The 574,036-nt window shown below is 48.5% G+C and overlaps 12 protein-coding genes, 1 long non-coding RNA gene and 2 pseudogenes across 28 annotated transcripts; 5 read left to right on the plus strand and 10 right to left on the minus strand.

Moving 5' to 3' along the window:
- The first annotated feature begins 21,381 nt into the window (after positions 1 to 21,381).
- Positions 21,382 to 67,764, plus strand: LOC140907880 (tumor necrosis factor receptor superfamily member 16). The gene is made up of 6 exons (XM_073334854.2): positions 21,382 to 22,136; positions 44,682 to 44,814; positions 46,969 to 47,346; positions 58,286 to 58,502; positions 62,099 to 62,244; positions 65,309 to 67,764. The coding sequence occupies exons 1-6, from the start codon at positions 22,077 to 22,079 to the stop codon at positions 65,611 to 65,613; spliced, it is 1,239 nt and encodes a 412-aa protein (XP_073190955.1). The 5' UTR covers positions 21,382 to 22,076; the 3' UTR covers positions 65,614 to 67,764.
- A 10,544-nt stretch (positions 67,765 to 78,308) lies between these two features.
- SETD2 (SET domain containing 2, histone lysine methyltransferase) lies at positions 78,309 to 231,965 on the minus strand. 5 transcript variants are annotated; one of them, XM_073334861.2, is made up of 23 exons: positions 230,965 to 231,959; positions 195,984 to 195,999; positions 187,941 to 192,394; positions 185,853 to 185,984; positions 184,843 to 184,971; positions 177,867 to 177,990; positions 176,967 to 177,044; positions 176,543 to 176,640; positions 172,984 to 173,110; positions 170,728 to 170,862; positions 169,339 to 169,467; positions 163,790 to 164,428; positions 142,435 to 142,483; positions 139,309 to 139,489; positions 131,007 to 131,682; positions 125,956 to 126,090; positions 124,677 to 124,816; positions 119,081 to 119,192; positions 103,016 to 103,069; positions 82,198 to 82,269; positions 81,542 to 81,622; positions 80,078 to 80,179; positions 78,309 to 79,088 (listed from the first exon to the last, which is right to left on the minus strand). In XM_073334861.2, exons 1-23 carry the CDS (start codon positions 231,000 to 231,002, stop codon positions 78,927 to 78,929), a joined length of 7,863 nt encoding a protein of 2,620 aa, XP_073190962.2. In that variant the 5' UTR covers positions 231,003 to 231,959; the 3' UTR covers positions 78,309 to 78,926. The 5 variants fall into 5 exon arrangements, 4 of the variants coding, with proteins under 4 accessions (XP_073190962.2, XP_073190961.2, XP_078707998.1 ...); XM_073334860.2 differs by having other exon boundaries at positions 195,984 to 196,022; positions 230,964 to 231,959; XM_078851872.1 differs by lacking the exon at positions 82,198 to 82,269 and having other exon boundaries at positions 195,984 to 196,022; positions 230,964 to 231,959.
- LOC140907949 (uncharacterized) lies at positions 95,563 to 97,467 on the plus strand. The gene is made up of 2 exons (XM_073335037.2): positions 95,563 to 96,358; positions 96,947 to 97,467. The coding sequence occupies exons 1-2, from the start codon at positions 95,776 to 95,778 to the stop codon at positions 97,465 to 97,467; spliced, it is 1,104 nt and encodes a 367-aa protein (XP_073191138.2). The 5' UTR covers positions 95,563 to 95,775.
- LOC140906191 (tubulin beta-4B chain) lies at positions 231,135 to 292,558 on the plus strand. The gene is made up of 9 exons (XM_073329685.2): positions 231,135 to 232,052; positions 237,601 to 237,701; positions 280,369 to 280,476; positions 282,478 to 282,573; positions 283,035 to 283,096; positions 285,355 to 285,496; positions 286,463 to 286,538; positions 288,454 to 288,595; positions 292,129 to 292,558. Exons 2-9 carry the CDS (start codon positions 237,676 to 237,678, stop codon positions 292,359 to 292,361), a joined length of 885 nt encoding a protein of 294 aa, XP_073185786.1. The 5' UTR covers positions 231,135 to 232,052; positions 237,601 to 237,675; the 3' UTR covers positions 292,362 to 292,558.
- On the minus strand, positions 291,414 to 335,593 carry KIF9 (kinesin family member 9). Of its 10 annotated transcripts, none has more exons than XM_073334864.2 (21): positions 335,504 to 335,593; positions 334,911 to 335,011; positions 334,587 to 334,752; positions 334,346 to 334,452; positions 330,678 to 330,902; positions 328,622 to 328,705; positions 328,414 to 328,506; positions 327,228 to 327,375; positions 326,149 to 326,213; positions 324,281 to 324,358; positions 322,836 to 322,904; positions 321,892 to 321,996; positions 320,342 to 320,397; positions 319,245 to 319,335; positions 317,878 to 318,008; positions 315,495 to 315,692; positions 313,411 to 313,619; positions 305,658 to 305,837; positions 303,699 to 303,814; positions 296,793 to 296,897; positions 291,414 to 295,035 (listed from the first exon to the last, which is right to left on the minus strand). In XM_073334864.2, the coding sequence occupies exons 2-21, from the start codon at positions 335,004 to 335,006 to the stop codon at positions 294,928 to 294,930; spliced, it is 2,430 nt and encodes an 809-aa protein (XP_073190965.1). In that variant the 5' UTR covers positions 335,007 to 335,011; positions 335,504 to 335,593; the 3' UTR covers positions 291,414 to 294,927. The 10 variants fall into 10 exon arrangements, 8 of the variants coding, with proteins under 8 accessions (XP_073190965.1, XP_073190969.1, XP_073190967.1 ...); XR_012157667.1 differs by having other exon boundaries at positions 294,962 to 295,035; positions 296,148 to 296,897; XM_073334868.2 differs by lacking the exon at positions 330,678 to 330,902.
- On the minus strand, positions 335,587 to 340,576 carry LOC140907889 (uncharacterized). Its single transcript, XR_012157669.1, has 3 exons — positions 340,484 to 340,576; positions 337,294 to 337,325; positions 335,587 to 335,642 (listed from the first exon to the last, which is right to left on the minus strand). It is a non-coding gene; the product is annotated as an uncharacterized LOC140907889 (long non-coding RNA).
- Positions 340,563 to 378,047, plus strand: KLHL18 (kelch like family member 18). Of its 3 annotated transcripts, none has more exons than XM_073334878.2 (10): positions 340,563 to 340,836; positions 358,311 to 358,441; positions 358,682 to 358,822; positions 362,084 to 362,282; positions 365,470 to 365,630; positions 365,939 to 366,075; positions 368,032 to 368,269; positions 371,039 to 371,143; positions 371,995 to 372,106; positions 374,665 to 378,047. In XM_073334878.2, the coding sequence occupies exons 1-10, from the start codon at positions 340,699 to 340,701 to the stop codon at positions 375,049 to 375,051; spliced, it is 1,749 nt and encodes a 582-aa protein (XP_073190979.1). In that variant the 5' UTR covers positions 340,563 to 340,698; the 3' UTR covers positions 375,052 to 378,047. The 3 variants fall into 3 exon arrangements, with proteins under 3 accessions (XP_073190979.1, XP_073190980.1, XP_073190981.1); XM_073334879.2 differs by having other exon boundaries at positions 368,047 to 368,269; XM_073334880.2 differs by lacking the exon at positions 340,563 to 340,836 and having other exon boundaries at positions 358,441 to 358,527.
- A 10,098-nt stretch (positions 378,048 to 388,145) lies between these two features.
- On the plus strand, positions 388,146 to 399,780 carry LOC140907888 (cathelicidin-2). The gene is made up of 4 exons (XM_073334884.2): positions 388,146 to 388,527; positions 392,566 to 392,676; positions 396,555 to 396,641; positions 397,473 to 399,780. The coding sequence occupies exons 1-4, from the start codon at positions 388,339 to 388,341 to the stop codon at positions 397,590 to 397,592; spliced, it is 507 nt and encodes a 168-aa protein (XP_073190985.1). The 5' UTR covers positions 388,146 to 388,338; the 3' UTR covers positions 397,593 to 399,780.
- A 377-nt stretch (positions 399,781 to 400,157) lies between these two features.
- LOC140907885 (cathelicidin-2) lies at positions 400,158 to 405,163 on the minus strand. Its single transcript, XM_073334881.2, has 4 exons — positions 404,771 to 405,163; positions 403,176 to 403,283; positions 401,494 to 401,577; positions 400,158 to 400,483 (listed from the first exon to the last, which is right to left on the minus strand). Exons 1-4 carry the CDS (start codon positions 405,146 to 405,148, stop codon positions 400,349 to 400,351), a joined length of 705 nt encoding a protein of 234 aa, XP_073190982.1. The 5' UTR covers positions 405,149 to 405,163; the 3' UTR covers positions 400,158 to 400,348.
- A 9,028-nt stretch (positions 405,164 to 414,191) lies between these two features.
- Positions 414,192 to 419,432, minus strand: LOC140907886 (cathelicidin-2-like; annotated as a pseudogene).
- Positions 419,433 to 432,964: 13,532 nt separating this feature from the next.
- On the minus strand, positions 432,965 to 437,727 carry LOC140907887 (cathelicidin-2). Its single transcript, XM_073334882.2, has 4 exons — positions 437,493 to 437,727; positions 436,842 to 436,949; positions 434,166 to 434,249; positions 432,965 to 433,189 (listed from the first exon to the last, which is right to left on the minus strand). The coding sequence occupies exons 1-4, from the start codon at positions 437,694 to 437,696 to the stop codon at positions 433,076 to 433,078; spliced, it is 510 nt and encodes a 169-aa protein (XP_073190983.1). The 5' UTR covers positions 437,697 to 437,727; the 3' UTR covers positions 432,965 to 433,075.
- Positions 437,728 to 453,237: 15,510 nt separating this feature from the next.
- Positions 453,238 to 457,737, minus strand: LOC140906095 (cathelicidin-2). The gene is made up of 4 exons (XM_073329603.2): positions 457,537 to 457,737; positions 455,603 to 455,710; positions 454,468 to 454,551; positions 453,238 to 453,429 (listed from the first exon to the last, which is right to left on the minus strand). The coding sequence occupies exons 1-4, from the start codon at positions 457,714 to 457,716 to the stop codon at positions 453,316 to 453,318; spliced, it is 486 nt and encodes a 161-aa protein (XP_073185704.2). The 5' UTR covers positions 457,717 to 457,737; the 3' UTR covers positions 453,238 to 453,315.
- A 9,400-nt stretch (positions 457,738 to 467,137) lies between these two features.
- LOC144930169 (cathelicidin-2-like) lies at positions 467,138 to 471,786 on the minus strand. Its single transcript, XM_078851317.1, has 4 exons — positions 471,571 to 471,786; positions 469,637 to 469,744; positions 468,502 to 468,585; positions 467,138 to 467,464 (listed from the first exon to the last, which is right to left on the minus strand). Exons 1-4 carry the CDS (start codon positions 471,748 to 471,750, stop codon positions 467,351 to 467,353), a joined length of 486 nt encoding a protein of 161 aa, XP_078707443.1. The 5' UTR covers positions 471,751 to 471,786; the 3' UTR covers positions 467,138 to 467,350.
- A 10,418-nt stretch (positions 471,787 to 482,204) lies between these two features.
- LOC140907890 (uncharacterized) lies at positions 482,205 to 524,027 on the minus strand. The gene is made up of 8 exons (XM_073334885.2): positions 523,787 to 524,027; positions 522,132 to 522,239; positions 521,224 to 521,307; positions 492,841 to 492,855; positions 487,244 to 487,450; positions 484,491 to 484,598; positions 483,338 to 483,421; positions 482,205 to 482,315 (listed from the first exon to the last, which is right to left on the minus strand). Exons 1-8 carry the CDS (start codon positions 523,982 to 523,984, stop codon positions 482,205 to 482,207), a joined length of 915 nt encoding a protein of 304 aa, XP_073190986.2. The 5' UTR covers positions 523,985 to 524,027.
- LOC140907891 (cathelicidin-related peptide Oh-Cath-like) lies at positions 498,540 to 502,783 on the minus strand (annotated as a pseudogene).
- Positions 524,028 to 574,036: the final 50,009 nt, after the last annotated feature.

The raw sequence follows: 574,036 nt of genomic DNA on the forward strand, positions 1-574,036 counted from the left end.
TCTCCATTGATAGAAGGGGAAACTGAGGCACAGCACAGTGAAGGGGCATGCTTGAGGTCACAGGACAGTGGCTGAGCCATGATGCTCAGCCCTGTGCTCATTCCGGTGGACGTGAGCCACTCTGTCTAGCCAACCTCTGACTGCTTAGCACTTCAACTCCTATTGACTTCAACTAGATTAGTGGGTGCTATGTCTGAATGTCAAACCCATAGAGGCTTCCACGCTGAAGGTTTCCAAGGCTCCTCACACTATACATATGCCATCCCTGAAATGCAGCCCGCTCTGGGGTGGAGCATGGCAACTAACTGCCACATAACACGCTGCATGGGCTGTTTTGACCAAGACACTAGGCCTAACCCTGACTCCGTGCTGAGCTTGGTAAGGTCAGATCTTAAAGACCTCCCTGCCTCCACGCTCACAATAAAAAGTTCGCACAGACCCGCCCTGGGCCTGGAGTGAAAAGGAAGGCAGCGGCTGGGCTGCTTGGAGACAGTTAAAGAGGAGCGGGGTGGGGAAGCGGGTGCCTTGTTGCGTGGCTTTGGTAAAACCACATCAGTGGTGGCAGCTGGGGGCGCATGATCTCTCCCTCCCTGGCTGAGTTCTCCCTCCAGGAAGGAATGTCTGCCAGATGCTCCCATTTTCTGACATCATTGCCCGGGGGCAGGAAGGGCTCTGGGGAGGGGACATTCCCTGCGCGCTATTGCAAGGATGGGACCAGCCTGGAAAAAATGCAACAAAGCCGGGCGGGTTCTTATACTTATACCAGTGCTCACAGGGAACGGGGAAGGGTGGGGCTCCTGGGCTGGTAGGCGTGTGTGCTGCAGTTCACAGGTATCTAGCCTCCTGTGCACTCAGTATTGGGACCCTCAACCTTTCCCCTGCTTACTCACATTAGCAAGAGCTGCAGGGCTCTGGCCCTGCATGAGAGAGGGAATGGACTGAGTTGGAGCAGCGCTATGGGTTAAGGAAGGTGAGTGGGGGTGAAGGGAAATCGGGTCATTAATGGGGCAGAGGAGAAGACTTAGCCGCAGAAAGATAAAGTGTCCCCGGCGGAGGTTTAGGATGAGCTGAGCGTCTGGTTCAGACTGCAGAGGAGAAGGCTCTCTCACCTCGAGCGGTGGGGTTGTGTGAAAGGACGGCAAGGCAGCAGAGACAGAGGAGCAGCCGAAGTGCGGGAAGTTGGCCAGAGCAAACGCCAGGGGTTTTAAAAAGAAGGGGGTTGACAGTGGTGCCCATGCAGTGGTTCGAGGCTGCAGGAGCTGGACGTGGGAGAAGGCAGACAGCAGGCTGTAATGCAGGCCAGAGACTGGGCTTTGTCGTCTCTCTCTTCTCCCAGGAGCTAGCTTCTCCAGTCAACGTGTGGGCTTGGATCAGCTGGGGCTTGGATCAGCTGCCTAAAACCCGCACAAACGTGCCGCTTTGAACCCCCACCGGTCCAGAGGAGCCCAAATGTGGCCCCAGTGGTGCTGGAACATTTTTAAGAGTGGGGGTGCAGAAAGACAGGCCCCTTACCCCTGGGGCCGGGAGCAGGGTCATGTCTCCAGGGGGGACCCAAACAAGGATAAGGGGGCCAAGGCTGGGGCCACAGCTGGGAGCAGGCGTGGGGCCAGAAGTGGAGCCCTGGGTGCGGGGCGGCAGCCGGGACCCCGGGCGTGGGGTTGGAAGCAGAGCCCCGTGCAGAACCTGGGGGTGCTGCAGCACCCCCTGCACCCCTCGTTCCTGTGCCAGAGAAAGGCAGGGAGGTGCTGAATTCACACAGCCAGCTGGAGCAGTTCTGTGAAGGCCACAGACTGAAATGAACCTGCTCGCAGGTCAGTCTTCGCTCCCCAATGCCTCTCGGCCAGGCCGTGGGTCTGGTCATCTCTAAAGGGGTGGCTCTGATTGTCCTGGAGCCTGCGCTCAGTAACCATCTGAGCTGGGGCAGGCAGTTGCATCTCAATAAAGATCTGCTCTGGTTCAGATGCAAGTTCTTGGGCTGGATCCCGGGGTGAGGCTCTCTGGCCTTAGACTCTATAAGCTGACTTATTAGGAAAGGCGTCGGTGTCCTGTTGGGTGGATGGGCGATTGGGAGGTTCCTGTGTCCATGTCCATCTCCAGGGGAAAGGGGCAGCCGTAGAGCTGGCATCCAGGGCCTCGCGGAGTTGCAAGCAGCTACTCCTGGAGCATAACGCTCAGCTGCCGTTGCAGGTTCTGATTCTCCCCATGTGACTGCCGATCCCTTCCCAGCATGCCGGCTGGTGGTCCCCAGGCCTGTGGGAGCCAGGAAACGGGGATGGTACAATCCTTGAGGTGGGAAAGGCAGGGCTGGCTTTGAGCCAGGAGCACTTCGGCATTCCACAGGCCTGTGCTGCATTGTTATTTATGGGAGACGTCTCACTCACATTAGATTTTGCACGGCTGATGTTCTCCAGGCTTCGTTTCGAGATCGCTTCAGAGTCTGCAATGTGTTTCCTCCCTCCCCCCCAGAGCCTCCGGCCTGTCAGCAGCATCTGAGAGTGGGAAGAGTCACTGGTTTCTAAGTCACCAAGCTTTCTATTCATACTTGAGACACCTCAGTAAATGCCTGATTGTCCTTTGAATCTTCCGGAGAGGAAAGGAAGCTTTGTGATTAAGGTAGTAGCCCGGACCTCAGGAAGAGACTGAGAATTCCCAGCCCTTATACCCAGTGCTTCTCATCTGATTGCAAAATGCTTTATCCCCATTTTACAGAGAGGGAAACTGAGGCACAGGAGGCTAGTGGCAGAGGCAGGAATAGAACCCTGGTTTGCCTGAGTCCCAGTCCCCTGCTCAGTCTTCTAGGCCACACTGCCAGGCACTTCCTTGGATGAGTCACTTAATCCCCTAGGATTCACGAGCCTGGAGAGGCAGGTTGACCCAAAGGTTAGGCACTAACCTAGGATTTGAGAGACCTGGATTCTAGTCCCTGCTCCTCTGCAGCTTCCCTGTGTGAATTGGAGCACATCTCTCAGCCTCTCCGTGCCTCATTACAATGGGGATCACTGCACCAGCCTGTCTCGCAGAGGGGCTGGGAAGATAAATACCTAGCCTGTGCCATGGTCCTGGGAGCGGAGTGAGAGGCATATAGACCCTGCTATGGTGCTTACCACACGGGGTAGGAGGTTGGGTCTGTTTTTTCTCCGCAGGCTCCAGAAGGCACGTGTGCCACGACCTGTGTCTAGCACTGGCTCCGCCCCGGCCCGCAGTCACCCCGTGGCTGCCATGGGCGAAGTCCCCCCTGGGAACTACATCGTCTGACGGAAGCTCCTGAGCTGGGCCGAGGCCCTGGCCTCCTAGCCCTGCCCTGCGAGATGGGGCCTCCTAACGCCTTCACACACCATGCAGTGGGGCAGACGGGAAGCTATTCAAGCCCCCTCCTGCCTGGGACGGTGGAGAGGCCTGGGCTTCGTACCATTGCTAAGTCCTTCAGCCACGACTGGAGCGGCACCAGGTACGCTGTTGGCTGGAAACCCAGCGTAGACAAGGCGTAAGTGTCAATAACACTTTGAATTTACACAAGATCTAAAAAGGCTTCTCGACAGAGGGGCAGGGTCGTTCTCCTCTTCCAGCCGCACGGAGAGGTGAAGCGACTTCCCCGCGGTCACATGAGTGGGTGAGCGAGTGGCAGGGCTGGGCTAAGAACCCAGGGCTCCCGGCTGCTCGTCTCCCACGCTAGGCCACACCTGCGTCTTGCCGGTGGCCGGTCTGGGCCACTGTAGCCACTGGATCGAACTGTAGCGACTTGATTGAACCAGATGGTGGGTTTATAGAAATCAGGCGTGCCCACACTTTGCCGCACCCAGTGCCAACTCGCCAGGAGCCCAAAGGTGGCACCAAATCGGCCTAGAAATGGTGACTGCGTATTACCTTAGCACTACTGTAGCCTCTGAGCACCTCCCCATCTTTGTGGGATCTATTCTCCCATAGAGGCAGGGCAGGGCTGTTATCCCCATTGGGCAGGTGAGGCACAGAGCGGCTAAGGACAGCCAGGAAGCCTGTGGCCGAGCAGGACATGAACCCAGCTCTCCCAAGTTCCCAGCTCGTGTGCTAACCATTGGGCCATCCTTCCTCTCGGCTGCGGGAGGTTTCACTGGGGCTGGAATTGCCGGAGGGCACACAGGTCTGAATGGAAGCTGGCTGGGCTCCCTGCTCCGCTTTCCCGTGGCTGGAGCAAGCTCTGCGTCGGCCTCTCCCTTCCTGGAGAGGTGAAGGGAAGCGGCCTGTTGGGTGAAGCTCCCTGCCAGCCTAGCCCTCGGTCTGTGGAGTGGGGCGGCTGCACTCAGGCCTTGTGCTGAGCACCCCAACACAGCCCGCGTCTCCTGACCGGACCGGATGACATGCTGATCCCTTTTGGTCTTCAACTCGACGGCATTCCCCTGGCCACATGGCCGGAGGAGGGAAGCGTCTTGGTTGTCAGGAGCAGAGGAGGGTTCTCCGTGGAGGCGGCAGAGCAGATGCTTGCGGGAAGGGTGCCCAGGATTGTGGCTGCAGCAGCCCCTCATCACTCCTCCGAGAAGGGCCAGTTCCTCACCACCAAGTCGCCCGTCACCCATGATCCAAGCCCAGTCCCTCCTCGGCCCGTCGGCCTGGCTCTCCCCCGGGACGGAGCCGTTCACCTGCGCTGCGGGCCCCAGTCCAGATCATTATTAAAACACTTGATCCCTGTCCGAGGCTGCTCCGCCCTGCTAACTGCCCCTCTGGGGCTAGGGGTAAGGACGTGGGGCTGAGCAGTGACGGCAGGCATGGTGCCCTGCCTGTGAAATGGGCACTGCCTGCTCTCGGTGGAGTTCTGCTGGGCCAGGGGAATTCATTAAGGCTCCTTTTCCTCATTTCTCTCGGTGGGCGTTTCTCTCCCTCCGGCTCTTTCTCCCTCCCTCTCTCCCAGCAGATGACGGTCGGCTGGCGCCAGGTGGAGGACCTTGCAGTCTGGGTCCTGACCAGGGTGACCAGTCACTGCCCACACCGCAACCAACTACTGATGGACTGCGGTTGGACCGGACTCAGCCTGCATAGCCTGGGGCAGCTGCCGACGGCATGCGCGGTTGGCTATAGATGCATAGTGCCTACCCGCAGATCTCAGGTGGGGTTTATTGTTGAACCCAGAGTAACCAACACAAAGGAAGGGATGTAGCCTTCCCCTCCCTTGCCCAGCCACCTGCATGCAGATCACTGGACTGGGCACCTCCAGGCAGCCAATCCCCCCAAAAATGGCAGGGGGCCAATGCTGCTGGGTCTCTGTTCGCAGCTGGCTGCTTCCTCTAGCTGCCAAGTTTGCTGTCCATCTCCATTTTTGCAGGACATGCCTGAGTTTAACAAGGTGGGCCTGGGACCGGCTGCAAGCTGCTCTCCAGCAGCCAGCACTGTCGAGCGGGGAGATGTGGGTTCACTAAAGCAGGACAGTGGGTCGCGACGGGGGCGGCACTGGGCTGCAATGAGCATCCTACATTGCAACTGTCCCAACACCTGGGTTGTGGAGCACAAGGTTTGGTAAGTGACAACCTCGCTGGGTGTTGGGAAGCTGCCTGGGGGCGGGTACCGTGCCCTGGTGATTGCCTGCAAGGCCCCTGTGCCAATCCTTGCCCTTTGTTCAGCCCTGGAGGCCTACAGAAGCGGTTGGCGCCTTTTAGAGCTCTTCAGTTCCAGTCACATGGGCCCGCCTGGTTTGCACGGTGGAGAAGGGATAGTAAACATTGCAATCGTTAGTTGAAACATAATGAATGCTATACGAATGCCCTGCACCGCCACCATCCCTGCCATCTTCTGGCCTCAGAGCACTTTAGAAATGTTACGACTTGCAACACCCCCATGAGGTTGGTCGGTGTTCTCTGCACCATTTGATTGGGGTGGGGGGAAACTGAGTCACAGAGCGCTTGTGGCTGGTCTGTGTTTGTACAGCGCCTCGCACGAGGGAGTCCCGGGCAGTGACTGAGGTCCCTAAGCGCTATGGTAATACAGATAATAAAGAAGAATAACGTGAGGTCAAGCAATGTGTCAGTGGTGACGTGGTCAGTAATAGAACCCAGGAGTCCTGATACCCAGTCCCCTGCTACACACACACACACTGGCTAGGCGGGGGTGAACTGCCATTACTACTTATTGTACAATACCTCCTCCTCCTGCCTACTCCTGATTCTTGTCATAGTCTCTACTGCAGGCTCCCTGGGGCAGGGATTGTCTTGTGCTTCCCTGTCTATTCAGCATCGAGCACAATGGGGCCCTGACCCCTGGTGCTGCTGTAATTCAAATCAATCGTATTATGGCAGGTGTCACCAGGAGGTGCTGGTGTACACAGTCTTCCAAGTTCTTGGCGTGTGAGCAAGTTTTTAGTCTTGGATGAAATGCCAGCTTCTCCATTCCAGGACTGGTCTATGTGTGTCAATAAAGCAAGTTACATCTAGAATATATCCAGACTCTGCCACTGATTTCTGCCTAAATTCTCCTTCACTCAATTTTATCTCAGTTACACCCCAGGGATACCCCTTTGGTGGAACCCCGTCCCACCCACCTTCAAACCCTTGCTGACAGGTGGAGGGGTCAAATTCTGCGCTCGGCCATGCTGGTGTCAAAAATCTGACACCAAAATCTCAGTCCAGTTCCCTGTGTCACCATCACAACACCCATCCCAGCCTTGCTGGAAATCCCTGGAGGGAGGCCAGGGATTGAATGGGCCACAGACCCTGAATGGGTGGAGCCACCCCAACAGCTGATCCTGGCAGACCAGGTTGGCGTTGCCTCTGTGTCCATGTGCTACCTGGGCTGAATGACTTAGATTCTCAGCTCCTTGGGGCAGGGACTGTCTGGCTGTTCTGTGTTTGTACAGCACCTAGCACAATGGGGCATGACTAGAGCTGCTAGGTGCTATGGTAACACAAGTATATATAATAATATGGGGACAGCGGATTCCAGTCTCTTGAGCCATCAGGTGCCCTCTGGCTGCATTTCCCCAGCCTCCCCATCTTTGAGCGTGGGTGTCCTAACTAGACACGGGCATATATTACTTGCACTGCAGTATTGCCTAGGGGGCAGGTAGGTGCTGTGTGAACACAGAGGGAGCCACAGCCCTGGGCCTGAAGCATTTGAGAGGGGAAACTTGGGCACGGAGAAGGGAAGGCCCAGATCCTCAAAGCTAGCTCGAGGAATTAGGTGCCTAAATGCGTTAGCCACTGGCCAAAGCTGCCATCCACTGATCTGACAGAGCACAGGCCTGTCAAGTCCCTTCGGCCCAGCTGTACGAATATCTCTGTGCTGCCGGATTCAGGAAGCCAGCAAGCCTGCCCCTGCCTTTGAAATCGCAGCGGGTCTCATAACATTTTGACCTGGGGGGGGTGGGGGAGATTTGGCAATAAAACTCCCTGCTCCTTCCTGATAACAAAGAGCCCGGGAGATTAGCAGGCGGCCCCAGGGAACTCCAATTAGGCAGATAGGCAGGGGATGGGAACAGTAAAAAGATCCCAGCCCTTGAAAGGGGTCCAGGCATTGGGTCATAAAATTCTATTGCCCTCTGCGGCTCAGTGGGGGGACATTTGGTTACAGTTTGCCACTCTCTGATCTTCCCCCTCAATAGCCCCTTTGAAGTCCCTCTCCGGCCTCCCCTGGCGTCCCTGCTCACCATCCTCGGGATCCACCATTTGCTCGTTTGGAAGACAAACAGGCCCTGTAAAGGGGCGCCCACTCCCGGGCAAGTGGCAAGGGCTGGGCTGGCCAGTGAGCCAGGGCTACATGAAATGAACAGGCTGCTAGATCAAATCCCCACAGACCGGTGGCAGCTGAGAAGGTCATTGGCCTAACTGGGGGGTTTGGGGAGAGCCAGCTGCCATGGGGATAGGTGCATTATGAAAAAGGTCTAATTTAGATTAGTCAGTAACGCTGCAGGACTAGGGGGGCTGGAACAATTTGTACAATGGGGGTGCTGAGCGTCATTGAACCAAACTGTAAACCCCGGATATGGAGAAGGCGTCTCAGACTGGAGACCATCAGTCCACTGTCTGCCAGGGCAAGTTCATTCCCACCAGTGCCTCCGCTAGGGTCTGTCTTCACTCTAGAGTGACCCCAGAGGCTGGGCACCCTCATTAGCCTGGCCTGTGTCCGGGCAGCCCCATTGCAAAGCCCTACCTGAGAGACTGTGTCCTCATGGGAGCTCCTCCGTGCGTGTCACCAGGGCGGCTGGGGGCACGGCCCACGGTTCTTTGCGCGGCACTAAACTGAGCTGCTCTCTCCCAGTGCATCATGGGAGAACTGTCTGTCCTCCTCCATGGGGCAGGGGGGAATTGTGGGAAGGCACCAGAGCCCTCTCAGCCCTCATGCGGTTAAACCTGCGTCCTCATTGCAAAGCAGGCGGGTTAGCGGGCCAGTGAAAGCAGCCCCTGGATTCTAACTCATCCCCCGCCTGGCCAGCTCGCTCAGGTCGAAAGCACCAGGAAACAACTGGGGTGAGAGGTCTGTACGGGGGGGTGACAGTCGGGGCAACAGCTGGGTAAGAGTCTGGTTAATTCTGCAGTGAAAACAGACCCAGGGTGTGTTCCCCAGTCTTGGTTTCATCAGCGCTCTGCAGGGCTGAGGGTCTGCAGAGCACTTGCTGGTGACGCGCAAAGAGCTGGTCGCGCGGGGGGCTGGCGCTTCATTTCCAGGCTGCTGAGCAGGTGAAAAGGTGGGTACAGCTACCTGCCTTCCTGCTGTCGCCTGCCCATGGAATTCATCGCTGCCGTCTCCACCGGGACACTGGCCAGCTGCACGCTGGAGAGGAGAGGGCCTGTGTACGCGTGAATGGGCAGAGAGGCACCTGCTGGACAAAGGGAGCTGGGGAAAGGTTTCAGCACGGGATATTTTGATGCCATTTCCCACGGAAACACCACATTTCAACCAAAAAAAGGAACAAAATGTTTCTCGACCTGCTCTCTTGATGATCTCTCCATTGATCAGTGCACACCCAGCTTGAATACGGTAGTTTCCTGCCCAGGAACTTCACAGTAACCTGGACCTTGCTATACTCCAATGCACAAAGCCCCAAGAAACTCTTACTGGAGTGTACTACAAACTGTGTTAAAATCACAAGCTATCGCTTTAAGTTCTCCGGGATGTCCTGGTCCTTCTTGGCGACTGGGGGAGCTCTGTAGGGAGGGAAACATGCAAATACAATCTGGGTCTATTAGTCTGCAAAGAGCCAGCCTAGAGTAAAGCCAGGTGATTTGTGGGAGCAGCCTGCTTTGTCTCTCTGTGTATTTGGTTGTTGTATGTTGGAGTGCTGGAGTCTAAGATCTATTGCCACCTTCCAGCAAGCATATTCAAGTTTTGTTTCTAACTCTCTCTGGGTGGGCCAGGAATGTATAGCATATAGAATTAGGGTTGAAGGCTGCTCATGTTGAGACCAGAGTGCCATGCGGTCATTGGAGCCACACTGGATTGACACTGGTTTAATTGGCGTCAGCATCTTGGCTCTAGTGCCGACACACTGAAACCAGGGGCTGCATGGTGTGTGTGAAAGCCAAGGGCTTGTAGTTTGGTGATCCGAGTGGCCAGGGGAAACTGAGGCAGAGAAGCCTTTTCTGTGTTGCTGTACGGACTCCAAAGCTGCACTGGAGTGAGGCTGGGAGTACCGTAGTAAATGGATTCCTGCTGAAGCATAAGGGGAAAAGTTCTCCCAGCCTTAGGGAGACAAGGTGGAGAGGCAGAAGCAGTGGCTGCCCGAGAGAGGGAATGGGGTACTGCCAAAGGACCCCGTGCTGGGCCAGACGCTGACCTCGGTGTCCCTCGTGCAGTCAGTGGGATATAACTGAGAGCTGAATCTGGCCAGCCCCATTGACAAACGTGTCCAGGTACAGCACCCAATCCAGCCCTCCTGTCAGCAGCTGCAGCTGCCATCGATTTCAGTGTGCACACCCCCAAAAACGTCTGCAGGGCTAGGACCAGTAGAGGCAGTATAGGCTAGGGGGTAGGGCACTGGCCTGGGGCTTTGGAAACCTGAGCTCTCTTACTGCTGTTGGCCCTTGGGGCCCTTTCTGTGCCTCGTTCCCTCACCCCCTTTGTCTGTTTAGACTCCAAACCTTTGGGGCGAGGGGCAATTTCTCACTATGTGTATGTCCAGCACCTATCCCCAGGGGGCTCGGATCTCAGTTGGGCCCTATAGACGCAGCAGGAATGTGAGCACACCTGTAGGGGTGGCTGGGTGTCTCAGTGCATAGCGCCGGTAGGTAACGGGGTTTGGTAGGCCCAAGCCGGGGGGCCCCGCTGAGGATGGAGATCTAATCACAGGTACGGCACACGCGGGCCCATGCATGTATTAGTAGCTGATTTAAATGTCCCTGTGGTTCACCACAGCTAACAGCTCTCAGCCGGAGAGGCCTGGTCCCAATTGCTTCGCAGATCAAACCAGAGTCAGAGGGGCTGGGAGAGGGGCAGAAGGAGAGCCCGGGATCCAGCCACGCTTTCCCTGAAGGAGGAACGGACCGTGAGCTGGACCCTGCCTGAGGAACGGGGTCCCCATGAGATGCTTAAAGCCCCATCGTCTAGCTCCGGGGAATAGCTTCTGGAGAATGCGTTTTCTAGAGCATGGAACTGGGAGCCGGGAACTTCAGGGTTCTAATCCCAGCTCCGACACTGGCCTTGGGCAAGTCCCTTAACCCCTCTGCCAAATAGAAAATAATGCTTCTTTCCCCATAGGCACATTGTGAGTCTTCGTGTGTAAGACATAATGTAACACCTGGCAGTCTCTACCTCAACCCATTTGCAGTGGCCAAGGTGGACCTGGAGAATCCTAGAAATTTACGGCTTGAAGGGACCTCAAGAGGTCATGTAGGCCAGGAGCAAATATATACCTAGATCATCCCTGACAGGTGTTCACCTAACCCGGTCTGGAAAAGCTCCAGTGCTGGGCATTCTGTAACCCCCCTGGGTAACCTGTTCCCGTGTTTTAACTATTGTTGTCTTTCAAAAGTTTTCCCCAATCTGTATCCCAAATCTCCCTTGCTGCACGGGAGGGGGCTGATTGAAGAGATTTGAGTTCTCCCTTCATTCTTCGTGCTTACACAGCTGTACAGTCGTGCACAGGCAGGCAGCTAGATATACGCAGCGCCACCCACTGGCTGGGAAGAGCACCACGCCGCGCACATCAGTGTGGCCGTCGTGTCGTCGTGTTTGCGGATGATACTAAACTGGGAGGAGTGGTAGATACGCTGGAGGGGAGGGATAGGATACAGAAGGACCTAGACCAATTGGAAGATTGGGCCAAAAGGAATCTGATGAGGTTCAATAAGGATAAGTGCAGGGTCCTGCACTTAGGACGGAAGAACCCAATGCACAGCTACAGACTAGGGACCGAATGGCTAGGCAGCAGTTCTGCGGAAAAGGACCTAGGGGTGACAGTGGACGAGAAGCTGGATATGAGTCAGCAGTGTGCCCTTGTTGCCAAGAAGGCCAATGGCATTTTGGGATGTATAAGTAGGGGCATAGCGAGCAGATCGAGGGACGTGATCGTTCCCCTCTATTCGACATTGGTGAGGCCTCATCTGGAGTACTGTGTCCAGTTTTGGGCCCCACACTTCAAGAAGGATGTGGATAAATTGGAGAGAGTCCAGCGAAGGGCAACAAAAATGATTAGGGGACTGGAACACATGAGTTATGAGGAGAGGCTGAGGGAGCTGGGATTGTTTAGCCTGCAGAAGAGAAGAATGAGGGGGGATTTGATAGCTGCTTTCAACTACCTGAAAGGGGGTTCCAAAGAGGATGGCTCTAGACTGTTCTCAATGGTAGCAGATGACAGAACGAGGAGTAATGGTCTCAAGTTGCAGTGGGGGAGGTCTAGGTTGGATATTAGGAAACACTATTTCACTAGGAGGGTGGTGAAACACTGGAATGCGTTACCTAGGGAGGTGGTAGAATCTCCTTCCTTAGAGGTTTTTAAGGTCAGGCTTGACAAAGCCCTGGCTGGGATGATTTAACTGGGAATTGGTCCTGCTTTGAGCAGGGGGTTGGACTAGATGACCTTCTGGGGTCCCTTCCAACCCTGATATTCTATGATTCTATGATTCATGCCGTGCTCGGCAAATCGCCTTTCTCCATGTGGCTCCGAACGCCAGGCAGTGGAGGAGGAGGCAGGAAGGGGACAGTGGGGCTGGAATCATTGGCAGGGAGGAGATACAAGCTGAGATCAGCGATACAGGTCGGGGCAGAGCTGACGAGGGTGTAGTTTTAAACCATCAGAACGGCCATAGTGGGTCAGACCAAAGGGCCAGCTAGCCCAAAATCCTGTCTTCCGACAGCGGCCAATGCCAGATGCATCAGAGGGAATGAACAGAACAGGGCATTACTGAGTGATCCATCCCCTGTTGTACAGTCCCAGCATCTGGCAGCCAGAGGCTTAGCCATCTGGGCTAATAGCCATTGATGGGTCTATCCTCCATGAACGTAGCTAATTCTTTCTTTCCAAGGAAGAGGGAAGTACAGCACTGGAGAGGGCAGCGAAGAACTTGCAGTGGTCCCAAGGGACAGGATTGGAGCTAACTGGTCTTCTCCATCTCTTGATCTCCCTCCCACCCCCCTCCAAAAAAGGCCTTCTCTTCATTGCCATCTTGTCCCAGGGAGCAATTGCAACAGGGAGACAAAGGGCCAGCAGGAGGGCAGGAGCCAGAGCCTACAATCCACATCTTTACAACCAGCCCCCGAATGTCAGGACAATGTCAAGATGGCAACAAAGGGCCTTTGAGGGGACTGGACGTGTGAGTTTTCTAGCATCAGGCTGAAATCAAAGGGCCGCTCTGGTCTGAGAGCTGTCCCTAGGCGGTGTCTGCATTAGGGACACACACAGCTCTGCTCCACCGGGCTGCCCCATCGTATTCAGTGTGCCAGGCACTCGTCTCCCTTCGCCCTGACCCTTTTCCGCCTGGAGCCCTGGCTACCCTTTCGTCACTTCCCATCTCTGAGCCTCTGTCCTTCCCCACCCTTCCTCTGCCTCACCTACTTAAACTGTAAACCGTTTAGGCTCGGGACACTCCCTCATAACATGTACATACAGCACCTTGTGCCATGGGGCGCTGATCCCAACAGCGGCATGCCAGTGCTACTGTGATCATTAATAATGGCCATCATGTCAGCGAATTGGAGCCAATCTCCTTCTCACACTGGAGCAGAATGTGTCTTTTATTCCCCCATCCCGCTGCTGCATGGTTATTTCACTCTGGCTTTGCCCTGTGCTTTGTGCCCCCCAGTTTAAGGTCATTGTGCCCATACTTGGTGAGAGTCTCTGCCTCAGTTTCCCCACCTGTAATATGGGGCTAATAATGGTTCTCCCTATTTGAAAAGCCCTGCTCAACTGCAAAGTATTACTAGGGCAATAAGAGACGTCATCCAAGCCATCAGGGCTCGAGCTGGCAAGGAAAGGAGACTCCTGAACTCAAGGGATATACATGGGAGCCCCTGAGTGAGAGGGGGAAGGGGCTCTAAGTGGAGCAATGAGAAGGGGAATGGGTGGGGTTATTTGGTGGGGGGAGGCAGGAGTGGTTCTGGGTAATTGCCTCCCTCTGAGTTTTGTGTGTGGAAAGGCATCCTTGGAGATGGAGCTCAGGGAGCTGGGAGAGAAGGGGAGGCCTGTACCAAAGTGTGGGGGGGGGCTCTCCTGTTGGGAGGGTTTCAAGACAGGCTCAGGGTGATTCACAGGGGTTTCAATGCTGCAGGGTGGCATTGGAGTGTGTGTTTCTGGAACCCCTGCCCGCCCCGGGAGAGGAGGGTCTGGCTGTGACCACCAGGGGCTAGAGCTGCGAGGTCTGATTGCCTCGGCTGGTTCTGGAGGGGAAGGCTGGGAGGAAGCGTTCTGGGAGGGGAGCTCCAGGACAGCGGCTCTGGGGTGTTACTGCCAGGGGGGCACAGGGGTTCCACAGGGCCAGCTGAGCACCCCAACTCAGCCACCCCCCAGTTAGAATAGATTTCCCAATTGCAACATTTCCCCCAGACCCATGGCTCGCGGGAGGCTGTCCTCCCCCATCTCCCCGGGGTTCCTTCGGCAGGGCGATGGCTGCCTGCACATGAGACCGCTGTACGAAAGCAGACACAGCCCAGGGAACCAGCCCTCACTCTTGTCTTACACACACACACCCCAACCCCCGCCACTGTCTAGACACTGGCTCTTGATGCCCCTAGATACGATCACTGCATCCCCTCCCCTGTGTGTGGGGTCCCCCAGGTTGTCTGCCCACTTCCACTGGCCCCAGCCATGCCATCGGCTCTAGGAAAGGACATGTCCCCCACCCCTGCTGTGTCCAGACCTGGCCTGCCAGGCTTAGCCGACACCAGTGCCCAGTGCTGCCATAGCTGGGGCTGAACCAGTGCCATGCAGAAGGAGCCCTTTGCCCGCATGCCAGAGTAGCCAGGACACTGGGTGGTGCACGCGGGTGCTGCGGGGGTAAGGGGGGCGCCCTCTGCAGCCGGCCAGCTGGCTAACTCCTGCTCCTCTGGATAAAGAGATGCCCCTGTCCCTCCCACGCGGATTCCCCACACACCAAAGGGAGGCGTCCCCAGGACCCGAGGACATTAATCCTGCCAGACGGACAGTAGCAGCAGCCTTTGATCTCCCTCACCGCCCGGCTGGGGTTGAAAGAGCAGGAAGCAAGATTCCCCTGCAAGGCAATTGCACTAATTCACTCAACAACTTTCCATTCAGCTGGTGCTGGCTGTGGGAGGAGGGGGGCTGGGGCCTGGTCTAAGCCGCTCGGGGGCTGAGGGTGTGAGAAATCCACCTTTCTGCGCAGGCAGCCAGGCCGCCCTGACACCCCTCCACACCCTGTGTAGACGCAGCTAGGCCTATGGGAGAACACTTCCATGGACCAGCTACCCTCGCTGGGGGAAGTGAAGTTTCTACCCCCATTGCCTGTGGGAAGGGCTGCACAGGGAAGAGTTTCTGAGCCCAGGAGCTGCCCCAGCCAAACACCCCTGACCACTGTGCCCGCAGGAAGGGGGGACCCAGGGGCTGGCCCATTGGTTTCACGGGGGAGAGCCCTTCTCCGCCAACAGGGCAGCTCCAGGGGGCATCACCCACCCCCGGCCCGGCTGGCCGTGTTCTCCAGCCCCGGGCTCGCTTGCACTGACCCCCGCTCTGGCAGCCCAGGCCTGCCAACTTGCAGCATTTGGACCGCACCCCCAACCAAGGTGAAAAGGAGTACTTGTGGCACCTTAGAGACTAACCAATTTATTTGAGCATGAGCTTTCGTGAGCTACAGCTCACTTCATCGGATGCATAACAAGGTGGTCACCCATCCCCAAGGCCAGCCTTGCCCTCCATACAACAGTCAAATACTTATAGATTTCCGCAGCCCCTTTGCTTTCCTTTCTGGGGTTCAGGCCGCCCGGGTTCCGTTTCCCACTGACTCGCTCAGTGTGGGACATTGAGCAAGGCACTTTCCCGCAGTGCTCCTCAGTTTCCCTTAGTCAAGCAGCTTCCTAGCTACAGATGGCCATTGCTACCTGATTGCTATGTATTAGGGTTCTGAATCACCACACGCAGCATTTGGCCAAGTTGCACAAGTGGATTAGGACTGCCATTTGAATTATGGGTGCACCGGGAGGCCCCAGCCACGAGCAGGGTCCCCTCGCACGAGGTGCTGTATATACAGATAGTAAAAGATGGGTCATGCCCCAAAGAGGTCACAAGCCTAAGAAATGTAGGGCCTGCTCCTGTGAGGGCTTGAGCAGCTGACACTCCCAGTGACTTCAAGAGGAGCAGCCAGCGCTCTGCACCAATAAGGTTCAGGCCTTTAGCTCTGTTAACCTTCCCCAACCCTAAAATGATCTCTTTAGCTCCTGAATCGTGTGTGCTGAGTGTTTCTGAGTTCCTTCCAATGCCTCAACTTCCTTCTGGGAGCTCAAAGCACGTGACAGTCATCGTGGCTGAAGCCTCGCAAGCCCTCTCCCTGGGTTATGTATCTGCATTTTGTAAAAGGGGCAACTGAGGCCCAGAGTGCTTTAGTGGCTTTTCCCAGGTGTCACAGCTGGAAATACAGCCCAGGCGTTCCAGCTCCCCGTCCCCTGTTCTACCCACTAGTTAATACTCCCTCCCATTATAAGTATAGTCCCGGTAGTGCTGGCGATCATCTCTTTAGCCATTTCCTCCATGCATGTGAACCAAAACCACATTGGCTTTCAGAGTAACAACCGGTTAGTCTCTAAGGTGCCACAAGTACTCCTTCACATTGGCTTTGTTTTCCTGCCATGGCAAACACTTAGCCAGCTATCACTGCTAGGTCTCTTTCAGCATTGCTAATTGCCAAGGGGCAGAGGGAAAAGTCACAGGACTGGTATATCTGGAATGCAAAAATGACCCATTAAGTGCCATGCTTCAGGGGAGGAGATGAGCACCAAAGAGGGTCAGGAAGGAATTACTCCTCTGCTCCTTACAACACTGCATCGGGGCATTATGGTGGTGCTCCCACAGAAGCATTAGGTATCGATGCCTGCCACAGATTGGGGTACACTGGACTCGCTGTGTTCAGCTATCGGGATCCCACGTCCCAGAGTGAGAGCCAAAGAGGGAAGGAACGAGATGGCTGATACAATAGGCTATTCTGCCACACGCATGGGGCTGGGGCGCTGGGGCTGGGAGTGTGGCTTTGAGGTACAGGGCTCAGAGCAGGAGGGCTTGGGCTGGGGCTGATTTTAGGTACCCAGGGCCTGATTCAGATCTCCATGGGGTCACGCCAGTGGAGTCTCTCCTGATCGGCACTGGTGTGAGCTCAGAATCAGGCCTGCAGGGTGGTGGAAAGGAGGAGATGGGGCTGCAGGAGGAGCAGGGAGCTGGCAGTGATGATGGGGAAGCGGGAGCAGGTTCACCTGATAGCGTGTTGCAAGCCAGATGAATGTCTCCTGTGTTCCTAGGGGGCAGAGCCGGTCGGAGACCCACTGTGTTCAGGCGTGGGCAGATGTGGACAGGAGACGCCCCCGTGCACAGCTGTCTGGACAGTCTGGGGAAGCAGAGGCAGGCATTGTGCCATTCAGCAACGCTGTGCATCTGTCAGCAGCAGCAGTGTAACGCCTGCCATGCACGGGAAGGGACCGCGGGAATTCCCTGGGCATAAGGATCAGGGGCTCCGTGACCACCACCAGCATTTGGACTCGGATGCTTTCCCTGGGAAACCCATTTCTCAGCATTGTCTGTTGCACCTCCCCTAATGAACGAGGGCAGCTTATTCTCTCTGTGCAGCTCAGGGCCCCTGTTCAGCTGGGCCCCTGCACTGAGACTTTTAAACACATTGAACACATGATTGAACCTGCCCCACTTTTTGTTGTTTGAGGGCAAGTTGGTGGGGTGAGCAGCCGAGGATCGGAGACACAAGGTGGCTACAATGAAACAAAGAGGACAGCCCAAAGTAACTGGTGTTCTGATGAGTGTACCAAGGAGTAGCCTCAGCGCACCAGCTGCCTGGACGTTGCCAACACCACACCATGGCCAATTGCTGAGCCTGGCTGTGCCTCAGTTTCCCCAGCAGTGCCTACCTCTAAGAGCACCATGATTGTCGATCGTTATTGTTTGCCTGGTGCTTTGACAGCCTCCCTTGCAAAGGGCTAAATGTTAAGCGTGAGCTATTGAGATGGAGTGAGCTCAATGAAACCCTGATTTTAAAAAAAAAAAAAAAAAAATCTCTCGTATCGATCTTTCTATTTATCCCTGCCCATCACCCTAGTATCTGGGTCCTTGACTCATAAAAATCTATAGCAATATCAAAGTCCTTTAGGGGATTTCATGGAGTCTCCTGCACTTCTCTTTTTTGGGGGCATCATAGCTCGGATTGAGGTAGGGAGTTGTTGGTTTGTTTGTTTTAGATTTTATTAATTCCCCCTTTTCTCTCTCTCTTGTTTTTGGTTGGTAGCAGACAAGGGGATGAAAGGGGGTCTCAGAGCTGGAATTTAACCCCTTGTTGTTTGCCTGTGAGCTGTAAAGCCTCATGGCTTCTCCCACGTTGCGCCTTGTTCTTGGGAGGAGCTCCTTGTAATCATCCACAAGGCTACTTCGTTATCCTCCTTCAAATCTCTCCTTAAAACTCTCCTCTGCGGAGATGCCTGCAAAATACTTGACAGCTGTTAGGCTGCCGGCATGCAGAGTCCACTGCCTGTCACACTGATGAATACTGTTTCATTGTTTCCTTGTGCTCCCCCTCGGCTGGTCTGGCTCCATCTGTTGTCTCTTGTCTGATACCTAAATTGTAAGCTCCTTGCAGCAGGGACTGTCTTTGTGTTCTGTGTTTGAGCTGCGCCCAGTGCAATAGGATCCTGTTCCATGACAAGAACTCTTGGGCGCTACAACACTACACATAACAAAGCTGGGATCTGGATCCACAGCCAAGGTTTGAGGTGTTGTTAGCTCCGGAGCGTTTCTACTATTGAAATCATTGAGCTACATCCACACAGGATTTCATTTCCTGCTCAAGCTGCAGAGAAGAAGGTCAGTGGGAGCAGCCCTCCCTTTGTTAGCGCCTCTCCAACAGCAGGATGGAAACATCTATGGGAAAGGTTTCAGAGTAACAGCCGTGTTAGCCTGTGTTCGCAAAAAGAAAAGGAGGACTTGTGGCACCTTAGAGACTAACCAGTTTATTTGAGCATAAGCTTTCGTGAGCTACAGCTCACTTCACCTGGGAAATAAAGGCAGGGGGCAAGGAGGATAGGTCTAGCAGTGACTATTAGCCAAGATGGCCAGGGACACAAACCCACATTCTGGATGTCCCTAACCCTCTGACTGTCAGAAGGTGGGACTGGACGACGGGATGGATTGCTCAATAATTGCCCTGTTCTGTTCCTTCCCTCTGGGGCACCGGGCACTGGCCACTGTCGGAAGACAGGACACTGGGCTAGATGGACCCTTGCTCTGACCCACGCTGGCCGTTCTTATGAGAATTCCATCTCAAGTTATCCAAAGCTGTGCCCATCTGACAGCTGTTCAGGGCCATGAGTGGAATGAGTTTGGTGGGTCTCTAGCATATTCCCCGTGGACTGTCTCCAAATCAGTTAAACCATTAGCACCACAACTAGCAGGCTTAACTGAGTGGCCACATACTGAGCGGACTAAGGATGAGAGAGTTTGGGAGAGGAAGAATGGGCCGGTGGCAAGGGCACCAGCCCATGTCTTAGGAAACCCGCATTCAAGTCCGTACTCTGCCACAGTCTCCCTGTGTGACCCTGGGCAAGTCCCTTAGCCCAGATTTCAATGGGAGATGGGCACCTCACGACCTGCGAGGCTCTGGGCCGGCGCTCCCATCTGTAAAATGGAGATCAAGGCGTTAACTCTGTGCAGTGGGGGATGTACTTGTACCTAGATGGAGAGGACGAGGAGAGGAAGCTCCTGCAAGCTCCGGGCAGCTTGTGCCACAGGTTCCGATGCTGTTCCTTTCCTCTGGCTGAATAGAGAGCCTCGGTGCTCTGCATCCCCCCCTCCCGCCGCCCCCGCCCCCGCGAGTATCTAGCCGGTGATGGGAGAGCAGATCTCAGCCTGACATCTCCAACAGGATAATTGTAACACCGGGATTTGGAAAAAAACCAACCCATCCTTATGCTAACTGAAAGAGTCGACAAGAGCAACGTGATTAATCACAAGAGAAATCCCCGCAGATCAGTGGTTTTAGCGGAAAAGCCACCTTCTTACTCCACCCCACAGCATTCTCGCGGATCGCCTTCCGTCGCTTTGCTCTCTGCCCTTTCTTTGGACTTCCTACTCCAATGTCTGAAGTGGCGTGGAAGAAAGCTTAGTGGTACCTTCAGGCCCCTCCTGAAATTGGGACACTGCCAGGGTAGGGGCTGTCTAGACACATAGCAAGGGGCAGTCTCCGCCCCAAAGAGCTTACAGCCTATAACAGGCAAGACAGATAAAGTAGGTGAGGTGACGTGGCTGGCCCAAGTTCAGCATCAGAAACAGACCCCCCGACACCATCTCCGGACTCCCAGCCCTCTGCCCTACAGGCTGGGCCCCGGCTGCCTCTCTCCAGCTAGCGCTAAGATGATCAGAAATGACCAAAGTCTTATGATCCGAACCAAAAGAGAACGACAGTGACTCTGGGGGACCAGGCGAGAGGCTGCGGTGGGAGGCCTGGGATCTCCCTGCGATCCACCACCGCATCAGGGATGGACAGCAGTGGCGGCCAACGGACTCTGTGGACCCAAGAGGCTGTCGCTCCCTCTGCTAGATAGGGGAGGTCTCGCGCGCCGTTCAGGCCAGCCCAATGAGACTAGTGCCAGGCTAGGGCGATGGCCGTGTGGCCCAGTGGGCAGGGCAAGTCCCATCCCTTCCTATGTGTGTGTACAGCACCCGGCACCTCCAGGGCCCCAGTCCCAGCTGGAGCGTCTAGGCGTGAACATAACATCACCACCACCAGTAGCCGTGTCTCTGCTGGTGGCAGGCAGCTGACACGGGTGGATGCAACGCAGGGTCGGGCTACACACTGCAGTCGGCCTCGGGCCCCTGTGTCTATTTGCGCAGCCCAGCACGGGTGGCCGGTGGCTACACAGTGCGGTGCCCACGCTCTCTTTCCCCGACGGGTTGGCTAGGCCTTCCACTTGGGCAACCTTTGCAAAGCTCCTGATGCTAAGGAAGTATTTACAGGGCCCACTGTGCCGTGAGCAGCAGTGGGCTCACGAAAGCTCATGCTCTAATAAATTGGTTGGTCTCTAAGGTGCCTGAAGTCCTCCTGTTCTTTCTGTGGATACAGACTAACAGGGCTGCTACCCTGAAACCGACTTTAGAGCGGCATTTCTCAACCTTTTTGATACCGGGACGGGCTTGCTGCCTTCCGAAACTGCGTCGGGGAGATCTCAGGGACCAGCGCCAGTCCACAGACTGGTCCTTGAGAAATACTGCCTTACAGTGCCACCCAAGCTGGCTTTGATTTAATTAAGGGCTTCCACCTCCTTGCCAAGTAAGCAATGGGCATCCATGCCGGATCTTCTTCCCGTGCATTAAAAACTGTAGATGGCATGTGTGCGTGTCAGTGCTTATGTGCAGTTGTGTGTGTGTGTGTGTGTAACGTGCATACACAAATCTAGGGGGATCCAAAGTTCGGGAGCCTTAGCTCTGGGTTAAGAGGAGCCCACCTCTCCCCAGGCTAGACCCGGAAGGCGAGGGCGTCGATTACACAACAAAGGCCGGTGGTGATCAGGTCTGGGAGTGCTTTTCGGCTCCAGGAATTGGGAAGCTGTCAGCTCCCTTCCTCCCCACCAGACTCGCTGGGAAGATTTACGACCCCTTCTTGCTCTCGGCCAGTCCCAGAGCAGAAACCTGCCCCCTCTGCCGCTCGGTAGCCAATCAAGGGGCTGAAACCCGCCCCCTCCCCCCTGTAACTTTTAAAAATGTATGATCTCTCTCTTCTCTCCACCCCTCCCCGCTTGTTGCTCCCTCCCCTCTTTCATCCTGGGTCCCTTCCCTCTTTCATGTCTGCATGGAAAAGAGAGGAGACAGACACGGAGAGGGGCGGGAGAAGGTGGCAGCCGGCACAGATCCTGGGAGGGGTAGGGCCAAGGAGACTCACATCACAGCCCTCCTCACACACACACACACACAGAGGCATTTCCAGCCGCCGCGGCTCCTGCTAGCAAAGCAAACTCCGCCAGGTCCCTTCTTGCAAAGGAGCGTCCTTGGCTCCCCTCGGGGAGGAGGCTCGGATCCCGGCTCTCCCCGGCCCGGAGCGCAGGGGGGCGGCTGAGCGAGGCTCGCTTGGGCCAAAGCTCGCCCTGGACTGACTCCCTCGGCTCCCCTGGGGTCGGGAGCCGTGGCTGGAGCATCTGGATCCGTCTCCCTTCAGGGTAGGGGCTGATGCCGGACACGACAACTCCCCCTGCTGCGGCTTTGTGCGGGAGTTAATTTTTTTAGCAAATCGCCTTTCCCGCAACGTTTTTGATTTTTTGTTTTGTTTTGCTAGATACCCCCCCCCCCTCTCCCCGGACTGCTAGATGCAGGGTTTCTCTTAAGTTTGCATCAGCCCCCCCCCCCAAACAACAGATCCGCCGGATCAAAGGACGAGCCCCGGGGCACGAGCTCTGCATTTGCTTATTAACTGCAACCGGGCAGGGGGGGCGAGGCGGCCCGGACAGACAGACCGACGGACGGCGGAGAAGCCGAGATGCAGCCGACCGGGGCGCCTCTCTGCCTCCTTCTGCTGTGCCAGCTGTTCCCGGGCAAGGTGAGTGCCCCGCTCCTCGCCCCCCCGTCCGCCGGCCGGGGCGGACACAGGCCGGTTGCCAGCCTGGAGCTGCCGGGGCGCTTTGCGGTCACCGGGCTGGGGGAGGTCTCGGGAGACCCCGGCCTGGCCCCGAGGGAATCAGCGGGTTTGGATCGGGCTGCAGCCTTTGGAATCCAGGCTTCACACACGCGCCCCCCCCCCAGCGCCTTGCACGCGCGCACACACTCACCCCGCGTGCAAGCAAAGAGGGCTGTGAACTCTAGAGGAAGGGGACGGGGATTTTTGCCTTCCCGGGCTGACCCTGCGATTCCTCTGAAGCGCCCCCGCTGGCTCCAGAGAGGTCAAAGTTTCCCGGTTTCTCTGCTCGGGGGAGGGAAGGGTGAGTGAAACCGGTTCGCATTTTAAAGGAGGAGGGGGGCTGAGGGTACGAGCAGCCCCGGGATGTTGCATAAAACTCCTAAGCTTTAGAGCTGTCGGATTGCACCGCTTACACACCCGTGGGGCATGACAGAGCGCAGTGGGTCCGCCCCAATCCTTCAGTTTTTGAAGTAGATCGAGGGGATTTTGCCACCGACCTCACTGGAGCAAAGGGGGAAGGGTTGGGGTGTGGGATCGGCTACCACTTACCTCCCTGCAAACTTCCGCTAAAGTCACTGGAACTGCCCTGGTCTATGTCAGAGGAGAGTCCAGCTGCTTCTCTCTGAGCAGAACCAGAACCAGCCTTTTGCTCGCATTGGTGGCCTGTGTTTAGCTCTGTCCTGGTTTTTTGGTGCTGGACAATGCTCGAGACCTCCCAGGTGAGCAAGACGCTGAGGCTCTCTCTCCATCTCCTGGCTGTCGAGCCATTAACAGCTGCTTTGGTTTTGCCCCCATTGGGACTGGGAGCGAGAGCAGGATCCAGCCCAGTGAGAGAGAGAGCGAGACAAGCAAGGCGAGTCCCCCATTCATTCTTTCCAGTAAATTTCATGTCAGGATTAATGTGGAACAGTTTCCTGGTCTGGAATTAACATTTTTGTGCAGCCGGTCTCTGTAATTATGCTGTCAGCCCGTGTAAAAGCTGCGTTTATCCTCCTATATCCTGAGGAGGTAATTAACATTGCATGGCTTCATTTTTCTATTCTTATTAGTTGTGACGCAGGGAGATTTTTCGTTTGGTTGAGGAGGGGCTGTTGTTGGGGGGGGGGGCATAAAATAAATATAATAAAGGAAGCAGTTACAACACCATTCTTTGGGGAGGAATTGCTTGGTGCAGGGGTGACTGTGAAGAGGGGCTGGGGTTTTAGGTAAGACTCTGCTTTGAAAAAGCCCTTAGGGAACTTGTGACTTGTGGTTTTGTTTTCAGAGCAATGCTCAGACTGGTTCCCGAAGGGCTGCTTTTATAAACTTGGGGGAAACTCCCTCCGCAGAATCACATCTCTGTCCTGCTGGTCAGGCTGGGTGAGATTGGGGTGAGGGGGTGTCAGCTGGGTCATTATTCAGTTTGTAGAAGATGTAAACACTGGATCTGTCAATGGCTTTACACTAGGGATGAATTTGGCCTGTTAATTTTTACCAACAGGTAGTGAGAGATTTTTTGTTAAATCAATCTATCTATCTACCCCATACACCCCCTCTATCAATCTATCTACTCCCATATACCCCCCTCTACCAATCTATCTGTCTGTCTGTCCCCATACACCCCCTCTATCAATCTATCTACCCCCATATACCCCCTCTATCTATCTACCCCCATATGCCCCCTCTATCAAAATATCTATCTGTCTGTCCCCATACACCCCCTCTATCAATCTATCTACCCCCATATACCCCCTCTATCTATCTACCCCCATATGCCCCCTCTATCAAAATATCTATCTGTCTGTCTCCATACACCCCCTCTATCTATCTATCTATCTATCTATCTATCCCCATACACCCCTCTATCTATCTATCTATCTATCCTTTCTTTCTTTCTTTCTTTCTTTCTTTCTTTCTTTCTTTCTTTCTTTCTTTCTTTCTTTCTTTCTTTCTTTCTTTCTTATCAAAATTCTCTGACCTGTGTTATGCACAGGCCAGAGATGATCATAGTGGTGTCTTAAAAACTGTGGGCCAAATGCTCTGGTGGTGTAAATGCTTCCTTGACTTGGGTGGCATTTGGCTGTTGACACAAGCGGAGAATTAGAGCCTGTGACTCAAACTCCCAGTAGAGCAATGGAAAGACTCCCCTTCCAAAGACTTTAATGGGCATTTTGGATCAGGCCCATACAATCACTCTAGGTGTTTATGGAGTTGCCTCCCGCAGATAAGACACCGAGCTTGTCCGGAGGACATTCCAGTCTAGGGCCCTGGCCTCCAAGGAGCTGAGCACTCTCAGGCCATTGGTCTCAGCTAAACACTCTGACATCCAGCCCAGAGGATGTTCAGCTCTCGTGACATGAGAGGGAATGCTGGTGCTCCCGGCGGCTAGCCTCCAGTAAACACAGTTTGATCCACACAGGAAAGCCTCAAGCCCAGTGGGGTGAGCTCAAAGGTTCTGTTAGTGACCACCGGGTGTAGGACCATCGGGTGTAGGACCATCGCCTGCAGGGGTTCTTTTTATAACCCATCTTTGCCTGATCTCTGGGGTCTCTCTCTCATTGTGGACAGAAACCTAATGAGCTGGTTTTATGGGTGGAGGTGGGGTCAGGACTTTCCTCCTGCTGCTATTTAAAGAGACCTCTCAAAGGTTCGGGTGCTCAGCAGGGACTCAAGGCAGGAGGCAGGCAGGGGGCTTTATAAGAGCTCCCTGTAAAAGCCCATGTTGGAAAGACGGAATCCCCCATGTAGAGGCTGGGAGCAATGCACCCCCAGCCCCACCTGGCTTACACCTTGGCAGTCTGGCCACAGAGGGGAGAGCCAACGCTGTCTCAGCAGAAGGCACCCGTGCCTGGCATAAGGCACTTGATGTCAGGCTCCCACCGCTGGCAACAGCTGGTAGCATTCTGGCCTAAAGGCTGGTGCAATGGGTAACACGCACACACACTCTTTGTTATTATCACTAGAGGGTTGCACACTTTATTGCTTCTATAGGCCCAGTGCACACCCCATGAGCTCCCGATGTAACGCTCTCATCCCCCTCTGTTTCTGGGACTCCCTGCCCGGCCCCATGCCAGGAGCTCTGGGGGCTCCCATTCCTTCTCCTCCTCCCACACCAGGGTCCCTCATGCCAGGGGCTCTGTGTGCCCTCTTCCCCTGTACCACGGTCCCCACATTCCCCCAAGCCCTAACTGAGAGCAGAGGTCCATCGTGCCAGGTGCTGTACGTGCAGAGTAAGTGACAGGCCTCGCCCCAAAAGCACATGCCACAGACCCATGTAATCCAGCTACCCTCCCACACAGTGAAGGAGGGACCCAGATCCCAGCCAGCTGGCTGCAGCCGGACTCTGCACTTCTCATGCAAGCAGAGGACTTGAAAATCTGGCCCTGATTGTGAGTGCCGAGCCCTGAGTTTTTTTGAAAATGCGGCTCCTAGAAGAGATGCCCTGGCTGTGCACACCAACACACACTGATGCAGACACATACAGTCCGCAGGACACCACCGCCGTGCTGGACAAACACAGCCGAGTTGCACAAAGAGCCTGACACAAAACACACTCGCGCAGCTAGCAAATAGGATAGTGGGCCAGGCCCAGGACTGGTACAAATCGGCAGAGATCCACTGGACAGAGCTGGGCCGACTGACACCTGCCAAGGGTCTCTACACCCACACACTGTGTATATGCACACGCGCAAAGCTCTGTACAAAGAACCACTGAGGCTGTTTTCAGGCTCCCAACAAAACGTCTCCTTTTCAGGGGAGATAATGATTTCCTGCCACAGACGCATGAGCTCACTGCCCCCCCCCACGAGTCCCCCCCCCGCACTTGTAAAACCTTCACTGCCCCATATAAAGAGTATGTTTTCTTCTTCCTTGGCCCATAATATTTTTCCCGGAGGGTAAACGAAACTCGATCCTTGCAGTAGCCTGTAATTTGCCGGAGAGTCTGTGCAGCCACCGCTGTTTAATCCCTCATGTGATTTCCTAGGGCAGAGCATGGCCGTTTTCGCGGCACACACATGCATACCAACACACACGCCTAGCCCCGCACACAATCCCATGCACAGACACAGATGAAACCCCCACCCGAACTCACGTTTTGAGTCCAGAACCCCACTTCCTTTGGTGCAGGGAGGGACATTTTCCTATCTATAGAATCTAGGACCCTCAGGAAGCAAGGCCTTGCGTATATCCTAAAATGGAATCAAAACTGGCACATCGACATCACCAGACTGGATCAGACCCGAGGTCCATCGTCCAGTACCATGTCTCCGGCAGGGGCCAGCACCAGACGGTTCAGAGGCAGGTGTAAGAACCCCAAAGTAGCAGATGTGGGATAATCTGCCTCCCACGTGAGGTCTCCTCCTGACCTCTAATAATCAGAGCCCTCAAGCAGGAGGACTCACACTGGAGGGACCTCAGAGAAGATCAGCAAGACCTGGCCTCATGCAGAAAGTTGAATGGCCTGTGAAAGTTCAGGGGAGTCTTCCCATTGATTTCACTGATCTGTGGATCAGGCCCGATACGTCTAGCTTGGCTGACATGCGGGAGACATGCCAACTGGCTAGCAACATTTCCAGGCTGTAAATCCAGAAGAGGGTTATTTAGGGGGATGGAGTGAGTATAGGAAGGGGGTGTGTCTGTGCAATGGGATGAATAGGCTAAGTCTTAAGCAGCACTTACTGACAATGCGTGCAATTAGATTTCCCAGGGGAAGTGATGCAAGCCTGAGTAGCTGAGAGTTTTTTAAAGGAGAAGAGGGAGGAAGGATGCCGTGTGAGGTTTTATACTGTCTGGACTGGAAAGCCCAAAGCAGGAGAGAGCAGACTGGGTTAGGTAGGGTCCGAACAGGTACATGACGTCCATACAGAGGCTTTCATGCAATGTACACACAGCGCTCCCGGAATGCAGCCACCTCTGGGGTGCAGGGCAAAGAGCGGGCTTTAGCTGGGGGAAACCTTTGCTCTAAAGGATGTAGCCCTGGTTTTGATAATATCCCTGCAGAGTGATGGAATGTCTCCCTCCCAGTAAATGTCGGGAGCTCACTTAGAGGCCAGCCAGTGGCTGTCTCTCTATTTCTGTTTGCACAGGGCTCAGCACAATGGGGTATTGATCCTTGCTATGGTCCTTGACAGCTGCCATAATATAATAATCGACCTCAGGAGGATGAGGTCTGGACCAGTGACTTCGAGGGAGAGGGGGTGAGCTAGCCTTTCAGGCCAGTTGAAAAGCAGACTGGCTTTCTAGGCTCAAGGAGAGAGGCATGTTCTGCTCTGAATCCCTTGTGTTAAACAGTCCTGGGCTGGGTTAAAATTAATATCTTATTAATACTTAGCCCTTTTATCTGGAGCTGTCAAAGTGAATGTATGTTCCCAGCCCACCTGGGAGGCCAGTGGAAAGGGCTGTTCCCACTATGTAGATGGGGAAACCGAGGCACAGAGTTTTTGAGCTGCCCAAGACCATAACAGGTGTCTGTGGCCGAGCCAGGACTAGAAGCCAGGTGCTCTCTGACATTAGCCACCAGACAACACCAGTAAAGAACACCCCACGAGCTAGCTCTCCAGCTGTTTCATTCTGTGGGCAGCATAGCAAGTTGTTGTTTATTACAGTGGTGGCTAGCAGGTCTCCCAAACCCTAGCCCAGTGCGCTAGCCACTGGACAGCACTGTCTCTCATGAGCCAGCCTCCCCATCCCCCACTTCCAGAGTCCTCTCCTACTGCTTGGTTCTGCCGCAGTTTCGGTCTGCAAACCAGTAGATCTCAGATGCCATTCTCCTTGCCTACAGCAGGCCTTTTGGCCCCATTTCCCACTGTTGCTCTCACCAGTTCAGCTCCACCAGGGGTAGTAACCGTAGGAAATTTGGGGAAAACAAAAAGCCTGGACTGTCCCAGTGAGTAATTTGCCCATTGATGTTGCTAGATTATCCACTTATTAAGACTTACCCAAGTGTTGGGTGAAGGCTGAAAGGGGATGATGATGCCCCTAATGCACAAAGAAGCTCAAGTTGTACAGTCTGGATCAAGATCTGGTTGTGAAACGTCCTGCAAATCTTGGGGCTGTTTGAATCCAGGCTGTGGGTTTTCCTTCAGGATCTGTTCGCCGATACCTACATGTTAGAGGTAGTGTACACCACACTGGTAACTATTAGATGCATGGTATTAATATAGCAGACATGATTTATCTAAGTGTTGAGAAGCTAGGCTACCTGAATGCAGTACGCTCCTTCCCCCCCCAGTTCTGTTCACCCATGTCCGGTATCCACAACACTTCACAAAAATCAAGTCCGAAAATCGGAAATTTGGCAAAATACACGAATGTTCTGCCCTGGTACAAGCTGCTTCCCGGAAGGAGGGGGTCTGCATGTCCCCTTTTCATATCGTACGGCTTTGTCTTTAGACAGTCAGTGTGGCTAAGTTCAGTTATTTGGTCTCTTGAGCGTTTTTAAGAATGAACTGCGCATGTCAACAATTCGCGACACCTTTGAGTCAATAGGAGCTAGGCAACGGAGACTTAGCAGAGCTGGGGGGGGTCTATGCCTGGCTCTGCCACTGATGAGTTGTTTGTCCCTGGGCAAGTCACTTCCCCTTCCACCCTCTGTCTGGTTTGTTGGTTTAGTCTGCAAGCGCCTCGGAGCATGGTATGGGCAAGGAGCCCCCAGTTTGGGGCGTGGTCTCCAAGCACTGCTGTAGGAATAAGCGATAAACATGGCACTGGGTATTGATGGCCTCCCGGCTTCGTTATTCCCGGAACGCCCCAAACCTCAGCATTAATCGCATTTGGGCAGCAAAACTGAGAGCGGGGTTGGAGTGACTACCAACCGCTGTGAAAGAGCCTGCTGCTCGCCCCACAGCTGTGCTATCCTGTTTGGACCAGGTTTTTATTTTGGCTTAGGGGGCAGTCAAGTCAGAATAGCTGTGAAAAAGCTGTGCAGATCCATCCTCACTCCGTCGACAGAGAAACCCCTTCTGTTGGGCTGCGTCTACACTACAGGCTGAGGCCAGCCTGGCGAGATCGACGCCCCGAGTATAAGCGAGGTGACCGAGAGGTCGTATTCTCCTTGCGGCAGCAGGGTGTTCTGAAGGATGGGATGGGGGCGTTCATTGGGAAGCGTGGGGTCCACGCCATTTGGGGCAGAGCGCTGAGACAGGCCGAGGAGGCCGCGGGGGGCTGCTGTGAATGGAACACCTGGTTGGGTGAGCATAGCGTAGGAGTGGGGGGGTGCTGTCAGTGAAACAGCCCATCTAACAGGTTGGGCAGGATTGATTGGGGTGGGTGGGGGAGCGACTCCTGGAAGAGCCTTACAACAGGTTGGATGTGACTAGCAGGGGCGGGCGGCCCCCCGGGGGGGTGCTATTTATGGATCAGGCATGTCACCAGCGTAGTGTGGATAGCTGTGGGGGTGCTTACTGGGCTTAGCCACTTGGGTGTGAGGCTGTGAGCGGTGGAGGGGCGAGGTATTAGCAGGGGAACAGGCAAGTAACAAGTTGGGTGCGACTGGCTGGGGGAGGGGGACACCAGCCATGTAACAGGTCGCGTGGGAATAGCATGAACACGGGCGGTTCTGCTGGGGGTCCCCTCCCTTTGCCAGTTGAACCCTTCTTGTTACGCGGCTGTTCCTCTGATAGCAGCTTCCCCCCTCCGCTATTCACACGCCTGCCAATCACACCTGATTAGGGCCTGCTAAGAAAGAAAGAGCCACAGGAAAGGGTGGGGACCACTCACAGGGGCTGTGCAAAACTCTGTGCATCCTCTTGGGGATCAGGAACGTGTGATGTGTGTGCACGCCTGGCGATCAGGGACACTCGGGGCGCGCGCCTGGCGATCAGGGACACTCGGGGTGTGTGCGCGGGGAAGTCAGGAACGCTCGGTACGAGCTCGTGTGTGGAGATCTGGAACACCAGTGACAAGTTTCACCATTTCTTTGCAAGCCATTTTCCACCTGCTAAATGTTCTTTTTCCCCTACCCTGAATGTTGGCCATTTCGTTTTTCCTACCCTCCATATGCAGACCCCAAATCTTGCATGTTCGAACGTGGGCACCGAGCTGTGTCCAAAGCAAGCGCCAGATCCTTAGCTGGAGCCAACCAGCCCAGCTTCAACTGTGCTGCGCCCATGTACACCAGCCCACAATACGAACTGTTTGTTTTGGAGTTAAAAATTTTGAGCCACCACCACGATGTGAGATGCCCCATGTTTGCTCAGAAATGAACAGATTTGAGTGAACATCACTGGAATTTCACAGGGCGGTTTCCTCCGGATCTTGACCATTTCTGCCCTTAATCGCAACAATATGCGGGAAATCTCCAGTGCTGAGCTTTGCAGAGTTCATGGGGAATAGCTCGGAGAACAGCTTCCCCCACAGCCCGGGTCTGATCTCACTTAGGCAAACATTTACATACAAGCTTAACTTAAAGCACACGAGGAGCTTGAAGTCAGTGGGACTGCTCCCCTGTCTAACGATAACAGGGTGACGAAGAGGTGTTGGGGGTCCTAGGGTGAATTGGAAACTGACCTTCCCCCCCTTCAAATAAAACCCCAAACCAACCAAGAATGCAAAAATACCGAGGAGAGGCCCAGAAGGTGGGGGTGGCAAAGCAAGCCAATGCTGGGCTCATTCTGATCTGGCACTTTTGTCTCCCCACTCCGGGCACTGTGACCTGGTGCATGGGGTCACGGTGCCACTCAGGTTTGGCCCAGCTGCCCCTCCGTAACCCTGTGCACCAGGTCGTCGCTCTGTGTGGGGGCCCTCTCAAAGGGGAGGGGGGAGGCTGGGGCCAGCTGCCCCACCCTTTTGGGCGGCCCCGAGGCATGTGCAGAAATTGTTTGCAGGACTGGAGTCGTAGCCAGTATCCGAAATCTGGGCTCTTTCACTGAGATGCTACAGGCCGAGTTTGGAACAGATTATTCAGGTACTCAGCCCCCACAATCAGGGTCAGATGTTCATAAGTGCACAGCCCCTAATGAGCCCAGCTCTTTGTAAAGCCAGCCGAGGAGCGAGGGGCTGGAACAGCTTCCCGGTAGGAGTTGTGGGGCAAACGCCCTCGCTGGTTTAAAGAGGGAGGTTGATAAATGTCTGAGCAGGATGATATCATGGAGTGCCCGGCACTAGCAGGGGTCCGGACTCAAAGACCCAGAAGGTCTGTTCCAGCTCTCAGAGTAGCAGCCGTGTTAGTCTGCATCCGCAAAAAGAAAAGGAGTACTTGGGGCACCTTAGAGACTAACCAATTTATTTGAGCATAAGCTTTCGTGAGCTACAGCTCACTTCATCGGATGTATTCCAATGAAAATCTATTCCTTGTTCTCCGACCACACATAGAAACTGCCAGGAAAGACAAAGTAGACAAGGCCCCAGAATAAGAAACAAGTAGTGGGCAGGTGGGGGAATCCTCCATCTGCTTTATCCATCACAAAGAAGTAAAAAAAAGGGCCCAAGCCCAGCTTTATCTGAATGCTCATTTTGCAGAGCACCCCTGCCCATGCAGTTGCTTAGGGGGGCTAACTCTCCAAATGAGACAACCCCCTGCTTCAGCTGCTGTTCTATTTATTTCAAGTCCTCCTTGATTTTAACCCTTTTCCCTCAGGTCAGGGAAAGCTGCGGGGGTTGGCAAATGGAGGTTTTTAAAAAAATTACAAGCGTTGCCTTTTTAAGAGAGACAGGGGTGCGGTGGTGGTGGGGGAAGGGGGGGGTTCAGCTTTAAAGAGCCAGCGCTGAGGTCACAAAGGGGCCAAGCCCTCAGTTGGTGTAAATGGCCATAACATCCGTTGACTTCAATGCAGCTGGGCCAATTTACATCTGCTGCGGCCGTGGGCCGAGGAGTTTAAGCCCCAGCAGGTCCTGCATCTCTATTCTGTTTGGCACATGTCCCGCTGATCGGCCCCATCTGTTCAGGTTTGCAGCGGGTGGCAGAAGGTTGCATTACCCAGGAGTTCGAGTGCAACGCGAAGAATCCAAGAGACTCTAATCCCAGCCCTGACCTCCCCCAGAGTCACTCGATCTCCTTGTGCCTCAGCCAGTCCAGCTAGAAAATTGAGTCAAACCAAAAAGCAGGAACTTTACTCAGGACCAGATGCTGCTTTGGAGCAGAGGTTCTTTGGGTCCATCGACGCCAAGGCCTGTAGTTGTGTCCACATCTAGCTGGGATCTGGTCAGGTCTCCTCAATTAAGATGGGCTGGTACTTAAAGGGGAGACCTGTAGGGAAAACCCAGACTGCTGTGGCGAGTGGGGTGAAAAATTTAGTAAGTGGTGCTTGTCCCTCTGGGGCTGTGTTGATCTCCCTTTGATGTTTATCTGGCCCCCATTACTGTAGTAGCTGAGCACTTCACAATTGTTAATGTATTTATCCCACAGCGCCCCCTGTGAGGCAGGGCGGGACTATTAACCCCATTGTAAAGATGGGGAGCTGAGCGACAGAGTGGCTAAGTGATTTGCCCAAGGCCACATGGGAAATCTGTGGCAGAGCTAGGAAATGACCCCATGTCTCAGGTTAGAGCCCCTAGCCACTGAACCATGCTTGCTTCCTCTTCCATTTGAAAGATGAATTGTAGAACAGAGCCGCTTCTTAGGTACCTCTTAATGCTCCGTCGCACTGTGCAGTGGAGGAGGACCAGCAGCCAAAGAGTTAACTGAAAATCTGAACACCTGGATGTAGCCAGAAGGGCCTTTTGCAAAGGCCAGAAGGGCCTTTGAAGAGCTTATCATCAGGAGGGGCCGTTAGATGGTGGGGGCTCTGTTGCTCTAACAGGGCTGCCTTCTGTTTGAACGGTCCAAAACACATGGACGCTGACATATGTATATTAAAGTAAATCCACTGCCCTCTGGATTCTCTCCCTTGGAGAGCCCAGTCCAGCCCACCTCCCTCTCCTTTCTTGCTTTATTTAGGCGCTATGTCTTTAAGATGGCCTTATGATAATTAACTGTCTCCAGATGCATGGTGCCAATTAAGGTCTTTGTTCTTGGATTCAGAGGGAAAAATATTTAAAGGCGCCGCGCCTCTTGAAAGATGCAGCCAGCCGAGTTCCTGTAGCAAATATGGATCAAGCCATTGTAATATGATCATCTCATAAGAAAAGGGTGGGGGGAGGGTTAGGGAGAAAGATTTTGGCTTAATTAGAACAGGCTTTGACTCCAAGCGGGGAAACAGCCAGGGTTCCACCACTCAGAACAGTGTCTTTTGTCCCGTCAGCTGGGATCTATCCAGCCATGAAGTCTCACTTTGCGCCCACCTTCATGGTTCTTAGCTGGGCTCCGTTTTGGGGAAGCAAAGAGGCCTGTTTTAGAACCGTTACAATTTCTAGGCAATCCGCACGGCCATACTCTGATGCTGGTAATATAGACACTTCAGGGGGGAACCGTGGGGTGGAGGGAGAAAGGTGGAGGAAGAACAAGGGTGTTGTTTAGTTCTTCTGAACTGTAATGGTAGAGGTGAGCCTTCTGCAGGGGAATGGGAACACGGGAGGGCTGCTGAGGGCCACGGACTGTCTCCCCTCAAAGATCCCTAGTTTGTCCCTTCTGCATTCGAGGAGTTTCCTTTTCAACCTGCAGTTGAGCATGAGACAGAGGGAGATGTTCAGGTCCCCCTCACCACCGCAAAGGTAGGCATGTTCACACACCCACCGACGTGCATGTGCACGGAGCTCCACGCACAGACATGAACGCACTAATATTCACGTGCACACAAGTGTGTACAATGCTGCCAGCCTCAAGCAGCTATAGATCAGGAATCTGTGCCCCCCCCCTCCAAATCCTGAGATTGGTTTAAAAATCATGAGATTTAAAAAATAATAATAATAAAGTAGCTTCTTTTTCTTTGCTGTCTAGTTTCTGAGCCTTCAGAGTCATGCTTGGGTCTCTGTGACACAAGAGCCAGAAACATACTTTTTTCTTTACTGAATGACTGCTGCAAACCTCATCTCATCATATTCTTGGAACACAGCGACACCAGATTATCACCCCGAATTTCCCCACAAGGCTTGTGATAAAGTCACAAGAGTTGGCTAGATTCACGCACACTCAGATTCTCATGCAGACAAGTGCACATGCAGAGAGGGAGCTACAGCCGTGCACAGATGCTTTTCAGCTCGGAACGTGTGTACACACCTGCCCGCAGTTACGCCGTACGAAAATTAATGAGGAAGTGTTATTGACTCCTTCTCGTGACACACAAACTAGGGGTCACCTAATGAAATTAATAGGCAGCAAGTTCAAAACAAACAGAAGGAAGTATTTCTTCACACAATGCACAGTCAACCTGTGGAACTCTTTGCCAGAGGATGTTGTGAAGGCCAAGACTATAACAGGGATCAAAAAGGAACTAGATACATTCTTGGAGGATAAGTCCTCCCTAGCCTCTGTTTGCTGGAAGCTGGGAATGGGCAACAGGGAATGGCTCACTTGATGATGACCTGTTCTGTTCATTCCCTCTCAAGCAGCTGGCACTGGCCTCTGTCGGAAGACAGGATACGGGGCTAGACGGACCTTTGATCCAGTGTGGCCGTTTCTATGTTCCCACACTCCTCAAGCCTGAGTGATTTTGCTTTCAGATGGGGGGAAAATAGGAAATCAGGAAAGAATCAAAGGCCCCAGGAGGGAGCACAGGGCATTTCTCCTGCATAACAAGCTGCCTCAGCTCTGCTTCAAGCAATGTGCAGACGGGCAGGCTCCTTAGAAATGGACGGTACACAGACAGCACTCCCAATGGTCACGTGGCTACACATATGGCCACAGCTGCTCCAGTTCAGCAGTGATGGGAATCAGATAAGTACCTAGATAAATCATCCCCTCCCTACAGACACACAGGTAGAGGCAGGTCCGTAAAGACAGGGGAAGAAACTCTTAGTGGTGAGCCGCCAGGCAGAGGAGATTAGCCCGTCCGTCACCGCGCGTGGGTGGGTATTGCCCAGGCATCCCCTTCTCTCATCACCTCCCCTGCGTCCCGTGCTGGGGAGGGAGGAGAAAAGAGGAGGGAGGCAGAGCACCAAGGAGGAAGAAGTGTGGCTGAGAGAGGGAAGGGGGAACAGATTGGAAGATGGAGGGAGAGAGACAAGTGAAGCTGGGTCCAAGGCCGGGGCAGGAGCGATCGCAGCCAGGGGCGAATGCTTTGAGCAGCCGCTGAACTGCTCCTGGGCGTAAGCGTCAGGCTGCTGACTCTTCCCACCAGTCAGGCAGCCTACTACAGGCCAGCTGTGCACGGTACGTTGCCCTGAGACCGGCTCTCCTGCAGGCCCCTGGCTCCTGACCTGAAGAGCTTATCATCTAAAGAGACAAGTGATCTCCAAAGAGCGGGGGAAGAAGGAAACACCAAATACACACAACTTTTAAAGCACATTCATCCCCCCACCCCCAAACCTTGAGCCACGCCTGGCCGATGTCTTGTAGGCTCACCGCAGAGGTGGTCTTGCGGAGAAGGAGATGGGAGCAGCTTTATGGCCCAGTTCAGGGAGGGCATCAGGCTCAGGGGGTTGTGGAAGAAGTTGTGGAGCAGCAAGTGGCTGAGGTGTCAAGCAGGTGAGAGATGGCAGAGCAGAAAGGGTGGGGAGCCCGGCAATGAGAGAGGAGGGTGAGCAAGCAGGAAGAGAGGACGGATGTCGGGCAGTACCCGAACACTTACAAGACATGGGTAAACATCTCTGCTCTGCTACAGCCTCCCTGTTCAGCCTCCCTTGTGCCTCAGGGTCCACATCTGTAAAATGAGGATCACAGCACAGTCCTAGCTCACAGGGGTGGTGAGGCTAAATACATCCGAGATCGTGAGGCTCAGATACGAAGGTGACGGGAGACAGGTATGTGCGAAGAGGGAAGGTGCGGAACCAGGAAGGGCCTTTAAAACAAAGACAAGCCGCTAGGATGTGCTCCTATGCAATGCGTGCTCTGGGCAATCCCAGCAATCTGCCTGGGTGGAAGAGGGATCAGAGGAGAGTTACAAGAATGGTTGGAGGTCTCCAGTGCGAGAGGAAAGCCGCTCAATCTACGTAGCTGATCAAAAAAAGGAGGTCAAGAGGTGACTTGATCACCACCTTTAAGTACCAATGCCGCGGGACTATATTTGATACTACAGGGCTCTTTAATAGAGCAGATGAAAACAGGATGAGGGCCAAGGGCTGCAAGTTGAAGTCAACGTTCAAAGTGGCAGTAGGCTGGGTGTTTCTCACAGGGAGGGTGACCCACCATTGGCAGAGCTCACCGGTTGACGTGGTGGATTCTCCATCACTTGAAGCATTTAAACCATGACTTGGACATCCTTCCAAAAGATACACTCTAGTTCATCCACAGGTTGCTGGGCTTGATGCAGAAAACGTGGTGAAATTCTCCAACCTGTGTCTTCAAGTTACCCAGGTTACCTAGGGAAGTGGTGGAATCTCCATCCTTAGAAGTTTTAAGGTCAGGCTTAACAAAGCCCTGGCTGGGATGATTTAGTTGGTGTTGGTCCTGCTTTGAGCAGGAGATTGGACTAGATCACCTCCGTCCCTTCCAACCCTGATATTCTATGATCGAGAGATCAGACTAGACTACCACCCATGTTTCCTGCATCAAGCCCAGACCCTTGTACCAGAACTAGAGCTTGTCCAATCCTGGCCTTGAAAATCCAGGAATAAAACTGAACTGCCCTGTGGGCCCTTCTCTCCAGGTCAGCGAGGAAGCCCCTTGACATGCTAGTGTGTCGGGTGTGTGCAAGCAACCAGTATACCTACCCTCATCGATGGCTGGAGAGCCCTCATCTGAAGGGCTGTTCATCTGGCATGTTTTCCCAGCGTTACTGTTCCTTTCCAATACCTGGAATAAATGCAGGTTTTGGGAGCGCTGAGTGGCATTTAGGGACTCTAGCTAAGGCAAACAGGGAAGGCTTTAACATGGGCACTGAAGGGAGGAAGTGACTGAAGGACACACTTACTTAGGGAAGGGAATCACTGCATTCATATCATTCCATACAGGATCCCAGTCCCTCAAAAAAAGAGTTTAAATCATTCCCCCTTGGTTGAAATACTCCCTCAGGACTTTCCAAAGGACATTTCTGTCCTGACAGCTTAGATCATGTCTACGCTAGCATTTATGACAGTAAAAGTTTTATCACTCAGGGGTGTTTTATTCACACCTCTGAGCGACATAAGTTTTGCCAGCATATCTGTCGGTGGGAGACACTCTCCCGCCAACATAGCTACCGCCGCTCGTTGAGCTGATTTTGTGTCAAGAAGAGAACTCTCTCCAGCTACACGAGGGATCTTACAGCGGCACAGCTGTGCCATGCTGCAAACTTGTCAGTGTAGGTCTGGCCTTAGGGTGCTATTTGTCTGGGTGCTGATCCGTCAAATGGAACTTGAAATGAAGGTGGTATGTGGGTGCGCTTCCCAGACACACTTTGTCAGTTAAGCACCGGCAGTGCGGGTCGGGCACCAGAGTGCAGTTGTGGTTTATATGGAGGTCCTGCATAAACTGGTGGTTGTTTTACACTGGGAGATGTTTATGGGGCAGGGGGCAGTCGGTCCGTGGATTTGAAAAGGGTCATAGACAGGGGTTTAGGGGGCTGAGGTGAAATCTGCATCTTAACAACAAGTAAGGGAGTAAATCACTTAGTTGTATGATCCTGTCCTCTCCATTCCTCCTTCTCCATCCACTCCTCTTGCAAGGATCTGTGAGTGCCAGGCCGTGGGTGCTGGCAGGCACCAATCAGTTACCATTTGCAGTCAGGAGACGACTAGCAGCATCAGGGGTAAACTAGGGCCAGGAACCAGAGTCTTAAGGTTCATCGTAAGGCAAGGTCTGGAGCACAAACAAGTAGACAGTGTCTGCATCATTGCTCAGACAGCTCCCCATGCTGGCTTCCTGGTTTATATACTGGTATGAGCCAATCAGGCCCTGCTGGCCGGTACTTCCTGCAATGTTTAACTTCCAGGGTCCCCCAGCAGAAACCCCCACCCCGAGCTTCCAATGGTGATGCAGAAGCATCGATGGCCCAGACCCACTGGAGTCCTATGTTCTAATCCGCCAGGGTCTCTGCACTTTTTTATGCCCAGGCTAAATTTGGACTCTACAGAGCACCACCACTCCTGTGGTGAGAGGAGACCCCCTCTGCCTTCTGTCTGTAAAGCTGTGGGACATGTTAGCTGAGCGGGCAAGGGGCCGTTTGCCTGCCAGCCCCCAGCTTGTCCTCCCAGCTCCGGTGTTGGGGCCATGAGGTGGGCAGTGTCTGTAAAAAGGGCCACTGGTCTCCTTAGCGAGACCTCTTTGTCAGACAAGCCAGGATGGTGGCAAGTGGCCTCCCCTGCATCTAGCCTCCACACCAGGTTGGTTTGCAAGCTGGACTGTGCGGCCAGCTCTGCTCTAGAATTCCTGCGACCACCTGTGGGCGAACAGAGAGTCAGAGAGACTGGTAGCACACAATAGATTTCTGTGTGGGCAGCGTTTTCAGACAGGTGTGCTTTATGATCCCCCACGGGGCTCCCCAGCTCGGCCGCAGGTCGGGGAATCAACCGGACAAGGGCTTCTTCTCTTATGTCACTTAGCAGTGTTTTTCTTCTCTTGCTCTCCACCTTTTTCTTTCTTTTCATCTTTCATTCTTTTTTCTTTCTTCCTCTAGTCCTTCCTCCCCTTCTGTCTTTATGCCTTCCTCTAGTCCTTCCTCAGCTTCTTTCTTTCTTTCTTTCTTTCTTTCTTTCTTTCTTTCTTTCTTTCTTTCTTTCTTTCTTTCTTTCTTTCTTTCTTTTCCTCCTATGGATGTATTTGGCTCCTCCAGTCTTGCCATCATTCCTCTGGATCCAGAGATGTTCATTAGAGAATCAGGAAAGGTTGCACCTGTGTGTCTGTGGCAGGGACTAATGCGTGGGCTTTGAGTGAAAACCTTGACAAGGCAACTGGCCGGCAGAAGCTGTCCGACAGCTGCTCCCCACTGTCCTAGCGCTCTGTCCCGAGAGCAGCCTGGTTCTTCCACAGGGATCTGTGCTGCGCTAGGTGAGATGGATTTGGGCTGGGTGCACCAAAAACGTTGTGGTTTAACCGATCCACCGTGTCCCTCTATCAGGGCAACTCACTGTATTATCCTAGGGCCTTCTAGGATCACTGCAGGTTTGCCCTTCCAGGTGCCATCTGAACGGCAAATGCAGCTCTGTTGTTGTAAGCAGATCTGAGCTGGTGGCAGTGAACATGACTGTGTCCCCGTAGTAACCATTTTCACAGCCACATTTGTCAGTATGCTCCTAACTCCTATGAGTGTACTGCCGCATTCTGGGAAAAGCCGGGCAGTTTCCCATAGTGGCTCATCGAACAGGAGACAGTGCCCAGGAAGAGTTGCACACAGAACAGCGTGCGGAGCAATGCACTCTGGGAGGCCCTATCATACAGGCTTCTGGGAGGAAGGAGAGCCAGCAAATCCAGTCACACAGGAACTGTGGGGAGTGGGGGAGAGGGGTTCCTGTGAATACAGCAAAGAACAAATGTGCTGAACCAGTTACAATGAGGCAACATTTGCCGGCCCAGCCCTATAACATTCAGCCATTCGATCCTGAAATTAGAAGATGGCAAATTCAACCCTGATAAGGGGAAATACTTTTCCACACAACATGTGATTAGACTGTGGAACTCCCGGCCACAGGATGTGTCATCAGAGCAAAGAGCTTAGCGAGATTCCAAGAGGATTGAACTCTGGCATATCGAGAGTTACAATAAAACCTCATGTTCAGGGCTTACGCCAGTCCATTAGAGATCAGGCTAATTTAATCAGGGGGCAGATTATCTCACATCTGCTATTTCAGGGCTCTCACACCTTCCTCTGAAGCATCTGGCCTCTGTCAGAGACAAGATCTTGGAGCAGGTGGACCTCAGGGCTGATCCAACCCGGCAATTTCTAGGTTTCTACCATGCCACTGCCTGGTTCCTGTCTCTACTACAAGCTGCAGTGTAAACAGGGCAGCAGATTTCCATGCAGGCTGTGGATTTGAGTTCTACAATTTCTGCTCCCACCTGAGGGCAAACAGTAAGTCAGAGACACTGGTAGCACACAACAGACTTCTGTCTGGATAGCGTTTTCAAACAGGTGTGCTTTACGGTCCCCCACGGGTTCTGCAGGAGTCTGAAGAATCTGGAAAATCTTTCAGTTTTAACTCCACTGGGGCAAACACGTGACCAGGCCTGTCTCTTTCACCAACAGAAGTTGTCCAATAAAAGCTCTTAAGCCCATGTCTATAATCACCATGGTGCCATGAGAGCAACTTTCACTGGACAGTCGCTACCTGTAATATCAGAAACATCCGAGATACTGTGCTCATCAGCACAACTTACCATACATGTTGAATGAGGCCAGGGCCAGAGCTGTGCAAAGACCGGGCGTTTTGGCTTGCTGGCCATACCGAAAGATCGGGGGAGGGGAATCATTTTAGATCCACCGAAACCAAAGTTTTTAAAAAATGTTCAGTGACCTGAAAAGTAAAAAAAAAAAAGTATATTCATTTGGGTTGAATGAAACATTTTGTTTGACCGGAAGTGAAATGTTTTGTTTCATTTTTAGCTTTTTAAAAAAAGGTTTTTACATATTCTTTTTAATAACGTTGAAGTAAGTCTCAAAATGAAGGGTATCTTCAATCAAGAAATCAAAATGGTCCCATTTTCCCGAAATTATTTTAGTGGGTTTTTTCTGTTGACTAAAACAATTGGGCAAATCCAACACGAATTTGTGAAATGTTTCCATCAATCTGAATGTCCATTTTTTGGTGAAAAATAGTTTTAGCTGAAAGATTATGTCCCACTCTAGGGTCTTGCATGTAATCATGCTTGTAAGACTGTAAAGATCGTGATGCAAAGCACATAAGAACATAAGAATGGCCATACTGAATTAGACAAATGCTCCATCTAGCCCAGTGTCATGCCTGTGCCAGATGCTTCAGAGTGAATGAACAAAACAGGGAAATTTCGAGTGTCATCCAGTCCCAGATTCTGACACTTGGAGGTTTTAGGGATACCTAGAGCATGGAGTTGCATCCCTGATCATCTTGGCTAATAGCCATTGATGGACCTATCCTCCGTGAACTTACCTAATTCAGTTTTGAAACCAGTTATAATTTTGGCTTTCACAACATACCATGGCAATGAGTTCCACAGGTTGACTGTGCATTGTGGGAAGAAATACTTCCTTTTGTTTGTTTTAAAACTGCTAGCTATTAATTTCATTGGGTGACCCCTAGTTCTTGTGTTATGTGAAGGGATAAATAACACTTCCCTAGGCACCTTCTCCATACCAGTCATGATTATATAGACTTCTATCATATCCTCATTAGTTATCTCTTTTCTTAGATGAACAGTCCCAGTCTTTTAATCTCTCTGCCCCTAATCATTTTCATTCCCATTGTGTAATGGGAGCAGAGTTAAGGTTACCAGGGTGTTGCTGGATTTTTGAGGGTACCCTTAATATCCTTTGGTTTTTTTAATGTTACAGATAATCTACATGGCTGAAGTTTGGCAAAGTTGTAAGAAAGTGTAAACAGGATCTTAGCTGCCAGCTTCACCTATAATTAGACAGTGTATGTGTGTCTATACAAATGTACCTTAACTCTGCCCCCTTGGAGATGGCAGTAAATCCCTGGGATTATCAGCATGTACTGACCTGCAGTCACTGAGTAAGGTGTAGCTGTACTGAATGGTGGAGGCATTAGCTGGTGCACCTAGGAGGAGGTCTGGTTGTGGTATAAGGGAACTGGAAGGTTGTGCGCCTCTGGGTGTGTGTGTGCGTGAGCTTTTCTCTGCAACCCCTGTGCATATGATCAAAGGAAAGAGGTACCTGTTGTACCTTGTGAGATCCAGTACGCCTCATTTCCACGCTGACTGTGCGTGCACAGATATGAGTGCTGTGTGTACAGGCCAGATGGTACTTTTGCTGTTGACTCCAGAGCTAACTATGTCTCTGCCTCATTTCCCTACCAGGTTTCACCCATTGTTTGTTGCATCCTTTGCTCTTTACACAGCCAAGAAACTATTCAGAAACTACTTTGGCACATTTGGTTCCCATTTGGTTCCCATTCTGTGTTAACGAAATATACAAGTCAATACAAGCTGGGTGAGTAACAGATTTTGGGTTCTCTAGCAATTCCAAAGAATCAGGTGGAAAGAATTCAAATCAAACCAAGCCTGATCTTTATTTTTTGGAAATTTTCAGCGCGCCGGAAAAGTAGGAAAACGTTTCGTTTCGGGTCAGAAGAAATGTTTTGTTTCCATTTCAAGCATCTGTACATTTTTGACTGTTTTGTAAATAAAGGAAATTTTGAAACAAAAAGTCGTTCTGAACTGCACAAAATTGAAACGTTTTGATTTTTTAAAGATTTTCTTTTAACCACCACAATTCATCAAAGACCGGACAAATTTGCCAAATGTTTCAGTGTTGCCGAATCAGCAATTTTTCACCCCCAAGAAAGTTTTGTGTGAGAAATTTCACCAAGCTTTACTAGCTGCTTACACACTTCTGCTCTGATTGTTAGTGTCTAACACATGGAACACAGTGAGACCAGCTGAGCGCTCACAAATTAGTCAAAAGGTTTTCCTATGCACCACACCTGTGTTTTCTGAACCTACACAGAGCTGCTTCCCCAAAGCTTTTGAAGTTCACCCCTTAGGCTTTTGTCCCCAGCTCTTGTTAATGAGCCTCATGGCCTGGCCTTCAGCCCTTTACTCTGGAATCATTTGCTGTTTCCGGCAAGATGATATTAACCAGAGAGATGGGACCATCTTGTGCTATATTGCGTTTGTGTTTAACCTGAGTCCACCGCTGTGTTTGTGGGTGGATGTGCATATTCGCAGAGACTTGTCAGAGGGGAGGGGATGTGACTTTCCCACCCTTTATCCCCCATTGTGAAGATGTGAAAGGAACAAACAGGCATTGTTAGAAGAGGAGTCTACTCCCCCACCCCCGGGCCCTCCCTGTTTTTAGGGCCTCTTGTCATTCCTCAGATTTCTTCTCTGATATGGAAACTGCTTTATGACTTCCCAGGTTTCACACCGGTGTCAGATCCCAGAGAGCCATCTGCTGGGAGGAGACCACCCTCCCCCCCCCCTTTGGTAGGCCCTGAACAGGAGAAGGAGGAAGGGCCCAGGAAAGGAGAGGGGGAAGGAAGAGGAGAGAGGAGGGTGGGGAGGGGAAGACTGATGAGGAGAGAAGCCCAGACTCTTTCTGGTACCTGGGCTACCTTGTATTCAAACAGCAAGATCAGGTGTGAACAGCCAGCATAGTTAGTGCCAGGCAGCTGAGTCTAGTCAGGAGACTTGGATTCTGGTCTGGGCTCTGCCACTGACTTGCCCTGGGACTGTGGTCGCTTTGCTTTGCCACTCTGCGCCTCAGTGTCCCCCCATCTGGAAGCGGGGGGGAACATGGTACTTTTATGTAAGTGCCAAAACATACATCAAGCTATCCCCTGCCCCGAGGAGCTCGCAGGCTGGATAGCAGACACAGATCAGGACCCATGCATTGTGTGCCCCAGAGGAAGGGATGGGCCCCTCTGCTGCTGCTGAGTGTTGAACGTGGGCTAATGGGCTAAGGCCAGCGGCTGGCCTGGGAGGGAGGAATGAGTGGAATGGGGAGGGGCTAATGCAGTGGGAGCAGGGGGTGCCCCATGTAGGTGGCATGGAAGGGGGCGCAAGCTTGGGAATGGAAGAAGGAAACCAACTGGGTGGTGGCACCAGTAGAAGGGGCAGAGAAATGAGCTTCCAGACTCGGGCTAGGGCAGAGTCCATTGATTCAAAGACAAGGAGGGAACCCTGATATTTAGCCGGACCCCCTATAAAGCACAGGCCTAAGGAGCTGTGAACCCACATGGTGGCATAGCACTTTGCGGTCTGTGGGTGCAGCTGCATTATTATTAGTTCTATGCCACCAGCGCCAAGAGATCCCAGCCGAGATCAGGGCCCCATTGCGTTAGGGGCTGTATGAACCCACACTGCCCTGAAGGCCTTTGAGTTTGAAGAGGCAAGACGGACAAAGTCACCATTTACAGCTGGGCAAACTGAGGCCCAGAGCAATGAAAGGACTTGCCCACGGTCACCCAGGGAGAATCAGCAACTGGACCGGGTCTTGTGACCACAATGCCACCGTGTGTCTTTGAAGGACTGCATGTATGGCTTGATAAATCCTTCCGTTTCCTTGGACCTCTAGTGACACTGGCTGGCTATTTGGACTATTTTAGAGCGAAGCAGGAAGGCTGGGCTGGGCTGGAACTGGACGGCACTGCCATCAGCCCAGACTGGTAGTCAGCGAAAGGTATCACCATGCTGGTGCTTAGAGACCCACAGGAAACACGGAGGGGGATCTCCATCTAACACTCCTATGCCAAAGAACAAGACGGGGGTCTGGGCTGTAGCAGCTGATGGGAAATACAGTTTTTCCCCTTTTGGTTCCCTGCAGGCGAGGCAGATCTCAGCTCCATGCTCACAGAGGGTCTCTGTCTGCAGCCTCACCCCCCACTGCTCTCCAGCCAGCTCGGGCCCTGCCTCGTTCATCCTCTTTCCACCCTTCTCCCCTGCAGGTTTCAGCCCGCCAAGGCTGCAAGAGCGGACGCTTAACCTCCCTTGGGGGCTGCTGTGACCTCTGCCCCCAGGGCTATGGTGTGGCTGTCCCGTGCGGCAGCTCAAACACGGAGTGCGAGCCCTGCAGAGAGAGTGAGTAGAGGGGACCCCGGGGAGGGGAGGGCAGGCTAACGGCTGGGCAAGGGAACTGGGGATGGCCCTTTCGGCCAGTATCTCGTCTCCTGCAGTGCCCAGGGCCAGCAGTGACAGAGGGAGGTGCAGAAACCCATCCCAGTGGTCAGTTACAGGATCACTTGGTTGCCTTCCCCTGTCTGTGATGCAATAGACCCATCTCACTCTGCTAAGGCAGCAGGCCTAGTGCGCCCCACGCCTCGGGACCTGGGCCGAGCCCCTCAACGGGCACTTATAAAGGGCGCTCACCTCATCCCATTGCATCCCACTGGCCCCATAGATGCTGCTGTGTGTGGGTGACTGGGCCTGATCAGCAGGTCCAGGGTAACCGGAGGACTAATGTGTATGAGAGAAGGGTAGGATGAGGGGGGAGTGTGGGGAGGGGTCCTGGGATGGGTCCTGGCAAGGAGAGGTCGGGGAGCTCTGGGGTGAGCGGGGGCATTGGGGAGGAAAGTGAAGGGAGAAATGGTGGGGGATGGGCCCATGTAAAAAGGGCAAGGGTATAAGGAGGGGGGCTTATAGGGTGAGCAGAGTGCGGCATAGGAAGGGACGTCTAGTGTCCTCCAGCTCCAGGCCACGTCCTCTCCCTACTGGCCTGGTAGGGAACGGGGACCCACCCATGAGCGCTGTAAGCTAGACCTGCAGAGATCTCATTGCTCCTCAGGTCTGGCTGACCTCCTTTAGCCTCTTCTAAATTGGGGGCCTTTGTTCTGTTAGTGCTCGTGAGAGCAGGGGTAGCTGGGCCAGGGGTCTGCGTGATTCCCCAGCAACCGCTCGGCCGGCATCCCTCAGTCCCCACCTGCTATTCCTGGCCTGGGCCCCGCCCCACCCAAACCCGGCACTTCTGCCCTGCAGCTGCTCTGAGCCAGAGCCACCCACCCACCCTGAGCTCAGCTTGTCAGCCGTGCCGCAGCCGCGTGATGTGGACCTGGTGGCGGCTGAGAACTGACCCAGCTCGATCCCCACATGACCTGAGCCAGGCCAGGGAGCCCAGGTTCGCGTTATTCCCCCTGGAGAGGACATTCACCCAGCGAGAGGCATTTTGAAGCTGATCGGACGCCGTGCTGATCTAAAGGAAGCCACCTTCCAGCCTCAGCTGGCCTGTCTGTCCAGACGCACTGCCTGGGTCAGTCGCTAAACGGACAAGCCGTGTCCAGGCCTGGGTCAGCTGAGCATGTGACTGCACAGCTGCTGCTGTGAACCGCACCCACACCGGGACAGCTGGGGCCAGTGCTAGGAGGGGAGACCTCCCCGGAGACCCTGCAGTCAGCAGGAGAGGTGGTGTGGGTGGCACTCCACCCTTCGGGTCACTTACTAGCACTTTGCATAATGACAGGTTTCAGAGTAACAGCTGTGTTAGTCTGTATTCGCAAAAAGAAAAGGAGGACTTGTGGCACCTTAGAGACTAACCAATTTATTTGAGCATGAGCTTTCGTGAGCTACAGCTCACTTCATTGGATGCATCCGATGAAGTGAGCTGTAGCTCATGAAAGCTCATGCTCAAATAAATTGGTTAGTCTCTAAGGTGCCACAAGTACTCCTTTTCTTTTTACTAGCACTGTGCTGCCTTCGAGGGAGACCTGAAACCAAGGTCCTGACCACCTGTGGTCATTGAGGATCCCAACTCAGATAATCGCATCCTGTCTCTTTAAATCCCCCTTCAGCTTTTCACTTCCTATTCTAAACGATCCGGAGGGGTGGAGGGCTGTTGCTGTGAGCTGTTAAACAGCTGCTTTGTTCCACCTCAGAGGTGGCTGCATTTCCTCTGCTGATAAAGACATTCTGGCGTATAGTTCATCAGTCCATTTGTAAAATGCTTTGGGCTGTATACATGCAAGCTGGTTAACATTAACACACCCTACTAGAGGTTTGGCCGCTTTTACCCACAATGCTTTGTGCAATGGTAATTCAATGGCCGAGTTCAAACATATGAGCATGTCTCCCCCTGGTGGCTGGCGCCTGTAACTATAATAGCCTGCTACCCGCAGCGGATGGAGTTACTCCTCTGACTCAAGTGGCTTGTGGTTAGGTTGCTGACAGGTGCGGGATCCGTTGCTAGTGGCTGTTATACCAGGAATAGGTTCTGAACTCAATGGCTCTCTCTTTCCACGGCAGATGGGACGTTCTCCTCCATCAGCAGCGCCACGGAGCCATGCCAGCCGTGCTCACGGTGCCCAGAGCACGTGCCGGTCGTAGAGGCGTGCACCCCCACCCATGACACTGTGTGCGCCCCCCAGTGCGCCCCCGGCCACTACCTGCCTGCGGAGAACAGGAGCAGCAGCCAATGCCTGCCTTGCCAGGTGTGCGGGCAGGGCTATGGGGCAGCTATGCCGTGCAGGCCTACGGACAACACTGTCTGCCAAAAGTGCCCGGAGGGCTTTTACTCGGAGGAGAAGAGCTCCGCAGCGCCATGCCTGCCCTGCCGGCTGGAGTGTAATGAGGACGAGGTGATGATCCGCGCCTGCAGCCCAGCGTCGGACACGCTGTGCATGGGTACGTACCGCGCTGGCCGCTCTGGCGGGCGTGGCTGGCTATATCGGAGAAGGTGGGCGAGCGCGGGCTGGGGGGATCTGCCCGGGTGGCGAGCGAGGGGGCGTGTGCTGACTCTTGTGGGTGTGTGGGTTGCGGTGGGGGAGTTGTGTGTTGAGCGGTACAGGGGGCCACTCAACCCAGCTGGGCCCGTCTCCCGCCTGCCGCTGACTCACGACAACCCAGGCAGCTGGGGCGTGCAAAGCGGCTGAGAAGTAAGCGCAGCGACTGGCACCATTGCGTCTCGGATCCACAGCCATAGGCCAGGACGCCTTTGGGCCAGGTGCTGTCCAGACACAGAAAGTCGCTGCCCCAAAGACCTGACAGTCTAAGCTGTGTGTGTCCGTCCCCCCACCCCGCAGCCGCAGGGGAACAGTGTGTTGTTATTACAGCTGTGTAAGCTGGCTCAGCAGCCCAGGAAGGATGGATGTCAGGCCAGAGTCGGTTTCAGGGCACAATTTATTGGGTGAACAGAGAACTTAACTAAATACCAAACTAAAGTATTTCCTCTGCCCAACCCGAACTGCAGGTCCCAGCGGTTCATCCCTCTCCTCTCTCTCGGCCCCTCTGGGTCCAGGCACTCTGGCAGTAAACTTCCTACAGTTCTCCAGCTCAGAGATCTGGCTGGCCTCTATAGGGACCGACTATCACCTGACCCACCCCCACCCTGCTGCTTTGGCTGGGAGGCAACTGATCAGTCACAGGTGGAGCTGGGCCAGCCACTTTATGACCAGCTGGCTGACACCTTAGGAGTGAATTCGATTGTTGTTGTTGAAAAATGGCATTAAAAATCAGAAAGTTTGGTTGGAATTTTTTTAAATGGATGTGGGGGTAGGGATGGGATCGGATGAAATTGGAAGATTAAAAATTTATCTTTTTTCGTTTGGGTGGGTGGGTCATGGGTGAGTTGGTTTTTGGACCTTGTTGGTTTATCATTTTCCCCTTTCCCTCCCACCTTTTAAAAAATAACTGAAAGAAAGAAAGAAAGAAAGAAAGAAAGAAAGAAAGAAAGAAAGAAAGAAAGAAAGAAAGAAAGAAAGAAAGAAAGAAAGAAAGAAAGAAAGAAAGAAAGAAACCCATGTCCTATGTTGGAATCTGTAGAAGGAAAATGACCTTGATGCTTGTAGCATGTCTCCCTCCTCGCCCGCCCACCCCTTTTGTGATCCACTCTGGTTAGGATGGGACCTGTCCTTTGCCCATTGCTGGGGGTGGAATCTAGCTGTCATGTCGTTAGCCTGAGACTGGCTTGGTGCCTTGTATTGGGATAGCTCAACTTGCAGGGATAAGAGGGAGACAATGTCCCATCAGGGGCTCATTCCCCCTATCCTTCCCAGAAGGCCTTGGCATTGGAAGATAGCCATGTGTGCAGATCGGACCAGACCCTGGCCCAGTTTAAATCGATGGGAGCTTGGCAGTGGGAGCTTGGCTTGGGAGCTGGGTAGGATTTGACCCAGATTGTCTTAGGTGTCCTCTTGAGACCTGTTTTCCTTTTTCCTTCCCTCTGTCTTGTTCTCAGTTTTGCTTGTGCATTTACCGCTGAAGAAAGGCGCCGGGTTGGTAGCTCTGGGGACTGGAGTCCTCTCCCCAGAGAACAGAAAGCAGCCGGGCTGGCTGCCATCACACCAACCCTGGCCTGAGCAAACCACGGGTAGGGTTGAAAAGGGGCCTGCAGCCTCTCTAGCTCATTTGGCCCTTGGCACCTATGTCAAAGGGTCTGATTAATGCTGGTGTCCATAGCTTTGCTAGGCTGGTGTCTGCTGGAGACCTGACAAATTGCCCAAACTGCAGGGCAGTGCCAAGCTGGGCTGAGTTTGAACTGGTGACAGAGAGCCCCAGGCAGGAATTTGGAGAGCACTGAGCTAAGTGGGGCAGGGACAAAACTCATTTCCCGCATCATCATTCCCTGGAGCTGCCCCGCCCTACTTCTTCCGCCATTCACTAGAGCTATATTGGCCATGGGGGAAATATTCCTGGAGCAACAAACATATCTGGGGCCTCAGTTTTTGGATGGCCAACCCGAGTCCCCTAAAAAGGCCCCAATTCTCAGCCAGCGGGTGCTCGGCACTCTCTGAAAATCAGGATCCCCTAAGGGGTCTCAGGCTGAGCACCCAAATCACTAGTCACTTCTGAAAATCTTGGCCTGTCTGGCTGTCTATCCAGCCCCATACACACTGGCTGGCTGTCTTTCCAGCCCCATACACACTGTCTGTCTGTCTATCCAGCCCCATACACACTGTCTGTCTAGCTAGCCCCCCACACGCACACTTGATCATCTGTCTGAAGAATGAAGGGCATGTTCCCGGGAAGAGGATCAGGGCCAGAATCAGAGGCCAGAGTGGATTGAATCCAGTGAAACACTCCCACCCTCTCTCTTTCCATCTTCCTCTCCCTCCGGTTTTGTTTTAGAGAAACAGTTGCTTTTTTGTCCATGAGGACAGAGCCTCCTTAGGTTGCCCTTAATCTCCCCTTTGTCCCGGTCGCTGTGTCTTTAATCCCGCTTGGCTGTTGCGGGGTGAGTATGTGGGCTTGTTAATGAAACTCTCTGAAGCAGAGTGTATTAAAGGGCTGGGTGGCAGCACCATGCCGAGGGGGCAGCGCCAATCCCTTAAGACTTCTTTGTCTCCCCGGTATTTGCCTCCAGCTTCCGTGTGATCTCGTCCTCGCCGCTTTTGAAAGTATCCGGCAAAGGGGCGTTGCCATTCCAAGCGCGGGAGGGGGCAGCTCTGCTGGAACGAGGCAGCATCCTTGGGCCCTGTTCACTTCTTCAGGGGCAGGGCGGGCGTTCGTGGGGAGAGGCTTGTCCCATAATAGAACAGCGGGGGAGCCATCTCCAGTCAATGATATTATGAGAGCAGGATTGAAATGGATGCTGGGCCAAGGTCCAGGGCTTGCTATATCTTGAGAATCGGCAGGGCAACAAACCAGTGTTTTCTGCTGTTACAGCCCTGGGAACTGCCGCTGACTTGGGGCCTGATACAAAGATTTTTGGATGAGGTCCTTGGGGCATCTGGGAATTGACCTACCCACTCTGTGCCTCAGTTTCCCTATCTAGGAAATGGGGATGAAAGGAAAGTGCTTTGAGCTCTTCGGCTCACAGGGGCTATGTATGTGCAAAGTATTGTGGGCCGCCAGCTGCTAAAATTGTGTAGGGTGAAAGGCCAGCTGGGAATCAGAATGGCATGGCTTTTCATGTCTCACAATCCTCCAGGGCTAGCAGCGCATTGGCGGCCCCAGAACACCTATTTCCAGGTGTTGGCTAGTGATCGGGAAGAAGAAACTTCTGTCAGAGCAGCGGGGGCTCAGGGAAAGGTGGCTGCTTTGCACACTGCTCGAAACGACCAAGGTCCTTTGTGCAAGTGAAACCCAGCCCCTGTGCATTGCAGGATTGGGGTCCAAGAGGAGGGAGCACCAGGCTGGTCGGGGTCTGGCTCTCCTCCTCCAGCGCCACCCACACTCTGAGAGTTACCACCTGCTGATCTCTGTCCGAGTGACCCACCAGGACCTGCAGGGAGCAATGTAGAAACGGCCTTTCCAACTCACCAAACGGCCACAGCAACTGGACGGCAAGCGACGGCACCCGGAGGCAGCAGAATCATTGTGTTGGCCCTGAGGAGGCGTCAGTTCAAATCCTGCCTTTGCCATTTACCTGCTGGGTGACCTTCAGCAAGGCTCTCTGCTTCATCTTAGACTCCCACCTTCTGTCTGTCTTGTGGACTTAGGCCGCAGGGCCTGGATCCTCCAATGCATTTAGACACCTCACTTCCATTGATTTCAATGGCGCTTAATGACCTTGGCAGAGGTGGGCCTGTGGAAAAGGGGCTGTCCCTTTGGCACAGCTGCAAGGTGCCCAGCCTCAGAGGCAGCCTTTAGGCCCTGCTATAATATAAATCGTCCACATTCTGCTGACACTCCCTGAGCTGCTGTGTTATTGGGAAGGGGACGGCACTGGCTCTGCCTGCCATTGCTAGGCACCGAGGGCCGGGGTCCCATGAGTGACAGCTTCTTCACACAGGGTTAACCCGCCAGATTTCTTCTGTCTCCTCCTTCCCCAGGGCTCTTCCACCGTCTCGGGGAGTCAACGCCATAGTCAGTCGCTGGCAGAGAGCGACTGACGTGCTGGAGATGGGCAGAGCTGGAGGGGGACTGGGGCCCGGGGCCCATCAATAAATGCCTGATCCATTGCAGTCAGGGGCAGGGGCCCTGGAACACTTTTAATAGTGGGGGGGGCAGAAAGCCAGCCTGCTTCCCCCTTCCTCACTTCCCCCCAGAGTGGAGTCCAGGAGCAGGGCTGTGTCTCCAGGAGGGGCGGGGGGACATGGACAGGGGTAAGGGGCCCGAGGCTGGGACCACATCTGGGGGTAGGCACAGGGCCCACAGCTGGGACCCTGGAGGGGGTGGGGGACAGCAATGGAGCCCCGGGCGCAGGCCGGCTGCAGAGCCCAGCGTAAAACCTGGGGGTGCTGCGGCACCTCCCGCACCCCTAGTTCCCGCACCTGTGATCAGGGGGCATCTTTCTACTGACTTCAGTGGCTCAGGCCCTAGGGGCAGATGACAGGTGTCTCAGAAGGGGGTGGAGGAGGGGTGTTTAAGGGAGGGACGAGTGGGTTGAATTACAAGCGATGGGATGAAATTAAGAAAGAGAGAAATCAAGGGGAGAGGGAAAAGTCCCAGCAGAGAGAACTGCACCGGAGCTGGACCGTGTCATTTTCAGCATGAGGAGAAATACCCAGGCCGGCTCCGATCGAGCTAGTGCGCTGAAAATATGAAGTCTAGCCACGGTGGCGTGAGCAGCGGGAAGCCCTGAGCCCAGCCCCGGCCCAGAGCCTCGTACATAGTCAGGCGGCTAATCCTCCCACCGCCCATGCTGCCGCGGCTGCCTCTCTGGTTTTAGCCTGTTCACTCGACTAGAGTAGCGCAGGTACATCTAGCCGAGCGGGAAACGGCACCTTCTAGGCCTAGTGTAGACGTACTCCGAGCTGTGGAGCAGTCCCCGTCCTTTACACTAGCCTGGATTAAACACCTGGGAAACGGCTCTTGGGCTCAGATATTGTTAGTGGCTTAAGAAAGCTTTTTCATCTCCAGTTTCTCTTGAATTTCAGAACATGGGCAAACTGGGAGGAGCCGAGCCCCCGGGAGAGGAAGGGTCACAACCCCTGACCTCTGAAATGACCATGCTTGTCCCTTTCTAGTTAGTAGATAATTAAAGTCCTCTCCCTCCCCCCAAACACCACACCGCACGGGGCAGAGAAGACCAAACTCAGATGCGCCTGTCGGTTTGAATGAGAGGGGCTGGCAGGAGAGAGGGGAGGATGAGGCAGGTTTGCAGGATGGCCTGCAGGCTTATAGAGCCATCGCTGGAACAAACGCCGCTTGGAGAAATGGGAGCTGTCCAGGGCGTGGCAGGGTGAAAGGATATTAAAAACATTGGGCTTGGGCCTTTTTTCACTCGTATGATGGAGGAAGACAGCCTGAAAGGTTATTCTGGGTGGAGGGAGGTTGCTTTGTGTTCTGACATTGATTTATCTGGAGAAATATCTGAACCGTCAATTGTCCTCTTCCTTGGTTTTTGCTGGCGGTCTTCTGGAAGGTCTCGGAGATGTTTATTGTGAGCTCTTTGCTTTAATTGATAGGGCCGGATGGTTGACTCTTTAACAGACGTGTCCTTTCTCCCAAGTGTTCATTAGGCATTAGAGTGAAATAGATTGTCATGAAAACCAGACTTTTGAACATACCAATGAAAAATCCCTTCCCTCTCCCAGTGGCTCAAATTTCAGTGCTGTGTGATGTCTTAACTTCACTCACTAGCTCTCCTGATGTCTGCCAGGGCAGGCCAGTCCCCATCTTGGAATGTTAAAAAAAAAACAAAAAGGTCCAGGGAAAAAAACCCTCCTGTTCTGATACAAACACCTAAAGAAGCCCAGCAGGGCATCTGGCTTCTGGGCGGGATTTGGCCACACAGAGCAGACTCTGGCAATTTCCCCTGTACAATCAAGTACGGAAACCCCTCCTGGCAAGGGTATGACATGTTACAAAAGGCACATTGCTGGGAGATGAGACAGATGTGGAGTGCTAATGGGGTGCAGTTTTGCTTCAAGTCCAGCCAAGGTCAGCGAGGACTGGAAGACAGTCATTGCTCCAGGTGTAATAAGTTGGGTGGTGCTCAGGTCTTGATCATCACAAAATGTATCTGCCCTGTCATCGGTTTCAGCACCGGGGCCTAGGAGTGGATGATCAGCGGGCCAGGAAAACCGTTCTCTCTCTCCCAGTCAGGCTGGCGGTGGGACATTTGGCTCCGTGAGTGAGCAGGTGATCTGAGTCAGCCAGGTGCCATTTGCCCCTGCTCCGTTTACGTGGAAACCAGCCACATCTGTCAGTTGGGCTCTCAGCCTAACGCAGCGAATTCAGACGGGGCGTAAGCGGGTGCACTGAAGTCCAGGGAGGCAGTGCAGACAAGCAAAGGAGGAAATGTCTCTCGCTGTTGTGGGAGGAGAATGCACTGTGCCTAGCTTGGGTGGTAATTATCTATGGCCCACACAGATCTGCTGACCAGCCTCTGGGAGCATAGAAACACCTTTTATTGGACCAGCCATAATGGGGCTCAATAGGGGCAGATCCTTAATGCCCTTCTGGTTAGTAAGCCACCCCCAGGAATGCTTTGAGAATTCAAGGTCGGGTGGAGGGAGGATTGGCCTGTGGAACTCATGGCCACAGGAGGTCACCAAGGGCAAGAGCTTAGTAGGATTCCGAAAGGGACTGGAGACATTTTTATGGAGGAGAGGAACCTCCAGAGTTATAGTAGTAGGGATTTAAAACACCCAAGGATTTTGGAAGGGATAAACCCTAATACTTCAGGGCTTAAGCCACCTGCTGTGTAACAGAAGCTAAGAGGCACCTTTCCCCTGGGGCAAGTCGTCCCAGAACTGCCCACTGCAGAGATTCATGCACCTGCCTCTGAAGCAGCTGGCAGTGAGCGGATACTGCTCTGATCCTGTATAGCAGTGCCTAGATTCCCCGAACTCCATCGGGATTAGCAGGAGTCGTTAGCCCCTTCCTAGCAGGAGGGGTTGTCCAAGGCGTTCAGAGATGGGCACTAGTGATGCAAACGTACAACGGAGCCTTTCTTAGCAGCCGTGCCCAGCAAGCTGGGCTGTATGCGTCTGACTGCTAGCGACTTGCACCCGTCCCTAACCTCCTAACTTTCCCACTGGTTCTCCTGGCTCCTTAAACGGGAAACACCTTCTCTGATTCGCAGAGAGAATCCGTATTCTGCCAGCGCTTCCCACCTGCTCAAATTCATCCACCCGTCTCACTCAGGGAAATGAATTTGGGCCCCTGCTGGGGCTGGGCCCACAAGGTCTGTGAGTCTCCCGGGCTGGGTAGGCCAGTGGAGAGCACAGCTGCGTAAGGGAGAGTGTGTGTGTTTGGGTGGGGGGGTTATACTGCACAGTGGGTGAGTGTTAGCTAGACAGCCCTCGTCTGCCTGGGTCTGTGGGGGTTTCCGATAGAACCAGGTGGCTTCCCCCGTCTCTGCTCATACCATATTCCTAGTGTTACCGTTAAGGGAATGTAGCAGCTGCCTCTGGTCTTTGCATGCAACATGCACCCAGCCCTTCTGTCGGTTTACGCGTGACTGCACGAGTTGTGGCTGCCTGATACACACTCCAGGTGCATTCACACCAACACACGCACTGACCCACATGCACACACAACCGCCATAGGCGAGCGCGAGTCTGTGTAGCGTGGGTGTCACACACCACCAGGGCAGCTTAGCATTAGACCTGCTCAGAAAATGGCTTTTCTGTCTTGCAAAAAAAATTGAGCTTTGACATTGGGATGAAAAGCCACCGCTTTAAACACTTCTGTGAAACGAAATTCTGCTGAAAAAGTCGTCCTGGCTGCAATCGAAACGTTTTGTTTCGATGAGTTTGAAAGATTTCATTTGGCTTTTGACCTTTTTTAACCGTTAACATTTTTTCAATTTCGAAATGAAAAATCAACACTTTTTCTTCCAAAAATGTCATCTTGATATTTTCTCAGAACAGGTTTCTTTCCCATTTTTAAATGAAATTGCATTGAAAGTGATAGTTTTGCACACACACAAAAATCAGTTTAATTGAAAAGGCATTTTCCAATGAAATATCGCAAAAAAGATATCCAGCCAGTCGTTCTGAGCATCCACTTCCTACTCTGCACCGATGACACAAGCCGTGGAAAATGAGGCACTTCCTCTTATGATCTCATTAACACTCACAGGCTCTGATCAGGGCCCTACTGCGCCAGGCGCTGTACATACATAACCAGAAATGTCCCTGCCACCCAGAGCTTTCACACGCCAACACGCCGTTCTCATGTATCCCCCGTACGCACACACACACGCTCACACTTACATGCCACTTTCATCTCTGCTTGAGCTGCCGCAGCTGGAGACTGTTGAGGTCGGAGAGTGACCCAAGCCAACAATTCCAGAGCCTAGTCCCTCTTCAAACTCCCCCACGCGCTTGTACCTCACCGCCCCCTGCTTTATAGACACATAGACTTTAAGCTTAGAAGGGACCATCTAGTCTGACCTCCTGCACATCGCAGGCCACAGAACCTCGCCCACCCACTCCTGTTTGGAGGAGCGCTTCCCCCAAGCAGCAAGAGGTCCAGGTCCAGGGCACCGAGAAAAGCTGGTGACTTCACATCCTCCATTGCAGCTTAAACCTCCCTAGCGTTCCAGGGGACCTGGGCAAGACGGCTCTGCAGAGGGCTCCGCTGAATCACCCACGAAACCGGACGCAGAGAGAATCTGATTGCAGTTCTCTGGAGCCTGCTTTGCACCAGCTGAGCTCAGACCCCGCAGCCAGGGAAGGGGCCTGGTGGAAGAGGCTAGCTCACCGCCAGCTCGCGAGTTCAGCCAGCCTCCCGCTGGCCATGCTCCCTGCACATCGGGGGCAGCCAGCGCCCTTTGGGGGTGAAGCAGGAGGGGAGCTGCAGCTGCAGAACGAGTTCACGCACCCCACTTTGCAGCTTCAAAGGCAGGAGGGACTCTGCAAGCTGGTCCCTCTCCAGCTGTTCCTCCATAGACAAGGCCTCTCCCCGCATCCCCCCCCTGGCCCGTAACTTGTCATCACTTTCCAGCAGACAGACCAGATGCTCCTCACAGGCCGCAGCCTATTGTGGAGACTTTGATGTAGCCAGGCAAAAGGGCAGGAGGCGGGGGAAGGGGGAGGGGGTCGAGCTGGGCCAGACGGGGAGGATGGAGAAGGGGAGCTGCAGGGCTGGTTTTCAAGCCCCAGGGCTGAGGGCCTGGCTGAGCGAATGCAGCCCCGCTTGGGTCTCTTTTGTTATCTGCTGCCTGGGCCTTCGGCTTCTGCCGTGTCCGGAGAATGAGATCAGGATACCGGCTTGCTGGAGCCTTCACACGTTCAGCAGGGCGCAGATGGACGGCTGCCCCTCCGGCAAGGGTCAGACCTTCGGGCTGCTCTAGAACTCCCCGACTCCGTGCTGGGCCAGCTACCCGGGTTGTTTCTGCCTTCCACGGCACCCTGTGGGGGGACCTCCTAGCAAGAAGTTAGGCAGGTCTTGTGGCTCAGGCACTGGGTGAAGGACACGGGAGAGCTGTATTCACTTGCTAGCGCTGCCCATCAATCTCTGTGTGGCCTTGGGCAAATCACTTAATCGCTCCCTGCCTCGGGTTCCCACCTGCGCAATGGGGAGAATGACTCTGCCTTGTCTGTTTCGATTGCCCTCTCATCCTCCCGTTGGCAGTGTCAGGGGAGCCGGGTCGAACCCAGGATCTTAGCGAGACAAGGTGGGAGAGGTAATCTTGTTCACTGGCCCAACTCCCATTGGTGAGAGACAAGCTTTTGAGCAACACCGAGCTCTTCGTAGACCAGGGCATGACCCCCCGCCCCACGCCAAGTCCCACCTTGGGGCATTACATCCTGCATAAATTCTCCCTGCAGCGTCCATGGATTCGTCTTCACCCTGTCCTGAACTGCTGTGTAATGCGGGACTGTGTGCTGCTCTACCCAGGGCCAGCTGCATTTCACTGGCGGGCGAAGTGATTCCTGTACTGGAGAGGGCCCACTTGTCCTTACACCCCAGTGTTACAGGAGCATAACTCCACTGACTGAGTTAGCAGTTGCTCCTGATTTACACCAGTCTAAGTGAGAAGAGAGTCGGACCCTTTGTCTGAACAGCACTTCAGCATCCCTTGGCATGAAAATCACTTTAGACACGTCACTTTTCTTCCCCGTAGTAACCCACCACTTCCGTACAGCTCATGGAAATGGCCTGGACAGTCCACCACAAGAATGATCTTTAGCCATCCGCTTACCATGTGATGTGCTAGGTCTTTGCAAACATTTATTAACCCACAAAACCCACTTGGGAGGCAGATATTATCCCAGGGCTCCTGTAGTCCTCCTTAACCTCTGCCCCTCTCCCCCCAGCAAAAAGTTTTGACGAAAAACTTTTTTGTCAAAAATTCCTGTTGAAAATTTTTGAGTTTTTGTCAAACCCCCTCCCCCCTGCAATGCATTGGTTTCTGACAACTCCCAAAATTAAACCATTTTCAGTTTAAACCTCTCAAAAGTTGGCTTTTGGTTGCTGAAAATTGAAAAAAATCCATTTTGAGGCAGACTCAAAGAGCTTTAATGAAAATGAAACTTTTACCTGAAAAAAGCATTTCTGTTGTGCTAAAAAAAAGCCTTTTTCTGCTCAAAAAAAAAAAGCGTTGATGGAAAATGTTCCACCAGAGGGGAGACAGCGGGGAAGAGCCATGGCTGCTGATTTGGGAGAGGGCCCAGTGTCTCACACGAGGCCCCGCAAATGGAGGTGCCTGGGGAGTAGGGGGTAAGCATGGGTCTCTCTCTGTCTCTTTTAAGCATCTCATGTTGTCGGCTGTGTTCACTTGCAGACAGAGAGCTGCAGATCCTGAAGCGCACGGAGGGGGACCCCCGCAAGGATCACCCCAAGAAGCCCCCGCTGTCTGAGTCAGAGGGCAGCGCCTCCCCCAACAACTCCTCCGAGTTCCTCCCGCCGCTGCCGGACAACAGCAAGAACATCATCCCCGTTTACTGCTCTATCCTGGCCGCGGTGGTGGTGGGGCTCCTGGCCTATGTGGCTTTCAAATGGTACGTGTGGCCTGGCTCACTGGGCTGCTCCAGCTCTGCGGAGGGGGTGCCGGGAGAATCACCGCAGGGGGGTCACCGGTGCCGCTCAGCATAAGCCGGCTCCCATGCGGGGCACCAGCCAGCAAAGCAAGTGCTCTCCACAGCCACGCTGACTAGGCTGCCCTCCTGGGCTAGCTGACCCCCCCCTTCTGGCCTGGCTGTTCCCCCTCCTGGGGGGACCCCTCATGTCTTACCCCGTTGGTGCCTAGCAAAGCCCTTTGGGTCCTGCCGGACATGGGCCCAAACCAGGACCCCAGCTCCAAACCCTGAGCTCTGGGGATGTTCCCGTCGGTCCCTAATGCTGTAATGGGCTAGAATCAGAACACCACACCCCCTGAAACTCTGGGGAAGTTCAGCTTTGGATCCAAAGTCCAGGGCTTAGGCCCGTTTCTGTGAGGGTTGGGATCTTTCCCACTTTGCCCATTCCTCATGGTATGGACATTCATCTCCTCCTGCGCTTTGCATCCAGTTGCTCTCCTCAATACGCCTTCCACTCACCCGCAGGAGTCAGAGAAGTATCATTATCCCCATGTCACAGATGGGGAAACCGAGGCACAGAGAGTTGAAGTGACTAGTCCCAGGTCACACAGCAAGTCAGTGGCACAGCCAGAAAGAGAACTCAGGAGGCCTGACTCCCAGACCTGTGAGCTAACCACTTGACCATGCATCCCCTTCACACCTGAGCTCCCCGGGCTCTGATAAAACATACTGTATGAAAGCAATAGGAGGGACATCCAGCCAAGGGGCAGCACTTGTCTTATGGCAGGAAGGAGGAGCAAGATTATTGTCTAGGGGCTCAGCACAGGACTGGGAGCTGGAAACTCCTGGGTTTCTAACCCAGGCTCTGACACTGACTGCCTCTGTGACCTTGGGTGTGTCCCTTAGCCCTCCTCTGCTTTGCTTTCCTGGCTGGGATCTGGAGGTACCTCCTACCATGCAGGGGGCAGGCAGGGCAGAGTGATGAACTGGGGGGTGTTTGTAAAGCGCTTTGAAGACGGAAGGCACAAAGTATTAAGAGGGTTTGGCTGGATTCAGTGGGCCAAGTGGATCCTGAGTGCATCTGCATTGAGGCCGCTGGGCCAAGTCCATTGCGGGTGCAGCGCAGCCAGGGATGACTTGGTCGCAGCCTGTTCCGGAGGGAGGGATTTGCCCTCCGGTCACCATGTCCTGCCCGCCGTGCACAAATGTTCAGCCGGGGAACTGGACGGGCAGAGCGTCGTTATTCCCTTCGGGGCAGGGCTGGCCCACAGAAGGGGCCGTGTCCCCTGCTGCATCGGGCATGCTGCTGGGGCCCAGTGGCTGAATAGGATTAAACCTCGTTTGGGGCGCCAGATTAGATCCGTCTCTCCCTCTGTATCTGGCCTTGGCTGGGGAGACCGGAGGAGTGGGCGGTAGATTAATGGGAACCCTGCTGAAAGGATTTCAAACCGCTGGCTGTTCTATTGGAAAGTGCAAAGCCAACCCCTGGCCGGCTCTCTTTGTGCCTGTGTTTGGGGATTTATTTCGTTTCGTGGTGTTTGAGCCGCCCTGCTCCCCTTCCCGCTTGTTTACATTCTTTCTATTCCACTCACATTGAGAGACTCCAGAGCTGAGTGGGTCCCTCCTCCTCCCATATAGATCATAGATCCCATCCTGCCTCCTGCCATATAGTTCACAGACCCCGTCCCTCCTCCTGCCATATAGATCATAGACCCCGTCCCTCCTCCTGCCATGTAGATCATAGACCCCCCCATCCCTCCTCCTTCCATATAGATCATAGACCCCCCTGTCCCTCCTCCTGCCATGTAGATTATAGACCCTGTCCTGCCTCCTGCCATATAGATCATAGATCCCCCGTCGCTCCTCCTGCCATATAGATCACAGACCCCGTCCCACCTCCTGCCATATAGATCATAGTCCCCCCCATCCTGCCTCCTGCCATATAGATCATAGACCCCTCCGCCCCCTTCGCTCACCCTGGCTTCCTTTCCCCAAGCCTCCCTCTGCGTGGTGAATCCGAGAGCATTCACTCGACAGACCCCTTCCCCCCAGGATGTGAGGAGCACCCTGAGTACAGACCCACAGCTCCTTCTGCAAGCGCTGGGGCCGGTGGCGATTTACACCACTTGTATTTGCCGGCATTCGGGACGTAGCAGATCTGAGTCCGATTCCCGGCTCTGCTCCAGAGTCTGGGTGACCTTGGGCAAGTCACTTGAGCACCGAGGGCCACGTTCTGATGCCGGACTCAGCCGGAGCAGTATATATGTAGGCCCCCCCGGCAGGCCTGGGCCAGGACTCCATTGTGCGAGGTGCTGTACAAACACAGACCCAACACACAGTCCCTGCCCCAAACAGCGTTCTACGAGGCCTCTTCTACCTAGATATATTCCCCCCTTGCTGCTCACTGCCATGCACCCCCTGTTCTCCTCTCTGGTTAGCGGGTGCCTGGTCACTGGGGGCCAGTCCTGGGAGCTGCTGAATGTCTCACCTCCTGCTAGCACCAACAGGGAGGGCGGGGTGGGGCAGCACCTCCCAGGATTGGGCCCTGGCTGCCTATGGCTGTCTGTAGCACAGCAGTGTCCGGTTCCAGCCGAGCGTAGGGCCCTGGTTCGATTCTGAGGTCTATGGGGTGGGGAGCGTCTTTTGGTCCTGCATGTACAGCACCTGGCGCAGTGGGGCCCAGAGCCCGTCCGCCAGCCCTAGGCGCTACCAGGGGGGGGGTACGAACATAGTAAGAGACAGCCCCGCCCAAAGGGCCTAAACACACACAAGCTGAGGGAGGGGAAACAGGCACAGAGCGAGTGGAGTGACTCGTCTGAGGTCGCACAGCAGAGCCAGGGACAGAACCCAGGCATCCTGAGTCCCAGGACCGCACCCTCTGCTGCCTCCTCGTGCCCTATGAGACCTTTCACCAGTGCTCTCCCTGTTGCACTAGACACATGCTCCCGTGCACAGACCGGCGCTAAAGGACTAGCACTAGCCACGGGCATTTGCCCCAGCTCTCTGGCTGGGGACAGGAGGGTGGGGGGTGCAAGATGCATCAAGCTGTTTCCAAACCGGGCTCCTCCATGCATGGGCTGGGAGGATGGGGAGGAGGGCGGCACTGGAGAAAGGGATGGAGTGAGAGAGGCAGAGAGAAGCCGGAGAGGGAGGGTGAAAGAAGTGGAGGCTGGCTAGGGGCAGAGAGACATAGACGGCAGGAGGACCCCCGTCCTCCGCTCCAGCAGCCAGCCCCGGCTGAGCCATCTGTGCCAGGGGTCTGCAGGGGACCGGGCGGGGGGAATTATCCTGCAGTTTGGGAGCCTGCAGAGAAAGAGCGCAGCTGAGCCCGAAAGCCCTTCCCTGCCGAGGCTGCATGCGCAGGACTGGGCCGGCTAAAACCCCACGGTCGGGGGCAAGCCAGGTGCTGCAACGGGGTCAGTCAAGTGTGGGCGCTCCGCTGAGAGGAGGCTAAACTCCGGGGGTGCGAAGGGGGCATATTAACTCCCCATGTGTGCACACAAGGATTCCACCCCCCAACCCCCCCCACGGCTAGCACGTTACTGAGCCCAGCCGCTCTCCCCCTTCCCCCGCTGCAGCTGGAACACCTGCAAGCAGAAGAAGCAGCTGGCCAAAGCCAGGGCTGGGGAGCTGGGGGCCTCCCCCGAGGGCGAGAAGCTGCACAGCGACAGCGGCGTCTTCCTCGACACGCACAGCCTGCAGGAGCACCACCCACTCAACAAGGGTAAGGCCGTCTCAGCCGCGCCTCAGCAGGGCCACACACCCCAGGGAGGGAGCCTCTTCCACGCACGGCCGTTCTTGGTAGCGTCCACTCCCTTGGGGCGAGGGGCCTTGGCGGTTTCGGGGTTCCCCCAAGGCGTGTGAGCATTGGCGGTTTCTTTGTCCCCCAGGGAGTATGATGGACCCGTTTCCAGGTTCCCCCCCTCCCACCCAGGAAGTCTGGGCCTTAGCAATTTCGGGGTCCGCCACAGTTGAAAATGTCCCCTGGGGACCAAACAGAGGCAGCATTTGGTCTACAGTCCACCCATGAGGAATCCCAAAGGAAGCTGGGACCACGCCATTGCAGATGGAGTGGCTGCTGTGGCAAAGTGGGCTGCCGGATAGACGCCCTTATGGGCCCCGAGGGTCCCCTCCCATAGGCGCCGACTCTGTGGGTGCTCCGAGGCTGGAGCACCCACAGGGAAAATTTGGTGGGTGCTCTGCACCCACCGGCAGCTCCCAACCCCGCTCCCCCCACCCCAGCTCATCTCTGCCTCCGCTCCACTCTGCCTCCTCTGCTGAGCGCACCACTGGGTTCTGCTTCTCCACCCTCCCTCCCAGCACTTGCGCCGTGAAACAGCTGTTTCGCGTGGAAAGCCTGGGAGGGAGTGGGGAGGAGGAGGAACGCAGCGCGCTTGGGGGAGGAGGCGGGGCCGGGGCGGGGATTTGGGGAGGGATCCAATAGGGGCAGGGAGGGGCGGAGTTGGGGCGGGGTGGGGCACGAGCACCCACCGGCGCTGACAAAAGTTGGCACCTGTGTCCCCTCCCACTGTATAGCCTTAGTCTGGGGCCACCATCTCTCCGGGTGGGGAGGACAAAGTAGGGACTGGCTGGTGCCGCTGCATAAATCAGCCAGAGAGGGCACTGTGGGATGAATACAGGGACCCAGACCAGGAATGGAACCAGGCCGGGTGCTTATTTGGGTAGATAATGGGTTCGAGTGGCTCTTTTTGGAGCCCCCCGGGGCTAAAGATTGCAGCCTCTCTGGCTTTCTCACCCTGGGGGCCTGCTCCAGCCAACCTGCCACAGCAAGAGGTGCTCAGAGCTCTGAAATGTGGCAGGATTGGGTCCTAGCTCCTTAAAGGGAAGCCACAGCTATTACGGTTAGTTGTGTTACGCGCCAGTGTGGGCAGAAGAACAAATGGCTAGAAACTGGCCATCAACAGCGAGCAGCTCACCTGAGAAATGTTTCCTGCTTTCCCCCAAATTGTGGGATCCCGCCCCATCCTAAACGACCTCTGAAGGAGGCCTAGGCTGGGCGATATCAAGCCTGGACCAATGACAGGTTTAAGGGCTGTCATCCTGCATCTCTCGAGAGCTAGAAATGGAAGCTTTCCCCCACTGGAAAGGGTCAGTGTCCACTTTCCCATCAGAACGCCCAGGGCTTGCGGCTAAAGTCTCTAAGCAATTAAACCTTAAATGCCTGCCTCTGTGTGTTGGTTCATTTTAATACATGTTTCCCGCTGCCCTCCACACAGTTGGACCCAGTGGCCTAAGGTTGCCAACCCTCCTGGATTGGCCAGGAGTCTACCAGAATCGGCCTCCATATCTCCCGGTGGCTATTGAAGGCAATCTGGGAGATTTTAATAGGTCGTTAAAAGTCCGGTCAGTGGTGCTGCGGGGCTAAGGCAGGCTCCCTACCTGCCCTGGTGCCGCGTGGCTCCCAGAAGCGGATGGCATGTCCGGCTCCTAGGTGCAGGGGCAGTCAGGGGATATCCACGCACTGCCCCTGCCCCAAGCGCTGACTCCACAGCTCCCATTGGCAGGGAATGTGACCAATGGGAGCGGTGGAGGCGGTGACTGCAGGCAGGGGCAGCGCTCAGAGACACCTGGCTGCCCCTGAGCCTAGGAGCCGAACATGCCGGTCACTAGGAGCCACGCGCGCTGGCTAGCCAGAGCCCACAGCCTTCCCCCTCTCCCACACCCCAACCCCCTGCGCCAGCCCTGAGCCCGGTCCCACACCCAAACTCCCTCTTGGAGCCCACACTCCGAACCTCCCCCCTGCACTCCTGCTCCAGCCCTGAGCCCCGTCCCACACCCTGAACCCCCTCCTCCACCCCAATCCCCAGCCCTGAGCCCCCTCCTGCACTCCAACCCCCTTGGCCCCAGCCTGGAGCCCCCTCCTGCACTCCAAACCCCTCATCCCCGGCTCCACCCCAGAGCCTGCACCCCCAGCTGGAGCCCTCGCCTCCTCCCGCACCCCAACTTCCTGCCCCAGCCCAGTGAAAGTGAGCGCTGGAGGGAGCGGGGGATGGAGTGAGCAGGGGTGGTTTCTCAGGGAAGTGGCGGGGCAGGAGGCAGGGCAAGGGTGTTTGGGTTTGTGTGATTAGAAAGTTGGCAACCCTACAGTGGCCATGTGTGCTTTTGAAAACCCAGCCCCTTGTTTTGGTCCCTAAATGGAACCCGATCCCGTTGGAGCAAAAGGATGCAAAACCCCACCCGTAAAACAGTCCAGGTTTCACCGTTGAGCACTTTCCATTCGTTACCAGGCATAATACAAAGCTGGGGGGATTGTTAAACAGCCCCCGGAAATGCTGGCCAGCAGCTTGGGCCAGGGAGTGGAGAACACTGTACCCCCCCGCCCCCCCGAAACTCCAGGGTGATTATTGGCGACGCGCACTTGACCTATGCCACCAGTGCACTGCGAACAGCCATTCTGTGACCAGCCCCGGGAAGCACTCCGGGAAAGGCGGCTTTAATGCCGAACGTGGGACAGGCTGTCTTTGGTGATTCAGCCACGAGACGTGGCCCCCTTTGGCATCCAGGGTGACGACTCAAAGCGGGAGGGGTACGCACCGAATCCCCAGGACCGCTTCCTCCAGCACCGGGCGGTCTCGTAGCCGAGCACTGCTCAGCTTAGAGCATCAGACACAACCCCGGGGCATCGTGTGCTGGGACCTGCCGGGGCGGTGCCTGGAACAGGAGGGCGGTGGCTTCTCTTCAGGTAGCGCTTGTGTAAGGATGCAGGGCTAACGCCGGCTCCCTCGCACGTCCCGGCCCTGACTCTCTCTCTGCCTGTCCCTTTGCAGCGCACAAGGCTGAGCCCCGGCTGTACAGCGCCCTGCCACCCCCCAAGCAGGAGGCGGTGGAGCAGCTGCTGGAGAGCTCCAGCCACGGCAAAGACTGGCGCTGCCTGGCCAGCCAGCTGGGCTACGAGGAAGAGGCCATCGACACCTTCGGCCGGGGCGAAGCCCCTGCCCACACCCTTCTCTCCGACTGGTCCGCCAAGGAGGGGGCCACGCTGGAGGCCCTGTGCGCAGCCCTGGCCGGCATCGAGCGGCCGGACGTGGTGGAGAACTTGACCGGCCCCACTGAGGCCAGCTCAGTGGTGTAATGGCAGGGGCAAGCCAGCAGGGGGACGCACCCCCACGCGAGAACGGGACTCGCCAGGAATTTTAAATGGCAACAAAAAAGAAAAGGGGGGAGGGGAACAAATTTTGTTAATTATAAGGGAACTTTAAAAAAAAAAAAAAAAAAGCAACGAAACAAACAAAAAAAGCCATGGAGCAGCGGCCTGTGGAGGGACCAGGTGGCGCACCATGATGTGACTGGCACGTGAGCCCAGCGTCCCCTACTGGCGGCGACCGGACCTGCGGGTACCACACGCTGTCCCCTGTCGGTGGCCATCAGGCCTGCGGCTACCACATGCTGTGGCAGCAGGGGAGCTATGCCTTAATATTAGGGCAGCCTCTTTAGCACCAATGGACGGGACCTGGGATTCTGGGGCCAAAGGCTCTGGGTCCTCTCCCCGCTTGACCATGGGCTTGGGAGAGAGCTGGCCCCTGAGGCGAGCGGGTGGGTGATGCCTCACAGCCTGGCAGGGAGAGAGGCTGGCGTTGCTGGAGAGGGAGGGGAGTTTCTGGGGATGGGTTCTCTGCCCCTTTGACTCTGTCCCGTCTGGCCTGGTGCAGCTCCCGCCTTGTCATGTGGTTTCCTTCCGTCACGTGGCCATTGTAACCCCTGGGGATTAACCATGGGCTTTCCCCTTCCCTGTGCGCCATCTGGAAGAGCCCTCAGCCATACAGGGAGCCTGTGGACCCTGACCTGCCAGGGCCAAGCCATTCACCCTCCCCATGCCTAGGGCTTGCTCGCAAAGGACGGTTCCCAGAATCCTTTAGGGTGCTGCCCTTGGGGTGGGGCCTCATGGACATTGCCTGTAGCCCTTTTAGGGGTTCAGCCCTTTGCCCTTGGGCCCAGTGGCATATGGGGACTTCCAAGTGACCCAGCAACCTCCCTTCAGCCAGAAACCAGAGAGGGAACGGGGGAGGGAGAACCAGCCGGCTGCTCCTTTGACCCTGCGGCCCCCCGACAGCACTGCCGGTGATCCCCCTGCCATGGGATTCAGGACCCCGATGCTGGGAAGTGCTGGCTGAGCCTGGCACTAGGCACAGGCCATTATAGTTAGGCCTTTGCCCCAAGGTGCAAAGATCATGCCGTGTCCCCTGCCCCACCGAATGCCTGTTGGGGTGGCCATGCCAGCCTGCCCCTGGCGGGTCACCACCTGCCTGCCTGTGTCCCGAACTGTGCTCTGTGACTGCCCTCTGCTGAGCTGCTTGGCACGCTGCCCCAGGTCCCGGCTGCCATGGGGCAGCTGGGGGCAGAGCTCCCATCGCTGATGGAGGCCTGTGGTCAGCCCTGGCTCCACAAATGGTTCCCCTACAATAAGACCTTCTCCCTGCCCCTGCACTGGAGGAATGAAACCAACCCCCCCCTCCCCCCACCCCAGGTCTGCAACGCTTGGCAAAGTGTTTCCGCGTGAGCCCAGCGGTGCTGAACCGCCGCGGGAGAGCAGGCTGCAGAGCGGCACCTCGCCGGTGAATGGAACCAGCCTGCCAGAGCAACCATGGCCCCAAAAGCTCGCCAAGTCCCCCACCGGCTGGACCTCCTTAGCCTTAATTTCCTGGGCTCAGCTCGTGGCCAGAGGCTGGCTGAGTCGGTGCGAGCCTGGCTCCTGCTAGTGACTGTAATAGGCTGTTGGGGCCAGACTGCTGTACCCCAAGAAGTAGCTGCCCCTCTGTTGGGTGCAGCAGGTCCTCAGGTCAATCCCTCGTGAGAGCCCTGCTACGATCCCTGCTGGGCGTGCAATGGGCTCTTCCGGGTCAAGGTAACGGCAGACCTTGCCCTGTGTTATTGCTCTGCTGCGTACTTTGGAGAATTGGGGCAGGGAGGGTGTGGTCTCGTGGGGCGCCCGCCCCACAGGTGATCAGCTGCAGCAGGGCTGGTCTAATGGGACCTTCGGGAATGGCTAAGTAGCACGGGAACGCACATCAGCTTTAGCCTGTAAGCTACGGGCTCCTCCTCCTTTTCTTCTTCTTCGTTTTAGGACGGTTTTTGCTGTACTTGACTTCTCTGCCTGCTCTAGTGTTGTATTGTTCGGCCTCTCATTGTGTATGACTCTGCCGTGTCGGAGGACATGGGTGTAATGCTCACGTGTTACAAACCAATTGCATTAAACGCGCGTCGGTGGAGCTGTGGCCTTTGGGAGGTGGGCTCCTGGGCAGGGGAGTGGGTGAGTAGGCGCAGCCAGCATGCCGAGCCAATGAAACACGAGGCATGACGTCAAGAGCAAGGAGCCCAGTCACCAGCCACGATCAGACCAGTGGCCCAGCTAGGCCAGCACCAGATGCTTCAGGAAAAGGTGTCTGAAGCCCTGGAGGAGGCAGTTATGGAATAACCTGTCCCCAGGGAACTTTTCCTCCTGACCCTGCATAGGTGCAGTTGGTTTAAGACCTGAAGCTTGAGCATGAAAGCGCCCCCCCCCCCCCCGGGTGAGTCCAACCAGTGACAGGCTCCTCCTATGGGAACACTTTTGCGCTATGGGATGGCACGTGGCCTGGAGGTGTGGCTGAGCCGGAGACCCACATGGCCCTTGCTGAGGAGGCGTTGCATGTACACACAAACCCAGCATTTAGCTTTTGTAAAGGCTGCCCCCCCCCCCAACTTTCTAGGTGGCAGCTGGCAGGGGGACAAGATGCTCGGGTTTGCTGGCATGGTCCTGGTGCTGCAGGAGCAGACTGGTGCCCTGGCCTGGTTGCACTGGGCTCTAATGGTAACTGCTGCCCATGTGCCAGCACCCCACTGCCCACAGCGCCTCCCCCAGGCAGCCAGATGACACTGCTTCCCCGGTCCCTGCAGCCGCTTCCATCCCAGCTGTGCAGCGGGGAGCCAACCGGGGGCCACTTGTGAGCCTGAATGGGAGCAGCAAGCCCTGGCTGCCCGCGCCCCATCGGCAGCTCCCCCAACACACAGCCCTGCCACATGCCAGCCTCCCTCCTGATGCTGGGAACACGGCCAGGATGCCGTGGACTCGGGCCCCAAAGGCAGCAGCTGGTGGGCCAGGCTCAGCCCCGCCACACCCTGCTGGGGGCCTTGCACACTGGCCACCCCCACCACCCGGGAGCTAGGCTTTAGATTTGCCTGTGACGTCCCCTTGAGCTTGGGCACACAATAAACAACCACTAGGTGGGGCCAAGCAGGGCCTCCTCTGGGTGCAGGGCAGGTGCCAGGGGCCTCCCCCGGGTGTGGTTGGGGCCAGGGGCCCCTCCCCCGGCTGCAGGTTGCCATCCCTGCTAGGGGTGTCCCTGGGTGCAGGCAGGCAGCTGAGCTGAGGGTGCTCCCAGGCCCGCCGTCCCCTGGCACAGGTACCATGCTGATGGAAGCAGACAGGGCCGCTGCCCAGGTCCCCATCCCTATTTGCCCTTCCTCCTGCCTGGCGAGGCTGCCAGCGTTCCCGGGTCCAGCTGCTGCTGCGGGCTGGGCTGACAGAGCAGGACTGGAAGCCCCCGTCGCTGGCGGGGTACCCTGGGGGGATGGGGTTCCGCCCTCATGGTCACGGGACCAAGGACTGCGCTGGCCTAATCAGCTCACCGCGGCTCCAGCTTCCACAGGGTAAGAGCTCAGCAGTGGCCCCCGGAGCCACCTTACCTGAGTCACTGACCAGGAGGGTGCCGCAAGGGGCATGTTGCTTATTACAGATGAGCCGTAAAACCAAGGCCCTGCTTGGACTGAGTGAGGATGTCCTGGCATGTGCCCTAGGATCATCCCCGGCCACCTTCCACTGTTGGTCACTAGCTTCTGCCTCAAATTGCCCCAGGAGCCTAGTAATGTCCAATAGCACCTGTTCCTAGAGAATAACAGCCTGCTACTACAGCTGGCTGATGGAGTCAGTCCGTCAGCTCACCTGGTGAGGTGAAGGGCCTGGATCCAAACCCTGGTGCTGACCCAAACACCAAGGGCAGTGGGGGGTTGGGGGGGTGCAGGATTGTTACCCACACTTTAAGGGGGTGCCCTGTCTAGGATCCCCCTGGGGAAGCTTCCCCACTCAAGCAGCTGGCCAGCCCATCCTCGTTCGGCAGCTGGTGGTGGCTCCGGCAGGGGTTTCGTGCCCCGGGCTAGCTGGGGAAAAGCGTCGCTGAGGGATGCAGCAGCTCCAACGGTCCATGTGGCTTCCCCATGACAGACCCGGCCCCAGTTCCTGTCCCAGTGGCCCTGCACCTCGGGGAAAGCTCTCAGGGCAGGTCCCATATGGGGCCGTGGAACGTGAAGGCAGCAGGGGATGGTAACGGGGCTAATTCCCCAGGCCCCAGAGGCTGGGCAACAACTGCTTCTCCTGTGCCCTGACCCCTGGGTACAGCGGCCCCAGTGAAGAAGCCCCTGTGCCCACACGGGGGCCGTGCGTTGGGGGGCTTGCGAAGAGCCCAGCTGTGGAACTGGAGGCGCAGTATAGGCTGGCACAGGGGCAGGTCTTCACCCAAGGACCCTTCCCCAGGAGCATTCACGGCTCCCCCGTCCAGAAAACACGCAGGGCTCGTGCCCCGCTGGGTGGAGCCTACTGCACCCCCCTGCGCTATGGGGTGGGTTCCAATAGCACGGCGGGCCTGGATGTGCTAGGCGCTGTCCTGAACCTAGGCAGAGCCCAGCCCTGCCCTGAGACACTCACAGTCCCACTAGAGAAAAGCTGGAGAGGGGAAATGGGCCAGAGATGGGGCCTTGCCCGGGAGGCGCAGCAGCTCAGCCTCTGGTGCTAGGCCTGGGGCTAGAAGCAGGTCTCCCAAGGCACAGTGCATTTCTCTACCCACTGGGCTACCCTGCCCCTAACCCGCCCTCCCTGCCTTTCTGCCAGGGCACAGGCTCTCGCTGGAGCATGCAGGCGCCCAGCCCGCAGAGCCAGGCCTGGCCGGCCGCTCTGCATGCCCCGCACGGGCCTGTGAGCTCGCGCTGCGAACGTGTCTGCTGCCTGGGGCTGGCCGATCCACGGGACGACGCTGAGCAGCTGGTGCTCATGGAAGCCAGGCTGGGAAACTGGATCCCAGAAGGAATGGCAAGGGGTGGGGGCGGGGCAGGACCGGGAGAGTCTCTTCCCTTGAAAGTCAGCCAGGGCCGCTGTTGCGGCCAAGAGGAACAGAGATTTCCAGAGCCCCTGGAACTGCGTTACACGCTTAACAAAACACACAGGGACCTCTCACCTAGCACTGTTATGCAGCCACCTCTGGGGTGTGACATGGCAGCTATTTAGCAGCTCCCTACAACAGCAATGCAGCCACCGCAGGGTCGGGCGGGGGGACACAGCAGTTGTTTAATGCTCCAGGAGGTTACAGTGGAGGGGAGGCCCCATGGCACACGGGGTTACATTACACCTCTAGGCAGGATCGTGTTGCTTACAAAGGCAGCAGAGGCATCTGGCAACCGCCCACAGCTGAGAAGGTGCAGACAGGCCTGATGCTTAAGGCTGGGAACAGCTTGATTCCACCAGCCCCGCAAAGAGGCTGGCTGGGGAAATATGCTGCTGGGGTGTGATCCAAACCCAGTGAGAGTCTTCCCAGCGACTTCAAGGGGCTGGGAAGCAGGCCCCCTTTGTCTACAGACGATGGGGCAGGGCGGGAATGAACAGGGGACTGGCGCGGATGCCTGCCCGATCAAACCCAGCCGTGGCTGGACGCTCTGCCCCCACCAGCCGGGAGCTCTGCCCAGCTCACAGGGCCAGGGGCTGTCTCTGCTCTGCTGACAGTCTGATGCCAAGTGAGCTGGGTGCCTGGCCGGTGTGGCAGTGGACGACGTGGGGGAGGCTTGCGGCATTATCCAGCCGGCCCCCACGAAGGGCGGGAGTCGGCCTGCGTGCTGCAGCGATAACTGAGCTGCACAGGGCCATGGCTGCTCTCCCGCGGCCGTCAGCAGCTTCACGGCGCCGTTGAAGCGCAGGAAGCCCTGAGGGGCTCCACCTGGATCCCCGCTCCCCTCCCGCCTCTTTGCTGAGCGCCAAGGTGGCTGTGAGCCAAGAGAATCTCCCTTCACAGAGGCCCGAGCCTCCGGCCCTTTCGCTCTGGGCCCCCCCTCCTGGAAGGGGCCAGGCACCCGCCGTGTTCACGGGCTGGCGGGAGTTGAAGGCGCCAGGCTTCGGAGGAGGAGCGACCGAGCGTCTGCCCCAGGCCCGGCCATCACAGAGCGAAGCCGCTCGGCCTCAGTCCTGCAGCCGCGCTCAGAGGAACGGCACTAGCTGGGGCCAGCCCACACCAAGGCCTGTTAGCCGGGGCATGCAGGCGCGTGGCTCAACTGCACCCGGCTGTGAGCGGGAAGGGGCACCAGACCCGGGTCAGCTGCGGGACACGACTGGCGGGTCAGCGATGCTCTTGGCAGCGGAAGTGACGCTGTAGCGCGGCTGCAGACTCCCGGGGAGCCCATCCAAATGGCAACCCCTCCCGGCCAGTCCCAGCCAGAGCAGAAGTCAGGAAGCGTTGAGCTCCGCTCCCAGCTTGGACAGCAACCCGCTGGGGGGTCACAGAGTCCATTGTCATCGGGGGGGGTGGGGGGGTACAACTCAGGCCTTCTGGCTCCAGGGCCTGCGCTCAGGTCACTAGGCCTGTGGGTCTCTGCAGCGTGAGCAGTAGCTAAGCGTCACCAGGCCCAACAGGATTTGAGAGGAGACTTGTGCTGGGTTGGAACAATCGCCGCGAGTCGACTCGGCCTCTCTTGCTATCTGCGCTCTTTGGAACAAGCACAGGGCCTGGGGAGGAGTCGTCACTAGGTGGCGCTGTTACACGGGCCCTCCCACTGTGCAGCCGCCGAGGAAATGGTCTGTTGGTGGTTTTGTGATGGGTGGTTTGGCAGGGAGCCCTTGCAAGCAGCAGGGAGTTTGTTCTCTGCCTCCATCTCTGTAACAGGGGCAGAGCTGCTTCCCGGGAACCGGGCACTGGTATTTGGGCTGAGGTTCCTGAGCGAGGCGATTGCTTGTCTCGTTTGTGATCCCCATCTGTTCCAGGCCTGGGACGTAGAGTGTAAACAGAGAAGTTGCATGGGGAAACTAACGCTCCAGGCCATGCCATCTGCTGCCGTGCGGCCGAGGGGTGACAGGCTGTAGCTTGGTACCCTGGGATGGTGCGGCTGGTGGCCAGGGGCGTGGGGGGAATCGCGCTCTGCCTGCAAAGTCTCACATTTCCGAGTTAATCTGATGGGCCCGCTCTGTCCGTCACTGAGGATTAAGGCTCCCATCTGCCGTGCAGGAATCCCTTTCAAGAGTCCAGGAATGCCAGAGTATTTTATGCTGGGGCCTGTTTCTGAATTACAGGAGAATTGCTTTGGGGGAGGGACCAGATTCCTGGGGGGGGAGGGATGGGTTGACAGGAGCAGGGGCTGGTGCTAGGACTAGGTGTGGGGGGTGCATGGCCCTGGTGGGGCTTGGAGGGAATGTCCCTGAGGACAGAGGCTGGGGGTGACTGGGCCTGAAGGGCACATCGATGGGGTTAGGAAGTCGGTGGCTGGACAGGGAAGGCTACAGGGTGGAGAGGGAGGCAATATGTTTGAGTGGTGGGAACCACTGCCCCCCGCCCATAGCCTTCAACCCACAAAGTGCCTCCGAATCAGGCTTCCTGCCCCTTTCTACCCTGCGTGTCCCTGAATCTCCTCCCCGCTGCTTCCCGGACAGCAGACTGAGCCTGGCCCGCTCTGCGCTGGGGCCAGGGTGGCCGTTTGCCAGCCCCTCTCCTTCCCCTGAGCTCCGCTTCCGTGCTCATGGCCCTGGCTCCTCTGGGGCGCGGAGCCGTTGCTGAGGGAGTGGCAGCAGTGAGGGATGGACTCCACTCGGAGGGGCGGCTGGGCCGCCGTCCGCACAGCCCGGGAGATCCAGGTGACTCGAGAGATGGGAACGGGCTACGGCGCATCGCACCACTGGGTTGCCTATTGCTGCCCGGCTCAGCCCAGACGCGGCTCCCATCAACTGGGCCATTTGTGACGGGAGTTGGGTGGGTCTGAGCCCGTCCCCACTGCCCGAGGAGCCACGAACCAGCAGGCCCAACCAAGGGACGAAGAATCAACCCTCCCCGGGAGGCGGGGCCTGCACGGTGCGGTAGCAAACCGCGCCCTGCTGCTGCGCAGACTGGATTTGTCCCGTGGCCGGCCAGAGGCCGTGAGCCGCTCAGGCTGTCCCAGGAGCCATGGAGCAGAGTCCCCCGCAGTGGACTCAGCACTGCCACCTTGTGGTCACAGCTGTGTCATTCGATCCAACGGCGTTCTCCTTCCAACCACCTTGTTTGATGGTTTGAACACCTGCTTGAAGATCCCAGGCCCGGTCGCCCTGATAGTTGGGAGCTAAGTCACCAGTCACACTGTGCTGTCCTTGAGGAGCTCAGGGGACAACGCTTCACCTTCCGGGCCGCTCACTGCATAGAATTGTAGGACTGGAAGGGACCTCGAGTGGTCATCTAGTCCAGTCTCCTGCACTCAAGGCAGGACTAAGTATTAGACCATCCTGGAGAGGTGTTTGTCCAACCTGCTCTTAAAAGTCTCCAATGACTGAGACTCTACAACCCCCCTGGGCAATTTATTCCAGTGCTTAACCACCCTGACAGTTAGGAAGTTTTTCCTAATGTCCAACCTAAACCGCCCTGGCTGCAATTTAAGCCCATTGCTTCTTATCCTCTCCTCAGAGGTTAAGGAGAACAATTCTTCTCCCTCCTCCTTGTAACAACCTTTTATGTACTTGAAAACCATTATGTCCCATCTCAGCTGTCTCTTTTCCATACTAAACAAACCCAATTTTTTCAGTCTTCCCTCACAGATGATGTTTTCTAGACTTTGAGTCATTTTTGTTGCTCTTCTCTGGACTTCCTCCAATTTGTCCACATCCTTCCTGAAATGTGATGCCCAGAACTGGACACAATACTCCAGTTGAGGCCTAATCAGTGTGGAGTAGAGCGGGAGAATTACTTCTCGTGTCTTGCTTACAACACTCCTGCTAATATATCCAGGAATGATGTTTGGGTTTTTTTTTTTTTTTGCAACAGCGTTACACTGTTGACTCATATTTAGCTTGTGATCCGCTATTACCCCCAGATCCCTTTCAGCAGTTCTCCTTCCTAGGCAGTCATTTCCCAATTTGTATGTGTGCAACTGATTGTTCCTTCCTAAATGGAGTACTTTGCATTTGTCCTTATTGAATTTCATCCTATTTACTTCAGACCATTTCTCCAGTTTGTCTTGAATTTTAATCCTATCCTCCAAAGCACTTGCAGCCCCTTCCAGCTTGGTATTGTCCACAAACTTTGTAAGTGTACTCTCTATGCCATTATCTAAATTATTGATGAAGATATTGAACAGAACCGGACCCAGAACTGATCCCTGCAGGACCCCACTCGTTATGTCCTTCCAGCATGGGTTGAGGGGGCCATTTAGGAATCTGGGGCAAAAAAAATTGGGGATTATGCCTGCTTTGAGCAGGGGGTTGGACGAGATGATCTCCTGAGGTGCCTTCCAACTCTGATAGTCTATGAGCATGACCGTGAACCACTGATAACTAACTACTCTCTGGGAATGATTTTCCAACCAGTTATGCACCACCTTGTAGTAATTCCATCTCGGTTGCATTTCCCTAGTTTGTTTAGGAGAAGGTCATGAGAGATAGTAAGCTTTACTAAAGTCATCTGCAAGGATCATCGTCGTTCTCCACCATCCTGACCTTCCCCCAAGATCGAGAATCCAGTGACACAATGGGACAGGCGGCAGTGCTGGGGGCACGGGTGAGAGATTAAGAACTTCCATATGAAAAGAAAACTGAGGCGGTTTAATTTAGCAACGGGGCAGGGGGAAGGTACGCAGAATAACGAATGGGACAGAGGAGATCGATTGGGAACTTCCATGTACCCTCTCTTATAATACAAGATAGACAAAGATCTGTGGAATTAAAAGGCAGGCAAGTTTAAAACTGATCCAATGAAATAATTTTTAACCCAACACACAATTAGCCTGTGGGACACCCTGCCACAGGATACAGACCTCAAGGGTTTAACAGTATTTCAATTTTCACGCAGAATCCATGACACATACACCAAGAAGGGCCAAAGACCACCCATGTTACATGGCTGCTTTTTCCTTTGTTTTAGCTTTATTTTCCTGCTGGACCGCTGTATATTTCCACACTCCAGGAAGCAGGTTCTCATATCTGATGCCAAGGGAGAGCTCGAATACTGAGCAAAGAGAACAGTATTTGCCTCAAACCATTGCAGTGCCTGTGCTGGACCGGATCCAATGTAAAGCATTTAAGGATACTTAGGCCCTGATTCAGCAAAGCACATAAGCCTGTACTAAAAGTAAAGCATGTGCTTTGCCAGGTCAGGTCATCTGAAAGATGTATGAAGTCAGATTCTCTTTTAATCCACAGAGGTGAATTCCTGCACCGATTGGAATTGCAGTCACAGTGATGATCTCTGCTTGTCTTAAGGCAAAACACCGACTCACCGGCATGGAACTGGCTATGTGGGATGGTTAACAGAGATTTCCTTTTATAGCTCAGCCCAGCAGGTTGGCAGCAAAGGGGCTCCCACCTCCAGGCGCAACACAAGCAAGTGAAACTAAGACGTCCTTTTGTTGATCCTGTTTGGAATTTATAGAAACCGTCTGGTGATGCCACTCAGCCAGAGCAAGGGACCTGGAAGATGGGACGGCCTTGAACTAATGGGGCATTTGTTACTCTCTTCCAATGAAATGAAGCAAAGGGACTGATCCCCTTCCTGCAAGATAATGAGTAAGACCCACTAAACTCTCTGATAGCTGCTTACATTGGTTAAGGGGAAGACTGGTCTATAACATCAAGTTCATTCACAGGGGAGATGGCATGGTGTGGTGGATCAGGCACTGGACTGGGAGTCAGGAGACCTGGCTTCGCTTCTGACCTGCTGTGTCGCCGAGTCACTTCCTTTCCCATTCTGTTTTGGGGCAGGGACAGTCTCACTGTGTCTCATCCCCAGCACAATGGGGCCCTGATCACAGCCTTTGCATGCTACCACGAATACAAATCAGTTGAGATCAGAGTTGAGACCAAGGCAAATTTGAGTTTGGAATGAGGACAGCAAGAATCTGAGGTTCCAGAGGAAAAGAGCCAGTAGTGTATTCAACCCAGCTCTCTGTAAACGCAGAATTCTTCCTATGGGGTGTTTTCTAGTGTCAAACATTCCCAAGCAGTAGCTTTCTACTCCTCCCCATGGGTGGTGATTCCAGCCTCATACAGCTCACTGGTAAATCGTTCTCCCTGATACAGAACCCAAATCATCCCATCCCATCCACTCCTGCCTCCTCAAACGAATCCTGCTCCCTCCTTGGCCTCAACAGCCTTGCCATTGTTGTGGTCACAACTTACACAGTTATCTGCACATGCTGCTGTCCCTCAGAAATCCACCCCTTGGCATTCTGATCCTATTCCTTGCCTTTGACTAAACTCCCTCTGTTTTGTCAGCACCTGTCTAGCAATCAGGAGCCCAGGCCGGAGTGCAGTATTCCAGGCTCATGGGCACTACTGAGGGGGCAGTGTATGGGCTTTGGAATCTCTGCTTGTATCCAGCCTCTCCCCTTCCCCTGGTGTGTAAGGACAGATGTGCAGTAGTCGTTTTGGGTCACGGGGTCGGTCCCTCACTCGCTACATTGTGGCAGTCCACCCACCCTCACCCCCCCCAAAAGTCAGTGGGAAATATAGAATATGAAAATGAGGCTACTTGGCTCAATGCTGCAGTCCGCGCAAGGTCCATGACTCCACTCCAAGGCAACGAATAGGTGGCTGTCTAAGGACAACAAGGTCGGGAGAGGCAGTGTGGTCTGAGGGAGGAGGCACTGGCCAGGATCTCAGGAGGTCTGGGTTTTAATTCCTGGTTCTGCCACCAAGTCACCACGAGACTGCGGAAAGTCAGTTACTCCGTGCCTCAGTTTCCCCATGTGCAAAACAGACTATGAGCCCCTGTTTTCTTTGTAAACACTTTGGGATCCTTGGATGAGAAGCACTAAGTTATCAATTGGTATGAAATCTATATCCTCTTTCAGCCTTGCTTATAAAGAAGCAAGTTGGCTCTCGGGGGTTTTCCACACTGCCACTGAAATATGCTGGCGGAGAAAGTGTAAGGCCATTTCAGGGCAAGTATTGCCAGTCATTTAAAAGCCGCAGGGCCGTCTTGCGGGCTCTCCTGCACCGGCAGATACCTGTGCCAGCAGAGAAGTCCCTTTGTAGTCAGTGGGAAGTGTGAAGCTCCTTGCCACACAACAGTCACGAAAAAAGACTGGCCCAAGCACAAAATCCACTCCCCTTCGCCATGATGATCATGAAAAAACTCGCCTTCTTCTCCCAACTCTGCTGCTGTGCCAGTGTGATCTGGTGAACAAGGCACCCGACTAGGAATCAGGAAAGCTGGGTTCTGTTCCTGGCTCCACACTGACCTGCCGCAAGGCAGAGCAGTGCCCTGTGCCCTTGTGGCCCTCCCATTCTTTATGTCTATTTCCACTGTAAGCTCTTTGGAGTGGGGACTGCCTGTCACTCGACAGAGCCTAGCACAGTGGGGTGGGATCTCAGTTGGGAGCGCTCTACAGTAATAATTTTGTCCTCTCTTGGACATGAAGGAGACTCCAGTTACCGAGAAAAACTGAAGTCCCTGTAGCGGTCTCTGAACGCAACGGGCTGCTCTCAGATCAGTCACACCGCTGTCTAGTTACGTTCAGAAGGACAGAGAGCTTTTACCATTCCCCTTGCTTGGCTCACAAGTGACTTGCAGGCCAAATATATTCTTTCATTTCATTTCATTTTATTTTTTTTAAATTTTTTTTACATAAAAAGTTCAGTAAAAATTGGATAAAGTAAAATGATTTAAGCAGTAAAATCAATCTTATCAACATAGCACAAGGCCTGCCAGAAACCCAGAGGCAGCCTGTTCCTGAATATTTACATGATAACAGATTAACCTTGCAGGAGAACAAAAAAAACAAAACTATCCTTACAAAGTGTTCCCGTGATATCAGCACGTGTTGGGCTAAAAGCAAAAAAAATTATCAATATATTCACATATACGTTAAAATATAATACAGATCTCGGGGACACAAGATGTGCGCATGGGTCAGTGCGCCTAACAGCACCGCCAGATTTGAGACCCGGGTTTGCCTGCAAAGAGGAAGAGGATGGAAGGAGCTGTCTCCACTCCGCCGCTCTGTGTCGCCCTCCTCACTCCCAAACAGTGGGCAACTGCTTCATTTCATACAGAAACGGATATTTCTGTCAAAGAATAGGCAGGGTCGGGTCAGAATTGAGAGTCCCGTCCAAGCCAACAGCCTCTGAGGTTAGCGGGGAGGATTCCTTCTCAGCAGGTCCAAAAAGGATGGATCTCTCCTTCCAAAGGTTAGAGGTGGTTATTCTAAGTCCGTGTCCTCTTTGGGCTTATAAACCGCCCCAAACTTCTGCATGTATTTCTTAATGTACTCCTTAGTTTTGTGCTTCACATTCTCGTTGCACTCCAGATCCTCCGGGTTCTTGCAGTATTTCAGCTCCTTGTTCATCACACCATGAGTCAGCTGGAAAGGAAGCAAGAAATGCAAAGGTTATTCATTGATCCAGGACGCTGGAAGGTACCTGGAAGGATTTCATACGTGTGTGGATGGCTGGAATGGAAAGGGGGACTTTCTTATGGGTGGAAACAGGGATTTTTGGACAAGCTATTCTGCTAGCTAATGGATTACTGGATTGAGCTGGCACTCCAGAAATATTGCTCCTATCTACCCTCCCTCATCATAAAAGAACAAGGGAAAATCCAGTGAAACTGAGAGGCTGCAAAAATTTAAGATAGAAAGAAATCCCCTCTCACACAATGAATAATTCACCCGTGGAACTCATTGCTACTAGATATGTGCGTCCAATAGCATAGTGGGATTCCAAAAGGATTATATATGAATATGGGTAGGGAGAACATCTACAATTACATTACATTAGACAGAACAAAACTCCCTCGCTGCCCCAGCGCCAACTGAGCCACTGAGGGGAGCTAGGAAGAAACTTCCCCTACAGGAAAGTTGTCCGACAACTGACCAAAACAGCCTTTTCTCCTTCCTCTGAAGCAGCTGGCACTGCTGGCCACTGTCAGACAGGGTCGGAAACTAGATGCACCACAATTCTCCTCCTATCTTCAGTTGTGGTATGCTGCCCACAGTGCTTCACGGTCCTTTGGCAATACAGGAAGTCACTGCAAGGAAGTGCCCCCAGCATGCCTTTCCACCAGCATGCTCGCTTGTTGCATGCCTATGGACTGGGGGCAGGTGTGGGTGAAGCTAGGGATTTGTGATCCAGCCCCCTAGGAGCAGAGAAGGCCCAGAGGGTGCAGAGGGGTTAAGCCCCAAGGGTTGTTTGAAAACCACACCCATCTCCTCTGCATTAGCTCTCCCAACATGGTGGGCCTTCCAAGCACAGCACCAGGAACTACAGCTTCTTTGGGGTTACTGAGTGGAAAACTATTCCTGCATTTGTTTTAACCCACGCGTGCACAGATGCTGCAATAAAGCCAGGGTACCTTGCGTGCCAAGTGTTTGAAGTCTTCCGTTGTGGTTATCCTCCCTACTTTGCAGTCAGGTTTGCGGTAGGGGTTCAGGCACTGCACGATGAACTGAGACATCTGGAGATGGGGAAGAGACACACTAGTAAACAGGAGCGCCTCATGCCATTGCTGATTAGCTACTGACAGTTCTGGGCCCAGGAACATTTGCCAGAAGGGGTAAAACCCATCCCTCCAAACCTCCTCCCACACGACATTTGGGCTTTCACAATAGTGAATTTAAAGGCAACCATCAATAGAGCTACAAGCTAGTGTAAAACAATTAAACCTTCTTAGTGGAGTCTAAGGGACGGATCCCACCTCCCACTCACACCAGCAGCGACTAAGAAAAGACCAAGCTGCAGTGTATTCAATCAAGTTGTAGATTTGTGGCAGTTGCCATCTTTGGCTGTCAGACTGGGTGGATTGACTGGGGACCTTCACAGCTAAAAGCCTATAGCTTGAGGTAAAGAGCTACAAGCTCTGTAACAACTCATATCCTCTGCAAACGGGCACAGAGGGGGACCTATAACACACCCACACCAGTGGGTTACACACTCTCTTGCTGAGTAATTGTTTCCCGAGGGCCACCTATACTTTCTTCTTATAGCTAATTCCTCTCTCAACACACATGCTCCATGCACTATAAGCACACACAAGATTCCAGCTAAAACAGCGAGCTAGCTTTTGAAAAGTGACCACCTCATTTTATTACACGGAAAAACAAAAATGGTGGGAAAAACGTAACCATGGACCCAACCCTGAACTGCTTCCCCAGGCAAAGTTCCCTTTACTTCCATAAGAGTTCAGCCTGAGTAAGGTGCTCAGGATAGGCCTTCTGTGTGCAGCCTTCAGGGTTATGAGTATCTACAGTCCCAGAGCCTTTACATCCCACCTGTCCTGCAGGATGGGAATTGGGTTTTCCCTTTAATATGGTAACTCAGGGTTATCGACAGGTATTCAGCCTGCAGACAGAGTCTCATCCGATCAGGACGCAGTCACTTCCAGAGCGTGGCCTACCTTACCACAGTGCATGGGAAACAGCTCCTCTGCTCTTGCTCAGCTGCAGCAAGTCCCGATCCACCCTTATGCCCTAAGAAGAACCCTAAGTAGGGAGTGTTTTACAGTCCTGGGTCCTTCACTCTGCCTGCCCTGAAGGATGAATTCCACTGAGTTGCTATAAAGTGACCCTCCCTTCCTGAGAGAGACATGGTGGTGAAATCCTATCCCATGTAAGTCATTGTGAGCTTCGTCATTGACTTCAGTTGGGCCAGCATTTCCCTCAGGGGATTCTTAAGACTCCAAGACTGAATAGTAGCTGGTCTATGGGATTATTGAATTATGAGCCCAAGTAAAGACTCGGACTAACCTCTTCTGCAAAGGACAGGACATTCTGCTGCCCTCCAGCCCCCTGCTTTAGAAAGCCTATCTCAAAACCCTTACCTCTTTCCTGAACACTTCTTTGCTCTTCTTAGCCAGCTCACTCGAAGTGTCGGCTTCTGCTGTTTTGGGTTTTTTGGAAGACTGCGGGGGAGAAAAAAGTCAAACTGTCACTTTCTGACTTATAAACACAAAATACAAACCAAACCAAGATGGCCCCACGCTGCTGCAACACGAGAGACATTTCCCCATTCCCACCACTGATATTACAAGAATGTGGGGTTGGCCCAGCAGCCTCTCTTCCAAGTAATTTTGAGGAGTAAGAATTCCGATGACAAGGGAGGGTTATCACGTACCGCAGAAGTCCATCATTACTGGAGCACATGACTGGGCCCGAATGTCTTTTGTGAGTTAGAAGCCTGATCTGTTTCTGCATTAAGACTCCTTGTGCTTATCTGCAAGGCTCTGTATCAGCCTGCATCTCAGCACTCCTTGCATTCTACTCCTCCACAGTGCACCCTAAGCCCTGGCCACTCCTCTCAGAGGGCTTGTCTACACAGGGAAATTGACTGGCATAGCTATAGCACATTATTTACTCCAGTATGGCTATGCTGGTATAAGTCCGCTATGTAGACAAGCCCTCAGGCTCTTTTCTTCCACCCACTTGCAATTCACTGCCATTAAACATCCTACTCTTCTCCAGACATCTCAAGACTCACTGCTGCTGGCTCACTTTCCATCGCTATTCTCGGCTCCAGAGCTAGTTGTTCTCCCGCTCGTGCCTGACCACACTGAAAACAAGAAAGCACAAAATCGTAATAAAAGGGATGATCTTTGCAAATCACTCATTTCCTCCTACCCATTTATTTCCCCAGCTTCCCCTCCTCCATGTCCTCATCTTATGTGCTCTAACTCAGCATATGAGCTCCTCAGGCCAGGAAACGGATTTTCTCTCTTCTCCAGGGTGCTATATAAATAATCACCATCCAAAAGTGAAGAGAATGTTAAGGCTGTAGAGTCAAGCACTTGAAGGTTTGTATATGGCAGAATTAAGGAACAGATAGTACGTGATCATGGAATTAAAGATGGTACCATAATGTATATGCACAAGGGAACTGAATCAACATGGCACAGACCACCTTAATCTGGCCCCCATGCATGTATATATTACGGTACGGTCTAATCACATGATCACATACTATTTTTTCCTTAATTCTGGCATTTCCTAACTTTTGGGGGCTTGACTTTGCAATTTCAGTGTTTTTAATGATCTTGTAATTTCCTAATTAAAAAACAAAACAAAATTTCTGTTTTTTCAGTTTATCGCGTGGAACCATAATGACCCGCAACTCAAGTCATCAGCAAGGTTCAGACCATTGGATCCGCAGCATAGTTCTCTACCATTTGAGCTAACAGAGTAACTGGTAGCAGTAGCAGGTGATTAACTTCTGTGCGGGTCAGGCAGGGGGATGAGAGAGACACTTTGCCACTCAGTTTCACAGCCATTTGTCTCCAGCCTACCTTTCACCCCCACAGTCTCTCTGCCTCTGCTCCTATCCACCTTCCAACCCTTTCCCCTCACCCTCTGGCTTCTGCAATCCCCTGCTTCTATTCCCTCTCTGCATTTGAGTCAGGATGTTTCCTCCTCCTCTTCCATGCTGCCTGAGCGCCAGCAACAGGAGCACAAGCACTGGGCTTTCAGTTCTGGTGCCCAGTGCCACAGCTGCCAGAGCAAGTCCGGCTTCACAAGTCCCGCAGGCCTGGACTAGAGCATGCTCCGTTGCTCTGTGGTGAGGGTACACGCTATGTTTCATAAAGCATGCTCAGTGCAGACCCCATTAGCTGCCAGACTGAAATCTCTGCAGAGCACATGTAAACCAAGATTTTTTCAAAGGCTCATAACTTCAGAGGCCAAATTTGGAAAGCTTTTCACATTGCAAATTCCTGCTGGAAGGAATGGAGCTTCTCAACCAAATGACTGTCAGAATTTTTTAAACCTGGGGGGGAAAAAAATGGCTACCACCCTTTCGTAACTGTTGTTCTTCGAGATGTGTTGCTCACGTCCATTCCATGTCAGGTGTGTGCATACTGCATGCGCCAGAAGTTTTTCCCCCAGTAGTGTCTGTAGGGACCAGCCGTGGCACCTTCTGGAGTGGCGCACCGCCTATGTGCCAGTATAAGGTGCGCCCCTTCAGTTCCTTCTTGCCAGAACTCTGACAGAGGGGCAGGGGTGGACAGGTCATGGAATGGACATGAGCAAGATCTCGTAGAACAGTTAGTTACGAGAGGTAAGTAACTGTTTTTTCTTCTTCGAGTGCTTGCTCGTGTTTATTCCATGTCTTGTGACTCTCAAGGAATCGGAGGCAGGCAGGAGTTCACGGACGTGTCGATTGCACGCAGCTCTGCCAAAGCCAGCGTCATCTCTGGTCTGCTGGGTGATGGCATAGTGGGCTGCGAAGGTGCCGACTGATGACCACGTCGCGGCTCTGCAGATGTCCTGGATAGGGACATGTGCCAGGAAAGCTGCCGACTATACTTGAGCCCTTGTGGAATGAGCTTGGTGGAGGCACAGCCTGTGCCAGCTTGTAGTAGGTATGGATGCAGGTGGTGATCCAGGAGGAAATCCCCTGAGAAGACACTGGGAGACCCTTCATTCTGTCAGCCGTTGCAATGAAAAGTTGAGTAGACCTGCGGAAGGGCTTGGTTCACTCAAGGAAGAAAGCCAGGGCATGCCTGACATCTAGTGTGTGTAGATGCCTCTCCTCGCTGGAAGCATGTGGCTTCGGAAGGAAGATATCCTGATGGACATGGAACTGTGATACCACCTTTGGCAGGAAGGCCGGATGGCGATGCGGCTGGACCTTGTCCTTGTAGAACACCGTATATGGGGGTTCTGACGTTAGAGCCTTAATCTCGGAGGCTCGCCTTGCCGAGGTGACAGTTGCAAGGAAAACAACCTTCCATGACAGATGTAAAATACAGCAGGAGGCTAAAGGCTCAAGGGGAAGGTCAGTGAGGCTGGTGAGGAGCAGGTTGAGATCCCATTGGGGAACTGGATCCCAGACCTGCAGGAAAAGTCTCTCAAGGTCCTTCAGGAACCTGATAGTCATTGCATGCGAGAAGACTGATTTACCTTGGATGAAAGGCCAACAGGGCTGCCAGGTGCACCTTGATCGAGAGGGCAAGGCGCTGGTGCTTCAAGTGAAGCAGCTAATCCAGGATAGACTGTAAAGATGACTGAACTGGAGAAAGGTTCCACTCCAACGCCCAGCAGGAGAAGCACTTCCACTTTGCCAGGTACGTAGCTCTGGCGGAGGGCTTTCGGCTTTCTGCTTTCTAAAAGAACCTGCTGAACCTGACTCAAGCAGGCTTGTTCCTCAAGACTCAGCCACACAGCATCCATGCAGTAAGGTGCATGGAGGTGAGGTTCGGGTGCAGTAACCGTCCCAAGTCCTGCAAGGTCGGGAAGCGTCCATGGGAGTGTCACCGCTAAGTACATGAGCATGCCGAACCAATGCTGGCAAGGCAATGCCAGGGTGGTTACAATGACTCTCACCTTGTCCCTCTTGATCTTCAAGAGGACTTTGCTGATCAGTGGGATTGGTGGGAAGGCCTACGTCAGGGCACCTGCCCATCACAGAGAAAGGCATCGGATAGTGAGCTGCTTTCAGGACCTTGCAGAAAGCAGAACTGGCGACATTTTCTGTTCTGCCTAGTGGCGAATAGATCCACTTGGGGAGTTCCCCACCTCTGGAAGATCATCCTGATGACCTCCAAGTGGAGGGACCACATGTGGCGAGAGAAGAAGGACCTGCTGAGGTGATCCACCAGTGAGTTCTGGACACCGGGGAAGCACAGGGCTTCTAGATGGATAGAGTGCTGGATAGAGAAATCCCACAGGAAAAATGCTTCCTGACAGAGGGCCGATGACCTTGCTCCTCCCCGTCTGTTGACACAGAACATGGACGCCGCGTTGCCGGTCAATACTTGCACCACTTATCCTGACTGCTGGGGAAGGAACACTTCGCAAGCCAGACCGATGGCCATGAGCTCCTTGATGTTTATATGTAGTGACAAGTCCTCCTCGGACCACAGGCCTGGAGTTTTTAGTGTGCCAAGGTGGGCTCCCCAGGCCAGGTCAGACACGTCCAAGGCTAGTGACCCTGGCACTCCCTCTGACATGTGACATGGGTTGGACCACCATTCCAGGGAGGTGAGTATATGTGGCGGAATTGGGAGGACCTTGTCCAAGTGATGCCTGGCTAGGGAACAGACCGACACCAGCCACATCTGGAGGGGGTCTGAGGTGCAATCGTGCATGCTGAACTATGTAGGCGCATGCTGCCATGTGTCCCAACAGCCTGAGGCAGACTCGGGCTGCAGCGAGCAGGTGGTTGGTGACTTGGGCAATCAGGTCTGACATTGCTCTGAATCAGAGTTCTGGGAGGAAAGCCCTGGCTCGGGTAGAGTCGAAGACAGCTCCGATGAACTCTATCCTTTGCAGCAGGACTAAAGTTGATTTCTGTTCATTTATCAACAGCCCCAGCGCTTGGCAAGTGGCTTGCACAACTGTAATGCTGTGTTGAACGTGCTCCCTCGAGTGACCCTTGATAAGCCAGTAGTCAAAGTATGGGTCTGAACCCCCCGGCGTCTGAGGAAGGCTGCGACCACCGCCACACATTTGATAAAACTCTTGGCTCTGTGGCCAGGCCAAACAGGAGCACTGGCCCGAGGGCACTGTGACCTCCTCGACCTCTGAACCTGAGGAGGAAGGGCCTCCCTTGGGGACCCAGGCGGTGCCACTCCTGCCTCCATCTCCCTACCATACTGGCCCTCCCGGCGCTTATCACTTGGGGAGTGGTCCTGGGATTTCGGTGGATCAGCGATGGTAATCTGGTGATCGACGCCTAGAGCTGGGGGATTGGTGCTGGGGCTCTGGCGACTAGGAGGGGGAAACATGGAGATCGTCGTCACGGCTCCGGGAACCAGCGTCACGAGTCCAGCGACCAGCATTGCAATTCTGGAGAATGGTGGTGTGGTTCTGGAGACTGACACCGTGGCTCAGGGACCAGCACTGTTGCTCCAGGGACCTATGCCACTCCTCTGGAGGTCTGCACTGAGTGTCCAGAAAATGGCGCCACGCTTCCAGGGACTGTTGCAGAGAACTCTGGCAGGTCTCAGCGGGTTCAGGAGACTGCTATCGTGACACCACCTTTTCCTTACAGGACATCGGGGAGCACCCTCTCCTGGTGTGCTTTCTCTGCTTCTTAGCAGGCACCGGGGATGGAGATCGGTGCCAGGCAGATGTCGGTGCTGATGGCATGCTTCGCATGGATGCTGGTGCTTGGCACCGAGTCCGAATGGGCTGGCTCCCTGAGGAATGCTCTTAACCTTATGTCCCGCTCCTTCTTGGTTCGTGGCTTGAAGCTTTTACAGATGTGACACTTGTCGCAGACGTGGGTTTCCCCCAGACACTTTAAGCGGCTCTGGTGGGGATTGCTGCTGGACATAGGTTTCTTGCAGTGCTCACAATGTATGAAGCCCAGAGACCAGGGCATGCCCCATCCCTGGACTAAGACCCTTAAGGGACTAACTAACCTATCTGTATAACTACTCTAAAAAAACTAATAAAGCTATCTGACAACTATGTACACTTAGAGTAGAGAGAACCACTGGTAGATTTGCTTGCCGAGGCAAGAGAACATTCCAGTACTGTTACCGGAGATAAGAAGGAACTGAATGGAGGAGGAGCTGGCCACACCCCTTATACCAGCGTATGCGTGCATGACTCCAGAGGGCACCAGAGCCGGTCCGCTATGGATACCACTGAGGGAAAAGCTTCGGGCACCAGTGCATATGGCAAGCACACACACCTAACATGGAATGGACATGAGCAAGCACTCAGAGAAGAACAATGTGTTTTCTCTTATCTAGTTTTCAGAAGTGAAACTTTCAAAAACAATTCAGCCTAAAGCAGCCACCCAGCACAGAAAACTGCAGCCCAAACAGTTAAAGGCTGGCAAAGTTATAAACAACCGTCTTCTAACAGTGTTAGCCAATCTGAACTTTAGATATAGCTAGCACTCCGCCTGTAATAAACGGCAGATCTATTACACCAATAATGAACATCACTGATTCCAAGGGGAAATACTGTCCTGTTTCAAAGGGTCTTGTGCTCAGGAGCATACACATATATATTCATTCTGTTAACCGTTTGGAAGTCCCATGCTGTGCAATCAGAGGCAAGTTTTCAGTATTGCCTTTCATGCTACAGGACACCAAGGAGACAGTAGTGGAAATATCCATAGGGAATCCAAGACTGGATCAGAAAACTCCAGGAAACCATGTGCCCCTTATGGCATACATTTTTCAGTGGAATGTGAACCTGGTTTCCCTGCTAATGGATCACTTTCCAATAGCAAGAGGAGCCTACGATTGCTGTTGCATTGGTGAAGCATCCCAGGTTCAAGTCTGCTATTAAGAAAATCCATGCAGGACACTCTGATTCTATGCAAACTCCTCTGTTGCAGTGGCATTGGAACATTGGAAGTGCTCTGCTGTGTTGGAGGGAAAAGGCAGCAATGAATAACAGAGCAGAGGGGGTCTGGGAGAAAGTCCTCCCACTCCCGCAAAACAGGGTTTGTCTGCATGGGACATTAGAGTGCAGCAAGCCAGTGTGTGAACCTACAGCGCACTAGCCGTAACATCCCACATGGACACTGCTAAAGTGCACGACGAGCTCTATAGTGTGCTTTGAGGCACTTCCATTTCAAAACAGTAGTACGTCAAAGTATGCTGCAAAACTTTCAGTGCATTGCATCCCATGTGGACACTGCCACAACTGCGTGACAGGCTAAAGCACTGTATATTCACACCCAGGTTTCCTGCACACAAACATCCCATGTAGACAAGCTCACATTTTCCATGGAAAAAGCTAAAATTTGCAAGCCTGGCTACTTGAACACAACTGGTTAATTCAGAGAGGGCTAATTCAGGTTCTCTATGGATTACTGTGGTTAGCATTATTAGCGCTCAAGTATGTTTAGCTAGAGGATAGGAGGAGGAAATTGGAAGTTTTTTTCTCATTTTATTTCATGTATGTTAACGTGCTATCACAAATGAAATTATGATTCTAACTTTCTTTCCCTTAACCTTCAGCACCATGGCTGCTTTCGTTTCTGGTGCTTAAAACTCTTCTCACTGTTTACAGGATGGGTCTGCCCCACTTCCCCAATACTTCCCCCCATATTTTTGTGGAAGGGAGAGATGTCAATGCTTGAAGCTATTAGACAGCACTGGCTTACAATCTGCCAACTACACAGACCTGTGGGGTGCATTATTTTATGATAAATGTTTCTAAAGTTTTGTTTTTAAAGGGATGTTATGTTTATACAAAGACTCACCACAGCTCTCCTTTCATAATCAATGGGGCTATTCACTGAGACACTACCTAAAGCTATCTTAGAAAAAGGACCAAAAAAAATGGATTAGATGGCATGTAATACTCCATCTAAACTCCCCAGGTTTAACACGCTTTACATAGCATTCAACTCTCCTGCATTATGTTTTCAAACAAGTGGCATCATTCTGTGCATTACACTACCAGGAAGAGAGAAACTATTTATTATTTTACAGAACCCAAAGGTATGCTAGGCTTTTCACAATGCAGGGAGAAAACCCAGCCCTTGCTCCGAGGTTTGCTGGTGCTTGACACAACCAAGTAGGGACAACAAACAGTTGTGAGGGATGGAGCAGGGAAGGGTGAGAGCTGTACAGCAATAAGAGCACATGGTTATTTGGACTGGTCATGCTCACCTCATGAAGGTTCAATAACCAGGTTAGTGGGTTTTTGGGAGGTTTCTTTGTTTCAAAGTTAGCGGTTATCAGAAATTATGGAGTCATTGTGGGCACTGTAGACATCCTGCAGTTAACCCAGGGCCTCTCAATCCACTGAAATGTAAAACAACTGACAAGCTAGACACAATGCAAGCTAGACACACAAGAATCACTCCCACCCATCACCAAAGTGCAGCTACCTCAGGGTAAAATGCAGCAGCTGTAACTGCACAAGGCAACGCTACCCAACAGCCCAGTGGACATGGTGAAGAAGAATGGGGTACTCAATTGAAATTGCCAGGGTCATTTAGGGAGACAGGTTGCTCCACCTGGAATTTGACCAGGCACCCAGATTAATATGCATTCTCTTACATTCCTAATTCAGGATAGGAGTTCCCAGCTTCACTCTGGCATGCTCAGAACCCCACCCATATGGCTCACCAGCAACCCTATGCTAGGAATAGCTGGAGTAGATCCAAGAGTACCATAGATCTTTGTTTGATGTCTCTGTATAAATACATCTGAAAGTGCACGATATCTGACTGGAGAGTGGTAAACGCTTTTAAGCCAACCCCATGGTGCAACTCAGTAGTGAACGAAGAGTAGAGTTTGAACTCTGGGATCACAAAGCAGTGGGAGCTGGGAGTGTCTCAGAGATGCTCAGTTCCTCATGTGCAACAAACTGGTGACAGAAGGATGCTTTGTGGAAAATGTGAGACATTTTAGTTTGCATTGTGGCACTTTGGGGGATACGAGAGGCTGGTGGCTCATAGGCAAGAAAAACAAACTGGACCAAATTGGAGCAATGTGTCCTGAAATGCTACACAAGGAGTTCTTTGACTCCACCTGTTTTCTCCCGTCTAGTCTGTGAAGGGACAATTAATTTGTTGACATAAGTTCTTAAAAACTTAAAAATGAGAGCTCATAGTCTGAAATATCAGGTTGCCATATGGAAAAATCACATTTCATTGCAGCACCAGGATTCAATATTAACAGGTATGGCACACAGCCAGCTTATACTGCGTTTTATATCACCACTAGCACAAAGACATGGGAAGTCAGACTGGCGTGCTCTCAGACATTTGGCAGGGCCATTTTCATTTCATTTTACATCCCTGTAAATCTGACGTGCTGAGATGGAGCTGGCCTTGAGGGAGCCGTGAATCACCTGGACCAAGAAGAAAAGGAGACGCAGTATGCAACAAGCACGTTTTATCTCCGCAGGTTTTTTTTAAATACATGGGGTGCTGGAGTCTAGTTTGCTTTGGGTATGTTCAGCCAAAGTCCAGCTTTATCCACTCCTCTAACCAAACCTGGATATTTGGCAGTAGCTACCAGTCATTTATTAGCGAAGTAGTGCCAAAAATACCTTCAGAAAGGGCCTTGCTAAATCATCTTGATTTTACATTCGACATGGACATCATCCGGACCAGTTAATCACTCAAAAGCAAAACAGGATTTTCAGATGAGGTTAATTAATGGTCCTGTGAAGTTAGTATGCCCTAATCATAAAAGTCAGGGCTTTAGTGCAGATCTTTACCTTCAGAGACATCTGTTCCTCTCTTTCCTTAAAAAGTAACTCTTGCTGGTTTCAGTCTGGGGTCTCTCGCCAATTAAAATTTCAAAGACAGAAGCAAGAAACAGGTAACCATTTTTAATAACCCATGCACTACTTTAACCAGCTTAAGTAGTACGCAATGCAAACTGGTCCTGTCTGTTGTATACAAATACTATAAGACTCAGATTTGTTGAAATTCGAAGATATAGCTACAGTTGCATTTGGCAAGTTCCAAGGGACACTATTCACTTACCTATTTGAACTAATAACTGATGATATCAAGAAGGTTGAAGTGTTAAATGCCTATTTTACTTCAGTCTTCATTACAAAAGGTTAATGATGACCAGATACTCAACAAATTAATACTAAGAACAAAGGGGAGGGGATGCAAGACAAAATAAAGAGAGAACAGGATGAAGAAGATTTAGATTAGCTAAATATATTTAAATTGGCAGGGCCTGATGAAATTCATCCTAGGGTACTTAAGGAACTAGTTGAAGCAATCTCAAAACCATCAGCAATGATCTTTGAGAACTCATGGAGGACTGTGGAGGTCCCAGAGGATGGGAGAAGGGCAAAAATAGGACCCATCCTTAAAAAGGGGAACCAAGAGGAATTACAGACCAGTCAGCCTAACTTTGATACCAGGAAGGATACTGGAACAAATTACTAACAATCCATTTGTAAGCACCTAGAGAACAACAGGGTTATAAGGAATAGCCAGCATGGAACTGTCAAAAACAAATCATGCCAAACTATCTAATTTCCTTCTTTGATAGAGTTACTGGCCTAGTGGATTGGCAGGGAGGGGGGCATGAAATGGAAGCAGAAGACGTGATCTATTTTGATTTTGCTAAGGCTTTTCACACAGACCCACATGACATTCTCATAAGCAAATTAGGGAAATGCAGTCCAGATGAAATAACTATGAGGTGGGTGCACAACTGGTTGCAAGACCATACTCAAAGAGTAGTTATCAACAGTTTTCTGTCAAACTGGGAGGGTGTATCTAGGGAGGACTTATGGGGGGGTGGTCAGTCTTGAGTCTGATATTATTCAATATTTTCATTAATGACTTGGATAATGGAGTAAAGAGTATGCTTATGAAGTTTGTGGATGACACCAAATTGGGAGAGGTGGCAAGCACTTTGGAGGACAGGATTAGAATTCAAAATGATAAATTAGAGAATTGGTCTGAAAACAAGATGAAATTCAACAAAGACAAGTTCAAAGTACCTTACTTGGGAAGGGAAAAAAAAAAATCAAACGCACAGCTACAAAATGGGGAACATAACTAATGGCTGAAAAGGATCTGGGAGTTATAATGGATCACAAATTGAGTATGAAGCAACAATGCGAGGCAGTTGTGAAAGTCTGATATGCTGCAGTGTATTAACAGGAGCACCATATGCAAGACATGGAGGCAATTGTCCTGCTCTACACTTGGCACTGGTGAGGCCTCAGCTGGAGTAGTGTCCAATTCTGGGCACCACACTTAAGGAAAGACGTGGACAAACTGAAGTGAGTCCAGAGGAGAGCAACTAAAATGACAGAAGGTTTGGAAAACCCGACCTATGAGGAAGGGGGAAAAACCTGGGCATGTTTCGTCTTGAGAAAAGATTGAGGGGGACCGGGTGACAGTCTTTAGCTATGTTAAGGGCTGTTATAAAGAGGACAGTGATCAACTGTTCTCTGCGTCTACTGAGGATAGGGCAAGAAGTAATGGGCGTAATCTGCAACAACAGAGATTTAGGTTAGATATTAGGAAAAGCTTTCCCTCTATAAGGGTAATTAAGCACTGGAACAGGCTTCCAAGGGAAGTTGTGGAAACCCCCTTAGTGGAGGTTTTTAATAACAGGTTGGACAGACACCTGTCAGGGATGGTCTAGGTTTACTTGTCCTGCCTCAGTGCAGAAAGCTGGATTTGATGACATCTCAAGGTCTCTTCCAGTCCTACATTTCTATGATTTTATTCCTTAGATGTATGAACACTGCTTGCTTCATGGAAGCAGAAAGATAAACAAGACGAGAATTGTCACAGCCCTGAATATATTGATTTGAAATTTCTAAGAGCCTTCTGCTGTGAAAAGAGGGAGCCAGCCAGCCAGACACACTGAATCACCACCCAGTATACCGTTCTTTATGTTAAAATGCGGTAAAGCAGTTTCTGAGCATGCCATGCTGTTAAGACAGTGACCAAAAGCCATTGGTCTTCTCCAGTCCCTTGCTGACACACCCAGCTGTGAAAATAATGCAATGCAATATTAATATCTACTCCACACGGAAGGCAACAAAAACCACTGCTCCTGCCAATCTTGCTCTACACATGAGTAACTCTTAGGCCTGCGGCTGCTCCCTTGCCTGAGATCATTTTTCTGAGCATAAGCAGATTATTACAAACAAGCGACTCACCCCATTTTGGCAAGGGCCATATAGATACTGGAGAACCAGCAGTTTTGACCACACAATCCTACCTCCATGTTGCGCAGATGTTATGCTGACTACACAGCTTACAGTCTGAATTACACAACAGTGGAGGTGAGCTCAGGGAATAATAAATAGACAGTCAAGGACTTCAGCCTTAATTTCTCCCTCTAGTAAATGATTAACGTTTTCTCTTGCCCAGCACACCCTTTCTTACCTTGCCCACCCATACCTGGCACATCCCTGGCTTTTAGTAGATTTGTAAGCACGTTAAGTGAAAAGTCAGCTTGCATGTCACGCATGAAGGAATGGCATAACATTCCTGAACTGCTGCCTCTGAGTATATTTAGAGCTGGATGACACAGGCCTTCAGATCTGAGGGACGATATGCCCCCTGGTTCTCCCCCCCCAGCCCTCCAGAGTATAACTGCATAGCCATGGCTTGTTAATTGCTGCTACAGACCAGCACCTGGAAGCTTACACAGGACACTGCATACACCATTTTGGAGAGAGCAGGCGAACATGGTGGCAAGTTTTAAAACAACACTTACTGAGAGGGGTGGATTAAAAGAACGATTGAGAAATACATTCCACAGGTATTGCTGGCTATTTTGAACAAGGGCTAACAACAAATCTGAATATGTATTCCTGCCATGGCAAACAGTGCACTGGTCCTTGAAACGCAACCTCTTACAGGAGTGTTTCAAAGTCAACATTCTGGTAGAGCCTAATGAAGTGAAAAATGGTGAACAATACTTCGACTTCTCTGTAAACCTGAATGCACAATTACTACTGCCCACATTTTACAGAGGGGTAAACCGAGGCACAGGGTGGGGACGTGACTTGCCCAAGGTCATCCAAGAGGTGAACGGCAAGGCGGGAATAGCACCTCCATTCTCCTGCCTCCTAAATCCAGTGCCCTAGCCCCGCTGTACCAATGGAAGTGCTCCTTCTTTTAGGATCAAAGCAAATACGACTTTTCTCCCCCAAACCAAGAGAGTTTTGAACTTACCAAAAGAATGTGTACACATTTGCAAGGAGGTGGGATTTTATATTCGGAAGCGAGACGTAAGTGTTTTGTAATAAAATGAATGCTGGGTTTAAATAACATTTTCACATAGAAGTGAGGCAGTTATGGGCTTTTAAGTTTTATTGTTGAGAGCTTTCTTAAACAAAGTGAATCAGTGTTAGTAACTGTATATTCTACTTGCTGGCTGAACATCAAAGCTCATTCATTTCCCTCATCTATGTTACCCAGATCAAAGGGTTAATAATGAAGAGCAGATGAGTTAATTTTGATCCTCTACAAAGCACAAAAGGTAAATGAGATACCACATAGAGAAAATCCAGAGAACAGACTATAGTCAGATTTCACGATGGAGTCTATGTATGTTTGGAAAAATCTACTTGCATCTAGGTATCCGATTGTGTCAGTAAACACAGGCAGGAGGTTATATTGCTGCCAAAAAGACAAATCCCGAAGTGCAAATTACTCCATACCCTGCTGCTGGAACTGGCTTCAAGCCAACTCTCTTGGTACAGAATTCAGCCTATTTTCCCCCCACATGGCAACTCAACATCATGTTCAAACTAATGCAACCAGAGCCTCTTTGATGGGCACTTTTATGAACTGAGAATTAATAATTAAAGCCAAATTTGAAGTCTGCAGTGCCACGCTAAGGCTGGTTGTTACCCTCCAGAGCTAGCAAAGCTTCTCAAATAACACATAATTACAGACTCCAGCCGGTATGCGCCACAACTTGATTTAGTGGGTTGCAAGTGGTTCCAATAAAATGCATCATTTACAGAATGAAGCCCAAGTGCAGTGGTAAGATTCTGCATTTGGTGGTACAGCCAAAATACAATAATGTGGCTTGACACTGAGGAATGTTTTGGGGCCATGTGTTGTAACAGTAACATTTTAAGATCCACAGGGCCAAATGACGCTCTCACCCTTACATGTAAATTCTAGAGTCAGTACAGTGGGATCACTGCAAATGACAACAGAATTTGGCCTGTAGTATTTGAACTTTTGAATATTTTTATATCAGTCTTTGGTGCAACAGTAAATTGAACAACTGTGACACCTTATACGTATGAAGATAATACATTGTATTTACTCTAGGCCCTGGTCTACACTAGGACTTTAGGTCGAATTTAGCAATGTTAAATCGATTTAAACCTGCACCCGTCCACACAGTGAAGCCCTTTATTTCGACTTAAAGGGCTCTTAAAATCGATTTCCTTACTCCACCCGACAAGTGGATTAGCGCTTAAATCGACGTTCCCAGCTCGAATTTGGGGTACTGTGGACACAATTCAATGGTATTGGCCTCCGGGAGCTATCCCAGAGTGCTCCATTCTGACCGCTCTGGACAGCACTCTCAACTCAGATGCACTGGCCAGGTAGACAGGAAAAGAACCGCGAACTTTTGAATCTCATTTCCTGTTTGGCCAGCGTGGCAAGCTGCAGGTGACCATGCAGAGCTCATCAGCACAGGTGACCATGATGGAGTCCCAGAATCGCAAAAGAGCTCCAGCATGGACCGAACGGGAGGTACGGGATCTGATCGCTGTTTGGGGAGAGGAATCCGTGCTATCAGAACTCCGTTCCAGTTTTCGAAATGCCAAAACCTTTGTGAAAATCTCCCAGGGCATGAAGGACAGAGGCCATAACAGGGACCCGAAGCAGTGCCGCGTGAAACTGAAGGAGCTGAGGCAAGCCTACCAGAAAACCAGAGAGGCGAACAGCCGCTCTGGGTCAGAGCCCCAAACATGCCGCTTCTATGATGAGCTGCATGCCATTTTAGGGGGTTCAGCCACCACTACCCCAGCCGTGTTGTTTGACTCCTTCAATGGAGATGGAGGCAATACGGAAGCAGGTTTTGGGGACGAAGAAGATGATGATGAGGAGGAGGTTGTAGATAGCTCACAGCAAGCAAGCGGAGAAACCGGTTTTCCCGACAGCCAGGAACTGTTTCTCACCCTAGACCTGGAGCCAGTACCCCCCGAACCCACCCAAGGCTGCCTCCTGGACCCAGCAGGCGGAGAAGGGACCTCTGGTGAGTGTACCTTTTAAAATGCTATACATGGTTTAAAAGCAAGCATGTGAAAGGATTACTTTGCCCTGGCATTTGCGGTTCTCCTAGATGTAGTCCTAAAGCCTTTGCAAAAGGTTTCTGGGGAGGGCAGCCTTATTTCGTCCTTCATGGTAGGACACTTTATCACTCCAGGCCAGTAACACATACTCGGGAATCACTGTAGAACAAAGCATTGCAGTGTATGTTTGCTGGCATTCAACCAAAATCCGTTCTTTCTCTCTCTGTGTTATCCTCAGGAGAGTGAGATATAATTCATGGTCACCTGGTTGAAATAGGGTGCTTTTCTTCAGGGACACTCAGTATAGCCCATTCCTGCTGGGCTGTTTGCCTGTGGCTGAACAGAAATGTTCCCCGCTGTTAGCCACAGGGAGGGGGGAAGGTTGAGGGGGTAGTCACGCGGTGGGAGGAGGCAAAATGCGACCTTGTAACGAAAGCACATGTGCTATGTATGTAATGTTAACAGCAAGGTTTACCCTGAAAGAGTGTAGCGACTGTTTTATAAAATGTGTCTTTTTAAATACCGCTGTCCCTTTTTTTTTCCTCCACCAGCTGCATGTGTTTCAATGATCACAGGATCTTCTCCTTCCCAGAGGCTAGTGAAGCTTAGAAAGAAAAAAAAATGCACTCGAGATGAAATGTTCTCTGAGCTAATGCTGTCCTCCCACACTGACAGAGCACAGACGAATGCGTGGAGGCAAATAATGTCAGAGTGCAGGAAAGCACAAAATGACCGGGAGGAGAGGTGGAGGGCTGAAGAGAGTAAGTGGCGGGCTGAAGACAGGGCTGAAGCTCAAATGTGGCGGCAGCGTGATGAGAGGAGGCAGGATTCAATGCTGAGGCTGCTGCAGGACCAAACCAGAATGCTCCAGTGTATGGTTGAGCTGCAGCAAAGGCAGCTGGAGCACAGACTGCCACTGCTGCCCCTCTGTAACCAACCGCCCTCCTCCCCAAGTTCCATAGCCTCCACACCCAGACGCCCAAGAACGCGGTGGGGGGGCCTCCGGCCAACCAGCCACTCCACAACAGAGGATTGCCCAAAAAAAAGAAGGCTGTCATTCAATAAATTTTAAAGTTGTAAACTTTTAAAGTGCTGTGCTTAAAGTGCTGTGTGGCATTTTCCTTCCCTCCTCCACCACCCCTCCTGGGATACCTTGGTAGTCATCTCCCTATTTGTGTGATGAATGAATAACGAATGCATGACTGTGAAGCAGCAATGACTTTATTGCCTCTGCAAGCGGTGATTAAAGGGAGGAGGGGAGGGTGGTTAGCTTACAGGGAAGTAGAGTGAACCAAGGGGCGGGGGGTTTCATCAAGGAGAAACAAACAGAACTTGCCTCAATCTCCCACCCCGCCATAAACGTCTCCCCCTTACTCTCACAGATATTGTGGAGCACACAGCAAGCAGTAATAACAGTGGGAATATTGGTTTCGCTGAGGTCTAAGCGAGTCAGTAAACTGCGCCAGCGCGCCTTTAAACGTCCAAATGCACATTCTACCACCATTCTGCACTTGCTCAGCCTGTAGTTGAACAGCTCCTGACTACTGTCCAGGCTGCTTGTGTACGGCTTCATAAGCCATGGCATTAAGGGGTAGGCTGGGTCCCCAAGGATACATATAGGCATTTCAACATCCCCAACAGTTATTTTCTGGTCTGGGAAGAAAGTCCCTTCCTGCAGCTTTTGAAACAGACCAGAGTTCCTGAAGATGCGAGCGTCATGCACCTTTCCCGGCCATCCCACGTTGATGTTGGTGAAACGTCCCTTGTGATCCACCAGAGCTTGCAGCACTATCGAAAAGTACCCCTTGCGGTTTATGTACTCGCCGGCTTGGTGCTCTGGTGCCAAGATAGGGATATGGGTTCCGTCTATAGCCCCACCACAGTTAGGGAATCCCATTGCAGCAAAGCCATCCACTATGACCTGCACATTTCCCAGGGTCACTACCCTTGATATCAGCAGATCTTTGATTGCGTGAGCTACTTGCATCACAGCAGCCCCCACAGTAGATTTGCCCACTCCAAATTGATTCCCAACTGACCGGTAGCTGTCTGGCGTTGCAAGCTTCCACAGGGCTATCGCCACTCGCTTCTCAACTGTGAGGGCTGCTCTCATCCTGGTATTCATGCGCTTCAGGGCAGGGGAAAGCAAGTCACAAAGTTCCATGAAAGTGCCCTTACGCATGCGAAAGTTTCGCAGCCACTGGGAATCGTCCCAGACCTGCAACACTATGCGGTCCCACCAGTCTGTGCTTGTTTCCCGAGCCCAGAATCGGCGTTCCACAGCATGAACCTGCCCCATTAGCACCATGATGCATGCATTGGCAGGGCCCATGCTTTCAGAGAAATCTGTGTCCATGTCCTGATCACTCACGGGACCGCGCTGACGTCGCCTCCTCGCCCGGTATCGCGTTGCCATGTTCTGGTGCTGCATATACTGCTGGATAATGCGTGTGGTGGTTGATGTGCTCCTAATTGCCAAAATGAGCTCAGCGGCCTCCATGCTTGCCTTGGTATGGCGTCCGCACAGAAAAAAGGCGCGGAACCATTGTCTGCCGTTGCTCTGACGGAGGGAGGGGCGACTGACGACACGGCTTACAGGGTTGGCTTCAGGGAGCTAAAATCAACAAAGGGTGTGCCTGTACATCAAGGAGTATTTCAGGCAGGACTGCACGGAGGGTTCCAATAAGAAATGGTGCACCAAAGTTATCGTTGTTATTGGAACAAGGAGGTTAGCCTGGCCTCTGATTGATACATGGCTAGATTAACCTCGCTGCGCCTTCTCTGTGACTGACTGCAGTGTGATCTAGACAGGGGAGGAGGAAAATGAGTACAAAACAAATCTGGTCTATTTCTTGTTCTGACCCACTCCATCTATCCTTTACATCTTTGGCTGGCAGCAGACAAAAAAGGCGCGAAATGATTGTCTGCCCTTGCTTTCACGGGGGGAGGGAGGGTGGGAACGGGGTCCTGACGATATGTACCCAGAACCACCCGCGACAATGTTTTAGCCCCATCAGGCATTGGGATATCAACCCAGAATTCCAATGGGCAGCGGAGACTGCGGGAACTGTGGGATAGCTACCCACAGTGCAACGCTCCAGAAGTCGACGCTTGCCTCGGTACTGTGGAAGCGCTCCGCCGAGTTAATGCACTTAATGCACTTAGAGCATTTTCTGTGGGGACACACACACTCGAATATATAAAACCGATTTCAAAAAAAACGACTTCTATAAATTCGACCTAATTTCGTAGTGTAGACATACCCTTAGATTTTAAGAAGTGAACAAGGGTATGTCTCTCCAACTGCAAAGAAATATTTAAGAGAGACTAGTTGGGGAGTGGAGCAGGACTCTTCTGATTTTAAGACAAGCTCTGTCTTTACACCCTGAACCTGTAGCTATCAGACATGAACAAATAATTATTGTCAGGTATTTCAGTGGTCTGCTCTAAACTGTGATGTCTCAATTCTGACATGCATCCTAGCCAGTTTCCCTCTGTGATCCTTCAACACTTTATGCAGAGGGAAAAGAGTAGTTAGCATCCTTCTGTATCAAGCACCTTACAAGGGAATTTGCTCACAAAGGGAAACTGATGAGCATTGCAGGATCTTAGTTTTGTTTAGCAGCCAGCTCCATTGGCAGCTGTGTGCCATTGGGGTTGTCTTCAGGGTGGTATCTAGATATCATGATTTTTGCCCTACGGATGTCTAACCTGGTAGTAGCCAGTAGCATGCTGAAGCGGGTAAGGGAAATAACATATATATTTTAAATCTGTACAGCACAAAAAGAAGGATCCACGCTAACGTTTTTTCTTCAATATCCAAGAGAAACATTTACTCTGTCCTAGTACACGTATGCGTTACTCTGTCTGGTAGTGTAAATGTATTAGTCACAATGGCAATGGTAACCACTTCATTGCTGGCTCCCCCCACTGCAACGTGCTGGACTGCTGTCATCCATTAGCATCCTGCTGAAAGCAGTGGAGTATCAGAATGCACCTGATACATTCAACAGCACAGCAGCTGCATTCTGCCTATACAGGCTTGGAGGCCCAAATGTTCCAAAGCATGCAGCACATACTCAAAGCCCAACGAGCGCACACAGGAAGGGATGTGCATGTCAACCCCTGCCTCACCATGCGTGTGAAGGTCTGACACGCAACACGTAGTTCTTCCATTGTGCTTTTATCCATAGATCTCAAAAGGCTTCATAAAGGAGTGCAAATATCATCAACACCATGTTACAGATAGGGAAACAGACACAGAGGTAGGCCCTTGCCCAAAAACAGGTGAGTGGCCGAGTGGGGAAGCAAACCCAGCTCTCCTGAATCCCACCCCAGTGCTATCAACTGGGGCACTGCAGAAAAATTGAGCCAAACGGCTGACAAGAGTGAAGTGCTTAATAGCCCCTTGCATAAAAATCAATGGAGTATGTCATGGGTATATGGGATTTATTTATTAATAGAAAGCCTCCTGAGGTGACGCTGTCCCATCTTGTGAGTGGGCGGTGATTTTAAACCATTACTTCTGTGTTACTTCTCTTTGGACAGAGTGTTTTGAAATGGGTACATCCAGCAGCCTGTCTTGGAACGACAAGTCCAGAGTAAAAACTGAGCAACCTTTGGAAAAGATGCATTTTCTTTCTCTAATAGGTAGAGCACAGCCCAGCCGTGCCTCACACCCCACCAAGGGAGAGTACCGTAACATTGTGGTTGCTAAGGCCTAAAGGGAACCCGGGGACAGTAGGGAAGGACCAGCTTATTTCTTGCCCCCTTCTGATGTGGATCTTGGGCACTGATGGCCCACCAGCCAGCCCCAGAGCAACTTCTCCGAGTTCCTCCCTGCCACTGAGCTCGGGACAGGGGAAGCAGTGCTGGTTCCACAGCCCTTTAGAAAATCACTACCTCATCACACGTGGCTGAAAATTGATCCCATACCCACGATCTTTGCAGCCACAAAGGACTATGGGATACAGGGGGCACCAGAACAAATCTTCGGCCATTTTGTTGTGGGTTGTGGTCCAAAAATAGCCGAGAACCGTTAAAATATTCTAAGTGAAACTATTAATTTAATCTTTTATAGTAGCTTCTCCCACCCTTCACACCTCCGCTACTTCCAAAAAATAATACACCTTTTACAACCTTCCTAAAATTATTTGTAGATTTTTTTCTCCTAGACACACTGCAGAAGTGTCCTCGAATGGGGGAATGCAATTTCATATAAACAAGAGAATAAATAATATTTTACAAAGAGCAACGTGAGTTAGGAACATGCGTTTACTCAAAATCTCTATTTGTTTTCACATGAATGTACCTTTTGCAGTGTAAATTAACTATGTGTGCTTTGCCGGCCCTGCCAATCCTCGAGGTTTTATGACAAATCTCATGATATTTGGTGTTTTTCTTAAAGTTCCAGCCTCTGGAGTCAAATGATTACTTGAGACTCTCATTTAAAAAGAAGTTTCTAGCCCTTATGATTGCACAGAAAGCCTGCAAATGTGACCTGAGTGAGTCCTACAAGCTCAGACACCGGATGACAAAGAAAAGGAGTCCAGAATGATCACTTAAAAATCTCACGCTTTTAAGGCACGCATAATTCTGGGGGGTATGGCTCATGATTTTTGAATGCTTAGGGGTGCCAAGACTGCTTTCCTTTTGTGAAAAGTGATATTGGGGACCTCTCACTAATGGAAGAAAACTCTTACACTTCTATTACCAGCCTGCACAGCTCATTTTCTGCATATTTCCAGCTTGGTCTATTTTTGACATGCAGCTGGCTATTTTAATGACTTTAAGGGGGAGAGGGGCATGGTGTGGCATACAATACAAAAGCAATAAAGCTTCCAGAGAAGGTTCTTTGAATGGCAGGTTAAACGAGATACAGTATCCTTCATTCCAAAGACTCACATGATATGGCCCAACTAACAACCAACAGGTAACTCTTTGCTCTGATTATCAACTCTAAGAACAACCTTTTGCCACCTTTGTTATTTCTCTAAGGTTTCTATAATCCCTTAGTACCCTGAAAATGAGTAAATTTCCTTCCATGTTCTGCACACAGGGACAGAAAATGATCTGAGACTGAACATTAGCAGAATTGAAATGCATTTGTCTGGTAGTTATATTTAATACTAGAACAAACAGCTCCTCAAAGCAAAAGCGTTGAAAGAAGCTTCCACTGATTCTGGCTTGGAGAAAACGGAAACGGATGGAAAGCCACTGGATCCAGTAACCAATCAGAAAATGCTTCACATTTCTACAGAGCCTTCTATGCAGGGTTCTCATGGTACTTCTCTAACCTTAATGGATTAAGCCTCACCACCCTCCTGGGAGGTAGGTATAGGTCCTTTTTACAGGTGGGGAAACTGAGACACTGAGGTTAAGTGACTTGGCCAAAGTCACTGTCATAAATACAACCCAGAACTCCTTTGCTCTCAGTCCTTGTTAACCACAAGACCAGCCCATCCCTTGTTTATCACCCCAATCCTTACTGACAGCTGGCATGAAGAGAAACCACAGATGTCTCCTATGACAGACCCCGTTAGCATGAGGGAGAAAATGTATAAATACAAGCACATGCAGAGAGTATGTGTACGGTAATAGACAGAAAAAGCAAGCAATACCTTATAAGCATTTGGTGTACCTTCTATGCTTCCATCTTGAGACATTAATGGATCCTGGGGGGAAAAACAAAGGTGGGGGGATTTTTTTCTAAAAATACCTTAAGTTGAGATGCTATACACAAAATGCATTGGAAGACCATGGCCTTTTACAGAGGTGATATTATATGAAGCAGGGAGTTGGGATGAGTTTTTAACCACATGGGTGAGTGAGTGCAAGAGACCAGGAGTGAAGATTTTTGGGCAATGTGTTATTTACTCTGACAGCTATGAACTAGGAAACTGACATCCTTAAGGGTTAAATTTGGGGGGTAGAAGAGGGAGGACAGAACTTTCTTGGCAGCTGGTCCAAGACTCTAGAACTCCCTTCAGGAGGAGATGATAATATTCACAGATCTTATTCTGGTTCTAATTACTCCAGCTACATTCAGTAGTATGAAGGGCTTGTCTATCATGGGGATATTTGTACTGGTGTAGCTATGAGAGGGCAAACACCCAGCATAACTGTGCCACACAAGTGGGAAATCAGCACTTACATTGGCATAACTTACCCTTGTTCAAAACAGAATCAACCCCATGAATCTACACTGGAGGGTTTGCACTAGGATAACTACACCAGTACAGAGATCCCCAGTATAGATATGACCTACCTCACACAATAGTTGATGGTGTGGATGGAAGAAATACCTACATTAAGCCACAGAGGTGCTTGAAAAATTCAAGTTAAAATAAGTTGTTGTCCTTCTTTTACTTTGTGCGCAAAGACAACTGCATTAGAAATCTCCAGCTGGACAGTTCATGCAGTTGCTTTTCACACCTAGGGAGCTGGGGTTAGATCACAAGTTTGACAATAGTGTCTTAGCTGCTAATGACATTTTGTTAGAAACAAAAAGCCCACTAGACAGTTGACAGTCTCTGTTTAAGAGGTGCCCAGGACTGGAATACTAAGCTGTTACTGCCAGTCAAGTAAGATACAATAGCTTCACCACTGGGCTGAGGAAGATGAGAACTGGGACTAGAATCATGGTGTTGCATGTCAAGAATGAAGTGCATTTGCAAACACTTGTCAGAAATGGTCTAGCTATTACTTAGTCCTGCCTGGAATGCAAGGGACTAGACTAGGTGATCTCCTGAGGTCCCTTCAGTCCCACACTTCTTTGATTCTGTGGGAATGGCAGGGGGCAAAAGAACCTTGAGACTGGAATGGCAAATACTGCAGTAGGCCAGAGCTGTACAGGGATGAAGCTTTGTAACTACACAGGATCAGAATCAATGAGAGGTTAAAGACGAGACGAGGGACCACCAGGAGAAAGTGGAAAAGCAAAGCTTGGTGCAGTTGTCTCCCACAAGCTTTGTCTGTTGCTGGTCTGCAGTCCACCATGTCAAGATATGCATACGGCATCACTTCTCTGAGTCTGACTCTTAGCTGATCTGACCGTTTCCACTCACACACATAAGTAAGAAAACTGAAGTACTGCAAAACTCCTAAGGCATGAGGTCCTACTCTCGATCAGCCAATAAATACAAAATAGTTCAAAGAATTTCTTAGATTGTCTAATTTATTGAGAGGGCTTCACTGCAGAGAGCATAAAGAAAAGGTCACTTTCTACACTTACTACTATGCAAAAATGGGATCTGAGTTTGGTTTTGGGTTGGGAAAGTGATGTTTTGGGCATTATTTGATTTGCTTAACTGGAGAGCTGTTTGAAAAATATGAACATCTTGCATAAAAAACTTCTCTGTGTTTACCAAAACTTTAAATTTATTTTTTTTCAACCAGTTGTTAAGCTGACTAGAAAACAGGATGAATTTGTCACTGAAATTTTCTCTAAACAATCACCCCTTTTTTAAGATCAAAATTTCAATGTAAAGTTTTGTCAATAATTCAAAATCCCGTTCTGCTTAAATGTTCATGTTGCAATTTTAGATCTGATCTACTCTACAGATACAAATGTGTTTTTCAAACCAATACGTGACACTCCTCTGACCCAGTTACATGGTTGTGTCCTCACAACAAGGTTTTCCCATGACACAAATGTGTCAACGCCTATTTGTTCTAAGCCTAACATCTTACCTGCGTTTGGATCACTGCACAGGGGGAAAAAAATCTGTGCAGCCGTCTCACAGCCTCATTAGCGGACAGGTTCTGGAGGACACGCAAGCAGAGTAGCACCAGAATCACACAAGGTAATATACTTTATGGTGTCCTACCATAGGGAGGACTGGGAGGAAGGAGGACTGGCCAAACCAATTGCCTAGATACAATCAGTGGGTCCTCTGTGCACTTCAAAACACAGTGTGCCAAACCAATTATAGGTAGACAACCACGCATCAGTCTAAGCCTATGGCAAGGGTAGAACATTTAGCTGCCATGGATACTAACAAACAAAGTATTAACCATGTTGTATGTGGACACAAACCATGTTCAAAACCAGCCATAACCCTACCTGGTTACAGACTCAATCTGTAGCATAGACAGGACCCAGCTGAAAAGGAAGGAAGGAAGGGAAGGAACACGCAGAACAGAGATGAGTTTGCTTTGTTTGTTTAAACCAAAGAAAATAACAATGTGCAGCTGAAACCTGCTCAGAGCTCCCTGCAGTGGAATGTTGGATTCTTCCCTGGAGAACCATTCATGGCTCCTGTGCCTCAAACATGACCCTTTTCTGCACAAGATGAAAGCAAGCTGCTCTGCTTGTGAGAGCTGGCATTTTGGAAGGGACATGCCAAGGCTATTCTTAGCACCTGCCCTCTTCTGAAATGAAGATTGAGGCAAGGAAGAAGAGAGTCTCTTGTGTTAAATAAGCACAGCAGGGGGAATTATTAAATGAACGCTGACAAGTGGTTTAGTCACACAGATGACCCCAACTTGACAATGGTCTTAACCAACAGGAAATAATTTAGCTGTGCACAGAAGGCCTTAGATGAACTCACTGTCTCATTACTCTCTCCCTCATTCTCCATCCCCCCACTCCTTTCTATTGTTGGTTTCACCCATTTCTTGCCTTAGGTTAAATTATAGACTGTCTTTTCACTCTGTTTAGACAGCACCTAACACGATGTGGCTCTGATCCAGTGCACCTGGAATACAAAGAGCATGTACTATATCAGTTTTTAAACTTGTGATAGGATGGTAGTTATACTGCAAGTTACATTTTACATATGAAAATTTAAAATTACAATTTAAGGATCAAAATACTCTTAAATCTACCATCCTGGTGCCAAGAAATTAAAATCAACACGAACAACTTTTGTTTTGCTTCAAATCTACAGACAAATATTTTGCAGCCCAGTGGCTCTCTAGTAGCTGCAAGCTAGCAAATACTATTCCCCAGAACTGTGAGGGTGAAGGGACTGTTGCACATGTTCCAGATTTGGCAAATCAAACATGATACATAAGTTGAAGTTAAAACATGATCATCTTGGTTAATTGCAGCTGGTTTTGAAACATGCAAGATGGATTGAAGTCCGTGCTCATCAAATGAAAGAATCAAATCAGAGGGAGAAAAAAATCTCAAGCTGCAAGCTGTGAGAAATAAAATTAATGTTAACTTTATTATCTTTAATCTCAGTGTATTTTTTCTTTTAGTACAGAAACTTGCTTAGATTTCTTTTTATTGCAAAAGTGCCTAGGAGCCCTAGACATGGATCAGGATGCCACTGTGCTAGGCACTGTACAAACGCAGAACACAAAGACAGTCCCTGCTCCAAGGAGCTTACAATCTACATATAACACAAGAAACAACAGAGGGATAGACAGACCAACATGGGAGTACAAGGAAATGAGACAATACTGGTCAGTATCATTGGTAGTGGTCTCTGCACACTAGCAGCCTAGCTGTTGTCACTTTTCTGACAGGCTTCACAGCAAAGGAGAGTTCTGAGGAGGGCGTTGGAGATGTTGATGGGGAACTTCTCCCGGGAGTGAGCGGCAACGTGGGAGAAAGCACAAAGGTGCTTGTTTGAAAATGTAACAAGATGACAATGGAGGCTAGCATCATAGGCCTATCAGAGGGGAAGCTGATCTTTCAACACTGAATGAGAAATAATAGGGAGGGTAGGGATAGGTCGTGAATGGCCTTGAAAGTGAAGACAAGTAGCTTATGTCTGATACAAGAGAGAAGAGGGAGCCAGTGAAGGGATGCAAAGAGAAGGTGACATGGTCAAAGCAGGGCTAGGAAAGTGGTCTTTGCAGCAGCCTTCTGAATGGATATCAGCGGGGCATGACTGCCTTTGTCAAGGCCAGAGAGAAGGACGTTGCAGACAGTAACTGAAATGCGAGAAGAAAAGGAGTACTTGTGGCACCTTAGAGACTAACCAATTTATTTGAGCATGAGCTTTCGTGAGCTACAGCTCACTTCATCGGAAGCATACCGATGAAGTGAGCTGTAGCTCACGAAAGCTCATGCTCAAATAAATTGGTTAGTCTCTAAGGTGCCACAAGTACTCCTTTTCTTTTTGCAAAGACAGACTAACACGGCTGTTACTCTGAAACCTGAAATGCGAGAATCACAGTTGTATCAGAAATAGTATCAGAGGCTTGTATTTCAGCACAGGACACAGGATTTGTTGTTTACATCACTCCAACGTCTTCCTAATTGACAAGTAAGCTCTACCTTCATTGGATTCCTGCCTAGCAGGAAAATGGAGTGCACGTACACTCCAGTGCTGCACACTATACCCGTAATATGAAAAAAGAGCACTCTGACGAGATTCAGATTCCTTAATCTTGTATCAGTGGGCAATGGGTTAAATGGAAATGCTGTAGAGCTGAGTTAACAGCACCAGCTGGTCTTGAGGAGCAAGAGGGGCAAAGAAGATGGTAGTCAGGAACCTGAGAGAAGGAAACAGGGGGAGAAAGGTCAGGGTTGTAAACGAAGAGGCGATGAAACGGAAGAGACTAGCACGTGAGGGAGGGAGCAGGTCAGCGTGGTCAGTTGAAAGGGAGATCCTGGAAACTGGAAGGTAGGAGCACCAAATACACCAAGAAAGTCAGAAGGGAGACCCCATGCCTGTTGATGTCCTCCACCTTCTTTTAAAGGAAGACAAGGCAAACAAGAAGATAGAAGGAACCACCACGTTACTGTAACTATTGGGTAGCCTTCTAGAACTGTAGTACAGGAGACATTAATATAGTGGGCTGGAAATACAAGGGTTGATGTATTAAATACAGACAAACACCTTAAAAAAAAATATATATATATATATAAATAAATCCTAGATATTTTAACTGCTACTTCCCAAAGGCACAAACTCATCCTTTAAAGCAAGAACGAAATCCGTCCTTGACTCCTGCTTCTTAAAAGAGAATGAAAGAGGTGGGAGCAACACAGCAGACTTCAAAATAATTTTTTATGAAAGATGAATTGAAGTAATGATAATAACCATGCTTTAATGCATCTACAGCATCTTTCAACCAAGGATAAAGCACTTAAATTGATATGCAAACTACACAGAGGGTTTGCTTTGCCCACCACTGAAATGCAGCCACCTTTGGGCTCTGGGTTTATTAACAAAATGAGTAGATGTACAATCTGGTCAAGCCTTCCTTTGTGGGTCAAATGAATCAAAGAGGGGAAATAACCATTGGTGAAGACCATCTGTCATCAACGCCACATCCATTACTGCCAATATTCCAGAATTGTGCCTCTGCGTCTCACCCCACGGCACAGAGCAGTGATGCAAGGTAACAAGCTAATCAGACCAAGGACTGCGGCACCACTACTCCTCAGCAGAAAGAGCACTGACTCTAGATGAGAAAGAGCTTGAATGGTGTCTGAAATTTGATCCTAGTTCCTACCCCAAAAGGTACAAAACCAGAGTAAGTGGGAATGTGTCTACTTCTGAACGCTTGTTACTGAATGTGGACAGCCTGTGTCTTAAGCAAGAACGGGACAGCATTCAGTTTGAATATTTGTAAACACATTGCTATTTCTAATACAGACAACAAAAAGGCATGTCTGTAAAAGGAAAAAGTTAAAACACTTTCTAGTGACTAAGCAATACATTGTCATAAAACAAAACATGGCTTAAGGTTAGCCAAGGCATAGTGTGTGGCAATAATTTAGAGCCATGGAGTATTTGACTGTAGTAAGTTCCACACCTGAGAGCAAGGGACTTACCGTCTTAGCTAGTTGTAAACCACAGAAGGTTTTTCTGGCCAATTCTCGGAGTAGAGAGGGCTCAAATAAGAGTTCAAGATTGCTAACTACCTTTACAAGGATGCAAATTCCTTCAACTGAAGGAGAGACTTTGCCAGATGCTCAGAATGCTTCCCTCTGGTAAACAGTATCACTTTGGTCTTCTCCACATTGAGCACCCAAGTCCATATCTGTCAGATACAGAGCAAGGGAACATCTGTCTGGGTCCAATGAAAAGGAGATGTTGAGCTGAGCATCATCAGCATAAAGATGACACTGGATCCCACAGCCCTACGTAAGGTCTCTCACAGAGATTTCACATACCTACAACAACATGGGTACTAAAAATGAACTTCACAGAACTTTTCAAAAGACTTGGGAGAGGAAGGGCAGTTACCCATATAAATACTGTATTAAACACACAGCTCCCATTTTCCAGCCCTCATGAAATTTACCTTGATTTTAATTACAACATTCAGTTCCTTAAGATAGTGCAATTTCATGTCTTTAGACAGGTGACAAATGTTGTATATTTTGCACTAGATGCATAACAGAAGTTTGTTCTTCTTAAATAAAAGAAAGTGAATTCTAAATATGATATTGACATAATGAACTCCAGAAGATTTCCTCCAATTATGTCTAATAATCACGACTAAACAGAATCTACTAAAACAACTAAGATCTTGATTTAATTTTGATGAATTCACCAAGAGTAGGTGGAGATTAATTATATCAGTGGTTGTACCACTCCTCTGTGCTCACTTACATGTGCACTGGCAAACCTGACCTAATTTACAGTGAAATTCCCAGAGAAACAAGCATCAGACCCACATTTATTTCAACTGAAGTCAGCATTAGTAATATTATTACAATGAATTCCAAATTTTTTGGATTATAAGTGCATAAAGTAAAATTTAGCCTGTCTTTTACAACTGCAGCCTTTCATAAAAGCGAACGTAAAATACTGACAAGCCGTATCTCAGCACTTACAATGCACCATGATGTCAGTGTGATGCTGAAGCAGTGTCATCTTGAAACATGGCATGAAGTCTTTCATTTTACAGCAAAGCTCTCTAACAGCAGCAAAAGAGTCTAATTTGGTGAGATAGCACAGCACAAAATGTTGAAAATTTTAATGGAATGCAATCAACCTGAAACCTAGCCAATTTCAAGATGCAAACTAATAGTACCTTCAGCTGCCCATAGTCTCCCTACCAGTTTCTGTGGCTTTACAATTTCACTGTCCTATATTTTTAAAAAAATGTCAAGGCTGCTTTTTTGGGGAGGAGGAGGAGGAGGAGGAGGAACTCCTGTTGATGCATGAAAGACCCACACTAACAGGAAAAACTGACTGTGCAGGAGAAACAATGAAACTGACAATGCACAAAGTTCTGCCAAATGTACAGAAAAATTGGAAAAATACAGAACATTCCCCTCCCCCCACCCCGACTTTGTTACTGTAATTTAAGGCATCCATACTAGGTAAATCAAAACAGATATGATTTTTAAGTTGGTGTCCCTTCAACACCATCTAGTCTATTGATTATATATTCCAAAACTTTGTATATATTTTTTAATGACCATTTCCCCATTTTTAATGGTTATCTTTTACCAACAGCACATACGTGTATTTTATCATACTGTTCTTGAAAGTAAAGTGCAATCTATTCATTATATGTTTAATACAGAGACTAAAAACTATCGATCCTTTAAAATTATGACTGCCTCTGACCCAAACGAAATATCCTGATTTACAAAAGGACCCATTCCTAATACAAATTAATGCAGATCAGGTCCTTTTCCATTTACAATAGGAAGTGTCCCTAACCTTGATAGTCCAGGCACCATTAAGTTACTACCTAAAGGCAAGATTCAGACATAACAGATTCCAGAGTTTGATGGATCAGAACAAAGAGCAATCACTTTTTCCAATTCATTTCTCATTCTCAGGAACAGTGAGGCCTTTATTTTCAAGTAGACAAACTAACGTATTCTAATTAAAAGGGACACTAGGAGGATTTAAGATAAAGGTTTTGTTTAATAAATATTTTACAAAACTTAATTGAAATGTCTTTATGAACATCCTTTTAAGTTTAGACGGAAAGCATGCTTTTGGTTTGGATGCAACAATTTTCCTGTGCTGTTTGCAACCTACATAGAGCAGGATTGGGTTAATACAGGTAAACAAGAAAACAAAATTGACCAGAATCAGATTTTAAACAAAAGGTAAATTGATTAGACTTCTTACTTTTTTCAGGCTGAGTTAAATGCAACTATATAAATGGTGAAAAAGTGCAAATTTAACATTTCTTTCAATTTTAAAAATCAAGAGCATTCATAAAGGAAATTAATTTATAGAATTTTTAATCCTTTTGTCCATCACACTAACTACTTTAAAGGTAGACATTTTCAAAATGGTGTGGTGCAGGGAGTTAGTTAAGTCACACTGGAAACCCCCTGCATTGAAAATGTACACAATTGCCTTTTTAAAAAAACTACACAGGCAAAAGAGAACCAGAAACGACAAGATGTGTTGTATCTTTACAACTCATCTATTTTAAGGGACGACTGCTGCCTACCATACCAGGAATGTCTTGACATTCCATGGATGCCAGTCGAAAGCAAATGCAGCCGATGGGATACAGAACCAACAGCAAAGTAGTTAAAATGGCCTAATGGATTTCTTTGTCAATTTGCAAAACTAACTGCTCCACAGCTGAGCAGTTGTATACCAAGTTCTTGCTCATTATTTTTGTGGTGTTCTTTTTCGCAAGGGAGTAAACATTTGCAAATTAGATATTTATAACAATGCTGAATGCTATAATACTTAGAGAGAAAAAACACATGGATTTTATTAACCCCCTAGGACCCTGGCTTCTTTCCAGGTGGCAACACTTAGCAACTGGATGTTTTCAAGGGCTTTTAGGAGAGCCCTACGGACATTTGTACATGAGGCTGAGGAAAGTCTCCACAGTAGAAGTGAAGTGGGACAAGGCTACTCCTGCTTAACGCAGAGCTCTTCATGGCAGGCACAAAATCTATCTCTATGTTTGTACAGTGCCTAGAACAACAGGGCCCAATCCTAGACGTCTCGGTAATATAAGCAACAGAAACCCACAGTGAACTTCACCTGGTGCTTCCCATGTATCTGAGAGTTCGTGACTTGAGCACTGTGTGGGCAACTAGCAGGGAGAAGATGGGTTAACTAGCAGTGCATTACCATGGAAGATAGAAAGGGGGCCTGGGGGTGACCAGCAACAGTAGGTAGAGAGAGGGAATAGTCTGAACAGGAGGAGGTTGGGCTGAGAGTTTTCAGGATTGTGAGGGGGCTAGAAAGATGGAAGTTGATCAGTTTTGTTGTGTTTTCAAAGAGAGCTTCTGGATGCTGAGTTTTTCTGAAAATATAGCAACATTCTAAAGTCAACAGGTTTAGGGGCTATGTCCATAGTAAACCATTTCCAGGAAGTTATAACTTAGTCCTGCCATGAGCACAGGGGACTGAACTAGATGACCTCTCAAGGTCCCTTCCAGTCCTATGATTCTATGATGCTATAACGCAATAAAACACGCTCTCCAGTGCACCTTGACACAGGTCTCCTTTTTACCCTCATTTGTTTAAAGTGTAAGAGTGCAAGAAAAGAAAAAAGTTGATTTCAGATCCTCACTGAGACCTTGGACATAGGCCATGGGATGTTAAGAAAAACCAAGCCAACTAGCCTCTTTGTTTGCTTTGCAAGTGAAGTTACTTTCTCAGTGGGAATTTGCTACACATTTTTAACACTCAGCTTCCTATATGACAGACAATCCTTGGATTTACAATCCCTTATGCTCTAACAATACAGGCAATAATGGCTCCTTTGGGAGAGTTAAAAACCATCAGCTTTTGAAGTAAGAGCAGTCAAACTATGTATTTATAGAAGAGAGCTTAACTATAAAGCTAAATAGCAGCTTTTAAAAAACTCTAAATGGGCCAGTAAGGTGGGCTCGGTGATCAGTGAAACCTGGAAGGTATATTCAGCAGGGGAGAAAAAAAATTAAGTGTGCTGAAAGGACTGCCACTCAATGTTAAATTCTATATACTCTCAGTATCACATTAGCTTTATATCAAACTTCCTCTATAGATCTCAGTGTGTTTTACAAAGAATCATCCCCATTTCAGACATGGAGAAACAAAGGCACTGAGAGAATAACTGACATGCCCAAGGTTACATAGCTGGTCAGTGGCAGTGCCAGGAACAGAACCCCCATCACCTGCCTCCTAAATCTTGTGCTCTGCCCACTGAATTCAGGCTGCCTCTTTTGGGATAGACAGAGTCTCCCTTTTGAGGATACTATCTATGACCTTGTCCCCAAAAAACAGTTACTAACATTTCCGTAACAGTTGTTCGAGATGTGTTGCACATGTCCATTCTGTGTTAGGTGTGGGCGCGCTTCGATACAGTCCCCAGAAATATTCCCCCCAGTGGTACCCGTGGGGTTGTCTCTAATGCCCCCAAGTGCCGTGCTCTCATGTCGCTGGTATAAAGGGACCAGCTGACCCCGTACCCTTCTCAGTTCCCTCTTGCAAGCCAACTCCAACAGAGAGGTCAGAGGGTGGGTCGTAGAATGGACATGTGCAACACATCTCAAAGAACAACAGTTATGGAAAGGTTAGTAACATTTTTTTTCTTCGAGTGCTTGCACATGTCCATTCCCCATTAGGTGACTCCCAAGCAGTAATGCAGGTGGTGGGATCAGAGTTTATGGACATACTGATTGTAACATGGCTCGACCAAACCCGGCATCATCCCTGGCCTGCTGGGTGATGGTGTAGCAGGAAGAAAATGTGTGCACTGATGACCAAGTTGCTGCTCTGCACATGTCCTGGATAGGGACCTGGGCCAGGAACACTGCTGAAGAAGCTTGCACCCTTGTAGAATGGACAGTCAAGACAGCTGCTGGCGGGACCCCTGCCTGCTCGTAGCACGTGCGAATGCATGCTGTAATCCAGGTTGAGCGCCTCTGAAGTGAGATGGGAAGGCCTTGCATCCTGTCTGCTACTGCCACAATGGATCTACAGAATGGTTTTGTCCTCTCAAAATAGAGCACTAGAGTACATTTAACATGCAGTGTTTGGACATGTTGTTCCTCCCTGTTTGCGTTAGGTTCCGGAAAGAAAACCAGCAGGAAAATTGCCTGATTACTGTGAAACTACAAAACTACCTTTGGGAGGAATGCAGGGTGGGGGCATAACTGTATCTTGTCCTTAAAGAAGACCGTGTACGGTGGTTCTGACGTAAGGGCCCAAATCTCTAAGACCCTTCTGGCCAAAGTAATAGCCACCAGAAAGGCCACTTTCCGGGAAAGGTATTATAGGGAACAAGTAACCAGCAGCTCAAACAGGGGGCCCATGAGTTTTGATCAGATGGGGTTTAGGTTTCCCAGGGGAATGGACTCCAGAATCTGAGAGTATAGTCTTTCTAGGCCTTCAGGAAGCAGATGGACATTTCATGCGAGAAAACTGATTAGCTATCCACTGGAGGGTGGAACATTGAGATCGCTGCAAGGTGTACTTTAACTGACGGTATTGCCAGACCTTGCTGTTTTAGATGTTGCAGATACTCCAGGAACAGTCTCCAGAGACTATCGTATGGCTGGGAGGTCCAAATGGAAAAGCACTTCCACTTGGTGAGGTATATAGCTCTGGTAGAGGGTTTCCTGCTACCTGGAAGGACCTGGCGGACTTACTCTGAACAGACCAACTCCATGGGATTCAGCCATGGAGCTTTCAAGCTGTCAGGTGGAGAGTGCTGAGGTTTGGATGGAGCATTAAACCATGGTCCTGTGGGATCAGGTCCAGGAGGAGAGGGAGTGGTATTGGAGTCGTTTCTAAAAGACCTAGCAGTGTGGCAAACCAGTGGCAATGGGGCCAGACTGGGTCCTTGTGCACAAGTGGAATGGGGGGGAATTGTAAACAAGATGCTCCGTCCAAGGGAGCAAGAAAGCGTCTGTGTGCGAGCCTGGGCTGTGGCCTTGCAGGGAACAAAAGTGGTGACATTTCTTGTTGTGTCTGGTCGCAAACAGGCCTATATGGGAAAGTCCCTCACTGCTGGAGAACGACCCTCACTATGTCGGGATGGAGGAAGCACTCACAATGACCAGGGAAAGACCTACTGAGGTGATCTGCCAGTTCGTTCTGGGCCCCCCGAAGGTGAGGAACTTCGAGGTGGATTGAGTGCATTATGCAAAACTCCCTTAAGTGAATAGTTTCCCAACACAGGGGGGAAGAGCAAGCCCCTCCCTGCCTGCTGAGGTAGTACATGGCTGCCGTGTTGTCCGTGAGCACTAGCATGCTCGTTTGCGATGTGCGGTAGGAACACCTGACCGGTTAGGCGGATTGCGCCGAGTTCTCTGACAAAGATATGTGATGATAGCTCTTTCTGGACCCAAAGGCCCTGGGGTCCTGAGGTGCCCCAGGCGAGCCCCACCCACCCTAGCTCAGACACATCCAAAAGACTAGGGATATGGAAGACTGGAGCCTGATGAAGGGAACGTCTGTGCAGCCCATCAAGAGGGGGCGAGGACCAGAGGAGGTACAGAGAGCACGGAGTCCAAGTGGTGGCGGTTCGGTGAGAACACTGAGGCCAGCCAAGCTTGAAAGGGTCAGAGGCGTAGCTTTGCATACCACACTACGTATGTGCACAATGCCATGTGACCTAGAAGTCTGAGGCAGAAATGTGCCATTGTGAGAGGGTGGGCCTTGACCTGTGCTATTAATGACGCTGTCAGCTGGAAGTGGGTTTCTGGGAGGAAGGCCTTGGTCTGGGTGGAGTTGAGCACTGCTCCAATAAACTTGATCCTCTGCACTGGGCTGAGGGTAGATTTTTGTTTAATAGCAAGCCCAATGCCTGAAAGGTTGACTGAATGAGGCAGACGCCGAGCCTTGGACTGGCCTTTGACAAGCCTGTTGTTGAGATACAGGTACACTTGTACCCCTCACCTTCTCAAGAAGGCCGCCAGTACCGCCATGCATTTCATAAAAATCCATGGGGCTGCCAACAGGTCAAATGGAAGAACAGCAAATTGGTAGTTTCACAATTCACAATGAACCTGAATAACCTGTGTCCTTGGAAAACTGTGATGTAGAAATAGGCGCCTCTCAAATAGAGAGCAGCATACCAGTCCCTCAAATCCAGGGTGGGAATGATGGTGGCCAAGGAGACTATGTGGAACTTCAGCCTTTTGAGATAGCCGTTGAGATGGTGCAGGTCTAAGATAGGCCTGACATCTTTGGTTTTGGGAATTAGGAAATAGAGTAAACCCCCTCCCTCTTAAATTCTGAGGATTCTCCTCCACAGCTCCCACTCGGAGGAGGGCATGCACCTCCAGGGCTAAGAGTTGCTTGTGAGTAGGTCTCTGGAGAGGGACAGGAAGGGAGGGTGCGACCAAGGGGTGGAAACAAGCTGGAGAATATAACCCATCCCTACAGTACTCAGCACCCAAAGGTCTATGGTTATATGAGATCCTGCTCAGCTGAAGTGGGACAGGCAGTCTGAAAACAGTGGGAACACAGGATCCGGCATTATGGGAAATGATATAATGCCTTCGGGCATCCCATCAAAAGCTCTGTTTAGAGCTCCCCCCCCCACCCCAAGTATCTGGGTGGGGTGGGTAGAGATGCTGAGGTGGATGGGGGTGGCTGTCTGTGCTTAAAACCCCGGCTTCATTTCTTTTGCTGGTTGGGATGTCAGAGTGGAGAAATGGGCACTCTGCTGACTCTTGAAATGCTCCCCCAAGGGTCCTGGGGTGTAAAAGCCCAGGGACTGAAGGTAGAGCTCTGGAGTCCTTCAGTCCAAGGAGCTTTGCATCTGTCTGGTCTGAGAAGAGCGAGGCTCCTTCAAACGGAAGGTCCTGGAGAGACTGCTGGACCTCCGTTGGCAGGCCCAACTACAGCCAAGAACACCTGTGCATGACCAGGGATTTAGCCACTGAGACTGTCTCGTCCAGGGTGGCCTGCAGGGAGGCCCCGGCTACTGATTTCTCCACACTGGTAGAATCCTGCCTGGACGCCTGGGGAAGCAAGTCTCTGAACATTGACATGGAGTTCTAGACATTAAAGTCATATCTCCCTAACAACGCCTGATGGTTGGAGAAGCGGAGCTGTAAACCTCCTGTAGAATAAAATAGGTCTTTCGACTAAATAGGTCTAGCTTCTTTGAGTCCTTTGTCTTAGGGGTTGCTCCATGCAGCCCGTCTCTCCCTTTTGGTGGCCCCCGAGACCACCAGGGACCCTGGCGGGAGGTGGGAGCAAAAGTATTCATACCCTTGGGGGGGAACAAAGTACTGCTTCTCAGCTCTCCACAGGTGGGCGGCAGGGAGTATGAGTTTTGCCACAAGGCTTTAACTGGTCCCATGGTAGCCTCATTGAAAGGCAGAGCCACTTTAGTCGGCCTCGCCGCTGCCCAGATGTCGACGAGGCTGTGGGAGGATTCTTTGACTATCTCCAGTTGCAGCCCTAAGCTTGAGGCCACCCTCTTCAAAGCTCATCAGAAGCTATTTAAGTCATCACCAACAGGGGGCCCTCCTCTTCTCCTTCTGCACCAACTGGATCCTTCAGGTCTAGATCCTAAGGATCAGTAATGGGCTCAGTACCAGAGTCCAGGTCAGGTGCTGCATGATGGGACAGAGGAGTCCTCTCCATGGCCACAAAATATGAGCATCTGGAATGTGTCCCTGACATCGGGGGGAGGGAGAAACACCAAGGGTTCTAACTCAGGTCGCACTCCACTGCGCTCCACAAGCTTGGCCTTTTTCTGAGTCAGGGAACACCCCCTCTCAGCCAGCTGCTTCTTAGGTTTCTTTTTTGGCACCACTAATAAGGCAGAATCTTCATCCAAACTATGTACAAGAACTATTTATAGTCCAAATGAAAAATAAGTAACTAGTGAGGAAAGAAATAGGGGAAATGAGCAGTTCCAGCGACCGCCATGAGTGGTAAGAAGGAACTGACGGGGTGTGGGGTCGGCTGGACCCTTTATACTGGCACCATGAGCATGTGGCTCCAGGAGGCACTGGAGCCAATCTGACATGTACCATTGAGGGAAAAATTTCCAGTGACTGTGCTCAAGGCACACACACACCTAGCACGGAATGGACATGTGCAATCACTCAAAGAAGAACTGTAAGCTTTTCTCTCTTGAGTTGCAAAGCATCCCAGTTTCAGAAACATGATTCCACCACTGATGCCCAGCTTTAAGAGTATGACATCTATATGAACATACACAAATTCTTTCTAGACCAATAACACAAAATAATTCTCTTTGCTCAGTCAGACTCAAACACTGGATCCATGACACTGACTTCGTAAAGTGTCAGGGTCAAATATAACCCAATATGGGTATTTATTTCTTTGGCGGGGGGAGAGGGAGCTAGAACTTCAGGAACACCTCTAACAAAACAAGCCATCATGTCTGAGAGGGAGTCTACCACGGCCTCCTCCTAGCTCCTGTAAGAGAAGTTCCAGATAATGAAGAGAAACTTCTTCAGCAGTTATGGAACAGAACGGGTGGTACTAGTGTTCTCTAGAGCTAGAGGGGGCCAATACTCTACTAATATATTTTCTTATTGGAAAGGTTCACCTATTTCCTATGCCAAAGGGCCAAAGAAAACCTTGTTTAATGGTATACTAACAAAGCTTTCAGAAACATCTGGCCAGACCATTAATTTGAGCTTTTCAGTCGACATTGAAAAGAACACCTCTATCTTCTGTTCGTATTCAGTGTGTATAAGATATTGACATCCATGCTTTCAACAATTTGAATTTTCTCACATGCTTGTATTTGCTACACAGTAGACTAGTTGGCCACAGGATTTCGAGAATGACAATTTTCCACTCCTCCATTTAAAGCAGTGAAAGAGGAGATGTTCCATCTGCTGATTGCACACTTACTTTCATTGGGTTTTCATCGTACGTTGGAGTCCCAAGGTCCATCTCAGCTTCATGTTCGAGGCTGGCATCATCTCCGGGGCTGTCCCAAGTAGGAGGATCCCACTGGGTTTGCCTAGAGAAAGAAGGGAACGGTCTCACTCATATCTTGAAGTAATGGAAGCACACACATGAAATTACCATCATAGCCTCTATTCTGGACACTTGGAAGCCAGCCCTGATTGCCTTCTTGCAAATAACTGACTGTAAACAGGACTCTCAGCTTTGATCACACATAACCAGTGCCTCACAAAAACCTCCTGGAAAATAATATTTTGAATTGACAGGGATATGAACAGTGTCACATGCATTGAAAGTATTATAAATAAGTCAACAATAAACAGCAATGCATTTCAAGTTGGGGCATCTATGAGCATGCCACTGGATTAGGGACAGATCTAATCTTAACATTGTCTTTTCTTCCAGATCAATAATGACTAATAGCACAGTAATGGCATACACAGATGATACCAAATAGGGTAGTTATGAATGCCAGTGAAGACGGAGAATTATGCAGAACAGACATGTTTATGAAATAAAACGAGGTTCCAAGCTAGTGCATCTGGGGAAATCATCATATACCTGGGAGACTGTAATGCTGAAAGGTGTAGGGATTACATGAATTTGAAAAGCAACATGGTAGTAAGCAGAAACAGTGCAGTTTTGGTTTGCCTGTACAGAGACATCACATCACAGAGCCTGAGGGTAGTAGTCTCTTCTCTACAGAAATGAGGTCAGACCACACCTGGAATCAAGTGTTCAGTTCTAGGCATTTCATTACTGGAAAGATGCAGACAAACAGGGAAGATTTCATAAGAAGTGCAACAAGAATGAACAAAGGACTGGAGAGATCGATTGATTGACGAAGAATAATTAATTTAATATGGAAAAGCTTGGCTAAATTATGACAAATGAGAGATAATTGCCACCGAAAGGGTATATCCATCAACAAGGGAGAGAAATTGTTTAGTGTGATCCAAGGTGCGGTAAGTACAAGTAATGGGACAAAATGGTGCAATGGAAAATTTAGGCTATCAGGAAAGATGTCTTAAAAATGCTGTCTATTTGACTGTGGAATGGTCTCCCAGAAGTTTTGAAAGCCCCATCCCATCACTGGAATCATTTAAAATTAGACTAATCAAAATCCTGAAGGGGACAACAGAGAGAACTATTCTGCACTGGGTCCCGGCAGATAGACTAAATGACCAAATGTTACATAGGTCTTTTCCATCTCTAACTTTTGATTCCAAACAAGGCCTGAACTTATAGCTGTCTATACACTATGGACAAAGTATCTGAAACCATGAAGAAAAGGGACCATCTGGTTTGAAGGTTCTGGTTTTGATTCATCAATGGAAGTACCCAGACAATCATCACAATCCAAACAAAAACTTATTTTGGGGGTGGGGTCAGGGAGAAGAGTAAATGGTGGATTCTCTGTAACCTGAAGTCTTTACATCTTGATTTGAAGACTCAGTAAACTCACCCAGAGGTTAGGGGTCTATTACAGGAATGGGTGGATGAGGTTCTCTGGCCTGCAACGTGCAGGTCAGACCAGATGATCACAATGGTCCCTTCCGACCTTAAAGTCTATGAGAGGACTGTGTGGAAAATTAAATATGCTTGTTTAAATGGACCACATGTCCTTCTGCAAACCTAATACACTATTTTAAAAACCTACTTAATGGTGAGCACCTGGATTTTATTCCATCACTACATAAGGCATAATATTAAACTAATATCTGCCCCATAGGGAAAAATGGACCAATAAGTAAGAGGTGAGAAAACGAGTAATCATGCAATATGACTCTACTGTATCAGCCTTAGAATGCTGCTAGTTAAAAAAAGAGCCTACAAAACATTTCCAGGGGGTAAAACTGCTATGAGTTTAAGTCTAATAAGGTTTAGTCAGCAGTTTCCAAAGCAACTGATGGAGGATTCATTGCCTAAATGTATCAATACCAACAGCTGAAGGCTGAATTGCATGTCATTCCTTTTATATGAAGGCTCCCAAAACACGGAATATTAATTTTTGTTAGGTAATCAGTAAGGTCTTCCTATTGCCTGGTGTTCTGAAATGCTCCTTATGTTGGTATTACCTGGGGCTTGTACGTCCCAGTACAAATCAGGGATAGCACAAATCAACAACAGAGTCATTTTTTTTTTAATGGAACTATTCACACTAGCTCTCCTTAAAATAAGAGACTGAATTCCCATCCAAACCTCTTTTCTGACTTATATTAACCATGAAAAACCATAACGACCACATAAAGCATAAGAACATAAGAATGGCCATACTGGGTCAGACCAATAGTCCTTCTAGCCCAATATCCTGTCTTCCAACAATAGCCGGTGATGCTTCAGCGGGAGTGAATGACACGGGGAAATGTATCAAGCGACCCATCCCCTGTTATCCAGCCCCAGCTTCTAACAGCCAGAGGTTTAGTTAGGGACACCTGACTATCTTGGCTAATAGCCATTGATGGACCTATCCTCCATCAACTTATCTAATCCTTTTTCCAACCCAGTTCTACTTTTGGCCTTCACAACATCCTTTGGCAAGGAGTTCCACAGTCTGACTGCGGTGTGTGAAGTAGCAGTACTGCCTTTTGTTTGTTTTAAACCTGCTGCCTATTAATTTCATTTGGTGATACAGGGGTCTTGTGTTATATGAAGGGGTAACAACACTTCCTTATTCACTTTCTCTACACCATTCATGATTTTATAGACCTCTCTCATATCCCCACGCAGTTGTCTCTTTTTCAAGCTGAACAGTACCAGTCTCCTCATATGGAAGCTATTCCATACCTCTGAGCATTTTTATTGCCCTTCTCTGTACTTTTTCCAATTCTGATATATCTTATTTGAGATGGGGCAACCAGAACTACATGCAGTATTCAAGATGTGGGTACACCATGGATTTATATAGTGGCATTATGATTTTTTTATCTGATTTATCTATCCCTTTCCTAATAGTTCCTAATGTTCTGTTAAGCTTTTTTGACTTGCTGCACATTGAGCAGATGTTTTCAGACAACTGAAATGACACCAAGATCTTTTTCTTGAATGTTAACAGCTAACTTAGACCCCCATCATTTAGTATGTATAGCTGGGATTATGTTTTCCAACATGCATTACTTTGCATTTATTAACAATAAATTTAATCTCCCATTTTGTTGCCCAGTCACCCAGTTTTGTGAGATCCCTTTGTAACTCTCCGAGTCTGCTTTGGACAACTATCTTGTGTAGTTTTGTATCATCTGCAAACTCACTGTTTACACCTTTTTCCAGATCATTTATGAGTATGTTGAATAGCCCTGGTCCCAGTACAAATCCCTAGGGGACTTCACTACTTACATATCTCTACTGTGAAAACTGAACATTTATTCCTACCCTTTGTTCCTTATCTCCTAACCAGTTACTGATCCATGAGAGGACCTTCCCTCTTATCCCATGACTGCTTAGTTTGCTTAAGAGCCTTTGGTTTAGAACATAAGAATGGCCATACTGGGTCAGACCAAAGGTCCATCCAGCCCAGTATCCTGTCTACTGACAGTGGCCAATATCAGGTGCCCCAGAGGGAGTGAACCTAACAGGTAATGATCAAGTGATCTCTCTCCTGCCATCCATCTCCACCCTCTGACAAACAGAGGCTACGGACACCATTCCTTACCCATCCTGGCTAATAGTCATTAATGGACTTAACCTCCATTAATTTATCCAGTTCTCCTGTTATAGTCCTAGCCTTCACAAGCTCCTCAGGCAGAGTTCCACAGGTTGACTGTGCGCTGTGTGAAGAAGAACTTCCTTTTATTTGTTTTAAACCTGCTGCCCATTAATTTCATTTGGTGGCCCCTAGTTCTTACATTACGGGAACAAGTAAATAACTTTTCCTTATTCACTTTCTCCATACCACTTATGATTTTATATACCTTTATCATAGCCCCCCTTAGTCTCCTCTTTTCCAAGATGAAAAGTCCTAGCCTCTTTAATCTCTCCTCATATGGGACCTGTTCCAAACCCCTAATCATTTTAGTTGCTCTTTTCTGAACCTTTTCTAATGCCAGTATATCTTTTTTGAGATGAGACCACATCTGTATGCAGTATTCAAGATGTGGGCGTACCATGGATTTATATAAGGGCAATAAGATATTCTCTGTCTTATTCTCTATCCCTTTTTTAATGATTTCTAACATCCTATTTGCTTTTTTGACTGCTGCTGTACACTGCGTCGACATCTTCAGAGAACTATCCACGATGACTCCAAGATCTCTTTCCTGATTAGTTGTAGCTAAATTAGCCCCCATCATATTGTACGTATAGTTGGGGTTATCTTTTCCAATGTGCATTACTTTACATTTATTCACATTAAATTTCATTTGCCATTTTGTTGCCCAATCACACCGTCAAAGGCTTTCTGAAAGTCCAAGTACACTATATCCACTGGCTCACTCTTGTCCACATTTGTTGACATGCTCAAAGAATTCTAGAAGATTGGTGAGGCATGATGTCCCTTTACAAAAGCGGCGTTGCTTCTTCCCCAATATATCACGTTCATCTATGTGTTTAATAATTCTGTTCTTTACTATAGTTTCAACCAGCTTGTCTGGTACTGAAGTTAGGTTTACTAGCCTGTAATTGCCAGGATTGCCTCCAGAGCCTTTTTAAAAATCAGCATTACATCAGCTACCCTCTAGCTATCTGGTAAAGAGACTGATTTAAGCGATAGGTTACATACCACAATTGTTAGTACTGCAATTTCATACCTGAGTTCTTTCAGAACTCTTGGGTGAATACCATCTAGTCCTGCTGACTTATTGCTGTTTAATTTCTCAGTTTGTTCCAAAATCTCCTCTATTGGTACCTCAATCTGGGACAATTCCTCAGACTTGTCACCTAAAACGAATGGCTCAAGTGTGGGAATCTCCCTCACATGCTTTACAGTGAAGACCGATGCAAAGAATTCATTTAGGTCCTCCTCAATGGCCTTGTTTTCCTTGAGTGGCTCCTTTAGCACTTCAATCATCCAGTGGCCCCACTGATTGTTTGGCGGGCTTCCTGCTTCTGACGTACTTCAAAATATTTTTGCTGTTAGTTTTTGTGCCTTTTGCTAGTTGCTCTTCAAATTATTTTTTTGGCCTGCCTAATTTTGCTTTTACACTTGACATGCCAGTCATATTTTAAGATAGGAAGATAAGAGGAAAACTGTTTCCAATTGAAGCTGAAGTTTGTATGTATGAAAAAGGTTTGCCAAACATTTCATCAGGTTGCTGGGCTAACACCTCTCCACTTACACAAAGTACCACAGAGTCTTTAATGATTTAAGACCTCTAGAAGGAGAGGACCCCTAACATCATTCTGGGTTATCGGCTCAGTGCTGACAGAGGGACACTGCTAAACGAATCCCCAGCCTACCTCCTGCAGCACCTTGCAGAGACAGCATTGTAGAGACAGGTCAATACATTGCACAGTAGTTTGGAATACCACCACCACAGAATAAAGGTGCAGTTTTTACACATGAATAAGAACATCAGCACTGAATAGGTAAGTGAGCATTTACCTTGTGATCACATGGTAATAATAGATCTTCCCCTCTGGATCTCGGGCTGTTTTCCAGTTGGGAGGGAGGACAATGGTTTTGGGTTTTGGAGGAGATGGCGGCGGTAGATCCAGAAGATTGTTGGTCACTACCAGCTCTGGCTAAAAATACCCCAACAACAGCAAAGAGAGAAAGATGAGCAAATAACGACAACATTACAAAGTTTTTAATACAAAGCTACAGTGTATGAGAAAGTAATGGTTACCTGACCAAGTCCATTTATAAAGCAGTAGTCCAGTGGGCCACTTTTCACTTTCAGTGTGATGCTTTTGATTAACTTAGCAAGTTTAAGACCATGTCTACACTAGGAGTGCCTAATATGTATAGGAAAACTGGCATACTATACCAGCAAAGTGCTCCTAGTGTGGACACAGCTATACCAGCAAACATGAGTGAAACAAGCCATACTGGTAAAAGCACAGATTTGCTGGTATAATTGCAGATGCACTTCGGGCTTCTGATGCCACAGTTATGTCACCCAAGGATCACATCCCGATTGATGTAGCTATGCCAGCAGAAGTTTGTAGCGTAGACATAACTTTAGGCAATCAATAGCCTCAGAGGAATCTACATTATTCTGTGAGGTGGCTGACAAGAACAGCACCAACAGCCCTTTTCACACGATAAAGGCTTAGTATACTGAATCCAGTCTGAAACCAAGGCCACTACAGAACCTAATCACCTTTCCTATACAGTGAGGAGACAGGAGGCTGGTAGGGAGGCAGAGATATTCCCCTTACACAGAGCAGCGTTGAGACCAGATCACTACACACAGCACAAGTGATTCTCTTTTCTCAGGACAGAGAACCAAGCTTAGGAATCATTCACAGCAAAGTCCACACAGAGAGAGGGAGGAGAAAAGGACTTGCCATGTTAAGATAGATAGCTTATGAGAGTACTGCGTTTACAAATGCTAGAGTGGGAGACAAGAACAGTGGATATGAAATCGACCAGCCCTTCTCACAATGCCAGGCAGTAGAGCAAGGGAAGGGATGCTGTTTGCAAAGGAATCAACTCTAAGTTTTAACTACCCTTTTGACAGTAAATCCATTGGCTTTCTAGTTACAATTTAAGGGAAATGGATAGGATATTGTCCTCCCCAACATAAATGGGAAACAGGGGAAAGGGTACACCAAATGGGATAGGCATCACACCGTTGTCTCTCATGGGTCATGAAAAAATTGCCTTCCGTAAGTTGCTGGCATGTTACAAGGCTGGACTGTAATGCTCCAGGCCTCACCTGCTGTATAGGCTGAGGCTGCCCGGCTGCTACGATCGTTGTTACTGCTGTTGTCGGCTGCACCACCACGCCCTGTGGATGAGCTGTGTAAATCTGCTGCCCTTGGATATACTGAAGACCTGGCTGTGCATAACTCTGAAACAAAGCAAGAGAAACTGGGAAATCAGTTTCCTTATTGAAAAATCTTTTGTTACTTCTGTGATCAATGATGGAACAAAGAAACAGGGTAAAACTGGTTTTATTTCAAGATGCAGTGGAAAGTGGAATATACTGTTTCTGTTGTACAACTGTTCTGGAACAGGATATGTATCAATGCATTTTTAACTTCATAAAATGTTTTACATAAATTTGATAGATCTTTGTTCTTCACAGGAAATTTAAGTTTAAAAAAAAATATGTAAAATATTCTATTTCTTGGAATTCAAAACTGGTATTCCCTCAGTACTAGAAGAAAACTGCAAAGCTGAGCAAAATGGATGCAATTATGAACATGCTTAAGTCAAGAAACAGGTTCACCATGAATAAAACCTGCAATGCATTTTAAATTACAATGGCATTTCTGAGCCTCTGACTGGTGACAGCCATCTTGTTGAAAACAAACATCAATGTCTGCCATGAAGGGCATGCTGCATGCATCATGTCCCTGCAGATTAAGTATTATCCAAAGAAGGGATGTCTTGGATCTCTCCCGTATAAAATACCTGTTATGTTGAGCAAAACTCACTGCCAGTACTACTTCAGATACCACATGTACAACCTATGAAATACCAGCTTTCCAGCAGAATACTGATACTTAAAAGGAATGACCTTGTTCTTCCACTGGACAGAAGCTTTCAGTCATTGAACCTTTTCAGCAGGACAACTGAACATAAGAATGACCATATTGCGTTAGAACCATGGTCTATCTAGCTGAGCATCCTGTCTTTTAACAGTGGCCAGTGCCAGATGCTTCAGAGGCAATGAACAGAACAAGGCAATTATCAAGTGATTCTTCTCTAATTATCCAGTCCCAGCTTCTGGCAGTCAGAGGTGCAGGGACACCGAGAACACTGGGGTGCATCCCCGAGCATCTTGGCTAATAGCCATTGATGGACATATCCTCTATGAAGTTCTCTCATTCTTTTTTGAATCCAGTTACAGTTTTGGCCTTCACAACATCCCCTGGCAATGAGTTCCACAGGTTGACTGTGTGTTGTGTGCAGTAAAACTTATGTTTCTTTAAACCTGCTGCCTATTATTTTCATTGGGTGATCTAGGTTCTTGTGTTATATGAAGGGGTAAATAGCACTTCCTTATTCACTTCCTCCTCACCATTCATGATTTTATAAAGCTCCATCATTGAAAAGGGTCTAGGTATAATCTGCACCTGTAGACTGAGAAGGCCCTATGCAACAGAGCAAGAGTCCCTCAGTAAAAAGACTCAGACATACTGGTACCAAGCGAAGTGTGATCAAAATGTCCTGGGACACAATATTAAAAAAACCAAAACCCTGAAATCATCATCAAATATTCTGAAATCCTTCATTCTCCTGCAATAATCACTTTTAGGTAAATATTGTCCATTACTGCTCTGGGTGAAATCTGCACTTGTCAACTAAGCAGATGAACAATTGTTTTGAAAAGAAATAGTGGACCAGTTTTGAATAAAACAAAGCTTCCCTAGACTTGAGTACTGTACTATATGTAACTGACCCACAGATATATAAACTGGAGAATCACAGAAGGGACCACAAAGGTCTTCTAGTCCAGTCCCCTGCGCTCAGTATGACATCTCTACTCCTACGCGTTGGAACAGAGGTGCTATATTGCCTCTGTATTTGGCACTAGTGCAACCACTACTGGAATACTGTATCCAGGCCTAGTATTTAGAATTCAGGAAGGATGCTGATAAATTAGAGAGGATTCAGAGAAGAGCAATGCGAATGATTAAAGGATTGGAAAACATACCTTACAGTAATGGCTTCTGGGTTTTGGGGTTTATTGATTTCACTTTTGGGTATTTTTTAAAGCAATTTCTGAGTTTTATGCAGATGTCCAAAAATCAGATTTTTTCAGGGCTCTCTCTTTATATGTACTTTAATGCGTAATATATATAATTACAGTAGCATATACTGTAATTAGTAATCTCTTTGTAACATTCCTTAGTGGGCTTTAACGAAGTACTGTTTCAAAATGCACAATGTTAAAGCACACAATGTTCAAAGAAAGAACCAGCAAGGTCTAAATGGACCAATTAATGCTCAACAAATCTGTGCACTTTAAAAATCACATCCATATAGTCTGCATTACTGCACTGTATAGACAAACCCATAGATACAGGTAACCATTTCCCATCTTTCTTATGTTTATCCAGTAAACACCGATTTCATTTTTGAGAGCGAGAGTTGGGGGTGTTTATTAGTTAAAACCTAAGATTGGAAGCTCCACCCATAATAATAGATTCAAGAAGCTCAGTCTATTTAGTTTATCAAAGAGAAGGTACAGGGGTGACTGATCACAGTGTATGTACGTACACGCAAGAAATAAAAAATAGGTAAGAGGACTCTTCTGTCTAGCAGACAAAGCTATAACAAGACCCAATAGCTGGGAGTTGAAGCTAGACAAATTTAGACTCAAAAAAAGATGTACATTGTTAACAGTGAGCGTAATTAACCAACAGAGCAATATGCCAAGGTGCATTCTCCATCACTGGGAGTTTTTAAATCAAGATTGGATGTTTTTCTAAAAGTTATGCTCTAGTTCAAATACGAATTAATTCAGGGGAGTCCTATGGCATGTGTTATGCAGGTGGTCTGACCAAATGTTCACAATGGTCCTTTCTATCTCCATAATCTATGCATATATATGATTATCTTTCCCACCTCCCACTTCGACTAGTGACTGACTGTCCTCTCCGTCACTGAAATTCCTGTATTAAACTTTCAGTTTTGGTTGCACATCAGCAGCAAATAGTCTTTAAACATGGGATGTGAACTGGCTATTTTTTTAAGTTGGCGTTACACAAAAATGATTCATGAAGAGTGAATGAATACACTTGTCACCCTTAGATGTACTTATGTGCCTTCATTATCATCATATTTTTCAATATTAATAGCAATTAAGACTACTTTCCATTTATGTCTGAGGAGGATAAAGTAGCTAAAAACTAATGAATTCTCATCACTGATTTGAAATATTGCATGTATTTTACAGCTTGGTAAACTGAAGCACAGAAATGTGACGTGACCTGTTCAAGGCCAGTTATAAAGCAATGGAGTGGAGTGGAGAATTTAGGACGCCTGGCTCCCAATCCCCTATATCTAATCACAATCCCTCTAGTAATGGTACTACACATCTGTGTATTTCAAGTCTGTACCACAGCCTAGTTATGACTGTGACAGGCACAATAAAAATTATGCTACTATCAGCCCATGGAGTAACCCTGACAATTACCTGTGGAAATGGAAGATTATGTGGAACTCAGCAAGCAACAACATAAAGCTGATAACTGAACTCCTGTTTGTTTACGCTTTCTCCCTTGAATTGACAATCAAGGAAGTGAGAGTGTTTTGTTCTTCCCTTACTGTGCATGCTCCTATTTGAATATTAAGAAGCATATTTGCTGATACATATAGGAGAGGGATGCATTTTTATGCTCTTCGTGAGGTCTCCCTTCCATCATAACAGATCCAACTTAATCTCTTTATTGTATTTGGAAAATGCAAAAAATAGACCCGAGTGTGGATTTAGTGCTTCTAGAAGGAGCCAGACTGATACTAGCAAAATTGTCTGCAGAAAGTCTACAGCAGGGAAAGCCATCTCACAATGCTCGATCCTGACCTAATGGGACTATCTCTAGTGATGTGTGAGTGTCACAGGGGAAGGCTTCAGTCTCCATGGCCCAATCAGACTTGGTTGATCTGCTGAGAATGCCAATATGGAGCAAATTAGTGGTGCGCATGTTTCTTGTGATGGACACCTGTCCACGAGGAATTGAACTGACTAGTCAACTCATTTCATACAGCCCACCAGACAGGTGGTAAGTACCAAGATCAGATGGTGATAATTATTGATCTGTGCTGAATTCAAACCAGTGACCTACAAATGAAAGAACATTTGTCCTATTAGCAACCCTCTGAGCCATGCAGTTACCCATGTGCTGCATTTGATGGAACTCTGAATCAGCAACACAGCTGTTACTTAAGATCAAATAGCAGAATCTTTATTAATAGGCAGAAGGAGTCCAAGCTTGATTTTTCAGAGGGCCAGACTGAGTTTAACCAAACTGGTTAGGGAATCGAAAGAGAATGAGTATGGAACACTACATTTTTTGTCGTCATTTCAAGATCTGGTTTCAAACGAAACCCCTCACACCACTGATGGATTGCAGAAAATTGCATGGAATCAGTATCATGGAGTTCTAGCATTATCATAAACTACCTCTTAACCCTCTATTCAGGGCAGCAGAATCCCTGAAGGGGTAGATTTCATTGTACTGTATTCCAACACAGTCTTCCATTTCAGAATTGCAGTAACACCCTAGGGTGCACAGGTACTGCATTCCATATACTTTACAGAGACCCTTAGAGCCCTTGGCCACGTTTCTAAAGATCCACCCAAGGGCTAGGAATGTTAAGTGACTGCACACCTGCATGTTTTACTGCCTCCATAACATACTACGTAAGAGTATAATCCCTTGCCCAGAAGTATCTGTTCACAAAAACAGACAACATTAACAACAGAAAAAGTAATGGATAAAACACATATAGAGCAGGAAAAATCTCTCTCCAACTGCTAAGCACTCAGTCCCAGTGACTGAGAGATGCTTCACTGTGCACATTAAAGAAAAAAATCTTAATAAATTGGAAGAGTCTGATTTACCTAGACCCCACAAAGCAGGCCCACATGATCAAACTGCACCAGTGCGCCAGACTCACCAGATACTAGAGTTAGAAGTGTTAACTATAGAAAAATTTGTCTTCCAGCTAGCAGTCTAACTCCTTTCATTGTCTGGTGCTTATTGACAAGCTGTGTTCGAAGGGTTCATTATGCATTTTCTCATAGAGAGTTACCTGTACAATTGGCGGAGTAGTCTGAGCATAAGGTGATGTCACACCATAAACAGTCTGACACGTCTGCCCTGGGTAATATAGGGCTGGCTGAGACTGGGCCGGAGAGTACTGCTGTTGCACAGCTACAGTCTGCTGACTGGAATCCCATACTCCATAACTCTGCCCCTGCACTGGACCCGGGGCAGGCACTGGCAAGACAGCTACATTAGGTTCCTGATGGACCACGGCGTCACTTTGTGCTACATACTGAGGAGCAGAAACCTCCATCGTTGTTGCTACATGTTGTACTACTGGTACTGGCTGAGGAGCAGTCAGGGGTGGTTCGACTGTGTGCCCAACCAAAGTCTGGGGATGCTCATAGGCTGCAGGAGAGCACATGGGATCCAGGCTTGGCGTGGGCAGTAGCACCTTCCCAGCATTGGGATTGCTGGGATCCACATAAGCCTGCATGGGATAGCCAGGGGGATAGCCAATGAAGCTGTGGTGGGGAGCGCTGTAGCCCATGGAATCATACGGAAGTGGGGAAGTCATCCCTAGGTTCTGTAGTTGCTGCTGTTGTTTCTGAGCCTCCCGCTGAGCTACTTCCTGTTCGAACAGCTTCCTGCGTTCTTCCGTGGACAGCTTGTTGCGATCCTTGAGCCGCACTTTCTTCTTAGAAGAAGCGGGTGTGTCATACCTGAAAAAGAGAACCACTTCATAACTCCTGCCCCAGAGTTAAACAGATTATATGGGTACCCTCGGATGCTATTTATAGACAAAGGCCCGTCAATAAATGCATTAAAAACTAAAAGGAGAGAGAAGGTAGGAGTCATAACAGAATATTTATTGCTCCAAATCGAACCTTGGAACACATTTCTTAACTTTAAAAGAATTTTAAAATTCACTCTAAAGAAAAGATAGCCTGAAATAGAGTGCAAAAGAAAAAAACCTCACTAGGTTTGGACATTTTCTCTACTTCATACACAGACTCATATGCTCTGCATGTGTGTGAAAGACATTCACTTATATACACACACATGTATAGCATTACTTTTCTAAAAAGCCCATTCAAAATAATGCAAAAGATCTTGTTCTTATCACAGGCAGAGCTAATCCTGAAACTTAACCTTTTGGTGGAGGAAAGAAAACCACACTACTGAAAGAATGCCAAACGAAGCATCCAGTACCACACCAGATTAAAAAAAAAAACAAAAACCCGTGCAAGTTTATTCAGACCAGCAGACAGCTATAGCTTACACGTTCCATTTCTGGGCTCCCTCAAGCTGCATTTGCATAAGTAAAAGTTAATGTAACTTGTTATTCATGGGGTAAATGTAACATGCTATCCAGTAATAGAGGCATTCCCAATCTTTTTCATAGCGTGGTCCATGTCTTAAGTTACTTGGTCCCCTCTCTTCCCATTAACATAACATCTCTGTGGTCACTACAGTAATGGCCTTTTGGAAAAGTAATATTAAGAAAAGAATATTTTTAGAGTTTTTAAATGCGCTTTTAGCAACTGGAATATGAAGAAGCCAGAACTGTGTGATTAGCCAGCTTTTTGTGAGCCAACTGTGGTTCAGACCACAGCTGGGTAGCCTCTGCCATGTTGCAATATAATGCATAAGCAAAAGGAGTTTGGGCAAATAATACTTCCAGTGGGAACCTAAACCTTAGAATTCCCGAACTATTGTATGTTTACACTGGCAAGTCTTAATTGTGAATTAAGAGGCTGACATTGAGTAGCATCCAAAAATATTGAGGAACCTCATGTCACTGTTTTCCCACTCTTGTAATGTTCATTCCCCTGGAGATTTCCCCCTTCACAGCTGCATCATGGCTCTGGGTCTGTCAGAGCATTTAAGGATTTTAGCAGAGCAACACAGGTAATTATGCTGTCTCTGTGTAACATACATTTTATGTGTTTTTATGCCCTCAAGTTCAGGCAATGCAACCCAAGAGAAATTGTGCTGGATAATCTAAACAATATCTATTGCATTATAACTTTTCCTAGTGGTCAACAAGACAGCAGATAATATTACACTGATATTTCCATTATAGCTCCCTTTTCATAGGCTCATAAATTTCTCAAAAGGTACCTGTTTTGGCTGATATTTTCCATGCTTCGTGACTCTCAATTTTTTTGATAAAGGGAATGAAATGTATTCACTGATCTGGAGCAAGGGTGAAAAACATTCAAACTTTTCTGCCACAAGAAGATTAAGACTTCTTTGCATGCATAACTCAATACTGACATTCAACCACTGAGACCTTTTGGAACGTTAATTATTTCTGAATACTAGTCTCCACCTTAATTTGCAGATGTTATTTAAGAACAATGGAATTATAAACAACTGACTTCCACTTAGAGTTGTGCTATTTACTGAACCACAGATCTGCCTAAAAAAAGTGGTTAGATTTTTTTTCTATTTATTTATTTAAATAGGAGTCATATTTTTCTTCCTGAAACACAAAACAGCTGAAGAGATTTTCCAGGGGTAAAAAAGATAGCTTAGGTCAGACACAAAGCAAGTAAGATTAAAGATCAAAAGGTGGATTTTTTTAAAGTTATGAGTGTATGAAAACAGGGGGTTACAAGTGAAAATGCTTTGCAGTCTTAACTATCGTGGGTTCTACAAAGCATCCAATATACTCATACATACATCAACTTTTTATTCATGCATCCAGTTTGCATAACAAGGACACATTGCTAGAAATACTTCAGTTAAGATGCCCTTTTGTTTCTTCAGTCCAATTCAAATAATACCCGTGAGTATTTATGTTTATATGAATCTTGTTGGCAGTGAGAACCCAATTTAAATAATTTAACAAAAATGTCAATATTTTTCTGCACTCGTCCGAAGAACTTACATTAAGAGCCAACTCACACAAAAGAATAAATACAAAAAAACCCCCATGTGATGCAGTAGTGAAGTTAAGCAGGTGTCATAATAGTTTCTCCATTCTCCCAAAGGCCCATCTCCTCTAAGAGAATCTCCACTCCAGAGCAGCAGCAAGGGCAAGGAAGTGTGCCAAGGGCATGCCAGCATACCCCCAAATCTTTCAGTGATCTGAGACCAACTCTGGAGTTCTTTACCCCTCTGATGTCATCTGTTCTGCTCACCTTCATTCAGGATATATAAAAATCAATGATTTTTTTTATTTAAATCAGATTTTTTTGATAAAATGCTTTTTGAGGAAAAAACCTATCTAAAGAGAGTTTTAATTAAGAAACATTATAGCTCAAAGATCTCTCATCATGGAATAGGGATTATAAATTCTAATTCTATAGTATGAGACAATATATTCATGCAACGTTTAAGAAAAGTTTTGTAAATGAGTTCCAATAGTTCATGGATTAGGGACCCAATTTTATGCGGATCCAGGGGCTTCTGTATAGATTATTTAGGTTAATCTTTCTATCTACCCAATGTGACTCAATGCTCAGTCTAGAAGATACCATCAGAGATGCTTAGTTTTGCAGTTCTCAAACTGTGGATTTGTCTCCAGAGATAACATGCTTGTTAACAGAAAAAAAAAATGTTTTTAATAAATAATATATAGAAGTGAGAAATAACAGACCTCAAACCTATTGTCCCTCTGCAAATTTGTGTATATAGAGTCAATCTCTTCCTCTCTCAAAGTGCAAAGTTTCAAGAAGTTCAGTGAATAGAAGATTGTTGGGGGCGGAATAGATCTGGACAAGGAGAAGAAGTCTGGAGATAAATGTGAGAAGGGAGGGACAGGCAGTAGAAACAAAAGTGAAACTGTTTGAGCAGCATATTCTAGAAGTCTTGAGGTCTTTCTGAGTGTAGCCATCACTGATTTGAGATCTACCATACCATTCTCTCACTAGAAGGGAAAACCTATAATGGCAGCAGGCCATAAGAGAGACCCAGTTTGGAAATATTTTAATGAAGTTCCTCTACCTGTGGTTAAGTCAGGCATGCATGCAAAATGCAAACAGTGCAAAAAAGAAATGCAAAGCCTGGTTGCCCAAATGAAACAACATCATGGGAAGTGTTTTTTCTCAGGAGGAAGCTGCGTTGAAGATGATGAAAGGAACATGTCTGAACATCCAGGATCTTCAGGTTGATAAACTTTTTTATTTCATACTTCTTTCTTAAGGACTGCCTGTCTTCCTTCTGGACTACTCTTGAATTCTCATGTTTGAGCACAAAAAATATAGTTGTTACTCTATGGTACTATCATTTTAGATGCAGTTGTGATAAAAAATAAATAGCTGAAATAGGCGGATCTTCCTTTTACAGTTTCACCTTTAAAGTGGTACTGAGTGTCAGTGAATGCAATGAGTAATACTAAATGAGCAGTATGGTAATAATTAAATAACTACTTTGACTTATTTTGCTTAGGAGAATACATCCTCGACATACAAGATTCTGAAGACTGTTGAAGTGATAATCTCACTTTTAACAGCATTAGCTTCTTCTGCCGGTGTAGAAAGAATATTTTCTTCCTTTGGACTAATTCATTCCAAACTGAGAAATCGTTTGGGACCTAAAAAAGCAGGAAAACTTGTTTTTCTGTTCCAGATTATGAACAAACAGGAAAATGAAGGTTAAGACGACTGAGTTAGCTGCAGAAGCCAGTTTTTTAAGTTTCTTATGTTGACCTGGCTGACAGTCGATTTAATTTTTCATTTTTTTTTTTAAAAAAATTAACTATTTTAGTTAAACAATTTTAACAAAAACAAACCTGATTTTAAAAAACTTGAATGTTTAACTAAATTAAAAAATTCATATGCTTGTTTTGTTAAAATATTATAGGTTTGCTGTTGAAGAAAAAAATCCAGAATACTTAATGTTGTTGTTTTAGTTAAATAAAACAATTTAAATGTCTGTCTGGTGATATTCTCCTCCTAATACAGCATGGCAAGAAAATCCTCAAAATATTAATGATTAACCTGTTGAACTGGAGATATTTATGAAGTCATTGGGAGGTGAACTATCTGCTTCAATTACCTTTGGTAAATGAAAAACCAAACAATCATTCATTTTTTGATATAGCTGTAAAACTAATCTGAGAAGTTTTCAAAATAAATCACTTCAAAAATGCCTAGTGTGTACCTTCTAAAAATGAAACCTACATCTTTGAGTTGTGAAGAATATGTATTAAGGTTATAACAATCAACAAGAATGCTCTTTTATGTAGAAATCCATGATTAAATCAAGTTTTCCTGACTAGTGATTTAAATCAAATCCACCCTGCCACCACTATACGGATTTCATACAGTTTTTTGGAACAAAGTACTATCCAAAGTGCCGTAGTTAAAGACTGATTGGTCCATATTACGAAAGAGAGTCAGATTAATGACTATTAGGATGCCTCTATGGGCAGCGATCCCCTCATTCTCTAAGCTTCATTTTTGCCATGCTACATTTTGCAGATTTTCCTCTTATATAAAGTCACTGTTTACACAGAGAGGGTGCAGCTGGGAAGAACATGCAAAGAAAGGGCTTCCTGACCTCTAGCACCAGAGACCACTCATGCTCAATCATTTGCTATTCAGTATTTTCTGTTTTTCTAATCTTTCTCTTGCTGTAACAAGAACTTTCCTGCCATGAAGTTTACCTTGTCTCATGTTTCCTGTGCTTTTTGCCTTTTTAACTCTCTTTATATATGTTAGTAATTCATCCATCTCTACTTCTGCCTTCAGTCATTTGTTTGGTTTTTGTTCTGCAAATGGATGTTTTTTGTGGATTTATACTCCTATTTTTATGCTAGCCTTTCAAACGTGCTTAATAGAGAATAACATGAGGACAATGGAATGCTGCTTTATTTGAAAAATGTGACTTTTTTGTAATCAATTATTCTCCCTCAGCTTTTCTGAAGTCCATATAGTAGACCTTGACTGGCTTGGTACTGGCTTTAACAAGGATGTGTGCTGCATTTTAGCTAGTACGAACAAGAGTTCTGTCTTGACCCCAAGAATCCCACATACTTAAATGTAACGTTTATTAACTCCACTGACCTCTGTTGCCTTTCAGCATCTCCAAGTATCGCTTATTCATAATTATTGACTCCTTGTTTTCTGTGAACAGCTCAACCCACTCTGCTTCAGCTGCCCAACCCACTCTACCAGTTGTCACGTGTCTCTCCAGTCGTCAACATTGGCTCACACTGAACACACAGTATCTTGGCTCTCTGAGCAGGGGCCATTTTATTTCCTTTAGACTCTCTACGCAATGCCACACTCACATACAACACTTGAAAAATGACCATACAGATGACACCAGGTGCTAGACCGGGCAGTTTAAGGGTCCATATGAAAACGAAAGGATATTCTGTAGTGTGATTTGACACGGTTAATGTACAGATATGGCTCACGCTCAATTCTTGGGATATACTTTTGTCCATTTGTTATATTTAACAGGACTTTTCTCCCTCCAAACATGGCGGTGTTTGCTAATCCTCCAGAAGGAATTCATTACATTAAATGTGGACCATAACTATTAAATTTCAGTAGATTGCCACTCTGTTCCCAACCAACTTTCTGTATGCCAACTTCTCCTCTCATTGGAAGTAAATGGAGTGGCAGACATCGAGCTGTATTAATGACATCAGAATAATGAAAGTGTGCATGTATTCTGACTTTAAAGTTGCAAGCAGTTTAATGGCTTGCAGGCAGACAGGAGTGGTTGGATCACAGGACTATGAGCCAGAAGGTTCTCAAGTTCTAATCCTAACTTCCTGCATGGTCTGTGACAAGTCCCTCTTGGACTGAGGGTTGATGCTAATACAGCAGATCTGAGTTCAATACCTAGTTCTATCGGACTTGCTGTGCAATCTTGGCCAAGTCACAACCTCTCTTTCCCTTAGTTTTCAATCTGAAAAATGGGGATACTACCTCTTTCCTCCCATCCTTTGTCCATCTTGTCTATTTAGATTGTGAACTCCTTTGGGCAGGGACTGTCTCTTACTCTGTATATGTACTGCACCTAAGACAATGGACCCAGGATCTTGGTTAGGGCCTCTTGCTGCAATGTAATACAAACCAAATGAAATCACCTCTGAATTGTTTTCATGCATCGTCAATTTCACTGTTTCCCATATGTAGGCTAGCCAGTTCCCCCCTTTGTCTAGATGTTTCACACAAAGTATCTTTAAAATAGATAGTTTAATTAAACAAAACACAAAAATTTGCAAAGGGTCTCAGGGGTAGGTGTAGTAACTGAAGCTACTTTAAACTAATTAAAAAAATTAATTAGATTTCAAGGTGAGGGCATCTCTGACCTCTTATTTTTAAAGTTTGGCTATATGTAATATGCAGATACTGCTTACCTACCTCATAGGATATTTCTGAAGGGCTATTTAGATAATCATCTGAAAAGAACTTTGAAGATGAGAAGTGCGATACAAGTAGTATGCAAGACGGGAACAGCAGCACTTCACTAACCTCTCAGGAGCTGTGAAAGCTAAGCTGTGAAGAAGCTGTGCAGGGGAGATAGCCAATAGATTGCTCAGGAAGAACCACCATCATGTGGAGCAGCCTTAATTGTGCTTATATGTTTCTAAGAGTCACTTTACCTGAGCAAACGCAGCCTGATGAAACTGTCTGGGGAGAAAGGGGAAGGAAGGGTCATGGGAGAAACACAGCTGCCTGGTGATGAGAGTATTTCCTTGGATGATTTTTTGCTGGATAGCCACTGGATAATTTCCATTTTTATATATAAAAAGATGCTTTTGAGGATTTTCTATTTATCCAGGGAAGTTATTTCATTTTTGGCTTTGTACTTTTATTATCTGCAGTGTGCAGATGGGCCCTAGTGCAAAGTAATTTAAAATTAAATACAGTATCTCCTGGGTAGGCTAATGGGAAGTCTTCAGAGTCCAGTTTGGGACGCTCTGACTTCCCCTTTAAACCATCCCACTTTCACGGTAATTTTTGAACGAGGACTGGATACAGCTTCCATCACCGAAACACCACCAGCATAATTCATTCCCAAGCAGCACTGAGGAGTTGATGGGAGGCGCTAACGGTATTTGCAATGGTCTGATCAGCTCTTCTCAGTTGTAGCCACACAACTCCAAGCAACAGTAGCCGAAGTGGACTACATTTGAAGCAGTCATCTAAGATGAAAGACTTGCTTCCATGTCCATTACCAATAACCACACAGCATATTCATTTAATAGAAAATTTCCTCTTTCCTATTTATTTTCAGAAGGTCACAAATATCATCTTTGGCAATTTTATTTTGAAAAGGCTAAATACAACCAACTTTCCCCTGCTGGACTGACACAGGATCATCAGAACCCTCAGCATCAGCATCCCTGATGGAAATGGTACAGTAAGACAACTTGCCTGTCATCCTGCCTCTTGGTTCCTCGCTCATAGGCCGAAGATGGTGGGGACAACGACTCTCTCCGTTTCTTCTTCTCTTTACTCTGGCTCTGCCTCTCAGGGTCTCTCTCTCTGCTCTGGTTTGGATTCTTTGGGGTAGCAGTTTGGTCCCTATGACCAGCTGCATCCCTCCCACGATCTCCTGTTAAGCAAGATGAACAAAAGGAAGTAGTCTTTACATTTCAGAAGGTTTCTGCTTTCACCTTTGCTGCTGTTGTAGTAGGTGTATTTTTTGGTCCATTCACTCAAATGAAATGCAGGATGCCCTATATTAGCATTACACTATAGTTATGGCTGAGACAATACTTTCTTTTTAACCCCCTATTTTTAGTGACTTCTCTCTTATGTCTTTTATTAGATTTGAAAAGCATCTGGCCAAGAACTCTAGGAGTTTTTAACGCAGGGAAGCATGCAGTGTGTGGGGTAAAACTTGAATTTTGTCTCCAGATGAGCCCAGGAGACAAAGTGCACTGGCAGAGCGTGCCTTTGTATTAATCACTAGGGACATGTTTTGACACTACGGCCTCTTTCATATACAGTTTGAACATAATTGCTTCCGTAAAACCCTTTTAAACAGAAACAGGTCCCAATCAGTATTTACACATGTTGACACAACACAATATAGTCCTTCAACTTTTTGGCACTCTATAGCTCTTACAATACTGTCATTTTTCACAATCAATTTGTGCACCCTGAGTTTACAGCACTGACAAGTTACTATAACAAGGAACTGTCATATTAATGATAAGACACTTGCAGTGAGATAGTTCATGATATTTTTGAACTGTTATCAGTGATTCTTCAATAGTGCTCTCCAGAGGATACGCTGGCTGCCTGCAAAACAGTGTCACACTGATGAAGCATTGGTCAGTCTGCAAGGAGTGATGCCTTCTGCTAACTGTAAGCACAGTCTAGGATGCTTTTCATAATGGCCAGAGGTTTTTCAGACCAACTACCCCCAACACTTACCTGTACCCTGATTCCTGTCTTAGTCAAGGGTGGGTCTTTTGGGGGTGGGTGGGGAAAGGGAAATGAAGCACAATCAAAATTACAGAGGTACCAAACACGCAGAAGTGACCTGGAGAGTAAGGACTGCAGGAAACAGGGACATTTGGCCCCATAAAAGAAGAGTCTCCTAAAAGCTGTGAAGAGAAATTGTTTTATAGAATCAGAATTTAAGACCACTGAAGCCCATCTGATGATTTCTACACCTAGCCCACAACTTCTCTCTGAACTACTAATGAACAGCATGGATTTAGTACAGATTTACACGTTACAAAGTGCAGATTTTATAATTATCACATTAGGAGAATTTCTTTAACAGTGTCCTATTTCATTTTACCTCTTTAATAGTGTCTTAATATTAACGTCTCCTATATGGATACCAGACGGAAAGGCATAGAAAGAGGAAAGAAAAGTGGAGAAGATGCTCTAAGAGAGGACCTTAATTTTATAAAATGGCCCACATTTTGAAAGCCACAGCATTATACCATAAGAGAACTCTGAAGTGAATGTATTATCACGGTATGAGTGCACATATAACTTATCACTGTGCTGTACTGTATTAATAGCTAATTCCTTGAGTGCTCATATCTGAGTCATTGCAAAGCTGAAAATTTGCAAGGACTTGGGTTGTGCAAATGTCTAATACATCCAACACATCTCAAAAATTCCATTAATTCTTCAGGGTGCACCGGAGTATTTTCTAACAGAAAAACTACACTTTGGCAATGTCGCTAGCACAATTCAATTAATTTGTCAAAGGTCACCCAATCAATGTAAATTGTAGCATGAACTGCTGTTTGTGAAGAGCAGTGGAGTCGCTCTTTCTGCAGTGCTCGAGAATAACCTCTTTAGTTCCCATCTTTTTTAAGTCAGGAAAAAAACAACAACCCAGGCTCTTAATCCCTGCAAATGGGCAACATAGAATCATAGAATATCAGGGTTGGAAGGGACCTCAGGAGGTCATCTAGTCCAACCCTCTGCTCAAAGCAGGACCAATCCTCAACTAAACATAAGGTGCGCAGAGCATAAGTCACTTTCCACAAACGCCCCCATGTCATGTAGCACTAGATGTAATTTAACATCTTATTTTAATTGATTTTGTTCTTGTGGGGTTGTGCATAAATAAAAAGTAACAAGCACTATACACCAGTTTTGAGTTCTCCCTCTCCCTGTGGAACAGTGAGTAACAGGTGCAAACACAGTCTGAGCTAAAGTTACAAATAAGTAACCTGGTGAGACAGAACACAATTGCAACCCAGGGGTACAAACGGCTTCTGTTTCTTGTTTATATCGAACTCCAGTATGCATGGAGATCCTTGGACCCAAGTATGTAAACTGAGCTTGGAAACAATGTTCTAATCTTGCCTTTTACCCAGGCTATGGTATTATTCTTAAAGTTGGTTTAAACGCTTTTTGGGCCCACACACATTGGTCTGCTGAAAAGTGGTTTTAAACTGGTTCACACACAAGACTTGAGACCTGGTGCGTAAAACACCTGAAGCTGGGGACCCACAAGAGGAAGATATTCAGTTAACGGGAGGTGCACTGTATGGAGTCCAATACCAACAGGCACAAAGAGAAACCTCCGAGTTTAAAGCCCCCTCTGTCCAGGTACTGATAAGCCTCTGTACATCCCACTCTGAATTTCCTTACTGTGATCAGATTACGTATGAGCTGTAGAGAGGAACGCTGGCCTCCTGGTTAAGACACTGGGCTGGGATTCAAGAGATCTGGGTTCAATTCTTAGCTCTACCATAGACTGTGTGACTTTAAGCAAGTCATTTACTCTCTGTGCCGCAGTTCTCTATCTGTAAAATGAAAATAGTAATACTTCCTTTCTCCCAACGTTCACCTAGACTAAACGGTTTAGGGCAGAAACCGTCTTGGACAATGTGTACGTACAGCACCAACCCCAAGGGATCCCTTAAGCTCCACCGTAACACATATAATAAAGTGATTTTGTGTGTGCGCGCGCACGCAACCTCTCTGATAAGCATTCAACTTTAGACACAGGAAAATCAATCCTCTCTGGAGGAAATTACACTTTCAGCTGCTACTTGAAAGGTATCCTTGACTACCTACCACTACTCTCCTTTTCTGCTTGACTCTTCTTCGGGATTCGATACACCTCCTGCAAAGCAAGCCAGAAAAAATAATCAGATTTTCACGTGGACATTGAGACTACTGCTGATATAACTGTGGGGTGGGAAAGGTCACGTAAGTCCCCCAACTTTGTAAACAATAGAATAAAAAGGTCCAGGTCTCAAAATGCAGATATAGTTCTAAAAACATGGCATAGTGGTGGATCCTATTTTATTTTCTCTCAATATCTTGTATAACAAATCTGTTTGGTTTACACAACCATACTAAGTGCTACAGTCACTCTCTGTCAGCAATCCAAGTATGTCAGCAGAGGATTCAAGCCAGCAGAATCTAAAGTTGCCATCTTTCCTGTTTACTAAAAAATATATGAAGTTGGAGATATACTGAAATAAAAGTCAAAGGCTGCCTTTTCTAAGGGTAAACCAACCTCTGACCTGAATTAGCTCATACACTAGAGAGCTTACAGTGCCGCAGTTGTATCAATGCAGCTGCTCCGCTGTAAGCTCTCATGTAGCCACTCTAAGGGCTTGTCTACACTGGCACTTTACAGAGCTGCACCTTTCTCACTCAGGGGTGTGAAAAAATACCCCTGAGGGAAGCAAGTTTCGGCGCTGTAAAGCGTCAGTGTAGACAGTGCACCAGCGCTGGGAACTGCACTCCCAGAGCTGGGAGCTATGCCCCTCGCGGAGGCGGCTTTTTTTCTTGTTTGTTTTTTTAAGAGCACCGGGAGAGCTTTCTCCCAGCGCTCTACCATGACTACACACAAGCCACATTTAAGTGTGGACTAGCCCTAAGCGGACAGGAGAGAACTCTCCTTTCGACCTAATTAATCCCCTCCCAACGATGGGTGATACCTATGTCGGCAGGAGAGGTCACATATGATGTGACTGATCAGGCCAAGACAAGCGTTTGAGCTAAGCAGAGCTCTTCAAGTCTGAGGGCTTGTCTACACTTACATTTTATAGCGCCCTAACATGCTGGCTCAGGGGTGTGAAAAATCAGCGCTTTAAATTGCTAGCACTGGGAACGTGGAGGTGGATTACCAGGAGCCCAGGGAGAGCTCTCTCCCAGCACTCACGCGTGACCACACTCGCACTTCAAAGAGCTGCTTTCCCGCAGCAGCACTTTGAAGTTTCTAGTGTAGTCATACCCTGAAAAAGGCAATCACAGAGCCCTGGTCTACGCTAGGACTTTAGGTCGAATTTAGCAGCGTTAAATCGATGTAAACCTGCACCCATCCACACGATGAAGCCCTTTATTTCAACTTAAAGGGCTCTTAAAATCGATTTCCTTACTCCACCCCTGACAAGTGGATTAGCGCTTAAATCGGCCTTGCCGGGTCGCATTTGGGGTACTGTGGACACAATTCGATGGCATTGGCCTCCGGGAGCTATCCCAGAGTGCTCCATTGTGACTGCTCTGGACAGCACTCTCAACTCAGATGCACCATTGTTTGCCGTTGCTCTGACGCAGGGAGGGGCGACTGACGACATGGCTTACAGGGTTGGCTTATAGGGAGTTAAAATCAACAAAGGGGGTGGCTTTACATCAAGGAGTATTTCAGGCAGGACTTCATGGAGGGTTCCAATAAGAAATGGTGCACCTAAGTTATTGTTCTTATTGGAACAAGGAGGTTAGTCTGGCCTCTGATTGATACATGGCTAGATTTACCTAGCTGCACCTTCTCTGTGAGTGACTGCAATGTGACCTAGAGGAATGAGTCCCCTAGACGGGGGGCGGGGGGATTTGCAAATGAGTACAAAACAAATCTGGTCTATTTCTTGTTTTGATACACTCCATCTATCTTTTACATCTTTGACTGGCACCAGATGGTGCAGAAGGACTGCAAGCCATTCACATCTCATGGCTGCTCAGCAGAAGATGGTACAATAGGACTGCTAGCCATCCTCATCTCTTGCCTGCTCACCATAAGATGGTTCAATAGGACTGACTGCAGGACTAAAGAGAATGCCCTGATCAAGTCACTCCAAATTTAGTCCCTGTTCCCATCTCTGCCCAGGCGCTCCTGATCGACCGCACAGAGGCGACCAGGAGCACCTCGGACATCACGATGATGATGGTTATCAGGCCTATTGCACCGTCTGCTGCCACAAAGCAATGGGTTGCTGCTGCTGTGTAGCAATGCAGTACCATGTCTGCCAGCACCCAGGAGACATACGGTGACCGTGAGCTGAGCGGGCTCCATGCTTGCTGTGGTATGGCGTCTGCACAGGTAACTCAGGAAAAAAGGCGCGAAACGATTGTCTGCCCTTGCTTTCACCGAGGGAGGGAGGGAACGGGGGGGCCTGACGATATGTACCCAGAACCACCCGCGACAATGTTTTAACCCCATCAGGCATTGAGATCTCAACCCAGAATTCCAATGGGCAGCGGAGACTGCGGGAACTGTGGGATAGCTACTCACAGTGCAACACTCCGGAAGTCGACTCTAGCCTCGGTACTGTGGAAGCCAAGTTAATGCACTTAGAGCATTTTCTGTGGGGACACACACACTCGAATATATAAAACCGATTTCTAAAAAACCGACGTCTATAAATTCGACCTAATTTCGTAGTGTAGACATACCCAGAGTGTGTCAGCTAAATACAATGTGGAACAGATTGGGAAGCATAGGAGTTAGCTTGTTGCAAAGGACCATTCAAAATGAAGTGGCCCATTAACACCTCTGCAGTCATAGGACAAGGGTTAGCCATGTCTACACCAGAAACCTTAGGGTATAGCTACACTTGCAGAGTTTTTGCACTGTAAATTTCACTGGTGATAGGGAACCAAAGTAAAGCGCAGGTTTGTGTACTCAATTCCTCAGGTCTCAGAGAGTGTTTACATTTGCAGCACTTCCATCCCGGATGAGAGCAGCACTTTAGGGCAGCTATCCCACAGTGCATCTCTCTCCATTTTGATGTGGGTCTTATGGGAAGGGCAGGGGGGTGATGGCGGGGCATCCTGGGTCCCTGCACAGCCTCCTCTCCCCAAACACTGATCAGCTCCAGTAGCTCAGCATTGCTCCAAGCAGGGGATCGTTTGCTCTGTGGAGCAGGCATTGTCATCTGGCCAGATGATAGGTGAGCACTTGCCAAGAAAACAAGAAGGGGATTTTCAAAGTTCCCAGAGCTTTACAGGGGGAGGGCTGGATGTCTGTTTACCTGGCATCAGAGCTGCTGGCCAGAGTGGTCACCTAGGCACTATGGGATATCCTCAGGAAGCTAAAAACTGTGTAAACAGGAAAAACATCTTCACTTGCACATCACCGCAAAAGCATCACCGGTAAAGAGTTGTACGCCTCTCGTGGAGGTGGTTTTCTTTTTGCGGTGAAACTTCTGAGTCAATGGCAGAGCAATCTGCTGTCAATTTAGTGGGTCTTCACTAGACCCGTTAAATCAACCAATGCATTGATTGCCGATCGTCAATCCCCCCGGTAAGCATGGGCGGTAAGCATAGACAAGCCCGTAATTAGCACTAGGCCTCTTGGGGAAGTAGATTACCTATGCTGATGGAGGAACCCCTTCCATCAGTGCAGGTAGCATCTACACTGAAGCGTTACAATGGCATACCTGTGCTGCTGTAGCATTTTAAGTGTCGACAAGCCCCCGGACTTGAAGAAGAGCTGTGTGTAACTTGAAAGATTTTCTCTGTCTCTTCCACTAACAGAAGTTGGTCCAATAAAAGATATTGGCCAGGTCTACGCTACAGACTTATATTGGTATAACTGTTGCTCAGGGATGTGATAAATCCACACCCCTAAGCAATGTAGTTATACCAACATAGTGCTGCATACATGGGGGACTATGTCAACAGGAGAGCTTCTCCCATCAGCATAGCCACAGTCTCTTGTGGAGGTGGATTAACAACTCTGACAGGAGAAGCTCTCCCATCAAGACAGTAGCACCTTAACTGACAGGCTGCAGCTGCACTGCTGTACATGAAGACACGCCCATTACCTCACCCACTTTGTATCTCTCTTATTTTATTGTCAATGATCACGCCCCTGCAATCGGCACTGAAGTGAAATACAATGGATTATGCAGAAGCCAGTACAAATTCCAGTTCACTCTTCAGTAAGTGCATTGGCTCTAGAGGGCTAACAGCTAAATACTTATCAGGAAAGCATTCCTATGTAGAAAGGGTGCTTAAGCAAATGCCTAAGTGTCTTCCTGGGCCCCAGAACCATGTTTGTGAAACTGGGACTGAACTTATTTATCTGACCCTCTCATAGCAAACAGTTGCAGCATATCCACACAGTAGGATTTTCCAGGAAAAAGTGCATCACCTGTGCATGGCCATACCTTTCACGTTACACAATTGTGGTTCAATCAGCCTACTCCAGGAAAATACAGGCAGCTATCCCACATGGTCTCAGCCGCTGGCACAAAGCTTGTGGGTGTTTCTCAAAAGACATATTTTAGAATCTGGTATTTCGTATGCCGTGCCCAGATGCTAACAGCCTTATTGGACATAGTGAAGAAAAGAAACCTGCTTCATGATTTAGGCAGCTATGCTTTCAAGCATTAAAGTCTCAAAGCTGGATTGCCTAGCATTGAGCAAGGTGGAAATGCTAACATGTAACCCCACCTGTAGAAGGTGATCTCTCTGTATTGCTGACCTGACCTATGCGATGACGCTCTGGGTCAAGCCTGGCTTTACCCCAATGGCAGAATAATAGCGTGACCAGCTACTGCGAAAGGAATTTCATGAGGAAATTGGATGACTAAGCACACTCTCAGCATTCTCTTTGCATGGAGCTAGCCCCGATGCTTGAATAAGACCATGCACCGGGTGAAGAGAACTGATTTGCACTGTGGAGGTTGGCTACCAACACACACTACTGTTCCTTGACCTACACGTAGAGCGCAGGGAACTCATCGGCAGTCAACACTGTTTAACTGTTCACACTTCTACCACAGAGACAAGGTGGGTGAAGTAATAGCTTTTATTGGACCAGCTTCGGTGGGTGAGAGACACGAGCTTTTGCAGAGCTCTTCTTCAGGTCTGGGAAACTTACTCAGTGTCATAGCTAAATACAAGGTGGAACAGATTCCTCAGCGTTAGTACAACTGCTAAGTACTGCTTATGCTGAACAACCTGTTCCATCTTGTATTTAGCTGTGACACTCTGAGTAAGTTTCCCAGACCTGAAGAAGAGCTCTGCAAAAAGGTCGAAAGCTTGTCTCACTCACCCACCGAAATTGGTCCAAATAAAGATATTACTTCACTCACCAGACCTGCTGACAGCAATTCCGGGCCCCAGGGCAGAAAGTCTATGGCCCACCCCCCAGAAAGGGATTACGACACTACTTTTTATGCTATTGATAACACATTAGAACTCACTATACGTAAGTTGTGCCGTTGCTTGATCTAGTCAACTTTTTTCCCAGTTACATACAGCACCAGTATTAAACAAATTGTGAGACTAAATATAAGATGTAGAATGTGTTATTTTGAATTATATATTTAAATTAAATACATACATTATGGAATGAAATTAATTAATATATAAAACATTTAAAGAAGCACAAAGTAAGAAAACACCTGAAGTATCAAGTAGGCTAATTAAACACCTAATCGTGATTCATGTGTAATCTAAAGACAAGGAAAAAACTGATATGCAAGATGTAACTGAATATGACCAACAAAGTCAAAATATACAATACAATACTTGTGCAGCTGGTGCTGTGGGACATCAACACCCAGAGCAATGAGGAGATGGCAGGCACGATGCGCCACATCTACCGGGAGATCTGAGCGGTGGAGGTGGCCCCTTATCCTGCGCTCGTAATAGCAGCTTGTGTCAGCCAGTGCTCGTGGCTGTGAAGCAGGGGCTGGCCCCACCTGCCTCTTGGCAAACCTAGGGCAGCTCAGTTGGGTGGCTGAATTTGCTGGTTTGTGTGTGGCAAGGAGCTGCAGCCCTGGGGGGAGGAAATCTGGTAGCGCAGAGGGAACTTGCTCCTCTTTCAAGTCTCCCTGTCCTCAGCCCTGCAGCCGGAGAGCCAGCATGGGAGGCACAGCGGCTCCCAAGCAATCAGAGGAGGCAGCAAGCTCCGCGGTCCCCAGGCGGCTGTTGCTAGCGCTCTGCCAGACCAGCAGGGTGCAGCAGCGCTCTGAAAAACGGTTACTGGCACCAGGAGGGACGGCGCTCTGTACAGAGCGACAGGAAACGGATCTCTTTTTTTTAATCGTAATTTTTATTAAAAAATACGTATCTATCCCATCAGCCTTTTAAATCACTGGGCCCCTGACCCCACTCCCCTCCCCATGCCGGTCACTCACCGTGTCTCTCTAATATCCTGTGACCCACACGGCTACTACAACACTGCATACTTCTACCACAGTAAGTCTCATTGTCTTGCTTGATGACGCTTGCAAATATCCCTGAGATAATGGAGGGTTTTGAATACTTTGAGGGACATGTCCCCATTGCTCTAGAGGTATTGAAGAAGCTCACTTTCCCCTACATAAGGAGTTACCATGGGTAAAGTGACATTTTTGCCATATTTTTGATTACCACCACATTAAGACGAAAATGAATAATGAGGATTTCATAGTGAAGGTACTGGGAAAGTAGAACATTTCTTGCTTTTACTCTACTGTGCACTGAATACCTGCTTCGAAAATTAAAAATAAATTCATTTTCTTATCACAATATTATTCTGTGGCAAAACCTGCTTGTCTTTGGTGTTTCTAACACAGGTGACATTAGCCACCTTGTTTTGGTAATTTCTCTAGCACTGATCTTGTCAGAATATCTTTATATGGCAGAAAGATGGTCTTGTGTTTAGGGCACCAGGCTGAGGCTTGGGAGACCAAATTTCAATTCTCTGCTCTGCCACAAACTTCTTCTATGATCTTGAGAAAGTCAGCGTCTCTGGGCCTTAGTTCCCCGTCTGTATAATGGAGATTGTAGCACTTCCCTATCTCAGAGGGTGTGTATGAGGATAAATCCATTAGAGATTGAGAGATGCTCAAATACTATGGCAATGGGCCCTAAGATAGTGTGTTGCAAACACCAATACAACTCTTGGAACAGCATTTGGCTGTGGCTGCCTCATTAAAAGGAGTGCAAAATCTATGGGATCCTACCATAATCAGTTTTTAAATTCAGAGACTACATGGTCTAGTGCAGTGGTTCTCAACCAGGGGTATGTGTACCCCTGGGGGTACAAAGAGGTCTTCTAGCGGGTACATCAACTCATCTAAATATTTGCCTAATTTTACAATAGGCTACATGAAAAGTGAAGTCAATACAAACTAAAATTTCATATGACTCGTTTACACTGCTCTATATACTCTACACTGAAATGTACGTACAATACTTATATTCCAATTGATTTATTTTATAATTATACAGTAAAAATGAGAAAGTCAGCAATTTTTCAGTAATAGTGTGCTGGGACACTTCTGTATTTTTGTGTCTGATTTTGTGTAAGCAAGTAGTTTAAGTGAGGTGAAACCTGCGGATACGCAAGACAAATCAGACTCCTGAAAGGAATACAGTAGTATGGAAAGGCTGACAGCCACTGGCATAGTGTATCCAGTACCACTGGGTGCTCAGGTCAGTTTCAACTGCTGTGCCTCAGTTACCCCCATTTTACATGGGGGACCTATTTACTTCACATGAGTCTTGAGATAATTAGTTAGAAATTCTACAGCACTTTCCATTAGGGGTATGAACACTGGAACTATTATTGATTACAGTGTAATTTTTTTAAAAGCAAAAATAGACCCTACATATTTTCATTATTTTAAGGGTAGTTCAAGTTTCAAACTTAATTATCCAGCAGATTCTTGAAACTAAAACCGCCAAAAAACTCCATCTTATTTACTTTTTAGAATTCTCCTTGCTACTTTAAGTATTTACCCAACACCTGTTTAGCAAGGAGTTCATCACTTACACAGAGCCTCTCACCTGCAGCCATTTTACTAGGGTTTGTGCACTTATCAGATCTCAAGCTAATCAGGACTGGGCCTGGCCAGTACTTGGATATGAGTGCCACAGGAAGTAGGGCTAAGGATTCATGCTTCTCTGAGGCATGAACCAATGTCTCAGCATAGCATTAAGGGTTTTGTGCTGGTGGATGTGTTGCCTCTCAGATGAGACATAAAACAGAGGTCCACTTGTGGTCATTAAAAATCCCAGGGCATTTTTTACCATGGTAGATGTGTTAGGCCTCTGATTCTAACCAAATTCCATCTCATGTAATTACATTTTATATGCATACAATTTTCCCTGTTCCAGATGACTTGGTATTTTTCTTCACTTCCTGGCCTATGCTATTGTTTGGTGTTCTTTGTATGCTATAACTTGATTCCATGCCCAGAGCTGGTTTCATTGGTAGGTGAAGTGAAACCAATATCCCTTATCTACTTCAGAGATGTCGAGGTTAATGTCTAAAGTATTTTTGCGGTCTCTGAATTAAAGGTGCTACAGCACTGCAGAGTATTATTAAAGGTGCTATGTAATTATTTACTTCATACTTTGCACTTGACAAACTCTGTACAAATTATTATTAAAATAAATCACTCTCTTTCTCTGAGGCTCCAGGCAAATCCTAAGTGATGCATTTATGACCTCCAGCAATAACATCCACAACAACACTTAGTTTGTAATGTCAGATGAAGACATCGCTGCAGGAACAAAGGGGAGAAAGCCAGTTTAGGAGAGAGAACTCAGAACTGATTTTGTGTGTGCATTTTACTCATCTGGAATATAAATTACACACAAGTGCAAATTTCTTAAAATTTTGAACTCTTTAGGGCACGGATTGTCTATCTAATGTGGATAATGCATAGTACATTTTTGGCATCAATAGGATGGTCCGTGAAATGCCTTTTACGCCTAGCACTACTTTCATCCTTATCTTAGAAGATTTCTAATGAGTATGTCACAGTTATATCTAGGTCCCAGAGCAGTTAATATAATAACAGGAACCTTTCTATGTCTTAGTAGTTAAAATGTCTATGTATTTTCTTTTCTATGAACTAGATCTGTGCATTCTATTTTGGGCCCTGAGCTTGTAAACATACACACATTTAGTTTTACTCACATGAGTAAGGTTAATGGAACTACTTATGTGATTAAAGTTAAGCACATGAATAAGTGTTGGCAGGGTTAGAGCTTTAGATTGCAATTGTGATTAGTGACCTAAGTGTTCTTGTCAAGTGCCTCTGGATATGTTTAGTAATAATTATTTAAATGAAATGTTAACCAATTGTATAGCATTATGGATTGTGAAACATCTTTCATAAACACTAATGTTTTAAATTGTATACTATTTAAATATATTTGTTCTTATTGCACTCATTACTTGTAACAGAATATGCATTTCATGATAATGATCCTATAATATGTGTAACAACTTGCATATGATGAGTCAGTCTGTAGTGCTGCATTCTGGATCAGCGATGTTTTCTTTATAATTTTCTCCTGTTATTATTTTAGTTTCAACTCAGACCAAGACCCTGCTGCTACTTACAGGGCTAACTGGAATAGCTAATGGAGAGCTTCTCCACTCCATGCCTTTCCCAGACCAATTAAAGTTAATTAACAAGAACAGAAACTAAATTTAATAGTCTGTGAAAGTAGAATATGTGATGAGCTAGCCATTTTCTGGCTGTGTAATACTGAAAGTCAGGTGAAAAGATACAACAGCATTACATATTGGGAAAGAAAACTGACCTATTGGAAAGTAACAGAGGCAGACTGTTATGTGGGATGCTGCCATAAAGCGTGAGGGCTATAAATGTAGGCCAGTTCAGAGTATTCTTAAGCAACTGTACCCCTCTATTACAAGTGCCTCCATAAAACATGTCCTCTTTCAGGTCCACAAATGCTAAGTCATGTCAGTAAATGGTGGTCACCACCACATCACTCAAAAGAGACTAGGTTAGCGACCCCATGTTGCTTTATATTTGATTTTTGTTTACTTAGGGCTAGATTCTGCTAATGAATCGACACAGATACCCAGTTGGAACCTCACTAAAGTCAACAGAACTCTGCACAGCACAATGGTCCTTACCCTGAACCTGTCAGCTCCTCTGAACAGGGTCTTTCCATTGGGTGTTGTTCCGACACTGAGTATACTGACAGTGCTTCAGTAATCATGTCCCAGATAAAGTGCTGCACTATTTTCAACACAGCATTAACGAAAACCTTTTGATTCCAAAGGCAGGAAAGACTAAACTGATGGCTAATAACGTGATGTCTACACAAAATAACATGAAGAGGCTTTTCTGCCACTGTGATTGAGTGCTAGCAGTCTCTTTTGTATATTTCTATAATGCAGCTGCACTTAAACATTAAAAAGTTAATCTCTGCTTAACCTCGGCATTCAAAATCTCAACTCTAAGTCCGTTTAATTTTTTAAAAGTTCAATACAAAACTTAATTTAAAAGGAGGCTGCAATACTCAGCTCAGCAGTCTGAGAGTTCAGAGAATAAGTGCTTGTCACCATGAATAAAAAAATAAGTTCATATTCTTCTAAAGTTTTAAACATTTCATTATTCACTTCCCTGTTTAGAGCTGGGTGCAGTCATCTTGCTCAAAAGTGATGTCATTTGAGATGCTGTCATCAAGCTAGCTTCCAACCTGCTTTAATGGGTTAGGATCAGAAGTAAAACTAATAAATACTTCAACAAAATGTTTATTTTAAAATACTAAATATCTAAGTTTTTATTATTTAAAGCTGGTTGGAAATTGATTTACAGCCTTTTCCACTGGGCTTCCCAGTGTCACAAAATGACATCACTTTTGGCAAAGTGTTTAGCTCCAGCACTAGACTTCAAAAACCCAATAGCCATGAAAAACCACATTTTGCAAATTTTATTGATGGGGAGAAAATGCTTTTTGTCCCACTCGGCCGAGTGCACAAATTTCCTTTCAATTAGTTAAATCAATGTTTAAGAAATCCTCAAGAAAAACAACTCACTCTGCTTAAAATACATTAGTGCAAAGAGTAACTACCGGATAACTAAGCAAGTACTATTGCAGGTCCAAAAACACAGAGTGTGTTTCAGATACTTTTAGTTGTTTGGTTTGGTTTTAGTGTTAGCCTCTCTTTATAGGGGGGAAAAATAATCTTTATTTTTGCCTTTAAACAGAATTTATAACAGTGCTTGAAACAGTAATTTCAAATATTTTTTGCTGAGTTTTACATACTGATTTATTGGCTTTGATACAATTTTTGAAGAATGAATCCTATATAAAACATTCCCATTTGAATTGTAAATGGGGAAAAAGTAAATGTTTTGTTCAAAGTATTTTTGCTTGAATGAGAATAAGATTTCATTTTGCAAGATATTAAGATTCAAGGTAGACTAATTGTGGGACTCTGGATATATTTTAAGTCTTATACTTTCCTTGTCCACACTAGGAAATTAGGTTGGTGTAACTACATAGCTTAGAGATGTGACAAATCCACATTCCAGAGCACTGCAGTTAAACCAACCTAGCCCCCAGTGTAGACGGCTCAAGTTAGCACACCCAACTTTCTCCACTTGAGCTAGATGCTTGCGTGAGGCCAGATCTACACTACAGGCTTATACTGGTATACCTATGTCACTCTGGGGTGTGAAAAATCCACACCTCTGAGCAACCTAACCCGTGATGTAGATAGCACTATGTTGGCAGTCAACATAGCTACTGCCTCTCGCAGAGGCGGATTAGCTACGCCGACAGGAGAAGCTCTCCCATCAGTGTAGGAGTGTCTTCACTTACGCACTGCAGCTGCACTGGTGCAGCTTTTTAAGCGTAGACCTGCCCTGGGAGTGCAAGCACACAGTAATCTAATCAGCAGTACATACTGATTATATTAGCAGAGTGATTGGATTAGCTGCTGAGCAGGTCTAACTCCAGCTGCTGCATCCCAACTGCATTATTAGCTCCAATGTTAACTGCTAATAATGCAGTTGGGATGCAGCAGCTGGAACTCAAGCTTCTGCCTGCATCCCGATGGACTAGCTGGCTCAAATTTAGAGCTCAACTTCACTTGATCTAGAGATGTGTGTGAGTGGATGGGAGTCACGCAGGGGCAAAACTCAAGTTATATCTCCAGCTAACAATGCAGTAAAGATGAGCCCTTTGAGTTCCTTACGTGTAGATTGGGGCTAACATTACTTGCCTTCCTTATCCAGGTGGATAAATTCAGTGATGTTTGTGATGCTCACCTAGTACAATGAGAAGAGCCACAGAAAAGTCTAAATAATTTTTCATATGCGCTTATTCATGCATTGCTATCATGTATTTGTGGACCAAAAAAAACCGGTGCTGGGTTTATGATTGTGTTTATAGAAAATATACACACACACCACTCAGGAAAAAAAAAAAATCAGTGGGAACTTCCTGTGTTAAAAAAAAAAATTATTAAAATGCTAAGCCTGTCCTAGCCCAATTTTTGCACCATGGCAAGATATGTAATTTGAAAAGTTAACAAAAGGTCGAAAGGAACAAGATCTGAAATGGCTCACACAAAGAAATCACAAGTTTGCAGAGAAGAACTTATTTAAGTGTAACAGAAGCAGGAAGAGAATATGTGAGAGAATATGTAGGTCTGGTGGCCACCAGAGTATAAAAAGAGCAGCTGTGAAGGATAAAGACACTGCAGAGAGGCTAGATGACGCCTGTGCCCTCTATCTCCATTACCAAGGATACTGAGGAGATGCAATGCCAGGCTTACTTATCTATGCCTCTTCATACTGGAGGGAGTGGTAGGCTTAAGGACATTATTTATGTAGATCCAGTGCCAGCAACTGGAGTAGCAGCTGCGAAGTGGCTATAATGCGGCAGCGTGCACTGCCAACGATTTCAGCACCCCCACCCCTCCACCATCTTGCTGCCCAGAAGAAGCCAGTTTACTTGGGTCATGTATGCGGAAGGGTTAGTCTATACTCTGTGTTACACTAAATCCTATCAATTTCCAAGGGAACTTAACATAATAAGATTTGTAATACAATGGTCCCATTGACACTTAACACACGCAGCTCTCAGGAAACACAAAAAATTGGGTAGAATAGTACTCAAAATGAGCCATTTAGTATGGCTAAAATAGAAACAGCCTGAAAGTAAAAGGGAAGAGGTAGGTTAGACTCTAGGAACTGGATTCCCCAAACCCCACAAACCATTAGGCTAATTAGATAATGGAATTTGCCAAGGCAGTTTACTGATAGAGCCCTGCAGATCTGTGGATATCCACTTTATATCTGTGCATATCTATATCTGCGGTTGTATTGTTTACCATCTTTGCAGATCTGATGTGGATCCAAATTTTTGTATCTGTGCAGGGCTCTGGTTACAGAAACTTGGTTATTAGAGGTCTTCTAGAGCTACAAAGACTATGACAAGAACAAGGGCTCACCTAACAAAAACAGCACCAATACATTTACAACAAATTAAGGGAATATGGCTTCATGCAGTATATTTTCACAGTTTATGCAATTTACTGCTGTAGGTCATCATGTATCCAAGGTCTATGGCTGTACTTTAAAACAGATGGATATTTTATGACCATTAAAAACATTTTCAGCTTTGCAGACCAAAATAAAGGTAATCTAGCCTCATGGTTCAGGGCCTGAAGGAGGTCATGCTGCAGCGGTCAGGAAGGCGCTTGCCCTCCCCATACACAGCATAGCACAGTTAGCTTGGTGGCACATCTTCCTCTGAAGTAAAAGATATTGGCCCCTGTTATAGGTGGGATAGCAGACTTGATGGATCAGTGATCTAATCGGATTTGGCAAACCGTATATCCTTATTTAACAACTTAAAAGTTTAACATAGAAGACAGTCCTGAACTAGCACATGGCGATGAACTAGATTGGGGTGGCCAACCTGGGGCTCCGGAGCCACCTGCGGCTCTTCAGACGTCAATACGTGGCTCCATGTCTAGGCAACAACTCTGGGGCTGGAGCTACAGGCGCCAACTTTCCAATGTGCCGGGGGGCGCTCACTGCTCAACCCCTGGCCCTGCCCCCACTCCACCCCTTCCCGCCCCCTCCCCTGAGCCTGCACTGCCCTCGCTCCTCCCCCTTCCCCCCAAAAGCCTCCTGCACACCACAAAACAGCTGATGGGGAGGGAGGGGAGGCACTGATCGGCAGGGCTGCTGGTGGGCGGGAGGCGCTGGGAGCAGGGGGAGGCTGATGGTGAGGGGGGTGGGCAGCTGACCTATTATTGTGGCTCTTTGGCCATGTACATTGGTAAATTCTGGCTCCTTCTCAGGCTCAGGTTGGCCACCCCTGAACTAGATGCCCCAGGGGCTTCTTCCAAGGCCTAAAGGTCAAAGTCCAGCAGATTTTAAAGGATTCACTGGTCGAGCGGTCTGGCAAGCAGACGCATGTTATATAAAGTGATGAATCAAAATTATTCTCTGAAAATCATGTGGTGATCAAATGAGATGCAAACCAGATAGAACGCCAGTGAAAGGCTGATTTCATTTTTGAAACTGAGGAGTCTAACTTACATATACATAACGACTGAATCAACGCAAGTTGCCACATCAAGTGCCATAACAATGTCCATATGCTTTTCTACCCTCTTTCAGAACAATTTTTGTTTAACAGGATACCTAGAAAATTAAATACAAAATAATAACCTTAAAGATCTAATTTAAACTGAAGGAAAAGCAATAGTTAAGACTGCCAAGTCTGTCCCTAAATCATCCTACTGGGTCTAGGTAAGGCAGCATATTTGAGATCATTCTGCAGCTCTAAGGAAGGAGTATCAAGTTTAATGGAATTTTCTTTTAATGTCTCGCTAACAGAGTTTAATTTTTTTTTCATTTAGCAGGATAGAACATAGATGAAGAAAAGACATTGGACAATTAAGAATGAATATGAATGTATGAAAGTTACAGTACAACAGGGAAAGAGTAGAACTCAACAAACCAAGGATGAAGGCTGGTCTGGTGTAATGAATATGGATGAACAAATGTTACTATATGGGGAGAACGGTAAAAAGGTAATCATGTATCTTCACAGGTATCTCAGCATGCTAGAAGACTGCAGTAGAGTAACTGCTCATTTGACTCTCTATTTTGAACTTTTTCCATCTTCTGATTATGAAAAATCTGTATTTGAAACTCGTCAATAAAACTGGGTACTGCCACTTTCATGCCTACAAATCCATTCACACTTCAGTTTGTGCAGCTACAAAATCACACAAACACTTCTCTGGAACTTGTATCACTTGGCAAGGTTTGCAAATTAAGGGGGGAAATTACCAGTTGCATGGACTTTTTAAAGATCCGTCTATGTCTAATTACAAGCTCAAGAATAAGAAGAAACTTAAGTTTTATCAACAATATTTGGTCACTGCTTTCTACTCTTCAGTGCCAAAACAGAGCTAGCAGATGCTGTCCAGAGGAACACAATAAAAATGCAGGAAATAATATGTGCACGTATAATTCCACTAACCTAGATGTGGCGCATGGCATCACATTTATCATTTCTATTTCTGTCCCTCTCTCCTCCGCCTATTGTTTCTCCTCTTCCTCTCTACCTCGTTTTGCTTATTCTCTAAACCTCTTTCACTAAAAACATTGGCTTCTTTTACAGCCACTGAATCAAAGCTCGTTGCTATTGTGTTCTCTTCCCTCCCATCTTCCCTTATTAATTGTGAATACTTTCTCCATCCCAGTCATAACTCCCCTCTCTTCTCCCCCCATTCCACTTTCCTCTTCCCTGCTTGTCTGTATCATGTGCTGCTCTCATTTTCTTTGAACAGCTCTCCCCTTTCTCCTCTAGTCATTCTGTGGACACCATGAGCTATGAAGTGACACTTGTTATTGCAAGAGCTACCAAGCGGGGGGAAGAAAAACGAAGCAAGGAGGTGTGGGCAGTGCAGGCTAAATAAATGCGAACACGGTTGAGTTAGATTACCCACTAAGCAGAGCTATATTTTCATATGTATTATATGTAATTCATATTTTTCTTAATTTGAGGTTGGTATTTGTATAAGGTGCAAGACAGCCATCCCGGGAAATGGAGTTTTATCTATAGAATAGGTATGGCCTGAGAAATTGTACTTGTAAAGCTTCTCAATGCTGCCTCAGTCATGACTTGGAAACACCATTTCTAGGGGCGAGAGGATAGGTTCAGTCTGCACGGGCCAATCAATCCTTCCCATCTCTGCTCAGGCTGCTAATAATCATGCTATCTGATTTTTTTTCTAAATGGATGAGGGCTCTTTTATACTGATACTGGGAAGCTGACTGCAACAGAGACCAAATCCATCTCACCTAGGCCAAATTAGGACAATTACTTAATCACTGGTTTCAGAGTAACAGCCATGTTTGTCTATATTCGCAAAAAGAAAAGGAGTACTTGTGGCACCTTAGAGACTAACCAATTTATTTGAGCATAAGCTTTTGTGAGCTACAGCTCACTTCATCGGATGCATACTATGTCTTCTGCAGTTTCCACAGTATGCATCCGATGAAGTGAGCTGTAGCTCACGAAAGCTTATGCTCAGATAAATTGGTTAGTCTCTAAGGTGCCACAAGTACTCCTTTTCTTTTTACTTAATCACTGCTGACCTCTGAAATATTTTCAACTGTGACCCAGAGTTCAAAGCTAACTTAACCTTTACTGATCCCATGAGATACCCAGTTCAGAACGGTACTCAGAAAAGTACTATAAAAAATGAGTACGCTGTAATTTAAGTGCATGCTCTAGGAAGCCTAACAGCTATAACCTAATGCTTTTGACCTCTCACCAAGAAGGTTATGAGATTGTCTGCATACCCAAAAGTATTGTGAAGAAAGATGCCAGAAGCTTAGCGCCACCAGCCCTACAGAAGTGCATATATGATGCTAACTTTATTGCAACACCACAAATTGAGTTGCTATTGCCAATTCTGTTAAAGTAACTAAATTCTCTCTGAAAAGCCTTTTGAGATTATTAGTATGAAAGAAACAATATAAAACAAAATTGAAACTAATATTTCTAATACTTTAGGCTGCTGAGTTCAAACCCAGGCAGGGGAAGTCTCAGCTAAGAATCCACAAGAGCGAGACTGTCTTCAAAATATCAGCACTGTTAAAATGAAATAACTAAACTTAAAGTAATAAATATAAAGTATTTGATAAGATAAAGATTGAGGAAGAAGATCAAAAGAATCTGTTGAGGAAAGCTCAGCCCTTTCCTATAAAATACTGTGATCCTCCTAACACCATGAGCTTTTGCGAAGTGTAAACGAGTGTGAAAACACCCCACAAATTAGGGTTAATGGTCAAGAACACCAGCCCCCTCAGATACCACAAGGTGAAAAGCACTGGAATCATTAGCCATCATGCACCATACAGTATTCATAATAAATGTAACTAGGTACTCATCAGTCCCACAGGGGCCTTACCTGTTTCCTTTGAATCCTGTTGTACAGTAGCACAGTCCAGGTTCTTGCACAGGCTAAAGAGCATATAAGTATTGCATTTAACCACCACCTGTTACCTACTGTGTGTTCACCGACCCTTCCGGTACATTTTCAGCATCAGGAGATACATGCACCATTTCCTCTTCCAACAGGAACTGTGTGCAAAAGCCTATGCTGAAAATTTACCTCACTGGATATTGTGAATGTTTGTGTTGCAATGAGGTATGTATTATCAGCCAATATTTCGCATGGGTTCAGGCGTCAAAACGTACAAGGCCTTGCAACCCAAGGCAGCTGTCCTGTGTATAGAGGTATATAAAAAGATAGCTCACTTAATCCTTTCATGCCAGGAGTAGGGATTTTCCCGGAGCGACATCCATTGCCGGCAATGGACGCACCAAAATAACGTCGGCATCAATGAGTTAACCACCTCTGTCCTCTTTTCACCTATTATATTTCTCATGCATCATCCAGCTTCCCAACCATCTTCCTGTTTCTTCACAGTATGCACGCTATGTTCTCTCCCTTCTTCAGCACGGAGTTGAAAATGGAGTTGAGAAAAGGAGACACATGGTCAGCTGGTGATGTTAACAAGCTCCTTGCTGCCCTGAGAAGCTGGATGGAAATGGTTGAAATTACAAGGGGGTCATCATCAAGATCGGGGAGGACATAGCTTAAGTTACGAGATTTCACAACCTCCCACCCACCCCTCCTATGGCACTATTATTGCAGATGACTCAAGTTCCACAACTCAATGAAAAACCAGCTTAAAAGAGCTTGGAAGCACCTGAAAATTCACCTTGCTGTCTTCCTGCTTTGGTGATGGGACAAAGTTGATGGGAAGACACACCCAGCTCCCACAGAAAGTCTAAAGGATCAGGAGACAGGGTAACTATGCATCCCCCTTTAATCTAGAATATGATACTCTACTAATGGCCTTCCTGTAGCCTAAAAGTCTTAAGACTTATCAGCCATTTCAGAGCTCTAGTATCTTGGCCTGACAGTTAGCCCAAAAGACAATATGCAATACTCTAACAGGTGAAAGTTGGACAGAAGCAGTTAACTCTTTTAGTGCCATGATAAAATACAGTACGGAATACATCCAGAGGGTCATCACAGTTCCCCAAGAACACTTGGCAGAATAAAAAGGTTTTCACAGACTTAAGGCTTGCTTCTGATTTCAGATACATGGTACATTATAATTCAAGTACCACAAAACCAGCTGTTGGGCAAATATACCCATGTACCCAAGATCAGAACTTTAACCCATGTTACATAAGGTTATTAGTGTCCTCAGAATTATATCAGATAAGTTGCAACAGGGCAGACCCCATAGGGAGGAAGTCAATCCACATCTCAAATAGCAAATTTGATGGGTAATGATTCCATAGCTGACCACAGGCTTGAGCCAGTGGGTTTAGGTAGCTGAAGTCTGGGCTACTCCAAATTCAACAGAAACTACAAGTGTGCTGGGAGTCAGCACTTGGTGTTAAAATGACACTGTCAGGTCAAATCTGGTCCCAAAATAAGGTTTTATAAATCTTAACACCATTAGAACGCAAGATTTTCCTTAAAAACTTCAATAAAATTGGTTTTTGAAACAATTATTCCCCAACTGTGTTTGCAACTCAAACAATACAGCATGAGATCCTGAAAATGAAAGTGGCTAGAAAGAGTATAAACAAAAAGAAAGCTGAATAGTCCATAACTGTCCAAGGTGAGAAAAATTCAAGAACAAAACAGCATAAAGTGAATAACTTTTTTTTAAACTTTTCAGTTTTTATAATACATGGTGTTAATTACATAAGGAAAATGTGTTTTGTTTTGTTTTTTAATATTTATTTATTTATTTAACCTGACAGTGTCCCTTTAAGTGAAGAAATCTTCAACCCCCGATTAATTAAACAAACTGCAGACTAAAGCTGTTAACCAATATACTGTAGATACACAGGTTTAAAAAGGGGGGAAAATACACACAAACTTATTTGCATATATAAACATATTTTAGTGCCAGGTTTCAGAGCAGCAACGGTGTTAGTCTGTATCCACAAAAAGAAAAGGAGTACTTGTGGCACCTTAGAGACTCAAATAAATTTGTTAGTCTCTAAGGTGCCACAAGTACTCCTTATATTTTAGTGCATAATTTGTAATTTACAAAGGTCACATCTTTTCTCTTATTAGGTTTACAACATAATTATAGTCAAAACTCCGTAAATGCACACAAATTAGAGATTATTTTGAATAGTACACAGGTAAGAGAAGAATTTCTTTCCTACCAAAAATGGATAATTTTAGGACTGTTAACACTGGTGGCTATGGAAGCTAACAGAGTCATAGGAAATAGAGTCTCATGAATTCACGCCTAAACTGATCTCCAGCAAAGGCCAGGAAGGAATATCCCCATTCATGTACAGCACTGCCCAATGAGGTGCATTATCAATTCTCTCTACTAGACTCTTCTGAAACATCAAGAATTGGTCATTTTAAGGGGCAAAATACTACCATCGAAGGCCTTATGGTGTGTTGTCTGACAGGAATGTACACTACAAGAGAACTTCTTATTAAGGGTGGGCAAACTCTTTTCTTAAAATGAAGGCTACCTGTACCTTAACTAACCTAACCAAGAATAAACCCTTTTGGAAGTACAAGAAAATTTCAGGACTGCATTTTCCATCTCTCCCACAAGGAGGCCACTGGGAGAGGTCAAACTAGAGTCCCTTCCCATTAGTTCCTTTTGTTATCATGGCTGCGGGAGTATGAGGGACAAGTGTATACTAAGCCTTGCAATCCTCTGTTCAGCACCTCCCCTCTTCAGGAGCAACTCTTTCATTCCAGTGCAGTGGCCTGTAACATCTCTGCAGGGTCCCAGTGAAATGCCACTTTCAAATTTAAAACTAAACTCCCACCCTTCCATTCCTGCAAGAAACATTCATTCTATGGGGATGGGGTGAGGGTTTTCACTGTACCATCGAGAACTCTAGGACAGATGATTGAGTGTTTTAAATTTTCAAGTGGCAGACTGTTAGGACTCACTGGGTCCCACTGGGCCAGAGTAGGCTGTTCACAGAAGAGATTCATTACCAGAGAAGGCCACTCAGGTGCTCAGAGGAGAGGTCAGCTTGATGCTGGAAGAAGGAAGCAGCCTGCCAGCCACCACCTCCCTCACCTGCCAAGGCAACACCGCAGGTAAGGTACAGAGACTGGAAAGAGTGTATGGAGGATCACAACCCCCACTGCTCAGTGGCAGGCTTCAAAGTTTCAGATTAGCATCCAGACTTTTATGTTTAGCTGATCTGAACATAAAACTTCAAATCTTTGGAAGTTAACTCAACACTAGCAATAATGTCAACAGAACAGAAAGTTGCTGGAAGACAACCTAACGCTACATAAAATTGCAGATGAAAAGCAAACATTTGTAGGAGAGGCCACACTGACCATCTCGAGATAACTGAATTTAAATCTAAATCAGACATTTGGTATAACATTCAGATGTACGCTGAAGCTGCTGAGCCAGAATTGCTCACTGCAATATTATTGCCCTGCTATTTTCTGTCTAGTTTAGAAAACAGGCCTGCAAGTTAGCACCAGCCAACCAAAGACCAAATCATCAAGAAACAGCTTTTTAAAAAAATAAACTTAAACTGAACTGGATGAATAAGCGGTCTTCTCAGTGGTCAAGTTGGCATGATTCATCTTTGATCAATGAACACCACACCAATGTCTAGCAAACTAGCATAAATCCCATAGGGTATAATTTGAAACAAAAGGAAATTCACAGAAAGTACCTGGAGGTGTGTTTTTTGGCTGAAATCCCTCACTTAGGGAAGGCGTTCCTATTTGTTTGGCAAAAAACATTTGCCAACAAGGCAACAACTTAGTCTTATTTATGTTCAACTGTAAACAATTAAGTTTTCCCTTTATAATACAACTGTCATCGCTTCAGTGAGCTACTGTTCCTCTTACCTTTAGGTCTTTCCAGCAGTCCAGAAGCTTGGTAGCCAAGTCACTCATATCCACTATTTTGTCAGTCTGTTCTTGGCTCCTCTCACTCTCTACATCAGACACACCCTCCTCTTCATCTTGAGACGGTGTTTCCATTGCAATGGGCTCTTCTAGCTTTGTGCCATTGCTCTCTTTGGCCTCTGCTTCAGGCTCAGCCTCCAGCTCAGCAGCCTGAGGTTTGCTGCTGTCCACGGCAGCATCAATGGCAGCTTTGATTTCCTGTTGTGGCTGCTCCTCTGTCACCTCTGCAGGCACACTGTCCAGCTGGTCTAGGTCTTCTTTGCCCTCCTTTCCCTCCAGCTCGCTGGTGGTATCAGAGATTGCACTGTCCATGCTGTTTTCGTTTATAATTTTGAGCCTTCGAAAAACAAGTTTCTTCGGGGTATCTGTGTCGCCTTCTGTGCTCTGCTTGATGGAAGGATCTGGTGTGTTGAGTGGCGTATGAGCCCGTGATGTGTTCTCACTGGAATAACCATCCCCCTCACTGAGCTGTGGGACAGCAGTCTTGGTCTGAGCCCAGCGCTGGATAATTGGAAGCACTTTGCTCTCCTCCAACATGTTTTTATTGGGTATAGGCAAGAGCTCCAGAGTCTTCATAATCTGGTTAAAAACACAAAACCACAGCAGTTATATTTAAAACTGTCACTTTGCACTAGTTTTTTTTTAAACCTCTGACTTGGCAATAGCAATTTCTTCCAAATGGAGGGGAGTTCTTTAGTATATGCCAGAGCCATATTCATACTGACACAAGTTAGTAGAGATGCATTTGCTGTAGGGGCTGAATGGTGGTAGAGAACTTTTGCTGACTACTATTGACACCAAATAAAATATATGGGTGGAAAAAAGGACTAAAAGTATTCAGGTCACAACTGCAATGAGTTCAGAGGGCTCAGACATTTACAGCTGACCATGCATATCTTGAGTTTCCATGTAAACAAACCCCAGGTAGAATAACTCTCATAAAAATGTGTTGACTATTTAAATGGTTAACGTTTTAACTTAGGCTTTGGTATAGAAATCACACTTTTATATGGTTAAGTTAATCGCTCTCTAAACTGGCTTTGATTGCATACTAAACATCGTGGGTCAGATTTTCCTCTTTGTAAATGTTGCAGTGATTATTTTATTTTTAACTATATTAATGGAAGAAGTTAATAGAAACTGATAAACAGAGATAAATCAACTGTAGGAAGATTTGAACTTACTAACAGCAATATTTGAAAAGTTCTTTTTTCACTAGACAGCAGTATTTAAAACATCTATTGGATGTCACAGAATTACACAGATTAGCTGAAGGAAGACCCTGACATCATTCTCTTGGGTAGAACGTCACAACTGCCAGCACAGTGTAATCATTGTATGACACTTAAAACTAGACTGGACAAGACACTAGAGAAATGTACTGTGGACAACAACCCTGTGCTGGCGGCAGAGAGAGAGAGAGAGAGAGAGAGACTGGATAGCTTTACATTTCCATCTATAACATCCATGATTCTATGATCATGTAGATTTCTGAAGCCCACAGAAAATAAAGCCAAATACTATTACAGAAATGTGCCTTTTTTTACAGGTTGCTGCTAGTTTAAAAATCTAAATTTTAAAGAAAGCTAAAAAATTAAAAAAAGTGTTCCTAGCTAAACTGTACCATGATACATAGACATGCAAAAATTAGACTTTATTTACTGTATGATGTGCATCTTGAGTGATTAAATAAAATAAAAATCACTCCACATACCTTCTGTACAAGAAGAATTAAATTCCCACTCCTGGTTTTAGGTTCTCAGCACCTAACTTGCAGGAACTCCTATTGTTTTAGTCTTCTGAGGTCACTAAACCAACTCATGAGAAGGCAGCAATTCCTGATCTAAGGCCCCTTGTGCCTCTAATCACCAGTTCATTTTTCAAGCAAATGACAGAAAACAAAAGAATTAAAAAAACAGTGCCAAAAACTATGCACACTGGATCCATTATAAGTGACATGCCTTCTAAGAAGAGGAAGTACATTTAAGTCTATGAAAAAGCTAGAGGCTGTCGTGCAGAAAGACAGGCATGAATCATTCCCTGAAGAAATCTCTTCACAGGTGGAGAGATGAAAACTGAGAATTCCTTGGACAGGCAAATCAAAGGCTAATGTGTCGCCAGAAGAACTTCAAATGATGGTGATATAAAGTCTTGGTTTAAGCACTTCCACTTCAAGGTGCATTGTAGATGGTTTGTGAAATTTTAAGACATTTTGCCTCATATGAGCACTGTTGTTCAACGTCTGAATGGTCTCAACATCCAGGTGGCTACATGGAGTGAGTCTGAATGTCTGAAACATCGAGCTTGAGAATCTGACTCCACTCCAAATTGAACAAGGGAGAACAGATGATGGGACAGGGCTGGACAGAGGTCTACTCTGAACTCTCACAGCTCCAGACTAAACATAATGTAACTCAGCTTTGCTGTCCAGAATTCAAAACCACCACAGATGTGAGAGTCCCACCAGTGACAACGAGGAGGGTAATGCCAAGTCAGTCCTATCTCAGGAGCTAAGAATAGAAATGGCTATACGGCTTCCCCACTCCTTCAATTTGAAGACTCCCTCAGCAGCAAGGGCACCTGAGGACACATGGTACATGTACTTGTGCTCCACTACTTAAGAGACTGGCAAGCTAGTAATGTGGGCGTTACCATCCACTCTGTTCCATCCACCCAAAAGAAGATGGTGCCATGGCAGAAGGGAATTCTTAAGCTAGCTCATAATCTCTGCCTTGAAGTCCATGAAAGAGCAGCTCAGATACTCCAAAGAGGATGGTTGTCACAGCAGGAATTGTGGTCTTTCTCCCCAGGCCCAGTGGATTCAGCCTTAGAGAGGTCTTTTAGGTAACCCACATAACCTAATGAAGAGTCTATCCTCATGTAGCAAGCTCAGGCTGATGCATTAAACAGGTGTGGAAGGGATGTTGACTCAGCAGATGTCAATTACAGTTGCATCAAGGCCATTGGCACTGAAAAGAACAACAGCGTCAGAGTAAGCACTGATGCTGACTGCGCTGAATCTTGTGGGATGTGTACAGGATCCTGATGGGCCCATAAGCTCAGAGTGTGCACTGTGATAGCGCAAAAGTTTAACAGCCCAGGAGATTAGTACATCTCACCCATAGCTGAGGCAGCGTGACAATCTGGCCCAGGAGAACAGATGTTTTATAATGCTAATGAAGCAAGATCTTTGTCAAGATAAGGACAGATGAGACATGGATGATGGAGTCAACTGGTCTCCCCACCCCATAAAACATTACCATATTTATAGCAGAAAGAAGCCTTTTTGCCCCCTATTAACTTCAACTGGAGGGAGTCCCTAGCCATTTTGGAAATGTCAAGATGTCTGCATAGGGACTATTTTATTAGGCCTACACCAATAGACTCTTGATGACCAGCTGGGTTACCAGATTCTGGAAACGTTCATCCCAACTCACAAAGACAATACTAAGATACTAGAGAGCCAAGTGATAGCCTATTGCAAGACATCAGCCATGGCTCACATCTACCATAACGGGCATTTTACAAACAATCTAGGCTCCTTCTCAGCTATTTCTGTAAAAAAAATATTGTGAACAGGGACAAGAGAAAAAGAAAAGTAACCCATGGTTGCAAGAGCCTTTGGATTTCACCTCTATGCAGCATTTTTTTTTAAAAAAATAGATAGGTTGTAAGGAGAGGGTACCACTCAAAGAAAATCTGAGAAAAATAATCTCACGATTCTAAACAGCTGAGAGAAACTGCACTAAACTAACAGCAGTGATATAAAAGAGAGCTCCTCTATCAGCAGCTATGAAAAATGAACTGACGTTTAGAAGTAGTGATGACCATTTATTGTGCATGTCTTCAGAACTCGAAAATTTTTGGAATTTCTGCTGTCACATGCTGGCCCCAGGAATGGAAAGTAGTTCTTCTGGAGAAAGAAGAATTGTATGTTTTGGCTACAAGTGTCTCTATTAATAAAGTAAACACCAAAATGATTTTTGTATGTGATGCTAAGGTGATTAAGTACATACAGAAAACAGCAGAAGAAAATAATTTCAATGATAGATATTGTCAGAGCAAACTCTGGATCCTTCAGCCAGTCCCCCACTCCTGAATAGCCAGTAATAGCAGTGCCCTTTTTTAAAGCTTGGTATGTGTCCCTTAAGTTTAAGGAAAATCAAAGGCAAATTCCTTCCAGGTATTTCAAGCTTTCTGTATATGAACTAATGTACTTAAAGAAAAAAGTTATGGGTTTATCTGTACTTTATGTTAAGGTAAAGTACCACATATGACTTTCATTAACACGTTATGTATTGTACTTCACTGTCTGTGGACTTCAAAATGAAGTTAAACACTAACTCAAGAAGGATGTTGAAATTGGAGAGGGGGAAGGATAGCTCAGTGGTTTGAGCATTGGCCTGCTAAACCCAGGGTTGAGAGTTCAATCCTTGAGGGGGCCATTTAGGGATCTGGGGCAAAAATTGGGGATTGGCCCTGCTTTGAGCAGGGGGTTGGACTAGATGACCTCCTGAGATCCCTTCCAACCCGGAGATTCTATGATTCTAAGAGTAACATGAATGATTAAAGGATTAGAAAACCTGCCTTACAGTGACAGATCCACGGGGCTCAATCTATTTAGCTTCACAAAGAGAAGGTTAAGGGGTGACTTTATTACTGTTTATAACAGGGGTGGCCAACCTGTGGCTCCGGAGCCACATGTGGCTCTTCGGAAGTTAATATGCGGCTCCTCGTATACGTACCGACTTCAGGACCGGAGCTACAGGTGCCAACTTTCCAATGTGCCAGGGGGTGCTCACTGCTCAATCCCTGGTTCTGACACAGGCCCCGCCCCGGCTCCACCCCTTCCTGCCCCCTCCCCTCCAGAACCTCCTGCATATCAGGAAACAGCTGATCGGGAGGTGCGGGGAGGCACTAATTGCTGGGGCTGCCGGTGTGTGGAAGGCACTGGGAGTGGGGGTGGGAGCTTACCAGGAGGTGAGGGGGAGAGCTGCTGACATATTACTGTGGCTCTTTGGCAATGTACACTGGTAAATTCTGGCTCCTTCTCAGGCTCACGTTGGCTACCCCTGGTCTATAAGTATTTACAAGAGGAACAAATATTTAATAAAGGGCTCTTCAATCTAAAGATATTACAAATTCAGATGGGAAAAAAGCCACACACATTTTTACCAGTGAGAGTAATTAACCATTGGAACAACTTACCAAAGGTCGTGGTGGATTCTCTTTCATTGACCATTTTTATTTCAAGATTTGAAGTTTTTCTAAAAGATCTGGTCTAGGAATTTTGGGGGGCAGTTCTCTGGCCTGCATTATGCACAAGGTCAGATTAAATAGCCACAATGGTCCCTTCTGGCTTTGGAATCGATGCATCATATTTTTGTTCATACATACATGATCACGTTCCCTCTTCTCAGCAATTACTACAGCTGCTTTGAAAGCTTCATGTACAAATAGTGACTGGAAATCCTGAGACAATTACTGACCTCTAGCTGGAGCTTCAGGTTGTTCACAGTGCTTCCCCTTCCATCGCCCAGCTCAGCCATCCAGATCCAGAGGAGAGACAAGCCATGACATTCCAGGAAGGACTTCAGGCAGGCTTGTGAGTGTGTGTTCTAGAGGAGACATTTACAGAGAATCCATGGAAACAGTCAGCAACTTCCTCAGAGACTAAAACCTAATTTGCACATCCTGACATTGCTAACTACTGAACTGCGTGCATGTTAGTGACAAAACTCAATGCTACTAAAAATGCACACAACGCAGACAGCTAAGCCGAGACATGTGCCAATATCTAACAGCATCACCGAAAATCTACAGGAACTTTAAAGTGAACAGGAACAGCTGTTTTTAATGCAATAGTGCATGCAGAAAGAAAATAAGCCTCCCTGGTAGCCAGCTGGTATTACAGCACAAAAACTTAACAGGAAGTTAGAATGAGCAAATAGGTTTCAGAGTAGCAGCCATGTTAGTCTGTATCCGCAAAAAGAACAGCAGTACTTGTGACAACTTAGAGACTAACAAAACACTACAGAAGTTTTAATCTCCTGCTGATAATAGCTCATCTTAACTAATTAGCCTCCCAGTTTGTATGATAATTTCCAACTTATCTGCGTGTGTATTATATATATATAGAGGTGTGTGTGTGTGTGTGTGTGTGTGTGTGTGTGTGTGTGTGTGTGTGTGTGTGTGTGTGTGTGTGTGTGTGTGTGTGTCTTACTATATGTTCCATTTATGCATCTAATGAAGTGGGCTGTAGCCCACGAAAGCTTATGCTCTAATAAATGTGTTAGTCTCTAAGGTGCCACAAGTCCTCCTGGTTTTTTTTTTTAGTGAGCAGATAATTGGCCATAACTAATAATCTTTTCCACTAAGTCAGAGACACAAAAATTCAGGATGGTTTTAGAAGAGAATTGCAAATAAGTTCATTCTAAGATGTCCAGGTTATTCCCTCTACATTCGTTTCCTTTTAAATTTATTTTATCAGACATCTTAGAATATTGGTAACAATTATTCTCATCTCAGCCAAATCAATCACTGCTTTTGGATGATTTTGTCAAAATGACCCTTTTAAGTTAACGTCTAGAAAGGACTGTGCACGTCACCTTTCTAACCCTCCAAAGGGCAAAAAACTATGGCTAAAGGGTTGGAGCTACACAGGGTCTAAAAATTCTTTAAATATGGCTGCAAACTTACCCTTTTGCCACACTAAATATAGTAGCTCTTCCCTCCAGTTTATATATTGGCACAACTGTTAAAACTATTTTCCATTTTTCTCCCTCTCCCTCACTAGCCTTTAAACACATTATTTAAAATAAAAATACTTCACATAATTTCACTTCCCTCCTCATTCAACATGGCTGGGATCTTCTCACCTGTATGAGTTTCAGGCATGTGAGTTTCTGCTCCAAAGTTTCAATCCGAACCATCAACCGGGATAAACTGAGAACTTGGTTCTTATCTGAAAGCCCCTCTCCATTCTCCAACAGCGCTTCCAACTCCCCATCCACCTACCACGTCAAAGGAAAATGATTATAAAACTCACAGAACACCCTATCAGACTCACAAGATACCATTCAATCAGCTGTTAAGAGAATTTATTCTCTGGATTTGAGGTTCCACAAGAAGTCTCTCATGACCAAATCTCATACACTGAAAGGGAAAAAAAAACCCTAGTTTTTATGTATACTTGATTTCATCTATAGCTTTTTTTATTTGTCGCCCCATAGTTCTCCTCTGACTCTTTCAGTCATTCCTTGAATAAAGATTCAGAATACTTCACACGCTGTGCTTTTCTCTCAGGTTAGCGGTTTAGACCAGTAAAATTGGGGTGGGGTGTGGGGGGTAGAAAATCCGATTGCCTTCTTGGGAGCAAAAATGTGTGCAACACAGCATCTTCCATTTAGACTTGAAGCTTCAGCTTCTGCCACACATTCTAACCTTATGCACTGCCTATGTCCTTTGTTGTGTGCATTTAACACATGCAGAATGCTCTGCAAAGGAAATTCTGGCTGTACTATTTACCAAGATATTCTGGTTTCAAATTTACCTTTTCATATATGAAAACAGGAGATGCTATTTAAAACATGGCTAGGGCTGCTTCAATTTAGAACACCCAAACCAAAGGTTTCTCTATATCCAAGATATACACAGGGGCAGTAATAAGAAAATGTTCACTCTGAAGTTTATATGAACAAAAAAAAAATTACCTGGGACAAATATTCATGATCTAATGTGGCAGTAATTAATATTTTAACTCTACTTTATAAGTGATGACGACGTGTGGGATTTGACCAGGCAGTCTTCTTAAGCAGGTAGAATATGGAAGCTTTGGCTTGCTCTGTACTAAAGGCAGCTCTGTCCCTAATGGAAAGCCCTCATGGAAATCTGAAACATAGGACGATAGTGGTCTGATCTTAAGTCAATGTGATTGCATTCTCTGATCCAAGGGTGCAAAGACTTGGATATCTGTTCTCAAATTAAAACTGAAAGTTTTTTGATCAATACCTTATTTAATGCAGAGAATTGCAACACCCTGTGAATACCTTAAAATGAAGTTTGCTGGAGAGAAGCATATCATTCAAATGTAATTTATAACCTATTTTTAGGAAGACAAGTAGGAAAACACTTTTCTCGGAAAATGTAAACATAGAAGAGGTCAATTTTAAGAAGTTTAATTCCCTGACCACCCAAACAGAGATATGGTCAATAAAAAGGAAGCTGCTAGCTTCAGAAGGCAAAAGGGTACAGAAATGTAAAAGCAGTTTTCAAGGAGGGTAATTAGCATTCCCATAAGCCAAGAAATAGCTACCTTTTACAGATAGTGAAAAGGATCCCTCCAGTTTCTTAGCGGAAACTTGTAATCAGGAGGTAAAGCATTCCCCCCCCCACACTTTAAATTGTGCTTCTCATGAGAGTTTCCTGGGGGGCTTGTCATCGTCACTGTAAGTTCACCACTACAACCCAATCAAACTATTGAATTCAGATAAAGACCTTGATCAAAGTTATTTGGAGGAAATAGTAGAAGGCCTGATGAAACCTAGGAAAGGCTCTCGTTCTGTATAAATGAAATGTATTACATGGAGCAGCAAATACAACAATTAAAACTGATGTCAAAGCAGATATAATGCACGCTCACACTGGCCTTTCAGCCAAGGTGAATGCAAGTTCAAATCTAACACCACAGCCTCAAGGCTCACCCACTGCAAGAAAGCAAGGAACGGTTGCACTGGTTCAACACCTCAGAGGATTGCAGTTAAACCAGTGCAGTTGTTTCCTGCAGTGGGTGAGCCCTGAAGCTGTGGTGAGAGATTTGAACTTGCAATCACCTTGGCCTAGAACCAAGGGAGCTCGCAAAGAAGTCACACGAGCATGCATTATATATTAAAAAAATCATTCTATCCTATGCTGGCCTTAAGTGTGCTGCATTTGCTTGTGTTTTTACACGTGTGTAAAATAGGGTTTGCGGTTGGTAATATACTGATGAAACCTTTGGGCTCACACTAAACTTTCTTTGATCCCAGAAGAGATCTGTCCCCTTCTTAAGGCTGCCTTTTGAGACCTCGATAAGAAAGATCGCCTCCTTATGGAAAGTAGATTGTACAAAGCAAACAAGGAAGGGTCACACTCACCGAGTCTTTCTTACGAGAGCGTTCCTTTTTCATTTTTCCTCCTGCTGCTCTGATGCTGACCCTGTTCTCTCCTCCCAGATAACCCCGGCAGTTAGTTGAGCCACAGAAGCATTTCTGAGCCTCTTTGCTGTTCAAGGGGTATGAGTGACAGGTGAAGTTAGTTTGCAGAGGTTAGTAACAGATTGATGGCATTCACAGCAGGGTTGTTTTCTTAACTACTAAATGCATTTTAATTTTACTGTCCATGAAGAACAACTACTGTGCTGTACAATCACTCCTTATCCTTTCTTCTTTCCATTAAGGTGTTATTTCGAATGGCTACTGAAGAGCTATTGGAAAATTCTGAACAAATATTCTTAAGACAATTCTGTTTGTTATGTGATTCTTTTAATTTTTTCCCTTTCACTTTGTTCTGCTACATCGAACATATAAATGAAATGGTTTCTAAACAGAATGTTTCACACAGTTTCCCTCCTGCACAAGAAGGCAGTCTATAGGGTTATAAACCACTGTACATGGCAGGTCCTTTCAGTTCTGGCTGATGCAATCTCTCCCAAACGCAAACAAACTTCTTCAATTTCTTTATGGTTAGTGTATTCCCATATCTCCTTAATAGGAAGTTGGGCAAACACTTATGGAAACTCAACTCCAGGCTGTGTGTCAAGTTCTGACAGACAGAAAGCAAGATTTCATTCATTTTCCTGGCTGTTTTTAGCTAACTATAGTGCTTCTGTTTTTCTACCTGCTTCTCGGGGCCTGTCTTTGTTTTACTCCTTTGTACACTGCTTAGCACAACTGGAGCCTGATCCCTGACTACAGCAGTGCCTGCAAGCCCCAATATAAACAACCACTTTATCATTATGCCTGAAACACTACATGGTTAAGGCGGTCATGGCAGAACAATTCTAAAACCCACCTTGCAAAATAACTTTCTCAATAAATTACCTTGAAGATGAAAGTCTCATGCTTGGTCTCACCCAACAGGGGCAGGAGAAAAAAAGCTTTCTTCAGCAATTCACATGCTTACCAATTCTCTTGGTATTTAGGGAACTCAAAAATGACCGATTTAAAACTTCAGATTGCATAGAACAGTGACAATTTGGGGACTTGACTGGGTCCCCAGCCTGATTTTGTGAAAACCATGTTGTATTTCAGCTTCTATTTTGAGTGTAAACTTGTTTATGTCCTTCACCATAGACTGTAACAGTCATGTTGGACTGCATCATCACTCATGTTATGGAGTCTGGTGCCCGAATATGAGGCACATCAAGGGGCTACCAATTTTGAATACCACTCCCCTATGAGAACAATGGGTTTGCTAAAAAGGAGGGCCTAAGGGAAGCTGGTGAGTGTGTGTGTGTGTGGGGGGGGGGTGTTAAGAGAGGCAGGTGGGCTGGGAATTTAGCCACATGATTAGGGCTTTGAAGACAGCCAGTGAATCGCCTGACAAAGGAGACAGAAACTTTAGTTAAGGGCAGGGTTGCTCCAAATCCTCTCTCCCACTGGGAAACATCATCAAGAAGCAGAAGGACTGCATAAGGAAGAACCCAACCCCTCACACACACTGGGCCTAAGGACACACAGAAGCGGTGAGCATAGTCTCGGAGCAGTGGGGAAGTGTGCTGCCATTTGTACATAGATCTGTAAACCTCCTGTGCTGTCTCGAAGTGAAGCATATATATGTTTAAAAGGTTCCTTTGCAAAGCCTCAATATTCCTTACTTTATCTGCCACATATCCCTGAAGAGTTAAACTACACACCAGAGTACCCATGAGGGTGGCTATGGAGATAGCATGTATAGACCTCTGAGGAGATCTGAAGGGTTCATCACTAGTCTTGGGGCCCAGGGCAGCAGGACTGTGGGATCCACTGTACCAGAGGGGTGCCAGACAGGGAGTCTGCACCCTGGGAGTGAGACAGAGACCACAGCTACAGACAGTGTCTGGATGCTGCCCAGACCCAGTGGGCTTGCAGGCATGTGAGATCCAGGCTGGGTATAGGACAGCAAAATGGTGCCTGTCCATTGCAGGGACTCAACCCAGGTGGTAACAGTTTGTCCTGAATAATAACAGACTTTTGAATAGTTTGAAATAATTTGCATATGAAATAAGGTTATGGATTTTAGAATGAGCAGTACATTTGTTTCCTTAACTTCAGGAACACTTCCCTATGTGTAATTCTCTACACGCTCATCAGTGCAATACACCTAGGTGCAAGTGAGTGCAGAGGGTTGAGGAGATATTTGTTACATGTCAAAGCAAGTTCATGTGTCTTCATAATAGTTTGCATACTTCATACAAAGGGTTAACATTTTTCTGCCACTGTAACTCTCCTATATTTTCATCTGGGACAGCAGTTTATAAAATTATGTTAGTGGTACATTAAACAAATACTAATTCAGATGTACAGATGTATCGTGGGAGTTACAGTATGTTAGATCAAAAGTGGAAAGCAGTAGGAATGCTTGAAGACTGACTCTCCTAGTAGATGGACGGCCTCATATGGTCTGGTTTCAGAAGTTTGGCAAGGCTTGTGCTTGGTTACTACTTGGAATGGGTGACCACGTGAGAGTACTTGACATTTTGGAACAGGTGATTTTTTTTTTTTTTTTTAGACAAACTAAATTATTTCCAGCCCTCAAATTCTAAATATACAGTACCTTCTGACATGGAATGGTGTCTGTAGGAGTGGGCCATTCCACCCAAACCATACAAAAAAAGGAAGAGACTATTCATTAAACAAATAGCAAGATGTTTTAAAATGGTATTAGTAAGAATGTTTCATTGAGTATAAATTTCTCTACAATTCAACTCTGTTTAAGTTACAGAGTGCCTCATTCATGTGTCAGATACCACACACAGCAGAATGCAGAGGCATCACAGTATGAAGCAGGGAGAAAAAAGCATTTTGCTGTAAACCTAGGGTGAGAACTGGAATAGTACATATAGCTTTCCAAGTTAGAGGACTTTCAGATAAAAGTAACAAGTAGGGCATTGAGGGACCACTCTACAAGGAAAGACAGAGTTAAATAGGTATGCTGTAGCTTGTCTATGCATGGGGAGGCGGAGGGAGAGATAGCGAGTGGGAGAGAGAGCCTAAGGGGAGGAGGAACATGGTATTTGTCTACAAATATTTGCAAAGCTGTCAAACACTAAGGGGTGCAGGAGTGGAAAACAGGAATTATGTAAAACAGGAGTGCAGCTCAGATAGCCAGCAAGGGGATGAAGTTAGGAAAAGGAGCATATAAAGTCAGTATCTGGAAAACTCCTATATTATGGATGGTAGGACAGTCTCCCAAGGGAAATGGGGGAAGCCTCCAGATTTGGGACATTTAAAGGCAGATTGAAAGAAATATCATAAAATCTACACCATTAGACAGGACATTGACTAGATCATCCTATTTCCTTTTTCATCCCTAACCTCCAATTTGATTTCCACTGTTCACATACATTTGGATGTCTTTTCACTGGTCAGTTTTGCTGCACAATTTCTTAATTGTATGAGCACTCTGGGAGACCCACTCATAACACTGAAGTAGACAAACAGGAAAAATACCTACCCATATCTCTGGAACTGGTAATCGAATGTTAGCTCTGAGCCTGATGGAACTAGTTTGGTGGTGAAAAAGCCAACCCTTAGCTGTCCATTCACAGTCCACTAGAGCAGGAAAAAAAAATAGATGACAACATTGATTATTACAATAACCAGGCTTGACCCCAGTTTCTATATTCAATTAAGGAACTCTGGCAAGTGACATTGCTAATCCTCCAAGAGGCAGAAAACATCTCCGAAGGATCTTAAAATCCCAAATTGAAGTGTCTGTATTAGCCGGTTTCCAAGGTATATATTTATTTTTGAATAGCAGTGATTGAATGATAGAGAGGCAAAGGTCAATGGCAAATGAATTTTCTACTGAGTATGTTAAAAAAAACTCAGAAACAAAACTGAAAACAAAGCAACAGTAGGTTTTCTCTGAAGCTCACCTTTTGCGTCTCACAGTTTGGTTCACAGCTGTGGTTCATGAAACGGGAGCAGTTTCCTTTCTGGGTTGCATCTATTATCTGAAAGTGAAAAGTAATTATAGCAAAAAGCACTCTCTTCCTCTCCTCTGTGCTATGGTAGAAGCAAAAGGCATCATGTGTATGTAGCAAGGTGAAGGTGAAAACTTCAATAAGAATTTTAATAACTCTTTCCTGTTTCATGCATCAGCTTTGGAGAAAAAAGGTTTAGTAATAAAAATTGTGTATGAGAAAACAACACACGATTATTTGATTTACATTGCTATCCATAGTATTAAGAAGACAGTATGAATCGTTTATTTCTCCTGGGTTCTGGGGTTATTATTATTTTTTAAATCTTTAAAACTATTTCCCACCCATGCAGCCCCAACAACATCCACACCAGGAGATCGGAAATGTTTTTGTTGCATAGATCATGTTTTAATACAAAGATTGTCTAATGGACCACGTTGCCCCATGGCCAACTACAGAAATTGCTTACATGGAAAGGAAAATATTTAATGTATTTTTACAGACATGGTCCCCTCAGAGCCTTAGGGCCCATGAATCTTGCTTAGGCTTGTAACTATTCCAGATCCATGCAGTTAGGGCTTTAACTCCAAATGCAGGGATTTACAAAAGACAACTAATTAAGAACTACTAATTTATCAATAGCTTAAATTAGCTATAAGTAGCCAGTAACACTGATATAGCTCCTGTCAGGTAAAAGGGCTTAAATAAAAAACAGGGATTTGGGACTTTGAGAAAAAAAACTGCTATTTGTACATGGCACATTCAAGTTGAGTCAACACTGTATTTACCTAGAGCTGTACACACACACACACACACACACCCTCCTACAAGTGTGTATACATTGCCACTCACCTCATCATTTTTCAGTGCCATGAAGTAGTAGTGAATGTTCTTACTTCGGGCATACTCTTTCACTCGGGCTTTGAACTCTTTGTGATCCAGCACTTCTCCACAGTATTCCAGCACAAACGTGTTACTACAAGACCCCAGGAGGAAAAGCATCATTATCCGCTTAGGAGCAAACCAAGTTAAATACCAAGGATGAAAGCTATTGTTGTTGAGACAAACTCACAGAACAGGCTGTTAGAGCTGTCAATATGGCTTAGATTTTTGTACTGAAACAAAGAGTTTTAAGTGCATTATACCTTGGACAATTGTGATTTTTTTAAACTAACATTATCACAGTTATTTACAAAGCAACATGAAAGGCACTTCAGAGAAAGTTCCTTGCTAAGCAGAGTCTATCATATAAACGCATTATAGTTTACTGAGGAAGTTCTTTGAGATGAAGAATATAAGGAGTTTCAGCAGAATGTGCACTGTCAGATTTGAATAAAACAACATGAAAAGCTATCTGTGATGGTTTCATTTTGTACCTTGTTGATCTTGTGGGCAGGGATGAACAGGGAACTACCTATCCTTTGTATTTTTAGGAAAAGATGAACCCCAAATTAGAGAAGGAAGAGACTTATTATGTCATCTGCTCCATCTCCCTCAGAGTCATCACAGGATCGCACCATAGAGTATATTAAATGGCAAAAAAACTTTATTAGCACAGTGTTATAATTGCTTGGTGATAGCTTGAGTCTTTCCAGAACATCGAGTTCTGCTATGCTAAAACTTCTGATATCCAGATATACAGAGTTAAGGTAAATGCCCATGCAACCATAACTCTGCCCCACTGGAGCTGGTAATAGCTACTGGGAATTATCTGCATTCCCTCAAGTTGTATTCATTGTGTTAGATGCAGCTGTATTGAATGATGGGAGGAAAAATTTGGAGCAGCTTGAAAGAGCTGTGATTGTGATCTAAGGAGATCTGTAATGAGCCCGCCCCCCCCCCCCATGTGTGGTATCAAAGGAAAGAGATACATAAATACCTTACGGTTCCAGTCTGCATCATTTCAATACAGAATTGTATAGACTGTGTCAGTTGCAGGGCACTGGGGACCTCTTACCAGTAGCAAGGTAGAGTATGAGAGCAGTCTGTGGATTTAATGATGGGTAGGTAGAAGAAAGCATAGGCTTAGGTGGCATTCTGTGTGCAGGGGTTGTAAAAGGGTATGGCGTGGTTGTAAAGTATCACAAAGGGTGGTATTCTGACTGGGGGAGGAGGCTGCATTTGAGCATACAGTCCGCGCAGGTAGTACCTGTCTAGTACAGTGAAAAGGTTGAGTGGCAGTATGTGTGTTAGGACTGTTGTTGCTCAAAGAGGACAGAGTTAAGATTGCGTCAGCATTGTATTTCCTGGTTTTCTGAACTCAACGTTCTGGAAGGGCATAAGCTATCGCCAGGCAACCTTAACTTGGCGTTAAAAGTTTTTTCTCCCATTTAATTTCCTGGCTTTGTTGAATAAAAAGAGAAATGTTTTTGGTAGAAGTTGGTGGTCATGTAAGCAGTTGTAGTTCTCGCCAAGGTTTGCAGCTGATATGCTGCTATGGCTAGGTAATAATCAAAAGACCTAGCTTTTATACAGGCCTTGTTTATCAGTAAATCTCAAAGAAATGTAGATCATTACCTCCATTTTACAGATGGGAAACTGAGTGCAGAGAGGCGAAGTGACATGCCCCAGGTCACCCAGCAGACCAGTGGCACACCTAGGAATAGTCTCACTCCAGAGGTCTTGCCACTAGACCTCACAATTGCTACATGATTCCACAATGAACCTCCCCACTCCTCTACATTTTGTTGTAGTAGAATGGGGATAACGACAGTGCTTTGAAATGTTTGCAGCATCTGGCTGCTGCCAGGGCCTGTAAGAGAAATCTCATCCATGGTCTGTCCCAAAACCTTGACAGTTTTTATTACATGGTCATTACAGTAACTTTAAGCGTGAGAGAAGAATGGTGCCTCTCTCTCCTCCTGCCCCATCATTCCCCACAACATGTAGCCCTCCCAACATTTCCAGCTATCCCTTCCCATCCCATTAAGCCATTAGCTGGCACCGTAGAAGCCATTAATATGTAAGAAGTTGCTCTTTGCTGTCTCCCGTCCTATGCTGCTGCATATATGTATCAGAGGCAGCAGCTTACTGGAGGGCCACAAGCTACCTTGGTTATGTAACCCAAGCTGCACACTCAGCTGGGTCCCTCACTCTCACTGCCCACCTCCAGCCTGGGACTCCTGCTGCTGCTTCAGCCAGGCTTCCTCAGCCATGCCCCATGTCCACCCAGTCCACCCTTCTTCCAAACCAGGCCCCACCGCCACACATTCCAGTGATATGTATCTGAACTATTCACTTCCTGGATTTCAGATGTTTAAATTTGCATTACCTTCACCACTCCCACTACTCCAGATGCCAGCCCACATGGAGGGGCAGGGAGATGGGTTCAGACACCCCAAGTGGAACAGGGTCCCCCAGATTCCAAGGGAAAAGAGCCAGCTGGAGCCATAGCACACCCATCTGAAAACTCTTGCTACCAACTGTCGCAATGGGCAGGGACAGGGGCTCAGGCCCCTGCAGAGGCCTCCTAAAATGCCTCTCCCCATGTCTAGTGTGGGGGGTTTTGTCCCCTTCCACTCCCCCCAAAAATACTTTGATTACATTTCCACAAAATAAAAAACCCTGGCAGAGACAGATTTTAGCAATATGCCTCCCAAGCTTTTCCAGATTTCTGAACAAAGTGGGACTCAAACTAGCACTAGATGGGTCAGGTTCAAAGGACTGCTTATCCTCTTGAGCGATCCCACTACTGTGAAATTTTGAAGGTTAACAATCCTGTTAATGCCTCTGGACATGCTCTGTGTAGTCTATTAGGAGTGAGAATAAGCACAAGTCGTGAGGCTTGCAACAAGCTGAAAAGGAGAAGCAAACTTTTTCAAATAACGTTTTAATTTGATTTCCCTCAAAGGGCTGGTGGGTGCTAGGCACTCTATTGGGGCAACCCTCGAGTGCTGGAGACCCTGATGCAACGATGTAAGCCCTGATTTGATCTCTATCTGTGAGCAAAAAAGGTTGCCAGATTCTCTCCACTTTAAGAAAGCTGGAATTTTTGGGGGATGATGGTGGGGAGGGGCTGTATATCAGAAATGCCCTGATCTCCAAAATAGTCTCCAAATTTGGACCAGTAACAGAACCTGGTGCCCCCATGAGGCACACCAAATTTCAAGTCAATCCGAGTAACTGTGTTGATTTGAGAGCACTTAGAACAGTCAAGTTCCAAGCAGAAAAATGGCTTTAACCTTAACTCCAGCAGAGCTGTTGCCCTGCTACAGTTATCCAGGGCATTCTCCAATCTGGCTTGAAATGCTTCAGGCTTTCCACACTTCCCCTGGCTAGTAGGCTGCACTGTCGAGAATTTTTTCCTGATATTTCCCTTTTCTTAATGTCATCCCACTAATCCCCGTTACACTCTCTCATCACATCCTAAAAAACTCCTTTCACTCCCTAGAGTTTCATACCCTGCAAACATCAGAGGATAGACTGGGAGGAGGGGGCTCAGCAGGGAGGTAGTGACGGTACCCTCTTGAGCACCCCTCGAACTGAACATTCCTCACTTGCTACACCAAAGCATGGACCCTATGCACCCCATTTTCCCTGAACTCCTGTAATCTGTAGTCTAGACCATCTATACCCCAACCCACATGTCTGTTACCCATCTCTTCTAAGATCCTGTGTTCATAAGTCAGGCTCCTCTATTCCATCTCCCCTGACCATTTATCCAATAAACCAGGCCCCTGGTATTTCAGAAAGCCACAACTGAGATCACCGAGACCCCATCACATGATTCTCTCATGAAGTTGCTGGGTTTTTCCCTGGCTCTGCCTTGGGGTAGGCACAATGAGGCAGAACTCAGCCTCCTGGGAAGTTGGTAGCAAGAGTTTTCAGATGGGTGTGCTATGGCTCCAGCTGGCTCTTTTCCCTTTTACAGTCCTGACTGCACTTTCTGTTGGGCTTTTATGCTTCAGCACAACTCTGAACTCAGCATCATTGACTCTAGGATGGGGCGGTGGTGCTACCATCAGGGAATGGGAGCACAGAGCACAGTGAGGAGAAAAACAGCAGCACTGAGCTAAAAGAGTACCTGCTCTAAAAGCACTGCAAACCAGGCTGGGCCAACCCAACTCCTGGGTTTATGTCCCTTTCATCCTTGCCAAACTATACAGATTTTCTTCTTTACATTTTTCCTCCTAAGTGAGTCCTGTCTCCTCAATATTTTCCTGCTCCTCCCTGAATTCATCCCCAGTTTGCATACATTCTCTGATATGAAGGAGCCCAGTACCAAATGCACTATTCCCAAAGAGGTATAGAGACTCACCTCTGGGACAGCTGTGGAGGTCTAAACTGTGATGCCTTTGCATACCCAGGCCAGAATCAATCAAAATTATTTTTGATAGTATATTACACTGCAACCTGGTAACTGATTTACTAGCCATGGTCACACCTCTCAAGCTCATCCTTATCAAAACTTTGTACAACTGAGAGGAGTAGATTATGACTACTCTCAACAGTCAATACATAAGATAACCATAACTTTGAAAGATTGGTTATTTACCTTTTACACGGACTTTCAGTACAGAGGTTGCCAGTTAAACATATTGCTTTAAATATGCAGCTCAGCATTCACTACATTTTAAGCACTATCGTGCTTCATTTGTGAAGGACTGCTTCACATTAAAACTCACCCCTGCTGTCTTCCTCATGCAAAAGCTCACGTAACTGACAGGACAGCAATATTTCTAGCTGCTACAAGACCAAATGTGTCCTCTTGTAAAAAGCTAGCAAAGAACTTCTGTTGGGTTCCTAGCGTGCTTCAACAGAAGCAAAGAATCAGAATTTCCAAGGGAACATTAAAAACTCCAGGACACCAGAAGATTGCTACATAGCAAAATACAAGACAGTGTCATCTAAAACTTCCCATAGTCACATGCACTTGAGACAAAACAGACTTACTGGCTGGCTCCCTTTCACGGCTGTTTGAATCGCAAATTTCAGAGTCTGATGCAATTGCCAATGCACAATTTTGGTTCTTCAGAACAACCAAGTGTGCAACTACAAAAGGTTTTGCGGGAGAAAATCTAACTGCCACATTCTATAGAGAAACACTTGAATTTTCTCTTTGCATTCTGAAGAGATATGAAATATATTGGGGGGGGGAGGAAATGATGCTGTCTAAACCATATAAGCAGTCAGGAAAATTTATCCAGTATTTAAGGCATAGAATTTACCTTTAAGGCCATCACAACTTAGCCTCTCCCTATTTATCCACTTTTGTCTCTAATGAAGTCTCCCCTTGCCTCCTTCACAGTCCATTTTGTCTGCTTTCCCCATAAGCACCCTTGCAACTTCTTCCAAACTGCCTCTTCTGCATGGAATACCTGCCCTAAACTAGTCTATGCAGACACTATCCTGTCCTCACATCAATGCCCCCCAACAACTCCTTTCTACTGTGCTCATGGGAAACAGCCAACTCCTAAGTGGGTAGAGAGCCAGTAGGGACTTTTCAGATATATTTTAAGAAAATTTAACTGACCTGAAACCACCTAGCTGTGCACATTTCACTTATATAAAAGCATATTCCTCCCATTACTTTTCTCCGTGTCTTTCTTCTGAGTATCACACTTTGTTACACCCAGCTGTTATGCCTGTGAATGCAAGCTCTTCGGGGCAGGGCCTGTAACTCTGTACAGCATCTAACACAATGTGGCTCCAATACTAATGGGGGGGGGGTCTCTTGGCAACATTCTAATAGATTTGTATTACAATCATGCCCATAGGCCCTGATAAGGACTGGAGCCCTTTTGTACAGTGCCTAGTGCAAACACATAAACCCAGGGCCCTTGCCCCACAGAACTTTCAAATTTAGAGAAGTAACAAGGTGGGGGGGAGAGGGGAAGGGATATAGTCAAATATATGTAGGTTAACAACGAATGAGTACCAGCAATATCATATGTAGTACCATATGCCCCACCTGCCATCATTAAATGGCTGATTTCTCAAAAGCATTACAGCAGAGCTGGGTGTGGAGGGGAGATATGAAGGATGTAATATGACTGTGGCCTTACAGATCAGTTCAGCAAGAGAAGTCAAAAATGTCTCCCATGTAATTGGCCTCAGCCACAAGGATGGTGGTGTAGTCACAGTCAGAAAATTAAGGGGAATAGAGAGGATTTCAGTGGACAGATCTGGAGTTCAGTTTTGGCCACCTGAAGTTTAAATGTCAAACAGGCTGTGATGTGGGATTAGCTAGAGGGAGACAAGTCAAGTGTGGAAAGTCAGACCCATGAATCATCAGTGTAAAAATGGTAGTTAAAAGCATGTGAGTAGATGGGATTACCCAGAAATAGTCTGAAAAGGGAAAGAGGGGAGAGGACCAAGAACCAATTCCTGTGGGATCCCGACGCAGACAAGGCAGGGGAGGACGAAGAACCAACAAAGGTAGCCAAAGTAGTGATCAGAGGGGAGGAGAGATAGTAGGAAACAGAGTCACAAAGAGAGACCATAAGATTTCAAGGAGTATGTGACAAACAGTAGTAGAAACAGAGGCCAAGGAGGACAAGAATGGAGGACTGGCTATAGCATCTAGCTAGGAAAAGACTGTCAGTACTTTTGGGGAGAGTAGCTTTGGTAATATGGAGAGGACTGAAAGCAGACTGGAGGAGATCCAATACTGCAGGAGAGGAATGTGTGAACAGCTGTAAGAGGCATATTCAATGAGCTTAGAGGTGAAGGGCGAAGGAGAGGAGAGTAGGTGGGGCCAAGGTTGTTTAGGATGGGGGAAATTCAGCTGGTTGACTATAAGTAATGAAAATGAGAGAATGCCGGCAACTTATTTTCCATTTGTTGAGAAATAACTCAATTAAAGGTCATATGAAGAGGAAAGCCTTACGATGGGAGATCTTTCGCAGCTCTCAGTCCCCAGCCTTTCTTCTCAGTCAGGATCACTTCAACATCTGCATGCTGTTTCCTCTGGAACCGCCTGTTGGAACAGTAGTCCCCATTTGGGCACCTGGAAGAACTAAGTAGAGGAAACAGAACAATCAGCTCCCAGTGGGTTGGCAGTGACAACAGAAGCAGCTTGGGAAACAGCTGGGAAATAGACATGAACCAATAAATAATGAATTAAGTGCAAAACCCACAAACATATTTCACTATAAAGAAATGTAACCACCTGACAACCAATGTTCAATTTTGAATAGTTTACATTTAGACAAAGATTTTTTTAGAACCACAGCTTTACTGTGATTAAATCAACATACTGGCATCTGTCCTGTATATTTTATATTGCTTCTTCCTGAGAGACTGCCCCCTTCCCTGCTTCTAGAGCTTGGACTGATCAGAGATCCAGCCTCTTAGATACTACAGGGTCCATATCATTCATCCCTCTTCTCCCATCTTACTTGGTAACAATCATGTCTCCATCTATCAGGAAACAAATCTGACTGCCAGTTAGCTGTCAGTGCAGCTCCTTTTGCCCAGTTCTTTGCCTCCTGCCAACTGAAAACATGGAGCAGCAGTTGTCTCAGCCCTGCTACCACTTCCTTCCAAGCAGGAGGACTCAAGATAAAGGGACGGGAAAGAGCCTAGTGAGAGAGGAGAGGTAGGCAATAGAAGAAAAAACTGAAAAACATGGCAGCTGCAAGGAAAGCTACTCTTCCCCTGTTCCAGCCTCCCTCAAGCCTAGGTTGCAGTGCATTGAGCCTCCTGAGCAGACACTTCAGTGCTTTTGTGATAAGCTCAGAGACTAATATGAGACTACTACACTCATTTACAAGCCCTAAGTTAGGATTTAAATTCTGATCTCCAAAAGAAAAAGGACAACGTATCAATATATGTCACTGCAAATGGCAACACAAAGATAATGAGCTCCATTTTGACATCTCACCTAACAGTACTTACCATTCTATCATGAGCAGGCGATTGAGACAATCTTCACCACAAGCTACCTCCCCTTGAGCTCTCTCTTCTTTGGAAAGAGGCGGACATTCACACTGCATTCGCTTGATATCACGATGGGATTTGTTCTTCTTCCTGTGGGGAGGTTAAGGCAGCATTATAACATATCAATATAGACAAAAATCACTCCATCTAAAATTAACTCAATCTTTATCATTTGCTACTGGACTAAAATTGATTTACTCTTTAGAAATCACTGTTCAGCTATTCAGCTTACATCAACATGATGTAAGAGCAGTCAGGAGCATTATTTTCTGGTAAATTCATGACCAGATACGATATTCAGAAAAGACTGCCAAGATGTTAACGCAACGTATCTATTCTCCACCTCTTTTTAATGCACACAATCCTATTTTAATTTCATTGCAGCTACACACTGAGTAATGGTAAATGGTAAATGGTAAATGGAATTAATCTTAAAATCTTGATAGAAATTAGCCTGAGCTAGGCTGGCACAAATGATAGGCAGAGACCATTCTAAGTTACCACGATTTATGTAGAAGAGATAGGTGGGGAAGTCTTCAGAAAGACTGTACCCATATTTCAGGGGCAAAACATGCTTTCTGCCCCGAGTTCGTGCTGTCCTTCGGCAGCCTAGAGAACCAGAGAGCAGGACTGGGAATCAAATTTGTGGTTTTTGCATCACAGTGCAAGATACACAGCTTCTAGAGTGCTAATCATAAATGGTTTCCTAAATGGGGCCTATTTTTTTATTTTTTTTTTTGGTCCTGAAAAGGATAAGACGTGGACAGAATGTGGCTGAAGAGCATCATAAAGTGCTACTTATTACCTCATCAAATCGTATGAGAACAAGGAATCACTTGAAGAAAATAAAAGCCATTAAATTTAAAAGAAATTAAGTATTATTTCACAGATCATACAATAAACCTGCTGAGTTACATACCACAGCTAGATTTCAAAGGGGCAAAATTATTAATGTTTACATATAGCATAAATTAACTATAATCAAATCTCGTTCAGAGTTTAAGTTCATTGCCACAAGGGCAGAGACAGGCACTTTTATACACATTCCTTTACAGCACTAGACAATTGTGTGGGTACATTTCTAAGAGGGAAGGGTTGTCTGGCTCTGAAGCATCATGTTATTAGCCATTCCTGGAGCTTGGAAACCAGAATTTACGGTTCAGTGATCAGATACAGTAAAATACATCAACTAGTCCTATGCAACAGGAAATAAAATAATTTGCAATTAGTTGTCACCTTTTAAAAATTCAGACTGAAATTCTGGGTGTGTTAAAATGATAGCTAACATGTTCTTTATTTAAAAGTGATTACATATATAACATTTAAAACCCACACTGATGGTGCAAAACCTCTCTTCCTGCAGTCAAGATAGCCATTCACCTGTCTTGAGAAAGAAATCTGTTGCCTGAGGCCATAAGCAAATGGATATGTCAAGCCCTGAAGAGAAGCTGCTGGATGCTCCAGGCTCTTGTATACTCACATGAAGTTCAGATGAATGGTGTATAACAAAAAATGAGGCAAAAAAATGAAAGCCGTTCTTACAAACTGCCATGGGTACATGGATATGTATGACAATAATAAGTGCTAACTAGCGTGGACTTGAGCAGCCTCAAATGCACCCATGATTTTCAATCTTCAGCTTATCAGGCTACTCAACAGCAAAGACAACCAATTTTATTTTTTTTAGCATTGCATGTGAAAATTAAACCAGCATAGCTAATTAATATTAGCAGGAGCTAAATTCCTCCAAGCACTTATGACTGTCACCCCTCTATTTGGCTACACTTTGCTATTAGATGTTTCTATGGACTGCCAGTGAATCCAGGATTCAGCTGATCCTTACCCTTCTCTCTCCACACCCCTCATGGCTAATCCTTCCTGTTCTCTATGAAAAGCTTTCTTAGGTGGTGGAAATGTGATATTCCCTCTTTCGCATCACTCTACTACTGCTCGGAGAAGATTGTGATATCTTTCTAAACGCCCTATCAAACGATAAACTGAAATGTAAATTATTAGAAGCAAACAAGGTGAAAATCCATTAGTTACCTTTCTGTTAAATACACATTTTCTTCAATGAGGTCAAAGTAACAGGGCATTTTTCCTTGCTTGGCACACTCCTTCCAGCGTTGCGGGTCTCTGAACTCTTCCATGATACACAGTGGGCGAACCACTGCTGAACCCTGAGGCAAGGACTCCGACTGCTCCCCCTCTCCATCTGTTTTTACTTTCTTTCTCTCTCTTGGGTCTCCATCGCTCTCAGAGTCACTCTCTAATTCTTGCCTTCTTTTCTTTGGTGGTCCTCGCTCTTTCACATCATTTTTTTCCAAATTTTTTGCCTGTTCTTTTTTCTCATTTACAACTGTTGGCTCCTTTGCTGAATTACTGCTGATCTCATGTGCCTGCACAGAACCCTTTTCTTTATCACTGAGAGAATGAAATTTACTCGACTGGCTAGGAAAGTGAGCTTTGCAATCATCGACCCAATTGTCATCCTGTTCATACTCTTCGTGGTCCTCTGTTAGGGAATCTGGTACCTGCCCTTGTATTCGTTCATAATTAATTCCAGAGGGCCTACTACCAGACCTTGGGTCCCAACAGCCATTGCCTTGCCAGTAATTCTGGGAGCCACTGTATGATCCTGAACCCTGCTGGCAAACGTAACCCGAGTACATTCCATAGCTGCTGTCGGGCTGCTGATATGTGCTACTAGGTTTCTCTGGTTGAGAGAAGTCCCACCCCAGGCTACCCAAGTCCTCTGTTGAATGAAAACCATCCAGTTTGGAGAACTCTCCTGTGCCAGATACATTACTGAACCCACTCTTTCCCTGCCTGCTGTCTGGCTTGGAAGAATGTGTCTGGTGCCTAGATTTATTTTCAGCACTTTCAAAGCTCTCAGAAAAACAAAATGACTGCTCATCTTGCTGTCTGCCGACCGGTCTAGCTATGGACATCAATTCTTTCAATATTCTTTCATCTGGATTTGGTTTGCCATTAGAATTTGATGTTAGGTCTGTCTGACTTGTACTATCAACTCCATCACTCTGAGGCTGAGAAATATCAGGCTGGAGATCTTCAGCTTCCTTTCTATTGAGCTCAGTAGATGTTGCTGGACTCTTGTCCATTCCCCTAGGAGGAGAACACTTGTTCTCAATATGTGGACCATTTTTATTTGCTGTATTTTCTGATCTTTCTTCATAGTAAGGTTTGCTGGACTCTGGCCTATTGTCTTCCCAATGATCAGAATAGCGTGTATTACCTTGGCTGCTCCGAGACGAACAAGGACTACTCTCTTCCATACTTAGAGTGGAATTCTTAGGAATCACCACAACCGACTGAAGACGGTTCCTTGGAATACTGTCATCAGAATCAGAATCCTCTGTATCACTTTCTTCACTGTCCTGCTCACTCTCACTTTCTTCCGTATCAGAATAACCATCGTTATGAGCAGAAATGAATTCAGAAGCATTGCCACTACTGTCACACGTGGCCGCTTGCGCCGCAGTTCCTGTTTCTTCTGCAGTCGCAGTGACATCACAAGATGGACACAAAGCTTCTGAAAAAGCAGAAGCCACCAGTGACTCATTTTCTTCATCCTTGCAGACCGAGACTTCCAGAGATTGGTCTTTAAAGTCATCAGACCTGGTTCTTTCAGCGAAGATGGTAGAACTTTCCTTAGCTGGTTCCTCTTTTTCTAGGTGTTCTACTGGTATTTCTAAATAATATGAATGCTCATTTTTAAATGATAGTTTTCCTTTTTCTAAATCAGGACCAATCTGCTGGGCATCTAATTCAATTATCTCAGTTTCAGAATGTTGCAAGCATTCTTCACTTTCATTCTGCATGGCTCTATCCAATTTGGAAGCAAGGTTTTCCTCTGGTTGTGGTGTAATAATTTCATTGTCTAATCTGATTTTCAGGGAGCATTCTTCTTGAGAAGAATCTCTGCTTAAACTATCTACCGTTAGGCTCAGCTCATGGGAGGGACTAATATCATATAGTTCATCTTCACATGCAGACTTTGTTGAATTTTGATCCTCCGTGTTTTCATAATCACATGTAACTGTTTGTGGCTCTACATGAATGTCCATTAAAGTTTCTTGAGTAACCTTTATATCTGTGGACTCAATTTCAACTTCTGAATGATACAAAGAAGGACTAGTATCATCTGAAATGTAGCAAAAGTCTGAATCTTTGGTTCTGTTACAAGGAGTTGCCAGATCATCCAATTTTTTAACTAACATTTCAGAATGATCTACATTTGTAACAAGAGAAGATATAACTTCATCTTGCTCTGAAGGAACTGGAGCCTCTCTTTCTTTAAATGAACTGTTGAACTCAGACTGTATATGAGACTCATCCAAATCTTGTTCTTTAGATTTATATACATTTTGAAATCCATTAGATGGCAACACATAAAATGTATTACTTTTTATCAGTGGTGATACCTCTGATCTACCGAGACTATCATCAGAAGACATTGCAATAGCCTCTGTTTTGGAGACACACAAAGTTGCCAAGTCATCAGACCTACCCTCTGGGGACCCATTTATATTCAGTTCTATGGGACAATACGTTCTTAATTGATCACGTTTTACCTTTATTAAATTTTCTGGTTCCTTAATACTGTCATGGCAATCATTTCCTATAAGTTCAGACTTCAAATTAGGAGAACCATCTTTTGACTCATCTAGCTTTTTAAAAGTAGGTGAATCATTTAATTGACTGAATGGAGAAACCATCTTTTCCCTTTCAAACTTTTTTATAATAGTCATTCTTAACTCATTGCTTTTTAGACAAGGTGTCTCTAAATCTAAAGAATTAGACTGGTGTTTGATTTCTTCAACTGATTCTGTACAACAGAAAGAACTTTTAGACTTATCAGACTTTGGTGCAGAAGTCTTTGTGGGGGTGTACTTATAATAGGAAGAGTTCACATTACTATCAGGTTTAGAATGGGATGTCCCCCTTCGATAACCCAGCTCATTAAGGGGAGAACACCTTTTTGATACTTCACTTTCTGAAGTCCTTTTTGATTCTCTATCTGTTTTTGAAGACTTTCCTCTCCTCTCTGTTTCAGCATAAGACGACTCTGTTTTGCTGTCCCGGTCTGATTTAGAATAGGAAGAAGAAGTTCTAGAATCCCTGTATGAGGAGGAATGAGATGACGTACGCCTTGAGTCACTAGATTTGGAATGGGTCCTCCTATACTCATCTTCTGAATCAGAACTCTCTCTTGTCCTATTATCTGTGTAAGAACGTGAATACCTTGTCCTCTCTCTATAAGGGGAGCTTCTATGGTATCTTCGGTCAGATTCATAATAATGAGAGCGTTCTGATCTTGAATAGGATGAGCTGGTTCTAGAACATCTGTCAGACCTAGAACGAGAATGAGACCTGCTTCGTCTTCTGTCCCTGTCTGACCTAGATCGGGAGGACATATACCTAGAGTCTCTCTCTGGTTTTGGGTGGCTAGAATGTTTTTCATCTCTGTCCGATTTAGATCGAGAGGAAGATTTCACCGAATCTTCACTTTTGAGAGAAGTTGAGCTCTTTTTCGGATCTCTTTCCTTTTCTGTGCTTGTTGATATTTTTAATTCATGTGATCTCTGACTTGAAGAAGTCCTTATAGAATCTTCATCAGATTCAGAACCCAGTAACGTGGCATCAGATTGAGAAAATTTCCTCTTAGAACCCTGCTTTTTGGAGCACAGAGAAACACTTTTTGAGCTGTTTGAAATTTCTTCCTCCTTCCCAATATGGGAATCTTCCTGCTGTGACGTTATTTCCATTTGCTCAGACATATTTTGAGTTACATGTTCTTCGGCACTATTAGATGCAGAATCCTGTTTAATGTCCAGTTCTAAAGTTTCTTTCATGACTGCATTTGATAGCTCCTTTGAAGTTTGGACTTCTGATTCTACAGGTGGCAGCAGAAGCGGTGCCGCTGTTCCTGACGCGGCTCTTGGCGACTGGGGCAAAGCTACTGCTGTTAGCACTGGTGCTGGTGGAGATGCTGTTTGTGAGAGCGGTGGAGATGGGGTCAACGGCCATTCTGCTGCTGCCGCCACTTCTGCTGGTGCGACAGCTGCTAGCGAGGGCAGTGGTGCTACAGCAGCCAGCAGGGGCTTTGCTGTTACACTGAGCAGATGCTTCTTAAAATGGATCTTGCCCAATTCCACCTTAGGTTTCGGTGGTGAAGATTCTTCGGCTGAAACAGAGGCATCCCCCAGGTCCATTTTAATTTTGGGGGCGAAGTCAGTTGGAAGGGGTGTAGCTGGGGAGTTCTGAGTTTCATTTTGTTTTTCATTTCCAAGAGCAGTCAGAAATCTGTTCTGCAAGGTTTTCTTTGTTAAACTAAAGCTGAAAGACACCTTCTGTCTTCCTTGTTCCTCGAGGTTAACCTTTGTCTTGGTGCCTTTGGGCAAAAAGCGGCTAGAAGCAACACCTTTGAACACTGGGCCTTTGACAAAACCAGCTTTCTGCACATGTTCAGTCTTGCCCTGCAATAAAAAGATAAGCAGTTAAAGGAATAACTGCACTCTGCATACACTATCAAACAATAACCCTTTAACTCATGAATTTTTAGTGATCATAAAAACAACAACAGATAAGCTTGGCTGAAGTCAGAGATAGTGTGGCCACACTAAATTCTAGAACTGGGTCTCTTCTGTACAGAATCAATTATGCAGTAATTTTGAAGTTTGAACAAAATGTCTTTTAGGACCTAGACAGGACCCATTCAAAAATTTAACCCATTTCTCTTAGTTTAATATATTAAATCCTTTACCTCTATTTCAACAGTTGCACAGCTCCCTGTTCTGACTTCAGAAAAACTGAATGGATCACAAACTATACTGGATTGCCAAGATTATGTCCATTTGTTTTCACTTCCTAGAAGACTTTGTACTGTGATGCAGTAATTTTTCAGAGCAAGTTAGTTTGCAAGTGAAATTTCTGACAAACTCACTAAAGTTAGTTCTCTCCAGTGAACTTACATCATTCATTGGTAATTTCTAATGAGTTGGGTGATAGTGAATGGAATTACTCTAATACAACTGCCTTCTAGAGGCTCCATTAACAATCAGTCAGTCATTCACACTGTTGTCACCTCCAGGCCAAGCTACTATAACAGTGTACTTGGATGTAACCCTGTACAATACAGCTGTCTAACTTGTAATTTGGGATAAAATCCAAATAAGGTGCTAGTATTTTTCCACCAATTCCATTGGTTTTCAGACGCATTTCAAGCGTGGTGGGAACTTACTGAATTGTCTGGGAGCTGGTTATCTGAGCAACTACCTCTGTCTCCTCAGATAAAATTGGAATGCTCTTGTGATGGAAGAGAAACAGAACTCAGAGACTGGCAATAAAACTTTGCCAATAAAGAGCTCTTCCCCTTTGGAATTCACTTTCCCCATCAGTCCATCAGAACCTGAAATCAGCAGTGTTCAGTGCATGAACCAAAGTGGGCTGATTTGATTTGGTTTTTGGACATACATTTTTAAACTTCGGGCTTATCTACACACAAAAATTGTATCACTTTAACTATACTGGTATACTAACAATACAACCCCCTACTGTGGATTCTACACTGGTTTAAAGAGGGGTTTATGCCAATATAGCTTATTCCCATAAATCCAAATTAGGTGTCATACTGGTATAACTATTTCATTAAAATAATTACACCCTTAACTGAAATAGTTAGAGCCGTACAGAACCGGTGTTGACCAAGCCTTAGTTCCATAACTACTCCATGAACACTATTCCACCCTTGGCAACAGCATCCGTTTCTTGCACTCCATTGTGAATCACTTATGTTCTTTGTTATCATTTAACTTTTGCAAAACAGGACTAGTTGCTAAGGCTACAGGCCCTATGGTAAATAATTAAATGGACTTCAGTGGAATTGAAACACCATGGCATTTCACCTACTTGCTATACACAGTAACCAGTTTTCATAAATATAATATCCTCCATAGTACTTTTAAAAATAGCAAAATACAGTAGGTCTAAATTAAAGATGATGATCTGGAACTTCAGACACAACTATTAAATGTTGAGTGTCCAACCTGAGACATGTAAAGGGGCTTGATTTTCAGGAAAGGTAGAGCACGTTATCTTCTGAAAATCAAGCTCCTTTAAGGTATCTCAAATTTGAGCATCCAAAAATTGAGACCCATCACCACCAGTCACTTCTGAAAATGTAGGCCCACATGCCTGTTCAACTGCAAGATATAATATTTGAGCATGTCTCTCTCATAATCATCTTTGAGAAGGATACTCTAATAAAGATATAGAAAGTGTTAGCAGATTTGTTTCTCAGGATTTGTATGCAATGTTCCTTTTTTCTTCTCAGTGACATGCAAGAATTTTTTTTAAAGATGAACTATAGGCTTACGAGCCAAATTCTCCCCATAAGCATAAAAGGTGAATTCACCCCATAAATAATTTCAAACCACTATTTTCTTCTCTTAGTTCTGCCAAAGTCACAAACTGTCAGCTTCTGTTCTGTGCGAATTCCCAGGAAGTGGAATGTTAACGACATTACAATAATGTACCTACACCAGAGTATGGAATTAGCCTACAAATGTTCAGGCAAACAGCATTTTGTCAGTTTTCTCATTTTTTTAAACACTGCATATTGAATAGTTTGCTTTTTAAGTTACTTAATATCCCCATAAAACAAGAAGATAATTTCAAAGTTTTGCCCACAATGTTTCTATTTCATGTTGCACTGTAAGTGTAGGATGTCCAGACTGCCTCCATTTTGTTTCTTGTTACATTTGTATTGGATATCTGGATCCTACCTGAAAAATTAGGGACAATATAAAATAGCAAAATTCTGGATTCTTCTTGGACTGAATCTTCAATGAATTTTATATAATGAAAAAATTTAATACAATTAGGGATAGGCCCAAATCAAAACCTCAGATCAAAAACTTCTGAACTTCGAGGGTGAGGGGTCTGGAATCTGAATTCAGACCTGAACCTTGTAGTTTGAGTCTATTTACACATAAAATAAGGTGCTAGACCTGTAAAATAAGAAAAACAACATGTAAACTACATCTTGTTCCTCCAGTTTTTAGTATTTTATTTAGTATAAAAGCCTGGAGTTGAGGTGTATCAGCCACCTCACAAGCTAGCTCCTTCAGAGATTTTTTTTTCCCCTTCAGAAAATACACAAAGGTTAAATAATGTGAGAGCGACATTTGGAAAAAAAAAAGTTACAGAAAGGAACATTACAAATTCTGTGAGCCATAAAGCTAAATTTATGGTAGAAAACACTTAAAACAAAGGGGTTCATCTTGTATTACAGAAAACATTTGTATTTGAAAAATACACAAAAGCAACATTCTGGGGGCAAACATGACAAAACTGATAAAAGATCATTTAGCACTGCAACACAGGCTGGGCAGATTGACTGATGGAGGTGTAGAGTGAATGAAGAATGAATGAATAAGATCTTGTTTAAATTCATCTGATTGCCTGTTTGCCACAAGAGTAGGAAATGTGGACACTTGTGAGGATATCTAAACCACAACAGTGAAAACAACCTGAGGCTGTAATGCATCAAAAATTATAAATTTGAAATCTCTCTCCTGGCCTGGGAATTTATAGAATAGGTTTTACCTTGAAAAAGATTCCCCTTTCTTCACAACACACACACAGTTAAAACGCATCAGAAAAAGCAGTTTCTTGAATCTGAAGTCCTTACATAATCTTGTAATTATGGAATACAAGCCTGGTTAGAAAGCAACTAATATAATTAGATATTCAGAGGTTCAGAGCCTTCTTCTGTTAGCACTGGTATTTGTGAGGATGTTCATAACAATAGTAAGAAAAGATCTTCAGTACATTCGTCAAGACATTACCATAAGACTAGAGGGACCACAGAATAATTTTTTAAATCTGGTTACTTTTGATACCTCCGATGCCAATACTGTCTGATCACGTTATCTTTGTATTTGATGTCTCAATCCTCCTTTTTTTCAGGCACTCTAATGCAGAACAAACTAATGCTTTAACTTCTCCCCACTGTTCTGCTAAAGCATTTCTCAAAATATGAAAAATTAATTAGGACACACTCACCTCATTTTCTTCTTCTCTATTGCAATCCAGCCGAGAAAGCATGCAAAAGAAAACACAGAAAGAAAGTGTAAATACCTTGCCAAAACAATAGATTGAGTAATAGTCTTTAAATTCGAAAGGAAAAAAAAACAAACACCTATGAGCCAGATTCTGAAACCTTTACTCACATTGAGTAGCATTTTACTCTCCAAACAGTCCCACTACAACGAATGAGGCTACTTGCAGAGGTAAGGGTGCCACAGTCTGTCCCTATGAGCACTAACTTTCTTAACATGCAGCAAATCACATATGCCAACTACCTCTCAAAAAAAGAAGAGGCAACAAATCTTTGTTTTTTAAAAGGTCAGTCATTTCCCATAGCTTCAATAGTCAAGGACACTGACAGGGTAAAACCCTGGTTAAAACAGAGCTAATTAAGTAGATGCCCTTTTTCTGATGCTTTAAGAATTAATAAACTGTCTGTTTCAACGAGTAAGACCATATGATGGCATACTGCAGGCTTCCAGTTATGAAATAATGAAAAATAAACTTGAGAAATTTGTCATTTTTCCTTCCAGTTTTGTCAGATGACTTCTTAATGCCATGAAAAGATCACACCACCTGTCCTTTTCCAGAGAGTTCCTACTCCATCACTACCAAAAATTAAATATTTACAATAACTTATTTTTTATACCTTACTATTATTTTCCAGGGAAACCAAGAGAAACACCCCCATTTTATGTTATGGACTCCAATACTTAAATTCTCTACAGCACTTCAATGCCAAGGAGATAAGTACTTTAAACATTCCTGCCTCTCGAGTACTAAATTATTTCAAGTATTAAACTAATTATAACTAACCTTATAGCATTCAGAACTGAGTGCAACACCCATTTCTGATTTAGCTTTCCCTCATTAAGTTCTTCACACATATACTACATACAAAAGTAAGTGATTTCTTCTACAAGAAGAAAAGATTATGATGATTTCTATTGCTATTTGTTTTTAAATATTTGGGAGATGCTTAAACACTGCATTGATGGGACCATGTAAGTACTTATATGGATAGATATAAAAAGCTCAGATATTTCTATCACCAGAGGTTATTGTTAAAGTTCAGTTTTATATATAAAACTAGCCATTAATCTTCATCAGTCATGTCCTTCCTCAGTCATTTGTTGTTTAAAAGTTCTCCAAACATTCTGGCCTTTACGGACACGCACACATGTCCTTTAATATGTATATCTAATAAACAAAACATGATCTCCCAGCTAATTGCACAAGATTGGGGATATTTTTCTCTCTGACTAGGAAAAGAAACAACTCTAGGCCCTTGTTTACATTAGATTCAGACCAATAATTCACCACAGGTGCAGCTCAACCATTGACAGAAATGGTGGAAGAGCTCACGCAGAGAGGGCCTGGACATTTTACCACTGTCTTCCAATCCTGAGGCTTCCTGTGAGGTAACTATTTTCAGAACAGAAAGTCAGCTTTCACTTTCCGTACTGAGCATGCAGTAGCTCCTACATATGGGAGCCAAGACCTGATTGGACACTTCCCCTCCTAAATAAATGTCACAACACAGTTAGCAACAAGCCAGAGGAAAAAATGATCACCACAGATAATATGCCATTGCTTCTCTGAATCATCTGCCTGGGAAAGTGCCCAAGAGGGAGCTGGGGGTTGGGATAAATTGTGACCGTTTAGTTGGTGACATTTAGTATTTATTAGTTAATCCTAACCCTTTCCTTCTCCAGATCTATTTTCCTGCTCCCAGAAAGCATCATAAGTTACTTTTACAATATAAATAATAGGCTTTGTTTTTATGAAGAAAACATGACCAGTGAGTTTAAGCGACCAACAGGCTTCACAAAGGATGTAAACATGATTTAATGGGGTCATGAAAGACTTAGAGTTCTCTGTATTTTATCTATGTGCAGGAAGCCTGGAGCCCTTGAAGAAAAGCACTGTAACATAGATTACAAGGACAAAAGGGACTATTGTGGTCATCTAGTCTGACCTCCTATATAAATATGGCCAGAGAACAACCACAAAAAAATACTAGAGCAAATCTTTTAGAAAAATATCAAATCTTGATTTAAAAATTGTCAGTGATGGAGAATATACTGTGACCCTTGGTAAACTGTTCCAGAGCTTAATTATTCACTGTTAAAGATTTAAGCCTTATTTCCAGTCGGAATTTGTTATACCTTTCTCTGATAGACTGAACAGCCCATTTGTTCCCCATTTAGGTACATACAGAGTATAATCAAGTCACCCCTTAATCTTTTCTTTGTTAAACTAAAGAGACTGAGCTCCTTGAGTCTATCACTATAAGGCAGATTTTCTAATCCTTTAATCATTCTTGGGGCTCTTTTCTGAACCCTCTCCAATTTATCAACAACCTTCTTGAGTTAGCGTTTAAAAGTAGGTTTCATTTTCAAGTCCAGACAGTGAAATACAATAACAGAAAACGACAATCCTTGAGTCGTATACTTCACATGTTAAAAGAAGTGTTTATGGGGTCAAAAACTCACCATAAGATTAGATATAGCTGACCACCAACATGTGAGCCTTCTATAAATACATGTTAAACAGTGCACCTCTAAAGGAGCTACACAGTGCTGCCATAGAATAAGGACAAGTGGTTGCAGAATCAAAGAAGAAGGGTTTCCCCATAAGTCACATACTTAAAAATAAAACCAGAGTAAGCAGCTGTCTATCAAGCACTGGATTTTCAAAATGTATAATCTGTTTACAGGTAACACTCAGCATTTTTTCTGTTACAGCAATCATCTACTTGCAGCCAAGAAGAATTATTCAGTGTTTTAAGGTCAGCAATGTCATGCAAAGCGAAATTAATCTAAAATAACAGCATATACACATAGCTTCTATCACCTGAGGATCTCCAAGTGATTATAAACATTAATCACCTAAGTCACTTCCCATTTTCAAAGTGACTTGGGTACTTAGGAGTGACAAAAATGGTTAAATGTGACTTAGGGCATGTCTACACTACAAATTTAAGTTGATTTAAGTTAAGTCGACATATAGCCACTGCAGTCATTACTGAGGTTTCTCTTGTCCTCTCTACCCTCCTTCTGTCAGTGGTGCATGTCCTCAACAGGAGTGCTTGCACCAATTTAAGAGGAGCAGCATGAGGGGCGGCCGCCTGGGCTCTCACCTGCTTGCTCCTCATGGAGCTAAACTATCTGGAGTCTGGCTGAGAGCCAGGACAGCAGACAGGCTCCAGCTAGTAAGCTCTTCCAGAAGCAGGCAGCAGAGAGCTCAGGTAGCAGCTGGACTCATAGCTGGAGCCCCCCACCTGCCCCAGGGTGACTGCCTGAGCTCTGAGCCCACAACGGGTTCACAGCAGGAAGCCTACTAGGCTTTATTGTCAATTTTAGGGCTGCCTCAGACTCAGAGCAGCAGGGGAGCTCACAGCTGAAGCTGTGAAATTGACAAGAAAGGCTGGTAGACTCCCTGCTGTGAAATTGAGCCCTACATAAGAATGGCCCTGTTGCAGGGGTGGGCAAACTTTTTGGCCCAAGGGCCACATTGCAGTGCGAAACTATATGGAGGGCTGGGTAGGGAAGGCTGTGCCCCCCAAACAGCCTGGCCCCCGCCCCCTATTTGCCTCCTCCCACTTCCTGTCCCCTGACTGCCCCCTCCTGGGACCCTCCACCCCAAACAGTCCCCCCCCCGCAGGATCCCACCCCCTATCGAACACCCCCCTGCTCCCTGTACCCTGACTGCCCTGACCACACCCCCGCCCCCGACAGGCCCCCCAGGACTCCCATGCCCTATGCAATCCCCCGTTCCCTGACCACCCCAGAACCTCCGCCCCATCCAACTGCCCCCTGCTCCCTGACTGCTCCCCTGGACCCGCTACCCAACCCCACCACCACCACTCCCTTACCATGCCACTCAGAGTGGCAATAACTTGCAGCCCTACTGCCCGTGTGGCGGCGTGGGAGGGGAAACAGCGGGGGAGGGGCCGGGGGCGAGCCTCCCGGGCCAGGAGCTCAGGGGCTGGGCAGGATGGTCCCGCGGGCCACATGTGGCCCACGGGCCGTAGTTTGCTCACCTCTGCCCTATTGGGTCAGACCAAAGGTCCATCTAGCACAGTATCCTGCCTTCCAACAGTGGCCAGTGCCAGGTGCCCCACAGTGAATGAACAGAACAGGTAATCAAGTGATCCTGTCTGGCAAACAAGAGGCTCGGGACACCACTCCTGCCCATCGTGGCTAATAGCTGAAAAGTCCCAGTCGTATTCATCTCTCCTCATACAGAAGCCATTCCATACCCCTAATCATTGTTGTTGCCCTTTTCTGAACCTTCTCCAATTCCAGTATATCTTTTTTGAGATGGGGAAACCACATCTGCACACAGTATTCAATATGTGGGTGTACCCTGGATTTATATAGAGGCAACATGATATTTTCTGTCCTATTATCTATCCCTTTCTTAATTATTCCCAGCATTCTGTTCACTTTTTTGACGGCTGCTGCACATTTAGTGGATGTTTTTAGAGAAAAATCCACAATCACTCCAAGATCTTTCTTGAGTGGTAACAGCTAATTTAGGCCCCAACATTTTATATGTATAGTTGAGATTATGCTTTCCAATGTGCATTACTTTGCATTTATCAACATTAAATTTCATCTGCCATTTTGTTGCCCAATCACCCAGTTCTGAGAGATCCTTTTGTAGCTCTTTGCAGTCTGCCTGGGTGCTAACTATCTTTAATAATTTTGTATCATCTGCAAATTTTGCCACCTCACTTTTTACCTTTTTTCAGATCATTTATGAATATGCTGAATAGAACTGGTCCCAGAACAGACTCCTGGGGGACACCACTATTTACCTCTCTCCATTCTGAAAACTGACCATTTATACTTACCCTTTGTTTCCCATCTTTTAACCAGTTACCAATCCATGAGAGCACCTTCCCTCTTACCCCGTGTCAATTTACTTTTCGTAATAGCCTTTGGTGAGGGACCTTGTCAAAGGCTTTCTGAAAATCTAAGTATACTATATACACTGGATCCTTTTGGTCCACATGCTTGTTGACCCCCTCAAAGAATTCTAGTAGATTGGGGAGGCGTGATTTCTCTTTGCTAAAACCATGTTGACTCTTCCTCAACAAATTACGCTCATCTATAGGTCTGACAATTTTGTTCTTTATTATAGTTTCAACCAGTTTGCCTGGTACAGAAGTCAGGCTTACAGGCCTGTCATTGCCAGGATTACCTCTGGAGCCCTTTTTAAAAACTGGCGTCACATTAGCTATTCTCCAGTCATCTGCTACAGAAGCTGATTTAAATGATAGGTTACAGACTACAGTTAGTAGTTCTGCAATTTCACATTTGAGTTCCTTCAGGACTCTTGGGTGAATACCATCTAGTCCTGGTGACTTATTGCTGTTTAATTTATCAATTTGTTCCAAAACCTCCTCTAACGATACCTTAATCTGGGACTGTTCCTCAGATCGGTCACCTAAAAAGAATGGCTCAGGTTTGGGAATCTCCCTCACATCCTCAGCCATGAAGACCAATGCAAAGAATTCATTTAGTTTCTCCGCAATGGCCTTATCGTCCTTGAGTTCTCCTTTAGCACCTCAGTCATCCAGTGGCACCACTGGTTGTTTAGCAGGCTTCCTGCTTCTGATGTACTTTTAAAAAAAATTGCTATTACTTTTTGAGTCTTTGGCTAGCTGTTCCTCAAATTCTTTTTTGGCCTGACTAACTGTATTTTTACACTTCACTTGCCAGTGTTTATGCTCCTTTCTATTTTCCTCACTAGGATTTAACTTTCACTTTTTAAAGAATGCCCGTTTTTCCTCTCTCTGCTTCTTTTACTTTGTTGTTTAAACTAAGTGGCTCTTTTTTGGTTCTCTATGTTTTTTAAATTGGGGTGTACATTTAAGTTGAGCCTCTATTATGAGGTCTTTAAAAAGTTTCCATGCAGCTTGCAGAGATTTCACTTTTGGCACTGTACCCTTTAATTTCTGTTTAACCTCATTTTTGTGTAGTTCCCCTTTCTGAAATTAAATGCTATAGTGATGGGCTGCTGTGGTGTTTTTCCTGCCACAGGGATTTTAAACTTAATTATATTATCGTCACTATTATCAAGCAGTCCAGCTATATTCATCTCTTGGACCAGATCCTATGCTCCACTTAGGACTAAATCAAGAATTGCCTCTCCTTTGGTGGGTTCCAGGACCAGCTGCTCCAAGCAGTCATTTAAGGTGTCAAGAAACTTTATCTCTGCCCCCCACCCTGAGATGACATGTACCCACTCAATATGGGAATAATTGAGGGTCACAGCTGGGGCTGTCCCCTGGGGTGGGCGGCAAGGGCTCCAGCTGTGAGCTCGTCACCTGGCTGACGTCTGGGGGGGGGGGAGGGACAGCTATGAGCCTGGTCCTGGGCTCAATTTCATAGGAGGGACCCTACCAGCCTTTCTTGTCAATTTCACAGCTCCAGCTGTGAGCCCAGTGCCCTAAAGGCCTGAATTAGCAGCCTATATAAGTAACAGTGTCTACATAGACATTGCGTCATCCTAACTACACCAACATAAGCCCTACACCTCTCGTGGAGGTGGAGTTATGACAGTGTAGTAGGGCAGTTACATCAGCGGGAGCAAGGCTTTAGTGTAGACAATGACATAATTAGGTAGATATAAAGCACCTTATGCCAACTTAACTCTAGTGTAGACCAGGCCTTAGGGTACGTCTATATCATAATCACAGGTTGTGGTTACAGTTCAAGCTGACATAGCTCAATCTATAGCTCGGGTATCTCGGATGCTAGAGCAGTGCATGCTTCTGTGTAGGTTGCATAAGCCCACCTAGAACCTTGGACAATTATTCAAATTACTCACAGGGCTAACGGAGCTTGAACTGCTGCAGATTCTTTGATCTGGAACCCGAACTAGGTAGGGTACATTACTAGAGCCCTGCAAATCTGCGGACATCTGCTTTATATCCGTGGATATCCGCATCCGCAGATGTGCATCTCCACGGACCGTGTTTGCGGATTGGATGCAGATACAAATTTTGTAACCGCACAGGGCTCTATATATCAACATGAGCTGTAATCACACCCTGTGATTACAGAAAATACATTCTCTTAAGGTTCCTTAATCACAGTCATTGGTGAAAGTAAAACTTATGCTCATAAAATTTTACCCTAAGCCTCAACACCTCTGGGAGGCACACTGAGGCAGAGGGCCTTTAAGTAACTTGCCTGATGTCACAACATGGTCAGTGGTGAATGCTGGAATATAGCCCAGGATCCTGATTCCCAATGCTATACTCTAGCCACCAGACCTCACTGCCCCAGTAATGCTTCAGAATATGGGGGACTGACTGGATGGAGATTTTGGCACACATTCAGTTAAAGCATAAGAGAGTCTTAAAGAAAGAGTAGATGGCAGTTGTTTTGGCAACAGTCATCATGAACGATAATATCCAATTTGTCCCCACTTCTAATGAAAAAAGAAAAGGAGTACTAGTGGCACCTTAGAGACTAACCAATTTATTTGAGCATAAGCTTTTGTGAGCTACAGCTCTCTTAAATTGGTTAGTCTCTAAGGTGCCACAAGTCCTCCTTTTCTTTTTGCGAATACAGACTAACACGGCTGCTACTCTGAAACTTCTAATGAAATATCACAATTCATTATACACATCTACCTGACCAAAAAAATGTGACCGTACATGAATCATCTATACTCTCCTGGAATGTCAGCAGCAACAACCTCGGCAATTAATTACCTTATATACTTTTTGAAAAATCAAAATCTGATTTAAAACACAGATGTTCCACAATGGTATGTTACTGTATTATACCAAATTCCCTGACGGGGTCTCTGGAATTTAGTCAGATTAAACAAATCAGTCACCACGTATGTGCATCCATTAAAAACAATTAACTGTAATCCTTCAAAAGCCCAGTGAACATTTAGCGGGGGGAAGAAACAACCAAAGAATTAGAAAATGTACATGTTGCTACTCTAAAATGCTTCCCTCAACAGCCAACTGGTTTCCCGCATTTTTTTTTAACCAAACAATTTGATCCTTTAAAAATAAAACATTATCAGAACAACTGTTTTTAATGATATCATCACCATCTAGTGAAAAACACTAGAATTTGAAAATAGAAGTTTTTCCACATGTCTATAGTTTATACCAATTTCTTTGGCAGAGGTGAACTAGACAGTCCAGGTATTTCATTTCACTGTCTGGGAGGATGGGCTCCCACTCCCCTCCTCACAAAGACTGTGCACTTACTTTAGAATCTATTGTTCTATGTGCAAACTGGGGAAGTGCCTGAAGATTTAGGGAGAGCTGGGGAAAGCAAAATTGGTAGTGACTCCAAAAAAAGAAGGATCCTGATCTAGTAATTACAGTCCATTAAATTTAACTCATTGAATTTTACTAGGGAATCGAAGTATATTAGCAGAACAGAGCAATAGAGGTGGGAACAAATCATGCAAGATGAATTTGGTTTTGGATATAATATAAATAGGTAAAAGGAATGCTGTACGTATAACTAATTTTGTAATGCATCTTGTATAATCTCAGAATCTTATCTGAAAAATTTAATTCATACTGGCGGGAGACCATAAGAAATATCTTCTCCCTTGCATAGTACTTCAGTCAGTAGCAGAGAACTGAATTTGCTGCATAAAGCACCTTCTCCATAACCCAACATTACCTACAGCTTTAAACTGGCCAAGATTGTACGGATTGCATCAGTTTCACCCTGCTGCTGCTGTTTTCCTGAAGGATATTTTTAAGGAGAAGATGTGACACATGATATCAACAATAACAAGTTAAATTTAAAATCATCTCCTCTGTTGCATATCAAAATATGCATGGCCTTCTAACTGTTACCAGTTGCCCTGGTTTTAGCTTGAAATTTGTTCGAGAGATTCCGGCTACACTGGATTTAAAGGCATCTGAAAATTCCATATTGCTACATATTAAGTACGAGCATTGTAGTAAACTTTATGAAATAGGAACAAGCACAACAAAAAGATAATAGTCTGATGACTTTATGATAACCACAACATAACTACAGTGGTTTAGTGATGGCATGTTAACGGACTAGGTTTCTAACAACCTTGCTTAAAGTTTTCCTGTTTTACATTTTATTAATTTTCAGCTATAAAAGAAAACATGTTTCTATTTAAATCATACACTTTTCCTTTTCTCTGAGACCTCTTGGTAGTTCATTTAGGTATGTTTTTTTCTTAGAAAAAGAGGATTTTAAAAACCTAAAGTAGAAATCACGTTTTAAACTGACTAGTGCTATGAACAGGTGGGTGGAACTCTGACCGATGCAATTCACCCAGTCATACTATCCTTTATTGCCTTCTGCAATCCTATATAAAACACTACAGGTTTTAGCATAAAAACCTGTTTTTTAATTAAGCCAAATTAAAAAAAAAAGAACCATATTTCACAATTCTGACAGTCTCCCACAGTTACGTAACATGGAATAATATTTTTATCCAGTCAGTGAGATTTGTAAATGTACATATACACACAAGCCCCATGGGTCTGACTCTGACACTGACTAAAGAATAAATCCTAACTACTACACAGTAAAGAACACCTTAGCCATTTCAAGCTGTCATGGGTATTTTAATACAAAGGAAGGTTCCCCCCCCCCCCCCGATGTACAGCATCTCAGGCATTTCTAATGTATTTATCAACTTTGTGTGAAAGCTTTCTTTTGCCTCTATTGTATGCCACCTCACAAGTGTCATTTACTTATAAACTTTATCTACACTAAACAGTGTTACCAAAAAATTCCTGATGGTGATAGAACCACTAATAGAACCAGGTTCTGATGGCTTCCAAAATTTTTATCACTCAATTCAACCTGCGGGTTTTTGAGTTCTGAGAGTGCAAAACACACTAATTTTATTTTTTTTTTTAATTTGCAGAAGACACCTGAAACTAGAAATTGCAAATTTGACTTATTTTATACAGTCCTCATTGAGAAAGAAAGGATCCAAGTTTGAAGAAAAAGTCCTCTCCCTTTGCTATGTGGCTTCTGGAGGAGGAAAAGAGATTCAAAACAGTAAACAATGCAACACCAAAACAGAACTCTTCAGCCTCAAGAAAAGGTACCTTGCACTTTTTTCCTGCTATTCTCAACCACACAGAATATTCAAGAATGAAGTGTTAACAGTATTGCACTGGGAAACAGAAGTAGAAGAAGAGAGATATAACAAGGACTTTACTTTTTTTCCTGCGGATATGCAGTCTAAACTATACAAGAAAGGCATATTGCAAATAATAGGGGAATACTGCCATTTTTTTGAGTCCTTCACAAGCACTTTATAAAAAAATCCAAGTTTGTGATCATAAACAGTATTCGCATACTACCGTATTTATAACCTTGGACCCTAATCTGAGCAGCAGAAATACAACCTTCCAGCGGTCAGTCTTGACCTGGTGGGACCACTTCTGCCATGGGGTGAGTGAAAAGTGCAGTTCAGTCTCAACACCTTTTCAAGCCTTGGCCTGACTGATGTCATTGCCAGCAAGAACGCCGGTCAGTGCTAACAGACACGGTAAGTTTTGTGATATGAATAGCTGTACACTGGGAATAAGAGAACCCCTCAATTTCACCTAGACCACTGAATCACCATCGCCCAGCAACACCGTTGCCCAGTCGTTACTGTCCTAGGCTGAATCTGAAGCAACAATCTAGACGTGAAAGAATCTCTATTTTATTGCTCAATTCAACCCACCCAGTTTCCATAACATTTATTTTTAGTGTGAAACAATATCACATAGTGAATGCATCAATTAAAATTACAGAATCTATATCAGGACAAGCAATATATTTTACATGATACTGAAGCCTCTACAGAGCTGTTGGACATAATAAATGAGAGGGTATTATTCATGCTTAGAAGCAATACAAACGCCCAATTCACAATTTTTAATTTTTATTTCTGTCACTCACTTACTGACAAATGCAACTAATAGTAAAAAACGCCGAATACCAAAAGTTTAGAAATCCGAAGTTTTATCATGTGTTTGGTTAATTAATTCCTAATGTGCCTGGAGATTTAAAACAATAATACAAATTAGTACCAGTTTCAATTATTAAATTTAATAAATGTTTTGCTACATTACTGTGAGCAGTTTTGCAGACAATAATGTTGTATTTCTAGTCCGCTAGAATGTCCGTGATAACTACAACTGTATTATACCACGGTGAGAAAAGCGGGGAAGTAACAGACAATCCAGTACCTTTTCCCCTCCTCCCAACAACTGGCACAGAGTAGGAAGGCTAAGACATACACAAAAAGAAGAAAATACAGCAATAGTGTCAAGCCCCCTATTTAAAAGAAACACCAACTTGAATTCAACTCAGTTTCCAAACTGGAGTTAAATGAGTTTCAAGTATACATCTGTCCCTGAATCAATCGCCTCCCTTCAACCCATCACCACTCTCTACCGTGGTCAGTCTTTATGGTTCTAGAATAGATTTTCCTATTTTAAAAATGTTTCTCCTTCGTTGCTTTGTGAAATAACCCCACAAAGAGGGATAACTGACTGACTGTGCCAGGAAAACAGCATAATTTACTGTACACACACTTCTATCAAATGCGAAAAGTATATCAAAAGAAAGAACTAATTTTTTGCTTTCATCTTTCATTAACAGGAATCTTAGGGGCTACTTGTAACAATTGTGCTAAAACATTTTAGACAGAAATGTGATTTTAGAGCTACTACTGCTGGGCTGGGATGTCGCTGAACAGTCTTATACATTATAGGGAATGACAGATGCTCCTGCTGGAGAAGATGCCTTGTTAGGCACAAAGCAATCCCTGGTCAGATTAAGGAGAAAGAGGCACAAGAAACAGCTTGTTGAAGCCATAAAGTTGTATTATAAGGCTGGTGCGGCTTCCTGTCTCTCCATATCTGATGAGGTCATAATTTGCTAACACCATGAACGGTGACCTAAAACAACAACGTGCAGTGATTTTCAAGACTTTGGAGAACATAAAACTTCCTTTAAAAATCAGTCATCTCCCTCAGAAGTGTGCGGCAGTACTCTGGAAGTTGAAGTTGAGGAAGTTAGGTTAGTATCCAGGAGGGGAAGGATGAAGAGGATGCAACAGTAGGGGCAAAATACAACCTGCACCTGAACGAGTGTTTTGATGTTGAGTACTCATTTCTATTGAAGCTTGAAGGGTGGTTTTTTCCACTTTTTCCTCTCATTTATTCTGGTTTACACAACTCAGTCCAGTACATCAACCTATCCTGCTTCAAACAAAGAGCACCTTTTTAAAACCGAGGAACTTCACTAAAACTGAGCACTGTTTCTGAGCTGATATTCCTGGGCAAATAAAAAAAAAAAAGAGTAGAGCTTTTCTACGTGAATAAGATAGCTGAAGTCGACGTACTTAGATCTACTTACTGCAGTGTCTTCACTGCAGTGTGTCGACGGGAGACGCTCTCCCATCGATTCCCCTTGTGCTTCTCATTGAAGTGGAGTACCAGAGTCTATGCTAGAGCAATCTGCGGTCGATTTATCATGTCTATACTAGACACGATAAATTGACCCCTGCAAGATTGATTGCTGCCCGTTGATCTGGCAGGTAGTGTAGACAAGCCCCTAGTTAAATCCCCTACCTAAGGATACCTTAAAGACTATTATTTATATGTCACTATAGGTGTGTGTACATTTTTGTCCATTTAGAAAACTAAATACTTGACCTTGATTGTAACACTCAGCTTTCAGGTTGTTATACCAGTCCCTTGTCTCCCAGCCACCATAAACAATGTACAACAGTTGTCACTAACACACGTTTATCAACTCAGCCCTAACTTCAGAGCTGTGACAGGCACTTTCATAACAACAAAATGCCTGCTTCCCAAGAAAGTTATTAACAGAGATTTTAGACAAGGGAGTTTTCCTAATTTCTAAGGCTTTGTCCACAATGTAAATTTGTCTGGTTACAACCATATGTGCCCTGCCACTGATGTAATGGTACCAACCCAAACCCCTATGGTGAGGGAAACAAACAGCAGTAAGCTGTAACTTGCACCGCTACAGTTTCTCTCAGTGTCACACCGTGGTAAGCTCCACTTGTGCATATATCTGTCTACACAGATTTTCTACTGATGCAGGTTATACCAGGGGCCCCTTATCAATGGCAGTAATCCGTGCAAATGTCAAGTGTAGACAAGGCTTTAGTTTCAACCCTGCCTTCTCCTTTCCTCACTTAATCAGGCTCTAACATTCAGAGCTGGAAACTAAGATCGGTTGCTCAACATACATTTTGGTAAAGAACACTCTGAAGGAAAACATTATCTAAATACTCGACTTGTACAGTACTTGGCAATTTCAGAATGTTTAACTTCATGTTTTAGCCAGGCTATAATAATCCTACATCAGTGCTCAGTGGCATCGTGCATTGTCACTGGAATGTTAGTGTAGAATTTCTTACATGTGCTGAGCTACTGGCGCAGATTACCCCCCGCAATCCCCAGAGTTAATGTTTCTCTCTTAATACACAAAAAGATGAACTTTGCAAACTGAGAAAGAGGCAGATCAACTTTTGAGCCACACAAATTGATGCTGTCCATTCAAATGCTAGATATTAAAATGGATTAAGAACCTAAATTGACGCATCTTCCAATTCAGACATGCACAGTATCCATACATGGACAGGAGCCACTAAGAACAGATCCAATAGGCATCAGAGCACAATATGGAAAAATTATAGCTCTATAAATTTTTTACTATGATCCTTTAAACTCAGTTCTTTCACAGCTGGAGGGAAAAAAAGACTTGATACTGGCATGAGCTAAAAATGCCTGTTCTTGGCCAACTGGCATCCTCAAAGCTGTGGTAACAGAGAAAACTCTACCCTAGCAACCATTAAATGCTGCCTTTGGTTCCAGAAGAGTGTGTCAGGGAAATGGAGTGGTAGGGGTAGGTGAGTGGGTGAAGGATGATTGCCATGATAAAGAGCTGAGCTGATTTGGTAGGAAGCAGTTGAAGCCTGAGGAGAAGATGAAAAATGGCTACATGGCCATGTTATGAAAGGCATTTGCCTTTCCACTGCTATTCTGCGAAGACACACAAAGAGAAAGTGGGTCAAAGAAAGCAGGCACATGTGAAAAACTGCAGTAATTTTCCCCAAAGCTAAAATGTATTAGCTGCTATTTGTACGTTTTTATATTAAAATATTACAATTTTAGAGCAGCTAGGATACTTTGCTCTGGGAAGCAGGAGACTCCATCAGAATTATAACATCAGCTTTCAGTGGCTTCTGGTCTTTTGTTCTAATAGAGAACACATGCACCCATTACTTCCCCTTAAATAACCTAAAATATCCCTGGACTGTTAAAGATAATTCTGTACAACTCACCCTCTCTCCCCTTTTTGTTCAGCACCAGGAGATGTCTAAATAAGAAACCAAATGAGTGCTTAATTTTTAAACCATGACAGAAATCATCATAAGCAAAGTCGTTGCCATAGCAGCCATGCACAGGATTACGGAGAACACTGGAAGTAAATTAATGACTGCATGCACAATGACTAAACAAAGGTGGAGAACGAAAAAGACACCAACACAGTCCAACTGAGACAGCGTGTAAAGGCAAGAAGAGAATATTAAAATCAATTATTATAAAATCAAGATTAGTTAGCTACAAATCTACAACATAATCTTAAATGAAGACTTCTAGTCTGGTAATATTTCAGACACAGAATGGGTAGTCCACAACTTCCGAATGTCCTCTCCCCATCCATCCTCCTCTTGATAGCAGAGGATTTTTTATTTGTAGCTTTTAGAGGGTAGAAGAGTTGGGGACTCACCATTCCCACTGCCTTTACTGGCTGTTAAATGCCAGTGATTAGTTTAAATTTAATCTCGCTTCCTGTAAACCCTGGTAGCAGAATTCTGTCTCCCCATACCCCCAACATAAAACAGCACACATGGTGATGAAATACCGACTGCTGAGGACACGAAGGACTGCAAGGTATCAGAAGAGCCACTGAAAATTAATCTTCCAGCTCTAAGAACATCTTCATTCCTTAATGTGTTTGCATTGCTACTCCCATCTTCCATATAGTCCATGGTAGGTTGTAGGTCCCTCATGGTAGGGACTTCGCCTTTTCCACATCTGTAAAGTGTTGTGCACACTTACATCACTACAACAAATAATCCATAGTTATCTATTAGGCGTCATGAGTCCACCTGCAGGTGAGACAGAAAAAGATATAGAACTTGACTGAAGCCACAGAAGCTAAAGCAAACTAAGCAGTCATGGGACAGGAGGGAAGATCCTCTCACAGATCAGTAACAGGTTAAGAGATATGAATCAAAGGATAGGAATAAATGGTCAGTTTTCACAATGGAGAGAAGTAAATAGCAGGGTCCCCCAAGGATCAGTATTGGGACCTGTGCTGTTTAATATATTAATAAATGATCTGGAAAAGGGGATGAACAGTGAGGTGGCAAAATCTGCAGATGATACAAAGTTACTTAAGATCATTTAGTCCAAAGCTGACTGCAGAAAGTTACAAAGGGATCACAAGAAACTGGGTGACTGGGCAACAAAATGGCAGATGAAATTCAATGCTGGTAAGTACAAAGTAATACACACTGGAAAATAATCCCAACTATACATACAAAATGACGGGATCTAAATTTACTGTTACCACTCAAGAAAGAAATCTCGGAGTCATCATGGTTAGTTCTCTGAAAACATCTGCTCAACGTGCAGTGGCAGTCAAAAAAAGTTAATGGAAGGTTAGGGTCCACTAGGAAAGGATTAGCTAATAAAACAGAAAATATCACGATGCCACTATGTAAATCCACGATTCGCCTAGAGCTTGAATACTGCACATAGTTCTGGTCACCCCAACCAAAAAAGATATAGTTGGAAAAGGGGCAGAGACGAGCAATGGAAATGATTAGGCGTATGGACCAGCTTCCATATGAGGAGAGACTAAAAGCACTGGGACTGTTCAGTTTAGAAGACAGATGACTAAGAGGGGGATATGATAGAAGGCTATAAAATCATGAATGCAATAGAGAAAGTGAATAGGGAAAAGTATAACTGGGTTCAGAAATTAATCAGATAAGTTGATGGAAGACAGGTCCATCAATGCCTATTGCACTCAGGATGCAAACCCATGCTCTGAGTGTCCCTAACCCTCCAATTTCAAGAACCTGGGACTGGAAGACAGAAGACGGATCACTTGAAATTGCCCCGTTCTGTTCATTCCCTCTGAAGCAACGGGCACTGGCCACTATCAGAGACAGGATACTAACCTGGATGTAATACTGGTCTGAACCAGTATGGCTGTTCTTAGGTTAAACATTCCTCTGGTTGAGGGGAGATATGATTGCTCTCTATAAATATATCAGACGGATAAATACTGGAGAAGGAGAGGAATTATTTAAGCTCAGTACCAATGTGGACACAAGAACAAATGGATATAAACTGGCCACCAGGAAGTTTAGACTTGAAATTAGATGAAGGTTTCTAACCATCAGAGGAGTGAAGTTTTGGAATAGCCTTCCAAGGGAAGCAGTGAGGGCAAAAGATCTATCTGGCTTTAAGATTAAACTTGATAAGTTTATGGAGGAGATGGTATGATGGGATAACATGATTTTGGTAATTAATTGATCTTTAAATATTCACGGTAAATAGGTCTAATGGCCTGTGATGGGATGTTAGATGGGGTGGGATCCGAGTTACCCAAGAAAGAATTTTCTGTAGTATCTGGCTGGTGAATCTTGCCCATATGCTCAGGGTTTAGCTGATCGTCATATTTGGGGTCGGGAAGGAATTTTCCTCCAGGGCAGATTGGAAGAGGCCCTGGAGGTTTTTCGCCTTCCTCTGTAGCATGGGGCACAGTCACTTGCTGGAGGTTTCTCTGCTCCTTGAAGTCTTTAAGCCACGATTTGAGGACTTCAATAGATCAGACATAGGTGAGGTTTTTCGCAGGAGTGGGTGGGTGGCCTGCGTTGTGCAGGAGGTCAGACTAGATGATCATAATGGTCCCTTCTGAGCGTAGTGTCTATGAATCTGATGACACACTAAAGTGACTGTTCTCAAATCTCTCCCTTTGGGATACAAAGTCACAAGAAGGAGAGTTATAAAATCAAGTGTAACATTAAAAAGACAGTGACATACTCCTAATCAAAGTAACGTGGTACTTACAAAAATATGGCAAATTCATGATGTCCCTAGTACTTTTCACTCTGCCCTTTTAAAAACTTTTAGAACTCCTTGGAAGCTTGAAATTAAAACTACATCCCATGGCTAAGACCTGGACTGGGACGCGGGAAATTTTGGTTCAGTTCCCATCTCTGCCAGAGATACCCTGTGTGACTTTGGGCAACTCACTCAATATCAGTACCCCAGTTCCCAATATTATGCTTGTATGTTCTATCCCTTTCTCTCATCTTTTGTCTTGTCTATTGATAATGAAAGCTCTTCAGGTTGGGACTGTCTCTTACTATTTCTATGCACAGCGCCTAGCACAATGAGGCCCTGAAGTTGGTTTAGGCCTCAAGGCACTACTTTAATATAAACAAAAAATAAAAGATTTCCACCACTGGGTACACCCTGTTTATTGCTAGAGGATTAATTCTGAATACTGAGCTTTTTGTTGTTGTTGAGCATATATAGTACAAGAGAATTAAAAATAAGGCCATGAAGAATTACCTGAATTTTGAAAAGACAGCTAAAGACAAAAATTAAGTCAAATGTTGATCTTGGAAAGAATCTTAAGTGTCCTTTTATGTCCTTTTTTTAAAATGAAAACCATTTCAGCTTTTCAATTTGAAAAGATTTTTGAAAGTTCATTTAATCTCCTGTTTGTACAAACAATCGCTTGAAATACCATAAGGAAGGGGTTGGTACATACTTTTTATAATGTAAGCTCTACTTTGTCTTCTGATTCATTTTAAAAATAAAAAAATAAAGTTACCCTCGGGCAGAATGGCTTTCCCAAAATCATGACACTATATGAAAATCTTATTTATAACAGACGCAAACCTGTGAGAGCAGAAAAGATACAAAGAAAAATCCTCATGGCCACAAAACTGACACTTACCCAGAGGAAGTAACACAATCTTAAAAGGAAAACAAAACATTATACTACAAAGGACAATGATTATGCAAACTAAAGATTACTTTCCATATATGGATACGCAGAGAACTTCTCCAAAACACTCTTGTGAGGACTTACACTGCTAGTTGTATGGTGTTTTCCCCTTCAATTTCACTAATGAACAAACGGCAGCTATTTGTAAACTGCTCCAGTGTTTTATCTAAGTGTTTGAGCTGCCACCAACTGGCTTTTTGCTCATAGCGTCTTCCATTACAAAACTCACCCTGACAGTTTCATGTAATCACCAAAGCTTGATGTAAACAGTTACATGGGCAATGTGTTGATACCACTTCTTGGTATGGAGGCAAAAAGTGCTAAAGAAACATGCTTCTTTCCCCGCCCTTCTACACAGAGCAAAAAGAACAGTGAACCATACGGTATAAGCAGAGTTTACACACTGTAATAATTGAAACCGGTTATACTAAAAGTTTGGTCTACTAGTGTGGACTGAGCGAAATTGTGTTATAACCAGGTTTAAAAAAAATGCTCTCAATACAATGAAACAAGATCAATACCAGTAAACAATCTTTAAGAAGCAGGCTCTAAACCAGGGCTGTACCTCCATCTGGTTTCATAACCTGTGATAACTCTGTTTGGACCTAACTATATTAGCATTTTTCTAAAATATTCCCTGCTTGCAATGATGGGAGCAACAGCAGACAATGTACCACAAGACACAGTGGTTAAAGGTCCTGGAGGTCCTGGTGATGTCAAGGAACTATGACGTGATCGGAATAACAGAGACTTGGTGGGATAACTCATATGACTGGAGTACTGTCATGGATGGTTATAAACTGTTCAGGAAGGACAGGCAGGGCAGAAAAGGTGGGGGAGTAGCACTGTATGTAAGGGAGCAGTATGACTGCTCAGAGCTCCGGTACGAAACTGCAGAAAAACCTGAGTGTCTCTGGATTAAGTTTAGAAGTGTGTGCAACAAGAGTGATGTAGTGGTGGGAGTCTGCTATAGACCACCGGACCAGGGGGATGAGGTGGATGAGGCTTTCTTCCGGCAGCTCACGGAAGCTACTAGATCGCATGCCCTGATTCTCATGGGTGACTTTAATTTTCCTGATATCTGCTGGGAGAGCAATACAGCGGTGCATAGACAATCCAGGAAGTTTTTGGAAAGCGTAGGGGACAATTTCCTGGCGCAAGTGCTAGAGGAGCCAACTAGGGGGGGTGCTTTTCTTGACCTGCTGCTCACAAACCGGGTAGAATTAGTGGGGGAAGCAAAAGTGGATGGGAATCTGGGAGGCAGTGACCATGAGTTGGTTGAGTTCAGGATCCTGACGCAGGGAACAAAGGTAAGCAGCAGGATACGGACCCTGGACTTCAGGAAAGCAGACTTCGACTCCCTCAGGGAACGGATGGCCAGGATCCCCTGGGGGACTAACTTGAAGGGGAAAGGAGTCCAGGAGAGCTGGCTGTATTTCAAGGAATCCCTGTTGAGGTTACAGGGACAAACCATCCCGATGAGTCGAAAGAATAGTAAATATGGCAGGCGACCAACTTGGCTTAATGGTGAAATCCTAGCGGATCTTAAACATAAAAAAGAAGCTTACAAGAAGTGGAAGGTTGGACATATGACCAGGGAAGAGTATAAAAATATTGCTCGGGCATGTAGGAATGTTATCAGGAGGGCCAAATCGCACCTGGAGCTGCAGCTAGCCAGAGATGTCAAGAGTAACAAGAAGGGTTTCTTCAGGTATGTTGGCAACAAGAAGAAAGCCAAGGAATGTGTGGGCCCCTTACTGAATGAGGGAGGCAACCTAGTGACAGAGGATGTGGAAAAAGCTAATGTACTCAATGCTTTTTTTGCCTCTGTTTTCACTAACAAGGTCAGCTCCCAGACTGCTGCGCTGGGCATCACAAAATGCGGAAGAGATGGCCAGCCCTCTGTGGAGATAGAGGCGGTTAGGGACTATTTAGAAAAGCTGGACGTGCACAAGTCCATGGGGCCGGACGAGTTGCATCCGAGAGTGCTGAAGGAATTGGCGGCTGTGATTGCAGAGCCACTGGCCATTATCTTTGAAAACTCGTGGCGAACCGGGGAAGTCCCGGATGACTGGAAAAAGGCTAATGTAGTGCCAATCTTTAAAAAAGGGAAGAAGGAAGATCCTGGGAACTACAGGCCAGTCAGCCTCACCTCAGTCCCTGGAAAAATCATGGAGCAGGTCCTCAAAGAATCAATCCTGAAGCACTTGCATGAGAGGAAAGTGATCAGGAACAGCCAGCATGGATTCACCAAGGGAAGGTCATGCCTGACTAATCTAATCGCCTTTTATGATGAGATTACTGGTTCTGTGGATGAAGGGAAAGCAGTGGATGTATTGTTTCTTGACTTTAGCAAAGCTTTTGACACGGTCTCCCATAGTATTCTTGTCAGCAAGTTAAGGAAGTATGGGCTGGATGAATGCACCATAAGGTGGGTAGAAAGCTGGCTAAATTGTCGGGCTCAACGGGTAGTGATCAATGGCTCCATGTCTAGTTGGCAGCCGGTATCAAGTGGAGTGCCCCAAGGGTCGGTCCTGGGGCCGGTTTTATTCAATATCTTCATAAATGATCTGGAGGATGGTGTGGATTGCACTCTCAGCAAATTTGCGGATGATACTAAACTGGGAGGAGTGGTAGATACGCTGGAGGGGAGGGATAGGATACAGAAGGACCTAGACCAATTGGAAGATTGGGCCAAAAGGAATCTGATGAGGTTCAATAAGGATAAGTGCAGGGTCCTGCACTTAGGACGGAAGAACCCAATGCACAGCTACAGACTAGGGACCGAATGGCTAGGCAGCAGTTCTGCGGAAAAGGACCTAGGGGTGACAGTGGACGAGAAGCTGGATATGAGTCAGCAGTGTGCCCTTGTTGCCAAGAAGGCCAATGGCATTTTGGGATGTATAAGTAGGGGCATAGCGAGCAGATCGAGGGACGTGATCGTTCCCCTCTATTGGACATTGGTGAGGCCTCATCTGGAGTACTGTGTCCAGTTTTGGGCCCCACACTTCAAGAAGGATGTGGATAAATTGGAGAGAGTCCAGCGAAGGGCAACAAAAATGATTAGGGGACTGGAACACATGAGTTATGAGGAGAGGCTGAGGGAGCTGGGATTGTTTAGCCTGCAGAAGAGAAGAATGAGGGGGGATTTTATAGCTGCTTTCAACTACCTGAAAGGGGGTTCCAAAGAGGATGGCTCTAGACTGTTCTCAATGGTAGCAGATGATAGAACGAGGAGTAATGGTCTCAAGTTGCAGTGGGGGAGGTTTAGATTGGATATTAGGAAAAACTTTTTCACTAAGAGGGTGGTGAAACACTGGAATGCGTTACCTAGGGAGGTGGTAGAATCTCCTTCCTTAGAGGTTTTTAAGGTCAGGCTTGACAAAGCCCTGGCTGGGATGATTTAACTGGGAATTGGTCCTGCTTTGAGCAGGGGGTTGGACTAGATGACCTTCTGGGGTCCCTTCCAACCCTGATATTCTATGATTCTATGATTCTATGAAAACCATAGCAGCTATTTGACACAAAGGCTCCCTCATCACTGTTACCAGTGGAGATGTCCAATGAAATGATGGGAAGTTCTCTGAAAAATAGTAAGGACACAGCAATAGCAGCTAGCTAGAACATGCTGTAACAAAGTTTGGCCACTACCATGTCAAGGAATGTTTTCTGTGTGTAGACAGACTTTTTGCTAACTGGAAGGAAAACTAGACTTGTCTGTGTCACTTGAAGAAAAGTCATGTTAATGCTCTTAACATAAACTAAGAAATAAGACTAGTCTTAGATTTAAAGTAACTTTGTTAAAAGGTTCAAAACCAGATTCAAGCTGAACATTTATGGGCAGGATCTTTCAGATTTCCTGAGTTCCATAAACAGTTAGGATTTAGACTGCAAATTTGATGGGTGAATATACATAGCAACACCCTCCCTGTAAAAGCCGACCCTTTTCAAGCTGGCCTTTGAAACACAGAATCATCAATGGCAATATTTTTAAACTCTTTGGCACTAATGGCTTCAGAGAGCATTTTTATAGTTATGCAAGGGAAAAAATGGTTCTGGCCATGAAATTTAACAAATCTCAAACAAAGGCATCGACTAGACAAGCCTAATAATAATGTGCAACTCTGATGTGTCACCTGCAATTTGTTTTCCTCTGTTGTGAAGAAAACAATTGGGTCCTCCCTGCAGGGCTCCTTCTAGTAGAAAGGTTCTATTATATACATTTGCAACCTCCTCTGAGGGCTGGACAAGTATCCCTCCGGATTGAGCCAAGATGTTTAGTCTCCTTTCACGATGCTTCTTCACTGTTCTGAAGGCTCTCCGTCAGCCAGTGAAAGCAAAGTCCACTCACAGAATCATAGAATCTCAGGATTGGAAGGGACCTCAGGAGGTCATCTAGTCCAACCCCCTGCTCAAAGCAGGACCAATCCCCAATTTATGCCACAAATCCCTAAATGGCCCCCTCAAGGATTGAACTCACAACCCTGGGTTTAGCAGGCCAATGCTCAAACCACTGAGCTATCCCTCCCCCCATCCATGCTTAACACATTAAAGATATTTAGGGGTCAAAATTGGCCGTCTAGGAAACATTTTAAGTGACAGGCAAGAAATAAGATTCATAGTTAAAGGCAATCAAGCTGTCTAACCATGAAAAATCATGGAGCTGAAGAAGAGCTCTGCATAGCTCAAAAGCTTGCCTCTTTTACCAACAGAAGCTGGTCCAATAAAACATATTACCTCACCCACCTTGTACCATGAAAAAAAACAGTCTGTTAGGCCAGGAAATTATAGCCATATATATCACTTCCACCTGTCATAATTCCCTCCACCCCTTCCCCCAAGACGTTTACTTTATAGTTTGCATGAGTAACCTACACCTGCTTGATGCGGTGCTCTGTTCCCCTCCAGTAGCACCTAGACCATTCTAGAGATTAACAAGTTTGCTACAGCATTAGCTAAGAGCCATGTGGCTTTTGGTTCATGCAGTAGAGGGTCATATACTAAGCTTCAGAAGTCCCAGGTTCGATCCCGCCCGCTGATGACCGGGGTCTGTCAGCATTACACATGCATTACTTAGTCTGTAATAAAAGGTAGAAAGTTTCTATGTTCATCATTACCATAAAACTACATGACAAAACAAATGCTATCAAACTGTAAAAAATGGTCAGGAACCAAAGATGTTCAAAACAGACAAAGAACTGACATATCAAGGTGTAAACTTACACTATCTGTTGTAAAGGTATTAGACACACGTTTATCATTAAAGTTGATAACTAAGCCCTTGTTCCCATTATGTCCTCCCAAAATGGAAAGAACTAAAGACTCAGCCAATCATTTCCTCGGCCGTCCAACCAGCACACACTTTTCATATATATATATTCCAAGATTTTTCCATGTCAAACTTAAAATTAAGAGCATTCACTTTTAGAATGTTTTAATTGTATTTTTCAGTACCAAGAGTTCCACAGATTGCCATATAAATTATTTTACATATATACAAACCCATCTACTACACCTCATCAAATGCTGGTGCTTATATTTTATAAGAAGGCTGCCTTTGCCACTTAACTTCTCAGATCCACCTGCAAATCTGTACCTCCACAGTACTTATGACAGATCCAATGTAGGCATCTGCAAGTTCAGAGACGTGTTTTTGGTTCTACAGATAAAAATTGAGATTAGCCACTATACAGAGCCCTGAGGGACATCACTTATTCCTTTGCTGCCATTTATGAACTAAGTACCCCCCCAGCCAGATTTTTATCCAGGTCACTGCTTCAGTAGAGAATCCAAAATCCTTGTTTTACATTGTAGTTTCTTATGTGATAAATAAAGTTTACGCTTATATTACAAAATTTGCCAACTGGGTTCAGCGAGCAACGGCACGCATCTTGAAAGTCATTCTTCCCTCCCCTCCAACACAAGGGGCTACCAATTTTAAAATAATCTAAACTCCAGGCATTACTTTTTAAACAATTGGACTGTCTGAAATAAATTACTTGGTAAAGCCCAACCACTGCAGGAGGAGGGAGAACCAAGTTACTGAAAAAAGTTAAACACACTGGGCAAACATATGAAGTGTATTATTGCCCTCAGACAGGTACAGTTCCCAACATCATAGTTGGTTGCTGTGGCAACAATCAACAGAAGCTGATTTCAGGTGGGCAAACTACAGTAGCAGCAGAAACTTAACATATCCTGTTTTTATGCAAATGTAACAAATAATAAAGGAAGTGAAAATGAAAATAGGCTATGTAGGTTTCTAAACACTGGTCTTCAGAATATTCTGCAAGGTATCAGCACTGCTATGAAAGGAGGTATGATAATTACAAGTGCAAGTGCTTCACTACTTTCACTGTAACCAGAGTTGCCAACTTTCACACGGTAAATAAGCACCCTGACTTTCACAGTAAGCCAAACATCAAGTTAATCCCATTTCAAAACAAGGCCAAAACAAACTAATCCCTAAGAACCCCAACATTCTGTGTGTCTAGATCCCCCTGGTGTGCAGTCTGGGACTGTGGTGGGCCAGCTGTGTACCCGAGTCTCTCCCCCCTTTCTTCCCCCTTGCCCCTACTTGCTGGGAGCCGATCAAAAAAAAGAAGAAGCAACAAGCTACAAGCCAAAAAATAGCCAACAAGCAACTCAAACCAATTAATCCAAAAACAAGCCTAATATCTGCATTTTTTTCCACGGGTTTGGCATGTCTGACTAACACTATTTCCACTAAGAATTGCCAATTTCTCCTTTTCAACTGCAAAACCTTGCCGGTTTATTCTCAAATGTGACATTTTTGGGGAAAAACAGAAAAATCCATTAGATATTTACAAGTAATCTAGATGGGAAAAGGTGATTCTTCTACTCCAAACTTTTTTAAAAAAACAAATAGCTCAGGTAATTGAACTAGACTTTACGTGTCACAGGTGATTAGTTCTCAACGAGGAATACTAGGTCCCATTAGCATACACTGGAAATTAACAAGATACAAACAATTAAAAATGGGCTTGACCATGCATAGGAAAAGTAATGCCTATGGAATTATAGGAACCAGCTGCGTAACTGTCTAGTGTACCCAGTAGATACCGAGTATCAGTCAGTAACTAACAGACTAGTCAACTTTAATACCTATGAAGCTGATCAAACAGAAGTTGCACAATTCCACAAGTGCAACCAGGATCCGTTTTTTATTTTTAAATTAGGCATAACCAAATGCAAACAACCTATTTCTAATGCAGTGTTAAGTTTACACATACAACCATACGACTCAGGAAATTACACTTAAATTTCTTATTGCACTCTGAGCTCATCCCTGTTGCAGGGGCAGCACTTTTCGTTACTAGTTAGGGTACTACATGTATATCTTATAGAAACACATACATATAAGTATATATATCAATACATATATATTTAAGGCTACTTAAGAGTTCTACCGTCTATACTTTTGAAGTCTAACTTGTTACTGACATGTTAGACCTATAAAACTAGAAAGTATTTAATATTAAAGAATTAAAATACGATGCTAACTGTTTCTGTCCGCAATGGGACAGGACTTCACATGATGATAAAGCCTGGCAGAAAAAGGCTTTTTTACCTGCTTCAGATTTTAGTATCTGTCTCATAATGGCTTGTCCAGCTAATCAGAGGCCTGAAAACATATTGTACGTGCTATAATACCTAGCAACAGCTAGGATATACTAGCAACCTTAACTCCTGCTTTTGTTATTTTTCATCCATCCATAACATTTACAGTAGTTAAAAAGAAAAAAGCGTTACTGACTTGGTCGAGCCATTTAGCATGGAGCAGTTACAATATCAATGCAAATACACAAGTCACTGCAAATATTAAACACTATTCAGTATTCAAAATAACTATTTTGAAGTGCTCAAAAGCTGCTACATTTAGAGGACTCCCACTTTAAGAAAACAACGATCAAACTGAACACCTAATTATGCAAGTACTCTCCAGATGCCACTTCACCTGTTTCTTCCATTCCCTTCCTTCCTCTTTCTAGAACTATCCCATGTCACAGGTACACTACCAACCTAGATCACTTCTGTCTATTGTCACCACACACCTAGAATTACTATCACTGGAAGTTAGAGGGAAAAGTATTTCTCCATTCCTAGTTTGTTTACTTTGCGCATTTGACAGCATTTTGTGTACACTCTGTTTTCCTTTTTGTTTTCTGGTTCTGGTATAAAAGATCCTTTCAAAGAGCCTTATAAAAACAGAGGGAAAATTGTAAAACTACAGAAATTGGCATAGGAACTCGGTGGTAGATGATGTATCTGAAACATAGTGTAATTTATACTCTTGCAGTTAACTTAATTTCAAGTTGACTGTGTCCCTTCAAAACACTGTATGCAGCATGGGCAGGGTAGATTTGCCATGTTTCTTGAGACATAAGCAGATGGAAGAGGAAGAGTGAGTGACACAGGGGAAATGACTAAGGTGGAAGCTATATAAGAAACAAGAAGAGAAATAGGACAAGCAATGGAGGGGAGAAAGCGCAGGGCAAGAAATGCCCCTCCATATGCCAAAAAAGGGAGGGAGCTCATAGTTCGATACCCAAGAAAAGAAATGGGAAGAGAATTCTTAATGCAGGAAAGAAAAGTCCAGCACTGATTTGTTAATAGACTTTTTATTTTTCAAAAAAAGAAAATTAACTGTTGGAGAACACGAAGTTGGAAAAGCAAAAATGAGGTTAGAGCATGACAGAACGTAAGTTATACAGTACCATTTTATACACCATAAGCTTATTGCCCTATTATAAGTGCAAAGTGATCAGCAAATCGCCTCATGTAATTCCACTCAACTAGCTCTCTACCAAAGTCCAGAGAATAGGATCAATTTTTATAAAATCCAGAACAGTGTTTCCAGTTAGAGAACAGTAACACCTGTAGAATTTAAGCTATACAGGATGATTTCATAAAGTACAGCTCTAGTTGAGAACTTACCATATAATTACCACATGAACAGTCCACAGATAATTAATGAATTATTCAAATAACTTAACCTGCTTATATGAACAAGTCAGTAAGCTATTTTTCCACAATTGGGTACTGTGCACTGTTCTGTTCTATATTACCTCAAAATATGTTCAAACTGGGTGGGACAATTATATCTAATTTAAATTATGGGGCTGATCTTGAAAACATTTACAATTAGGTGCAGACAACTGCTGTGAGTACTCCCATTGAAGCAAGCACTACACCATAAAGTAAGTAACTGAAGGGTCAGACACTATGCAAGTACTGTTCTCCTCACAGACACATAGGCATAATTTTCAAACTTGGTTGCCTAAAGCTAAAGCACCTAAAATCCATATTCAGGGACCAAAATAGAGGTGGCTTGATTTTCAGACATGCCAAACATCTGCAGCTTTCATTAACTTCAGCTGGAACTGAAATGGTGTTCAGTGAAAGTTAGGCCACTTCTTAACATGTTTAAATATAGATAGAGGTGCCTAACTTTGGGCATCCAAGTGTGAAAGTTTTGGCTGTAAGTATTTACATTCAAAATGGAAACAAATGTACTGGATTCAACTGACTGCTCATTAATCCTTCAACTGGTATGATTAGTGACCCAAATGCAGTCCAGTTATCAATGCAATGACAAGATTCACAGTGTACATTTCAGGAGCACAAGAGAACTGCACTGAATTTATAGCAAGCATTTAGGGGACAAAGGGGGCAGTTCAAGTCTATTATTATTCATTGTGTATCCCTTCCTGTAGAGAAAAAAAATCTTGAAAATAAGAAAAATAGGAAAGATGTACCAAAGTAGTCTTGCCTAATACAATTTGTGCCTGTAGAAAATTATGTTTCGAGATTTTGTAAAACAGAATAGTTGTCCTAAAATTACAGTCTGCATATTTACAGATTCTGCATATAGAAAACAATGGGTACATGAATTGTATAATTTAACAGAAATGCTACATACATTTGAAAATATACACCTCAGATGCTTTCATTCTTTAAGACTGACTTGCCTGAGAGAATAAAAAAGGACTTAAAATCATACACAGCACTCCAGTTATAAGTGGTGTAAGCAGAAATCTAGGGCACTGACAGTTTTCTGCCTGGTTTCAATTTATTTATTGAACAACATTGAGATGTTTTAATAAAAAGATTTATACAAACTTGCACCTGCAGACTACAAATTATCTGTTTTTATGGATATTAGGTTCAAAATCTAAGTTGTACATGCATCACATAATTACATGTCATTTTTTTCTTTAAAATTGTTCTTTCTTAGAGAAGCAAGTGACACAGTGCAGTAATATCAAGAATGTAGTTAAAAAAATTCACATGCCACAACAGCCAAGTTTCCTCCTTCAGTTTCATGCCCTGGGAGACCATTAGTCTCTCTAATAAGAGAGTGTGATCAAAGGTAGAAGCAGCTGTAAAATAAGTCTTTTTCAGTTGCATTAGTGTCTCCCTGATGCATTTTAACAATATAATTGAGGGAACTACCTTTCTGATTTAACTATATCCACCTACAATGTGTTTGCCAGGAGCGTCTACCTTGTGTTGAGGGTACTAAGCTACAGATAATTTTCCCTTGGGGAAAAGAAAATAGAATCCAGCTGCCAACAAGAAAAAAGTAATCAAATCCCAAAGTGACACTACCCACAAACAGTACTAAATTGCCCAGGAGTCTTTATAATAGCAACAAGTTTTGAAAAATAATAAAGTCATGGCAACTACTATAAAGCTCAAATTTTAAACTAAGCATTTCCTTAAAATATTTTTAAAATCTATCAATAATTTTGAATACCATAGTTTTAGGCCCTGATCCTGAAGGGCACTGGTTTGTAAACTGTGGGGCATGACCCTCCTGAGGGGTGCACTGAGGTTATCAGGGGGATGCAGGGACCTGACTGGTTAAAAATGAACCATTACCTAGCACACCCAGTGCTGTGCTGCCATTCTACTTCCAGTCAGCTTCTCAAGAACCACACAACCTCCCAAGAACCCAAACCTTCCTCCACTCTCAAACGCTCACCCCGCTAGCCCTTGTGGCTGCACTCGGAATCAACATAACCATGGCATTGCAGACATGTCCTGGCCCCACAATAAAAACCTCACATCTGGTGTGCGCATGCACAGAGAGGGTGGAACTGCTGCGTGCACATGAGTAACTGCTCTCGGCAGCTAGGATTCAAACAGGGTGCACGAGCCTCCACCCTGTTCGCGCTGGTCATTTGGGGATTCCCTCCATGGGCTCCAAACTCTGCACCATCCAGATTCCCCTCTTACCCCTATGTTAAGGGGGGCATGTGTGGAACATGAATCTCCAAAGGGGGGGTGCGGCAAAAAAAAGTTTGGGAAGTTCTGCTGTAGGGTGATCCATAAAGCAGACCTTTATGCGTGGATGGGCAGTGTCACCCATCTAGGTCAGAGGCCTTTGGCAGTAAAGTTGAAGAAGATACAGCCAAGCTATAACCTGCAGCAGAGAGCAAAACAAGAAACAAGTGCAGATTTCAGCCTTATACCATTCAAATGTGTTAATTCATACTGCTTTTTTGTTGCAGCCAATTCTTGGTGGTGTATTCTAGTTTCTGGGTGTAATAAATGGTTTACAAATATCTAAAGTAAGCTACAAAAATTTTCTCTGAATTTGTCTCACATTGAGCAAATATTTAGTGCCTCAAAAGTGTGAGCTTTAATCTAGCACATTTAAGATGTTTTTGCATGTTCAATTCACTGGGTATTTTAATACATACATAATCTGAACTGAAAAATAAACTGAATTTCTTCTCTAAGAAAATAGTCTTTCCAGCATTTAATTGCACCACTAGCAGCCCTATACACTCACTAGTAACTTTACGCACATACAGATCACATTTCCCTCCCACTTCAGCCTATCCAAGTTCAAAATAAACAAAAATAACTCATTGGTCAAATATCACTGCTAAATCAAAGTCAACACTACGCAAATTTACAGGAGGAAACCAGACAGATTTACAATGAATGTGACATTGAATCTAGACACAAAAATTAGGAAAGACTAGTTATCTAGATATACTGCAAGTTCTATTTCACACAAAGGCAACATGAATTGGATTTATTATACTGTGAATTTCACAAAAATTTTAAGTTTTATTGTTGAGAGGAACATGTACCATAAAACATAAGCAAGTGAAAATGTAAATGGACTTTAATTCCTTACAAGAAAACTCAAGTCAGTGGCATCATCACTGTACACCCAAGTACAATATCTTGGCACTTACAAATATAACATCCAACCATGTGATTAAACAGCACCCTTCAGTCTAATATATCTATTGCCAAAGTCACTCAGCAATAGTCCCATTAAGAAAAAGCACTGCACTAGGTACAAGTCTATTGATTTATTGGTCTCCAGTTAAGTGTTCAAGTCACCTAGCCATTACTGTCACTCTCCAAAACACCACTGTTTATGTATACAGTTCAGACATTAAAAGTTACAAATCCTGCTTTTTCAAAATATGAAAATGTATCTCCTCTTTCTTTTCACAGCAACTAAACCTAAACAGTACAAGAAATCCAACAATGTTCAGACAGGTCATTAATTGCATTAGCTACAGGGATAAGTAACAAGTATTTCATTTAATCTCCCAGTCAAAGGGGGAAGAACAGAAATTCTAGAGCAACAGTGTAAGAAATCTGCCAGTGATAAGTCTGCTGTATGCTGATAGTTTGTACCCTGGAGGAGTACCATATTTGGAGGAAGCCATCTTCTACAGCAGCATAAAATACCCTGCAGCTATCATGGTTTGTTTTTAACCTGTGTCTTCCAACAGGACAGCCAACTGTGCTTTGAAAATACTCAACGGGCTCCTGGAACATGCTATGCACTGCATTTTTAAAAATGTGACCTTTGAGAAAGGAGAAGGAGGTTATTAAAGACAAAGCATTCCTGCCTCTAAAGAAGATGCCATGACAAATCTACTTTATAAACCTTTTGCTTTACAGAAGCACAAGTGCCTGAATAAGATATAACACTTGCTTTAATGGAGTGGGAAACAATGATCAGATGTATAAGAGCAAGGTTCCAGGACCTAGTACACAGGAGGGTGATTGGGAAGACAGCTTCTCTATGCATTCTTTACATGACCACACTTCAAAAGGCTTCTCTAACATATAACTTTTGTCTGCTGAAGATTTTTCAAAATCTCAGCCCATAGTAAATTTATTAAGAGGTAACAAACCCCTGTTGAGATGAAATATTAAAGAAATATTTGTAACTAAAAGTTGTTAAATAAAGCCAATATGAATTTTTATAAATCAGGTTTATAATATGTTTGGAGATTGTTCTAAGTGACTGGTGACTATGCAAGATGATAAATAGATTTTTTTTAACATGTATGAGTTTAATATGAGCTACTTATTTTAATACTGAAATGACCTGGAATACCAAAAATTACACCAACAGTTAGGATTATTTGTAATGAATGAGCACTTCTACATACACCTATTCATCATTTGCTAGAAGAAATAAGAGACCCTGTGACCTAGGCTTAGTAAAACTGAACCTGAATTCAAACTGAAATCCTTGGCATTTTACTAATTTTAGAAGCATCAGATGTAAGCATCATTCAGCAAAAACCTCATTTTGGGTGACACATAAATCCCATCTGCTCTCCTTGAACATTAGAGATCTTGTAGCATGTTGCTTAAAATGTTTGCACTGTTCAAAATATCCCTTTTTACCCTTCACACCCATCCAACTATTGCACTGGAAAAGTGCTATGTGCCAGTTGTCTGCCTCCTTCCATCCCAGAGGTGACTGCATTTCAGTGATGCTGCATGTATAAATTTTATGAAGCACTCTGGGATCCTTCAGGATGCAAAGCATGTTATAAACACAAAATATTATTCAGGACCAGTAGCTAACTGTTAGACTGTTGAGGAAGAAGACGAAAAGCACTATTAGCTACTGAACCACCTTCTCCAAGAGGCGATGAAACCAGCAGCCCTGACATGCTGATTGGTGTGTGTGTATGTTTTGGTGAAAATCCCTGGCAGAAAGAAAAACAAACAAACATCAGCCATTAGACTGTCCCCTCCTCAGGCTTGTATCTCATTGACCATTTTTCCCTTCAGCTAGAAAATGGGGCAGGGGCATGGTATGACTTTAGTTCAACTTCAGTATTTCCCTGAGAATGCCATGTTCACCTACCTGGTCAGAGCCTGAATCCCAACCAGTTACCCATCCATAAGGAAACTGGGGAGGATTCACAAAGCAGCAGGCAGGGAGAGGAGCCATTTAATTATCCACACACAAAAAAGTGGAGAAAGAGCCTCCTTGGGAGAGCTGTAAGTAGCAGGGAGAATGACCACCCCTAGCCTGCTCCCCCATACACTCCTGGGGGGTGGCAGGGAAAACGACCTCCCCCACAAATAGACCCCTGGAGGGGTGGCAGGGAGAATGATTCCCCACCACCACCATACACTCCCAGGGGCTGACAGGGAGTTGGACCCGCTCTGCCTCCCCCACAGTCCCCAGGGGCGGAGGAATGACAGGTAGAGTAACCCTCAGCCCTCCCCCAAACAGACTCCCCCTGGGCGGGTGGCAGGGAGAGTGACCCCCCCCCACACACAAACAGACTCCCCCTGGGCGGGTGGCAGGGAGAGTGACCCCCCCCACACACAAACAGACTCCCCCTGGGCGGGTGGCAGGGAGAGTGACCCCCCCCACACACACACAAACAGACTCCCCCTGGGCGGGTGGCAGGGAGAGTGACCCCCCCCACACAAACAGACTCCCCCTGGGCGGGTGGCAGGGAGAGTGACCCCCCCCACACAAACAGACTCCCCCTGGGCGGGGGGCAGGGAGAGTGACCCCCCCCACACAAACAGACTCCCCCTGGGCGGGGGGCAGGGAGAGTGACCCCCCCCACACAAACAGACTCCCCCTGGGCGGGGGGCAGGGAGAGTGACCCCCCACACACAAACAGACTCCCCCTGGGCGGGGGGCAGGGAGAGTGACCCCCCCCCCAACAGACTCCCCCTGGGCGGGGGGCAGGGAGAGTGACCCCCCCCCCAACAGACTCCCCCTGGGCGGGGGGCAGGGAGAGTGACCCCCCCACACACACACAAACAGACTCCCCCTGGGCGGGTGGCAGGGAGAGTGACCCCCCCACACACACACACAAACAGACTCCCCCCGGGCGGGTGGCAGGGAGAGTGACCTCCCACACACACACAAACAGACTCCCCCTGGGCGGGTGGCAGGGAGAGTGACCCCCCCACACACACACAAACAGACTCCCCCTGGGCGGGTGGCAGGGAGAGTGACCCCCCCCCACACACACACACAGACTCCCCCTGGGCGGGTGGCAGGGAGAGTGACCCCCCCCCCCCAAACAGACTCCCCCTGGGCGGGTGGCAGGGAGAGTGACCCCCCCCCCAAACAGACTCCCCTGGGCGGGTGGCAGGGAGAGTGACCCCCCCCACACACACAAACAGACTCCCCCTGGGTGGGTGGCAGGGAGAGTGACCCCCCCACACACACACAAACAGACTCCCCCTGGGCGGGTGGCAGGGAGAGTGACCCCCCCCACACACACACAAACAGACTCCCCCTGGGCGGGTGGCAGGGAGAATGACCCCCACACACACACACAAACAGACTCCCCCTGGGCGGGTGGCAGGGAGAGTGACCCCCCCACACACACACAAACAGACTCCCCCCGGGCGGGTGGCAGGGAGAGTGACCCCCCCCCCACCCACACAAACAGACTCCCCCTGGGCGGGTGGCAGGGAGAGTGACCCCCCCCCAACAGACTCCCCCTGGGCGGGTGGCAGGGAGAGTGTCCCCCCCCCCCCCCACACACAAACAGACTCCCCCCGGGCGGGTGGCAGGGAGAGTGACCCCCCCCCCACCCACACAAACAGACTCCCCCTGGGCGGGTGGCAGGGAGAGTGACCCCCCCCCAACAGACTCCCCCTGGGCGGGTGGCAGGGAGAGTGTCCCCCCCCCCCCACACACAAACAGACTCCCCCCGGGCGGGTGGCAGGGAGAGTGTCCCCCCCCCCCCACACACAAACAGACTCCCCCCGGGCGGGTGGCAGGGAGAGTGTCCCCCCCACACACACACACAGACTCCCCCCGGGCGGGTGGCAGGGAGAGTGACCCCCCCCCACACAAACAGACTCCCCCTGGGCGGGGGGCAGGGAGAGTGACCCCCAGCCCCTCCCCCCCACACTCGGGGGCTGACAAGGAGAGTGACCCGCCCTGGCCCCCTCCCCACAAGCAGACCCCCGGGGGGGGGGGGTGAAGGGGGCAGCGCCTGCCCTTGGCTGTGGGCTCCTCCCCGCCCCCACACTGCCCCTCTCCCCGCCTCAGCCGTTGCTTTCCCGGGCCGGGCTCTCACTCGAGGCCGGGGATGCGCGGCCTAGCCCGCCCGCCCTCCGGCTCCGACAGGCCCACGAGCCCCAATCTCGCCCCGCGCGCACCTGCCCGCGCCGCCGCCGCCGCCCTTCCCGCGCCCGGCCCCTCAGCCCGGCGGCGGGGCCCCAGCCCGCTCGGGGAACCATTTTGCCTCCCTCCAGCCGGAGGTTAAACCGCTCCCCCCCCCCCCCCCGCCGGCCGGCCTGTCCCCTGGGGGCGAACCCACGAGCGGGCCCGGCCCGGCGGGTAACCCATGTGCAGGCCTGTCCTGGGGGAACGTAAGCCCCCGCCCCCCCCTTGAGCAGGCCAATTCAGGTGGGTGGGGGCCCCCCCCGGCAGCAGGCCAATTCAGGTGGGTGGGGGCCCCCCCTTGAGCAGGCTGGAGGGGGAGGTGGGTGGGGCCCCCCCCTTGAGCAGGCTGGAGGGGGGGGTGGGGAAATTCAATACTTACTCAGGGGTGGGATGTTCCGGATCATAGAAATCCCCCATCTTCGGCCTCCCCCTCTAGCAGCGGCGGCAGCAGCGAGGATCCGAGCAGCCCCCGCCCCGCATAGAGAGAGAGCGGGAGGGAGGCAGGGGAGGGTGTTAGACAAACCCCCCCCCCGCTCCGCTCCTCCGGGTCCCCACGCACCAGAGACACCAAACCACCTCCGTGGGGGGGTGCGCGCTCTCCTGCCCCAGCCGCCGCCTTCACATCCTCCCCGGGGCTGGGGACACCCCAGCGGGCACCAGCGAACGTCCCGGCGGCGGCGGCGAGCTCCTGGTGGTAGGAGGGTGTCTCAGGGCCACCCCCTTTCAGGCCACGAAACGCTTCCCATGCACCGCGATCAGCCCCCTCGGCTCAGGGACAGGAACCTGCCGCTGCCCAGGCCACGGGGCTGCCCTCCATCCCGCGCTTGGGGGGCGGGGGGGGCCGCAGAAAGACGCCAATTTATAATTAGCAATAATCCTCTCCCTCCAACAGCGATCGCCTTGCCGGGGTGGTGGAGAGAGCGGGCGGGCTGGGTCCTCCACCGAGATCCAGGCCCCACCCCGAAAAGGAGCCACTCTTCGTTTCCAATGAAATAATCCAGCCAAGCAATAAAATGAAAAAGAAAAAGATCAACCCAGCTGAAACCTCCTTCCCTCAGTAACTGTAAATCCTCGAGTTTAGACGTGGACGAACGCGTCTCCCCCGTCGCTGATTCGGTTTTCTGCTCCTCTTCTGCTCCAGGTGTCCGATCCGATGCCCTGGAGGAAGGGGGGAGGGGGGGGGGATTCACAGCCCCTTATGATGTAGTTCTGGGAGTTGAAAGTGGATTATATTTGTAATAGCTCTCCCCTCCCCCGTATACTGTATTTTTCCTCTTTAGCGGTGGCTGAGCTCAGAGGCTTCTTCCTCGCTCCCTCCTCCTCCTGCTCTGAAACACAAACGGAAACTGTAACTCATCTACTTCCTACTAAGAGAGTAACAGAAAATACAGAGAGCGAGAGAAACAGCGACAAGGCCCCAAAGCAAGCAACTGCCATAAATGCAAGCTGCTGCTCCTTCTCTGCAAGGTAAAGAAGCAATTTCATGTCGTGGAAACAAACATGGAGCAGGAAGCTCACTATTAAAGGAGACATGTCTGTTTTGTTGGTTTGGGGCTTTTATTGAAGATCAGGTTTTTCTTCCCGAATGAGTAGTTTGCAGCCTTCTTTTCTTTTTTTCTTTTTTTTTACATTTGGGAACTAGGAGCATTTCCCTCTCCCTCCTAAAGTACCTGTTCTATGGATATAAACATTCAGTAATTTCCCCAGCCCAACGGCTGTGTTTTTGTCTTCGATAGATTTTCTGAGAATTTTGCCATAATCATTTGCTAACATGTTACAGCACATTATTTACCTACATCCACAGCTTTGGTACTTCTACATGATTTCCCTCCTCTCTAGTAGCCATTGCACCGCTTGCCCCCAGTTCACAGGAAAAGGTAGTCGGGTGCATTTTAAGACTATGATACAACAAGTCACTCGTGGGTTGACTTACTAGTCAGTGGACATGGTAGTCCTCCCGTGCAGACACACTCTCAGGTTAAAAATCATATTTTTGTCAAGTCTTGTTGTAGCCATATTGGTCCCAGGATATCATCGAGACAAGGTGGTGAGAGAGACCAGCTTTCAGAGCTCTGTGTAAGCTTGAGAGCTTGTGTCTCCCACCAACAGAAGTTGCACCAATGAAAGATATTACCTCGCCCACCTTGTCTCTCTAATATTTGTATCAAGGATGTTTCTTTACCAATGTTAGCATCTTAGCTTCTTATTAATAAAAATATACTTCGTACTTACATGGCATATCATGTTCAACATTAATCCTCAGCACAGCATAGAGGCATGTATTATTCTAATTTTACAAACAGGGAAGTTGAGGCAGAGAGATTCAATGTCATGTCAGAATCTAAGACCAGAAGGGACCATTATTGTAATCTTGTCTGATATCCTGAGTATCACAGGCTATAGAATTTCACCCAATAATTCCTGCCTCAAGACTATAACTTCTAGTTGAGCTGGACACTTCAACCATGAATCTAGTGGGAAAGCCAGAAGCACAATTCAGAATTTCCTGATCTCTGGCATGAACCATTGAACCATGTTGGTCTCTGAGTCTTAAAACAGAAGGAATTTAAATTAGGTCCCTATCCCACAATAAGTTCCACATGTCAGGACTGGATGTTTTTCTAAAAGATGTGCTCTAGCACAACCAGGAGTTATGGGCTTGATGAAGGAATCACTTGGTGAAATGTTATGGTCTGTATAAAATGGAGATCAGATTAGGTTATCATAATTGTCCCATCTGGATTTAAATTCCATGAAGCTATGAATGGATGGGGAGACTCTCATGCCCTGACATAGCCCCATTGAGCTTATTGCAGAATCGAGGTCTTATTTTTCACCATTTATGTTTGTTTAGGCTTTGCATTTCACTCAGCTTGGATAATAAAAGCAGATTAGTCATTTTTGCTTGCTGGTTCTCCTGCACTTGCACAGCAACTGCAATGTTTATATTATAGACACTGCCATATAAGGTTTAAATCCAAACATGCCATGATCCTACAAGCTGATCCAGGTGAGCAGATCTCTGCACCTGCACAGAGTCCCACTGAAGTCAATGGGACTTCAGGTGGCCCAAAGGTCCATGCATGTGGAACAGCTTGCAGGGTCGGGGGCAAACAGTTTTCATTGAAGTCTGAACCAAACAAAAACATTTCTGTTAATTAATTTTTGTGGGGAAAAAAATCAAGAATTAAATCTTGACCCTAAAGTACCTGGTAGTATCCTAAGAAGTTACAAAATTAAGGCTCCAATTCTGCAATTATATCTGCATGTTTGTAGGTGCAAGGACCTAGCTCCCACAGAGCTGACTGCTGAACTGGGGCCTTAATCTTGAAATGTGATTTTGAGACGCATTTGCAAGAGAATCTTTGAAAAGGGGTTATTGTTACTGAACAGATATTGTGTATTCACGTATACAAGCTAACGTTAAATGGGATATTAGCTACTCAGTTTTTTAAACCTCCAGCAGAGATTTGTGGATGATGAAATATTACGTAAGATGCAAAGTGGAGTCTCTCAAGTAAGATAGACACCCAAAGCTGATTGGTAATCATACACAAAATTTTGGAGATGCAACTGAAAAATGTCATAATTAGAATTTTACTAAATTAAAGGGCTGGAAAATTTTCTTTGATTTTATCCTTCATTTTTTACAGCAACAGTAAAATAAAGCCTGCTACTTAGGCAAATTAAAATAATTTTATTCCTCAAAAATTACTTTAAAAACAGCAATAAATAATGAATGCTATTTAGTCAATATAAAAGATCTACAATACAAGGGACAATTACCTCTTAATGCATCATGAAAGGGATACGGCCATAATCATTATCAATTAATCGTTAAGTAAAACATCATTCTCGGTACTGTACAGATATCAACAAAGACAGTTGTCTCCTAATGAGTTTACAGGGCAATGCTCTGAACCTGCAATTTGTTCTGGACAGGTGAACTGCTGTGTCTGTGTGGACTCGCATTGACTTCAGTGGGTCTACACATGAGTACAAAGGTTCTCCTGTATGTAACAAGTTGTAAGATTGTGGCCTAAGGCTCTGATCCCATGAACATTTACACGTTTACTTTTTACACGTGTAGATCCCAATTCTGTAAACACTTACACACGTTTAACTTCACTACAATGAGTCTTACACCCTTACCTGCAGCAAGTTCTGCACGGAAGACCTGTGCGCACACACAGGCATGTTGATTACAGTGAAGATCCACCACACACAAAACTCATGGCAGTGTTAGGGCATAATTCATACAGTTAAACATGCGTGTGAATTTGTGCAGGATTGGGGTCAAAGGCATTTAAGTCAATGGTAAAGAGAACCCATGTGGAGCAACTCACTGGATTGAGGCCTAAAAGATAGACTCAGAGAAGATAGGATGCCCTGGGAAAGCCAGAGGAAGCAATTCAACTTTTATTAATAAAAAATATTAGAAATAACAATTTATTAAAGATAGACATATCTTTACTTCTGCCTTAGCATCTGAAATTCTTAGAACAAGGAACTTTTCAAATCTAATCTTGCTCTACTTTCCCTTGTACATTTGCATTTTCTAATGATAATATTATTTAGGCTGTAGTGGGGGAGGGGAGTGTTTAAATTACAATATTATTGGCTGAAATTTAAAATTGCATGAAGACTTTTTTTTTTTTTTTTTAAAAACCCTCCAAATCTGGGATTTGGATCAAGCTGAAAGTGCTGCAACATGCGATGTGATATTCAATACAAGACACAATCTGTTCAGTACACTTGTCAGATAGCATTCAGTGGTGTATATTGTTAGTTGTTAATTGGATATTGTGTAAAATTAATTAAATAATCCACAAATAAATTACTTAATACGCTATTGTGTGGTGACTGTTAGCATGTAGATAATACATGGTTGAACATGGTCTGTTAGGGATAGGAGCCAAAAATAGTGATTCAGCAGAGAAAGTAATTGTAACACACACAGAACAATCTTCATAGTTTACAAGCCCAGCCCAGCTACAAGGGGCTTGCTTAGAGGGAGTTTCCCATATTAGCTTTTCTGGTATGAGGTCCTGGCACGGAAGGTCCAAGTAATATACAGGAAGCTACAAGGTCCTAATCTTGTATGCAAATATTCATGCAAGTAACTATCCACATGAGCAACCCTACTGAATTGATTAGTACACGTGCGTAGTCCCACACTCATGCATAAATGTTTGCATGATCAGCACCACCCAAATCATCTCCCCATAAGCAGCTCAATTGATTGTATCTGCTCTGGTGTCTACTGTCTAGCAATGATAGGGGCTATACAAGAGCAGAGCAGAAAAAAGGATACTGGTTTTGTTAAGAAGCAGGAGCAAGCAAAATGTGATCAAGGACAGTGGATGTGCCACCAAAAGTGACTTTAGGCTGCCTGTGTTGTCTACAGCTGGGGAAAGAGTTCCCAGTAGACTACACTGTATTTGGGCCCATCCAATTCAAATGTTTTATTTCAACTGTATTTTAACTTTGAGGATCTCTTAAATTAAGGGACTCTTCAATCAGGCTTAGGAGGATGAGTTTTTAAATCGCCCATTGGTGGTTGGTTATGGGGACATGAAAGTAACCCCAACTTTTAATAAATTATTTTTCTAAAATAAGCCCATACAGTAGAATTTATTAATCCTCTTACCTGATGTAACGTTCCCTCAGTATATGCCCTATTGCTGTGCTAGTACACAGCTGGGTCTTTGATTTCCCTAGGGGGAGGGAGGCTGGCTGCTCTCCCCTTTTATTGGGGCTAACAAGAAGCCGTGGTAAGTCACCACCTGTGTTATGCCCAGGGTCTACTGCCAATAGCTGTGGGGTGATAAAAAGGAAGTCAGAGGTAACCCAGCAGGTTATTTAGGCTGAATAGTAAAGCATTTAGGTGTTGCTTCTTTGAAATAGGCTTACCCATGGGAAAAGATTCTCTGCATCATTATTTCCCACAGTGATATAAGTACTGTCTTTCACTTGTGTGGTGTCACTAATAAAGCTTTCCCTTATAAGTTAGTCAACTCATTCTGAAAAGTGACTGTTGAAAAAAGGAATTATGGGCTTCTATAGTTAATGTCAACAATTTCTAGGTGAAATGTATTCAATTTATGAATGAAAAGTTGTTTCTTCGGTTAGTGTGAAGAACCCAGCCTGGGATCTACTAGTTAAATGATGTTTTTCTCTGGTCTGTGTAACATCACCACTAGGCCCCCTATTAGGTGTTACTTGTGTGCTTAAAGTTAAGTTTGCAGAATTGAAATCTTAGTCAGCTGCTGGAATATATGACTTGATGCTGGTATTTGTTGTTATTTGACAAATCACTTTTTTAAGTATTTGGTCATCTTTATAGCTGATTTAATATGAATAACTGACTTGAGAAATAACATTTGTCAACATCGGACAATATTTTCACAGCTATTCAACCAGCGGTAATCGTTAGGAGCTTGATCCTGTACACATGTAGACTCTACTCCTGCAAACCATTAAGCCAGTACATAACGGAATTTATTGTTGTCACTTTTCCTGGGCTGTAATTAGAACTTCATTATCTGTTACTTTGATAACTCAACTTTTTAATATTTTAGGCATCGATCCTCCAATGAGCTCTGTCTTTGCAGAATCCTGCATCCATGTGGAGTCCCATGGACTTCAGAGGGGCTTTGCATGGGCAGCAGAAATCAGCTCACACAGTTACCCTAGTGCTCTGTGCCTGAAGGCCATTAGGTACCTTGTCCAAAATGAATTAAACAATATTCACTACAGGCAACATCTCCCCAGACAAACTGCTGAGGTAGGGCTAGCGCAGGGCTGTTGTCCTAATTGTACTCTGTAGTCACTGGTATGATTAGACAGATTTTTATTGAGCTTCAGAACCCTATGTGCTTGCATAATAGGAGCAGTATTGCCAACCGCAGACATTTAAAAATCATGGGTCAAACCCCAATTATTAGATTGGCTTAAAAATCATGAGATTTAAAAAAAAAATTGGATTCTCTATCTTTACCTTCTGTTTTTTTAGTCCTTAGGTTACACTTTAGTCACGTTGTCAAGCTCTTTTCTGCAACCATGACAGCTAAGGGTCTTGGATATTCACATGACTCAGGAAGCAAGGGCTTTAAGGTTAGTGCCAAGTATCATGTTTATCAATTGCAATAAAATAAGGAGAGTTGGTGACGTGCAGGAGATAGCAATTGTTACTGTCGTGTCCAATTGATTGTACTTATGGTTTAATATTGGACTCCATACAGAATAGCTTCCTAAATCCGAGGTAAAATATTTTTACCAGAAACTGTCTAATGAATATTTTATGTTCCTTTTTTATGGTTTAAAATGCTCATTGTGCCTTTTCTTCTAAGTCCATATTCTGATCTGTTACCACTGTCTGTGTATCTCCATTGGAGTTATTGTGGATTTACACCTTGTTGATTGACCTCAGACTCTGGACATGTTTTCTGACTGCTGCAGCAGTTCTGTGTCTCTCCAGCTGCCTTCATTGCCCCCACTTGCTTTCTCTCTCTGTTTCCAGAGCCTGGTCTCATTTTCTCTCTTTGTATAAAAACTCTGTCAATAAAAAAATGAATACAGAATTTTAAAATGTTTTCTTAAGATGATAATACTTTGTTCTCATGGTTCTCCTGGCAGTCTCCTGTGCATATAGAAAAATGGTGCAGCAAGATTTTGTGTGGTGAATAAACATAATATTGGGATTAGTATTTAAGCACAAGATGTAGATTTAGTTTAAAAAAAAAATCACGTTTACCTCCGAATTTCCTAGCGTACCTCGTCTTCTGTTAAGCCCTGCAAACACTTATGCACTTGCTTAATTCAGTGCTGCCAACACCAAGTGTTCAAAAATCATGAGATTATTTAAAAAAAAAAAAAAGTCTGAGGTTCTTTTGAATTGCCTTCTGGTTTTCGAGCCTTTAGGTTTCACTTTTTCAAGCTTTTCTCCACAATCAAGAGGCCTAAAAAATTCTTAGCCAAAAAAAAAATAAAAAGCTCAGATTTTCTTTATTCACAGGAACTGGCACTTTAAGAAAAACACCAAATGTTCTGAGACCTAGAACATCACGAGAGGTGGTTATAATAACTTTAAGCATATGAGACATCACTTGGCTCTTCACATGCTTAAAGTTAAGCACAGGCGTAAGCGTTAGCAGGATTGAGGCCTTGGACTGTATGTTCCTTGGGGCAGGCACTCTTTCTTTCTATGTGCTGTGCAGCACCAAGCACGTTCTTGGTGTTGACCAGATAATAGTGTGTGGCCCAGAGGTGCCTGTATTTCTGTATCTCTCTGCTCTATGCCCTTTTGGCCCAGTGTCTTTATTCATTTTATTCCTTCTCAAGACCGCACTGTCCCTGACATTTGCAGGCTTTCTGTCTGTACTTTGTCCCACAGTCCCACCACTCTTTCGACTGTCAATAGCCAGTGGTTCTTCACAACCATCAGGTTTGAGTATGGTGTTATGTGACATATTAATGCTGCTGTGGTAGTTGCCCTGTGGGGGGAAATGGCAAATTAAAGCAGACACACAAATCATATACGTGGCAATGATATCAGTCAGAACCAGACTATTTGAAACTTGTGACACGCTTAGAATGGAAGGTCCCAGGGCCCTGAGACTGGCAGTTGCTGCTTTGCTTTATATACATATGTGAGTTTTAACTGTATTTTTGAAGTGCATTTAGTCACCGTACTCATGTTCATATATACCCTTTTAAGAAACACAGCTGCCTGACAAAAGCAGCCAGAGAGACAGCCTTGAACTGAAGCTTTCTTCAGAACAGGTACTCCACAGGACATGTGTGAGGGTGCGCACCCACACTCTATGGGCTCAGCCAGCACTATCCAGAGACACCTGTAAGACTTGCTGTGCCCGGAAGCTTAAAAAGGGAAAGCCTGCCACAGGAAGGGGATGTGACTAGGGCAGAGGCCTTGGAGAAAGTGGCCTACAAGGATAGAGCAGCAAAGAGGAAGACATTTGCAGACTCTTCTTCCCCTGAGACTTCATGGACCAGGTATAAAGTGGGGGGTAACCAGAAAGAGGGGCTGGAGGCAGACCCTAACCCTAGTCAAGGACACTAGAGCCTGCAGATAAGCTGAACTCCAAAGGGGTGACCAAAAGATTGCCTGAGAAACTGACCACCTTTGCCTTTCTTTTATTCTGATTCTCAGTCTCCCAGGGACGGAGAGGGGAAAGAACCTTTTTGTTTGGAAAATCCCTTGTATGCCACAAGCAGGGAAGGACTCTGTGAGCAGCCCAAAGGGTCCCTCACCCACCTCAAGTGGTGAAGAATGTGGGCATAACTACACCTGATATAAGGGTATTTATTGAGCTTAGCAGTTCTGAGCAAGATGGAACCTGAGCAGTGGTGTAGATGGCTAGCGGACATGCGACAGCAGCGTGGGGCTCAGCAGTGACAGTTCCAGCAGCAATTGCTGCAGCAGTGGGCTACCCGACAGCAAGTTCCAACTACGCAACAGCAACAGCTGCTGAGGGAACTGAAGACTCAGCAGCAGGAGTTATACAAGGAAATGATACAACAGATAGTGTTGGCCCTATACCCCCCCACAGAGTACCAGTGGGTCACACTTCTGCTGAGGTGGGTCCCCCACCTGTACCTGTGAAGCTAACCAAGATGGGACCAGACGATGATCCTGGCCTTTTTAGTTACATTTGAGAGAGTGGCACTAGCATCTCTGTGGCCCTCTCAGCAGTGGGCTTTTTAGTTTCGCACTTGACTGGTCTGGCACAGGCAGACCTACTGTAGCCTGGACTTAGAGGAGGCTAAGGGCTATAAACAAGTAAGGTTTGCCATTTTGGACTATTTGGACACTCCTGAGGGAAACCCATTGGCAATATTTTGATCCAAGATCTACCCCAAAAAGGCCAGACCCCGGATAGTAGCGCAGCATTTGAGGCGACACCTTTGGAAGTGGCTCCATCCAGAAGACCTTCTGGGGCCCAAGTAGCTAAGGCAATTGTGACCAAACAATAAGGATATTACCAGTAAAAGGCAGAAAGTGGTTATTACAGCACTGCCCTGGGACATTGTTAGATGTGGTGTGGTGATGGAGGACTTTCTGGAATCTGAGGGATTGCTAGAGACAGAGTCCCCCAGGGCCTTGGCAGTTCACAGGATGGACTGGAGTGACACCTGGGAGGGTGACCTCAAACCAGTAACACCCACTCTGAGGAGTCCAACCCTGAGGGTGTCCTTCCAGAAGGTCAGAGAGCCCCTTAGACCATGGGAAGTCCAAGGGAGTTGGGCTCACACCCACCACCGCCAGTGGGACTGCCAAGCACCTCAAACAATTGAAATAGAATCTGTAGAACAGGGTTTGGCCACTGCTCCACGACTGAGTTCACCCCCAGCTAGGAAAAGTACAGGCAGCGCCAGCCGGATAATTGGCTACTCCTGTGGGCAGACAGGACACATGAAACAAATGCCCTTTTTTGGAAAGTGGATATGCCCAGGGCGGGACAACAGAAACCCGCACACGGAAAAGGACTCCCTGCTAAGTTGATAGTGATAGTTCAAGGACTCTTGGACTCCAGCTGTAGTCAGATGGTGGTCCAAGCCTCCCTAATAGGAGAGGACAACATTCATACAAAGTCAGTCCACTTATAGTGTATACAGGGCGATGTGAAAACATACCACAGCCAATGTCTGTGACTAACACTGGGGATGCCTACCAAGGTGAAAGAAGTAGCTCTAGCTGAAGGATCAGCCTACCCCATACTCCTGGTCTATGATTGTCCTTTGTTTTTTTCAATAAACATTGACAAACAGATCTGTCCAGGGAACAGGGATACGGGTCATTCATTGCAGCAGGCGCCCCAGAGCATGGTAAACCTCGGGGAAGCAGAAGACCCTGAGGAGGGAACATCCTGAGCAGTATGATCATCTATCCTTCAAGGGACAGAAGAGGCAATCAGTCCGGACCTGGAAGCTCTCTTGTAGGGTGGGAGTTTAGTGCAGGAACAGAGAAATGATCCTACGCTGAGTCATGCATATGACCAGCTGACCTCGGTAAATGGGGAAGTAACAGAGCCTCAGCGGGTCAAGCAGTATCCGCACTTTGTGCTTGAGAAAAAAGCAGCTTTATCAAATCGAAAGGGATCAGCAAATTGTGATAGTGAAGACAGAACTGCTGGTGCCACGCAAGTATCACTAGACAGTGTTGCAGCTTGTGCACAACATCCTGTGCACTGGGAAGAGAGATGACAATGGCACGGGTACTAATCCGGTTCTGCTGGCCTTGCATGCATCAGGAGGTGAGGGAATACTGTGCCTCATGTCCGGAGTGCTCGCTAGCCAACAATGACAGGACTCTGAAGGCATCCGTGGTCCCTCTGCCCTTGACTGAGATGCCCCTTGAAAGAACCTCTGAACACTGTCACTGTCAGGGTCTCTGGAAAGAACGGCATCAGGGCACAGGTACATATTAGTTATTGTGAACTAAGCAGCCAGGTATGTGGAGGCTGTTCCTCTTCATGCTGTGAAACCTACAGTGATAGCCCCAGAGCTCCTGAAGCTCTTCTCACGTGTGGGATTTCCCCACAAAATAGTACTGGATCAAGGGACTAACTTCACCTCCCTGTTGATGTGCAAATTAGGCTCCCTTCTGAAGGTTGTGTCCCTGAAAACCTCAATGTACCACCTGCAGACAGATGGCCTAGTGGAGCAATTTAATGAGACTCTGAAGAGAATGTTGAGACACTTCGTTAGTAAATACCCTAAGCACTAGGACCAGCTACTCCTGCCAATCCTGATTTCCCTAAGGAAGGTGCTGCAGGCCTCCACAGGGTTCTGTCCCTTCAAGTACTCTATGGCTGCCAACCACAGGGAATTCTTGGCCTTGTTACGAGAGGGCTGAGAGGAACAGGGAATAGGCAACTTAAGTGCAACCCAATATGTCTTACAAGTAAGGGAATGACTTGGGAATCTAGGAGTATTTGCAAGAGAGAATTTGAGAAAGGCCCAACATACTCAGGAACAAAATTATAATTAAGGGGCACAACTACAGACCTACCTTGATGACTGGATCATTCTATGGCTTCCTCAGCTGAGTCAAAATTAATGGCCCAGTGGCAGGGTCCATTTGAAGCTGTTAGACAAGCAGGGCCAGTGGACTATGAGACAAAACTGCCAGGTAGAAAGAAGAAAACTAAAATTTATCACGTGAATCTTATTAAACCTTGGAAGACAAAAGAGGCCCTGCTGATAATTCCCTCCCTCACAGAGCCCAAATTAGGGCCCCAAGTACCCAGTGGCCAAGAAGTGACACCAGTGCCTGTACCCCTGCACAGAAGAAGCAACTCCTCCAATTGACCAGTGACTTTGGAACTGTATTTCCTCCTCGCACTCCGTGGGGGAACACATTCCAGTGCCACCTAGAGATCACCTCGGGCCAGCTAGTCAGAGAGAAGCCTCTACCGTTCCCATGGAGGATGTGGGACACATATGAACAATGCTGGAGATGAGGATAATTAGGAAGTCCGTAAATGAATGGGAGATCCCTATAGTTCTAATTCCCAAACTGGACAGTTTGGTTTTGCATAGATTTCAGGAAGGTTAATTCCATTTTGACGTTTGGTGCCTACCCGATGCCAAGGGTAGAGGAGTTATGGGACCAGCAAAGTATCTGAGCACTATTGACCTGACAAAAGGTTATTGGCAGATCGCTCTGTCCCCATCCTCACAGAAGAAAACTGCTTTCGCAAACTCGTTCAGTTATTTCCAGTTTGACACGAGGCCTTTCAGCCTCCATGGGGCTGCTGCAACTTTCCAACTTATGAATAGGATCCCCAGTCCGCATCATCAGTATGCTGTTGCCAACCTAGATGATGTTGTTTACAGTCCTACTTGGGGAGACCATCTACAGCACTTAAAGGCAGTGTTAAAAGCCCTTTGAGACACAGGTCTTGCAGCCAACCCCGCAAAATGTTGAATAGCCACGACTGAAGTAACCTATTTGGGGTGCTGCATCGCGGGAAGCCTTATGAAACCAGGGATCGACACGGTACAGGTCCTAACGGATGCCCAGTTCCCCAGACAAGTGAGGCATTTTCTTGGCCTGACAGGGTATTACTGGAAGTTTATCCCCGGCTTCGCCTCATTTGGAGCCCTCCTTACAGACCTCATAAAAGGCAACAGCTCAGAGAAGATCCGATACAGTGGGAACAGTGAGGAAGCTTTTAACGAGCAGCAAACACGACTGTGCCAGATGCCCTTGCTCTTCAGCCCTTATTGTTTTCCCACCATTAATTCATATTGCACACAGATGCCTCAGGTGTCTGTCCCAGTGCCATGCTCTCACAGGACTTCAGAGGGGAGGAATACCCAATCCTATGCCTGAGCATGAAGCTCTTCCCTAAAGGAAAAGGCCTACTCAGTTGTTGAAGAGGAGGCAAATTAGTGGGCGGTGGATTCTGAGCAGCCCCTTCTCCTTGACCACAGATCAAGCCCCCCTATGTTGGCTCCATATCATAAAAGACGCAAACCTGCGTATAATGCGATGGTACCTTGTACTACAACCCTATAGTCTCAAAGTGCAGCACTGGGAGGGAAAAGACCATACTAGTACCAATTTCTTTCAGCAGGAAATCAGAGATGAAGATGACCAGCCTTAAGATGGCCTTTCCAACTTGAGGGGTAGGATTGTGAGGGGGCATTCTCAGAGGAGGCTAATGAGCTCTTATGGGCTCAGCCAGCACTAAGCAGACACACCTGTAAAGGTTGCTGTGCCTGGAGAGATGAAAAGGAAAGCATGCCACCAGAAAAGGGGCAGCTAGGGGAAGAAGGCTGTGCCTCAGAGACAGCTGGCGACAGGGATAGATCAGCAAAGAGGAAGACAGTTGCAGACCTGCTGCCCCTGAGGCTTCATAGACCAAGTATAAAATGGGGGTGAGCAAAAAGAGGGGCTGGAGGCAAACCCTAACCCTGACCAAGGCCACTAGAATCTGCAGATAAGCTGAACCCCAAAGGGGTGACTAAAAGACTGCCTGAGAAACTGACCACCTTTGCCTTTCTTTTATTCTGATTCTCCCTCTCCCAGGGGACGGAGAGGGGAAAGAACCTTTTTGTTTGGAGAATCCCTTATATGCCACAAGCAGGGAAGGACTCTGTGAGCAGCCCAAATTGTGATCTAGTGAGGACTCAAGGGGGCCCTCACCCACCACAACATGACAGTGAGTGGCATTTGAAAGACACTGGCAATGTGCCTTAACCATGTTCTGGAGGGAGCATCAGTGGGGGTGTGATGGGGTGTTCAACCCACACTGGAGAAGAAAGAGTTAATGGATGCCTCATGGGCCTGCCACCCTGGCCCAGAAAGGAGCAGTGAAGGTGAATCCTCCAAGCAGCCTAGGGAGGCTGTGCAGGAAGCAGCCAATCAGGGCTTAGTGGGCTCACATAAAAGGGAGCTGCAGGGAAGATCAGGGTTAGTGGCTGCTGGGTGCTCAGGAAGTGACGACTGTGTCCCTGAGGGGCTGAGAACTGGTAGCACCTCAGAGAGAGCACTTGCTGGCAGGGACCAGGGGAACAAGAGGGAGCTCCTTGCTGGCTGCTGGCACTTGCTGGCTGAATGCCCAGGGAAGAGGGCGAAGAAGGTGCTGGGGCCGTGGGGAAGTGGCCCAGGGAATTGAAGCAGCAGAGACGGAGGTTAAAGAGATGCAGCAGGAGGCTGCTATCCACAGGGTTCTTGGGTGGGACCCAGAGTAGTGGGGGGCCCCAGGTGTCCCCCCCCACCCCGCTTGCCACTGGGGAAGTGGCAGGATACTGAAACCTGTCAGGATTTGGACTGTGATACTAATTCCCCTCCTCCCAGAAGGGGATAACTGCAGATGGTGACATGGCTGGAGGGCTGAGTCATGAAGAGGACACTACGGTACTTGGACTGAGTGAAGTCTGCAGGCGGAGAAGATGACAGGAGTGGCGCCACCAGAGGGAGTACTGGCTAGCAGAGCTAATCCCTGTGATGACCAGCAGGAGGCGCTGCTGTGGTGAGTGGACTCCGTCACAAGGGGTAAAATCATAGTATGGGTTCCATGACCCATTTGGTACTAGGCAATTCAACTGACCTCTGCCAACAGGGTACCCACTTTTTTGTGTGCCTGTGGATACCAATCTAACTGGAACTGGAGTGAAGTCACCAAGTTACAGCATATAAAAAATTGAACCATCATCAGATAGGGATAACTAACAGTCACTACATATTTGGATTGTTTTTTTTGCTTTCAGTGGCTGTTTGATGTTGAAGTCACTCTTTGCTTGTTAAACGCAGGGGCACTTTTATAGACTAACACGCCCTGCCAAATTTGGTAAGAATCTTAGCGGCCACAGCTGAGTTGTAAGCACAAAATAAGATTAATTTTTTTTTTTACATGCAATAACTCAAAGCCCCAAAGGGATACGTAGGACAGTTTGTAAAGAAGCTTTTCCCAGGCTGAGATCTTAAGTGTAACGATTCAGTGTGGACTCAATTTTTACAGCAAAATAATAAGCCTTTGGAAATGGATTATTATAAAGGAAAGGCTCATTTATAGGCTATTAACTGTAGTGGTTGTAGTGAGCAAATAACACTATTCTAATGTGATTGTGCCACAGTTCACTAAATTAAGCCTAACAGTTTTGACTAATTAATATGCCAAAAGATGATGTGAACATCCAGTTTCTTGGCTTTCCTTATATTCAATTGTAATTTAGATTAGCCTCTCATTGATTAGAAATAGGGGGGGAAAACCAAGTCTTTTCTGAGGTTAGAGTGTTTTAAACAGTGAGAAAAATGTAGGGCAATGTCCCTCCTTAAATGAAGATTGAAAAATGTTGGATCAGAAAGTCCTATGACTGCTGGAAGTGCCAATTGGTCCAAGAAGAAGCAAACAACAAAATGGGGGGGTGCTGGACACTTCTGCCATCGGTGAGTGGAAGCGTGACTAGCGACATCCTCTTACTTCTCCCCACACCCTCCGCCCCATCTCTCAGAGGTGGAAGAACATAGCTTCCTTCTCAGCAGTGGAGGGGAATGAGGAGTAAATTGGCAGGGGGGGTTCAGACTGAAGAATAATGAACTATTGATGGAGGAAACAAAGGTGGTGATTTGGCCTGGTTGGGATAGGAAGTGTTAGGATAATGTTGTACTTGGGTATTGGTTAGAGAGAGAATCAGAGTAACAGCAAGTTTAATGAAAAGGAGTACCTGTGGCACCTTAGAGACTAACCAATTTATTTGAGCATAAGCTTTCGTGAGCTACAGCTCACTTCATCGGATGCATACTGTGGAAAGTGTAGAAGATCTTTTTATACACACAAAGCATGAAAAAATACCTCCCCCCCACGCCACTCTCCTGCTGGTAATAGCTTATCTAAAGTGATCACTCTTCTTACAATGTGTATGATAATCAAGGTGGGCCATTTCCAGCACAAATCCAGGTTTTCTCTCCCCCTTCCCCTCCCCCCCCATACACACACACAAACCCACTCTCCTGATGGTAATAGCTTATCTAAAGTGACCACTCTTCTTACAATGTGTATGATGATCAAGGTGGGCCATTTCCAGCACAAATCCAGGGTTTAACATGAACGTTTTGGGGGGGGGTAAGAAAAAACAAGAGCCCTCTACACCAACATTCCACACAAAGATGGACTACAAGCTGTCAAGAACACTATCCCCAATAATGTCACGGCTAACCTGGTGGCTGAACTTTGTGACTTTGTCCTTACCCATAACTATTTTACATTTGGGGACAATGTATACCTTCAAATCAGCGGCACTGCTATGGGTACCCGCATGGCCCCACAGTATGCCAATATTTTTATGGCTGACTTAGAACAATGCTTCCTCAGCTCTCGTCCCCGAACGCCCCTACTCTACTTGTGCTACATTGATGACATCTTCATCATCTGGACCCATGGAAAAGAAGCCCTTGAGGAATTCCACCATGATTTCAACAATTTCCATCCCACCATCAACCTCAGCCTGGTCCAGTCCACACAAGACATCCACTTCCTGGACACTACAATGCTAATAAATGATGGTCATATAAACACCACCCTATACTGGAAACCTACTGACCGCTATTCCTACCTACATACCTCCAGCTTTCACCCTGACCACACCACACGATCCATCGTCTACAGCCAAGCTCTACGATACAACCGCATTTGCTCCAACCCCTCAGACAGAGACAAACACCTACAAGATCTCTATCAAGCATTCTTACAACTACAATACCCACCTGAGGAAGTGAAGAAACAGATTGATAGAGCCAGAAGAGTTCCCAGAAGTCACCTACTACAGGACAGGCCTAACAAAGAAAATAACAGAACGCCACTAGCCGTCACTTTCAGCCCCCAACTAAAACCCCTCCAATGCATTATTAAGGATCTACAACCTATCCTGAAGGATGATCCAACACTCTCACAAATCTTGGGAGACAGGCCAGTCCTTGCCTACAGACAGCTCCCCAACCTGAAGCAAATACTCACCAGCAACCACATACCACACAACAGAACCACTAACCCAGGAACCTATCCTTGCAACAAAGCCCGTTGCCAACTGTGCCCACATATCTATTCAGGGGACACCATCACAGGGCCTAATAACATCAGCCACACTATCAGAGGCTCGTTCACCTGCACATCCACCAATGTGATATATGCCATCATGTGCCAGCAATGCCCCTCTGCCATGGACATTGGTCAAACTGGACAGCTCTACGTAAAAGAATAAATGGACACAAATCAGATGTCAAGAATTATAATATTCATAAACCAGTCGGAGAACATTTCAGTCTCTCTGGTCACGCGATTACAGACATGAAAGTTGCGATATTACAATAAAAAAACTTCAAATCCAGACTCCAGCGAGAGACTGCTGAATTGGAATTAATTTGCAAACTGGATACAATTAACTTAGGCTTGAATAGAGACTGGGAGTGGCTAAGTCATTATGCAAGGTAACCTATTTCCCCTTGTTTTTTTTCCTACCCCCGCCCCTGACGTTCTTGTTAAACCCTGGATTTGTGCTGGAAATGGCCCACCTTGATTATCATACACATTGTAAGGAGAGTGATCACTTTAGATAAGCTATTACCAGCAGGAGAGTGGGGAGAGGGGAGGTATTTTTTCATGCTTTGTGTGTATAAAAAGATCTTCTACACTTTCCACAGTATGCATCCGATGAAGTGAGCTGTAGCTCACGAAAGCTCATGCTCAAATAAATTGGTTAGTCTCTAAGGTGCCACAAGTACTCCTTTTCTTTTTGCGAATACAGACTAACACGGCTGTTACTCTGAAGCAAGTTTAATGTGTGCACTTCTTAAAATTGGTTATTTCATCAAAGCTTGAAGGGTGGCATTTTAAAAAATACACTCCGCCTTCACCTAATTCTGCTCCTAGTGAAGGCAGTGGGAGTTTTACCACTGACTTCAATGGCAGCAGATTGGGGCCAACACTGAATGCAGTTGAAAATCCTCTGCTAGGACTGCAAACAGACATCCATTGTTTTACGTGAGTTAACCGTGGGAACATACAGCCTGAGGGGTATTCTAAAGGTGACCTATAGAGGATGATAAAATGGGTTTGTGCCCTCTTTTTTTCACTTATTTTAATGTATACAGAGGACTTGGAAGGGTTTTGTTAATTTTTGTTTCCTGCTAGGTTTATTGTACCTTAGAACTGTCCGCTGGAGGACACTTTGGAACTCCAGAGAACTGGCGCTGCGGTTTTCTTAGTTCTTAATAGAAAGGATATTGAATCTTCAACAAAGGGATCTTTTCTCTCAGCCCTGGTCTACACTAGGACTTTAGGTCGAATTTAGCAACGTTAAATCGATTTAAACCTGCACCCGTCCACACAGTGAAGCCCTTTATTTCGACTTAAAGGGCTCTTAAAATCGATTTCCTTACTCCACCCCTGACAAGTGGATTAGCGCTTAAATCGACGTTCCCAGCTCGAATTTGGGGTACTGTGGACACAATTCGATGGTATTGGCCTCCGGGAGCTATCCCAGAGTGCTCCATTCTGACCGCTCTGGACAGCACTCTCAACTCAGATGCACTGGTCAGGTAGACAGGAAAAGAACCGCAAACTTTTGAATCTCATTTCCTGTTTGGCCAGCGTGGCAAGCTGCAGGTGACCATGCAGAGCTCATCAGCACAGGTGACCATGATGGAGTCCCAGAATCGCAAAAGAGCTCCAGCATGGACCGAACGGGAGGTACGGGATCTGATCGCTGTTTGGGGAGAGGAATCCGTGCTATCAGAACTCCGTTCCAGTTTTCGAAATGCCAAAACCTTTGTGAAAATCTCCCAGGGCATGAAGGACAGAGGCCATAACAGGGACCCGAAGCAGTGCCGCGTGAAACTGAAGGAGCTGAGGCAAGCCTACCAGAAAACCAGAGAGGCGAACAGCCGCTCTGGGTCAGAGCCCCAAACATGCCGCTTCTATGATGAGCTGCATGCCATTTTAGGGGGTTCAGCCACCACTACCCCAGCCGTGTTGTTTGACTCCTTCAATGGAGATGGAGGCAATACGGAAGCAGGTTTTGGGGACGAAGAAGATGAGGAGGAGGAGGAGGAGGAGGTTGTAGATGGCTCACAGCAAGCAAGCGGAGAAACCGGTTTTCCCGACAGCCAGGAACTGTTTCTCACCCTAGACCTGGAGCCAGTACCCCCCGAACCCACCCAAGGCTGCCTCCTGGACCCAGCAGGCAGAGAAGGGACCTCTGGTGAGTGTACCTTTTAAAATGCTATACATGGTTTAAAAGCAAGCATGTGAAAGGATTACTTTGCCCTGGCATTTGCGGTTCTCCTAGATGTAGTCCTAAAGCCTTTGCAAAAGGTTTCTGGGGAGGGCAGCCTTATTTCGTCCTTCATGGTAGGACACTTTACCACTCCAGGCCAGTAACACGTACTCGGGAATCACTGTAGAACAAAGCATTGCAGTGTATGTTTGCTGGCATTCAACCAAAATCCGTTCTTTATCTCTCTGTGTTATCCTCAGGAGAGTGAGATATAATTCATGGTCACCTGGTTGAAATAGAGTGCTTTTCTTCAGGGACACTCAGAGGTGCCCGTTCCTGCTGGGCTGTTTGCCTGTGGCTGAACAGAAATGTTCCCCGCTGTTAGCCACAGGGAGGGGGGAAGGTTGAGGGGGTAGTCACGCGGTGGGAGGAGGCAAAATGCGACCTTGTAACGAAAGCACATGTGCTATGTATGTAATGTTAACAGCAAGGTTTACCCTGAAAGAGTGTAGCGACTGTTTTATAAAATGTGTCTTTTTAAATACCGCTGTCCCTTTTTTTTTCTCCACCAGCTGCATGTGTTTCAATGATCACAGGATCTTCTCCTTCCCAGAGGCTAGTGAAGCTTAGAAAGAAAAAAAAACGCACTCGCGATGAAATGTTCTCCGAGCTCATGCTGTCCTCCCACACTGACAGAGCACAGACGAATGCGTGGAGGCAAATAATGTCAGAGTGCAGGAAAGCACAAAATGACCGGGAGGAGAGGTGGAGGGCTGAAGAGAGTAAGTGGCGGGCTGAAGAGAGTAAGTGGCGGGCTGAAGACAGGGCTGAAGCTCAAATGTGGCGGCAGCGTGATGAGAGGAGGCAGGATTCAATGCTGAGGCTGCTGCAGGACCAAACCAGAATGCTCCAGTGTATGGTTGAGCTGCAGCAAAGGCAGCTGGAGCACAGACTGCCACTGCTGCCCCTCTGTAACCAACCGCCCTCCTCCCCAAGTTCCATAGCCTCCACACCCAGACGCCCAAGAATGCGGTGGGGGGGCCTCCGGCCAACCAGCCACTCCACCACAGAGGATTGCCCAAAAAAAAGAAGGCTGTCATTCAATAAATTTTAAAGTTGTAAACTTTTAAAGTGCTGTGCTTAAAGTGCTGTGTGGCATTTTCCTTCCCTCCTCCACCACCCCTCCTGGGATACCTTGGTAGTCATCTCCCTATTTGTGTGATGAATGAATAACGAATGCATGACTGTGAAGCAGCAATGACTTTATTGCCTCTGCAAGCGGTGATTAAAGGGAGGAGGGGAGGGTGGTTAGCTTACAGGGAAGTAGAGTGAACCAAGGGGCGGGGGGTTTCATCAAGGAGAAACAAACAGAACTTTCACACCGTAGCCTGGCCTGTCATGAAACTGGTTTTCAAAGCTTCTCTGATGCGTACCGCACCCTCCTGTGCTCTTCTAACCGCCCTGGTGTCTGGCTGCGCGTAACCAGCAGCTAGGCGATTTGCCTCAGCCTCCCACCCCGCCATAAACGTCTCCCCCTTACTCTCACAGATATTGTGGAGCACACAGCAAGCAGTAATAACAGTGGGAATATTGGTTTCGCTGAGGTCTAAGCGAGTCAGTAAACTGCGCCAGCGCGCCTTTAAACGTCCAAATGCACATTCTACCACCATTCTGCACTTGCTCAGCCTGTAGTTGAACAGCTCCTGACTACTGTCCAGGCTGCCTGTGTACGGCTTCATGAGCCATGGCATTAAGGGGTAGGCTGGGTCCCCAAGGATACATGTTGTACCAATAAAATAAAAACCAGCAGGATCTTATTAAAGGGAAAAAGGCAAAATACCACATTTATTGTGAATACAGAAAGAATCATAGTAAGCAGTTAGTTATAGTTATAACATTCCATTCAATCTCAAATTTATTCTCACATTCATTCATACAAACATACACACACCCACACACACAGGTTCTGCAAGGTTGTTATCATAGTTACCAGCCTTAGAGTTGCTCATGCCAAGCCACTGGCCAGGTGGCCTGGACATGAGGAGGGAGCAGGGCCTTGTCAGATGCTCATCTGATGCTCCTGGAAATTGGTTTGCAGAATCAGACCCCAAAGTTCTCACTTTTTAGAGTCTATTTTTATAGGAATTTCTTCCTATGCCAGTCTATGGGAATTGCTTCATCATGCTGTTGCTGAATCAATCAGCAGATAGCACATTCCTGACGGCTCCAAGATGTTATCTTGTTCTTTGGTTCTCCCATTCTTGAGGCTGTTGGGTGGATTCCAGTCTGCCCTCCGGGTGGGGTCCTCTGGTTATTTCCACTTGACGCCTTCTTCAGCCGATGGACACTGGATTCTTAGGCTGGCACCTCCCTGATCATTCAGTTATTATCCACACCAAGCATCCATCCACATACATCCTCTATCTCTATTTTAATGACAATTGTTAATACAACAAAAGGGTGGGGAGTCTCTGGGTGCTGTTTCTGTTGTTAGAGTATTGTTTTGAGTCTCTCTCTCTGTGAACTGCTTTGAGAACAGACTCTGTCTTAGAATGTACTAACACAGTTAGCAGCTTGCAAGTTTCACACATAGAGGGAGAGAAACAGTACCAAAAACCAAGAGACCTCTTAATTAGTAATACCCTGGAATTTGAACTATGGGGAATCAAACTCATTTGTGATTTTAATACAGAACTTCTTTAATATGATCCAACAACATATAGGCATTTCAACATCCCCAACAGTTATTTTCTGGTCTGGGAATAAAGTCCCTTCCTGCAGCTTTTGAAACAGACCAGAGTTCCTGAAGATGTGAGCATCATGCACCTTTCCCGGCCATCCCACGTTGATGTTGGTGAAACGTCCCTTGTGATCCACCAGAGCTTGCAGCACTATTGAAAAGTACCCCTTGCGGTTTATGTACTCGGCGGCTTGGTGCTCCGGTGCCAAGATAGGGATATGGGTTCCGTCTATAGCCCCACCACAGTTAGGGAATCCCATTGCAGCAAAGCCATCCACTATGACCTGCACATTTCCCAGGGTCACTACCCTTGATATCAGCAGATCTTTGATTGCGTGAGCTACTTGCATCACAGCAGCCCCCACAGTAGATTTGCCCACTCCAAATTGATTCCCAACTGACCGGTAGCTGTCTGGCGTTGCAAGCTTCCACAGGGCTATCGCCACTCGCTTCTCAACTGTGAGGGCTGCTCTCATCCTGGTATTCATGCGCTTCAGGGCAGGGGAAAGCAAGTCACAAAGTTCCATGAAAGTGCCCTTACGCATGCGAAAGTTTCGCAGCCACTGGGAATCGTCCCAGACCTGCAACACTATGCGGTCCCACCAGTCTGTGCTTGTTTCCCAAGCCCAGAATCGGCGTTCCACAGCATGAACCTGCCCCATTAGCACCATGATGCATGCCCATGCTTTCAGAGAAATCTGTGTCCATGTCCTGATCACTCACGGGACCGCGCTGACGTCGCCTCCTCGCCCGGTATCGCGTTGCCATGTTCTGGTGCTGCATATACTGCTGGATAATGCGTGTGGTGGTTGATGTGCTCCTAATTGCCAAAATGAGCTCAGCGGCCTCCATGCTTGCCTTGGTATGGCGTCTGCTCAGAAAAAAGGCGCGGAACGATTGTCTGCCGTTGCCCTGATGGAGGGAGGGGCGACTGACGACATGGCTTACAGGGTTGGCTTCAGGGAGCTAAAATCAACAAAGGGTGTGCCTGTACATCAAGGAGTATTTCAGGCAGGACTGCACGGAGGGTTCCAATAAGAAATGGTGCACCTAAGTTATCGTTGTTATTGGAACAAGGAGGTTAGCCTGGCCTCTGATTGATACATGGCTAGATTTACCTCGCTGCACCTTCTCTGTGAGTGACTGCAGTGTGATCTAGACAGGGGAGGAGGAAAATGAGTACAAAACAAATCTGGTCTATTTCTTGTTCTGACCCACTCCATCTATCTTTTACATCTTTGGCTGGCAGCAGACGGTGCAGAAGGACTGCATGCCATCCACATCTCATGGCTGCTTGGCAGAAGATGGTACAGTACGACTGCTAGCCATCTTCATCTCTTGCCTGCCTGGCATAAGATGGTACAATATGACTGCTAGCAATCCTCATCTCTTGCCTGCCTGGCAGAAGATGGTACAGTACGACTGCTAGCAGTCCGTATCGCCTGCCCGCTCACCATAAGACGGTTCAATAGGACTGCAGGACTAAAGAGAATGACCTGGTCAAGTCACTCCAAATTTAGTCCCTGCGCCCATGTCTGCCCAGGCGCTCCCAGCCGACGTGGCCAGGAGCACCTCGGACACGACGAGGACGACTACCAATCGTATTGCACCGTCTGCTGCCAGAAGGCAATGGGTTGCTGCCACTGTGCAGCAAAGCCGTACCGCGTCTGCCAGCACCCAGGAGACATAGGGTGACGGTTACCTGAGCGGGCTCCATGCTTGCCGTGGTATGGCGTCTGCACAGGTAACTCAGGAAAAAAGGCGCGAAATGATTGTCTGCCCTTGCTTTCACGGGGGGAGGGAGGGAACGGGGGCCTGACGATATGTACCCAGAACCACCCACGACAATGTTTTAGCCCCATCAGGCATTGGGATATGAACCCAGAATTCCAATGGGCAGCGGAGACTGCGGGAACTGTGGGATAGCTACCCACAGTGCAACGCTCCGGAAGTCGACGCTTGCCTCGGTACTGTGGAAGCGCTCCGCCGAGTTAATGCACTTAATGCACTTAGAGCATTTTCTGTGGGGACACACACACTCGAATATATAAAAGCGATTTCTAAAAAAACAACTTCTATAAATTCGACCTAATTTCGTAGTGTAGACATACCCTCAGATATTAGGCAGAAAGAACGCAAGCCAGAATAGGGAAAGAGCAGATTAAAGAATATTTAGCTAAATTAGGTGTAGTCAAGTCAGCAGGACCTGACAAAATTCACCCTAGCATACTTAAGGAACTAGCTGAAGCAATCTTGGAACCGTCAGTGATTATTTGCAAGAACTAGCAAAGGATGGGTGAGGTCCCAGAAGACTGGAGAAGGACAAGCTTAGTACCTATCTTTAAAAAGGGGATCAAAGAGGACCTGGGAAACATTAGACCAGTCAGCCTAACTTCAGTACCTGGAAAAATACTGATACATTGTTAAACAATCCATTTGTAAGCATCTAAAGGATAATGGGGTTATAAGGAATAGTCAGCATGTTTGTAAAGAACAAATCATGCCAAACCAACCTCATTTCCTTCTTTCATGGGGTTACTGGTCTACTGGATAGGATGGTAGGCATGATAGTCTTGATTTTTAGTAAGGTTTTTGACACCATTCCACATCACGTTTGCTTATTAGAATGTCATGTAGATGAAATTACTATAAGGTGGGTGCACAGCTAGTTGAAAGACTGTACTCAAAAAGTAATCAACAGTTCACTGTCAAACTGGGGGGATGTATCTAATTGGGTCCCACAGGTGTCTGTCTTGGGTTCACTACTAGTCAATATTTTTATTAACAATATGAATAATGGACTGGAGAGTATCTTATAAAATATGTGGATGACACCACACTGAGAGGGATTGCAAGCACTTTGGAGACTGGATTACAATTCAAAATGATCCTGACAAATTAGAGAAATTAGTCTGAAATCAACAAGCTGAAATTCAGTAAAGACCAGTGTAAAGTACTGCACTTAGAAAGGAAAAATCAAATGAACATCTACAAAATGGGGAATAAGTGGCTAGTATCGTTCTGGGGTGTATTAATAGGAGGTAACTGTCCTGCTCTGCTTGGCACTGGTGAGGCCTCAGCTGGAGTACTGTGACCAATTGTGAGTACCACACTTCAGGAAAGATTTGGACAAACTGGAGAGAGTCCAGAGGAGAGCAATAAAAATGGTAAAAGGTTTAAAAAAACTTGACCTCCAAGGGAAGATTAAAAAACTGGGCCTATTTAGTCTTGAGAAAAGACGATTGTGGAGGGGACCTGATCACAGGCTTCAAAGTATCTTAAGGGCTGCTATAAGAGGACTGTCATCAATTGTTCTCCATATCTGCTGAAGGTAGAACAAGAAACAATCGGCTTAATCTGCAGCAAGGGAGAGTTAGGTTAGACATTAGAAAAAACTTTCTAACTGTAAAGAGCTCTGGAACAGGCTTCCAAGGCAGGTTGTGGGATCACCGTCATTTAGACGTTTTTAAGAACAGGTTGGACCTGTCAGGGGTGGTCGAAGTTTACTTGGTCCTGCCTCAGCGCTGGGGGCTGGACTAGCTGACCTCTCAAGGTCCCTTCCAGCCCAGCATTTTTGAAATACTGTGATTAATTCATGCATTGGTGTTACCACAAACAAAGAACTTTTTTAAACCATCTTACTGAAAACCCCTCTCACTCTCATTTGCTCAGCTTTCACTCTTTTGGTTCTTGCAATCTCAGAATTGTGCCGCTTGTCCAATTGTCCTTCAATCTTCCGGGGGTGGGGGGGGGAAACCAAAACACAGGCACAAAAACTCAACAGTGCAGTCGAGCTACATTTGTAATGTGAAAGCAGATAGAAAGTGGATGAGGTAATCTCTCTCTTAATGGACCAAGTTTTGTTGGTAAGAGAAGCAAACTTACACAGAGCTCTTCTTCATGTCAGCAAGCAACAATATACAAGCAAGCAGACTTAAAATTAATCCTGTCCTTTCAGTCTTTCTTATATATCATAAAGAAACAAAAAGAGGAACACCACCTTTTTCACCCACTCTGCAGATCCCCTGTAAGCGCCTGCAGGAGGCCTGTGTTATACACAATCTCAAAAACAATTATTTTTCCTGTCAAATAGAAATTTGCCAAGTGGCACTCTCTTCCTCTTCTTCATTATGCTTAGGCTGCAATCTTGTCCCCTCTGCATTGACTCCTCCTCCAGCCATATCTTGAATCCACTACCTTTATCTGAAAATGATAAATGGGAATACTAAGGCATTATCAAGAAAAAATTTGACTTTCACCACACTTTGATTTATGACAAAAAGGTCAAGTTGTGACTTCTGGTGCACTGAGACCTGGTCTACACTAGGAGTTGTGGTTGAATTTAGTGTTAAATCGATTTTAAACCTGCACCTGTCCACATAACGAAGCCCTTTTTTCCGACTTAAAGGGTTCTTAAAATCGATTTCCTTACTCCACTCCCGACAAGAGGATTAGCGCTGAAATCGGCCTTGCTGGGTCAAATTTGGGGTACTGTGGACACAATTAGACGGTATTAGCCTCCGGGAGCTATCCCAGAGTGCTCCATTGTGACCGCTCTGGACAACACTCTCAACTCAGATGCACTGGCCAGGTAGACAGGAAAAGGCCTGCGAACTTCTGAATTTCAGTTTCCTGTTTGGCTAGCATGGCAAGCTGAAGGTGACCATGCAGAGCTCATCAGCAGAGGGGACCATGATGGAGTCCCAGAATCACAAAACAGATCCAGCATGGACCGAACGGGAGGTACAGGATCTGATCACTATATGGGGAGAGGAATCCGTGCTATCAAAACTCCGTTCCAGTTTTCGAAATGCCAAAACATTTGTCAAAATCTCCCAGGGCATGAAGGACAGAGGCCATAACAGGGACCCGAAGCAGTGCCGCGTGAAACTGAAGGAGCTGAGGTAAGCCTACCAGAAAACCAGAGAGGCGAACAGCCACTCCGGGTCCGAGCCCCAAACATGCTGCTTCTATAATGAGCTGCATGCCATTTTAGGGGGTTCAGCAACCACTACCCCAGCCGTCTTGTTTGACTCCTTCAATGGAGATGGAGGCAACACGGAAGCAGGTTTTGGGGACAAGGAAGATGATAGCTCACAGCAAGCAAGTGGAGAAACCAGTTTTCCTGACAGCCAGGAACTGTTTCTCACCCTGGACCTGGAGCCAGTACTCCCCAAACCCACCCAAGGCTGCCTCCCGGACCCACCGGGTGGAGAAGGGACTTCTGGTGAGTGTACCTTTTAAAATACTATACATGGTTTAAAAGCAAGCATGTTTAATGATTAATTTGCGCTGGCATTCGTGGCTCTCCTGGATATACTCCCAAAGCCTTTGCAAAAGGTTTCTGGGGAGGGCAGCCTTATTCCATCAACCATGGTAGGACACTTTACCACTCCAGGCCAGTAGCACGTACTCGGGAATCACTGTAGAACAAAGCCTGTTTGCCTGTGGATAAATTGGAGAGAGTCCAGCGAAGGGCAACAAAAATGATTAGGGGTCTGGAACACATGAGTTATGAGGAGAGGCTGAGGGAGCTGGGATTGTTTAGCCTGCAGAAGAGAAGAATGAGGGGGGATTTGATAGCTGCTTTCAACTACCTGAAAGGGGGTTCCAAAGAGGATGGCTCTAGACTGTTCTCAATGGTAGCAGATGACAGAACGAGGAGTAATGGTCTCAAGTTGCAGTGGGGGAGGTTTAGATTGGATATTAGGAAAAACTTTTTCACTAAGAGGGTGGTGAAACACTGGAATGAGTTACCTAGGGAGGTGGTAGAATCTCCTTCCTTAGAGGTTTTTAAGGTCAGGCTTGACAAAGCCCTGGCTGGGATGATTTAACTGGGAATTGGTCCTGCTTCGAGCAGGGGGTTGGACTAGATGACCTTCTGGGGTCCCTTCCAACCCTGATATTCTATGATTCTATGATTCTATGAAAGCATTGCAGTGTATGTTTGCTGGCGTTCAAACAACATCCGTTCTTTATCTCTCTGTGTTATCCTCAGGAGAGTGATATCATTCATGGTCAGCTGGTTGAAATAGGGTGCTTTTCTTAAGGGGACATTCAGAGGTGCCCATTCCTGCTGGGCTGTTTGCCTGTGGCTGAACAGAAATGTTCCCCACTGTTAGCCACGGGGAAGGAGGAGGGGTTAGCCACGCGCTGGGGGGAGGCAAAATGTGACCTTGGAACGAAAGCACATGTGCTGTGTATGTAATGTCAACAGCAAGGTTTACCGTGAAAGAATGTACCCATTGTTCTATAAAATGTGTCTTTTTATATACCACTATCCCCTTTTTTTTTTCTCCACCAGCTGCATGTGTTTCAAGGATCACTGGATCTTCTCCTTCCCAGAGGCTAGTGAAGATTAGAAGGCAAAAAAAAAATGCACTCGTGATGAAATGTTCTCTGAGCTCATGCTGTCCTCCCACACTGACAGAGCACAGACGAATGCGTGGAGGCAGACAATGTTGGAGTGCAGGAAAGCACAAAATGACCGGGAGGAGAGGTGGCGGGCTGAAGAGAGTAAGTGCCAGGCTGAAGAGAGGGCTGAAACTGAAAGGTGGCGGCAGCATGATGAGAGGAGGCAGGATTCAATGCTGAGGCTGCTGGAGGATCAAACCAATATGCTCCAGTGTATGGTTGAGCTGCAGGAAAGGCAGCAGGAACACAGACCACCGCTACAGCCCCTGTTTAACCAACTGCCCTCCTCCCCAAGTTCCATAGCCTCCTCACCCAGACGCCCAAGAACGTGGTGAGGGGGCCTCCGGCCTCCCAGCCACTCCACCCCAGAGGATTGCCCAAGCAACAGAAGGCTGGCATTCAATAACTTTTAAACTTTTAAAGTGCTGTGTGGCCTTGTCCTTTACTCCTCCACCACCCCTCCTGGTGCTTCTCACCTCCACCACCCCTTCTGGGCTACCTTGGTAGTTATCCCCCTATTTGTGTGATGAATGAATAAAGAATACATGAATGTGAAGCAACAATGACTTTATTGCCTCTGCAAGCGGTGGTCGAAGGGAGGTGGGGAGGGTGGTTAGCTTACAGGGAAGTAGAGTGAACCAAGGGGGCGGGGGGTTTCATCAAGGAGAAACAAACAGAACTTTCACACCGTAGCCTGGCCTGTCATGAAACTGGTTTTCAAAGCTTCTCTGATGCGCACCGCGCCCTCCTGTACTCTTCTAACCGCCCTGGTGTCTGGCTGTGTGTAACCAGCAGCCAGGCGATTTGCCTCAACCTCCCACCCCACCATAAACGTCTCCCCCTTACTCTCACAGATATTGTGGAGCGCACAGCAAGCAGTAATAACAGTGGGAATATTGGTTTCACTGAGGTCTAACCAAGTCAGTAAACTGCGCCAGCGCACTTTTAAATGTCCAAATGCACATTCTACCACCATTCTGCACTTGCTCAGCCTGTAGTTGAACAGCTCCTGAATACTGTCCAGGCTGCCTGTGTATGGCTTCATGAGCCATGACATTAAGGGGTAGGCTGGATCCCCAAGGATAACTATAGGCATTTCAACATCCCCAGTGGTTATTTTCTGGTCTGGGAATAAAGTCCCTTCCTGCAGCTTTTGAAACAGACCAGAGTTCCTGAAGATGCGAGCATCATGTATCTTTCCTGGCCATCCCACATTGATGTTGGTGAAATGTCCCTTGTGATCCACCAGTGCTGGCAGCACTATTGAAAAGTACCCCTTGCGGTTTGTGTACTCGCCGGCTTGGTGCTCCGGTGCCAAGATAGGGACATGGGTTCCATCTATGGCCCCACCACAGTTAGGGAATCCCATTGCAGCAAAGCCATCCACTATGACCTGCACATTTCCCAGGGTCACTACCCTTGATATCAGCAGATCTTTGGTTGCGTTGGCTACTTGCATCACAGCAGCCCCCACAGTAGATTTGCCCACTCCAAATGGATTCCCAACTGACCGGTAGCTGTCTGGTGTTGCAAGCTTCCACAGGGCTATTGCCACTCGCTTCTCAACTGTGAGGGCTGCTCTCATCTTGGTATTCTTGCACCTCAGGGCAGGGGAAAGCAAGTCACAAAGTTCCATGAAAGTGCCCTTACGCATGTGAAAGTTTTGCAGCCACTGGGAATCGTCCCAGACCTGCAATGCTATGCGGTCCCACCAGTCTGTGCTTGTTTCCCGAGCCCAAAATCGGCGTTCCACCGCATGAACTTGCCCCATTAGCACCATGATGCCCACATTGCCAGGACCCGTGCTTTGAGAGAAGTCTGTGTCCATGACCTCATCGCTCTCGTCACCGCGCTGACGTCGCCTACTCACCTGGTATCGCTTTGCCAGGTTCTGGTGCTGCATATACTGCTGGATAATGCGTGTGGTGTGTAATGTGCTCCTAATCGCTAAAGTGATCTGAGCGGGCTCCATGCTTGCCGTGGTATGGCGTCTGCACGGAAAAAAGGTGCAGAACAATTGTCTGCCGTTGCCCTGACGGAGGGAGGGGCAACTGATGATGTGGCTTACAGGGTTGGCTTACAGGGAATTAAAATCAACAAAGGGGGTGGCTTTGCGAGAAACTGAATGGCCCCCTCAAGGATAGAACTCAAAACTGGGTTTAGCAGGCCGTTGATTTCACAGAGGGAGGGAGGGAGGGAGGAGAAAATGAATACAAAAGAAATCAGGTCTATTTCTTGTTTTGAGCCACTTCATCTATCTTTATACACCTTGCTGGCAGCAGACTGTGCAGTACGACTGCTAGCCATCGTCAACACCTGGGTGCTCGGCAAAAGATGGTGCAGTATGACTACTGGCCATCATCTTCTGCTAGCTGCAGATTAAAAGACAGTGCACTGCCGGTAGGACTCAATCGCCTGAGACAAAACAAGGGAAATGACCTGGCTGAGTCACTCCCATGTTTGCCCAGGTACCCGGTTAAAAGAGCACCCAGGACTACGTCGACCATGGCTACCAGTCATACTGCACTGTCTGCTGCCAAAAGGCAATAAACTGCTGCTGTGTAGCAATGCAGTACCGCGTCTGCCAGCACCCAGGAGACATACGGTGACGGTTAGCTGAGTGGGCTCCATGCTTGCCGTGGTATGGCGTCTGCACAGGTGACTCAAGAAAAAAAGTGCAAAATGATTATCTGCACTGACTTTCACGGAGGGAGGGAGGGAACGGGGGCCTGACGATATGTACCCAGAACCACCCGCGACAGCGTTTTAGCCCCATCAGGCACTGGGATTTCTACCCAGAATTCAAATGTACGGCGGAGACTGCGGGAACTGTGGGATAGCCACCCACAGTGCAACGCTCCGGAAGTCGACGGTTGCCTCGGTACTGTGGACACACTCCACCGACTACATGCACTTAGACCATTTGTGTGGGGACACACACAATTGACTGTATAAAAACGCTTTCTACAAAACCAACTTCTATAAATTCTACCTAATTTCGTAGTGTAGACATACCCTAAGAGAGCTGTTTGTGCACAAAGGTGTCCTTGTTCAGTTAATTGAGGTTTCAATTATGCTGTTCTTGGAAGGCCCATGATCAGCATAGGGACAACACACCAGCTTTTCCAGGTGAAAAGAAAAAGTCCCTTCCTGCATTTTGTATTTAGTACCGAGTTACAGAATAAAAATACCAGAGTCCTGAGTCACAGGGCCTATTCTCCCTCTCAGAACTTTTCAAAATGAAGGCCAAAAGAAACAACTTGTCTTAGCTGAACCACATGTTATAGTGCTTCTTCCTTGGGCTTCTGGAGAACAGAAGCCTGACTGGTCCACTTGTTTCCATCTGTCCTCCTTATGAGAGGAGACAAACCTCTTACTGGTTCACTTTGAATGGGGCTTCTTCATAGGGTTGCCAACTTTCTAGTCGCACAAAACTGAACAACCTAGCCCTGCCCCTTCCCCAAGGCCCTGCCCTGCCCTGCCCCACTACATTCCTTGCTCTCCCCCACCCTCACTTGCTTTCACTGGGCTGGGTCGGGGGATTGGAGTGTGGGAGGGGGTGAGGGCTGTAACTGGGGGTGCGGGCTCCAGGGTGGGGCCAGAAAAGAGGGGTTCAGGGTGTGGGAGTGGGCTCCAGGTTTTGGCGGGGGGGTTTAGGGCACTGTCTGGGGGTGCAGGCTCTGGGATGGGACCAAGGATGAGGGCTTTGGATGCAGGAGGGAGATCAGGGCTGGGGCAGGAGGTTGGGGCATGGGCTTACCTCGGGTGGCTCCCATTCAGCGGCGCAGTGCGGGGGCTAAGGCAGGCTTCTTGCCTGTCCTGACTCTGCGCTGTGCCCTGGAAGCGGCCAGCAGGTCTGGCTCCTAGGCGGAGGTTCAGCAGGTGGCTCTGCACGCTGCTTTTGCCCCTAGGTACGCCCCCCCCCCCCAGCTTCCATTGGTGGGGAAGGATAGCTCGGTGGTTTGAGCATTGGCCTGCTAAACTCAGGGTTGTGAGTTCAATCCTCGAGGGGGCCATTTGGGATCTGGGGCAAAAATCGGGGATTGGTCCTGCTTTAAGCAGGGGGTTGGACTAGATGACCTCCTGAGGTCCCTTCCAACCCTGATGTTCTAGGATTCTAGGCTGCTGTTCCTGGCCAATAGGAGTGCGGAGTCGGTGCTCGGGGTGGGGGCAGCGCGCGGAGCCCTGTGGCTCCCCCCACCTAGGAGCTGGACCTGCTGGCCGCTTCTGGGGTGCGGAGCCTGGACAGGTAGGGACTAGCCTGCCTTAGCTCCCCAGTGTTACGAATTATACCTAATTGGTCACGCACACAAGCACCGCTGACTGGACTTTTAACGGCCTGGTCGGTGGTGCTGACCAGAGCCGCCAGGGTCCCTTTTGACCGGGTGTTCCAGTCGAAAACCGGACACCTGGTCACCCTACTTCTTTAAGATAAGATGGTCACCTGTCCTGACTAACCAGGTCAGTAATGAAACTCCTATCTCATTTTGCCTGGGACAGGGTTGAAAGGCCGCCCCCTCTTCAGGACTGTTTCAAAGATACACAAGGCAAGACTAAGATCACGATTCACTATGGCGTCTTCAGATTCCTTGGGCCACATCTTGTGACTTTTGTACGTTCTGACACCTTCCAAAGGCCAATGAGCATGTGCTCCAGCTTAGATATTGGGCTGGGGTGTTTCTTGTCTTTAAAGATTTTTTTTCTTTTTCCCTAATGATTTCTGAAGAGCTTGCGCACTCCTTCACATTGTGATTAACTTATGTTAGGGGGATATCTAGGAAATCATTTGCTTAACTTATAAGTTATTACTGTTTTAGCCACTCTTGATTTCCTATGGAATGAGGAAATGAGCAAGACAGAGGGCAGAACTGGATGGTTAAGCTCATATGAGATATATTGCAGGAGCTCGAGAGCACTGAGCTGAGTCAGGTGGCAACGAAGCAACGTGCCTGCGTGTCCTGATACAACATGAAGAATTGACAGCTCTGTTGTTTGTGGAGCGATGGCAGGGTGTTTGGCTCTGGTGGGCAGCTTGGAGTAAGCAATGCAAGTAAATTGGTGAGAAGACAGGTGTGTAAATGGCCTAGTGTAACTTGTACTAACGTGGCATTCAGTGGGGGTGCAAAATGAGTATAATTAATGTACTAAGGGATTAGAGCAGGAAAAGAATTAACAAAATAGTTTAGGATAATGCAAGCCCCAGATGAGTTCCACCGTGACTGTCTCTAACCCTTTGAGATCCAAATTTAGTCATGGTGTAACATCTGCCATTTATTCAATGAGAACTGCTTATACCAAGAACAGAGTTTAGGCCTAAAACTATCACATCTGCATAAATTATACTAATTTGCAACACCCACTGAACGTCAAACCTGTGCTAGTCCTAGACTACTATTGCTATTTGTATTACCATACTGCCTAGGAGCCTAGTCATAGACCAAGACCTGAACAAACACAGAACAATATGATTGGCCCTACCCCAAAGATCTTACAATCTAAATATAAGACGAGAGAGAACAGATGGCGACAGACAGACAGGGAAATACAAGGAAGCATTGAGATAGTATTGGTCAGCATGATAGGCTATGATCTCAGCACACCAGCAGCCTACCCATTCAGGTGTTTTGTAGACATCACAGCAAAGGAGAAGTTTGAGGAGGATTTGAAGGAGGATCAGGAGTTAGTTTTGCAAATGTTGATGGAGAGTTCCTCCCAAGTGGGAGGGGCAGCACTGAAGAAAGCACAAAGGTGCTTGTTTGAAATAAGTGGGTGTTGGAGGCGGGCATCCTGGGCCAACGGGAGGCAGGAGTTGATATCTTGATAACAAATGGGAGATAAGTAGGTTGGAGATAGACCATGAGAGGCCTATCCCTTGCACCTATTTGCTGACCAACTTACGTTACCACTTATATCACTACTGACTGTGCCCCAGGGTCCCTCCACAAGGGGCTTACCACGGAAGCAGAAGGATTGGAAGAATTTAGGGTGGAGACATTATGACATCATATTCAAGCAAACATCTTCTCCTCAATTAAGCCTCAGTGTAGGTTCATCTTGCCACATCTATGTAACATTCTGCACCTTTCACTTATCGAATGCCAGTTGCTTAACAAGTGTTGAAAAGAGAATCTGCTAGTGGCATCCCTGGTATAACTTCACTGACAAATTAGGCCCAGTTTTTCTAATAATACTGTTGCAACCAGCATATTTACTTAATTACTACATTTCAGACTTGTGTAATTAACTATGCAACCATAAGCCTTAATAGGTTAATAATTATTAATAATAGCATTCATATTGTGCTTTAACATGTTCAAAGCACTATACTGAACTAATGAAATACGCCAGGTTCCCAGTAGTTGACAGCTCACTGATTATGCTCTTCCCACTGAAGACAGAATTTTTTTCTAGTTTTGGTTACCTTAATTCTGGTTCTGATCCTTCTCCCATTGAAGTCAGTGGCGAAACTCCCCTTTGCCCTGCTGTTTGACTTTCAGTGACAAGGTATGCTAGCCGTCTGGCTCTCAGGAGGCCCTCAGTCATTTGGTGCAACGCTGCCCAGGTAGGACCAAACCTCACCACCTAGTTTTCCTACCAGGGCCCCAATCCTGGAAAGACTTCCCCATGTGCTTTAAGCATTGCAGGTAATCACATTGATTTCAATGGCTGTATTCAAAGTGCATACAGTTAAGTGCATATGTAAGTCCTTCCACTATCAGGAGCCAGCTCTGGAAAGGGCCAACTGGCTGGAGAACTGATGTAGGTGGGTCTCATTTATGTTACAGTGTCCAGTGCCCGGTACAAAAAAGGAGGAATAGGAAAGGTATGGCTGATGGGGAAATGCTAGTCTCAGAGTACGTCTACCCTGCGAGTGTTCCTGGGGCACAGCTGTGACAGTGGCTCTATGTCATTGTTGTGCTGTGGTGCAGACACTGGCTACAGTGACAGGAGGGGTTTTTCTGTCGCTGTAGTAAACCCACCCTCTTCAGAGGCAGTAGCTAGGTTGACAGAAGAAATCTTCCATCAACTTAGTGGTATCAACACCAGGGCTTAGGTCAGTTTAACTACATCACTCAGGGGAGAGAATTTTTCATAGCTGACAGGTTTCAGAGTAACAGCCGTCTGTATTCGCAAAAAGAAAAGGAGTACTTGTGGCACCTTAGAGACTAACCAATTTATTTGAGCATGAGCTTTCGTGAGCTACACTCACTTCATCAGATGCATACTGTGGAAAGTGTAGAAGATCTTTTTATACACAGAGACCGTGAAAAAATACCTCCTCCCACCCCACTCTCCTGCTGGTAATAGCTTATCTAAAGTGATCACTCTCCTTACAATGTGTATGATAATCAAGTTGGGCCATTTCCAGCACAAATCCAGGTTTTCTCACCCACCCCCCCTCCAAAAACCACACACACAAACTCACTCTCCTGCGGGTAATAGCTTATACAAAGTGACCACTCTCCTACAATAAGAAAAGGAGTACTTGTGGCACCTTAGAGACTAACCAATTTATTTGAGCATAAGCTTTCGTGAGCTACAGCTCACTTCATCGGATGCACAAACTCACACGAACTCACTCTCCTGCTGGCAATAGCTCATCCAAACTCTCACAAATCTTGGGAGACAGGCCAGTCCTTGCCTACAGACAGCCCCCCAACCTGAAGCAAATACTCACCAGCAACCACATACCACACAACAGAACCACTAACCCAGGAACCTATCCTTGCAACAAAGCCCGTTGCCAACTGTGCCCACATATCTATTCAGGGGACACCATCACAGGGCCTAATAACATCAGCCACACTATCAGAGGCTCGTTCACCTGCACATCCACCAATGTGATATATGCCATCATGTGCCAGCAATGCCCCTCTGCCATGGACATTGGTCAAACTGGACAGCTCTACGTAAAAGAATAAATGGACACAAATCAGATGTCAAGAATTATAACATTCATAAACCAGTCGGAGAACACTTCAATCTCTCTGGTCACACAATTACAGACATGAAGGTCGCTATCTTACAACAAAAAAACTTCAAATCCAGACTCCAGCGAGAAACTGCTGAATTGGAATTCATTTGCAAATTGGATACTATTAATTTAGGCTTGAATAGAGACTGGGAGTGGCTAAGTCATTATGCAAGGTAGCCTATTTCCCCTTGTTTTTTCCTACCCTCCTCCTCAGACGTTCTGGTTAAACTTGGATTTATGCTGGAAATGGCCCACCTTGATTATCATACACATTGTAAGGAGAGTGGTCAGTTTGGATGAGCTATTGCCAGCAGGAGAGTGAGTTTGTGTGCGGGGGGAGGGTGAGAAAACCTGGATTTGTGCTGGAAATGGCCCACCTTGATTATCATGCACATTGTAGGGAGAGTGATCACTTTGGATAAGCTATTACCAGCAGGAGAGTGAGTTTGTGTGTGTGTGTTTTGGAGGGGGGTGTGTCTGAGAAAACCTGGATTTGTGCTGGAAATGGCCCACCTTGATTATCATACACATTGTAAAGAGAGTGGTCACTTTGGATGGGCTATTACCAGCAGGAGAGTGAGTTTGGGGGGGGGGGGGCGGAGGGTGAGAAAACCTGGATTTGTGCTGGAAATGGCCCACCTTGATTATCATGCACATTGTAGGGAGAGTGGTTACTTTGGATGAGCTATTACCAGCAGGAGAGTGAGTTTGTGTGTGTATGGCGGGGGGGTGAGAAAACCTGGATTTGTGCTGGAAATGGCCCACCTTGATTATCATGCACATTGTAGGGAGAGTGGTCACTTTGGATGAGCTATTACCAGCAGGAGAGTGAGTTTGTGTGTGTATGGCAGGGGGGTGAGAAAACCTGGATTTGTGCTGGAAATGGCCCACCTTGATTATCATGCACATTGTAGGGAGAGTGGTCACTTTGGATAAGCTATTACCAGCAGGAGAGTGAGTTTGTGTGTGTGTTTTTTGGAGGGGTGTGTGTCTGAGGAAACCTGGATTTGTGCTGGAAATGGCCCACCTTGATTATCATACACATTGTAAAGAGAGTGGTCACTTTGGATGGGCTATTACCAGCAGGAGAGTGAGTTTGTGTGTGTGCGGGGTGGGGGGGGGCAGAGGTTGAGAAAACCTGGATTTGTGCTGGAAATGGCCCAACTTGATTATCATACACATTGTAAGGAGAGTGATCACTTTAGATAAGCTATTACCAGCAGGAGAGTGGCGTGGGGGGGAGGTATTTTTTCATGCTTTGTGTGTATATAAAAAGATCTTCTACACTTTCCACAGTATGCATCCGATGAAGTGAGCTGTAGCTCACGAAAGCTTATGCTCAAATAAATTGGTTAGTCTCTAAGGTGCCACAAGTCCTCCTTTTCTTTTTTCATAGCTGAGTTGACCTAAGTTTTAGGTATAGACCAGGCCTCAGCCTGATGGGGGAGCCTGGCTGGCCCAGCTGGCACTCTCGAACGATGAGAATTCTCTGGTCCTGATTCCCCACTGCCCGGCACCTGGTGCAGTATTTACCCCAGTGCATAGTGTGTGTAAAATGTTACCAAATCAGAATGGTGGTGTTTTTATACTCCCTTTGCATGGGGGCAAACTACACAGTGGTGAACTGGGCCTGATGGGTGAGTTCTGTTTGTACCCTGGAAAGGGGAGAACTGTGTGGTGGAGGTTGTTTTGTTTTTTCTGCTTGTAGTCTGGAGACAGGGGAAGGGGCTGACTGGGGGAATCCTTCTAAAACAAGATGAAACCCCACATCAAGGGAAGAACAGTATTTGGTTGGTTGGTTGGTTTGACCTACCCGCACTACAGGCGAGAGGAAACCCACCTTGCTACCCTTTCCTATAGCTTGGCTGGCACTTTAAAAGGTGTCCTGGTGCAGATTATCACCACAGGTTTCTTCTTTTTGATTCCCATCAGAAAACTCTGCCCCTTACAGGGACAACTACTTGGCCCTAATAATGTCCTTCACTCAGCACTTGAACATAGTCCCTCGCTAGAAGGCCCAGATGATGGCTTACTTAGACTTTGTTTTTTTCCATCTTTCCTTTTGAGTTCAGTGACGGAATCAAATACCACAGCTTCCCAATCACTACTGAACAGCGCATCATGGTCAAAGATGGGAGGTTGGAAGATCTAAGAGAACTAGCAACTGGGATTACCTCTCACAATTGGCGAACAATTTTACCTCTAACTTGAGACTAGACTCAGCTGTTAGATGGTATCTGGTGAATTTCCCTTTACAAGAGGGTTTTTTCTTTAAGTTGTAATGCAAAAGCTGCCTGACACCGTGACCTGGTGGTGATTTCAAAGGGGGTAATAAAGTGAAATAAATACCCATTCAACTGCTTTTAGTTATTATGGCCTTGAATCAGTCACTTCATCTCCTTGTGCAATTCAGTTGGAAAGCGAAGTTTAAAAAAAACAAACCTAGCTGGATACCAGATCTTATAGCTGAACAAAAGCTTTCCTGTGTGGGTACATGTGCAGAAAGTGTTTGTAGATATTATACTGAATGTAATTAAATGTACGCCTCCATCCTAGTAGGGCTTTTTCAAGAGAGTCAGACAAAGGAGAATTGGGAGGTCTAATTTGTTTGGAATGCTGAAGCGCCTTGGATAAATTGCATCCTCAGAGGCTATTAAATTAACTAAGTAGAGTCATAGGAATGAGAAGTCTTGGATCAGTTATTGAATAAAACATAAGTGCCTGAAGTGTGGGTGTGTACTGAACACTACTTGGTCATGTAGTGCTATCTCTGATCCTTGTTTCCAGCTACTTAATTGCATGGAATGGCAGTTAAAAATACATTAAATACCTTCTTAATAGTCCTTTTCCATGGAAGCAACTGCCATAGTTGCCAAAGGCATGTTATTCGATTACAAATGGGAGTGGAGGTGGCTCATGTGATCATAAACAAGAGGGAAGTGTCCATAAGACAATGCCCGTTAAGATGCGCTCCACACAAGGGAGAGAATTTGAGAGTCCCTGGTAAGATCAGTAATAGAAAATGGACCATCTGTTCCTATTTTTTATCTAGACGTTTGCTAGTTTTGAACCAGCAAAGCTGTTAAGCATGTGGTTTACTTTAAGCACATGAGTAGTCCCATCAAAGTCAATGAGACTTAAAGTTTTTGCTGAATCAGAGCCTATATGAATAACAAGAAAATCTGCAGCTACATTAGGATAAAAATCTGTAAGGACTATAATAAAACCTTGTATTTCAGAACATAAGCTGACCTCTTACTGCCTGGGGTTGGGAAAATAGTGCTTCCTTTGGCATGCAAGGCCCTGATCCAAAGTCCTTTGAAGAGTCTCATTAGGGCACAATTGTCCATTAAGGGACTTGCATCCATAGACTCTTTTCAAAGTGTTTAGAGTAGCAGGAAACACATAGTGCAGCCCAATTGCTGCAAAGGGGAAATGTATTATTGAATCATCGTGTTACCGTCTCAGTTTAATAGTGAAAAGCTGTAATTGACCGAATGCAACTGAGAAGAGGGAGATGAGAAAACATCAGTGGTGGTTTACTTGTGAGTCTTGCTAAGTACTGAGATGCTGTCACTCACATAGTGACTTTTAAAGGGCTATGTGTATGTTAAAACAGAGCGGATGGCAAAGGTGGCTCCTTGCACTGCATCAGGTGTTTCTTCTGTTCATACAAATGACAGGTCTATACAATTGGAGTATGGTGCACCTGAGCCTATTTCTCCTGTAGCTTCTTTGGAGGTTATTTTTAGACTCAGACTCTCTGTAGGGCATAAATGTCCAGTGCCCTCAGGTACAGTGTAGCTTCTTGAGAAAGTATTACATGAACTGGGCTAGCTGAAAGAGCTTGTGGGTTTTTCTCATAGTTGTGTAAGTCTTGAGAACTGAAGCATTTTTGCAATTAGTGAGTGGAAGGCAGTTTCCAGTTCTGTTCTCTGTTTCATATCACAGCTGCAAAAAAAAAAAAAAAAAAATTCTTTGCTTTCTTTAAAAAGGTGTTGTCAGTAAGTGGAAGCCTCAAGGCAGCAAAACAAATCATGACAAGCATGGAATTCTGCAACTCCACTCACCATTCTGGAGTGGTTAGGCTGATGGTGACATAGGCAGAAGCAACAAACTCTAGGTCATACCCTGTATCTTCTGAGTTCTCCAGTCTTACTCTACTTCATTGAGTCATAGAATCCCACACCTGCTCCTTCTGTGTAAATACCAAACAATGAACTGTTAGTAAATGTGACTGTTAGTAAATGTGGCTGAAGAACTTAGGGGAAGTGGAGTCTGGTTATCTTGCTGGGAACCTTCCTGATGTGCTGTTAGCAGGTTGGTTTGTCTCATGTTCACAGGACTCTGTCATCCAAGATGCTCAGTGAGGCTTCTGTTACTCACAAGTCTTCAGTGTCTGGAAGCCCAGATAGAGCTTTCTCAGCAGCTGTCATCCTATTGAAAAGGGAGGAAATCTCACCCTGGCTATTTCTTCATCAGATGCCTTCCAATGTCTTTTATTCCTAAACATATTTCATAAGTAAAACTTTGACTGAAGGAAGGGCCTTCATATCTTCCTCCCTTTCTTAAGACAAGCACACCAGCTATATCATGTAAGAAAGCATCTATTGTTAGCTTGCCACCCAAGGTCAAGCTATCTTGGTTCATGCAACCTCTAATAACATTCTCCTTAATGCCATGGACACAAATTATGAAAGCCTGACGGACATTGCTGAGAGTTTTAGCTCCATCTTCCCACTTTCCTCATTTGAGGTGATGGTAGGGTGCCCCAAACTGGCATAGGACAAGGATTCTGATGGATCTGAATTGGAGGATATCCCAAAGGAAGTACCTGAGTTATCTTGTATCTCTGATAGAGGATGTCAAGGTTCCTTCCCCACTCTGAACTCTAGGGTACAGATGTGGGGACCTGCATGAAAACCTGCTAAGCTTACTTTTCCCAGCTTAGGTTAAAACTTCCCCAAGGTACAAATTAATTTTACCCTTTGCCCTTGGAATTTCCACTCCCACCACCAAATTTTAACTGGGTTTACTGGGAAACGTAGTTTGGACACGTATTTCCCCCCAGAATCCTCCCAACCCTTGCACCCCACTTCCTGGGGAAGGTTTCAGAGTAACAGCCCTGTTAGTCTGTATTCGCAAAAAGAAAAGGAGTACTTGTGGCACCTTAGAGACTAACCAATTTATCTGAGCATAAGCTTTCGTGAGCTACAGCTCACTTCATTGGATGCATACTGTGGAAAGCACAGAAGATCTTTTTATACACACAAACCATGAAAAAATGGGTGTTTACCACTACAAAAGGTTTTCTCTCCCCCAACCCCACTCTCCTGTTGGTAATAGCTTATCTAAAGTGATCACTCTCCTTACAATGTGTATGATAATCAAGGTGGGCCATTTCCAGCACAAATCCAAGGTTTAACAAGAACGTCGGAAGTGCGGGGAATTCCACCATGATTTCAACAATTTCCATCCCACCATCAACCTCAGCCTGGTCCAGTCCCCACAAGAGGTCCACTTCCTGGACACTACAGTGCTAATAAACGATGGTCACATAAACACCACCCTATACCAGAAACATACTGACCGCTATCATAGAATCATAGAATATCAGGGTTGGAAGGGACCTCAGGAGGTCATCTAGTCCAACCCCCTGCTCAAAAGCAGGACCCATACCCAATTAAATCATCCCAGCCAGGGATTTGTCAAGCCTGACCTTAAAAACTTCTAAGGAAGGAGATTGCACCACCTCCCTAGGCAACGCATTCCAGTGTTTCACCACCCTCCTAGTGAAAAAGTTTTTCCTAATATCCAACCTAAACCTCCCCCAATGCAACTTGAGACCATTACTCCTTGTCCTGTCCTTTTCCACCACTGAGAATAGTCTAGAACCATCCTCTCTGGAACTACCTCTCAGGTAGTAGAAAGCAGCTATCAAATCCCCCCTCATTCTTCTCTTCTGCAGACTAAACAATCCCAGTTCCCTCAGCCTCTCCTCATAACTCATGTGTTCCAGACCCCTAATCATTTTTGTTGCCCTTCGCTAGACTCTCTCCAATTTATCCACATCCTTCTTGTAGTGTGGGGCCCAAAACTGGACACAGTACTCCAGATGAAGCCTCACCAATGTCGAATAGAGGGGGACGATCACGTCCCTCGATCTGCTCGCTATGCCCCTACTTATACATCCCAAAATGCCATTGGCCTTCTTGGCAACAAGGGCACACTGCTGGCTCATATCCAGCTTCTCGTCCACTGTCACCCCTAGGTCCTTTTCCGCAGAACTGCTGCCTAGCCATTCGGTCCCTAGTCTGTAGCTGTGCATTGGGTTCTTCCGTCCTAAGTGCAGGACCCTGCACTTATCCTTATTGAAGCTCATCAGATTTCTTTTGGCCCAATTCTCCAATTTGTCTAGGTCCCTCTGTATCCTATCCCTGCCCTCCAGCGTATCTACCACTCCTCCCAGTTTAGTATCATCCGCAAATTTGCTGAGAGTGCAATCCACACCATCCTCCAGATCATTTATGAAGATATTGAACAAAACCGGCCCCAGGACCGACCCCTGGGGCACTCCACTTGACACCGGCTGCCAACTAGACTAGCTATTCCTACCTACATGCCTCCAGCCTTCACCCTGACCACACCACACGATCCATTGTCCACAGCCAAGCTCTGCGATACAACCGCATTTGCTCCAACCCCTCAGACAGAGACAAACACCTACAAGATCTCTATCAAGCATTCTTACAACTACAATACCCACCTGCGGAAGTGAAGAAACAGATTGATAGAGCCAGAAGAGCTCCCAGAAGTCACCTACTACAGGACAGGCCTAACAAAGAAAATAACAGAACGCCACTAGCAGTCACCTTCAGCCCCCAACTAAAACCCCTCCAATGCATTATTAAGGATCTACAACCTATCCTGAAGGATGACCCAACACTCTCACAAATCTTGGGAGACAGGCCAGTCCTTGCCTACAGACAGCCCCCCAACCTGAAGCAAATACTCACCAACAACCACATACCACACAACAGAACCACTAACCCAGGAACCTATCCTTGCAACAAAGTCCGTTGCCAACTGTGCCCACATATCTATTCAGGGGACACCATCATAGGGCCTAATCACATCAGCCACACTATCAGAGGCTCGTTCACCTGCACATCTACCAATGCGATATATGCCATCATGTGCCAGCAATGCCCCTCTGCCATGGACATTGGTCAAACTGGACAGTCTCTACGTAAAAGAATAAATGGACACAAATCAGATGTCAAGAATTATAGCATTCATAAACCAGTCGGAGAACACTTCAATCTCTCTGGTCACACAATTACAGACATGAAAGTTGCGATATTACAACAAAAAAACTTCAAATCCAGACTCCAGCGAGAGACTGTTGAATTGGAATTCATTTGCAAATTGGATACAATTAACTTAGGCTTGAATAGAGTATAGTGGTCAATATGTTTCCGGTATAGGGTGGTGTTTATGTGACCATCGCTTATTAGCACCGTAGTGTCCAGGAAGTGGATCTCTTGTGTGGACTGGTCCAGGCTGAGGTTGATGGTGGGATGGAAATTGTTGAAATCATGGTGGAATTCCTCAAGGGCTTCTTTTCCATGGGTCCAGATGATGAAGATGTCATCAATGTAGCGCAAGTAGAGTAGGGGCATTAGGGGACGAGAGCTGAGGAAGCGTTGTTCTAAGTCAGCCATAAAAATGGGGCCATGCGGGTACCCATAGCAGTGCCGCTGATTTGAAGGTATACATTGTCCCCAAATGTGAAATAGTTATGGGTGAGGATAAAGTCACAAAGTTCAGCCACCAGGTTTGCCATGACATTATTAGGGATACTGTTCCTGATGGCTTGTAGTCCATCTTTGTGTGGAATGTTGGTGTAGAGGGCTTCTACATCCATAGTGGCCAGGATGGTGTTTTCAGGAAGATCACCGATGGATTGTAGTTTCCTCAGGAAGTCAGTGGTGTCTCGAAGATAGCTGGGAGTGCTGGTAGCATAGGGCCTGAGGAGGGAGGAGTCTACATAGCCAGATGATACTGCTGTCAGGGTGCCGATGCCTGAGATGATTGGGCGTCCAGCATTTCCAGGTTTATGGATCTTGGGTATCAGATAGAATACCCCAGGTCGGGGTTCCAGGCGTGTGTCTGTGCAGATTTCTTCTTGTGCTTTTTCAGGGAGTTTCTTGAGCAAATGCTGTAGTTTCTTTTGGTAACCCTCAGTTTCTGTTTAACTAGCCTAATGTTTGTGTAGTTTCCTTTTTTGAAGTTAAATGCTAGTGTGGTGGGTTTTTTTGGTATTTTCTTCCCTACAAGGATGTTAAATTTAATTACATTATGGTCGCTATTACTGAGGGGCTCAGCTCTAGTCACCTCTTGGACCAGATCCTGTGTGTCACGTAGGACTAAATCAAGAATTGCCTCTCCCCTTCCAGGTTCCAGGACTAGCTCGCTGCTCTAAGAAGCAGTGATTTATGGTGTCTAGAAATTTTATCTCTGCATCCCGTCATGAGGTGACATGTACCCAGTCAATATGGGGATAGCTGAAATCCCCCATTATTATTATTGGGTTTTCATGTGTGTGTTTTTGTAGCCTCTCTAATATTTTTGAGCATTTCACAATCACCATCCTGGTCAGGTGGTCAGGAGTATATTCCTACTGCTTTATTCTTATTATTCAAGCATGGAATTTCTATCCATAGAGATTCTATGGTACAGTTTAACTTAAGATTTTTATTATATTTGACTCTCCGCTTTCTCTCACATATAGTGCCACTCCCCTACCAGCACAACCTACTCTCATTCCTATGTATTTTGTACCCTCTTATTACCGTGGCCCATTGACTATCATTGTGTGGCTAGTGAATTGGCACATGAAGGTAAGCCTCCCTCAGGTTGACTGATGAACGCTAATCTCTCTGGCAAATCACCGCCAGTATCGAATTCAAGGTCTCCATCTTGAACCTGGTCCTCCTTATGAACTTGTTCAGGTGTTAAGTCCAACACCACTCTAGCCTCCCCGAATCTCTTGGGTACCAGAAATAAGATTGAGTAATGGCTGGAAAACATCTCCTCTGCCTCAGGAACTCTCTCTCTCTGTTATACCTATTTGCAAATGATTGTCTGTGGCCTTCTGCATATTCTGCATCTTTTGAGGATAGTGGAGAAGGGAGAAAACGATGATTCGGACTCTGTGAAAAGTTTGCCATTCCTTTGTCGAGCCACATCCAGGACTGATCTATCCACCATTGAGAGAGGCCACTGGTCCTTGCATTTTAATATCCTCCCCTTCCCCCCCCGTCCCCTGGGAGGTGCTTGATGGACCTCTCCTGACTGCAGTCAGAGGTTACTTCTAGTGTTGGAATTTGCATTGAGGAAAGAAGATCTCTTCCCTTTCTGGCTTAGACTTGTTTCATCAGCTTTTGTTGTAGCCTCGCTTTTTGTGCTTTGAGAAGTAGCCGTGAAAAGGATACTTTGGCCTGTAGTAAGGCTGGCTATTCCTTTTCTCACTCAGGCTTCTATAAGGGCTGACTCACACCTGGTTAAAGCTGGCAGATAAATTTAGTCAGAAATAAGTGGTGGGCCAGGGGGCCCCTTGCTGCCTGCTTGTTCCTCCACCTCTGGGCTGCTCTCCCTTTGAGCCCTCTGAGGCTGACTCCATGAAACTTGGTTGACCCTCAGTGAGCAGGGTCCTGTTAGCCTGGCAGCTGTGGAATGGCTGACTGCAGCTTAAGTGGGGTCTGGTTAGCCTAGGCCTTTCCCCCGCCCCGCCCTCCTTTCCTGCCAACCTTTCTATTCCTTTGATTGCTCATGAAGTGTTCTGCCAGAGAGGCCTGCCCAGACATGCTACGCTCCAAGCTGCTGCTGCCAGGGACCTCCCTATCCGAAGGGGTTTCAAGCAACCCAGCTAAACAGCCCCATACTGCTTTGAATCCTGCTTGGTTGTTTTGTTTCCTTGCTGCCTTCTGCCCGTCAGAGTTGGCAGCAACAAGGGCCGGGTTCAATATCTAGGGGATCCATTCCAATAACACAATGCAAACCAGCTCGAGCCCCCACCCAGTGACCTGGGACAAATATATACCACCCCCGCTGGGCGCCTCTAAGAGGCAATACTTCCCCTCTCGCAAGCACATAGTCTGAGTGTAGCAAAAAGCCTTTTAATAACAGAGAGAAACAATGTGGCATTATGTTGGGGAAACACCACCAACAGGATTCATAACACAACCCATGAGCAAAAAAAACCCACCCCAGGCAAATTGGGGCATGCCCCTTTCCCTTTGGTTCTTGAGTCCAGCAACCCCAAATCACCCAAAGTCCCAAAAGTCCAGTGACCCAAAAGTCTCTGTCCCTGGTCAGGGCAGCCCCAGAGTTCGAAAGTTTATCTGCGGAGCTTTACCTCCCAACCTGGGTGGAGATGGGACGGGGGTAAGAGGCACCTTACATGATCTGAAGCTGACCACCCCACAGCTCCATAGGCCTTCGCTCCGCCAGCTGCCCCACGAATTCCTTCGCTTAGCTCCACTCCGTGGCCCACAAGTAGCTCCCGCCATCCCATGAACTGCTCCACCAGCCTGTCCACAAGGCACTCCAGCCGTCCTGCAAACTGCTCCACACTACGTCTTCAGGCTCCCCCACTGCTTAACACAACGCTCAGTGATTTCAGCTCTTAGTCAGTTCAGCTCTTTGGTGAATTCAGCTTGTAGTAGGGGAGCCTCAGTACTGGTACACTGTTAGCCCAAAGTGAGCTCAGCGCCTGTAACTAGACTCCTAATGAAATCAAAATTAGCTCTGATATTCCACAGTGGAGAGAGGAGGAACTGCAATTAGCATGTAAGGCCCTCACCAAGGGGCCCATGCCACCAAGTATTAATACTTGTCCCCAGCCTCTCTCAATTAACAGAGTTTTGCAACCCATGACCCTTGCCTAGCGAGTGCCACTTAGTTGATGGTGAGTCCCTACATCATAACAAAAGGCCAAGTACAGTTCCAAGCACAGTTCCCATAATCAGGGTAATAACAATTTATTCTTCCTGCCCCAATAACAGAGACACTGGGGATCCCACAGCAGCCAAAGTGACCACTTGGGCAGCTATGGCCTCATTCTAGGCGGGGTGGGTGTGCCTATGCAAATGAGATCAGCCCCTGAAGTTCTTTTCCACAACTTGCCACACCTCACCACCAGATGTCAGGGTGGAGCTCATCCTAACACTGCTTACAGATGCATAATTCCTAACTTCCTAAGGGATCGAGACCGAACTGCCCAGCAAGGGGGTGGGGGGAGATGATGAGATCTGCGCTATGCAGGGACGCATGCCACAAGTGGTCTTCTGTGCCACTCCTTGCTCCATCTGTGGTGGATTCGGCCACTCTTGCTTATGGTTTTCCCACACCAGGCCACTGTCCTCTGGCACAAGCACCTCTGGTGGTTGGATGGCTCTCTTCGTTTTCCTATCATCCTTCGAGACAGCCGCAGCCTGGTTGTCTGACTCCCCAAGGTGGGGAACTCATGTGGACCTGATGCCTGGGTCAGAGAAGGGTGCCAAAGCAAATCCTTCCCAGTCCCAGCAGATGAGAAGGCCGGAATGCATAAGGTGCAAACCTCTCCTCCTGCACCTTCTGGCAGGGGAACAGAGTGGAAGGGACAGAGCCTTGGTCTCCTCTTTAGACCTTTCTCCGCCATCCAGCGGTGTGGGGTGCACTGTGATAACTCCAGACAGGAGAAACACAGCCTCTTAAGCCCCCCGCCCCTTTTTAGGGTGACCAATATGTCCAAATTAGACCAAATATTATCCCACATTACTAATTAATGTTCTGCCTATCGCAGTAAATGCTGGATTCCACTACCCTGCCAGTAGCTACCAGAGGCAGAACAAAACCAAGGGAGTGTCTGGAAGGTGGGGGCTAGTCTTTCATCAGCCATCCAGACAGCTTTGATTCTGTCCCCTACAGCTACAGACAGGCAATGACCCACGCTGAGGACCTGTGGCTCTGACCCTGAGAGAGAATTTGAAAATAATTATTTTTTCCTGTTCATTGTAGCATTTGCCCTTTTGCAAATGTCAATTCCCCCTCTGCTGCCCCATCCCTGTATTTCCAAGGGAGCACAGAGTCCGTTTGGATGATGACTGTTTAGTTAACAACAACTCACATTGCTTTTAGGGCCTGATTTCTTTCAGAAGTGCTGAACCCCCACAATCCCTGGCTGAAGTTAGTGGCTCTCCTGTGAACCTCCGTCCTTTTTGCCTTTATGAGGCATGAAATATATTGTGTCTGTTCCTCATTGGAACAACATCCATTTGCACCACCTGAGGATCTGGCCTATTCTTTCTTTTGGCCCAGCCTCATCGATTAGTGCCCCACACAATTCTCTGTTTGCTAGCTCATTGCCCCTGCAGAAGAAGCACAAAACATGGGGCTATTGTAGGGTCTGCAGAACTGGTAATTTGTGTATATTGTTTAGCCTTGGCAGCAATGTGTTAGATCAGGGGTTCTCAAACTTCATTGCACTGTGACCCACCTCTGACAATAAAAATTACTGCAGGACCCCAGGAGGGGGGACCAAAGTCTGAGCCTGCCCCAGTCTCACCACCCCATGGTGGGGGGACCTGCAACCTGAGTCCCACGACCCATGGCCAAAGCTGAAGCCCTAGGGCATTGGCTTCAGCCACAGGCAGTTGGGCTCAGGCTTCAGCTTCAGCCCAGGCCCCAGCAAGTCTAAACCAGTCCTGGTGACCCTGTTAAAACAGCATTGCGACCCACTTTGGGAACCGCTGTATTAGATTATAATACATTCTTGACAGGTCAGAAAACGAGTTTAAGGACTTGACATTGACTCTTTAAGGTATTTACCACCTACATTTTTGTATGTGTATTTCTGCTCTCAGGGCAATGTCTGCTGTGTGGTTACATGTTGGACAATGTGGCAATCAGATTGGCGAGGAGTGGTGGCAGATCCTAACCAGTGAGAAGGTGCCGCATGCAGAGGCTGACAGGTATGGTAACTCTGCAGTTCTAAGGAGGAAACCAGTTTTAAGCTACTCATGAGCCTACGCCTGCTAGTACTTGGAGTCAAATGAGTTAATTGATCCATCCCTGCTCTTAACAGAGGGTAATCTTAGGAGTTCTGCACTCTCTGTGCAACTGGCAGTCCTATCACAAGGCCGCATGCACCCTTGCGGAGTGCTCCTAGCTTTATATTTCTGATAACAGTAAGATCATTGTTCTAGTTCACTTTCCACAGACCATTTTAAATACCAGAATGCTGCAAGGTGGGGCAGAGGGATTAATGCTGTTGATCAAAACCTTCCCTTGCTGGCCTCCGATCAAAGGCAGGTATTCCCCCTGCCAGCATGTTTGAGCCAAAGGAAGGGTATGTAAAACTCTGGGTTTAGAGTCCAAATTCCAATATAAATATGAACAAATGTAACTGTTTCTACCCTTTGATGGAAGTACCCCTGGAACTGCTCTAAGTACTCCTGGGAGAATTCTGCGCCACTGCGCATGTGCAGAATTTATGTCACCCGCAGAATTCTTTGCTTCCCCACAGAAAAATGACTTTCTGATGGGGAAGCAAAGGGGAGCCACAAGAGCGGTCATGCAGACCTCCCCAGCATTATGTTTTGGGTGCCCAGGGAAGCTGGCAGAGAGGTAAATCACGGTGGGGCAGGGGGCGGGACTGGGAAAGACCCAGCTGGTGGCTCCTACCCCACGCCAGGCTCAGCTGCTAGTCCCAGCTGGGCTGGGGAGGATAGGACTTCCTTTTCCCCTGCACGGCATCCAGGGCCAGGTCAGACCCACCCCCAGATTTCTCCCCAAGCTGCAGGAAGCTCTGCAAACTCCTCCCCCGCCCCAGTTTCCTACACCCATCACTCCTCAGTTGCAGCGGAAGGTATCCCTGTACAGGGAGCTGTACCCCCATCCACCCAACTCCCATGCATCCAGTCCTGTCATACCCAGACTCTTCCACCAAGCCTCAGCCCCCTGCACTCAGAACCCCCCCCCCATGAGCCCCACTCCCCCTACATTTCAACCACCCTGACAAGGCACCCTCACCTGGATCCCCACCCCACCGACCCCCAACCAGCTGCACCTGGATCCCCACCCCACTGAGCCTCCCTCCCCCAGCATCTGGACCCCCCACTGAGCTCCCACACACCCAGACCCCCCTGCCAAGCTCTATCCCCCTCACACCCAGACCACCTCCCACTGAGCCCCAACCACCTTCACCAGGACCCGCTGCAGAGTCCCATTTCCATTGCACCCAGAACCCCCCACCAAGGCCCTGTGCATCCAGATCACCCCCACACCCGGATCCCCCACTGAGCTGCCCGCACCCAGATTGCCCCACACAGGACCCTCTCAACCCAAACCTGGATCCAGCACACTAAGCCCCTCCACACTTGGATCCTGCCTTGCTGAGCCTGTCTGCCCACACCTGGTACAACTGGCAAGGAGGGGTAGGGGCCTGGGGTGTTTCTGGGGCAGGCCCAGTCCTTGTGCTGTGTCATGGTTGGGTGCAGCCTCACCACTGAGTCCATGTCCCAGGGCGGGAGCTGTACCGTGATCTCCCACCTCTGTGCAGCCAGTGGCCGGTGCTCCCCAATGCCATGCTGGAGCCTAAATATTTATTTGACAAATAAAATTTGCAGAACTTTGCAGAATTTTTATTTTTTTGGTGCAGAATTTTTAATTGTTTGGCACAGAATGCCCTCAGGAGTAACTGAGAAGTAACAGCTACCTAGAAAAGAGAAATGGAGAAGATAGAGTAGGTCATCCAGCCCATCTTCCCAGGGCAGGGCAGGACTGTTCCCTGAGTTCAGAAAGGATTTGCTGTGGGGATCAGAGTTGTTGGGAGTCCACTTGCAGTGTATTTACCAAGTCACCTTCAGGAATGGACGCTCTTGAACTCCTGTGCTGAGCACCCTGCTAGGTGGAGTCCAGATCAGGTTTCAGGGAAGAGGGCTCCCCATACACACAGCTCGTGTCCTTTTCAGATATCCGTTTTGCTCCCCCGATGGAAAGCTAAGTGCTATCTGTGTGGACAGTGAACCCAAAGTGGTGAGGAAGCTGCAGAAACGAGTCAGGAGAGGGTAAGAAAACAGTGGCTTGTCTCATTCGTTTGAAACCCAGGCTGAAGTCCCAGCGCACGGCTGCCCTGGTACTAGGTGCCATATACAATAATTAACTGGTACACTAAATAAATCAAATCAGTAGTCCCTGGTGCAATACCTCCCAGTGCGCTGACTGCACGGGCTTACTCCTCCCTGGTCTTTCCTGCCCCCTATAGGATTATGTGTGCCTGGTGGGAGCACAGAGGTTGCAAGGAGCTGGGTTGCATCTTGCGTACACATACATACACACACACACACCCCTCGTACATCCCTGGGGCAAGGGGCCGAGAGAAGTCTAGGCCTCTGTTTGCTTCCCCCTGCCTCCCAAGAGAATCTTCTAGACTTCCCCTTGTCAAGTTGGTAAAACTGCTCAAGAGTCGTGTGTGAAAGGCTCAGTGTGATTGTCCTCCGCACAGACTAGATCCTAACTCCTCTCCCAGCTCTTTCAGGGAGACCAATCTTATCGTGGGGAAGCGAGGAAGAGGCAACAACTGGGCTTATGGTAAGAGTCCATCTTTCAGTTCCCCCTCGCTGAAATGTTTCTGGGTGTGGAAGAAGTCCATCAAGGTTTGAAAAAAATACGTATCTGCAGTGCAGCTCTGAGCCACCTGCTTCCTAAGGCAGCTCCCCCCTCACGCCTGCGGCTGCAACATACATGCGCCATTGTGCTCTGCTGGAAGCAATGGCAAGGAAAGCTGCTCCTCTCTCGTTATAACTGATCAGATTCGGCTGCTGGTGTGCAAGACCACAGCCTATCAGTCTTGTCTCGCTGCTTCCTTGTACTCCCATGTCCACCTGTCTGTGTCAATCTCTTGTCTTGTACTTCAGTTGTGAGCTCCTTTTGTCAGGGACTGTCGTCTTGTTCGGTTTGTATGGTGCCTACCACAATGGGGTCTTGGTCCATGACTGGCGTTCCTACATGTTATGATGATTTAGTTGGGGATCGGTCCTGCTTTGAGCAGGGGGTTGGACTAGATGACCTCCTGAGGTTCCTTCCAACCCGGATATTCTATTATAAGGCTGTAAAAACCTTAATACTACTGCTAGCTAATGGAAATGCTCCTTTGGCTCTCTGATAAAATGACAGTCAGCCCACATCCTCCATCAGCAAAACAAGACGAGTAAGATATTCCGTGGATAGCAATTAGCACTGCTCCAGTGATGTCCCAATGTCTGTTACTAGGACGTCTTTTTCCTTAGTTTGTATTCGCCAGCATGTAGCACTGTTTGGCTTTAATAAGGTCACAGATCCACAAGGTCCAGTCTAGGCCCCAGCCTGTGACTTCCAGGACTCCAAAACTGGGCCTTCAGGTGCCAGCCAACCATGTCTGTCTCCATGGCTCCCTCCAGCAAAGCCAGACTCCAGCAGCAGGCTTGCCCTGTTCCCCTTCCATGCTCCCAATGAGTATTTGCAGGGACATCAGGCAGCCTTTTCAGAACCAGGTAACAGTGTGTTAGTCACCTGGCCTACAGAATCTGAAAGTCCTTAGGTCAGCCGAGAGAAGCTAAGGCAGCATCAGGGCTCTTCCAGGCAAGCTGCTGCAAAATCCATTTTGGCCCTGTCTCTTTCTCTCTGTTTTGTCTCCATTTCCTGCTGTGCGTGCGGTATCTCTGTGAGCTCAGCTTTTTACGTGGTCACCTGACACTATTTCCCCCCTTTGTTCTCCCGCTTGTGTGTGTGTGTATGGGGGGGGGGGGGGGGGGCTTTGCTCTGCTTCTTGTGGGGATGCGCGGGGGGAGAATCTGCTTCTTCTTGGCTGTGGTCGCGAAGTGTGATTGTCCTGGCTGTTGGATCCTCCATTCACCCTTTGGATCCTCCATTCACCTGTGCCGATTTTGTTCCGTTTGTTATGACTCTGGTTTCCAACCAGGCTGCTCAGTCAACCCTTCATCCCTTCCTTTTACACTCAGTGCATGGCAATGCAAAGCCCAGAGGGAAACCGAGGCGCACACAGGCATCAAAAATATCTCAACATGCCCACATCCATCACAAACAGTAATAAAAAGGCCCTTTTCAGCCCACAGACAAAGCAGCCCTTCCTCTCCCTCCTTGGAGGTTGCTTCTCCTCTCTAGCCCATAATTTATAGAGCTGTGTTTTGGGTTTTTTTGAATGGCAAGCCTCCTTACTGGGCTTTCAGGCCCCTTGCCCCACTCACCTCCACCTACAGATACGCAGTCAAAGCTAGCCCCTTCCCTGCTCGTGTTCCAGTAGTTCCTCTGCATCCTGATACTGGCAGACCTGGGTTTTGGGAGGGACAGTCTTCTGATCTGCCCCTGGAGCGGCCTGGCCACGGTAGAGCAGATGCTCTTGATGCGTGCACACGGGATCTGGATTCACCACGCTAGGAGGTAGCTGGAGCTCAGCCTCCTGAGCGTGTTGAAATAAATCCATCCACTCGCACTGAGTGTTGCTTGGTGCATGGCAATAGGGGTGGGAGGCCAGGGTGGTTTTAGGCTCCCCTGATCCTGGGGCCAGTGCACCCCAGTGTGTAAACTCCTGGTGTAGCCTGAAGTGGTGTGTTTGCACTGTCTGGCCTTCACTCATCCTGCACTGGAAGCAGCTGTTGCTCTGCTGAGATTAGTTTAGACACAGTGACACGCACAAGGATTCAGATATAGACGATATGCCTTTAATGCAGAGATGAATGAGGTGTTGAATCATTAAAAAAAATCCTTACGTCGCGTGACCCCAGAAGCTGTCTGAGCACTGATGGCTGAGGTGAGCTCACCTTGGCCTCCAAATGGTTTAATGTTGACAGGATACCATGGCCTGCACTCAGCCAGCGAGAAGAACCTCCTAGAAAGGACGATGGAGAGTCTGCGGAAGGAGGTCGAGCGCAGAGACTGTTACTGTGGGACGGTGCTTTTCCATAGCCTCGGCGGCGGTACAGGAGCTGGTGTGTAGGGACTTTGCCCTTGCAATTGGTTTTATGTGGAAGGTGCTTGGATACTTCATGGATGGAGGGCTAGGTAGATGCTGTGATGGGAAAACAAGAGAACTAATTTTTTTCAGTAGGTCCTCCCAGGTTATTTCACATTTCCCTCCATCTGCACCGTACAAACTTCCTTCCAACCAGAAGCCACCTCTGCGAGAGGCAGTAGCTATGGCGAGGGGAGAGCTTTTGAGTACTGTCCACACCAGCGCTTATGTCGCTGTAACTTGTGTTGCCCGGGGGGGAGGGCGGGTATTCACACCCCTGAGCTATGTAAGTTCTGCCGCCATACGCTGTAGTGTAGACATAGTCTGACTCCCCACTCACTTGGGGCTGGCGAGACTGCAGATGCACCGCTGCCCTGCTAATACAGCCTGGCAGAAAATGCCTTTCACCAGTCAGGGAATGAAAGTGGCAATGATTTGACCCTGACCCTCCCTCACCCTGTCGTTGTCAATGACATGGGGGGTCTGCTTGTTTTCCCCATGTCATTTTAGTGAGGTCAAAGCTGAGTGGGGTCCCACTTAATTTCTAATGGGCTTGGGCCACTTTTATCTCCCCTTTGTTTGGAAATTAAATGCAAAAACTAAAGTTCTTCTTTGCGTGATTACACAGGTGCATTCCACCCTTGGTGTCTGCGCACCCAGCACACGGCCATTGGAAACGTTTCCGCCTCCGTGGTACCTGTTGGGTGGCTTGCTTGATTGTGCGAGAGGGGACTGAGACCCATCCAATGCGGGAGCGTTCCCATTGCTGCACTCCCTGATGCTTTGGTGTTACCGTAACATTGCACTGATGCAGCTGTTTGTGCTTTTTTCCTTGGACTTACCTTAGTCAAACTAAGCCCAGGCTCTGCCCCCTCGTTTTTAGTGAAACAGACATGTTAGTTTTCGCCGTAGCTCCTGGTGAATTTGGTTTGTTTCTCATTTCCCAGGGGGACAGTATTTTGGGACAGCCTGGCATCGTCCGTTGTGCATTCGTTGCCGCGTGCGTCTCACGCAGGACGGCCCGTATCCTTTCTCCACAAGCGCTGCGTCTTCCAAATGTGCCTGAACTGGGGACTCGGGTGGAGGAAGGGGAGAGAACATCAACCAGATAGACAAGTTCCCCTTTACCTGCCTCTGACTTGAGCCAAAGGGCCCTTGGAAAGCCCTGTAGGAGTGTTCTATGCACCTTGGCTGGGGCCGGGAGAAAAGAGAAAGCGAAACCAGTTGTCTTCTAGTTTATTCCTTGCAACCTTCAAGCTGAGATACAGGGTCATCAAGATTACACATTCCAAAACTTCCCAGCTAACTACAGGGACGTCCCCTACCTACCTCTGTTCATCTGCCTTGAAATACATTTGGAAATGTCTAGATTTAAATGCAGTTCAGGATGGGACCTCTGGGCACCCAGAAGTTTGCCTGTGGGACTGGTCTCTTTAAAAATCTGATCTGCTGAGAAGATAGAGGTGTGAGCTTGTCCCTCCCATGCCTATTGTCTGTATTATGGATACCAGCTAAAGCAGTGGTTCTCAAACTGTGTCGGGACCCCAAAGTGCATCGCGACCCCATTTTAATGGGGTTACCAAGTGCTGGTATTAGCCTTGCTGGGCCCCAGGGACGAAGCCCGAGCCCCACTGCCTGGGGCCAAAGCCCAGGGCTTCAGCCCTGAGTGTGTGGGGGGCTCAGGTTACAGCCCCCCCACCTAGGACTGAATTCCTTGGGATTCGATGTTGGCCCCCCTGCCAAGAGCAGTGGGACTCTGGCTTTGACCCTGGCCCCCCTGCCTGAGGCTCAGGTTTTGGTCCCCCCTCATGGTGTCATGTAGCAATTTTTGTTGTCAAAAGGGGGTCATGGTGCAATGAAGTTTGAGAACCCCTAAGCTAGAGGGCTCCAGCCAAGGCTGGGGACCTGTTGTGCCAGGCACTGTACAGACACCTAGGTCCTGAGAAGCTGAGAGTCTAGCCGGTCAAGCCAGATGGAAAGGAGTGTTATTGTCCCCATCATACAGGTGGTGATATGGACACAGCCTTCACCCCGTGCCACTGGAGAGGGATCCTCTAAAGCCTTTATAAAACCTTAAAGGTCCCCCACTATTCTTCCCTCTGTTATAACTTCCGTGCCACCACCTCCTTCAAGGCCTCAGGTCCCTGCTGTCACCTGTCCATCAGCAGGGCGTGAGCAGGAAGCCCTGGCCCATGCTTTGGAGTTTGCAGTACTGTTCCTCACTAAGCCCACGTGTCAGGGTCACTGCAGTGGTGTGAGCTACTCCCTCGCCTCCTCTGCCACTTGCCAACCTCTGCTGGCCCAAGGAGAGGAGATGGGGTACATTCACCGACCTGCCTTGCAGCTTTTACACAGTGTCCCAGAGAGAGGTCCATCTGTCAGGGAAGGGTGATGGAGTGCTGCATGATGCAGGGGTTGGATCTATTCAGGCTGTCTGGGATATTTACTGCAGTAACATCTAGGCCCCAAGCACAGCCACTTAGACAGGAGTTGAAATCTGACCCCCACGGAGTTCCTGAACTAGATTTGAGAAGAATACGTCCTAGCTTTGATACAGCACTGTTCATCCATCCATCTCAAGCCCTTAACAAGGGAGGCCAGTATCATCATCCCCATTATATAGCGGGGGAAACTGAGGCACAGAAATGGGAAAGTGACTTGCCCAATGTCACCAGCAGAGCCAGGAATAGAACCCTGGTCTCCTGAGTCCTAGTCCACTGCTCTAGCCAGTAGGCCATGAGTCCATTGACTTCCCTGCCCTATACAACTAGATTTGTGATCGAAATGTCCAGCAGATTCAAATCCCAGCCTTGGCAACTCTAGGGTGGGAAACGTTCAAGCCGGGAAAGGAGAATTCTTCCCCACTGGCTGGGGGAAAGCTCTGAAGGTCATTCCTGGATTTGCTTTGCCCTTTGTCCTTAGCTTGCCTTGTTTGCAGCATTATAGCACCTCTGTGCTCGCTGTAGCCCACAGCTACCAAGAGGACACCTTTCTTCTGTCCCGTGACTCGGTGCTGAGGAAGTTGAAGCAAGCCTACCGCTGTGTTTCTTGGAATCCCTTCCCTCTCAGCTGCTGGACAGGTCAGTCTCGCTGGGCCCTCTTCTATGCATATTGCTGCTGGGGATATGGGACAGGCTGACAAATGCAGCCAGTCTGCAAAGGTCAGACCAGAGTGTGTCACATTCCTTGTGCTCAAGAGAGGTTTTCTTTGCTTTGGAGAAAAGGTCACAGGCTGGGGAAGCGTCTGAAAACCTGCATAGACATCACCAAGTCCACTGAACTCACTGCTGGTCTTGTCTAAGCACTTGCATCTCACCCACCGCCATAGCATCTGAGCCCCTCAGAAACTCACTTTCATTTATTCTGACAGATGCATAACGAAGGACCGTTCTTCTCCATTTTACAGAAAGGGAAGGGAGCCCCAGAGAGATTAAGGGACTTGCCCAAGGTCTGACAGGAAGTCTGTGGCAGAGCCAGAAACTGGGCCCAGGTCTCCTGATTCCCAGGCCTTAACCCCAAGACCATCCTTTCTATTGGTACATGAGGAACCAATTCAAGCTTGGTGGAAGCAGCAGCATTGACTTCAGTGGAGCTGCCTCCACGTACCCCAGGACTGAATTCAGCTCGAGGTCATTGTGGGTTTGTCTGCACAGCAACTAGACACCTGCGGCTGGCCCACTGCGGTGGAGACATACCCTGAGAATCTCTACTGTGCCCAGCCTAGCTGGGTGGAAGGCTGGGGGGGCTTTGTTGGAAGGCAGAATGTAAATGAGCCAAGCTGGAGTTAACATCCCTACTCGTTCTAAGGGAGCCAGGGGCTATTTGATCCTTGAGGATTGGCCAGTGTCCAAGTGGCTAGAAGCCAGCCCAGGGAAGCAGGTTTCAGCAGGGGCTCAGACGAAGGGCAGTGGGAGGACGCTGGCAGTGAGGGGAAGGGTCCCTGCAGGTGGAAGGGTGGAGGTGAGGGATAGAGATGTGAGAGAGCTCTGATTTGGTGGGGAGGGAGGGGGCAGCGAGTGACATGGGGTGGGCAATATAGGGTCGGAGCGAGCTGAGGCAGGAAGGAGAAGCGGAATATCGCTTCGTCTACACTACAGCGTTAGGTCGATACAAGGCAGCTTACATCAACCTAACTCTGTAAGCGTCTACACTCAAATGTCACTCCCGCCGCCGTAACTCGCCCACTACGCTGACTTAACTCCACCTCTGCAAGAGGTGTAGCGCTTTGGTCATTGTAGTTAGGTTGACACAGTGTCACTTTAGATCAGTGGTCTCCAACCTTTTTACGTCCAATTTCACTTTTTGAATTTAAGATCTAGCGCGCCCCTTCCCCAAAGCCCCGCCCCGCTCACTCCACCCCCTCCTCTCTCCCTCGCTTGCTCTCCCGCATCCTCACTCACTTTCACTGGGCTGGGGCAGGGGGTTGGGGTTCAGGAGGGGAATTGGGGTGCTGGCTCCAGGGGGGGGCTCAGGGCTGGGGGCTGGGGTGCAGCCTCACGCTGGGCAGCACTTACCTCGATGGGCAGCTCAGCAAGGCTAAGACAGGCTCCCTGTATGCCGTGACCCCATGCCACTCCTGGAAGGGGCCAACATGGGGGGTTGGGGGCACATGTGCCGCACGCTGCCCCTCTCTGCGGGCACTGCCCCCAAAGCTCCCATTGGCCACAGTTCCCCATTCCCGGCCAATGGGAGCTGCGGGGGTGGTGCCTGCCCGCCACTGCTCTAGATATGGTGTTGCTTACCATCCCGTTGCGGCTTTTCAGAAGCCGTCCTGCAGTGCCCCACGCTGACCGTCAAATCGGAGCAAGTCTCCTGGGGAGGATGTGCCCCGGGCCGACACAAGGAGCGTAGAGTGGACATGCAAAAGCGATTTCATTACTGCAGGTGATCGTACAGAAACATAACTTCAGTCAACTTCATTTTGTAGTGCAGACTTGCCCTCAGATTCCTTGGGAGTCTCTCAGTGTAGTTCACGGCCACTCAATCCACGCATCCTTGGGGCTTGAAGAGTTAATAGCCATGAGTGGCTCAGGCCTTTGTTTTATGGCTCAGCAGGAAGGGATCTCTAGCTGCCTGGTGCCCCCAGCACTGTGCTGAAGCACTGATCATGACTGACCCAGAGAGCAGTGTCACCAGCACCTCCCCTCCAGCTCTTCGCACTGACGCCAGAGCTGGGGGGAAGCTGGGCTCTCTAGTTCATTCTGTAGCTTCCCCAAGAACGTGGGGACTCCAGATCCTTGGTTCATTCCATAGTGAGGTGCTCGGGAGAGGCTGACAGAACTAGTTGGTGCTGCTGGCTTTGTGGGAGCTTTTGTCCCATAACTGTAAGGCAGCCCAGGCCTGGCCGCAGCACCCTCGCTAGTCCAATCCAGGGACCCTGCTGAGTGGAGACACCAGGAGCACTGTCAAGTCACCCACATTTGGAGGGAGGTGACCTCAAATTCATTGGCTCACCCTCAAACCTCCTCATTTAGAACTTGCATAAGCCCCTCGCACCCAAATGATGCAGTTGTGAGAGGGATTGGAAGGGAGAAATGAAGGAGAGAGGGGACAGTGGGAAGAGATTGGGGCAAAATGGGAAAGGAGGGAGAAAAGGCAGCAAAACTGAAAGCAAAAACAGGTAGGAGCTGCAGTGACCCTTATGGAGGAAGGCTCCTTCCTTCTGACTCAGCTGTTTGCCTGCCAAAAACCGATGGACAAAGGCAGACCCAGCAGCAGGGACTACAGCTGCAGAAACCTCTGAATCCGTGTATTCATTATTAGTCGTGTTACCGTAGCCTCTGGTTACGGACTAGGAGCCCATTGTGCTAGGGGCTGTACAAACACAGACCAACCCTCAGTGTGATGCTGGGAAGAGCCAGCAGGGAAATGCACACTTTTTACATAGAAGTAGGGTCATTAGGCTTTTATTTGTAATTTTTCATATCGACACAAAAAGCAGTAACTCCAGGTTAAGGGAGAGAACGGAAAGCTGCACACACCTTTGCCTTGTTACGTTAGCCAAGCATGTGAAACAGGCCCAGCACAATCAATTCCCCGGTCAATACACTTCTTGAGGCCCGTGTCCAATAGCGACTGAGGAGCAGTGAGTAGAGGCTAAAACCACTGGTGTGTTCATGCTGAGTTACCTCTTGGACTGTCCTCGACTCTGAGATGGTGCTAGGGGCCAGTGAGGATCTCCCCTGCTTTACACACATTAATGAAGCATCACACCACTCCAACGAGGGAAGTATGATCCCCGCTTTAATGAGAGGGAGGTAGAGGAGTGGCTCGTACCCGGTCACGTGGTGGCTGTTTACTTCAGGGGCGCGGGATAAGGCCTTGTAAGATTTCACATGTGCGTATTATTGGAAATGAGGCTCTTGTATAATTCCGCTCTGCACTTTGCAGCAAGACCAGCGTTATGAAGAGTTCTCACCTGCACAGTGGTAGACCAGAACTGTAGTTTAGCTAGGCTAGGTGTTTAGAATGCAGAGGGCTTTCCCGCTCCGGGAATGAGGGAGGTGCCATATGTCCCTTTTAATCCTTTCCGGGTGGGAGAAGATCTCTCGGGAACACGTAGCTTGTGAAGGGTTAATACGTCCGGGTGAAGAGATGACTTTCCGTCCCACAGCCTCTCTCAACATCGTGGAGCCTGGATGTCAGAGTCACTCGCTGACTGTCTGCGCCAACCACAGCAGCTCAGCGGAACTCCTGCAGCAGGTGGTGGCCAGAGCAGAGGCAATGTACAAGACCAACGCCTGCCTCCACTGGTACTGGCGATATGGCTGCGAGGAGGAGGATTTCCAGCAGGCCTTCGAGACGCTCTGCTCTGTGGCAGACGATTACAGCCGGCTGGGAGAATAACGCTGTCTGCTTTGGCACTTCCAGGCTGCTGGCTGTCAGCCTTCCTCCTGAGAGCTCGGAGAACCTCCAGGAAAGATCGTGCCAAGGTCTCTGGGAAAGGGGTGGTTCTGAGTTGAGGGGGATGCTGCTGTAAATCAATACTGTGACACACAACACTAGACAAATAGAATCGCCTCTCAGCCGGTAGAGTGTGAGTGTGTGGAAAACAGACTGTGGGCTCGACTGCCTCTTGGTCCGTGGGCCCATGCAGGGGTGGTATGGAGAGCAAGAACCCCTTCGTGCCCCCGCACAGGCTATCCAGACATTGCATAGAGGTATAAGGGGGTGAACCAACCCCACCCAATATGTGATGGGAGGGGAAGGGCTCCCCCCAGCACAGGGCCAGCCAGCACAGCTGAGCCAGCATTGCAGGGGTAGTTATTTACTGTTGGTTTGGATTAGCAGCAAGTTGGTATGCCCCTGGAGCAAAGGGGAGTCATAGAGGAATCATGCCTTTGCTTCTGGAGGACAGAGGGCATGTGGCAAGGCCACCAAGAAAGCCTATAAACATACCACCTGGACACACCTTGCCTCGGAAGATCTCACTCACTTTGGGATAGTGACACAAGGCTCTGAGAGATCTAGGGTGTGGGTCCTTCTCCTTAGCTTCGAGCTAAAGCCAAATCCTAGCACCTTCCATAGAGGGGGAGCCACCCTACATGACGAAGGGGAACAGGTTTTGGTCCCTAATCTGGTCCCTGGGAAACCAGAGAGGAAGCTGAAGCTACGAACAGACAGGGTTACAAAGCAGAGGGATTGAGCAGGTAATTAGAGGGCTGAACAAAACCCGAGCAGATTTATTCAGGGAGAAGACTACACACTAGTAAAGACCTGACTCATCTGCACTTGTACAGCCAGGCAGGAGACGCAGTTACAACGTGCTTGCAATTTGGCCTGTAGACAGGACCTCAGATGTTCCTTAACCAGGCTAAAGGCTTGGACACATTGCATAGGCAATGTTTGGGGACAGGAAGGGCAAACCCCATTGGGGCATCTGACAGAGCGGCATCCTGCAGGTTTTACAAGGACCCTGTTATTTGATGTTGTGAAGTCCTAGACTATAACAGGGTTCAAAAAAGAACTAGATAAGTTCATGGAGGAGAGGTCCATCAATGGCTATTCTCCAGGGTGGGCAGGGATGGTGTCCCTAGCCTCTGTTTGCCAGAAGCTGGGAATGGGCGACAGGGGATGGATCCCTTGATGATGACCAGTCCTGTTCATTCCCTCTGGGGCACCGGGCACTGGCCACTGTCGGAAGACAGGATACTGGGCTAGATGGACCCTTGGTCTGACCCAGACTGGCTGTTATGTATTTAGCACTAAGCTGAAAGTAGGCTCCAGAACTATCTCTAGAACCAGCTGTACCAAGAAGCAATTGTGCACAAGGTGAAAAGATGGTTGTTTAAAACCCTGGCCCAACATGATACCTGACCAGCTGCCTAGTACTGGCTGAAGGTGCCCCAGCATCACTAGGTTGTTAGGTTTTGTCTCTTTCTATTCTCTTAATAGTGTGCCCTCAAGAGGAAGGGGGTCCTCATAGGACCACCTGTGGCTGCCTTCTTCCGTTCTTGGACAAGAATTCTCCATTGGCTGGATCGAGGGCTTTTAGGGTGTCTGCACTGTACACTAAGCCCGGGCTCTGACTCAGGTTTGAGCTCAAGCCCCACTTCCCCGCCCCCGCAATCAGTCTGACTCGGGTCAGCAGGCACTCGGCTCCTAGGCCCCTGCTAGCAGAGCCCGTGTGCTGCTGTGACTTGGGTCCCAGCCCTGTCATTATGCAGCGTGGACACAGCTCAAGCCGCAGACCTGAGTCAGAAGGCCTGCGTAGCGCAGTATGGACGCATCAGCACGTCTGGGAGACCCGGTCCAGTAACCGTAAATCCAGGCTTGCAATGCAGCGTGGCTACTCAAGCACAGGCTTGGAAACACCAGGTCCATAAGCCCAGGTCCCACAGACCCGGGCTTAATGTGCAGTGTAGACAGATGCTGAGAGCCCCTATGTGCCATTCTGGCCACTTTATCTGGCATCAAGGGGCTGGAGTGGCGGGTAAGATTCTGATGTTTCAGAAGCTGTGAATTCTCTGGGTCCTCCAAAGGAGGCCACCCCACCAGGGGCCTGGCCTGGACACTCCTGGTATTTCTAACAGTAAAACATACGAGAAAGAGAACCACCCTTCAGGTCTTTTCACCTGTCGCGAAGAGGCACAAGCTCGGTTTTCTTTCCTCTGCAGCTCACCGGTAACATGCACACACCTGCCCTGCCAAGGCGTTGCACTTTTCAGAGTCAGGGAAACAAGTTCTCCTGGTTCAATTAACGAACGTGTATTTTATCTTCCTCTCTGGGCGCTGACGACTCTACTGTAGCCAGCACTAACCTTCATTCTAGCCAGCCAAAGCCATTTGTCACGAGCCCAGCTTTATTTTTTGGTAAGTCTCTCATGGAAATCAATGCTGACCCGTTTTCTGAGGTCAGTTTGGTTCGTTTCCTTGTATAGAACACAACGCAAATGGCTCTGTCCTGCACCTGCTATATGACATGGAGCACCGCTGGGGGTTTGTTCTTCACCGTAGCTGTGATGAGTCCAGGTTTCTTGTGCATTTGCTGGAGGGCGGCCATGGCTCTAAAGTACTTGTGCTGATAATAGAAAACAAGATCTAGTTATTAAAATGGCACCAGGTCTTCAGGCCTATAGTTTAGATGCAGAGATGGTTATCGGAGCCGGCACAACGTTACTTTCGCCCGTGTCACGCTTATTTGGAAAAGTTGTCCTCATTGGGAACATGGGAACTGCCAGAGCCCCTCCTAGTCCAGTAACCCATCTCCAACACAGGCCCGTCCCACCTGATTCCAAAGAAGGGGCAAAAAACCCACTAGTGGGCAGTTATAGGATAACCTGTCCCCAGGGTCAGTTTTCTCCTTACCCCCATCAGCTGAAGGTTGGTTTGGGGGTGTTTGGTTTAGAATCCTTACTACTGTAAGCCTGGATGTGGCCATTACTGTAACATGGTGACCACCACCCAAGTAGCCCTTGGGGCCAGGGGTGCCTCTGCCGTGCTCTGCCCCAGTTTCCCCTTCTCCAGGGCTCCTTAAACAAACTCCACACAGCCTCTCAGCCAATCACAGCCCTTCTTGGGGTTTGGTTTCTTTATTAACACAAAGTTGTAAAACGCAACCACAAAAACAAATCTTCCACCCCCACCTTAAGCTGGGCACGGCCCCTCCTCCCCGAGGTACTGCCCCTTCCTGCTGCCTGAGCAGATGCAGGGCTGGGCTTGTCTTCTTTGCCTTCTCCCAAAGGTTATTTTGCCTGGCCCCAACTCCCTGCATGAGACCCTCTCTTCCTGCAGCTTCACTCTGCAATTCCCTTTCTAGCTGTGCCCTCACTGAACTCCCTCTGATCCTTTATAGCCCCCTCGCTCCTGCCTCCTGCTTTTGGCTAGCCGGGAGCACATGCTCTGGCACAAGGGAGCTGTACCTGTTCCAGACACGGGGTGACCAGCCACCCTATGACAATTACCCATATAGATACAGTCCTTTTTTGAATCTTGCTAAGCTCTTGGCCTCAGTGATATCTTGTGACAATCAGTTCCACAGGCTAATTGTGCCTTGTGTAAGCACCTCGTATTGTGCGCATTTGCTACAATATTAAGCAAGTGGATCTGGTTGCAGAGCCCAGGTTCTCTGTCCCCACTGCCTTAGCTGCCCTGGTGAGAACGCACTGTGATTGACTGTAGGATATGCCCCACCTGATTACGCCAGGCATCATGTTTTCACCAGGTTTCCTAGTTGCTCCCCAGCACAGAGCTGAATATACAGAATTTCCCCGCTGAGCCAGAGAGCAGCTACATCCTGAGTTCCTTCCCAAGCTTTGTTAAAAGTCACAGCAAGAATCAACGTCCACAGTAACTTGCTGAGAGCATCCTACTGCCTGGCGCTCCCAGCCCCTGCCAAGCATGGGAGGGGAAGTCCTGAGTGTCTCTTTATTATGAGACTGCCCCATAGCAGTGCCAGAGCACTACAGACCAAGCCACGGTGGCCGGATCCTCAGCTGGGGTAAATCAGTGTAGCGCCACTCTTGTCACAGCCATTGACACTGGCTGAGGCTCTGGCCCTTAGAGTCATTAGCTGAGGTGATGGGAAGAAATTCAGAGTTCATCCTGTAGCATACGACCACCAAGCGCCAGCCCCCGGGGTGGGAGAGGGAGCGGTGAACGGGGCTGCAAACAGCTCCTTGTGCTGTATAACTGAACAGGGGCTGTTTCAGAGGGTATTGCCGATGCCCCATGCTGCGCACAGGGGGCGTTTACCCCCAACAGAAAATCCTGGCACAGGTTTGCACTACCAGCAGGTGCTGACAAACCCGCTTGCGGCCCGGCACCGACTCACGCTACCTTCTGATCAGTCTTCATTTTGGCATTGTAGAATGAGGTGGAATCTGGACAGGCTGGCAGGACTTCCCCCTGCAGCCGGTCAAACCGCTCCTGCTCATCTTCATCCTGGGAGGAAGAGAAGGCGAGAACCCAGCTGTCACAGGGTGACTGGCCCCTTGGAGGGGGATTAGGGCCAGCCCCACCTGTGCAGCAATTAACTGCATCCCAGCCTGAGGGGGTGGGACTAAGGGGCCAGGTGTTAGCAGGGCCTAGAGATCTGTGGTGGAGGTCTCTGTGGTGAACACCTGGGCCCCAGAACGAAAAGGCTCAAGGAACCACAGTCAGAGACCCTGTGATTGGAACCCCAGGGAGCAGCTTAGGGTCCCGTGGAAAGCCCTGAGATAGGGGTTGAGAGAATCAGGGAGGTCCCTGGGAGAAGGGGAGGGGAAACCTGCTAAGAAGCAGAGCCTCCAGGGAGAAAGCCCAGAGAGGCTGTGCTCTGCCTCAAGAGCAGAGAAGAAGCGGTGCAGGGCCTGCGAGTAGGGGCGTAGAGCAAGGAAATGAAACATAACCCAACAGGGCCAGAAGATTCATTGTTTGGACATGTAATTGGATTCTTTAGTTAGACTTGGATTACCCTGGAATGCAGGGCCGGATTAACTTTTTGTGGGCCCAGGGCCAAACATATTTGTGGGCCCCCATGGGGCAAGGTGCAGGGGGGCGGGATGGTCAGTCTCCAGAGTGAAGGGCGGGCTGGGGGCAATGAGGCACAGCATGGCGGGAGCAGCCCCGCTCTGCGCAGCCCAGCAGGAGGGCACTATTTATGAACCTACAGCTGCCAGAAGCACACTGGCCTGCCCAGCCCTGTGCTGCCAGCATGCCCCTTCCCCTTGAGGGCAGGCCCGCACCGCACCACACCCCACCACCTCCCTGCCCAGTGCCTCGCCCTTATGCCCAGCGCCCCCTTGCACAGAGACCTCCACCACAGATCTCTAGGTCCAGCCCTCACCCCTCCCAGAGACCTCCCCGGCTGGCCTCCCACCACAACTGCACAGCACCCTTGCATACCACGCTGCTCGCGTAGCGCTCCCCGCCCATACACCTCCCCACTGCCCACCACCTTCCTAACAGTCCCACCATCACAGCTGCACAGCACCCCAGATTCCTGAGGGGATTCTGCACCAAAAAATTAAAAATTCTGCGCCCAATATTTTAAAATTCTGCAAATTTTACTTGTCAATAAATAAATGTGGAGGCTCCAACATAGCAGTGGGGAGCACAGGCCACAGGTTGCATGGAGGTGGGAGATCACCCTGCAGCCTCCCCTGACCCCACCCTGGGACAGGGACTCAGCAGTGAGGATGCACCCGACCCTGACATAGTGCAAGGGCCAGGCCTGCCCCAGAAACACCCTGGGGCCCTGCCCCCCTGTGCCAGGCCCACCAGGCGCGGGTGAGCAGGCTCAGCCCGGCAGCAGGAGCCAAGTGCAGAGGGACTTAGTGTGGGGGGATCCAGGTGGGGTAAGAGAGTTCTCTGTGGGGCAGTCTGGATGCGGGCGGCTCAGTGGGAGATCTGGATGCACAGAAGCTCATTGGGGGGTTCCAGGTGCAGGGGCAGTGGGACTCTGCAGGGGATCCAGGTGAAGATGTTTGGGGCTCAGCGGGGGGGTGGGGTCTAGGTGCAGGGGAGGTGGGGTTCATTTGGGTGGGGGTGCAGGTGGTTGGGGCTCAGAGGGCAGGGTGTCTGGGGGGGCTCATCGGGGTGGTACAGATGCAGGGGAGGTGGGGCTTGTCAGGGTGAGGGTTCGATGGGCCTGCTGAACAGGGGGGCCCCAGCTTCTGCCAAGGGGATGCCACAGGCTGGAAACCAGCTTCCCCCTCCCCTTCTCTTCCCCATCCCCTGCCCCTTCCCCACTGCCCCATCTCCTCCCCACCCCACCCTCTTCCTTCCCCACTGCCTCTTCCCCCTGCCCCCGCTTCCCCCTCCCCTTCTCTTCTCTTCCCCATCCCCTGCCCCTTCCCCACTGCCCCATCTCCTCCCCTCCCCACCCTCTTCCTTCCCCACTGCCTCTTCCCCCTGCCCCCGCTTCCCCCTCCCCTTCTCTTACCCATCTCCTTCCCACCCCACCCTCTTCCTTCCCCACTGGCTCTTCCCCCTGCCCCCGCTTCCCCCTCCCCTTCTCTTCCCCATCCCCTGCCCCTTCCCCACTGCCCCATCTCCTCCCCACCCCACCCTCTTCCTTCCCCACTGCCTCTTCCCCCTGCCCCCGCTTCCCCCTCCCCTCCCCTTCTCTTCCCCATCCCCTGCCCCTTCCCCACTGCCCCATCTCCTCCCCTCCCCACCCTCTTCCTTCCCCACTGCCTCCTCCCCCTGCCCCCGCTTCCCCCTCCCCTTCTCTTCCTCATCTCCTTCCCACCCCACCCTCTTCCTTCCCCACTGGCTCTTCCCCCTGCCCCCGCTTCCCCCTCCCCTTCTCTTCCCCATCCCCTGCCCCTTCCCCACTGCCCCATCTCCTCCCCACCCCACCCCTTTTGTTCCCACTGCCCCTGCTTCCCCTATCCCCTTCTCTTCCTCATCCCATGCCCCTTCCCCACCGCTTCATCTCCTCCTCATCCCACCCCCTTCCATCCCCCCACCTCTTCCCCAATCCCCACCGCTCCATCTCCTCCCCAGGCTTGTGGGCCAGAGGGGAACTGCTCCTACGGCACAAGCCGGTGGGGCGGAGTGGGCCAGGGCCGGGTCGCTCCACTTCTCGCTGCCCCGTGAGTGCGGGGAGGGGGAAGGGGGAGAAGGGGACATCAAGAAACCAGATCGTGATGATTGGGAGACTGGGTTGACAGCAATGGAGTGTGCCTTGTACTTGGAAAAGAATGTGAACCAGTCACTCCTTGATCTGCACAAGCTGGCAACTGACAAGAATGACCCTCATTTGTGTGACTTAATTGAAAGGGGGAAGGGGTGGAGGGGGGGGCGGGGCTGTGGCGGAGCAGGGGTGGGAAGAGGCGGAGAAGGGACAGGGGCAGCTTTTCTGGCAGGGCGATCGGGCTGGGCAGGGCCTCTTCTGCTTCTGGGCCCAACGCCATGGTAAACCCAGTGCTGCTGGGATGGGATCGCGGTTTACCTGTGACCAGTCCAGAGGCTGAACTACCCAGAACTGACAACTGCAGAAACAGATCAGCTGACAAAAGGGGGGCGACAGAGTGGGACAAGTCCCTGCAATGCTGTGTCCTGACCTCGGGGGGGCGCTCTGCTGGTGAATGCGCCCCAGCCCTATATGAACAACAAAGGATTAGACAGGAGGCTGCAGACGTATCTGCGACAGCAAATGGAAGAGTTGATTCTCTTATCAATTAAGGGCAGTCTGGGCCCTTCACATGAATGGAAGTTAGTCTCCTGTGATACTGCACTCAGATAGTATGATCTTGGGGGCCCTATAAGAGGCGAGAAAGACATGGACTGGAGATGAGAGAGCTCTTTCCCTTTCAGTGCCTGGGGTATATGAGGAACCCTGGGCAGTTTACAGGCGGCCAGTCAGACTCTGACAGGAGGTTCCATCATTTCTCTGTTGGCTGGCCACACCAGCCGGTGTAGGCAAGGAGCAACTCCGCATCTTCTCATGGCTGTGCTCTATCGATATCTGCATCCAGGACAACCTGTTCTCTGCGGCAGGCTGGAAGAACGACATGGGGCTTCTTGGAGCAGAAAAAGGACTAATCTGCCCAGTCTAAAGTCTAATGCCACATGTGCATGGTGGGTTTTGACTCACTGGATCTGGCGGACAGACACCCACCTATGTGTTTATCTGAACAGCCCTCTCCTTTAATGCCCACCTTCTAATCTCTCCTCCCAGCACTTGTCCAGCACGCCAGCATGGAGGGCATAAGGACAATGAAGAGAAACGTGCGTTTGAAGGATACCCAAATCTGACAGTGATTGGGAGAGTGCTGGGTCAGGTCTCAAGTGAGCACTCTCAGGGATATATTCTGTCTTCTCATGAACGGCTTGGAGAACATGGAAGTCAAGTTCATGAACAATATAAAGATGGGAGGGGTCAGAAATTGGATGGAGAATGGGCTAAAATCTACAGTATGAATGTCAGAGGGTGACTGGCCCTTTAAAAGGGAGCAGGGGAGGCTAGTGCACCTGTGACTGATTATCACCTGCCCAACTGGGCTAAAGGGAAAGCAGCTCTGCCTTATCAAGAGGGACACAGCAGCAGGGGTGAGGGCTGCCTGCCAGCCAAACCCTCCAAGCACAAGAGTAAGGAGAGTGTTTGGAGAAGAGAGGAAGATGCTGAGCCTGGTAAGAAGCACCTGGAGTTCTGGGCTAGAGAAGAAGCTTGTCTCCAGGGCCAGAGCCCTGAAAAGGCACCAGCTGGGAAAAGGTGGCAGGACCTATAATATTGAAGGACTGTGTTTGAATCCTGGGCTAGAGATTCAGCTTGTCTCCATGGAGTGAGCCCTGAGAATGGGTGAACAGGGAGAACTGTAAGGAGGAGAGACTGCTGTTGTCCTTAGACGCTGGGTTTTAGAAGAACGTAAATCCTCCTGTTTGGGGGAGGGATAAGGTGACCCTGTACCAATAAAGAAACTTGGGTTGGGCATAAATGCAGATAATCCTGGTGTAATCCAAATCTGGAAACCCTAATCTGTGAGGGAAACACAGGCCCGTAGAGTGCTGCAGAAGCATGCTTGCCCAGAACGGGGCACTCCAGGGCATTGCCGCAATGGGTTGCAATCATTAAATTAAAATTCAATACAGACAAATGCAAAATGGTTCAAAGCAGGATGAAATGATCAAATACCCCACTATAAACCAAAGGGCACAGGCCTGGGTGATGCTCCCAGAGACAGAGCTGGGGCTTGCTGAATAGAAAAGAATAACGCAATGCCTTACAAAAGAAAAAGCAAAGCAACTGCTGCACCGGGTTGTATTAATAGAGGCATCCTTGTGATGTAAACCTGTAGCATCCAAAGTCAGAGGGAGCTGCAAGGCACATTCTACACACCTTTTGGGCTCGACTCGTAAGGAGGACAAATAGTCCAAGGTTGGAAACCACTCAGGACGCCTGTGTGGGGAAAGGTTTTGATTCAAAGTTGGGAGCCCAGAGCTAGAAAACACACTTCAAGGAGGTGTTTGGGACTGGTAAACAGCACAGGAGAAGCCAGGACATCTGAATTCTGACTCTAGGCTGCATGACCTTAGCTGGTTTTCTCCTTTAAGAGGTGTTAGAAGAGAAGCCTAGAGACCGGGTAAACCAAGACTAGGTGAGATGAGGTTGGTCCAACTTCTGAATAGTCCTAGAACTAGACAGAGTTACGTTACTTCTAACAGAAGTTACTTTTGATGTGTCTTCTTGTATATGTGAACAGTGAAATCTAGTCCCATTGGCATCATGGGAGTTTTGCCAGTGACTTCAATAGGCGCATTCACTCTGAGTGTTTATCCCCTTTGGGCTCTTCTGGACAGAGTTAACACCTATTTTTATTTTTTTAAATCTATCATGATCCTTGTATAAGTATTTGTCTGTAGTTCAACGATAACTAATAACAAACCTGTTTCATTCGCCCTCACTTTATACCTGCTCTTTATACTCTGGAGGTGGAGTAATTCAATAGGGAGGGAAGGTGCCTACCACGACTGCCCTTGAAAAACACTCTAATGTGTCTTTCTAGAGCAGTTTGGGAGGTAGCGCTTAACTCTGAGCTTTATATTCCAAATAAGGGTACATTTGGTGGCAAAATAATTCCTTTTCAATTTTTCTTCTAAAACAGTAAACCCGCCAGATCCCCTTGCTATGGTCAGGATCTGCAAGGGTTAAACAGGGAGAATGCAAATATGTAATACAAAGTAACTCCACCCTTCTCAATACTGTTTGGTCTCAGCTGTCATGGTATACCCCAGAGGTAGCTGCATTTCAGTGGTACTGTATGTGTATAGGATGAGATGTGTTTTGAGCTTCTCTGGGATTGGTGGCACCAAGTCAATGTCAAACAGCATTATAGTTTTGAATCCCACATTTTAAAAAAAAGAAGAAGCCTGGAGAGAGCATTCAGAGGAGAGCAACACTAATGAGAAAAGGGTTGGAGAATGAGAACAGTTAGGAGAACTGCCCATGCTCAGGCAGGAGAAAAGTTCAGGGATTGCATCTCTCTACAGCGGTCTGGCTAAGTGGCAATGGCCAGTAGGTGGAGACATGACAATTCAAGAACTAGGGGTCACCCAATGAAATTAATCGGCAGCAGGTTTAAAACACACAAAAGGAAGTATTTCTTCACACAAGACATGGTCAACCTGTGGCACTCCTTGCCAGAGGATGTTGTGAAGGCCAAGACACTAACAGCGTTCAAAAAAGAACTAAATAAGTTCATGGAGAATAGGTCCATCAATAGCTATTAGCTAAGATGGGCAGGGATGGTGTCCCAAACCTCTGTTTGCCAGAAGCTGGAAATGGGCGACACGGGATGGATCACTTGATGATGACCTCTGGGGCACCTGGCATTGGCCACTGTCAGCAGACAGGATACTGGGCTAGATGGACCTTTGGTCTGACCCAGTATGGCCGTTCTTATGTTCTTAATTTAGTTGATGATAGACACTAGAAACAACCCCTCAGTTACTCCCTGTGCCGCCTTGACCACTCGCCTGATTGTTGACATCAAGCAGATGGTCATGCACTTGGATCAATAGATGTTTTGTTAGTGTGACCATGAACAAGAGAAAACAATACCACAAAAACAAGACATGTGCCAGTAGCTGCCATCTGCTTCCCCCGGCTGGTGTCCCAGTGCTACACCTCACTGACCCCAAAAAGGGCCAGAGCTGCAAACCTCCCTCCTCCGACCAGGACTGGTAGTCCCTGTGACGACAGTATGACACACCGCTGTCAAGCAGGGAGGGAAGGCAGGACTCCCCAGCACAACTCACCAGAGACAGGACTCTGTTCATGGGAATCATTCCAGGTCTGATTTTGCCTCCAGGCTTTATAGCTTCCTGCACATCCTCAGGGATAAGGAAGGACTCATTGTACCAGATTTCAAATTCTGTAAGACAAAGTAGGGGACAATAACCAGGGCTGTGGTAACAAAGGGGGCCAGGTTTGTATTTTTCCTGGCACGCTGCACAATGACTAGATATGCACCTTCACAATAGTCTAAATCTGTACCATAGTTAGTGACCCGAATGGTGCCATCAGTTGAAATATGCTGTTTAGGGCCTGGTCATATTCCTCCACCTTTAAATGGGAAGCAGGCACAGTCTCTGCCCCCTGTGACAGCTATAGGGAACGTGGAGATTAGAACTATCTGAGTGGCCTCTAGAGGTCGCTCTTCTTACACAGTGCTAGAGATGAGAACAGTTTTCAATCTGACATTTGGAAATTTGGAAGAAGCAATTTTAACCAGTCAGCACATTTTTGGTCGGACTTCGCCTCCAGTGCTAAATGAGCATCATAGCCCCTTGCCATCCCATAATAGCAACTGAGAATTCACAAGAGGCAGAGCAGCGCGGCTGGAACTTGCTCTTATTTCTAATAATATGCATTTCCCAGGCACACGTCTCTAAAGCCTCATTCCTCTGGCATGCTCTGCCTCAGGGCCTAATCTGAGGGAATTAAGCCCTGAGAAGCACAGTAACCCCCAGGAATGTCCTGTGTTTGTTTTGTGTCCTGGAAAGTATGGAAGAATGAAGAAAGCCAAACCAGAGCCCTGCTTTTCCTAGGCACTGCTGCCATGACTGTAACACCACTGACTTTATACCCTGGTCCGAACGAGTCACCTCCGCATTCCATGAAAACACCAAGTGCATTCATACGAACGGTCACATCGTTGTTTGCACATTCAAATTAACATAGACATCGGCAGCTCCAAATATGGGCCAAATCCTGATCCCACTTAAGCCAATGGCAAAACCTTCTGCGTGGTTAGGAATTGGCCCTATGTGTACTTACCTGAATAACACAAGGCAGTTGTTTCAGTGTGGGCTGCTCCTGAGAGATGCAAGCTTGTGCCCCGGCATGTTTGTAGAAAACAGAGCATTGCACAGTTTCCAAATGCTGAGCACTTTGATACATCTAATGTCATCAAACATACTGGTCAAATCCAGGCCCCAAGCATAGACCCAGGCCCAAACTGGGTGCCTCAGTGGGGTGCTGCATATATGTCCGAGTTAACTCATACCAGAAACAAGCGTCATCCGAGTGAGGAGGGTACCAGTGAGGAGGTGCATGCTAAAATGTGTGGACCAATGCCCCCAGATACCATGCCACATCCTGCAACACTGGGACTTGAGGCACACTGAACTCTTATGGGCTTCGGAAAGGTGCAAAAATTGAAGCACCTGGCTCAAGCCTTGGCCCAGTGCTGTGCTTGCACCACAAGTCTCTGTGTCAAACAAAACGATGGGTGAAATCCTGGCCCCACTGAATTCAATGCTTACTAGTTGCAGCTCGGCATCTGATCCAGAAGCAACTGTGTTAACATGGAAGGAACAGAATCTGTAGGAGCTACGTGTCTCATTAGAAATTGAGTAATATATATAAAATAGAGCTGCAATGGTGATTAACAAAACCACATTACAGGGTCACTGGGACTCAAGGATGCATCCGATGAAGTGAGCTGTAGCTCACGAAAGCTTATGCTCAAATAAATTGGTTAGTCTCTAAGATGCCACAAGTACTCCTTTTCTTTTTGCAAATACAGACTAACACGGCTGTTACTCTGAAACCTGAATTTTAGAGGCTTCCAATTTTGCAGGGCAAATGATGTCATTTAAATATATGCCCATCTGTTCTGTGAGCACAATGCAGGGCTTAGAGATCTGAGTGCTGTCAAATTCACCAGCGAAAGTGCATGCCATTTCCAAACCTCTGGCCAGCAACATGAATACCTGAGATTAGTCTGTTGCGGCACTGATCCACCAGATGCTGACAGTACTGGACTTCTGCTTTCAGGTCCCGCAGTTCATCGAAATCAGACCTGTACTGTTTCTTCAGATCCTTAAGTTTCATGACCAGTAAAAATTCCTCCTCATCAATTATGATCTGTCCTTCCTCATTCACATACTCCCCTGCAGGGTGAGAAGGACATGACAGGTTCTCATGAGTGGAAGGAGAGTGCCAAAGACCAGGGATCATACATGGAGGTTGACCACACAGCTGACATTTCTTTAGATACACTGTTCTACCCCCAGTGGCATAGGGATGGAGTGGTTACTGAACTCCTGAACTAGCTGAGATCTCAGTTCCTCTTCCAACCCTAATCTTCTATGATACCTCCCTAATCCAAGAGGTACATGACTAAGAGTGGGCCGATTAGGTTGCCCTGCTAACTCTTGCAAGACAGACTGTGTGAAGGTATCACTTAGGGCTTGCATACATTGTTCCTATTGCAAAACTCTCACTGATGTCACTGAGAGCAGGACTGGCATGTTAAGGCAAGACATTGGAGATAAACTGGTCACCCCCCAGAGACCGTTAGCATCCAGCTACCTCCCACATTAAAAACCTCTCCCCTTGCTCATAGTTCCATAGAATCCGAGAAATGTTGGGCTGGAAGGGACCTCGAGAGGTCGTCAAGTCCAGTCCCCTGAGCTGAGGCACAACCAAATAAATCTAGACCATCCATGACAGGCATTTGTTCAACCAGTTCTTAAAAACCACCAATGATGGGGATTCCACAACCTCCCTTGGAAGCCTGTTCCAGAATTTCACTGTCTTTATAGTTAGAAAAATTTTCCTAATATCTTACCTAAATCTCCCTTGCTGAAGATTAAACCCATTGCTTCTTGTCCTACTTTCAGTGGCCATGGAGAACAAAACTGATCCCCACCCTCTTTAGAACAGCCCGTCACATATTTGAAGACTGTTATCAGGTCCCCCCTCAAACTAAACATGCCCAGGTTTTTTTTAACCTTTCCTCACAAGTTTTATTTTTTTTAAACCTTTTATCATTTTTGTTGCTCTCCTATGGATTCTTTCCAATTTGTCCACATCTTTCCTAAAATGTGGCACCCACAACTGGACACAGTTCTCCAGCTGAGGCCTCACCAGTGCTGAGTAGAGCAGGACAATTACCTCTTACATACGACACTCCTGTTAATACACCCCAGAATAATATTAGCCTTTTTCACAACTACATCACATTGTTGACTCATATTCAATTTGTGATCCACTATAACCCCCAGATCCTTTTCTGCAGTATTACTGCCTAACCAGTTATTCCCCATTTTCATTGCCCATTTGATTTTTCCTTCCTAAGAGTAATACTTTGCAATTATCTTTACTGAATTTCATCTTGTTGATTTCAGATTAATTCTCTGATTTGTCAAGGCTGTTTTGAATTCAAATCCTGTCTTCCAAAGTGCTTGCAACCCCTCCCAGCTTAGTGTCATCAGCAAATTTTATAAGATATTCTCCATTATCCAAGTCATTAATGAAAATATTGAATAGTACCAGACCCAGGACTGACCACTGCGGAACCCCACTAGATATGCTCTCCCAGTTTGACAGCAAACCATTGATAATTACTCTTTAATACAATCTTTCAATCAGTTGTGCACCCATCTTTTAGTAATTTCATCTAGACCACATTTCCCTCATTTGCTTTTGAGAATGTCATGTGGGACTGTGTCAAAAGCCTCACTCAAATCAAAATACACACCATGTCTACTGCTTTCCCTCCAGCCACTAAGCCAGTAACTCTGTCAAAGAAGGAAATTAGGTTGGCTTGGCATGATTTGTTTTTGACAAATCCATGCTGGCTGTTCCTTATAACTCTATCATCCTCTAGGTACTTACAAACTGATTGTTTAGTAATTTATTCCAGTATCTTTCCAGGTATCAAAGTTAGGCTAAATGGTCCATAATTGTCGGGTCCTCTTTGTTCCCCCTTTTAAAGATAGATACAGTAAAAGCTTTGTTATCCGGCATGTTGGGAGAATGGGGGGTGCCGGTTAATCAAAAATTCTGGTTGGTTAAGAGTTATACTTACCAATGGAACCAATTTTCAAAGAATTAGAATACAATAAAATGAATGAAGAATAAAAGAGTTTACAGGTACTCACCAATCCAGTAGAAGTACTGCCCTGCAGAGTGGTTGGCTTCTTGAAGCACTTAGGTGTACACAGGTTAAGTTTTCTATACAGGAGGTTATTTTATGATACTACATATCACTATGGGTAGCGCATGGCATACACCCAGATGACTAAAAATACGCTTAACCCCAAAACTATACTGAACATCCTTTAATCTTCCTTTGATTATTCAGAAGTCACTTTAGGATCTTGCAGTGCCTCAGGGTCATCATTATCAACATCAATTATTGTAGATGTAGAAAGTGTAGGAGATAGGGTCATTACAGATTCAGCCCAATGACACACCCTGGAAGCTGCTTTTTTGAATAAATCCTTGATATCAGCTTGTTTGCTTGTCTTCTGCCTCTTTTGCATAAAAGTAGAGTGCAGAATATGCAATTGCATAACCTCCTGGGCAGTATACTAGTCCCAGTTACTAGACTGAAGATTTGTATTGGGAGATATCAGAAATGCTGGTTAATAGAGCTTTCTGGTTGACAAAGTGCCAGATAACACAGCTTTTACTGTACTATGTTTGCCCTTCTCCAGTCCTCTGGGACCACGCCTGTCCTCCATGGTTTCCCAAAGATAATCACTGTCGGTTCCGAGACTGCTTCAGCTAGTTCCTTATGAACCCTAGGATGAATTTCATCAGGCCCTGCTGACCTGAACACACCTAACTGGTATCAATATTCTTTAACCTTTTCTCTTCCTATTTTGACTTGCGTTCCTTCCCCCTTGTTTATATTGTGTTGAGTATCTGGTCCCATTAACCTTTTCAGTAAAAACAGAAGCAAAATAGACATTAATCACCTTTGGCTTCTTGATGTCATCAGTTATTAGTTTTCCTTCCCTGCTAAGTAGAGGACCTACACTTTCCTTCATCTTTCTCTTCCTCCTAATGTATTTAAAGAACTTCTTATTTCCTTTTATGTCCCTTGCTAGGTGTAACTCATTTGTAACTTAGCCTTTCTGATTTTCTCCCTACATGCTTGTGCTATTCTTCTCTACTCCTCTTTACCAATTTGTCCATGTTTCCACTTTTTGTGGGATTTCTTTTTGATTGTCAGGTCATTAAAGAGTTCCTGATGGAGCCATATTGGCCTCTTACTATTCTTCCTGTCTTGCCTTCGCATCAGGAGAGTTTGCGGTTGTGCCTCTAATGTTTGCCTCTGATCATGTTACTTTAGTGATTTCCAGCTTCCCGAATAAACCAGTTTGTAGATATGAAATACAAGAGTAAAGACCCAAGTCACCAAACTAAGGGACTGGTCTTATGAGGTGCTAAACACCCTCATTTCATTATGACTTCAACAGGGGCAGAGTTTGCTCATTAGCTAGCCAAGAGAGCTCAGCACTTTGCAGAACTGGACCCTACATGAAGATGCTCCTGGTAAAAAAGTTGCTATAATGATTGGGCAAAAATCTCTCTGTGTGTACAGAGGTGAAAACCAGGAGAGTCCAAATAGTGTCAGGGCAGGTTCTGATACTCTCTTTCGCACTGAGCAGCGCCTTCCTCCACAAATGTGACTTCAGCGCAGTGACCTCAATGAGATGACATGTGGAGTAGGATGTGATTCACTGGGAGGTTATTAGAAGTTGGTGCACAGTAAATAAGATTCCCCTGTTCATTTATTAGTGGGCCTGCTTTCTGTCTGGCACTTCCTTTACAATTAGAAAAGCCCTTCTGATCCCCCTGGATCCCTTTGGCTGGCATTAACTCAATTCTGCTATTTTGCTGCAGCACTGAATGTCCTGACTGTTATGGGTATAAAATCTCAAGCACGTTGTTGCGTTGACTTAGTTTGTTCCATATCTTATCTATATAACTGAAGGTGCTTTTTCTCTTCTCTTTTTTGGAGTGTTACCTGGCCAGTTCTGAAAGCATGAAAGTGAAAAAAGCCCGCTAAGCCATAAGCATATACAAGCTGTGGATAAGAGAAGAGATACTGAAGTGCAGTCACAGCTTCAGTATTAAATCACTGAGGCCCTGATACATTTGAGAACAAGAATGAAGGCCAGTCTTACGGAATGGGGGACCTACCCTGGAAAGCAGTGACACTGAAAAACCTCCGAGGATCATGGTGGACAATCAGCTGAACATGAGTTCCCAGTGTGACTCTGTGACCAAAAGAGCTAATGTGATCCTGGGATTCATAAACAGGGGAATCTCAAGTAGCAACAGAGAGGTTATTTTACCTCTGTATTTGACACTGGTGTGATTGCTAGTGGAATCCTGTGTCCAGTTCTGGTGCCACAATTCAAGAAGAATGTTGATAAATTTGAGGGGTTCAGAGAAGAGCCGTGAGAATGATTAAAGGATTAGAAAACATGCCTGATAGTGATAGACTCGAGGAGTTCAATCTAGTTAGTTCAACAAAGAGAAGGTTAAGGGCTGACTTGATTAGTCTGTCAGTAGCTACATGGGAAACAATACTTAATAATGAGCTCTTCAATCTAGCAGAGAGAGGTATAATGATCCAACGGCTGGAAGTTGAAGCTAGACAAATTGAGACTGAAAATAAGGTGTATATTTTTAATGATGAGAGCAATTAACTGTTGGAACAATTTACCAAGGGTCATAGTGGATCTCCATCACTGACAATTTTTAAATCAAAATTGGATGGTTTTCTAAAAGCTCTGCTCTAGGAATTATTGTGGGGACGTTCTCTGGCCTGTGTTATTTGGGAGATCAGACTAGATGATCACAGTGGTCCCTTCTGGGCTTACAATCTCTGACTCTATGAACTGCCTGACAGCATACCGGTGTAGCAGTACACGTACGAGCAACAAGCTGTAGGACCAGGGCCTGAAAGAATTGACACTTCTTCGAATTTGATGCCTTTTAGAGTCTTATTTCCATTTTTTTTTTGTTTTAGAGCATTTTATGCTTGAGACATTCTCACGCAAACGGGGAGTGTGGTGTTTCATATGTCAGGGACTGATCCAGACCCATCAAATCAAATAGAATGATGTCTACCCAGAAACAAAGTTACCATTACTCTAGCGTGGTACGAGAAACCCTACATCTAATGGGTTTTACAGTGCATTGGCCTAATTCTCCATTTCATTTCACCAATTTTATGTCAGCATAACTCCGCTGAAGTCCATGTGGAGAATTCAATCCTATATCTTTGTGTTCAGTCTGGCTGAAACTCACTTTAGCTGCAGAAAGCCTGAGTGACTGGGCTCCGTGTGGTTGAAGAGCAAGGCAACCTCAGTCCCTGGAAAAATCATGGAGCAGGTCCTCAAAGAATCAATCCTGAAGCACTTGCATGAGAGGAAAGTGATCAGGAACAGCCAGCATGGATTCACCAAGGGAAGGTCATGCCTGACTAATCTAATCACCTTTTATGATGAGATTACTGGTTCTGTGGATGAAGGGAAAGCAGTGGATGTATTGTTTCTTGACTTTAGCAAAGCTTTTGACACGGTCTCCCATAGTATTCTTGTCAGCAAGTTAAGGAAGTATGGGCTGGATGAATGCACTATAAGGTGGGTAGAAAGCTGGCTAAATTGTCGGGCTCAACGGGTAGTGATCAATGGCTCCATGTCTAGTTGGCAGCCGGTATCAAGTGGAGTGCCCCAAGGGTCGGTCCTGGGGCCGGTTTTATTCAATATCTTCATAAATGATCTGGAGGATGGTGTGGATTGCACTCTCAGCAAATTTGCGGATGATACTAAACTGGGAGGAGTGGTAGATACGCTGGAGGGGAGGGATAGGATACAGAAGGACCTAGACCAATTGGAAGATTGGGCCAAAAGGAATCTGATGAGGTTCAATAAGGATAAGTGCAGGGTCCTGCACTTAGGACGGAAGAACCCAATGCACAGCTACAGACTAGGGACCGAATGGCTAGGCAGCAGTTCTGCAGAAAAGGACCTAGGGGTGACAGTGGACGAGAAGCTGGATATGAGTCAGCAGTGTGCCCTTGTTGCCAAGAAGGCCAATGGCATTTTGGGATGTATAAGTAGGGGCATAGCGAGCAGATCGAGGGACGTGATCGTTCCCCTCTATTCGACATTGGTGAGGCCTCATCTGGAGTACTGTGTCCAGTTTTGGGCCCCACACTTCAAGAAGGATGTGGATAAATTGGAGAGAGTCCAGCGAAGGGCAACAAAAATGATTAGGGGACTGGAACACATGAGTTATGAGGAGAGGCTGAGGGAGCTGGGATTGTTTAGCCTGCAGAAGAGAAGAATGAGGGGGGATTTGATAGCTGCTTTCAACTACCTGAAAGGGGGTTCCAAAGAGGATGGCTCTAGACTGTTCTCAATGGTAGCAGATGACAGAACGAGGAGTAATGGTCTCAAGTTGCAGTGGGGGAGGTTTAGATTGGATATTAGGAAAAACTTTTTCACTAAGAGGGTGGTGAAACACTGGAATGCGTTACCTAGGGAGGTGGTAGAATCTCCTTCCTTAGAGGTTTTTAAGGTCAGGCTTGACAAAGCCCTGGCTAGGATGATTTAACTGGGAATTGGTCCTGCTTTGAGCAGGGGGTTGGACTAGATGACCTTCTGGGGTCCCTTCCAACCCTGATATTCTATGATTCTATGATTCAATAAGGCAGTGGAACTGGCTGCTGAACCAAAGGCCAGGTTAAAGAGCTACAGCATAGGCCCCTTTGGCTGCCACTCCAGCCTATGGCACAACAATGGTGTCATGTAATCAGCGCTGGATTAACGTTTTGTGGGCCTGGCGCCAAACATATTTGTGGGCCCCCATAGGGGCAATGGAGCATGGTGCAGGGAGGTCAGTCCCCAGAGCGAGGGGTCAGCCAGGGGCAATGGGGCATGGCATGGCAGGAGTGGCCCCGCTCCGCCCAGCCCAGTGCGAGGGCACTATTTACAAACCGGCAGTTGCCAGACGCACAGTGGCCCTCCCAGACCTGTGCTGCCAGCATGCCCCTTCCCCTCGGGGGCGAGCCCATGCCACACCATACAGACCCCCTGCCCAACACCCCATAGGTGTTGACTCCGTGGGTGCTCCGGGGCTGGAGCACCCACAGAAAAAAAAAACCAGTGTGTGCTCAGCACCCACCAGCAGCCCCGCAGTCAGCTCCTCCTCAGCACTGCCCGCCTGCCGCTGATCAGCTGTTCAGCAGCGAGCAGGGGGCGCTGGGGGGGAGGGGAAGGAGCAGGGGCACTCTGCGGGAGGGTGCGGAATGGGGCAGGAAGAAGCGGGGCAGGGGTGGAGCAGGGGCAGGAAGAGGTGGGTGGCAGGACCTTAGGGTCAAGCACCTGTGGGGAAATCAGAAATTCAGCACCTCTGCAACAACCCCCCCCGACTCCCTATGGCCTGAGGCCCCCCCTCAACACCTCCCCCCCACAAATGCAGAGCACTCTGCACAACCCTACAGGCCAAGAGGAGCAAATGGTGGTCTGGGGGGAGCCAGCAAGCAGAGCAGGTCGGGGCCCCTTCTGAGCATGGGCCTGGCTCCATGGCGCCACTGCAAACCCAGCACTGCACGTAATGTGTTCCAACAGTTACAGCTCAGAGAAATGAAACAAGCTCTCCCTTCTCCCTGCTCAGATCTGTGTCGTCCGATCTAGTCTGTATGCCACTTACCCTGCTCCTCCCTCTCCTTCTTCTGAGCCCCAAGGGCCCCTTTGGTGATGTCCATCTCCTGTTTTATTAGGTTGAGTCTGTGGGTGATCTCGCTTGCTTTCTTCTTCCTGTCGCTGAGGATGGCTTTGTTCTCCTTAAAGATCCGGTTGATCTCACTTCCTCGCTCGTTTTTAAACTCCTCAAATGCCACCAGCTTAGAGGGAGGGGAACTGCGCCAGGGTTCAGAGAAGGAGAAAATACAGGAAGGGTCAGTTGCTCCAGCTTCAGGTTTACTTATTGCTCCTGAGTGGACTGATAATCAATGTCTGCAAATGACATCTCATGGGGCTCTTTCAGAATCTATCGACACTTGCAGCATCACAGCGCTCTCTCTGTGCCAACCTTCATGCCTGCTTCTCTCCCTGGATGGCTTGGCCTATCCTAGCAATCCATGCTGGTGTGACTACATCGCTCTTCCGCCCCCCGAGTGCCGCAGTTACATGCACCTAACTCACAGTGGAGACGGCGCTATGGCAGTGGGAGGGCCTCTCCTGTCGAAGGTGGCGTACCTGGGCTGGCGGGAGAAGCCCTCCCACTGGCACACAGAGCGTCTTCACTGAAGCCCTGCAGTGGTGCAGCTGCAAAGGCGCAGTCCTTTAAGTGTAGACAAGCCCGACCACTCCAAGAAGGAAGAGTTACTTACACAGAAGCAAAGTTCCCTAGCAGCTGTCTCAGTTGAATCTTCCCAGAAAGTTGGATCTTATGGATCCAAACTTCTGAGTCTTCTTGCCTCTGAGGCCACTCTGGGAACCCAGGGGAGGAGAACCAGAAAGAGGTCAGCAAATATCTATGAGGGTGCTGGTATTTTCTATGGATCTACATATTAGGTTAACCTCCCATGGTATCCCCTAGGGAGCCACGCCCTTGGGCTAACCTCCCATGGTATCCCCTAGAGAGCCATGCCCTTGGGCTAACCTCCCATGGTATCCCCTAGGGAGCCACGCCCTTGGGCTAACCTCCCACGGTATCCCCTAGGGAGCTACACCCTTGGGCTAACCTTCCATGGATATCCCCTAGGGAGCCACGCCCTTGGGCTAACCTCCCACGGTATCCCCTAGGGAGCCACCTGCCCTTGGGCTAACCTTCCATGGGTATCCCATAGGAAGCCACGCCCTTGGGCAAACCTACAAGAGGGGTGAGGAGTGTGAATCCATAGAAATAGTGGTTCACCTTCAGAGAAGTCTTCTGACACAGGCAAGTCATTCATCTCTTACCTTAAAGGAGCCTACCCTGTATTGATCCCCTAGAAATTGGGACTACAAAGCTAGACAAAAGCCTGTCAAATGGCATCCTGCCCGATCTTGGTCAAGCCTTTATATCCCCACCATGAGAATGGTGATAATACATCCGTACCTCACAAGGGGGATGTGAGGCTTAATTAGTTAATGTGGTTTGCAAATGTAAAGCCCCAAAGCAGCACCAGCTCTGTTACTGAGCAATGGTAACATTTAGTAGTTCAGAACAAAATTTTAGCGCTGCTACTGCTTACTGAAAAACATGTCTAATGGGACTGCTTCCTTTGCTGGCAGCAGGGACGTGTTTTCGACAGCAGAGAGCAGAAGGAGGGTGGATGCCGGGTGCAATGGCTAGAATTTACCCATCAGCTCACTTCGAAGCTAGTCGGAGCTAGACCCAGAGCAGGGATGCAATGTCAATCCCCAGTTGGCAAGTGACAGGAATGCCAAATCAAATAGATCCAAAATCAGGAGACAAACCACACTGATTCATTACTCCACTGAAATGCACACACGAGCACTCCCCATGTATGTGCATGGTGCCCCGTTACAGTACCACTGCGAACAGCAAGGTGTAAAAGCAGGAAACCTAGGCCAAAATACCCTGGAGTGAGGATAGCTAACACTACATGTCCCTTTTGCTAAACAGAAACTGCTTCCTCAGCCTTGGCCCTGTCCCCTCTGCCCCCATCACAGACCGAGCCTCCTCAGACCCAGCAACTGTGGGCACTTTGTCTGGCTTTGCAACCTCGATGACCCCACCTGTTTAGCTCTGCAAATAGAAAGTGCCTCATTAAGGTGAAGGGTTACCTCGGTCGGTGGGAATCCTCCCTGGGCACTGACTCCGAGCGATGCGCCTCAGTACTAGCTGCGTCCTGCTCCCGGATTAGTCCCTCCTTCACATCCAAATCCCTTGCGGAAGTTACCAGCTGACTCTTTGATGGGGAAACAAAATCCAGATCTTTCCCCAGAACAGGGCTTCCTAATCCTTCCTTCCTGAGAGTGGGGCTAAGAGGAAAGAGGTGGTTAATTTCCTGCATATGACAAAACACTGATACGAAAACTACACTGCAGAAACCAGTTCGGATTCAAGAACTAGAGGTCTGAGCCTGCTCCTCTGACGTGAACAGTGAAAGTTCTGCCAACTTCAATGGGGCAGAAGCCATTGTCTCTATTGTCACGGATCTTTACTTGCAAACCTAGAGGGACCTCCCTGAATATAAAATCTGTAGGAATAGCAGCACACACAGGATCAGCTTCTTGTGAAGGTTCCCAAGAAGTCCATTTGCATGCACAGGTTACACGGACCTGGCTAGGGCACATTAAGAGACTGAATATACAAGTGTCTGCTTGGAGCAAGCAGCAGACAGTGGACCCCCATCCACCCTCAATGGAGCCCAGTAGCAGAGTCCAGAAGACTTGGCTTAGCCCCCGATCCAGTTTAAAGAAGAAGAGTGGAGAGTCTCCTTAAACTGGCCTCCGTGAGTCTGTTCAGCAAGGGACACCCAGTGTGAGATGAAAGAGATGACAATGGAAGCTGCATGTTAGTGTGGAGAAGTACTCGGGCATCAACCAGGGCAGCACACCCCAGCACCCCTCCTGGACCCAGAAACGTGCAGGGGAGATGTCCCCCACTCAGGGGTACTAGGACCGAGGTGGGGCCTCCTTCCCCCATGCGGTCTTGCGGAATAACTGCAAGGAGAAACCAGCCAGAGACTGCCGCCATCAGGAGCAGAAGCAGCTACAACAGGGGCCTCTGGACTTTCTCTGCCCTGTGCTGATGGGCTGTTTCCTCCAACCCTCCTGCTAGTCTCTTTAGCTCAGCTTCACTCCACATCTGCTCCTCTTACACTCTCCTCCCCTACCCTGTCCCTCTCACCCCCCTTCCCTTCCCATCCCATTTTGCTGATCCCCTTCTAACTATACCCACTCAACAACAAAATCATGCCATTTGCTGCCATTACATTGGTCACTGCTGGTGTGTTCTACCCCTTCCCCATCCTGTTCCTGCCTGGTCTAGTTAGGTCGTAAACTCTTCATGGGAGAGACTATCTACTATTCTGTGTCTGTACAGCACCTAGCACAATGGGGACCCATTCCTGGTTTATCCTTAGGTGCTACCCGTAATAAACAGTAGTAGTCATTTGCAGTAAATCCTGCACAGACCAGACTTCCACAAAACCAAATGGATTGAGTCTGACGCTGACTGTGCAAAGACATATTCTGAGGGGCAGGTTTGGTCTCTCATGGGCAGTGTGTAATGGAGGCTGGGGGAGGCTAAGCCTGCCCAAATCTCCTGCCACCAGTGGGGCAGTAGTGGATTTGAGACCCCCAGAAAAATCTCCCCCTGCTACAGCTAGGGTAACCAGATGTCCCGATTTTATAGGGACAGTCCCAATATTCAGGGCTTTTTCTTATGTAGGTCCCTATTACTCCCCACCCTCTGTCCTGATTTTTCACACTTTTTATCTGGTCACCCTAGCTATAGCCACAGGGCTGGAGGAGCTCTCACTCCCTGTTTTGGCCCTGGGGCCATGGCAGGGGCACAGAGCTTTTCCAGTCTTCGGGCAGCAGCAGGAAGGGGAAGGAGCGAGTGGTGGCAGGGCCTGGGAGGGAAGAGGCAGAGTGGGGGTGGAATGGGGGCAGGGCCGCGGGGGAAGGGGTGGAATGGGATGGGGCTATGGTGGGGCTGTGGGCAGAAGGAGCGGAATGGGGGAGAGGCTCCAGGCTTGGAACTTCAGCTAGGGGCTGAGGCTGAGGGCTTGACCCCAGCCAGGGCCGAGCTCTCAGCCCCCTCCGCACCCACCCCAGCCAGGGCCATTGTGTGTGTGTGGGGGGGGGGGCTGAGAGCAGCAAGCGGGGACGTGCCTTGGCCAGAAGAGATGGGGCAGGGGCTAGCCTCCCCGAGGGGAAGCTTCACCCGCCGCCCATCGTCTTTGTGACCAAGCCCCAACCATATATCAACACCAATCCTGGTAGGCCGGGACCTCCTCACTGAAACAAACACAGAATATCACAAGGATTATTGGGGCTGTTTCTCCACAGCCTTCTCCCTTGGGTAGCTACTTACCCCTGTGAGTGTAAAGCAGCCCATAAGTCCTTGGTTATGTCACTGCCATAAGGAAGATTTTCATGAGTGGAGAAAGACACCTGACTACAGGAGAGGGAACAGCTGTTTTACATGTCAACTCACGTAAGCTGCTCTTTGGCTTTCTTGGCTTTAACTTTCTTCCCGCCGTGTTTGGATAAAGGAGCCACTCCAATCCCGAAGCCCTGTCCATCCACTTCCCCCACTAGATGACCCTCTGCATCGACCAGGCCTGCCTGAAAACAGAGAGGGATGAAGATGTGAATAGAGAAGTATTAGCCCTGCGGATGTCCAGCTTGTGAGAACTAAATACTTTGCTCAGAGGGATAAATCTGTCCAATTCCTTAATCTAAATCCAGATTCACCTCATGGCACCTTGGTGGAAAAAATTATCTTAAAGGTGAATTGAGAAGCAAAAAAGCCCTTGGAATTATTTTCAGATTCATGTGCTGAGTGCTCCCACTAACTAGGTTTGGAAGAAGTAGGGATTTACATCACAGAAATAGGTTTAAACGAATGTTTAAAATTTCTTCCCCACGCCTTTATTAAATCCTATTGTATTTTCTGTTTCTTTGATGATATCCCAGAATGCTTCATTCTGACACCTCACAAATACCAGAAATCTCGCTGTCCTCATGGTTCACTAATAAAATCAGAGAATGACACACTCTGGGTTATCTTCATTCAACGAAGGAGGAGTTTGCAAGAGGATTTCATACGTAAAATCTGATTTCTGTCAGTGCCTCAACAGCATGGCTAAATAGCCCATTCAGCACAGAAATCTGTTTAACTCACATTTCATTTCTGTTTTCCAAATCAGCTTTAAATTAAAGCCTGGAATGGGGTCTGCCTGGAGATTGGGCAGTTTTGTGTCATAATAATACTTCGCATTTCTATTGTGCCTTTCTTCCAAGGATTTCAAAGTGCCTACAGTTAAGCCCCACAACTCTGCAAGGTAGATAATTATTCTTATACCCATTTTATAAGTGAACAAACTGAGGCATAGTCGAAGCATGGAAGTGATCAGCTCAGAAGGTGAAAGTTTCAGAAAGTTAGGACCAACTAAAAACAAGCTGATAGTGAAAAATGTCTTGTATCCTAAGCTACCCAAGGAAATCCACATCTGCCTTTAGGGTGGGGTAAGTTTCCTTTATGCTGCTCCAACAGTGCTAAGGGAGCCTAGCAGGGACAGAGGATCTAGCCCTGTATTTTACAACAGACAGACATGCATGCAGGCATTTTTGATGTAATAGTTCTTGTGTATTTTCCTTTTCTCTATTTTATAAACCACTCTGTTAAAATACTCGGCCAGATTCTCTGCTGGTGGAAACTGGTGCAGCTCTATTGACTTGTACCACTCTGTTCTGCTCTCATGCCCATCACTATGGTAGCTCAGGGCCTTATATTTCAATGGTTCCTCTCAAGTAGGGTAGGAAGAATTTGAGGCAGAAGGTCAAGTCCCAAAGCCCTACCTTCTGAGCAGCAGTAATGGCTGCAAAGTCACTTTTGTCTATCAGGGTGTATTTGTTTCGTAGTCTGGCTTCCACTTCCTGCTCCTGTTGGCTGGGGAGAGATAACAGCCCTTTTCATTGTGCTCAAGGGAAAATTTCATACAGCCCTAAACTTGTAAATGTGTCATACTTCAAAGGAAAGTTGTGCCTAATATCACCCCTACGTCTATCTCTGCTCTCCTTTCCTCCTACTCCCCCCCATGCTTCCTGCATTCTTCACAAGCTGCTCTCCTTCATGCACCTCTTCTGACCTCCTTCTATTTTTTCTTCCCACCCTGTCCCTTAGGCCTGGAAATCTCTTCTGTTCAGACATGTATACTTTTCACTAGCTTTTGAAATACTTTAGGGAGCCTTTTTTATGGCCCAGATAACACAACTCCACAGTAGTTTGGTCCTGGATGGTGGAACCACCATGAGAAGACCTGATCTTCTTGCTTTATTTTAGCCCCATAAAAGGATTCCCCGAGGCACAAAATCCATGCAAAACACCAACACAAATACCCACGAGATCTGGACCAGTTTGGATTCCTGTGGAACAGGAATGGCCACCCTGTGACATACTACAGACTTGCCACATCCCTCCTCAAAGCCCAAATCTTCCTGCTGTGACATCATGTTACTTTTCAGAGTAGCAGCCGTGTTAGTCTGTATTCGCAAAAAGAAAAGGAGGACTTGTGGCACCTTAGAGACTAACCAATTTATTAGAGCATAAGCTTTCGTGAGCTACAGCTCACTTCCTCAGTTACTTTTGTAACTGTAGTATCTCACCCCTCCTGATCAGACACCAGAGCACACTTAACCAATTAATGGAGCCCACCATCCACGGACCAGCCTCATGATCTATAGGTGTCACTGGGTTAGCCAGCAGCACCTTTCCCCTGACCAAGCCATCAGGAGCTGGGCTGAGCTTCTCACAACTACAACTTATTGTCTGCATATTCTACAATGACATCACCAGCGGTGTCACGACACCGTGCTGTGCTGTCACAGACAGAAGCTTGGTGGAGAGTTTCTAAATCTCCCTATCTAATGCACACACCCTGGCTACAACATCTTACCTTAAAATTACTTTGAACTGGTTAAATACCTCTTGGATTTGCCTGATGTTCATTATCTGAGGAAGAGATATGTACAAGGAAGATATAATGGGAGACAGGTCAGTGAGCTTGTGGTCACATTCACTGTGCAATGTTTAAAAAAACTTGCTCTGTAAGGCTGGTTCAAATGCTATAGAATCCCAGGGCCCCCTTCTCTAGCCTCAGGATACATATAACTCAGCCCTGTATCCTGCACCGGGAGAATCAGGCCCCATGTGGCTATGACCATCACTCATTGTTCATGCCTCTTAAGTGGGCTTTAAGAACAGAGGAATCTATCTGATAGGCTGAGGAAGATGCCAGCTGTGCAGGTATTGTGTACAACCCCAGAGGTCAGGAATTGTTAGCAAATTATCAGCCAAAGTGTAACACACAACATTATGCAGGAGGCAGCTTCTAACCCTCCAGGCCATGCAGCTCTCTCCTCACTCACATGCTGCTGAGTCTATCTAAAGTACTTATCTGGTTCCCAGTGCCGGAGCATCTGAGCCCCTCACAAGCTTTAATGCAGTGCTATTATCCCCATTTCACAGATTAAGGCCCAGATCAATCAACAGAAGTTAGGAACTTAAATGCCTTTGCGGATCGGGCCTAAGGCACTTACACAGGGTCATACACAGAGTCTGAGACCTAGATCTCCCAAGTCCCAAGCGAGTGGCCTAACCACTGGACCATCCTTCCTCTCTAGGAAGTCCTGAAGTACATTCTCCCCACTCCCAGGGAAGCATCCTTCCCTCTAAAAGATTCCATGACCTCACTAAGGACATCTTTTCCCTATAAGAAACTCCTTAGTCCTTCCCTGCTTCTACTTAGACTGACCATCTCTGACCCTAAAAGACTCCCTGGATTCCACAGAAGCCAACTCTCCTCAACCCCCATCAGCTGCAGGAAAATTTTCTGGGACCTTTGAGGATGGGAGAAAAGCAAAGAGTAGAGAGATGGGCTGTAGTGCCCCAGAAGTTCCCCTCTCCCATAAAAGGTGGAATACTTTTCAAATGATACTTTGGGAACACATCTGTTTGCCAGAAGCTGGGAAAGAGCGACAGGGGCTGGATCACTTGATGATTACCTGTTCTGTTCATTCCCTCTGGGGCACCTGGCATTGGCCACTATCGGAAGACAGGGTACTGGGCTAGATGGACCTTTGGTCTGACCCAGTATGGTCGCTCTTATGTTCTTATGACATGGTTTTACCCAGATGGAGAATTCTGACACTGTCTTTATAAGGAAGCTCAAAGCAGATCATCCCACTATGCTTGAGGCCAGGGTGGAAGCCTCCTAGAGCTTCCTACTCACTTAAGGGGAGATGAGAATGAGAGGAGAAGGCAGGTGTTCCAAGTTTCCCTGTAAATAACAGTGAAGTGTTCCAAAAATTAGTGCTGCCTTTAATTCTAAATTCAGTTTCTCCACAAACTGATTTCATTTCCTCTAGCTGAAAGAGGCTGGAATCCAGCCAAATATAACCAGCTGAACAAGTTGTACAAGCCCCTGTCAGTTAGGTAGCTACTCACATCGATGTCGTCTGTGGCTCCTTCTAGGTACCTGCGGACTTGAGAGTTAATCTCCGCTATCTGGATTTCATTCAGAGGGTCATAATTCACCAGAGAGCGGTTGACCTTGGAATAAAAAGGTGAACAGCTGAACTGCACCAATTTACAATAAGCTGGGCAAATATTAGCCTGACAGTCACCTGGCTGTGCTCTGCCTTCCCACGGCAGGTTTAATTCTTAGACTTTGCTTCTCATCCTGTAGACTGGCTGGGCGCTGGACTCTGGAGTTGGCTGGGAGTAGTGCACTCCCTGCCTCTCCCTTCTGAACAAATTAAGGACAGGCACTGATGGGTTTGAAAGGCTATGCTGTCTGTCATCCAGGACTCTGGGGGTTAATGACTATGACATGGAACCTTGTGAAATGGGAAATTAACAAGAGGGAAAACTGGTGGGGATCCCTCAGAACTCTATCTAAACTCAAAGGACTCCACTGGGGACACAGTGGGAAAGCAAAAGCTTGACAAGCATGGATATAACTGATCCTAGAGATAAATTAAAATCAAGATAAAGCACACACTAAGATCCCCAGCAGATGGCGTAGAGCAGGGGTAGGCAACCTAGGGCATGCGTGCCAAAGGCGGAACGCGAGCGGATTTTCAGTGGCACTCACACTGTCCGGGTCCCGGCCACCGGTCCGGGGGGCTCTGCATTTTAATTTAATTTTAAATGAAGCTTCTTAAACATTTTAAAAACCTTATTTACTTTACATACAACAATAGTCTAGTAATATAGTATAGACTTACAGAAAGAGACCTTCTAAAAACATTAACATGTATTACTGGCATGTGAAACCTTAAATTAGAGGGAATAAATGAAGACTCGGCACACCGCTTCTGAAAGGTTGCTGACCGCTGGCTTAGAGAGAAAGCATAGGCAGCAATTAACCGCTGCAGCCTGTTCCTTACCAAGCTGTCATGCATGGCTAGTTCCTGCTTCAGAAGAGTGATCTCCTTCTCCAGATTCTTGACCATCCGCTAGCAGGAAAACAAAAAGATGCCAAGTGACCAAGTGCTACTAGAGAAAGAACTGTCCAAAGCCACTTCAGATTGGCTGCCGGCATGGGTGTAGTTTGGTGGGGGGCAGGGGAGGTATTTCCCCCCAGAATTGCAAGCCTAAAGCAGGTGTGGAATTTGCTTCCCCATTGGCTGACTGGAGTGGCCCCACACCCCAAATATAGAAGTCAAATTACATCTATGGCTGCTGGATAATGTCTCAGCTGTATACCAACTCCCAGAGAATTCACTGCTGGGCTTACATCACTGAAATGGTAAGTGAGTGATCTGGAAATCACTTTGCCTTAGTATAGCTTCCAGTAGGCAGCCTCCTTTGCTGTGTCTTGGAGCCACCCTTTGTAAAATCACTTTAAGCTTTCAAAGGGAAAGCCACCTGTTTATCTACTCAGTGCTTCACCGATATGTTGCCCCCATACTGTGGTCTTTCTGGATTACGTGGCATTATTTTGAAAACAGAAGGCACAGAGCCCCAGTGCTGCTTTCACTGTAGGCAATGACAGTTTCACCACTGACTTTAACAGGAATGCATTATGCTAGCAGATTCACACTGCATACCTGAGACCAGCATGTCTCCCTAATCTGGACTATTTTAAAGCATTGGCTATTGAGGGGGCAATTCCCACTGAGTTTCAGTGGGAATTAGTTGCCAAACTGCCCTTTGTGCCTTTGCAAAGCTCCCACTTAGCATCCACATGTAATAATCTCATTAAATACATTTCAGTTCTTTTCCACTCAGTTCATCACACAGCGAAAGAAAAGGAGCTGAAGGGGAAAAGACAGTTTGTTGCACAGTCCACAGCCTCATCTGAAAACTCTTGGAGGAAGCTGCTCTATATGGTTCTCTGCTTCCAACGACTGTAGACAGACACGTGAAATCAGACAGTACAGTACAGCAAGGTTCTCTCCTGCCACGTGTGTTGTGGAGCAGTGGTTCCCACAGTGTGGTCCATGGACCACCAGTAATTCATCGAGCACTTCCTGGTGGTCTGAGGAGAGCTGGTTGGACACAAAATTCTAAGTCTCCTCCCTGTTTTAAAGTGCATTAAAAGAAGCTAAAATATATTGATTACTTTTCTAATGTTACTTTTCCATAGGAATAATTGCTGTAGTTGTTGCGGGGACGTTGTGTGACCAGCCTTGGGAAGGGAGGTGGTCTGCAGGGTCTCAGATGGGACTGGAGATGATCCTCTCAGTGGGAGGGAAGGTGTCCATGAGACAGTTTCTCTATTAATATGTGATACACATGATGAAGAAGTTTGGGAAGCATTGTCTTAATTTTTCCTGGATTTAAGAAAAAGAACCTCATTCCTTCCATTTCCCCACAAAAATATACATACCTCTGGGTCGTATTTCTCATTGATGGCTGGCTCTGTTGTGACCCATTTCATTCTGGTAGCAAAACGGAGAGAGGACAGCTGAAAAACATTACAGTTTGCCTATCAAAGAGGAAGCAAGTTTGGGTCACCAGACCAGACTCAAAAACCTTTGCTATTTTAATACTATAGGATCCCAGAAGCTAGAAATGGAAAAGCTATATCATTGTAGGCCACCATTCTACACTATCCCCATTCCAGGAGTAGGTCTTCTAGTGCCTGGTTGCTTCTAGATGATTATTCATCTTTAGATGGTAAATTCTTTGGGGTGAGGACCGTCCTTTCTGTTATATGTGTGTACGGCACCTACCACAATGGGACTGAGGCCTTTGGTGTCACTGCAGCACAAATAATAAAGAACAATTATGATATCCAATAGCAGAGAAGATTGTATGACAGGTCATTTAGTTTCAAAAAATGTCTAACTCCTTCCCTGGTAAACTGCAGAATTCCTCCCTTCAATACTTTACGGTCGTGTTTTGTTCAGCCCAATTTTAAATGACTCAAGCAATGAGGCTACCAACAACTTCCTGTGGAGAATTATTCCAAAGCCTAAGCGATCTCACCATGAGGAGGTTATTGCTGGTACTAGCATACCAAATTGTTTGTGTAGCTGCTACCAAGGACCAAATTCAGCCCTTGTGTAAAGTGGGCTAAGGCCCTGTGGAAATCACAATTTCACAGACTGAGCGGAAACCACAAAATTAGCCCAATACCACGATTTTTCCAACAGCGGGGAGACGGAAGCAGGCATCTGCATGCTGGTCTTGTGCTTTGTGTGGCTCTTAGTCCGTGGCAGCATCACATTGGAGCAGCAGTTCGGGGGGACTTGGCGGCCAGTTTTATGTGAGGCACAGTAGCCAGCACCACTGCCATTTGGAACATGAACAACCTGTGGCCTCAGCGGGAAGGTGGAAGCAGACATCCGCACATGCCAGTCTTGTGCTCTGTGTGACTTGTAGTGCATGTTCCAAGCAGCGGCCGCACTGGCTACTGTGCCTCGCATAAAACCGGCTGCCAAGTCCCCCCAAACAGCTGCTCTGACACGACACTGACATGTGCCAGGCATCACACTGAGTAGAAGACCAGAACACAAATGCCCATTTCTTCCTTCCCACTGAGGCCACAGCTGCTTGTGTTCCAAGTGATGGCAGCGCTGGCTACTGTGTCTCACATGCGTCCCCCACAAACTGCTCTTCCAATGTGATGCTGCGCACTAGCTGCGCTGAGCAGAAGACTGATGTGCACAGATGCTCACTTTTGCCTCCCCACCATTGAAAAAACTGCAGCACTTCACAAGGGACTCGGCTGCCATGCATGTTCTATGAAAATCAACACTTTATGCGTGGCACTACTGGGCATTTTCAAAAAAAGATCTCCGATTATAACAGGGCCTTAAGTATAACTATTAACTTCACTGTGTGCTGTACAGTTCCAAATCCATTGCTGGAAAGGTACAGATAATAATAATACATAATGAAACGATGCATGTTTAGATCCAGACTGAATTTGGCCTTGAGTATTTATCTGGATGGGTCTCATTTTCCCCTTGGAAGATTAGCATCCTCAATGGATGGCTTATGTGGCCACAGAGTGGCCTTAGCAGACTGGAAAAACCAGCCCCATATAGTTCCCACCATGCTGCATTTGATGCAATGTCAAGTGATTTTGTTGAATTTGACATGATACTTCCCTGAGACCTCAGATTAAGGTGCTCTGGATGCTACAGTTTAATCATGGTTATTGCTAGCATGATTTTGACTGTAGCGCAGACAGGACCAAAATGTCTTTAAATGAAGGACATTGTTTCTGAAGGAACTCTCTCCACTTACAGTCTCCTCTATCTGAGCAGCTTCACCATAGATATTTGCCACCAGGACTGTATTGCAGTTTCCCCCTGAAAAAGACAGCAAGGGGGAGGAATGTGACTTCCTCTGTGTTGGGTTCCTTCCTGGAGAATTTTACATTCTGTAGTGAGTGAAGAATGAAAGACACATCACGACTACAATGAACATTGCTAGTTTGTAATTTTTCCTTCAAGAAAACAGGAAGGGTTATCGGTGGTGAACATGAAAGATAATGTTCATAAGCAAGGTATGGAATGAGTTAATGGAACAGTCAATGTTCTGACTCCAGCCTTCTGGGTTAGTGCTAAGTATATGGCAATGCAAACTGTAAATGGTTGGAGTGGGGTAAAAGCTGAAAGGTGGGATTTTAAAAGCGCTCAGTGTTGGCCTCTCAACTTCTGCAGGGCTCAATGAGAGTTGATAGCACCTGCAGGATCAGAACTTTGAAAGGACTGTGGTGTGTTTTTAAAGTATTCTCAGCTGAGAAAAATTTAGTAACCTTTCTACTGGCTTGATCAGTATGAGGCTTGCGTGTACGTGCGCCTGATGTTTCATTAAGGTAAGAAAAACAGAAACCACTGCTAATTTTTCATATGTTAGACTATTAGGTGAGGGCTTGTCTCCACAGTGATTTAGCACATGGCCAGCCAGGGCATGAATCTATCGTGCACTGGCTTGCCAAGCACTAACTGGCCATGTGGACAATGCTAGAATGCACTGTAAATTCAGTACTGCACTTTGACATACTGCTGTTTGACATGGGCGCACATCACTGGAATGGTGAGTGATCTGGAAATCACTTTGCCTTGGTTTAGCTTGTTTGAAATGGTAGGCAGTCAAAGTGCACTATGGAACTTTTAGTGTGTTATAACAGGGTCCACAGGGCCACTTAGTGCACAGCAAGCTAGTGCGCTGTAGATTCACACTCTGGCTGGCCATGCATTAAATCGCTGTGTAGACAAGCCAACAGATTGACTGAGCATGTTTGGTCATGGCTTGATCTCCTCATGAGAACTGAAACCAAGATATTTTCTCATTCCTCTCTTCCGATTCCAGGTCCTTACCTAATGAATCCTTAAGGGCATGGGTGAGCTTGCTCTGCCGGAAGGGGACGTGGTCCCTCTTACGATCAGCCAGTGCAATGATAGCTTGCTCAAGGAATGACAAAGATTTGTTGATATACGTGGCTTCTTTCAGAACCTGCCCCTCAGACTGTAAGAAAGACCAAAAGACAAAAAGTTTCCACATGCATCTTTCTAGGTGAACTGCGAAATACAGTGTGTCCCTCACTGGGCTTACAGCTCTGATTGAAGTGGAGGATAAACGAGATGATGAGTCCAACACAGACTAACTATGAGATTCTAGATCCTGAAGGGCTTTCTGCAGTTTGAGAGCAAGTTCTTCAGGGCTGTGATTGGGCAATAACAAGTCTGCCAGAATATTGGCTTTCCTGGTTCTGAAAGGGGAAATCCTCTCTTTGTCACAAGGCTGCCTGGGGATTTCTTGCTCAACACAACATAGTATATCACAGGGGAGCAGTGAAAGTTTAAGTTGTTCCCTATTGTTTCAGAAAGGTGATTGCATCAGTCTCTATAGTATCACCAGAAGCAGAAGGATTTTTGCTTTCAGCGCAGTTGCAGAATGAAGCTGAATTACAAAGAGTTCCCAATAAGGCTGATGGCTCAGGCTCTTGCCTAGACTGAGCAATCACACTGTTGGAAGAAATGATCAAGCAGGAGACAGGTGCATGGAGGATGGAGTTTTGCACATTTGGACTTGATAAAAAGGTATTACAGCTACGGAAGATAACTGAGCATCCTCTGATGCTTTCATGGGGTAGAGATTTGTCATGGTTCCTCCCATCTACTGACCAGGGGTTTGATTCTTGTGTCAAGCATAGATCCTGAAAAATCTACAGCTCCACATGTGCAACTGTGGTAAGGAGATGCTGACGCATACTTAGGGATTAACAACTGAAGCGTACATCTAACACCAGAATCAAGCTCCTTCTCGTCCTGACACCAAATTCCCAGAAACAAGCTAGAATAAAATTCAGTCGGCTAAAGCGGAAATATAAATTATGTTTACTACCAGCCTCCTTTAGAGGTAAATGTTCAGTATGGCATAAAGGGAATTCAGTTTTGCTGTTTCCATTAACTGTAGTGGAAAAGTCCTCTGACTCCACATGCATCACTTTAACAATTGGACCCATCTCTTACAAAGAGCAAACATTTCCCCCCATCTGCTTACCCCAGTCTTCCCCACTCTCTCTGAACCTGCCAGATCCACTAGGTTCATTTTTGAAGCAGTGTATTTGGCATCTGACAAAATTCTGGAATGAGACTGGGGAAAAAAATGTATTTAACATTACACACAACAAGGTGGAAGTAGAGTACACATTTAAATTCCAAAGACCCCTAGATCTCTGAGCCCCCAGGAAACCTGCCAGCGGCCTTACCTCAATATAGATAGTGAATATGCAATGGGACCTGGATGAATTTTTATTCAGAGTATGTTCACCTATTATTCTGTTGGTCTCACCCTGAAAATGAAGTCAAAATTCAGGACATTATTTGTATTAAAAAATAAAATAAATACTAGTAGAATAAATACGAAAGGAAGACTATTAAAGTCACAGTTAAACAAACAATGCTTGTAACTTCAATATGTAGAGATAATAATAAAATTGGTCACTTATCCACAGCCTTCTATCTGAGGCACTCCCAACATCTGTCTATCCTAAGCATTTCTAGCATGGCTCTCAAAGCACACTGCAAATATTCCACTCATGAAGACAGGTAAGGGATCACTACTTATCTGTCATACTGCTTCTCTGAAGATTCCATATTAACTGGATTCCCATCCCTGGGGCTCAGGTTCCTAGTGTGAAAGGGGCCAGAGCTCCCCTAATCCTCAAAAAATGTGGCCCTTTGAGGAACAGCAGGCAAGACTTAGTGCGTCCATGCCTGGTTCAGTTCCTTGATAAGCATGAAGCAAAGATCTCCCCTAAGTGTAATAGACACCCAAGATTACTTATAGGATAGGAAGAGACCACAAGAAAATGCATCAGTCACTGAAAATGATGCTGTGACAGTCTGTGATGGTTGCAGTTCTGACAGGGAGCGTCACAGTGGAGCACGGTGAGAAAGGAACTGAAGTTCTAGAGGGCACCACTAAGGCACCTGTAGTTAGTCTCAAAAGGCGGCTGGCCTTTCTGTGTCTCAAAGCCTTTGAGAACGAGAGGAGTTCTGGCCTGCCTCATGGTAAGGAGTTGAGACCCCAAAACAGGAACCCAGTCAAGTTGGTATCTTTAGAGAAATGTTCTTATCCCTGTTTTACAGATGAGGAAATGGAAGCACAGAGATCAAAGGACAGATTTTTCAAAACTCAGCCTCCCTTCTTGTACCCCCAATTCGCAGGCACAAATAACTATGGGTGCTGTTTAGATCATTTTGATGTCTAAGTGCCTAGTTATCTCCATAAACTGCTCTGGCACTTCTCCTGACTCCCAGGTCTTGTGGTTAGCCGTATGTCTCCCGTTCTAGAAATCAAGAATGATTGTTACTAGTAACCCAGCTGACTACCCAGCCTGAGCTTCATCAGAACACCTGAACATAGTCTCAGCAATTGGAAAGCAAAAAAAGGAAGGGTTTAAGGGCTTTTCAGTTGTTGGTGAAACATGCTTTCTAGATATGGAGCTAACTGTTCAACTTACTCTTGTCCAAGCTAAGGCCCCTATGTGCAAAGTTGATGCAGATGTATGTATGCCTCCTAGTTTCACCTGCCCAGCTATCTGAGTGTCCCCTCTGCATGACTGCCTAGATGTAGGCATGCCATGACTGCCCCATCTATCTGTAGAAAGTGTCAATGGTAAGTGTCTTCACTTGCTATGGGAGAGTGTTGACAAGCATTTTTTCAAAAAGGAAAAACAACACGGTTCAGACATTGGTTCTGCTAACTAGGATATGTTACAGACTATCCTTTGCACTCTGCTTAACCTGCTCCTTGACTTCCTAAATGTGATCACCAGCACACTGAAAACAAGCCAGTTTGCACTCCCAGTCCTGTGCTGCTCTAGGGCTAGGGAGGCCCGCAGCATAATTTAGACAACCTTGGGAACCTGTCTAAGTTACAGCAGCCTCCCTGGCCTGCCCTATGGGCCACAGTGCTGCCTGGAATCTCCACAGCACTGTGTGATGCAGCCCCACCCCAGACACACCCCTTCCACCTTCAGCCTCACCACAGCACTGCCCATATACCAGGACTTGCAAGGGGGTTCTCAGACAGCAGACATATGCTGTTTTCCACAGTATCTGCACCACGGAATCCTCCCTGACAGGAACCAGGGGTTTTATGCCGGGACTGGAGAAGAAGTGAGGATCTCACCCTAAGAGTCATGACTTCCCATCTTCTGCTCTAACCCCAAGACAACTCTCCTTTCCTTAGCTAAATCAGCAAAAATAAATATAAAAAATAAGGATGAGAAATAATAGTGAGTCATTGTTTTATCTTGCCTCAAACAGGAGATTTAAAGCATCTTCCTCGTGGCTGGCTGGATAAATAGATAAGCCCTTCACAAAGACACCCTGGGGGTACTCCACTACAGCCATGTGAGTGTCACCGGACATGTCATGAGGCATAGTGGAGAGAAGGTCAAAGAGAGTCTCATTGTAGATTTCCAGGTAGGACATTCGGACAGTGATGGACTGATCAATGCGTTCTTCAACTGCCCTGAACACCTGCACAGATCATATGCTTGTCAATGACAGTCTGAATTCACAAACAAGGTTCCTATCAATTTGTGGCTTTTCAGGATGTGAATCACTATAAATTAGTCAGGTTTCAGAGTAGCAACCATGTTAGTCTGTATCCGAAAAAAGAACAGGAGTACTTGTGGCACCTTAGCGACTAACAAATATATTAGTTATATTATATTATACAGTGCTAATAAGCGATGGTCACATAAACACCACCCTATACCGGAAACCTATTGACCACTATACTTACCTACATGCCTCCAGCTTTCATTCAGACCACACCACACGATCCATTGTCTACAGCCAAGCTCTACAATACAACTGCATTTGCTCCAACCCCTCAGAGATCTTCTAGGTGTTTGTCTCTGTCTGTCTATCAAGCGTTCTTACAACTACAATACCCACCTGTTGAAGTGAAGAAACAGACTTACAGAGCCAGAAGAGTACCCAGAAGTCACCTACTACAGGACAGGCCCAACAAAGTAACAGAACACCACTAGCTGTCACCTTCAGCCCCCAACTAAACCTCTCCAGTGCATCATCAAGGATCTACAACCTACCCTGAAGGACGACCCATCACTCTCACAGATCTTGGGAGACAGGCCAGTCCTTGCTTACAGACAGCCCCCCAACCTGAAGCAAATACTCACCAGCAACCACACACCACACAACAGAACCACTAAACCAGGAACCTATCCTTGCAACAAAGCCCGTTGCCAACTGTGTCCACATATCTATTCAGGGGACACCATCATAGGGCCTAATCACATCAGTCACACTATCAGAGGCTCGTTCACCTGCACATCTACCAATGTGATATATGCCACCATGTGCTGCCAATGCCCCTCTGCCATGTACATTGGCCAAACCGGACAGTCTCTACGTAAAAGAATAAATGGACACAAATCAGACGCAAGAATTATAACATTCAAAAACCAGTCGGAGAACACTTCAATCTCTCTGGTCCCTCGCTTACAGACCTAAAAGTCGCAATATTACAACAAAAAACCTTCAAAAAGACTCCAACGAGATACTGCTGAATTGGAATTAATATGCAAACTGGACACCATTAAATTAGGCTTGAATAAAGACTGGGAGTGGATGTGTCATTACACAAAGTAAAACTATTTCCCCATTTTTATTTTTCCCCCTTACTGTTCCTCACACGTTCCTGTCAACTGCTGGAAATGGCCCATTTTGATTATCACTACAAAAAGTTTTTTTTCTCTCCTGCTGGTAAATAGCTCACCTTAACTGATCACTCTCGTTACAGTGTGTATGGTAACACCCATTGTTTCATGTTCTCTGTGTATATAAAATCTCCCTCCTGTATTTTCCAATGCATGCATCCGATGAAGTGGGCTGTAGCCCACGAAAGCTTATAGAATCATAGAATCATAGAATATCAGGGTTGGAAGGGACCCCAGAAGGTCATCTAGTCCAACCCCCTGCTCGAAGCAGGACCAATTCCCAGTTAAATCATCCCAGCCAGGGCTTTGTCAAGCCTGACCTTAAAAACCTCTAAGGAAGGAGATTCTACCACCTCCCTAGGTAACGCATTCCAGTGTTTCACCACCCTCTTAGTGAAAAAGTTTTTCCTAATATCCAATCTAAACCTCCCCCACTGCAACTTGAGACCATTACTCCTCGTTCTGTCATCTGCTACCATTGAGAACAGTCTAGAGCCATCCTCTTTGGAACCCCCTTTCAGGTAGTTGAAAGCAGCTATCAAATCCCCCCTCATTCTTCTCTTCTGCAGGCTAAACAATCCCAGCTCCCTCAGCCTCTCCTCATAAGTCATGTGTTCCAGTCCCCTAATCATTTTTGTTGCCCTTCGCTGGACTCTCTCCAATTTATCCACATCCTTCTTGAAGTGTGGGGCCCAAAACTGGACACAGTACTCCAGATGAAGCCTCACCAATGTCGAATAGAGGGGAACGATCACGTCCCTTGATCTGCTCGCTATGCCTCTACTTATACATCCCAAAATGCCATTGGCCTTCTTGGCAACAAGGGCACACTGCTGACTCATATCCAGCTTCTCGTCCACTGTCACCCCTAGGTCCTTTTCCGCAGAACTGCTGCCTAGCCATTCGGTCCCTAGTCTGTAGCTGTGCATTGGGTTCTTCCGTCCTAAGTGCAGGACCCTGCACTTATCCTTATTGAAGCTCATCAGATTTCTTTTGGCCCAATCCTCCAATTTGTCTAGGTCCCTCTGTATCCTATCCCTGCCCTCCAGCGTATCTACCACTCCTCCCAGTTTAGTATCATCCGCAAATTTGCTGAGAGTGCAATCCACACCATCCTCCAGATCATTTATGAAGATATTGAACAAAACCGGCCCCAGGACCGACCCCTGGGGCACTCCACTTGACATCGGCTGCCAACTAGACTAGCTATTCCTACCTACATGCCTCCAGCCTTCACCCTGACCACACCACATGATCCATTGTCCACAGCCAAGCTCTGCGATACAACCGCATTTGCTCCAACCTAAATTTTTATAAAATTTATAAATTATGCTCAAATATATTTGTTAGTCTCTAAGGTGCCACAAGTACTCCTGTTCTTTTTTTATAAATCAGTCAGTAAGTGTATGGCACACTCTCAGCAGGACTGCAGCGGCTCTAATAAGATTTTCAAAATTATTTTGGTTTTGAAAATATTATACCTTTAAAGGGATAGTGTCAAGGGTAGGAAGCCTAAAACAAGACTTTTCTGTGTTTTATCTAAACAATAAAGAACATTCCATTTGCTGGCTGAATTGCTTTTTTCTAATTGCACGAACAGCACTTACACTAACACCAAGGAATATAACTAGTAAGAAATTATTCGGGCGGGAGTTAAGGACAATATAACAATGAGCTAATCAGATCAGCTCTTTGTTGCAGGAATTGGTTCTTTTTTATGCTTGGAAAACACCTAACACAGCAGCTACTGGAAACAAATAATGCAGAACACCTTCCAGCTTTGGTTTGTGTAGGTTATGTCAGCCCTACACTCTGCTTTTCAGCTGTGCTTCTGGGAGCAGGCGCACAAGACTCTTCACCCAACAGAGTACCCTTTTGAGAGGTTAAGAAAGTTGCACATCATGACATCATGTTTATGTTGCAACAGGATGACATGTCCGCATATCACAATGCAACGTCATCACATTGCATTGAAATGTTACCACTCTCACGGCACAAGGTCACAGTGTTACAATGAAAAATCACAATGGAACATCAAGGTGCAACATAATGATGTTTTATTGTCCCACAACTTCTTTAAGGACCATATAATATCCATCTCCTGTTAAAATAAATTGGTGGTGACCATGTTTGGGGCGGTCAACACATTTCTTAGGACTGGGAGGATAACAGATGATATGACAGATGTACTAGTTTCTCCTTCTTCCCCTCCTTTCTAATTCAAATCTTTGGTACCTGCTGTATAGCTCGGGGTATGATTCCTCTATGCTTGTAGCTTTCAGTTGCTCCTGTCATGGTGTATGTTTTACCAGCTCCTGTTTGCCCATAGCACATAATAGTGCCTAGAAAAGTTTAAAGGAAAACAATAAATTCAGCAGGACTCATTCATTTCTCCAATGTAACATCAAAGGGACCTTATCCTCAGATGGGGAGCCCCACTATATCTTAAAATAACACATATCAATACAAAAATTACCATTATAGCCATTCAGAGCTTGGGATACCAAGTCCCTAGCTACTGCATCATAAACCGAATCCTGTGAGGCATTGTGAAGAACACCATCCAATTTAAAGGACCAATCAGTCTGCTTGTTATTGACGACTCCTTTCTTAATATCTCTCCTGATGTAAATATCTATGCTCTAAAAAGACAGAGATGAAGAATGTTGATGTGCTACAAGAGAGATTGGGCCAAAATCAGCCCCAGTGTAACTGCAGCAGGGTTATTGCTCATTTCTGCTACCATAACTTAAATCAGAATCTAAATCCATTATGCTCCTGATGTCTCTTGTTCCTTTACCTTGTTGTCTGGCCCATACTTGATCATGTCTTCAGGAAAATTAGCTGTTGGCTTGACTCGCACAAATGCATGTACTTTATTTTCTTTTGCACTCATTGTAACTAAAAGAAGGGGGGAAAGGGAAAATCAGGTTTACAAGAAAATACAGTGTTCTCTAAAATACAGTTAAAAGGCTGTCATCAGCAAAAGGTAGGCTGCAGTGTCATCAATTTTTAAAATAAACTGTTTACAAATGTTAAACTGTAGTTTCTAACTGGTTTATTAAGAGGAACTATAAGCACACATCTAGCCTAAGCAGGGAAATTTTTAAAGTCAGAAAAGTGAACATGTAAAAATAGAACATGCAAAAACCTTCTTAGTCATTACAATTTCTTCTTGTGTATCTGAGTCCTAGTTATTTACTGACACAAACAAGCTTCTCTTCCTGCTAGTCCTGCAGAACAAAACAGCTATAGGAGAATGAGATGGATTCTATTCTGCCTCATGCATCATCAGTGCAACTCTCAGCTAATGGCTGGATTCTGCTCTCTGATACAAATCTGGTAGAAAACCGTTGACATTGATGCAGTTACGCCAGCTTGACAGTGGTGTACCTGAGTGCAGAATTTGGCCCTAGGTTCTGTCAGCAAACTTTTGATCAGTCGTGAATTGAGAGGCAGGGAGAGACCAGCTTGATTTTCAGATCCCAAGAGGAATAAGTGATGCTGACAGCTGGAAAAATAATCTTTTCACCTGTAAACAGAGCACTGGAAGTCACTGAGTATAAATGCAAAGACCCAACCATGTAATTCTTACAGTAACAGGAGGATGCGTTAAAGGCGCAGTGCTACCGCAGCAACAATTTAGCCACAAAGTTTTAATGAAAATGTTTTACATCAGACATAGGATTTTGTGATCCATGGACAAAAGCTGCTATATTATTCATTCATTATTATGATGATGATTTCACTATGACACCCAGATTCTCTGATTAAGATTATGGCCACTTTGTGCTAAGCATTTTACAGAGAGATAAATGTGGTCCTGCCCCAAAGAGCCTGCAATCTGAGAGTTGCCTTAACTTGTGCTTCAACTAGCATGGGCACTGTGGGCCTTGAGCAAAAGGGAATAATTCAGAATAACTAGGAATGCTCTGGCCACACCACCTCCTGCTCCCACCTATTCATGGACTATCCCAAAACAGCCCCCTTTGTAGGGGGTCTTAGCCTCCCAGGGGCATAGATAGCACAAAGTGGCCATTACACAGGGTGAATACCCCTGGGGTGTTGTATGTTAGCATATCAGCTTTCTAGGGTGATTATTTGTTTATTGTTCACCTAAGATCAAATTACCTGACACAGGGTTACAACATCACTGTTACCATGTAGAACAAGGCTCTGCATTCCTTACGCTGCTTCAAGTGATTTATTATCCATCTGATTCATTTTTAAATGAATAAAAAAATATAGACATTTCTTTGTCTCATGATCACTGAAAAGCACCTTTCTTGTGAGGCTCTCAAAGCACTTTACAAACAATCTGAATGGCTCAAGAAACACAACCCAGGGCATGTATGTGTATTCATTTCATATGAGGGGGATTTCTCTTTAATTGTACCTAATTATTCCCTTGTCATTTTCCTTGGCTCTTTGGTTTTGCACAATTCTGCATCCTGGTTCTTTCTGCCTAGAGTTTGGTAATGGTTGGATGCAAATGCTTTTGGTGTGAACTCCTAAAATAGAGGACTTCTGGAAGGTCAAATTCTAGTTTCAATTAACTGTCTCTTAATGCACCAAATGACAATATTCTTTTCATTCAGATTCCTCCTTAAAACTAAGCGAGGCCCAAACCTGGAACCCTGAAACCAAATCCAATAGGATTTTTTGGAATGGGGATCAGATCCAAACACACCACTACAACCGTGTTTCCAAACTGGATCCCAAAAAGAAAGATGAGTGTGTTTTTTGGCTCTGGTTTAAATATGGCAGAAATATCATGAAAAAACCTATTTTTGTCAAATTTTAGCACAAGATATTGAAAATCTCACAAGAATAGCTGATTTTCAAGAATTTAAAATGACCCAATCCAAACCCAGTTCAGTTTAGATCCCAAACTCCGAACATAATCTGGATCCAAACACCTCAAGATTTCCTTCTTTATCAATACTCCAGCATAGAGGGTTATTAAACCCTTTACATTGCATCGACCGATGACCATAGTGTGGTGGTATGTCAGGCACGGTGTCTAATTCATACTGTTAATCTAATTTAGGATACAATCCTGTGAGCCTGAGATGCACAAAACTCCCACAGGACTCAATGACAGTTTCACCAACTAAGGACTTGCAAGGATAGACCCTTAAATTGGAAAATTCTTACCATCTCATCAGACTCATGATACTCACCAGCTAATACAGATAATAGCTTTTGGGGACACCTGGAGGAGATTAAACAGATATACATGAATATGCAGTTTCTATGTTATTACTTTAAAATGTATTTAGTGCTAGTGAAAGACTGATGGTCCTGGAGAGTGAAGTCCTTTCTTTATCCAGAGAACAGGTACAGTTCAGGTAGTGGTACTGTAATCTTTCACAGTACCACAGCAATAGGCTTCTACCTGGACAAGAAGGTTGTGAGGATAGGTGCACTGTTTCTTTAAAGCTGTAGCAAGAAGCCAGGCAGGAAGAGGGAGCTGGAGAAGGTTCTAAGCAGAAGCTCTAAGGTGAAGCACAGAGAGGAAGAGAATTGCCTTGGGGCTAATGCAATTTTCCTTATTCTAATAAAATTCCTTGTTCAGTGTTAGAAGAAAGTGACTCCTGTGATTCTTTATCATTGACAGGAAGTTTTCAGCTATGGATAAGAAAGGGAGTTCAGTCTCCATAGCCCATTCAGTCCTTGGCCTTTCTGCTGTGACTGCAAGAAGGATGCCAATTAGTGTCAGTTGTGATGGTTGTTTTTGCCACATGGGCATCTATCCGGTGGATTGAGATCCACCGAAGTCATTCCACACAGGCCACCAAACAGCCTTTCAGCTTTGCCAGCAATCACTCACTCAGACAGGTTTTAACCAGTGGCCTAGAAGTGCAAGGCTCCATAGTCCATTACCAATCTCCCAAGCCATGCAGTCAACCAGATTTTTTAAATGTCTGGGACATGGTTACAGAGACAATGGTGACACAGGGCTGTGGAGTTAGAGATGGCATGAGGATCGTTGGGATGTGGGTACAGAAATGGAGGTGATGCAGGGATGAGAACATGAGGATGCAGGAGCCATGGCAATGTGAGATCAGGGACAGCTGATACATTGGGGATGGAGGCAGAGATGATACAGGGATGAGGATGGTGGTGACATAGGAGCAATGGTAATATGAGATAGGAGATGGCTGGGACATGGGGAAGAAGATGGTGTGATCGAGCAAGTGAGGTTGGACGAGGTGATGATGAGGGGTTGGTTGGGATGTGTGGGTGGTGGTCATGCAGAGACAGTGAGATGCACAGACAGTGGCAACACAGGGATGGCTGGGATGAGGGATCAAAACCAGTAGCAATACACGGATAGGTGGGAGTGGGGCTGGTGGTGGTGATACAGAGATGGTTGGGATGTGGGGACGGAGATGGGAATAGCTGAGATTAGGACAGTGGGGAAGTGGAGGCAATAATTGTGATGGCTGAGAGGTGGGGATGGTGACAGGGGACAGGGATGGCTGCGGGGATGGGAACAGTGACAGGGAGACGGGGATGAGGACAGGGAGACAGGGTGGGGACAGGATGGGGGTGGCTAGGAGATGGGGATGGGGTCGGTGACAGGGATGGCAAGGTGGTGGAGTTGGGATGGGGATGACAACAGAGGGATGGGGATGGCTGGGAGGTAGGGATGAAGCTGAGGGGATAGGGACAGGGAGAGGGGACAGGGGATAGGAAGAGGAGGCTGGGGAAGTTGGGAGGTGAGGACGGAGGAATGGGGAGGATAGGGAGGGGGGAGGGGGAAATGGGGAGAGGGGAAGGGGCCGGGGGAATGGGGAGAAGGCCGGGGGACGGGAAGGAGGCTGGGAAAGGGGGCGCTGGGAGGTGAGGACGAGGGGGATGTGAGGGGATGGAGAGAGGGGAAGGGGGCTGGGGAGAGGGGCCGGGGGATGGGAAGAGGAGGCTGGGGAAGGGGGCACTGGGAGGTGAGGATGGGGGAATTGGGGGGATGGGGAAAGGGGAAGGGGGATGGGAAGAGGAGGCTGGGGATGGGGGCGCTGGGAGAGGGGCCGGGGGGAACGGGTGGGGGATGGAGAGACGGGATGGGGAAAGGGGCTGGGGGGAATTGAGGAGATGGGGAGAGGGGAGGGGGATGGGGAGATGGGAAGGGAAGAGGGGGAGGGGCCGGGGAGGGGGATGGGAAGACGGGACGGGGAGAGGAGGGGATGGGGAGATGGGAAGGGGGGAGGGGGAGGAAGGAGTTGGGGGGGAGGGGGATGGGGAGACGGGGAGGGGAAGGGAGGGGCCGGGGGGAATTTGGGGGATGGGGAGACGGGGAGAGGGAGAGGGGCCGGGCAGGGGGATGGAGAGGAGGGGAGGGGGCCGGGGGGAATTTGGGGGATGGGGAGACGGGACGGGGAGGGGAGAGGGGCCGGGCGATGGGGAGACGGGGAGGGGAAGGGAGGGGCCGGGCAGGGGGATGGAGAGGAGGGGAGGGGGCCGGGGGGAATTTGGGGGATGGGGAGACGGGGAGAGGGAGAGGGGCCGGGCAGGGGGATGGAGAGGAGGGGAGGGGGCCGGGGGGAATTTGGGGGATGGGGAGACGGGACGGGGAGGGGAGAGGGAGAGGGGCCGGGCAGGGGGATGGGGAGACGGGGAGGGGAAGGGAGGGGCCGGGCAGGGGGATGGAGAGGAGGGGAGGGGGCCGGGGGGAATTTGGGGGATGGGGAGACGGGGAGGGGAGGGGACCGGGGGAATTGGGGGGATGGGGAGACGGGGAGAGGGGCCGGGCAGGGGGATGCGGAGACGGGGAGGGGAGGGGACCGGGGGATGGGGAGACGGGGAGAGGGGCCGGGCAGGGGGATGCGGAGACGGGGAGGGGAGGGGACCGGGGGATGGGGAGACGGGGAGGGGAGGGGACCGGGGGAATTGGGGGGATGGGGAGACGGGGAGGGGAGGGGACCGGGGGAATTGGGGGGATGGGGAGACGGGGAGGGGAGGGGACCGGGGGAATTGGGGGGATGGGGAGACGGGGAGGGGAGGGGACCGGGGGAATTGGGGGGATGGGGAGACGGGGAGAGGGGCCGGGCAGGGGGATGGAGAGGAGGGGAGGGGGCCGGGGGGAATTTGGGGGATGGGGAGACGGGGAGGGGAGGGGACCGGGGGAATTGGGGGGATGGGGAGACGGGGAGAGGGGCCGGGCAGGGGGATGCGGAGACGGGGAGGGGAGGGGACCGGGGGAATTGGGGGGATGGGGAGACGGGACGGGGAGAGGGGGAAGGCCCGTGCAGCACCAGGCAGGGGCCCGGGCACCCGGTACTGAACTGGGACCGGCCGCTCTTCCCGCCGCTGCCAGCTCCCGCCGCGCCGCAGGCTCCGGGGCGCGGCTGGGGCCGGGGGTGTACACACCGTTACCATGACTACCGCCACTTCCCACCACGTCCGGAAGTGCTGCGGGAGAAGGCGGAAGCGAGGGGAGGCCGTTTCCGGCGGGGGCCCGCGGGCTCTGGTTGGCTACGGCGGCCGGGAGGGGCCAGCGCGGCGCTGGAGCGGACGGCGGCGCCTCTCTCCTCGCGCCTTGCCCTCGCTGCGGCGGCCGGGGCCCGGGCAGGCGCGCGGGGAAGATGCTGGAGGCGGCGGCCGAGCCGGAGCTGGACCCCGAGGACCTGGTGCATTTCTCGGTGGGGGACCTGCCCAGCCGCGGCTACGGGGTGATGGGCGAGATCCGGAGGCAGGGCAAGCTCTGCGACGTGACCCTCAAGGTACCGGGGCGGCGACCGGCCGGGGGGAGCCCCGAGGGGGGGCCCGATGGGGGGGGGGCGCATGGGATGGGGGGGAGCCCCGCCGGGGGGGGAGTGTGACACGGGGGGGGAGTGTGACATGGGATGGGGGGATGGGGCGGGGAACGGGATGCGGAGCTGTGAGGGTCGTGGGGCGATGGGATGGGGGGGCCCGATGTGCGGGGGGGGTGACACGGGATGGGGCGGGGAACGGGATGCGGAGCTGTGAGGGTCGTGGGGCGATGGGATGGGGGGGCCCGATGTGTGTGGGGGGGGTGACACGGGATGGGGCGGGGAACGGGATGCGGAGCTGTGAGGGTCGTGGGGCGATGGGATGGGGGGCCCGATGTGTGTGTGGGGGGAATGACACGGGATGGGGCGGGGAACGGGATGCGGAGCTGTGAGGGTCGTGGGGCGATGGGATGGGGGGCCCGATGTGTGTGGGGGAATGACACGGGATGGGGCGGGGAACGGGATGCGGAGCTGTGAGGATGGGGGGGGCCCGATGTGCGGTGGGGGAGTGTGACACGGGGGGGGGGGGGGAGTGTGACACGGGATGGGGCGGGGAACGGGATGCGGAGCTGTGAGGATGGGGGGGGGCCCGATGTGCGGTGGGGGAGTGTGACACGGGGGGGGGGGGGGGAGTGTGACACGGGATGGGGCGGGGAACGGGATGCGGAGCTGTGAGGGTCGTGGGGCGATGGGATGGGGGGGCCCGATGTGGGGGGGGGGTGACACGGGATGGGGCGGGGAATGGGATGCGGAGCTGTGAGGGTCGTGGGGCGATGGGATGGGGGGCCCGATGTGGGGGGGGGAATGACACGGGATGGGGCGGGGAACGGGATGCGGAGCTGTGAGGATGGGGGGGGCCCGATGTGCGGGGGGGAGTGTGACACGGGGGGGGGGGAGTGTGACACGGGATGGGGCGGGGAACGGGATGCGGAGCTGTGAGGGTCGTGGGGCGATGGGATGGGGGGGCCCGATGTGTGGGGGGGGAATGACACGGGATGGGGCGGGGAACGGGATGCGGAGCTGTGAGGGTCGTGGGGCGATGGGATGGGGGGGCCCGATGTGCGGGGGGGGGTGACACGGGATGGGGCGGGGAACGGGATGCGGAGCTGTGAGGGTCGTGGGGCGATGGGATGGGGGGGCCCGATGTGCGGGGGGGGGTGACACGGGATGGGGCGGGGAACGGGATGCGGAGCTGTGAGGGTCGTGGGGCGATGGGATGGGGGGGCCCGATGTGTGGGGGGGGAATGACACGGGATGGGGCGGGGAACGGGATGCGGAGCTGTGAGGGTCGTGGGGCGATGGGATGGGGGGGCCCGATGTGCGGGGGGGGTGACACGGGATGGGGCGGGGAACGGGATGCGGAGCTGTGAGGGTCGTGGGGCGATGGGATGGGGGGCCCGATGTGTGTGGGGGGGGAATGACACGGGATGCGGAGCTGTGAGGGTCGTGGGGCGATGGGATGGGGGGCCCGATGTGTGTGTGGGGGGTGACACGGGATGGGGCGGGGAACGGAATGCGGAGCTGTGAGGGTCGTGGGGCGATGGGATGGTGGGCCCTATGTGTGTGTGGGGGGAATGACACGGGATGGGGCGGGGAACGGGATGCGGAGCTGTGAGGGTCGTGGGGCGATGGGATGGGGGGGCCCGATGTGTGGGGGGGGTGACACGGGATGGGGCGGGGAATGGGATGCGGAGCTGTGAGGGTCGTGGGGCGATGGGATGGGGGGGCCCGATGTGTGTGGGGGAATGACACGGGATGGGGCGGGGAACGGGATGCAGAACTGAGAGGGTCGTGGGGCAATGGGATGGGGGGGCCCGATACCTATACCAGTTTGTGGCGCCAATCCCATGAGCCTTCGTCCCCCACAGGAGGCAGAAGCAGCAGCTCTGTATAAATGGGTGCCTAGGCTATAGACTGTGTCACATACAAAGGGGAGTTGAAGTCCAACCCAACCATAGTTTGCTAATCTCCATTTACGTCGTATGCCTTTGGGTGGAAAGGTGCGTCAAGTGAGTCATCTAGTGCAGTTCTTCTCACCCTAAATATTTGTTTAGATGACTTGCCACTAGTCATCCTTGCATGCCAGGAGTGGCCCCATGAATAGTTCTGTGTTCTCCACTGAGGTGCCATAGGAAATATTTGTTAATTTGAGATGTTCCCACAGCTATCGGTCTCGCAATTCTCTCTAATGCAAGGCTGACTAGCACTGTTGTGAAGCAGGAATCTTAGCTAAAATACGCATGCTACAAATTAATATTGCTCAGGAAGCTTATGTTTTTGCTGCTTGGAGATATTATTCATTTTGTTACAGTAACTTCTAGGTCCCACAATCAGGGATCTGTACACACACAAAATGTAGATGTGGTTATAATAGAGAAATACTGATCTGAACCTATAAATCAGAGTAACAGGTTGGCATAGCATTCACCCTTTGATGCTAACGTATGTGAGCCATAGAGAGATTACTGCAAGACAGATACTGTCATTAGGCTGCTAATTCAGATGTCGCCCAGGATGGTGGTAGCAAAAAATTGTTACAACTTTTTTAGTGGCCTAAGCAAAATGAGTTTGGAGTTCAGTCCAGTGTCTGGTGGATGTGTCGACATCACAAAATCTACAACAGCAATTGGAACCCTTATTGATCCTCTCAGTCAAGAGTCCAAGCACTAACCGAATCATGGACATTGTACTCCCTTCTAATTCCCAGAGGGTGGTCACTCTACATCAGGGTTGACACGCATTGGTGGGGCAAAGAATTGGCTTGCTGCTACCTGAACTGTTTCTCTTATGTGGAGAAATGGAAAATCAGTCTCTAGGACTGTCAACCCATTATCTTTCAAGATAATTTAATTCACTATCTGAAAAAGAATAAAACCCCTGAAGCCTGAACACGCTAACTACAACATAGGAATTGCGCACTGCATCAGGCAAGTGGTCCCTCTAGTCCAGTATCTGAGTGTGGCCCATAGCAGATCCTTCAGAGGAAAATGCTAGAATCCCTGTTAAAGTTAATAACAGAATAGGAGTTTTTAGATGTATACAGTGCTGCTGTTGCCATGCTCAAAGCATGTGACCAGTCCAGTGAGTACAAAATTCATACTATTGAATTAAACCCTAAAATGTTCCCCAGTCTGCACAGATTGAGACTCTTCACCCATTTCCCTCTGCCTGAGAAAGAGTTTTACATAAATAAATAGATTTTGAATTCCTTACACTGAGTAGTGTCGGTTACGTACATCTAAATGAAGAATACACAAGAATATTTTGTAAAGCAGCGTTCACCAGTGTATTGTCTGTGTGATGGCCATGAACAAAGTTTTGCTGTCTGAGCCCCGGTCTACACTAGGAGTTGAGGTCGAATTTAGCAGCGTTAAATCGATTTAACCCTGCAGCCATCCGCATGACGAAGCCCTTTTTTTCGACTTAAAGGGTTCTTAAAATCGATTTCCTTACTCCACCCCCGACAAGGGGATTATCCCTGAAATCGGCCTTGCTGGGTCGAATTTGGGGTACTGTGGACGCAATTAGACGGTATTGGCCTCCGGGAGCTATCCCAGAGTGCTCCATTGTGACTGCTCTGGACAACAGTCTCAACTCAGATGCACTGGCCAGGTAGACAGGAAAAGGCCTGCGAACTTTTGAATTTCAGTTTCCTGTTTGGCCAGCGTGGCAAGCTGCAGGTGACCATGCAGAGCTCATCAGCAGAGGGGACCATGATGGAGTCCCAGAATCGCAAAAGAGCTCCAGCATGGACCGAACGGGAGGTACAGAATCTGATCGCTGTATGGGGAGAGGAATCCGTGCTATCAGAACTCCGTTCCAGTTTTCGAAATGCCAAAACATTTGTCAAAATCTCCCAGGGCATGAAGGACAGAGGCCATAACAGGGACCCGAAGCAGTGCTGCGTGAAACTTAAGGAGATGAGGCAAACCTACCAGAAAACCTGAGAGGTGAACGGCCCCTCCAGGTCCGAGCCCCAAACATGCCACTTCTATGATGAGCTGCATGCTATTTTAGGGGATTCAGCCACCACTACCTCAGCCGTGTTGTTTGACTCCTTCAGTGGAGATGGAGGCAACACAGAAGCAGGTTTTGGGGACGAGGAAGATGATGATGAAGTTGTAGATAGCTCACAGCAAGCAAGTGGAGAAACCGGTTTTCCCGAAAGCCAGGAACTGTTTCTCACCCTGGATCTGGAGCCAGTACCCCCCCGAATCCACCCAAGGCTGCCTCCCGGACCCGCCAGGTGGAGAAGGGACCTCTGGTGAGTGTACCTTTTAAAATACTATACATGGTTTAAAAGCAAGCATGTTTAATGATTAATTTGCCCTGGCATTTGTGGCTCTCCTGGATGTGCTCCCAAAGCCTTTGCAAAAGGTTTCTGGGGAGGGCAGCCTTATTCCATCCACCATGGTAGGACACTTTACCACTCCAGGCCAGTAGCACGTACTCAGGAATCACTGTAGAACAAAGCATTGCAGTGATGTTTGCTGGCGTTCAAACAACATCCATTCTTTATCTCTCTGTGTTATCCTCAGGAGAGTGATATCATTCATGGTCAGCTGGTTGAAATAGGGTGCTTTTCTTAAGGGGACATTCAGAGGTGCCCATTCCTGCTGGGCTGTTTGCCTGTGGCTGAACAGAAATGTTCCCCACTGTTAGCCATGGGGAGGGAGGAGGCGCTAGCCACGCGCTGGGGGGAGGCAAAATGTGACCTTGGAACAAAAGCATATGTGCTATGTATGTAATGTTAACAGCAAGGTTTACCATGCAAGAGTGTACCCATTGTTCTATAAAATGTGTCTTTTTATATACCACTATCCCCCTTTTTTTTTTTTTCCTCCACCAGCTGCATGTGTTTCAAGGATCACAGGATCTTCTCCTTCCCTGAGGCTAGTGAAGATTAGAAGGCGAAAAAAAACGCACTCGTGATGAAATGTTCTCTGAGCTCATGCTGTCCTCCCACACTGACAGAGCACAGACGAATGCGTGGAGGCAGACAATGTTGGAGTGCAGGAAAGCACAAAATGACCGGGAGGAGAGGTGGCGGGCTGAAGAGAGGGCTGAAGCTGAAAGGTGGCGGCAGCATGATGAGAGGAGGCAGGATTCAATGCTGAGGCTGCTGGAAGATCAAACCAGTATGGTTGAGCTGCGTATGGTTGAGCTGCAGGAAAGGCAGCAGGAGCACAGACCGCCGCTACAGCCCCTGTGTAACCAACCGCCCTCCTCCCCAAGTTCCATAGCCTCCTCACCCAGACGCCCAAGAACGCGGTGAGGGGGCCTCCGGCCCCCCAGCCACTCCACCCCAGAGGATTGCCCAAGCAACAGAAGGCTGGCATTCAATAAGTTTTAAATTTTTAAAGTGCTGTGTGGCCTTGTCCTTCCCTACTCCACCACCCCTCCTGGGCTACCTTGGTAGTTATCCTCCTATTTGTGTGATGCATTAATAAAGAATACATGAATGTGAAGCAACAATGACTTTATTGCCTCTGCAAGCGGTGATTGAAGGGAGGTGGGGAGGGTGGTTAGCTTACAGGGAAGTAGAGTGAACCAAGGGGCGGGGGGTTTCATCAAGGAGAAACAAACAGAACTTTCACACCGTAGCCTGGCCTGTCATGAAACTGGTTTTCAAAGCTTCTCTGATGCGTACCGCGCCCTCCTGAGCTCTTCTAACCGCCCTGGTGTCTGGCTGAGCGTAACCAGCAGCCAGGCGATTTGCCTCAATCTCCCACCCCGCCATAAACGTCTCCCCCTTACTCTCACAGATATTGTGGAGCACACAGCAAGCAGTAATAACAGTGGGAATATTGGTTTCGCTGAGGTCTAAGCGAGTCAGTAAACTGCACCAGCGCGCTTTTAAACGTCCAAATGCACATTCTACCACCATTCTGCACTTGCTCAGCCTGTAGTTGAACAGCTCCTGACTACTGTCCAGGCTGCCTGTGTACGGCTTCATGAGCCATGGCATGAAGGGGGAGGCTGGGTCCCCAAGGATAACTATAGGCATTTCAACATCCCCAGTGGTTATTTTCTGGTCTGGGAATAAAGTCTCTTCCTGCAGCTTTTGAAACAGACCAGAGTTCCTGAAGATGTGAGCGTCATGTACCTTTCCCGGCCATCCCACATTGGTGTTGGTGAAACGTCCCTTGTGATCCACCGGAGCTTGCAGCACTATTGAAAAGTACCCCTTGCGGTTTGTGTACTCGCCGGCTTGGTGCTCCGGTGCCAAGATAGGGATATGGGTTCCGTCTATGGCCCCACCACAGTTAGGGAATCCCATTGCAGCAAAGCCATCCACTATGACCTGCACATTTCCCAGAGTCACTACCCTTGATATCGACAGATCTTTGATTGCGTTGGCTACTTGCATCACGGCCGCCCCTACAGTAGATTTGCCCACTCCAAATGGATTCCTGACTGACCGGTAGCTGTCTGGCGTTGCAAGCTTCCACAAGGCTATTGCTGCTCGCTTCTCAACTGTGAGGGCTGCTCTCATCTTGGTATTCTTGCACCTCAGGGCAGGGGAAAGCAAGTCACAAAGTTCCATGAAAGTGCCCTTACGCATGCAAAAGTTTTGCAGCCACTGGGAATCGTCCCAGACCTGCAACGCTATGCGGTCCCACCAGTCTGTGCTTGTTTCCCGGGTCCAGAATCAGCATTCCACCGCAAGAGCTTGCCCCATTAGCACCATGATGCCCACCTTGCCAGGGCCCGTGCTTTGAGAGAAGTCTGTGTCTATGTCCTCATCACTTTTGTCACCGCGTTGACGTTGCCTACTCGCCCAGTTTCGCTTTGCCAGGTTCTGGTGCTGCATATACTGCTGGATAATGCGTGTGGTGTGTAACGTGCTCCTAATTGCCAAAGTGATCTGAGCGGGCTTCGTGCTTGCTGCGGTATGGCGTCTGCACGGAAAAAAGGCGTGGAGCGATTGTCTGCCGTTGCCCTGATGGAGGGAGGGGCGACTGACGACATGGCTTACAGGGAATTAAATTACAGGGTTGGCTTACAGGGAATTAAAATCAACAAAGGGAGTGGCTTTGCGAGAAACTGAATGGCCCCCTCAAGGACAGAACTCAAAACCTCAAGGATAGAACTCAAAACTGGGTTCAGCAGGCCGTTGATTTCACAGAGGGAGGGAGGGAGGGAGGAGAAAATGAATACAAAAGAAATCAGGTTTATTTCTTGTTTTAAGCCACTTCATCTATTTTTATACATCTTGCTGGCAGCAGACTGTGCAGTACGACTGCTAGCCATCGTCAACACCTGGGTGCTCGGCAGAAGACGGTGCAGTATGACTACTGGCCATCGTCTTCTGCTAGCTGCAGATTAAAAGACAGTGCACTGCCGGTAGGACTCAATCGCCATGAGACGAAACAAGGAAAATGACCTGGCTGAGTCACTCCCATGTTTGCCCAGGCGCCCAGTTAAAAGACCACCCAGGACTACGTCGACGACGGCTACCAGTCATACTGCACTGTCTGCTGCCAAAAGGCAATAAACTGCTGCTGTGTAGCAATGCAGTACCGCGTCTGCCAGCACCCAGGAGACATATGGTGACGGTTAGCTGAGTGGGCTCCATGCTTGCCGTGGTATGGCGTCTGCACAGGTAACTCAAGAAAAAAGGCGCAGAACAATTGTCTGCCCTTGCTTTCACGGAGGGAGGGAGGGAACGGGGGCCTGATGATACGTACCCAGAACCACCCTTGACAATGTTTTAGCCCCATCAGGCACTGGGATTTCTACCCAGAATTCAAATAGGCGGTGGAGACTGTGGGAACTGTGGGATAACTACCCACAGTGCAACGCTCCAGAAGTCGACGGTTGCCTCGGTACTGTGAACACACTCCACTGACTACATGCACTTAGAGCATTTGTGTGGGGACACACACAATTGACTGTATAAAAATGCTTTCTACAAAACCGACTTCTATAAATTCGACCTAATTTCGTAGTGTAGACATACCCTAAGATATAATGTTTGGGATAGGCTTGCTAGCCGTAATCAGAGAATCCCCTTCACAACTTAGATGATCATGCTTGGTAGTTTCTTAGAGAGAAAGTATTGACCTCTATCTATATAGCGCTGTGTTTCTCAGTGTGTGTGGATGTCTGATGGAGATGGGAAGCCTCTCACTCCTGAGATGTTAGTAGCATCTAAAGTAGTTGCCACCTGATGTGTCTTTAACCTATTTGAAACTAGTCCGTCCGGTTCCACATTCCTTTGTGTCTAGATGCTATAGCATTACATCTGCCTAAGATAGATCACAAATTCCACTATCACAGTTGGGTCCCTTGGTGGTCTTTGTGGAAGAGGCTTGAGCAATCCTCCCAAGCTCGCTTTTGATACATATTTCAGGGGGAGGAGTTGAGGTTTGAAGTGCCAATACCTGTGAAATAGCTTTTGTGTTGATAAAAGACTTTGACGTCTAAGGCTATTTCATTAACACTATTTTCTCTTCAAGAGTGTCTTTCCATGTAAGTAAACATGATAGTGAAATATCCTACTTCTCTGCCACTTCCACCGGCTGTCAACTCACTTTTCAGCACTGACCTGCATGTTCTTTAGCAGTTGAGTTCACATGGTTCATTCTCTTCAAGCCAAATCTTTCTTCCTGATCTTTCAGTACAAGATGCCTTTTCCAGCTTTATTCATTATGCAGCACTGGGTATTATGGAAGCAAATTTTGAGAGTGTTTTTCAAGTAGATACAGCAGCCACTTTAATACCTAGCTGACTTATGAAAAGTACTTTTTCCACTGACCTTGTGGGCCATAGCACAGATCAGTTGAATAAGGGTCTCTTCTCCAGTGTTGATCAGCACTTTAACCATGTTGGAAGACAATGGCTGTAAATGGGATTCCCCTAGCATATGATAGTGGTTGCTGGGTGGACAGGAGCTAAGTGGTTCAGTGGTGTTAGCTCTACCTAACTTTCTGCTTCCTGTAAGTAGAGACAGAAGGGATAAAATCAGTGACAAAAATGAGTTTTATGGCGATAACTGAAAGAGGAGCTCATTTAATATGATGAATAGTAAAACTTGAAAATTTACTATTTATTATTTGGATTACAATGAATTAATCTTGGAGTGTCTTAACTCCTGTGTTAAAGGCTGAGTTCAATATTTAACTGTAGTCTGTGGGCCTGGGGTATGAATCTAGGACAATACCTTACTCTGGACCTACAGACATCAATAGGAGGTTTGTACGTTGTTGTTAAAGTCCCTGTATCTCACTTGGCTCATTAATTGTGCTAATCTTTGGGACCACTTCTGGTTTTTGCTCTTCTTCTTTTCTGAGTGCTTAGCTGACTCTGTAGTTCTAGAGTCAGTGCCTCAATAAGATGAATAGGTCGGAGGACGGGAGGAGTTCACAGCTTTCAGACATCCTCTTTGTCTGTTTGCATACTCAGGCCTGGTCTGCACTACAGAGTTAGGTTGATGTAAGCTGCCTTTCACTGACCTATGCCAACTTAATAGCTCGACCTCCATGAGTGGCGTAGAGTCAAGGTTGATGTAGTTAGGTTGACGCGGTGTCACTGTAGGCACTGCGTTGCTTTCGTTGACTGTTACTGGCTTTCAGGAGCTGTCCCAAGCTGACAGCTCAATCATTACAGGCGCTCCTGGGGAGGACATGCACCTCCAACACAAGGAGCAAAGTGTAGACATGTACAAAACAATGTAATTACTGTGGCGGCTGTATGCTGACGTAAGTTAAGTCAGCTTAATTTTGTAGTGTAGACATGGCCTCAGGCTGACAACACAACATCAGTTTTTACATTTGGCTCATGTTTGAAAAAATAATTTCACAACCATAGTGTCTAGAAACTTTAATTTTAAAATGAAAGACTCTGAATGTGTCATTAGGGCCACATAAATAAGCTGGGTATTTGACACCTCTACTTGTCTAATGGAAAAGAGCATGATTAACAAACAGCAGTATTCAAATGATCATTGCCAAGAGAAACCTGTAAGATAACTTTAACATTGTACCAGGCTTGCAACACTTCTCTTCCAACTTGTTTTCTCATCTGAGAATCACTGCCGCTGCAATTCAGGTTGCTCAATAGACCATGGTGCTGTTTCAGCAGCAGGTGGCAGCTTGTTTTAGATGCGATTAGACAAAGAAGTGCTGATTTGACTCGATCTGTCAAATCTCTGATTATTCTAAGCTGGGTTTGGGGAAGTCTGTCATTGCTCCTCATGATCATCTCTCTGACCACAAGGTTTCTGGGGCAGAAGTTGAGCTGTGTGTCTGGCACAAGCGCACCCTGCTAGGTACAAGGTGCCCATTGAGGGCTCATGCCCTTTCATTTCTGCGCCAACATACAGAGTTTGTCTGGGTTGCTAAAATCAGGGGCTTGAAACGCCATTCCTTATTCCAGTCTTTCTCAAACTCTTCCAGATTGTGGATTCCTCCTTAAGTTAGATACTATTTTGTGCGCACCTCTCCTCTCAGCCCTCATTCCACTACAGTAACTCCTCGCTTAAAGTTGTAGTTATGGTCTTGAAAAATGTGACTTTAAGCAAAACGATGTTAAGCAAATCCAATTTCCCCATAAGAATTAATGTAAATGGAACACACAGTGGTATTGTACTTTAAACTCAGAGGAGCCAGGTAGATTTTTTGGACTCCAATTTCTTACATTCCTTTATCTGCTGTGGATTGCCTCCAGCCTGGTATACATGCAATTTTCCTGGATGGCCAGTGAAAAGGAATGCTGTTGATTAGTTTGAACTATGCAGAGAACTATTCCCTACTCACAACCTTTACTGCAAGACCCAAAGAGGATCTAATGTAAATAGGGGGGCTTAAGTTCCATTTAAATTTCTTGTTCATGCCATTTTCCCTCTGTTTTAAAGCTATCAGTTGGCCCTAGTAATTCCAATAAGGCATTTTTTCTTCTGTTGCTCTAGATGCTTATTGATATCTTTGCAGGCAGTTGTGTTTTATGAGAGATTTTTTTTTTTACATCTAACTACTGTTACCCTGTATCGAACATGAGGGGATATTTTTATACATAGTGATTGGCTGAATGGTGACATGTGACAATACCCTAAATTGGAATGTTTGATTATCTTCCTCCTATCTGAGGGCTTGTCTACATTACCGCTTAAATCGATGTAACTTACGTTGCTCAGGGGTGTGAAAAGGCCACCCCACTGAGCGGTGTAAGTTACATCAACTTAAAGCGGTGTCCACACTGTGCTGTGTTGGTGGGAGTTGCTCTCCTGCCGACATAGCTTTTGCTCTCGTTGAGGTGGAGTAATTATGCTGACAGGAGAGCGCTCTCCCATCAGCATAGTGCATCTTTACCAGACATGCTACAGCTGTCCCGGTGTAGCGCGATAGCGTAGACTTGCCCTAAGCTTATGCTGTTTTTGACTCTCTAATTTACACTAGAGTTGACTGCTTTGTCTTTTTGCCCTTTCGCTTTTCCCTCAGAATGTAATAGCCCCAGAAATCACAGCAAAAAAAAGGTCCAGTGTCACGTTAGGTAGCTGTGGTCCTGTTAACAAAGGCTCTTAAAGATGTTTAACCAAAAAAAAAAAAAAAAAAAAAGATGAGATCTTTGCACCAAGGGGTTTACTGATGGCTTCTCAGTTATGCAGCCTCCTGTTGTCATGAAAACAATAGATGTCTTTTTATTACACCTACTGTGTTTTTCTATGAAGAAGGCTCCATTATGTGCTGGAACTAATTAATATTTTAAGCATGTGGGTGTGTAGTGGAGAATGATTTTTCATTAGTCTACTACACATCATTGTAAAGGAACATTGCATAATATCCTTTGTCAGAAGTGGAATAAACTGCGTGGGTGATTCTGCCTGTAATGGGTTCCACTGAACCCCTGTAAACCGTGTCTTTCTCCAGGAAACTTCAAGACACCTGCTAATATGGATTGTAAAATATTTCTAAAATAGTTTTATCCTTCTGTAAACTCTTACCAGACTCCTTGGCCTTTATTACTAAGATTTTTGCTCAGGAAATTGAAGGGTTAAAAGAGCTAATTGGAGCATGCAAGTGATATACAAGACGCTCTCAAACAGCTCTATGAATCCTGACCAGTAGTGCCCTGTTTTGTCTCTTCCTGGGGCTCCTATTAACAGCACTTTAGTCCTTGGCATTTCAGTTGTGCTTGAAGACCAACTTAAATGTTAGTCTGTAAAAGTGAAAGGTGAATGTACTAATCTGTATGAACTCATAAGAGTGCCTGTATTTTTATGATCTCACAGATGTTCTCATGGCACAGATTAGGTCATTGCAAACGGAAGCTTCTGACTTAAAGTATGGATGAAATCTTAAAAGATCCTTGTGTCATGCTGTCTAGAGTGGCTCACAACTGAGTGCCTTCCTTAGGGCAGACTGTCAAAAACAGGGCAGACACTCTGAACTGGTGGTGTGCTCTATAATTAGATTTCACCAAACTAGTAACAAATGTGAACTTCTGGATCACGAAAACAGTCTTATCATGGGTTCACAGACAGAGTCCTCTTAGACTCGCCAGTCCATCTTGCCACCCAGACAAACTGGCGTAATGATAAGTGATCACTTAAACCAAATGTTCCGATTGCTTCCAGTCACTTACCCCAAATCAGTTGGTGCTCTTGATCTTACATCAAAGAAAACACCTTTAGCCAATCCTGTAATAAATTCTCTAAAGGTTTATTAGGAAAAAGAAATGAGTTATTTACAGGTTAAAGCAAGTAAACACGCACACACACACACACACACAAGTGAGTTATCGCCTAAATCCTAAGAGTGACAGAGTTGTAGTGATCTGGCAATTTAAAGTGTGTCTCAGGGCGGGCTCAAGATCTCTAGCTTTAGTTTGTCTCTAGCATTGGCAGAGTTCAAACAGTCAGCAAGATGGAAAATTTTCCTCTGACTTTGTTTTATTTCCTTCATTCAGCTTCCAAGTCCACGGGACAAGCTTCCTTGCCCATAGCACTTCCATGGTGCAACAGGGCCAGTAACCAATTCTCTATATTGGGATGTTCCTTGATGGCCCATCTGATTTTGATAGTCCTTCTGGGTGGGTGCGGGAGACGATTCCAGTGCCTGGGTTCACAGCTTCAAAGCAAACATTTTCAAAGTTATAAAGCAAAACTGACATATTTTCTTATAGCCTGGAATACACACATTACGTGAAATTAATGCATGCAAGCATTTCGTAGTCTAAACACTGGATGCATTCTTACAAGACTGATACCTATTTTGAGCAAAACAAACGTACAGGTGAACTGGCCAGTCTCCAGCTATGAGTTTGTTAATTCTTAGCTGATGCCTGCAGCCTGGGCAAGAGTTGGCATCTGGCCTGCCTACGTCCCACCGTGTTTTATGCAAATATCGCTTAGTAACATGGAACAAAGGACAGCAGATATTGAAAATGACACATCAGCGATAGATGTTCTAAAGTAGAATGCTTCAGTTTGCCTTGTGAGAGCAATTGCTCTGTAAAACTCTGTTTTGGGGTGCTGCTATGCAAAACACCAAATCTTTAGATTTAGCCACTTCTTACTTTCTTTGGAAACAACTGTTTTAACTTCAACTGAGCTGCCCATCTAATTCCTTTTTTCTTTGGATGCGTTCAGTCCAGGGAATGATCTGTCCAATGAATGTCTAGAATGTATTGGTTTGTTTAAATTTACAACAAAAAGTAAATGCCTTTCCTCTTTGTCTGCTTTTAAACTGGGCTCAGTAAGATGCCCCGATAAAGGCGGGGCATAATGGTCAATTCAAAAAATTGCACTGTTATGTGAAAGATGACCTACAAAATCAAAACAGAAACTGAACGGCCCCAATAACATGTACTGAATGCTCATGCTAACTGTGGCGCCTTAACATGGCTTTACTAAACCCTAAACTGGGGGGCAATAATCACTTTACTGTTGCTGCACGTACTAAACGTGTAGTAGTTCAAAGAACACTTGCTCATGCTGTCGTACCACAGGGACTGCTGGCATTGGAGAGTCAGAGCCATCATGCTGGGTGATGTTTTTAGTGAGACCATGTATTGCCAAAACCCCGTGGAACTGATACTTTTTCGTGCTTTCCACCACTTCTGACTCTTGATCGACTTTTAATACATTTTACACCTTCAAACTATTGTAGAAGCACTTACCTTTGATGGTCCTGGGAGGTGGGTGATAATCAACTCAGTCATATAGGTGCGGGAAACTGAGGCGCTGTGGTACAGTGATTTGGCCAAAGTCAGCTGTGGACAGGTTGAGAATAGGGCCCAGCTGATCCCGCATCCCAATAGTGCATTCAGACCACGAGATAACGTTGTCTCCCCTAAAAGCTGGCTCAGTTGCTGTCTCATTTCCACTCTTCCTGCTCTTCGTTGTGCGCTGAGTAATTCCACAGCCTGATGCTTGTGGCGGGATTTGTTCACCCACATGGAAGTGATTATGCAAAAACAAAATCTCTTCCAACAGTTAGACACAGAGAGCGGTAATTCACCATGATGGTATAGGAAATTCCATTAAAGAACATTTGCATAGTAGGAGTCTGTTACACTTCATTAACTTCCTGAGGTGCAGAGGCTCTTTGTCTGAAAATTTCCTTCCTCTCTGTGGGCTTGACTCGCCAAGCACCCTCTATGTTGGTGTATTTGTGTGTGTTCAATGGGTTCTCTCAGGTAGGCTCAGTGCAAGATTTTGGTTCACTTTTAAGCAAAAGTGGCTTTATAAAACCCTTAGCAGGAACCCTTCTACTCTCCTTAGCGTCCATGGAAACAAATCTTTGGAGTTTAAATAAGCCTGAGGAACTAGCCTGGGACTCTGGAGATTCACGTTTGGTTAGGTGCTTTGCCACAGACTTCTTGTCTGACCTTGAGCAAGTCACTTATCACCCTGTGCCTGAGTCCCATTGCAGGACATCTGTGGTGAAGTTTGTGAGGCACATGGGTACTACGGTGCTGTAGAAGTGTGTAGAAATCTTCCTCAAGCAGTTTTTCCTCTTTCTCCACACTCAGCCTCCTTTGAACTCCTGTCTAGTGACTTGGTGTATTTTGTTCAGACTAAGCTGTAAAGGGCAGGAAATGTGTATAAATAATAATACCGTAGAGTTAGAAAGTGACGTATAGCATGCATATTACTTACATGATTTATAGACAGAACAATAATAGCAGGGAAGTACCTTTACACTATTGAGTTGGCCTTCCTAATTGTTAATTGTGGTGTTACTATCTAGAGCAGGGATGAGTAAACTTTTTGGCCGGAGGGCCACATTGGGGTTGCAAAACTGTATGGAGAGCTCTGTAGGGAAGGCTGTGCCTCCCCAAACAGCCTGGCCCCCACCCCCATCCGACCCCTCCCACTTCCTGCCCCCTGAGTGCCCCCCTCAAAACCTCCCACCCATCCAAAGCCCCCTGCTCCTTGTCCCCTGACTGCCCCCTCCTAGTACCCCCCCGCCCCTATCCAACCCCCTCTGCTCCCTGTCCCCTGACTACCCCGACCCCTATCCACACCCCCACCCCCTGAGAGGCCCCCCGGGACTCCCATACTTATCCAACCGCCCCCTGGGATCCCTCACCCCGGCTCCAGCCCCCTTCCCATGTCCCTCAGAGCAGCATGTCTGCCAGCCGGCCGGAGCCAGATGCACCGCCCAGCCGGAGCCAGACACGCTGCCGCACTGCCCTGCAGGAGCATGCAGCCCCGCTGTCCAGAGCACTGCCCATGTGGCTGCGGGGGAGGGGCCCGGGGTAGCCTCACCAGAAGGGCGCTCAAGGGCCGGGTAGGAGGGTCCCGTGGGCCGTAGTTTGCCCACCTCTGATCTAGAGGCCCGCTTCATTATTTGCAGTTTAAATAAGGTTATATTTGTAGGTGAGAGATGGAAAATGTGTTTTACATATGGATAGGATTTATTCTGTTTGTGTGGAAATATAAATTAGGTTTGTTACAAAGGATAAACATCTCTATAATTGTTGATGGCAAAAGTCTAAAGTGAAACTTTATTGTACAAGTTGAGATGCAGTAAGAAACATAGTAGCAAAAATAGACTTTTAAAACCTCTAGCAATCTGTTAATAACATAGCCAAGGGTATTTGTTTTTTAAAGAGAAATAAGCATAGATTACAAGTAATTATGTATGTTGTGTGACTCTTCCCAGTTTGACTGCATTTATAATGCGCTCATCACTGGTGTCTTAAGTGCTGAGTTTGATGGCTCTTCTTTGGAGCTAGTCATCCAGCTGTCTGTGATGCGAGGTTGTGTAGACATGGTGTAACTACACAACCATTTTGCTAATGCACATGCCAAAGCGTAAAGCGTGGTTAAGGGCTGTACAGAGAACGTAAATATGAGCAGATCTATTAGGGGTGGGGAAGTGAGTTTATGTGGGAATGAAGTTAAATGAACAGATGAGGCATTGGGGTATAATGACCATGCTGAAGGAAAAGGCAGAGGCTGAAATCACAGAATGTAAACCCTAAAATAAAGATGTGGATTTACATTGACCAGCAGCTAGTAATTGGTGGCTGAGGGAAGAGAAAACTAATGACTGATTAGCCCAGCTTTGAATTCTGTGGAATGACTGGAATGCATGATTCATGTCAGGTCTAAATGACCTGGCTGTTTTCCTGGCCTAGGGTGCCCCGACAGTAGATGGGTGATATGAAAAATTATGATTATAACAGTTTCCCCAGGCAGCTTGGTATTTCCTGTACAGAAGCAGGTGGGGGAGGCAGATCTGGGACGAGAGAAGTTGCGCATTCTTGAATGAGTGACTTATTGTAGGTAAACTGACTCTATCGACCTTGGTTGTTGATCATTAACAATCCAGAGATGACCCCGCTGTTAATCTACAACAGGGTCCAGCAGATGCCAAACAGCAGATAGTCACATTGGCTGGTAAAGGAGAATGAAAATGTTCCAAACGTTAGACTGGAGCAGGAGGGAGGTGGGCTTTGGTGTCTACAGTTAGAAACTTATTTCCACATGTAGCATCTAAATAGAAGTGATTTGATTTTTTTTTTCCAGAGATGGTGAATACACGCAGCTCTCAATGACTTTCGCTGCAGTTGTAGGTCAGCGCCTCTAAAAATAAGGCCACTAATTTAAGTGCCTTACTCTAGAGGTCAAATCAGAGAGTTTTTGCACAGCCTTTTCAACCCCTGGTTACCCCTAAAGGTGTCAATGCACTAAAGTGGATCATCTAGACCAAGGGTCTCAAACACGTGGGCTACATGCAGCCCGCAGGGTTATTTCAGGGAAGGGGTTGGAATTGGGGCAGGGAAGGCGTGGGAAGAGGCAGGGCATGGGCGGGGCCTCACAGAAGGGGTGGAGTGGGGGCAGGACAGCGGGGGGGGGGGTAGTCAGTGGTGCGGCCCTCAGGCCAATGTACTAATCCTGATGTGGCCCTTGTGGTCATTTGAGTTTGAGACCCCTGATCTAGACCAATAGTTATGCTCGCTGTCCTTGTTCCCCTTCTGTCTGTTTATAGGTAGGGGACCACAAATTCAGCGCCCACCGGATCGTACTAGCAGCCTCCATCCCTTACTTTCATGCTATGTTTACAAATGACATGATGGAATGCAAACAGGATGAGATTGTCATGCAAGGAATGGATCCAAGGTAACTCCCTGGGGCAGCCAAGGGACCACAGCCAATACAGCTTGTCGATGATGTTTTTGCTGATCTCTGCACACAAATGCAAATGTGTAGGTTTAGAAACGTGCCTTTAAGGGTTAAGATAAATCACATTTTTAAATAAATGTATGTTGCTACTAGCATCTTAGATTGTTATTAAGTTGAAATAATCTAATAGAGCTGAACGCAAGTGACCCTTTTTCTGCTCTTCTCCACCCTGTTTAGTGCACTAGAGGCTCTGATCAACTTTGCTTACAACGGACACCTAGCAATTGATCAGCAGAATGTTCAGTCTTTGCTGATGGGGGCAAGTTTCCTTCAGCTGCAAAATATCAAAGATGCCTGCTGTACCTTTCTCAGAGAGAGGTAAGGGTCCCCTTGGTCCTGTGCTTTGACTGCTCCCTCAGAACGTGGGGTCATGGGTTCTGGTCTTGCTGTGGAACAGGGTGGTGGAATTGTGCTGTTAGAGAACAAGATGCTAAACTGTGGTCCTTCCTTCCAGTTGCTTGTGGTGGGTTCAGGAAAAAGTTAAATATCCTTTGGCCCTTTACAAGAAGGGTGGAGGAGGACTGTGTATCCTCATTCCATGTCCAGCTGTGGGCGGTGAGGCAGGCCCAGATGGGCATGAGTTACTGTCTGGAACAAAGGTCACATCACTCAAACCGGAAAATGGAAATGCTAAACTGACGTGTTTTACTGCACTCAGTAAGGGTTCATTGTGCAGACTCTCTTACTAAGGGCTCTGCAGTTCTATTGCACTCTCTTGGTCCACTTCTTGAATGCAGCTGTAGAACAGTTTTATCACAGCTTTATATCTACCCTTAAAATGTTTCTCTGGGGTTTGATGTAGGACCTTGTACTGCCCATCATCATAATAGATCTGAGCACCTCAAACAGCGATTTTACCCTGTGAAATAGGAAGGGACTGTCCCCAGTTTACAGACTGGGAAACCAGGCACAGATCAAATGATTTATGAAAGGTACTACAGGGAGCCTGTGGAAGAGCAAGGAATTGATCCCAGGTCTTCTGAGTCCAGTCCAGTGCCTGAGCTACAAGACCATCTTAGTAATAAATGTCAAGATCCTACAAATCAAGGAGTTCGGTTAGTGTCTGGAAATATACCATACGTTCACCATTAGAAGTGTCAGGTACACTTAGTTTTTATGTTTTACTATGCCGTGTTCTTCTGCAGCTCTTCAGTTCATTCCATGGTATTGCACCAAACATACGTAATAAATGCAAAATCTCAACCAGTTTTTTTCATTCTGTATGGACTTATCCCAAAATGCATGATTCAGAGAAGAAATTTACTATGGGCCTGTTTCAGATGTTTCCATGTGAACCCAGGGGTTCTCTACTATGTGTAAAACATAGATAATTAGCTCAAATAGTTAGTAAAATCATTACATACTTGGTTTTTCCTGGCAAAAAAATTAATTTTTGCACACTGGGCTCGGTACCAAACAGAGAGAACTGGGTTGCGCTGGTGAAGTGCTGGGGCCACGCTTAGAGACTCAAATCCATTTTTAGGCACCTAAATAAAAGTGGCCTGATTCTTTTTCCGCCACAGGTTCTGAGCTGCCACAGTTCCACCTAAACTTAATGGGAGCTGCTTATGCTGAGCACCTTTGAATGGTGGGCCACTCTTACTGAGCTCTGAAATATGGATTTGAGAGGGTAGTTAAGGTTTTTATGTATAACGAGATACATTTGAAAATCAGTGGGCTCTGATCACTTGCCTCAGGAATAGCCAGAACATGCATGTCTAGTTCCAGTTTTTACAGGAAGGTTATAATGACTGGGGTTTTTTCTTATTTAACTTTGCTATGTGTTCCTGAGGATTTTCTGGGTGTTGATGACCTCACAGTTTGCGAGGATTTAAAGTCCAAGGCTGTGTAAACCTTTGCTTGGCAGGTAATGACTGCGCTTTTCCTGCGCTCGCCATATCTAACTCTTTGCTTTGTAAAATACTCTTGGTTCACTCCATTATTAAACGTGCCACAGGGTTGTTTTAAATGTTTGGATCTTTATGCCCTGTAAGAGCTTGGCATTGCCAGACCTTCAGGGTTCTGTACCCATCCTCTCCGTGGTCATTGTTTGGATGCTCTGCTGATGTGCGCTCAGAATTGGTTATGTAAAGTTTGAAAGCAACCATAAAGATTCCCTCTTCGGAGGATCAAATCCAAACAGGCAGCTTCATTGTGGTGGATCTCCCCTTGACCCCTTCTGAAGACTGCGGAAACTTGCACCTAGGGTTTATTTCCATTATTCAGACGTTGGGACTGAAAGAAGAAGGAAGAGTATAAAAGGGAGGTGCCCAAAATTTGACCTTTGGGCTAAAGGCAGTTTATGGAGTCTTTTAATGGTAACACACAGCCAGTAAGCTCTTAAATATGGAGGTGTGGTCCCTGGAAATGCTAAGCATGCATGGCTCCATCTTGATCAGAGCATTCTGTTTTCTGCTTCTGTAGTGCATGGTCTTGGCTCAAAGCACTGAGTTTGCCCTGCTGTGGTACGGGTGACTTTGTGGTCCCCAATTAGGCAAAAGTTGAGGTATCTCTGTCAGAGTCTGATTCTGGGCATTGTGTAGTGAGTTTAATAGTGAGGCAAGAGTGGTACCAAATGTTTCCACAAACTGTTTTCATTTGGGTTAGAATAAGAGAAACTAACAATAGTATTCTGACATGCCTCATATCCATATGACCCATAAATACTGTGAAACAACCAGAATGGTCATCTCCTGTTGAACAGAGGTGCACGGATCTGGTGGCAGAATTTCTCTCTTATGTGGGAGTTTCCAAATCTCCCATAGTGTGGGCTTGATTTTCAGCATTTTTACAAGTTTTTAGAAACATCTGCGCCGAAAGCTCCTTGCACCACACAGCTGCCTGGAGCAATACTTTTTCAGTTCTTTTGTGCTGCTTTATGATGGCATGCAGCAGCACCTGTTCAGCTGATCTGATCACTAGTTCATTTCTGCAGGGATTGTTCCTGTATTCTGACCTTTAATAGCTAAAAGACATCCTCAGTAAAGCTTTATTGGTCAGGAAAATCAAGTAAGAAGAGGTGGCCAACATCTCACTTCAGTAATTAGCAAAGGTGTCTGATGAAAACAAACTATGTTTGTAAGTTTCTGAAGAACACGCTTACCCTTGCTGTCAAACCAACAGGTTTCATTCCTGGAATCTAAAGTTGTACTTATGCATGGAATAGACATTGTGTAGATTCTTGCACTGCTGCTACTCCTACATGTCACGCCCTGACTTTAGGAGGCCCGCCCGGGGAGAGCATGCATCAGTCTCCAGGTCCAGTCAGTCCTTGGTACTTCAGAGAATGTCAGCAAGGGGGCTTATTGTTCTTACGGTGCGATTTCCCCTGTCCTCTTAATTTGGCATGAGTCAATCTTCATGACTGTGCATACACTGGCCAGTTTAACCTGCAAACTGGTGTCTGTTGGAAGGGTGAGTTCTCTAATGTGGCACATCCATCAGTTTCACAAGGTTTCACTTTCTCTGATGTTCAGTTTCCTTGATTCAATTTCAAATTCACTGCTTCTTTGGACCACATTCAAAATGTGTACATTGTTAACCCCTTTATTAAAATAACCTTATTTTGTATCCCCCAAGGCTTCATCCTAAGAACTGCCTAGGCGTACGTCAGTTTGCAGAAACCATGATGTGTGCCGTGCTCTACGAATCTGCCAACAGCTTCATCCACCAGCACTTTGTGGAGGTGTCCATGTCTGAAGAGTTCCTTGCTCTACCCTTCGAAGATGTGCTGGAGCTGGTTTCAAGGGAAGAGCTCAATGTCAAGTCTGAGGAGCAGGTAGGTGCACCAGCTGGTAAATGGTATAGCAGAGGCAGCTTTTGCCACCAGAGGATTTGAAACCCTTGGGGCATAGCAAGATCTGGGTGAGAAGTTGAACTGGTCCATGTAGTGATCAAAACTGAGAAGATGGCCTTATTGTGGATGGTGGGTGTATGCCCTTTGCTAGAATAATGGTGCTCTGACTCTTTCACTCTGTACATAACTTGTGGGAATTGGGGCTTCTTTCAGCTTGGTTATCAGAACACTCTTCTGGGGAGCATCCGTTATTTGCGAAGCATGGCATTGAACTGTGCTGAAATGTTCGCAGCTGAGAACCCTTGACGTCCGGAACTCTAGTGACATCTTGAACTCTCGCTTTACTGAGTGAATTTCAGTTCTGTTGAAAGGTGCTGGGATCTCTGCCCTGGAAGCGATCTCTAGAACTACAGAATAAACAGTGTTTCAGCCTTATTCTGGAGGGATGCCTTCGAGATTCTGTACAGCATTTTGTAATGAATCTTCCTCCTGAAATTGCCAATGAGATGGTCGGTCGGGATCGTGGCTTACGTAATATGGAGGCCTTTGTACAAGGAACTGGACTGAACCACACCGAGTCACTTCACATAGGCCTCTGAATAACCATTGCCACTTTGACCCATAGCAGCAGCGATCCTGATTTGAACTGGAGATCTGCATCTGAAAGGCTCTGCATCTTGCTGCCAGTGTTCAAGCCATCGCATCCCCTGTGGTGGTTCGGGGGGCTTATTCCTAGAGAAAAATAGACTTTTAGAAAGTCTGGGTTGGAAAAAGAGGTCCCTGGTTAGAGGTATAGGTTAGGAATCATTAAAAAAGGGATAGAGAATAAGACGGAGAATATCTTATTGACCTTATATAAATCCATGGTATGCCCCCATCTTGAATACTGTGTACAGATGTGGTCTCTTCATCTCAAAAAAGATATACTGGCATTACAAAAGTTTCAGAAAAGGGCAACTAAAATCATTAGGGGTTTGGATCAGGTCCCGTATGAGGAGAGATTAAAGAGGCTAGGACTTTTCAGCTTGGAAAAGAGGAGACTAAGGGGGGCTATGATAGAGGTATAGAAAATCATGAGTGGTATGGAGAAAGGGAATAAGGAAAAGTTATTTACTTGTTCACATAATATAAGAACTAGGGGCCACCAACTGAAATTAATGGGTAGCAGGTTTAAAACAAATAAAAGGAAGTTCTTCTTCACTCAGCGCAGAGTCAACCTGTGGAACTCCTTGCCTGAGGAGATTGTGAAGGCTAGGACTATAACAGGGTTTAAAAAGAGAACTGGATAAATTCATGGAGGTTAAGTCCATTAATGGCTATTAGCTGGGATGGGTAAGGAATGGTGTCCCCAGCCTCTGTTTGTCAGAGAGTGGAGATGGATGGCAGGAGAGAGATCACTTGATCATTACCTGTTAGGTTCACTCCCTCTGGGACACCTGGCATGGGCCTCTGTCAGTAGACAGGATACTGGGCTGGATGGACCTTTGGTCTGACCCAGTATGGCCTTTCTTATGTATAAACATCAGGTCTGAATCGTCTTATCTCCTTAGAACCTCTTGTTCAAATTTCACACATGCTCAAATCAAGCCACCTTCTTCTGAGGCAGGTAAACTTTAGCACAGGCTTCGTGTCTTTCATAAGATTTTAAAACAAGAGGTCTTCCCTGCTGTGTGAAGCAGTTACGGTCCCATGACTCTCCTTGTGAGCAGCAGACTCTGTCCCAATGTCCTTGGTGACGGTTTTCCTTCTAACTGTTGTGCAACACGCTGCCTGCCACCTTCCACCTCTGAGATGGTGTTGCATTTTAGTGTGGTGCAGCATACAGTTGAGTTGTCCAGTAGAACCTCAGAGTTACGAACACCAGAGTTATGAACTGATTGGTCAACCACATGCCTCATTTGGAACTGGAAGTACACAATCAGAGAGCAACAGAGGTGAAAAAAAGCAAACGAAGTACAGTACCGTGTTAAACGTAACCTACTAAAAAATACAGGGAAAGTTTTAAAAAAATGATTGGACAAGGTAAGGAAATGGTTCCTATGCTTGTTTCATTTAAATTAAGATGGTTAAAAGCCGCATTTTTCTTCTGCATAGTAAAGTTTCAAGCTGTATTTAAGTCAGTGTTCAGTTGTAAACTTTTGAAGGAACAACCATAACGTTTTGTTCAGCGTTACAAACAACCTCCACTCCCAAGGTGTTCGTAACGCTGAGGTTCTACTGTACAACGTTTTGGGGTCTTCTGGGGTGCAAGTTGCGTTTAAAGATATGACTACCAGCTGATCTGTTGGAGAAATACTTTATGCTAGAAACCTCTAGAGAACGGAAATGGGAGGTTCTGGCTTTGTCCAGTGTAAATGAAAGGCTTGGAAACGATGTGTGTGGCTATCCAAATTTTTTCCATGACAACCCAATATTTAGCATGTGTGCATGATGCTTAGTGGCAGGGTTACACCACAAGGTGGCAGCAGTAACCACAAATGCCAATAATCAGATGTTTACAAAGCAAAACTTTTTCTGGTAATCTCTTAATTCAGTTCTTGGGAGAAGGGGGCCGAACTGTGTAAATTGTTGGCCTTCAAGGCATTAATGCTGTTCCACATCAGTATTGTGGACACCTCGGTTCAAATTCTTATCTACCGCTGATCAGCCCAGCAGGATCTCTGGATGCAGTGGCAGCAGCCTGGTTAGACGAATGGGACAATGCCCCCTGAAATGGAAGCTCTCAGCTGCATGCCCAGAAGGTCAACACACTGGGGCTATTTCAGACCAATGGGTGGGGAATTAATTCCAAATCTGGGCCCTTATGAAGAATGCCCTGCGTTATAGAGGACCCCTCTGGTGAATTCAGGAACGGCATTGATGGCCTCTGTGATTGAAAGGTGTATGCTAAGAATGGGGAAGGAATAATGTGGTGAGCTGGGTGTTAGTGGAGACGTGCTGGGCTCTGAGTGGCAAAGTGTTAGTATCTTTGCTCTAGATCCCTCGAGTGACTTCTGTTTTCCTGATCACTGTGTTCCTTGGCGAGACGTTCCTTTTGTTACAGTCCATCTGTTCAAGTTTGTCTTCATCCCGCCTTTTGTGAGCTGCTTCAGGACAGAGAAAACAAAATCTCGTGTCTACCCGAAGTGCAGAGACCTACCAAAGAAATGGCTCCTCTCTCTTCTGGCAGGTATTCGAAGCTGCGTTAGCCTGGGTCCGGTACGAGCGAGATCAGAGGGAACCCTGCTTACCTGAGCTACTGTCCAAAATCCGACTGCCCCTTTGTCGACCTCAGTTCCTCACTGACCGTGTGCAACAAGATGACCTTGTCCGCTGCTGCCACAAATGCCGGTGAGCGCTTGTGGGCTGTTCAGGAGATGTCCAGTGTGTGTGGGCCTCCACGCTGATAGTGTGTTGGAGTGGCTGTCCCAGAGCCTGAAATCCTCTCCCCATGAAGTGGGAACGCCACACACAGGAGAAGAGCGATTCCCTCGTGCTGCCTGCTGATGAGGCTAAGCCAGCATCTGCAAGGATTAGCTCTGCAGGGTAGAGAAGAGATCAGTTGACATAATCATTGGCGACCTCAGCAGAGGGACCAGTTTGGATGGTGGTCCCAAGACCCACCAAACTATCGTTCTAATGTTTGGTCTTAATTTCAGGGACCTGGTGGATGAAGCAAAAGACTATCACCTAATGCCAGAACGCCGGCCACACCTCCCGGCATTCAAGACACGTCCCCGGTGCTGCACATCGATCGCAGGATTGATTTATGCTGTTGGAGGTCTTAATTCAGCAGGTACCTTGCATATCCACTTCCCACAGCTACCAAGTGACAAGTACATTGAGTAACAGCATCGATTGTAAACGTCATGCTTCACCCGTAAAAAGTTGAGCAGTCTCTCCTGCTCTTCCCTTTTTCTGTAGCCCTTTGATGACACTCAGGCCATCCCGCCGACAGAATGCTGAGGGGGGCTGTGGTCGGTTGTTGAACGTTTTTCACTCTAGGAATGCTGGGTGGATTGCTCAGGGATATTGTTTCCAGTGTGTGTGAAACTGCACCAACTTGTTGCATTTGTCTCTTTAAAATTACGGGCTCCAGTGTAAGTGTGGAGAACCCCAAAGGCAGTAATAGAAGAACATATTGGCAGCATTAATGCATTGCATTCAAGCGTACAACAGGTAAAATAATTGCCATGCTCTTTGGTCTGTTTCAAAGAAGTCAAGCCTCTGTAGTAAAGGCAGTTTCCTTTTCCATTATGAACCTTTCCGTTGTACCTTAACCATGAAAACATGGCTCGTGCCACGCAAGGCTTCATTGTGGGAACAAGAGCATGTGTTAGTTCAACTTCTCTTTGATTCAGGTACACATGGAGTCACTCCAAGGACAGTATGCTCCCCATTATCCCATTAACACAAGTTCTATTCGACTAATCAGGAGTTTGGTTGGTCGAGAGGACAGGAACCTCTTCCTCGCAGTCCTGGCCAGGGGTCTCTGCACTGCCCTGCTCGTTTGCTCCCATGACACTGGGATTGCAGAGGGCTCGCTGTGCTGACGCAGAGCCATTGACACCCAAGCCTTTCAGACCCGAAGGGGTGAGGCAGAGCAGAGATCCCTGACCAGGACTCTGCCCTGCCAGGACTGCAGCCTTCCCTGCACCTGGTGCCTGCAGGGATCAGATGTCATCAGCCCTGCAGCAGTGGAAGGAGCCCTCTGCAGCTCTGCTGTCACAGCCCCGCTCGTTCCCTTCCAGGACTGCCAGGCTGCAGCGGGTTCCCTGCGCTGCCCCAGGAGCCGTTCAGCAGCAGGGCAGCCTCCCCTCTGGACGGGGACTCGTCCTCCTCGCAGTCCTGGACAGGGGTCTCTCCTCAGTGAGCCGAGCCTTCCAGTTATCCAAACCCTTGCCTTGTCCCCCATCGTGAGAGCCACGGGGGACAAGGAAGGGATTTGATAACGTGGAGGTTCAGCTAGTAGGATCTCGGATAAACTGGACTTTACCATAGTTCTGTAGGCCCATAATCATCCTGCATAAACCCAGGAAACTTACAGTCCCTTTTAAAATGCCATGCAGCAGCCCACTAATGCCACGGATCCAGTGAACACATGCATACTACAGGGCTGCCTCATGAGGCCTGGATTCCGTACCCTAGAAGGATGAGGTCAGCCATGCGGGAGTGGTGCTGCTGCGATTCCAGGGAGTCGACTGGCCCCTGCGATGTTAATTGTTAAGTCACAAAGCCTGGTACCTGCTGTGAGGGTCCTGCCAGCGGTTTGATTGCAGGGGCAGGGTGTAAGGAGTCCACAAACAGTTTGGATTGTGGAGCCCAGATTTACAGGAGCTCCCTCCAATGTTGAGCAGTTCCCCATCAGGGCTGGGTGGAGATGGGGCTGATGTGCTGATGGGGTATTCTGGCACCTGCTAACATTTATGTAGGAATGTGGCCATGCCAGGGCTGAGGAGGCTATGCCAAACCGGAGACTCAAGTAGGGACCATTTAGAGGCTCCACTATCATCCCTTGGCCTGGGGGGCAAGATCCCTTCCCTACTGCCGCCTACACAGGCCATCCCTACAGATACTCAAGGCACTGAGCCCAGGTTTTTCCCTTAACACTCAGAGCGCGAACCCTGTATCCCCATCATTCTTCCTTGCATGGATGAACAGATGGGAAAAGTCCATCGCTTTCTGCTTCTGCCCCCATTCAGCAGAGGCTCCACAAAGAAAAAAAATCTGTCACTTTTTTTAATTTGAGTAGCAAATTTTTATGCAGGTGATTCACTGAACGTGGTGGAAGTCTTCGACCCCATTGCAAATCACTGGGAGAAGTGCCAGCCGATGACGACGGCACGCAGCCGAGTGGGTGTGGCTGTGGTGAATGGACTCTTGTATGCCATTGGTGGATACGATGGCCAGTTAAGACTGAGTACAGTGGAAGTTTATAACCCAGAGATGGATTCTTGGTCCAAAGTAGGAAGCATGAACAGCAAACGAAGGTACGTGAGACATACACCCCGTTCCGTACAAAGAATTTGAGGGGAGGAAGAGATGAAATGTTCACAAGGGCAGGGAAAAATCTAGGAATCAGTAGTGCTGAAAATGGCTGAGGTGACCGGGGAGATCAGAGTTTGTAGGGCGATACAGTAGGAAAAAGATCAAAGGAATGGAACAGGAAGGGAGTAGTTGCGCTTTGCATAACTCTGGTGGAAGCGCACTTGGGATGTTACATTCTGTTCTGGGCTCCTCTTTACCAGAATGACTCACTGGAGGGAGTTCAGAGAACATCAGCGCGAGTCTAGAGGGATTGATGTACGAGGAAAGATATGAAGAGCTACATATGTATGGTGTGGCCTCACAGTGACCAAGGGCGGAGAAAGAACTCTTATTGGTGTCAGCGTCTGAGAGAGAATTATTTGTGGTGGCACAAAGAAAAATAAGATGAAATTGAGACAGGGCAGACAGGCTGATTATCAGAGAGAATTTCTGGTAGATCTATAAGGATGTGGAATAGATTCCCAAAGGAAGTAGCGGAAGCCATGTTGCTTGGGACCTTTTTAAAACTAGCCTGGATAAAGCAGTGGAAAATGTGTTGTAGGGAATACTCATTCACTGGCAGGCAGAGTGATGGACACATGGGTCTTCTGTCTCTTCGGTGCACTCATGCATCGCTGAGCATATAGACTCCTCCACTGGAAAGTGCTGTCAATTTACACAATGCAGGGCTTGCAGTCCAGGCTTTGCAAAATGAGTCCTGAGTGATTTTATCTCTGAGCAGAAGATCTGGTGGTTTATATGCTGAGCAAAGGGAAGTTGGTTCAGTTCACACCAACCTAGGAATTATGTTGTGGTGGCACTTGGAAAGGCACACTGCATTATGTGGTCAACAATGTGAAAACCCACCTATTAACTCTCATGGCAGCACTGTCCCTGCCTCCACAGCAGCCTGTGGCTTGTCTGTCTCCTTCCAAATTTAAACGTGTTTGTGGCTTCCAGTGTTTTTACTCTGGTTTCTTTTTGCTGCTCCTCAGTCACTGAGCGTTCTTAAATTGCCCACTTCTGCTAGCTTTGCAGCACGTCTTCCCCATAATCGTTTGTGCCTGATTTTAATGTGGTTTCAAATGCTAATCACTTGGGAAGAGTATATTGCCTGTATCTTGTTACTTGAAATTCTGTTTGTAACCCGGATACTTGGTGGCACCAGTGCGATTCTGCTGGGATTGCGCTCATTCAGGGTGGTTAGCTGCTCTGTGCAAGCAAATACAATTTAAAATCTGTAGTGCACAGTCCAGGAGTTAAGCAGGTTGTGCCAAGTAAGCCCTGTTCAGAGTGGTAGACGGCCAAGACTTTAGGTCTGTCTCTGGAGACGATCTTGAGTGTAAAGTCCTGAAACCATTTCCACGCACATCATAATCTCGAGTAGGAAAACTGTTTTTCCATAGCTATGAGGTTCCTTGTGTGGAGCTTTTCCCACAGTAAGACGACTGCTTTTCTTCCGTAGTAGGCTTATTCTGCTCTTTGCACCAGTAACGAAGCGGCTGAGTTTGCTAATCCCCTAAACAACCTTCTGGGCTGCAACCCTGCCATGAGGATCCGGTTCTACTTGCACTTTACTAGAGTGTGCATCATGAGAGTGTTGTCCTTTCATCCTCGCTAAAACTTAGTCTTTTGAAGCAAAGCAGAGTGGGTGTCCATAAGAGGGTGTTTTACACAGAGCAGAGTGCGCCTGAAGGATTGTATCCAAGAGCTTGGCTTTTGCAGTCCATAATGGTTTTCTCATTGCAAGATGAGTGCTAAGAGGAAGGTCGTGGAAGAACTTAAATGTGAAACTGAAGGTTTAATTTGAAGGTGGAATTCCATTATCCCATTGTCTCGTTCCTTAATGTGCATTTTGAGCCAGATGTTTAACTGTCAAATACAGTGGAGGGGTGACCAACTTAATGGAGGTGACACTGGTACAGTAAAGCAGTAAAGGGTTTTATACTGAAGCCCATCACCATAGTACCTGAGCATCTTCCACATAAAATCAACCTCAAGAGCAAAGTCCTTAGTGGACTTCATGGAGTCTATGGCACATCTCTCTTTTCAGGGCCAAAGCTCTTCTTGGGGTAAGGTTTGTATTTTGGGATAGGATTTGGATGTGGTTTGGGGAAAAAAAGGGGACATTTGTATTGGGACGTTACATTTGTGGCATTAAAGGTCTGTTACCGTGAAACCAGCTTTGGGGCCAGACAAGTAGTTTAGCAGACCGGTAATGGGATACTGAGCCTTTCACTCACAGGCTGGTTGGTTGATTCCATATTAGGTCAGTAGTGACCAAAGTGTGCTCAGTTGAGATGGCCATCTTAAACCACTTCCTAGTTTGCAAAACCACCACCACCAGTCAGCTCCATGGGTAGCCACACTTGGTAGAGTTGAAAAGGAACAAAGATGAAATGTTTCGCTCCCTAGAGTTGAGTCTTTCAGGCCAGGGTTGAGGCGCATTTGCAGAATGTTATAAACAATTTCTCTACATCTCTCAAGCTGTTTTCTAACTGGCGGCAGTTGACTTTATTCGTGAACGTCCCCGTGTCAGCTCAATGCTGTGGTCTTGGGGGCTATATAAATAGGCAGTTTGGTAGCTGTAACTCTCAACCTGATTGTCAGACTTGTTCAGCTGTTTCATCCACCAGGTGTCAGCCAAGATGTGTTGAAAAAATGTGTTTCATAATTCAACATGGGTCATTTACCCAAAGGAATCTAACCTGGTGGTTGTGCGTTCATTGCAGTGCAATGGGAACAGTAGTGCTGGATGGGCAGATCTATGTGTGCGGTGGGTATGATGGAAACTCATCCCTCAACTCCGTGGAGACGTACTCACCAGAAACAGACAGGTAGGAGCTTCTAAACGTACTACTGCTTCTCCCACTGGGTTCTGCCCTTCTCCTGAAGCATAGAAGTAACAGCCGAGAGCACTGTTTTTGAAACCGATGAGCTACAGTATGCTGAAAAACCTTTTATTTCCTGTATAGCAACTATATTTGGCTTCAAACCATGCGCACTCGCTTGAGAGAAGTGAATGGAGTAAAGCTTTGATACAAAGCTAAGGCCCTTCGTTTTCAGGGTTTACTGATTTTTTTCCCCCCACCTAAATTTTGGACCATCCAGGTACATGGAAATACCGATTTGTGTTAAGAAAATTCAATACATTACATGAGAGATCTATTTGTTAATATCCAAATAGTTGAAGTGTAAATGCAAGACTGTTAAAGTAAGATGACATAGTCGAAGACACATGTGTATGTCCTGTTAACATACAGTTCATGAAATAAACCACAGCATTATTTTTACTTTTAATACTCTTCCTTTTCCCTATGTTGCTTTTTTCTGTCCTCCCGTTCCCCAGTATTAACTCCAGTATTTACCCAATAATCAGTGAAGCTAATTTATTGTGCTGGTATTCACCCAATTATTAATCTTTATAGTAAACACTGATAAATTCCAGGGAAATTTTTTGTTTATTTAAACAAAATAAAATCTGAGAACGAAGGGCCTTGTGCGGAGCTTATAGATGGTGGAGTGAAAAGTACTAGAAACTCAGTACCTGAAAGGCTTCTGGGTCTCCTGAAAGCTTTGTATAATCCATGGAGCAGCTCATTGAATGTGTTTATGTGGAGATACATGTGCTCTGCCTATGGAAGGAAGAGACTCTTGCACTTCTGCTGTTTGCTTGTCTCTTGGCAAGGTGGACGGTAGCAACTCCCATGAGTTCGAATCGCAGCGCGGCTGGAGTCACCGTGTTCGAAGGCAGGATCTATGTGTCTGGAGGGCACGACGGTTTACAAATTTTCAGCAGTGTAAGTCTGAATCTCAGAGCCAGTTCTGCACCACTTTGATTTCTTGTAACTTTGTGCCATGAAGTTGGACTAATAGCACTGACCAGAGATCGGTAAAAGGGCAGGTGGGAAAGCTCACACAGCTCCCTAATCTAAGCATACAGCTCCTTAGTCCTTATCTTTAATGTCACCTGTTGATTTAGTTCTGGATGATCCCTGAGCAGGGACCGCTAACTGAGCCAAACAAATACCCACTGGAGGCTAGACTGAGAGAGTGCAACTCCTGCTCACTTCTGGCCTGAGCCAAGAATTGAGCCTCTTTCCAGAAGTGAGACTGCTGCACAAGTCGACTCTGCTCTCACCATTTCCTCCCTCTTCATTTAGTAAATCATTTTAGCCAGCCTTGTGTCTTTGGTCCTTAGTGTTTCAAGCACCATTAAAATTCCCAGATGCCTACATTTGTTACATCTGCTTTCTTTGCCTGTTTGTGGGATGTCATTTCAGAAACTCCCGTGACCCGTTAAACAAACTCAGAAGTGGGAGCTGCACGTGCAGGACAGAGCTGCTATTCCTAGTCTGATTCCAGTCTCAGTCCTAACTTACAGACTTCCTTATATTTTTTTTTTATTCAGAAAAGTCTGTTATGGGGGATCTCTTCTGCCCTACTGGGAACAGAAGTGTGGTTTGTTGTATCTGAATGAGTCTTGCCACCCATTAACTGCTCTTGGAACATTAGCTTGTCAGTTGGAGGCCCAGCCTTTAGACTGGGCTGTAATATTGACTATTACTGCCTTCCCTAGCTGACTAGGGAAAAATCTTACTGTTTGGCAGCCTGGGATGCCCAAAAGCTGAATCTGGGCTAACATATCGGCCTGCCTGGACCACAACTTTGCCATGTTCCTCCGTGAGCTCCGCCAGTTAGGTCTAACGCTGCAGTTCAAGAAGAGGGGTGATGGACCATGCACTCCAGAGCTACCACAGATACATTCTGGCCACCCTATTTTCTTGTTGAAAAACCATTTTGAGATCCAAGTTGTCCTCGTACAAGTCTAGATAAAATTATTACAAGGTGGGAGTGCACAACTGGTTGAAAAACCGTACTCAAGAGTGATTATGAATGTTCACTGTCAGTCTGGGAGGACATATCTAGTGGGGTCCAGCAGGGGTCTGTCCTGGGTCTGGTGCTATTCTATATTTTTATTAATGACTTGGATAATGGAGTAGGAAGCTTGCTTATAAAATTTGCTGATGGCACCAAGCTGGGAGGGGTTGCAAGCACTTCGGAGGACAAGATTAGAAATCAAAATCACCTTAATAAACTGGTGAATTGTCTGAAAACAACACGATGCAATTGAATAAAGACAAGTGCAAAGTAGTATACTTAGGAAGGAAAAATCCAATGCACAACTACAGAATGGGGAATAACTGGCTAGGCAGTTGTACTGCAGAAAAGGAACTGGGAGTTATAGGGGATTACAAATTGGATAGGAGCCAACAATGTGATAGAGTTGCAAAAAAGGCAAATATCATTCTGGAGTGCATTGATAGGAGTGTCATATATAAGACACAGGAAGTGATTGTCCCAGTCTAGTAAGCGCAGGTGAGGCCTCAGTTGGAGTATTGTCCAATTTTAGGCACCACACTTTAAGAAAGATGCGGACAGACTGGAGAGAGTCCAGAGGAGAGCAACAAAAATGATAAAAGGTTTCGAAAACTTGACATAAGGTTATGAGGAAAGATTAAAAAACACTGGGCATGTTGTTTCTTGTGAAAAGGAGACTCTGTGGGGGTGGGAGGGCCTGATAAATCCTCAAATATGTTAAGGGCCATTATAAAGAGGACGGTGATCAATTGTCCTACCATTGGACATGAAGAACAAAAAGTAATGGGCTTAGTCTGCAAGCAAGGAAGATTTAGGTTATATATTACGAAAACTTTCCAACTATAAGGATACTTAGGCACGGGAATAGAGTCCCATTGGAGGCTGTGGAATCCCTATCATTGGAGTTTTTAAAGAATGAGGTTAGACAAACACCTGTCAGGGATGGTCTAGCAAGTTGGGGCTGGACTCGATGACCTGTTCCACCCCTACGATTCTATGCTTTTATATGCCATAAGAAAGGTTAGCAAGAATGACTGAAAGCTGAAGCCAGTCAAGTTCAAATTAGACATTAGGCCTGCTTTTTTTTAACTCTGAGGGTGATTAACCATTGACGCCACCTACCGAGGGAGGTGGTGGAGTCACCACCACCATATCTCCAAATGAAGACTAGCTGCCTTTCTGGAAGATGCTTTATCCAAGTGCAAGTTATTGGGCTTTCTACAGGTATAACTGGATGGAATTTAGTGGCCTGTGTTAAACAGGAGGCCGGACGAGATGAATTGATGGTCCCTTTCGGCCTTAAACTCTAAATCTGTGAAGTCATGATAAAAATTTCTGAGTCTGCCTGTAATTATCTTCAGTGACATATACTTACCTAGGCTCAAGGGCAGCTCTCATTCGTTGTCCATGTGCAACCCGCAATGCAGGTTTCTGAATGCCAGGACCCCTCAATGTGTTGACACTCTCTTAACTGCAGGTGGAGTACTACAACCATCACACAGCAACGTGGCACCCCATCGCAAGTATGCTGAACAAGCGGTGTCGGCACGGAGCCGCTTCCCTGGGCAGCAAGATGTTTGTCTGTGGCGGCTACGATGGGTCCGGCTTCCTCAGCATCGCCGAGGTGTACAGCTCCATGGCAGATCAGTGGTACTTGATCGTCCCGATGAACACCCGACGGAGCCGCGTCTCCCTGGTAGCCAACTGCGGCCGCCTGTATTGCGTGGGTGGCTATGATGGACAGTCCAACCTGAGCTCGGTGGAGATGTACGACCCAGAAACCAACCGCTGGACGTTCATGGCCCCTATGGTGTGCCACGAGGGAGGGGTTGGTGTGGGGTGCGTACCGCTCCTCACCATCTGAGAAGGAAGCATTGGCAGCCATCTCCAAGCAACAATCTCTGGAGAGGTTTAACGAGGGTTTTGTGATGGGATCTATCCAGAGGTACATTTCTAGATGCTCAAGTGTCATTCACGAACACAAACAGTTAAAAAGAAAGTCGCCCTGCGATTTTTCCAGGCTGAGGCTCTGCCACAGTTGAATATTCACCGTTCAGACCATGTGTGTGTAACCCCTACTCCCTTCCCTCCCCCCACACTCTAGTCATTACGTGGATCTAAGGCTAGGCAGATGCTTCCTTCTCCTAGCCTTTGCTTCAGGTACTGCATTGATCAAGATGTGGTCTACTTCTGGTTATGCTGTTGGGAAGCAGTGGAGCAGTCTATGTTGGTTTGACCCTGCATAAACTAATATTGGCCAGATCAGTGGGAGAGAGTGCGTATGCAGTATGTTCAGGGCAAATGACCCTAATACCACAGTTCAGTTTATTATTAACTACAGTAGCTTGAGTATTACAAACAGTCCAGTTCATTCTGTTTAGTTACCAAGCACGTTGGATTTTACCCACCCTTACAAAACAGGAGGGGCTTTCTCACCAATATTGGTTGTTAGAAGCCCATGTGTGGGGTAATCCTTGGAAATGCATTGCTCCTTAATTTCTGAGGATCTATCCCTATGACCAATGTATTTCATTTACTTCTTTTGAATGTAATTTACTTTGTTCTGTTGGATCAGGAAAATTGGATGTAAGCATTAAGGGAGGATGACAAATGTTTTCCCCTCTCAAATTCTCAAAAAAACAAAAAACAAAAAAAATAGATTAAAACATCGAACTGTTCTAAAAGACTGCTGAGGAAAAAAATTGAATATAAATGACACTAGCAGCAAACTTATATTTAAATAGGAAAACTGCCAAAATGTTAATTATACAGATCTTTTTTTTAAATTAAATCTGTTTTAAAGCTTTTTTCCTTTCACAAAACTTAGGCATTGGTTTCCAAAATACATATTAGAAACAGCTGGATTCCAGTATGGTCAAGATCTGTCCTTTTGATCTTTTGCGCAAAGATGAAAATGTAGCACCTCACATGTGCTTTGTTTTGGAAAGTTCCTGCTGTGCATTCAGATGTTTTTGATTTCACAAAAATGTTGTGTGGGTTTTGAAATATGCACTTGGCCTGCTGTGTTGTGAGCTCTTGTGTTTGTTGTTGGTCTGTTTGACAGCTGCCGTTCACTTAAGAAAGCTCAAATACAGACTGAGCCTTCACAGAGAAATAACGCCGAGGGATAGACAATAAGGGTTTGTGCAAGGGACATAACTTGGGCCCCAGGAAAATTGCACGTGCACAAACTTTCAGCACAGCCGAAGGTTTTGTTAAATCAGTGTCTAGCTTTTTCTGTTTAGCTACACTGGAAAGATCTTTACAGCACGCTTGGTTGATGATCTGTTAACCTAGCCATGCAGCCATCTTTTTACAGCCAAACAATGACAGTTGCAAAAGTGTGATACTGTCAACATCCTTCACTTAAAGGAGAGATGAATGTGAAAGACTATTAGCGACCAAGCAGACAGTCTGGTCTTTCGCCAGGAGTCCGTGCCCATATGTTCCCCACTGTTGTTTTCCTGTCATGCAGCCTACGCTTGCAGAAGATGAGGTGTTCTCTTCCCCTTCTTCCTTGGTTCTTTGCCTTTTTAATATCCCTGTCTCTCCTCTTCTGTAACAATTGCAAATGGAAGAACACATGGATCCTTGTGTTCTTACTGCAGCGGCACGTACCACCTGACAGAGATGCTTTGGAGTCTTCGCACCTGCACCTTTGCCCTGGAGACTTGTCAGATGCCTTTATGATGCCTGTTCTCCTTTGCAGACCTGGGGAGTGGATGACTGGGTCCAAGGCTAAGTTGGAGTCTTGTCCTACATTGCTGGCCGTGTAGCTACTTCAGGCACCGAGATGCGGCTTTACAATGATTTTTTTTATATATATATATATCTCAAGGTTACAAACTTTGCCACTTTTTTGGAAGTAGATCATCCCACAATGATTTGATTGGGGTAAATGTGAGTGGCCAGCACATGGTATGGTTATGTATTCTAACTGGACGAGTCGTCAGAGTTCTCTCACGACTGGGAGGAGGACAGTTCTTTGAAACCTTCTTTTGTGCTAAATCAAGAAGCAACAAAGTTTTCAAAATCCAAGTAGGTCTGTGACCACTTTAGTCAGTCTAAGCATGAAGCCAGCATTCTGCATTAACTTACATCAGAGCAGGTTTAGAGGAACGCATGACAGTGACAGCCTATGTATATACAATATCTAGACGCAACAGGACGAGGGAAGGACAGCGTGGCCTAGGAGAGACCCCTTTGAACTCGGGGATAATATTATAAAATGATGTGAAATGTATTTATTAGCTCTTCAGTATTTCACTTGCATGAATATGGTCTGCCACTAATCTAGGGCTTCCTTCTCAACCTACTTCCTCCTGTATGATCCTTTAGTGAAGCCCTGGTCACAGTCTGTGAGAACGCCAACACAGGCTTCTGATGGGACGAGCAGCTGGGAAGGAAAGGATGCTGTATTCAAACACTAATCTCTTCCATTGACACACAGGGACACGGGGGAATGATAAATATATGTCCATTTCTTTTTGTGTGCGCTTTTTTATGTTCGAACCTTCCTCTGCAAGGGCCAGATCTTGTCAGACCTGGAGCACCCTAATTTCTATCATTCAGTGGGATCTGAGCGTGCTCTGCATCTCTTGAAACGGGGTCCTGAGTCTGAATTTCTGGGCTTTGTTGGTTTTTTTGTTCATATCAAAAACCTCAGTGCTGCTTAGATTTTTTTTACTTTGGGTGTGGATGTGGATGTCTCTATATTCAGGTACCATGTATATTGTAGATGTATAATATGAGCATGTGTGGTTATAAATGTGGGTGCTCTGTCTAGGTATCGATATCTATTTTGTATGCATTTACCAACCAATGGATCATGCTTGAGGATAAACATTCGTTTGGCATTTCCATGCTGCTAAGACTTTTTTTAAACGTCGGCATCAAGACTAAGGTAGTTTTCAGGCCATGAGCTGAAAGGTGGTAGAAAAATAAAATTGTTGTTTGCCATTAGCTGCAAGGCTTTTAAACTATGTATCTTGGGGAAGGAGTGTGTGTGGCGGGGGAAGGGAGGATTTTAGGTTTATTTGCTTTTGAAAGTAAAGGGTGTGGCAAGGAAGGAATTAGCAATTTCTTTCTGTCCTATTCATCTTCCCAACTTGTGTTTTCCACTCTCAGCCAAGCCTCACTAGCAAGGGTTTGATTGAGCAGATTTCTTTAGGGGCCCATTGACCTGTCTATTAATACCAGAGTTTCCGTGTCTTTCTTAGCAGGGGTGTTGCATTGATACAGCAAGGCTCAGCAGTTATCGAGTCATTTGGTGCCCCCTTCCGTAGAGCAACTATGGTGATAATCATGGGGTTGCTCTCCTAGGAGAGAGGATTGTTTGTCCCCTGCCCATATGTTAATCCATCATCCCAAATTTTCTCCCTCAGCAAGAATGTATTTGCATCACTGAGTGCGTAGATATCCTGCAGGCCCATCAAAAGTTACCCAAGGGGAGTGGAGGAGTCAAACTTTTTCAGAACTGCATTTACCCTTGTGACTCTTTCTTTGAGTAAGGCTGAACTTTACTGCCACCATATGTGCAGAATGATTGGTAGGTGCAGTTCTGGAGTGCCACTGGGCCTACTTGGGGTAGATCTGCTTGTACCATAATGAGTAAATGACTGTGCCATGTCAGGAATGAATTAGATATACTGAACAAGAGAGTCATAGAGGAATTAGTCTCATTGTGTTTTGGCTAATCTCAAATCACTTTGGGATAGTTCTCATAGTTTCTCGAGCCATCTCCGTTAGCCTTGCCTTGAATGCCTTCCATAAGTTCACTTGGCAGGGAGATTGGAATGCCGAGGATGAGATACGTGTTTCTAGTTGACTGGGAATTGCCTGGCCAAACACTGTTTCATGCCCATAAACAGCTGATGGGCTAATGGTTACTCCAGCAGCCTGTTTGCTAATTAGGGAAGCTTTGTGCATTTTCCAAGTCAATCTTATGCCTGTTAGATCTGTTTGCAGAGAACAGATTCCTAACCGTGTTCAGAGCGGTTCTGAGGGTTAGCTAGACCAGGAGAGATCTGGATATTGAGTATTCCAAACACAGCTTTAGTAATGTCTTTAATGCCAGATGGTTGCAGGAATCCTCATCCACTACAGCTGTGATTTAGGGACTCAAATTCAAATTCACTTCCTGGCTAGCCGAACCAACAAGCAATAGCAAAGAGCTCAGTTTGGAGGGTGGGGTGGGAAATTTTGCTGGGGGTTCTCTGCCTGCCTGCATTCCCACCTCTTGGGACACAGGTTATGCCGTGTGCACTCAGCAGGTTTAATATCTCATAACGTTATTCCCCATAAAGTGGGTAGCATCTTCTCTTTACAATGTATTTGTATTACAGTTAACAACCAGGATCAGGACCCCCTGTGCTGGATGCTGTACAGGTGTCTGGTAAAAGATAGTCCCGCCTCAGAGAGTTTCCAGTCTAAATGGTGAGAGGGTTAACTGAAGCACAGAGTCCACAAGGTCACATAGCCAGTCCGTGTCAGAGCCAGGAATAGAATCCAGGTCTCCTGACTCCAGTGCAGTGCCCTAGCCACTAGATCATACTGCTTCCTTTTTTGGGTCACTGTTACAAGGGGCAAGGAAGGGGAAACAGCCTGTTTTAAAATCCCAAATCCACAGCAGAATTAAATTACAATAATGCATCTGTAAAGCGAAGTCCTTGAAAATCAGCTCTTCCTTGTCTCGCCAAGACTTGAGTTCACGTTTGTTTCTTGGCCTTCTACAGTTGAGGGTCTCGTTCCTCCCAAAAGCTGGGGAAAGAGTGCTGTCCCTCTGGCCTGGTGTCTGGGATAGCACCAACTGCTCCAGGGGAAACGCACAACTCTGAACCTGCAAGTCCTAACTGGTAGGTAGCCTGTCTGGTCACCATTCTTTCCAAAATACATGTAGAAGAGCTATGGATCAAAACATTGAAGTCCATAGAGCAGGGCGCACTTACACCAGCTGAGACTCTGGCTCTGAGCATACTTGAACTTCAGCACATTCTCCAATTCCCTGAGCTCCATTCCTTACTTCTCTCACAACCTCCATGTCCGTGGTCTAAGGTGTGATCTGTCCAAACCTGGAGGAGCTGGTAAAAGAGTGTATATGCCCATATATACCCAACTATGGTGGTTAGGAGGCTGTTGGCCCATTAGCTGGTATGGAAGAGTGCAGAGTTAGTTAGGTCTCTCACTGATAGCTTACTAATGGAAAACTAATAGTATTTACAAATTTAATATTCTAATCAGTTATCCAAACAACTAAAAAGCCATATGGATGGGGTGTTCCTGTGACAACCTGCGAGGGATGAAGTTGCTAAATCAACTCTAAGCTTCTGATCGGTTGGAAACATTCGGGCCACTCAAATTCTTTGACTAGGCTCTTCCTAGAGCCGGACATGGCAGCACAGTGTTACAGATCTTGCTGAGCATTTTCTCTAGGCTTTTAGCACACTTCTTACACTTGTGGTACCTCCCCAAAACAATGCACAGACAACTGGGTTGGGGAGTTCTAAAGCACTTCTCTCACAACCTCATGATTTCCTGCTGGCTCAGTCCACTTCTTAATCCAAGTGACAAGCAACTGTGGGATGTACTTGCCTTCTGTTTTACAAAGTGCTTTTTGCTTCCTCTGTGACAGTCGGATGTGTTCATTAACAGAAGGACTGTTACAATGCAGAAAAGCATATGGAAGTATTCATACTAGGCCAATTGTATAAGACAGCGGTGGCTTTTTCGCTGTTATCTGATAACCAATATTTGAGAATCTGGCTCTTCGCTTTTTTCTCTATTGGATTAATCTATAACCTGTCATGGTTGGTTAGCATCACAGCTGACAGGCATGAAGATTATGAATTCAGCCAAGCTAATGCGTATTTTGCTCTAGGTCTCAGAGCAGCTGCTTGGAAGGGGTTTGCTTCAAAGAAGTTGGGAGATCTGTTAATGTGATAACTGTGTCCAGCTGTAACAACTCTTGGAAAGGACAGTAAATGCCACCTTTCCTCTGACATTCTTGATCCTTGCCAACACAAGCTGACCTGGGTGTACATCCATGAGGCAGGACAGAAGACAAAGCGAGTCCTTTTGACTCTTCCTTTTTGTATATATGATCGGATTAGGGTTTCTTGAGCTATTGAAGGTTGGGTGAATATTAACTGCTGAAATGATGGGACTAGATGGGTGACCGAGGGCTCTGTTTTTGGCGACGATTGACCCCGATCAAAGCATTTTATGTCTAAATTTTAATGGCCACTGCAGGAGGTGGGATACTGGGCTTGATTGGCTATTGATCTGATCTGATTTGACAAATCTTATGTTCTTATCTATCCATGCCAGCTGCCTTGGGCTGCTGCAAATAACTGAGTCAGCTTAGTTCTCCAGCTTCAGCTTTCAACAGGCATGAGAGCACGTGGTTGGCCATGTTGGCTCAGACACCATTAGTGAAGTACCGACACGTGCCAAGCATTCTGCCTGATGCCTGTGGCAGGGGTGTTGCAGGTCCCATCTCTTGTGTGGTGTTGAAGGGGCGCTTTTGTTCCCCAGTGGTGCAAGTCACCCATTCCCAAAGGAGAAATTAAGTGTTTAATTTCTCCTGCTCTTCCAAGGTATAAACAGGGTCCAAAAAGTGGTCTCCTCTTTGTGGGGAAATATGCAGTCTCTGTGCTCTGGGTTCAGCAATGTCTTAGCCTAGCATCTCCCCCCGCCCACTACCCAATCCTTTCTTCTGAGTGTCTGCTGGACCTAGTAGGGCAAGTCCCATCTGCAGCCACTAGCTAGCCTTCCTGTCTGGTTCCAAAGCTCTGCAGACCAGTTGGGAGAAGAGGGGATCTGGGCCTTGTTTCCACCTGGCTGGCCACATCCCCTAAGGCTATAGTGGAAAAGGAGCTCTCTAAGGATTCCCCTTGCGGTATGTCAGTCTGTTCCCCTCTCTTGAGACTCTTCTTTGTGAATGGTGGTTCCGCGTTCCTGAACCAAAGAGAAATGAGAACCAAGGTTACCTTGTTCTTTGAAGGCGAGTATGATCTTAGTTATTGTGCATGTTTTAGGTGGCAGGTGAGCTGCTCTAATCAGAGGTTTACCCACTATTCAAAGAAGAATTGAGTTTGTTTTGAATGAGTTCCTCTTTGTTAGGGAAACTTTAAAGGCCTCGTCTGCCATTAGTTTGTCAGAATATGTGTGAGTGTCGGGGTGGGGGGGGAGTGCATTGTTACACACCTGCCCAGTTAAAGCCTATATTTTCAAGCATGAAACATCCAGGACCTGATTTTTGGCAAGTGCTGAGGACTTGCTGGTCCCACTGAAATCAGGGGGAGTGGCATCTTGTCAGCACCTCTGAGGATCTGTCCCCCTCAAGTTGGAAACCTGAAAGTTGAGGCTCCCTTTGAAAGCGAAGGCCTTAGCGACACATCTTGAGAATGAGCCCCCTAGCAAGCCAGCTAGCGAAGGGTCTATGGATGCGATGCCTTCTGTACTTAGCAGACCTGCATTTAAGACACAGCGTATTTCTCTTGTCTAGCGGCAAGGCTGGGCTGCTCAAATGGACGATGCATGCTAGCTCTGATGTGCGATAACGGGGGGTAAGCGCAATTATTCCTGCCAAGGATTTTGTACAGTGTCAAATCAGCCAACCTCCTTTGATATAGAAACCTATCCCTAATCTCCCCCGCCTGTTGCCCCACCCTGAGGGTATGTGTACGGATGAAGGTGGTTTTCTAGGGCAGCTGCTGTGACTGTATCCAACAGCATAAATACAGCTTTTGGGGTCATTTTATTCTCTTTAAAGGGTTTATTGAGGCACAGAATTGGCACATTCCTCTATAGGACAGCTGTCTACATCACCATGATGCTCCCAAACTTTATGGCAAAGATCCGTACCAGTATTACAGGTGGAATGTTAGTGAGCCTTACAAAATGGAGGAAATTACCATCTTAAATACACTTCAAATGGTGTGGCTATGGTTTTCTTAGCCTCTCGCTGCAGGACCCAGCTGTGGAGGGAATATAAACCTTCCGAGATGGTCCCAGTCATGGGTGATGGGCCTCCTGGACTTCCACCCTTTGTCGAGGCGGCGTCTACACTAAGCTCTTTCTGAAAACCTTCCTCTGGTGCCATCACACCAGTGGTGAGAAGTGGTGTAGACTAGCTGCCAACATCTTTACAATGTCAATGAAACTTGCTCAGAGCAGGGTCTGGCCAGTCCAGTGTTAACAAGGTGAGTGGCCTGTCTACATTAGTGCTCCCACTATTGCTGGCGGTGGTGGTACTGTGCAGAAACGTATGGCCGCTTTCCGTGGTGGGAGATGGAAGGAATGTTCAGTCTAAGCATTCATCTGCGAATTGCTGATCAGCAAGCTCTGAGAACGAGTTTGAAGGCGTATGTCAGCACACAAGGCGCTCTGAAGCTAGCTGGTCTGCACGTGCAATTGAACGGGGTCGGGTCGATCGGGGATATTCAGCTGCCTGACCGCATGATGACATCATTTGGTTCTTCTCTCTGCTGATTGGACCAAAACGTACATAAACCACATTACCTAACTATGACTGCCCTGATCTTACAATACTACCTTGTGGCCCCATTCTTCTTTGACCTTTTTGTGCACCGAATAGTAGATGGCCTCTGTCCCAAAGAGCTTACAATCTGAGTGACTTTCCCACTGTCATGCAGTCAGTAACAGAGCCATGAATAGTGATCAGTCTAATGCAGTGTTGACTGTAACATAGTTTGGTAAGATGGCTGAAGCATAGTTTGGTACTATTTATGTAGGCAAATACTGAGCCTGTGATTCTCCAACAGGCCCATGTAGCTGGGTCCTTCAATACCAGAGGAAATTCTCTGAGTGATGGGGAAAACTTAAAAATATTTGTTTCTGGAAAATGAACATTAAGGAAGCAAGTGGGAGATAAATTGTGTGGGAATGGTGCCATTTTCACTTCGTACATCCCTTTTGTTTCAATGCATTGTACTATAATCATGACTTTAAAAAAAACCAAAACTTTTCATAATTTTTAAATTTGCTTTTTAAAAAAAAACAACAAAAACGCATCCCACCCCCAGTTCTGCAGCTTCTATTTATTGTCATCGCATGACGGAGCAATAGAAATGTGAATTGCTTTGATTGTATTTTTTGGTGCACAAAGATCCAATTCCCCTCCCGCTTGGCTAATCATGTTCTCTATTGTGTGTATGTGAAAAGGGCACTTTTATGGTAACTTAATTCTTTTTTTAATATTAAAAAATGGTAGAAATGTATTGTCTGTCCAACTCTTGTGACGTCCAACTGTTGTATATGACAATTCTGCGTATCTAAATTGTGAGTATCATCTTAGTCATGAAACATGCTGTACCCTAACGATCACATGGAAAGGAGGAGGTTTTCCACCCAGAAGTGAAGAATATATTAAACCTGATCTCATTGTGGGGGAGGCTCAACCTGAGTGCAGCACAAGGTGTGGCCTTGTCTAGGATTAAACACTTAAGAGTTGGTCTTTAAACATGGCTCCAGCTAAGGCAGTTCACAATGCTGGGGCAGCTGTTGTGGCCAGATGGCTTTAGAATGGTGTTTAAAACCCTAGACTGAAATGTGGTTCCCATTTGCCTTGGCCCCATCTACACTACCTGACCCAACTTAGAAACTGGTTTAGCTGGCATAATATTTTAATTTGGAAGCACACGGGGATGCAGTTTGAGAAATTGCCTTCCAAGGGGAGACCAGGACTTGTACAATGTGCTGGGGTTGGAAGATCTTGTGTTGTGTGTCAGGAAGGTGGGAGGGGGGGCACACAAAACAACTATTTAGGCAGGGGACCTGGGGCCAGATCCTGCTTGGTGTACGAGATGAGTTTCTCTCCTCATAGTCCATATTCCTACATAGCACAACGCAGACCAATACCATTACTAGCACAGTTGTGTCCCAGTCTTTGCTCAGTGGTGGACGCTGTAGGAGTAAAGTGCAATGGCAGAGCCTGGGGCTGAGGAGGAACCCACCCTGTAATTGCAGATGGTACTAAACTGCGTTGGGAAAGCGTCTCTCCCCGGTAGAAGCTTCTGCCATGCTCCGCTCTACCCAGTGATATTAATCCTATCACCCTTGTGGAAGAAGGTGTAATCGCAAGCTTAAAATCCAGCCGATCCCTTTCCCTTTAACTGATTCATGTTCCCACCTTATTCCTTCCTCCTGCTTCCCCACCAAAGCCATGGTATGGAAGTTCTCCAACATCCAGTCCATCCTCATGCAAAAGTGTGCTGCTGTACCTGGATGTAGATTTCAGACCAGGCTTCGTTAACTTCCTGCCCCTCTGAAGGCTCCTAACGCAAACCAGCAGGATACGATAATAAAATAGACCAGTAGATTCATTAGGCCCTCCTTCTGAAAAGTCTGAGGGGCTCAATTCACCCTGTACATCAGTGGGCTTACCCAGTTTGGGAACCCCTGAGCTAGTGTATGTGTATTCCTGGGGGTATATGGGAGAAATTGTGTTATGGTGGATTTTATGTATGTGTGTATTTATTTCATTTTCCTAATAGACTACTCAGTTGAAGCTTTAAAATGTTGGGAATTTGTTATATAAAATTATGGTAGCTAATTGACTTCAAGATGTACCAATGAGAACACCGCTACAGAGATGCTGATGTACAGAGCCCTCACCTCCAATCACCATACAGGGCGGCTTCAGTTGCCCAGCAACTATCCAGTCTAAAAGAACTCAGAACTTCAGGGAGGGGTTTGGTGGTAAACGTTGCCCTGTAACTATAACTGTACGTAACCATGAAATGTGGAGAGATGGCTAAAGACAGGTAGTGTTAAGTGTCACACAAAGTATCGGTGATGAGAAAGCTGAGGGTACGCAGGCAGCTGGTAGATCTGGAAAGGGGTACGCAATAACAAAAGGTCGGAAACCTCTGCACTAGCTTAGTCCAGAGTCGGTCAGTGGGCCCAGTGCCTGGAATGAGCCCTGAATTGAAAATGCCATGCATATGTTCCCTTTCCCGGGACTATCCGCACTTTTTCTCTTGTTGCACTCTGTTTCCATCTGTAGAAAGAGGCATCGTAGACGCTTCGTGCCATTTGTCCCCCAAGATGAAAATCTAGAGCTCGGTGACTTCCATAAAGCACCCCTGTGTGCAAATAGTTCCTTGTCCTTTGCAGGCTTTCAGTCCCTGGCCATTCCAGAGTTGAAGCATTTAGGAGAGTGTTGGGGTGTATGCGAGCCAAGTAGCTGGTAGTAGTGGGAGTAGGGCAAGGACTGAAATGTCTGAAGTTACTACATAACCCATGCACCTCATCACTAGTGTTAACTGCTGACTCCCTTCTTCAGGAGCCATACAAGGTGGAGGTGCTGTTCCTTTGGAAGCAGGTGATGAACAATAAGAAACCAGGTTTCAGAGTAGCAGCCGTGTTAGTCTGTATTCACAAAAAGAAAAGGAGGACTTGTGGCACCTTAGAGACTAACCAATTTATTAGAGCATAAGCTTTCGTGAGCTACAGCTCACTTCTTCAGATGCATATCGTGCATATGCTGCAGTTTCCACGATATGCATCTGAAGAAGTGAGCTGTAGCTCACGAAAGCTCATGCTCTAATAAATTGGTTAGTCTCTAAGGTGCCACAAGGCCTCCTTTTCTTTTTAATAAGAAACCAGTGATCTTACCACAATGGATCTTGGGGGATTTTGCTGCAGGGGGGGAAGGAACAAACTTTCTCAGTGGATCGTTGTAATTTAGAGGCAGGTGATGGTCATTGGAAAGAAAAGGTTAGACAAACACCTGTCAGGAATGGACTTAGTCCTACCTTAAGTGCAGGGGACGGGACTCTTTGACCTACTGAGGTCCCTTCGAGTCCTACCCTACTGGGATTCTCTGTTTCGAGTGCACAGATTGTGTGGCGTCTCTCAGAATTGGGCTGGTTGGGTGTGCTAATTCTGGGTGCGCTGGAGACGTGACTTTGATAAGGGGGGTTGGGCAGTGCTCTGCATTGGCCCTCCCTTTGGATGCTCTATTTAGTCTTTGAACTTTTTGGTGCAAGGTCAAAAAATTACTAGCGTTGGTGACTGCCTCAGCTGGCCTGATCTCCTAGCATTGTGGAGTTTTACCCTGCCTGGCTGTGTACGCTGGAGTACTCGGAGTAATATCTGGCACCTCTCAGCCCTTCTGGAGCGTGATTCAAAGACTACTGAAGCCAATTTGCTTTGCAACAGGTTCTTGTAGCACTTGCATCTCCAATGGCCAGTGCAATCGTTAGCTAACAAACCCATCCACAACAGAGACTGGTAAGCATGATCTTGATTTTTTTAAGACAGGAAAATAGGCGCAATGAGGTTATAGGACCTATTCCTGATCCCGCAGCAACTGAATGGCAGAACTCCAGGCTCCCAGCCCTATGGTCCGTCCACTAGCCCACACTAGCTCCTCATTAGCTAGTGAAGGTGGTTTTGGCTCCAGGTGGAATGTTCCATAGTGGCTTCAGCAGGGGGATGTGCCTTCAAAAGGGCCAAATGCTTCTCTAAACCCCTTCAAAAGTTTTCTCTCCCATGATTGCAAGGCAAGTTTGGCGGTCACTAGGCTCGGCTTTATGGTTCAGACTCTCGGAACAACGGAGACGAAGCTCCTACCTTCTATTCAACCCTCCCAGCAGAATATTAATCTGCATACAGCATGGTTATTCTCTCTGTCAGTACAGGAATGACTTCACCCGGAGGTCTGAGTTTCCAGTGCATCCCGGCCCGTCTGCTTTGGGCCAGCTGGGAACCTTCTCTCTTGGGGGGAGGGGAGAAAAAAGCAGCCCCACAAACTTTGCTGCACATCAACAAACCTAGAAGAGTTTGGCTGCGTTTTGTTTTTCTTTAGCCAAGGCCAGAATTTTTTCCAGCTGCATAAATACCCCTGTTTAAGTGCTTCTGGGCTCTGATTCTGGGAAATCGCTGTTTAGAGTTAGGATTCCGCGAAGTCAGCATCAGTCCCATTTAAACATGTGGTACCATCCTGAAACTTAGCCTGGAGAGTGCTGCTAAGGCTTAGGTTTGCTTTTGAAAGGAGCGCGTCTTGCCAAGTTTGATGCAGTGAGTTCAGTGACACTGACCCATTAGCCTGGTAGTCTTTAACTCTGGGAATAAAGTGCTGTGTCGGCGTATTCCACCCGCCGGAGTCAGTGAAGCAGCAGCAGCCATGGCGGTGGTTCTATTCCTGGTGGCCCTGCTGGCGTCTCTCGGGGTGTCCGTTACTGCCAGTCCCCTTTTGGAGGCTCAGCTGCTGTCCCCCCGAGATGTGGCTCGTTCTGCGGTCGAGGCCTATAATCAAGAAACTGGAACGCAGGCAGTGTTCAGGCTGTTTAAGCTCAAAAGCTTCCACAAAACAGTAAGAGCGCATTGGCTTTGCATTCTCCTTTTCCCCATTGACTTTAGCCCATAGTGTGTGGGGGTTGGGGGGAAGGGAGGTTTTTAAGGGCTATGTATAATTGCAGGAAGAACTCCAGGAACAGAACTGAGGCAGGAATGCAGGTGCTGAAGGTACAATGAGGAGTGCTATATAGGAAGCCTATAAATCACATCCTATATAAAGCCAGATTTCCTGCTGAATTCTCTGCCCCTCCCCACCATGGGCAAAGCTTGTCTACATGGGAGTTGACCGGGTTTAACGGAAGGTGTGAATTTAAGCCAGTATGGGGGGCACTTATTTCAGTGTAGCTTTAAGTAGATTGGAAATGGATTTAATCTGAATGGAAATAAGCCACCTTGAAATTAAAATGTGTCCATGTGGGTTTGCACCACTTTTACCTAATTGGTTTCAAAATTCGTTTTAAACTGGTGTGACTTTTGCATGGAGACAAGACCTTAGTAATGCCTCTTCTAGATAACTAGGCTGCCCTTCTCCTCTAGCCCTGGGGCTTGCAAAGCACTGGACGGACCAGTTCAGTGTGGCTCTGCTGGGAAGAGGGGCTGTGCAGAGGGTTCTGCAGGGCTCTGCGTTTGCTCTCTCCTGGACTCCAGATCTAGGGGGCTGCAAATCCCCAAGTGTGCTGGAGGCTGGTGGGTCGAACGAGCAATGGGAACCACTCAAGTTGGCTGCTCAGAAGCAGCCTCCTGGTGTTCAGAATGGATTTTTTTTAATGGGGACCCCAAAACAGCTGCTCTGGGGTGGAGGGTCCTAGAGAGCTCTAAAGATTCTGGAGCCATTGAAGTGGGGTGAGCTTGACTCATGGAATGTCTTTTTTGGTGCATCGGTGTGGGGATCAAAACCAGCAGGGGAGAGCAGGCATCAACCCCCCCCCCCCCCGAAACACAGAGCACTGTTGTGAGCTGGCCAAACAGAGCAGTGGAAACAGCTGGTGGAGTCTGGAGGGAGGCTGCCTAGAGCGGGGGGGAGGGGGCAGTAGCAAGCAAGGCAGCAACTGGCATCCGAAAAGAAGGGACACAGTATGTGGGGAGCCAGTGGTGGGGAAGGGAGCTGTAGGAAAAGGAAGAAAATGACTGTAAACCAAAACGTCCAGAGAGCATATTAAGGCAAACAAGGTGAAGTGACAGGAATAGAGAAATGATCAGAGAGCGAAGGGACTGTAATCGAGAAAGGACGGGAGGGAAAATAGCCAACACATTCCGTCAACTGTAAAGAAAGATTGCACAAGAGGATTGCTCAAGATCCCAACTAATTGAGATAAAACATAATCTGGCCTCTAGATTGCCTCTGCCTCTCCTTATTGCTCCAGTTCAGAACACACACTTCCCGGTACTGGTTGCAGTGCTCTCTTTACAAAAGATAAAGAAATCCATCTCCCAGCCCTGTCCCTCAGCCTGAGTTCTGAGACTCAAGCTGGCTGCTTTCCTTCTTCTGTGTGACCTGTAACCTAGATGCTATAAGTCCCCATCTGGCTACTCTGTGCCAACTGCTCAAGCCCCATGGGCTCCGAAAGGCTTGCCCAGATGTGGCTGAGTGGACCTTATGCATCCCAAGACCCCTCTGAGGAGGAGCGGACTGCAGCTCACTCCCCACTCCCCCATGTCAGCTCTGCAAGGCTAGGAGTAAAGCGTAAGGAAGAGGTATTTCTATCACAGCAGCTGTGACTCCAAACGGGAGGGAGCTGTTGTTGTCACATAGATGCTCTTCAGCACAGAACTTTGCTGTATGTCTGACTGCTGTATGTACCATCACTACTTCACAAACTAACAGGCACTGAAGTGAAACAGCTTGGCCTGAACTCAGTCACAGAACAAGTGAAGGGGCTGGGGTGGGATCCAGGAGTCCTGACTTCCAGGCCCTTGCTCTGCCTACCAGCCAATGCTGCCAGTGTAAACAGCTGCTTGGAAATGCAGTTTCTGTTTGGGCCAGGTCAGCCTCAGCCAGTGTCTCTGTGTGCTGGTCACTCCTACCCACGGGCTGCTGCAGAACCGGCTTGGTGGAGGGGACAGCAGAGCTGGGAATGAGAGGAGAGATTATAATGTGGGTGTGCAGGGGGACAGCTTCCCTCAATGGTGAAATCTCTGTTACACCGATCTTGAATGTTGCTATTTGACCAAGGGTTATTTTACAGGAGGAAACCCAAATAAATCAACCCCCAACCACTGGAGGACGGGAGCATTTACATTCCCAGCTAGGGCCAGTCCCAGTTTCGGCAGGGCCATCTGTGAATCAGAATGAGCCAGGTGCCATCTGTTTCTTTCCCCATCTCTCCATACCCACAACAAGCCCCCTGCCCCAATGTGCCAGCTGCCTGCAAGTGCCCCTCCTGCTGCTGGCTGAAGTTCACCCCTGGTCACAGACCTATGTACCATTTAAATCAGGGGTGGGCAAACTGCGGGCCACATCCATCCCATCAGATGTTTTAATCTGGCCCTTGAGCTCCCACAGGGGGTCGGGGGCTTGCCCTGCTCTGTGCATGACGTGGCTCCGCGTGGCTCCCGGAAGCAGCAGCATGTCCCCTTTCTGGCTCCTATGTGTAGGGGCAGCCAGGGGACTCTGCATGCTGCCCCCACCCGAAGCGCCTCCCCAACAGTTTCACTGGCTGGGAACTGCGGCCAATGGGAGTTGCGGGGGCAGCGTGTGCGGACAGGGCAGCATGCAGAGCCACCTAGGCATGCCTCCACGTAAGAGCCAGAGGGGTGACGTGCCAGGGCTTCTGGGAGCTGCTTGAAGTAGGCGCCACCGGGAGCCTGCACCCCGACCCCCTCCTGGGCCCCAACCCTCTGCCCCAGCCCTTATCCCCCTCCTGCCCTCTGAATACCTTGGTTCCAGCCTGGAGCACTCTCCTGCACCCCAGAGCCTGCACCCACAGCTGGAGCCCTGACCCCCCCGCTGCACCCCTGCCCCAGCCCATATCCCCCTCCTGAACCCCTTGGTCCCAGCCCGGAGCACCCTCCTATGCCCCAGAGCCCGCGCCCCCAGCCAGAACCCTCACCCCCACTCCCACCCCCCACATCGTAACTCCCTTTCCCAGTCCGGAGCCCCCTCCTGCACCCTGAACTCCTCGTTTCTGGCCCCATCCCAGAGCCTGCACCCACAGCCAGAGCCCTCACCCCCTCCCACATCCCAATCCTAATTTCATGAGCATTCACGGCCTGCCATACAATTTCCATACCCAGATGTGGCGCTTGGGTTTGCCCACCCCTGATTTAAATCCTCCAAATAGGGTTTGGGCAGGAGGCAAGTGGCCCAGATGCCGGTGCGGGTACTCGCTCAAGGGTGAATTTCACCTTCGGTGGATGCCTTGCTGCTGCTCCCTAGCCTCATCCACCAGTGTGTGTTGCTCGGTGGTGGCCTGGCCTGACCCATGCCCCAGCACATGCCACAGGACGCCAGGAGGTGCCGCGGGAGGAAGGGCAGTGAGCAGGGGCCTGCGTGGGAGTGTGAGAGACTCCTCTTGGGTTGGCACGTTCTGTTCCCCCGCTGAGACCTGGGGTCGAAGGAGCTCGCTCTCCCTCTCCCCCGGGCCATGGCTGGAGGAGATCTGTGCCCCTGATAATTATTGGGGGGGGTGGGGCCTGTGTCCTTTCTTGCCCCACATTGTGCATGCCCCTGGCAGTGAGGGAACTCCATCCGTCTTGAGCCACCGTGCCTGGAGTCAGGCAGGGCTCCAGATGGGAAAGCAGGGATGGCTGGTGACCAAGGGGAGTCTGTGGTGCAGGTCCCTATGCTACCACATTGGCCTAAGACCACCGTGTTAAGAGAGCACGAGCGTGCACCATTAGAAACGCACCCAGAGATCAGCCCTTCATGGACGCCTGACTGCACACAGGAGTAGCTGTTGGTCTCCTTAAAGCCCGCTGTGGGGTTGCTATGCTCTTCGAAAAGCAAGTGGCTTTCCTGACACAAGCAGGCAGGTAGCGGATGCCTGGGAGCCGTGACTTGTGCACTAGGCATTGCTTGGTGACGCCATTAAAAGATTTGTCCTTGTACCTGTAGCAATTTGACTGGGGCACGCACTTCAGCATCAACTTCACCATCAAAGAGACGAACTGCTGGAAAAGCGTGGCTAGCTACCGCCTTGAGGACTGCAGATATCGGCCAAATGGGGTAGGTGTGAAACACAGACCAACTTTCATGCAGTAAATAAGCACCCCAACTTTCACACACAGCCAAAAATCAAGCTAGTCCCATTTCAAAACAAGGCCAAAACAAGCCAATCCCTGAGAACCCCAACATCTGTGTGTCTAGATCCCCCCCACCCCCGGTGTGCAGTCTGGGACTGTGGTGGGCCTGTTGTGCACCCCGACTCTCTCCCGCATGTCCCTGCTTGCCCCTAGCCCCTGCTTCCCGGGAGTTGATATAAAAAAGAAGCAACAAGCTACAAGCCAAAAATTAGTCAACAAGCAACTCACAAGCCAATTAAGCCAAAAACAAGCCCAATTTTTGCATTTTTTTCACGGGTTTGGCATGTCTGTTGAAACCATCCCCTTTCTCACTGGGAGCATTGGGACATAGCAGCTGCCAGCCTGGATCAGACCCCGAGTCTGTCTAGTCCTGTCTCCAACAGTGGCAGGTGCCAGCTGATTCAGAGAAAGGTGCACAAAGCCCCTCAGTGGAAGTTTCCTCCTGACCCCCAGCAGAGACTGGCTTGAGCCCTGACGCATGAGGGTTCATATCCCTTCCAAAACTCTTGTCTGCTTTTAATACTATAACTCTGGAAATCCTTATTACCCGTATAATGTATAATCCCTTTTTTGAATCCTGCAAAGCTCTTGGCCTCAGGGATGTCTTGTGGCAGTGAGTTCCACAGGCTGTTGTGTGAGGGTAAAAAATCCTTGTGCTGCCTTTTAAATGTCATTGAATGTGCCCTTGTTTTTTTGTCAAGGGGCTGGGAGAACAAAAGTTCCTGATGGCCCCTCTGTACGATTCAGTTTGTTTCAGTTTTCCCTGTTCTAGTTTGGGAGCTCTTGCTCATCTGAGCTAGACATTTTACACACACATTGTCATTGTGGTTGTTGCTATAACTCAGAAAGCTCTGAAGGTGAAGGGAGGCTTAAGTGCAGCCTCAGCCATGGAGTCTCTGCCACTCCAGCTGACCTGGCATTACAGCATGACTAGAGTTTTGCTGAACTATAAATGAAATCGGGGGCAGATCATCGGGTTTTGGGTTTCACTGGGCACAGTTCTGTTCCTAGTTGTCTCCAGCATGCCTGGGTCATGTGACGGGGGAATATGGGACAACCAATGGGTTTTGTTGGATGGAAACTTTGGCAGGTTCAGCAGCATTTGATCAAATCAGAAATTCAGAGGGAAACTCTGGGCGCAGCCCCCTGCAAACCAGACCTGCCCCCACTTCACGTGGTTCCAGTCACAGCAAGATGTTCATGCCCCGCCATGTCCATCATGCCCCATCCTGTTGCTCCTCCCCGTTTTAGGAGGCCGGGGAGGTGTTTGCATGCCAGTGGCTGTAGTTGTTATATGTAAAACATCCCTGTAAATGTTTTGCTTGGCCATATGCTATCTTCATGTCTCGGTAAAACAGCCTCAGAGAGGAAGTGTGTGGGGTTGGTACTGCTGCACGATGGTGGCCCTGGGCTTTGACCCAAGCAGATTGCTGTGGCATGGGAACACATCACTAGGAGGGTGGTGAAGCACTGGAATGGGTTACCTAGGGAGGTGGTGGAATCTCCTTCCTTTGAGGTTTTAAGGTCAGGCTTGACAAAGCCGTGGCTGGGATGATTTAGTTGGGGTTGGTCCTGCTTTGAGCAGGGGTTGGACTAGATGACCTCTTGAGGTCTCTTCCAACCCTAATCTTCTGTGATTTGCCCTCCCAGGCCTGTGTTCTTATTTGCATGCACAAGAGGGTCTCCTTCCCAGGCTTTCTAGCCCTGCCATTATTTTAGTAAGCAAGTGAATGTAGGACTGGTGAGTTTATTTGTACTATGGTGCTGTCTAGAGGCCCCAACCGAGATCCGGGCCCCAGTGTGCTAGGTGCTGTACATAAAGTCAGTCCTTGCCCCCAAGAGCTTGCAATGTAAGGCGCTAAGACAAAGAAAGGATAGCAGGGCAAATGGACACAGAGAGGGGTAGCGACTGGCCCATGGTCACCCAGCCGAGCCGTGGCAGAAAAGAAGTCAGTTCTCCTGACCCTCTGCACATAGCGCCAATGAAGGAAGGAGGAAATCGGTGTCCAGCCATCTTCAGCCATTGGCCTGTGTCTGCAAGGTTGCCTGTTCCAGGGGTAGGGTTTTTTTTGGTGGTCACCTCTAGGGAACATGGTTGAATCCACTAGTGCTGCAGAACCTTTCTTTTGTGCATGTGTAGTTTGTATCCTCGGCGGGCACTGGTGCTGAGCCGGGAGTGCATTCACTGTCAAAGCCACCTGCCCTTTAGCTTTGAGCTGTGGACTGTTTAGGGTCCTGTACTCCAGGGGTAGTCAACAGGAAAACCGCAGGCCAAATCCCAACCACCAGATGATTTTGAACAGACTCCAAAATCATTAGTGTAGCTTTCTTCTCTGGAGTCTGGACCTTGATTATACTTTGACCAAGGACTTTGGATGGTGACAGAAAATAGACTCCCCCTGCTGTACTCACACCTGCCTCAGAACAACAGCCGCCGGGGGCTGTGTGGCATTGCCAGAGAATTACACCTGCCACAGAACTTACAACTAGTGATGTGTTTAAGCCAAATGTTGCAAGCCTCTCTAGTGGCTTCAAGAAGACGTTGCTTTGCAAAGGATCTTTTGCCCCAAGCTACAAGGCATTCCTAATCACTGCAGATACTGCAGGGAGTAAAATGATTTGAATCCTCTTAAATGTTGTTGCAAAGCAATTAACAATTCAGGCAAGAAGGCTCCATCTCCAGCAGTACGAGGTAGAACTAGGGTGACCAGACAGCAAGTGTGAAAAATCGGGACGGGGTGGGGGCTAATTGGTGACTATATAAGAAAAAGCTCCAAATATCAGGACTGTCCCTATAAAATTGGGACATCTGGTCACCCTAGGTAGAACAGGACTCCAAAAAACATAGTTCCCAATTTAATAAACAAAAAAACAGCATTGCCCCATTTGTGGTCAGATAAGTTACGCTCCTTAATAAAACCAACCACACAGCAACCCTGGAAAACCAGCCTCCAAACAGGGGCTGAATTCCAAAGTGTTCTCTCTGTGAAATGGCTGCTTCAGCTGAGGTAGACATGGTCGCTACTGATCACCGTGAATATAGCGAAATAGTGGGAAGTGTAGCTTGGAGCTGTTTCAGTAGAATAGTGGGGTGGTAAGATAACGCTGCTAGAGCGGAGGTTGACAACAGCAGAGTTGGAGAACTTTTTTCTAAAGTAACTTTATTCACACATATTTGGGTCGAGTGAAACACTTTGTGAATTTGTGTTGAATTCAGCAAGTGGAGTCAGTCGGGGAAAAAAACAATTCCAAAAAAGTCAAAACGTTTTGTATTGATGAGCCTTAACCACCTTTTGGTTTGAATTTTACTTCACTTTTATTAAACCAGGTTAAAAACTCAAACAAAATGCTTCATTTGACCTGATGTGCAATTTTTCTGATCCTTTTATTTCACCAAAAAAATTTTTTTTTAAATTTGCTATGGGACAACTCAGGAAAAAACTTTGATTCAGCCACTGAACTGACAAATCAGTTATTTGCACAACTCTAGAGATGAGCTCACTGTTTAACAGCCAACGTTTCTAGTTCAGACATAATTCTTTACTTAGATTGCGAGTCCTGCTCTTTGGGGCAGGAACTGTCCTTTGCGATATGTCTTCAGCTCTTGGAACGATGGGGCCCTGCCCTCAGTTCGGGTGTTCTGTATTACAGTGTTACTTAATATATATTCACCATGATTATTACTGTCACTGGAGGCTTCCTCTGAGTTGAAAATGATTGCAAAACTACACTCCATGAAGCTTTGAAACAGGGCTCCTCAGATACCCTCACTGAAGTACTTCTCCCTCGCTCTCTCCCCAGATGAAAAGGGATTGTTCCGCCAACATGTCAGCTCTTGACTTCGTACAAGAGGCACCTTTGACATCTGTGAAGTGCACCCAGGAGCAGGTGAGCTGTTACCTGTCTAGATAGGCGCGCTCCATTGGGGTCACGGAGCCAGGTACACTCTGCCCCCATGGTAATGAAGTTACAGTGGTTTGTGTTGTCCCTTGACTGTCCCTAGAGGAGATTGATACAGAACCAACATGGGTCAATGAGGCAATCATTCCGTGTTTTCTTTGGCTGGCTATTGGTCATCTCATCCTCGGACAAACCTACATGGAAACTTTTCTTTAAACATATGGGGCCACCAGAAGGAGGAAGCTATAGCAGTCCCCATGGTTACACATGGTGCTGCTGGGCCCACTCTGAAGGCTTTAGACCTATGTAGAGATGTGTAGCTGCATCGTGGGCCCACCAGATGTCTGGATATTAGTCGCTCCCAAGACAGAGACCCATATTATGCCCTCAATCTGCAGCTCCTGTGGGCTTCAGTGGAGTTTGCTCATTAACTCTGACGGCAGCGCATGTCCCTGTGGGACTGGGTTTTCCTTTCTCTGGTGCGAGAGGGGAGGGAAATGCAGGAATGAGTCACCATAGGTTCCTCCGTCCTTCACTCTGACCATGGCTGGAGGAGGTAGAATCAGGGTTAAGATGAATGACCCTGTCTAGTCTTCAGAGAGGTGGCTGCAGCCCCAGAGGTGAGGCCAAGGATAGAATTGGTTTCAGTCCAGGAACCACTCAGGATTGGGCACGGGCCTGGGAAATTATTTCCCATTTATTCCAGCAGGAGGCAATCATGAGCTAACTGGGTAGATGGATGGTTTGGTTGAAAACTATGAAATAGAAACCGGACCCTGGGGGGGAAATATTGATCCTTCTGATTCCTTTGAATTCCAGCGGGCGAAAAAAAACAGCAAGAAACCAAAACCCAAGGCCCAGTCCGTCCCCAAAGTGACTGTCGAGTACTTTCCGTCGTCTTTCTCTACCGCGGCCCTGACAGCACCAGAAGAAGGCTAACGCACAGTCTGCCTGATGTCGAATTAGGGTGCTGCCATTGTCTTCAAAAGGCCTGTTTGCTTTCCTGCCACGCCACCATCTCATCCGACAGATAATTTGAGAGCTTTTGGGTCCACGTTATTCCTGGCTCGTCTCTTTCACTGGTTTTTTTGCTTTGCTTTGGGATGACTGAGAGGCAGGCCTCAAAAAGCCTTTGCAAAATGGGGGAAGCCTTTTTGTTTTGATATTCTCTACTAAGCCGCAACAAGGACTGAAGTGTGTGGCAGAGTTGCCCCTCGCTTGCAGACCTGAGACATGTTATATCCATCCCCTCCGGCTCCCTGCCAGGTTCCCTTCCAGAGACAGCCGTTCTCACGGGGCCTCCTTTGCTTGAGTTGCCAAAGATTTAGGCATTTTGGTGCCTTCATTTTCAGGTGCCAAATCTGAGATGCTTTAATGGGGCCTGATTTTCTGCAGGTGCTGAGCACCTGCCTTCTGAAAGCCAGGCCTGTTTTAAGGTGTGTGAAACAGAACACCCCAAAATTGCTAGACAGTTTTGAAAATCTTGGCCTTAGTTGGATTCTGAGCCCATGACTAAAGGGGTGACACATGAGAATGCTGGGAAGAGATGGAGCTTCATGTGAGGTGCACCATCATACCAAAGGCTCGGCCCAGTCCCAAGGTAGGGAGCCTGGGGATGGTTACTCCCACAGTTACTGGCCAACTCTCGTGGTCTTATTGCAAGTGTCACAACAGCTGGTGCTTTTCTTACAGACCCAGCTCCTGGAGTCACGTGATGACACGAGAATCTGGGCTTTTCATAGAATCATAGAATATCAGGGTTGGAAGGGACCCCAGAAGGTCATCTAGTCCAACCCCCTGCTCGTAGCAGGACCAATTCCCAGTTAAATCATCCCAGCCAGGGCTTTGTCAAGCCTGACCTTAAAAACCTCTAAGGAAGGAGATTCTACCACCTCCCTAGGTAACGCATTCCAGTGTTTCACCACCCTCTTAGTGAAAAAGTTTTTCCTAATATCCAATGTAAACCTCCCCCACTTTTTTTCATTTTAAATCTATAAAAGCAGGCTTCTAGCCCTTGTGGGTGGGAGAAAAAAGCTTGAAATCGTGGTGCCCTGAGGCTCAGAAAACAAAAGGTGAATAAAAGGACTCCAAGGATAGTAGCTTTAAAGCCTTGTGATTTGCTAAGTCCATTTCACGATTGTCAGGATCCTTGACCTATGGTTTTGGAATGCTTGGGGCTGGCAATAGGGAGTCAAGCATTTCCCTAGGTACCACTCCTCTACGATAAGCAGAGGGGAAAAGCAAAGCAGAAGCTTGCAGGGCCAGAGGTGTGCTGCATGAAGCTGTTCTGAAGGGAAGGCTGAGAGGAATAGACAGAGCCAGAAATACTTGTGTGAGGAGCTGAGCAGAACTTCATTCCAATAAGACAGAAACTACCACCTGCTGTGGTTTCTCCTGGTGCCCCAGTAACTCCCCATGGCAGGGCCACCTTCTCAGACAGAGCCCTTTCCAGCTTTGCTTTGCCCCTAGTCTCCTTTGGACTGTCCAACAGCTTAATCCGTGAAGGGGAAAAGGCTTCCAGTCATGTTGAAAGGTTCAATCTCCCCCGTCCTCTCTCCGACGCCCTTGCTGATACTCTGCATATACTACTGTCTACATACATTCCCAGGTCAGCTTCTCTGGCCCCGCACCTGCTCCGGGTGGTGCTGCTGGTCAGTGCGGAGCTACAGTAAACAGTGCCCCCTAGTGCTCTACTTTGGAACTGCCCTCCCCTTGTAACCTTTTCCCTTTTTCAGCAAAACACTCAGTTTAACACTATTTTTAAGCCTGCTTCTGCACAATTGCACGATCCTCTATAGAAATAAGCACCAATGCAGTATAGCCTCGTTCCTCCCCGGCCCTACATAGACTTATTCCATTGCATTCCTTGATCATAGCATATAATCGGTCGTTTTCCCCCAGAGAATGTAAGCACTGCCAATATTGAAGATCCAGGGCAAAATTTTCAAAAGCGTCTAAGTCCCATTTTGGTGTCAGTCAGTGAGACTTGGGCTCCTAAGTGACTTAGGCACTCTTGAAAATTTGCCCCCATCTGTGTCTTGTCTGATTTATTGTACAGCAAAAAACATTGGCTGTGTTTGTGTTGGGGGCAGCTGTGAGCTGTAATAAAGATATCGGTTACATTGTATGTGTGATCAACTGTGAGCTGTCATGTCAGACTGGTGGCTTGCGCCCTCACCAGCACCCCTTTGGTTATGCTCGTGTGCGCTCACCAATGCACCTTGTCTTTTCCCTTTCAAAGAGGATGGGCCTCCTTTGCTTTGCTGCAGCGTGTGCACCAGTCTAATCAGCAACTCCATTGCTCTGAGCTCAGCTGGAGAGCTCCTTTCCTAGCAACCTCGGTGAGGAATGGAGACCGATACTGCCTAGTGTTTTTCATTTGCTAATAAGGACAGGTGCCTTCCTTAGGTTCAAATCCCCACCTGAGTGTGTCATCTGTCCCTCCCCAGCACAGATGGGAAAGCACAGCTCGGTGCTGGGATGTAAAGAGACAACGGCAAATACTTTACAAATTAAAACGCCACCATACTTTATTGTAACGCGCATAATGAACCACATGGAATTAACAACCCAGCTATCACTGGCAGGAGTTTGCCCAAAGATGGTCAGATGTGATTCTTCAGGCTTCTTGTTCGTCCAATGTGGGTCTACGGAGAGCTGCTGTCAGGTTCAGTGGAGTGGCAGCCCATGGCTCTCTATATCATTCCTGGTCTTCCTCCTTGGAGTAGGCCTTGTCTTCCACCAGCCAGGAGGTGCTGGATCCCTTTCTTAAGACCCTTTTTGATTTTCCTCCTGAGTTTTCTGAATATGGACCTCCTGACACGAGTACGCTAGAAAGAGAGAAAAGCCAGTGAGCATTTCCTGGGAGACTGGCATCTGCTCTGCAAGGGCAGGGTTTGCCTTCCCCTACACCTGCCCCACTCTTGCATGTTTCATCTTGCAATGTGGGGGAAATCTCCATTTAGATACGGTGTTCGGACTCCCCTTTTTTAAGAATGTAGCAGAATTGTCCTGCTTGAGCTGAGAGCAGGAACTGAACCTGGGAAGTCTGGTACTAAGAGCATCGCTTCACTTGCTTGACTAATCCTTCACCAGTAGCTGATGCATAAACCTCTCATCTGGGCCCTATATCCCCTCTTATTGCTGTGCAGGATCTGGCTGTGTTGGCCCACTTGTGTGGTGTAATATTCCAGCTCCGTGTGTGTTTGTGAGATGGTGTCCCCTAGTGGCTTTGCCTATAAGAAGGAGAGGAGACCTAGTATTGCCACTATCTAAGGGAGGTCTCCTCTGGCTCAAGAGGCCAAGGCCTGTGTGTTTGGAGCTAAGGGACCTGGTGGTGGTAATGGTGGTTCTAACCCAGTTCCCCCCAAGTGTGGGAGATGTGGTGTTGTGCGTGTTACCTGCAGTGCATGGATTCTCTATAGCGGGGAGGGACCTGCTGTGGGGAAGAGAAGCCATGCAGCAGGCCCCTATGTCTATTTAGAGAAGTCCTGTGTTGGAATCAGTGATTCTATCCCATAATATTCCTCAATGTTCACATCTGGACAGTGCTTTGAACATGCAAGGTGCTATAGAAGAGCCAGGTACTGTCACTAGCATTGACTTTCCAAACCCTCTGCCCACCCCTCAATCCTGCAAAATATGGGGAGTGTCGGACTCCTTATGAAGCAGTGGAAGGAGGGGCTGCAAAATACAATGGCCAATCAGACCAGGCCAGAGCCTCTCTTGTGACTATGCCCCAAGCGCATGCCCTTGGGCAGCCATCCTGGGGATAGCATTACAGTGGGGACTCTCTGACCCAGCCCAAGTCTGCCCCACACCAGCCAAATGGAAAGCTCACCTCCTGAGCCACCGTGTCGCAGGTGAGCAGAACCAAGGGGGCCTCCGGCTCAGTGGAGATGGTTCCTGAGCACGCTCTCACCACCTGCAAGGGAGGAAAGAGGAGAAGACAATCAGTGTCACCGGACGTCCCATCGGTTTATTTCCAGCGGAGAGGTGGGCAGTGGAACCAAACCCCCATGGGACTGAGCAGGGGACGTTTAGCAAAGTGTCTGGTCCGTTCCAGGTGTTCTGGTGTTTGATGTCCCTCTGTTGTTAACATGTCCCAGAGGAGACAGATCTTGTTCCCAGGACTCTTGGGAGACATCTCGTCTAAGGAAGGGCCTGCAAGTTGTCTTAGAGTGGTCATGCGGGGGGGTTACGGCCTGCCCGCTACACCCTGTCCTAGCTGCCTGCTGGGACCAGGATCAGCAGTCAAGTGAATCGCCACAGATAATGTGTCACGTGCAGCTCAAGGAGGGGATGCATTCTTCCCTCGATATGAAGCCACATCTCCAGGGACGCTCACAGGGGCCATGGGTACATATCAAAGGGAGAGGGACTGGAGCGGGGAACACTCCAGAATTTCAGTTCTTGAGCTGCAGTGAAATCTCTCTGAAATGCCCCCGGTTTCTTGCTCGGGAGACAGACTCGTTAAAGAGGAGCTGCTAAAGCTGTCAAGCATGCCCACTCTGTCTGCCTCCGGGACCCGCAGTCACGCTGCCTGCTGTCTAGAGTCCTGAGGACAACAGGATTGGAAGGCCTGGCTCTCTTTAGGGCCTTTTCGTTAAGCGCCTTCAGCTGGAATTATTGTTAATTATTATTTGCCTTATGGTAGCGCCTAGAGAGCCCAGCTGAGATAGAGGATGCCACAGAGGATGGCTGGTCTAGCAATTAAGGACTGCCCTTGGACTAGGGATTCCAGGGTTCAATTCCCTGGGGCATGTCACTGAGTCTCCCTGTGTCTGTAAATTGGGGATAACACTTCTCTGAGGATAACTACATTAAAGACCAGGAAGAGCTTTGAGATCTCCGGCTGAGAAGTGCGGTGTAAGAGCTAGGTCATAGTAGTATGATGCGAGAGCCACAGGCAGACACCCACAAAGAGACAAGGGATGGGAGAAGGGATATTCCCTGTTTGACAGGCGGAGAGCTGGGGCCCAGAGAGGCCGGGACTTGCCCAGATGCACAGGGTGTTCTATGGCAGAGCCAGAAATTAAACATAGGTTTCCTGCGTCCGTGTCCAGTGCTCTTCACCACACGCCCATCCTCCCTCTCCTGGAACTGCTCCTTCTCATCCTACAGGTGCAGCCATCTCGAGGGTCCGTGGGGAGGCTGCCACACAGCTAGGACAGGGTGCAGCCAGCAGCCTTAGAACGTTGTGTTTGTCACAGGTGTGCTGGCTTCTGGAGGGGGTTGTTTACCTGGGCCAAAATGACCAGCCTGAACCTAGTACTTTATCCCAGCCCCCTTTAACTGAGGAAAAGTTTGGATTCTGATCTGAATCCATCAGGGCTCAGGACCTCTCTGCCTCAAACACAAAGCTGCGGAAGGCTGCAGTTTATGGGGCTCTCCCAGATGCTCCCTGGGATACCGGATAGAATTTAGGAATAACGAGAATGGATGGATATCAAGAACCCAGTCCTGTTCCCAATCCTTAGGAGGAGGAAACGGAGCACTTCAAAACACAGAGCATCTCCTTACCCCGTTGCTCCTGAAGTCACATTCATCAAGGAGCAGATTCTCAGACACAGGGCACTCGGTCTCTTTCACTGTGAACTCCAGCAGCTGGAGGGTTTCATTGGTCGCGGCCTGAGAATAAATTAAAACGTGGCATTAACTCTGCGCTGGTCAGTAGCAATGCTCCCATGTGCATTTATCTGCTAGGGAGCATTCACTCTCGTCATTGAGACGCTCTGCTAAATTAACCTCTCCAGTGCGTGCAGCAGGTAATTCCTCTGCTGGCAGGTAACTAATACACGGCAAAGGGCGCTATTGCAATCGAGGTATCTTAGAGAGACGAGGTCGGGGGGGGGCAGGTAATATCTTTTATTGAGCCAACTTCTGTGGGTGAGAGAAACAAGCTTTTGCGGTATCTGTCAGCATTCAATCGGGCGGTAGCTGTACATTGAAAATAAATCATATTGTTGCACATGGTTTAAGGATATGTGAATAAGACTTCTCTAGCCTATTCATTGCCCGTTAATTACACAATGAGACATAAGCCACCTCTGATTATAATTGGCATGGTACCTCTGAGCCCCACTCGGGGACCAAGACCCCATTGTGCTAGGCAGCGTGCAAACACAGAAAAGACGCACCGGTGGTTTTCAAAAGGAGGCTAGCTAGCCACCTGGCTGGCATGGTTTAGGCACAACAAATCCTGCGTTTTGGTAGGGGTTGGACTAGATCACCCTTGCGGTCCCTTGTAACCCGATGGGTCTAGGATTCTAAATGTAGTCACATTATGGTTTCCCTCCGCCTTTGCATACATGACTACTAACAAAGGGCTATGTGCACATATAGAAAAGGGAACCTGACCCAGGCTGGAAAAATCAGGCAAGATTGCAAAGAAAGCTCCAGTTTGTAAATCAGAGCGCAAGACCTAACCCATCTCTCCCTGTAACCATCACACAGGGTTGTCGTAACCCTAACCTCTGTCGTGGGACTCAGAGAGACTCCCCCGTTGTAGCCTTAACAATCCAAACCTGCTCCTCAAATCCCTGGGCAGTGGGAGTGGCCCAGCAGTAGGTCACTCCACGCGCTAGCTGAGAGTGGGATTTTACCTCTGCTCGGAGCCCCAGGATCTACCCAGACCTTTATTTCCCCTCCCCCCCCCCGCCCAGGAAAACTTCCAGACTCAGCATCCTTCTGATTTTTCATTGGCTATTGCCACGCAGACAGTACGTGCCTGCTCCACTTAACAGCCGACACAACTGGCCTGATCCTTGGCGTTATGAGCCACCCCCAACGTCTGCTGAAGTCCAGCGAGAGCAGCAGGTGCACCGTTTTAATGTGCTCGGGTGTAGGGGGGTGAAATCAAGAGGGGGCCTGCTGGACCATTCCCACCTATCTCATTAAATCAAAACGAGAGGCTGGTCTATGATGCGGCATTTGAAGTGCGGCTGGTTGTTCGCAGGAAGCAAGAAGTTTCTGCGTTGTAACTAGCCGGCCCTATCTACAAGCCAAGAAGGGGGTTAGGATGGCCTATACATTTAGGGGACTGTCACAACTCAGGGTCCCAAGGCTTGGTCTCTGATATCCAGCAGCACTGACTACATATGTCCCCAGGTACTTACCCAGTCAGGCTGGGCTTCTGCTTCTAAGAGTCGGAAGGCAAAGTCTATGTGTGGCTCTTGGTTGTAGACGTCTATGGCCAGGGAAACAGCCTCTTCGTAGCTCAGCATCTGCTGTGGAAGAGGAGGTGATGCGGTGGTTGCTACGGCCACCCCGAGCATCATCAGGACTCCCCAGCAGCTCTCCATCCTCGATCCTAGGCCTTGGAGTGTGAGCTGGGAATGTAGCCCTGTGGGCTTAGGGGAAGCCCTTTTATGCGCTGCCTCCTCTGGTCCCTTATGCAAGGTGGCCTGTGATGGATTGTGAAAGCCCTCGGGCTTTCCTGAAGGAGGCAGGTTCCCTTCAGTTCCGAGAATCCCCCTCTTGGCCAATTGGTGCATGCCCGCCCAGGGAGCTGCTTGATTGAGGGTGCGGATTTTCTGATGTTGCTGAAAACACTTGGATTCACTAGCAAAAAAACCAGCACGCTGGAAGGGGAGGGGGCGGGCTCTCGATGAGGCAAGAATCTGTAATTTCCTGACCTCCCGTTCACCTTGGATTGATTGCTTCACCTGTTGTCATCACCCCTGCCAAGGCAACACCACTGCGGTGCCAGTAAGCTAATAGGCTCACACTGTTCCTGGGGCTGCTAAGGGAAATTTTGCAGGCTCTGGTTCCTGCTCTGAAAACCCCCAGGTGCCTCTCCTGGCTCCCTGACAGCAATTCCGGGCCTCAGGGCAGAACAGTCAATGGGCCCCCTGCAACGGGATGGCTGGGGTTTGATTCGTGGAGGATGGGCCGGAGCTGGGCCCCAGGGGGCGGCTGGCCTGGTGCGCCCACGCCAGGAGCTGGGCCCCGTGCGGCGGCTGGCCTGGTGCACCCACGCCAGGAGCTGGGCCCCGTGGGGCGGCTGGTGCACCCACGCCAGGAGCTGGGCCCCGCGCGGCGGCTGGCCTGGTGCACCCACGCCAGGAGCTGGGCCCCGTGCGGCGGCTGGCCTGGTGCACCCACGCCAGGAGCTGGGCCCCGTGGGGCGGCTGGTGCACCCACGCCAGGAGCTGGGCCCCGCGCGGCGGCTGGCCTGGTGCACCCACGCCAGGAGCTGGGCCCCGTGCGGCGGCTGGCCTGGTGCACCCATGCCAGGAGCTGGGCCCCGTGGGGCGGCTGGTGCACCCATGCCAGGAGCTGGGCCCCGTGCGGCGGCTGGCCTGGTGCACCCACGCCAGGAGCTGGGCCCCATGGGGCGGCTGGCCTGGTGTCCACGCCAGGAGCTGGGCCCCGTGCGGCGGCTGGCCTGGTGCACCCACGCCAGGAGCTGGGCCCCGTGCGGCGGCTGGTGCACCCACGCCAGGAGCTGGGCCCTGTGGGGCGGCTGGCCTGGTGTCCACGCCAGGAGCTGGGCCCCGTGCGGCGGCTGGCCTGGTGCACCCACGCCAGGAGCTGGGCCCCGTGGGTCGGCTGGTGCACCCACGCCAGGAGCTGGGCCCCGTGGGGCGGCTGGTGCGCCTGCACTTCTGGTGCCCAGCACGGTCTTCCGGCAGAGCCAGGACAGGTGCCGACTCCGTGGGTGCTCCGGGACTGGTGCACCCACAGGGGAAAAAATGGTGGGTGCTGAGCACCCACTGGCAGCCCCCCAACAGAACCTCTCCCTCCCCCCAGCCAATCAGCGCTTCCCACTCCCTCCCAGTGCATACGGCCTGCCGCGGATCAGCTGTTTCACGGCATCTGGAGGCACTTGGGGGGCGGAGCGAGGCCACAGCGTGCTCAGGGGAGGAGGCAGAATGGGGCCAGGTGGGGGCAGGAAGAGGCAAGGGGAAGAAAGAAGCAGGGCGGGGGTGGTGCGTGTGCGGGGAACTGGGCGGAGCCGGGGGGAGCCGGTACCCCCCCCCCAGCAGATTAGAAACTCGGCACCTATGACAGCCAGGGCTTCCACATACCTGCTCGGCTGCCTTTGCCACTGCTCGTAACACCCTGCGCCCGCCTAGGAGCCCTTTGGCCCACCCCGGTGATTGCCCCTTTTGCCCTCCCCTCGTCGGCAGGCCTATGCCTCTCAGATGTGCTCTGCTGTTCAGCGTGTGTCCCCCGCCGCCTGATCCACAGAGGTTACGAATCCATTAGGGGGTTAGGTTCTCTAGCACCAGCTATAGAGAGATGACTGTCCTCAGACAAACCCAGCACATAGAGTCACAGAGTATCCGGGTTGGAAGGGACCTCAGGAGGTCATCTAGTCCAACCCCCTGCTCAAAGCAGGACCAGTCCCCAACTAAATCACCCCAGCCAGGGCTTTGTCAAGCCTGACCTTAAAAACTTCAAAGGAAGGAGATTCCACCATCTCCCTAGGTAATGCATTCCAGTGCTTCCCCACCCTCCTAGTGAAAAAGTTTTTCCTAATATCCAACCTAAACCTCCCCCACTGCAACTTGAGACCATTACTCCTTGTTCTGTCATCTGCTACCACTGAGAACAGCCGAGCTCCATCCTCTTTGGAACCCCCTTTCAGGTGGTTGAAAGCAGCTATCAAATCCCCCCTCATTCTTCTCTTCGGCAGACTAAACAATCCCAGTTCCCTCAGCCTCTCCTCATAAGTCATGTGTTCCAGCCCCCTAATCATTTTTGTTGCCCTCCGCTGGACGCTTTCCAATTTTTCCACATCCTTGTAGTGTGGGGCCCAAAACTGGACACAGTACTCCAGATGAGGCCTCACCAATGTCGAATAGAGGGGAATGATCACGTCCCTCGATCTGGTGGCAATACATCCCAAAATGCCATTGGCCTTCTTGGCAACAAGGGCACATATCTTGTGCTGTTTCCTTCCACCATTCTGTAAAACTTAAGATCGAACAGAACCCCAGGCAGGTGAATGGTGGGGCCCGCACCCCAGATGTCATGCAGCATTACTGTCCGGGTTGTTTTCTCGAATGCTGAATGTGGAAATAGACACTCCTCCCCTTCTTGCTCAAATGCAACCGGGGCTTCAGCATCCCATAGAATTTGCAATATCTCCTGCATATTTGCCTGCCCTTAGAGGGATGGTGCTCGTTGCTGTAAGGGATCAGGGCCTGATTTCCAGAAAGCTAGGCACATGTGCATTCCTGCAATTGCATGGATCAATAATGAATTGCATGGATGAGTGCACACACAAATGCGGTCATTCTGCTCAGCGGTTGCTAGCCAATCATGTTTTTATGGGCACTTACCCGCTTTCCATGGCACGTGTTGTTGAAAACCTGGCCCTGAATTCCTTGTGTTGTTAGAGTGAAACCAGGATAAGTGAGGACGAGTGAAGAACAGGGGCAGAATTCCTGCCATGGGGAAGTGTCCTGTGAAACTGCTTTACTGTATTATCCGTTAGCATTGGGTGGTCGAATCCAGAGTTTGATTCTTCCTCCGCTCAGAGGCCCTTGGACCTACCGAGGGGTTGGGTTTGGCCTGTGATGCAGATTGGAAACAGCTTTCAAATTTAGATCCGGATCTGTGAATTTTCTAAACATTGGGCTGCGTTCACCTGTGGATTTGGAGGGTTTTTAGTTCCACCTGTTTAAAAACTGTCTTAGCTCCTACAACTCCCAGTGGGGGCAAAAAACCTAACTGGTTTCAAAACTGAGCTTGATGATTTTATGGAGGGGAGGGTACAATGAGACTGCCTCCAGTGGCATGTAGCGGATCTGCAGCTGCAGATAGTAGCAAATATCGCCAATGGCTGGAAACGGGACACTGGATGGGCTGGGCTCTGAGTTACTCCAGAGAATTATTTCCCAGGCTTTCTGGTGTGACACTGCAATCAATATTCTTCGCAGTGATATTATTATGATAGGATTATGACATAATTATAATGCAAGGTAAGTCATGTGAGGTGTCACTGGAAAAGTGATGATTTGCTGAATGTGATTATCCTATTTGTATGCATGGATCATTTTTGTATCTGAAGTTATGAATATTGACCATGTATCTGTATTTCAAATGTAGTTACACCTGTGTAATGCCCACTAGACAAGATGCTTTCAGTCTAGACAGCTGCTGGGGTAGGGCCTATTCAGGGTAATGAGCCATGAAGAAAAAACAATAGGCCTTAAGAGAAGCTTATCTCCCATCCGGGGAGCCTGCCTGAGAACACGACAGACGGCCTCCAAGTAACGGCTGCTGTGACTGTACAAGGGCATATGGCCAGACCACATGTCTCTAGACTCCATCTTGGGTTTCAGGGGTTTTCACTCAGCGATTCCTGCACCAAGTCTGGTAGCTTGTGACTGAACCAGAGTTGGCCGTTCAGAAAGATGGCCACTCTTGATTGAGAGGCTCTGGGAGATGAGAATCCACCACATCCCCTGGGTGAGCTCTTCCAGAGCTCGGCTGCCCTCATTGTTAAAAACGGGCACCTTACTTACGGGCACCTTGTCACTGGCTTTCCAGAGGCTGCTTTTGGGGGTGGTTCTGTGACTGGCCCTCCATCACTGACCTGTCATTGCCCCAGGCCTCGGACTGGCCCCTCTCTTCCCCCAGGCTCGGCTGCTGTCAGGTCGAGCGACTCTCCCCTCCTGGGAGAGTTAACACAAGTTAACATGAGTGACTTCAACTTCGAGTCACTGGATCTTCACTCTGGGTCCCTGAGTGATCTTCCCACAGGAAGCTTCACTTATTGCAAAGCAAATCAGCTGCCACTCAGCCAACTTGTGTGCATGTGTGTGAGTGAGAGAGAGAGAGAGAGAGAGACCCTTAACGGCCCTGAATAAGAGCTAATATTAATAGTACTGATGAACCTAAAGTAAAATCCCAAGGAAGCCCAAGGAATTCAGATCCTGCCCCGAACTCTATGGCACTAGTCTCTTCCCAGCCGGTCCTGTCTTTTACTTGGCGTGTGAACAGGCCCAGTAAAGCAAGTAAAGTAAAGCATGAGACGTGAATCCTGAATGGGACCTCTGGGTGTGACCTTAATAGTAATTAATGAGTGTTTAGATTGAAATCTAAAGCCCCAGGACTGTGTCTTGTTCTCATCGGGGAAGTGCAATGGCCTCCGGTGTCAGTAACGGGATGGGATCCTGGGTAAGTTCACCCTGTCTGGGATTCATCAGAGAGGCTGTCAGGGAGCCTTGCACTGTCCCAGGAATGTTCCTGGGAGCGTGATTCATTGCCCAAGGGTGAACCAGCCTGAATTCTTAGCGTGCCTGACTTGAGTCATTGCCTTCCCAGTGCTGTTTGCTGCTGTTTCCAGCTCACCTCTGTCTCTGCTGCAGGGATCCTCCCGCCTGGGTCTCCACTGGGACACGTGCATCAGCCCCGCTCCCTGGGTCTCACCACAGCTGGCATCGTTCAGACAAGCTCCGCTGCCATGAAAGACGCTGAGACCATGCACGGGGCCTGTGGCCCGTTGCTGCGGCTTGCTCGGAGACCGGCTCAAACGTCAGTCAGCTAGTTCGGTTTGGAGCAGCGCTGGGTGACCTGGGAGGTCCACACAGCGTTTAGTTTCAGTATGTCGCACAGCTGAGTCCCAATGAGCTCTGCGGCCCCCCGCTGTGGAGGAAAGAAAGACCAGATCAGCGCTGGTGGCTCTTGGAAGGCAGCATGGTCCAGGGGATAGAGCGCTGGATTAGTAGCCAGAGAAACTGGGGTCTGCTGCCGGCTCAGCTGCTGATCTTCTCTCTGCCTCTGTTTCCCCTCCTTCACTTTGTGTTCTCTAAACTGTAAGCTCTTCAGGACAGGGACTCTCTTACTATGTGTCTGTACAGCACCTAGCACAATGGGACACTGTTCTTGGTTGGGGCCTCTCAGGACCCCAGAACATAACAACCTAGTGATGGCAGTGCTGGAGTAAAGCCTTTTGGATGCAGCACGGGGTGTTTTTCAGGCCATCCCGGGAGCACTGAGCCAAGTACCCTGGATGCTGCAGACTCCAGACTCCGTGTCTCATCACGGCCATCCCATACCGGCTATAATTAACACGGCCACAAGGGGGCAGCCAAACCCCGGGCTGGAATGAATCCTCCATGGTGTCCCTGAGAGATGGGGATAACGGACAATCATGCTGTGAAATCAATCCCGCAGGCCCGGGGTTCTCTTCCTGCCTCTTGCTCCTTTCCCTGGGGGCAATGGGGCTCTGCGTTTCCATCTTCCAAGTGCTGGGTCCACAGCCCAGGCTGGTGTCCCTTCCGTGTGGCCCATTCTCCAAAGCAGCATCAGGGGTTGGCCACCCTTTGACGTGGGGCTGCCTGGCAGGCACAATGGGGGGCTGAGAGGCTGGAGCACTTTCAGAGGGGCCTTCAGGCAGGGATTCAAGTCATCAGGGAGCTCCCCTTTGCTGCCCCCCAGCTCCCAATCCCCCTCGGCTGGGCCAGCGTTGAGCTGACCCCCCTTCCCCGCCCACCCCGTTTCACTCTGCTTCCCCCAGCTGGTGGGAGCCCTTTTGCTCACCACCACTGAGCTCTGATATGACAGGGCAGCACATTCAGGGAACCAGACCCTTTGACGGCTGGCTTCATAGCAGTATGACCCCAGGAGGGGAGAGTCGCTCGGCCTGACGGCAGCCGAGCCTGGGGGAAGAGAGGGGCCAGTCCGAGGCCTGGGGCAATGACAGGTCAGTGATGGAGGGCCAGTCACAGAACCACCCCCAAAAGCAGCCTCTGGAAAGCCAGTAACAACACGCCAAAAGGAGGGAGACTCCCCTGCACAGCCACCCCAATTAGGAGTCAGTTTGCAGACCCTTAGCTCCTCCAGCCTTTAGGAAAGGAAGGCTGGTCTTGGGGGTAAGGCACACGGCTGGGAATCAGGAAGTCTAGGTCCTAGACTCCCTGTCTGGCCTGGGGCCTCAGCTCCCCCTCTGTAAACTGGGGCTAATGGCGCCTCCTTTCCCCCCAGCCTTTGTCTGTCTTGGCCATTCAGCCTGTCAGCTCTTCTGAGCAGAGCCCGTTGCTCAAGCTGGTTTTGTACAGCACCTAGCGCCTTGGGGCCCTGATGTCGCTGGAGGCCTCTGGGTGCAAAGGCGGTACAAGTACAGTAACTAATAACCATCCTCCAGCCCACCCAGCTCCTGGCTCCCTTCCCCAGAGCCCCAATCCGGTCCCCTTTCCAGCCCCCGCCCCATCCCCAGCTCTCCCTCAACCCCTCTCCAGCCTCCATCAGCCCAGCCCTAGGCTCTCCCAGCCCTGATCTCATCTCCCCTGCCCCAGGCCCTTTTAGCTCCCCTCCTGACCCCACTTCCCTGATCCACCCCCCAGCCTTGGTTCAGGCCCCCACAAGCCCTCCCCCAGCTCCTTCCCCTCAGATCCCTTCAGCTGCTCCAATCCCGCATTGGACCCAGCTCTGATCCAGACCCCCTGAGCTCCATGCGTCACTTCTCCAGCCTCAGCAGCTCCAGTCCAGACCCCCAGTTCTGCTGCCACTGCCCTCCCCTAGAATCATAGAATCATAGAATATCAGGGTTGGAAGGGACCTCAGGAGGTCATCTAGTCCAACCCCCTGCTCAAAGCAGGACCAACCCCAACTAAATCATCCCAGCCAGGGCTTTGTCAAGCCTGACCTTAAAAACTTCTAAGGAAGGAGATTCTACCACCTCCCTAGGTAATGCATTCCAGTGCTTCACCACCCTCCTAGTGAAGAAGTTTTTCCTAATATCCAACCTAAACCTCCCCCACTGCAACTTGAGACCATTACTCCTTGTCCTGTCCTCTTCTACCGCTGAGAATAGTCTAGAACCATCCTCTCTGGAACCACCTCTCAGGTAGTTGAAAGCAGCTATCAAATCCCCCCTCATTCTTCTCTTCTGCAGACTAAACAATCCCAGTTCCCTCAGCCTCTCCTCATAAGTCATGTGTTCCAGACCCCTAATCATTTTTGTTGCCCTTCTCTGGACTCTCTCCAATTTATCCACATCCTTCTTGTAGTGTGGGGCCCAAAACTGGACACAGTACTCCAGATGAGGCCTCACCAATGTCGAATAGAGGGGAACGATCACGTCCCTCGATCTGCTCACTATGCCCCTACTTATACATCCCAAAATGCCATTGGCCTTCTTGGCAACAAGGACACACTGCTGACTCATATCCAGCTTCTCGTCCACTGTCACCCCTAGGTCCTTTTCCGCAGAACTGCTGCCTACCCATTCGGTCCCTAATCTGTAGCTGTGCATTGGGTTCTTCCGTCCTAAGTGCAGGACCCTGCACTTATCCTTATTGAACCTCATCAGATTTCTTTTGGCCCAATCCTCCAATTTGTCTAGGGCCCTCTGTATCCTATCCCTCCCCTCCAGCATATCAACCACTCCTCCCAGTTTAGTATCATCTGCAAACTTGCTGAGAGTGCAATCCACACCATCCTCCAGATCATTTATGAAGATATTGAACAAAACCGGCCCCAGGACCCACCCCTGGGGTACTCCACTTGTCACCGGCTGCCAACTAGACATGGAGCCATTGATCACTACCCGTTGAGCCCGACAATCTAGCCAACCTGTCCCCCTCTGGCTCCAATCTAGCTCCCCCCTCCCCGTTCCACCCCCTACAAAGGAGCCGGTGCTTTTACCTTGTGTTTCATCTCTAGGGGGGCCTGTGTCCCCTGTCTCTGCCTGCTGGGTCCCCCACCTGTTCCCAGTGCTGCGGTGCCACCATGGCTTCCCCATCTGTCCTTGCTGGCTGCTCATGCCTGGAGCCACTCCAAACAGACCCCCCCACCCCATCTTAGCCACCCCATTTGCCCCGCATGGCCGGCGGGTCCTGCTTTCCTCCGGGGCCTCTCTCCATTGTGGAGCATGGTGGCGTAACTGCTGGTAGTGGCAGGAACACACGTGGGCTAGATCCAGGAGCACCCCATGGCCAGCAGCCCCCTGCAGCACCAGCACAGACAGCCCTCCCCCTGGATCACGGACGCCTGGGTTCTATCTATCTATGATCTGATTACACCTTCAGGCAGTGGGTATACAGGCTGCCAGATGCCTGGGTCCTGTCCACCCAGTCAGGGGTGCAATCCCCAGAGATCTCCAGCCTGGGACTCCTGCATTTGAAATCAGACCCTGGTTGGGCCCCCATAACTTTGTGGGCCCTGGCGTGGCTGGTTGCACCATTGGAGCTGCAGTGATGGAAGCAAGAGGTGCCCAAGGTCCATGTCACTAAGCTGGGTGAGTCCAGGGTACGGGCCTCTTACATTGGCTCTGCCCGCGTGCTGGGTTTAGCGCGGTGACTCAGCTCCCTGCTGGACTTGAAGTCCAGATGTTAAAGCCATTCCATGCATTGGGCTTCTGTCCCTCCCTGGCAATGGGCCGGGGAAGAGGGGCAGCTCAGTGCCTAATGGGGGCTTTCCACTGCCCGCAAGCACAGGTGGGGGATTAATTCCTGTCCCTTCTCCCGGCAGCGTGGAAAGGCGAGGGGTGAGGGGAAACATTCACAATCATATGGGTCTGTGAACAGCCGTTTATTGTACAGAGAAGCCCTAGCAGATGCAATTGGACTAAGGGGGTAGCTAGGCCACGAGGAAAAGTGCGATCCCTGAGGCGGTTCTGACTTGCGCCTTGATTCCTGGTAAGCTTCCAGCGTGGGTCACAGGCAGGTCTGACAAGCTTGCTTTCCCCTCCTCAATCTCTGGATTAATTCTTCGAGTGGAAAAAGGAAATGCCATGACCGATGATTTTTGCGCCTAAGCACACAAGGGGCCACCACCTGGTGACGCGAACGGGCTGTATGGGGGGAAACGAAGTATGTTAGCATCTCCACGGAGACCTACCTGGCTTCTAATGGTGTTCCACTTCATCATCTGCACCTTGCCAAATCTCTGAGGGCTGGTTTGGGGGGCGAGGGGAGAGGCCTATTCTAACATGCTTTGTGCAGCCCCTGCTGGGGAGCTGAGTTTGAGACTGGAGCTAGACCAAGAAGAGCTGGGAATGGCCAGGAAGGGATGGCTGGAATTCTACGTCCCGGGAGAAGCAACTGCCATAGCAGCTGGGGCTCTTGCTGGGCACTTGGGGAAAGGGCTCGCTTTCAGGAGGAAAGCTCTCTTGGCTGCTGGATGACACCACACTAATGGGGTCTGTGCTGGGGAGGAACCGGGATTCCCAGCTGGAGGGTTGATATTCTGGGGAAACGTTATGGGGATACAAATCATGTACTACTTTCTCTCCAGGCCTGAAACAAAGCTCATTGAATTCAGTGGAAAGACTCTCATGGACTTCACTTGATGTCTGGATGAGGCTCTATGGCTTAGACTGAGGGTTGACCCATCCCAGCTAAGGCAGATTCTATTGTGGGGAGACCGGGAAGCCAACATGGGACCTAATGTCTGTAGTGTGAGGTTAAGGGGATCTTCTGCTGAAATCCACACACTCATTTTGTTAGACCTGGCCGTGCAGCGACAAAGAGCCATCTCGGACATCCGCCTTCCCTGGGGTGTCTTGGTCCCAGGTAGGGGGAGGTGTTTGGCAGAGGTGTATTTTCAGGTGAATGTACCCAAAGCAGAAGGAGATGTCCCAGTGGCATTTTCACCCCGGGGAGATGCTGCCCCAGCCCCACTCGTTCAAGGTATAAGTTCTCCCCTCTCTCGCCCCCCAAATCATCTGGTTGGACAGCTCACCTGTGGAGGGGCGACGTCACAGGTGATTGCAAGGACAGGGCATGCTTCCTGGGTGAAGTGTCCTGAGCAGTCTCTGACCAGCTGCAAGGGAGGAAGAGGAGGAGACAAAAGCTTAGAGTCTGTCTAAACGGCAGTTGGGGCGGTATGGCTGCAGCTCACATAGGGATACCCCAGGTCACTTTGATCTAGGTAGATCTAGGGGAATCTGAGGGCTGGTCTCCACTGCAAATTTACAGCGGCGCAGCTACGTCTCTCGGGGTAACATCACATCCCTGAGAGATGTAGTTATGCCCACCTAGCCCTCTGTGCTGGGCCCTCTGTGCAAGAATTCTTCCCTCGCCCTAGCTGGGGCGGTGGATTATCGACAGCGACAGGAGAACCCTGCCCGTCACTGCTGTCCACACTGAAGCACTGCAGCAGCTCAGGGGCAGCCCTTCAGCAGTGCCACTGTAGTGTTGTAAGTGCAGACATCGCTTGAGTGCACCCTGGGATCACACGGGAGCCGCTAGCCAGAGCCACCCTGGCTGCTGCGGTTATTCGAGCTCGCTTTGATCTAGCTCAAGCCAAACCGGCTGGAGTCCGTGCCGCGATGGCACCTCCCGGCTGCAGCGTTGACGTACCTGATTTCCACAGGGGGGCTGAGGTCCGATCTACAGGTTCCTGGATGTCTGCTCTTAGATGCGGGGGGTTTCCATATGGAGAGAGGAGGGTCTTGTTTCTGCTCATCTGTTTGACTGGTTCTTGTGCGAAAATGGAAAGAAATAGAAAGGTGCTTCTCTCGGCTTGTAGCACATGGTGCAGTAACTCAAAACAGATCCGTTTAGCAGAAAAACCACCCTCCTCTTCTCTCCTGATGGAAACCACCCCACCACTCACATCTGGAAGCAGGTGTTCAGGCACGTGTGGATCAGACCTCACCCCTCCTGTCGCGCTAAATCACTGAATCTGTGTCTTGTCACTGTGGGGTGACCAGATGTCCTGATTTTATAGGGACAGTCCTGATAATTTGGGGCTTTTTCTTATATTGGCGCCTATTACCCCCCACCCCCGTCACGATTTTTCACACTTTCTATCTGGTCACCCTGTGTCACTGCCTTGTCCACTAGACCATGCAGCTGCTGTAGTTTGAGGTGAAATCTGGTCAGCAGCTGGCATTACTTACTGACTTCTTTCATATGTTTCTATTTGATCTTCCCTGGCTCTTTCCCTTTGTTCTGATATTCAGTCAGTCTGGGGACTGCTGAAGACATTCGGGGAAGTTAGGAAGTGTGGGTCTGTGTTGTGCTTTTTTTCCCCAGAGGTGCAGAGCACCCGTAGCTCATATTGACTTCGACTGGGGCTTCAAGTGGGCACTCGCCACCTCTGAAAGTCAAATGCTTAGTTAGGGGCCTAACAGTGAATGTCAGGTGCCTAACTTTGGGTGTCTGCATGCCTGAAGCTGAGCACCCCACAAATGGAGACGCCCAAAACGAAAGGCTGGTTTTGAAATTCTGGCTGTGAAATTGTTTGCCAAACCCTTGGGAATCTGCATCCCTCCCTTCACCTGAAACAAACACACATATATCCCAGAGGGCAGAGGTGGCAGAGAACCAGTACATCACTTGGTCCATTTCCCTGCCATTTGTTCTCTCCAGGAACTTTTTAACCCTCTGTCCTGCCCCATTTTCAGAATCTCTAGTTCCGGGGCTTCCATCTTTTGTCTTGGGTCACAGATATTTTTTCCCTGAACTTCAGCATAATTTTTCCCCCTGCTAGGGCTGGTGGGTTGACAGACCTGACTGAAGCTGAGAACAGATCTTTCTGAGTTGTGAGTATCACACTGGCATAGGTGCTGGAATAGGGGTACTGGGGGGGTTGCCGCTCCCCCTGGTTTGAAGTGGTTTTCATTATATGCAGGGGTTACACAGTTTGGTTCAATGGCTGTCAGAACCCTCACTATTCAAATTGTTCCAGCACCCCTGTTCACAGCACCCCTAAATTCATTGCTGGAACAAGCAAAAGAAACCTGCAGCTTCATTTACAGCAGTGAATCTGGCTCAGCAGGTTCTGTGATGATTCATTGGATCATTATAGTTCATAACATCACAATGTAAAGCCAAAGGCAGTGAAAGCCTGTCAGGTGTCCACTGTAACCCTCGGGGACTCAGTAGAGCTTGTTGCCCATCACAGCAGAGGTGCGCTAAACAAGAGAACATGGCAATATCTCCACCCCCAGAGCTGTTCCTTACCCCATTCTCTTTGAAGGCGCATTGCTCCACAGGGGCTTTGTCTGACGCTGAGCATGTGGTCTCCATGATGGTGAAGTTCAGCTGAAGAAAAGGAGTACTTGTGGCACCTTAGAGACTAACCAATTTATTTGAGCATAAGCTTTCGTGAGCTACAGCTCACTTCATCGGATGCATCTGAAGAGTATTCGATATGGTGCCCTGGGCCTAAGAGAAAACCAGTAAAGGAACAAGATAACCGTCTCATGGTGAGTAGCTTCACGCTGGGCTCAACCACTGCCTTTGTTCAGCAGCCGATGGCATGCACCAAATGCAGCCTGAGCCTTTGGGACCCAACCTTGGTGCCCTTAAACGAGCAGTCCCACTGAAACCCTGGGTATGAAGCAAGGTATCATGTGGCGGATGGAGGCAGAGGATAGCCTTGTGTCAATGTTCTGCAGTGAGCTTACTTGTGAGAATTTCCATAGTGGATCAGACCATTGAGCTACTCTGGTCTCCTGTCTCCAACATTGGTCAATACCAGATGCTTCGGAGGAAGGTATCAAAGTCCCCTACTGGACAATTACAGAATAACCTGCCATAGAGGAAAGGTGTCCATAACTTCCAGCAGGTAGTGGTTGGCTTAAACCTGAAACAGGAAAGTTTTGTACCCTTTATACAAATATACCCCAATTTATATAACTCCTGTTGTTCCTAGTCTCTATGTCAGTGTCTAATCCTTATCTCAGATGTGATGTGATAAATGCATATTGAAGCAATCCACTGGTATTCATTAGTGTGGGATGAATGTTGCATTTACTTGAGATGTAGCGCTGAGGATTTGGTAGGACAGAACTGCACCATTCAACCAGCTTTGAATATTTCAGTAATGCTGTATGTACAGTGTCTACCTGAGTGCAGTATGTCAGGCTAATCCTGTTCCACCAGCACCCCCACCACCATGACCAGCCATGGTTAACCCTTCTGAAATGCCTTTTTATTTCAGTGTCTGTTGTTTTGGGGATAGAAAGCAATCCCGGCTTCATTAATTCCTAATGAGCTGGGGTTTATTCCTGGCTGCTGGGTGACCTTGGGCAAGTCATTTCGCCTCTCTGTGCCTCAGTTTCCCCATCTGTAAAATGGGGATGATGCTACTGGCCTCCTTTGAGAGCTACTGATGCAAAGCGCTAGATAAGAGCTGGATATTCTTATTGAGGACAGGTTGATTAGTGGAGTGGGACCGGTTGCCCTTAGGAGGTTGCTGCTGAGTTGTAAATTTGGGGGAGTGTGAAGTCTCAAAGTTGACAGGGTCGTCACTGTTGTTAGCATCTAGCGGCCTCCTCTAAGATGGGGGGCCCATTGAGCTAATTCCTGTGCATGCATATAGTGAGAAACAAGCAGAGATTTCTGCCCCAAGGAGTTTATCATTTAACTACACAAGGCAGCCGAAGGATGGGACAGGCCCAAGGTCACACTGCAGGTCAGTGGCAGAGCCAGGTTGAGAATCCAGGGGCCCCCAGTTCCAATCCTGTGTTTCAGCCACTGGCCCACACCGCTTCTCAACGTTGTTAGAACAGCGAAAGACCAGCGGGTCTGATCCAACCCACACTGGAGTTTATTTCACGGGCTACAGAGCAGGCCCCAAGTGATCCGGGCGAGAGGGGATGAGGGCCCAGGGTCAGGGAGAATCATGTCTCACCGGGTCCCTGCCTGGGTTTCAAACAGCAGCTAGCGAAGGGAACCCTTCAGTACTCACCACTTCAGGCGGAGGGGTGGCTGTAAGGAGGCGGAAGGCGTATTTCACCGTCGGTCCTTGGTTGTAGAAGTCGATGGCCCAGGCGATGGCCTTCTCGTAGGGCTGAGGGGGCTGCACGGGGACTGCAGTGGCCAAGGTAAGCAGCAGCAGCAGCAGGTCCGCTCAGCAGCTCGCCATCCTTGGTCCTCTTTGTTTCAAGGTAAGGTGGGAGTGCAGTGCCTGGGCACTTTATATACATTGCCTCTTCAGCAGCCTTGTGCAAAGGGGGAATGATTGGCTTATTCATTCTGCGCGCAGCTCTTCCTCAAAGCTGTGGCTTTCCCCTTCTCCCACAGGAAAGCATTGTCAGCCAGCGAGCCGGTGCCTGCAAAGAGAGGGGCTTCGAAACCTTGCCGTGTATCTGTCAGTGCAATAAGGGGAGCAAAAAAAATCAACTGAGGGGACAAAACCCACTCCCCCATCCCACAGCTGCAACCAGAAAATGGACAGCCTCTCACAGTTTGAACAGCATCCATTACAAATAACGGGGTAAGACAGAAGAGCAGAGGTGACCGGCTTGTACTTGCTAATAGTCATTATTCTAATCACGGTCACTGACATTTATGAATAGCTGTCTGAGGACCTGTCTACACGACAGTTGCTGAAGTGGTGCCGTTGTAGGACCTTAGTATGGATGCTTCCCACATCGATGGAAGAGGGTTTTTCTGTCTAATTAATTAAACCATATCGGTGAGAGGTGGCAGCTATGTTGATGGAAGGATTCTTCCCTTCACCTAGCCACCTCTACACAGGGGGTGAGGCTGACCGAAGTACACCACTCAGGGCAAGGAATTGTTCGCAGCTCTGCGTGACGTAGCTAGGTTGCTCTAATTTTTAAGTGTAGACCAGGCCCAAGACAAAAAGACTGAATAACTGGTTTGCTGGGGATACCTAACTATCATAGAATCATAGAATATCAGGGTTGGAAGGGACCTCAGGAGGTCATCTAGTGACCAGCAAAGAAATCAGATCCCCAGTAGCCATTTAATTTAAATACCGGAGGCACCATCCTCTGGGGGATCCCACCATCCAGGGGGATCCTGGCTCTGTGGAGGGTTCTCTGTACAGGCCTGGGTCCTCTCTTGGGGAGGGGGTGGAATCCAAGTTGACTGGGAGGAGAGAGCAGGGATAGCTCTAATGGTGCCATCCTGCCAGTGGCCTACCCCAGAGTGGGGCTCCTATAAATTCCCCAGGTTTGGGGGCAGGCCCCACTGGTCTTCCCAGGGGAATCGTCATGGAGATTTCCTCAGAAAATGTCCCCTGACCCATGGCTTTTCACACAGGAGGGGCAACCTGGGCCCAGGTTAAGAGTAAGAGTGCGGTGATCTATCTGAAGATGGTAAGAGGGTATTTTGAATGCCTGGTGTTTCTATCGCAGCAGTTCAACAGCACCAACGGAAAACTTGCAGTGTCTTAGTGAGGCCCTGTTCTGGCAAGTTTTCAAGGGCTTTGGTGTGGTATGTAGCCAGGAAGCCTGGGCTGCCCAGTACTGAGCAGAGAGGAGATGGATTATCCGATTCAGAATTTTACTGGAAGCCTTCTAGCGATTTTCCAGCAGCCTTGGGTTATAGTTACAATCAGTGGATGGGAAATTGCCAGGTTCAGAGTAAGACACAGCATAGAGAAGGTTATGCACTCTTGTCACAGTTTCAGGGTAACTACACCTGTATCCCCCCCCCCCCCCCCCCCGACTCCATAGTCCACTCTAAGAATGCCCAGTCGGGTCTCAGCTATCACCTGTCTCTGGGCAGGGACCCTTGTCCTGCTCCCTTCTGAGCTGGGATTTTAAGTCTGCACAACTCCCTGCCTTATACTGTGGTATTCCCAGCAAGCCAGCCTGCCTACCAGCCAGTCCTGTGCTTTGCTGTCTCCGAGGGCTATGAACAGTGTGTTGCCAGCAGTTACAAGTTCAGTACTGGGCAAGCTACAAACAGTTACAGCTCTTCTAAGCAAGCATCTTTATTTGTGAGGCAAAAGCATTACAGAGAAAACAGATAATAAACAATAAACAGATGTAAACACACACTAACCCTACAAGGAGATGCCTATCAGTTTTATTGGGCCCTAATGGGCCAAAGTCTTTCCAATTCTTCTGCAAAGGTTGGGGCCTCCTTGAACAGAAGGTCCTGGTCGTTTGCTAGATCTTTGGCTGTTGGCCTCTGGAAAACCCAGTCTGAACCAGTATATGGAAGCCCCAGGGGATGTTTACAACCTACGTGATTCACTTTTATCACCCCGCACTGTTTTTGGTTCTTGGAGGAGTTGTTGGTAACCCTCCCCGGGAGTTGCATACAATACCTGGCCTACAGTGATACATAAATTTAAGACACGATGATTCGCAAACCCATTGTGTGGGGTTGCGATATCTATCACGGCTCTCACCTTAGCAATGAAAGGAAATTCCATTCCACTGCTGCACAATGGCACGGCATGTCTGTTTCTTTCCAGTGCTAACTAGTAAGGCAGTATTTTTTACATTCAGAAGAGCAAATAAATTCCTCTTTTGTCCATAGGATTCAGCCAAATTTGAGCTATTTTTGGTGGGGGTGTTAGGATATAGATAGTATCGGATAGGTGAGTGGCAGCCGGTAAGTCCCCCTCCCCAACAGTCCGCGCAGCTGCTTGGAGGGGGTATAGCGAATTCTCGTGATGGTAGTTGCGGGTTCTGGCAAGCCAGGGGAAAGGATTTGGATAAATGGATAAGGAAGAACCAGGGCCCATACCAGGTGCTGGGGTCAACCTGGGATGAGATTAAAAAGAAAATGGAGGAAGTGTTAGGGGACCCAGAGGGATGGGGGGTGGCTGAGGAGCCCACCCTCCTTGGTATATGGGTAGCGGAAGAAGGTCCCTGCACATGGGGACTAGATGCCTTCCAGGGAAAGGAGGCTCTTCAGTCTGCTTGTGAGAGGTTTGAAGTAAGGGCAGCATTATGGGAAGCTGCCAGGAATCTATCAAGTTTGGTGCTGCTTCAGCAAGGGCTGCTGGAGGGTTATAAATTTGTTAGGGGTAGTTAAAGATGATTTGGCACAACAGGGTTTAAAGTCAAAAGCAGAGTTAACAGACGACCTTTAGAGACTGGAGCTGGGACTTGGTCCTGGGGGAGTGGAGAGAAAGAAGGGGAAGAAAAAAAAAAGTTTCAAAGTGCAAAATGGCAGGGGGTTTGCAGGAGCAGGTAACAACTCCCACTCTTCTCCCAGAGCCAGGATGAGAACCTGGGGATAAGGGTTCCCGACTGTTTCAACCCAGGGAACCTACTCTTGGCTCAGAGCTAGCTATGTCCTTTTCTTCTTTTCCTTCTTCTTTTTCTCGGTTTACTTAATTTGCTGCAGGTAGCCTATACTTTAAACTGACCTGACAGGCTTAATTGGTTTCTTTCCATCTCTCCCCCTGCCTTTCCACACTTTTGTTTTTCTGAAGCTTTAATGGAGGGTACTTTGGATACTTATGTGAGCTGTTTTTGGTTATTTTGGACAAAGTATGACGGAGGTCTGCTGTATTCCACTGGAATTTTTGGAGTAAAAGATCCATGGGCATCCATGGAGACAAATGTTTTACTGCCTCTTTGAACAGTGTCACAGTAAAGACAGCACAGGTTAAGGCAGCTGTGTGGCAATAATTGTACTTGGTGGCTAAGTTGTTACAGACAAATTGCACTGCCTTAAAGAACTAAATGTAGGAGTAAGTGATTGAAAGAAGTGAGTTACAAATAGCTTTTGCAGGAATTGATAATACAGGGTTTGCAGGAAAGTAAACATTTGGGAGTTGTGGAAATGGTAAAAGGTAACTGTTGTGAAGATGTTAAAGAGTAACAGTTGTGGTGTTACAAGAAGGAAGTTTTTGTTTAATGATAAAATCCAGTTATATAAATGTAACTGTATGTGCAACTCTGTGCAGTCACATTGGATGGAAGCTTGGTAATTAAATTATCCAAGGGGGTCAGGTAGAGTGGCTACTACCACCACTATGTTTCTGACCCCAGAAGGCTTTACAGTTATTCTGAAGGAAAATGGGCCCTTTTCCCACAGAAATGGTCTATAAGGGACTGCTGCAGGCAGCAGGCGGAGAAATAATCTGATCAAAATTATTTGAGTATTGGGTAATGTAATCAAAATCACTAAAGGATGTAAGGGGTTTCTATTGGAACTTAACTTGGCTACCCCTGGTTGTGTCTAGTTGTACAAGATGGAAGTGTAATCGGGGTACAGTTGTGTAAAAAAGAGTAATCACAGTGCAAGGGATGTTAGGCAAAAACGAATTTTGTGTGTAGTACTAAAATCTGAAGCTGTCTGTCAGCTATTACCTGAGAATAAACTTAATGCTTGGTACAGCAGAGAAACTATTGCAAACATGGTCTGTTGTACAAGAGGGGAAACTGGGGTACACCACCTCATGAATTTCATAAATGACCAGTGAGTGGGGTAGTTCACTAGCCTGACTATAGAACAAAATAAGGACAGCCTGGAGGTAATACTTCTGTTTTTCCTGCAATTAGCAAGGAAATTTGTAAAATAAAGTGGTATTATTATTATTAAGCAATAATCTGTCCCCACCAGGGGGTGGAAATTGTTTCTTTTGTTTTTCAGACACTCTACAAGCAAGCTGGCACCAGCGGAAAAATAACCCACAATACCATGGATCTGTGTTTTGTGTTTGTCTGTGGTGTTTGTCTTGTTGCTAGCATTGTTGTGTTTTAATGAACAGAAAATCTCATGACATGGGTCGGGGATGGCTTCAAAAGGCTGACCCTGGGGGGGAGATGTGTATGGGAATGCAAAATGCTCAACTAGGAGGCCAACACCTGTGTAATAGCTACCGTGGTACCTGGAAATGGAATGGCAACTAAGGTGGTCCCCACAAGCCCTATGGAAATAATGAGAAGGGGAGGAGCTCACTGGGAATTAATGGGGGTGTGTGTAAAATAGTGTAAATCAATAGAAGATGTTTGGATGTGCCACTCTCCTATGACTATGGAGAAGCAGAATCAATGGCCTATGCAAGGGGTGGACAATTGGGTGTACTCTGTATAAGGTGTTTTGCTGGGAATGTACATATTACTGAGGGCACAATTACACCAGCCCATAACCAAACTACACCCATCTATACGCTGCTATCTGGACTTTGGTGCACAAATGGATCTGTGAATCTTATTGCTGTGAATAATCAAATCAGAGCATATGGCCTGATTCCATACCAAGTGGTTAAGCTGGTTTGGACAATATCCCAATATCCCAATATCTTATGACCAATATCCCAGTCTATTCCAGACCACGGTCCCATGTAACAACAGAATAGAGTTCCAGGCCCCCTTCCCATCTCATCTAGCCAGGAGACAAGGGGTATGGCTGCTTCCCACTGAACCCTGACTACTGAGCGGGAGTATTAAATGCTCTAGCATAGGGAACACAGATAAACCTGCGTGTTCCAGGTGTGTCGAATGCATATTGATGAAGAGCCAGTGCAGGATTAACGTGGGACACAGCCACATCCTGCTGCAGCGGGCGGGCCCATGGTGGGGGGAAGTGTCTGTGCGCTGCGGTAGCCCTAGGTTACAAGCCCCAGCTATTGAATCATCCCTATTAGAGGACCTGGGTTTTCCTGGAAGATCTCCCATCCAGGTCCTCTCTAATCTCCTTGCTACGTAGCTTCTGACCCATAACGCATGCAGCTCACAGGGCAACAAAAACTGCTTTGGAGTAATTAATGGCATATTCTGTTAATATCCCCTTGCTTCCTATCAGATTCCCTCCTCCTGACCTAAACACCAATGGGATTTTATTTTGTTTCCTGTTTGTTTGAATGGCCTGGGTACATGGCTCATGTATCTTTTGGAGTTTAAATAACGCAGATTTTGCTGGTGCCTGCTACAGCTGACTTAATTCATATTTTTGGTACCGAGTATTGTCTTAGACACTCAGAGCTTATCTGCTTCAGTGTTGGGAATAGAGCTGGGTGAAATTTTTGTGACACTTTATTTGCCAGCGTCCTAGAACCAGGGCTCTGGCCTCAGCGCAGAAGTCTACACAGCAGTGAAGCAGACCCCTGGCCTGAGTCCTGCGAGCCCAAGTCAGCTGGCATGGGCCAGCTGCAGAGTCTGATTGGTCTGTAGACATACCCTTAATTACCAAGTCTGTGATGTGGTGCAGTGTCATTAACAGCAGCTGGCTTCTATTTCACCTCCCATTACTCCAGCTAATGTTGTTCATGATAGCAGAATGAAATCAATCTTGGGATAATGCACGTGGTATTGGAAAATAGGTAATCTCACAAATGCACTGTATGCTCTTGGTCGTCCCTCTTAAATTAGCAAAAACAACGAGGAGTCCTTGTGGCACCTCAGAGACTGACAAATGTATTTGTTTATTTATCTGTTAGTCTCTGAGGTGCCACAAGGACTCCTCGTTGTTTTTTCTGAGACAGACTAACACGGCTTGTTACTCTGAAAAATGGCCCACCTTGATTATCACTACAAAAGGTTTCCCCCCTCCCTCTGCTCTCCTGCTGGTAATAGCTCACCTCACCTGATCACTCTGGTTACAGTGTGTATGGTAACACCCATTGTTTCATATTCTCTATGTATATAAATCTCCCCACTGTATTTTCCACTGCATGCATCCAGTGAAGTGAGCTGTAGCTCACAAAAGCTTATGCTCAAATACATTGGTTAGTCTCTAAGGTGCCACAAGTACTCCTCTTCTTTTTACTCTGAAAATTGTCTCTTAAATTAGTTTTTCCAGCTTGAGTTCAGTACAGTGTTTGCTTCTGAATTTGTCAAATGTGTTACCCATTGTCTGGTGATAGCCGCTTTCTACTGTCATCTGTAGAGAGTTCTCTTTTATTAATGTCAGTTGAGATAATGAAAGAGGGTGGTACGGTTTTCCCTCCGTTTATTTGGCAGTTGGCTAGAATTCCTCTCTGTTCCTTCTTCTGACATTCTGTAATTATATTGACAACCGATTGCTTTAGAAATAACCTTGCAACACTATTGCAGAGGAGTAGTTGTGTAAAAACACTAGACTTACTGTTGACCACCCTACTGGTAAAGGCCCACGGGCTTTTGTAATCTGGCTCCTTTTAATACTTCTTGGAAAAACCCCTCACTGTTGCTCTTTCCATCTCGGATAGTTCAGTCCTTTTTCCTGGCATGCCCACGACTCCTGTCCGAGGTTGCAAAGTTAAACCCCATTCTGCGCCTGATTCTCCTCTCACTTGTGCTGATGTGAATCAGGAGTTAACTCTGTTGGAGTCTGGGAAGAAAGTGGTGTTTAAGGTCAAGAAGAAAATTCCTTTCTGGCCCGTTTATTCCATAATTGCTTATTCTTGTAACTTTCTCTGAAACACCTGGCACTGCCTTAGACAGGATACCAGAGATGGTTCATTGGTTTGAGCCCATGTGGCAATTCCTATGTTGCTATAAATGAGCAGAGAACCATGGTTTCTGCGTGTCAGCATCCATACACTGCAGTTTGCTTTCTGACATAACATAGTTGCCTCCTTTTTAAATTTTGACCTATTTTGTTGTATGAAGGGCTTTTGGCCAGTAGTGTGCACTGATGCAAAGTGAAGCACGGGCTAAATCTTGCCCCTTCCCTCTTCGAACTAGCGCAAGGAATGCAGAGGGCTTAGGGGATGTTGTGTCCTGGAGGACATCTTGCCATCCCTCTGTGCACAACATGATATAGGGAATCCTGCCTACCTATGCAAGAAAGCACGGGCCTCTGTGCCCCGAGGGGTACGTCTACTCTGCACACGCTTTATGGCGGCATGTAGAATGCATACACTGCGTGCCACCCTGGCATGGCTATAAACAGCGGTGTAGACGGTGAGGCACTTCTTAGGCGAGTAGAGTAACGACCAGCCAAAACCTTAGGGTCTGTACCCTACATCAGAGGGTCTCAACCTTCTTCTTTCAGAGGCCTCCGCAACATGCTATAAAAACTCCACCGCCCACCTGTGCCACAGTAGCTGGCTTTCTGCATATAAAAGCCAGGGCTGGCGTTAGGGGGCAGCAAGCAGGGCAATGGCCTGGGGCCCCATGCCACAGGGGCCCCCACGAAGCTACATTGCTCAGGCTTCGGCTTCAGCCCCGGGTGGTGAGGCTCAGGGGCCTGGGCTTCAGCCCCATGCGATGGGGCTTCGGCTTTCTGCCCTGGGCCCCAGCGAGTCTAATGCTGGCCCTGCTTGGAGCCCCCCTGAAACCTGCACGAGGCCCCTAGGGGCCCCCGGACCCCTGGTTGAGAACCACTGCCCTGCATGGCTATCCACACGCCCACGCGGTTCCTCCCATGTCTACACTGCTATTTTTAGTAGTGTAGGGTCCTTGCTGCAGGAAAAGGCTCCGGTAGGGGGGAAAGGCTCTGGCAGCTCACCCTTGCCAGAGCCTTTCAGAGATTCTAGGGCCAGAAGGGACCATTGTGATCATCTTGTCTGACCTCCTGTATAGCACAGGCCACAGAACTTCACCCAAACAATTCCTAGAGCAGAGCTTTTAGCAATACATCCAGTCTTGGTCTGGTGAAAGAGAATAAGGAATTGTTATTTACCCCTGCACGTAACACAGTAACCAGGGGGCACTCAATGAAATTAATAGGCAGCAGGTTTAAAATGAACACAAAGAAGTACTTCTTCACACAGCGCACAGTTAACCTGTGGAACTCATTGCCAAGAGATGTTGTGAAAGCAAAAGTATAACTGGGTTACAAAAAGAACTAGATAAGTTCATGGAGGACAGGTCCACCAATGGCTAGTAGTCATGATAGTCAGGGGCACAGCTCCATGTTCCACATGTCCCTAAGCCTCCAACTGCCAGAAGCTGGGACTGGACAACAGGGGATGAATCACTTGAAATGTTCTGTTCATGCCCTCTGAAGCACCTGGCATTGGCCACTGTCGGAAGACAGGATACTGGGCTAGATGGACACAGTATGGCTGTTCTTATGTTCTTACATTGATTTAAAAATGGTCTGGGATGCAGAATCCACCACAACCCTTGGTAAATTGTTCCAATGGTTAATTAATCTCACTCTGAAAAATTCTTGCCTTATTTCCAGTCTGAATTTGTCTAGCTTCATCTTCCAGTCTTCGGATAATGTTACACCTCTCTCTGCTAGACTGAAGAGACAGTTATTAAATATTCATTCCCCATGTAGGTACTTATAGCCTGGAATCAAGTCACTCCTAAACTTTCTTTTTGTTAAGCTAAATAAATGGAGCTCCTTGAGTCTGTCACTATAAGGCAGGCTTTCTATTCCTTTAATCATTCGTGAGGCAATTCTCTGAACCCTCCCTAATTTATCAACATCCTTCTTGAATTGTGCACCCCAGAATTTGACACGGGATTCCAGCCGTGGTCACACCAGTGCCAAATACAGAGGCAAAATAATCTCTCTACTCCCCGAGATTCCCCTGTTTCTGCATCCCAGGATCGCATTAGCTCTTTGGGACACAGCGTCTGTGACAAAGTCAGACCCGACAGTTCTGGAAGGGTGCTTGAAGGCTTGTACATCGGCCTTAGAATGGTTAAAACCCTCTTTCCTATAAGCCCTCAAGTTAATTATGGATTCCTGGGACTACCTGTGACCTTTAAAAACCTCTTCCAGTAAGAGAAAAATGGAAGGAGGAATGTGAAGCAAGCAGCAGAAGGGTGGTGTGCAGTGAAGGGGAAAGGCTTTCTCCTAGGTAAGGAGCTGTTTTTCCCCGACAAGAGGAAATCTTGTGTTTATTTTTGTTTGGCGGAGGGGGGGCCTTGGTTCCCAGCATAGCTGGGCCTGGAGTGGATTAGAAAGATTGGCTGGCAATTGGTAGCAGTGCCCAGAAACTGGCTGCTTCTCTGACCACACAGAATACCTGCTGCTGCCCCAAGCACCCGTGGTTTCCTGGTTCCTGGAAGGGAAAGCAGCTTTATTCATTCCCTGTATAAACCCAGCGTTTATACCTGACTGAAGGGGGGGACGCTGGGCAGGAGCCTTGTCCTTCTGGCCAGTGCAATGTGTGGTCTTCACAGCAAAGAGAAACTGAAGGAAAGAAGAAAATTAGGGATGGAGGGGGAGTAGAAAGGGAGGGTGGTTTTGTGGCTAAGGCAGTGGATCAGGAGACCTGGGTGCAGTTCCCATCTCGGCTACAGACTCCTTGTGTGACCTCGAGAAAGTCACTTAGTTGCTCCGTGCCTCAGTTTTCCCTCTGTAAAATGAAAATAACACTTCATTTCTTACCCTCCCCCCCCCCACGTTGTCTGCCTGGACTGTTCATTCTTTAGGGCACGGACTATGTTGTACTAGCAGACTTGAGCCCAATCTTGGCTGGGGCCTCCAAGAGCTGCTGTGACAAACCATACCATTCCTGGCACATCCGCGCTCTGCACGGAGGCGGTGGAAGGTGGAAGAATCTAACCAAAAGGGAGGGGGCAGGGAGAGATGAAAACAAGGAGGAAAGAGATGGGCAAAAATATAAAGTGTGAGGGAGAATCATAGAATCATAGAATATCAGGGTTGGAAGGGACCTCAAGAGGTCATTTAGTCCAACCCTCTGCTCAAAGCAGGACCAATCCCCAACTAAATTATCCCAGCCAGGGCTTTGTCAAGCCTGACCTTAAAAACTTCTAGGGAAGGAGATTCCACCACCTCCCTAGGTAACACATTCCAGTGTTTCACCACCCTCATAGTAAAAAAGTTTTTCCTAATATCCAACCTAAATCTCCCCCACTGCAACTTGAGACCATTACTCCTTTTTCTGTCATCTGCTACCACTGAGAATCGTCTAGATCCATCCTCTTTGGAACCCCCTTTCAGGCAGTTGAAAACAGCTATCAAATCCCCCCTCATTCTTCTCTTCTGTAGACTAAACAATCCCAGTTCCCTCAGCCTCTCCTCATAAGTCATGTGTTCCAGTCCCCTAATCATTTTTGTTGCCCTCCGTTGGACTCTATCCAATTTTTCCACATCCTTCTTGTAGTGTGGGGCCCAAAACTGGACACAGTACTCCAGATGAGGCCTCACCAATGTCGAATAGAGGAGAATGATCATGTCCCTCGATCTGCTGGCAATGCCCCTAATTATACATCCCAAAATGCCATTGGCCTTCTTGGCAACAAGGGCACACTGTTGACTTATATCCAGCTTCTTGTCCACTGTAACCCCTAGGTCCTTTTCTGCCGAACTGCTGCCTAGCCATTCGGTCCCTAGTCTGAAGCGGTGCATGGGATTCTTCCATCCTAAGTGCAGGACTCTGCACTTGTCCTTGTGAGTGTGTCTTGGGGTAGCGGGAAATTTCACCTCCTACCAGACACAAATAAACCTATCCCCGCTTTGTGGTCACTGTTGAGTGTTCCCACGGGAATAGCTCCATCGACGGCGGTTCGGGCTGATGGTCTGTCGTGGAGGCGAAGAAAGTCCTGGATAGCGTCACTTTCCTGTTTGTCCATTAATTAATTTTTTTTTTTGGCATCCGTGACTCACTCCGCAGCAGCAGCTCCTGCAGCTCCTTTCCTGCGGGGCTGGGTCCAGCAGCCCTCTCCAGGTGTGGTGACCAGGTTTGGCTCAGCTGCCCCTCCGTCCTGACCACGCAGGAGGGAGGCCAGCCAAACCTGCCAGCGCTGCAATCCAGTACACCAGGTTACAAGGCCTGGAGTGAGCTGCTGCCCAGGGGGAGTGAGGGATGGGCTCGCTTCAATGGCGTTGCTCCTCGTTTACACCTCGGCAAGTGTGAGGGGAATGAGGCCCTAGGTGTGTGTAATGAAAATGCCGCCACCGAACGGGTAACCGAACGTTGTAACAGCTCAGTATTCAAATACCCCGTGTGCCTTCCCACCTGCAGTATTTCTCCTAGAGCCTCAGCCTGAGGGTCCCAAACCACAGCGGGCGGCTCTTCAAGGTGGTGCCTGTGGCCCTTGGCAGCACATAATAGTAAAAAGCAGTGTGATTTCATTATTAACCAACCAGGAGGCTTTTCCTATGTTGTTAACCAACTGTAGTTGATCTAATAATAATCCTTGGTCAGTCCTTTTGCTGTGAGACTAATATATAAACTAAGTGTTTCCCCGTCATCCTCTTTAAATAGGAATATAGCGCGCTATAATGGAGTCACAAACCTGTGGCTCTTTTGGGTAATGTTGCTCGGTAATTTGGCTCCTGAGGTCTGAGTAGCTCTGCTCTAGGGGAACAGAGGAGGAGAGTGAGCTGTTCTGAATGGCACCTCTTGTGTTGTTGCATAACACTAAAATGTGTTTCCTTCCCTTTTTTTGGTAGCAAGGGAGATTGGCTGTAAAGGGGCAGGTCATGGGTAAGCCCCTGCAAGGAGAGGAGCAGAGAAACTGAAGCGCATCTTTACAAGGGGTGCGGTGCTCCCTGTTCGACACCGGCTGCCTTAAGCAGGGCCCTGCAGATGGTGAGGGAGGTCCTGTGTCTGTAACACGTTCGCTCCCAAATGCAGGCGTGCATCGCGGCGCTGCCCTGAATTAATGCTGGGGGGGTAGTTATCTGTCTAGCCTCATCACTGTAACATCTGAGCGCATCACCATCATTAACAGCATGATCATCACAGCACTCCAGCAAGGCAGGGCAGTGTCCTCCTTGCTTTACAGGTGGGGAACTGAGGCAGGGCTAGATTAATTGACTTGCCGTGGAACCCTGGCTTCCCAAGGGCTAGGCCAGCACCTTGTCCACTGGACCACCCTCCAGCACAGCTCCTCCTTACTGCTCCTCTTCAGTGTGGCAGTCCCATGGACTTGTTACAGGCAGATGGACTGGGCTCATGGCAGCTTGCACGTGCTAAGAACGCCTCTCAATCGCAGCAAGGGCAAGGGGGTCAATAGAGGCAGTAGGATGCCTGGCTTCTTGTAATGATACATCTCAGCCTCTTGAATGTGCAGCTTTGGGGACGGGTCTAACAGTCCCTCTCTGTAGTTCACTTCCCTGCCAGCTGACTGCTTCACCAATCCCAGTGCCCATCCCTCTGCTCCGCTCCTGATACACCCATCCCTTTGTGTGCTCTGCTCCCAAGCCAGCTCTGTGGGCCACACATCCCGCTTGACAGCTGTTTTATTTGCAGAGGATGTATTTATAGGAGGGGATGGGTCACTGTGCACTCATGCTGTCTCTTTTCTTTCTCTTCCTGTGCAAGGGGGGAGCTGGGGACGGGGGTGGAGTTCTCTCATGCCCTGTGTTGCTGATGCAGAATGCAGCAGGGAGCTACTCCCCGTATGGTCATTTGGGGAGGGATTGCTAGGGGTATTATAAACCTGGCCGGCATTCGGTTGTTTAGGATGCAGATGACACCACGTATTGGGTGGGACCTGCGGGTGGGGCAAGCCCTGGCTGCCACATCTGGGTCACTCTCATCCTCCTGGACTGAATTAATAGCTGCGCATGCAGGTCACCCCTAGTCCCCCATCAGCCCTTGGTACTTGGCTTTGTTCAGTTGCTCTCCCAGTCTGGTGTTCTCCTAGTCGAAGTGCCAGGTGATAAACCCGTTATGTGCATTGAGTTTCTGAGCTGGAGTATTACCCTTAGAAAGGGTGGGGACTAGAGCATGACATCTCCTCACCGGGACCTTCCATTGGCTAATAGCACAGTCAGGTGACTCACGGGTCACGTTTCCCGGCCCCTTCACGTGACACAAAGGAGAGGCATGGAGGAGAGCTGGGATGTAAAGAGAACGCGAGTGACATACAACCCACTGAAAATGACCATTTATTGTATTGAGACTCGAAGGGACAGGATCGAGGCAGATGCACAGCTCAGACACAGTAGTTGCTGTGGGGATGTTTGTGCCTTTCTCCCTGTTCTGCCTTAGAATCTCATTCGTCCCCCAAGTGTGATGCGGGAGTGGCGGAGAACACGGCCGAGCTGCTTCCTCACTTTTTTGAAAAATCTTCCAAACCTGGACCGCCGGACACGAGTAGGCTAGAGAGAGAGAAGCACATTCGTAAGGGGTTCCAGGGAGACAGGGAGCCACTCTACCTGATGCTCAGAGAACTCCACTCCTCTGTCTGGCACTTATGATCTAGTGGGGAGGGAATGTCGTTAGGTGCCGCTGGGTTCTCCTTTAAGAACAGCACCGGCCCATCCCTACTTGCTTTGCACTGCCCTAAGAGGGAGCTCTTGAGTTTCAAGGGCGATTTTTCACCCCTGATCCTGGGGCCAGGAAGAGCTGGGGGCCCGGAGGAGATGATACTTGCACACCGGGATGTGGGGGGAAAACCCTGCCATTGCACTCACACCTTTGGGGAACAGAGCAACCTTAGCGCGCAGGCCAGATCCTCAGCTGGTGTAAATCGTGGCAGCTCTGTTGAGTTCCGTAGAGTTTTGCCCCTTCATGCCAGCTGAGGTCTGACTCTGCGTGTGACTCCTGCCCTCTTGACTGGGAGAGGGCAATGTGTTATGTGCACTATAAGGGATGGGGAGTGTCAGGGCTGATGTTCTGGAGAAGAACTTTCATAGTGGCCCAAAGGTAAAGATCCAGACACTGCAGCTGCTCTCCACCTCTCTGTGAAGGGCCCTGCTAGGTGGCGAGGGAAGAACCTTGCTGGGGCTGTTGAATGAGAATGGGGACATCCCCTGCTGTAATCGGGGTCTTCATCCCATAATGTTCCCAAAGTCACTAGCCCATCAGGCTCACCTAGAAGCAGGTGGCCTAGAGGGACCCAAGTCCCCCCCTTTCCTGCCCACCTCAGTCCCATGTGAACTCCATAGATCCTAGCATGGCACCTTTCTTTGGTGCATGTGGATCTGTTTGTCCAATGGGAATATGCCCCGAGCTGATGCCGTGTGGAATCCCTGGCCAGGAACCCAGGTGGATAAGGCTGCCCTGACTCTGCCAGGCCCCTACGATGGCCATGCAGGTCCCTCAGCAGATCACCTGAGTGTAAACCTTCCTTACCTCCTCAGCCACTGTGTCACAGGTGATCAGGATGGTGGCCAGCTGCTGCTCAGGGAAGATGTAACCTGAACAGTCTCTCACCAGCTGCCAGGGAGTAAAGGTGATAAGAGCTCAGAAAAGGCAGGGAAGAGGTCAAGGGTCAGTTTATTAATCTCTGCAGCCCTGGCGTTGGGAGCAGACCTTGCGCCTCGGGGTGGGTCTGCTGAGGTATAGACTGATCTCCCTGGGGCAGGGACCACCCCACCCCCCTCTGAAATGTCTGGAAATCAGCCAGCACATGGTGGCCAGCCGTCTCCTGTAGGGGAGTGCGCCTTGACGATAGCACATGCCAGGAAGTGGAACTAGCTCCACAGAGTTCAGATAGTTTGGTCTCTGAGAAGCTGCAGCAAAGTTCTGTTTGTTGGTACCTCCTGGGCTGTGTCCCTATTAGTTGTCTCCTGGTCTGGTGCTTAACTAGGGACGTTACAACATGGGCATGATAACTCTGCTGAAAGGTGCTCATGGCTCCTCATCCCAGGGGTCTTGCATGCAAAAGTGCTCAGGGAACCAACAGCAGGAGTAACCCAGGCTCTTGTGGTGCAAAACAGCTGGATTGACTGCAGAGAGTGGGTGGCTGACAACCAGAGCAGCCCATGCGGCCAAAGGAAGGGCGTGGAGCTACAACCAGGGGGGTTTGCTAACTTCCAAACGCAGGGCCTGGAACAGGGCCTGGAACAGTGCTAAGCGGTTGGGGGGAGCCCGGGAGACTAGGCGAGAAGCCAGAGCAAACAGGCCGGGACGGGGCAGCTGCCCTATCTGATCTGGCATTTCTGCCACAAGGAGTGGCCTCCATGCGGTTTTGTTCCTACTGCTGTTTAGGGGCCCAGGAACTTGGGTATGTTTTGTAAACAGAGTAGAAAATAGCCAGCCTCTGCAGCCCCGATTTCTCACCCAAACCACCCAGCAAGGCCCTGACTGCTTGGCTGAAGGAGCAACAAGAGCGATCATGCAGCTCCCACCAGCCTGCTCTGTGGCTGGATAAGGGGAGCTGCTCACATTCACGGGGCTAGGGGCCATCTGCAGGGGGAGTGTTCTACCACAGAGGAGCAGAAATAACTCTGTCACCCCTTTCCCTCTCCAGCATGTCCAGCACATTCTGGCCAGCTCCAGACCACTGCTTCATTAGGCTTTCCCCCTCTTTAACCCCTTTTTTTCCCTCTGAAAAGCACCATTCCCTTCTCTCTGATTTCGTCTCTCTTCAGTTCACTCCATGCTCTTGCTTCTGCTGTCTCTGCCCCCTTCTGCTACCGTGTTCTCTGTCTCTTGGCCTCGTGTTTCCCACGTGGTCCATTGTCTCTGCCCCCATCTGGAATAAATCTTGGTATAGCTACAGCCCTCTACTTTTAGGAAGGAATGTGAATATTAGTATCCCCACATCACAGATGGAGAAACTGAGGCACGGTGTTTTTGAGGGACTTGGCCACGGCCGCGGAGTGGGTCAGTGGCCGATCAGAGGAGTTTCTTGCTCTCAGTTCTAACCTTAGCTCACTAGATCATATTGTTTTTCCTGCTGCTGAGCTGTTGTCCCCACCTGTGGGCACAGAGAGACTGGGCAGCAGGCCGAGTATCACTGGTTGCAATCGAGTAACAGCTCCTTACAACTTTCTGCTCTGCAATTGCGTCCCCTCTCTGTGCCTCAGTTTACCCACCTGCAAATGAGGATTATAATACTGACCTGCCTCGCAGGGAAATTACTAGATTTTGAGGCCACAATGTGATCATCTAATCCGACCTCTTGCAGGCTAGAGAATTTCACCCAGTGATCGCTGCATCAGACCCAGTAACCCAGGGTTAAACTAAAGCAGACCTTTGAGAAAGAGACATCTAGTTTTGATATAAAGACACCAAGTGCTGGAGGGCCCACCGCTTGGGAAGTGGTTCCAATGGTTAATTGCCCTCATCATTAGGAATAATTCATTAATATTTGTGAACTGATTTGGCAGCTCTGGATGGGGAGAATGCAACATATTATATGTTGAATCTGTTAGACTTCAATATAGTATGTGTAACATAGTGCATTTAACAGTCTGTCATGTTATATTTGCTACTTATCAGAAACATTACTCTATAGATAGGTGCCATTTGGATAAATTAATGTTACTCTGAAAATTGTCACTCTCCCCCCCAGCCCCACATAAAATGTCAACAGAAATTTTTTCATGCACTGCACTGACCAATCCATTGGAAAGTACCATTCTGTGTTATTTGTACCTGGAGTGAGTGCATGGGCTTTGGGTGGGGGACCTCGCTGAGATAATGTTCCTTATATAAGGTCTGAAGAACCTTGACTGAGCTGATCGGTGATCTGCAGAATTTTTTAAATCAGATTGAAGCAATGAATTCATAGGGAAGCAGCTTGGCCGAGTGGACAGGGCACTGGGCTGGGAATCAGGAGACCAGGACTTTATTCCTGGCACTGCTGCATGAACTTGGACAAGTCAAGTCACTTCGTGTGTTTCACCTCCCGCTCTTTGCTTAGACCGTAAGTTCTTTGGAGCAGGGACAGATTCTCACTGTGTGTGTGTGTACAGTGCCTAGCACAACGCAGCCCTGCTGTTGGTTGGGGTTTCTAAATTCAAATGTAATGTAAATAGTAATAAACATGCACAATTTTCCATATAGCATGTGATCCCTTACCCCATCCTCTTTGAAGTCACACTGCTCCGTGACAGCTTTCTCCGACACTGGACACACAGTCTCTTTAATGAGGAAGTTCAGCTCTTGAGTGCTTTGAGAATTTTCGTCCTAAGATATTAAATGAAAAGACAGATATCTATGATATAAAAGAACAAAACAAAGTCTTTTGGGGGAGCAGCAATGTTCCAGACCCCACTGTTGTGCTTGTCCAGCAGCTGCAATTCACCAGCAGGATGGGCTTGATCCCAAGGCCCCTGAAGTCACTGGGAGTCTGTTGATTTCCTTGGGCTTTGGATCAGGCCTGATGTCCAGTAGCTCAGCACCAGCCTTCAGCCACTCAACAGAAACTACAACCTGGTGTCAGCACTTTTTTTCTAGTGAGTTTGAAACAACAGGGCCTGATCTTGCATGTATGGAAATCAGTAGTAGCCAAGGGCTTTTGTCTGCACCTTGCTGGAGGTGCTTAATGCCCAAGAAGATGATTGGACCCCTGTTTGAGTTGGCCTGAGTATGCAGAAGCCCAGAGTGGTCCATGATTTCAGTCAGCAGCTAATACACATCTGGGCTCCGAAGTAATTCATTAGAATTTAAGGCCAAAAGGGACCATTTGATCATCTAGTCTGACCTCCTGATTATTCCCTGGGTACTTACCCATCCAGGCTGAGGATCTGCCTCTAGGAGTCGGAAGAGAGAGTCTCCAGGTGCCTTCTGGTTGTAGAGGTCAACAGCATGGGAAACTGCCACTTCGTAGCTCCGTGTCTGTGGAAGAGGTGATGTGGTGGTTGCTACGGCCACCCCGAGCATCATTAGGACTCCCCAGCCTCTCTCCATCCTTGGTCCCAGGCTTTTCAGCATGAGGTGGAAATGCAGCCCTGTGGCTCCAGGGCAACCCTTTTATGCACTGCCTCCTCTGGTACCTCAGGTAAAGTGGATGGTGACTGATTGGCTACTTACTTGGGTTTTCCCAAAGGCTGCAACCTTCCCTTGCACTTACAGGAAATTGCAACTGGCCAGAGCCGCTAGGGCATGCAAAACAGGGGAGCTCAGCTAGAACAATGGGTCCAGGGGATTTGCTTTATTGCTCAAATCCTGGCTGGATTAGCACACACACATGCTGGGAGGAGGATGGGGAAGGGAGATGCCACTGGCAGAAGAAAAGATGAAGCAATCGTCTCTTATTTCCCAAATTACAGTTCAGGGCTTCACATTCAGCAGGGTTCTCAGTAACACACAGGCCCAGGTGACAGACTCAGGATATTTTTACTGCTGATGCCAGCCTGGTATAACCAAGCAGAATTTACGCTTTCCTATTTACATGTGCCGTTAGGTCCAGAAGTCTCCCGCTGCCTGTGAAAGGCAGCATGGCTTTTAACTGTCTGGCCTCAAACAGCACTTGAAGAGCCAGATGCTGAGCTGGTGTAAATTAGTGTAGTTCCATTGACATCAGCTGGGTGTCTGGCCCAGGACATTTGGTGCTTTTCCTGTTCAAAGCCCTTTACAAATATGAATTGGATTGAAACATAAGATGCTCTCACAAAGTGCTGGAGGAGTTCGTTTAGAGATGTGACAGGTGTAGGGTGGCCAGACAGCAAATGTGAAAAATCGGGACGGGGGTGGGGGTAATAGGAGCCTATATAAGAAAAAGACCCAAAAATTGGGACTGTCCCTATAAAATCGGGACGTCATCTCACTCTAGATGGGTAGACTTCAAGGGCAGTGGTATGTGAACGTAACGCCTTGTGTGAAGCCTGTTGAACTGAAGGGGAGTCTTTCCATTGACCGTGGGTTTTGAATCAGGCCGCTAGATCCGAAGGTAGCTAACATGTGAGATAAACTTGTTTATTCTGCTCAGTCACATGCTTTCTCTGCCGGGAATCTTGTCTGCTGCAGGGGATGCCAAAATTTTGTCTGCCAACTGTCTCTTCGGTATAAAAATCTCCTGCTTGGCATATGTTGCTTCTGATAATACCCTGTTACGCCTGACTACCAACACTGATGGCTTCGGCAGGCATTCTGTCACCTTGAGGACCACCTTAGCGACCGGCATCCTGAGCAAAGGGCTGGTCTAGGTACCTGTGACGATAGTGCTAAAGCGGGACGTAAGTGGGGCCCAGTGCTGGTCCTCTGGACCGGGGTGAATTTCCCCCTATGAATATTTCGCTCGCCCCTCGGATTTGCTGCCTCAGAGCAGGTTCAACGCTGCCGCTCATGCTGAGCCAGCTCCCCCTCTGCTTCTGCAGTCCCTGCTCCAGGTTTGAAAGACACCTTAAGAAGCCTTGTCAGTGTGCAAAGAACTGAAATTGTGATTTCTCCAGGCTGTTGCCAATACTAGGGTCCAATCCTGACTCCTAGATTCATACGGTTTTAAGGCCAGAACAAAAGGGTGGCAGAATCATTTTTGGTGTCAGACCGAACAGCCCCAGTGTTTTCAGTGTGATGGAATTTGTACCTTTAATGACCCTGCTAAGGGATTTGGTTCCTTTTGGTGATCTGTGTGTCTGGGGAGATGGGAAGGGAGCTGTGGGGTTTGCTCAAAGCTGTGCTAGGTGCCTGATCTATAGTGGGTGTATCTGGTAGGGAGAAACCTTGGGGCAGCTCCAGCTTGTTCTTTAGGCTGAAATTCACCCCACACTAGAGAGTCTGCACAGGGCCTGGAGCGTCCTCAAGCCTTTAACATGGGATGCCATCAGTCCCTCCTTGCTGGAGTACGTTAAACCCAGAGCTAGTAATTTCTTCACGTGCTCATTATTATTATTATAATTTGTGTGGCCATAGCACCAAGGAGACCTAGTGGTGGACCAGGACCGCATTGTACTAGGCGCCTTACAAACACAGAACAGTCAGATGGTCCCTGCCCCAAGGAGCTTGCAGTCTAAGTACAAGACAAGGGACAACAGCTGGAGACAGACAGACGAGGAAACAATGGGACACTACTCGTCAGCATGGTAGGTAGAGGTTTCAGCACATTGGCAGCCTAGCTGTTTTTCGTAGGCATCACGGCAAAGGAGAGTTTTGAGGTGCGAGCTGCAGGTGGATTATGAGGTGGCCTGGCAGATGTTTATGCGGCCATCTCACGAGTGCCTGGGGCAGCCTGGGAGAGAGCAGGAAGGCAATACATGCGCAATGGAGGCTAGCAGCATAGGCTCACCAAAGGCGAGCAGTGACAGCTCAGTAACGAATGAGAAGAGGATAGGGAGGGTGGGGATCGACCATGAAGGGACTTGAAAATGAAAACAAGCAGCTTATGTTTGAAGCGATAGAGAAGGGAGCAGGGCCGGATTAAGGCAGGGGCTTTAGAGGCTGCAGCCCAGGGCCCTGGCTCAAGGGGGTCCCGCAAAAATAAATCAAGGCAGCAATCTCTGGGCTGCTAAAAGGGGTGCTCAGGCAGGCTGTCTGCATGCCATGGCCCCACACCACTCCCGGAAGCGGCTGGCTGCTGGCATGTCTCTGTGGCTGCCCCCCTCCCCTCAGGGGCCGCAGGAACGTGCCAGCAGCTAGCCGCTTCTGGGAGCAGCATGGGGCTATGACAGACAGGCAGCCTGAGCCCTGCTGCGCGGGTGGCTGGGAGACACTTGTGGTAAGCGCCTCCCAGGCGGAACCTGCACCTCGCACCCCCTCCTCCACCCCAACCCCCTGCCCCAGGTCAGAATCCCCTCCTGCACCCAAACTCCGTCCCAGACCCCTCTAAACATGAGCGCACATTGTTTATGACATGGGTAAGAGCGTAAGAACAGCCACGCTGGATCAGACCCATGGTCTGTCTAGCCCAATATCCTGTCTTCCGACAGTGGCCAATGCCAAATGTTTCAAAGGGAATGAACAGAACAGGGTAATCATCGAGTGATCCAGGTCCAGCATGTGTGGTGTGGGTGTCAAGGTGTGGGTGTCAGGATCTGTAATCAGAGTACAGTAGGAAAGGCACTGTACCATACCATCCTTCTTTCCTTCCGTTCTCTGCTTGAGACTCAGTCGTAAGAAATGTTAGTTTAAATGATGACCAAACAGAGCTGGAACAAAAAATCACTCATCTCTTTCAAAATCTTGGCCCAAAGCTGACAGCTCTGACTCTGCATACGCAGACGGAGCTGCTCTGCTGAGCAAGGGGTTGGCATTTTGTGGCACTCCTACTCCTCAAAGGAGGAGCAGCGTTTTACTTGGACTGAAGATAAAACTTGAACTGAAGATAAAAAAATGATTCTGGAAACTTTTGCAATCAACATCGAGGCAAGCAAATAGGCCATTGATGAACAATTACATTAGTATAAGAACATTTGATATAGAATCATAGAATATCAGGGTTGGAAGAGACCTCAGAAGGTCATCGAGTCCAACCCCCTGCTCAAAGCAGGACCAATCCCCAACTAAATCATCCCAGCCAGGGCTTTGTCAAGCCTGACCTTAAAAATATCTAAGGAAGGAGATTCTACCACCTCCCTAGGTAACACATTCCAGTGTTTCACCAGCCTCCTAGTGAAAAAGTTTTTCCTAATATCCAACCTAAACCTCCCCCACTGCAACTTGAGACCATTACTCCTCGTTCTGTCATCAGCTACCACTGAGAACAGTCTAGATCCATCCTCTTTGGAACCCCCTTTCAGGTAGTTGAAAACAGCTATCAAATCCCCCCTCATTCTTCTCTTCCGCAGACTAAACAATCCCAGTTCCCTCAGCCTCTCCTCATAAGTCATGTGTTCCAGTCCCCTAATCATTTTTGTTGCCCTCTGCTGGACTCTTTCCAATTTTTCCACATCCTTCTTGTAGTGTGGGGCCCAAAACGGGACACAGTACTCCAGATGAGGCCTCACCAATGTCGAATCGAGGGGAACAATCACGTCCCTCGATCTGCTGGCAATGCCCCTATGTATACATCCCAAAATGCCATTGGCCTTCTTGGCAACAAGGGAACACTGTTGACTCATATCCAGCTTCTCGTCCACTGTAACCCCTAGGTCCTTTTCTGCAGAACTGCTGCCGAGCCATTCGGTCCCTAGTCTGTAGCGGTGCATGGGATTCTTCCGTCCTAAGTGCAGGACTCTGCACTTGTCCTTGTTGAACCTCATCAGATTTCTTTTGGCCCAATCCTCTAATTTGTCTAGTGCCCTCTGTATCCTATCCCTACCCTCCAGTGTTATCTACCTCTCCTCCCAGTTTAGTGTCCTCTGCAAACTTGCTGAGGGTGCAATCCACACCATCCTCCAGATCATTTATGAAGATATTGAACAAAACTGGCCCAAGGACCGACCTTTGGGGCACTCCACTTGATACTGGCTGCCAACTAGACATGGAGCCATTGATCGCTACCCGTTGAGCCCGATAATCTAGCCAACTTTCTATCCACCTTATAGCCATTCGTCTAGCCCATACTTCTTTAACTTGCTGGCAAGAATACTGTGGGAGACCGTGTCAAAAGCTTTGCTAAAGTCAAAGAACAACACATCCACTGGTTTCCTCTCATCCACAGAGCCTATATTATAAGCTCATTTTGGTTGCAAGGTATCCCTCTGGGCTTCGGTTTTCCCATCTACGAGGGGGTTAATAATTAGAGCTGGCTGGAAAACTAGAATTGTATTTCACACAAAAATCAAAGTTTGGTATGTTTTTTTCATTCCATATTGAAACAAAACCAAGGCATTTCAATTATTTTTTTGCAAAAACCTCCAGCCTACTGAACTTCACTCTTCAGATTTTCCCCCCGCATGTTCACCTAGATTACCCTGAGCTTTATTTTATTTATTTTCAGTTTTATTCCAGTTGGATGCACCTACTTTCCTCTGAGTCTCTCCCTAATCCACTATGCTAGTCCTGAACCCCAGCCACTGCATAATTTACCATCCTTTCTCACCCAAGTAACAGTCCCCTTGAAGAACTAGCCCTTCATGCTCAGTTCCTGTACTCTGTGGGCCAGACACAAACAGACCCGCACTGGGAGGGGCTCCACTCACAGATCTGACTGCGGACGCATCTCTAATTGCCCCATATGGGCACTGCAGGAGATTTGAACCTTCAAGGTCTTGAGGCTTGATCTAAAGCTCATTGAAGTCGCTGGCCAGACTCCCACTGATTTCAACAGGCTTTGGATCAGGCCCTTGCTGACTCGTGCCCTTTTTGCTCACATGGTTTCCCTTGGGATAAAAACAAAACTTCATCTTAATTTAAGTGATGGACTGAACGTCAAATCAGGGAGAAGAGCTTAAAAGGTGAAAAAGACAAACCAAAAGGCTGTCTTCTCCCTCAGCTCAGCGTCTGCTGCTAAGCAGTGAAAGTGGTGGCTGCTGTGGCCACAGTGACCCACCCACATGACCAGGAAGCCTTTCTCCATCCAGTGCTGGGAAGGGCCATCCTATCACCCCACTAGGATACGCCCTGTTTGTTACTCTGACCTTGGGAAATTTGTTCTTTGTGCACTTGGGTTTTTCCCATAAGCTGTTGCTTCCTTTTGCAGAAAATATCTGTTGGCAAATATGCTAGTGCAAGCAGAGGTGGGAACTCAGAACTGATGAAATCTTCTGTATAGGCTGCACATCCCATGTTCGCTTCCAGTTTCTTGAGGACAACAGCCCTTGTGGCTCTCTGGCAGGCAAACCCACTGCTAGGTAGATATCTCACTGCACCCCCTGTACTAGGGATGGTCCTGCTGCAAATTTACCAAAATAGGCTTCCTAATTGAAATCAGCTCATGATCCTCAGCTCATGTGAATGAGAACAACTGTTAAAGTTAATGGATATACAGGCCTTTATACCAACAGGGAAATTAGCCCATAATGAGAATCACTGGTAAAGTGGAGGAACTAAGTGCATTTGGAAGCTGCATGCAAAGTATCTGATTGATAGGGAGATGCAGGAAGGTTGGTCCAAATTACAGAAGCTGCAGAGAAGAAGGTTCTTGCGCAAACAGTGATGTGGCTATGAGGAGAGGCACAGAAGAGGGAGGTTCTGTGGACGGCTGGCTGGAAAACAACTGTTCAATTTTGTGAAAAATGTTGAGATTTGGACAGTTGTTTTCTTTCCCTTGTCAAATAAAAACAAAACCTTTAATTTTGTTTTGCAAAAAAGTGAGTAAGAGTGCCCCACCCCAGCATAGCTAAGAGCCCAGTGGTTAGAGCTGGGACATAGAAAACCAGATTCATATCTGTTCTCTGTCTGAATTACTCCACATGTGGGCTACTCTTATTCTGCTGTAGGAGTGTCTTTTTCCAAATTAGCTTAATCCACTTTGGAAGTGGACTAAACTAAACCAGAGTCCATACAGAGTTATTCCAGAATCACTATTCCACTTTAAATTGACACCCTAATTTATTCCAGACTATTTTACATGTGTGGACAAGCCATACAGCCTTCTTTAATATCCACATCAGCTCTGCTGCTTACAGTGAATTGAACTGATGGGTATATATTGCCTCTTGTTAATCCCTTTCCCTTAACCTCTGCCTACTTGGATTTTGAGTGTCTCACAGCAGGGACGCAAAAAGAAAAGGAGTACTTGTGGCACCTTAGAGACTAACCAATTTATTTGAGCATGAGCTTTCGTGAGCTACAGCTCACTTCATCAGATGTTTACCGTGGAAACTGCAGCAGACTTTATATACACACAGAAATCATGAAACAATACCTCCTCCCACCCCACTGTCCTGCTGGTAATAGCTTATCTAAAGTGATCAACAGGTGGGCCATTTCCAGCACAAATCCAGGTTTTCTCACCCTCCACCCCCCCACACAAATTCACTCTCCTGCTGGTGCTAGCCCATCCAAAGTGACAACTCTTTACATAATCAAGTCGGGCTATTTCCTGCATAGATCAAGGTTTTCTCACATCCCCCCCACCCCCATACACACACAAACTCACTCTCCTGCTGGTAATAGCTCATCTAAACTGACCATTCTCCAGGTTTAAATCCAAGTTAAACCAGAACATCTGGGGGGGGGGGGGGGTAGGAAAAAGCAAGAGGAAACAGGCTACCTTGCATAATGACTTAGCCACTCCCAGTCTCTATTTAAGCCCCTAGCCCATAGTGAGCACCTCCAGAAATCAGCCATGGATAATAACAACCAGAGTGCAGTCTAGGTACAGGAGTCTAGCATCAGAGGGCAGTGATTCCCCGTTGACCTGCCCTATGAGTTCAAGCAGCATGGAATATACACAGGACAGAAAGGGATCCCCAAGTCACTCACACAGTCTGGCTGAGGCTCAGCTTCCAGGAGCCGACAGGCCAGTGTTGTGCCTGGCTCTTGCTTGTAAATGCCAATGGAGGGGGAAAGAGACCCTCATGAGTTTTGTGAAAGTAGAATGAATTATATTGAAATTATAATTCATTAAAGAAATGCTACTTGAAGGGTTTGTTGAAATATAGTTGTCAGGAAGAGAAACATTAAGGAGCGTGAGACAATGGGTCCTCAAACTAATTAACTTAGAGCTCCTACTGAGCTAGGAGATTGGTAAATGTTAGTATGCAAATAAGATATGTACGTATATTTGTCAGTTTCTGCTTCCTTTTGTCTCTTATGTTAAATTGGCTTTGGCTTAGCTGTATAAATACGTTATCTTGAGCCTCAGAGAGGGGCTCACATATCTGGGTGCATTGGCAAAGCGCTTTGCTAATAAACAGAGTGGGCTGACAAATTATGTGAGTCCTGAATCTGACTTTGACAGTTGGCAGAGGGAGTGATGATGGCACAGGGGTGCTGTGACCACCTGTGACAAAGTGGGACTGTTCTCAATGTTTCCTCTGAATAGTGTGGGGGGTGCCTCAGTTTCCCCTATGCAATTCTTAAGTATCTAGGTGGTGGGATAAGGGTGTATGATCGTTGCAGAGCCCTAGAGGGCAGGTGTGTGCAGGGGTCTGGACACAGAGAATGGAACTGTTTCCTGGCAACTGAAGGCCTGGGCCCTTCCCCCCTGCAAGGTGAGAGCTAAAGGGTTGGAGAACAAAGGGATCAGGTGACCTCCTGGCCTGGGAAAGGAACAAAGCCCAGGGGAGGAGGGGCTGGAGGGAGTTTCAGTTAGGGGCTGGCTGGGGACATGGAGTGAAGTGCAGACGTGGTTGTCTGGCTCACTGCCCCCCAAAATGGACCCAGCTGAGGGGTCCTGTTCTCTGCACCAACAAGCTCTGGTTTAGACCATGTTCCTGTCATCTAATAAACCTTCTGTGTTACTGGCTGGCTGAGAGTCACGTCTGACTGCGAAGTTGGGGGGCAGGATCCTCTGGCTTCCCCAGGACCCCGCCTGGGCGGACTCGCTGGGGGAAGCACACAGAGGGGCAGAGGATGCTGAATGCTCCAAGGTCAGACCCAGGAAGGTAGAAGTTGTGTGAGCTGTTTGCCCTGAAGAAAGTGCTCACAGACAGGAGACTCCCCAGAGTCCTGACTGGCTTCGTAGGGAGCAGTTCCAGAGCATCACCTGAGGACTCCGTGACACCACCTTGATGATCAGCAGGACTTTCAGGCAGGTTTCCATCCTGTGCCCTGTGGGATACAGTGCAAGCTGGGTGGGCAACCTTGTCCCTCCTCTGTATGGGCTCATTGGCTGCCTGCTTCAGTCCTGCCTTAACCAGTGGCTTTTCTCCCTCCATCTGCAGGATATTTCCATTGGCCACCCTGCCAGGGCAGGCACAGAGGGGAGATCGATTAGGGCAAAAGGAGGGATTTTAAATTTAAATTGCTGAAATTGTGTGCACTAATTGCTAAATAATGCACAATGGGGGGTGGGGGAGGAGCGTGGCCAGGGGCCTCTGTTGGGGAAGGCTGGGGTACATGTCTTAATTCTGTTGGGCCAGGTCCTCAGATGCTATAAATTGCCATTGGCTTTCACAGATCTATGCTGATTTATGTCATCTGAAGACATACACCTATGAAGTCCAGATAGTCAGAGCTTTACCCATCCACTCTCAGTCCGAAATTCCTCTCGAGCCAACTGGCAGGCACTGGACACTGTTTCTGATGGTACCACTCATAAATCCAAGAGAATGTACAGTGCAGTGACAGTGGATAAGCACACGCTGGATTGCTCCCGACAGGCCATTTTCCAGGGTTTCATGCCCTTTGTGTCCCAAGTGATGGGGCTCCCCGGTCATCAATAGTCTGAGACATCTCACTATCAGGCGGTCTCCCGGGCTGACTTTTCTCTTTCTTTATTTTATGCCATTGCTGCCATATCCCACCTTTACAAACATATCCCCCTCACTTTGTGTGAACCCTCTGCCATCGTGTCCTCCCTCAGCCATCCCTTAGGCCAGCAATCTGTGTTTAGCTCTTTTAGTCTTTACTCATGGGTTGATCCCTCCACCTTCCTGGTCGGGTTGGCTGCTGTTCTGTGAATTCCTCCCCAGTTGGTCAGTCCCTTTCTGGAGGCAAGATGCCCAGAGCCAAAAGCAGAACCCTAAGGCCGGATCCTGCTGACCCTTATGCAACGGGTCAGTAAAGTTACTCATGCGCTAAGCTTCTGTAGAGCCCCTGAGGGAGGGACGGTTACCTCTCTACTCTCTGACAACATGGCTTCCCGTAGACATCCCCAAATTTGCACTGGCTCTTTTCTTCTCTTCCAGATCATTAATGAAGCTGTTTACAAGTCTGAGCCTTGCATCAAACCATAACGTGTCCCATTAGACAGACCCCACAACCTCATGCCCTATTTCTTCCTTATTTACAATTGACCAATTTTCAGTGCATGTGGCTGTGTCCCTACCCAAGCCAATTTGAATTAGTTTTGAGAATCAGATTCCTTGAGACAGTTTCAAATGCTTTATCAAAAGCCACTTATATCCCACTGACCACTTCCTCTTCATCCACTGGTCCTGCAGTTCTGTCAAGCACAGCAAACAAACGATCAGATCTCGTCTTCTATGTGATTAGAGCACATTCTCTCTTTGTCCTCTGAGTGGGACTCTCACAATACTTTCCCTCTTACATAAAATACAGTAAACAGTGTGGACGGTATTCCTGGCTGTGAAGTCCCCTTCATCAGGATTCTGCTGCGGGATAAGACCAGGAAGTCTCAGGATTCTTTCTTCAGCTCATTTCTTGCACATTCTGGCTGATTGTTTAGCTACAGTTTTGTAATCCAGGCAGGACGGACGGGGTTTGTAATTGAGAATTCCATCCCTCCCTGCGCGGTTTGTGAATTAAAACTGGTGCCAAGCAGAGTTTGGCAGCAGTGCGTTCATACCACTTGCTTCTCTATCAGTGGGTTGCTGAAATGCTAGAAGTTTTGGACGTGTCTTATAATACTCCCCTATTAGCCTGTCTGATCCTTGAGTCATGCTTTTCTTTAATCCACTTATTATTATTGTTTGTTATGATTACTTCTTTGTATTATTGTGACATCTTAATCACAAAACCATCCTTTCTCTAGCCCAACTTTCACCCGCAGCCCCAGGAGTGTCTCTTGCATGTGCCCCTCTGGGCTTAGGTTAGATGCAGAGTAGCACTTGAATCACAGTTTGGATGCTGATAATTGAATTTGGCCAATGGTTTGCAAAATCTGTCGACTCCTTCTCTGACTTCAGGCAAGTCACTTTATCTCTCTGTTCCACATCTGTACATAATGATCCTTCTTTTCTCTCACTCTTCGTCTGAATTGCCTGTTTAGACTGTAAGCCCATAAAGGTAAGTTCTCTTTCTATCTGTATGTACAGCGCCTAGCGCAATAGGGCCCTAATCTTGGCTGGAACCTGTAGATGCTAGTGTCATGTAAAATAATCAGAAGAATGAGATGCATGGTGGTGGAGAATCTGGTCCAGTCTTTAGTTTCTGGCGCTCTACTGAATAGTGGTTGCTCTGAGGGTCCCATTGCAGCTTTGTTGCAGCCCTAAGGTTTGGCACTGCTCAGCCAAGGGGCCTGCAAACATTTGCAGTCTCCTTCTTGCATGTGAATCTGTCAGATATCTCCCTGCTTTCTCCTTGCAGATCTCCAGCACAAACCTGATCACTGACCGCTGCTTATCCTAGAACTCCAGCTTAACTGAAATTTGGGGGTGTCGTCCTCTAGGTTTGCCTTGTGTTGACAGGGTGTCTGCACTAAATTCTGAATTTCCAAGCATGCAGCACAGGCTCCTCCAGCTCCAGCCCCTGCTGGCCTTAGGTAACTGACCAGCATTTATCCTTCATTGAGTCCAAGTCCCTCAAGCAGCCTCTTTCTTCAGACTTCGCTGGTATAGCTTCACTGGTCCTCTGCATGTGGAGGGCAGCTGCCTCCTTCACTGCCTTTGGGGAGGCTAGCCCCCGGCTCCGTCCCTTCTGCCCATGCCCTCCCCATAGCCAGAGCCCTGAGACCCCTTCCTTCCCCCTGTGGCTGGAGCCACAAGGCCCCGCCCCCCCCCCCCCAGCCCCAGAGAAGCGTGCCCCCTCTCGGCCGCAGGAGTCCTGGGCCAGCCGCAGCCCCAAGGCCCCCCCGCTGCTGCCACCTGGCAGAGCCCCGGACTGGTCTCCCCGCCCCAGTGAAAAGCGTCTGTTAGAAGATGCTTTTGATATGCCCCATGCAGGTTCTGGGGTGGCCGAGGAGGCAGTATGGGGCATAATAAAGGAAAAACTTCACCACTAAACCCGCAACCAGGGGTCCCGTGGCTGCAGCAGCGCCGGGGGAGGTAGAGCCTCCCATGGCCTATTACACCCGCCGCCCATGCATGCCACCCGTACTTCTGCGCTGCTGCCTTCAGAACTGTGCGGCTGGAGCGTGGTGGCTGCTGGCCGAGGGCCCAGCTCTGCAGGCAGCAGCGCAGAAGTAAGGGTAGGGTGGCGATACTGTACCCGGCCACCCTTACTTCTGCGCTGCGGCTGTCGGTGGCACTATCTTCAGAGCTGGGCTCCTGGCCAGCAGCCGCAGCTCTCCAGCCACCCCGTTCTGAAGGCAGCACCGCCGCCAGCCGCAGAGCAGAAGAGTGGCAATACTGCGGTTCCCCTACAATAACCTTGTGAGCCCCCCCACTAGTCTCTTTTGGGTCAGGACTCCTACAGTTATAACACCATGAAGTTTCAGATTTAAATATCTGAAATCATGAAATGTATAAAGAACAGGAGGACTTGTGGCACCTTAGAGACTAACCAATTTATTTGAGCATAAGCTTTCGTGAGCTACAGCTCACTTCATTGGATACATACTGTGGAAAGTTTAGAAGATCTTATTATATACACACAAAGCATGAAAAAAATACCTCCTCCCACCCCACTCTCCAGCTGGTAATAGCTTATCTAAAGTGATCACTCTCCTTACAATGTGTATGATAATCAAGGTGGCCCATTTCCACCTTGATTATCATACACACTGTAAGGAGAGTGGTCACTTTAGATAAGCTATTACCATCAGGAGAGTGAGTTTGTGGGGAGGGGTGAGAAAACCTGGATTTGTGCTGGAAATGGCCCAACTTGATTATCATACACATTGTAAGCAGCAGATCAGGATATCCACTGATCTGACACCAAACCAGAAGAAGGAGGTAACTGAGATGATCAACTGGTACCAGGATTTGTTTTCAATCAAGCCACGTCGGACCACCGAAGCATATCACCACATTATCACAGACCCTGGGGCAAAGGTAACTTTAAGGCCCTATTGGGTCCCAGCGGCAAAAAGGGGGAGGAGATCAAGGCCGAGGTAAAAAGGATGTTGGAGCTCGGAGTCATTGAAGAGTCCCACAGTATTAGGGAAGTATTTCCTAATATCTAACCTAACTCTCCCTAGCTGCGAATTAAGCCCATTGCTTCGTGTCCTACCTTCAGTCTCCATGGAGAACCATTGATCCCCACCCTCTTTATAACAGTCCATCACATATTTGAAGACTGTTATCGGGTCCCCCTCAGTCTTCTTTTCTCAAGACTAAATATGCCCTGTTTTCCCCCCCCTTTCCTCATAGGTCAGATTTTCTAAACCTTGTATCATTTTGGTTGCTCTCCTCTGGTCTCTCTCCAATTTGTTATGAATTTTTTAAAGTGTGGCCCCCACAACTAGACAGAGCACTCCAGCTGGGGTCTCACCAGTGCCCAGTAGAATGGAACAATTCCCTCCTGGGTCTTACATATGACACTCCTGTTAACACACCCCAGAATGAGATTAACCTTTTTCAAAATAGCATCCTGCAATTTGGCTCATATTCAGTTTGTGATCTACCATAGCCCTCAGATTCATTTCTGCAGTATTGCCACCTATTCAGTCATTCCCCATTATGTATTTGTGCATTTGATTTTTCCTTCCTTGGTGTTGCACTTTGCACTTGTCTTTACTGAGTATTATTTTGTTGGTCTCAGAAAAGTTCTCCAATTGATCAAGGTGATTTTGAATGTTAATCCTGTCCTGAAAGGGCTCATAACCCTTCTCAGCTTGGTGTCCTCTGCAGATTTCATAAACATACTCTCCACTCCATTATCCACCTCATTAATGAAAATATTGAATAGTAACGGACCCAGGACAGACCACTGGAGACCCCATTAAATACACCCACCCAGTTTGACTGTGAACATTCATAAATACTTTTTGAGTAAGTTTTTTCAACCATTGTTGCAGCCACCTCTTAGTATTTCATCTTCACCACATTTCTCTCATTTACTTATGCAAATATCATGTGGGACTGTGTCAAAAGTTTACTAAAATCAAGATATAGCACATCTACTGCTTCACCCTATCCACTGGGCCAGTAACCTGACAAAGAAAGAAATTAAGTTGATTTGGCATGATTTATTCTTGACAAATCCATTTTGTCTATTACTCATCATGCTGTTCTACTCTAGGCTCTTACACATGGATTGTTTAATGGTCTGTTTGAGTAACTTTCCAGGTATCGAAGTTAGGCTGACTGTCTGTAATTCCTCAGGTCCTCTTTCTTCCCGTTTTTAAAGAGATGTACCATGTTTTCCCTTCTGTAGTCCTCTGGGACCCCACCCATCCTCCATGAATTCTGGAAGATAATCACTACTGGTTCAAAGTTTGCTTCAGCTAGTTCCTTAAGTATCCTAGGTTGAATGGCGTCCAACCTTGCCAACTTGAATACATCTAACTTATTTAAATACTTTATCTGTTTTTCCCTATTCTGGCTTGTGTTCCTTCCCCCTTCTTGTTAAGCACCTGGTCACAATCAACTCTTTTAGTGAAGACTGAAGTAAAATAGGCATCAAACTCCTCAGCCTTCTTGATGTCATCTGTTGTTAACTCTCCTTAAATCTTACATAGCAGACCTGCACTTTCCTTCATCTTACCCTTGCTCCTAATGTATTTATAGAACCTCTTCTTAGTGCCTGGTATGTCCCTTGCTAGGTGTAACTTATTTTATATCTTAGCATTCCTGTTTTTTCCCTACATTCTTGGCTTGTTCTTTTCTATTCATCCGTAGCAATTTGTCCCTGTTTCCACTTGATAATGTTCAGGTCACTAAAGAGTGCCTGATGCAGCCATATTGGCCTCTCAGGAGACTTCATGTCATTCTTGACTCCAAATCGATAGATTTTTAAGGCTGGAGCATAAGGGCGGCAGAATCAAGTTTGTTGTCAGGCCAAAGAGCTCGTGGGTTTTCAGTCTGATGGAATCTGTACCTTTAATGACCCGGCTTTGGGATTTTGTCCCTGTGGGTTTGTGCACAGGAAGGTGGGAAGGGAGCTGTGGGGTCCTCTTTCATGATCAACACCTCGCTGAAAGCTGTGCAAGGAGCCTGAACTCTATGGGTGTGCCTGGTTGGGAGAAACCTTGGGGCAGCCCCATCTTGTTCTTTCGGGGAATATTCACCCCATGGCAGAGGGGCTGCAAAGGGACCTGAGCACCATCAACCCTTTAACACAGGACATTGTCAGGCCCTCCTTCCTGGAGTGTACTAAACGGTCAGGGAGTGATTTCTTTGGGTGTTATGGGCTACCTGTCTCAGAGAACCAAAAGGGCAAAGGGCGTTACCCACTTTCTAGATGGAACCTGCAGTAAATTGGGGAGGTTAAAGCATTACATGGCCTGAGTGCTAAATTTTCCAAAGTGACAATTGATTTTCGGTGTCTCAAACCTTAGAGAGACTTTGAAGGGGCCACATTTTCGGAGGGCAGCTGCTCAGCACTTTCTGAAAACCAGGCCCCTTTGAGGACATCCTGTGTTGGGCACCCATAGTTGCTAGTCACTTTTAACAAGCTGGGCCTTAGTGTCTGGATCTCTGTTGCAATAGGGCAGGGTTTGGGTCTCTTTAATGAGGATGGCGTGTGACTCCTCGTTGGGGGGTTTTCATTGGCCAGTAGCAAAGTCAGGTGACTCACTCTGGTTCATATCCCTAATCTCCTCCCACAACATGGAAGCAGAGGACAACAGTTTAGGTTTGCAGAATGGCAATTTATTACGCACAGGAGCCCTGGTGAGCAGCCCTGCAACAGCTGCTAAGCGGCGGATAGAAGCAGACACTCTGAAGCTGTTGAGATTGTTATGAGCCTGTTTTCCGATGGTGCTTCCAGTGGAGGAGAAATGGAGCCACATCTGGGTCTGGCAGCATCAGCTCGCTTATATCTCCTCTCTTTCTGGATCTTCTTAGGGAAAGACGATATCTACAGCAGCACGAATTATTTTCTCTTTATGTCGACGAAAAAACCTGCCAACTTTTCTCCTGAATCTACTCCAGCGGCCCCGTGTGACGATATTAGGCTAGAGAGAAAAGAAGTCAGGGTTAGCATCTCCACACAGATTGAAACTGGCTCCTGCAGCTCAGGGAATGTTACTTTGTTCTCTCTTGTGTTTCATTTATTATTAGCAATGACTAGAGGCCCCAACTTTGAGGAGGGCTGCGGTAGTTGCTGTAACACACGCACAGTGGGTGACAGTCTCTGCCCCAAGGGGATTACAGTCCAGATAGACAGAGGGGGAAAGGGTGAGGGGTGAGAGTGTGACATGCCTGAGGTCACACAGCTGGTCAGTAGCAGAGCAGGAAGTAGAGCCCAGGTCTCCTGAGTCCCTAGCCAGTGCCCTCTCCCCTGGAACACATGGCCTCTCCAGAACAAAAGAGAGCATCCAACCAGTGTCACTGTGGGCCTAGGTGGCTAGTGGGGGAGAGGAGTAGCCTTCAGGAGTGTTCCCGTTGGACTCTGGACAGGGGGTGACATCGCTCTGTGGCTCTGAGGGAGGGGCAGGAGCTTGCCTGCTGCGGGGACAGTGTGCTAGGGCCGTGCCATTGAAGGCACAGGATTATAGACTCAGCCCTTATCCCCTGGCCCTTTACTGTCTGTAACCGTTACGCCCACTTTGGGTAGGTCCCTGCTGTAGAGCAAGAAGAAAGGGCCATGCCTGGGGCCTTTTGTCTGGTGTGTGGGACCAGGGGCCATTCAGTGTCTGCATCATACAACGTATGTAAATGTCACTGCCAGACAAAGGCAGGTGGTGAGGATCCTCCCCAGAGCCCCCTGCCCTTGCCCCGCTGCCAGGCACCGTCTGGAGCTTTAGGTTTCTTATGTATCCCAGTGAGATCAGAATTTGCTCCCTGCGGTTCTGCTGGCGGCTGTAGGGCTCCATCTCCAGGCCTGTGGGGCAGGAGGCCTTTGCCAGCTCACTGCCAGCAGGTGCAGCTGGACACTTGTTCTGGGAACACTTGTGCAGTGTGAAATACCTGGCCAGGATCTCAGTGAGGGAAACCCTTATCCCTGCCTCAGCCCAGCCGTGAGCAGAGAGGAGGCCCTCCAGGCCACTCACCTCCTCAGACGCCTCCTCGCATTTGATAATGACGGAAGCGGGGTCCTGTTCAGTGGAGAAGAATCCAGAGCAGTCTTTGACCAGCTGTAAGGGAGAGAAAAGAGACCTCAGCATCTGCCTGTCAGGGAGCGCTAACGCTCAGGCCTCTTGCATGTGGAGACCTGCTTCCCAGGGTGGTTTGGTCACAAGTTAAAGAGGACGTTGGGAGGCTCAGTCTTCGGCCTGGTTTGGACATCACCCTGGATCAGGACCCCATTGCGAGAGGAACTGTACAAACACAGACCAGAAAGATGATCCCTGCCCTGAGGAACTTTCAATCTAAGTAACCTTTGCTCATGTTCAATAGTTCCTTACTTTGCGAGCAGTCACTTTGCGATTCCTTGTGTACTCCAGATGAGTGAGAGGGGCCCACAGAGAACAGCATATGGGTAAATGTAGACATAGACAAGGAGAGAATGAACCAAAATCTGTACTCAGTTGAGCCAAGTGAAGCAGGATTTCTGTTAGGGCAGAGCATACCTATAGAACTGGAAGAGTGGACGTGCAGTTAAAGCACTGGGCTGCCATTTAGGAGACCTGGGTGGAGTTCCCCACTCTGCCACTGTCCTGGTGTGTCACCCTGAGTGAGTCACATCACCCACCAGTGAGACGGGGATAAGAGCACTCCCTCTCGGCCAGCCTGTCTCTGTCTGGTCTATTTAGATTGTGAACTCTTTGGGGCGGAGCAGGGACTGTCTGAGTTTATGCAACACTTGGCACCATGCAGCCCTGATCTCATTAGGAACGTCAGTGCACCATGAATAATATTTTACACGAGCTGCATCCCCTTCTCCTTTTGACTTCAGTGAGGGTTCCCCGGTAGAACGGTGCCCCAGCTGACAACAGCAAACTAGAGATTAAAAACCATCCAGTCCTATAATTAGTGGATGGATGAATGGATGGATGTTGTTTGTGACATTGATGTAAGGATTGATAAGGAGGCTACTGTGGAAAAGGCACTGTCCCATGGCCCCATTCCTTCCTTTATGTCTCTGCTGGAAACACACGTTTTCTGTGAGGCTTCGGGACCTGACAGATGCTATTGGTCAACTTAAGGTGCAGAGGGAGGTGTCTCCATGCAGCAAGTGATCCTTACCCCATCTTCTTTGAATTCACACTGGCTGATGTCGCGTTTCTCTTTTACCGGGCACACTGTCTCTTGAACAGTGAATGTCAGCGGTTGGATAGTTTTTGAAGACACGTCCTAAGAAGAAATTCAATGAAAGAACAAAATAATCATTCACTGTGAGCAACAAGGCACCAGGCTCCACTTTGGCCTTGTAATTATTTTCTATTCTATTACAGTATCACCCAGAGGCCTAGACTGGCATCAGATCCGCATTGTGCTAGGAGCTGTTCAAACACATACACAGATGAGGCCCTGCGAAAAGATTCCAGTCTAAGCAGAATATAAGTATTGACTTGTTTTAGTCCAGTGGTTCTCAAACTTATTTGATCACACCCCTCTTCTTTGTATCTATAGTCATTTATCCCTCCCCGCTCTCCTGCCACTCAAATACATAGACTGCTTCCCAGGGGATCAGAGAGCAGCAGCTGCGGGGTGGGCGTCCAGCTCTGTAGGCAGTGCCCCACCAGCAGCAGCACAGAATAAGGGTGGGGTGGCAATGTGAAATATCACTTTTCACAGCACACTTAGTGTCCCGTTGCCACTCTTACTTCTGCACTGCTGCTGTTACCCCAGGGCTGACAGCCAGGTCCCCACTGCCCAGTGCTGACAACGGGAGCCCTGCCATTGCCTCCAGGTGAGTGATTGCGGGATGGGGAAAAGAACCCAAGCCTGGGCTGTCTCCTGGTGAGGGATTGGGGGGATGGGAGGGAGAGCCTGGGTGGCAGGATTCTGGCAGTGACTGACTCGGGGCAGCGGCATTCAGGCCGTGACTGTCCCGGGGAGGCGGGGCCTCTGGCTGTCAGCCCCAGAGTGGCAGGACTCCATCTGTTCCCTTTATCCCCTCCCACCACCGCCCGGGTGTTGGACTGCCCTTCTGCATGAGCCTAATCCGCCAGGGCTGACAGTATGTATTTGTACAGCACCTAGCACAATGGGGCCATGGTCTTGGCTGGAACCTGTAGATGCTGCTGGGATATAAATAATATATCAATTCGGTCCCTCCAGGAAGAATAGTGCCCAGCGCTTTGTTGCCACTTAATAAATAATGACAATAAGGGATTATCAAATGTCTTTTCATTAAATCTGTCTTCTACATATTACTAAATTTGAATTCTCTGCATAAGGAGACCCAGGAAGGCATTTAATTCAAATAATTTTTCCTCTTAAACCTTTTTAAACCTTCCGAACTCCATGCCTTTAATCACCAATAATCAGTATTTATTTGTAAAGGCTCAGAACCCAGACAAAAAAAAACAAAACAAAACAAGTGTATTACTTTAAGAACACTGAAGAATTTAGTGAGCCCATTGCATGATTTTTTCAGGGCGGACTCATTCTCTTTGAACCCTTATGGCTGGCCACCGCCTTTGTGCCAGGCGCTGTACAAACACAGAGTAAGACGGTCCCTGCCCCGAATTGCTCAGAGTATAATTCAAATGGAAAACAGGCTCTGCCTGCTGTATCTGAATGAACTGCTGCTCTCAGGCCCTTCCTCTGCAGTGGCATCAGGAAGCTGCTGTGTGGTAATACAGGGAAATAGCTGTCTGGCTGCTACCCGTCCCTGCACATATTTCACACCCTCTTTATAACCAATTTTGGCCATGCTGCTTTCAGTGACTCAAGTTGGCTGGTTTATAAATTCTCTGTCCTTCCCCTTCCCCTAACCACTGCCTACTTGGATTGTGAGCAGAAACTGTCTTTCATGAGTGCCTGGAGGGTACCTAGCCCATAGCCGGCACCACCAGAAATCAGCCCTGGATAATAACAGTAAGGGTGCAAATACCAGACTGTAGGTACAGGAGTCTAGCATCAGAGGCCAGCGATTTCCCCTCGACCTGCTCTATGAGCTCAAGCGGCATCGAATATACACAGGCCACAAAGCGATTCCCCAGGTCACTCACCCAGTCTGGCTGCGGCTCAGCTTCCAGGAGCCGATAGGCCAGTGTTATATCTGGCTCTTGGTTGTAGAGCTGAACGGCAGCTAAAACCGCATCCTCGTGGGTTGGCAGAGGGGATGATGATGGCGTGGGGGCTGCTGTGACCACCCCGAGAATCAGCAGGACTTTCAGGCAGGTCTCCATCCTTTGCCCTGCGGGATTCAGTGAGAGCTGGGTCGGCAACCCTGTCCCTCCCGGGGAAAGCCATTTTATACGCTGCCTCCTCTGTATGGGCTAGTGCCTTATTGGTTGCCTGCTTTGGTCCTCCTTTTACCGGTGGCTTTTCCCCATCCATCTGCAGGTCTTTTCCATTGGCCACCCTGATGGAGCAGGCACAGAGGGGAGGTCGGTAAGAGGAAAAGGAGGATTTTTTCAAATAAATTGCTGAAATCGTGTGCACCAATTGCAAAACAACCCATGGTAGTGGTTAGGGGGTGTCCAGGGCCCCCTGTATTGGGAAAGGCTGAGCTACGTGTCTTAATTCTGTTGGGCCAGATCCTCGTCTGGTATAGTTGCCATAGCTCCATCGGCTTTCATGGATCTACGCTGATTTACATGAATAGAAGACCTGTCCCCTAAAGTCCAGACAACCAGAGCTTTACCCAACAGCTCTCAGTCCAGAAATCACACAACAAGCATTCCCTTAGAGCCAGTCAGTAGGCCCAGGTCATTGGTTTTGATGGTGCCACCACTAAATCCAAGGGGACTGTACAGTGCATTAACAATGGATAACCACACATCGGACTGCTCCTGACAGGCCAACCTGCTCTTTTGTATCCCTAGCAATGGGGCTCCCCCGTATCCAATAGGAGGACCCTGTTGCAAAGCCTGAGAGATTTTTCTATCATGAAGTCTTCCCATGTGTCAGCCTAACCCATCCTTTCTTAATGTTATCCCATTGCTCCTAGTCATACCCCTAACCCCCTTTCCAAATGTTTCCCCCTCTCACGGGGTTAAGTCCTTTGTAGGCTGCTATTCTTTTTTCCTTATCCTATATTCACAGTTGGCCAATTTCCAGTGCACGTGGCTGTGTCCCTACCCAAGAAAAGTTGAATTAATTTTGAGAGTCTGATTTCATGAGGCACTGTCTCAAATGTGTTACTAAAAACCAGTTATACCCTATCGGCCACTTCCTCTTCATCCACTGGTCCTGCAATTCTGTCAAACACAATCAAACTATCAGATCTCTTCTGTGTGATTCGAGCACGTTCTCTGTGTCCTCTGAGTGGGGCTTTCCCAATACTTTCCCTCCTACATAAAATACAGTAAATAGTGTGGACGGTATTCCTAGCTGTGAAGTCCCCTTCATCAGGATTCTGCTGCAGGATAAGACCAGGAAGTCTCAGGATTCTTTCTTCAGGTCATTTCCTGCACATTCTGGCTGACCGTTTAGCTATGGTTTGGTAATCCAGGCAGGACGGTCGGGGTTTGTAACTGACAATTCCATCCTTCCCTGTGCGGTGTGTGAATTAAAGCTGGTGCTGCGTCACGTGGGGTTGGGTGGCAGTGCGCTCGTACCACTTACTTCTCCATAATCACAAAATCATATTTTGTCCGGCTGAAATTTCCCTCTCAGCCTAGGCAGTGCCTCTTGCATGTGCCCCCCGGGGTACAGCTTGATGCAGAGTTGTACTTGGTCATAGTTTGGATTTTGATGACTTGGTCATTATTTTGCAAACTCTGTCAACTCCATGAGTGACTTCCAGCAAGTCACTTTATCCGTCTGAGGCTCAGTTCCCCATCTGTGAATAGCGATCCTTACTTTCTCCCACTCTTCCTCCATATTGCCTGTTTAGATTGAACACTCATAAACACACTGTTTAGATTGAACACTCTCCTGTCCTATGTGTATGTAACCCTTCTGCCTGACAGAGTTGGCAGCAACAAGGGCCGGGTTCAGTATCTAGGGGATCCATTCCAATAACACAATGCAAAACCAGCTCGAGCCCCACCCAGTGACCTGGGACAAACATATACCACCCCCGCTGGGCGCCTCCAAGAGGCAATACTTCCCCTCTCGTAAGCACATAGTCTGAGTGTAGCAAAAAGCCTTTTAATAACAGAGAGAAACAATGTGGCATTATGTTGGGGAAACACCACCAACAGGATTCATAACACAACCCATGAGCAAAAAAACCCACCCCAAGCAAATTGGGTCGTGTCCTTTCCCTTTGGTTCTTGAGCCCAGCAACCCAAAATCACCCAAAGTCCCAAAAGTCCAGTGACCCAAAAGTCTCTGTCCCTGATCAGGGCAGCCCCAGAGTTCGAAAGTTTATCTACAGAGTTTTACCTCCCAACCTGGGTGGAGATGGGCGGGGGGGTGCGTCAAGGGGCATCTTACGTGGTCTAAAGCTGATGGCCCCACCTCTCAAAGGGGCTCCGCTCTGCCAGCCGTCCCACAAACTGCTCTGCTCCACCATACATCTTCAGGCTCCCCACTACTTAACACAACACTCAGTGATTTCAGCTCTTAGTAAATTTAGCTCTTTTGTGATTTTAGCTTGTAGTAGGGGAGCCTTAGTGCTGGTACACCATTGGCCCAAAGCAAATTCAGCTCAGTAGCCTGTAACTAGACTCCTAATAGAATCAAAATTAGCTCTGATATTCCACAGTAGCAAGAGAAGAAAGTGCAATTAGCATGCAAGACCCTCACCAGGGGGCCCATGCACTCACACATTAATACCTACCCCCAGCCTCTCTCAATTCACAGAGTTTTGGAACCCATGTCCCTTGCCTAGCGAGTGCTACTTAGTTGATGGCGAGTCCCTCCGTCATAACAAAACGCCAAGTACAGTTCCACTGTCCTTGATTCCCATGATCAGAGTAATAATAATTTATTCTTCCTGCCCCAATAACAGAGACACTGGGGATCCCACAGCAGCCAAAGTGACCATTTGGGCAGCTATGGACTCATTCTAGGCAGGGTGGGTGTGCCTATGCAAATGAGATCAGCCCCTGAAGTTCTTTTCCACAACTTGCTACACCTCACCACCAGATGTCAGGGTGGAGCTCATCCTGGCTGCTTACATGTGCGTACAGCGCTTAGCATAATAGACCTTGGTTGGTGTCTGTAGGTGCTAGTGTCCTATGAATAAGAAGACTGAGGTGCATGGCGGTGAAGAATTCAGCTCCTCGTCTTTATCTCCGGGCACTCTATTGAATAGTGGTTGCTCTGAGAGTCCCACTGCAGCTCTGTTGGAACCCCAAGGTTTAGCACTGCTCAGCCCAGGGGCCTGCAAACATTTGCAGTCTCCTTCTTGAGGGTGCATCTGTAACAAGATGTTGCTTTTGTATCTGTCAGATGTCTCCCTGCTTCCTCCTTGCAGCTCTCCGGCACAAACCTGATCACTGCACCCTGCTTATCCCAACACTCCTGCTTAACTGAAATGTGCGGGGTTCTTCTTGGTTTGCCCTGTGTTACCAGCGTGTCTGCACTGCAGTGAAATCCTCCGACCACGGAGCACAGGCTCCTCCATCTCCATAGCACAACCTGCCCTTGGGAAACTGACCAGCATTTATCCCTCCTGGCTGTCCAGGTCCCTCAAGCAGCTCTTTCTCCAGACCTCACTGGCATATCTTCCCTGTATGCCCAGTCCCCCAAATCTGGAGGGAAGCTGCCTCCTTCATAGCCAGCCAGCACCTCATTCCTGTGTCCCCACTCCCCAGATCCTGGAATCCAGCCCCTCCCTCCAGGGCCAGCCAGTATTGATTCCAACACAATCCTCACTGCTTATATGGTCCCCACAACCATGCCATGCAGCAGGTTCCTCCAGAACTCCCTAGCTCTCTTCCGTGGAAGAGCGAAGGAGCTGCCCCTGCAGGCCTTGAACTCTGTTTCCAGAGTTTGCGGGATCCGGAGCACAGAGATCGAAGCCTCAGATTTCAGGAATCCCCACTTGTTTTCATAGAGCTTTGTGTGTCCTCCTGAAGCCTTCAGCTAATGAGAGACCTCTAGTTTGCATGAAATGCTTTTAAGACAGGTTGGTTTAAAGGGGACCATGGGGCCATCCCAGTGCAGGTGGGCCTTAAAGACTGCCCTCATCATTGGTGGCTACCAGCCAACTCCAGGCTTCATTCCTGGATACAGTGCTTGCCGCAATGGGACTCTGATACCGACACTGAATGGGGGTTGCGGTGATGCAAATCACTGATAATAAGTAATTTTGCTGTGAATTTTTCCCTAGAAACAGCTCTTTCGAGTTTTCAAATACCCTGTGTCCGTCACACACACAATACAGATATCTCAGAACACTACACACCTGTTGTGACTCACACATTTGTGTTGTGTCCTCTTGTGTTGGACAGTCTGTGATTTACCTTACAGAGAACTAAAGTGCCTTTTCTTTCTTGGGTTATGCTTTCATTAGAGGAGACAAAGATAAATGGCATATCTGTGCCTGGAACTCCCTGAAATGGAGATTATAATATTTCTCTAGACCTGGGTCTCTGAAGTGTTGGGAGGGTTTGTGACGGTGCCCCCCATAAGGCTTTATGGAAATATGCTTATGAATGTATATATGACATAACTAGAATATGTTTCATGCTACATGTGCCATGTAACACATCTCTGTAAAGGTTATGATCTACTGAATCTATTAATCCTATTTGTATGCATGTGTCATTTTTGTATTCGAAGTTATGAATATTGGCTGCTTACTGGCTTGATTTTTAAGTAGCCTTTGTAAAGCATTTGGTCAGCTTCTTGAGAAAGGAATGTGCAAATTAAGTGCCCAATCAAGAAGCACTTAAGGGACAATGGATCTTGGAAGGCTCCAATCCACATAAGAAGTCTACATGAAGACGTTCAAGGTAGCAGATAAGCAATGGCTTCTGCCTGTAAAAACTGAGTTATGCATGGATATGTGACTCCAAAATGAGTCATGCATGGATATGCGACTCCAAAACTCCATCTTGGAGCTGGACTTTGCATTGGAGAGAGGAGGGGGTCTCCACCCACAAGAAAAAGTCTATTTAAAGCCGTGGGAGACCCCTCCATTTTGTCTTCAGCTTGCTTAAGAGACAGCCTCTCCAACCCAAGGACTCCTGAAAGAAACTGGAACAAAGGACAGAAACTACAAGAGCTGTGAGTGATTGCTGGACCCCGACTAGAAGGAGACTAGTCTGTAAAAGGAAGCTTACTGGAATTTCTCTCAGGGTGAGGTTTTTGTCTGTGTTCAGTTTCCTTACTGTATTAGACATAGACTTGCATGTTCTATTTAATTTTGTTTGGTAATTCACTTTGTTCTGCCAATTAGTACTTTGAACCACTTAAATCCTACTTTCTGTATTTAATAAAATCACTTTTTACTTATTAATTAATCCAGAGGATGTATTAATACCCGGGGCTGGGGGGGGGGGGGCAAACAGCTGTGCATATCTCTCTATCAGTGTTATAGAGGGCGAACAATTTATGAGTTTATCCTGTGTAAGCTTTATACAGGGTAAAACAGATTTATTTGGGGTTTGGATCCCATTGGGAGTTGGGCAACTGAGTATTAAAGACAGGAACACTTCTTAAGCTGCTTTCAGTTTAAGCCTGCAGCTTTGGGGCACGTGGTTCAGACCCTGGGTCTGTGTTGGAGCAGGCTGGCATGTCTGGCTCAGCAAGACAGGGTGCTGGGGTCCCAGGCTGGCAGGGAAAGCAGGGGTAGAAGTAGACTTGGCACTTCCCAAGTGGGTTTCTGTGATCGAACCCGTCACAGGGTTAATTAGACAATATCTGAGTAAAATGTAATATACATTCTGTTATTAGAGCAAAGTACTTTGACCTGAAAGAGCTGAGGACAGAGGCTATTCAGAATGGGTCACCCGCTCCCAACGACACAGCACTGTAACGTTATGTCAGTTGCAGGTTTGCTTCCCAAATGCTATGGTATTTCTTTGTGAATGCAGGAAACAGAAGTTAGTTGGGTAACACCCCCAGCAGTTTGCCCACTGGAATAGGGTTTCTCGTCCATTTCTTTGCTGTGCTAAGCAAAACCCCAATTCCCCAGTGTTGTGCAGACAGACAGACCCTGGCACCCGTGTGGCACCCCATTGCGTCTTCATTGGGGTCCATGGGGGCACAGGGTTCTGTTCTTTAGAATAACTGCTGATTTGGGGCTTAAAAGTTGGAGCACTTGTACTGTTCAGAGTAGAAATATGGTGCATTTTTTTAATAGTGACGGTAATTGACCACGGGAACAATTTACCTCGGGATGTTCTGGATTCTGCATCACTTGCAGGCTTTCAGTCAGGACGGGATCTCTTTCTAAAAGAGAGGCTCTCGCTCAAATGGAAGCTACAGGCTTGAGGCAGAAATGATTGGCTGAGGTTCTTTGACCTGTCCTATTTTCTGCAGCAGGTCGGACTAGATGACCACAATTGTCCCTGGCAGCCTTAACAACTATGACTGTATGAAAACTATGAAGGTCGGCAGCAACGCTTCAGTTACATATTTAATGTGGTTCTGTCAAGGCTGATTCCCCACTCTGGCACTTCGAGTGCAGAAGGTGGGGGCCCGCAAGGATTTTTAAAAATTAATACTTACCACTCCAGGCTTGTATTAAACTCCCAGGTAAAAGTGGAATCTCCTTCCTTTGAAGTTTTTAAGGTCAGGCTTGACAAAGCCCAGGTTGGAATGATTTAGTTGGGGATTGGTCCTGCTTTGAGCGGGGGAGGGTCTAGATACCTCCTGAGGTCCCTTCCAGCCCTGTTATTCTATGATTGTATGATTCCCAAGGTTACAGCTTTTCTCTGACGTTGGCTTGGGAAACACTGCCACCACCCAAATGGAAAACCCCTTTTTTGAAACCCAGGAAGGTGCACTTGGGAATTCCTTCCTCTGGGGTACCCTGAAGCCCTTTCACACATACCCCTCCAGGGAAGAGCTGAGAAAGAAAACAAAGGAAATTAGCTGTTGCCACCAGCTAATTAAACAGCATATGCATAAACCTCTTGGGACACCAAAAATCCAATCCTGTTCTTTAAAAAGGTAAATTTTATTAAAATCAAAAAGAAAGACATACATCTGGAACTTAGGCTTTTGCTAGATTTTAAAAGAGCAATTCCAAAAATTAAGCACCCAAAATAACTTTCTTGGAGTTCAGCTTAAAGGTTACAAGCATACAAAAGCATCTGGGGTTAGCACAGAGGAGTCCACAAGCCAATAAGAAATAAAAGAAATAACCCTAATCGCATTTTCCCCCCCTTTCTTCATAGGTCAGATTTTCTAAACCTTTTATCATTTTGGTTGCTCTCCTCTGGTCTCTCTCCAATTTGTTATGTATTTTTTAAAGTGTGGCCCCCACAACTAGACACGGCACTCCAGCTGGGGTCTCACCCGTGCCCAGTAGAATGGAACAATGATCTCCTGGGTCTTACATATGACATATCTCTTAAGACACCCCAGAATGATGTTAAGCTTTTTCGAAATAGCATCCCGTCATTGGCTCATACTCAGTTTCTGATCTACTGTAGCCCTCAGATTAATTTCTGCAGTATTGCCACCTAGTCAGTCATTCCCCATTACGTATTTGTGCAGTTGATTTATTCTTCCTTGGTGTTGCACTTGGACTTGTCTTTATTGAGTATTATTTTGTTGATCTCAAAAAAGTTCTCCAATTGATCAAGGTGATTTTGAATTTTAATCCTGTCCTGCAAAGTGCTCGTAACCCCGCTCAGCTTGATATCCTCTGCAAATTTCATAAGCGTACTCTCCACTCAGTTATCCACCTCATTAATGAAAATATTGAATAGTAACGGCCGCAGGACAGACCACTGGAGGCCCCATTAAATACACCCTCCCAGTTTGACCGTGAACATTCATAACTACTGTTTGAGAATGTTTTTTCAACCATTGTAGAACCCACCTCTTAGTATTTCATCTTCACCACTTTTCTCTCATTTGCTTGTGTGGGACTGTGTCAAAAGCTTTACTAAAATCAAGAAATAGGACATCTATTGCTTCACCCTTCATCTACTACTCATCATTCTGTTCTATTCTAGGCTCTTACACATGGATTGTTTAATGGTCTCTTTGAGTAACTTTCCAGGTATCGAAGTTAGGCTGACTATCTGTAATTCCTCAGGTCCTCTTTCTTCCCTTTCTTAAAGAGAAAGTTTAATGTTAAAAGTGTTTAAGTTTAAAGAGAAATGTTTTCCCTTCTGTAGTCCTCTGGGACCACACCCATCCTCCATGAGTTCCAGAAGATAATCACTACGGGTTCAAAGATTGCTTCAGCTACTTCCTTAAGTATCCTAGGGTGAATGGCGTACAGCCTTGCCAACTTGAATACATCTAACTTATTTAAATATTTTATCTGTTTTTCCCTATTCTGGCTTGTGTTCCTTTCCCCTTCTTGTGAAGCACCTGGTCACAATCAACTCTTTTAGTGAAGACTGAAGTAAAATAGGCATCAACCTCCTCAGCCTTCTTGATGTCGTCTGTTATTAGCTCTCCTTCCCTCTTATGTAGCAGACCTACACTTTCCTTTGTCTTACCCTTGCTCCTAATGTATTTATAGAACCTCTTCTTAGTGCCCGGTATGTCCCTTGCTAGGTGTAACTTATTTTATATCTTAGCATTCCTGTTTTTTCCCTACATTCTTGGCTTGTTCTTTTCTATTCATCCGTAGCAATTTGTCCCTGTTTCCACTTGATAATGTTCAGGTCACTAAAGAGTGCCTGATGCAGCCATATTGGCCTCTCAGGAGACTTCATGTCATTCTTGACTCCAAATCGATAGATTTTTAAGGCTGGAGCATAAGCGCGGCAGAATCAAGTTTGTTGTCAGGCCAAAGAGCTCGTGGGTTTTCAGTCTGATGGAATCTGTACCTTTAATGACCCGGCTTTGGGATTTTGTCCCTGTGGGTTTGTGCACAGGAAGGTGGGAAGGGAGCTGTGGGGTCCTCTTTCATGATCAACACCTCGCTGAAAGCTGTGCAAGGAGCCTGAACTCTATGGGTGTGTCTGGTTGGGAGAAACCTTGGGGCAGCCCCATCTTGTTCTTTCGGGGAAAATTCACCCCATGGCAGAGGGGCTGCAAAGGGACCTGAGCACCATCAACCCTTTAACACAGGACATTGTCAGGCCCTCCTTCCTGGAGTGTACTAAACCGTCAGGGAGTGATTTCTTTGGGTGTTATGGGCTACCTGTCTCAGAGAACCAAGAGGGCAAAGGGCGTTACCCACTTTCTAGATGGAACCTGCAGTAAATCAGGGAGGCTAAAGCATTGCATGCCCTGAGTGCTAAATTTTCCAAAGTGACAATTGATTTTCGGTGTCTCAAACCTTAGAGAGACTTTGAAGGGGCCACATTTTCGGAGGGCAGCTGCTCAGCACTTTCTGAAAACCAGGCCCCTTTGAGGACATCCTGTGTTGGGCACCCATAGTTGCTAGTCACTTTTAACAAGCTGGGCCTTAGTGTCTGGATCTCTGTTGCAATAGGGCAGGGTTTGGGTCTCTTTAATGAGGATGGCGTGTGACTCCTCGTTGGGGGGTTTTCATTGGCCAGTAGCAAAGTCAGGTGACTCACTCTGCTTCCATATTGTGGGAGGAGATTAGGGACATGAACCAGAGGACAACAGTTTAGGTTTGCAGAATGGCAATTTATTACGCACAGGAGCCCTGGTGAGCAGCCCTGCAATGGCTGCTAAGCGGCGGATAGAAGCAGACACTCTGAAGCTGTTGAGATTGTTATGAGCCTGGCTTCCGATGATGCTTCCAGTGGAGGGGAAATGGAGCCACATCTGGGTCTGGCAGCATCGGCTCGCTTTCATCTCCTCTCTTTCTGGATCTTCTTATCCAAGGGCGATACCTATACCGGCACGAATGATTTTCCCTTTATGTCTGCGAAGAAACCTGCCAGCTCTTTTCCTGAATCTACTCCAGCGGCCCCGTGTGACGATATTAGGCTAGAGAGAAAAGAAGTCAGGGTTAGCATCTCCACGCAGACTGAAACTGGCTCCTGCAGCTCAGGGAATGTTACTTTGTTCCCTCTTGTGTTTCATTTCTTATTAGCAATGACTAGAGGCCCCAACTTTGAGGAGGGCTGCGGTAGTTGCTGTAACACACGCACAGTGGGCGACAGTCTCTGCCCCAAGGGGATTACAGTCCAGATAGACAGAGGGGGAAAGGGTGAGGGGTGAGAGTGTGACATGCCTGAGGTCACACAGCTGGTCAGTAGCAGAGCAGGAAGTAGAGCCCAGGTCTCCTGAGTCCCAGTCCAGTGCCCTCTCCCCTGGAGCACATGGCCTCTCCAGAACAAAAGAGAGCATCCGACCAGTGTCACTGTGGGCCTAGGTGGCTAGTGGGGGAGAGGAGTAGCCTTCAGGAGTGTTCCCGTTGGACTCTGGACAGGGGGTGACATCGCTTGTGGCTCTGAGGGAGGGGCAGGAGCTTGCCTGCTGCGGGGACAGTGTGCTAGGGCCGTGCCATTGAAGGCACAGGATTATAGACTCAGCCCTTATCCCCTCACCCTTTACTGTCTGTAACCCTTACGCCCACTTTGGGTAGGTCCCTGCTGTAGAGCAAGAAGAAAGGGCCATGCCTGGGGCCTTTTGTCTGGTGTGTGGGACCAGGGGCCATTCAGTGTCTGCATCATACAACGTATGTAAATGTCACTGCCAGACAAAGGCAGGTGGTGAGGATCCTCCCCAGAGCCCCCTGCCCTTGCCCCGCTGCCAGGCACCATCTGGAGCTTTAGGTTTCTTATGTATCCCAGTGAGATTAGAATTTGCTCCCTGCGGTTCTGCTGGCGGCTGTAGGGCTCCATGTCTAGGCCTGTGGGGCAGGAGGCCTTTGCCAGCTCACTGCCAGCAGGTGCAGCTGGACACTTGTTCTGGGAACACTTGTGCAGTGTGAAATACCTGGCCAAGATCTCAGCGAGGGAAACCCTTATCCCTGCCTCAGCCCAGCCGTGAGCAGAGAGGAGGTCCTCCAGGCCACTCACCTCCTCAGATGCCTCCTCGCATTTGATGATGACGGAAGCGGGGTCCTGTTCAGTGGAGAAGAATCCAGAGCAGTCTTTGACCAGCTGTAAGGGAGAGAAAAGAGACCTCAGCATCTGCCTGTCAGGGAGCGCTAACGCTCAGGCCTCTTGCATGTGGAGACCTGCTTCCCAGGGTGGTTTGGTCACAAGTTAAAGAGGACGTTGGGAGGCTCAGTCTTCGGCCTGGTTTGGACATCACCCTGGATCAGGACCCCATTGCGAGAGGAACTGTACAAACACAGACCAGAAAGATGATCCCTGCCCTGAGGAACTTTCAATCTAAGTAACCTTTGCTCATGTTCAATAGTTCCTTACTTTGCGAGCAGTCACTTTGCGATTCCTTGTGTACTCCAGATGAGTGAGAGGGGCCCACAGAGAACAGCATATGGGTAAATGTAGACATAGACAAGGAGAGAATGAACCAAAATCTGTACTCAGTTGAGCCAAGTGAAGCAGGATTTCTGTTAGGGCAGAGCATACCTATAGAACTGGAAGAGTGGACGTGCAGTTAAAGCACTGGGCTGCCATTTAGGAGACCTGGGTGGAGTTCCCCACTCTGCCACTGTCCTGGTGTGTCACCCTGAGTGAGTCACATCACCCACCAGTGAGACGGGGATAAGAGCACTCCCTCTCGGCCAGCCTGTCTCTGTCTGGTCTATTTAGATTGTGAACTCTTTGGGGCGGAGCAGGGACTGTCTGAGTTTATGCAACACTTGGCACCATGCGGCCCTGATCTCATTAGGAACGTCAGTGCACCATGAATAATATTTTACACGAGCTGCATCCCCTTCTCCTTTTGACTTCAGTGAGGGTTCCCCGGTAGAACGGTGCCCCAGCTGACAACAGCAAACTAGAGATTAAAAACCATCCAGTCCTATAATTAGTGGATGGATGAATGGATGGATGTTGTTTGTGACATTGATGTAAGGATTGATAAGGAGGCTACTGTGGAAAAGGCACTGTCCCATGGCCCCATTCCTTCCTTTATGTCTCTGCTGGAAACACACGTTTTCTGTGAGGCTTCGGGACCTGACAGATGCTATTGGTCAACTTAAGGTGCAGAGGGAGGTGTCTCCATGCAGCAAGTGATCCTTACCCCATCTTCTTTGAATTCACACTGGCTGATGTCGCGTTTCTCTTTTACCGGGCACACTGTCTCTTGAACAGTGAATGTCAGCGGTTGGATAGTTTTTGAAGACACGTCCTAAGAAGAAATTCAATGAAAGAACAAAATAATCATTCACTGTGAGCAACAAGGCACCAGGCTCCACTTTGGCCTTGTAATTATTTTCTATTCTATTACAGTATCACCCAGAGGCCTAGACTGGCATCAGATCCGCATTGTGCTAGGAGCTGTTCAAACACATACACAGATGAGGCCCTGCGAAAAGATTCCAGTCTAAGCAGAATATAAGTATTGACTTGTTTTAGTCCAGTGGTTCTCAAACTTATTTGATCACACCCCTCTTCTTTGTATCTATAGTCATTTATCCCTCCCCGCTCTCCTGCCACTCAAATACATAGACTGCTTCCCAGGGGATCAGAGAGCAGCGGCTGCGGGGTGGGCGTCCAGCTCTGTAGGCAGCGCCCCACCAGCAGCAGCACAGAATAAGGGTGGGGTGGCAATGTGAAATATCACTTTTCACAGCACACTTAGTGTCCCGTTGCCACTCTTACTTCTGCACTGCTGCTGTTACCCCAGGGCTGACAGCCAGGTCCCCACTGCCCAGTGCTGACAACGGGAGCCCTGCCATTGCCTCCAGGTGAGTGATTGCGGGATGGGGAAAAGAACCCAAGCCTGGGCTGTCTCCTGGTGAGGGATTGGGGGGATGGGAGGGAGAGCCTGGGTGGCAGGATTCTGGCAGTGACTGACTCGGGGCAGCGGCATTCAGGCCGTGACTGTCCCGGGGAGGCGGGGCCTCTGGCTGTCAGCCCCAGAGTGGCAGGACTCCATCTGTTCCCTTTATCCCCTCCCACCACCGCCCGGGTGTTGGACTGCCCTTCTGCATGAGCCTAATCCGCCAGGGCTGACAGTATGTATTTGTACAGCACCTAGCACAATGGGGCCATGGTCTTGGCTGGAACCTGTAGATGCTGCTGGGATATAAATAATATATCAATTCGGTCCCTCCAGGAAGAATAGTGCCCAGCGCTTTGTTGCCACTTAATAAATAATGACAATAAGGGATTATCAAATGTCTTTACATTAAATCTGTCTTCTACATATTACTAAATTTGAATTCTCTGCATAAGGAGACCCAGGAAGGCATTTAATTCAAATAATTTTTCCTCTTAAACCTTTTTAAACCTTCCGAACTCCATGCCTTTAATCACCAATAATCAGTATTTATTTGTAAAGGCTCAGAACCCAGACAAAAAAAAACAAAACAAAACAAGTGTATTACTTTAAGAACACTGAAGAATTTAGTGAGTCCATTGCATGATTTTTTCAGGGCGGACTCATTCTCTTTGAACCCTTATGGCTGGCCACCGCCTTTGTGCCAGGCGCTGTACAAACACAGAGTAAGACGGTCCCTGCCCCGAATTGCTCAGAGTATAATTCAAATGGAAAACAGGCTCTGCCTGCTGTATCTGAATGAACTGCTGCTCTCAGGCCCTTCCTCTGCAGTGGCATCAGGAAGCTGCTGTGTGGTAATACAGGGAAATAGCTGTCTGGCTGCTACCCGTCCCTGCACATATTTCACACCCTCTTTATAACCAATTTTGGCCATGCTGCTTTCAGTGACTCAAGTTGGCTGGTTTATAAATTCTCTGTCCTTCCCCTTCCCCTAACCACTGCCTACTTGAATTGTGAGCAGAAACTGTCTTTCATGAGTGCCTGGAGGGTACCTAGCCCATAGCCGGCACCACCAGAAATCAGCCCTGGATAATAACAGTAAGGGTGCAAATACCAGACTGTAGGTACAGGAGTCTAGCATCAGAGGCCAGCGATTTCCCCTTGACCTGCTCTATGAGCTCAAGCGGCATCGAATATACACAGGCCACAAAGCGATTCCCCAGGTCACTCACCCAGTCTGGCTGCGGCTCAGCTTCCAGGAGCCGATAGGCCAGTGTTATATCTGGCTCTTGGTTGTAGAGCTGAACGGCAGCTAAAACCGCATCCTCGTGGGTTGGCAGAGGGGATGATGATGGCGCGGGGGCTGCTGTGACCACCCCGACAATCAGCAGGACTTTCAGGCAGGTCTCCATCCTGTGCCCTGTGGGATTCAGTGAGAGCTGGGTGGGCAGCCCAATCACCCCTGGGGGAAGCCCTTTTATACGCTGCCTTCTCTGTATGGGCTAGTGCCTCATTGGCTGCCTGCTTCCGTCCTCCCTGAACAGGTGACTTTTCCCCATCCATCTGCAGGACGTTTCTATTGGCCACCCTGCTGGAGCAGGCACAAAGGGGAGGTCAGTAAGAGGAAAAGGAGGATTTTTTCAAATAAATTGCTGAAATCGTGTGCACCAATTGCAAAACAACCCATGGTAGTGGGTAGAGGGTATCCAGGGCCCCCTGTATTGGTAAGGGCTGAGCTACGTGTCTTAATTCTGTTGGGCCAGATCCTCGTCTGGTATAGTTGCCACAGCTCCATCGGCTTTCATGGATCTACGCTGATTTACATGAATAGAAGACCTGTCCCCTAAAGTCCAGACAACCAGAGCTTTACCCAACAGCTCTGTCCAGAAATCACACAACAAGCATTCCCTTAGAGCCAGTCAGTAGGCCCAGGTCATTGGTTTTGATGGTGCCACCACTAAATCCAAGGGGACTGTACAGTGCATTAACAATGGATAACCACACATCGGACTGCTCCTGACAGGCCAACCTGCTCTTTTGTATCCCTAGCAATGGGGCTCCCCCGTGTCCAATAGGAGGACCCTGTTCCAAAGCCTGAGAGGTTTTTCTATCATGAAAAGAAAAGGAATACTTGTGGCACCTTAGAGACTAACCAATCAAATAAATTGGTTAGTCTCTAAGGTGCCACAAATACTCCTTTTCTTTTTGCAAATACAGACTAACACGGCTGCTACTCTGAAACCTTCTATTATGAAGTCTTCCTGTGAGTCAGTCTAACCCGTCCCTTCTTAATGTTATCCCATTGCTCCTAGTCATACCCCTAACCCCCTTTCCAAATGTATCCCCCTCTCACGGGGTTAAGTCCTTTGTAGGCTGCTATCCTTTTTTCATTATCCTGTATTTACAGTTGGCCAATTTTCAGTGCACGTGGCTGTGTCCCTACCCAAGAAAAGTTGAATTAATTTTGAGAGTCTGATTTCATGAGAGACTGTCTCAAATGTGTTACTAAAAGCCAGTTATATCCTATCGGCCACTTCCTCTTCATCCACTGGTCTGCAATTCTGTCAAACACAATCAAACTATCAGATCTCTTCTGTGTGATTCGAGCACGTTCTCTGTGTCCTCTGTGTGGGGCTCTCACAATACTTTCCCTCCTACATAAAATACTGTCAACAGTGTGGACGGTATTCCTGGCTGAGAAGTCCCCTTCATCAGGATTCTGCTGCGGGATAAGACCAGGAAGTCTCAGGATTCTTTCTTCAGGTCATTTCCTGCAGATTCTGGCTGACCGTTTAGCTACGGTTTGGTAATCCAGGCAGGACGGTCGGGGTTTGTAACTGACAATTCCATCGCTCCCTGTGCGGTGTGTGAATTAAAGCTGGTGCTGCGTCACGTGGGGTGGGGCGGCAGTGCGCTCGTACCACTTACTTCTCTATCAGTCAGTTGCTAGAAGTTCTTGAAGTGTCTTATAACACTCCCCTCTTAGCTCATCTGATCCTTGTGTCGTGATAACATTTAATTTACTTATTATAATTATTGTAAAACCATAATCACAAAATCATATTTTGTCCACCTAAAATTTCCCTCTCAGCCTAGGCAGTGCCTCTTGCATGTGCCCCCCGGGGTACAGCTTGATGCAGAGTTGTACTTGGTCACAGTTTGGATTCTGATGACTGAATTTGGCCATTATTTTGCAAACTCTGTCAACTCCATGTGTGACTTCCAGCAAGTCACTTTATCTGTCTGAGGCTCAGTTCCCCACCTGTAAATAGCGATCCTTACTTTCTCCCACTCTTCCTCCGTATTGCCTGTTTAGATTGAACACTCATAAAGGCAAGGACTCTCTTGTTGTGTCTGCGTACAGCGCTTAGCATAATAGACCTTGGTTGGTGTCTGTAGGTGCTAGTGTCCTATGAATAAGAAGACTGAGGTGCATGGCGGTGAAGAATTCAGCTCCTAGTCTTTATCTCCGGGCACTCTATTGAATAGTGGTTGCTCTGAGAGTCCCACTGCAGCTCTGTTGGAACCCCAAGGTTTAGCACTGCTCAGCCCAGGGGCCTGCAAACATTTGCAGTCTCCTTCTTGAGGGTGCATCTGTAACAAGATGTTGCTTTTGTATCTGTCAGATGTCTCCCTGCTTCCTCCTTGCAGCTCTCCGGCACAAACCTGATCATTGCACCCTGCTTATCCCAACACTCCTGCTTAACTGAAATGTGCGGGGTTCTTCTTGGTTTGCCCTGTGTTACCAGCGTGTCTGCACTGCAGTGAAATCCTCCGACCACGGAGCACAGGCTCCTCCATCTCCATAGCACAACCTGCCCTTGGGAAACTGACCAGCATTTATCCCTCCTGGCTGTCCAGGTCCCTCACGCAGCTCTTTCTCCAGACCTCACTGGCATATCTTCCCTGTATGCCCAGTCCCCCAAATCTGGAGGGAAGCTGCCTCCTTCATAGCCAGCCAGCACCTCATTCCTGTGTCCCCACTCCCCAGATCCTGGAATCCAGCCCCTCCCTCCAGGGCCAGCCAGTATTGATTCCAACACAATCCTCACTGCTCATACGGTCCCCACAACCATGCCATGCAGCAGGTTCCTCCAGAACTCCCTAGCTCTCTTCCGTGGAAGGAGCTGCCCCTGCAGGCCTTGAACTCTGTTTCCAGAGTTTGGGGGATCCGGAGCACAGAGATCGAAGCCTCAGATTTCAGGAAACTTGTTTCCATAGAGTTTTGTGTGTCCTCCTGAAGCCTTCAGCTAATGAGACACCCCTAGTTTGCATGAAATGCTTTTAAGACAGATTGGTTTGAAGAGGACCGTGGGGCCATCCCAGTACAGGCTGCCTTAAAGACTGCCCTCATCAATGGTGGCTACCAGCCAACTCCAGGCTTCATTCCTGAGGACAGTGCTTGGCGCAATGGGACTCTGATACCGGCACCGAATGGGGGCTGCTGTGATGCAAATCACTCATAACAAGCAATTTTGCTATGAATTTTCCCCTAGAAATGGCTCTTCAGAGTTTTCAAATACCCATTGTCCATCATACACACAATACAGATATCTCAGAATAGTACACACCCATAATGACTTTACACATGTGTGTTGTGTCCTCTTGTGTTGGACAGTCTGTGATTTACCTTACAGAGAACTAAAGCGCCTTTCCTTTCTCGGGGTATGCTTTCGTTAGAGGAGACAAAGATAAATGGCATTTCTGTGCCTGGAACTCCCTGAAATGGAGATTATAATATTTCTCTAGACCCGGGTCTCAGGAGTGTTGGGAGGGTTAATTAGACAATGTCCGAGTACGTAAAATGTAATATACATTCTGCTATTAGAGCAAAGTACTACGACCTGAAAGAGCTGAGGACAGAGGCTATTCAGAGTGGGTCTCTCACCCTCACCTACACAGCACCGTAACGTTATGGCAGTTGCCGGTTTGCTTCCCAAATGCTATGGTATTTCTTTTGCAAATGCAGGAAACAGAAGTTAGTTGGGTAACACCCCCAGCAGTTTGCTCACTGGAATAGGGTTTCCAGTCCATTTCTTTGCTGTGCTAAGTAAAACCCCAATATCCCAGTATTGTGCAGACAGACAGACCCTGGCACCCGTGTGGCACCCCATTGTGTCTTCATTGGGGTCCATGGGGGCACAGGGTTCTGTCCTTTAGAATAACTGCTGATTTCGGGCTTAAAAGTGGGAGCACTTGTACTGTTCAGAGTAGAAATATGGTGCATTTTATAATAGTGAAGATAATTGACCACGGGAACAATTTACCTCGGGATGTTCTGGATTCTCCATCACTTGCCGGCTTTCAGTCAGGACGGGATCTCTTTCTAAAAGAGAGGCTCTCGCTCAAATGGAAGTTATGGGCTTGAGGCAAAAATGATTGGCTGAGGTTCTTTGGCCTGTCCTGTGTTCCACAGCAGATCAGACTAGACGCCCACAATGGTCTCTGGTGGACTTAACAACTATGACTGTATGAAAACTGTGAAGGTCGGCAGCAACGGTTCAGTTACATAGTTGATGTGGTTCCAAATTCCTTTCTCAGTGAAAGCTTGGAAGCTCCCTTATCTCTGCCTTTCCTTACAATGGCATCATTGTTAGCATGAGAACCTTCTTCTCTGCAGCTCCTGTCATTTGGACCAAGCATCAGTCTATCAGATGATATTGTATAAAAATTCCAAATCCACTCGGTCCCTGGGCTTTACCAGTGCCTCTCATATGTCAAACTCAATGAGGAGTTTAGTCATATAATGACAAGCGAGTGTTGCCCAGAAGTGTGTCTAGCAGTCTAAAATGTGTGCACAAAGTTGTCAGTCTGTCCTCCACCACACACCCACACTCTCTCTCTCTCTCTGTACGCAGTCTCCTAAGGCAGACATGCCATGACACACAATGAAGAAAATCATACCCTACCTATGGGATAAATTCCTTGCTGGTAACAGTGCCTCTTGATCTATAGAATTTAATGGAGTTATGCCTTTTACCATCTGGTGAAGTTCCCATTGATTATAACCTGGGTGCCTAGAGATGCAGGTACATTTGTACCAAAAGGATCCCTAGCACAGTGGGTACAGTGAGATATCTCCCTGATGGTGGGTTTCCCTGACAGAGAGCCACAAGGGCTATTGCCCTCTGGACACTGAAAGCCGTACACTCTTGTGAATGTGGGGTGTGCAGCCTATCCCCATGATCTCAGCTGATTTGAGTTCCCATATCTGCTACTCCTGGCATATTTGCCAACAGGTATTTCCTGCAAAAGGAAGCAACAGCTTTTGGGAAAACCCAAGTGCACAAACAATAAATCCCCCAAGGTCAGAGTAACAATCGGGGGTGTCCTAGTGGGGTGACATGATGGCCCTTCCCAGCACTGGATGGGGAGAGGTGGCATGATCCTGTTGGTGGGTCACTTTGGCCACCACAGCCACCACATTCATTCCTTGGCAGCAGACAAGCAGCTGAGGGAGAAGAACTGGGTGTGACAGCTACTGCAACCCCCTGCAGGATCTTTGGGGACCAATGCGTTAAACCTAGGAATGGCTTCGGTGTTTGTGTCCTACTCCCTGGGGGAGGGGTACCAGACCTCCTCCCGGAACTACAAACATCAGGGGAGGGGGTGATTAAGGCGAGTCACAATCAGAGAACGGGCTTTTGGTATAAAAGGCTGCGTTTAAACTGACATGGATTCTGATCCAGTAATCTGACAGGATCTTCTGTCCAAGGGGGGCCCCAACCTTTGCGGAAGTGTTAGAAAGACTTTGGCCCAGTAGGGACCCCATAAGACTGGTGGGTGCTTCCTGGAATGTTTAGTGTGTGCTTAAATTGTGGGTGCCCAGGAATGAGGGTGGAGGTGGAAGGGTATCAAAAGAGCAGTTAATGCTGAAACTATTCCAGATCTTAACTATCCTTATAGTTAGAAAGTATTTCCTAATAATTAGTATTTCCTAATAATAATAACCTAACTCTCCCTAGCTGTGGATAAAGCCCATTGCTTCATGTCCTACCTTCAGTCTCCATGGAGAACCATGGATCCCCACCCTCTTTATAACAGCCCGTCACATATTTGAAGACTGTTATCGGGTCCCCCTCAGTCTTCTTTTCTCAAGCCTAAACATGCCCCGTTTTTCCCCCCTTTCCTCATAGGTCAGGTTTTCTAAACCTTTTATCATTTTGGTTGCTCTCCTCTGGTCTCTCTCCAATTTGTTATGTATTTTTTAAAGTGTGGGCCCCACAACTAGACACGGCATTCCAGTTGGGGTCTCACCCGTGCCCAGTAGAATGGAACAATGATCTCCTGGGTCTTACATATGACACTCCTGTTAACACACCCCAGAATGAGATTAACCTTTTTCAAAAGAACATCCTGTCATTGGCTCATATTCAGTTTGTGATCTCCTGTAACCCCAGATCCATTTCTGCAGTATTACCACCTAGCCAGTCATTGTCCATTATGTATTTGGGCATTTGATTTTTTCTTCCTTGGTGTTGTACTTTGCACTTGTCTTTACTGAATATTATTTTGTTGATCTCAGAAAAGTTCTCCAATTGATCAAGGTGATTTTGAATGTTAATCCTGTCCTGCAAAGTGCTTGCAACCCCTCTCAGCTTGGTGTCCTCTGCAGATTTTATAAGCATACTCTCCACTCCATTATCTACCTCATTAATGAAAATATTGAATAGTAACGGACCCAGGACAGACCACTGGAGGATACCATTAAATACACCCTCCCAGTTTGACTGTGAACATTCATAACTACTTTTTGAGTAGGGTTTTTTTAACCAGTGTTGCACCCACCCTTTAGTATTTCATCTAGACCACATTCCTCTCATTTGCTTATGCAAAACTCGTGGTGATCAGGGGAGGTCCTGGATAACTGGAAAAAGGCAAACATAGTGCCCATCTTTAAAAAAGGGAAGAAGGAGAATCCGGGGAACTACAGACCAGTCAGCCTCACCTCAGTCACTGGAAAAATCATGGAGCAAGTCCTCAAGGAAACCATTTTGAAGCACTTGGAGGAGAGGAAGGTGATCAGGAACATTCGACATGAATTCACCAAGGGCAAGTCATGCCTGACCAACCTGATTGCCTTCTATGCTGAGATAACTGGCTCTGTGGATATGGGGAAAGCAGTTGACGTGATATATCATGACTTTAGCAAAGCTTTTGATACGGCCTCCCACAGTATTCTTGCCAGCAAGTTAAAAAAGTATGGATTGGATGAATGGATTATAAGATGGATAGAAAGCTGGCTAGATTGTCAGGCTCAACAGGTAGTGATCAACGGTTTGATGTCTAGTTGGCAGCCAGTATCAAGTGGAGTGTCCCAGGGACAGTCCTGGGGCCGGTTCAACATCTTTATTAATGATCTGGATGATGGGATGGATTGCACCCTCAGCGAGTTTGCAGATGACACTAAGCTGGGGGAAGAGGTAGATATGCCGGAGGGTAGGGATAGGGTCCAGAGTGACCTTGACAAATTGGAGGATTCGTCCAAAAGAAATCTGATGAGGTTCAACAAAGACAAGCGCAGAGTCCTGCACATAGGATGGAAGAATCCCATGCACCTCTACAGGCTGGGGACCGACTGGCTAAGCAGCAGTTCTGCAGAAAAGGACCTGGGGATTACAGTGGATGAGAAGCTAGATATGAGTCAGCAGTGTGCCCTTGTTGCCAAGAAGGCTAACAGCATAGTGGGCTGCATTAGTAGGAACATTGCCAGCAGATCAAGGGATGTGATTATTCCCCTCTATTTGGGACTGGTGAGGCCACATCTGGAATATTACGTCTACACTCCAGAAAGGATGTGGACAAATTGGAAAGAGTCCAGCAGAGGGCAACGAAAATGCTTAGGGGGTTGGGGCACATGACTTATGAGGAGAGGCTGAGGGAACTGGACTTGTTTAGTCTGCAGAAGAGTGAGGGGGGATTTGATAGCAGCTTTCAACTACCTGAAGGGGGGTTCCAAAGAGGATGGAGCTCGGCTGTTCTGAGTGGTGGCAGATGACAGAACAAGGAGCAATGGTCTCAAGTTGCAGTGGGTGAAGCACTGGAATGGGTTGCCCAGGGAGGTGGTGAAATCTCCATCCTTAGAGGTTTTTAAGGCCTGGCTTGACAAAGCCCTGGCTGGGATGATTTAGGTGGGGTCCTGCTTTGAGCAGGGGGTTGGACTCGACCTCCTGAGGTCTCTTTCAACCCTAATCTTCTATGATTCTATGAAATGTCATGTGGGACTGTGTCAAAAGCTTTACTAAAATCAAGATATAGCACATCTACTGCTTCACCTCACACGCTGGCCAATAGCCTGACAAAAAAAGAAATTAAGTTGATTTGGCATGATTAGTTCTTGACAAATCCATTTTGTCTACTACTCATCATGCTGTTCTACTCTAGGCGCTTACACATGGATTGTTTAATGGTCTGTTTGAGTAACTTTCCAGGTATTGAAGTTAGGCTGACTGTCTGTAATTCCCTTTGTTCCCTTTTTTTAAAGAGAGGTACCATGTTTTCCCTTCTGTAGTCCTCTGGGACCCCACATACCCTCCATGAGTTCTGGAAGATAATTGCTACTGGTACAAAGATTGCTTCAGATAGTTTATTAAGTACCCTAGGGTGAATGGCATCCGTCCTTGACAACTTGAATACATCTAACTTATTTAAATATTCTTTAATCTGTTTTCCCTATTCTGGCTTGTGTTCCTTCCCCCTTCTTGATAAGCATCTCGTCACAATCAACACTTTTAGTGAAGACGGAAGTAAAATAAGCATCAAAATCCTCAGTCTTTTTGGTGTTGTCTATTATTAGCTCTCCTTCCCTCTTAAATAGCAGACCTGCACTTTCCTTCATCTTACTTTGCTCCTAGTGGGTTTATAGAACCTCTTCTTATTGCCTTGTATGTCCCTTGCTAGGTGTGACTTATTTTGTGTCTTAGCCTTCCTGGTTTTCTCCCTACATACTTGGGTTGTTCTTTTCTACTCATCCTTAGCAATTTGTCCATGATTCCACTTTATGATTTTCAAGTCTCTAGAGAGCACCTGATACAGCCATATTGGCCTCTTGTCACAGACTCAAAGGACTCGTGCTCTCTCTCGGCTCTGTACGGTCCCTGGGAGGAACCCCCTTCAGTGTGACAGCCTTTCTCAGGGGTCCACTCTCCCTCGGGGGTTAAGCCATAGGCCCCTCTGCCTCCTGGAACTGCACCTCTCTGAGCCCTCAGCTCGCCTGTCTCTTGCCGTGGGCCCCCTCAGGGAGTCCATTCGCTCTGGACCTCGGGGCCTCCACACCCAGAGGGAATAATGCAACCCTGATCTCTAGACCGGAGTGACTCTTAGCCAGCATAAAACAGAAAGGTTTATTGAGCATCTGAACACAGCATAGGAAACTCTCAGGGCCTCAGGCCTAGCATCCTTCAGCACAGTACATCTAGGTCTCTCCGGTCTCCAGGTGGGCTCTGGCTGCTCTCTCCTCCGAGCCCAGAACCCCCTCCTTCCAGCTGGGCATCCGATATCACCGTCCCCCAAGTCCCACCTCTGTCCTTTGTCTTCTGTCCCAGGTAAACAGGCCACCTGGGCCTCCTCTTCTCTCAACCTCTCCTCTCATCCATCCTTTGTTTCCCCTCTGGCTGGAACCGGCTGGTCAGGTCACTGGGGACCTCTCTCCACGGTCCATTGTCCTCCCACTGGCCAGAACCGGCTGTGACTCCCAAGCTGGGCCTCCCGGTAACCAGGTCACCAGTCGCTGGGGTACCCATTCTCCAGGCCATTTGCTGGCCCTCTGTAACAACAAACTCCCTCTCCCACCACCACCTTGTTAAACCAGAAACACCCAGGGAAACTGAGTCTCACTCCCCTCTGCATGCAAACCATTGAAAACAACAGGAACCCCCCTTGCTTCCTCACATCTCTTCCCCACCCCTTTGAGTCTGAACTGAGCGGGGTCACTTAGCCAGTCACCTGGGGAAGTTCAGGGCCCCCGCCTCATGGTAAAGCATCGGCTATAACATTGGCACTCCCCTTCACATGGGCCATAACCCTGGAGGAGCAGGCTCCATCTCAGGAGCTTGGCATTAATCCCTTTTATTTGGTGAAGCCACGTCAGGGGCGAATGGCCAGTGTGCACAGTAAAGCACTGCCCAAAGAGATACGGCTGCAGCTTTTTAGCGGCCAGCACCGTGGCCAGGCATTCCTTCTCTATGGCCGTTAACCCAATTAAGACCCTTAGTGGCTGAAGCCGGGGCCTGTGTGTGCTATTTCAACCCATTCCCTTAGGGCCCCCTGAGGCCAATATTTTGCCATCTTGTGGTGGATGAATGAAAATCCCAGTTTCTAAAGCATTACATGCCCTGAGTCCTACATTTTCCAAAGTGACCATTGATTTTGGGTGTCTCCAAATTTAGAGAGATCTTGAAGGGGCCACATTTTCAGAGGGCAGCTGCTCAGCACTTTCTGAAAACCAGGCCCCTTTGAGGACATCCTGTGTTGGGCACCCAAAATTGCTAGTCACTTTTAACAAGTTGGGCCTTAGTGTCTGGATCTCTGTGGCAATTGGGCAGCGGATGGATCTCTTTAAGGAGGATGGCATGTGACTCTTACTCCGGGTCTTTCATTGGCCTGTTGCACAGTCTGGTGACTCACTCTGGTTCACGTCTCTAATCTCCTCCCACAATATGGAAGCAGAGGACTACAGTATAGGTTTGCAGAATGGCAATTTATTATGCAGAGGGGCCCTGGTGAGCAGCACTGAAAGAGTGGATAAGTGGTAGGTCGAAGCAGATGCTTTGAAGTTGTTCAGATTGTTATAAGCCTGGCTACCAGTGGGGCTTCCAGTGGAGGAGAAATGGAGGCACAGATGGATCTTCTCTATTTCTGGATCTTGTTAGCCAATCATTTTGAGAGTAGCAGTAAGGATGTTCAAACCATGCTGACGAAAAAATTTGCCAGCTCCTCTCCAGAATCTTTTCCAGCGGCCCCGTGTGACGATATTAGGCTAGAGAGAAAAGAAGTCAGGGTTAGCATCTCCACGCAGACTGAAACTGGCTCCTGCAGCTCAGGGAATGTTACTTTGTTCCCTCTTGTGTTTCATTTCTTATTAGCAATGACTAGAGGCCCCAACTTTGAGGAGGGCTGCGGTAGTTGCTGTAACACACGCACAGTGGGCGACAGTCTCTGCCCCAAGGGGATTACAGTCCAGATAGACAGAGGGGGAAAGGGTGAGGGGTGAGAGTGTGACATGCCTGAGGTCACACAGCTGGTCAGTAGCAGAGCAGGAAGTAGAGCCCAGGTCTCCTGAGTCCCAGTCCAGTGCCCTCTCCCCTGGAGCACATGGCCTCTCCAGAACAAAAGAGAGCATCCAACCAGTGTCACTGTGGGCCTAGGTGGCTAGTGGGGGAGAGGAGTAGCCTTCAGGAGCGAGTGTTGCTGCTGGAGTCTGGACAGAGGGTGACATTGCTCTGTGGCTCTGAGGAAGGGGAAGGAGCTTGCCTGCTGGAGGGACAGTGTGCTAGGGCCATGCCATTTAAGGTGCAGGATTATAAGCAGCCCTTATCCCCTCCCACTTTGCTGTCTGGAACCCTTACAGCCACCTTGGGCAGGTCCCTGCTCTCGGGTAAGAAGGAAGGGCCATGCTGGGGCCTTTGCCTGGTGTGTGGGACCAGGGGCCATTCAGTGTCTGCATCATTCAACGTTTGTAAATGCTGCTGCCAGACAAAGGCAGGTGGTGAGGAGCCTCCCCAGACCGCCCTGCCCTTGCCCCGCTCCCAGGCACCGTCTGGAGCTTTAGGTTTCTTATGTATCCCAGTGAGATTAGAATTTGCTCCCAGCGGTTCTGCTGGCAACTGTAGGGTTCCACCTCCAGGCTCATGGGGCAGGAGGCCTTTGCCAACTCAATGCCAGCAGATGAGCTGGACACTTGTGCAGTGCGAAATACCTGGCCAGGATCTCAGTGAGGGAAACCCGTAACCCTGCCTCAGCCCAGCCGTGAGCAGAGAGGAGGCCCTCTCGGTTACCCACCTCCTCAGACGCCTCCTCACATTTGATAATGACGGAAGGGGGGTCCTTTTCAGTGGAGAAGAATCCAGAGCAGTCTTTGACCAGCTGCAAGGGAGAGAAAAGAGACCTCAGCATCTGCCTGTCAGGGAGTGATAACGCTCAGACCACTCGCATGTGGAGACCTGCTTCCCAGGGTGGGTTGGTCACAAGTTCAGCAGGAGGTTGGGAGGCTCGACCTTGGGCCTGGTTTGGGCATCACAGTGGATCAGGACCCCATTGTGCTAGGGAAAGTACAAAACACAGACCAGAAGGATGATCCCTGCCCCAAGGAGCTCACAATCTATGTAACCCTGGCTCATGTTCAATAGCGCCTTACTTTGCAAGCAGTCACTGTGCAATCTGTGGGATTCCTTGAGTGATGAGTGAGAGGGGCCCACAGAGAACAGCATATGGGTAAATGTAGATATAAACAAGGAGAGAATGAGTCAAAATCTATACTCAGTTGAGCCAAGTGAGGCTGGATTGCTGTTAAGGCAGAGCATGCTTATGGAACTAGAAGCAGGGTGTTGCAGTTACAGCGATGGGCACAGATTCAGGACACCTGGGTTGAATTCTCCACTGTGCCTCTGACCTGGTGTGTGACCTTGGGTCACATCACCCACCAGTGAGACGGGGATAAGAGCACTCCCCCTCGGCCAGCCTGTCTCTGTCTGGTCTATTTAGATTGTGAACACTTTGGGGCGGGGACTGTCTGTGTCTGTGCAGCACCTGACACCATGGGGCCCTGATCTCATTAGGGATGTCAAAGTGCTAGTGTACCACGAATAATATTAGACACGAGCTGCATCCCCTTCACCTTTGGACTTCAGTGAGGGTTCCCCGGTAGAACGGTGCCCCAGCTGACAACAGCAAACCAGAGATTAAAAACCACGTAGTCCTATAATTAGGGGTTGGATGAATGAATGTATGTCATCTGTGACCTTGACGGAAGGATCAGTAATAGGATACAGCAGAAGAGGCACTGTACTGTAGCACCCTTCCTTCCTTTACGTCTCTGCTTGAAGCATATATTTTCTACAAGGCTTGGGGATCTGAGAGATGCTGTTGAGCATCTGTGTGGTCAGTGAGATAGAAGAGCAGAGGGAGGGGTCTCCATGCAGGGAGTGATCCTTACCCCGTCTTCTTTGAATTCACACTGGTTGATGTCACGTTTCTCTGATACCGGGCACACTGTCTCTTTCACAGTAAATCTCAGTGTTTGGATAGTTTTAGAAGACATGTCCTAAGAAGTTCAATGAATAAGGAAAATTAACATTCACAGTGAGCAACAAGGAACTTTGGCCTTGTAAATATTTTTCTTTTATGTTACAGTATTGCCCAGAAACCCAGATTGGCATTAGATCCGCATTGTGCTGGGCGCTGTTCACACACACACACAAGGCCCTTGCCCTAAAGAGAATGTAAATATTCACTTGTTCTATTCTACTGAACTAAACAGTTATTAATAATCGTTCTCAGCAGTAGTCTAGGGCCTTGAATTTTTCAAATGCTGTTCAAATATAAATCCAGGAATGCTTGTGGCACCTTAGAGAACTAACCAATTTATTTGAGCATAAGCTTAAGCTGTAGCTCACGAAAGCTCATGCTCAAATAAATTGGTTAGTCTCTAAAGTGCCACAAGTACTCCTTTTCTTTTTGCGAATACAGACTAACACGGCTGTTACTCTAAATCCAGGAATGTAACTTCATATGCTGCGGCCTAACTCTGATGTAAGCTCCTTTGTCTTAAATGGAGCTGATTTGCATCAGATGAGGGTCTGGCCCATGTTTCTACAGCATGAACAAATAATTAGTATCTTGCAATTCTCTGTCTCCCTCCCCCTTTCCTCTCCTGTTCCCTGCCCTTCTCTTAGAAAATCCAGTCACTGAATGTTTCTGCATGTGTTTTAATTGCTGAAAGTGCGATTCTGGTCTGAAATGACATTGTTCAAGTGAACTCCTGGTATTCCAGGTCTTATTGCCTCACTGTAATTTCTATATGTAGGTTCCTGTCTTGCAGAAGTTACTTGTGTGTGCAAGTGTTTGCAGAATCGGACCCCCAGTGTCCTCCTTTTGGGCTTGATCATGAAACACTCTGAGCACTCCTGTGTGGTGCTGAGCACCCTCAACTTCCACTGACCTCACTGCGAGCAGAGGGTGCTCAGTAGCTCACGGGATCAAGCCTTTCATTAAAAATATGGTTATTTCCCTAACTGTCAGTCTTGCCAATTGAATGTTTGCTCAGGCCTTGCTTTTGCTTTTCATGCCTCATCACGGGAGCCCAAGAAACAAGGTGCTGTTGATAATGTATGAGAAGGAACAAAATCCAGCTCCCGCTCTGCAGACCCAGCTGGAGTACAAAGGAGTGAGCATTTCTGTTAGCCATGGGCCACGGTTTTAGAACATGGCTGGTGAGTTTGTGTGCCTCACAGTTGGGTGCCTTATTTGAAGGGGTCTGACTCTCAGAGTGCGGGTGCTGAGAACGTTCTGGAAATCAGACCCTTCTGATGTGTTTCAAGTTGGGCACCTGAAATCACTTGTTACTTACAAAACTCTTGGCCCATAGCCGACAGTTCTGACTGTGAAAACTCAGAGGGAGCCACTGTGCTGAACAAGGGGATGCCATTTTAGGCACTCCCACTTTTCAGAGCAAGGGCAGCATTTTAAAACGAATACAAACTTGTACTGAAGATAAATGGTAACTCTGACAACTTTTGCGGTCAACATAGGTGTCAGTGAACAGGGCATTAATGAAAAATTACATACTTTAGAACATAGGATAGTGTATGCTTATTTTGATTGCAAGGTATTGCTCTGTGCCTCAGTTTCCCCCTCTAAAATGAGGATAATAATACGTCCTTTCTCCGACCCTTTGTCTTATCTATTTGGATTGTAAAGTTCTTCTAGGCAGGAACTGTATCTTACTATGTATTTGTACAGCACCTAGCACAATGGAGCTGTGGTCTTGGCTTGAACCTCTAGATGCTGCTGGGATATAAATATATCAATTAGGTCCCTCTGGGAAGAATAGTGCCCAGTGCTTTGTTACCACTTAATAAATAATGACAATAAGGGATTAACAAATGTCTTTACATTAAATCTGTCTTCTCCATATTACTAAATTTGAATTCTCTTCGCAAGGAGACCCAGGGAGGGCACTGAATTCAAATGGTCTTTTCCTAAAGCTTTTTAAGCTTTCTAAGAGCCATATCTTTTAATGACCAATAATCAGTATTTATTTGTAAAGTTTCAGAACCCAGACAGCAAAAAAAAAAAAAAAACCCACTAGAACTGCACTGGTATCTCTATTAAATCGTGATTTTTAAGCCAATTGCATGATTTTTTCAGGGCGGACGCATTCTCTTTGAACACTTATGGCTGGCTACCGCCTTTGTGCCAGGCGCTGTACAAACACAGAGTAAGACGGTCCCTGCCCCGAGTTTCTCGGGGTATAATTCAAATGGAAAACATGTTCTGCCTGCTGAATCTGAACGAACTGCTGCTCTCAGGCCCTTCCTCTGCAGTGAGACCAGGAAGCTGCTGTGTGATAATACAGGGAAATAGCTGTCTGGCTGCTACCCGTCCCTGCACATATTTCACATCCTCTTTATAACCAGTTTTGGCCATGCTGCTTTCAGTGACTCGAGTTGGCTGGTCTATAAATTCCCTGTCGTTCCCCTTCCCCTAACCACTGCCTACTTGGATTGTGAGCAGAAACTGTCTTTCTTGGCACAGCCAGAAATCAGCCCTGGATAATAACAGTAAGGGTGCAAATACCAAAGTGTAGGCACAGGAGCCTAGCATCACAGGGCTGCGATTCCCATTGACTCGCCCTATGAGTTTAAGCATCATCTAATAGGCCAAAAAGTGATTTCCCAGGTCACTCACCCAGTCTGGCTGCGGCTCAGCTTCCAGGAGCCGGTAGACCAGTGTTATATCTGGCTCTTGGTTGTAGAGCTGAACAGCAGCTAAAACCGCATCCTTGTGGGTTGGCAGAGGGGATGATGATGGCGCGGGGGCTGCTGTGACCACCCCGACAATCAGCAGGACTTTCAGGCAGGTCTCCATCCTGTGCGCTGTGGGATTCAGTGAGAGCTGGGTGGGCAGCCCTGTCCCTCCCGGGGAAAGCCCTTTTATACGCTGCCTCCTCCATGTGGGCTAGTGCCTCATTGGCTGCCTGCTTCATCCTCCCTGAACAGGTGACTTTTCTCCCTCCATCTGCAGGATGTTTCCATTGGCCACCCTGCTGGGGCGGGCACAGAGGGGAGGTCGGTAAGAGGAAAAGGAGGATTTTTTCAAATAAATTGCTGAAATCGTGTGCACCAATGGCTAAACAGCCGATAGCTGGGGGGTGGCCAGGGGCCTCTGTACTGGGAAAGGCCAAGGTACCTGTACCTGTCTTGGTGTGAGTCAGCGTAGATCCATGAAAGCCAATGGAGCTAGGGCAACTTATACCAGCTGAGGATCTGTTGGGCCAGAACCCCAGCTGCTATAAGTTGCCATTGCTCTATCTATGCTGACTTATAGCAAGAAAACACCTCTCCCCTAAAGTCCAGACAACCAGAGCTTTACCTGTCAGCTCTCAGTCCAGAAATCACACAACAAGCATTCCCCTAGAGCCAGTCAGTAGGCCCAAGTCATTGTTTTTGATGGTGCCACCACTAAATCCAAGGGGACTGTACAGTGCATCAACAATGGATAACCACACACCAGACTGCTCCTCACTGGCGAACCTGCTCTTTTGTATCCCTAGCAATGCGGCTCCCCCGTATCCAATAGGAGGCCCCTGTTCCAAAGCTGGAGACATCTCACCATCCTGAAGTCTTCCTATGAGTCATCCGAACCCATTCCTTCTTAATGTTATCCCATTGCTCCTAGTCATACCCCTAGCCCCCCTTCCAAATGGATCCCCCTGTCTTTGGGTTAACTCTTTTGTAGGCTGCTACCGCTTTTTCCTTATTCTGTATTTACATTGGCCAATTTTCAGTGCATGTGGCTGTGTCCCTACCAAAGCCAATTTCAATTAATTTTGAGAATCAGATTTCATGAGAGACTGTTTCAAACGTGTTACCAAGAGCCAGTTATATCCCATCAATCACTTCCTCTTTATCCACTGGTCCTGCAGTTCTGTCAAGCACAGCAATCAAACTGTCAGACTTCTTTTTATGTGATTAGAGCATGTTCTCTGTGTCCTCTGAGTGGGGCTCTCACAATACTTTCCCTCCTACACAAAATACAGTAAACAGTGTGGACGGTATTCCTGGCTGTGAAGTCCCCTTCATCAGGATTCTGCTGCAGGATAAGACCAGGAAGTCTCAGAATTCTTTCTTCAGCTCATTTCTTGCACATTCTGGCTTACCGTTTAGCTACAGTTTGGTAATCCAGGCAGGACAGACGGGGTTTGTAACTGACAATTCCATCCCTCCCTGTGCGGTATGTGAACTAAGTTATTGGGCAACAAAATGGCAAATTAAATTTAATGTGGATAAATGTAAAGTAATGCACATTGGAAAAGATAACCTCAACTATACATACAATATGATGGGGGCTAATTTAGCTACAACTAATCAGGAAACAGATCTTGGAGTCATCGTGGATAGTTCTCTGAAGACGTCCACGCATTGTGCAGCGGCAGTCAAAAAAGCAACCGGGATGTTAGGAATCATTAAAAAGTGATAGAGAATAAGATGGAGAATATCTTATTGCCCTTATATAAATCCATGGTATGCCCACATCTTGAATACTGCATGCAGATGTGGTCTCCTCATCTCAAAAAAGATATACTGGCATTAGAAAAGGTTCAGAGAAGGGCAACTAAAATGATTAGGGGGTTGGAACAGGTCCCATATGAGGAGAGATTAAAGAGGCTAGGACTTTTCATCTTGGAAAAGAGGAGACTAAGGGGGGCTATGATAGAGGTCTATAAAATCATGAGTGATGTGGAGAAAGTGAATAAGGAAAGTTATTTACTCGTTCCCATAATATAAGAACTAGGGGTCACCAAATGACATTAATGGGTAGCAGGTTTAAAACAAATAAAAGGAAGTTCTTCTTCACTCAATGCACAGTCAACCTGTGGAACTCCTTGCCTGAGGAGGTTGTGAAGGCTAGGACTATAACAGGATGTGGCGGGTTTTGTACCTCGTCTGCCTCTTTGATTCTGGGGTGGGGCAAGGTTAACCCCACCTCCCAGCTTCTACACCAGTTCTACAACCTCCCTGGTAGTCAGGGCTGTATGGCCCAATGGCCAGAGTCCCTCTAAATCTTCTTCCCCTGGTGAGATAGTGCGGCCTAGCGGCTAGAGTCCCTATAGTGTGCTCCCAAAGCAGTGTGGCCCAATGGCCAGAGTCTCCCAAAATTTCTCTTCCTTTGGTGGGATAGCATGGCCTAGCGGCCGGAGTCTCTATAGTGCGCTCCTAAAGCGGTGTGGCCTGAGGGCCAGAGTCCCTCTCAGTCCCCTTCCCCTCGTAGGAAAGTGCAGCCCAGCAGCCGGAGTTCATCTATCTCCTTTGAGGTTAGAGTGGGGTTGGTGAATTATGTCATCACAAAAAAAGGCAGGGGGGCTTAGCCTGGGCCCACCCACCTTCACTGGGCTCCAACCCAGGGCCCTGTCATTGACGGTGTGATCCTCCCCCGGTCAGCGGGGAATTCTACCGCAACACACTGCCCTCAGAGTGGTGGGAGATACCACTCCCTTCCCTTTCCTGGGTCGCTTCCGACCAGTTCTCCTGATGTAGCAGTCCCTGTGGCATCAGGGTCTTCAGGTTCCTCAGCCCCTGGGACTCCCTGGGGTTCCCACAGCTGCCAGTCTCTGGTCACACTTCCTGGCCCCTCGGCTCCCTCCTGTACGAGTCGCCACTGCTCCTGGGCTGGAGCCTCTGCTGGGTGTCTTCCTACCTCAGCTGCCAGCCCTGACTGAGCAGCTCTGCAGGCTTTTATACTTGACTCTCTGTTGGAGCATGCCCAGCAGAGCCTCAGGTGCGTGGCTTCCTCTGCCAGCAGGGAAGGGTTGACCCTCTCATTCCCAGTGCGGGGCCAGTCCGCCCTGTCACACAGGTTTTAAAGGAGAACTGGATAAATTCATGGATAAATCCATTAATGGCTATCAGTCAGGATGTGTAAGGAATGGTGTCCCTAGCCTCTGTCTGTCAGAGGGTGGAGATGGATGGCAGGAGAGAGATCACTAGATCATTAACTGTTAGGTTCACTCCCTCTGGGGCAGCTGGCATGGGCCTCTGTTGGTAGACAGGATACTGGGCTGGATACTAGGCCGGATGGACCTTTGGTCTGACCCAGTATGGCCGTTCTTCTGTTCTTATGTGAATTAAAGCTGGTGCTGCGTCACGTGGGGTGGGGCGGCAGTGCGCTCGTACCACTTACTTCTCTATCAGTCAGCTGCTGAAATGCTAGAAATTCTTGATGTGTCCTATAATACTCCCCTGTTAACATGACTGATCCTTGAGTCTTATTACGTATTATTATTACTTATTATTGTAACACCTTAATCACAAAATCATGTTTTGCCCCGCCGAATTTTCCCCCTCAGCCTAAGGAGTGCTTCTTGCATGTGCTCTCCTGGGGTTTAGGTTCAATGCAGAATTGTATTTGATCCAAAGTTTAGGTGTTGATGATTGAATCTGGCCAATAGTTTACAAAGTCTGTCAACTCCATGTGTGACTTTTGGCAAGTTACTTTATCTCGATGGGCCTCAGCTCCCCATCTGTGAATAGCGATCCTTTCTTTCTCCCACTCTTCCTCCGTGTGGCCTGTTTAGATTGAATGCTCATAAGGGCAAGGACTCTCCTGTCCTATGTCTGCGTACAGCGCTTAGCATAACAGACCTTGGTTGGTATATGCAGGTGCTAGTGTCCTGTGAAATAAGACTGAGGTGCATGGCAGTGAAGAATTCAGTCACCAGTCTTCAGTTTCTGGCGCTCTGTTGAATAGTGGTTGCTCTGAGAGTCCCACTGCAGCTCTGTTGCAGCCCTAAGGTTTAGCAGTGCTCAGCCAAGGGGCCTGCAAATGTAACCCAGGCACCTCCTGAGTGCCACTAGATGGGACAGAACACCACACCCAGGAGGTGTGTTTGTTACACAAACATTTGCAGTCTCATTCTTGCAGGTGCATCTGTAACAAGATGTTACTTTTGTATCTGTCAGATGTCTCCCTGCTTTCTCCTTGCTGCTCTCCAGCACAAACTGGATCACTGACCCTTGTTTATCACAAGACTCCTGCTTAATTGAAATCTTGGTTTGTCCTGTGGAGCACAGACTCCTCCCTTTGCAGCACAACCTGGCCTTGGGAAACTGACCAGCATTTATCCCTCATGGCTGTCCGGGTCCCTCAAGAAGCCTCTTTCTCCAGACCTCACTGGCATATCTTCCCTGTATCCTCAGTTCGACAGATCTGGAGGGCAGCTGCCTTTTACATTGCCAGCCAGTGCATCTTCCCTGTGTCCCCACTCCACAGATCCTGGAATCCAGCCTCTCCCTCCAGGGCTAACCAGTATTGATTCCAACACAATCCTCGCTGCTAATACAGTCCCCACAACGGTGCCAAGCAGCAGGCTCCTCCACAGCTCCCCAGCTCTCTTCCCTGGAAGAGCGAGGGAGCTGCCCCTACAGGCCTTGAACTCTGTTTCCAAAGTTTGGAGGATCTGGAGCACAGAGATGGAAGCCTCGGATTTCAGGAATCCCCACTTATTTCCACAGAGCTTTGTGTGTCCTCCTGAAGCCTTCAGCTAATGAGAGACCCCTCATGTTTGCATGAAGTGCTTTTAAGACAGGTTGGTTTAAAGGGGACCATGGGGCCATCCCAGTGCAGGCTGGTCTTAAAGGCTGCTCACATCGATGCTGGCTACCAGCCAAGTCCAGGCTTCGTTCCTGGGTACGGTGCTTGGCGCAATGAGACTCTGACACCAGCACTGAACAGGGGCTGCTGTGATGCAAATCACCAATAATAAATAATTTTGCTGTGAATTTTTCCCTAGAAATGGCTCTTTGGATTTTTCAGATACCCTGTGCCCGTCACACACACAGTACACATATATCAGAACACTACACACCCAAGGTGACTTACACGTGTGTGTTGTGTCCTGTTGTGTTGGACAGTCTGTGATTTACCTTACAGAGAACTAAAGCGCCTTTCCTTTCTCGGGTTATGCTTTCATTAGAGGAGACAAAGATAAATGGCATTTCTGTGCCTGGAACTCCCTGAAATGGAGATTATAATATTTCTCTAGACCCGGGTCTCAGGAGTGTTGGGAGGGTTAATTAGACAATGTCCGAGTACGTAAAATGTAATATACATTCTGCTATTAGAGCAAAGTACTACGACCTGAAAGAGCTGAGGACAGAGGTTATTCAGAATGGGGGGAGGGGTAGCTCAGTGGTTTGAGCATTGGCCTGCTAAACCCAGCATTGTGAGTTCAATCCTTGAGGGGGCTGTTTAGGGATATGGGGCAAAAATCGGTTGGATGATTTAACTGGGGATTGGTCCTGCTTTAAGCAGGGGGTTGGACTAGATCAGTGGTCCCCCACATCTGCCAGCCACCCTGCTGCCAAAATGCCACCGAGAAGCGGCACGAAGCGTTGCCTCCGAAATGCCGCTGAGAAACAGCAATGCTTCTCGGCAGCATTTCAGCAGCGGGGTGCCCTACGGGTGCACAAAAATGCCCTGGCAGGCCCCATGGCACCCTCAGGGACTGCGTTGGGGACCACTGGACTAGATGATCTCCTGAGGTCCCTTCCAACCCTGATATTCTGTGAATCTGTATAGCACTGTGACATTATGTCAGTTGCAGGTTTGCTTCCCAAATGCTATGGTATTTCTTTTGCAAATGCAGGAAATAGAAGTTAGTTGGGTAACACTCCCAGCAGTTTGCCCACTGGAATAGGGTTTCCAGTCCATGTCTTTGCTGTGCTAAATAAAACCCCAATTCCCCAGTATTGTGCAGACAGACAGACCCTGGCACCTGTGTGGCACCCGATGGTTTCCATGGGGTCCATGTGGGCACAGAGGTCTGTCCTTTGGGATGACTGCAGATTTGGGGCCTAAAAGTTGGAGCTCTTGCAATGTTCAGACTAGAAATATGGTGCATTTTGAAATAGTGAAGATAATTGACCACGGGAACCACTTATCTGGGGATATGCTGGATTCTCCATCACTTGCAGGCTTTCCGTCAGGATTCGATTTCCTTTCAAAAAGATGCTTTCGCAGAAATGGAAGTTACAGGCTTGATGCAGAAATGACTGGCTGCGGTTCTTTGGCCTGTTCTGTGTTCTGCAGCAGGTCAGACTACAGGACCACAATGGCCTTGCTGGCCTTCACTATGACTGTATGAAAGCTATGAAAGTCGGCAGCAATGCTTCAGTTACACATGTGATGGGGTTCCAAATTCCTTTCTCAGTGGGAGCTTGGAAGCTCCCTCATCTCTGCCCCTCCTTACAATCGCATCATTGTTAGCACAAGAACCTTCTTCTCAGCAGCGTCTATCACTTGGACGAGACTTCTTGCTCCTCTCTGTCCATCAGATGACATTTTGCATGAAAATTCCAAATCCACTTGGTCCCAGTGCCTCTCACATGTCAAACTCAGTGAGGAGTTTAGTCATATAAAGACACGCAAGTTGCACCAAAGTGTGTCTAGCAGTCTCAAATGTATGCTCATAGTTGTCAGTCTTGTCCCCACCCCTCCCAACACACACACACTGTACACACAGGTTTCAGAGTAGCAGCCGTGTTAGTCTGAATCTGCAAAAGGAAAAGGAGGACTTGTGGCACCTTAGAGACTAACCAATTTATTTGAGCATAAACTTTCATGAGCTACAGCTCACTTCATCGGATGCATGCAGTGGAAAATAGAGGAGGGAGATTTTATATACACAGAAAACATGAAACAATGGGTGTTACCATACAGACTGTAACAAGAGTGATTAGGAAAGGTGAGCTATTACCACCAGGAGAGAAAAAAAAACCTTTTGTAGCGATAATCAAGGGGGGCCATTTCCAGCAGTTGACAAGAACGTCTGAGGAACAGTAGGGGGGAAAAGTAAACACGGGGAAATAGTTTTACTTTGGGTAATGACCCATCCACTCCCAGTCTTTATTCAAGCCTAATTTAATGGTGTCCAGTTTGCAAATTAATTCAATTCAGCAGTCTCTCGTTAGAGTCTGTTTTTGAAGTTCTTTTCTTGAAGAATTGCCACTTTTAGGTCTGTAATCGAGTGACCAAAGAGATTGAAGTGTTCTCTGACTGGTTTATGAATGTTATAATTCTTGACATCTGATTTGTGTCCATTTATTCTTTTACGTAGAGACTGTCCAGTTTGACCAATGTCCATGGCAGGGGGGCATTGCTGGCACATGATGGCATATATCACATTGGTAGATGTGCAGGTGAACGAGCCTCTGATAGTGTGGCTGATGTGATTAGGCCCTATGATGGTGTCCCCTGAATAGATATGTGGACACAGCTGGCAACGGGCTTTGTTGCAAGGATAGGTTCCTGGGTTAGTGGTTCTGATGTGTGGTGTGTGGTTGCTGGTGAGTATTTGCTTCAGGTTGGGGGGCTGTCTGTAAGCAAGGTAATAGCTCACCTTACCTGATCACTCTGGTTACAGTGTGTATGGTAACACCCATTGTTTCATGTTCTCTGTGTATATAAAATCTCCCTCCTGTATTTTCCACTGCATGCATCCGATGAAGTGAGCTGTAGCTCACGAAAGCTTATGCTCAAATAAATTGGTTAGTCTCTAAGGTGCCACAAGTCCTCCTGTTCTTTCTGTACACACAGTCTCACAAGGCAGCCATTCCTTCACGAACAATGGGAAAAAATCATACCCTACCTAGGGGATAAATTCCCTGCTGCTAAAAGTGCCTCTTGATCTACTGAATTTAATGGAGTTGTGCTTATTTACATCAGGTGAGGTTTCCATTGATTATAACCTGGGTGCCTAGAGATGCAGGTACATTTGTCCCAGGAGGATCACTAGCTGAGTGGGTATGGTGAGATATCTACCTGACGGTGAGTATTCCTGACAGGGAGCCAGAAGGGCTGTTGACCTCAGGACACTGAAAGCCGTACACTCTTCTGAACAGGTTAGGTGTACAGCCTAACCCCACGATCCTAGCTGATTTGAGTTCCCATCTCTGCTTGCCCTGGCACGTTTGCCAACAGGTATTTCCTGCAAAAGGAAGCAACAGCTTTTGGGAAAACCCACATGCACAAACAACAAATCTCCCAAGGTCAGAGTAACAATCGGGGGTGTCCTAGTGGGGCGGCATGATGGCCCTTCCCAGCACTGAATGGGGAGAGGTGGCATGATCCTGTTGGTGGGTCACTGCGGCCACGGCAGCCACCACATTCATTCCTTGGCAGCAGACAAGCAGCTGAGGGAGAAGAACTGGGTGTGACAGCTACTGCAACCCCCTGCAGGATCTTTGGGGACCAATGCGTTAAACCTAGGAATGGTTTCGGTGTTTGTGTCCTACTCCCTGGGTGAGGGGTACCAGACCTCCTCCCGGAACTACAACCATCAGGGGAGGGGGTGATTCAGGCAAGTCACTAAACCTGAACCATTCTAGAAAGGGATCTGCCTCTGGAGAGGTTTCAATAGATTGGTTCAAAACTGGGATTTCCAGAGACAATCAGAGAACAGGCTTTTGGTATAAAAGGCTGAGTTTAAACGAACATGGATTCTGATCCAGCAAATGGACAGGGCCTTCTGTCCAAGGGGGACCCCAACCTTCGCGGAAGTGTTAGAAAGACTTTGGCCCGGTAGGGACCCCATAAGGCTGGTGGGTGCTTCCTGGAATATTTAGTGTGTGCTTAAATTGTGGGTGCTCAGGAACCACGGCAGAGCAGAGGGTGTCAGAGAGCAGTTAATGCTGAAACTATTCCAGAGCTTAACTATCCTTATAGTTGGAAAGTATTTCCTCATATCTAATCTAAATAATACTTACTGCAAATTCTCCAATTGATCAAGGTGATTTTGAATTTTTATCCTGTCCTCCAAAGTGCTTGCAACCCCTCTCAGCTTGGTGTCATCTGCAGATTTTGTAAGAATACTCTCCACTCCATTATCCACATCATGAGTGAAAATATTGAATAGTACCAGACCCAGGACAGATCCCTGGACAACCTCACTAAATACACCCTCCCAGTTTGACAGTGAACATTCATGACTATATTTTCAACCAGTGTCAACCTCTGGGACCCAACCCATCCTCCATGAGTTCTGGAAGATCATTGCTAAGGTTCAAAGACTGTTTCAGCTAGTTCCTCAGATACCCTGGGGTGAATGGCATCCGGCCTTGCCAACTTGAAAACATCTAACATTTAAATATTCTTTAATCTGTTTTTCCTATTCTGGCTTGTGTTTCTTCCCCCCCCCCCCCTCTTGTTTAGCATCTGGTCACAATCAACTCCTTTAGTGAAGACTGAAGTAAAATAGGCATCAAACTCTTCCGCCTTCTTGATGTCTTCAGTTATTAGCTCTCCTTCCCTCTTACGTAGCAGACCTGCACTTTCCTTCATTTTACCCTTGCTCCTCATGTATTTATAGAACCTCTTCTTATTGCCTGGTATGTCCCTTGCTAGGTGTAACTTATTTTGTGTCTTAGCCTTCCTGGTTTTCTCCCTACATACTTGGGTTGTTCTTTTCTACTCATCCGTAGCAATTTGTCCATGATTCCACTTTATGATTTTCAGGTCCCTAGAGAGCTCCTGATACAGCCATATTGGCCTCTCACTAGACTTCCTGTCCCTCATGACTCCAAATTCATAGCGTTTTAAGGCTGGAGCATAAGGGCGGCAGAATCAGGTTTGTTGTCAGGCCAAACAGCTCGAGGGTTTTTAGTCTGGTGGAATTGTACCCTTAATGACCCTGCTGTGGGATTTGGTCCCTTTTGGTTTCTGCACTGGGAGGTGGGAAGGGAGCTGTGGGGTCTACTCTCGTTATCAGCACCTCACTGAAAGCTGTGCGAGGAGTCTGAACTCTACTGGTGTGTCTGGTTGGGAGAAACCTTGGGGCAGCCCCAGCTTGTTCTTTAGGGGAAATTTCACCCCAAGTCTGCAAAGGGACCTGTAACCATCAAGCCTTTAACATGGGATGCCGTCAGTCCCTCCTTGCTGGAGTGTACTAAACCCTCATGTAGTGATTTCTTTGGGGGTTATGGGGCTACCTGGGTCATTGAACCAACAGGGCAGAGGGTGTTACCACTTTCTGGCTGGAACCTGCAGTAAATCAGGGAGTCTGAGTGAGTCCATGATGGATGTGACTGTTAACCCAGTTCAGATCCTCAGTGACTGAAGCCAGGGCTTGTGTGTGCTAGTTACACCCATTCCCTTTACTGCACCTGAGGCCAATTGGTGCCATGTGGTGGATGAATGAAAGTCCCAGTCTACACTCAGGCTTGATAAAGCCCTGGCTGGGATGATTTAGTTGGGGATTGGTCCTGCTTTGACCAGGGGGTTGGACTAGATGACCTCCTGAGGTCCCTTCCAACCCTGATATTCTATGATTCTATAAAAGCATTACATGCCCTGGGCCCTAAGTTTTCCCAAGTGACTGCTGCTTTTGGGTGGCTCAAAATTTGGATGCCCAACGAGAGAGATATTGAAGGGGCCTCGTTTTCAGAGGGTGGGGGCTCAGCACTTTCTGAAAACCAGGCCTCTTTGAGGCCTTCTGTGTTGGGCACCCAAAATCTCTTGTCACTTTTAACAAGTTGGGCCTTAGTGTTTGGATCTCTGTTGCAATAGGGCAGGGGTTGGGTCTCTTTAATGAGGGTGGCATGTGACTCTTAGTCGGGGTCTTTCATTGGCCTGTTGCACAGTCTGGTGACTCACTCTGGTTCATGTCCCTAATCTCCTCCTACAATAGGGGAGAAGAGGACAACAGTTTAGGTTTGCAGCATGGCAGTTTATTATGCAGAGGAGCCCCGTAGAGCAGCACTGAAACAAGTGCTAAGCGGCGGATAGAAGCAGACACTCTGAAGCTGTTGAGATTGTTATGAGCCTGGCTTCCGATGGTGCTTCCAGTGGAGGGGAAATGGAGCCACAGCTGGGTCTGGCAGCATCGGCTCGCTTTCATCTCCTCTCTTTCTGGATCTTCCTAGCTAGTAAGGGCAAGACCGACGTGAATAAGGTTCCAGGCATTTTGACGAATAAACCTACCACCATTTCCTCAGCAGCCCTGTGAGATGAGATTAGGCTAGAGGGGAAAGCGGTCAGGGTTAGCATCTCCACGCAGACTGACACTGGCTCCTGCAGCTCAGGGAATGTTAGTTTGTTCTCTTTTGTATATTGTTGGTTAGCAATGACTAGAGGCCCCACCTTTGATCAGGGCTACAGGTGTTACTGTACACACACACACACTGGGAGACCATCTCTGCCCCAAGGGGCTTACACTCAAGATACATGGGGGCAAAGGGTGGGACGGTAACAGCGTGACATGCCTGAGGTCCCACAGCTGTTCAGTGGCAGAGCAAAGAGTAGCGCCCTGGGCTCCTGAGTCCCAGTCCAGTGCCCGCTCCCCTGGAGCACATGGCCTCTCCAGAGCAACAGAGAGCATCCGACCAGTGTCACTGCAGGCCTAGGTGGCTACTGGGGCAGAAGGGTAGCCTTCAGGAGTGAGTGTTGCCAGTGAGCTCTTGGACAGAGGGTGACATCGCTCTGTGGCTCAGGAAGGGGCAGGCGCTTGCCTGCTGGAGAGACAGAGTGCTAGGGCCGTGCCATTGAAGGTGCAGGATCTATGATTATAAACAACTCCTATCCCCTCCCCCTTTGCTGTCTCTGCTCCACACACCCACCTGGGCCCACGTGTTAGGGCAGGTCCCTGCTCTAGGGTAAGAAAGAAGGGCCATGCTAGGCCCTTTTGTCTGTTGTGTGGGTCCAGGGGCCATTCAGTGTCTGCATCATACAGCATTTGTAAATGTCACTGCCAGACAAAGGCAGGTGGTGAGGATCCTCCCCAGAGCCCCCCTGCCCTTGCCCCGCTCCCAGGCACCGTCTGGAGCTTTAGGTTTCTTATGTATCCCAGTGACATTAAAATTTGCTCCCTGCGGTTCTGCTGGCGGCTGTAGGGCTCCATCTCCAGGCTCATAGGGCAGGAGGCCTTTGCCAGCTCACTGCCAGCAGATGGAGCTGGACACTTGTGCAGTGTGAAATACCTGGCCAGGATCTCAGTGAGGGAAACCCGTAACCCTGCCTCAGCCCAGCCGTGAGCAGAGAGGAGGCCCTCTCGGTTACCCACCTCCTCAGACGCCTCCTCACATTTGATAATGACGGAAGGGGGGTCCTTTTCAGTGGAGAAGATTCCAGAGCAGTCTTTGACCAGCTGCAAGGGAGAGAAAAGAGACCTCAGCATCTGCCTGTCAGGGAGTGATAACGCTCAGGCCACTCGCGTGTGGGGACCTGCTTCCCAGGGTGGGTTGGTCACAAATTCAGCAGGAGGTTGGGAGGCTCAACTATGTGCCTGGTTTGGACATCACAGTGGACCAGGACCCATTGTGCGAGGCGCTGTACAGAGACCAGAAGGATGGGCCCTGCCCCGAGGAGCTCACAATCTAGGTAACCCTGGCTCATGTTCAATAGCACCTTTGTGAGCTGTCACTGTGCAATCTGTGGGATTCCTTGTGTACTCCAGATGAGTGAGAGGGGCCCACAGAAAAAAGTGTATGGGTAAATGTAGACATAGACATGGAGAGAATGAGTCAAAATCTACACTCAGTTGAGCCAGGCGAGGCTGGATTGCTGTTAGGGCAGAGCATGCTTATGGAACTAGAAGCAGGGTCTTGCAGTTACAGCGATGGGCACAGATTCAGGACACCTGGATTGAATTCTCCACTGGGTCACATCACCGACCAGGGAGACGGGGATAAGAGCACTCCCCCTCGGCCAGCCTGTCTCTGTCTGGTCTATTTAGATTGTGAACACTTTGGGGCGGGGACTGTCTGTGTCTGTGCAGCACCTGACACCATGGGGCCCTGATCTCATTAGGGATGTCAAAGTGCTAGTGTACCACGAATAATATTAGACACGAGCTGCATCCCCTTCACCTTTGGACTTCAGTGAGGGTTCCCCAGTAGAACGGTGCCCCAGCTGACAACAGCAAACCAGAGATTAAAAGCCATCCAGTCCTATAATTAGGGGATGGATGAATGGATGTATGTTGTCTGTGACATTGATGTAAGGATCAGTAAGCAGGCTACTGCAGAAAAGGCACTGTCCCATAGCCCCATTCCTTCCTTTATGTTTCTGCTGGAAACATACATTTTCTGTGAGACCTGGGGATCTGAGCAATACTATTATCAAGATGCAGCTGTGTGATCAGTGAGACAGAAGAGTAGATGGAGATGTCTCAGTGAAGCAAGTGATCCTTACCCCATCTTCTTTGAATTCACACTGGTTGATGTCACATTTCTCTGATACCGGGCACACTGTCTCTTTAACAGTGAATTTCAGCGATTGGATAGTTTTTGAAGACACATCCTAAGAAGACATTCAATGAAAGAACAAAATAAACATTTATGGTGATCGACAAGGCACCAGGCTCCACTTTGAGCTTGTAAATATTTTTCTTTTATGTTACAGTATCGCCTAGAGGCTTAGATTGGCGTCAGAGCCGCATTGTGCTGGGCGCTTGTCACACACATACGCAGGCAAGGCCCTTGCCCCAAAGAGATTCCAGTCTATCAGAATGCAACATTGACTTGTTCTTGTCCACTGAAGTAAAAAGTTAATAATCATTCTCAGCTGTTGACTAGGGCCTTGCATATTTCAAATGCAGTTCAAATATTAATCCAGGAATGTAACTTCATATGCTGTGCGCTGGATCTGGTGTAGCTCCATTGTCTTAAATGGGGCTGATTTGCAGCAGTAGAGGTCTGGCCAATGTGTCTTCAGCACGATGTTTTGAACAAATAATGAGTATCTTGCAATTCCTCCCCCATCTCCTGCTGTTCTTTTAGAAAGTCCAGTCGCTCAGTGTTTCTGCACTTGTTTTAATTACTGAAAGTGCAATTCTGGTTTGAAAAGTGACATGGTCCAAGTGAGCTCTTGGGATTCCAGGTCTTATTGCCTCACGGTAATTTTCATATGTAGGTTCCTGTCTTGCAGAAGTGACTTGTGTGTAAAAGTGTTTGCAGGATCGGGCCCCAAGTGTCCTCCTTTTGGGCTTGACCATGCATGGCTCTGAGCACCCTTGTGTGGGGCTGAGCACCCTCAATTTCCATTGACCTCATTGCAAGCAGGGGGTGCTCAGCAGCTCACAGGATCCAGACTTTCATTAAAACAGGTTATTTCCCTAAGTGTCCTTGAATGTTTGGAAAGTACCAGGCCCATAGGGACACCACCAGAAATCAGCCCTCGATAATAACAATCAGGATGCAAATACCAGACTGTAGATTCAGGAGCCTAGCATCAGAGGGCAGCGATTCCCATTGACTGGCCCTATGAGCTCAAGCAGCATGGAATATACACAGGCCACAAAGCAATTCCCCAGGTCACTCACCCAGTCTGGCTGAGGCTATGGCTTGTCTTCACTACCATGCTAAATCCGCACTGCTGCGATTGATGCAGTGGCATCAAGTTAGCCGGAGGGTCTGGTGAACGGCCATACCTGGTCAGACCAAAGGTCCATCTAGCCCAATATCCTGTCTTCCAAGAGGATCCAATGGCAGGTACCCCAGAGGGAATGAACAGAACAGGTCATCATCAAGTGATCCATCCCCTGTTGCCCATTCCCAGCTTCTGGCAAACAGCTCTCCCGTCGACATAATTAATCCACCTCAGTGAAAGGCGGAAGCTGTGTTGACGGGAGCGTGTCGCCTGATGACCTAGCGCAGTGTAGATACCGTGTTAAGTTGATGTAAGGAATGTTGCACAGGGGGGTGGGTTTTTACACCCCTGAGTGATGTAATTTACATCAACTTAAACTATTTCCCAACGTTTATTCCCCCCCCCACACTGTTCCTCAGACGTTCTTGTGAACTGCTGGAAATGGCCCACCTTGATTATCACTGCAAAAGGTTCCACCCCCACCCCCCGCCCCGCTCTCCTGCTGGTATTAGCTCATCTTAAGTGATCACTCTCTGGTTACAGTGTGTATGGTGACACCCGTTGTTTCATGTTCTCTGTGTATATAAATCTCCCCACTGTATTTTCCACTGAATGCATCCGATGGAGTGAGCTGTAGCTCACGAAAGCTTATGCTCTAATAAATTGGTTAGTCTCTAAGGTGCCACAAGTCCTCCTTTTCTTTAAACGGTAGGGTAGACAAGGACTCAGCTTCCAGGAGCCGATAGGCTGGTTGCAGATCTGAACTGCAGCTAAAACCGCATCCTCGTGGGTTGGCAGAGGGGATGATGATGGCGTGGGGGCTGCTGTGACCACCCTGACGATCAGCAGGACTTTCAAGCAGGTTTCCATCCTGTGCCCTGTGGGATTCAGTGAGAACTGGGTGGGCAGCCCTGTCCCTCTCAGGGGAAGCCCTTTTATACGCTGCCTCCTCTATACGGGCTAGTGCCTCATTGGCTGCCTGTGGCGGTTCAATGACAAGACAGAACACAGCTTTTAGCAAGCAAACGGCTGGTCTGCTAACAGGCTTCTGCCTGTCAGCTTTCCACCTTCCCCTTTATTCTTTCTCTCCCCCCGCGCATTACATTCTCCAACAGACAAAAGGAATACACTGGCTTTGTTTAACATTCTTATTTACCAGTTTCTATCTACCGCATTCCTTGCTCTCGGGCCTTGAGCCCAGTCCTGGGAGGCTTCCCACGGTTCATGTCATCTGGGTGAGATTCCAAGGTTCATGCCCTTGAGAGGAGCTGTGTGTGCACAGGTCCAGCACAACACTCCGGGTGTGCCCTGAATGTTGCCAAGCGCATAAACCTTGTATGAATCCTACATCCCCTCCTTTTTTGTTTATTTGTGCTCGGCCATCTCATGGTAGCCATCAGTTTGCTTTTGCAAGCCAATTAACTCCCGGACAGACAAGGTCATAACTCGTGGAGCCTGCCAGGGCGGTTCTCGACGAAGCCTTAACAAAAAGGAAATACATTGCACACAGCAACAGCAAAAAATAAGCTCAAGAAGGTAAAGTGTAATTGGCCAGGCCCCAATTAACCATGCTAGAGTACTGGGAAGAGAGGTTCGCGTAAGCAGCGAGCATAATTTCATTTCCGATTTCCTCAGGGTGATGACATACTGGAATAAGGCACGTACCTAACACTTCTTCAGCTGCTACAAAATCAAATAAACAAAAGTGGGTAACATTTGCTATTGAAGCCAATCTTTCCCATAGGTTATATGTCATTCGGGCTCGTAACGGAGAAAGCGCTCCCGAGCCAACCCCTACGGGAAATAGCAGGCACAAAAGGCATACAATCAATACAGAATTAGCAGTAATTTGGGCAGGAATTGCCACAAAGTCTCAGAAGTCTCTGGCGATTGGTTTGCTGCCAGTCTTCGTTGAGCCGCGGTGACCAATGCTTTTACTGCTCCCCATGTCACGGGCTGGCTTGGGACGCTACGCCTCCTCCGTTTCCATCCTGCCGTTGTCGACCCAGGAGGCACCAGATTCTCCTCCAAAGTCAGCTGAAACTCCGGTATGGGATTCGACAGCCCCTGGTGCCATGCCATGCTGTTTCAGTGCTGGTTGCACACACCGGGCCGGAACCCACAACGGTCCTGCAGGGAGAGGCACAGCAGCATATCCCCGACCCCAAGTGATTAAAGGCACTGGGCCCAACCATTGCGGATCGGGCAGCTGACGGTAAAAGACACGCGGTCTTTCCAGTACCTCGGATTTGTGAAAATGCCGATCCGCGGGGGTCTGCTGATCTGCATTCAGCGTTAAATTATTTAAAGTGAACAAAAGGATATGCAATTGCTGCTGAATGTCTCCTAAGGTTCGGAGACGCAGCTCCCCTTGTTTTAATTGTTTGTCGAGCAAGGTTTTTAGCGTGCAATTTGCACGTTCAACAATAGCTTGGCCTGTGGAATTATAAGGGATCCTGTGTTTGAGACAGACGTCCCATTGGGCACAAAAGATGGAGAGGGCTGTGGAGCAATAGCCTGGGGCATTATCTGTTTTTATCTGGCTCGGGCGACCCATAACAGCAAAACAGGGTAGCAAATGGTGAACAACTTTGGGAGTGGCTTCCCCACGCTGTTGGGTTGCCCAGAGGAATCCTGAATAGGTATCAATGGAAACATGTAAAAACGAATAGGGGCAGAATTGTGGCATGTGGGTGACATCCATTTGCCACAGCTGATTCGCTGCGGTACCTCTGGGGTTAACGGCATAAAAAAAGGTAGGGGCAGCAGCGGCACGGTGGGGGCAAGAACGAACAATAGAACGTGCATGATCAGCAGGAATATGAAACTGTTGGGCCAAAACAGAGGCAGACTGATGAAAAAAGGAATGGCTTTCAATGGGGTCAGAAAAAAGGGAATTTACTTGACCACGTAACGCGCGATCGGCGCGCGCATTGCCTTCAGTAAGTAGCCCAGGCAGAGGTGTATGACTGCGAATATGAGCAACAAAATAAGGGAAATTACGAGTGGTGAGGAGATACTGTAAGGACAAAAACAGGCGGAGGAGGTCCGCATCAACCTGAGGGGTAATAAGGGCAAGGGGTAAATGATCAATTACCTGATAAACATAATGCGTGTCCACGATCAAATTAAAGGGACAATCAGCAAAAGGTTAAAAGGCCAAAATAACAGCAGCTAATTCCAAGGACTAGTAAAGCTCTCCAAGCACTGTGCATGCAAATATTATTGTACAAGTGAATGAAGCGCTTTCAGCTTTTCTAGGGGGAGGGGCCACTGGTCAATCCATACGGGCTCTAAGGATTGCCATACCAATGGTAATGCGGATGGCAAGGTGGGTGAGGGAGGATTTCGGGCCATTATATATTAATATCGAGGGTGGTGTCCAGCTTTGTAAGTAAGTCACGGCCCCAAATATTGAGGTGGACAGGGAGTACAAAAAGGCGGATTGTAGCAAGGGCACGGCCTCCTGGTTTGGAGACCGTGACCCAAGACAAACTTTGGCGCCCGGGTTTGCTACCCCCAATCCCCCACAACTCTTTAGAAGGAACTGTTGGCCAACCGACCCGCCACTCCGAATCACGAATCACCGTAACGTCAGCTCCAGTATCCACCAGCCCTGTAAAAGGAACATTATTTAAGAGAAGTGTTAACTGAGGTTTCGAGGGGCGGACCGACATTGTTAGAGCAACAAGTGGAGAGGACGTGTTGTGAGACAGCAACTGAGACAGCGTCAATCCAAAGCCGTTCCTGCCCCGGGCTCGATCCTCTGTGGCTGGCACTTGATAGGGGACTAAAATCAATTGCGCAATTGACCGTCCACGCGGGAGCGACTGCGGAAGATGGGTCCACACCTGAACCTTAATAACGCCGTTGTAATCGGCGTCAATGACCCCTGGGATGACAAAAAAGCCTGTTTCCCAGCATGTGAGCAAGGGAGAACCAGACCCACAAATCCGGCAGGGAGAGGTCCCGTCACCTGGGTAGGTATGGCGCAAACCTCCCCCGGCAACCGAAAGTCAGCGTCCTCCTGCATAATCAAATCAAGCCCTGCACTTCCGGCAGTCGCCACCTTCATGGAGTCTATGGGTTTTAAAGCAGAGGAACAGTTGTCTGAGTGGGAAACACCCCCGTTTGGCCCTGGGTTTGGGGGGAACCTGTCGTGCGGTTTCCTGACCCGCTACGACACTGATTAGCCCAGTGATAGCCCTTCCGACACTTGGGGCACTTCTTTGAGGGGTGGGCGGGCACCGTCGATGAGTGGCACTCCTGCTGAAAGTGACCCTCCTTACCACAGTGGTAACAACGCTTCCCCTCCTTCCCGCTTTTCTGCAGGGCAGCGGCCATAACCCCAGCTTTATGTGCTTGAGTTCCGATGTTTTGGCACGCCCGCAGCATGTCTGACAGCTCTAGAATTCCAGAGGCTTGTGCCGCCTGGACAGCACGGCGGCAATCCTCGTTCGCATTTTCAACCGCCATTTTTAACAGGATCTCCTGAGCTGCCGCAGGGTTATCCACCTGTCGGAGGATAGCCTCCTGCAATCTGTTGGTAAAATCCATAAAGGACTCTGCACCCTGAAGGATACTGGCAAAGCTTTTGGTAGGCTTGCCTGAATCCGGGACCTTCCGGAAAGCATGCTGGGCGCAGGTGGAAATAATGGGGAAGACGGCCTGAGGGAGTTGAGAGTGCATCTGAACAGTAGCAAACTGGCCCTCCCTGGCCAATTGCTCATAAATGACACCTTGCTCTCTATACACCTGGGCTTGGCGTTCCCCCATCTGCCGAAATTCACTAAGCCAAATAACATACTGACTGGGCGTCAGCATCATGCGCAATAGCGCCTTCCAATCTTCAGGGATCAGGGTGTACCCAGTACCTAGCCCTTCAATGAGACCACTTACATACATGCTAGTGAGGCCGAACTCGTGAATAGCTTTCTTTAAGTCTCTGATCACCGAGTAGGGCAAACTGACCCAGTTTGCAACCTGGTTGCCCTGGCCATCATCCTGCCAGGTCACCGGACAAACTGAGACCAGATCAGCCAGCTCCTCTGCTGTAATATCTGAGCGAGTCTTCGCTGCGTGAACCATTTGTTGCACCAGCGAAAGCCGCTGAGCAGACGTGGACGACCCCCCGGGGGGCCCCGGAACATGGGGCACCACGGTGGGATGGTGATCACACACCGGCTCCGGTGGGGAAGGCCAATAGAGGCACTGGGGGCGAAGCAGGGGGAGGGATGGCTGCAGGAGCGGTCGGGGGTGGCGGGATCGGCAGCCCCTCTGTTGGTGCGGGAGAGGGCCTTTCCGAGGCGACACGCTGTGTCGCATCGCCAGGAGGGGGGATGGCTGCAGGGGCGGACGGGGGCGGCGAGAGCACCAGCCTCGCGAGGGAGGGCCTGTCCGAGGCGACACGCTGTATCGCGTCGCGGCAGAGTTGCCAGGCATGTAAAGCCTGCACGGGTGCCCGAGGCTCTTCGTGCAATGTCTGGCCCAACCGCTCCCAGTCCGCTAGCTTAAGGGTTCCGGCTTCAGGGTACCACGGGCATTGGGCACGCACCTCCTGTAGCAGGAGAGTGAGTTCTCGAGTGGGGCAGTCATGCTGAGCCTTACGCAGCAAATACTGTAGCTCATTGCGGTGTTGCACTTGCAAAGCAGAGAGGGAGCTTCCCATACTTACCACAATGAAAAATACTCACCGGGATCCACGAAGCGGATGAGTGACGCGTCTGAAACCCTTGCCGGGTGAGGTGAGTGCTGAGGGCCCCACGTTTGGGCGCCAGTTGTGGCGGTTCAATGACAAGACAGAACACAGCTTTTAGCAAGCAAGCGGCTGGTCTGCTAACAGGCTTCTGCCTGTCAACTTTCCACCTTCCCCTTTATTCTTTCTCTCCCCCCGCGCATTACATTCTCCAACAGATAAAAGGAATACACTGGCTTTGTTTAACATTCTTATTTACCAGTTTCTATCTACCGCATTCCTTGCTCTCGGGCCTTGAGCCCAGTCCTGGGAGGCTTCCCACGGTTCATGTCATCTGGGCGAGATTCCAAGGGTGATGCCCTTGAAAGGAGCTGTGTGTGCACAGGTCCAGCACAACACTCCGGGTGTGCCCTGAATGTTGCCAAGCGCATAAACCTTGTATGAATCCTACAGCTGCCTGCTCCTGTCCTCCCTGAATCGATGGCTTTTCTCCCTCCATCTGCAGGATGTTTCCATTGGCCACCCTGCCGGGGCAGGTACATGGGGAGGTTGGTCAGGGGAAAAGGAAAAAATTTTCAAATACATTGCTGAAATCATGTGCACCAGTTGCTAAACAACCCGTGGTGAGGCGGGGAGATGTCCAGGGGCCTCCGCGCTGGGAAAGGCTGAGCTACGTGTCTTAATTCTGTTGGACCAGATCTCCACACAATTTGAATTAATTTTGAGAGTCACATTTTGTAAGACACTATCTCATATGTGTTACCAAGGGTTGGTTATATCACACTGACCACTTACTGCTCATCCACTGGTCCTGCAGTTCTGTCAAGCACAGCAATCAAACTGTCAGATCTCTTCTGTGTGATTACCGCATGTTCTCTGCGTCCTCTGAGAGGGGCTCTCACAATACTTTCCCTCTCACATAAAACGCAGTGAACACTGTGGACAGTATTGCTGGCTCTGGAGTCTCCTTGGATTCTGCTACGGGATGAGAACAGGAAATCTCAGGATTCTTTCTTCAGCTCATTTCTTGCACATTCTGGCTGACTGTTTAGCTACGGTTTTGTAATCCAGGCAGGACGGTCGGGGTTTGTAACCGACAATTCCATCCCTCCCTGTGCGGTATGTGAATTAAAACTGTTGCTCTGTCCCATGGGGTTGGGTGGCAGTGCGCTCATATCACATGCTTCTCTATCAGTTAGTAGCTGAAATACTAGAAATTCTTAATGTGTCTAATAATACTCCCCTAGTTGCCTGTTTGATCATTGAGATGTCACATGTTTTAATTCACTTATAATTATTATTAATTGTGTAGTTGTAACACCTTAATCACAAAACCATTCTTTCTCTAGCCCAAATTTCACCTCAGCCCCAGCGAGTGCCTCTTGCTTGTGTCCCCGTAAGGTTTAGTTTAGATGCGGAATTGTACTTGAGTCCCAGTTTGGATGCTGGTTCATTGAATATGGCTCCAAAGTTTGCAAAGAGTGTCTACTGCTTGTATGAACGTGCCAAGTCACTTTATCCCCCTGGCCCTCAGCTACCCATGTTTAAATAATGATCCTGCCATTTCACCCACCCTTTTTCTGTATTGCCCATTTTGATTGTAAGCTCTTAAGGGCAGGGACTGTCTCTTACTATGTGTATGCAGAGTGGGGGCCTGATATTGGTTGGAGCCTGTAACTCCACTGAATTCTGGTTGCTCAGAGAGTCCGATTAGAGCACTAGGGTTTGACACTGATCATCCAGGGCACCTAGATAAAGACGGTCCCTTCTGGCCTTAAAGTCTATGAGTTTAGGAGCCTGCAGAGTTTGGCGGTCTTGTTCCTGAAGCTGCTTCTGGAACATGTGGCTGCTTTTATGTCGTTCAAATGTCTCAGTGAGTTCTGCTTGTAACTGTGCAGCAGAACCCCACTAACCCTGGAACTCCTAGTTCACTGAACCCCACTTACCCTGGAACTCCTAGTTCACTGAGATTTGGGGATGTTCTCTAGTTTTGCTCCACACTCACTAAAAAAAGTGACTGGCAACTTTTGCAGTCAATACAGGTATCAGTGAAGAGGGCATTAATAGAAAAAAAGAGATGCATTAGTACTGGAAAATGTGATGTTCTCTCTCTCTGGCTCAGTTTCTCCCTCTAAAAAGGGGGGTTAATAATTAGGCCTGACCAGAAAACAAAAATTCAGTTTCACAAACAAAATTGAGATTTCAGAATTTGTTTTCCTTCCATATTGGAATGAAATTGAGAGCTTTGGAAAATTTTAACAACAACAGCCTAATAAACCTCATCTTCTGTTTTTTTTCCCTTGTTCTACCTAGATTACCTTGTGTTCTTTGTTATCACATGGAGGCACCTGCTTTCCTCCAAATCACTCCCTAACCCCCTGTCCTAGTCCTAAATCTCCTTAATTTACCATCCTACTTCACCCAAGTAACAATCTGCTTGAAGAACTAACCCTTCTTGTTCAGTTCCTGGGCTCTGCTGGCCAGACTCAGAGAGACCTGCACTGGGAGCTGCACCACTCACAGATCTCACTGCGGACGCATCTCTCATTGCCCCATGTGGGCAGTCGTGGGCGTTTTAAGCTTCAGAATCTTGACAATTGAACCAAAGTCCATTGAAGTCACTGGACATTGATTTCAATGGGCTTCAGATCTGGCGGTTGCTGACTTGTGCCATTTTTGCCTACATGGTTTCCCTTGGGATACAGACACACAATTGGTCTTAATTTGGCTCAGGAGGGTCAGACCACTGAATAAATTGAAGCTAATCAGTGGTGATGTTTACCGCAGTGAGGGAGCTTCCAAGCTCTCACTGAGAAAGGAATTTGGAACCCCAACACATGTGTTACTGAAGCATTGCTGCCGACCTTCACAGCTTTCATACAGTCACAGCTGTTAAGGCCAGCAGGGACCACTGTGATCATCTAGTCTGACCTGCTGTGGAACACAGGACAGGCCCAAGTACCTCAGCCAGTCATTTCTGCATTGAGCCCATAACCCCTGTATGAGTGAGAGCATCGTCTCTTTTAGAAAAAGTCCTGACTTAAAACCTGCAAGTGATGGAGAATCCAGGGGAGTGGTTCCTGTGGTCAGTTACACTCACTGTTAAAAATGTGCACCCTATTGCTAGTCTGAACATTGCAAGAGCTGCAGCTTTTAGCCCCCGATCCTGCAGCCAGATCTGCACAGACAGTCTCCTGTGCCCACATGGACCCTGTTGAAGACAGTGGGGTTCCACACAGGTGCCAGGGTCTGTCTGTCTGCCTGTGATTGTGGGATTTGGATCTCATTTACCACAGCAAAGAAATGGACTAGGAGACCCCATTCCAGCGAGCAAGCCACTGGGGATGTTACCTAACTAACCTCCACTTTCCACATTCACAAAAGAAATGCCCTGGCATTTGGAAAGCAAACCTGCAACTGCCATAACATTGCAGTGCTGTGAAGCTGGAAGACCCATTCTCAATAACCTCCATCCTTAGCTCGTTCAGTTTGAAGTAGTGTACTCTCATAGCAGAATTTATATTACATTTTACATATTCATCCATTGCCTAATCAACCCTCCCAATGCTCCAGTGAGCAGGGTCTAGATAAGTGTTTCATCCCCATTTCGGGGAATTCCAGGCCCACCAACACCACTTAACGCTGCCTCATCTGTATAAACCAGAGCCTGACCAAAGAACAAAGCTTCAGTTCTGTGTAAGACAAAGCATGGGCTGGCCAGAACAGCAGGATGCCCCACATGTGTGTCTCTAGGATTTGGGGAGTGGGGACACAGGAAAGAAAGACCCTGGACTTCCTGGATCTGTGGCTCTGGGGTAGCCCCATCACATGGGCTGCTCCAGGGATGGGAACCCCAATGCTTCCAGTTCTGCAGCTCCTGGGGTGCATCCACCAGGCAGACAGCCACAGGGCCACAAACCCCAGATCTTCCAGGCTCTGCGGCAAAGGTGGAAGCTCAGAGCCCCAGCTCTAAACAGGACTCAGCTCCTGGGTCCACAGCATTCCTTGGTCTGGCCTGTTGATTTCACTAGGGTGACTGGGGAATGAAGGTAAATTTGTCCCAGTCTGATCACTGGCACAGGGGTGCTGTGAAATGTCTACCTAGTGGTGCGTGTGACTGTTGGCTTCCAAATCCTCTAGGTCCCTCTGCTTTGCCAGTGACTCTCACATGCCAAACTCAAGGAGGCATTCAGCCATCAAACAACAAGCGAGAGCCACCCAGGAGCGTGTCTAGCAGTCTGAAATGGATGCACACACTGGTCACTCCATCTTCCTCCCCTGCCCACCACACCCTCCACCCCACTGTCTACCCAGGACAGAAATACTTTTACACACAATGCATCGGATCCTGCCCTGACTGGGCTGAATCCTCTGCTGGTATAAATGGCTATAGCTCCCTTGACAGTGGTGGAGCTATGCTCAGGTACATCAGCTGGGGGTCTGCCCCATTGGTTTCAACAGGGTTGCCCAGGGTTGCAAGTACACTTGCCCCAGGAGGATCACTAGCCAAGTGGGAGCTGAGAGATATTCAGCTAGCAATGGGTTTGCCTGCTAGACAGCCATACGTGAGGCTGCCCGCAGGACACTGAAAGCTGTACGCTGCTGTAAACATGGGGTGTGCAGCCTAACCCCACGATCCCGGCTGGTCAGAGTTCCCATCTCTGCTTGCACCAGCACCTTCACCAACGGATATTTCGGCAGAAGGAAGTGTGATAGGCTGGGCCTTTGCCAGGCCCCGCTTGGGCTTTTTCAGAGTCTCTCCCTTCTAAAGTCCTTTCCCCTTTTGGGAACTTTCCTCCAGTCCTCCTGGATTTACAGGGGGGCCTTGTGATTAAGGGGATGTTCACTCTCTGACTTTTCCTTTAAGGGAATCTCTAGAGGTCTGGCTAATTTGTGGCCATGAGATATGGCTAAACCCCAGGTCAGGGGTTATCTTTGAGTTCTTCCTGGGGCAATCGGTTTGTACCTTGTCTGGCGAGTCCTTGTGGGTGGCAGAAGTTTACATCCTGACATCCTCTCAGTGACCCCATTGTAAGAGACAGCTAACTCTGGGGTACAGCCGCTCTGCTCCTGGGAGCCACCTCTTCCCTTGACGAGCTCTCCCTTTTAAGCTTGTTTCCCCCAAGTGGCCCAAGCACTGCAGGTGTGCTTAGTTAGTGCTGGCTGAGCCCAGAAGGGCTCGTTAGCCTTCTCTTGATTGGGACAGGAACGTGCCCCATCACAAGATGCAACAGCGTTCAGGAAAACCCAAGTGCACAAACGTGTCCCGCAAGGTCAGAGTAACAGATGAGGCTTCCCTAGAGGGCTGATGGGACGGCCCTTCCCTGTACTGGATGCAGAGGGCCCGTGTGGGCCTCCTGGTGGCTCACTGTGACCACAGCAGTCCCCACTTGGGCTGCTCGGCACCACACCCTGAGCTGAGGGAGAAGACGGCTTTGGGGGTTCATTTTTCCGTACTTTTGGCTCTTCTCCCTGATTTTGCTGTTAGCCCATCATTCCCCCAGTCCCTCATGCAATATCCACCACCTTGAAAAATTGGGCAGAGGGAGGGGGGTCCCACAAGGCCGAGGCAGGACTGTGGGGTGGGAGCAGGGCTGGAGCAGCGGGAGCTGCTGGCAGCGTGGGGCGAGGTGGCCTGGCAGAGGTGGAGGACACCCAGGACTGAAACAGCTGGGAATGCCCTGGCGGAGCGGTGCGGGGGCAGGCCAAGGATGGAAGAGCAGGGGAGCTGCAGCTCAGCACTGAGGTGCATTGTGAAGCTACATGGGAGGTTCAGGACTGAATTAGCAGGGGGTGTCGCAGGCCCTTTGGCAGAGCAGCGTAGGAGACCAGACCAATACAGGGGCTGCTGCAGTGGTAGACCTGTGCTGAGAAAGACACTTGCAGATATAGGTGTTGGGGGTGCTGCTGCACCCCCCCGGGCTTGAAATGGACTCCATTATGTACAGGGTTTACAGGGTTTGGTTCAATGGCTCTCTGCACCCTCACTACACACAAATTAGTCCAGCACCCCTGCTGGCAGACAAGTTTCATAGGCCATGAGGAACAATAAGTCTCTGAGCAGTCAGCAAACAGGTGTTCCTCAACATGTGTAACTAGACTGAAAGAGCATCCGAACCATCTGGGAAATACCCCCTGGGGCAGGAACCGAGACAGGTTAATGAAAGATTATATGATCATAGAAGTCAAGAGGTTGTAACTGAGTCGAGGGCCAGCCTTCCGGTATGATGGACAAAGCAAATCAGATTCACCAGACAGAGAACATTCATGGAGAGCCTTACATAGCACGGAGGTTGTCCGTGGGACTTCAGTGGTGCATAGCCCTGGGCTGGCCCTCTGCCCAGGGGTGACTTTCACCTGGCGAGGCCATGCAGGGGGTGCTGTTACTGTCAATAATCTCAGTGTGCAGGGTGAAGCTTGACACGTTTCTGTACGCTCTGTATGTGCCTGAGATCTGCTTGGGACAGTCAGATGTAATTGTGTTTAGATTCCCCATACTTAGCCACTGCACTCACGTTTGGGTTTGGGAATAGCTGTAAATATCACAGCTGATTATCTTAAATGTATTTACCGTCTGAGCCAAATTCAGACCCGATTGCGTGTCTGGAACCCAAGGGAAACCAGATGGGGCAAAAAGGGCACAGCAAGGGCCTGATCTGAAGCCTATTGAAATCAGTGGGAGCCTAGCCAGTGGCTTCAGACCCTGAAAGTTCAAATCCCCTGCAGTGCCCACATGGGGCAATTAGAGATGTGTCCTCAGTCAGATCTGTGAGTGGAGCCCCTCCCAGTGGAGGCCTCTCTGAGTTTGGCCCACCAAGCACAGGAACTGAGCAGGAAGGGCTAGTTCTCCAAGGGGACTTTACTTGGGTGAGACGAGGATGGTAAATTCAGGAGTGGCTGGGGGGCAGGACTAGGACCGGGTGTTAGGGAGAGACTCAGAGGAAAGCAGTTGCAACCAACTGGGATAAAACTTAGCACAGGGTGATCTAGGTAGAACATCTGGGGGCTGTGAACGAGTCTGCCAAGGGAATCCCATTGCTGACACTAGGCTGGGAAAGGCACTGGGGTGTGCACTGCCTTGTAGGGAACAACCCTGCGCTGGCAGGGGGTGACAGATTCAATGCCCTAGAGCCTGGCTGAGAAAAGCATCTCTCTTCAGCAGAGAACTTCATGGACTTCAGTGGGACCTAAGCATGTAATCGACTTTAGGCTCATGTTTTATTGCTTTCCGTAAGTGGGCCCTAATCCTTCCAAGTTACATGACAGCTGGGTAGCTGAGCACAGACACCTCACTGAATGTATTTCTCTTGGATAGCTGCAAGGAATAATACTCCTTCTTCAGCCAGGTCAAATAGATCAGATGGTTATTGGGATGTATTCATACCATGCTAACAGCGTGCAGATAGGGAGACAGTGTCTCTGCCCCAGAGAATTCACAAACTAAACCAACAACATCCAGGTGAGGCAATGGGGTGAGGATCTACAGGAACCTTCATATGCATTGAGACCTCAGTAGACTATAATAGCGTCTTTGGATGTAATTGTACTAAAGCACAAAGCCTTGGAAACAAGCAGGGAGAACTGGAGGTCCTGGTGATGTCAAGGAATTATGACGTGATTGGAATAACAGAGACTTGGTGGGATAACTCACACGACTGGAGTACTGTCATGGATGGTTATAAACTGTTCAGGAAGGACAGGCAGGGCAGAAAAGGTGGGAGTAGCACTGTATGTAAGGGAGCAGCATGACTGCTCAGAGCTCCGGTACGAAACTGCAGAAAAACCTGAGTGTCTCTGGATTAAGTTTAGAAGTGTGAGCGACAAGAGTGATGTAGTGGTGGGAGTCTGCTATAGACCACCGGACCAGGGGGATGAGGTGGATGAGGCTTTCTTCCGGCAGCTCGCAGAAGCTACTAGATCGCACGCCCTGGTTCTCATGGGTGACTTTAATTTTCCTGATATGTGCTGGGAGAGCAATACAGCGGTGCATAGACAATCCAGGAAGTTTTTGGAAAGCATAAGGGACAATTTCCTGGTGCAAGTGCTAGAGGAGCCAACTAGGGGGGGAGCTTTTCTTGACCTGCTGCTCACAAACCAGGAAGAATTGGTGGGGGAAGCAAAAGTGGATGGGAATCTGGGAGGCAGTGACCATGAGTTGGTTGTGTTCAGGATCCTGACACAGGGAAGAAAGGTAAGCAGTAGGATACGGACCCTGGACTTCAGGAAAGCAGACTTCGACTCCCTCAGGGAACGGATGGGTAGGATCCCCTGGGGGAATAACATGAAAGGGAAAGGAGTCCAGGAGAACTGGCTGTATTTCAAGGAATCCCTGTTGAGGTTACAGGGACAAACCATCCCAATGTGTCGAAAGAATAGTAAATATGGCAGGCGACCAGCTTGGCTTAACGGTGAAATCCTAGCGGATCTTAAACATAAAAAAGAAGCTTACAAGAAGTGGAAGGTTGGACATATGACCAGGGAAGAGTATAAAAATATTGCTTGGGCATGTAGGAATGAAATCAGGAGGGCCAAATCGCACTTGGAGCTGCAGCTAGCGAGAGATGTCAAGAGTAACAAGAAGGGTTTCTTCAGGTATGCTGGCAACAAGAAGAAAGCCAAGGAAAGTGTGGGCCCCTTAATGAATGAGGGAGGCAACCTAGTGACAGAGGATGTGGAAAAAGCTAATGTACTCAATGCTTTTTTTGCCTCTGTCTTCACTAACAAGATCAGCTCCCAGACTGCTGCGCTGGGCATCACAACATGGGGAATAGATGGCCAGCCCTCTGTGGAGAAAGAGGTGGTTAGGGACTATTTAGAAAAGCTGGACATGCACAAGTCCATGGGGCCGGACGAGTTGCATCCGAGAGTGCTAAAGGAATTGGCGGCTGTGATTGCAGAGCCATTGGCCATTATCTTTGAAAACTCGTGGCGAACGGAGGAAGTCCCAGATGACTGGAAAAAGGCTAATGTAGTGCCAATCTTTAAAAAAGGGAAGAAGGAGGATCCTGGGAACTACAGGCCAGTAAGCCTCACCTCAGTCCCCGGAAAAATCATGGAGCAGGTCCTCAAAGAATCAATCCTGAAGCACTTACATGAGAAAAAACTGATCAGGAACAGTCAGCATGGATTCACCAAGGGAAGGTCATGCCTGACTAATCGCCTTCTATGATGAGATTACTGGTTCTGTGGATGAAGGGAAAACAGTGGATGTATTGTTTCTTGACTTTAGCAAAGCTTTTGACACAGTCTCCCACAGTATTCTTGTCAGCAAGTTAAAGAAATATGGGCTGGATGAATGCACTATAAGGTGGTTAGAAAGTTGGCTAGATTGTCGGGCTCAATGGGTAGTGATCAATGGCTCCATGTCTAGTTGGCAGCCGGTGTCAAGTGGAGTGCCCCAGGGGTCGGTCCTGGGGCCGGTTTTGTTCAATATCTTCATAAATGATCTGGAGGATGGTGTGGATTGCACTCTCAACAAATTTGCGGATGATACTAAACTGGGAGGAGTGGTAGATACGCTGGAGGGCAGGGATAGGATACAGAGGGACCTAGACAAATTGGAGGATTGGGCCAAAAGAAATCTGATGAGGTTCAATAAGGATAAGTGCAGGGTCCTGCACTTAGGACGGAAGAACCCAATGCACAGCTACAGACTAGGGACCAAATGGCTAGGCAGCAGTTCTGCAGAAAAGGACCTAGGGGTGACAGTGGACGAGAAGCTGGATATGAGTCAGCAGTGTGCCCTTGTTGCCAAGAAGGCCAATGGCATTTTGGGATGTATAAGTAGGGGCATAGCGAGCAGATCGAGGGACATGATTGTCCCCCTCTATTCGACATTGGTGAGGCCTCATCTGGAGTACTGTGTCCAGTTTTGGGCCCCACACTACAAGAAGGATGTGGATAAATTGGAGAGAGTCCAGCGAAGGGCAACAAAAATTATTAGGGGTCTGGAACACATGACTTATGAGGAGAGGCTGAGGGAACTGGGATTGTTTAGATGCAGAAGAGAAGAATGAGGGGGGATTTGATAGCTGCTTTCAACTACCTGAGAGGTGGTTCCAGAGAGGATGGTTCTAGACTATTCTCAGCCGTAGAAAAGGACAGGACAAGGAGTAATGGTCTCAAGTTGCAGTGGGGGAGGTTTAGGTTGGATATTAGGAAAAACTTCTTCACTAGGAGGGTGGTGAAGCACTGGAATGCATTACCTAGGGAGCTGGTAGAATCTCCTTCCTTAGAAGTTTTTAAGGTCAGGCTTGACAAAGCCCTGGCTGGGATGATTTAATTGGGGATTCGTCCTGCTCTGAGCAGGGGGTTGGACTAGATGACCTCCTGAGGTCCCTTCCAACCCTGATATTCTATGATTCTATGATTCTATGATTCTTAAACCACAACTTCAGAGGGGATGAACTCTCCCCACCCCCAAATGCAGCACTGAGGCCAGTGTGTATCTAGGGCCTCCTGCCAAAGGTAAGGGGAGACTGGGAATCATAGAATCATAGAATATCAGGGTTGGAAGGGACCCCAGAAGGTCATCTAGTCCAACCCCCTGCTCGAAGCAGGACCAATTCCCAGTTAAATCATCCCAGCCAGGGCTTTGTCAAGCCTGACCTTAAAAACCTCTAAGGAAGGAGATTCTACCACCTCCCTAGGCAACGCATTCCAGTGTTTCACCACCCTCTTAGTGAAAAAGTTTTTCCTAATATCCAATCTAAACCTCCCCCACTGCAACTTGAGACCATTACTCCTCGTTCTGTCATCTGCTACCATTGAGAACAGTCTAGAGCCATCCTCTTTGGAACCCCCTTTCAGGTAGTTGAAAGCAGCTATCAAATCCCCCCTCATTCTTCTCTTCTGCAGGCTAAACAATCCCAGCTCCCTCAGCCTCTCCTCATAAGTCATGTGTTCCAGTCCCCTAATCATTTTTGTTGCCCTTCGCTGGACTCTCTCCAATTTATCCACATCCTTCTTGAAGTGTGGGGCCCAAAACTGGACACAGTACTCCAGATGAGGCCTCACCAATGTCGAATAGAGGGGAACGATCACGTCCCTCGATCTGCTCGCTATGCCCCTACCTATACATCCCAAAATGCCATTGGCCTTCTTGGCAACAAGGGCACACTGCTGACTCATATCCAGCTTCTCGTCCACTGTCACCCCTAGGTCCTTTTCCGCAGAACTGCTGCCTAGCCATTCGGTCCCTAGTCTGTAGCTGTGCATTGGGTTCTTCCGTCCTAAGTGCAGGACCCTGCACTTATCCTTATTGAACCTCATCAGATTTCTTTTGGCCCAATCCTCCAATTTGTCTAGGTCCTTTTGTATCCTATCCCTCCCCTCCAGCATATCTACCACTCCTCCCAGTTTAGTATCATCCGCAAATTTGCTGAGAGTGCAATCCACACCATCCTCCAGATCATTTATGAAGATATTGAACAAAACCGGCCCCAGGACCGACCCTTGGGGTACTCCATTTGATACCGGCTGCCAACTAGACATGGAGCCATTGATCACTAAAAGCCTGATGCAGTGTCAAATACTGTCTCTGTCTCCTCTGATCACAGGGGAAATTTCAGCATCTACTTCCTTTTTACATTGCCTTGGGGTTCTTGTCAGTGGTATAGGGCCTTCAGTGCTGCAAAGATTGCTCTGCCACTGGGACAGACCAGGTGAAGTCCGGAGCTTCTCACCCACAAAAGGCAAAGGGAAGTGGGAGCTGAAAGCCTCACCCAAACCCCACTGAAGTCAATGGAAAGACGCCTACTGGCTTCAATGGCTTTGGATCAGGCCCATACACAGTGAGTGTTTTTACCATCTTCCTATCTAGATTAATGCATCGATCTGCAGTTCTGGAGCACCTGTCACTTGTACCGAGCCACCAGCTGTGATGCAGGAGCCCCATTCCCAGCTCTTTCCACCCCAGCTCCCCATGTGTCTCTACTGGCTTCAGAGCCTGGAGCGCTTTTGCTTGTGCTGGGCATCCGTAGATTCACGAAGTTGGGCAGGAGGCCCAGGGACGAATGTTACTCGAAGGCCCACCCCTGTGTCGCCCGGCTGTGTTAAATCACTTATTTAGGAAAGGACACAAGGAAAGGACACTTGTTTAGGAAAGGCCGTTTAAAACCAACCCAAGGAAGAGATGGAAAATGAGACAGTGTTTGAAACATCTTTCCTCCTTGCGCCATCGTGAGAAGCTAGTCACTGTGTGAGGCAAGACACTGGCCTAGCTGGACTGTGGTTCTGATGTCATGTGGCCCACCCCTCGTATCTGAGTCACTTACAAGCCATTCAGAAGCTACAGGGAGGAGGCTGGAACTGTAATGGGATGCGAAATTGTATTATACAGTCAAGACACTGGGGGCAAGAGGGGGTGTCAAATACTTTGTTTAATACCTTAGCCACACCTGTGTGTCAAATACCACCCAGCAGAGCATAAAAGGATCGTATGATGAACACATCCGGTGGGTTTAAGGAAGCCCTGTATCCAGTCCACATCTGGTGCAGAAGAACATGACATGGTGTCAGGAGTAAACTAAGAACAGAAACAGAAGGAACAGAGTAACAAAGCAAGAGTCGCAGAAGCTGCTGTGTGGATGCCCAGGCCTCTTCCCATCAGGCCATTTGTAATCTACTGCCTTTGCCTTTGCCTTTGCGTCCACCCTGGGATATGAGTGTGTAGGAGCCAGGCAGGTGCCAGCGACGACGCCACCAGCTACGTCTCGGGCTTCTGGACCTCCTGATGTGAGCACCCTGGAAGGAAAGGAGCACACGAGTGTTTCCAGGGAGACCGATACCAGCTCTGCATCACTATCTGCCAACTGGGATTTGCTTGGGAAGTGGGATGAGGCGGTCTCCTTCAACAGCCCATTGCTATGTTCTCTGCACTGCCCTGTGTTGGGGAGGTCTGAGTCAGGAGACCCAGCTTGGTCGCCTGCTCCATGGCCAGAAGCTGGGTGTTTAGTGGAGGGGATGCTATAAGTGGGTGCCCTGGGAGGAGGGGGAAGCAGCGGCAGCCCTTGAGTCCCCCCCAGGGAGAGACTGTTGCTTCTCTCTTCCTGGCTGGTGGCTGACGCTGCACAATGGGGCCTGTCTGGGAGGGCCAGAAACTCCCTTGCTGGAGAGCCAGAGCTCTGGGACAAAGCTTTCATGGAAGAAAAGAGTACCCACCTCCCATTTCTGCCCAAGCCTTGCTTCCATGATGGCTCTCTGGGCAGGGGGGAGGTCCTTGCTATATGGGGGGGTGCAATATCTGTTGTATGGGCTTAGGAAAGGCTCCTGCTGCATCAGTTACCCATGAACCAACCAAATGGGACTAAATCATAGCCGCAGAGAGGGCATCCCCCTCTTCACCTGGCCATGTCTTGGTCCCAGGTAGAGACGACACCGAGGTTTGGATTCCTCCTATATCCCAGTGAGGTGTTTGCATGGCAGATGGGACCTGTGGGATTCAGCTGCCAGCCCAAGGGGGGTCTCTAATGGCTATGTCCCTACCGGATGCAGCTAGACACCCATCACTGTGCTGTCCTTGCAGTCTCAAATCCCCATCCAGGAAACCGATCCCTGCCCCATCACTGGCCCAGCCCCCACTTGGAAGATGATGTCACCAGAGTGCAAGACCTACCTCCTGGGTCACAGTGTTGCAGCTGATGAGGACTATGGGCGACTTCTGCAGGGTGGAGAAGAATCCTGAACAGTCTCTGACCACCTGTGAGGAGGAAGATCTCAGCTCAGTTTCTGAGTGCCGTGGGAGGAAAGGCAGTGCGTGAGCCGCCTCTGGAGGCGTGGGTACAAGTCTGGCTGTGGGGAAAATGGGCTGAAGTCCTCAGCCTAGGTCATGGTGACGAGTAGCACCAGAGGTGATGTAGCTGGGTACAAGAGGGAGAGATTGGGATGGCCACTTTATCCACCAGCTGCATCCCTGCTAGTTAAAGCCCTTGGTGGTCTGTAAATACAGCCCTAAGAAGAGCAGATTACAAGAGTCTAGCCTGGAGGTGATTACAGCTGGATGACCCTGGTGAGGGCCACGGTAGAGAGGAAAAGTTGGAACTTCTGGGCTAGGCAGAAGGCTGGATAGGCCATTGCGGCTTCCTGAGCAGTGCTGGACCACAGGCTGCAAACCATTATGGGCAAAAGACAGACTTATACGGTTGGTCAGAGCCCACCCCCAACCATTTTTCTAAGAACACTTCCCCCCAGCAGCAGCCTTCCCTGCTGGGTGATACTGGCAAAACAGCCTGTGAACATCACTGTAAAATGAATTCACCCCCCTTCCGGATGTTCATTTCCAGCAAGAGGGCTTGGGTCTGGTGCCGCATTTCTTACTCCTCCTGAGTAGGGTTTACTCCCATGACTAGCCCGCTTTATTTCGGCACAGAGCCTGTCGCCACGCAAAGGGCCGTGGTGATGAACGTTCTGCTCCTGCTATCCCTGGGGGTTAGGGAGCGCTGATCGGGGACCGCGGCAGCTGGGTGTTAAACTAAACAGGAGACAGAGCCTGTGACACTGTCTTCAGAGACGGTTATGGCTTACCCCATTGTCTCTGAAGTCACATTCAGTCCCGGGGAGGTTCTCTGACACCGGGCACACTGTCTCTTTAACCGTGAACTTCAGCGCCTGCCGAGGGTTAGACGTCATGTCCTGGGGAAACAAATGAAATAGAAGTTTGGGATAAACTCTGATGGGGAGTAAGCCCCCATAGCCACAACAGCACCCACACATCAGGCTCTGCCTCGCCATTTAGCTCACATCAGCCTTGTGCGATCCCAACTTCTCTCTCTGCATTTATCCAGCAAGGGCAGCCGTGCATCGGGCTGCAGCTCAGCCTTACTGCAGCAGCAGACAGTTCACGGGTCCAGCTATAATGAGGCAGAAGATGAAGTTCCCACATGTCACCCAGCTCACACCACTGGAACTCCTCCAAGTTACACCAGAGCAACCAAGAGCAGAACTGAGCCCCATCATTGCAATTTACAAATAAAATGAGTCTTTTGCAAACGCCATTTGTAGAGGACACATGGGGAGAAGGTGACACGGTTGCTAAATCTCCATAAATCTGCTTTCAACTCATTCTCCAGCTCTGTACTTTAGGCTTTTATATGGCACCCATTAGAGTAGCATCTCAGGGTTTATCTTGTTGAGATGTCAATTCACTGCACAGTGAGGCACACGGTGGACACTGGGGGGCAGATTTACAAACATTGTGGATGGCAACTACTCACCTAATTTGCATGCATAATTATCGCAAGTGAGCATGAAAACTGGACAAATACACACACAAATGCCACTGCTGAGCCGCTGTGTTACCAGTTTACACAAGCAATCCCAGCAATCACATGTGCAAATTAGTCTAGCTATCATATCTGCATTTTGTACAACCAAGTGCTTGAACACCTGGCCCTTAATTTAAAACTTCTCTCTTATTGCACGGCTCTCCATTGGAAATATATAGAGAGAGAGCTCTGCAATATATGTAATATTAAGGTTTATCATGAATTTTTGCCTAGAGAGAAAACAATCCCTATCTTAACAAATCCTAGGGAAAGGCTGCGTTACGACCCTTCATGGTTGTCCGTATGTAACCCACACACCTCCCAGATGTGGTGTTCTGTCCCCTCTGGTGGCACTAAAACCACTTAGAGCTTCATGAGTCTGCTACCACCTTAGCTCAGAATCATGTGGCTTTTAGCTCATGCAGTAGAGGCTCAAGCAGTGAGGTCCCAGGTTCGACCCCACAAGACAACGACTGGGGTCTGTCGGTGTTACAAGTGGGGGCTCATCTGGGATTTCAACTGGGAAGTCTCTGAAGCTCAGGACGTGCTTCCTCAGCCAGGGAAGTATGTAACCCGCACGCCTCCTGGGTGTGGTGCTCTGTCCCCTCTAGTGGCACCGAGACCACATAGAGATTAATGAGTCTGCTACAGCCTTCGCTAATGGCCATTGTGGCTTTTGGCTCATGCATTAAGCTTCAGAGGTCCCAGGTTCTATCCCGCCCAACAACCGGGGTCCGTCAGTGTGACAATTACAAGGCAGGAAGCTGCTGTGTTATAACCTGGTGTGAATATCTCAAAGCTTCGAGGGTTGTGTTTTGAATAGATGGGAGCCTAGTGGGTGAGGGTCTGATTCTGGTGCCTGGTTTCAGCCGCAGCCAGAACATAGTGCCATAAAGGGAGTGAGCTGCTACTTACCCACTCAGGCTGTGGGTCCGCTTTAAGGAGCCGGAAGGCATGGTCGATGCCTGACCCTTTGTTGTAGAAATCGACGGCCAGGGCAATGGCCTCTTCATAGCTCAGCGTCTTGTGTTGGGAAGGCACTGCGGTGGCTGCTGCGGCCACAATGACCAGCAGCAGGACGGGCCGGCAGCAGGTTTCCATCCTCGGGCCCATTGCAGGCAGTGCCGGCAGAGTGCCATCCTGGTGCCTGAGGAAGCCCTTTTATACCTTGCTCCGCGACGGGGAGATTCATGATTCACTGTTTATGTCCTTGGGCTCCCCAGAAACTGAGGCTTTTCCTGTTGTTTACAGGAAATCTCCCTTGGCCAATCTGCTGGTATGTGCAAAACAAGAAGATCAGCCCAAACAAGGGACAATGCTGGGGCTGTGTGTATTGCAAAACATTTGCCTTACTTGGCATGGGCAAGCAGCTGCGAAGAAAGAAGGAACAAGTGGGTGTGCAGCTCCCTGTGACGTTTCATTTATTATTAGCCCCTAACTCCCAGGGTCTGGGTCAGAGATGCCCAGCAATGTGGTGTAGCACCACTTCTCCCCAGCTGCCATCTTGTTCGATGCGATCTCATCTGTGCCCTCTGCAGCAGTGTCTGCCTGAGCCTGCGGAGAGCCTGAAATAACAGCTCCTGCCCCATACATTGCCATGCCGAACTAACTCAGGGGCCCAGTGATGATCATTTTAATGCCAGCTATGACACTGCCGTTTGGCATCACAAGTGGGTGTTGCTTAGGAGATACCACTTATCCCCCCACCCCAGCTCAAGGGAAAGAAACTGAAAGGGGCCTGCTTTAGATTGTAAGCTCCTCAGGGCAAGGACTATATCATACTGTGTGTGTGTACGCAAGGGGGACCTGATCCTGACTGGCCCTGTGATGGGATACATATACCCCATGCTGGCTGTAAAAGGGTTAATGAGAGGCCAATTAACCCAGCTGGCTGCAGCTAGGGCAGTGGGCTAGCCCCATGAGTCCCAGCTGGGAGAGGGGTGGTGTGGTTGTTCTAAAGGCAAGAAGTCTGGAGCAGGGAGAAGCTTTGCAGTCACTTTCTGGGATGAGAGTAGAGAGATCAGGAGGGAGCCCAGGGGAAGAGTGGGTTCAGCAGGGGAGTCTGCTAAGAGGCCAGGAGAGAGCCGGAGCCGGAGCCGGAGCCGGAGCTGAGCCCTGATAATGAAGCAGGATCTGGATTTGCAGAAAGAGACCCCTGGGAGGTGTTCCACTGTGGATTGGGGGGATGAAAGGTCAAGCCCAAGCCCAAGGAGGGCAGAAGTGGGTTTGTTTATACTTTTGTTTGGGGGGGGGGTTGATGGGGTATTCCTGGGGGAGCCCTGTGAGTCCTGGCCCTGGCAGGACACACCTAGGGAACCCTGCTGACAGGCTTGGTAGGGAGAAGTCTAGAGGGAAGCTAGCAGCAAGGAGTCTGGCGTGAGCCTGACTGCCTGTGCTAGGGTCACTGGACTGGAAGCCAGCGTAGAGGATGGACCTGGGTTTCCCTACCAGCCTTTGGTAGGGTGGCGTGAAGCCCTGGGAAAATCGTCTGCCAGAACCAAGTGCGGCAGAGGGGTCAGGCGTTTGTTTTTGTTGGACTGTCTGTTACCACAGAAGGGGGGGCACGGCTGTGGCCTGGCCGGAGGGCCGAGTCACGAAATGAGGCAGACCGGGGGACTGGAGCACCCGTCCCATGGGGACATTAGAGGAGGAAAGCCTGGTATGCTATGCCCAGCCACAAGGGGGCCTGCCAGCAGCAGGACCCTTCCACGGTCCTCTAATCCCTCCGTGCCATGACCCCAATGATACCAAGCATCAGCTGCGTTCAGAAATCTGCACACGGTGATTTGTGACCATGTCACTGTGGCATCAGCCTGTGCCCTGGAAAGCATGGATTTGTGCCTGCCAACAGCCGTTTAGACACCAGCTGGCCACCTTGCACTGATTTAAGTGTGCAATTCCTGGACATGTGGGCAAATTAGATGTGCAGCGGCGCCAGCATTACTGCAGGCTGCCCTGGCCTACCCAGAAGAGCTGTATGCAACTGAACATAGACGGGGCCTGTTGCTGAGCTGGGGGCAGGTCCCGGGCTCTTACATAAACATGGAAGGTTTCAAAGTAACAGCCGTGTTAGTCTGTATTCGCAAAAAGAAAAGGAGGACTTGTGGCACCTTAGAGACTAACCAATTGATTACATGGAACATGGCTCACTCCTCCAGGAGTGAGCTACTGGTGGGTACCTGATCCTTAGAGCCCCCATGGGCTGTAGCAGTGTGTGACAGCAATCACAGAGCCCAAACCTGACCTGGAGCCATGGGATCCTGGGAACTGGGGCTGAGGGGGACGGTTAACAGCTGGGAAGGGAAGCGGGAAAAGACAAAGCCACACTGGAATGAGTCCCTGGGCTGAAGCTAATGGACACCTTAAAGCTAAATCACAGATATGCTGCCGCAGGGGTAGAACCTGCACCCTTGGCCTCTGAAAACAGATTTCTGCCACGTGAGCTAAACTGTACGGGGAGACTTTGGCAAACCCGTAAAGTGCCTGAAACCACTATGGCTTATTGCTAAAAGCAGCCAAGTCAGCAGGCTGTAAATTGGCCAAGTCAGCAGCTTAGCTTAACCAAGGCAGGAGGGGAGGGGGAATCTTTGGGTGCCACAGAGAGGGCAGCTTGACTCCCGTCCTTCCTGATAAGAATTGGGTTGAAGTTGCTGATTCATGCATCTTAGAAGAGCAGGATGTGCCCCGGGAATGTCTATTGGGGCCTCAAGGCTGCAAACTCTGGAAAAACCCGCACCTGGTTAATCGATAACCAGAAGGAACCTTTTGCTGGACCACTGAAACTGCTTGTAACAAGTTTTCTTTAAGGGACATGTCTAATATATAAATAAGGGGGGAAAGTTTGAGGTAGTGGGACTCTTTTTGGACTCTCCCTCTGGATACATCTTGCAGTCCCCACTGGCAGACGGAAGATTTGGCCACCGGAAGCCTGCCGCTGTGCCACTCGAGAGCCACCCTCAGCTTTGGTAATTCTCAAGAGTTGGGGTGTTTTACTAACCTTTTGTGGACGTGTGTAAGTGCTTGAGACTAAGTAAAGTTTAGCTTTAAGTGAAAGCACCCTTGCGTTGTCCTGTTTGTGCCAGCCACCGATCGGTCGGACGGCCGTGTCTCCCCTGATTTATTTCCTGACACCACCTCGCACAGAGTAAAAGTTACCAAGAGCTTTGGGTTGAAAGAACCCCGAGTAACAAAAGGAGAATGTCTACTAACGCTCACCACCAGGGCTTAGACCCCAGTGCCCTGCGCACACACCCAGTCATGCCCCCGTTGCAGTCAGCTGCGGAGAGACCCACCCATTTCAGTGGAAGCAGACTTGGGCCTGAGGTATGAGAGCAATTCAGTGGGTCCCTTGTGAGTGGCCCTGCCATGGCCTGGGATGCTGTGTAGGATGTGAACACAACGCGCCTGCAAAAGCGGCTTCTCTGGGAGCAATAATGTGTCACTCAACCAGTACAAACCCACTGGGGCAGCAACACCTCGTGCCTCTGGCAAGCCCGTGACCGGTCGTGTCTTGTTAACTGTGCTTACAGAATGGGTTACTGGAAGGGAAAGAATATTAACATAAGACATTTCCTAAATCTCAATCGCCTGAAACAGCTCCATGGTACCCAGTCACTTAGGACTGGAAGTGAGGAAAGCCCAGCTAGGCCTAGAGAATGATGCAATATGTTCTTACCAATTCAATCTATCCCTGCCTTCGATGGGCTAGAAATGCCTGGCTGGACCAGTGACAAATATTTCCAGAGTCAGTGAACTCTTCTAAGGGTGTGAAAGGGAAAAAAATAAGTGGATCCCTCTGAATAAACATCCAGATCAGTGCAAGCCCATCTAGACCCTCAGAAGCAAGCCCAGCACTTGTTTTTAACTTGCACTCTCAGCTGAAATCCTGGAGAGTTCTGATTAAAAACAATCAATGGCACAGCATGCAGGATCATGCTCTGAGTGTTGGTTCTTTTAGCTCTATGAGACAGCCGGGGCCAGCGGCATCTGTGTGTGTAACATCTGCTGCGTGTGGAAACCCCTCTTTTGCACAGGCCAGCAGGTACTGAGTGAGTAAGGAGCACAAAAGCAGTTAGTTGTCCGGACCCATGTGATTTTTATTAAGTGATTGTGCCCCAAAGCTTCAAGCAGGGTGTAGGCCTCTTGTGCCAGGCGCTGTACAGAGATGTAATAAATGACAGATCCTGCCCCAAAGTCCTGATAGTTTAAAAGACAAAGCATAACAGGAGGGTGGGTCTGGGAGACAGGCTGGGGGTGGTGGAGACAGTAATAAAATTAATAAAAGGTGACTAATTCTTAGCCAGTCGAGGGCAGTGACCACGATTTGTCACCTGGCTGGCCGTAACCAGGGTACAGTGTTCTGGGCTGTGTGTGCAAACAGCTGGGCCAGGCTGCAGCTGAATTGCTGAAGTCTGACTGTGATGATGTAAATGATCAGATCAGGCAAGCTGCACGGACTGCGCAGCTCCCTGCCAGCTACAGTTACATGAAGGTCCTGAGCCCGATTCTCCCTTGAGTCGCACCCTTGTAAGTCCTTAACTTCAGTGGCATTGCTCCTGATTTACCCCAAGGTAGCAGAGAAGGAGAGCCAGGCCCTCTCGGCAGATTTTGGGCTCTAGGAATAAAGGCCCAGGTTTTGATGCCAGCTAACAGGCCGATCTGCAGAAGCTGCTAGCCCGGAGAAGAGTGCTTAGAATTGCTCAATTCTTCCTCTGCTTCTGCTTTGAAAATGCATTGCACACGTTTCCGTAGCCTTGTTTTTGCAATCCAGGGCTGGTCAGATGACAGCCCCCCTCCTCCTACATGCCAAGTTCTAAGCAGTGCACACTGCCTCTTGTTTCCTAACATATCAGAGAACAGTTTTATGCAAGAGCTAAACTTGGGGACCAGTATGGCAAGAACAGACTTTTGTAACCTCTTCACTTGGGTGTTAGCAAATCGCTCAGGGAAAGGTCCTTCTGAAGTGGCCAGAGAGTTAAAATGAAGGAAGCAAAATGAAGAATTGAGGTAAATAGAAAAGAAAATATATAGAATTATTCTTTGTAGCGATCCCCAAAGCCAAGGTCAAGGCCTCATTGTGCTAGGTTGGGCACAAACCCAGAGTAAAGCTTTTCCCCAAGGAGCAGACAGTCTAAATAGACAGGACAAAGGGTGATGGGGGAAACAGAGGCAGAGAGAAGTGAAATGACTTAAGTCACAAAGCAGATCAGTAGCTGAGCCAGGAACAGAAGCTGGTTCTCCCAAGTTCCCACCCCTAGTGAGGCGGTGTGGTTCCCCGCCGCCTTGGAGAGAAATGAATTCCTCCAGACACCAGAGTGGGTGAAGCCAGGTAGCTCTTAGCCCACTCCCCAGAGGGTCAGGCATTGCTCTGGAAGTATAAAGGCCGGACCTTATACAATCATGAGTGGTGTGGAGAAAGTGAATAAGGAAAAGTTATTTACTTGTTCCCATAATGTAAGAACTAGGGGCCACCAAATTAAATTAATGGGCAGCAGGTTGAAAACAAATAAAAGGAAGTTCTTCTTCACACAGCGCACAGTCAACCTGTGGAACTCCTTGCCTGAGGAGGTTATGAAGGCTAGGACTATAACAGGAGAACTGGATAAATTCATGGAGGTTAAGTCCATTAATGGCTATTAGCCAGGATGGGTAAGGAACGGTGTCCCTAGCCTCTGTTTGTCAGAGGGTGGAGATGGATGGCAGGAGAGAGATCACTTGATCATTACCTGTTAGGTTCACTCCCTCTGGGGCACCTGGTATTGGCCACTCTCAGTAGACAGGATACTGAGCTGGATGGACCTTTGGTCTGACCCAGTATGGCTGTTCTTATGTTCTTATGACCTCAGAGCTCATTGAGAGAGCAGCTGCCAGGGAGGCCAGATGCCTCTGGCCTAGCTCACAATTGGGAAACCCAAGCAGTGGGAGGGCCTCCGTCCCCCCTGCCACCCAACTCGCAGGTGGCCGTCTCCCTCTCTCCCAGGCCCTTTGGAACCTAGGGCCTGGGCTTGTTATTATATCCTGTTACTGCTCAGCCCCGGCCTGAGGGCCTGACTCACCATTGCCCCGTCCTGCCCTAGGGCCTGGGCTCACTGTGTTTATTCGTAGCCTCACAAAGGCCGCAGAGGAAGGCTCCCATGGCCAGACTAATTCCCTACAAGGCATCATCCTGAGTTTAGTGAGGCAGTGTGGTTCCCCGCCGCCCTGGAGAGAGACGAGCCCCGGCTAGCCTCTCTACACCACCCAATGGCCTACCCAGCAGGCCAGGCTGCCTTTAGTTAGACAGATGTAAAGTAACAGAGCTGTGTGTACAGGACAGCCACAGTCACAGGAGCATGTCTCCAAAGGTCAGTTAATTGAGGCCTGGGCTATACCTGGACTTTACATCGGTACAGTTACCTCTCTGAGCGGTGTGAAAAATGCCATCCTACGCCCCCCGCCACCGATGTAAACAGCACTAGGTCAACATAAGAATTCCTCCCCTGACATAGCGAACACCTCTGAGGGAGATGGATTAACGACAGTGATGAGAGAACCCTTCCCATCAGCACAGGTAGTGTCTACACTAAGGACAGCTCTACACTACAGATGTTCACACTACACATGTGAAAAATCCACGCCCCTGAGCGACAGTTACACCGACCTAGCCTCCCGTGTAGACAGCGCTGTGTCGATGGGAGAGCTTCCCCCGCCCCTCGGAGAGGTGGATTAACCGTCGGTGTACAGTAGCAGTGTCTTCATAGAATCATAGAATCATAGAATATCAGGGTTGGAAGGGACCCCAGAAGGTCATCTAGTCCAACCCCCTGCTCGAAGCAGGACCAATTCCCAGTTATATCATCCCAGCCAGGGCTTTGTCAAGCCTGACCTTAAAAACCTCTAAGGAAGGAGATTCTACCACCTCCCTAGGTAACGCATTCCAGTGTTTCACCACCCTCTTAGTGAAAAATTTTTTCCTAATATCCAGTCTAAACCTCCCCCACTGCAACTTGAGACCATTACTCCTTGTTCTGTCATCTGCTACCATTGAGAACAGTCTAGAGCCATCCTCTTTGGAACCCCCTTTCAGGTAGTTGAAAGCAGCTATCAAATCCCCCCTCATTCTTCTCTTCTGCAGGCTAAACAATCCCAGCTCCCTCAGCCTCTCCTCATAAGTCATGTGTTCCAGACCCCTAATCATTTTTGTTGCCCTTCGCTGGACTCTCTCCAATTTATCCACATCCTTCTTGTAGTGTGGGGCCCAAAACTGGACACAGTACTCCAGATGAGGCCTCACCAATGTCGAATAGAGGGGAACGATCACGTCCCTCGATCTGCTCGCTATGCCCCTACTTATACATCCCAAAATGCCATTGGCCTTCTTGGCAACAAGGGCACACTGCTGACTCATATCCAGCTTCTCGTCCACTGTCACCCCTAGGTCCTTTTCTGCAGAACTGCTGCCGAGCCATTCGGTCCCTAGTCTGTAGCTGTGCATTGGGTTCTTCCGTCCTAAGTGCAGGACCCTGCACTTATCCTTATTGAACCTCATCAGATTTCTTTTGGCCCAATCCTCCAATTTGTCTAGGTCCTTCTGTATCCTATCCCTCCCCTCCAGCGTATCTACCACTCCTCCCAGTTTAGTATCATCCGCAAATTTGCTGAGAGTGCAATCCACACCATCCTCCAGATCATTTATGAAGATATTGAACAAAACCGGCCCCAGGACCGACCCTTGGGGCACTCCACTCGATACCGGCTGCCAACTAGACATGGAGCCATTGATCACTACCCGTTGAGCCCGACAATCTAGCCAGCTTTCTACCCACCTTGTAGTGCATTCATCCAGCCCATACTTCCTTAACTTGCTGACAACTTCACTAGAGCTCTGCAGCTGCACAGGTGCGACTGTACGTGAAGCACTGTGCATGAAGACAAGCCCGGAAGCACGACGGCACAGCGGGGCAGCTGCCGCGTTTTAAGGGTAGACATTCCCCCAGTCATTCCAGGGGCTTGTCTGCACCTAAAACACAGCAGTGCTTCAGTGAAGACGCTCCTTATGCCGATGGGAGAGGTTTTCCCTTTGGTGTAGATACTCCATCTCCCCAGGAGGTGGTAGCTAGGTTGATGGGATTTGCTGTCTACACTGGGAGTTAGGTTGGTTTAACTGCCTTGCTCAGGGGTGTGGATTTTTCACACCCCTGAGCAATGTAGTTATACCGACCTAATTTCCTAGCATAGACCAGGCCTAGCAAAGCAAATCCAGTTGTGATGTGGAAGCTTTTGACACATCACTAGACCCTTTTGTCCCCAGCGAGGCACCTAAGGGCTTGGATACACTTGCACGTTAGAGTGCATTAAAGCAGACCCCGGTGCCCTAACTCACGACCCATCCACGCTGGCAAGGCACTTAGAGCTCCTGGACTCTGCAGCTGGAGCACTCCTGGTAATCCACCTCCAAAAGGAGCATAAAGCTTGCTGCACCTCAGATGAAACGCCCCAGCATCAGTATGAATGAGGTGTTGCCTTACTGCGCTCTGATTGGCCTCTGGAAATGTCCCATAATCATAGAATATCAGGGTTGGAAGGGACTTCAGGAGGTCATCTAGTGTAACCCTCTGCTCAAAGCAGGACCAATCCCCAATTTTTGCCCTAGATCCCTAAATGGCCCCTTCAAGGATTGAACTCACAACCCTGGGTTTAGCAGGGCAATGTTCAAACCACTGAGCTATCCCTCCTCCCCAAGTCCCCTTAAATCAAGTGGCCACTCTTGTCATTGTTTGGAATTGGCTGCAGGAATGCGGATATGCCCTTTCAAAGCTCCGTTTCTGACAGCCGGCTGCTTATCTGCTCCAGGACAAAGCAACCATCGGTGTGGGATGCTGCTTTCTGTGAGTATGAGAGAGAGGCGGGGAGGGGGGGTCTGCTGCTGTCTGAACTTACAAGACAGCATGCTGACATGCTCTCAGCCCCCCAAAAACCCACCTCTCTCCCCCCACCTACACACAACACACTCCCTGTCACACTGCACCCCACCCCTCCATTTGAAAAGCACGTTGCAGCCACTTGCATGCTGGAATAGCTGCCCACAATGCACTGCTCTCTGTGGCATTGCAAGAGCTGCTAATGTGGCCACATCTGCACTTGAATCGGGCGGTGTAAACACACTGCAGCGCTTTCCCTCCTGCGCTCTCCGAGGGCTGGTTTAACTCACTGCACTCTACATCTGCAAGTGTAGCCAGGCCCTAAGAGTAACACTAAATGCAGCAAGAAAGCTTTATCCAGTGTTTTGCTGAAGGAGACAGAAGGGAAATAAGTGGCAGGTTAAATAATTGACCCTTCGTATGCTGTTGGCAGTATTGTAGTAGCCGTGTCAGGCTCAGGATACTAGAGAGACAAGGTGGATGAAGTAATAGCTTTGATTGAACCAATCTTGGTGGGTGAGAGAGACGAGCTGTCGAGCTCCACAGAGCTCTTCCTCAGGGCTGGGCAACATCCTCAGAGCGTCACTGCTAAATCCAAGGTAGAACAGGCCGGCTGGTCCAATACAAGATACCAGCTCACCCAACTTTTCTCCTTCGTATGCTGACACCTTCCAGCCAAATGATTGCTTCAGAACACTCTCCACTGCTTAACACCTTCTTCTTCTTCTTCCAGTTTAACACGGATATTGTGGTAGCACCAAAAGCTGCAACAAAGTTGTGCCCCGTTGTGCTAAGTGGTCCACCAACATAAAATAAATTATGAGTATAAAATGCTCCCCTGTAGGTTTGGTCGCATTTTACTCGCCCTCTGGGGGGGCCTGACCCAAAGCCTATGGGAGTATGTCCGCTGGCTTTGGATCAGGCTCTGTATGTCTATGCAGGGTGCAAGCCAGTGGAAAATCAGCTTAGCGCTGTGTGCTTGGTATTTCCAAAGGGTCGGGTGCAGTTCTGCTTTATGCCGAGCAGTATAATGATTCTGCGGGTCATAACCACTATAGTTAAGTTGCAAACACTTTTTCCGTGTCAGCTATTTTCACCCATTCATAACATTCAAGATTCTGTGAGGGACCAGATGTTTATACTAGAATATCCAGTGGTATAATGGGTAATGGGAACCAAAGCGCTTCGGAAGGGAGATTAAACCTCCTGCTTCAGGGTTTAAATAAATCTCTGTTGGGGTTAGGAGGAGATGTATCTAGAGAGGCAGATTAGCTCAGATCTGTAGGGCTTTCTACACCTTTGTAAGAGGCAGCTGGTACTGGCCACTATCCAAGTCAGGACATTAGGCTAGATGGACCTAGGGTCTTATCCTGTCCGGCAGTTCCTGTTTTACAAAATCTTTACTTTTGGGGCTTAAATGTTCCCTCCTCGGTCACTTCCTCTGTAGGGGGGTTGTTTTTTAAAGTTTACTTGCACAGTTTTAAGAGGGTTAAAAAAAATCTTTTTTCCCATGAACACAAAGGTTCTCCCCACTGTCCTCCTCCTAGGGCTAAATCACAAACTGGTGATCTACGCAGCGTCGGCCATGGTGAGTGAGCAGGCCTGACTGCTGACGGTGCGCTGTGCTGAGTTTGAACCGATGGGCTTTCTACAGACACAACTTTTGCAAATGCGAACTGAGCACGTGCAACAGGAGTTTCTGTTAAACCGTGGTTCTGCTCTGAAATGGGGCTAAGTAATAACTGCGTCGTCTTCCTCAACTGGGCAGCTCCGAGGGTGTATTTGAAATCAGATGCACTGGCTTTTAGGGATGGATGCCCGTTTTTCCAGCCCCGTTAGCTCTGGGGAGACACCAGAGCTCTGGGAGGGGGAGCTGGGGGCTATTTCGCCATGTGCATCACCAGCAGAATTGTTTACAAAGTTCAAATCAATGTGGGGGGGTGCATGAGAAGGAAAGAACCCGGTTTGGCTCTCGGGGCACGATCCTCCCCTGCCTTGGCCCTCGGGTGAGTCATTTTCACCTGCACAAAATGCTCCCGAGTCAGAATCCTCACTTCCACCAGCGCTGCATCGTACACCCACTTGGCCCAGGTGTAGATGATTCTGCAGGAGACAAGGCCGGGGAAGTCGGCCGCTCCGATCCCAGAGGGGCTTGCAGGGCTGGTAGTCAGAGCCCTCCCTGCCCATGCCCTCAACCGTCTTACATGTAAACAGGGCCCGTTTGATCTGGAGTCAGAGAGAGGCGATAAACTTGGATCCCCATGGTGCCCTTTTCAGGGTCGTTACGCCCCTGAGGCTCAATCCTGCACTCACTGAAGCCAGCGGGAGTTTTGTCAGGGGGAGTGACAGAGCCGCTGAGACAGATGCATTTGGGACAGACCAGCCGTGCTGCTGTTTGGTTACCGGTCTTATCTCCTTCTTCAGGAGCTGGGTTCGTATGGAAGCTGAGTCACTACATGCATGTCTGCCCCACACACTGTGAGCAAGGGGGCTATGTGTCCCCTGCTTGCCCTTTTCATGAGCTAAAGTGACTCTGTTGAGGAGGGGGTGAGGGAACGGCCAGGAAGGAAGCATCACTTTAAGAACCATGGCTAGGTTTGGAAAGAGGCTGGTTAATTTGATCTTTGTAGATAAGGGGCTAAAATAAGGGTAAATAAATCTCATGCTTCAGGACATAACCAAGTCGCTGCAGAGGCCAGGAAGGAATCCCCATTCCACACTACACAGCTGGCTAGGGTGGATTCTGGGACGGGCTTCACCACTCTGAAGCATGGGGATAATAAACTCTGTGTTCCAAAGGGAGCAAGGGTATTTCTTGGCCACTGCGCTCTCAATCCGGACTGCAGCTATATGTCGTAGGGAAGGCAGCCCTGCCTTTTTGTAGGGTGCCTGGGAAAGTCATGGGATATTTAAGTATTCAGCATGCATTGTCTTCAGACTGCTGTAAGGGGTCATGTATAGGGCAGATCTCTGCTTTTTTTCTGGGGGAAGCAGCCAAACATGGATCTGTGATTGCTGTCAGGGAAAAGGGGGTGAACGAAGACCAAAAGATATGGCAGCTGCCGGAGGTGCTCCACATGATCTGGGAGCTGCTCCTATAGCAAGGCTAACAGGGAGCAGGTTGGATCTGCAAAGGGAGCCTTAAGAATGTGGGTAGCAGCTGTGCCCAGGGGTACAGGACTAGCTGCATCTCTGTCCTCTCCTTGATGTGCCAAGCCTCATGCCCTTACCTCTCCTGGGGTGGAATCATGTGATTCTCCCATTCTTAGACCAGGGCCTGGCCTATAGCATCATGAGATTCACCTGTGCCTACCCCAGCAGCTCTGTCTGGGCTCAGCACCTGCTGTTCTTCCCTTTGGGAGCCTATGATCGTGAGGGAATTCACAGTGACCAGATGGCCTTGTGCAACCAAAGTAACGTTTAACCTTAACTGGAGGAACATAACATAAGAGGAAAAGGATTTTAAATCAACAGGCTGTCTGACGTAAAGCCCTACCACCCTGTGATGGGGCCCCTGGCAGGCCTACCTACTCCAGACATCCCCAGCACTGTCTGTCCATCTGATCAACTTCTCAGCAACTGCTCCCCTGGCCTCTGGACCGAGAGCAACCTTTTAATTCTTTGCAGTCCTTGTGCTATGCTGGCGCCCAGCCTTGGCATATGATCTCTGCGCCTGGGGCTGAGCCAGGAGGTAGGATCTTCACAGCGAGGAGCTCAGGCATTTGCCTCTGTCACCCTGAGGCGTTTACCAGGAGGTAGCTTATCTGGAGCTACTGTTTCTCTTCCTGCTTGTTTTTTCCAAGAGACAGCTATTAAACTGAACCAACGTAGTCATACAGGACCCATCCTGTAACCAGATCACAATTATTACAGAGCAGCACCCTGTCCGCCACAGCCCGGCTGGGCCACCACGGCAGGGGAACCAAATGCTTTTTAAATAATAAAACCGTGCTGCTGGGGGACGTAGTATATAACACGATGTAGCCTGCCAATGTATTCCAGCCGCAGGGCAGTGCTGGGAGCGCTTGTGCGCTTATGCTGCCACCTTAAGGCAGCTCCTCGGAGCTACACTTTTGTGTACATGTAAGTGCTAGTGAAATACTTGTTCAAAGGCTTCGTGCACAGGAGCTGAGCAGTAGCATTGAGCGGGTCCAGCTGAGCTCAGGGAACCCGTGTGCTAGGCACAGTACATAACACCTTGTGAGAGAAAGGTCTTACCCCAAAGGACTTACAATCTAGGCAGGCAAAGGGTGGGAGCACGGGGGTATCATTGTCCCCATTTCACAGAGGACAACTGAGGCCCAGAGACGCTAAGTGACTTGCCTAAAATCACACAGGGGCTCGGTGGCAGAGGCAGAAATTAAACCCAGCTCTCCAGAGAGCCGGTCCTGTGCCATAGCCACAAGGCTATCTGCCCCCTTCAATCTCCTATCTCAATCCCCTGCTGCTGCATACCATCCCACCCTCGTGCCCCCCTCGGCTTCCCAGGAGGATGCAGTGAGAGTTCACAAGCCTACAACAGCATCACCCGGGGGACCTGTGGGGTTCTTCCGACACAGCCCTGGGGCGACGGTGGAGTACAGCGCAAGGGAGGCAGCGCTGGGCTTCAGGGGATGCGACCTCCCTCTCCAGCGACCTTGGCTTCGCACCTGCACCAGAGGAGGGCTGCTGCTTGTGGAAAGCCCAGCACAGGGCAAGTGTCTACCCACTCCCACTTTCCTGGGGGCTCTCAGGCAGCCAGGGCTGCCCTCAGAGGGGCTGGGGCTGGTCCAAGGCTACTCAGATTCAGCACCGCCCTGGGGAAGCTGCTGCTGGGGAAGAGGGGTGAGCATCTATGGGCCTCACATTAATGATGCCCTTCCTGGGCAGAGCTCCTACAGCACAGACCCCACAGGCCTTCCTTGTGGGGGGGGGGGGTCACTCTTTCTCTCTCACACACAGAGACGGGAGTTTTCAGGCTGGTGGCCAGGAAAGGGTTAAGGCTACCTTGGGATCTGGGTTCTGGTGAATGAGTGAGCAGCAGGTGCCATGGGAGGGTAGAGGCTAGTGCTGCCCCTACCCACACACTGGCAAAGGACCCAGGGAGGAGCAAGGCCTGTGGTGTGGGGGGAAGGACAGCTCAGTGGTTTGAGCATTGGCCTGCTAAACCCAGGGTTGTAAATTCAATCCTTGAGGGGCCCATTTAGGGATCTGGGGAAAAAACTGGGGATTGGTCCCGCTTTGAGCAGGGGGTTGGACTAGATGACCTCCTGAGGTCCCTTCCAACCCTGATATTCTATGAAAGGCAGCTGGGGTTCCTGGTGCCTGCCACTCTGTGTCATTGGCCCTGGGAAAGGGGCCATCCAGTGTCTGCGAGCCAGCCGGCATGCCCGGGGGACATGGCCCAGGGCTGAGAAGCGAAGCCCTTGCAGGGAAGGGCAAAGCAGGGATGGATTCTGAGCCAGCCTGGCCATCGCTAGCCCTCCCCTTCTGAGCCAGGCAAAACACACTGCCCTTCTCCCGCTCTGCTGCTGCAATGGGCAGGGCTGCCCGGTGGTGCCCAGCACCTCAGTCATAGCACTGCCAGGGCGCTGCACAGAGACGGCGCCTTGCACCGGGGTGCCCTGCCCATGGCAAAGCGTGGGAACCCCCCCCCCCCCCCCCCCCCCCCCGCCGTCCCCTGCTGGGAGCCAGCCATGAGGCCTGGAGGTCTCCCTCTGCTGCCCCCTGGTGGCTGCTTCCTGGCACTCCTTGAAAGCAGAACCATTTGTTTAAAACTTGCATTTCTGCTCTTTGTACCAGTTCAGGGAGCCTGCCTTCCTCTTCCGCAGAGCCCACTGGGGACAGCGTGGGTCTCTCTTTGGACACTGAAACCCACGAGACGTTCAGGGGAGTGAAGGGGTTGAAGTCTAATTACCTTTCTGTGAGCGATCGCTAATGACAAAGGACACCTAATAATCCCCAACCCCCACCTCCCCCATCCACAAAGGAGCCCTAAGCAATGTACAAGGGGGCCTTGCCCACCCCTGCTCTGTTGGTGGGAGAGGTCAAGTGGCAGCAGCTTCTGGAAGCCTCAATGGATTGTGTGTTTCATGTGGTGGGGGGGCAGCGGGGGCAGCTCACAGAACTGTGGCCTCCTGCAGGAGCTGCTCTGTGTCCAGGTATCTATTGTGGTTTATTGAAAACCGTGTCAAAATTGTAAGCTATCACTTTAAACGCTCAGCGGGGTTTCCTGGTCTTCCTTGCAGGTCAGGGGCTCCGTAGGGAAGCTAGCAGAGTCAGTCTGCAAAGAGCCAGCCTAGAGCAAGGTGGGATGAGGTGTGCCTCTCTGATTTAGGGAGCAGCCTGCTTTGTCTCTCTCTGTATTTGGTTCTTGTGTGTTAAGTTTCTGAATACTAAGAAATTAAAGTCGTGCTATGTTGCAACTTCCAACAAAAATGTTTCATATTTTTAGCTATTTTCTCTGTTTGTAAGTGGTGAACATAACACCTACGTGGCCCCCTCACTGTAAAATCTGCGTGCCTTTCAAACGAAACTCACTATCTGTGTGTGTGTGTGTGTGATAGTGACAAAGCTACATTGTGTGTGTGTGTGTGTGTGTGTGAGTGATAGTGACAAAGTTATATTGTGTGTTTGTGTGTAGCTCATAGTGACAAAGCTACATTAAAGAGATGGGTTTTGCGTTTGGGCCTGATCACAGTGATTCTTGTGGCAGTCAGTTCCATAATTGTTATTTGTATCACCGCAACACCTAGAGGCTCCAGCCAAAATCAGGGCCCCAGTGGGAAAGGCACTGTACATACACATAGCGAGACAGTCCCTGCTCCAAGAAGCTTACAGTTTCACTAGGCCAGGCAGAGAAAGGGTGGGAGGGGGAACAGAAAGGGGAAGATACTTGCCCAATGTCAGATGTAGTGCCAGGAGTTGGAAGCTGGGTTCGCTGAGTCACAGTCCAATGCCTTATCCACTAGCATGCTGTCCGGTTCCTAGGGAAGTTCTGTCTCTTGCTTCCACGGGCCCTCTATGGCTGACTGTTTCACCGTTCCCGTGGAATAACAACAATTAATAATACCTTTCCCTCATGTAGCCCGTTCCATCACACAGCTGTTGCTTAAAGTTAGGGGTCATGGAGGCAGAGTCATAGCTCAGGATGATCCCAGGGAGGGCTTTGAGTACCCAAATGGAGAGCCCGCACTGGTCTCTGTATCCAGTGGGGAGCCAGTGCGGCGAGCCGTGCAGTCCCACCAGCTGTAGTGTTTGGTACCAGCCAAAGCTCACGCCTTCCGCTTGGCTCCATTCTCAGAGAGAACAATCAAGCCAGGAGCTCACTGCAGCCTGGGTAACTGTGCTCAGATCCGTGTGTGTTAGTACAGGGCGGATTCTTCTGGCCAACCTCAGATAGCAACGAGTGGTTTTAATTGTTGTCTGGCCATCCATCACATTGAGGAATCCAATAGGATTCTGAGGATTTCATGTTCCAATCAACTGGCAGGTGCAGTCATAGAATCATAGAATATCCGGGTTGGAAGGGACCTCAGGAGGTATCTAGTCCAACCCCCTGCTCAGAGCAGGACCAATTCCCAACTAAATCATCCCAGCCAGGGCTTTGTCAAGCCAGGCCTTAAAAACCGCTAAGGATCCCCAAGAATCCCGCAAGGAGACACATCCCGAGAGGACAATGAGACGCCCGTGGCTGGTGCTATTGCTGATACAGGCATTGGCCGGGGATGCCCTGGCTGGGCCCATCCTGCAGCAGCTGCTGGTGAGTCCTGCACCCGGGGCCCTGAGCACGTCCCTGCAGGGAGGCTCTTTGCCTCGTGCCCCTTCCTGGGGATTCCTGGGGGTGGGATGTGGTCAGATACAGGGTCGCTCTGACAGGATGCTCTGTGAGGCACCAGGCACCCTCCCTCCCCTATCGCTGCTGTGGGAATTACATCTCCCCACACAGGGGATCCACGGGCTCCCCAGAAATGGCCCTGCCCCATGGGAGATTCTCACTGACCCCCCTGACCTGATGAGCCAAACCTTCCATATGGCATGGGGACGGCCCCTGGACCCAGCCTTCCCACCCCGACCTCTTCCCTGGGCGAGCAGCTGTAAGTGGGGAGGGCTGAGCCGGTGGATCGGTCGCCAGCTCCTCATCAGCTCTGGGGAAAGAGGCTCCTTTCAGAGCAGGAAACGTGCTCCTTTCAGAGCAGGTTCCCGGCCAATGGGAGCTGTGGAGTCAGCACTCAGGGTGGGGACAATATGGGGAGCCGCCGTGGCCGCCCGAATGCCTAGGAGCTGGAGGGACATGCCAGCCACTTCCCAGAAGTGGTGCCGCAGAGCCAGGCAGGGATCCTGCCAGTCCCTCTGCGCCACCAACCAGACTTTTAACAGCCTGGTCAGTGGTGCTGACCGTGGCCGCCAGAGGCCAGCACACAGAATCACCTGGCCGCCCTTGAGCTGGAGCGACATGCCAGCCACTATTCCACGGGTAAGCACCGCCCGGGCCCCGCACCCTGCACTCGTCCCACATCCCAACCCCCTACCCCAGCTCGGAGCCCCTCCTGCACACAAACTCCCTCCCGGATGCCACAGCCCCTCCTGCATCCCAACCCCCTGCTCCAGCCCTGAACCCCCTTCCACACTGCAAACCCCTCGGCCCCACCCCCAGCCGGGAGCCCCATCCTGCACACCAACCCCTCATCCCTGTCCCCATCCCAGATCCCGCACCCCCAGCTGGAGCCCTCACCCCCTCCCGCACCCCAATCCCCTACCCCAGCCCAGAGCCCCTTCCCACACTGAACCCCTCAGACCCAGTCCGGAAACCCCATCCTGCACCCCGAACCCCTAATTCCTAGCTCCACCCTACAGCCTGCACCCCCAGCTGGAGCCCTCACCCCCTCCTGCACCCCAACCCACAACACCAGCCCGATGGAAATGAGCGAGGGTGGGGAAGAGCAAGCAACAGACGGAGCAGGGATGGAATGAGCGGAGGCGGGGCCTCGGAGAAGGGGCGGGGTCTCAGAGAAGGGGCGGGGCAGGGGCAGGGCGAGGGTGTTCCGTTTTCTGCGATTAGAAAGTCGGCAACCCTAATGCTGACAGGCCCTGTGGTTCTCCCAGGCTTGCTGCCTTGCAGCCTGGGCAGGCTGGGACCCACACCCGGGGTCTCTCTAGTGCCAGCCTGGAGGGGGCAGCCATGGAGTGGGCCGGTGCCTCCAGGTCCTCCGGCCCCCAGCGCTGTGTCTCGCCCGTGTGTGTTTCAGGGCGCGAGAGTGAGACGGGCCGCACGGCCGCAGAAACACAGAACGATGCACGAGACATGGTTCCCGGGCTGCCCCATAATGCTGGGCTCCATCAACCCTTTGAGATGGAAAGGCTGAACAGGCGCCATGGCTGGGGAGGGGACGGCACCTTCGCTCTGGCTGGGCCCAGCCGGCATCCACCCCTCACCTGTTCCCCGGCACTGCTGAGCTGTCGGCCAAGGTGACACGTCAGGAGTGAGCTTGCTGCTGGCTGCGGGGTACAGAAGCTCCCAGGCCCTGCTGAGCGCTGTGGGTGGAGGCCACGACTGGACCGTGTGGGTCGTGGGAGGCTCGTTCCCTCCATGCCAGGCGATGAACCTGCTTTGCTGAGCCTGGAGCTTCCCGTGTGTTTTCCATTTATTCACTCGCATCAATAAAAGCAGGTACTTCTGAGCCTGGCTCTCTCATTCCCAACAGCCCCAGCTTGAAGAGGCGCAGGGCAGGGTCCCATAGGCAGCCGCTGCAGTAACCCCATACCTGCCCCTCTCCAGTGGGGAGCAAGGCAGCGTCCGGAGCACACCTGGAGCGAGGCCCATGGAGCTGGGTCTCCTCCCGCCTGCCCATGGGTGGCACTAGGCCCTGCCCCAGCCTCCACTCTGACAGCTGGGACCTCACCCGTGTCCTGACACCAAAGGGAGTGGCCGGTTCCCAGGCTCCCAGCCAGGCCAAGAGGAGACAGGGTGCTGGGAAGGGCTTTTGCTCAAGGGGACATGGGGCTGGATGAAGTCTCTAGGGAGAAGCCAGGCTGCCCTGGCCTCCCAGTGCTGGGGACCCTCTTCCCCGGCCTGATTTGCCAATGGGACCCACCCAGAGGTGCTGACCTTTGGTTTTGCCAGTGGGTGCCCCACCCCTTAAGGGCAGAAAGGAGTGAGTGGTGGGGCAGCCTTGATCAACAGCTGATTGGCAGCGCAGACACTGAAGAGCTGCTGGGGGGGTGCAGGGCCAGCTGCTGAACAGCTGATTGGCAGCCACCCCCCAGAGCCTACAGACCTGTAGCCCCGGCCAGCCCCATGGGTGCTGAGCACCCCCTAATATTTCTCTGCAGGTGCTTGCGCCCCTGAGCACCCATGGAGTAGGCACCAATAGACCCAGCTCCTCAGGGTCTCTGCAATGGGCATCGGGTCATGGGGCAGGGAGGGTCTGCCACAGAGCTGGCAGGGCAGCCGCTGTTCGTTGGCCCATGGGCGGGGGGGCACTGACTGAAGCAGCAGGGCCTGGCTGGCACCACGGCAGGTCAGCCGCCAACATGGATGGGCCACTGGCCTGACCCTGTTTGGAGCCAACTGATGTCACTGCTTCCCCCGTGGGAGGGGCTGCTGTCTAATGACACAAGGTGTCCGTGGTCTCATCTCTCCCACCCTCCCCAGAGCCCAGTCGCACAGGGGGCGGAACAGACATTAATGGGGCCTTATCGGCCGTTTCTTTTTCAGTCTCAGTCCTGCCATTAGGCCAACACTTTCCAATGTGCCCAGGAATATTGGCTCTCTTAGTTCATAGGGTCCCCTCCTGACACATGCAGGGCCTGGGTTTCCGAAGGGCTGAGCGGGAGGAGGGGGCTGCCCAGGTGTCTCAGACAATCAGGCTCTAGGTGTCGCAAATGAGGAACCCAGAAACTGAAACAGCCAAAATCCACGGCCACTTTGGAAATTTTTTACCCTAATTTCTCCATGGCTGTGGGGCCACGTGCCCCGTCCACTAGCTCTGAACTTTAACCCCATGACTGGAGACCACAATTTACAAAAGAGACTCATGAGTTTGGGTGCCCAACTCCAGACACCTTCAAGGTACGTGATATTCAGACACGTCTCAGCCCCCACACTTGGAATGGCTGGGCCCTGTAGGGCAGATAAAGTTGGGCCGCAAAGTCACCAGTCTGTTTGGAAAATCTTGGCCTCTGACTTTAGCACACAGAACCATTCCCAGTGGCGCAGGTATCTCAACACATGCCATAGAATCATAGACTATCAGGGTTGGAAGGGACCTCAGGAGGTCATCTAGTCCAACCCCCTGCTCAAAGCAGGACCAACCCCAATTAAATCATCCCAGCCAGGGCTTTGTCAAGCCGGGCCTTAAAAACCTCTAAGGAAGGAGATTCCACCACCTCCCTAGGTAACCCATTCCAGTGCTTCACCACCCTCCTAGTGAAATAGTGTTTCCTAATATCCAACCTAGACCTCCCCCATTGCAACTTGAGACCATTGCTTCTTGTTCTGTCATCTGCCACCACTGAGAAGAGCTGAGCTCCATCCTCTTTGGAACTCTTCAGGTAGTTGAAGGCTGCTATAAAATCCCCCCTCACTCTTCTCTTCTGCAGACTAAATAACCTCAGTTCCCTCAGCCTCTCCTTGTAAGTCATGTGCCCCAGCCCCCTGATGATTTTCGTTGCCCTCCGCTGGACTCTCTCCAATTTGTCCACATCCTTTCTGTAGTGGGGGGACCAAAACTGGACAAAATACTCCAGGTGTGGCCTCACCAGTACCGAATAGAGGGGAATGATCACGTCCCTCGATCTGCTGGCAATGCTCCAACTAATACAGCCCAATATGCCGTTGGCTTTCTTGGCAACAAGGGCACAATGACTCATATCCAGCTTCTCATCCACTGTAATCCCCAGGGTCTTTTCAGCACAGCCCTGACCTGCTCCCTGTCACGGGGCAGGAAATGGAAGCAGAGTCCCATTGAACACACACAGGCTGCAGCACCTGCTGCCTCAGCCAAAATAATTCATGTACTTAACCCTTTACTGGCGCTGCCCTTTCCTCCTCCTCCCCTCCCTTGTGCACACACAAGCCTAGAAGTTGTACACACGGGTGTGTGGGGATTACCCAAGCCTCAGGGGGACTTGACCTTCCCTCAGACAGGTAAGAGGGGGGTCGACACTGAGATTTTCATTCAAATTCCCCACGTTCCCTTCCTCAGGTTCGGCTCCTCCCGGTAATGAGAATACAGGGAGTGCGGGCAGGGGTGCAGGAGGGGGCCAGTGTTTTGAGCACTGTGGTGTCTAACCCTGTTCAGAGCAGGCCTGCACACCATGGGGGGTAAAACACACTCACATACCTTCCTAGTCACCCTCAGTCCCCCTTTTCCTGACATCACCCTGGGACACCGGGTTCCAGCCCCGTGGCTCTGAGCAGCTCTGCCAGGCAAGTGGTGGGAGCCCCACGGCTTTGACTCCTTTAACACTGGGCTGATCAGACGCCCTGGAGATGCAGGGTATTGACTGTTGGGGCTGACGGCTCAGTGTGAGAGACTAAGTATTACCTATGAGGAACGGGACAGAACAGTTTGTCCTAACTCATCCTGCCCTTCACTCCCATCCCCAAACTCCCCAGGAGAGGGGTCTGCCTGGGCCCAGGGTCTATGGTCAGCATTACAAAGTAGTTCTTGCTCCAGGTTTCCATGCGGTGAGGAAATCTGCTGGAGAGATCCGTTAAGTGGCAGTTTCAGTGTATTGCAAACGAGGCACTTGCCTGTTTCCCTGTGGGCGGGGGGGAGGTTCCCTAAACCCCCAAGGTACCTCCCCATGTGGGAGAGAGGAAGGATGGTTAAAAACCTCTCGCACCCACCAGTCACTCACACAACCCCCAGCCCCACACAAGGCCGAGGCCCCTCTCCCAGGGGAATTAGTGGCAGATCCTGACAGTCCCGTGAGGAGACGCAGCCCGAGGGGACGATGAGGCGTCTGTGGCTGGTGCTGCTGCTGGTTCTGGCGCTGGCCGGGGCTGCCCTGGCTGGGCCCGTCCTGCAGCAGCCGCTGGGCGTGGAGGGTCCCGGCACGGTGGCAGCACGTGATGGGGCGTCAGCCCAGGTGGACGGAGCCCAACAGCAGCCGCTGGTGAGTCCTGCACCCGGGGCCCTGAGCATGTCCCTGCAGGGAGGCTTTTTGCCTCGTTCCCCTTCCTGGGTATCCCTGGGGGGTGGGATGGTATCGGATACCGGGTCGCTCTGGCAGGATGCTCTGTGTGGAGCCAGGGACTCTCCCTCCCCACATCCCCACTGTGGGAATTGCATCTCCCCACCCAGGGGATCCACGGGCTCCCCAGATATGACCCTGCACTGCGGGAGATTCTCACTGACCCCTGCCCTGACCAGCTGAACCTTCTGTATGGGGCAGACCCGGCCCCTGCACCCAGCCTCCCTCCGCCCTCTCCCTGGGAGGGGGCAGCTGTAGCTGGGGAGGGCTGAGCTGGTGGATCGTCCACCAGCTCCTCCTCAGCTCTGGGCAAAGGGGCTCCTTTCAGAGCAGGAAATGCGAGCCAGGCCCCATGGCCTGGCTCCGATTCAGGGCTGAGCGTTAGGGGGCAGGGGGCAAAGGGATGACAGAGGGAGAACATGGGGAGAAGCCTGCCCGGAAAAGCCAGGGGGAGTGTGAGACGTCCCGACTGCAGAGCGCCCCCTGCTGGACATGCGGTGAGCGTCACCCCACCACAGGGGTAATTCGCTCTCGGTCCCTGTGGAGCATCAGCACCCAGCTCGCCTCCCCGCCTGCTCGGCCAACGAGAGTTTGCCGTGGTGATGTAACGCCTCCATCACCCTCCCTGCAGGGAGCTGGGGTTTATCCTGTTGATGTAGTTGAATTTGTCTCCCTTGTCCAGCCCCAGCTGGGAGTTTCCTGATTTGCCCCCAGACTCCTAAACGCTGGGAGCCCAGATGCCGCCCAGTGCCCAGGGCCCCTCACGCCTGCAGGGGACAGAGGCTGAGCAGGGCCCATGGCAGAGCCAGGCAGGGCAGGGCCCACTTTGGACCCCCCACTGCAATACAGACAGGGCCTGGGCACAGCAGATCAGTGGCCGTGGCCCCCTGGGGGCTGACGCTTCTCGGGGGGGGGAGAGGGAGGCTCAGCTGGGACCAATGCAAAAGGGGCCCTGGCAGCTCTGGTCAGCACCACTGACCGGGCTGGTAAAAGTCCAGTTGGTGGAGCAGGGGGCTGGCAGCCTCCCTGCCTGGCTCTGCGGTGCAGCTCCCGGGAAGCAGCTGGCATGTACCTCCAGCTCCTAGATGTACGAGTGGCCGTGGGGGCTCCGCAGCTCTCATTCGCTGGGATTCAGGAACCATGGGCGGCGCATGCTGGTGGGGACAGCACACAGAATCACCTGGCTGCCCCCGAGCTGGAGCGCCACCTAGAGCCCGCGCCCTGCACCCTGTCCCGCACCCCAACCCCTACCTCAGCTCGGAACCCTCTTCTGCACCCAAACTCCCTCCCGGATGCCACAGCCCCTCCTGCATCCCAACCCCCTGCTCCAGCTCGGACCCCCTCCTGCACCCAAACTCCCTCCCAGACCCCACAGCCCCTCCCGCACCCCAACCCCCTGCTCCAGCTCGGACCCCCTCCTGCACCCAAACTCCCTCCCAGACCCCACAGCCCCTCCTGCATCCCAACCCCCTGCTCCAGCTCGGACCCCCTCCTGCACCCAAACTCCCTCCCAGACCCCACAGCCCCTCCTGCATCCCAACCCCCTGCTCCAGCTCGGACCCCCTCCTGCACCCAAACTCCCTCCCAGACCCCACAGCCCCTCCCGCACCCCAACCCCCTGCTCCAGGTCAGAACCCCCTCCTGCACCCAAACTCCCTCCCAGACCCCACAGCCCCTCCCGCACCCCAACCCCCTGCTCCAGGTCAGAACCCCCTCCTGCACCCAAACTCCCTCCCAGACCCCACAGCCCCTCCCGCATCCCAACCCCCTGCTCCAGCTCGGAGCCCCTCCTGCACCCAAACTCCCTCTCAGACCCCACAGCCCCTCCCGCATCCCAACCCCCTGCTCCAGCTCGGACCCCCTCCTGCACCCAAACTCCCTCCCAGATCCCACAGCCCCTCCCGCACCCCAACCCCCTGCTCCAGGTCAGAACCCCCTCCTGCACCCAAACTCCCTCCCAGACCCCACAGCCCCTCCCGCATCCCAACCCCCTACCTGAGCTCGGACCCCCTCCTGCACCCAAACTCCCTCCCAGACCCCACAGCCCCTCCCGCATCCCAACCCCCTGCTCCAGCTCGGACCCCCTCCTGCACCCAAACTCCCTCCCAGACCCCACAGCCCCTCCCGCATCCCAACCCCCTGCTCCAGCTCGGACCCCCTCCTGCACCCAAACTCCCTCCCGGACCCCACAGCCCCTCCCGCATCCCAAACCCCTGCTCCAGGTCAGAACCCCCTCCTGCACCCAAACTCCCTCCCAGACCCCACAGCCCCTCCCGCATCCCAACCCCCTGCTCCAGCTCGGACCCCCTCCTGCACCCAAACTCCCTCCCAGACCCCACAGCCCCTCCCACATCCCAACCCCCTGCTCCAGCCTGGAGCCGTCTGCCACACTCTGAACCTCTCGGCCCACCCACAGCCTGAAGTCCATTCCGGCACCTCAATCTCCTGATCCCTGGCCTCACCATAGAGCCTGCACCCCCAGCCAGAGCCCTCTCCCCCTCCCGCACCCCAACCCACAGCACCAGCCCTGTGAAAATGAGCGAGGGCGGGGGAGAGGGAACAACGGAGGGAGGGGGGATGGAATGAGCAGGAGCAGGGCCTCGGGGAAGGGGCAAGGCAGGAGCAGGACAAGGGTGTTCAGTTTCCTGCGATTAGAAAGTCGGCAACCCTAATGCTGACAGGCCCTGTGGTTCTCCCAGGCTCGCTGCCTTGCAGCCTGGGCAGGCTGGGACCCACACCCGGGGTCTCTCTAGTGCCAGCCTGGAGGGGGCAGCCATGGAGTGGGCCGATGCCTCCAGCTCCTCCGGCCCCCAGCGCTGTGTCTCGCCCGTGTGTGTTTCAGGGCGCGAGAGTGAGACGGGCCGTGTGGCGAACGTGGCGACCAGGCAGTTTCTCAGTCGTAGGCATAGTCATCAGAGATGGAATCTGGAAAGTGTGAACAGGCATCGGCACCTCCGGTCTCTTCGCTCTGGCTGGGCCCAGCCGGCCCCCCCGCCCCCACCTGGTCCCCGGCACTGCTGAGCTGTCAGCTAAGGTGGCTCGTCAGGAGTGAGCTTGCTGCTGGCTGCGGGGTACAGAAGCTCCCAGCCCCTGGTGAGCGCTGCGGGCGGAGGCCACAACTGGGCCCTGTCGGCCGTGGGAGGCTCATTCCCTCCATGCCCGGCGATGAACCCGCTTTGAGCCTGGAGCTTCCCGTGTGTTTTGCGTTTATTCACTTGCACCAATAAAAGCAGGAACCTCTGAGCCTGGCTCCCTCATTCCCAACAGCCCCGGCTCGAAGGGGTGCAGGGCAGGGTCCCATAGGCAGCCCAGAGCTCCCAGCCACTGCAGTACCCGCATCCCCGCTCCTCTCCAGTGGGGAGCAAGGCTTCGTCCGGAGCACACCTGGAGCGAGGCCCATGGAGTTGGGCTCCTCTCGCCTGCCCAGGGGTACCACTAGGCCCTGCCCTGGCCCCCACTATGACAGTTGGGACCTGACCCTGTGTCCTGACACCGAAGGGAGTGGCTGGTTCCCAGACTCCCAGCCAGGCCATGAGGAGGCATGGTACGGGAAGGGTCTTTGCTCACGGGGACATGGGGCTGGATGAAGTCTCTAGGGAGAAGCCAGGCTGCCCTGGCCTCCCAGTGCTGGGGACCCTCCTCCCCTGGCCTGTATTGCCAATGGGACCCAGCCACAGGTGCTGATTTTGGTTTTGTTGGTGGGTGCCTCACCTCGGCGTCATCCACTCTCCCGAGGCCCCACCACCACACTCCACCTCTTCCCACCCCCACTCAGCCCTCTCCCCCAAGACCCACTCCCCTGTGCGCCTCCCACCCACCCACTTGCTCCTTTCTGCCCTCTCCTGCCTTAAGGGCACAGAGGAGCGAGTAGCAGGGCAGTCCCTCTCTACAGCTGATCAGCAGCACAGACACTGAACAGTTGATTGGCAGCCACCCCCAGAGCTGCCAGAGAAGCAGCACTGGCCAGCTCCGTGGGTGCTGAGCACCCCCCAATATTTCTCTGCAGGTGCTTGAGCCCCTGAGCACCCATGGAGTCGGTGCCAATAGACTCAGCTCCCCAGGCTCTGTGCGATGGGCATCGGGTCATGGGGCAGAGAGGGTCTGCCACAGAGCTGGCAGGGCAGCCGCTGTTCATTGGCCCATGGGTGGCCACGTGGCTGACCCTGGCACGTCCCAGGTCGGCTGCCAACGTGGATGGGCCACTGGCCTGACCCTGTTTGAAGCCAACTGATGTCACTGCTTCCCCCGTGGGAGGGGCTGCTGTCTAACGACACGAGGTGTCCGTGGTCTCATCTCTCCCACCCTCCCCAGAGCCCAGTCGCACAGGGGGCAAAACAGACATTAATGGGGCCTTATCGGCCGTTTCTTTTTCAGTCTCAGTCCTGCCATTAGGCCAACACTTTCCAATATGCCCAGGAATATTGGCTCTCTTAGTTCATAGGGTCCCCTCCTGACACATGCAGGGCCTGGGTTTCCGAAGGGCTGAGCGGGAGGAGGGGGCTGCCCAGGTGTCTCAGACAATCAGGCTCTAGGTGTCGCAAATGAGGAACCCGGAAACTGAAACAGCCAAAATCCACGGCCACTTTTGCCATTTTCAACCTAAATGTCTCCATGGCTGTGGGGCCACGTGCCCCGTCCACTAGCTCTGAACTTTAACCCCGCACTGGAGACCACGATTTACAAAAGTGTCTCATCAGTTTGGGTGCCACGCTCCAGTAATACCTTGATGTAAGTGATATTCAGACACGTCTCAGCCCCCACAGGTGGATTGGCTGGGCCCTGCAGGGTGGCTCAAGTTGGGCCCCCAAACTCACCAGTCACTTTGGAAAATCTTGGCCTCTGGTTTCTCCCAGCAGCAATGCACCTCAGCACAGCCCTGACCTGCTCCCTGTCACCGGGCAGGAAATGGAAGCAGAGTTGCATTGAACACACACAGGCTGCAGCACCTGCTGCTTCAGCCAAAATAATTCATGTAATTAACCCTTTACTGGCGCTGCCCATTCCTCCTCCTCCCCTTCCTTGTGCACACACAAGCCTAGAAGTTGTACACACGGGTGTGTGGGGATTACCCAAGCCTCAGGGGGACTTGACCTTCCCTCAGACAGGTAAGAGGGGGGTCGACACTGAGATTTTCATTCAAATTCCCCACGTTCCCTTCCTCAGGTTCGGCTCCTCCCGGTAATGAGAATACAGGGAGTGCGGGCAGGGGTGCAGGAGGGGGCCAGTGTTTTGAGCACTGTGGTGTCTAACCCTGTTCAGAGCAGGCCTGCACACCATGGGGGGTAAAACACACTCACATACCTTCCTAGTCACCCTCAGTCCCCCTTTTCCTGACATCACCCTGGGACACCGGGTTCCAGCCCCGTGGCTCTGAGCAGCTCTGCCAGGCAAGTGGTGGGAGCCCCACGGCTTTGACTCCTTTAACACTGGCTGATCAGACGCCCTGGAGATGCAGGGTAGTGACTGTTGGGGCTGACAGCTCAGTGTGAGAGACTAAGTATTACCTATGAGGAACGGGACAGAACAGTTTGTCCTAACTCAGCCTGCCCCTCACTCCCATCCCCAAACTCCCCAGGAGAGGGGTCTGCCTGGGCCCAGGGTCTATGGTCGGCATTACAAAGTAGTTCTTGCTCCAGGTTTCCATGCGGTGAAGAAATCTGCTGGAGAGATCCGTTAAGTGGCAGTTTCAGTGTATTGCACACGAGGCACTTGCCTGTTTCCCTGTGGGCGGGGGGGAGGTTCCCTAAACCCCCAAGGTACCTCCCCATGTGGGAGAGAGGAAGGATGGTTAAAAACCTCTCACAACTGCCAGTCACTCACACAAACCCCAGCCCATACGAGGCCGAGGCCCCTCTCCCAGCGGAATTGGTAGCAGAGCTCGACAGTCCCGTGAGGAGACGCAGCCCGAGGGGACGATGAGGCGTCTGTGGCTGGTTCTGGCACTGGCCGGGGCTGCCCTGGCTGGGCCCGTCCTGCAGCAGCCGCTGGGCGTGGAGGGTCCCGGCACGGTGGCAGCACGTGATGGGGCGTCAGCCCAGGTGGACGGAGCCCAACAGCAGCCGCTGGTGAGTCCTGCACCCGGGGCCCTGAGCACGTCCCTGCAAGGAGGCTCTTTGTCTCATGCCCCTTCCTGGGGATCCCCGGGAGGTGGGATGGGATTGGATACAGGGTCACTCTGGCAGGGACCCTCCATATACCCAACTCTGATGTGGGAATTACATCTCCCCACCCAGGAGATCCACGGGATCCCCAGAAATGACCCCGCCCCCTGGGAGATTCTCACTGATCCCTGCCATGACCCGCCAAACCTTCTGTATGGGGCAGACCTGGCCCCTGGCCCCAGCCTCCCCCCGACCCTCTCGCTGGCGGGTCCGGGGGGGGCAGCTGTAGCTGGGAGGTTCCTGCTTTGCCCCCAAGCTCCTACATGCTGGGAGCCCAGACAACGCCCAGTGCCCAGCCCCCCGTCACGTCTGCAGGGGACAGAGGCCGAGCAGGGCCCATGGCTGAGCCAGGCAGAGCAGGGCCCACTTTGGACGCCCCCACTGCAATACAGACAGGGCCTGGGCACAGCAGATCAGTGGGCGTGGCCCCCTGGGGGCTGACGTGTCTCGGGTGGGGGGGGGAGGCTCAGCCGGGACCAATGCAAAAGGGGCCCTGGCAGCTCTGGTCAGCACCACTGACCGGGCTGGTAAAAGTCCAGTTGGTGGAGCAGAGGGCTGGCAGCCTCCCTGCCTGGCTCTGCGGTGCAGCTCCCGGGAAGCAGCTGGCATGTACCTCCAGCTCCTAGATGTACGAGTGGCCGTGGGGGCTCCGCAGCTCTCATTCGCTGGGATTCAGGAACCATGGGCGGCGCATGCTGGTGGGGACAGCACACAGAATCACCTGGCTGCCCCCGAGCTGGAGCGCCACCTAGAGCCCGCGCCCTGCACCCTGCCCCGCACCCCAACCCCTACCTCAGCTCGGACCCCCTCCTGCACCCAAACTCCCTCCCGGACCCCACAGCCCCTCCCGCACCCCAACCCCCTGCTCCAGCTCAGACCCCCTCCTGCACCCAAACTCCCTCCCAGACCCCACAGCCCCTCCCGCATCCCAACCCCCTGCTCCAGCTCGGACCCCCTCCTGAACCCAAACTCCCTCCCGGACCCCACAGCCCCTCCTGCATCCCAACCCCCTGCTCCAGCTCGGACCCCCTCCTGCACCCAAACTCCCTCCCAGACCCCACAGCCCCTCCCGCATCCCAACCCCCTGCTCCAGCTCGGACCCCCTCCTGAACCCAAACTCCCTCCCAGACCCCACAGCCCCTCCCGCATCCCAACCCCCTGCTCCAGCTCGGACCCCCTCCTGCACCCAAACTCCCTCCCAGACCCCACAGCCCCTCCCGCATCCCAACCCCCTGCTCCAGGTCAGAGCCCCCTCCTGCACCCAAACTCCCTCCCAGACCCCACAGCCCCTCCCGCATCCCAACCCCCTGCTCCAGCTCGGAGCCCCCTCCTGCATCCAAACTCCCTCCCAGACCCCACAGCCCCTTCTGCATCCCAACCCCCTACCCCAGCTCGGAGCCCCCTCCGGCACCCAAACTCCCTCCCGGACCCCACACTCCCTCCCGCATCCCAATCCCCTACCCCAGCTCAGAACCCTCTTCTGCAACAAACTCCCTCCCAGACCCCACAGCCCCTCCCGCATCCCAACCCCCTGCTCCAGGTCAGAGCCCCCTCCTGCACCCAAACTCCCTCCCAGACCCCACAGCCCCTCCCGCATCCCAACCCCCTGCTCCAGCTCGGACCCCCTCCTGAACCCAAACTCCCTCCCGGACCCCACAGCCCCTCCTGCATCCCAACCCCCTGCTCCAGCTCGGACCCCCTCCTGCACCCAAACTCCCTCCCAGACCCCACAGCCCCTCCCGCATCCCAACCCCCTGCTCCAGCTCGGACCCCCTCCTGCACCCAAACTCCCTCCCAGACCCCACAGCCCCTCCCGCATCCCAACCCCCTGCTCCAGCTCGGACCCCCTCCTGCACCCAAACTCCCTCCCAGACCCCACAGCCCCTCCCGCATCCCAACCCCCTGCTCCAGGTCAGAGCCCCCTCCTGCACCCAAACTCCCTCCCAGACCCCACAGCCCCTCCCGCATCCCAACCCCCTGCTCCAGCTCGGAGCCCCCTCCTGCATCCAAACTCCCTCCCAGACCCCACAGCCCCTTCTGCATCCCAACCCCCTACCCCAGCTCGGAGCCCCCTCCGGCACCCAAACTCCCTCCCGGACCCCACACTCCCTCCCGCATCCCAATCCCCTACCCCAGCTCAGAACCCTCTTCTGCAACAAACTCCCTCCCAGACCCCACACCCCCTTCTGCATCCCAACCCCCTGCTCCAGCCTGGAGCCGTCTGCCACACTCTGAACCTCTCGGCCCACCCACAGCCTGAAGTCCATTCCGGCACCTCAATCTCCTGATCCCTGGCCTCACCATAGAGCCTGCACCCCCAGCCAGAGCCCTCTCCCCCTCCCGCACCCCAACCCACAGCACCAGCCCTGTGAAAATGAGCGAGGGCGGGGGAGAGGGAGCAACGGAGGGAGGGGGGATGGAATGAGCAGGAGCAGGGCCTCGGGGAAGGGGCAAGGCAGGAGCAGGACAAGGGTGTTCAGTTTCCTGCGATTAGAAAGTCGGCAACCCTAATGCTGACAGGCCCTGTGGTTCTCCCAGGCTCGCTGCCTTGCAGCCTGGGCAGGCTGGGACCCACACCCGGGGTCTCTCTAGTGCCAGCCTGGAGGGGGCAGCCATGGAGTGGGCCGGTGCCTCCAGCTCCTCCGGCCCCCAGCGCTGTGTCTCGTCCGTGTGTGTTTCAGGGCGCGAGAGTGAGACGGGCCGTGTGGCGAACGTGGCGACCAGGCAGTTTCTCAGTCGTAGGCATAGTCATCAGAGATGGAATCTGGAAAGTGTGAACAGGCATCGGCACCTCCGGTCTCTTCGCTCTGGCTGGGCCCAGCCGGCCCCCCCGCCCCCACCTGGTCCCCGGCACTGCTGAGCTGTCAGCTAAGGTGGCTCGTCAGGAGTGAGCTTGCTGCTGGCTGCGGGGTACAGAAGCTCCCAGCCCCTGGTGAGCGCTGCGGGCGGAGGCCACAACTGGGCCCTGTCGGTCGGTCGTGGGAGGCTCATTCCCTCCATGCCCGGCGATCAACCCGCTTTGAGCCTGGAGCTTCCCGTGTGTTTTGCGTTTATTCACTTGCACCAATAAAAGCAGGAACCTCTGAGCCTGGCTCCCTCATTCCCAACAGCCCCGGCTCGAAGGGGTGCAGGGCAGGGTCCCATAGGCAGCCCAGAGCTCCCAGCCACTGCAGTACCCCCATCCCCGCTCCTCTCCAGTGGGGAGCAAGGCTTCGTCCGGAGCACACCTGGAGCGAGGCCCATGGAGTTGGGCTCCTCTCGCCTGCCCAGGGGTACCACTAGGCCCTGCCCTGGCCCCCACTATGACAGTTGGGACCTGACCCTGTGTCCTGACACCGAAGGGAGTGGCTGGTTCCCAGGCTCCCAGCCAGGCCATGAGGAGGCATGGTACGGGAAGGGTCTTTGCTCACGGGGACATGGGGCTGGATGAAGTCTCTAGGGAGAAGCCAGGCTGCCCTGGCCTCCCAGTGCTGGGGACCCTCCTCCCCTGGCCTGTATTGCCAATGGGACCCAGCCACAGGTGCTGATTTTGGTTTTGTTGGTGGGTGCCTCACCTCGGCGTCATCCACTCTCCCGAGGCCCCACCACCACACTCCACCTCTTCCCACCCCCACTCAGCCCTCTCCCCCAAGACCCACTCCCCTGTGCGCCTCCCACCCACCCACTTGCTCCTTTCTGCCCTCTCCTGCCTTAAGGGCACAGAGGAGCGAGTAGCAGGGCAGTCCCTCTCTACAGCTGATCAGCAGCACAGACACTGAACAGTTGATTGGCAGCCACCCCCAGAGCTGCCAGAGAAGCAGCACTGGCCAGCTCCGTGGGTGCTGAGCACCCCCCAATATTTCTCTGCAGGTGCTTGAGCCCCTGAGCACCCATGGAGTCGGTGCCAATAGACTCAGCTCCCCAGGCTCTGTGCGATGGGCATCGGGTCATGGGGCAGAGAGGGTCTGCCACAGAGCTGGCAGGGCAGCCGCTGTTCATTGGCCCATGGGTGGCCACGTGGCTGACCCTGGCACGTCCCAGGTCGGCTGCCAACGTGGATGGGACACTGGCCTGACCCTGTTTGAAGCCAACTGATGTCACTGCTTCCCCCGTGGGAGGGGCTGCTGTCTAACGACACGAGGTGTCCGTGGTCTCATCTCTCCCACCCTCCCCAGAGCCCAGTTGCACAGGGGGCAAAACAGACATTAATGGGGCCTTATCGGCCGTTTCTTTTTCAGTCTCAGTCCTGCCATTAGGCCAACACTTTCCAATATGCCCAGGAATATTGGCTCTCTTAGTTCATAGGGTCCCCTCCTGACACATGCAGGGCCTGGGTTTCCGAAGGGCTGAGCGGGAGGAGGGGGCTGCCCAGGTGTCTCAGACAATCAGGCTCTAGGTGTCGCAAATGAGGAACCCGGAAACTGAAACAGCCAAAATCCACGGCCACTTTTGCCATTTTCAACCTAAATGTCTCCATGGCTGTGGGGCCACGTGCCCCGTCCACTAGCTCTGAACTTTAACCCCGCACTGGAGACCACGATTTACAAAAGTGTCTCATCAGTTTGGGTGCCACGCTCCAGTAATACCTTGATGTAAGTGATATTCAGACACGTCTCAGCCCCCACAGGTGGATTGGCTGGGCCCTGCAGGGTGGCTCAAGTTGGGCCCCCAAACTCACCAGTCACTTTGGAAAATCTTGGCCTCTGGTTTCTCCCAGCAGCAATGCACCTCAGCACAGCCCTGACCTGCTCCCTGTCACCGGGCAGGAAATGGAAGCAGAGTTGCATTGAACACACACAGGCTGCAGCACCTGCTGCTTCAGCCAAAATAATTCATGTAATTAACCCTTTACTGGCGCTGCCCATTCCTCCTCCTCCCCTTCCTTGTGCACACACAAGCCTAGAAGTTGTACACACGGGTGTGTGGGGATTACCCAAGCCTCAGGGGGACTTGACCTTCCCTCAGACAGGTAAGAGGGGGGTCGACACTGAGATTTTCATTCAAATTCCCCACGTTCCCTTCCTCAGGTTCGGCTCCTCCCGGTAATGAGAATACAGGGAGTGCGGGCAGGGGTGCAGGAGGGGGCCAGTGTTTTGAGCACTGTGGTGTCTAACCCTGTTCAGAGAGGCCTGCACACCATGGGGGGTAAAACACACTCACATACCTTCCTAGTCACCCTCAGTCCCCCTTTTCCTGACATCACCCTGGGACACCGGGTTCCAGCCCCGTGGCTCTGAGCAGCTCTGCCAGGCAAGTGGTGGGAGCCCCACGGCTTTGACTCCTTTAGCACTGGGCTGATCAGACACCCTGGAGATGCAGGGTAGTGACTGTTGGGGCTGACAGCTCAGTGTGAGAGACTAAGTATTACCTATGAGGAACGGGACAGAACAGTTTGTCCTAACTCAGCCTGCCCCTCACTCCCATCCCCAAACTCCCCAGGAGAGGGGTCTGCCTGGGCCCAGGGTCTATGGTCGGCATTACAAAGTAGTTCTTGCTCCAGGTTTCCATGTGGTGAGGAAATCTGCTGGAGAGATCCGTTAAGTGGCAGTTTCAGTGTATTGCACACGAGGCACTTGCCTGTTTCCCTGTGGGCGGGGGGGAGGTTCCCTAAACCCCCAAGGTACCTCCCCATGTGGGAGAGAGGAAGGATGGTTAAAAACCTCTCACAACTGCCAGTCACTCACACAAACCCCAGCCCATACGAGGCCGAGGCCCCTCTCCCAGCGGAATTGGTAGCAGAGCTCGACAGTCCCGTGAGGAGACGCAGCCCGAGGGGACGATGAGGCGTCTGTGGCTGGTGCTGCTGCTGGTTCTGGCGCTGGCCGGGGCTGCCCTGGCTGGGCCCGTCCTGCAGCAGCCGCTGGGCGTGGAGGGTCCCGGCACGGTGGCAGCACGTGATGGGGCGTCAGCCCAGGTGGACGGAGCCCAACAGCAGCCGCTGGTGAGTCCTGCACCCGGGGCCCTGAGCACGTCCCTGCAAGGAGGCTCTTTGTCTCATGCCCCTTCCTGGGGATCCCCGGGAGGTGGGATGGGATTGGATACAGGGTCACTCTGGCAGGGACCCTCCATATACCCAACTCTGATGTGGGAATTACATCTCCCCACCCAGGAGATCCACGGGATCCCCAGAAATGACCCCGCCCCCTGGGAGATTCTCACTGATCCCTGCCCTGACCCGCCAAACCTTCTGTATGGGGCAGACCTGGCCCCTGGCCCCAGCCTCCCGCCGACCCTCTCGCTGGCGGGTCCGGGGGGGGCAGCTGTAGCTGGGAGGTTCCTGCTTTGCCCCCAAGCTCCTACATGCTGGGAGCCCAGACAACGCCCAGTGCCCAGCCCCCCGTCACGTCTGCAGGGGACAGAGGCCGAGCAGGGCCCATGGCTGAGCCAGGCAGAGCAGGGCCCACTTTGGACGCCCCCACTGCAATACAGACAGGGCCTGGGCACAGCAGATCAGTGGGCGTGGCCGCCTGGGGGCTGATGATCTTGTGGGGAGGGGACGGGGCTCGGCTGGGACCAATTCAAAGGGGATTCTGGGCTGAGGCTGCTGGACACTGACCGTCCCTGGGCTTCTCTCAGACTCGCTGCCTCCCAGCCTGGGCGGGCAGGGACCCACACCCAGGGCCTCCCCAGCGTGAGCCTGGAGGGGGCAGCCATGGAGTGGGCCGGTGCCTCCAGCTCCTCCGGCCCCCAGCGCTGTGTCTCGCCCGTGTGTGTTTCAGGGCGCGAGAGTGAAACGGGCCGCACGGCCGCAGATCTACTTTTGGAGACATGGCATGTACTCACTCATACGCGGAGTTGTCAGAAGGGGAAGCCGCCAAGGCTGAACAGACGTCTCAGCTGGGGAGGTCGTGGGAGGCTCATTCCCTCCGTGCCAGGCGATGAACCTGCTTTGCTGAGCCTGCAGCTGCCCGTGTGTTTTGCATTTATTCACTCGCACCAATAAAAGCAGGAACCTCTGAGCCTGGCTCCCTGGAAGTGGGGAGACGACTCCTCTCCCAATGCCCATCCCAGGGGAACCGGAACGGGGGAGCGGAAGGGGGCAGGAGGCCATGGCCCCATCACTTTTAAAAGTGGGGCAGGGAGGATCTTCTAGGGGGCTGGCACAGCATCAGATGTTCATTGGCCCCTGAGAGCTCGGCAAGGGGTGCTGGGGGCGGGTCGCACAGTGGGTGGGTAAGTGGAGAGCCCTGGGGCCCTCACCAGGGAGGGTAGAAGCAGACAGAGGCACGTGTCCCTTGTCATTTTCCCAGGGAGACCCAGGCCTGCTGCACTCCCTTCTCGCCCGGAGGGACCCTGCCCAGCTCAGCCAGTGTCAAGCTTGGGTTTGGTGGGGGGCATTTCTCAGCAGGGAATCCCCCCATGTTCAGCCCTGACTGTTCCTTTCCTTCCTCTGAAGTAGCAGGGCCTGGCCGGCACCATTGCAGGTCGGCCACCAGCATGGATGGGCCACCGACCTGACTCTGTTTAGAGCCAACTGATATCACTTCTTACCCCATGAGAGGGGCTGCTGTTTAATAACACAGGGTGTCCTGGTCTCATCTCTCCCACCCTCCCCAGTGCCCAATCACAAAGGGGGTGGAACAGATATTGAAGGGGCCTTATTGGCCGTTTGATTAAGTCTCTGAGTCATCTCTAGGCCAACATCTTCCGGTGTGCCCACTACTTTTCGCTCTCTTACTTTATAGGGTCCCCTCCTGACACATGCAGGGCCTGGGTTTCCGAAGTGCTGAGCAGGAGGAGGGGGCTGCTCAGGAGATTCAGACAGTCAGGCTGTAGGTGTGGTAATTGGGAAACCCAGAAACTGAAACAGCCAAAATCCATGGCCACTTGGGAAATATTTGCCCTTAAACTCTCCATGGCTGTGGAGCTACGAGCCCCATCCACTAGCTCTGAACTTTAACCTAGTGACAGGAGAGCCACGATTTACAAAAGTGACTGATGAGTTTGGGAGCCCAACTCCAGACACCTTTGAGGTACGTGATATTCAGACACGTCTCAGCCCCCACAGGCGGATTGGCTGGCCCCCCAAACTCACCAGTCAGTTTGGAATATCTTGGCCTCTGGCTTTATCACACAGAACCATTCCCAGTGGCGCAGGTATCTCAACGCACTTCAGCAAAGCCCTGAACTGCTCCCTGTCACTGGGCAGGAAATGGAAGCACAGTTGCATTGAACACAGCAAAAGAATTCACGTAATTTACCCTTTACTGGCGCTTCCCTCTCCTCACATCCCTTGTGCACACACAAGGCTAGACATTGTACACATGGGTGTATAGGGAACCCCAGGGCTCACAGAGACTTGACCTTCCCTTAGACAGGTAAGTGGGGGGAGGTCGACACTGAGATTTTTGTCTGAATTCCCCCCCTTTCCTACCCCAAGTTTGTCTCTGCCCAGTGGTGAGAATACAGGGAGTGTAGATGGATGCGGGAGGGGGGCAGTGTTTTGAACACTGTGGTGCCTAACCCTGTTCAGAGCAGGCCTGCACACCATGATGGGGCGTAGAACACACACTCATACTAGTCACCCTGAGTTCCCCTTTTGCTGATAACACCCCGGGACACCGCGTTCCAGCCCCGGGGGCTCTGAGCAGCTCTGCCAGGCAAGTGATGGGAGCCCCACGGCTTTGACTCCTTTTATATTGGGCTGATCAGACGCCCTGGAGATGCCGTGTAGTGACTGTTGGGGCTGATGGCTCAGAGTGAGAGACAGAGTATCACGTAGGAGTAATGGTGTTAGAGGGCTTCCCCTTCACCCTCCTCCCGGTGCTTGTCACGCAGACAGCAAGCAGCAAAAGACCAGCAGTCCGAAGTGCAGACGATGTGATATTGATTGGGGTTAGTTTCCAAGCCAGCATATTCCAAATCGCTTCACACCAGTCGGGGTTCTCTCTTTATACACCAATAGAGTCTGTCCCCCTGTGTACCATTCCCAGTTCCGAAGCCGCAGAGCGTTTACCCCGAGTCCCCCTTCCCGGCTCCGACGCCGCAGAGCCTTCACCCTGCGCCCCCCCTTCCCAGCTCTGACGCCACAGAGTCTTGCCTGTGTCCCTGTTCCATGCTCCCTATTCCAATTTTCCCCCCTTAGCAAACATGATTCCAATTCCCCTTCCACTTCCTGTTTGACCCCAGTTTATATAGTAATATTCTCAGCTATACCTTAACCATTTTACTAAAATTTAACTAATCAATCCTAACATACTGTAACATAATTCTCTAACCAATTATATCCCACTACTCTAATTAACTTACACCTAGCAAAATTAATTAAACAGCAGATGGAAGCAATTAGAGAACCAGACAGATTAACAATGGAAAAGTGGGGGCCATAAAGATAAAACAATACAGAAATGAGGGTTTCACAACCACAACCATTGATAAGTGATTTCTTGCCAGACAGGATGCTGTCAAACTAAGTTTTCTTTCACCATCTTAAGATCTGTTTCTTTATCTGGTGGTGATGGGCACTATCAGGACAGGATCGTCTTCCTAACAGCCCAATAGCACCTTATTTCAATGGGACTGGTTTGGGATGTGAGGATGTGACCCTACACTTCCCAGCTTACGGCTGACCCGGCTGCTTCTGGTTTTGCTGAGCAAAGAACAAGGCCTCAGAAGGTCACAGTGAGAGAAGGCCCATACACAGCTGAACTGTGATTTTGATTCTTTGTTTTACACCTCTATAACTAGCTAAGTGATAAAAATACACCTAAATTCTTACACTATAGGCCTTTACAGAGAGGCCTGAATATCTGTACTCTAATAAACGGGACAGAACAGTCTGTCCTAACTCATCCTGCCCCTCACTCCCACCCCCAAACTCCCCAGGGGAGGGGTCTGCCTGGGCCCAGGGTCTATGGTCGGCATTACAAAGTAGTTCTTGCTCCAGGTTTCCATGCGGTGAGGAAATCTGCTGGAGAGATCTGTTAAGTGGCAGTTTCAGTGTATTGCACACGAGGCACTTGCCTGTTTCCCTGTGGGCGGGGGGGAGGTTCCTAAACCACCAAGGTACCTCCCCATGTGGGAGAGGGGAAGGATGGTTAAAAACCTCTCGCACCCGCCAGTCGCTCACACAAACTCCAGCCCCACACGAGGCCAAGGCCCCTCTCTCAGCGGAATTGGTAGCAGAGCTCGACAGTCCCGTGAGGAGACGCAGCCCGAGGTTGACGATGAGGCGTCTGTGGCTGGTTCTGGCGCTGACCGGGGCTGCCCTGGCTGCGCCCATCCTGCAGCAGCCGCTGGGCGTGGAGGGTCCCGGCGCGGTGGCAGCACGTGATGGGGCGTCAGCCCAGGTGGATGGAGCCCAAGAGCAGCCGCTGGTGAGTCCTGCACCCGGGGCCCTGAGCACGTCCCTGCAGGGAGGCTCTTTGCCTCGTTCCCCTTCCTGGGGATCCCTGGGGGGTGGGATGGTATCGGATACCGGGTCGCTCTGGCAGGATGCTCTGTGTGGAGCCAGGGACCCTCCCTCCCCACGTCCCCACTGTGGGAATTGCATCTCCCCACCCAGGGGATCCACGGGCTCCCCAGATATGACCCTGCACTGCGGGAGATTCTCACTGACCCCTGCCCTGACCAGCCGAACCTTCTGTATGGAGCAGACCCGGCCCCTGCACCAGCCTCCCCCCACCCTCTTGCCGGGGGGAGCAGCTGCAGTGTGGCCTATATAGCAGGGCTCTTCCCTCCTGCCTTTAGTTGAGCGGTAGCCTCTGTCCTCTAGTCTTGACTCTCAGACAGCTGGGACCCAGCCGATATCCGCCTATCTGGTGACTAACTGGTCCCCAGGATCCGAGCTAGGCCACAGAGAGGCATGGTGCTGGGAAGGGGCTGTGCTCACAGGGAAATGGGGCTGGATCAAGTCTCCAAGGAGACAGTGGGACACAACAGGCATTAAAGGGTCAATTGAATAAGTCTCTGAGTCATCTCTTTAGGCCAACATTTTCCAATGTGTCCCGGAATTTTGGCTTCCCATCCCCCAAACACCCCAGGGGAGGGGTCTGGCTGGGCCCAGGGTATATGGTCGACGTTACAAAATAGTTATTGCTCCAGTTTTCCATGCGGTGAGGAAATCTGCTGGAGAGATCCGTTAAGTGGCAGTTTCAGTGTGTTGCACATGAGGCCCTTCCCTGTTTCCCTGGAGGAGGGAGGAGGCTCCTAAATCCCCACGGTACCTCCCTGTGTGGGAGAGAAGAAAGCTGGTTAAAAACCTCTCACTCCCACCAGTCCCTTACACAGCTCCCAGCCCCACTAGTGGCTGACTCCCAGAAGCAGGTGAGTTTTCTGGCAGATGCTGAGACCCATGAGGAGACGCAGCACAAGAAGACAACAAGGTGTCAGTGGCTGGTAGCTCAGCAAGGTCCAGCACAGAGCCTGAGGCAATCCAGACCCCTCACAATAACCCAGTTATGTTTCATCCCCCCCACCGGCTGTTCCCTATTTTCCATTGCTTTGTCCTCACTAGTTTTTAATTTGCTCATGTTCTCCCATTTCTCTCAGGAGACTATTTCAGCTCAAAAGACTCCGTAAGGATTTTAACGCTCCGTCTGCAGCTAGGTCATCACCGCTGAAAGAGGAAGTGTGCTTTACATCGTATTCGCTGTTTGGAAGCCACTGGAGCTGTGCTCATTTTGATCAGCAGAGACCACAGAGTTCAGGCCTCAGCCCAACCTCTGGAAAGGAGGGGAGGGAGGAGAGGGCACATTGGAAACCAGTCTGGGCTGGTGCTTTTAAACACTTCCTTGCCCTGCCCCCACTTGTTCACTCTTCTCTCTAAATTCTCGCTCTCTCCAATTCATTTGTTGCAGGGAGTGAGAGTGGAAAGGGCCACATGGGGACTGAGAAACCGAACCACATTCAGCTGGTGTGACCCATCGAGACCTGGCTGCCTGTCACTATTTGGCTACCATATTGACTTTCACTAAGCTAGTTGCTGCTGGAACCAACCCCTCAAGCTGGGAGCATTTCAGGCCTGCACGCCCCTGCCTCGGATCGCCAGAGCTGTGTGCGCCAGCCACTCGGATCCAAACACCCCTTTCCAGGCATCACATGCTGCTGATTCTCCCCTCACTGGTTTTACACCTGTGTATCCCCCATGACCTCACTGGAGTCACTCCTGATTTACACCAGTGTGAATCCGGCCCTAAAAAGCATGAGCTTGCTGCTGGCTGTGGGGTACGGGAGCCCCCAGCCCCTCCTGAGTGCTGTGGGTAGAGGCCACGACTGGGCCATGTCGGTCATGGGAGACTCATTCCCTCTGTGCTGAGCGATGAACCCGCTTTGCTGAGCCTGGCACTTCCCATGTGTTTTGCATTTATTCACTTGCATCAATAAAAGCAGTAACCTCTGAGCCTGGCTCCCTCATTCCCAACGGCCCCAGCTCGAAGGGGCGCAGGGCATGGTCCCATAGGCAGCCCAGAGCTCCCAGCCGCTGCAGTAACCCCATCCCTGCCCCTCTCCAGTGGGGAATAAGACCCCGTCCCCAGCACAGCTGGAGCAAGGCCCATGGAGCCAGGTCTCCTCCTGCCTGCCCATGGGTAGCACTAGGCCCTGCCCCGGCCTCCACTCTGACAGCTGGGACCTAACCCATGTCCTGACACTGCAGGGAAGTGGCCGGTTCCCAGGCTCCCAGCCAGGCCACAAGGCAGCGCACTGCCAAGAAGGGGCTGTGCTCACAAGGACATGGGGCTGGATGAAAACTCCAGGGGCTGGCATAGCCTGTGGTGGGTGGGAACAGCCTGTGCCCTGCCCAACCCACCCACCCTGGGCAGAGAACCCCCCTCCTCCCAGGTGTGACGCTCAGCATGACCCAGCCTCCCCCCCCCTTCCTTCCTCAGCCCCTGGGCCAGGGGAGAGGGGGAGGTAGTGAGTGGGAGGAAATGGCCTGGGCTGCGGAGGAACATGATGAAGCTGCCATGTGAGGCTCTCAGCCTGCTGAGCAGGGGCGAGGCACCCAGCCAAAGGGGCTGTGCCAGGGGCGCCTCTGGGAGGAGGAGAAGTGGGAGCTGCCCCAGCTCAGGGCCCTCTAGATGATGCTTGTTCCAAAGGGTCTGTGTCCCCTCTTGCTGCCTCCTCCCCAGAGAAGAGCGCAGCATCTGTGTCCATCCAGTCCCTTTCCCCACACCCCATCCCGTGCTGCTGTCTGCAAAGCGTTAGGGACTTCTGGGCCCAGGACACTCAGTGCCAGACCCCCCCACCAGATGTCCTCCTCCCGGCCGATGGGGCGGCTGGGTCCAGCCCTGAGGCAGGGGACAGTCTCTCCTGTGCTCTCAATGCCCCCAGCTGTCGCCCAGGCAGCCTGGGGTAGATGGAGGGAGCAGTCTGACAGCCCCAGTGACTGGCTGTGGGGGGTGCAGAGTGGGGGAGATGGAGCGATGTAGGGGGGGGGAATGGGCAGCCTGAGGGAATGGGAACTGGCAGGGTGGTGAATGGGGGCTGAAGGGGCAGGATAAGTGGGCTGAGGCAAAAGGGCTGGGGCTGTGGGGGGAAGGGGCATATGGGGAGTAATGAGAAGTGGGAATCGAGTGGGGGGCTGCCCCAGGCTTCCTCTGACCCACCCACAACAGCACCTCAGAGCAGCACCCCCAGGCTCTACCCCTGCCCCAAATAAACCTCAGGCTCCCCCCTGCTCATCCAGCCCCTAACCCCCCCGAAATAAACAAACTGAATTTCCTTCACTTATTCCCTTTCAATTGGTTCATTCTGTCAGAGGAGGCAGACCCGTAGGGTACGCACCAAGGAAATGGGTGCCGCCTTGATCAAGGGCCCTCTGCCCATCAGCCTGACAAGCAGGGATCTCTCAGGTGAGAGCCCCTAACCACTGAGCTATTGGATACACTCAGGTAGAGCTTTCTCAAGCTCTCCTGCTGAAACTGTTCTACTTTGGCTGAACAATTAAATATTAGTTGGGCCAGAGACAGCGTGAAACTCACTTTGCAATCACTGGTTAGAACGCTCCCCAGAGGGTGGGAGACCTCTGTTCAGATCCTTTCTCCTCATCAAGCAGAGGGGGATTGAACCAGGGGTGATCACCCTGACCACAGGACTAAAGGTTATAAGGGAGGCCCTCCTCCTTTCCCTCCTCCCCCATTTTGTGTGGGTTAGGCAGCCTCTGACACGCTGAGCGGATCGTGCCCTGCACGCGAGCTAGGTGCTCCTCCGCCTATCTTCTCCTGGTGCACGGATTGCTCTGGGGCTTAGGCGGGAGAGCAGGGTCCAGACTAGGGAAGCCGTTCTTCCGGTTTAAAACTGGACAGTCCTAGATGGGTGCAGCACTGTCCCTGTCCGGTCGGGACCTGGCACCAGACATGGCTTTGTTAAGTGAAAATGCGAGGAGAGAGTAGGAGGAGACTGCAGATGCCAGGAGAGCAGGGGTGAAGGTGGTGCCTCTGTGCGGAGTGACACAGGCAGGGCAGGCCCATGTGGGCGGACTGACACAGGTGGGGGTGGGGCCACACAGGCAGGGCAGGCCCATATGGGCAGGTGGACACAGGTGGGGGTGGGGCCACACAGGCAAGGTGGGCCCATGTGGACAGACTGACACAGGTGGGGATGGGGCCCCATAGGCAGGGGTGGGACCATGTGGATGGACTGACACAGGCAGGGGCGGGCACATGTGGGCAGGCTGACACAGGTGGGAGAGGGGCCACACAGACAAGGATGGGCCCATGTGGGAGGGCTGACACAGGTGAGGGTGGGGCCATGCTGGTGGGGGTGCGGTTAGCCTATATTCTAGGGAGTGGCCACCCTAGTCTGGACAGGCAGCAGCACACATGCCCAGAGGCAGACACGTAGATGCTGAGGGAACTAATCCCCTGAAAATCAGGCATCTACCGAGTTTAGGGGCCTACAGGGTTTGACAGCAGCCGAGCAGGGGTTTTTCAAGTAGAGCAGCTGTGTATTCCATGTGGTGGGCATGCGCCAAACTTTGCCTAGCAGTTCCCATGGGGCGGTGCTTGCACCCTGTGTCTCTAGCCCCATGGGCAGTGGGTGAAACCCCCTGTTGGGATAATTGAAATAAGAAATACAAAATGGAGTCTTTGACATGTGACTTCGGAACTCCATCCTTGTTTACCTCAGGGGCACTGACTCAAAGCTAGCCCCAACTGGTCAGGACTGGATTTTCCCGCCTCCGGGCTCAGGACATTCCATCCGTTTTCCCGCCCAAATCCCTGAAGGTTCTATCACCTCAGACGTGCTTGGCATTGCTAGCTGGAACAGTCCAATTTTTCCTGCCTTAACATCTATAAAAGACTGACCTCTGCGTGGATGTGGGGCTGTCCATCTGAGCGGCAGCCTGTGTGCGGTGCGCTACCGGTCACATCGCGGTTCCGACCATATTGACGAGAGTGACGCCTATCCCGAAGACCCCGGAGGAGATCTTCAACACTTACCTTATCCTGCTGTTCCATCTCCGGAGGGCTTCTCTTCCACGGAGATCACCATCCATCCGCTGGACTCCTCAGAGTTCCTCCTTGACGGCTTTCCATTAGCCCGATAGTTGAGGTCCTGAGCACCACCACCGCACACAGATCAGCACCTAGATTAAGTAGGAAGAAATCAATCTCTGTTATAGGGTACTTGGCCCAGGGAGGAATTTATCTGGGCCTGGGCTTTATGCCCCATTGGAAGTCACTGTCACTATTGTTATTGGTTGTAATACTGGTTTGTGTTTGTGGTTTCCCCCCTTCCCTATCAATTGTATTCTTATCCCCAATACACACGTCTTTGCTTTCACCTTACTTACCTGTCTCCTCTTCATTATACACCACACATTACCTGGGGTATTGGTCCACTGGGTGATTAGGTACCAGAGTGGGTCCAATCTGCACTTCTGAGAAAAAGGGGTATCCATTTTCTTTCCCTGTATCACACCTGATTTATTCTAAGTTACCTTTTTCCCCGTTTGAGGCAACACCCCCTGCGGGGAGGCTAGCTCCCCAGCCCTGCCCCTTCCACTCCCCCTCGCCCACTGGAGCCCAGAGCCCCCCTCCACCATAGCCGGAGGGGCACCGGCCCGACCCCTGGGCTGGCCCGAGCAGCCGACTTCCAGGAAGGGGGGGGTGAAGACGGATGCAGCAGGTGGCCTCACAGGGGAGGGGATGGAGGTGAGGAGGAGTGCGGGGGGAAGTCTCGCAAGGGCAAGGGTGTGAGGAGGGACAATGCGAGTGGCAGAGACCATGAGGTGGGGCGGACTGTGGAGCGGAGGAGAGGAGGGACAGATTCACCAGGCAGCAGTGGGGGCCTCGGGGATGGGGCAGAGCAGGGAAGTGAAGCCGTGGAGTGCAGGCACCCATGCTTAGCCCCTCCCCTGGCTATATAAGGGCAGTGCCACCTTAATCCCCTTCCATTGCTTCTCACCATCTGTGGGTAGAGGCCGAGCCTTGCGTGGTGTTTCACCTCATCTTTTCGGTCTCAGTTTTCGGAGAGTTTTTCTTCTAGGCAATGACAGTGTAAACATGGGTTAGAATAATTCAGTGGAGACACTGGCTCAAAGTAAGAGTGCGTGTGTGTATTTCATGGGATGCCCGTGCCTTATCAGCCACAATACTGCTGGTGCCGGTGCTTCACCGTTTTCTAAAGTGTCAGGATCTGATGTTGGAGATGTATGTATTGATTGCTACTAATACTTTGACAAAAGCACATAATGAAAATCATTTGTGGAGGAATTCTGTAGTTTCTGGGATGCTGAAGACAGGCGGATTCTGAAGCATGTTCACACGAGATGGCTTAGCCTGGAATTAGCTATTAACAGATTGCTGCAGTTTTCAAAAGCTACTTTTGTCTGTTGACGATAGCTGTGCAAGGTTCAAGAGACCAAGTTCTGCTTTCAGGGATCCTAGGACATGAATTTATGTGTTGTTCTACCAGGCTGCCCTCCCCGTGTTTAGCACCACTAACAAGAGGGAATATCCTTGTGTTTACATAGTAGATGGTGTGTTTTCTACTTATGTGAGAAAACTGCTAGGAAAGTTTACTCAGGTGCAGGTGATCAAAAATGCTGCCTCACTTACAGATGTAGACTTTTGCTAATTCTGACAATCAGCTCCAGATTCATGTCTGGCCGTAGGTCTGGTCCCAAAACAGGGTGTACAGAAGTTGGAAGGGCAAGGGGATATTAGTCCTCTTGCAAAACAGAAGTTCTTTTGTGCAGCCAGAGCATTCTATACTAGTGTAGCCAAGTCTGCATGTGACACACTACCTTTGAATGATGAAGTGCTAAAGATGGCAGCATTTGTGAACTTTGATAGTAGGGAAACTGCACTTTCGAACAGGTTGAGCACTTTGTTGGAAGATACCAGCACACGTTCAATCTCTCTCCACCTGAGACAGAGAAGCAGCAAGAGGAGTTTGTTGACTGACAGTTGATGCAGAAATCAGATATCCCTCAGTTTGTAGGGGATGAGGCAACACTACAGACTGACACAGATAACACTTCTGGGCAATATAGGAGGGACACTGCATGGCATGTCTCAAATAAATTCATGAAAGACACAATTTTTCAGTAAAATCAAGCCTCACCCATCTCCCGATAGAACTCTCAAATATCAGGATTATTTTTTCAGCCGCGGCATTTGAATGTTCTATCCTGAGATCCTTAATTCTATTTAGAAATCGCTGTCAGCCATGGGCAGTCAGGGATCCCACTGTCAACCCTGGGTGACCAGGGGGTCCTGCTGGGTGGGAGACCGGCAGATGTGAGGGTGAGAGCTCCTGCAGCAGGGGCCAAAATCACCTTATCCAATACCTGTGGGAGAGTGAACACTAGTTATCTCATGCACACACCCTGGGGATGGGAAGGGGGAGTTCAAAAATCAAAAGAGTGACCTAAAAACACAATATCATCTTTTTATTTAAATGTCATGCTTTTCGGGGGTCCAACTCAAGATCTTGAAATTGGCAATACTGATATCTGAGCAATGTCAAAAGCTCTAGGGGTTTTCTCAAGTTCCCATAACTATCCAGGGTGCCAGGCTTGGCTTAGTTTTACCCCACTTGAGTGCAGAAGAGAGAGTGTTCAGTCTTGACTGAAAGAATAAACTACCATTCGTACCAAACCTTGGACTAAACGGGACATTGTCCTCTGTTATCCAAGTGAAGCTGGCAAATTCTGAGCCATGTTTTGAGTTTGAGCCTCCAAAAGAAGTTATAAAAACAGCCAAGGGGGCCACTTGGCAATATAACAAAGCACATGAATAAAATGTGAAACCAAATTATATATTAAAAGAAATGTGGAATCTGAGTCCTTTATCTATGTTTTGTTAGCTTCAAAGTAATTCAATTCAATTTAATTACTTTATTTATTTTTACAGTCATTTAATGTATTGTTTTTTATTTTAATTAATTTATTTTGCATGTATTTATTTTGGAATCTGAGTACTTTAGTTTGCTGTAAATGCAATATGAGCAATAACATACAAAACAAATAATATTTGTACTGTAAAGTGTTTTTCAAACAGATGATCACTATGACAAGGTGATATGCAAAATGAACAGATCGTTGTATTGATAAAATGGTTTTCTTTTTTGTTAGGTTTATATAAAAACAGTTTATTTTTTAATATTTCTCTTGTTCTGTCCCCCGACTGACTGTGTGCCTAAACCAGGGGTTTTTTACTTGGTCTTCAGAGATCTCCAACCATCCAGGTTTTTGTTCCAACCAGCAGATAATTGTTTTTATTAAAATCCACTGATTTGCACTGCATATAGAATTCTCACATGCTCTAGACTTTAGACTTTAGAGGCAATAAGCAACACATTACTTGAAAAACTTGTGACACACAAACTAGACCTCAACAAAGTGTCTTCCTGCTGCGCTGATAATGCAAAAACGTGAAGTATGGAAAGCGACAATGAAAATATCTTGCCAGCAAACTGCCCTGCCCATGTTGTGCACAACGCCATGAAACATGCTCGCAATACCATACAAGTTGACATTGAGACTCTGGTGATTAAGATGTTCAATCATTTCAGCAGTTCTGCTAAGAGAGTAGCAGCATTGAAGGATATGTTTGACTTTGTGGATATGGAGTAAGCCACTTTACTGCGCCATGTTCCGACGCGCTGGTTGAGTCTTTTCCCAGCTATAAACAGGCTTGTAAATATGTTGCAGGCTGTTAAGTGCTACTTTGTTTCTCTGGGCAGTGAGAAGTGCCCAAAATTTCTATGGATGTTGTTCTTGGACAGGGAAAATGGTGAACAAGGTGAGGGGCCTAGCAAAGTTGAGGTTCATCTGTTTTTCCTCCAGAATGCCCTGAAAATCTTCAATGATACTGTGCTCTGTTTGGAAAATGAGAGTATGACAGCATGTGAAGAGTATGCCATAATGAATACTCTGAGAATTAAACTTCAGCAACAGAAAAATGACAAATTCTTTAGCTCCAAAGTTGAAAATGCATTAACTGAGATGCTGCCTGTCACTGCTGCATGTCTCCAGAAAGACTTCATGAAATTTTAAGATGTGTCAATCCTATATTTGGAGAAATGGTTTGATTTTTCAGCAACTGGCTACTCGTTCAATACCCAGTGCTTGAACATCAAAGTTAACAGGGTATTCGAATACAAGGATCTGTCTGCGGCCATGACAGCTGTAAACCTTCAGAAAACAGTGGATCTTGATCAGCTCTATGATGAATACTGTATCATCAAAGACATCAACTCCAAGTTGGAGTCTGGAAACTATTCAGTTGGGGAACTCTGGTCTCAAGTGCTGAGAAACAAGGATAGTAGCACTGAATTCCTGAACATGACAAAGCTGGTGTCATACGTGCTCAGTATACCAGTAAGCAATGCATACTCAGAGTGTGTATTTTCAATCATGAAAGGTGCATGGACTAATGTCCGGAATCGAAGCACCACAGAATTGGTGCAGAGTGAAACCCTTGTCAAAATGAATTTCCAGATGAGTTGCAAGGACTTCTATAGCTTTGTGATTGCCCAGAAGCAAGTCATGACTATGGCAAAGTCATCCAAGAAGTACTAGACTTCTGGCATATCTGAGAGGTATGCAAATTGGGAAATTGATTTATTGACTGAATAAAAAACCTGGCCCTTTACCCCGTTGTTTGTTTAGTGTACAAATAAATCTGTATGTTTAAATATGTATTACAACTAAGTCTATAATTTAGATTCACTGATTCCAGACCTCTGTGACGTAGTTTGCGTCAGCTGTCAGTGGCTGAAGCTGGGGCTGAAGGCAGGACTGGGGGCCTCCCCTCTGTGACTGCGGCTGGAGCCAGAGCTAGAACTGAGACCCTTTGCTCCCCTGCCCTGGAACTGGACCTGACTTTGCAATCAGGATCCTGCGCCCCTGTCCTGCAGCTTCAGCCAGGGGCTGGAGCCAGAGCCCTGTGCCCCTGGCTTCTACTGGGGGCTGGAGCTGGGGCCATAAGTCCTTGCCCTGTGGCTTGTGGTGCGGGCTGCAGCAGGGACTGTACAATCCCTCTTGCAGCTTCCTAGGGCTGTGTCCCCCCTCTCATGGCTCTGGTCGAGACTGTGCACCTGTGTCTGTCGTCCTCTCCTCCCCACCCTGCTCGCCCAATGTGTCCTGATATTTCAGTCTTGCCATCTGGTCACCCTAGTGTTACGGTGACTCAGTAATTCAATACTAAGTCATTCTCTCTAGAGTGCTGTTTCGCTTCAGTGAGACGTAAGTGAATCTTCTCATTTTCCAGTTTGTTGGTTGTTAGCATTCTCACTGTGTTATTTTTATTAGAACTTTTGTACACAAGTTCAATGGAAAAAGGAAAGTGTAAAGATGCAAGAATCAGCTAGTGTTTCCTCAAGTTCACACTGTAGAAAATCTAAGTCTAATGATCATGATGGTCCTGGAAAGTCACTTACAAAGAAAAGAAAATATGATGATGATTTTGTAAAATATGGCTTTGCATGCATTGGTGATCAAGAACGTCTAAAAGCACTGTGTGTGATTTGTGGTGATGTTCTAGCAAAGAGCAGCCTCAAACTTTCTCTACTTCGGTGCCATTTAGAAACTAGGCATCCTGCACAACTCGCCAAGCCTGTTGATTTTTTCAAGCGAAAATTAGCTGAGAGGAAAAGTGACATTACCAGTTTTATATCCAAAGCAAGTACTGATAATGAAAATGCACTTGAAGCATGATACCGCGTGAGCTACCGAGTAGCTAAAGCATCAGAAGCCCATACCATAGCAGAGAGTTTGATTGGTCCATGTATAAAAGACGTTGTTCATTGTGTGCTCGGAGAAAAGACTGCAAAATGGATTGACATGGTACCTTTGTCCAATAATACGTTGTCACGAAGAATTAATGACATGTCAAATAATGTAGAGACTACAATTGTACATAGAGTGAAAAACAGTCCATATTATGCTATATAGTTGGATGAATCAACTGATGTAGCTAATCTAGCTATTTTGCTACTGTTTGTACGTTAATGAAGGTATGGTTGAAGACTTGTTGTTTTGCCGACCATTGGAAGAACATACAACTGGAGAAGATATCTTCAATCTGACTAACACATTGTGACTTATTGACATGAACTGTGACTGTATATATAGATCATTGTTGCAACCAAGGTCCTATAGTTGCACTAAATCTAGTACAAAGGAAGTCAAGTAAGGTGTCTATGGAAAGGTTGTAATTTGCTGATTATGATTATGCTGTCTGTATGTGAGTATCATTTTTATATCTGAAGTAATGAGTGTTGGCTCTATGCTTATATTTAAAGTGTTTGCTGTAGGGAACACATAAGGCAAATTTGGCCAACATAGTGTGAAGGGATTAGTCAAGTAATTGGGAGTACTTAACTAACAATGGACTTTGGGAGACACCAATCCACATCTGAGCTTTCCTGGGAACGTTCAAACTAACATGTAAACAATGGCGTTGGCCTGCAAAAAGCTGAATCATTCATGGACATGTGACTTGCTGTGACATTATTGACAAACTGTGACCATATAGATCATTGTTGCAACCACT

Source organism: Lepidochelys kempii, chromosome 2, assembly GCF_965140285.1.
Source record: "Lepidochelys kempii isolate rLepKem1 chromosome 2, rLepKem1.hap1, whole genome shotgun sequence".
Taxonomy (NCBI): domain Eukaryota; kingdom Metazoa; phylum Chordata; order Testudines; family Cheloniidae; genus Lepidochelys; species Lepidochelys kempii.

Coding starts and splice junctions, on each gene's coding strand:
- LOC140907880 (XM_073334854.2), top strand. CDS start 22,077: ATGCAGCCGACCGGGGCGCCTCTCTGCCTCCTTCTGCTGTGCCAGCTG. Junction 47,347..58,285: donor GTCGGACACGCTGTGCATGG/GTACGTACCGCG, acceptor GTTCACTTGCAG/ACAGAGAGCTGCAGATCCTG. Junction 58,503..62,098: donor GCCTATGTGGCTTTCAAATG/GTACGTGTGGCC, acceptor CCCCCGCTGCAG/CTGGAACACCTGCAAGCAGA.
- LOC140907949 (XM_073335037.2), top strand. CDS start 95,776: ATGCAGAGCTCATCAGCACAGGTGACCATGATGGAGTCCCAGAATCGC. Junction 96,359..96,946: donor AGGCGGAGAAGGGACCTCTG/GTGAGTGTACCT, acceptor TTCCTCCACCAG/CTGCATGTGTTTCAATGATC.
- SETD2 (XM_073334860.2), bottom strand. CDS start 231,002: ATGGGGGATTTCTATGATCCGGAACATCCCACCCCTGAG. Junction 142,484..163,789: donor ACTGCTGGAAAGACCTAAAG/GTAAGAGGAACA, acceptor CTTGCTTTGCAG/GAGGTGTATCGAATCCCGAA. Junction 80,180..81,541: donor AAGAAGTGTTCAGGAAAGAG/GTAAGGGTTTTG, acceptor CCCCATCTCCAG/ATGTCTCAGTTCATCGTGCA.
- LOC140906191 (XM_073329685.2), top strand. CDS start 237,676: ATGACTCAGGAAGCAAGGGCTTTAAG. Junction 237,702..280,368: donor CAGGAAGCAAGGGCTTTAAG/GTTAGTGCCAAG, acceptor TTCTGCTCTCAG/GGCAATGTCTGCTGTGTGGT. Junction 288,596..292,128: donor CCCTCTCAGCTGCTGGACAG/GTCAGTCTCGCT, acceptor TCCGTCCCACAG/CCTCTCTCAACATCGTGGAG.
- KIF9 (XM_073334864.2), bottom strand. CDS start 335,006: ATGAGTGCAAAAGAAAATAAAGTACATGCATTTGTGCGAGTCAAGCCA. Junction 305,838..313,410: donor GAAGGAGAGGGAGGAGCAGG/GTAAGTGGCATA, acceptor CTCACCCTGCAG/GGGAGTATGTGAATGAGGAA. Junction 296,898..303,698: donor TGAACAGAGTCCTGTCTCTG/GTGAGTTGTGCT, acceptor TCTTCCTCCCAG/GATGAAGATGAGCAGGAGCG.
- KLHL18 (XM_073334878.2), top strand. CDS start 340,699: ATGCTGGAGGCGGCGGCCGAGCCGGAGCTGGACCCCGAGGACCTGGTG. Junction 368,270..371,038: donor AGCATGAACAGCAAACGAAG/GTACGTGAGACA, acceptor CGTTCATTGCAG/TGCAATGGGAACAGTAGTGC. Junction 371,144..371,994: donor TACTCACCAGAAACAGACAG/GTAGGAGCTTCT, acceptor TCTCTTGGCAAG/GTGGACGGTAGCAACTCCCA.
- LOC140907888 (XM_073334884.2), top strand. CDS start 388,339: ATGGCGGTGGTTCTATTCCTGGTGGCCCTGCTGGCGTCTCTCGGGGTG. Junction 388,528..392,565: donor TCAAAAGCTTCCACAAAACA/GTAAGAGCGCAT, acceptor TTGTACCTGTAG/CAATTTGACTGGGGCACGCA. Junction 392,677..396,554: donor GCAGATATCGGCCAAATGGG/GTAGGTGTGAAA, acceptor CTCTCTCCCCAG/ATGAAAAGGGATTGTTCCGC.
- LOC140907885 (XM_073334881.2), bottom strand. CDS start 405,148: ATGCACCAATTGGCCAAGAGGGGGATTCTCGGAACTGAAGGGAACCTG. Junction 401,578..403,175: donor GTGACTTCAGGAGCAACGGG/GTAAGGAGATGC, acceptor CCTCCCTTGCAG/GTGGTGAGAGCGTGCTCAGG. Junction 400,484..401,493: donor GCGACACGGTGGCTCAGGAG/GTGAGCTTTCCA, acceptor CTCTCTTTCTAG/CGTACTCGTGTCAGGAGGTC.
- LOC140907887 (XM_073334882.2), bottom strand. CDS start 437,696: ATGCTGAAAAGCCTGGGACCAAGGATGGAGAGAGGCTGGGGAGTCCTA. Junction 434,250..436,841: donor GTGACTTCAAAGAGGATGGG/GTAAGGGATCAC, acceptor ACTCCCTGGCAG/CTGGTGAGAGACTGTTCAGG. Junction 433,190..434,165: donor GTGACACAGTGGCTGAGGAG/GTAAGGAAGGTT, acceptor CTCTCTCTCTAG/CCTACTCGTGTCCGGCGGTC.
- LOC140906095 (XM_073329603.2), bottom strand. CDS start 457,716: ATGGAGACCTGCCTGAAAGTCCTGCTGATTCTCGGGGTGGTCACAGCA. Junction 454,552..455,602: donor GTGAATTCAAAGAAGATGGG/GTAAGGATCACT, acceptor TCTCCCTTACAG/CTGGTCAAAGACTGCTCTGG. Junction 453,430..454,467: donor GCGAGGAGGCGTCTGAGGAG/GTGAGTGGCCTG, acceptor TTTTCTCTCTAG/CCTAATATCGTCACACGGGG.
- LOC144930169 (XM_078851317.1), bottom strand. CDS start 471,750: ATGGAGACCTGCCTGAAAGTCCTGCTGATTGTCGGGGTGGTCACAGCA. Junction 469,745..471,570: donor CTGAGCCGCAGCCAGACTGG/GTGAGTGACCTG, acceptor ATTTCTTCTTAG/GACGTGTCTTCAAAAACTAT. Junction 468,586..469,636: donor GTGAATTCAAAGAAGATGGG/GTAAGGATCACT, acceptor TCTCCCTTACAG/CTGGTCAAAGACTGCTCTGG.
- LOC140907890 (XM_073334885.2), bottom strand. CDS start 523,984: ATGGGCCCGAGGATGGAAACCTGCTGCCGGCCCGTCCTGCTGCTGGTC. Junction 521,308..522,131: donor GTGACTTCAGAGACAATGGG/GTAAGCCATAAC, acceptor TCCTCCTCACAG/GTGGTCAGAGACTGTTCAGG. Junction 484,599..487,243: donor CTGAGCCGCAGCCAGACTGG/GTGAGTGACCTG, acceptor TGAACTTCTTAG/GACATGTCTTCTAAAACTAT.